The following is a 507,502-nucleotide window of genomic DNA, read 5'->3' as shown; positions in this document are numbered from 1 at the left end:
CTTTTTAGGAAGGTTGTGAGATCATTATGGATGGAGTGGAACTTTTCAGAGTTATAGTGGGCGTCTAGGGGGAGCGCTAGGATCACACCAGGGTCGGATTGCCATTTCTGGAGGCGGTCCTCACGGATGTTGCTTAGAATTCTCGCTGGTCGGACACCGTGGGCTCTGAAGTTTTCGAGTTCTCCCTCAAGGTCTATGTAGTTGTAAGATTCTAGGCCGTCTTTTGGACAAAGGGGGGAGTTTAGGGGTAGGCTTTGGGCGTCGGCAATGGCTGGGGCTCTGGTTGGATGCTCTGGGGTGGTAGGGGTTACAGCCACGTCATTTTCCTCTTCGAGGTTGGGCCTGAAGGTTGACGGAATGGGCCAGGGAGCAAATCTGGGGGGGCAGCCTTTTCCGACCTTTGGCCCGGCTTGCAGGTGCAGGGGTTCGAGGTCCGCCACGTGGGAGTCAAAGAGCAGGGAGCTTGGGGTGGGTTTCCTCCACTGAGGGAGGGGGGGGGCTGGGTTGGGCCCTCAAGGTCAGTGGAGCCAGGCAATCTGAGGCATTTTAAATTTTCGAGGTTGCTGTTGGATAGGGCTTCCGGCCTTGGGGGTGTTTCTGGCGTGGTAACAGTGCGCTTGGCAATGTGGGGGGTGTGGACCTTATTAGCAGAGGCGTTGGTCGGCGAGTTTTCGACCATGGTGTCGTCCTCCCCGTGGGTGGTCAGTAGATGGGGGCTTTCAGGGTCTGGGGGTTGACGGTCAGTTTGTTTGTTTGTGTGGGTTCGGACATAGGAGGCGGCCTTAGGCCTGGGGACATTTAGCCGCCAGGGGTGCAGCCGGTTTCTTGGTTGGGAAGGGGTTAGAGAGTTACTTACCAGAGGGGTAAGTCTCCATGTTATTGGGATGAGGAAACTTCGAGGGAGTTTCTCGTGGTTCGACTGACCTAACTCCGTTTCGGAGTTACCCAGGTGCCGAGGGACATAACTCCAAGAAGGTATGTTCCGTTCAGATGCACCTGCCCTCCAGCACCTATTCGGCTCAGCCATCTTCTGGTGACACCCTGGAGGGCCCAATGACGCGGCCAGGTGCTCGCCATTGTCTGAGACATTGTTGGCACCATTCTGGGCTTATTTACGTTTCTTAGAGTTTCATTCTTATGTGTATTTTGTGTGTGTTGTTTAGTTCCGTGCTCACCCGGCCGTAGTTTAACGACTTTGTGGTCATCACACATGCGTTGTTGTGGGGACAACTCCGTGTACCGCAAAAAGTCGGATTCTGCGGAATTTGGTCACTAACACGCAGTACATATCCGCTGACGCTCCCGATACTCATTCTATCACTATCCAACACTCCATACACTCACTCCATATTTTTCCTTATTTTCCCCATCATTCCCGACAGCCCCAAGCCAAATTCCCACGCCCAACCACGCCGCCAATTTCACCCCCTCTCCACATCTCAAGAACCACTGCACCAAATGGGATGAATAAGGGCTCGTTGGAAAGCTGGAGACGAGGAGGTTGCTGACGGGAGGATAGGCGGGTGCTGTGGCGAACTGTTGCGGAGTTAATCTTCACAATTCCCATTTCGGACCCGTTGTCACATTTTCCCCATTCACTCATATTTCTTTTATTGTTTCTTTGTTCCCAATTGGATATTCATCATTTACGGTTGCCTAACGGCCCGTTTACATTCCCCCAGTCCATTCATTTCATTTCCAACATATATAAACTAGATAACAGCTTGTACATAACAAGTTAGTATTGAATAGACCCGTGAAGGGACAAGCAGAAGTTGCATCCAAGTGGCAAAGACGCCATCCACGACCCTAACGCCCCCATTGAGCTAGTTGATAACGTCTAAGACCCCTCTCATCATACTACTCAGCCTTGACGTCCAAGAGAGACGTAGGTGAGTGTTTGTTTGAGGTTTTTGCAGACTCAGTAGCACCCACGGACCAAGACCCGGCCCAACGAACCACACCCGCGCACACTACCACCCTCCCCCTTCTCTCTGTCTCGAGTCTAGGCGATAGACCCGTTACAGCGTTCTGGCGACACATGCAATATTCATGCCTGCGCATGCTGAAACATTCACGCCAGCACACTCCTCGCACGTTATTCACGTGTTGGCAGCATTCCAGATGCTCACTTGCATTCCTTACATGCGTTTTTCGATCCCGCATTCTCACACACATGTGCGCAACTTATACTCGCTATGTATTGGCTTGATGGATGCGATCTCGATTCGAATGGAATTCTGCTGTGAGACTTGGCTGAGTACTGGGACAAACCCAGATGTAGAGAAGTGGAGAATAAGACTATAAGTGCAATAGACGTGCTCGCCAGCGGTCTCAGATCTGCGGTTGCTGCAGATGATCACCAGCGATGGTTGATCTCTGCCAGTGAGTATGTTGATGCCATTATTTGGTTTGCGCGGCAACAAGCTCTGTGGAGTTACGAGGATAAGGGTGTTGGCTTTGGGTCATGTCATGAGACGTTCGAGTGGCTGGATTCTGTTCATGTCAAGTGGGTTGCGACTCCGATGCAGCGCTTGTATGCGCTTGCTCGCTGTCATATCCATACAATCCTGACCTCCACTCTGGGCTCCCGGAACTCCGAACTCCGACTTCCGGAGCCCTACTTCCCTTCCGTCACCTTCTCCTTGCCGACTCCCAAGAGGTTACCCCACCTCCGGCTCCAACACCACCTTCGGTCCGACTCCGGAACATTCCGGGTCCGACCCCAACCTCGACACCTCCCAGACGAGTACGCAAAACCTATGCTCCTGACTCCGGACCTCCACTCCGGTATCCCGTTTGCGTCTCGTCTCCGGAACCTCCGGTCTTAGCTCCGACCTCGGACTTTGACCCCACCTCCGCTTATACCCATTGTATTGGTTAGCTCATTCCATTTAATTACCTTTGCCAATATTCCGGAGTTTAACCTCCGAGTTCGGACTTTCCGGACTTACTCCGGACCTTGCAACTATTGCATTGTCCATTTCAATTCCGCTATTCTCCCTCATTCCTATTTGGGCTGCTGCTTCCTTTCTATTCAGTCAGCTAGCCATTCCCGACTCCCATCCTCCTTCCTTCCTTCTTGGGTCTTGGCCCTTCATTCCTCCTTTGGGAAACACCATTGAGTCAAACACTTGACCCTCGGTGTTGTTCCTCTTTCCATCTCCCTTTGTCTCCTTTTGTCCTACCCTTGTTCCTTTTGATTCCGGACCCCTCCTTATATACAATGTACCTAGTAACTTGTAACCTCAGTCCGAAATCGACATGAATTCCCCCAAGAGACTTTCCCTCTGCTAGATCCGAAATTAGGGACCCCTAGGACAACCAGCAATGGCACAGCGCTCCGCCTGAGTCGCTGAGGCCAAGGTCCTTCCATGCTAAGTCTCCGATTCCATTCCGGAGTCGTCCGAATCCGTGCATTCTAACACTCGCGAAAGGTACATCAAATCCCTACCCACAGAATCCCTAGGTCCCTCGACACTCTCCATGTCCCAACAACCTCTATCCCCCTGCCCACTTGGGTTTTTCACCAAACCCACACCCAATGTCACGTCAACGTCCAATCCCGGACATGTTAACTTGGAGATGGCTTCGGCACATCAACATCGTGTTGATTGTGTGGCCTCCAACGATGATTCGAGCTGCACTGCTGCGTGCACTGATGCTGTTGCATCGCCAGCTGCGACTCAACATCCACATCAACCTCCGCCTCCTCCCAAGTCGATGCACATGTCATCAACACCGTCCAACGCGTCGGCGCCGGTTTGTAGGAGAAATAACGGCCACACTATGGAAACCCATTATGGAAATATGCCAGATAAATCACAAAAACCTCATACGACAAGTAGATATGAGAAAATAGAAGGACCTGAATTTTAACGAATTTTACGAATTTTTACGAATTATTATGACTATACACGATAAATTGAAAGAAAGAAAAATAGCAAAAATACTTCAAGCTTACTATCAACGAGACGGAATTCTCGGGGGAATTTATAGCAAATATTAAACCAAGAATTAGGACAATCGACCAAGATTTGACTATAAAAATAATCAGAGAACCTCCACGGAAACTACTTTCCCACGTCCGAACACGTAGCCAAGGATGGAAGTACCACGGAACGAAGATTCCTCAGGAACTAATGCAAAAGTCAGAGTCGTGTTTACAATAGGAAATGTAGATGTCCTCCAAACGGAACCAATGAGAGTAATTACAGGGGAAACTACCTATAAACGATGGAGATATGACTAAAACTCCTGCAAAACGAGGACAATGCCTAAAAGGGAAGCGCGAAGATTAACCAGTAACGACCGAGACAAGCTTGATAGCCCATTAGAAAGGAAGGGATCCAATCTTAATCCTCCCAAATTTTCATAATAAAAGGATCATGCGTTAATGAGATATCCAATAACGGGAATAGTGACATCAAAAGTCCGAGCTTAGGGAAAAGACGATGTTTGCATAGGATCCATAGTTAAAACATACAACGAAATTTACACGGAAATTATTAAAAATGGGGAACTATAGTTATGCAAATTTTCAGCCCAAACAGTCCAGCCGTTGTGAAGTTATACCCATGATGGGAATATAGAAATCCGCATCATGTGTAATGACACGTGAGGGTGGCGATGCGCAGGGAACTGGCCGTTGGAACCAAGATCTGCACTTCGGCAGATTGCGAAGACCAATTTCCGTCCAAATAAGGAAGAGCCCAGTCAAAACAAAGCATGGAAAGTGCAAAACAACCTTAAATCATGAGGGAAAAATCTGAAATAAATCACAGAAGCCCATATGAAAGAAATAAACACCCACGCATATCATAAATCCCGAACAATTAAACGGAAACAGCACCCGCATACGAACGACTATGGGAATGACGCATGTGATTACTGAATGTGCGCGCGAACTTTTGCTAACTCAACGAATACCAGGAAATAGGACACAACCTTGGTACCATTGGAAAGGTGGGAATAAATGAAAATTTATGATACCAAGAACGTGAGAAAACATCCAGAAATGAATGAGATATAGGGACATGAAGTTAGAAACCTGAAAACGCATGGGAAAATAGCTTCAAGAGGTCCAGAGTCCTAAATAAAATACATAAAAATATGAAATCTTCAAGGACGACCTACTATAACAACGAACAATACATATGGAGGATTAGGATGTGATAATACAAAAGGGAATCAGGGAATATGAACGAAATTCACGAAAACCACTAAACTACGACGGACCATGGCGGGAATTTTAGGGAATGATATTCTAATGAGGAGGAGAGCTATAACACATTCGTTTGAGTAATTCTTGATTACTAGCAACTTTTTCTTTCAGTTTTAAACCTGAATAATTCACTCATTTACCATTTCAGTCTCATTTTAACTAAATGTCACTAAATAAAAATGGAATAAATCAGCTGAAGGTCTCAGCACAGCTGTACGCATAGTAATGCGAAGTTTGAATTCAGAATCATCGAGTCATAGCAAATTTAATGGTATATATAGGGAATTTGAAATAGGTAACTGCGGCAAATGCAGCGCAGCCAAGTTCCAATTAACCATTAAAATAGCTTAGGCAAGGGAGGACAATAAGAATTCTAGGCGCAGTCTGACTGCAGTAGAACCGCAGTTCAGCGCAGCAAAAGCGCAGTAGAACTATAGCATGAAAATTTCATTTTTATTCAGTTTGAGAAAAATACACTGTAAATAAATCCTGTAAATAGAAGGTAGAGCATGAAAAAGGAAGGCGACCCAAGGAGTATAAAAGGGAGACCCTTTCTGCGACTTTTCGCCCCCCTTAGAGAAGTAAGAAAATAGAGTATTATTTTTCTCAAGCATTTCTGGTTGTCACTCCAGTGCGAAAAAGTGATATACAGTTAAGATTGCCACTGTAGTAAAAGGCAGCAATTAAGGAGAGAAATATTAAGTAGATATTTCAACAGGAGAGCTGGTTAACACTCCAGATTTCAAAGTGTAAACACAAAACAGTTATTTTGCTACTGTTAAAACAAGCAATAAAATAAGACAAAAATAGAACAAACTCAAGGGACACTCCAGACACAATCCAAATTCATTAACTGAATAAAATCTTTGAAACTTCACTAAGTAGAAGATTAAATTCGAGTTAAAATCCAAATTAAACAACGCTACACAGAATTACACCTAGACAAATTAATAAATTTCAATAAAGAAACAGCTCCGCAGGGCTCGGTTTATCTGTAAGTCAATTCCCAGGAACTTTAAAACTAACCCATAAAAATAGAATTAGCCAAAACACTTGGATTGGTACTTTATTTACAATAAATAACACTAGTACACTTCCCCATCCTAACTAAAGAACCAGGGAACAGCTTGGTGGTGGTCTCGTTTGAACCTCCCAACTGACCTTCCTTCGTTCTCTCCTTCAGCGTCGGCGCCGGCATTGACTGATGTGCCACTGTTGTCCAGCGCATCCACACTGTCCTCTGATGTGTTGGCAACATCGAAACGTTGTCGTCGTCGAGGCCGGAAGAAGCGCCGATCCGAGTGTCATTCTGCTCCCATCACTCCCATGCCATCCATTTCCCCTTCTGTCCATTCTCCAATCCCCTTTCCCCCCACTTATTTTAAATGGAAATCACCAAAAAATTTTACATTTCTGTTTCTTACATATGCTGCTGTTGTTGGTGGCAAAACAATGCAGCCATGTATTCCATTCCCAATTCTCGCCACCCCTGATACACATCCTTGAAGGCCATTTAAGGATGTCCATCGACACCGAACTAAAGATCCACCTTAGTTTAAGTCCACCCATCATTCCTTCTTGATTTTTGAACACCCAATCAATGGTTGTTCTAGTGGGGGAGGATGTAGGGAATGGATGTGTGGTGATGCGTGCTGTGCACGCTTTCTTTATTCATTGTTTATTACTCTTTATTTCTCGATGTAAACAATGTATATAAATTGCGGGGAAGGGTGAAACAGGTTTTCACTCTTCTCCTCCCCTGTCGAAATAAAGCTCTATACTGCCTAACTTCTGACGGCTTGAGGATAGCAAGAGTCAACACCAAGGTCGGAACCTCAACCGACCTTACAACACAAGACTTATTGATGAGAAATATTGAACACATGACTAATTGGGTTCATGACCCAATGGTGAGGGAATAAGAAGGTTCAGCTAGGACTGAGTTGGGCACATGTCTTGCCATCACCAGTAATGAGGGCTTTAGAGGAAAAACCTACCAGTCAGATTTATTGTAACCATAAACATGCGGACCTGTGCCAATGAGACCCCTCATCACATTTGCATTAGATCAATCATAGTGTTTTGAGGTAAAATATCCAGGCTCAGATATCACCACAATCCCCACAGAATCTGGAAGCAGGCAGAATCAAAGAGTGTGTTGGAGGAACCATGTGCTATGGGAGGCTGGTCGAGTTTTCATACAGCCACATTCCCACATCAGAGTGAGGAACTCGCCCGGACAGCCACATTCCCACGCTAGCATGACTACTTAGTCACAACACCTCTTTTATATTATTTTGGACTAACCCGTGCCAGGCCACGGATATATTCATTCATTTGAATTCATTTCCTTTTCCCTCAGTTCTTCATGCATATTGGCTGAGACTGAGTCCTACTCATAGTCCAGCTCCAAGATCAAGTTGTCGCTCATCAACAGAGTGGAGTTGTGTAAGAGATAGGGCTCCTAGTGGATTGGATTGGTCCAGATCTGGATCAGAATCTGGAGATTTTTAGAGGTTTGAAACAAAAACCATATCCAGTGGTTAGAAATCCGCGGATATGCAGATCAACTGTGAATTATAGATAATACGTTCCAAAATTATATTTTGTTAGAATGGCCCTGATAAGAGCTTTCTAACAATACCAAATGAGAACTGACAGAGATATGGGGAAAATGGCACTGTCATGACTGACAAATCCTGGGGCTCCGTCAGCGGTGAATCAATGCCGATAGGCAAATCTGCTGACCCGAAACCCATCCTAACCAGCCCCCAACCTGATGTCTGGCCCCCTGTCCTATCAAGTGAGACTTGGTGAACAATCCAACCCTGGACCTTGCTGGCATTCTGACCTTACCTCCAGTTCCCGAGCCCTTGGTGCTCCCAGCATCCAGTTTCTCTAGTTCCTCTTGCCTCGTCTCCATCTGAACCACACCCATCACTCTGCTATGTGGTCGCAGCCATGCACTGCATCCAGACCTCCACCCACATCCGGACTTCTGCCCGCATCCGGACCTCCACCCACATCTGTACCTCTGCCCACCTCTGATGCTTCTGGTTGCCCTCCACACCCTGTGGTCAGGTCAACACTCCCACTCCCCTCAGGACCTCTGCTGGTCATCATGCTGTCCTTGACAGCACTGACAGATCAACCTCTGTTTTGCGGACTTGTGTCAGTGCTGCACTGACCCTGCTTCTGATTTGCAGACTTGTATCAGCACTGTGCGCTGACCTCCACTCTTCCTCTGGCCATTTTGTCACTTGGCAATTTACCATTCATCCCTTGCTGAGTGCCTTTTATTCATTTGCTTAACTTGCCAATATCGGGATTTGATCTACTCTCTATTGGCACTAGGTTATTGATCTCATTCAGTTATTGTTCTTCCCATCAATAACCCTTGCCACTTATTGTTTACTGATCCATTCCTCACTTCCAGTTCCCAGGTTCTTGTCCTTTATTTAGTTTGACAATCCCTGCTTATTGCTGCACTGGACCATGCTGGACTGACTGGCCCTTCTATATTTCCTCTTGCCTATTTATATCTTGTAAATACTTTCGGGGACCTCAGTCTGGTGGTGGAAGGTTGTAACTTGGTGGAGGTTGGTGGGAGAGGGATGGAAGGAGAGAAGGGAGGAGAGGAAGGTGGTGTCAGGTCCAAAGGTGGATATCAGAATGGACAGGGATAGGGTAGGACTCCGGAGGTGATGAGGAGGGTCTGGAAGTTGAATTGGGATTGGGTATGTATGGATATGACAGTACATAACTAGCATTGCACTCAATGCCTTTTTTAGGTTACTGGGCACTCTTTGTTGACAACTCTTGGCTCAAGTGTCTTTGCAACTCCTTGCCATGGTGTTGCCTGAGCTTTTGCCCCCCCCTGAGCTACCCATACTGTATCTTTCTTTGTGCATTATATGTTTTAGCTGTCCTTATGCGATGAGCCCGTGGTGAGGGCTTCCTCTGTTTCTCATTTTCTCACTTTACTAGTTTAATGACTTTTCAGTTGGGGAAAATACTTTCGGAGAAGCTGGGAGTGAGACCAAGAAGAATCAGGAAACATCAGAACAGCAGAAAATCACAATGCTGCAAGGCTTCCCCTCACTTTCCAATTCAATTTCAGACTTTCCCATCATTTCAGTTTTCATTATTTCTCAGGTCTCCAAAAGTATTTTCCATTTTTCTCCATCATTTCTTCCTCAATTTTGCAAATAATTATATATCTGTCACAGCCCCACAAAAGGTGCCCACCCACTATCACTCTTCTACTCCCCCACCACCTATTCTGCCCCATCAGCTTCCTCCATAACTCATCACCCAGTGGCACCACTAGTCTACCCTGCCTGCAGTCCTGCAGCAGCTGTCAGGGCAACCACACCTGACCATACAACCCCAGAACCACCTTCCCTGACCTTCCCCCACTTCCCTGATCCTCCCATCTTTACTACCTCTCACGACTACAGCCCACATGTGAACCCATGGGAAAAATCACGTGGGTCATGCTTGGCTTCTACCCATAGTCACATTATGAACTGTACAGTACATTTCCCTTTTATAGCAGCCAAGCAGGGAATAGGGAAACTTACCCTTCTTCTCAACTCAATCCCTGCTTAGTGAGTTTGAGGAGCTTGGGATAGGATCCAGCACCTGGCTGCCTGGGACACCGCAAGTGTCCAGCTCTGAGGTAGGGCCACCCCTGGACAGAGGCCAGGCCCTGACAGCAGTGCTGTAAGCAGGCTAGGGATCTAACCCAGCAAGCAAACAGGAAAGGATGGGGACTGGATTGGTATCCAGCAGGTCAGGAAAAAGCAGTAACTGCAAAAAAGTGTAATCCCAAGTCATGAAGGGTCATGAATTCATGCAGTTTTGTGAAACTGCACAGAAATTCATGAGGGTTCATGAGGGTTCATGCAGGAGCATACACAGTCATGCAGTCTCATGAAAGTTTTCATGAACTTTCATGAAACTTCATGAAGTTTCATGAACCTCCATAACCAGTTCAAGTTGGAAATTGACAGGACACATTATGCACCCCCATGCCTTCTTATGAATGTTCATGAATGTGCATGACTTTCCATGAAGAAGAATAGTGTCATATCCATACATACCTGATCTGACCCAACTCCTGCACCAACTCCAGAGTCCCACTTCACCCACTGGCCAGCCTCCAAGAGTCTACTCTACCTCTGACCTGACATCACCTTCCATCTCCCAACTCCCACCCCACTTCTTGACTAAGGTACTACCTTCTGTTCTGTCTCCATACCCTGACCTCAGACACCATGCTGTACCTCTGTCTCCAAGATTTATGTCTTAGCCCTGACCTCAGACTTTGACCTCACCTCCACTTAAGTCCACTGCATAGGTGACCTCATTTCATTCAATCACCTTTCCCAATATCCTTTTGGACTTCCAACTCTGCCTCTGTAACCTCTGTTACCCCTGGACCTCACAGTTGCACCACAGACCCCACAGTTTGCTGCATTGTCCCATTCACTCTCACCTTTCTCCCTTACTCTTATTTGGGCAATTGCTTCTTTTCATTCAGCCAGTTAGAGCCATACACCCCACTCCCACCCCTCCTCCTGCTCCTCCAGGCCTGCACCCTCTTTACCTGAAAGGTTTGCTTACTATTTTGGGGACGGTATGTTCCGTTCCCCTGTTCGCCTCAGGCCTCAGGTAGTCCATCTAAATATAAGCTTTAATGTGCTGTATATTCAACGGGGTAGAGGTAAAGGCTACCGGGCCTTTACAACTACTCCAAGGTATATATATGTAAATTACATATCTCGGCACAAATAAATAAAGAAATAACCACATCACTATAATGGGAATTATAGCGATGCAACATAATATAAATATCACTATAATCGGAATTATAGTGAAGTAAGGTTAATCCCTTACATTACCCCCCCTCAGATGCACCATTGAGTCAAACCCTTGACCCTTGATGTTGTTCCTTTTCTTAGACCCCTTTGTCTCCATTCAGGCTCCTTGTCCCGATTCAGCCTCCTTTGGTTTCTCTGACCCTCCTTATATGTTAGCTCCAAAATTAATGACAAAACAGTAGTGGCACAGCACTCCACCTGAGTTGCTGAGGCCAAGGTCCTCATGTATTAAGTCTCCATTCCACTTCTGGAACCATCCAAATCTGCCACCTTCTAACAAATAGAGCCACAATCACAGTCACAATGAGGCTCACCCTGGGTGCATGGTGTCAGAGACCAGATTCAGGATGAACGGAGATGTTCCTGTGAACAGAGGGCTTTGGCCTCAGCAACTTGTGCCAGGAGCGCTGTAGGAGAAATAACAGTCACACTATGGAAACCCATTATGGAAATATGCCAGATAAATCACAAAACCCCATATGACAAGTAGATATGAGAAAATAGAAGGACCTGAATTTTAATGAATTTTTACGAATTTTTACGAATTATTATGACTATACGCGATAAATTGAAAGAAAGAAAATTAGCAAAAATACTTCAAGCTTAGCATCAACAAGACGGAATTCTCGGGGGAATTTATACCAAATATTAAAGAAAGAATTAGGACAATCGACCAAGATTTGACTATAGAAACAATCAGAGAACCTCCATGGAAACTACTTTCCCATGTCTGCACACGTAGCCAAGGATGGAAGTACCACGGAACAAGGATTCCTCAGGAACTAATGCAAAATTCAAAGTCGTGTTTATAATAGGAAATGAAGATGTCCCCCAAACGGACCCAATGAAAGTAATTAAAGGGAAAACTACCCATAAACAACGGAGATATGACTAAAACTCCTGCAAAACGAGGACAATGTTTAAAAAGCAAGCACGAAGACTAACCAGTAACGACCGAGACGAGCTTGATGGCCCATTAGAAAGGAAGGGATCTAATCTTAATCCACCCAAATTTTCATAATAAAAGGATCATGCATTAATGAGATATCCAATAACGGGAATAGCGACATCCAAAGTCCGAGCTCAGGGAAAAGACGATGTTTGTGTAGGATCCATAATTACAACATACAACGAAATTTACACGGAAATTATGAAAAATAGGGAAATATAGTTATGCAAATTTTCAGCCCAAATGGTCCAGTTGTTGTGAAGTTATACCCATGATGGGAATATAGAAATCCGCATCATGTTTAATGACATGTGAGGGTGGCAATGCGAAGGGAACCAGCCATCAGAACCGAGATCCACACTTCAGCAGATTGCGAAGACCAATTTCCATCCAAATAAGGAAGAGCCCAGTCAAAACAAAGCACGGAAAGTGCAAAACAACCTTAGATCATGAGGGAAAAATCTGAGATAAATCACAGAAGCCCATATGAAAGATATAAACATCCGCGCATATCATAAATCCCGAACAATTAAACAGAAACAGCGCCCGCATATGAACGACTATGGGAACGACACATGTGATTACCGAATGTGCGGACAAACTTTTGCTAACTCGATGAATACCAGGAAATAGAACACAATTTTAGTACCATTGGAAAGGTGGGAATAAATAAAAATTTATGATATCAAGAACGTGAGAAACCATCCAGAAATGAATGAGATACTAGGACATGAAGTTAGAAACCTGAAAACACGTGGGAAAACAGCTTCAAGAGGTCCAGAGCCCTAAATAAAATACATAAAAATATGATATCTTCGAGGACGACCTACTATAACAACGAACAACACATATGGAGGATTAGGATGTGATAATACAAAGGGGAATCAAGGAAGATGAACGAAATCCATGAAAACCACTAAACTACGACAGACCATGGCGGGAATTTTAGGGAACGATATTCTAATGAAGTGGAGAGCTATAATACATTCGTTTGACTAATTCTTGACTACTAGCAACTTTTTCTTCTGGTTTTAAACCTGAATAATTCACTCATTTACCATTTCAAGTCTCATTTTAACTAAATGTCACTGAATAAAAATGGAATAAATCAGCTGAAGGTCTCAGCGCAGCTGTACGCATAGTATGCGAAGTTTGAATTCAGAATCACCGAGTCATAGCGAATTTAATGGTAAATATGAGGAATTTGAAATAGGAAACTGCAACAAATGCAGCACAGTCAAGTTCTAATTAACCATTAAAATAGCTTAGGCGAGGAAGGACAATAAGGATTCTAGGCACAGTCTGACCGCAGTAGAGGTGCAGTTCAGCACAGCTGAGTGCAGTAGAACTATAGCGTGAAAATTTCATTTTTTATTCAGTTTGAGAAAAATACACTGTAAATAAATCCTGTAAATACGAGGCAGAGCGTGAAAAAGGAAGGCGACCCAAGGAGTATAAAAGGGAGACCCTTTCTGCAACTTTTCACCCCCCTTAGAGAAGTAAGAAAATAGAGTATTATTTTTCTCAAGCATTTCTGGTTGTCACTCCAGTGCGAAAAAGTGATATACAGTTAAGATTGCCACTGTAGTAAAAGGCAGCAATTAAGGAGAGAAATATTAAGTAGATATTTCAACAGGAGAGTTGGTTAACACTCCAGATTTCAAAGTGTAAACACAAAACAGTTATTTGCTACTGTTAAAACAAGCAATAAAATAAGACAAAAATAAAACAAACTCAAGGGACACTCCAGACACAATCCAAATCCATTAACTGAGTAGAATCTTTGAAACTTCACCAAGTAGAAGATTTAATTCAAGTTAAATTCCAAATTAAACAATGCTACACAGAATTACACCTAGACAAATTAAGAAATTTCAATAAAGGAACAGCTCTGCAGGGCTCGGTTTATCTGTAAGTCAATTCCCAGAAACTTTAGACTAACCCATAAAAATAGAATTAGCCAAAACACTCAGATTGGTACTATATTTACAACAAATAACACTAGTACACTTCCCCATCCTAACTAAAGAACCAGGGAACAGCTTGGTGGTGGTCTCGTTTGAACCTCCCAACTGACCTTCCTTTGTTCTCTCCTTCACCAGGCAGCCATACTCATCGACACAGAGGCTCTCCATCGAGACATTCTATCATCTCTCTCCTCCGACACCACAATCTCTTCTCATCTCGCTTCCCCCAACCTCCCCAATTCCCACTGGTCCGTTGATGCCGAAGGCCTGTTAAGGCTGGACAACTGCATTTACGTTCCGGACTCCAATGATCTTCGTCTCCGCATATTGCAAGACAAACACGACCACCAGTTCTCTGGACACTTCGGTCAAAACTGGACCCTGGAGCTAGTCCGTTGTGATTATACCTGGCCGGGTATCCATAACTTCATCAAGAACTACATGTCCTCTTGTACTTCTTGTGCCCACACCAAAGTTCCTCGTCACAAGCCTTACAGCTTACTCAAACAACTCCCCATCCCCAATCGCCCTTGGAACTCCATCTCAATGGACTTCATCAAACAGCTACCCTCCTCTTCTGGATTCTGTCATATCCCGGAATCCCGACCCCATGCTCTCCCACCACACCACACCTTCCTAACAACTTCACCATCCCCTGCACCATAACTCCCCACTCCCCAAGTCACCTTCCTTCCTGACTGTCTCAGCTCCGGCCTGGTTGCGGCACACTGAACCTTGGCCACTCCCATCCCGGAAGCTCGGTCCCGAGTCGGAACATTCGGAGACTCCGGATTTGCTCCAATCTCCTGATGGATCTCCAACATCCTGTGACATACCCCTAAACCATTCCCCCACCCATTTCATTTATTGGAGTCACCCAACATCCTTCGGATAAGTAACTCCGCCTCCAGAGCTACCCACATCCTTCGGTGACCCCACTCATGTCAGCACTTATTAGTCACCTTCCATTTATAGCATGACTATCTTCTTCTTCTTCCATTCAGTTGGCTAACCCCCTCTTACCCATTTCTCATTCCCATTCATCCTCTGGCCTCTTACTCCACCCTCCTTGACCCGACACCTCAGTCCCCCATTAAGGATATCATTCGGGACCTTTCAGTACCTCTTGGTATCATTCAGCACCTTTCGTGTTCTCTATCATCATTCGGACTTTGACTAAAGTCCTTTCCATTCCTCCTTATAAATACTTGTAGATTAGAACCTGTAGTTTTCCCTAGTTCTAATCTCGACTAAAATGTTACCCAAGTCCCTCTGAGTGAATCCTGACCCCTTTCTACAAGATACCTCAGACACATGAAATACAAGGACTAACTGAGATGTAATGGAGGCACAGCGCTCCCTCCGAGTCGCTGAGGCCACATCCTTCTTAGAGCCTCTTGTACCACCCAGCAGAACTGGGCTTCCTGGAGAAGCTTCGGTTCACTACCGGAGCTCTCGGATCCCCTCTTGTTGAGCCCTGCCTGCATTTGGACTCACGCATTTTCCCCTACGATCCGGGTTTTTGACAGATTCACTTCTATCTTGGTCATCGTGGATGTCATGACTGACAAATCCTGGGGCTCCATCAGCAGCGAACCAATGCCAATAGACAAATCCACTGACCCGAAACCCATCCTAACCAGCCCCCAACCCGATGTCTGGCCCCTTGCCTTATTGTGTGAGACTTGGCCAACAATCAGAACCTAGACCCTGCCGGCATTCCGACCTTACCTCCAGTTCCTGAGCCCTTGGTGCTCCCAGCATTCAGTCCCTCCAGTTCCTATGCCAGCCTTGTCTCCATCTGAACCACACTCATTGCTTCCCGCTATGTGGTCACAGCCATGCCCCGCTTCCGTGCATTCCGCACCCTCTGCCCACTCCATGCCCTCTGCCCATCTCTGCACCCTCTGGCCACTTCTGGTTGCCCTTGACACCTCTGGTCAGGTCAACACTCCCACTCCCTTCTGTACCTCTGTTGGCCTTCATGCTGTCCTTGTGTGACAGTGCTGACAGATCAACCTCTGTTCGCGGACTTGTGTCGGCACTGCACTGACCCCGCTTATTTGCGGACTTGTATCGGCACCGCTGTAACGGGTCTATCAATCTAGACTCGTGGCTCAGGTCTAGGGGGGGTAGGTATCTCTCTATCTCTCAGGTAGATGTGGGTCCTGCGAGTACGGTGCTGATACTCTGTGTAACCTCTAACTAACTGTCTGTACAGTTGTCATGGAAGAGTCCAATACAAATATAAAAGGAAAGTCACATGCATGAATGAAAGAAAATAGTAAGGAAAATAAAGAACAAGTCATATCTCCTCAACCACTCCACCAAATCCAACGATCTTGGACTCGTCAGAACCACCTCCACAGTCTCTACAACTCCTACTATTACCACGACTCACCAATCCTAGTCCCTGATGCAGTAGGGGGTGAAATGTGTGATAAGTGTTGGTTTGACCTGCACGGACTTGTCCCCACAACACCGCGTGCTGACCTCTGCTTTTGTCCTCTGGCCATTTTTGTCACTCAGCAACATAACATTCATTCCTTGCCAAGTGCCTATTATGTTCACCCCAATATTGGCATTTGATCCGTGTGCTATTGCACTTTCCTATTCATTCATTTAATCTGTCAATATTGGTACTTGATCCGCTTTGACTTTATTCATTCCTTGCCTCCCATTTCCCAGGTTCTTGTCCTTGGTTTGGTTTGACAAGTCCCCGCTCTTTCCGCTTATTTCTGCACCGGACTGACTGGTCCCTCTTTTGATTTCTCTTATCTACTTATACCTTGTAAATACTTTCAGGGACCTCAGTCTGAAATCAACTAGAGTACCCCCCCCGTTCTGGTCTGAGTCCCTCCTTCTGCAAAGGGGGCTTCCCCCCCTCTGAGTCCGTGCTCATGGAGTCTGCGCTCCTCCTACAGGTCCGCTCTGCCCGCAAGTCTTGTTTGAAGTCTGCTGTAAGTGTCAGTCTGTAAATATGGGATCTCCCCAAAACGTCAAGCTCAGGGCACAGCGCTCCACCTGAGTCGCTGAGGCCACGATCCCACTCTGCTAACCTTGAACAGCGCTTCCAGATGCACCGCATATTTCCGCCCGCATATCCGCGCATGCGCTCCAACAGACCTCTGCATCACCTCCGACCTCAACTCAGACAGAACCCAATCTGTCTTCCATCCGCCTCCTGACAGTGTTCCAACTCTGACAGTCTGCCCGACTCCGACAATATTCCAGTCTCTGACAGTGGACCACCTGTCCAAACAGTGCATCTTCATTCCTACCCATGATACCATCACCTCTCTGGAACTGGCCAAGCTATTCCTCCTCCATGTGTTCTCCAAGCACGGAGTTCCTTCCCATGTCACCTCCGACAGGGGTCCGGAGTTCATTTCTCATTTTTTCCGTTCACTTGGTAAAGCCCTCGACATCCACCTCCACTTCACCTCCGGTTATCATCTGGAAGGAGACAGACAGACCGAACAGATGAACCAGGCACTTGAGCAGTACCTGCACATCTATAGTAACTATCAGCAGGATAATTGGTCCAAACTCCTACCTCTCACAGAGTTCGCATACAATAACGCTTCAAATGCCACCACAGGCGTCTCTCCGTTCTTTGCCAATAAGGGCTACCATCCGAACATCACCATTCACCCAGAGCAAGACTTAACATCAGTACACGCCCAGGAGTACTCGATAGATCTTGACTCCATCCATCACTTCCTTCACAAGGAAATGCACCATGCTCAGATCCATTACCAGGGCCCGGCAGACTCCTGTCAGAGTCCTGCTCCAGCTTTCGAGGTAGGAACTTCGGTCTATGTAAAGGCCAAGTATTTCCGCTCCACCTGACCTTCCAAGAAGCTCTCTGAGAAAAACCTCGGCCCTTTTGAGATCATCGCCCACATTGGAACTCACTCCCTCACTCTCTGCCTGCTGGAAAACATGCAAACCATCCACCCAGTATTCCATGTCTTGCAGATCGAGCCCTCCATCCCAAACGTCATTCCAAATCGCCACCAACCACCTCCACCTCCAATAGAAATCGAAGGCGAAATGGAGTTCAAGATTGAGGAGATCCTCAACTCCAAGATCGACCAACGTAGATGCAACAAGTTGCTCTACCTGGTCAAGTGGTTAGGTTATGAAGGGACCGATGAGGAGACACAATGGCTCCTTGCTGGCGAACTCAATCATGCCTCCAACCTCATTGAAGCTTTCCACTCTCAGTACCCAGACAAGCCTGGTCCCAAAGCTCCTTAGGAATCCCGACCCCTCTCCCATCTCTCCTTTCCCTCCAACTCCTCATTTTCATTTTCATTTTTTTTCTTTTCTGTAAGTACAGCTCCCCTCACCTTACTAATTCTGGGCCTTCAAGGGTTCAGGCCTAAGGGATACTGTCATATCCATCTATGGCCATCATCCTCCACTGTCACGACCCGGCGTTCCCTGGGGCCAGACGACCTCCTCCCTGACCCTCTCCCACGCCCGACCACTCCCCGCACACTCCGCTTGCCACCCGTCGCCATCTAACCACTTCCCGCCACCTCTCCACAACCCCTCTCCTACTTGTCGTTGAACGACCTAGCGGTGCAGAGCGCCGCAACCCGTTGTCCCATGTTTCACCGCACCTTGTTATCTCTCGGCGAAGGTCATGCTTGACCTTCGCTGTCTTGAGCACGTGCTCTTTGTTTGTTTTCCTCCTCCTTTTCTCCGCCCGTAATCTCCACGAGATCTGGCGACTTATTCCCTATTCAGTTCCCTAGCGCTTATATACAGCTTGTAACTAATGCTTGTACTGTAGTTCGAAATCAACTAGAATTACCCCCTAAAGCTTACCTCTGTCCCCCGTAAGACCTCTGACCTTCTGAAGTATCGGGACCGCGTCGAGAACGAGGCGCAACGCTCCTCCTCGAGTCGTTGAAGCCGGAATCCCGGCTCACTCGCCTAAGTAGCCTCGGCCTCGAGATCGGTGGGGTTTATCCCTCGCTAAAGCTTGGTTGTGTGTAGGATGCCTTTACCACTAGCGGGAAACGTTCGGTCGCCTACAGCTGCCATTGGCAAAGATTCGCATGGTTCTGACAGTATTTTGAACTCCCTATCGCTCTTGATGCCTGTACGATGTCACGACGTACGACTCGCTCGCAGGTCAGGAACGCTGCGGCAGGACCTTCTACGACGCCTTATAGAGACTACAGCTCTAGTACGCCATTTGAAAGAGGTAGGACAGAGGAGAGACAGTTTGAGAGTTTTACGGCGGGCGATGAGTAATACCACGCTCCTCAACCCCGAGAAGGCGACGCCAAGACGCTGCAAGAGGGCTAGCGGCTCTCTATGCCGACTAAGCTCGTGGGGCCAAACTCTCCAAAACCTCTACTCTCTCTCTAAACTTCGCTCGACTCTCGATCCTTAAACTCCGTGTGGGTTCTCCGGGATTCCGCAAGGTCCGGGCTCAACTAATCTACTACCCACTCGTTGTGGGCTAGACAGTTGCCCTTATTCCTACTGTTGGATTCCACTCACTCACACCCTCTCTAGCGCATCCTAGCACCTTAGAGAAAAATGGGGGAGGGGAGAACTTCTTTTCCAAAATCCGGTATGTACAGGATATAAGGAATAATTATTTTTAGAACTAATAGATGGGAAATATTGGTACCATATGGCACCTGGGTACCTTATTAGGCGAAATAATAAAAAAGGGTAACAGTAACAATAAAAGAATATCAATCAATAACCGAAATGATGGTGAAATATGAAAATATAAGAAAATACGCGATTTCTCAATGGATTTGCGGAATTATGAGCCGAAATTGGAAATGTAGCCGGAGATAACTCTCACACAGCCGATAAACATTTTTACCAATTTATTAGACGCCGTGGGAACGAGTGAGGCTGGAATTCTGGGTTGCCGCTTGAGATTCCCACGCCCGCACATGCCCGTGCCTAACTTGCCCAACATAGAACTCCGTCAAATCTCCACCGATTAGGACGTTCTTGGTATCGATGGGATCGTAGGAATTAGTACTATTTTTAGATACCAAATCCGTGTCGAGTTATTGTGTGAATGGAAGTGGTTTTCTGAATGGTGGAAGCGGGTATCCGAGCCGGCTCTGCGCGTGGGCGATTATCCCGCCTACAACGCTAGCGAAAGCGACTCGGACGACGACTTCAAGGATGGTAACGAGGGCGAGGAAACAGCTCAGGCTCCGCCACTGCCGGTGACTGAGAGAAGGACTTCAGGCGCTGCAGCTGAAGCAGCCACTGCGGCTACCCAAGACAATGGTGAGGATGACATCGAGGAAATCAATCCCGAGGAAGTCGATCCAAAGGATAAAGTCAACTTCATGCTCACCAGGGCAATCTCGGAACTAACCTGCACTACCTGCAGCATCTGCCTGATCATCCCTACACCTCCACCACCAGCACCACCTCCTCTGCCTCCACGCCACGAACCCCCCTGTAAAAAAGTCCGTGAACCCGACCAGTTCGATGGATCAGACCCTAAAAAACTCCACACGTTCTTCGTTCAATGCGAAGTGAATTTCAAAACTCAAGCCTACGCCTTCCCCAACGAATCCGACAAGGTGTGGTATGCAGTGTCATACCTAAAAGGGCCGGCCCTCGACTTATTCGAGCTCGACCTCCTCGGCCGTCATCGCCTAGGTCGAGAACCACGTTGGATGAACGACTGGGAAAGGTTTGTGCACGAGTTAGAGCGCAACTTCGGCCCACACGACCCTATCGGCGAGGCCGAAGAGTTGTTATTCAACCTCACGATGAAGGATGGGCAACGAGTTGGTAAATACGTGATTGAATTCAACTGCTATGCAGGCAAATTGGATAATTTCAGCGAAGGGGCACTCCACGCCATGTTCTATTGCGGATTACCGGATCGAATTAAGGACAAGATCACTCGTTTCGGTAAGCCCACGTCGTTATACGACTTACGAGACCTAGCCGAAGATATCGACGGCCGCTACTGGGATCATAAGGTTCAGACCGAGCGGCGCAACAAGCCTGTTCACGACGCTAACGACAAATCGCCGCATAAATCCCCTCCCGCAAAACACCAATGCCCTTCCGACCCCCCACCTAACCCTAGTAACAAAACGCCAAAGGACAAGGAGTCCAACAGCAAACCAAAACCCGACCTTGCCGCAAAACTCGACAAAAATGGCAGGCTCATGAAGGAAGAGCGCCAACGCTGCTTCGATAATAAGCTTTGTATGTTCTGCGGAAAGGCCGGTCATGTAGCTAAGGATTGCTACAAGGCTGGCTCTAGCGCTTCCAAGGCTAGGGCAGCCAAGGTGGCAACGCCTGAACCGGAGTCAGACTCGTTGTCTGACCCAAAAAATTAGCTGGCAACCATCTGGACCACGCACGATCAGACAGTTGCGGTCAACCGGTTCGTGTGCAGAGGGAAGTACGCTTGAATGCGTCCGCCCTCTCCAGCCCCAATTCTTTCTCTGTCCCGGTTTCCTTTTGTTCCATTGACGGTCGATTCCCTAGTTCAAGGGGAATGCCCCCGGCTCTCCTTTGTTTTCCACTTCCGGGACTTCTGTCTCCCATTCGCATATGTTCTCTCCTGATGGTCTACTTTCTCCAGACAAATGTGATCCCTCCGTTGTTTTCTCCGCTCTCATAGATTCAGGTTCCTCTGACTGTTTTATTGATACAGAATTGATTAATAAAATAAAGATCCCGACCTATACCGTGACCCCTATGCAGCTCCGCTTATTCGACGGCACCACAAACAATGTGATAACCCATGCCATCGATCTCCCTGTCCATTTTATTACCGGTGATGTTACCCCAATGACATTCTTTGTCACCCCATTGGATGGCTCTTGTGCTATCATCCTTGGACATAACTGGCTCGCCCGATACAATCCGTTGATTGACTGGGTAAAGAGCAGTTTAACTTTCCAGACGTCTGAACAATCCAGTCCGATCCCCCAGAGCTCTCCTGAACCATCGCCGAATGCTGTTCCTCCAGCGGACACATCGGTTCCCGTATCCAAAGACACACCGAGTAATCCCGACTGCCAGGCTCCTTTGATCAAGTTAGTCAGCCCTGCGGCATTTGTCCACGCTGCCTGACTAGAAGGTTCCGTAACCTTCAGCCTGAGCATCCCGTCCCAAGCGAGCGAGCTGCGCTCATCCACCTTGTCCGAGCCTGCCAACCTCGAAGCCGTACCGAAGGTCTATCACAAATTCGCCAATGTGTTTAGCAAAAGCAAGGCTAACACTCTGGCGCCACATCGTGAGTTCGACCTGAAGATCGAGCTAGAGGAAGGTGTGCACCCCCTGTTGGGAACCCTGTATTCCCTATCCCCAACCGAACTTGAGGCTCTCCAATGTAGGAGAAATAACGGTCACACTATGGAAACCCATTATGGAAATATGCCAGATAAATCACAAAACTTCATATGACAAGTAGATATAAGAAAACAGAAGGACACGAATTTTTACGAATTATTATGACTATACGTGATAAATCGAAAGAAAGAAAAATAGCAAAAATACTTCAAGCTTACGGAATTCCCGGGGAATTTATAGCAAATATTAAAACAAGAATTAGGACAATCGACCAAGATTTGACTATAAAAACAATCAGAGAACCTCCATGGAAACTACTTTCCCACGTCCGCACATGTAGCCAAGGATGGAAGTACCACGGAACAAGGATTCCTCAGGAACTAATGCAAAATTCAAAGTCGTGTTTATAATAGGAAATGTAGATGTCCCCCAAACGGACCCAATGAGAGTAATTACAGGGGAAGGCACCCATAAACAACGGAGATATGACTAAAACTCCTGCAAAACGAGGACAATATCTAAAAGGCAAGCGCGAAAATTAACCAGTAACGACCGAGACAAGCTTGATAGGCCATTAGAAAGGAAGGAATCTAATCTTAATTCTCCCAAATTTTCATAATAAAAGGATCATGCATTAATGAGATATCCAATAACGGGAATAGCGACATCAAAAGTCCGAGCTCAGGGAAAATACGATGTTTGCATAGGATCCATAATTAAAACATACAACGAAATTTACACGGAAATTATTAAAAATGGGGAACTATAGTTATGCAAATTTTCAGCCCAAACGGTCCAGCCGTTGTGAAGACCCATGACGGGAATATAGAAATCTGCATCATGTGTAATGACACGTGAGGGTGGCGATGTGCAGGGAACCGGCCGTCAGAACCGAGATCCGCACTTCGGCAGATCGCGAAGACCAATTTCCGTCCAAAATAAGGAAGAGCCTGGTCAAAACAAAGCACGGAAAGTGCAAAACAACCTTAGATCATGAGGGAAAAATCTGAAATAAATCACAGAAGCCCATATGAAAGAAATAAAAACCCGTGCATATCATAAATCCCGAACAATTAAACGGAAACGGCGCCCACATACGAACAACTATGGGAATGATGCACGTGATTACCGAATGTGCACGCGAACTTTTGCTAACTCAACGAATACCAGGAAATAGGACACAACCTTGGTACCATTGGAAAGGTGGGAATAAATGAAAATTTATGATACCAAGAACGTGAGAAAACATCCAGAAATGAATGAGATATAGGGACATGAAGTTAGAAACCTGAAAACGCGCAGGAAAATAGCTTCAAGAGGTCCAGAGTCCTAAATAAAATACATAAAAATATGATATCTTCAAGGACGACCTACTATAACAACGAACAATACATATGGAGGATTAGGATGTGATAATACAAAGGGGAATCAGGGAATATGAACGAAATTCACGAAAACCACTAAACTATGACGGACCATGGCGGGAATTTTAGGGAACGATATTCTAATGAAGTGGAGAGCTATAACACATTCGTTTGAGCAATTCTTGACTACTAGCAACTTTTTCTTTCAGTTTTAAACCTGAATAATTCACTCATTTACCATTTCAGTCTCATTTTAACTAAATGTCACTAAATAAAAATGGAATAAATCAGCTGAAGGTCTCAGCACAGCTGTACGCATAGTAATGCGAAGTTTGAGTTCAGAATCATCGAGTCATAGCAAATTTAATGGTATATATAGGGAATTTGAAATAGGTAACTGCGGCAAATGCAGCGCAGCCAAGTTTTAATTAACCATTAAAATAGCTTAGGCGAGGGAGGACAATAAGGATTCTAGGCGCAGTCTGACCGCAGTAGAACCGCAGTTCAGCGCAGCAAAAGCGCAGGAGAACTATAGCGTGAAAATTTCATTTTTTATTCAGTTTGAGAAAAATACACTGTAAATAAATCCTGTAAATAGAAGGTAGAGCGTGAAAAAGGAAGGCGACCCAAGGAGTATAAAAGGGAGACCCTTTCTGCGACTTTTCGCACCCCTTAGAGAAGTAAGAAAATAGAGTATTATTTTTCTCAAGCATTTCTGGTTGTCACTCCAGTGCGAAAAAGTGATATACAGTTAAGATTGCCACTGTAGTAAAAGGCAGCAATTAAGGAGAGAAATATTAAGTAGATATTTCAACAGGAGAGCTGGTTAACACTCCAGATTTCAAAGTGTAAACACAAAACAGTTATCTTGCTACTGTTAAAACAAGCAATAAAATAAGACAAAAATAAAACAAACCCAAGGGACACTCCAGACACAATCCAAATTCATTAACTGAATAGAATCTTTGAAACTTCACCAAGTAGAAGATTAAATTCAAGTTTAAATCCAAATTAAACAATGCTACTCAGAATTACACCTAGACAAATTAAGAAATTTCAATAAAGAAACAGCTCCACAGGGCTCGGTTTATCTGTAAGTCAATTCCCAGGAACTTTAAAACTAACCCATAAAAATAGAATTAGCCAAAACACTCGGATTGGTACTATATTTACAATAAATAACACTAGTACACTTCCCCATCCTAACTAAAGAACCAGGGAACAGCTTGGTGGTGGTCTCGTTTGAACCTCCCAACTGACCTTCCTTTGTTCTCTCCTTCACCGAGCATTCCTAGACGAGCACCTGGCAACCAGCTTCATTAGGCCGTCTTCATCGGCTCATGCTGTGCCGGTGCTCTTCGTCCACAAGAAAGATGGATCGCTCCGTCTTTGCGTGGATTTCAGTCGGATTACAAAGAAAGATAGATACCCGCTGCCTCGCATAGCAGACCTGCTAGATGCCCCAAGCCGAGCGAAGGTCTATACAAAACTCGACCTGCGGCACACCTACCATCTTGTGCGCATCGCCGCAGGCGACGAGTGGAAGACCTCGTTCCGAACCCACTATGGTTCCTATGAATGGCTAGTCATGCCATTCGGGCTCACCAATGCACCTGTGGCGTTTCAGCGGTTCATCAACTCTATCTTCGCCGACCTCTTAGACGTCTGTGTTGTCGTATACCTGGATGATATCCTAGTGTATTCTGAGGACGAAGCCTCCCATGAGGAGCACGTCCGGGAAGTCCTCTGAAGGCTTCGACAGCACGGGCTGCTCCGCTCGCTGCCCGTCGCCGTCTAACCACTTCCCGCCACCTCTCCACAACCCCTCTCCTACTTGTCGTTGAACGACCTAGCAGTGCAGAGCGCCGCGACCAGTTGTCCCATGTTTCGCCGCACCTTGTTATCTCTCGGCGAAGGTCACGCTTGACCTTCGCTGTCTTGAGCACATGCTCTTTGTTTGTTTTCCTCCTCCTTTTCTCCACCCGTAATCTCCGCAAGATCTGGCGACTTATTCCCTATTCAGTTCCCTAGCGCTTATATACAGCTTGTAACTAATGCTTGTACTGTAGTTCGAAATCAACTAGAATTACCCCCTAAAGCTTACCTCTGTCCCCCGTAAGACCTCCGACCTTCTGAAGTATCGGGACCGCATCAAGAACGAGGCGCAATGCTCCTCCTCGAGTCGTTGAAGCTGAAATCCCGGCTCACTTGCCTAAGTAGCCTCGGCCTCGAGATCGGTGGGGTTTATCCCTCGCTAAAGCTCAGTCGTGTGTAGGACGCCTTTACCACTAGCGGGAAACATTCGGTCGCCTACAGCTGCCATCGGCGAAGATTCGCATGGTTCTGACATCCACTACCTCCGATCCTTCCAGACTACCTCCACTCCTTCATCACTAACCTTGGAGCCTCCATATTCCGCAATCACCTCCAACTCCCTTGATGGTCACCACCCCCTCAATTCAATATATTACCTACACCTTCCTAAGTACAGAACCCCAAAGGCCTCCAGACAGCTCTGACATCCGCTAGCGCACTCCTGCCCCCGCTGGGCAATTCACTTGCTTGCCCTGCAAGCCTACCTTTGGGCCTATCCCTCCTTTCCATTTCTGGGTCATAGCCTGCCATTCCACTAACCCCATAACCTGACTCGTCAGTAATATTCAGTCAGCTAACATTTAACTCCGTTAGCTCCACTCCGCTTGGCCCTGCCATTCATGGGCCCACCCTCGCTGTAACTATATATACATAACTTGTAGATAGGTTACACCCTAGTGATAAAATCGACTTGAGTTATCCCCCCTTTTAGTTCTCACTGCCAGTAAGTAAATTAGGGCACAGACGTGTAACTAGGCACAGCGCTCCCGGTCTGAGTTGCTGAGGCCAAAGCCCTCCACCATGGAGATGTATCCTTCATCTCACATCCAGTCTCTAACAACAGTCCCATACCCCATACTTGGACACCACTCATACCTTTTCCCCAAGATCCCATCATGTTTCCGACCTCGGACTTTGACTCCACCTTGGCTTAAGTCCATTGCATTGGTGACCTCATTCTACGTAAACACCATTGCCAACATTTCTTGGACTTCCAACCCCACCTCCGCAACCTCCATAAGCTCCACAACCTCCAAGCTCCACAGACCATACTCAGCACTTTCACCGCTTGTAATGTATCTTTTGCACTTCCCCCTCATCCTTATTTGGACTACTGCTTCCTTCCATTTTAGCCAGTTAGTCACCAACCCCACTTCACCTCATCCTCCTGCCCCTCTGGGCTTCACCCTCCCTACCTCCTTTCAGTTATACTGCAGAGTCTAACCCATGACCTTCAGTACCACTCCGTTTCTGTCATCCCTTTGTCTCCATTCAGATGCCTTTGTTCTGATTCAGACCCCCTTTAATTTCCTTGTGCTTTCGTCTCTCCACTATATACAGGCGCTTGTACATACTCGTTTTGGACCTTCAGTCTAAAATTGACTAGAAATGCCCCCTAGAGACTTCCTGCTCACTGCTTCTGAAATTAAGGACCAAATGGACAAACAGCAATGGCACAGCACTCCCCTTGAGTCACTGAGGCCAAGGTCCTTCCTTGCTAAGTCTCTGGTTCCCCTCCAGGATTGTCCACCCTCACCCAGTTCTAACAGGGTGTCATATCCATCCACGGCCATCGTCTTCCACTACCTCCGATCCTTCCAGATTACCTCTGCTCCTCTGCCACTAACCTCGGAGCCTCCAGTTTCCGCAATCACCTCTGACCCCCCCCTGATGGTCACCACCTCTCCAATTCAATATACTACCTATGCCTCCCTAAGTACGGAGCCCTGAAGCTCTCCGGACAGATCCGACATCCGCTAGCACATCCCCACCTCCGCTGGGCAATTCACTTGCTTGCCCTGCAAGTCTACCTTTGGGCCTATCCCTCCTTTCCACTTGTGGGTTATAACCCATCATTCAGCTAAACCCGCAACCTGACTTGTTGGTAATATTCAGTTGGCTAACATCTATTCCCATTAGCTCCACTCCACTTGGTCCCACTATTCATGGGCCCACCCTCGCTGTAACTATATATACATAACTTGTAGATAGGTTACACCCTAGTGATAAAATTGACTAGAATTGATCCCCCTTTTTTAGTTCTCGTTGCCAGTAAGTAAATTAGGGCACGGACGTGTAACTTGGCACAGCGCTCCTGGCCTGAGTTGCTGAGGCCGAAGCCCTCCACCACGGAGACAACTCCCTTGTCTCGCTCAGGTCTCTAACACAGGGAGGGTGAAGCCCAGAGGGGCAGGAGGATGAGGTGAAGTGGGGTTGATGACTAACTGGCTAAAATGGAAGGAAGCAGTAGTCCAAATAAGGATGAGGGGGAAGTGCGAAAGATACATTACAAGCAGCAAAAGTGCTGAGTATGGTCCATGGAGCTCAGAGGTTGCAGAGGCAGGGTTGGAAGTCTGAGAAATTTTGGCAGTAGAATGAGGTCACCAATGCAATGGACTTAAGCCGAGGTGGAGTCAAAGTCCAAGGTCGGAACCATGACAGGATCTCAGAGCGAAGGTATGAGTGGTGTCCAAGTACAGGGTACAGGACTGTGGCGGAAGGTCGTAACTTTGGCAGAGGTTGGCAGGAGAGTGTTAGAACTTGCGGATTCGGATGACTCCGGAGCGGAATCGGAGACTTAGCATGGAAGGACCTCGGCCTCAGCGACTCAGGTGGAGCGCTGTGCCATTGCTGGTTGTCCTGGGGGTCCCTAATTTCGGATCTAGCAGAGGGAAAGTCTCTTGGGGGAATTCCAGTCGATTTCGGACTGAGGTTACAAGTTACTAGGTACATTGTATATAAGGAGGGGTCCAGAATCAAAAGGAACAAGGGTAGGACAAAAGGAGACAAAGGGAGATGGAAAGAGGAACAACACCGAGGGTCAAGTGTTTGACTCAATGGTGTTTCCCAAAAGAGGAATGAAGGGCCAAGGCCCAAGGAGGAAGGAAGGAGGTTGGGAGTGGGGAATGGCTAGCTGACTGAATAGAAAGGAAGCAGCAGCCCAAATAGGAATGAGGGAGAATAGCAGAATTGAAATGGACAATGCAATAGTTGCAAGGTCCGGAGTAAGTCCGGAAAGTCCGAACTCGGAGGTTAAACTCCGGAATATTGGCAAACGTAATTAAATGGAATGAGCTAACCAATACAATGGGTATAAGCGGAGGTGGGGTCAAAGTCCGAGGTCGGAGCTAAGACCGGAGGTTCCGGAGACGAGACGTGAACGGGATACCGGAGCGGAGGTCCGGAGTCAGGAGCATAGGTTTTGCGTACTCGTCTGGAAGGTGTCGAGGTTGGGGTCGGACCCGGAATGTTCCGGAGTCGGACCAAAGGTGGTGTCCGAGCCGGAGGTGGGATAACCTCTTGGGAGTCGGCAAGGAGGAGGTGACGGAAGGGAAGTAGGACTCCGGAAGTCGGAGTTCGGAGTTCCGGGAGCCCGGAGCGGAGGTCAGGATTGTATGGATATGACAGAGAGGGTCAGAGGGAGGAGAGTGATGAGAGGAGTGGGGAGAGGAGTGGGAGGAGAGGAGTGTGGTCACATCCAAAGGTGGGTATCGGAGCAGACGGAGGTAAGGGGTGATAGGAGGAGTGAGAGGAGGAGGTGAGGTGGGAATCCAGAGGTGGTGGAGAGGAGGGTCCAGAAATCGGATCAGGATCAGGTATGTATGGATATGACAGAGTGTAAGGCTGGTGTAGTTCCAGCCTTGGTGCCTCTTCAATCCCCAGGCAGTCGAAAACTAAGTTATACAGAACTTGGTATTTCAATGTGGGTGAGGAGAAGAGTGAAGTTACTTTACTTGACTCTGGGCCACACATATGTAAATACACAGTTACAACAAGAATAAAATATAGGAATGTCAGGGCACACACCCTGACTAGCCTGGACCCAGACCTGCATCCGGACCTGCTACACTTCCTGTGTGCACTTCCCATGCTGCACACTCCATGCACCACATGATCTGGCCCTGGATCCTGCCCTCATGTGACTTCCAGGTATCCCCAGAAGTTTTCCTGATATTGTGGCCACTGTGGGAAGATGAGAAGTTAGCTTCCTTCTCATCTCCTTACCCACAGTAGGTTGTGCCCTGGATAGGGCTGGTTACACCTGAGGTTGTGGACCATAGGGGAGGGTCATGGGGACCCAGGAGTCGTCCCCTGACAAGGAACCACCCATTCCTTACAAGGAGGGCACAGCAAGTACCACACAAACAAGGCCAGAAACATGTTTTTCAAGGCTCCAACGAGCACCCTCAAGCCCAATGCCCACAACACATTTTAACATTTTTCCAGTTATCCACCATTTCCCCCATATCTCCACCAATTTTCCACCAAATCACACGATTTTGAGCTTGAAGGACAGCGATGGATCAGGAGAAGAGGATGGAATGACAGGACGGGAGTTAGGACGATGGGTACATGGTGGAGAAGCGAGATTGATGGTTGATATTGATTTCATGAGCTCATTTATTCATTTTATTGTCACCTTATTGTTCTTTAGCCAAGCTGCTAACATTCCTCCTGTTCCCATCACCACCATCTACCATTTATTTTCCTTGTTTTTTTGTTCTGATTTATCTTTTTTTAATATATACACCCAGTTTGCATTGTACTTGGACCCCTCTTCTGTGCTACAAAGAATGTGGTGTTGAGCGATCCCTCCATATGTTAAAGAAGCTTCCTGACGACTGTCCAAGAAGGACCAGGAGTGTTATGGAAATGGGAATTTCCCATTTTTAGCCTCTTATGGGCTCTGTACAGTACAAAGTCACATGATATGTAAATAATAACAACCAACCAACTATTACTACCCAAAAACCCCATGTTCATGTTACTGTAAACTCAACTGTTACAACACCTGTTACATCAACTGTAACATCTTCTCAATGTCACAGCTCCCTCCTGCACCTGAATGCTATAGAAATGGGCCAATTAGGCCCCATTTTTATAACAAGGAGTGAGTACAGATGTAGGGAATGGATGTGTGGTGATGCATGCTGTGCACGCTTTCTTTATTCTTTCTTTATTCCTCTTTATTCTTGTTGTATACAATGTAAAACAACTGTATTTACATATGTATGGCTTGGGCTCGGGTAAAGGGTTCTTCACTCTTTACCCTCAACCCACTTGTCGAATCATAAGCTCAATACAGCCTAGATCTTGACAGCCAGAGGACTGAGTCACCCAGGTCAGAACTCCAACCAACCTTACAACAGATTTAGTGAGATTTTATTGATTGATTGTCTAGCACCCAGACCACAGCACAGTATTGGCACTGTTGCCACCATCCATCCTTCCCCTCTTCCAACCCAACTCAGACACTACCCCCAGGTCCCTACTCTCTCACCTGGGCAGCCTTCTTGCCCAGTTACACTGCTGGGTCATGTGACTTTAACTACATCATGGTACATGTGACTCGGGGGTGTGGGGCTGATGCCCTGACATGAAAGCACTTCAAAGGCACTACAATTCCTGAAATTTTTGGTTTTTTCCCTAATTATTTTTTTCAACTTTTTAGAAGTCCCTATTTTTCAAATTTTCCTCATTTCCCTCTATTTTCCCCCCTCATTCTCCCCTCATTTCCCCCCTCATTTCCCCTCCATTTCCCCCTCCTCCATATCTAACAAACTTCTGCAAGCCCAAAAGTGATTAAGTTGCCTGATTAATCATATATCAGGCCATAAATTTTGATTGCATATCAGTGTCCTTGATACATAGTATGGTGTTTGATCTAAATGTTAAGCAGTGTCTTGTTGTAGTCTTGTGGTAGGAGACATTCATGGGGAATCTTCCCTCTTTTTTCCTTTTCATTTTTAAATGCTCCAGGACCTTGTTAGATGAATGTGCGGAGTTGTCCAGAAGCAGAGAAGGGACTCAGGAGTGGAGGGACCTTGGCCTCAGCGACTCAAGTGGAGCGCTGTGCCACTGCTTGTTGTCTAAGGTGGTCCTTAACTTCAGGTTAGCAGGGGGAGTCTCTTTGGGGGACAATCCAGTCGTCATGGTCGTCGATTTCAGACTGGGGGTACAGGAAACTAAGTACAGAGTATATATATAATGATACAGGAGTGGAGTCAGAGAACAAAGGGAACTAGAAGGAAGACAAAGGGGACTGGATGAGGGAACAACCCCAAGGGTCAAGGGTTGGGACTCTATGGTGCTTCCCAAAAGGGCAAGGTGTCAGAGTCCGCGCATCTATTCGCAGCGTAAGAGTATCCCCAGGAAACTAGTCGATATCAAAGCTGGGGGGCTAGCCCAGCTGGCATAGTAGCCTTATGTACATGAGTTCTGCTAACTCACGAGAGCGCAGTTACATTGGGAAGATGGTAACTAATAGAAACACGACATCAAATAGGAAGATAGAAGATGCGGGAAATGAGGGAATATTGGGTAAGGGGTGACGCGATAGTGAATATAGCGCTGAAGGAGGAGAACAGAAATCCTATAAAAGGCTGTTCTTTCTTCTGATACTTATATGTTAGTATTGGTACTTTAACTCAACCACTGTAGCGTTTTGGTTGCTTTGTGTATTGATATTTGTATGTGTTACTAATTGTTTGTGTGTGTATGAAACTCTCAGGGTTCAATTCACTTGTCTACCTGATTGTTCCACACGAAAATCGCGCTATAGACCTACTATTTTCAGTCGTTTCACCTCTGTCTTGTCACTTTTAACTCGGAGCGACTCCAACCGACTTGACTCAACGTCACTATTTCTTAACTTCTTCTTAACTTTTTACTGAGGGTTGATCACTTTTACTCAGATGTGATCTGAACTGCACACTTATACTAATAAAACTTAATTTTTATTAGGACGCCCTATGACCTATGAGCCAGAGCACGTAGGGGAGAGGAGTAAAGAAGGAAGAGGGGTCAGACCAGAAAATGCGGTCTTTTATACCTTTCCTAAGGGCTCTGTTTTCACATGTCACTTTACTATTTACATTGCTGAGTAATCTTATATTGAGCTTAGCAATCCTCTTATGTAAGCGATCAGCATCCCATTCTGCTTCTAGAACTTTCTGGAAGTTTTGGTGTGGGAATTAGCCAATTGCATTGCCTAACACCCATCATGACCTTGTTTACCCTTGTTTACTCACTTTATTCTAAGTCACATGTCATGGGGTTATTTGTTAGCTTAAGGGTGTAGCTTTCCGTCGGTATAAACAACAGTAAACTATGAGGATTATTTATGAAGATATGAATTTTTCAAGATTTAATTTTGAGGTTCTCCAGATTGCTTTGGCATTAGCTCATCCATTTTCTTACAATTAATTCTGGATAAATTATGCCTCGTTCCTGGACTCGAACTCTTTAGTTTCGCATTTCCAGCTCATCCGTTTTAACCACAAACTCAGGATGTTTGAGCCAGTCTTCTCTGCAAGTGTGTTTTAATCTTGTTAAATCCGTTTCTCCCTCAATTCTTCAGATTTTAACATGAAATCTTTTCGAACACAGACCTATACTTCAACTCTTTAAGACCGACAAAGATTCATATTTTTCCCTATTTTCCTCATATAAATATTTCCAATTCTTTCATCTTTTCCTCGTACCCGACCATTTTTCATTATATGAATGCCTTGATTTCCTTCCGATTTCTCTTTGTCATTCGTTTCGTACGTTCGTAAAACTATTTTCCCACGTTACTACGAATTTCTAATATTTTATTTGATACAGGAAACCTTGTTTTTTTGTTTTCATGTGAGTTTATTTGCTGTTTTTCTTCATTTTCTGAACCATCTTTTAATCCCTAGACTTGAAAGTTCGCGTAGATACTCAATTCATCGACTCTGTTCTTCAGTATTTTTCCGATATTTTATTTCAATTCATTTTGTTGAGTTATGATTTTATTCCTATTTTTATTTCTGATCCGTGGAGGTTGTATGATTTTTATCCAATTTTCTGTGATGGTTTCTGGTTGTTTTAGTGTTGTAACTTTTATATTCCTACAGCGATCAGCATCCCATTCTGCTTCTAGAACTTTCTGGAAGTTTTGGTGTGGGAATTAGCCAATTGCATTGCCTAACACCCATCATGACCTTGTTTACCCTTGTTTACTCACTTTATTCTAGGTCACATGTCATGGGGTTATTTGTTAGCTTAAGAGTGTAGCTTTCCGTCGGTATAAACAACAGTAAACTACGAGGATTATTTATGAAGATATGAATTTTTCAAGATTTAATTTTGAGGTTCTCCAGATTGCTTTGGCATTAGCTCATCCATTTTCCTACGATTAATTCTGGATAAATTATGCCTTGTTCCTGGACTCAAACTCTTTAGTTTCGCATTTCTAGCTCATCCGTTTTTACCACAAACTCAGGATGTTTGAGCCAGTCTTCTCTGCAAGTGTGTTTTAATCTTGTTAAATCCATTTCTCCCTCAATTCTTCAGATTTTAACATGAAATCTTTTCGTACACAGACCTATACTTCAACTCTTTAAGACCGACAAAGATTCATATTTTTCCCTATTTTTCTCATATAAATATTTCCAATTCTTTCATCTTTTCCTCGTACCCGACCATTTTTCATTATATGAATGCCTTGATTTCCTTCCGATTTCTCTTTGTCATTCGTTTCGTACGTTCGTAAAACTATTTTCCCACGTTACCACGAATTTCTAATATTTTATTTGATACAGGAAACCTTGTTTTTGTTTTCATGTGAGTTTATTTGCTGTTTTTCTTCATTTTCTGAACCATCTTTTAATCCCTAGACTTGAAAGTTCGCGTAGATACTCAATCCATCGACTCTGTTCTTCATTATTTTTCCGATATTTTATTTCAATTCATTTTGTTGAGTTATGATTTTATTCCTATTTTTATTTCTGGTCCGTGGAGGTTGTATGATTTTTATCCAATTTTTTTGTGATGGTTTCTGGTTGTTTTAGTGTTGTAACTTTTATATTCCTACAGCGCAATGAGTTATATCTGCATTCTAACTACGTAATTATCTCACGCAATCTCGGCTAACAATTACCTCATTGATATCGCTTAGAGTAAAGGGGGGCCGGATAACCGGGCGTCCCCTGACACAAGGCCAAGAGGGGAAGGAGTGGAGTGGGTTGTGGGGAATGACAGCTGACTAATATGGAAAGGAAGCAGCTGTCTAAATAAGGAGGAGGCAACAAGAGAATTAAGTGACACCATACAGTAGAGACTGCAGGGTCCGGAGTAAGTTCCGGAGGTCCGGAGTCAGAAGTCAAAGTCCGGAATATTGGCAAGACATAATAAATGAAATGTAATAAGGAATACAAGGAGATAAGATGGAGGAGGAGGTCAAAGTCCAGAGGCGGAGACATGACCGGAGTTCCAGAGGTGGAGGTGCGATGGGGTTCCAGTACAGGAGTCCGGAGCCGGAGGTATGGAGCATCACAAACTCTGTCTGGAAGGTACGAGGTTGGGATCAGACCTGGAGTAAACTGGAGTTGGACCGGAGGTAGTGTTGGATGTTGTGTTGGAGCCAGAGGTAGGGTGGGCTCTCAACAACCAACAGGGGGAGGAGGTGGTGGAGGATGTGGAGTTCTGGAGGAGGAGATGGAGGTCCAGAACAGGAGTGGAGGTCCAGAGTTGTATGGATGTGACAGACCTCCCAGAAGCTTCTCATCCCTATACACTTTGAAGCATTTAAATGGTATTTACTGAATATGTTTGTGCACAAAGCAATGCTCCATGCCCTCCTGGGAGTGCCCTGGAGTACCTGGCTGACTCCAGAGGAAATGCAGAAGTGTGAGCCATTCCTGGACCAGCCAATCTCCTCCTGATTCTCCCAGTGCTCTCCATACTCTGGAGCACTCAGGAGCATAACAATATTTTGCTGATGCCCCTGAACCTCCTTATCCCCTCACCATTGGGTCATGAACCCAATCAGTCATGTGTTCAATATTTCTCATCAATAAGTGCATTTGAAGTATGCCACATTGATGATCCATTTGGAAAGAGGGATAGTTTCAATATCACCAACCTCTTCAGGTGATATCCTAGGGATCACACCAATTTTAGCACACATTGGTTGAACAGCCCTGATGATGTATTTCATGCTTACTACAGACCTACCAAAGGTCCCCTATCTGAATTACAATGAGGGATAATATTACAATGAATGTGGCCTAGGGTGAATGGCAGCAATATCTCATACAATATATGTTGATGAGCGACACTTGTGATCTCGGAGCTGGACTATAAGCGGGAAGCTCAGTCTCAGCTAATATGCGTGAAGAACTAATATATTACCTATAAGCGGGAAGCTAAAGGTAATGTACATATTGTAAGTTACAATAGTAAAGGAAATAGTAATAAAGGAATGTAACTAACCTCAGTCTCAGCTAATATGCGTGAAGAACTGAGGGAAAAGGAAATGAATTCAAATGAATGAATATATCCGTGGCCTGGCACGGGTTAGTCCGAATTAATATAAAAGAGGTGTTGTGACTAAGTAGTCACACTACCACGGGAATGTGGCTGTCCGGGCGAGTTCCTCACTCGGATGTGGGAATGTGGCTGTACGAAAACTCGTCCGGCCTCCCATAGCACACGGTTCCTCCAACAATATAGCACTCATATAACAAGTCCCATCAATGTGGTGGACATATCACCGTTTGATTTGGATTTTTATCAGTATCTTCTGCTTAGGCAGATCAATGCCCTTTGGGCAGGTTGTGCCCTTCCGGTTCCTATTTAAGGCCATCCTCGAGAGCCACCTAGTAGCAATCCTTACCGAACACCCCCAGGAAGAAACTTAACAGGATGTTCACATTGCTGACCAAACTTCCCATCTTCCTATTCTTTTTGGCTGCATTTGGGGCGTCTTTCTCAGTGGCTCTCCCGACAGATCATGGCCATGGGGTCAGAGCGCCCGAACCTACTATGGATGCATATGCCAAACGTTTGGAGCTGCTCAAGGGTCCGCTTGCCGCTAAGGACTCAAGTAAGTTCCAAATACCAATTAGTGTTCGCATTGTAGCTCACTATCAGACTAGGCCCCAAAAGATTTGGTCACCCGATCCCTGGGTATGTGTCTTTGGCGATGTTACCATATTTCCATCTCACGTTATAATTACCTAGTTGGCCTGAGGCTTCACCTGCCCCTAAATAGAGCCAGACAGTGCGTGTTATATGCCGTAGCTATTCTAGTTAGGGTACTCATGGCAGCTTGGAAGTCACCGTGGCTGATCACGGTTGTGATTGTTTTAAGTGCGGGATCGAGTGACCGTCGCCGACACCTTTTCTTTACTTCTGCTTGACTGATGGAATTCTTTTGTCGGTTTGACCGACACTTTGCTCCGGCCACATATGCATGTGAGCCGAGCGTACTGTAACGATTTTCTTTCCCTCAGTTCTCGTCCACGAATCTGAAGTGATAACCTTCTGATGCTTGTTAAACCGTATATGCAACTCATTGTGTTTCCGTCATGCAACGCACCCGTACTTGTAAATGAATTATCGAGGCTCTCATGCCATGGGCCTGATGATAAGTACGCTCAGATGATCTCAACCGGCAGGATCAACCTCGGAGGTTTCCTGATGTAGTGCCTTTCTGCACTATTATGCGCTGCCCTCCAGCAGGTGTTGCGGCAGAAGACAGCAAACCAGGGAGGGGTGCACCTCTCAAACACGCACACTATAAAGAGTGCGGGCCCGCTCTGCCGACCGGGCACTGATTGGTGCACACTCTCAGTACAGTGTCATACCAGGCCATTATCTCACACGGACCTCGAATATCGACCTTGGATGCCATCCCCCGGCTGCAGATACCCTCCCCGCTGCACTGACAAGCACATTTTTGGAACACCGAGACCCATTACGCAAACTACGAACTCCAACCCCAGAAAGGAATAGCAATGTTGTTTCCCGGTTCGACCAAAGTTTTCTCATTGGTCCGCTACATTTAGCTTCTCGCAGGTGTAACTTCCTCCATGCAGCTGGATTTGAGGGCACACGACATAAATACACTATGTCATTCTTGCTCAAGTCAACCGGGTTCGGCATATGTGGTAGGCAGGTTACCAGCCTCTATTAGCATAGACATGTTGCAGGCCATGTTATACACTGTCTACTATTACCACGAGTTTGGCATCGCTTGCCTCAAATACACGATTCTCATGACCTAAGACTATTCCACACCACGCAGCAACCAATCAGCGTTAGATAAGAGCTTAGCGGCCGGAAGACCCACATAGTCCAATCTCGCAATGGATTGGGAAGACATGATATCAAGACAGAGGACACAGCTGAACACCCATTGTATGTACAGAAAAAAAAAACAGCCGAAGGTTCGCCTCATCTTGTTCGATTATTACAAACTCCAAACTACAGTTTGACTGGGCCTTCAGGAAGACGATCTGCAAACTCCTAAACGATAGAGAGGAGCTCAAGGCCGACAGCGGCATCACAGGAAATGAATGAGCGGACAAAGGGGCATTCGCCAGAGGGTGGAAAACGCTATCGTTTGTAGAAGGCACACACAAGCGAAGCATGCTCGAGGTGGGGACCGGTGGAGAATCTCACCAGACCCGGCTTCCACGCAGCAAATCGCATCCCCCACTTAAGCCTACCACATCAAAAGCTTCAGCAAAGTGATCCAGTTCCGCACCGAACCAGTAAAGTGAAATCGCGCGTCGTAAAATCCGCTGCTGGTTTCTCTGGGGAAAATAAGCATAGTTCCCCGCTCGTGTATTTCCACCAGGTACCAGCTTCAGTGTGCGGGCCCGGCGAGCTTGAGGTCCAAGAGTCGATGCCATGAACTCTCCTATCCTTCCTCCCGATCGTCGACGGATGCCACGCGAGATCAGACATCCTTCAACATGGGCAAAACCCAATAGTAGAGGGTCTGCTAACGGTCGACAAGAAAACAACGCGACGTTGTAAATCTTGGACTGTTCCTATCTGGAGGTCGCAACCGTGGAGGCTCTCCACACGTGGAGTGTATGACCGCGTCTTTGATGAGGATCGGGTGATAACATGAAAGATTCGAGTGATAGGGGTACATGCGAAAACAGGGCACTACAAAGATAACGGAATGAATAAGGCTCTCACATGGTCGGGGCCGTCGCGTCGCGTGACAGCTCATTATGGCAAGAGGTAATCGGGAACCCTGCGCATGAAAGACATTTCGGCAAGCTGATGCAATTACCCAATCAATCGCCTTCGTCGTTTCGGTGCGAGTGAGCCATTTTGTAGACCAATAATGAGCCCCGATATCCTCCAAAAGCTATACAGCGTAGTCTCCAAGGTATGTAGAGGACGGCATCCCCAAACTTCGCTAGACTCTTCATCCAGCGATGGTGACACTCTCTGGTGAGGACCGTCTGCCTTGATTAGGGATTTAGAATGCCAAACTGGGAACATTTACTTTTTAGTGCCATCGATCCATTGCGAGTCCTGCGGAAATTTCATCAAAACGCTGTTATCCTCGCTTCCACTCGGCCCACTTGAAGTCAACCACATCAAACGAACGCTATCCTTCTCTGTTGGTGACGGCGTCGACGTCACTTCCCTCGATTCGCTTGTCATTTCTGTGTACCGCAGACTCTACCAAGCCGGATACGAAGCTAGTGGTATCGATGATCGCCTGGCTACGCGTAACTTGGGCCAGCGCATGTATGATTTCTTTTCTAGCGGACCCCGGGCGAGGCGCAGGTGTCACTTGCGTCACTGTTTCGCATGCCAACAGGAGAGCTTTCAGGGTGTACCCTCGTCTATGCCCGCATTACTAGAAGTGAAGGTTGATGATCCTTCCAAGGTTCAGGCCCAGGAGACCGTCCTTTCAATTGAAGGCATGACCTGCTCGTAAGTTAGTCTTAGACAGCGCAAATAAAGTACGCTAACTTCTCCCGAACAGCTCGTGCAGAACTACGATTTCTCAAATCCTCAACGACCTTCCCGGGGTATCAAAGGCAGTCGTCGATTTGGTCACTAATTCCGCCATCGCGATTCATGATTCGGGCGTCCCTGCCAAGTCTCTGATAAGTGAGATTGAAGGTGCTGGATATGGCGCCACCATCGTTGGGACTCGTCTGCTAAATTCACCGACAACCCGTCGGACCCGGTTCAATATTGAAGGCATGACTTGCAGGTAACGCATTCGTTTTGAGGGAATCCCTGTTTCCTGAACGAATTCAGTGCCTCCACAGCAGCCATTCAAAATGCCGTGTCTCAGCTGCCAGGTGTTAACAACCTGACGATCTCGTTGATCACGAACTCGATGGACATCACACACGACCCTTCCACGCTCACCCCTACAGTTATTTCGAGTACTATCCGAGACTTAGGATATGAAGTGCTGAGTTGGGATCACATCGAAACCGGGCAGTCTTCCCAGGCCACCAAGGATGAGCGAATTGTCGAGCTAAAAGTGCAGGGTATGGTATTCAAGTGAGCTATATTTGTTTCCTAATATTCTCTCTTTGTCATAACGGTTTTCAATAGTGATGGACCGGCCCGCGCTAATGCGTATCTCGAATCCTTGAATCTCATTTCGTTCACTCCCCTCTCTATTGAGTTCGATCGAACGAAGATTCACTACAAACCTTCGCCGACCCTAACGATCCGAGAAATTTACGCGTTCCCTCAGCCATTCAAAGCCACATTATACGCCCCTCCCTCTCTCATGACCCGTTCCCGCAAGATACAACAGAACGAGGCCAAACACCTCGCGCATTTGTTTCTGGTGAGCCTCGTGCTTTCAATACCGACGTTCATAGTTGGCGTGTTGGCCATGATCCTTCTGCCGGAACGCAACTCGTTTAGGATGTGGTGGGAGACACCCTTCTGGGGAGGAGCGACAAGAGCAACCATCGCACTTTGGATCATTGCCACATTTGTGCAGTTTGGAGTCGGGTGGTATGAAAGATTTGTCCATCATCCTATTGACAGATTCTCAATATCGTTTCAATTGCAGGATTTTCTATAAGGGTGCATGCAAAGGCACCTATATGCGGAGGAAGAGTCAGTGGACGTGGTCTCGGTTGGTCCACTTTGGAAATATGGACCTCTTGGTTGCGCTGTCTACCAGTGTGGCGTACATGGCTAGTGTTGGCATCATGGCTCGAGACATCCGCCAAGGGGCAGTGATGACAATGAAAGTTGGCTCAGAAAACACCTACTTCGACTCCTGCGTGTTCATCATCTTCTTTATATTGATGGGCAGAGCGCTGAAAGGACGTGCTCAAGTACGAGTAAGGGTTCCTTCCGTAAGTTTCTTCTGTGGGCCTTTGATTTAACGGCGTATTGCATCACAGACCGGCGACGCAATTGCACTGCTTGGAAATATACGCCCGCAACATGCTTTACTCGTGTCCGGTATGAAGGAAAATGATGTGCGAGGTATAGAAGTGGAAGAAGCGCTTTGTCACCAATCTACTGCTTCCATTCCAGTCGAGAGTCTTGAATTGGGAGATTACATCCTTGTTCAACCGGGAAATGTTCCACCAGCTGATGGCATCATCGTGTCAGGAGCTACATCTGTTGATGAATCCTCCCTCACTGGGGAATCACTCCCAGTTTTCAAAGGCAAAGGGGATCCACTCATGACGGGGACTACGAACCTTACATCCCCAGTGATCATTCGCGTGAACGAGGTCGGTGACCAAACGATGCTACAGAAAATCGTACAATTGGTCGCTGAAGCACAGAACCACAAGGCACCTATAGAGCGCTTAGCGGATTCTATTACAGCTGTCTTCGTGCCCTTCGTTGTTTGGTTCTCCATTGTCGTCCTCATCATCTGGTTGTCACTGTCCCTTTCAAAAGTCATCCCTGACTCATATCTTCCTTATGGTCGTACTGGCGTCGGTGACCGAATCTTCTTCGCCTTCGGGTTCGCCATTAGTTGCCTTGTAATTGCTTGTCCTTGCGGAATCGGCTTGGCTGCCCGACGGCTCAGGCTGTGGGGTCAGGACTTGCAGCGAAAGCTGGAATTCTCGCGCAGGGGGGAGGCGAAGCATTCCAGATGGCGGCGAAAACTGACACTGTTGTCTTCGATAAGACCGGGACACTCACTACGGGAAACACAACAGTTACTCATCTGAACACAGCGGAGGATGTTCCAAGCTGGCTTTTCCATGCTGTCCGTCTTATGGAAGCTGGATCGAGCCATCCGTTGGCTTTGGCTATCACCAAGTTCTGTTCCCAAAGTTTCGGAGAAGAAAGCGATGTACGCATCGAATCCACGGAAGAAGTCCCTGGTAAAGGACTCAAAGCGGTGATCCTCCTTTCCGATCGCACCCGGCACTCTATCCTTATTGGCAATGAGAGATTTGTTATTGTAGAGAATGGTGTCAGGCTTGAGGACGGCAGGCATCTCGATGCTGTGCGCTCTCAGCAGGCTTCGGGACAGACGGTCGTATTCGTTGCTACCACGAAACAAGGGAAGGAAGCAGAAGATTCTATCCCCAGCGTCATGGCTTCCTTTTCCATCTCCGATACAATCCGACCTCACGCGCGCACCACAGTAGAGCAACTTCGTGCTTCGGGTTTTGAAGTCTTCATGCTCACTGGAGACAATCAAGTCACGGCCGAGACTGTTGCCGTGGAACTAGGGATCGAGGCTGATAACGTAGTGGCCGGGGTCCTGCCGCAAGGGAAGGCAGAATTCATTAATCAACTGAAAGAACGAAAACGATTGGTGAGACCTTGGCATTCGTGGCGGGAACAAGAGAAGCGGTCCATTGTTGCCTTCTGTGGTGATGGTCTCAATGATACTGCTGCACTCACAGCTGCTGACGTAGGGCAAGTCAACAACTTCTTTCATTGCTGAGACCCGTCGTTGTAACTTGTAAACTTCTTTTTCAGAGTGGCACTCGCACAAGGATCCCAAATCACAATTTCAGCTGCTGCTTTCGTTCTCTTATCTCAAAACAGTGCCCCAGCTTCTGTGTACACCCTGTTGAAGCTCTCCCGCAAGGTCTACAACAGGCAGAAGTTAAACTTTGGATGGGCGATGGTCTACAATGTAATTTTGTTGCCTATAGCGGCTGGCGCATTGTTCGCTCACAAGCATACGCGGCTTTCACCCGTTTGGGCGGCGTTGGCGATGGCACTCAGCTCCGTGAGTGTGGTCATGAGTAGTCTGGCTTTGCAATGGGGGTGGCAGCTATAATGCACAATCTCGTCTCGAAGACTGTAGAGTACATTGACCCAGTGTTTCATGCGATGGTGATTGGGGCCGGACAGATAAGCGGCAAGATAATCAAATCGGTTTACACCCAAAGATTGGGATGATCGTCAAAGAATCGCGCTGCAGCAACATCCTTTGCATCATTTTTCGTGGGACCGACTCCAACATATTCCACTCCAAAAACTACATGCAATTTAAATCTTGGCCTAGTGTGGAAGTTCAATCGGTCGGGATCAGCTCACCACACAGTCGCGATTCGTGAGCTTGAATACTGCTATTCCGACCCCAGCGTTGTGTATCTACCTGTCGTCGAAAACAATCCATTTTATGAAGATGTGTAAAGGCATCCGTGAGGCCTACCCATGAAAACTCAAATTTAAGTCTTTGGGCTGCAGAGTTCAGCTGTCGGATGACGTTGGTTTGACTAGCTGCGGGCGCTGGAATTCAAAACCAAGTACAGCAGCGCAAGGCTCAGGAACTTACACATTTCTGAAGTGTAGTGGTGATGAGTTGAAGATGAGATATGCTTGGAGATGATGTTAACGTAAACAACAATAAATACATGGATGCGTTCATAACCCAGACATAGCGCAGTATTAGCAATCCCTCCTGTACGTGAACAGACTGGGTAGCTGCTATTCCCTGCAACAAAAGGGCAACAAGGCATAACTTCCTTCAATAGTGCTTTCTGCCAACTATGGCCTGTGCGCCACTCTCATTCGAAGTTAGGTAATCCGCAACATCTTATAGATTTATCGGAAAATCCCGTATATATATGTGCAAGCGTATACAATAAGAATGCGTTTTCCATCTACTATATATAAAGAGCGCGGACACGCTCCACGAATCGCGAACGCCGATTGGTTGGAGCGCGGTCTCACACACTCTCATTGGATGAAGACGCTTACCTCAGCTCCCGTTTGGGATGAGCTCGTCGCCCCTTTAGGGCACTTTCTCACCCATTTTGGTTCTGCTTGCTTAGATCATCACCGATTTGGGATCCAGTCGCTCAAGTCATCGCCCGTTTGAGGCCAGCCAGCTAGCTTATCTCATCTCCCGTTGCGTTTGAGATTCCTAACCAGCCCACATGCGTCATCTATCTCATCGATGCGCACTTCTTCACATGCCGCTCCAACCTCTTCACCTCATCTGTTGTGTAGAGTGCGACATCGCAATGATGCGACCATCCTGATTGACGACGACAAGCCCAGCATGGCTAATCTGCACTGCTATCTAACATGGCGAACACACTCCACATCCGTTTGTAAACCGTGCCCATTCTTCCTAACGTTGTACGCTCCCGCAGTACTGCACAATCCAAAGGTTTCGCGGAGTGTGAAACATGATGATAAAAGAAACCCCATGTACCCTTTTACGACTGTCAGAGTTGCCATTGAGGGGCGAGATTTGCATCTGATGTGAGGTCATGTCAAGCCGTGAAAGTGTGCTCTAAAGCCACGGAATGATGTGAGACATGTGAACACAACCGGAAGGACGCTGGATGCCCGACTAGCCAATGAGAGAGCAAGAATGCACTGTTGAGACTGTACATTGAACGATTCCAGGGGGTTGTGTGTGTCGTCGCAATCATTATGGAAGTGTGTCGACCAAGGTATCACCTGGCCGTTAGGTGACGTGTCAAATGATTCAGCATGAAGAAAACACAGTCAAAGTGTCAATGAGCACGGGTGTCACTAATCCAATAGTAGTTGGATGGGAGGTAAAAAAACTTGGCCGCATTCATCGTGAACGAAATCGATGCCGAAGCATACCACTTAGCCGAAAGAAAGCCGATCCGTTCTGAACACGCACAGGAGACTCTCCAACACCGATGAAAGTCAATCGAATTCCATCTGGGATCCGTAAAAACAAATCAAAAGTGACCATGTCAGAACCGTCATAACTCGGGCTCAAGGCTAAAACTCTGAAGAGCGAGGCTTCAGCCAACGCGAGAAAACGGTGGTCCAGATGAAGAAGAAACACAGCCGCAGGTTCGCCTGATCTTGTCAAATCATAAAAAGGGGGCAATGTTGGGCCAGCTGGTTTCGGTTTCACGTGAGTGTGGGAATCGCATTGAACATTACGAGCGGGGTTTTCCGACATTCACTTTCTCTCCAATTTATGCAGTCCGTGAAACTATTTCTAAATGTGTGCACAGACGAAAGTGTGGAAACATGAACACATTATGCTCATGCACTGGACGGCTAATTATCAGCATCGGACTGAAAAATAGTCGACAAGCCTGCGACAATGGACAGGGGCTGCTCTTCCCAGGGGAGGTTTCGATGGCTCCTGATTTTCGCCATAATTATGGATAGGCTGTTATATTGTTTGGTGATTATATGTTGGATGCGGCACCACGCTAACAAAGTAAGTGATGCGTCTGCGCTGGGGGACCAGGCGAGGGTCGCGCGGGATGCGAAGCACTTCCATTCGATGGAATAAAACGCCACCCTGTCAGGCGGATCGTGAGGGGGTGGAACTGCCCAGGAAATGATAACCTTCGCCATGGAAAGTTACCGCCAAGTCGCGGCGGTCGAATGATCGCCGCATTGATGGTGGGAACACAACCGCCGAAGTGGTCCCAAGGTTTTAAAGCGTCGCATTGCGTGATAGCTCGTAATGACAAGAATCAGGATCCTTGCGTACGAGGTACTTACAGCAGTTAGTACACTTAACGTTTCAGAAAACTGATGTTTCCGTACAATCGTTTTCGCCGATTCAGTGCGGGTGAGCCATTTTGTGGACGTTGAATCTGCACCATGACCCTTGAAGGTTATAAAAAGGCCTCAGGCCTCCATAAGGACTGATCAGGACGACATACTCTCTACTTTCACTGGATTTTCATGGCGACACTTTCTGGTGAGTACTATCCTCTTGACTCCAAAGTTCGATTGCCAACTGGGCTCAGTGCCATCGATTCATTGCGAGTCATGCGAAAAGTACATCAAAACGCTGTTGTCCCCTCTTTCACTCGGTTCGCTCGAGGTCAGCCACATCAAGCGGACATTGTCCTTTTCTGTCGCTGAGGGCATCGACGCCACTCCCCTTGATTCGCTGCTCCCTACGGTGTGCCGCACACTCTATGAAGCTGGATATGAGCCAAGCGGTGTTTATAATCGCGCAACTGCGAGTAACCTGGTCCATCGTCTGTATGGTTCTTTCTTCGGCGGAAACAGGATGAGGCGCAGAAGTCACCTTCGTCATTGTTTCGCATGCCAGCAGGAGAGCTTTCAGGGCTCGGCTTCATCCGTGCCTGTATTACTAGACGTAAAGGTTGATGACCCCTCCGAGGCTCAAGTTCAGGAAACTCGCATCTCAATTGAAGGCATGACCTGTTCGTGAGTTTTCCTGGGCACTGCAAATGAGGTAGATGCGCCTCACCTCTAGTAACCAGCTCATGTACAGCCACGGTATCTCAGATTCTCAACGATCTTCCTGGGGTATCAAACGCCATCGTAGACTTGGTCACTAATTCCGCCACCGTGATCCATCATACTTCTGGTATCTCGCCTAAATCCCTGATAAGTGAGATCGAAAGTGCCGGGTATGGTGCTATCATCATTGGGATTCGTTTGCTAAATGCACCCACCACCCGCCGGACCCAGTTCAGTATTGAAGGCATGACTTGCAGGTAACCCGTTCGTTTTGAGTGGAAGCTTGTTTTTATGTGCCTGATGAATAAATTTAGTGCATGCACAGGGGCCATTCAGGATGTTGTATCTCAGCTGCCAGGTGTCAAAAATTTCACTATCTCGTTAATGACGAACTCGATGGACATCACCTACGACCCTTCCGCGCTCACCCCGGCAGCGATTTCAAGTACGATCGGCGACATGGGATATGAAGTGCCGAAGTGGTGTCACATCGAAACGGAGCAATCTTCCCAGGCCATCAAGGCCGAGCGAATTGTCGAACTAAAAGTGGAGGGTGTGATTTACGAGTGAGCTATTATCTTCTGATACGTTCCTCCTGCAGTAACATTGTTCCGCAGCGATTCCCCGGCCCGCGTTAATGCGTATCTCGAATCTCTGGACCTCATTTCGTTCACTCCCGTATCTTGTGACTTTCATAGAACCAAGATTCACTACAAGCCCTCGCTAGCCCTGACAATCAGAGAAATTCTCGCATTCCCCGAGCCATTCAAAGCTACTCTACACACCCCGCCCTCTCTCATGGCCCGTTCCCGCAAGATACAACAAAAGGAGGCTAAACATCTGACTCGTTTGTTCCTGATGAGCTTCGCGCTTTCAATACCCACGTTTGCAATTGGTGTATTGGCGATGATCCTTCTTCCAGAACATAACTCGTTTAGGATGTGGTGGGAGACCCCTTTCTGGGGAGGAGCGACAAGGGCAACCATTGTGCTTTGGATTGTAGCTACACTTGCGCAGTTCGGAGTCGGCTGGTGTGAAACATTATATCCTATTAATGGGGTTTTAATATTGTTTGTTACAGGGTTTTCTATAAGCGTGCGTACAAGGGCACCTTCATGCGGAGAAAGGGTCGATGGACATGGTCTCGGTTGGTCCACTTCGGAAATATGGACCTTTTGGTTGCGCTATCTACCAGTGCAGCGTACGCAGCCAGTGTTGGTGTCATGGCCCGAGACATTGCGCAGGGTGCAAAGATCACGAAAAAAATGGTGTCAGAAATCACCTACTTCGACTCTAGCGTGTTCATCATCTTTTATATATTGATGGGAAGAGTATTGGAAGGACGCGCGAAAGTCCGAGTAAGTGTTTCCGTCAAAATTCTGTCTCTCGATTCTTCAATTTAATGACGTGCCCCCAGACTGGCGACGCAATCGCGCTTCTTGGAAGCATGCGTCCGCAGCATGCCTTGCTGGTGTGTGGTATGATGGAAATCGATGTGGGTGAGGCGGAAGTGGAAGAAGAAAAACTTGGTCACCGAAGGGCGACCCCCATCCCAGTCGAAAATGTTGAATTGGGGGATTATATCCTTATCCAACCAGGGGATGTCCCGCCAGCCGATGGCACCATCGTGTCAGGAACCACTTCAGTTGATGAATCCTCCCTCACTGGCGAATCAATCCCAGTTTTCAAAGGGAAAGGGGATCCATTCATGACGGGGACTACGAACCTCACATCCCCAGTAATTATTCGCGTGAACGAGATTGGTGACCAAACAATGCTGCAGAAAATTGTGCAATTGGTCGCTGAAGGACAGAGTCGCAAGGCACCTATCGAACGCCTAGCGGATTCTATTACAGCTGTCTTCGTCCCCATTGTTGTTTGGTTCTCCACTGTCGTTCTCATCACCTGGTTGTTACTCTCTCTTTTGAAAGTCATCCCTGACTCGTATATTCCCTACGGTCGTACCGACGTCGGTGACCGAATCTTCTTCGCCTTCGGGTTCGCCATCAGTTGCCTTGTGACCGCCTGTCCTTGCGGGATCGGCTTGGCTGCACCAACGGCCCAGGCTGTGGGATCGGGACTCGCAGCGAAAGCTGGAATTCTCGCGCAGGGGGGAGGCGAAGCATTCCAGATGGCGGCGAAAGCTGACACAGTCGTTTTCGATAAGACCGGGACACTCACCACAGGAAACACAATAGTCACTCATCTCAACACAACGGGGGATGTCCCAGACTGGCTTTTCCATGGGGTTCGTTCTATGGAGGCCAGGTCGAGTCATCCGTTGGCTTTGGCTGTTCACAAGTTCTGTTCCCAGAGCTTCGGGGAAGAGAGCGATGTTCGCGTCGAGTCAATGGAAGAAATCCCTGGTAAAGGACTCAAAGCAACCATCCTCCTCGCCGACGGTAACCGGTACACTGTCCTTATTGGCAACGAGAGATTCATCATCATAGAGAACGGTGTCAAGCTTGAGAACGGTAGGCATCTCGATGCCGTGCGCTCTCAGCAGGCTTCAGGACAGACGGTCGTATTCGTTGCCTCCATGAAGCAAGGGGGCGAGGAAATAGAAACAGAAGACGCTGCTCCCAACCTCATGGCTTCCTTTTCTATCTCTGATACGATTCGACCTCACTCGCGCACCACAGTAGAGCAACTTCGTGCCTCAGGCCGTGAAGTCTTCACGCTCACCGGAGATAATGAAATTACAGCGCGGGCCGTTGCCATGCAACTAGGAATCGAAGCTGACAACGTAGTGGCTGGAGTCCTGCCGCAGGGGAAGGCAGAATTCATTAACAAACTCAAAGAACGAAAACGATTGGTGAAGCCTTGGTATTCGTTTCAGGCAAAGGAGATGCGTTCCATTGTTGCTTTCTGTGGTGATGGTCTCAATGATACTGCCGCACTCACCGCTGCTGACGTAGGGCAAGTCAACGCATTTTTTCTCTTTGAGACCCATCACTCTAACTCTTCTTTTTCAGAGTGGCGCTTGCACAAGGATCCCAAATTACGATTTCAGCGGCTTCTTTCGTCCTCCTGTCCCAACAGAATATCCCAACCTCTGTGCATACCTTGTTGGAGCTCTCCCGCAAGGTTTATAACAGGCAGAAGTTGAATTTTGGATGGGCAATGGTGTACAATGTAATGTTGTTGCCCATTGCGGCTGGCGCGTTGTTTGCACATAACCATACCCGACTTCCACCTGTTTGGGCAGCGTTGGCAATGGCTCTCAGTTCCGTGAGTGTAGTTATAAGTAGTCTGGCTTTGCAATGGGGGTGGTAGCCGTCTACTCGTTACCGTGGATGTCTATATTAGCATAAACTCGTCTAAAACATATAGAAGGAACAATGTGGAACCAAGAAGTGATTATAGAGCAAATCGTGCGCATTGACCTGGAGTTCTATGCAATGGCAATCGGAAATAGAGTATATGAACGGCAAGATAATCAATCGGTTAATTGCACTCCCAGAGATGAGGATGATCCTCAAAAAATCGGGCTGCAGCACTATCCCTCGCATCGTTCTTCCTGGAGCCATCTCCAATATATTCCGCTCCGAAAACTGCATCCAAGTTAAACCTCAGTCAAACGTGAACTTCAATCGGTCGAACGCTCAACTCACCGTACAGTCGTGATTGATGTGCAATTTGGTTCTCCGAATTGCGATATTGTGAGTCCACCTAAGATTGAAACGATCCCTTGAGTCATGACGGGGCGCAAAGAACGTCCATTAAACATACCCATTGATACTCGAACCGGTATTTTTGGGCAGCCGAATTGAGGTGGATGACGCTGATTGGTCTGTTCGCTGGGGCTGAAATCCATTTACCATCAAGTACGACAGTGCGCAAGGTTCCCGAACTTACTCATTTGAAGCGCACAGTTGATAGTTCGAAGACAGGATATGTTGGGGATAGAAGTGTCTTTCTACCATCCGTCCATCCCCCCTCCTCGCCAGATAAATACACGAGAGGGCCATGCGAGCGCAAAAATTCCCAGACAGAGGAAATCATTATGCAGTGCCCTCTGACGAATCTGAGGGTGGCGATCAAGGGAATTAGATGGATTTGCGGGCGGCGGAATCACAATCTGCGCTGAAACCAAACAGGAGGACGTTGGGTGGAATTGATTTCAGACCACAAGATTAGGCGACGGTGTCAGGTCTTAATGGCACTGTGCCCGAGAACAGGCTTTTCAACGTCGCGCCGAAGTAAGCACCATCAGTTCATAAGAAGGGCGGGATATAATTCTCTACTCGAGTCATCGAGACAAGTACATAGCACGGCCGCCCCTTGGGTACGTTTTGATGCAGTGCATTGAAGACAAAGCACGCCGTCGCAGCCATCAATAATCATTCCCCTGCGAGCGCAGGTGAAGATGCCCTTTACGGAAATATTCCAGCGTCGCCTGAGACAAGACAGGAGCCCAGCGCCAGATGCGAAACGATCTGGAACATGATATGCGTCGAGGATGACCCTCAGAACCGTTTCACGAAGGTCGAAGTTGCGTAAGAGAATGACAAAGCTGCCGACCACGTGATTCCCCGATGGTGGCGATTTTTTCCGCTCGGACAGCTGACTCCGTTTGTTGGAAGGACGGCACGCAAAAACATCAAGCGGGTGTTATCTCGCGTAATGTGAACCTTTCTCAAAGGGTCACTTCGTTTGCAACCCAATTTTGTCCATCTCCATCTGGAAACCGGCCCGGCCGGCGTGTGTTACTGATCCCAGGATGAGTTTGGCAGAAGAAAGTACCGCAAGGGGAGGCTCTTAATTGGTGCATATTAGCTCTGGAATGCTATCAGGGCTCGGCATCTATGGCGGCGCTCAGTTTCGTGGACCAGGTCGTTCCAGGCGGTTAGGACTTGGTGTTTTCCGCATCCTAGAGTGCACGAGTGGTCGGAAGGAGCACCGACACCCCATCCCTGCCAATTCGATGCAGCTCAAGAAACCAGCGTTTTCCGCCGTAATGTGTCGCCTATTGCCGGGGGATGATAGTGACTGTGGCTGGCACGAGCTTCATGCCAACATCCTTTTTTCAAAAGATCCTTATGCATGCACGACGAGCCATTAAAGGTGTCTCCGGAAGCACTACCGACAGCCACGCTAGACCCTAGCCGTCATGAGGGCCACACCCGAGTCAGACGGTACTGAGTGCAAGGTGTGGAGACGTTGTCTGCATGCATGAACCAATCGCTTATTCACTAGGAGACTTACAAAAATAGCAGGAACTCGGTGAGTACGCCGAGATGCCTTACTTGGCAATTCAAAAAATCTTACAGCCAATTCACGTATTCGTTATAGAGTCAGGAAGCGCGCGTAGGATTGGACTAGATGTGGAGGCAACAGAGCCCCAAACGAAGGTTGAGGGCGCCCGGAGACCCCTGAGCGCGGAAAGTCATCTAGCGCGTTCAGGCAGGTTTCTATGCCATGGAAAAATGATGAAAGGAGATTGAAATCCCGATACGCTGTAGTGCCGCGGTTCGCGCTGCAGCACCATCAGCATGATTGTGTGCGCTCGCTTGTTGATTTATGATCACTCCCAGCCTCCTAGGTTGAGCTTTGGATGACAAACGGACCCCTAAATCCAAATACGTCGTCTGCGCGCGCCTGCTCAAACAACCGGAAGAGGCCGAGCGACGACCAATTATCAACCTCCACTTGCCAATATTACGCCATTTTTACGCGAATGCCCAAGTGACTCAGACTGTGTGTAATTGAAATGGATGACAGCTACCTTAAATAGGAAACGCGTCCGAACGATTCATCGTGACACACACACGCAAGGCAATGACTTGTTGCTGTGCCTCGTTTCACACTGGTGGGCCATCAAACGAATGATTAGGCCATCATTCGAACTCAAAATAATCCTCCTCATGTGCGATAGGCCCGCATACCTCCATGAAACACACGCTGTTGTTCTATAGCCGAGCTAGCTTGTTGTGACCCGTCACATTTCCTCCTTTCGACGAAGGGTGTTCAACCCGTTATTGTGGACTCGTTCTCGACTTCCGGATATTCGACCCAAAATAGCCCGTTTGAATCCAAAAATCAGCATGAAGTGAAAAATTCTTCAGTATTAAGCGGGTATACATATTATATCCAGATGTGAAGAGGGCTCAAAAGTCATTCTAGAGGTTTTCCTCAATCAGGAACCGGGGATCGAAGGGATGTGGTGGTGGTGGCCTGAAGATTCCCAATTCCAGACACGCTTCATAGCTTGCCGCGTCTCTAGCAGCCTTCTTGGACGTTCGAGGCGGTCCGACATAGGGAATGTTGTTGACTGCGAAAACATCTCAGTGGCAAAAACGGCAATCACAACCAATTATTCTCACCAAAACATGTTGCCCTCCAGTACACAGTAAACTCTTGATCCCCAATGGCCTCGTTGAATGTATACTCGATACTCATCGGCGGTCCGTTCAAGTACCGGTTAACCCATTGTTGGCAATCGTTGAGCCTGTTTACCCCTGACGAAAGCAACGATTAGGGCAGAGTCAACTTCCAAGATACATAACTTACACGCCATTTCGAATCGATGATCTTAGAGGTGTGCAGAAAAGTCTTCGAAGCTGTTGCTGAAGAACTCCTGTGCTCAAGATGCATGACTTTATGCCCTTTGGGGCGTCTGGCTGCCCGCCGTACCTTCACCAAGAAGGGGTAAGCAAACCACATTCGGCACAGACAGTCCTGATTAGCCGGGTTGACCCTCGCTCATCATCAGACGCGAATGGCTGACAATATTGCTATACGCTACATCACGCGTCATCAAGTCGGGTAGCCGGGTCATAGCGAGCGCAAAGCATTTTCGGGGGTCATCCGATCGTCCAGTGCGTCTGGGAGTGACATTTATGGTTAGGTCTGGGGGACCCAATCATTGAACTCGCGAGCACAGCAACGAGTATATGACAAAATTCAATGTAGTGGCGGCTCACCTAGCGGAGGCGAGGAGACGAGCGACTCCTATTATCCCATCACTATAGCGACACGAGTCAAGATAGGCTGACATCTATCATGCGGAGTCACGTACCTACCAAAAGCGTTTCTCGAGGCGGCCGAGGCAAACTGCGGATCTGTCTAAAAATTCCCAAGTTGGAATGCGCCGCCCAGCATGTATATAATTGGCCCAGCGCCGATTATGCAAGTGGTCTTTTCGTAGCGCTTGCGCAGATTAGGGCATAAGCGCTAAAAATCAGAGTGTGTAATGTATAGGGGCTAATATAATGAATGAGGGACGCCGAAGAAAAAGCGGCTTGGGAAGAAAAGGGCATGCACAGATGATGAAATACTTGGCACTCTCGGGCAGAGATCCGTTTTATAAGTAGCGGCTCGGCATAGATGAAAGTCAACTCACGCCGAGAAAATAATTTGTTCGGGTTCGGTTCTTTTTACGTTTTCTCATTCAGAAGGTCGAATTTCATAAATCCCGCGATTGAACCGTCCCCGATATTGTGTAGCTGGCTGTGCCAACGTACTGTCTCAAGTTAGTTGCCGTGGATGTAAGACCGAATAATGACTTGGAATAGTGCTGCCGGGGTTCTGAGAGCGAAGAATCAGTGATTAGATACGGCTATGAACAGAGCGAGCGTTGGTCCATATGAAACTAGCTGGGAGCTCTGATGGACTGTGGCAAAGGTACTATTGGCAGGCTAGCAAAATAAATTTGAATTGAGGAACGATGACTGTAGTAGTTGAAGACCCCATTCGATACACGCATAGGTCATGCAATTCTAGTTCTGAGATGAAACTAGCTAAACTCCAATCGTTCAAGTAACACACTCAGGTCACCAAGATAAGCGGACGGCTTGTTCCTTGGAAGACTCTTCAAGATGATTCGTACATACACAGTAGGCAGGTGATCAGCCTCTCTTTAGGGGGAAGAAGACATACACAGCACGATATCCGGCCGAAGAGTTCCCAATGCTATCGTTTCGTCTACAAGCGCAGTTGGAACTAAATCGACCAGAGGTGTGCTCACAAAGCGTGCAGGCCTGCGAACGTGGATCACAGAAGTGCATGCTGTAGTCCGAAACTACGGAGTAAGATGAGTAATTATTTTCCACCAAAGTACGATTACATGGTAGAAGGCATTAAGCGAATAGTAGAATGTGGAGTTAATTCAGACAGTAGGTAGAGAAAGTGGGTGTGCGTTAATTTTGGGATTAAGTAAGTGCCTTGTACGCCACCTCGCTAGCGGACTGTTTAGCCTCGCGAACATTGGGTTTAGGCAATCCTTCATATTCAGTACCGTTGACTAGAAAAGAGATAAGGACACCCAAGTATCCGAGTAGTAGATGAGACGCCATACCACGGCATTTTACTACCCAGGATACTCTGTTGTTGGCCACCATGAATTGCTGAGCGGGATCATATTCCGGCGCCCACCCCTCAGCTAACCCAAGGTTGTTGAGTCGAGTCGTCCCTTCGCGTATCTCACGTCAGTATGGGTAAAACCGCCAGGGAATCGAGAGCATACAGTCAACTTGGCCAGGATTGGTGCCGTTCATTGTGCTAGAAGTGTGGAATTACTGATAGTGCTTGGAGAGCTTTTGGTTCAATAATCCTTCACACCCACTGACGTTTTATACGGCCAAGTGCGTCTACCTAGCTCAAAATCGCCTCCTGAAAGGGCCAAGGCTAGGCGAAAGATAGAACCATCTCCCCTTAGCGCGGGTGATTTGTGCCACGCCCCTGAAATTGATGAACAAACAAGTGCGCGCGCGCAAGAGCATGCCACTGAACCTGTTACCATCGCATTCCAAAGTGCGATCCTTCGGATGAGCTGGAAAGACTCTATGGGCCTCAAGAAAGGCAAAAGCGGGCGCAGTGTCCCGCTTGCCTGGGAAGGGAGAAGCCACCAACCCCTGTGAGCGGCGTTGTGGATTGTAGTGAAACGTAATTGCAGCAGCACTTGAGGAGCCGTCAGGGATTTCTGCATGATCCAAAAGCATTAGGCGCGACTAGATACATAAGGAAAATGATCCGAAAGGAACAGTCAGCGCCAATGCATAGATCCAGTTTTGTTCCGTTTCACACTGACTACGCACGAAGTTGCTCGTCAACCGATCGGCGAAGAGGTTACCAGCTTCCCTTCATTGGAAAATGACTAAAGCGGCCACAGATCCACCGATTCAGTTTAATCGGCTATCCACAGGCAAGTTAATACATCCATCAAAAGGGCATTCGTAGAGCGTGGTAGCGGAGCGGATACTCCGCGATGGTTGGCGTGTGAGGAACAACGCTCGAAGTTTTTGTTACGATGAAATTGAGACACTCACGATCGACGCGATACGGGACCGGGAACGGAGCTCGCAGACCCTCCATGCAGGAAACCACGCTCCGAACGGCGTGCGTGAAGTTCCATTTAATCGTTCGTGATGGCAAATCGCTCGGCATTCCCTGTCGGAAGCGGCAATGAAAATCGCCCTCATGACATTCCTCGCCCATCTCAAATTCAGGCGACATGAGTTGAGGTGCAAATCAAGGAATTTGCACTCGATCACCAGAATTAAGACAGAATATGTTAAGGCGGAATGATCTGTTGGCGCGACACTCGGCTAGCCCCAAAAAACAACACAGGAAGCCAAAACGGGGATAGGTCTCGGTCCATGGTATTCAGATTGGGTGCATTCAACTGTAACGAAGAGCCTGTCACAACTTACAGGGGCAGGGGCAGGAGACTGAACCTTAACGCGCTGATCAGATAGGATCCTTGGAGCCATACGGACTCACTATGCTGACAGAGAAACATGAAGGGCTTGATGGACTCGCTGGAGGTCAACGCCATCGTCAACGCGGGAGGGAAGATAGTTGGGGATGAATTTGTCATATGTTCAAGAGAGAACGGCAACCCTTCGGAATCAATTCACCCCAAACATCTTCCCCTTCGCTTATCCGGCCCTCAAGGATTGAGCATGAACACCTTCTTAGTAAACCCCAATCAGCACTATCACATCCACAAGAGTATACTGATTGTCACAATCTTTATTCTTATCCCCAGGGGTGCATGTTTACTCCTCAGTTCAACGACACGGAATTGTCGACAATATAGCGGGCTGCGGTTCTGAACTCGATTTCAGTCATTGATATTTGGACTATACAGCCGCTTGGGAAGGCGGAGGACCGGAGATCGCACAGGACAGAGCTTGATAACTGGGCCCACGGTAAGCGTTCAGCGCCGCCGTCGAAATGAGCGCTCATGATGGTGTTTCTTGCCAAACAACCGTTAAGCCTGAATTAGGTTATATGGACCCTGGGTGAGCATCCCCACAGAATGCTGGTGGGATATCGACACAAGATTACCGATTCTATAGCGCATGTCCCGACAAGCGCAGTTTCGACCAATGGCCTCCTTTAAGCGCGAGGGGAATATCGATCCCAAACCAAGGCCCAACTTAGGATTCCAACTTGGGATTCAGCGGGTGATTGAACGACATGTTGGTTGGCGTCAGTACAGAGTACAGAGTAGCCAACATACCGGAGGTATGCTTTTCGAAGGAATATTCCTCGAAGAACGATGGCTACGTGCCTCTCTCATACATAAATGTTATGTAGCTCGAATGCCTTTGATCTTGCCGCTAAGCTCGCTGAAACCATCCGGTCGCGAGCAGAGAAAATGCATATCACAGACCTTGCCTCGTGGAGGCTTGAGAGTGCGAGGGAATAGCCCAAACTTAGAGAATAGGTCTTCAAGGACAGTCGGAACTGTCGCACCAACAAGTTACTTGGGTTTCACACCGTGAAGCCGACCATCATGTGTGTCCGTTGGAACTGGCTCTTGGAGAAGGCATATGGGGAACGACGGTTTAATGTTGCTTCTCCTTTCACCATTTACGAGTGCGGGGGGAACCTTCTTATGTCACGGTGACTCACAGCAAGCCAGCTAACATGGCTGGTCCGAGGAACAGGGACGAACTTCGACTGTGCAAACGGAACAGAGCTTTTGTTCTTCTCAAGCATGGTCGTTTCACGCCACTGAGACATACATATGCCCAGCGCTTGACCGTGGAAGAGAAGAGACTGATGTCTTCGATTTGCTTCGTTATTCCAGCTTCAAGCAGCGTTCATACTTGGCAGTGAAATAAAGCGTCTGATTTGCTTCCGACATGGCATTCGACATATTCGGATGAAACTCCGTCCGTCATTCTACTTTCAACTTTTACAAGCATTAAATATAGCGAGCATGGTTATGGTTCATTTTCTGGTGGTTGCGGAACAGGGAAACCATATTTGGTAAATGATCTTCACTGGAAGGCTTCAAATTGTGGCAGATCATATACTACATATATCGCATGTGCTGCTTAGGCAGGGGACAGGTCAAATGTCACATTAAAACGGTGCGAATGCATTTCCAATGGCTAGAATCAGTTATTCCCGATCAAATACATGATATGTGCTGGTGACACGGAATTACAGGGGAACTAAGGTAGCGGGAAAGATATGTAGATGTGACGCGCAGGGCACATCAGCCCTGGACGTCCCAATCTTCGCAAGCCAACCTACTGGCGTCGTTCTTGGCATCATTCTGTTTAGAGAATGCACCCCCGACGTAGGTCGTGTCTCCCACTGTAACACAATCAGAGTGTGCATCGCACTCAGAAGAGGATATTCTACTAACCAATGCATGTGCACGTCCACAAGACGGAGGCCGGATACACGCCAATTCCCTCGGTGAAAACCCAATCGATGAAAAGACGATTTTTCTGGGCAAAATTATTGATGATGTTCGTGAAAGCTTGGAAGTGCCAAAGTCAATGCCTTCATGGATCTGATAAAAACGAGTGATGACAGTGCATACACATTTTTAAAGCGTTCACTGGTGATTGAGGCTGCTACTGAGTACTGTGGGTTTTGAGGTGTGTGTTTCTGTGAGCTGACCTAGATACCACCTGCATTTTTATCTGTTTTGAAGCGCTTAGCGCCAGTCTACAGCGGCCAGGATCAACTCCAAAGATGTACCAATGGTTGTAGATCTCCTAACAGTCCGAGTGAATCGGTCTGTGAAAACCTCTTGGCAGTGTGCATCAATTTCAGTAAATTGTGGCGCGTGTTTGTCATCACAACCGCAGTGAACAGAAAAAGAGTGATCTTTTTTCGAGCAAGCGGCGCGCGTCCCACCAGTAGTATCTTTTCTTACAGAAGAGGCGGAAAGAGAGCTTAGTACGCCCCTATCGTGGGGCGGCGTGTAGTCGTCATGACGAAGGGTTAATGTGGAAATCAGAGAGTTTAGGAAGGCTAACAGCCGAGGGACCCAAACCAGGATTTCGCCGCTGTCGCACAGCTGCTTCCAGCCAACCACGGAACATTTTTGGCGATTTGACGCGAGAGTTAAGGGAATCCAAGACGATTTTCATGCTTTGGGTCGAGTCATAAGTGCAGCGGTCGTCATTTACGACATAAAGGCCTTTCCACGAGGCAAATATTCTTGTCCTGATGGACGGGGAGCAGGGATAACTCGTTCAAGCCGATAGCGCTACCATCCTCATCATCCATAATTAGATCCGGAAATATATGGCCACATTGCCGAGAAGTCCCTAATTATCAGTGAATTAGGAAAGCTGTAGCGCAGTAGCCCGCTCTGGCACACGCAGTGGGAAGATAACGCATCGAGGAAGACGAAAGCTGAACGTCGCCAAGACATTGAGGCAAAAACCACTGACGGCCTCTCAGTCGTTCAGAGAATCGAGAATCGTACCAAGACACAGACTAGGTGTCAGGCCCCACATTAGGCAAACCCGCCGGGACGGAACCATTTCGGAGGTCAACAGCCGGCAGCGCCAATGGGGATCAGAGCTCTCGCAGCCTTTTTTGCAAAAGTTTTCACAGGAGAAGGCAAAAACCGCGAGAAAAAGGTGCCAAAAGGCGAGCGGTACCACAAATACCAGCTTCCCTCCAAGCGAGACGTCCATTCCCTGTAATGTCATCCAAACGAGCGGCGCGGGTGAATGGCAGGAAAGAAAGCTCCGTTCCCCGCCATTACGTACTTCCCTGCAACCCCCCTAGCCCTGTATCATTCCAAAGAAGCATATGGAATGGGCGAAGCGCCCACCGGACAAGCGCCCAACTCCATGTGGTTCCAAATGTCGCGTGGGTAACTTGTTGTCTCATCGATTCCAGGAAAGTCGATCAGAAAACGAGGTTTCATCATCTGATAGTCGCCAAAGGGCAAGTCCATTCCCGCACGCGGCGCAACTACAGACGCGGTTGTGACAAGACGGAGTGGAGAAGGAACAATTATTGGAAATTGTACCATGTCAAATCGATTCCCGCAAGGGACACAAACACATCCTAAAAGTAGGAAACGTCCAGCCACCATCCCAGGACCATTGTCCTGCATGCCGAATGCCATAAGGGATGATGGTTCGTACCTACTCCGAGTTGATCACTAGTGTCAACCTTCGTTCGGTCTGGAACCTCTTACGACCGGACCGTAGCACTTTCCTTTCTAGGCAATGCCCTCAAGCCGTTACCGGGGTTAATGACTGAAGCGCGATAGACTCTGGACGGAGAGAAGTAATCAAACGAGTCATAAAAATGGCCTGCATACATGAAACTCTGCTAGAAGGCCATACGGCCGATCATCCTCGGTGAGTCCGCCTTGTGATCATTCTGCATTGTCAGTCGTACGGATTAACGCATGATCTTGCTACCAGGCTGCGCACCAACGAACGGGCCATACAACACCATACACCACCATAGGCGACATGGATATGAGATTCGCGCCTTCACGCTAGTAGGGGTTATCCTATCTGATCGAACGCGCCCACTCGCATCTGTTTTCAAATTGGAGCGAATAAAGTCACGAACAAACAACAGAGAAGAGGCAGCCCAGAACTAAAGAACGACGACAGAAATTGAATCACACGGAGAAGCCATCGCCAAGCCATAACACGTCATCTGCCATCAACGCGCCTACCGTACAAACTTCATGGGGCCATGTAGCCTCGCCCTAGGCGCATAGGGTTCCTTCTTCAACCACAGCGTCCTCCAGGATCGCTGCCCACACACTTCCGCAGGAGCATTCATCCTCGCTTGAACTGAAACGTGGAATAGCGTACAAGGAGGAATGTGAACACCACGATGATCGCCTGGCTGAGAAGATGAATTAGGCGAGTCCTCAGCTGGTGGAGGAGGAATTTCGCGGCCTCTGAAGAGGTTGATCCTAGATGCCATGCCATTTTCCGGGTCAGTGTCAGCCTGTTGAGCCCATCTCGAAACGGGCGGACCTTGGGTAGCTAACCCATTCCCCATCAGCCTTCTGCTTCGAGCGCAAGAATGGGAGAAACTCCAATATCCACCACAGCGGATCCGCCTTCAATTCGTCATGCATGGAAGTAACCACGTCCTCTTCGTGAATATCATCAGGTAAATGCCTCGACGGCAGATCTTCGAGCTCGAGCCTTGCATCGGTGTCTCTGGGTAAAGCCTCGCGTGTAGCTGTAAGGTTGTCCTTGTTTTCCAGCACAAATTCAAGCGTGGAATCGGGAGCCGTGTATTGAGTTGTAGTATGAACATCCATGCGTGGACGCAAGGGTGTCGTTTCGTCTACATGGCTGGTGCTTTCAGCGATATTCGCCGTGACGATCGGAGGTGGATTCAGAACAATTCCAAGCTCAGCGAGACGTGGATCGTCATTGAAGATAATCCCAGTGTCAGCCTCGAGGATCTCTTTGATCATCCATCTCAGTGGAATGTTAGAGAGTGCTACTTTGGAGTCATTTGCGACACTCCCACCACCTACGTCTGCATAAACGGTTTCATCAAAGGCTTCTATCGTGAATCGGCAGAACAAACCTGAATGACAACCAGCAAACCACACTTCCTTCACATGTGTAGGTGGTTCAGGATTAGTAGGCCCCTCACCACTCTCCAGGTCCCCTTTCCTCCAATTCTTTCTCCAGTTCCAGAACGCCAGAGTCTTCCACAGAATAGACAAGCTTGTCCTCAAAATCCCTACGCGAGGCCCACTACCCCCCTGTTGGCCATCCACAGTCCTTTGCCAAGGATTACACTGAAAGGCGGCGCGATGTTCATCCAGACTCATAGCATGTCTAAAAGTCCTCGTGATGTGGTTATCACTGGAGAAGGGAAGGATACGAGGGATGAGTGCTCCGACGGACGACACGGTATCCCAAACCCCAATAAATTCAATCTTGACCTGACGTGAGAAATCACGCTTGTACGACGCGCTTTACGGGGAGGGGTGTTTATTAGTGTTCATTGTTCCTAAGTCAAAAATAGGTTACCTTGCCGTCCTACATGCAGATGACAAGGTGGAGGTTCAATCGATATTCTACTTGCGAAGCGTGGGAACGCACTGATTCTTATAAATTTCATAAGCAAAATGGACTTCTTCGGCCATGCCGGGTGGGAGCAGCCCGACCTATCCTTGCGGCGTGAGATCCTCTCGCTGATCACGGGGAATGAACGGCGCTCACAGTGTATAGCATCCCCGCAAGGGCTCGAGCTGTATACGCGCCTCTCGAGAACCCAAATAAACCTGGAAAATGAAATCCTCGATGAAGACTGGGAGTGAATTGGGAATTGGTATGCCAGCGTACAGATTCGGTCCCCATCCTGGTAGTGATCCTGTAAGAACCTATATCCACCCTTCACCTACGACACGGCCGTCACATTAGTCAGCAAAGAAACGCAAAACAACGCGGACTGACATGGCCACCGAGGGAGAAAGCAACAGCAAGATCGACAATTCTCGCGATCCATCGAGCTATACCCGAAACAAATTGAGGGCCCAAGTTGTATGTTCCAATACCAGCCTGTTCCACGATGTATCATCAATTTACCCAATGGGCACTTGGACCGAATAAGCATCGAACCGCACCTGGTAGTACACTAGCTGATTTGGGTCACCCTTCGCAAGAAACGAGAATAGCTTGACGACTATTGGACACGCGGTATAAATGTAAGCCCGAGGTTCCAAGGGAAGGAGTGGCGCAGGAGGTCATACTAGGGAGTTGGACGTACCATTTGAGTTTGTGGAGTCATAACGATCATCCGACCCGTCAAAATACAGCACAAGCATCCGACCTTTGCGTACCCGTGGCTCGTACGACGAAGGGCCAACCTTCACACCATCTCCATTCACGTCGTTCATCATGCAGGTTGTGCCGGTGCGTGTCCTATCCAAGCTGATTGGCAAAAAAAACAGAAAGGTCACCAGTGCGGGTGAAAGGGTGAAGGGAGGAGAATTAGCCCAATCCCCTTTGCTTATATAAATCATGTCGAAGGGCCCAGGAAGCAGTTCGAAGTTCGACAGCAATACCACTAAGGGGCGAATCTGATTCACGATGCACCGGTCATTCCCTCCGTCTTGGGACACTTTCTACCAACCCCACAGTGCCCGGAAATCGTCAGCCGCAGAGAATGCAGATCAGTAGTATGTTTGGACATCTCTTGTCTGTCACTCGCCAGTCAGCTGACCAGAGAGTATTACATTGCAGCGGAATTGTCCGAATTTATTGTGTGTAATTTGCAATAGTACCTCACTGAAGATTTCATTTTGCTTTTTATGGGAGCAACACGTGGACTCTGAGGGGGCACACGTTCGATTTCGGTTGTTACACTGCTCTTCGATGCATACATTAGCAGAAACCCCTAGGCAGGGCTCCACCCTCTACAACTAGATAGAAGAATCCCCAAGCTTTCCACTTTGGTTTCGAACAGCGGCCTGACCACGAACGTGTACCAATGGCACTATTCGTAATAACTAAGTGACGTCATCGTGTACTAACCCTGCAATGTCTTGGACTCTTGGTACCTCACCAAGCCTATTGGGGGGACCTCCCCAAAAACTTGACATGACAGGACAGTTTGGACCCTGCGTCAACATCATTAGGCAATGACTCGTGCATTTCCCTTGTTCGCAGAGGATAAAGGAATCATCGGCCGCATGTTGTGTGCCGATTCAGTAATGAAGTCGTTCCCATTATGTGATGCACGCTTTGAGCAGCAACCGGAGCCTCGCTGATGGAGGACGGGAAACCAGTAGAGTGGGGGAGAAGGAAGAAGAGAAACCCCACCCCAAGTCGAGTAGCGCACAGAAATAGCAGTAATTGTCGAGTAGGAGCAAGGATCGAGCCCTGACGCAGTTGGCAGTTGGCGCCCGTGCATGCACATAACCCCCCCTTTCCAATAGAGGCTAGTATCCTGCCTTCCACTTTGAGTCTTCTAGTCAAAGATTTACTCAAATACCACTTGCTCCGTCTGCTCTGAAATCAATTAAAATGTAGGCTAATCACCCTGTTCCCCACAAGATCGTCTGTGGTCAGATTATGAAGGCACAGCATGTTCGCCCAACGAATCCGCCGCCGAGGTTCTCTTTTATCGAGGATCTGACATGATGACGGCAAGCAAGATTTATCTATGGATTAGAAGCCGACACCTGACACAACCCATTCAATATGCATCAGGTGGTTCAGGCCCTTTGCTATGGAAGGAGGCTCAAGGCGGCCCTTGAGTCCCAACGGATTACAGAATTTCGTATGTGTGAGAGGAGGCCACTGAGTCCGAGAGCAAATGTATGGTGCAAACCAACAACCTTTCCTATTTTGACAGGAACCTAATTGAGCTTATATACCAATATATGCATTCATGGGCATGGCGATATTAGAATGGTAGCGTGTTACGTTCAGTTGAACTGATAGAATTGAAACTAGTTACCTAGCGTGTTACGCTAGGATACATGAAAGCGCGTAAGTCATTGCGCAGCATACAACCGGAGTCTCGCCTCAGTCAAACATCGTTGAACTGAGGGAGACGTAAGTGAAAAGTTTTTATGAGCAGTCGCATCAATGGCGCATTGTCATCGGTAACAGGAATTCCAAGAAAGGAAAAATGACGCCGCAGGCTCAACATCACGTTGTGAGTCCGCCACAGCGTACTATGACTCCCAAGATTCCAAGAGGAGATAGGCCTGATGATGGAGCCAGGCTCTTGTGGATCGACCGCACTCAAGGAACTGCCAAATTGAAATAAGCCATCTACATTTCTAACAGGCATTTCCGCTCATTTCTTATCCGCTTTAAGGATTAAATTTCTAAGTATTGGAAGACTAAGAAAAAAGTAAGAACAGCGGGAAATGATCAAACATGACATGTGTTGATGTTGATGACACGGAATTATAAGGCAACTAAGGTAGCGGGAAAGATATGCAGATGTGATACGCAGGGTACGTCAAGCCTGGACCGTGACGCCCCAATCGTTGCAAGCCAACTTGCTGGCGTCGTTCTTGGCAGCCTTCTGTTTAGAGAATGCGCCCCCGACGTAGGTCTTGTTTCCCACTGTAACACGATCAAAGTATGCATTGCACTAGAGAATATTCCACTAACCAAAGCATGTGCACGTCCACAAGACGGGGTTCGGAGCCCCAGCAAGTTCGCTAGTGAATGTCCAATCGACGAAAAGACCATTTTTGTTAGCGAAACTATTGATAGCGTCGGTGGAAGCTTGAAAGCACTTGAGTCAATGCCCCCATAGATCTGACAATAACGATCGACGACAGTGCATACACATTTTTAAAGCGTTCACTAGTCTGCTACTGAGTACTGTGAGTTTTGAGGTTTCTGTTTCTGTGGGCTGACTTGGATACCAGGTGCATTTTTATCTGATTTGAAGCGTTTAGCGCCAATCTACATCGGCTAGAACCAGTCACGAACATTTACCAGTGGTTTCAGATCCACTAGCAGTCCAATAAAATTGATCTGTGAGAACATCTTGACAGAATGGATCAATTTCAGTGGACGGTGGCGCCGAATTCGCCATCACAATCGCTATGCGCCTAAGGCACAGAAGAAACGTGATCGATTTCGAGCAAGCGGCGCGCGTCCCACTGATAGTATCTTTGCTTACAGAAGGGGCAGAAAGAGAGTCTAGTACGCCCCTATCTTGAGACGGCGTGTAGTGGTCATGGTGAAGGGTTAACGTGAAAATTAGAGAGTTTAAGAAGGATAATAGCTGAGGGACTCAAACCAGGCTTTCGCCGCTGTCGCACACCTGCTTCCAGCCAACCATGTTTTTGGCAAATTTGACGCGAGAGTTAAGAGAATTCAAGACAATTTTCATGCTTTGAATCGAGTCATAAGTGCAGCGGTTCGTCGTAAAAGCCCTTCTATCAGCCAATTATTTCTTTTCCTGATGGGCGGAAAGCAGGGATATCTCAGATAGCGCTTGCCATCCACAATTAGATCCGGCCACAAGTTGCCGAGAAGTCCTTAAGTCTTAGTAAAATAAGAAAGGTGGCACACGCAGTGGGAAGATAATTCATCACGAGGAAGACGAAAACTGAAGGTCGCCAGGACATTGAGGCAAAAAGCCACTGACGGCCACTCAGTCGTTCAGAGAGAGTCCACGGCCGGTGACGCAAATGGGAGTCAGATCTTTCCCAGCCCTTCTCGCAAAAGTTTTCACAGGGGGAGGCAAGAAACCGAGGAAAGCCGCGAGAAAAATGCGAGCGGTACCGCAGATACCACCCGGATACGTCCATTCCCTGTAATGTCATCCAAACGAGCGGTGTGAGCGAATGTTAGGAAAGAGAACTCCGCTCACCGCTCTTACGTGTCGTCCTACAACCCGCCTCGCTCTGAATCATTCCGAAAAAGCATGTGGAATAGATAAAGCGCCCACCAGACAAGCGCCCAACTCCATGCGGTTCCAAACGTTGCGTGGGTAACTAAGTTGTTAGGAAAATCGATCAGAAAGGAAAAGAAAAGGAGGTTCTATCACCTGATAGCCGAAGTCCGTCCCGCAATTGCAGACGCCATGCCAAAATCGATTCCCGCAAGGGATACACACAAGCATTCAATTCAAAGTAAGAAACGTCCAGCCACCATCCCAGGACTGTCGCTCTGTATGCCGAACGCCGTTCCGAACACTGTAGACGGCGCCGTAGGTAGGGGCCGCGGCGGATGATGGTTCATACCTACTCTACCACCGTCAACCTTCGGTCCGAACTGGAAAGCTCTCACGACAGGACCCAGCTTTTGGATAGCACTTTCCTTTCTGGGCTTTACCTTGCGGGATCAATAACTGAAAGCGCGATGGACTCGATCTGAACGGGTGATCGAACGAAACGTAAAAAATGGCCTAAATCTCTGCCAGAGGGCCATTCCGGCGGACGGCGCTTTCACGTCGGTAGAAGTTTTCCTATGTGATCGAACGCGCCATTCGCATCTGTTTTTTCCAATTGGAACGAATAAAGAACACGAACAATTGAACGACACCAGAAGAGACGCGGTCCGGAACTAAAGAATGACGAAAAGATTTTTAAAAAAATTGAATCTTACGACGGAAAAGTCATCGCCAAGACATACACGTTAGTATCTGCCATCAACGCGTCTACCGCACAAACTTCACGGGGCCATGTAACTTCGCCCTAGGCGCATAAGGTTCCTTCTTCAACCAAAGCGTCCTCCAGGATCGCTGTCCACACACTTCCGTCGCAGGAGCATTCATCCTAGCTTGAACCGAAACATGAAAGAGCGTACAAGAAGGGGAAATGTTCACGCCGCGATGATCACCTGGCTGAGAAGACGAATTAGGAGAGCCCTCAGCTGGTGGAGGAGGGATTTCGCGGCCTCTAAAGAGGTTGATCCTAGATGCCCATACGGTTTTTTTTTCCGGATCAGTGTCTCAACCGGTTTTGAGCCCACCTCAAAACGAACGAACCTTGGGTAGCTAACCCACTCCCCGTCAGCCATCTGCTTCGAGCGCAAGAATGGAAGAAACTCCAATATCCACCAACCCGGCTCCGCCCGCAGCTGGTCATGCAAAGGAGCGATCACGTCTTCTTCATGAATATCATCGGGTAAATGCCTCGACGGCAGATCCTCGAGTTCCAGCCTTGCATCCGCATCTTTGGGCAAGGTCTCGCGCGTAGCTGTGAGATTTTCCTTGTTTGCCAGCACAAATTCAAGCGTGGAATCGGGAGTCGTGTATTGAGTTGCAGTGTGAACATCCATGCGTGGACGCAAGGGTGTCATTTCGTCTACATGGCTGGTGCTTTCAGCGATATTCGCCGTGACGATCGGAGGTGGATTCAGAACAATTCCAAGCTCAGCGAGACGTGGATCGTCATTGAAGATAATGCCAGTGTCAGCCTCGAGGATCTCTTTGATCATCCACCTCAGTGGAATGTTAGAGAGTGCTACTTTGGAGTCATTTGCGACACTCCCACCACCTACGTCTGCATAAACGGTTTCATCAGATGCCTCTATCGTGAATCGGCAGAACAAACCTGAATGACAACCAGCAAACCACACTTCCTTCACATGCGTAGGTGGTTCAGGGTTAGTAGGCCCCTCACCGCTCTCCAGGTCCCCTTCCCTCCAATTCTTTCTCCAGTTCGAGAACACCAGACTCTTCCATAGAATCGACAAGCTTGTCCTTAAAATTCCTACGCGAGGCCCACTACTTCCCTGTTGGCCATCCACAGTCCTTTGCCAAGGATTACACTGAAAGGCGGCGCGATGTTCATCCAGGCTCATAGCGTGTCTAAAAGTCCTCGTGATGTGGTTATCGTTGGAGAAGGGAAGGATACGAGGGATGAGTGCTCCGACGGACGACACGGTATCCCAAACCCCGATAAATTCAATCTTGACAGGACGTGAGAAATCACGCTTGTACGACGCGCTTTACGAGAAGGAGTGTTTATTAGTGTTTATTGTTCCCAAGTCAAAAATAGGTTACCTTGCCGTCCTACATGCAGATGACGAGGTGGAGATTCAGTCGACATTCTACGGAATAGCGTGCGATGCGAATCATGGGAACGCACTGATTCTTATAAATCTCATAGGAAAAATGGACTTCTTCGGACATGCCGGGTGGGAGCAGCCCGACCTATCCTTGCGACGTGAGATCTTCTCGCTGATCACGGGGAATAAACGACGCTCACAGTGTATAGCATCCCCGCAAGGGCTCGAGCCGTATACGCGCCTCTCGAGAACCCAAATAAACCTGGAAAATGAAATCCTCGATGAAGACTGGGAGTGAAATTGGTGTGCCAGCGTACAGATTCGATCCCCATCCTGGTAGTGATCCTGTAGGAATTTATATCCGCCGTTAACCTATGACATGACATTAGTGATGATCATGCGTGAAATGAACAGCCACTGACATGTTCACCGAGGGAGAAAGCAACAGCAAGATCGACAGTGCTCGCGATCCATCGAGCTATACTCGAAATAAATTGAGGACCCAAGTTGTATGTTCCAACACCAGCCTGTCGCGTGGTAGGCACATGAAGGGCATGATCAATTATCCAATGAGCGCCAAATCGAAATTGAACGGTACCTGGTAGTACACTAGCTGATTCGGATCACCCTTTGCAAGAAACGAGAATAGCTTGACGACTACGGTACAGGTAGTATAAGTCCAAGCCCAGCCATTGAATCGGGTGCGAGGTGAAAGAAGGTCATTGGAGGGAGACGTACCATTCGAGTTCTCGGAATCATAACGATCATTCGTCCCGTCAAAACAAAGTATAAGGGTCCGACCTGTGCGTGCTAGCGGCCCATGTGCTTCTACACCATTTTCATTCACAGGGCCATTCATCATGTAGGACGTGCTAGCAGTGCGTCTTGGGAGTCCGAAGGGGGTTGGGAAGAAGGACAAAGACCACCAGCTCAGTGAAGGGAATATATAGAATCAGCTAGCTCTGCTTATGCAAACGATACTGAAGCTAGGGAGAATAGCAACATGGGTGAATCTAATTCATATGCATGTAATGCATCTGCCTCATTCTGGCCCTTTCAATCGGCCCCGGACATTTTCAGCCAGAGTCGACGTCTAGAGAGTTGGCAGCAATGCAATGTCAAGATGTATGATTCGAACGAACACCGCAATGGTAATTCTACGTGATTACCTGAATATTGTTGAAGCTGGGCGGGGGATACCTCTGGGCAGGTATTTCGATTTCCCTTTTAGGCAAGCAGTGTGCAACCGCCGAACTCTGTTTCTACCATCTAGACCCATATATTATTTTGTAATTTAATGGAGGCCCGAGATTAAATGAGGCTTGTGAGCCGCGAGCCTCATTCAACTACTGACCTTTACCTCCGCGTCCGCTGCACTCTCCCGCTGATTGGTTGGCCGCGTTCAAGCAATCACGCGTTGTCGCACATCCGCCGCTTGCGGATCCTCCTAGAGTCCTATATGCTGGTCAGCCGCATAGCCCAGCCATCGCCAGGTCTAACGTTCTGCACGAACCGCTGTCCAGACCGCTGTACACTGTATATATTGTGAGTATTTCGGTCTTGCCGCTGTTGAAGGCGCTTCTTCATAAGTGGGTGACTTTGACTCTGAATTATGTGGCTTCTCGTGGACAGCGCTCCGGTCGGAGCCCTTGTTCTTTCTCCAGATCCAAGACACCACAAAATTGACAAGATCCCCACGCGAGGCATGGTGCGTGTCTGATACTCGTAGCAGCAAAATGCATATGGCAGTGATCGAGAGATAAGTGGGAATAAAAGAAATTCGAGAAAAGAGTGAGATGGCAAGCGGAGCTATCAACGAAACTACAAAGCAAACGAGAGATGGCATAACATTGCGGGTAGGATAAATTCAAGAGGTACATAAGGGATGGGAGAGCAACAGCGTGGAACGGGGAATTTAGCAATCCCGGCCATAACCAGGAGGCAAAGGAGATGGGAAAAAAAAAAAAGGTTCATCACTCCGCAACATCACTTACTCGACAAACAAGGGTTCCCCATGACTTGGCCAAGCCCTCGGTCGATAAGACTCCGTTTTCTTCCTCCAAAGCGTCTTCCAAGTAGCATATTTGCACTCCTCCGATTCCATCCTCTCTTTCACCGAGACATGGAAGAGAGTATTGGAAGGAAGGTTCACACCAAGATGAGACTCGTTATGAACTGAGTTGGGATTGGAATGGGCTGGGGGCATCGGGATGTCACGTTTGCGGAAGACGTTCATCCTGTTATCGCGTGTTTTAGGGGAATGACGGTTCAGAACGATACGAGGATAGAAAGCAAGAAGAAAAATGAAGACGTACCGCAAATAATTCCTCCAATGTCCATGCTCGTCCTGATGTGAACTGATAAATGGCAACAACTCCAACAACCACCAGACAGGCTGTCTCGTCAACTCGTCCGTTATCGGACTAACAGCATCCTTGTACCTCTGCCTCTCATGCTTCGGCAATTTATAGGCGGGCGCTTTAGGAATGACGTCGGGCTCGACCTCGCCATCCTCGTCATCGGTTGTACCTCCATCTGCACTCTTCTTGCCTTTTATCTCAATGGATGCGTCAGCATCGGTGTTCTCGAGGGTGATGTGAATCTTGGAGTCGGGGTTCACATTCTCTGGAATGAGCGTAGCTCCCGTCGAAGCATCTTTCCTTTCCGGATGACCCAGATTCGTCATCGCTTCCTTCGCGCTCTTGAACTGCTCCCTACTCGTCTCCGTCGAAAACTCATTATGATCCAACCCCATTCTAATTGCGTTTGCATCTTCATCCCGATGGCTCATTGCCTTTTCCCTTTCCATCCTTTCGGCACGAGCAACGTTCGCTTCCTCGACGAGTTTGATATACGAGATGCGATGCCGGTGCATCTCGCCCTTGCGGAACATGATTCCGGTGTCTGCTGCGATGATCTCTTTCAGCATCCATCGTAGGGGAACGTTCGAGAGCGCGTATCGTTCCGAGTCCTTGGCGTTTCCTCCCCCAACATCGCAATGACACCCAGAAAACCTGAAAGATGGTTTGACTTAATCCACGGGCACAGGTCCCTTTCGAAGCAAGAGAAAACTGACCAAACTTCCCGAACATCAGTAGGAGGCCTGTCGAACAACCCGCCCTCTCGATCCAATTCCTCCCTCTCGACATCCACAACATCCTCCTCATCAGTCCTCGTTATCTCCTCTTCGAACCTCTTCAACTTTCCCCAAAGAGTCCGAAGTATCCCAGCTTCTGGCATATTCTCCTTGTCCTCGTGCTCAGGATCAACAGTCAAATGCCATGTGTTGGAACGGAATTTTGCCCGATGTTCGTCCAATGAAACAGCATGTCGGAAGGTTTTGGTGATATGGTTATCGGATGAGAAGGGGAGGACTCGAGGGATGATTGCTCCAACTGAGGAGACGGTATCCCAAACTCCAATGAATTCTATTGTGACGGTTCGAGCGAAGGCTCGTTTGTAGGCTGTGCTTCTAATCCTATGGTGTGTGGAACGTCGGTATCATCAGAAATGCACCCCAGGGATAATCTACATTACCCTTTTTTATATATCGAGTATGCGAAATCAACCTGTAGTATTCGCATGCATGTTAATCCGGTGTTCTGGATCTAGTTCAATTGAACGAACCTGTTCTGGCATTCCCTTTGGAAGTAGGCCAACCTGTCGTGAGGAAGTAGGCTGAGAACTAATATCCAAACGAGGAGGATGTCTACTTACGGTGTAAAGCATACCGGCGAGAGCACGAGCCGTATACGCTCCGCGAGAAAAGCCAAAGAGACCTGACATAAGTCCCAACTTCAGTCAATAACTTGAATGAATTCGGGTATTTTACTCACAAATCCTATCGCCAGGTTTCCAATTTTCCTGAAGAAAACGATATCCACCAATGATCTGTGTGCGAAAGAATACGAACTGAGGATGCGGCAAATAATTCACAGGACAACGCAAATACACACATGCTGATCGAGGAAAAGTGCGATGCCTTGGTCGGCGGTTTTTGCTAACCATTTGAATATGGGAGAAGTGATACCGGGTCCAATGTAGGTCCCAATCCCCGTCTGAGGGTTCAAATGAGTGATCGTGACATCTCACTAAATCGGAAGAGTATACCTGGTAATAAACGAGTTGTTTAGGCGAACTCTTCTCGAGGAACGAGAACAGTTTGGCCACCTGTAGATGATCAGGTGAGAAGGATCTCTATGCAAAGAGTCCTAGCAAACCTACATTCGTGTTGGTATCATCAAACTCATTGGCAGTACCATCGAAACAGAGTACCAGCACACGTCCCTCGGCGCTCTCCAGTGGAGCACGGATATCCTTGTCTGCTGTTGGGAACCGTGGAGGTAAGGAGGGTCGTTTAAGAGTAGGTGGTTTAGCTGGAGTAGGGGGTGTAGGTTTCGATTTCGGTATGGAGGGCATGGCCTTGCGGTCGTTTTTGGAGTAGGCTTCGTCGAAGGTGAGAGGAGGTAGGCGTGAGGAACCCCTTCCGTAGCATTAGCAGGTGATTATATATGGGGGTTTGTGGAGGACGCGTCCAAAAAGAGAAACATATTGTGGATAACTTAATTGTACTTTGGACAGCGGAAAGGTCCATCGGAAGTGAATCTCCGTGACTCTAAACACTCCCCGGATGAAATAGCAATTTATGTAGTAGTATATTGCTAATGAAGGTCATCTGGTCCCTGTGGGATTGGGGACGATCCCACTCAAACAAGGATTATATATAGGGGTGAAGATCGTTGGCGAATCCTGTTCATTAATCAGTAGAACTGCAGGAGAAGTGCCAGCCTGTGGGCCTAGTTATGTACATGTCCCAATTGCCATCTCACAGGTACCGAGGCAGCGACGTTTAAGCTTCGCAAGAAGAAAGGCACAAAGGTTGGGGGTCAGCAAATGAAGGGAGACGTCTGAGGTAATATTATAACCACGTGATACAAAAAAAATGGCCGTCATCCTCATGCAAAAACAATTCCTCTTGACAGTACAACCATGTTTCAAGTATTACCATAATTATTACTTAATAATGATATTGAGATACCGCACAGGATGTGAGCCCATTTTGAAGCGGTTTTATGGATGATTATGGAATATCACAAAATGTGCGGGATCTTCTTGAGCTTTTCTCATGCACCAGGAAGAATTTCGGAAATCCACTAGGCCGAAACCTGCATTCGTACCTATAGAGCAATCTCGCAAAGTTTGAGCCCAATCGGAAAAGAGGAAAGGTACATTCTGTGACTTGGAAGCCACAATGGATGTAGTAGGCCCAAGCTCCATATAATATATAGTTGTACCAAGGTAATAACTGAGCAAAGAGTCAGTCCAATGCTATTTTAGCATTCCATCGAAGTTTGATGGGTTCATATGTAGTTATCATTGAGTTATAAAGCAATATGTTAAAATGCGATTTTATGTATGGTGAATAACTTTTGATTGAGGAAGAATTTCCAAAATCCGGTAGGCCGAAATATAAACAGACGATACATCTACAATCATGCCAAAAATCAAGCAAAAAGAAGAGGATTGAAGGTACATTTGGGGTGCATCTTTCCAAAATGTCGGGATAGGCGCAAAAAGGAATCACGTGCCAGGGTTTACCGACGTCGCCTGGCCCAACCTGGGATCTCTTGGCATCTAACCTTCAGTCTTATTGGCTTATTAATTTGGGGGCAGACACCCACACCCACTTCCTAGTCTCCCAAATGCCAAGGGATAGAACTTCTTGGACGTATTCCAGGAAAAAGATCACCTCCCCCCAAACCCGACAATTTACTAGAGCTCGAGCTCATATGACTGGCCATGCTGAACAACAGTCAGCAAGGGGGACCCATAGATACAAGGAGAATTTATGGCTACGCGGAATGACAGTGTTTAGCCCAACCACGGTTTCATAAATAAAAAATCCATCTAATTACTCACCTCCACATGTAGATAACTTCCGACCTTCACATCATTGTCATTTACACAAATTCTAGATAGTTTGCAACCTAAAGATGATGTGTTTTGAGTGGGAGGATGGCACGGCCAGAATCGAGACGCATTTTGCTTATGTAAGTGTCACAAGGTCGCAACGTTGGTTGCCGACCCCCACAAAGGTGCAACTTCCACGGTCGGGTTGAATTGTTGCCAGATTTGGACAGGCGGACACACATGACCAACTACTTGTCACGCGTCACACGAGGGAAGCTACCCAGTGGCTATGCGGCTGCTCATGTATTTAAGATTACCTTTCTAAGTCACAAGTGAGCAGGCGGAGCTATCAACGTAACTACGAAGTAAGCGAGTGGGGTTGGTTGGATAAGGCATAACAGAATTAATTCGAAAGGGGATGAGAGAGTAAAAACGCAAAACGAGGGATTCAGCAATCCCGACCATGGCCAAGAAGCAGAGGGGAAGGGAAAAAACCAAGGGTTCATCACGCCGCAACATCACCTACTCAACAAACAAGGGTTCCCCATGGCTTGGCCAAGCCCTCGGTCGATAATACTCCGTTTTCTTCCTCCAAAGCATCTTCCAAGTAGCATACTTGCACTCCTCGGATTCCATCCTTTCTTTTACCGAAATATGGAAGAGAGTGTGACGAGGGAGGTTCACACCACGACGAGACTCGTTATCAACCGAGTTGGGATTGGAGGGAGACGGGGGCACCGGGATGTCACGTTCGCGGAAGAAGTTCACCCTATTTGACGGTTTGAAGTTCAGAGCGATACGAAGATAGAAAGCGAGAAGAAAATAAAGACGTACCGCAGATGATCCCTCCAATGCCCGTGCTCGTCCTGACTTGAACTGATAAATGGTATCACCTCCAACAACCACCAAAGAGGCTGTCTCTTCAACTCGTCCTTTATCGGACTGACGGCATCCTTGTACCTCTGCCTTTCATGCTTTGACAATTGATATGCAGGCGCCTCGTCGTGATTGACCTCGGAAGCCTCATCATCGGTTGTACCTCCGTCTGCGCTCTTCTTGCCTTTTATCTCAATTCTAGTAGCGTCGGCATCGGTGTTCGCGAAGCTGACGTGGATATTAGGGTTGGCATCCAGCTCCATTCTATCTGCGCTTGCATCCTCATCCCCATGGCTCATCCCCCATCCCCTTTCCATCCTTTCGGCGCAGGCAACGGCCGCTTCTTCGACAAGTTTGTTATATGATATGCGATGTCGGTGCATTTCACCCCTACGGAAGATGATTCCGGTGTCCGCTGCGATTATTTCTTTGAGCATCCATCGCAGTGGAACGTTCGAGAGCGCGTATCGTTCCGAATCATTAGCGTTTCCTCCTCCAACATCGCAATGACACCCAGCAAACCTGAAAGATGTTTGACTTAACCAACAGATCTCTTGCCAAGCAAGAGAATACTGACCAAACTTCCCGAACATCAGTAGGAGGTCTGTCAAACAACCCGCCCTCCCTATCCAACTCTTCCCTCTCGACGTTCACCACATCTTCCTCATCACTCCTGGTTACTTCCTCTTCGAACCTCTTGAACTTCCTCCAAAGTGTCCTGAATATCCCAGCATCGGGCCTATTCTCCTCATCTTCATGCTCAGGATCAACAGTCAAGTGCCATGTGTTGGAGCGGAATTTTGCCCGATGTTCGTCCAGTGAAACAGCATGTCGAAAAGTTTTGGTGATATGGTTATCTGATGAGAAGGGGAGGACTCGAGGGATGATTGCTCCAACTGAGGAGACTGTGTCCCAAACTCCTATAAATTCGATTGTGACGGTTCGAGTGAAGGCTCGTTTGTAGGCTGTACTTCTGATGCTATGATGTGTAGGACGTTGGTATCATCACTCAAAAACACCATTTCATATTACTCCACTCACCCCTTTTTATAGATCGAATATGCGAAGTCAACCTGTTGTATACGTAGCACGCAGATTAGAATTGGGCCATGCGCGTCAATCTGGCGTTTCGTCGCCTGAACGAACCTGTTCTGGCATTCCCTTTGGAAGTAGGCCAACCTGTCGCGGGGAGGTGAGTTGAGGAATATTCAATGATGCCAGTGTGTACTTACAGTGTAAAGCATGCCGGCGAGAGCACGAGCCGTATAGGCCCCACGAGAAAAGCCGAAAAGACCTGGCATAATTCCAGCCTCAGTCAGCAATGAATTGAAAGTATTTACTCACAAATTCTATCACCAGGTCTCCAATTCTCCTGAAGGAAATGATATCCACCAAGGATCTGCATACAAAAAAATATGAGCTGATGATGCGGAAGGGATTCGCAATACGAATACACACATGTTGGTCAAGGTAAAATGCGACGCCTTGGTCGGCAATTTTTGCTAACCATTTGAATATGGGTGAAGTGATTCCGGGTCCAATGTAGGTTCCAATACCCGTCTGAGGATTCAGGTGTGTGATCATAAGATTTCACCCAGTCAGAAGAGCATACCTGGTAATAAACGAGTTGTTTAGGCGAGCTCTTCTCGAGGAAAGAGAACAGTTTGGCCACCTGTAGATGATCAGATCAGACAGGTCTCTGTGAACTGCGAAAATGGTCCCAGAAAACTCACATTCGTGTTGGCATCATCAAACTCATTGGCGGTACCATCGAAACAGAGTGCCAGCACACGTCCCTCGGCGCTCTCCAGTGGAGCACGAATATCCATGTCAGAGGTTGGGGCCCGAAGAAAGGAGGGACGTTTAGAAGTAGGTGGTTCGCTTGGAGGATTAGGTGGCGCATGGCCCGAATTTGTGATGGGGGGCATGGTCTCTTTAGAGTTGACGCAGGCCTCGTCGAAAGGGAGGCCTGGGATACCTCTTCTGTGGCACTGGCAAGTGATTATATATCACGGTTCTGCTGGAGGGTGTGTCTCAAAGGGGATCCATGGAACAACTTGACGGCGTGAGGTCGTGATTATTTTGGGGATCCATTTTCTGAATACCAGGGGAACTAAAGATCCATCGGAAGTGGATCTCCGCAACCCTAAACACCCGTTCTAACGTAAGTGCGCCCTATAATACTGCCACAGGAAGACGACGAAGGACATCTGACATCTGGTCCCTGTAGAGTTGAGGGCTGATCGGACAAGGATCACATATGGTGGCGTGAAGCTCCTGAGGAACACCCAACTGGAGAGGTCGTTGTAGAATCATTGTGCAAAAATGCGGGAGAAGTTAGTACGCACCCAGCTCGTTCCTCAAAGGCCATGTGCTGATAACAAAAAGTGACGAAAACCGAAATACTTTTCGCAGAAAAGTGTGATTTGCTCAAATTGGAAGTGGCTCCTGATCCACGTGCTGCTGTTGCTCAGTCATGTTGAGACGGGTGGATATCGAAGTTTGGGCTCGCAATACCCACACAGAATATTGAATGCTCCAGGATGAAGCGGTCGGACAACGCGATGGCAGACTTCTGAATTAGAAGGCTCGATGTAAATATGTGTAAATATGTACATGCTCATTTGTGATGATAAACAAGATACAACAAATCAGCCACGTCCACGAGCGCTTCTGCGCGGGCACCATCGAGTCACCACAGAATCTCCACACACACTCTCTCATCACTTCCTCTAGCCCGCAGCCCTTCACCTCGCTGAACACCTTCGCCGATGGATGACAACGACCCAATCACCCAATTCTTTCCAGGCGAGGAAGATGTAGACCTCTATGCCATCTTGAACCTCACCTCAAGCGCCTCCTCTACTGAAATAAAATCCTCGTACCGGCGTCTAGCCCTTTCCTACCACCCAGACAAACAGCCCTCCTCCTCGACACCAGAACGAAAATCGGCAGCTAACACAAAATTCCAGCAAGTTGGGTTCGCTTATGCTGTTCTCAGCGATGAGTTGAGGAGGGCCAGGTATGATAGTACTGGGAGGACAAGCGAGAGTTTGTTCGAGAGTGTTGCGAGTGGCGAAAGTGGATGGGAGGCATATTTCGAGGAGGTTTATCAGAGTGTTTCGAGGGAGAGACTGGATGAGGATAAAGCGCGTTATCAAGGTGTGTTTTACGTTCAAACCAGATTTCTCTACTTTCCTCAGCTCTAACACGCTTAATGACGCGTCCTCTCTTTCTGTTTCACGCGTTGTCGCCTTCACGCTTTGTTATCATCTCACGCATACACAGGCTCAGAAGAAGAAAAATCCGATATCAAACAAGCCTACATCACAACAAAAGGCTCGCTTGACAAAATCATGACCCATATTCCGCATTCAGCTTTCCAAGATGAACCTCGTATCATTTCAACTGTTGAATCTCTCATCGAAGCAGGTGAACTGAAGTCAACAAGTACGTGGAAACGCTCTGTTAAGGACGAGAAAACAAGAGAGGCGAGAAGGAAAGCGAGTGAAAAGGAGGCGAAGGAGGCTGAAGAGGCTGCGAAGGAATTGGGAGTTTGGGACGAATTTTATGGGAGTGGGAAGAAGACGGAGAAAGACGCCAAAAGGGGGAAGAAAGGTTCTACCAGTAAGGATGTGAAGGGAGACGGCGCCGAAGCGGAGGAAGATGCCGAAGAAAGCGTCCTTAAAGCGCTTATCCAGCGTAAAGCGAAGAAAATGGACGCTTTCTTCGATGGACTTGCTGCGAAATATGGTGCAATGGAAGAGAGTCAAACTCGATCCAAATCGAAGAAAAATTCCAAGGCGAAGACCTCTCTCGGGAAACGGGGTTTGGGCTCTGATGAAGGCGAGGAAGGAGAAGAGGGGGAAGCTGAAGCATCGTCCCCCAGGAAGAGAAGTAGGGTTGGCAACGGTGTACAGCCCCCGCCGGATATGAATGATGAGGAGTTCGAAGCTCTACAGAAGGAGATGTTTGGTGAAAGGGGGAAGGGGAAAGGGAAGAAGGGCGAGAGTAGTGGGGTGGGGTCGACGATGGGCGCTACCGAACGGAAAGGCCGGGGAAGGAAGGCGAAGTAATTGCGCCTAGTCTCACTTTTGACATTATCTTGGATCGAGCTTGTAGTTTGATGATTGTACTCCAAAGAGCGTTGTAATCTAGCACACGTCATCCCTATCATTATCGCAACAACTATTTATCTGCGAATACGAAGAGCATAGATATACGCCACGCTGATCAGGAGCCAATTCTACGATGTATCCAACTCGCAAACCATCACTTCACCAAAGGCCCTCGCTTCCCTTCCCTGATCTTCTCTCCCCTCAAAACCCTTTCTCTAACTCTGACGTACCCTTTCCAAACACTTTTCCATTCCCTCTCGAGAACTTCTTCATCGTACCCTTCCACTCCACCCGCCCAAGCTAACGCCCGTTCGAAATCCTCTAGACTCTCCTCGTATTTGTGGAGTTCTTCGAGGAGCAGGGCTGTAAGGTTTAGGGCATACGTGGTTGAGCGTTTAGATTGGCGGAGGAGCGTGGTGGAAGGGTAGGCTAGGGAGCGGGAGGTGGAGAAAATGGGAAGGAGTGGGAGGGAAGATGGCTTCAAGGGAGGTAGGGATTTAAGATTGGAAGTTGGAGAGGTCAGGACTTGGATGATATGTTCTATTTTTGAAGCGGCATTCTGAAGGAGTGCAAGTGGGGTGGTTATTGGTGCAGATGAACCTGAATCCTTCGATCTAGTGAAGAAACCAGTGGAGGAAGGGGTTCGCAAAGCATACAGAACTTCTGCCAGATGTGTTTGAATTACAGCTGCGCGATGTGTTAAGTGAAGCTCATGTAGGACTTGGTCAATGGTAGCTGGTGACATAGGTGTGTTGAATGGCGAGAGGAAATGTGGGAGGATGTTGAGTGCTCTGACTTGGAGCGCAAGAGCGTTTTGGAGGTCTCGTGTGGCCGAGAGGTAGCCTGATAGGGATATTATGGCGGAGGTGAGGGTCCTCTGGACGTAAGGCGTGGCAGAAGTAGAAGTAGAGTCTGTTGACACTGGATAGGAATGTCCAGAGCTGATGAGGGATTGAGTAAGCGTGGCAACGTCGTGCATATCGACTGGTGTGCGGAATGTGTCTCCTACGTTCATTCCTGACAGCTCGAGCGCATTTTTCCACCAAGTGAGAGCCTCCTCCACGTCACCAAGTCGAGCTGTAACGTCACCAATTTTTACAGCGGTGCGTGCGGCTTCAGGAACTCTCTTCTCAGCCATATAAGCGCTCTGAAGTTCTTCATATGCCGCTTTCGCAGCTTCGAGCGTATCATCTCTCCCTATACGCTCCAACACCCCCGCTTCAATAGTACGAAGATCGAGCATGGTTGGATCCATTGTCCCATCCGAGCGATTGAGCACTGGGATACCCTTCGCAATTCGAACGGCTGTGGATATTTGATAAAGTGCTGTAGCAAGACGCCTGTCAAAAATTGGGGCATCTGGATTAGTGGATGTTGCGTCTATGACACCTGAATCCAGGCCTGAACCCCAATTCAGAGCCATCCAAGCTCCTCGAACGAGACTCCTTCCTCTCCATCCTAGTCTTGGGTCTGTCCCTCCTTTCTGGCCTTGTCCCGTCCACCGAACACCTTCCTTGTCCCATTCGTAAGGATCCTGAGAGTGGGGTGAAGAAGCAAGCTCGTAGCGTTCAACCCACTGATGGACACCTCTCCATGATATGTATAGCGTCACAGCGAGGCAGGTCGAGCCGTAAGCAAAATACTTGGCGAATTTCCACATCATTCTGAAGGATTTCTCAGCACTTTCGCTGTATGCTTGTTGGGAGGGGGTATCATTGCCTGGATCCGTCAAGGGCTTCTGTGGGGGGCGACTAATGGGATTATCAGAATAGCATCTGCGTCTTAGGGTAACTCGGGCGTAGTTGGGACGAATCGCAGTATAAGGCACCGAGATAGGTGCTCGAAGTTGAGCTATTCGTCGAAGCATACAGCGTAAGAATGCTTGCACAGGTGTATTAAGAAAAACTCCTGGAGCAGCAAGCTAACGGAACCGCTTTCCGCAAGGCGGCGAGCGTGAGGAAATCAGCTGAGATCACGGGAATAGTTTATTTCAATCCGGCACATGCGCAGCCGGTTTCCCTTTCGGCAGCTGCAGACATGCGGACTGAATGGTGTCACACACAACCGATGCGGCTTCCGATCCATCTGTATCGCCAGCATGTCCGCGTCCTCATCTCAAGTCGACAAGTCCCGCTTCCTGGCCGATACCAACGTTCCTTTCTGTTCTCTCGAAGTGGGGCAGTCTTTCAGGCTCCTTACTGCTAAGGAGAAGTTCTACACTCACCATATCTCCCAGGTATTTAAACATAGCCGCGCTTCAGATTGTGGATCAGCAGTTGACACGGATACGTAGGCAAGCTGGGCAGGCGCCCGCATCATCCAAGGGCAATGGACATCCTATGCTCCAGAATTGTTTGACCTTTTGCTTCTCGTCTTCTCCTCCGAGAAGGGGAAACTTACCGATCTTGAGAACTTGAGGAAGTCTTCCGGAGTATCTGATGAAGACTGGCTCTTTGCGCTGGAGTATACAGCCCAAACTCTTTCAAACCTTGTGAACTACAAATCTTTTGGTTTCAGCAAGTTCATCCCTCGCATCTCTGCGGAAAATTTCAAGAAAATTGTCAGCGCATCCCCTCAGTCCGAAAAAGCTACCCCTCTGTGGGGAAAGGTCTGATCCTGCGTTTGCTTCACGCCTCCTCTAATGACTGCGTTGGTTGCAGCTTGAGAAGGAGTTGTATTCCTTGTCCCCTGAAGCCAGCCTGTTAATCGGGAAGCCTAATGTGCGTTAATTACACCCAAAATATGCTCACTTCAATGCTAATTTACGATTATCCTTTATAGTCGGGTCACATCTCAAACTACTACTTAGGACCAACGATCGAAGACGACGAAGTGGCCGCAGTCCAATCCGCCGCCGAGAAGCTCAAAATCGACATTGAAAACACCCGGTACTCATTATGCCCTACCTTCTCCAATTCCTTGTTCACCCGTATCACTGTATTAGCGTGCGCAAAGAATCAGCCGACCACTTCACCCTGCTCATCGCATCCGCAGAAAAACGCGCAACCGTTACTCAAGAACATACATCCCCTAACGGAAAGACGATCAAACTAAACCTTGAGTATGGGGATTTTAGCGCGCCACTCGCGAAGAGCGTTGAGCATCTCAAGGAAGCGAAGAAGTATGTGGCCAATGTGCATGAGGCAAAAATGCTCGAAGGTTACATTGAAAGGCCAGTTTTCTCCGCTTAACGTGGTAGGGCTAGGGCATTGACGTCGATGTCAGTTTCCGAACTGGGAATATGGATGCGTACAAGGAGGCGTCGATTAATTGGGTAAAGGATGTCGGGCCCGTTGTAGAAAGTTACATCGGGTTTGTTGAAACATACGTAGATCCATATGGAGGACGCGCAGAGTGGGAAGGTATATCATAGCTTTATCCTTGAGGGCTAGCTCGCAGAGTTCAGACATCTACAGGTTTCACTGCCATCGTGAACAAGGTTCTCACGAAGAAATACGACAAGTTGGTATCGCAAGCATCCGACTTGATCAAGGTTCTTCCTTGGGGAAAGGAGTTTGAGGTTGATGTGTTCCGGAAGCCAGACTTTACTGGTAAGCATGCGCTTCGAGCTGCAAGCTTGCAATCGCTGATCGATAGGACCAAAGCCCTTGAGGTTGTCAACTTTGCCACAGGTGGTATCCCTGCTGGAATAAACGTATGGCTTTCTATTCTCGATTCTGGTTCTCTGAGCGCTCATACACCACAGATTCCAAAGTAATTCACCCTATTCCGGAGACACATGAAACACGCATTGACTAGGATAATGTCCCAGCTACTACGATATCCGGGAAAAGCACGGCTTTAAGGTTTGTCCTCAATATCTACCATCATTGCCTTTTCTTCAAGTTGATTTCCCATAGAATGTATCACTGGCCGTATGTTCTTGCATCACCTGCAATTGCTCCTGTCGTTCAATTTCATAACAGAACATTCTCGCTGCCAAAGCGCCAAATGAAGAAATCACGTTCATTCATCCAGATGATCTGGAGCTTTACAAAGCATGGGACACTCGCTCGTTTGAACTCCAGGTCGCGAACCATGAATTGTTGGGTCATGGATCAGGGAAGTTGTTCACGGAGAATGCGGATGGAAAGCTGAACTTCGACCCCAAGGCAAGCACTGGATCTTCATCCCTCTGCCACAGTTAAGCAGGATATTGATAGATTGTGGATTGGATAGACAATCAACCCGCTAACGGGAAAGCCAGTTGATAGCTGGTACAAACCTGGTCAGACACCCGGGAGCGTCCTTGGAACATGCTCCTCCTCGCTCGAGGAATGTCGTGCAGAGGCAGTTGCGATGTATCTTGTGGGAAATCGAGATATACTCAAAATCTTCGATGTAAGATAATTTTTTACCATACCCCAAAGTGATGTTCTGATCAAACCTACTTGCGCAGTACACTGATCCAAAAGAGATTGACGATATACAATACGTCTCATTCCTCCTCATGGCTCGTGCCGGTGTGAGGGCGCTGGAACTGTACGATCCCAAGGCAAAGAAACATCTTCAGGCGCACATGCAGGCAAGAATGGGCATCACAAACTTTTTCATCAAAGAGGGTAAGCAAGCCGGGCTAGACAACTGACCAGGCACATGAGTCAATGATACTCGGAAATAGGGCTTGCGAAGCTCGAAGAAGTTCGTGATGAGAGTGGCAGGTTGACTAACGCTTTCATCCGAGTTGACAGAGAGAAGATTCTCTCCTATGGGCAGCAAATTGTTGGGAAGCTACTCATTGATCTTCAGATTCGCAAGTCGCTGGCGGATGGCGAGGGTGCGCGCAAGTACTACGAAGCTCTGACCGATCCGATCCCAGGATGGGAAGGAGAACTACGCGATTTAGTGTTGGCGAAGAAACAGGCGAGTGATATTCTACTTTTAAATGTTAAGCATGGATGACATATGTGTCGATAGCCCCGAAAGATATTTGTTCAACCGAACACGGTCGTCGTAGATGGAGAGGTGCAACTGAAGGAATACGCATTGGATGCCGCTGGCACCATCCAGTCATTTGTGGAGCGAGATATTTAACAATCGGACTTGCACTAAAGGATCAGGTTTAACGAGAAGTATATGTGCTGCTGGATAACGAGCGTTCCCTAACTTTGAGCGCTTAAAAAGTGGGAGCCAAACAGGGCTGACGCGTAACTACAATGTGGCGCCAAATCTCAAGTCCTGTACTAGCTGTTTTCGTTTTGTACACCCTTCGACATTCCTCTAGGGAAACACAGGGTTATGCCAGCATTGCGCCGCTGTCGGACCAAATGAGAGCAAGAACCGCTGAGATAAAATTGTCGGCATAAACAGGTGTAAATACATGTTTCGAGGTCGATTTTCAACACCTTCTGGTCGTCCTCCGAGGCTTGCTATCTTTTCTATCTGGGGTAGACTGTCCTTTCTCTTTATCTCACTCGAAGCGCTCGCCATTAGTCATGCTGTCCAAGTCTAAATCCAAATCCAAAGCGAAGTCCAAAAAACAGCCCCCTGCAGGAGCAGGCGAGACTATTCCTACCTCGCATAAGTTTGAGGATTTTATTCCTAAGCCTGTGCTTGACCCGTTGGATGGATCGGGTGGAAAATATGAAGGCTCTTTCCCAACCGATTCGACAGGGAATCCGTTTGTCCACCGAGTCGAGAAGCCTGTCCTGCGGTCTACGTTAGAGTCGGAAGGGAAGCTAGACGGGGAAACCGCAGATGACTTCATGGATGGTGAAGACTTTATTGTCATCCCTAGATCCCCTTCAGAGGAGGGATCAGATGGGACGCCGATAAAAAGTAGGAAGAGGCTGGCGGCAGAGATGAGTCGTGATATCCCATCGCCACAGGAGTTGATGAGGGAGAGGGCCACTCCATGGATGGCGAATATTGATTGGGATAACTGTGAGAATGTATCACAAATGTATGTCGCTCTAGCATTTGTTCTCAATTACCACTCACTGCTATGACGCTCCTCTACTCTCGGGTGCTCTTCGAACTTATGCTCCCCCTCTATCCTCCTTCCGAACTTGGAAGGCTTACTAAAGAGATTCACGCATATGCTCAATTTATCTCCCCGACCCCTGAAGAACACGAAACCCGACGTCTCATCGTCCAGTTGATACGAAATGCTATTACTGGGGACTTCCCCGATGCTCAGCTTTTTACGTTTGGAAGTTTTGAAACTCGCTTATACCTACCAACAGGGTGAGTCTACCTACTGGTTACCATTTCACGCTGGGTCTGAAGGTTCATTCCAGTGACATTGACTTAGTAGTCATGTCTTCAATTATGGAGCAATATAGTAGCATCAAATTGCTTCTTTCCAAGCTTGCTTCTTCCATCCGTCGAGCTCGTATCTCTCATGACGTTGAGATCATTGCGAAAGCGAAAGTGCCGATCATAAAATTCGTTACATCATACGGTCACATCTCTGTCGATATCTCTGTCAATCGGCCAGGCGGCGTCGCCGCTAGTACAATGGCGAAGCAGTTCATGGAGGAAATTCCTGCCATCAGACCACTAGTTCTTGTCATCAAAAACTTCCTGAAACAGCGAAATATGAACGAAGTTTTCTCTGGAGGTTTAGGGAGTTACGGTATCCTATGTTTAGTCACGAGTTTCCTTCAGGTATGGTATCGGCCCTCCGCATCACCATGGAATGTCACTTACGCGTGGTTCCACCCAGCTACATCCCAAGATTCGCCGTTCCAAGATAGACCCAATGGACAACCTTGGAGTGCTTCTTATAGAGTTCTTTGAGACGTACGGGAAGCACTTCAATTATACCGATATAGGCATTTCGCTCCGGAATGGGGGACTTTACTTTCGTAAGAGGGATCGGGGTTGGGCAGCGGCGGATCGGAAGTCGATTGGGTCGATCCTTTGCATCGAAGATCCCCGCGATCCTTTGAACAATGTGACCTCTGGTAGCTTTGCCTTCCACAGGGTAAAGCAGACATTCGCTGGCGCTTTCGAGGTCCTTACTGCGGAGTTGTGTTTGAGGGACACTGAGCGAGAGTCGAAAGCTAATGGCACTTATTACTCACTGAGAGCGGAGGGTTCTGGCGATGTGGGTAGGAGTCTGCTCAGTGGAGTGACAGGAATTACCCAAGAAGTTGAGCCTTTACTTCCTCCCCGTGCACAGTCTGACAATCTATTTTTTGCAGATGATGGATCGAAGGAGAGAAATCATTAAATTATATCGTAGTGATCAGCTCCAGAAACTCCTCTCGCCATCTCCGCTGCTAAAAACCGTACACACTGAAAGTCGCCGGAAGGCGCAGGATGAGGATTATTCTAATCATTACTATGGCATCGGAGATAGCGACGGAAGTGCTCATAATAGTGGAGGCCCTTCCCACTTCGATAGTTCCGATGATTCTGGGCGCTATAATATTGAGTCCGCTCAGGAAAAGAAGAAGCAAAAGCTTAGTCGGTAGACTGCACCACGGGGCACTGGTGTCGGTGACCGGTACCCTTACTTCAGTCAAATTGAGGCAACATCAACGAGTTCGTTTTCTCGATGCTGCATACCCGCACGAATACCGAACCACAACCCCCCTCCCCACGATACAACGCGGCTCTAGTCACCTGCAACATCCACTTTCCCTTAATCTCGTGGCAAATAATCGCTTCTAATAATCATTCTTGCTTGTTCCATCCTTGACTCAGGTATCAACCTGCCTGGACTCTTTTCAGACTGTTACTATATATCAAGTCTTCTATTCTCATACACCACTCTTGTAACAACCAGACACAATCGGCGGTGCACTATTCGCGATTTTGCCGCCCCTCAATCCCCCAAACTGAGCCGCCATTGGTTTCTGAGACGAACCACGCATTTCTGCACTGATCCTATTGTAAATATCGACTGGATCGATCCTGACGAGGCGCACAAATTGATGTGTCAGGGAACCATGGCGCCTAGAGTGCACTTTAGTGTAGACGATTGGGGGGACGCATCGGATTCTTCGGCCTCAAGGGCCCCTACGAACACGCTACGCCCGGCATGCCTCCCCGAACGTTCTAATCTAGAACTCCCTTCCATGGAAATGCTTCCTAATGATCAACTTGACAGGATACCCCTCACCTCCTGATATCGGCATCAAGGTCACGCACTTCCAACGACTAATGCGTGAACCGATTCGTGGGGTCAACCATGAATTGCTAGCGGTTCTCCGTTTCCAACAACGCAGGTCTTTTGAGCACGCAGGCTTCTCCAGAAAAGTTTGGGTCCGTGCCGATGGGTCTCCTTGGAACGGTTGCGTCCAGGGCATATAGCGGTGAGGCGGGGTGATCGCTGACTCCGCCGGGGCCTGTGCGCAGTTCGAACCGCAGAGGCCGATTTATCGACTTCAGCTGTTTTATGGCATGAAGTAACTTCGGTGGCGATTAGAACAAGTTGATCATCCCGGTTAGGAATTCCCTTCACAACGTACTCTGGGGCTCGCCTTCTCGTTCTGGGTGTGGGTTTCGGTTCTCACATCGACCCGAATACACGGAATTTGCAAAAAATCACCTGGAGATCTGCTGTTCCATCTTCACAGAATGGCAATGACAGCGTCGATGACTCAAATGGGTTGTGCATTGTGCGTCGTGATAGAGTTACTTTGTAGATTCCGTGGTTAGGCTTAGTCGGCAGGCCTCCCTTCGAGCAGGACGACTTAGCGTGGGATCCCAATTTACACGTGTCCTGTTCACTTTGCGTTCTCATTCGCTCACTATAATCCTTTAACGCTACAAAGCTAGCACGGCGCATCGATCAGTCCGGGGCCTGGTTGATCTGCCAGCAGTGAAGAAGGGGCGCGCATTGCGACCCCAGTGCCAGTTGGACGAGCCAATGGCCACCTAGCGTGATCAAGTAAATATAATATCGGTCTGCGCGCACATAGGAGACACGCGAGCTTGAGCATATGAAGAAATCTAATAGTCAATTTATTCAATTCAGCATGGTGGGCAGGAAGATAATATGTGTACGTTTTCTTCTGGCCAACAGGAACACGCAAGTTGGCTGCTCGTTATAATCCACAGGACCAAAACCCGAATTCGCGATCTCAGCGCTGCGCGCTCTTGTTTGTATTTCGTCATTGCACCCATGTTAATTTCCTCAACCAGCGCTTTGAGTTTTATGATTTGTGCGACAAGTCAGGAGGTCCATTTTACAGGAAGAAAGTCTATTCTCTGTGGGCGGAAAGGAATGTACAGTTGGAACCGTGGTAGGCCATACTTGCGATAACCCATTACCCATAGGAACTTCCGGGAACCGGATGTCAACCCATAAACCTGCTGTCCCTTAATGTGAGGGGTGAATTTTATATTGAGATTTGATCCGTAACCCATAGTACATATGAGCAACGATGACAAGGTAAATGCATAGATATTGAAACTTTATTAACTGTCAATATTACAATAATGTGAGGATGATGGGGATCGAGACAGAAAATACACTTGATTCCCGTTGCATCTATGCGAGGATCCGTGATGTATATATTGCGTTAGAATATGTCGCGCTGGAAACCAGAACTTGCGGCGCTTGCGGTATTCGATAAATCTGAAAATTAATCCTGATCTGATCTGATGAATCAGTGATCTTTCACGTCGAGTGAAGAAGCCATATATGCTAACTCGGATCCTTCAACTGTTAACTTTCAAACTCTGGTGCTGACCTTCTCGTGCGGAAAAGGAGACAGCATCTTCGGAAAGTTGAATAGGAAGGCTTTTGAAAGATGGCCGCAGTACCACCACGCAAAAGGGGTGGCACAAACGCCAAGTTGTTTGCGGATCACGTTAGCATATGATGAGGTGAATCGGGCCGGCTCGAACCGGTACACATGCCGGTACACATGCCTGCTCCCCTGCAACGAGCCACAAGGAGAGGAGGCTATAGTCGGTATTCACCTCCATGGTCCGGTGCTGTGTTGACGGCTATACTATAAGCAGTCGCCTGGCATCTGGACATCCGTTTCAAATTTGTATCTCACACCTCATTGATGTGTAGGCGAACACAACACGGGCGAAGAAATCGGTGATTAAAAGCTCCGCCGCGATGCGATCGTCTCGCTCTCTGATGTACCCACGCTAGACACCATAAAACCCTAGGCCTCTTCAATCTCACTTCATCTTTTTGCCTTCCCCATCATTGCGCCTGGCAAGGCAACTTTCGCGAGCCCGAGAATAGCACATGAGCGGGTTACACTACGACAACGATGAAATGTGGAGCTTACCACCTTCATATATCCATGCACTCCCTAATGAAATCCTCTTCGAGATATCTCAGTACCTACCCCTTCGACACCCTTCTAGAGGCTACGTGGTAGATGCGTCAGACCTTTGGGCCTTCAATCTTGCCTCTCGGAACATTCATAATCTAACCCGCTCATTGCTCTACAAAGAGGCGCCAGTCACAAGCTATCGCCAGCTCATCTCTCTCGCTGAAGCTCCAGGCGACTTGCTATCAGCAATACAGTATGCGTTTCTTGAGATCTCGTATAACGATGCGCTGAAAGTCCATTTAGGGAACTCAATATCTTCACCGACATCGACTTTGTTGAGATCTGGAAAGTGTGGGCGCGCACAACCTCAATTGACTACCACCTTTTGAATTCTTCCCCGTACAAGCTGCTAGCGATCATACTCTCGTCTGCATCGAACTTAGTTGCGCTTCGAATAAGAGCGGGAGAGTTTTTTGGCCCACGTTCTGCGTGGCGCAGGTTCCCCTTTGCACGGGCTTATGGCATGCCGTTTGGCCGATCCATGGGGGACATGCTCGGGAATCAAATGCTGACCCAGCTGAAACTCATTGAGATGGACGGGTTCCAAGACCTAGAGCCGTTGATGCGGCTTACTCCGAACTTGAAAGTATTGCGATTAACGATGTCTTCGGGATTTTCCCAAAGCGCTAACGCGGAGCTTGTTCAAGCGCTGGCGCATGTACCGCATCTCCGCGAACTAGTATTCTCTCCTGAAACTCTCCGCTTGTACACTCCTTTCACAGAGGACAATCTCCTGGGCGATTTTGATGAGATCACCGAGGTGACAGAGAACGGAACTAACGTGGAGATCATCAAATCAATCGGAAAATTGGTCCCGGAACTTGAGATTCTTGATCTTCGAAACCGATGGTTCGGGATGAAAGGAATGTTCTTTCCTCCAAGTGTTGAGCCAATAAGATCAAATGTGAGTTTTTCTCATCCATAACGTTCGCGTTCTTCTATGTTTATCGTGATCAGGCGCTAGTGGAGGCTGTTAAGCAATTGCCAAATCTGAGATCCCTGGCATTACCATCCTCCGTAGTTTCGCTTAGAGATTTCACGACGATCCGAGCTCCCCCAGGTATTCGCCTACCACCTGGTTTCCCAACATGGGACGAAGCTATGGAACACATCGCAGATGCTGAGGTTAGGACCGTCCAGGGGATAGGGGCGGCCTGTAACGATATTCAAAACGTCGCCTTCACCCGCCCCCTTTCAGACGCCTTGCGTCTGGAGTACTCCGTCAATTACGAGGTCGGTATCTTCCAGCCGCATGATTTGGCGTTGTCTCGTGGGACCGCGCGTACCGAATACCCAACGCATACCGACGTTCACCTTCCAGTCATCTCTCGAGCAGACGTCGATCAAGAAGATGCTTCCTCGTGTTTCGGTCCATCGCATGCCCTCACAGGCACGTTGCGTACCGTGTGGCGTGCATCGAGTCCGGCGATTAGGAAGGAGAAAATTATCAAACTGGTGAAAGAGCATGAGTTTTTCGTCACTGTTATGCTGTGTGTGTCGGTGTGCGTTGTGGCGGAGTTGGGGAAGATTGTGTTGTGTATGGCATTGGATACGAAGAGAGCGGAGGTGGCATCCAGTGCCGTCATAGCAGGTGGGGCACTTTTCATATTGTCGCCACTCCTTCAATGGCAGCTTCCCTTTGAGTCCGACCGCTGAGTTCATAGGTTTGGTTTCGCCTGCCTAACTTTTAAATTATCTTTACTTTACTATTCTTCTTGTTACATTGACCATTATATAACATCTTTTTTGTACTTCAACAACCGAATCTTTGGACCAGATCGGAGTGAGCCGGGTAATGGATGCGATCGAAAACCGTTGACTCTCGCGCGCTCTTCAATTAAATTCTGACGCCGATTTACACGGTGGGGGAGTCCATAGACCGGACAAGCTGACACGACCGGCCCCTTAGGGCCGGCTGGGCTGTGTCGCCATTTGAGGGCTGCGGACTGGGGAATGGCATGCATGGGAATTATGTGAAAACAGACTGCGGAGATTATGTACAGTAAAACCGAATGGCTTGACCACTTTGTTTTTCGCCACACGAACTGCATGATGGCGACACGGTATTTCGCCGTAGTCCAAACAATCCACCAACGTTTCGTAAATAGCATCAGTCATAGTGGCGCCACTCTCACCTGCAATTCAATGCGGAAGGTATTGGGTATCTATGTAAACCTCTCGATGGTCGGGACGGTCAAACCTCCCCTACTCTCTTAAGATGGACATAGAAAGAATGAAAGGGTGAATAGTATGTGCAATAATGGAAGGGGGTGAACAGGAATATTGGTGCCAGAGTTGGGCGACCATAATTAGAAGTGCTTCATGATAGCGGTACTCTCATTATAATCTTCGATCTGTCCATCGAAATCCGGCAGCATGGATGGTCAACCGTGCTGCTAGATTTGCATCTTAGGATCTGCAAGACGTACTCCCTCGTCCATATGATTGGTCTGTTTCTCTCGACTATTGTCAATTCAACCGCAAGCGTTATTAGATATACAACCAAATATGAAGCGCGGATGGGAACATATAGTTTAGTGGAAAACTTTGACAGTCTCTTCGAGAGGCTTAGCGTCCTTTTCAGGTGCCTTCCAGCCCTTAGCAGGAACACCAACCGGCTGCTGAGCAACCAAGCCTAGGTAAAATACTCGTTAGCAATCCCAATCACCTTCCACAAGAAAATTGAACTTACTCCACTCTTCGGGAATGTTATACACCTTCTTGACCTCCGCCTCGATCAAGTTAGAGTAATGCTGCAAACTAGCACCAAGTCCTTCCTCCTCTAGGGCAACCCAAACGTTGGATTGGAGCATCCCGATAGACTGCTGGGCCCATGGCGCGAAGTTTTCTGCGTATGGTTTGAACTGTTCTTCGAGTCCTTTGACAACTTTTGTGTCGATAAAATACAGGATTGTGAGGTATCCGGCCTATGGTAAGGGAGTGAGTCGTTCGTTTGGGTTGGTGGGGAGGAAGGAAAGCAGGACTTACCTGGAAAGAACGCACTTTCCCCACCATCCCTTCGAATTGCTCTGGTGGGAGAATTTTCCTCAAGGACTCGGCGACGACATCCCAAAGTCTCACATGGTTCTCCCCAAAGAGAACAACGGCACGGTTTGATTGAGAGTTAAACGATGTGGGAGTGTGTAAGACTACATCGATGACACCAGTGAATTAGTCCCATCATTCTGGTGCGAAAAAGGGATGTTGAAATACCAGCATGCTGAACTATCTCGACAACACGTTCGTCCGGTATTGAGGACTTCCTCGTCAGAGCGTATACACTCCGACGTTCGGCAATGGCTTGGAGGAACGCATCGGCTGAGCCCCCGACTGGTTTGACTCGCGCCGCCGCAGTGCTATTGACAAGTTTGGTGGAGGGGCCTACACGGCTTCGATTCAAATTAGACATTTTTATCTAGGGCTTGTCGAGGATGGTATGAAGCTGATGGTGTGTAGTAGAGTGAACTGAGGCTGGAGAGGCCACTTGCTGGCTAGAACGACCTCGAATCTGGCACTACTTATATACGCTACCGATGCCCATCCTTCTCCTGGAAGCTTACAATCAACTCTACATTTCTTGGGTGATTTGGCCATGGATAAAGACAGATAAAGACAGACGATGATTCAGAGAATTCAGTTCTTACCGAAAGCCTTTCACGTCACCACCAAGATTGAATTGGACTTGAATCGACAAATACTGCTGACACCAAGTTTCTCAAAAATGCTGACAAAATGACATAACTACTCTTACGTACCTCACGGGGAAGTCCGACCGCTAGGTTCGCTATAGCTCTACTTTACTGTTCCTGTTCATGCATGTTCCAACACAAAGAATTGCAACCGCATGAGCTAGCCACTTCCAAAATGTTCCTCCTTTTATTTCCCGAGCCTTCTTGAGCAATAGCCGTAATTCTCCTAAGTTTAGGCACTTCACCCTTCTGCACGATTTTCTCGACAACGGCTCCGCAGAAACTTACGCAGAGAGTTCTGTACCTCTTGGATCGGTTTTTTATCATTTAAATGATCCCAATAGCATTGAAGATGCGTTTGTGCACAATTTCCTCGACAACGGCCGGCGGAATTCGGTGAAAGGCAGTAAGTGATTTCGCCTTTTGCCTTGGGCCTTTTTTTTGTCAATCGGTTGTTTTTTATCACTTTCGCCCCCCCCCCCCCCGGCTATGGAGTACGAGTTTTTAGGCCCTGCTGATTGGATAGTACGTTAATTTCGATACTAACGCCGAGTCCTTCTATGACCAGATTGCCACACAACTGGTGGGAGAGCGCTGGCGGTTTCTTCCGTGAATTGTCTATCTATGCTCGATCGGCTTCGAGCACATCCAGAACGCTACTCGGACTAGGCCAAATGGACACGCCGCAAGAGCAATCACCATAAGCCAGAAATGGAGGCGAAACTTTCCGATCAACACCCCCTTATCATCGTCTGCGATCGCTTCCACTTTGTTCACGATCTTGTTCTTTATTATTATTGGTCAAGCTCATCTTCAGCACGTCAACACCACTCGCGTGCCTCCAGTTGTGGGTAACCTCTTGGACGTTGGCTGGTCACTGGGATCCACAAGCTCGTCGAAGCAGCCACAGCTCATTCGGCCCTGGGTTGAGGCGCGCATCACCAGTGGACAGTAGGATCCAGCCCTGTACGACGCATTAGCGAAGATTCATATTGACAGTAACAACATCTCTGAAGCCTTTCTCAAAGGAAATAATGTGCGTACTTGATATTATGGCTACATACTCTCGAAATATTTCCGGTTATAAGCCTTCGGTTGCTGCGAGGCCCACGATCTATATCTTGCGTACATTGCCTATGCGAAAGGCTTCTGCCCATTGACATTACGAATGTCAATCCCATCAAGCCCGCTGCTTGGTGAAGCACCTTCTCGAACTTTGGGCCTATCTGCTCATGGCCTTCGTTACCTCTTTGCCTCTTTTTGCGATGGGCTCACCACAGAGTATTGCTCGCGTAAAATTTTGGAACTCCTCTCCGCTCGGTTCTTCTGAGGCGAGAGTTCTCGCATTTATAGTCTTTTTATGTGACGGGCTCGCCACAAAGCGCTGCTCACGTATAAAGTAACGAATTTTTGGAACCCCTTTCCCCTCAGTTCTCTTTATCGAGTCTGTTCGTTGCAATAATGTAGTTTTTTTCGCTTGCATGCTTACGTGACATCATCTACATATTGTTCAACGGTTTCTACATATACTAAATGCTGGGGCGAGCTACGATCGAAGCGCTCCAATTGGTCGCCTCGCCTTTCTCGCTCTTTCATTGGCTCCCCTCGGCTTCCTGGCGTCATTCCCTCGACATTACATACATCGGAAGCAATTCTCGCCCAGCGACAATATTTCGACTGCGTTCACCTCGCACATCTATATCACGCTTGGGCCTCGATTTGCTACCTTTATTTGTCATCCCCGAGTGGTATGAATATTCATCAGAGGTGGGAATGCGGGTCCAACTATCTGTGGCCATAGGACTCGGAAAGCACCGCATCCCATCTGATCTGCGAAGTTAAGTTGAGTGCCGCTCAGTCAGTACTATGGTGGGAGATCACATGGGAATCCTGAGTGCTACGGTTTTCATTTGGTTTTTCCTTGGCTTTCTGCCATTTTTTTCTTGGTGGAACTCTGTAAGATCGGTGTAGGCGCCAACCTTGGTGTCTCTTCAATCCTCCAGTCAGTCGATATCTATCTTTAAAGGAATAAAGTAATAGGAACCACCTATTCCTTACAAACTCTCCGTAGTTTTCGCTGGGCACAGGCGGTTGTGCCGAGAGTGTAGAGAGAGGTGAGGCTCCCAGGGTGGGGGTGGATATGGGCAGATGCTACCGTGGGGAAATGCATCGTCGCACTGGCAATCCTTAGGGCCTCTTTTCGCAGGTCTGGCAGCCTTGTAAGTTGCTCCTAGGCGAGTTTCTCTTCACTATTCTTGGGTGAGTTACCTCAACTTATTTCCCTCACATCTGCAGCACGTATCGGCCCCTAGGCTTTCTTTCTTTTTTTGCTTCCGCTGCACGCAGCGTGCTCTGTCAAACTGGTTCAACCTTAGGGCCTCGGGAACACGGCTTTTTTCCGTCATTGTTTTCCATCACGTCTGCTTAATTTCTCAAACGATGATTTCAAGGCACTTGTTGTTCGCATAGATGCCTACGTGGGCTCAAATATGGCAAACTTTCTTTCCGGTGTCAGTGTCCCCACTGTCCAGCGCTGGCGTGCCCGGTACCGAAAGTATGGCCAATTTGATCTGCCATCACCCAAAGCCGGAGGCCGTCCACGAAGGCTCAGTGCAGAAGATACGCAGGTGATCCATATTCTTGTTCAACCTTGATGATTTTGACATCAAATTATATAGTTTCTTATCGGTTTATTGGATGCACAGCCCGACGTTCTTATTCTTAGATGAGCTCTAGCGAAGGCTTATTGAACAGCGTGGCACAATTGTCTCCCAGTCATGTATATGGAGGACGTTGCACAGTGAGGGATATGCCATGAAGAAGGTACATATAACCAACAAACTCTTATTTATGTATTACAATCTAACTCATCCAACGTCGAGTTGCAATGCAAAGCTCGGGAACGCATTGAGGGGAAGCGTGCGAAATGGCGGAAAAATGTCGTTGACAACTATCTTCCCAACCAGCTGGTCTTCGTGAATGAGACAGCTGTTGACAAGCGTGCCACACTTCGGATCAGAGGATGGGCGCGGGAGGCCACTGTTCGTTCAAGCCGCTTAAAACGCAAAAGGTGGGCACATGTTATTCTGGATCGCTGAGGAATTAATGCTTGAGTCTTTCTCCTTCCATAGATTCTCTATACTTCCTGGGCTATCATTGGATGGCCCACTCTACGTTGAAGCGTGAAATGGTTCTTATGATATGTGACTGTTTCGTCGCTTCATTTGAAAATTATTAGGAGAAATGAACCCATTCCCACTCAAGAACTTTGTTGTTGTGATGGACAATTGCCCAATTCACAAGCACCCCTCCATCACGCGTATGGTTGAGAGACAGTATGCTGGTCGTTTTATTCTCAAACATTTATGGGTGACATGCATATTGTACTCTCCCGACTACAACCCAATCGAGGAGTCATTCTCCGGATTTAAACATCTTTTGCGTCGCCATGGGACATGGATGCGGGAAGTCATGAATACTGAGGACGACACGGCCACATTTGTGTGATGTCTACAGTACCATAACATCTCAGGATGCGGAAGGGCGGTTTAGAGATTCAGGGTACCCTGTAGACTAAACATGGATTTCAACTTTACGTTGTTAACAAAGAAAGGAGAAATCACTAAGGTTTGCGCGGATGCCAAAAATTTGCGAGAAAAATTCCTAAGTTTACGTTGCATTGCACACCACAATTTCAGGGGGAGTGTTGACACCAGGTCCATGAAGCCCCTTATTATGTGACACCTCGTCCGAGCGGCAATACTCCTGCTCGTTGACATATTGAGTGAAGCATAGTTGATCAGGGTTGAAGTCGCGTCTGCATCACTTTCAAGCTTTTCTAGTCGTTGCCCGGTGCCCGTGGGGGGTGACGTGGTCGTCTGTGATGCTCCCTGCCGTTGGTAGTGACTGGGTTGTGCACCGGCGCCGTGTGAGCCGGGCGACGCGACGGGAACTTGAACACTGCCTTGGAGGGAGGGATCGACCATGACACACATATATCCCCAATCCAGCGCAGCGTTCAGAGGTGGTGTTGGAGGTTGGAGGGGGGTAGTTTCGCCTGTCGCTCAATTGGCTTCACTGGTGCGGGAGAGTTGGCTTCGTTACTATCTTTACTTAAGGAAGCACTTCGGAGGTTCCTCAATTGAGGGAATGCCCTGATCCTGCAACCAAGCACATAATATTAAGTTGGAAAAGATCATGAGGTACACAGACTGTCCGAGATTTCTCATGAATGATCGTGCTGGACCGTTGTAATAGGCAAATCGAGGCTGGCACTCTATCCACCTACGTGGACTCGTAGTTACTGGCTTTGTTGAGGCGCATAAAGGGACGCCGCAAAATCGACTGCTTAGTTGATCTATCCTCCACACTTGAGCTCTTCCACGACCTTCGTTTCACATTTGCGCATGCAGATTTCGTGCTGACGGTATCCCTCCGTGCATATTGCGAACCCCACACAGTGAATACTAGCGGCTGATACGATATGGCTATTCCGGAGTGCAGTCGTGACTTTGCTCCGTTGCGGTGACGAGTCACGACTCGGCCGCACAGAATGCCTTTGTTGAGCGAGGGATGTTAACTGCTATTCAAATAGCCCGTCAATTTTGTGTATCAGAGAGCACCTCCGAACTTGGACTTGACGGCAATTGTAAGAGAACGGATCGCCCGGACTCGAGATCAACAGCCTAACGCCTGCCTGTTTCCACAAACGATCAACGCCATGACTCGGCAGTAGTTCAAGGGAAATACTTGCTCTAGGCGACTAGTGAGTTCAATGATACTCGGTCGTTTCGTTGGTTTGTGCTGAAAACATGAGGAGAGGTGCACCCCAAAAGCATCCTGGCCCATCTTGTCGTACGGTGGCTGCGTACCAACAACTAAAGGTATTTGAATATCATGCTTTACCCGGTTATAAGGGAGTTGGTCGGTGAGGATCTGTGTTTGGGTAAGTGGAATTGTTTGGGGTCAACAAGTGGAGGGCCTACCTCGGTCGCCGTACACCCAAAGGCCCAGATATCGCTGGCCTCATTTCGTTGCATCGAAGTGACGCTGAATAATTCGGGTGGTGCATATCGGAGCGTGCCAGTAATGCTTGATATGTGCGGATGTGTTGTTATATCGCTGAGGATGGAGGATAATCCGAAATCACACAGCAGCGCGACGACACCGCCCCCTGCCGCATACGAGACAACGATATTTTCCTGTGATCACAGGGACAGGTCAGGGTGACGAGAGGAAAATGGATTGAATAGAAAACAACGTACAGGTTTAATATCACCATGGATGATGTGCTTGAAATGCAGGTAGACTAATCCCCGACCAACATCGCAAACCTTAGGTCAAGGCTCTCAGGTGATTATAAGGCATAATAGCCTAAATACGTCCGAACTCACCAATCTTCGTCGATTCGCCCCCTCGTGGTTCCTAAGGTATTCCTTGACATTCCCACCATCACACCAAGCCGATACCAAGCACACTGTCAATGTATCTTCACAGACCCTCGAGGTCCAACCGATAAATTTTACGACATTTTGATGATCCAAACCGTGCCATATCTTCACTTCACGAGGGAGAACCTGCCCAAAAACAATGAATTAACCGCTTGATGAGAAAGTGAAAACGGTCTTGGGGCTTACTCTAAGGAACTTTTTCCATCGTTCTGGCTCCAGAGCGGTTACTCTTGTGCTGAGCACTTTCACACACACGAAACTAGCAGCCTGCATGCATTAAAGTTCTCAGGTCAGAAATATCCTAATGAAACGACAAAGTACCGTACATATTTTCCCTTGTAGACGTCCCCAAAGGCGCCTCGGCCCTTACGCCGCCTAAGATCATAATCGATGTTGCCATCAAGATTCGATGATTGTGCCTTTGCAAACTCTGCGCAGAGCATGTCATGAGCAGTCGTCGCATCCATTCTTGCCGTCGCATTGAATGAACTCTGAGAACCCAAGAGCAAAAGTTCCGTAGTTGAAGTGCAATTCAAAGTGCATGGGGTGTATCAAGCAGATTAACAAATCAGTCTAACCAAATGGAATAAGTCGCCCCTTACCGCAGCATCACGAACAGTTTGCATACTGCCTTGCGCGGACGAGGTCTCGGGAACCAAAGAAACCGTCTTCCTCACGGTTACCTCACTGTCAGGGGTATTTGCCCTCACAGCAACGTCCTGACTAGTAGATACCATTTCGCCTACAATGCGGGAGTTCACCCGAAGCTTAATGCGGCCTCGGCACTCGGCTCCAATTTTTGGGTGGTTAAGGGATCCAATCCCGTACTGGCCACCAAACTTCAGCGTTAACATCTCCTGAATAGTAGAACTAAAAAACCAGCAGTTGCCCTATGTATATGCGGGTTAGCTGATGATGGTGCAAGTGGTCAACGTTTAGAGCGTACCTTAGTTAGCTTAAACCTGGGAGACTCTGCTGTAACAGCATCCAGAATTTGCGCTGCTGCAATAAGAGGCGCTGGAGTCGGGAAGATGATGACGGCCTCTGCTCCGGCTTTCTTATTCGTATAATCTAGAAGGTGGTCAACTCGACCGGAGATAGCAGCCTGTCAAAGACCGTGTTCTAGCCCAGCGCAAGCAATTGAAAAGCTATGATATACCGTATCACTTGCATCGGAGGTCTCAGAATCCCGCCGCCAGAATTTCCACGATGAGCTAGTATGGTCCCGTTTGCGATCTAATCGAAGGTAGAAGGCCTTCCTGCCGGTCCGATCAACATGAAAGATAAGGAATCGGTGTGGTATCCCATAACAATCGCCATAACGCTGAACCGATATGATCTTAGCATCGGCAGCAAGAGGACTCTTGCGCAAACTTTCACAAAATGCCTGAACCGTAAAGGTCCTGTACGGGAGGGACCCGGGGTAGAATGAATCCATCGCCGCAAGGGTCGCTGAGCGACTACGCAACCAAGATGAACGAAAGGACAAAAAAGTAGTGAGTGAAGCAGTTGATAGTATGGTGGTAGCCGATTGGCGTGCCAATGGGTTGTGAAATCGAACAAGTGATGGTGGCCTGGAGGATGCATCATTGAGCGAAGGTTCAATGCCCCGATCAAGCTATTACAGGCAAGTGAGTTAAGGTTCGAAGGCTATAAGGTCTCTTCTTACTTCAAAAAGGAAATCCTCCACCGAGCCCGGCTCCGGAAATGATGAAAGCTCGATGGTTAGAGGGTTCGATGACGCCGAGCTAGAAGTGGAGGCGGCACTCGCGCCATGGGGAGAGCCAGTGTGGTCATCGGGCCGGGATAGAATAGAGATTGATTCTGGCGCGGTTATCGCACTTGAATACGCGGAATCAGAATTCCATTCTGTGTTACTAACCACCAGTGTTGTCGGCGCGAGCATTGCAGGTACTCCCAATGCGAGCGGCTTCACCGCAATTCTGACTGCTTGAAGTGGTCGCATTAAGAGTAACATGAGTTCCGACTGGCCCCTCACCCTCCACTGCCCGAGAAAACTGGCCATGGATACCCATACCTCCAAGTGACAGATCAGAAGCACTAATCAAAATTATCAGCGCACGGACACACAGTAGGAGCCCTTGGCCATTCAGGGACCCACAATTGTCGTCCTGTGGAGTTACTGTTAGGAGCTCCAGCGCTAACCGATGGGGGCAGTGTGCGGCAAGACTAAGCATGTAGCGCGCAATTCAATTGCTCTTAATTCCTTTTTAGGAGCGTCTAACCATAGACACTTTGTCACTAATCAGGCAGCCGAGATGGCTTGTGATCGTGTTGGGCAACGATAGCGATGCGCCACTCGCATAACATCAGAATACATGACACGTGCCAGCCTCAGCCGACAAGGAAAAATACCGTCTGCGCAACCATAGTTGGCAATATCCCAGTCCTTCGTAAAGGGGAAGTACACCGTTCAGCTGAACATGCATAGCCGCTACATTTATGGGGACAACCCTCAGCAGGCATCATAGGCCGCAAGCTATGCGTCCGGTGTTGTCTGATTCGGTGGAGACCATCGATGGACGCCAAGACGGAGGATTAGGTGGCCTCCATGGGAACCAGGTGATGACTGTGCACCGGTGGTCAACTTGGGCGATGCCTGTTGTGAAGCCTGGTGAGACATAACGACCATATTGGGATAGCGTCGCGCAGGTCACAATATCGTTATTGAGATCAAGGGATTTAGCTCGATAATCCCGGCTCAACCTGTCAAGCTACCTTCGTGATTCCATTACCTCCATAACCATTCTGGCCTTGAGCCTATCCCACTCAGAGAAATTATTTGGCGGAGGACGGAACTGCCCACCCCAGTCGATGTACAAATCATGAGCATTGAAAGCATGAGAATAACATCTTCAGGCAATGTTCAGCACAGACCTAGCCTGGACATCTCGTGGAAGAATGCTAAACATACTTAGGTTCCACAAGATCGAAGCAGGACAGGTTCAACTGCCAACAAGGTCACAGCAAGCACAAAGCCCGGACACAACATACACAAAATCGCCGAAGTACATTCTACCATAGACATGGGTATATATATATATATACACGCAAGAGACCCAGACTCGTACCCAGTCGTCGTCGCTCCGTGGACGCGCACTGCGCACACGCAATTTCAAGTTGGGTTTATATTAAAAGTCACAGTCACCTTTACATGATGCATGAGTAGTCATCTTTTGTATTGAACCCTTAAAGTCACATGTGCCGGAAATAGAGTTAAACCCGATCACCTACTCCGAAAACCAGCGCGCGACACTTCGCTCCAACGACTGGCACAAAAGTTGGGTGGCGGTGTTTTCCGGCAGCATCCGGGACTGAATTGTTGAGTCCACACAACTTGTGCGCAACAGATTAGGTTGTAGTCCGGTGCATTTTTAGTGTCAACTCACATAAGATTTGTACCTGACCCACCCCAAAGGGTATGAAGGGCTGCGGAGTCAATAACCTGAGCATGCAGAGAATCTAAGCCTTATATATTACTTTGAGAGTAATACTGTGTTGGTGCGAGTTAGTGCAGGTGGTATAGCGTTCGCTGAGGCTATGCACTTTTTTTGCTTGCTCGGGTTCGACTCCCACCTGGTAACCTTCTTTTTTTCATGCATCACCCCTTTCATACATGCGACAAATTTCCGTATACATCACCAAGAAGTGAGGAATGAATGAAAAAAGGAAGTTACCAGGTGGGAGTCGAACCCGAGCAAGCAAAAAAAGTGCATAGCCTCAGCGAACGCTATACCACCTGCACTAACTCACACCAACACAGTATTACTCTCAAAGTAATATATAAGGCTTAGATTCTCTGCATGCTCAGGTTATTGACTCCGCAGCCCTTCATACCCTTTGGGGTGGGTCAGGTACAAATCTTATGTGAGTTGACACTAAAAATGCACCGGACTACAACCTAATCTGTTGCGCACAAGTTGTGTGGACTCAACAATGATGCTGCCGGAAAACACCGCCACCCAACTTTTGTGCCAGTCGTTGGAGCGAAGTGTCGCGCGCTGGTTTTCGGAGTAGGTGATCGGGTTTAACTCTATTTCCGGCACATGTGACTTTAAGGGTTCAATACAAAAGATGACTACTCATGCATCATGTAAAGGTGACTGTGACTTTTAATATAAACCCAACTTGAAATTGCGTGTGCGCAGTGCGCGTCCACGGAGCGACGACGACTGGGTACGAGTCTGCAAGAGACCAAAGGAGTAGGGAAAGAAATAAGAAAACAAACACCATCAGAAGCACCTCAACTGTCCCCGGTAATGGGCTTAACCCGAAGGGAAAAGTCCAGAACGGATCTGTCATCGAGCTCACCTACTCCACCACGAGAAGGTAACGAGCATGTTCTCGGATAAAGGCAGTGAAGCTAATTTCATCGATTGGTGTTTGTAGATGAGGATAATTACAGTCCTCGACCAACTTTTTTGCAATCAACTGTGAATGTATCCTGCGTGAGTGTGGTCTGAAGAAAAGGGTAAAGTACGCGCGGAACTGAGCTATATATACAAGTTTAATGTAAGATCTGTGCGTTAATAGCACAATTGTATACAGTTGTGGGACCTCCGCTCAGCAATTCATAACCGAACATTTCCGATGTCATGAGGGGCAGGTGAACGGAACAATCACTATAAGCCAATCCCATTACGCTGTCAGGATCATTAGCTGGTTTGTGCTCGTGCTGAGACTCAGAGTTTGGGGTTAGGATCAGACTGTGCGCCTAAATCCACTAATTTTCATTGACTGCCCCGAATTGTTCGCCAGGCATTTCTCGGTGTTCTCGCTACTACATTAAGCTCATACCGAGCACACGGTCGAGGGCATATTCGAAGGCGATTGAAGTCCAACTGCTGCGTTCCTATGATTTAAACTGTTCAGCAATGCGATTGCGCTAACGACTAAAGATGTGACAACGGAGAAGTTGTTGGGCACACCCCGAACCCCGTTCAAGTTTTAGGACCGCAACTGCCGTGCTAAGCTCTTTGGCACATATGGTATTGGTGGCCTCGGTTAAGCTTCGCCATGTTAGAATCCTCAAGGAGCAACTAGAGCAGTGTATCCAGGTTTGAACATTTCGCAGAATTTCGGATCCCCTCGGATTCCAGCAGTCGGTCCAGGGAAATATGGGGATTCGCGGTACACGGGGAGTTACCAGAAACTGGGCTACATCATGCTACTGTCTAATTGGAAAGGTTGAGTCGTGGCGCAGTGAGGAAGCGAATAGCCAGGCGGGGATGCGCTTCACGACGGACGACGATTACGTCCAAGGGAAATCCGTGCGTCTTGCGAGCAGTAGAGTGACAAACATGCCCAGTTGTCTTTTCCCGCGAGTTGGCTGATGTATTCAAGTGTTGCTCGCCGATGGCGTCCAAGCCAGGGCCCAGCTTTGATTGGTGTGTTGCGTGTAATATTAATGCCTTTCTGGGAGACTAACAACGTGGAGGGGCACGCTTGAGGCCTTTTGTGAAGTGAGTGTATACGCACGTTGCTGGGCCCCTTGAATTGGATCAAATGGAGTCACTAAAGAAATCAGGTAGGAAATCCTGCTCATGTTCACGAACGGAATTCACCGCGGGCGCAGCACGGCGGAACGTGTCACATAGGGGTACAGTTAGGTCGATGCCTCCGCACATGCGCTGGTGACATAGCAATGCAGCGGCAAAGACGAGGTGGGGTTGAAAGGGTTAGTAAAATGCGGCACGAGACTGAAGCGCTTGCAAACTCCAATTCTGGAGTCAGGAAGGGTCATCTGTCGAAGGGTCCCGCAACGTAACTGGGTTCAGTTTCGAACGATGCATTGTCAATGATGGCGTGAACCGCGCACCCAGATGCGCGGGTTACCGTTGGCATGGGTTGAAGTAGCTATGTTGGCCGCCATCCAAGGGGGCGTCCAGTCAGAAGCGATGTGCTGCCGCTGCGAGCGACACGAAAGAACTCAGAGGGGCCCACACTGACACGTGAATGATACCGCAATAAAAGGCCATGCAAAAGTGAAAGACGCTCGGCCAGGAAGTTATGAACAGCATAGGGTTCATGTAGCGAGCGCGCGCGGGGACGAGCGATGCGGGGTGAGACGACAGCCAATACTATGCGCCACCAATGGGTTTGAGTAGACTCGCCTGAGCAAAAGGTTGGCCGAGCGATGATTTGCATGCCGCGACATTGAGCTAGTATTGCTTGATTTGCGCGTCAAGCCGGTAGCATAATTTGTTATTCGAAAGTAATTAATTCCGCCCTTGGCGATGATGAGCAGCCTGAATGAGGTGTCTTCAAAGCGCTTCACCAGGGTATATACTTATAGTGTCACTTTAGAGCTCACACGAATACCAGGGAAGGTGTGACAAGCAAAGTTACCCAATTCGTGATACGGAAAACCAATGAGTGGCAGTTCCCGCACGCCCGCGTCGCGAGCCAGCATAGAAGCATGAGGAAGGTGGCGCTCGTCGAGTAGATGGAAATTTGTGCGGTCGGGTTCGAATCCAGAACTTCTCCAATGATAATGTGGAAGGAACAGGGAAACGTCCTCTCCCAGAAAGGATATTCGAGGCTGAGAGGGTGTTACATACATCGCGGGTATGCTGCATTACAAGGAATTGATTGATCTCCGCCAGAAGAAACTGGGGAATGAGATGTGACAAGGTTTGGCAACACGCCCGGAATCGTGCAGGAGGAATATTGAACTTTTCCACGTTCCCTCCACGCAGTCCCGCATCGAATCATGGTGAAGGTCAAGATGGAGGGCAGGTGAGGCAAGCAATATAAAAGGCGACAGCAGCCAGATTGTCCGAGCCGATCTTGGAGACGACATCTTCGTTTAATGAAGCCGGAGTGCGGAGAACCCTCAGCCTAAGTGCCGGCCCTATCGTCAACTCCCACATCCCTACCCTCAAATGCCTCAACTCAACGATCAAGATGGAGGCTTTAGTAGAGGCTAGATGGAGGCGAGAGGTGTCCGAAGTTGGGAAGGTGAGACCAATCATGGCATGGACTTTCACCCATCCATCTATTTGTTAGAATTCTTGGTACTATGGTGTACGCTATGACCAACTCACGTTTGGTGATGTGGCGTCTTAGATTTTCACCTATTACCTTTCTTGGTGACATCCGTGCCAAAGTCAGTGCGCATTCATAGCGCCTAACTATAAAAACCCATTTCTTGTACAACCCAACCTTTCCTCAGTTCACGTACAACGGGACTGAGGTGAGTCGTTGATTTGTTTTTTATCCACAAATCATGTATTGAGTACTTGTACACCAGCGACAACATCGCTAGGTGATTATTCCAATATATTTCTAGTTCAGGACTGAGCGACAACATCGCTAGTCCTCCATTTCGTCTTATACTATTTGGGTTGGTTTTAGCATCTTCACTCCAACTTCACTGTAATTACCAAGGCACGCTTCTTTCAGGTCCCACACTCACGTGAATCCAAAATCCAAATCAGATCAATCAACAGACGAGTCATAGGCTCTGCCACCCCTCTCTCTTGCGGTCTAGGACTCCTAATTAAAGTGGTGGGGAATAGCTCCCCATGCTTTAGCCGGGTCACGCGGAGAATAATTGATCAGTCATAGGCTCATAGCATGACTCGATCTATCAAGTTAAGCTGTGAGGTCGTGGCAAGGTTCTTACTCCCGTTTCTCGGGGAACTTGCTCCTAGGCCAAGCTGGGACAGTCGTTGAGTTAACGTCCGCCAATCCTCCTGGAGATACTGTGGATAGGCATGCCATCCACAAGTCTGAAGCTATTGTCAACTTCAGAGAAACGTGATCACGGCTGTTGTTTGTCTCAATATTTCGAACCTGGCTTAGGTGATCGATTTCGCGTAAGCGAGTGGCGACGGTCGCCCGGGGCAAGTGGCGAACCTTTTGTTGTGGAGAGGGTTCAAGTGCTGGCCACTAGCTATGCCTCATACCTAGCCTCTTCAACCAGTGAAATGTCTCGCTTTCTGGAGCGTTTGGATGACACTCCGCGACGCATGCGTCGTACTCCACCGTTCTTCAATGCCACAGAGTGGCAAGTTAGCGATGTCTCTCAACACTCTGCCGACTCGCATCGACGAAACGGAATTACTGGAAATTGCATGATTGGTCTTCGTCAGCAGCCAGCAGTGGTACGACGACAGCATCGATGATTTGCCATACATAAGCTTGAAGCTTCTCCATAGCAGGTCCCGGCCCCCACGCAGGGCCTCTGCGACGTCAAGAGTAGTCGTCGGCGATCAAGGTCCATGACAGACACGCCCTATTCTAACAATGATCATGCCCCGAGGCTAGGTAGACATGACGCCCCCACCCAATCGCACTGGAATGCTGAAGTGCCGTCGACCCCCAACCATCGGCGTGAAGTTCATGCCTCTAGGAGCGCTTCGACACTCAACCGGCGCTATCCGCCGGTGTCAGGCACAGTGAAAACCACAAGTGACCTGCTCCGTGAAAGGTCACTACGCAGGCGCACCCCGCCTCCCGGTTTCAATGCTGCATCTGATGAGTTTTCCTCTCCGAAGCCTCCCAATTCATCCACGCACAATCACAGGCGTCGCACTTCCAGTCTTGGCAGTATTACAAGTGTCATTAGTGCCATCAGCGCTAAGTTATCTATTCGTAAAGGTCGTAGCAATGGCCTTATGTCCGCTCCTTCCACTCCGGGCTCGACGAACACCACCTCAATCGATCGACGTTCTAACGATTTCTGCGCTGATTCTGACCCGTTCGCGTGGCGTGGGACACGTCCTCTGCAAAAGCCACTTCCAAAGCTTCCTCCCAACTTGCGGGATGGTTTAACCCTCCATTCCCCCTGTTCGAGGGATATCCATGGCTCACCAAATCACAGCCCGTCATGCAGTTCCCTCGAGGTCACACGCCCAACGCACACCACGAACTCCCACTCAGACCGCATGACCATGTTACAGCGCTCGCCAACGAGAAAACATCCCCATAGCAGCAGCCGATCGCCTGGGACGTATTTCTACTCGCCATCCACTGATCGAATCCCAAGCTTCCCGGACACCCAGAACATCGAAGAGATAGCTGCAATCGCGGCAGCCAGCAAGCGAAGGCTGATGGCTGATCTTGGGGGCAGTAAAGAGAAACCATCCAAGCTCAGTTGGACGAAAAAAATCTGGGGTAATTCACGTCGAGATTCCAACTGTACTCACCTTCATTAACGAGCGCTACGGGATTTGGCCTCTCGTGTCCCTTATACGTATCAGCAATTACAATGGCATTCACTGCTATGGACGTAGGCGATAATAGGAAGTGATAATATTGTACATCATGAGGCTTCATCAATTGTCCCAGTCCGTTGGAAACACCTGGAAAGATGCTCTTCAATCATTCTGGAATGTGATTGGTTTCATCACCCTCCTCAGATGCATAGGGAGATATCATCAATATTTCATTCTCATTAATCTCGCGGGCTCTTTTCTTTGTCCATAATTTAATCGCTTTGGTGACCTTAGTCTTTCTAGGGTCGTTATCCTAGGAACCCGCGAAAATTGTCAATCTCTGTAACTCGCAACGACGGATGGATGAACAACACGGACTTTCAACCACTGGGGGCGACTCAGGCCATAACCTGCCAAGCATTCAAGACGGAGCTTTTTGCAGTCAAGGCAAGGCTCCTCGCCCTCATTCTGCACGCAGTGCTATAACATGGCTCAGCTAGTGCGTTTGATGCATTTTGTCCATTTATTCACCTTGTGGCGAATTCGACAAGTGAGGCACCCATGTCTGGTTCTTCCCTTTATTTTCTCGATACCAGGGATAGTCGGTGCCATTTTCTAAGATACTAGGGTGGCACTGTGAAGGAATTGGAGGTTTGGCAGACACCAACCATTCCGGAAGATGGGATTCTAGCCGTCCTATATGACTGCCAGGACAACAAGAAACTCGTTGCCCGCGCGGCAATCATTTTACATAAGACGCGCGGTAAGAACAAGATCCATCGCTTCTTGCAATTGCGCATGACTCGAAGCAAGGCTTCTTCTGACAGTCAAATTGGCGCGCGGAATGTGAATTTTGCCTCAAGTTGGTATGGGCGCTTTAGATATGTCATGGCGGAAATTATCAGAGAGTAACGATACAATCCTTAGTCGGATCACCCCCCCTATTTTCCGTGAATTATCATGAGGATTCCCGTTGCATCTCCGTAGTTCTCCAGGAATGTACCTGTCGAGCGGCGGTGGTTGATGCGAGCATGACACAGCCTTGACATAATGAGAAGCTTCGTTAATTAGCACTGACTTGCTTAAACAGTAGACCTCTTGGGACAAGCCCAGGCTTCTCCCCATTTACCCTTGCGCAGCGCGGTAGATTGGCGCGCACCTTTTCCCATACAATGCAATCTGAATTGCGACTCGCACCCGCGCTTACATGTGTAGTTGAGTGGACTTGCCGTGATGGAATAAGTATATGATTGAGCACAGCCCTACCTGCCTGTGCTCCGACCGTACTGACCGCGTGTTTGCGATAACCGGTCCAATCATTCAAATTTCGGCCGCTGGTGGCTTCCAATTCTGGTATTGTTGTCTTTCGGTAACAAATTATCTGTGTTCAATGTGCAGATGACCAACTAACTACCTAACGCAACATACATGAGGGGGAAAGGAGTCGTGAATCCGTAAGGGGAAGTAGTGCAAGATCGTGATGGAGGTCGTTAAGGAGGTCCGAAGATAAGGGGTAAACACAACCAAAATACTTGGAACGCTAAAAAAACGAAGACAGCAGAGTCTCCCTCGAACGAGGCCTGCAGGCACGAGGAGAAGATAAGACATAACATCTATCAATACTGTCTAGTTCATTTCATCTACCATCCACCTCCAAACCATCTCCTGGGAGCAGAACGAGCAGGCTGCGGGGCACGCGGGGGAGTAGGTGCGGGCCGTCGCACGGTAACCGTCCGGATCTCTTCGGGCTCCTCAATATCCTCGTACACCTCGACCACACGTGGAGTCCGCACTGGGGGTGCTGGTGGTGGTTGAACTGGAACTTCCTCCACGACTTCCTCCACAATAGGCTCATTTGGCTTGTAGAGAGGCGTACGACCAGGTGCTGGGGCTCTACTGGAACGAGATGAATCTGCAGGTGCAGGAGAGGCGGCGACGCGGATCGAAGCAGGTTCAGGGACGGTTACCGTGATACGAGCAATGGAGGTGGAAACGGCCGTGGAGATTGACGTTACTGTCTCTACAATTGTGACAGGCTCCGGAGGTGGGGGTGGCTGTGTCGGCGCAAGGGGTAGTTCCTAGATCCAGATGCCATGCAAAATCAGTGCGCTTGTTTAAAGAGAAAGAAAGACGAGAAACTTGTTGGTTCGGGGAGGGCGACGAACGAGGAAGGTGTACGAACAGGAAATGCAGACGCTGATTCGAAGCGAAGTAGTGATACTGGCGATGAGAAAGAAATATGTGTTGGATGTGGGAAAATGCATGCTGTTCGTCCGTCTTCAATGTTCAAAAACACCACTCCTCATTGACTCCCCTCCCTACCAACAAGTGAATCGAATCAGATTTGAGGGAAAGGAGGGGGTACCTTGACTTTACGACGAGGTGGCTCCTCATAAACCACTTCCTCTTCGATGATTGGACCCTTGTCCTCGAGGCCACTGCAAGGATGATAGTTGTCAAAAAAGGAAATTAAAATAATAGGTATCATGCTCACACCAACTGTTCCATAACCCAGTTCTCTCGTCGGGAAACATCGATCTCACGTCGTCCAACAAGTTCCTCTCGATGTCCAACGTCTTTTTCGCGCTCAGAGACGCGGTGCTCACGAATATGCAAGTCCTCTACTCGCTGGTCAGGGCCGGCTCCGATCGCAACAGACTCAACCTCGCGAACAACTTCCTGGACTTGAGTGACTGTGGAAGTGACCGTGGCAGTGACAGGCAGCTGCTGGACAATGCTTGTCTCAAGCACATGTGCAGTGACGGTGACGATAGCGGTAGATGGAGCAGGGCACGCTGAACAAGTCGGGATGGTAATCCCACCGGGGGATCCCCCAAGAAGTTCTGCCTCTCGTCGAGCGACTTCAAACTCACGGTGAGCAACTTCCGACTCGCGGGTCGCGAGCTCTTTTGCCCGTTTGCCACCCGCCAATTCTGTTGGGGACGCAGCGGGAGGAGGAGCAACAAATGGCGCGGGTTGCCTCGAAGGCAAAGAGAGAAGCACGGCTAACACCGCGAGAACTAGGGAAAGAATCAGCAGCAGAGTCGTCGAACTGTGGTAACGAAAAAATATGTCAAAATTTGCTAGTTTGGGGGAGTGTTTTTGAATGACTCACCTTATGGTTCGACCGTGTCGAGAGGAAGAGGTTGAGGCACGGTGGCGAGAGGAAGAAACTGGATCAGCCATCGTTGATGTTGATCTTGCTGCTGGATCTCTGGTAATAGAAGTCGGACTGCGAATAGTGCTCGTAGACGTCGAGCTTGAGACGGCGACTGGAGGTGGCGCAGAGGAACGTGCGGATTGTTTGGCCAGGCGAATGGATGCCAGTGTGAATTATTGGAGGGTTTTTTCAATGCTAGTCGATAAAGAACTAGCAGGAGGAGCTGAGTGGGGGGGGTTTAAGAAGCGGGCTTGAGGGAGAAACGGAACTTACAGCGGTTTTTGTCCTCTCGGACGTTCAACAACCTTGAGGAAGCCTCAAGGCCGAAGAACTTTCCCGTTCCCACGCTGATGGTTCCCATGGAGAAACCGACCCTGATAAAGGCATTGTGGCTATACACAATAGAGTGAAGAAAATTCCCTTTTTGAAACACAATACAGTTCTTGTTGGACATCTTTACAAAAAGGATAACAAAAAAATTACAGAACAAGTCCATAGGGCTCTCATTGTATTATGCTGTATGAAACATTGTGATCCCTTCTTTATAGCGAAAGGGCCGTTGGCATGCGTTTTATCTTCGGAGGGACCACGAAACGCGAGGCCGCCAGTAGGACCGGAATGGGCTTGCACGAACTCAGGAGCTCTGAATTTCGTTCTACTTACTGGACAAAAACAATGGGATTGGGTTCGTCTCGACCAGGCAGCCCACGGCCCTATATCGTTGGGGGCTTTATCGAGTGGAAATTGAGAATAAACCGAATGTAAGTTTTACCGAATCGCTGAAGTGAACGTTGTCGGCTGTGGCAGCCGTAAGGTCATTTATGCTGGAGGGGAGTCTGAGAACATCGTACGTGACGATCGCTCGGGAGGTTTCACTTCAAATGTGCAGTGACTCCGCGTATGTAATTATTTCGTGCATTGCCAACAAAATCGACGTATCCGCCCCAGTAAGGGAGGTTCTGGATATCGGGAGGTCTGAAAGTGATTTGGTCTTGATGACCTGAGGATGAGGCCGCCATTCCTCAGCGTTTGGGTACTCATGATAGAGGTCCAGTGATCTCGGCTTCGTGAGGGCAAGCGCCAATCACCAATGTAGTGATAGACGTGCATACGAGAATTTGACCAGCCGAAACCATCCATTAGCCGAGCAGACCAGGGACGCGCGGCTACTATGCAATGGTCTGGGGCCAAGGGACCCACCATCTGATGGGCTGGCGTCTCGTCGTCTTGTCTAGCGTCCTGTCGACTTGTGAAGCTTCATTTCGGTTGCGGGCGCGCGCACACACACGCACCGCAAACCTTTGCACTTGGAGGTGGTATTTTACGCACAGGAAGTAGGATATCATGCACCCAGAGTATTGAGATTTTTAGATTGAGAGAAAGTCCGTTTGTGCACACCACGACCAGACGAAACTTTGAATGACACGTAAATTCAGAGTATTGCAGTAGAGCGAGGGATCCCTAGCTTCCTAGGGAAAATGACCCTGACACCTCTATAGGGACAGAACGCGTCTGCTGACTGCTGCCTGCTGCCATCGGCACTTGAGGTTTGGCGCGTAAACATGCCAAGAATTGCCTTGACAATTCCAGAAAAATTTTCAGACCATTGCACCCAACGCAAGCCCGGGTTCGACAGCCAGATTGAGGTCAAGATGGAGTGCACTCTAGAGTGACTCATCTTCGCGCTTGAGGCGATAATTCAGAAGTAGTGACACATGACCACACTGAGTGCTCCCCTTGGAGCTCGCATATCCTCGCTCACGCGACACTTATCGATAAGCGCCCTCTGTAACGCGTCGACGGCTAGTACTCGGCTGGTTCCACGAGATAAGCGATCCAGTTGTTATTGTTCATTTCACTGGTCTCCCGCGAGGCTTGTGACTACTTCGCTGCCTTGCTTGAGTGGCACTGGCTCAACTAGTTCTTTATCGTATCACCCCCTTGTTTCTCCTCGTTCACCACAAGAAATATATTTAGCCTTGAAAATGGCCGCACCACTTCCCAGTCGCAGCCGAGTACTTGTACTCGGATCGGGGAACTTTGGTTGCTGTTTGGCCGATCATCTTGGTATGCATCGAAACGACTTGCTCGTACTATCGACCAGCCCTCTTATGAGTCGATACGGCCAGCCGACTCTGAACACGATGTCGTGTTATGGAGTCGCAATGCTGAGGCTGTCAAGTCCCTCAACGAGACTCACAAGGTTCGCACCACAATCAACTCCTATCGCTTTATCTGACACCATAGGACATTGTCGATAGCATCCTCACTACCTCAAAGGCCATACCTTCCCAGAATCGATCAAAGCCATTGGACCGCAGCTCCCTGATTCGGAAACTCTGAGCAGTGCAGATGTCATCCTCTTCGCTATACCTACACCTGGTTTGCGGTGAGATTAAGGGCTTTGTACCATAAAACTGCAACAGCGATGTTGAGAAACGACATTTAGAGCAATTCTGAAAGAGATCAATAATCGATGGGATCCTTCGAGCCTTCCCCTAATCATCTTCGTCAACAAAGGCATTGAAGTTGGCACGAAAGCGCTGACTCTTGAGATTATCGCGGATACTTGTGGAGCAGAAGTCGCTAAAGTAGCGACATTTTTGGTGAGTTTAGTAGCTCGGAGCTGGGTCCAAATTACTAATTCCTTACATAGTCTGGCCCTTCTTTTGCAACAGAAAGTAGGTATTATCCGGACGACTACCGAGAACGATTTATCCATTCATCAATTAGTCATCAATCGTCAGCCCACCAATGTATCTGTTGTGTCATTGTCTCTGCAGCATGCACAGCGCGCTGCAGCCGTGTTCCATCAGCCATGGTTCAGATGTTATGCGGGAAATGACCCAATAGGCGTCCAACTCGCTGGGGCCTTGAAAAATGTGTATGCATTGGGTACGTTTTAAGTATTTTGTTCCTTGGCAAAGCTCACGATGCTCTCTGAAACATCATAGCTGTTGGGGCTGCATCCGGTCTTGGGTATGAGAACAATACCCGTGCCGGATTAATAACGCGTTCATTAGCAGAAATGACACGGATAGGGGCTGCATATGGAGCATCCCCGTTAACGTTCTTAACATTGGCAGGTACGTACCCAGCTCTTGGGATATTCATTCATGTCAACAGCACAACGTTCCTTGCAGGTGTTGGCGACTTGTTCCTGACATGCAGCTCACCGACATCAAGAGTAAGCGTGTTACTTGCGCGTAGCTTAATGTGTTAGCTGATGAATGTGTAGAATTACACAGTTGGTTACCGTCTTGGGAAGGGCGAAGCATTAAAAGACATCCTTAACACATTAGGTAGTGTCGCAGAAGGTAAGTGCCTCGAACTTCTGTTGGCGACGGTTACGCATTTATCCGGTTGCGGACACGTCCGATATTTGCCGCGTATCCGAATAGGTGTTTCGACGGCTGAAGCGGTTTACGAGATTGTTCAAGACTTTGGGGTGCACGCACCCGTGAGTGTTGCTGATCAGCAAGTTCCCATAAATTTTTCTGACATGTGAAGCGATTTCTTCCGGTGCATTTGCGCAGATTGCCACCGCTGTGTACGAAGTACTCTACCGTGGGGTGCCACTGGCGGATATGGCGCAGAATTTGATGTCGCAACCCCTGGCAAATCAGGAAATGGACTTGCCTGGCCGTGCCGGTGGACCTGTGGAAAAGTTGATGAACAAGTTGGGGCTATCGCTTGCGAACGCAACCGCGGCGTGAATTTTTCTGCAGCCTTGCCAAAGGCCGCAATAATGGATCTAGGTCGGACTGGGAGAGGGATAATTTCCACGCACACGCTGTGTTGACCCACGGTCTGAAGTGGCAAGTAACGAGAATCAGAATGTTGATGCATGTGATGTGTTGGGTATATCCGGAAACTTTTTTTCTTTCCCTACCTTTGCTTCTTGTTGCCGTTTCCTTTTCCCTTCTCGCTGCTCTGTTGTATCGTCTCAAACGTTTTTAACGCGCTTCCCCCCCCAATTCCATCCGTATCTTCTGATGGTGAATGCGATCTGGAACGCTGCCTCTGAAGGCAACCTCGAACAAGTTAAGCAACTTCTGTGTGCCGACAAGGAACAGCAACAAACCCCAGACGTTGATGTAGAGATCAAAGGTGTGCTCAGTGTTCACTCGGATTCATGTAAAAAAATTATCGAGTCTCAACGCGATCGTCTGTATAGATCACACGGGTTGTACCCCTCTCATCCAGGCTGTTCGAAACGGTCAGACAGAGGTTGTGAAGGAACTTTTGCATTCAGGAGGTGCGTAGCCACGCCCCCAACCCCTGTTTCCACGTAGTTCTCCGCCATTTGTCCGGCATGGTTTCCAATCGCTGATGTCCGTCTTCTGACTCAATGTGCAGGTGCAAACCCTTACAACGGAAGGCCGGAGACTTACACCAGCGATGAGACGATATTGAATATCTTAGCGGGGGCCAGAACTTCCTGGGGAGCCTCTCACTCTGTTCCTCCTAGTCCGGTTCCTGGAGTTGTGGGAGAGGGCGCCCAGAATGGCGACACCACGTCATACTCGGCCGATGAACAATATCCTCCTCCTCACGTGTATTACCGACCGATGGGGGCCCCTGGAGGCGAAGACCCTTCTTATGCAGGCTACTACTTGCCTGAGGGCGCTTACTATCTTCCTCCACCTCCCCTTATCCAGGGAGAGTACAGTCCCCCACATGCTGCGGGCGCGTACCATGGACAAAATATGCCACCCCCAGAAGTCACCAAAAATATCCCATGCCGGTTAGTAAATCTCCAAGCAATTTCTCAACAGTCCTAAAACTTTTTTTTTTTCAACAGATACTTCCCTGCATGTCGTTACGGCGCATCTTGCGCGTTTGCGCATCCGCAGCCCACCCCTTATTTTCCTGGAATGCCTGCTCCGCAATATCCAGCCTATGACTCCAAGGCACCCGTTCCTTATCCCCCACCTTTCTACCCAACACCAAATTACCCACCACCACCACATGTGCAACAGCAGCCCACTCATTCACAAGATGCATCTCCTCCGCCTTCTACATCTCCCCAACAAGATGGACAGTTCACCGCCCCTCCTCCCCCTGGGCCTTACATGTTACCACCTCCTCCCCAAGCTTATTACTTAGCTGGCCCCTACCCTCCCCAGGTTTCACACGTCGCCCCATACCCTGGCCCATCCACATCTCCCACTCAGAACACACATTACCGCCAGGACTCCAACGGTGGATTTCAATACCCTTATCATCCTCTCCCTGTCCCTCAACCGAATGGTCATATGCCTCCTTCGCCTACTCACGTTGACACTGAATTTAGAAAGACGGGGGAATCGACAGGATTTCCTCCCAGTCAGAATGGCCCACGAGAAGGCTCTTTTAATGGGTTCCGTCGTGGACGTCCGTCCTTCAGCAACGGAGGTCCTCGAAAGACCAATCTCCCTTGCATGTTCTTCCCATCTGGCAAGTGCCGCAATGGGTTAGTATTTTTTTTTCCCCTTGTCGATTTCCCATGAACTAAATTGCGGTTACTGTAGCGATAGCTGCCGGTTTCAGCATATTGAGGATGATCCTGGTCGACACTCCTACCCCTATCTACGCAGCTACAGGGGACGTACGAACGGTGCGAATCCGGATGAAAAGAAGACTAATGACTTCGAAGTAAAATACTTCTCCGGTCAGCGCCCAGACAAAGCAACGATTGCCGAACAGCTCTCTACTCTACCTTCCAACATACGTAATCTAAGCTTAGCAAACGGCTATCATGGAAAGAACTCTCACAACGGAAAAAGTGCGCACGCTTCGGCCAAGTCTCAGCCACCTCCTCAGCGTGTGCCAAATGCAGACGATTTCCCTTCTCTGAATGGGTCTTCGGCAATCACCCGCTCACCCGCTAGCTCAGTTCAATCATTACTGAACGGCAAGACGGCGGCCCAAATTTTGAAAAGTACACCATCCCACAGATCGGTCCCCAAGGTGGCAAAGGAGGTCACTGCTGCTGTTGACGTAGGCGTGACCAAGGTGGAAGGTTCCTCAGTCGCTTCATCCGAAAAGGATGCAGGAGTGAACGGATCAAGTTCCAATTCTTCTTCCCCTCGTGCTGCCAAGGCCCTGAATTCACTCGAAATGGTTCCTGCTGTCGCTTAGGGTGATCGATGGATTAATCGGGGCCTCAGGAGGTCCCACAATCGATCGGTTATATCGACAAGTTGCGTGTCCGATAACAGGCCGTCAATTCGTTTTCCTCCTGGAATGATCGCGTGATTTCCGATCATCTGCAACAACTTGCACTCACACTTGGTCTCGTATTTTCTGTTCATCATTTCTTCCCCATCATTCGACTCTTCCCACACGCACTTGCACGAAAACGGGAATTGATTGAGCCGCGTACACATTTCATTTCTGTTCTGGGACTCTTTGTCGTAGGTCTGGTGGTCGTCCACCTTCGAAAGTGAATTGACACCCTTAGACGGGCTCCTTTTTAATCACTTTCGTTTTTTTGTAGGTTCAACCAATTCCCGTTCTGATTGTTGGCAAATCTTGACTTTTATCTCTCTATCTCTCTATGCTACCTCTCGGCTTCGCTTTCGATCGTTCTATTCATCTCGTTTTCCGATTTTCAATCTACGTGACATCGGTCCGATGTTGCTATATCCTTGTTCGCAGGTCACCACATTGACTGGTTATCTGTCTTTTTGCGATCGTGCTCTTATCTTCACCTATGAACTAGTGACATCCAAGTAACATTATCCAGCATTTGATTCAGATTTTCTCTCTCTTTTTTGTTTGGTCCTAACTCTCCTTCCTATCATGCATGGTGTGCATGTGTACACCCATCCTTTCATCATCATTACCATTGCATCAACCCCCGCTCCGCCTGGACTCATGATATGCATGGCACATGGATTCGCGGCCGCTGATGACGAAGATCAACACACCATCCGTATAGATACACTTACATGTTCCTCTCGCAATGCTCTCGTCTTTCGTCCCTTGTCTGTGCACTTTTGCATCGATCTGTGTGTAGGCTCGCTCCAATCATATTCGACGCAGCCCTGTGTGCTGGTTTGCAACCAACACTTGCGTGGTATCATCGCAATCGTTACGCATTTGGCGGCTATCAGCCGCGGATTGAACATCGGTGATTAAAAGAAAAATCAAATGCTGAATAATATTTGTTTTTAAGGGACTTGTGATCTCACTATGAGACCACACAAATCACGACAGTACATTTTGGCCATTTGAACACATCAAAAGGGGAGGGTCACGCGTCCCATGCGACCAGGCCACGCAATTCAACGCCTTCATCATCTGTGACCTCACCGATAACATACACGTTTCCTTCTTCACCCGAGGCGAGGATCGCCTGTCTTGCCTTTTCCACATTTTGCTTATCAACCACGATAACCATCCCGATGCCATTGTTGAAGGTACGTGCCATCTCACGATGCTCGACTTTTCCTACCTTGGAAAGGTAAGAGAAAACGGGAGGTCGAGGGAATGTTTTTACGTCGACGAAGCAGCCAAGGCCAGAGGACTTTGGGAATACTCGCGGGATATTTTCGATGAAGCCACCGCCAGTAATGTGAGCCATGCCCTTGAACAGCCCCGCCTTGGCCGCGGGTAAAAGGGACTTGACATAAATGCGAGTCGGTATCAGGAGAGAGCGACCAATGGTAGTCGAAGGATCCCATGGACATTGATCCTCAAAGGCAACCCCTTTTGAGGAAATAATCTTCCGTACGAGGGAGAAACCGTTTGAATGGAGGCCAGAGGATGCAATGCCCAATAGTACATCTCCGGCTTGAATGTCCTTCCTTGGGAGGAGAAGAGAGCGCTCAACCACGCCAACGGCGAAGCCAGCAAGATCATAATCATCTGTTTCGTGTGGTCAAAATTCGGGATCAAGTGAAAACCAGGCTTCTCGCACTTTCATTATATATCCCCGGCATTTCCGCCGTCTCACCGCCGTTCAAAACACAACCAGACTGTCGACAGCCTTCTGCTATCCCTTGATAACTTGTACCGCAACTGGAACGTCCAGTTTGCTGCATCCGTAGTAATCAAGGAAGAACAATGGCTCCGCCCCTTGAACCAAAAGGTCATTCACGGACATGGCGACAAGGTCGATGCCTATTTAGGTGGCATTGAGCGACCTCAAAGTCACTACCTAATGTTGAACAACTCACCAACGGTGTCGTGTATGCCCGCGTCAATGGCGACACGTAACTTTGTGCCAACACCGTCAGTGCCACTTACGAGCAGTGGGTCCCTCGTTTGTCCAAGGCCGTTCCCCACGATGGATTTGAGATCAAAGATGCCACCAAATCCACCGATTTCTGCTTCTTCGGCACCTTTGCGTCGCGTGGACTGTACAAGTGGTTTAATTGCCTTCACGAGCTCATCTCCAGCCGCTATGGAAACACCAGCAGAAGCGTAAGTTAAGCCTTGTTCTAAAGGAAGTGCCTTGAGGGCTCTGGAGGCAATGCCGTTATCGATTTGGGTGGCCATGCCATAGACTTAATTGTGATCGGGGACTAACCGGTGTCCAATGTCTCGTCGATACACCATTCCTTCGAAGTTCACCTTCTGAATCCCCCGATAGGCGAGGTCAAGCGCTTCCTGGAGAGTCTCTGCATATGCCGAAACAACGAGGACGCGTCCTCCAGATGTGACGATTTGCTTCTTTTTGTTAAGGGCAGTGCCGGCATGGAAAATCTGCACTCCTGAAAATATACATGAACGAGGATTAGGGCGACCTGCGGAGTACCAAGAATTGTCGGAAATCACCTCTTGGGATCTCATCCTCATTGATGGTGATTATTTTTCCTTTCTCGAATGACCCTGGGTAACCGCCGGACGCTAGGACCACTGACACAGCGGATCCGGAGCGGTAAGAAATTTTTACGGCGTCAAGACGACGATGGACGCAAGCCTTAGTGGGGGAGAAAGGGTTCAGGAATCGAGAGCAGAATATTTCTCATATACGAACAAGTAGTATTTCTGCTAAATCAGTGTTGTCGTCCAGCAAGAGGAGCAGGGCTTCTGTTTCAGGATCACCGAACCGCACATTATACTCGAGAACCTTGGGATCGCCCGAGGGCGTAATCATAAGCCCTGTGAATAACATGCCGAGGAAGGGGAATCCTAATGAAATATGCTGGACATAAGATTGCCTGAAATGAATTAGTTCATAGGGGCCAAACCTTCTCGTCTCATTCCATCTATAGTAGGCTGAAGAACTTCTTTTTGTATCCTTTTTAGGGTCCCTGGGCTAGCAATGCTTGGAGGGGCAGGACTATATGCACCCATCCCTCCTGTGTTCAACCCAGTATCACCCTCCCCAATACGTTTATGGTCCTGTGCAGGAGGGAGGGGAATGATTGTATAACCATCAGAAAAAGCCAATATTGAAAGTTCCGGGCCAGTAAGCCGCTCTTCGATGACAACGGATGAACCTAACAAAATGATTGTGGGAACGTAATTAATCCAGGTTTCAACTACCTCGTTACCTGCGTCCCCGAAAGCTTTTTCAAGTAATATTGCGCGGAGACCACGTTCGGCATCTCCTGCCGTTTCGGGAAGCAGTACACCCTTCCCTGCAGCCAAGCCGCTGGCCTTGAGAACAACGTTTTGAAAACCATGCTGATCGACATATTTCAAGGCTTCGTCATACTGAGAAGGTTCAAAGATGCGGTAAGAAGCCGTCGGTATATCATTGCGAGCCATGAAATCCTTTGCGAAGGCTTTTGAGCCTTCCATGCGCGCGGCGTGCGCAGTTGGTCCAAAAACCGGGATCCCGACTATCTTGAGCAGGTGGAGGATGCGCATATTGAGCAGAAGAGGGAGAAGACTTAAGCACGCATAGCATCGAGTCTTGCTAAGACCAAGCTAACCCTTCCTAAATGCTTCTTCGATGCCGTCGACGAGTGGTTGCTCGGGACCGGGCACAACGAGGTCGACGTGCTCGTCAACAGCGAATTTGACAAGCGACTTGAAATCACTTGTGCTCATCCCGGAAACGTTAACGACTTTACTGCCATCTGCGATACTGGCAGTGCCGCCGTTGCCTGGAGCTACATGAACACGCTTGACGAGAGGGGATTTAGCAATCCGCCACGCCAGAGCATGCTCTCTCCCTCCGCTTCCAACGACAAGGATTACCAAATCGTGTGTTTTGTACGACATGCAGCAGTTCACTCCTTCAGAGCTCGTGGGTTTTGCGGATCAATGATTGAAAGAAACCATCGCGACGATCTCGATGGGTGGCTATGCGTTGGCAGGATTCTCACACTTCGCAGACCGGCTCAAGCTGGTTAAATATCCAGAATAAAACAAACAAACAAACCGGCTCAAGCTCAAGAGCTGGCTCTCATACGCACAGCTTGAATCATGCTGGGTTTTTATAAGGACTGGCGACGTTGCTCAGTCCCGGTGTACGTACGTGAACTAGAAATAATATTAGATAGTCACCTAGCGACATTCTCTCTGGTGTACAAGAGTTAGTTACAAAGTCATAGGTACAAGATAAGAAAAAAGGACAAAGCTCAGACTCACCTCAGTCCTGGATAAGTCGTACAGTCCAAAAATTGTGTTCTATAGTCAAGCGCTGTGAATGCACACTGACTTTGGAAGAGAGTAATCCAAAACAGGTATACTCCAAGAAATTTAAGATTTTAATTTTTCGAAATATATATTCAGAGGGGTCCCGATGACAGTGGTAAACCACAGGCATTCACCGCTCCAGGGGCGAGTCATGCTTGGCATGCGCATCGCACATACAGGATTATGTGAACCCCTAACAAGGAATACCAGACCTGTGAGAGAACTAGCGGACAATAAGCGCTAAGTGAAGTACACGATCTCTCAGTAACGAGTAGTCGCGTAAGAAAGGTAGACCTCACCTCAGTTCACGAGAGTAGAACTGAGGGAAGCAAAGAAAAGGTCGCGTCCAGTGGCTTTTAAGCCTGCAACGACGTCGATCTACAAGAAAGACAAGAAAGGAAAATCTCTGGCGACTGCAGGTCTGTGCACCCAAAATATGGGACGTCGATATTCCTAATTTCTAACAGGACCCTCATCGTGACGTTCATTGACTCGATTCCATTGCAGGAGGGAGTAGGTTACTAGTAGCCTGCTTGTTGATTTTTAGTGTAGTTTCCGTATTACTTACGGCCAATGACGTATATCGCTATGAGCGTCAAAGCGCTGTATATGCACAAGAAATTGAATGAGTGGAGAAAGCCGTATGTATGTATGATAAATCAATTGAATTCTCCACGGGTCCGAGGCTGATGTATTGTATCACACTCACCTGTCAGAACTCAAGAGAGCAGCAAGGCAGTTGCAACCACCCATCACTTCTCTGAAGAGACCAAGGAAAGCCCAAAAAGCTCGATTTTCGGTCATGGCGGCGGGGGGTATGTTCTACCGCTAGTGAAGGGGTTCCGTTTGTTGAAGTGTCCCACGTCAGCACTCCACATATTCTTCAAAACTGTGATCCTAGTTCAAGTATTTGCTGCCATCATCGTTGCGGCGAACTACTTCATATGGGGTCAGGAGACTCATCCCATCGCTGCTGTAGCTTGGTCCAAGGCTTGCCCAATTTCCATCCCCTCAGCGGACGATGTTCACGCTACGTTCAGATTCAAGTACGTGGGCGTGACAGGCTTGGATATCCTCATGTGTAAACTCGTCACATTCTTCGACTCTGTAATATCCGGTGGTCCCGAGCAGGATATTTCTTCACAAGTATTCGCCTTTGAGATACTTTACTCCCTCGCTGTTCCAGCCTTCTTCCTACTCATCGACTGCGCATCGCTCTTTCCATACTCGGGATTACTGTCTATTGGTATCCCCCTCATCACTGGGATCGCTTACCAGCTCAAGACGGGAGGACTTATCTTACCCATCTACTATCTGTTTTCTTTAATGGCAAAAACGACCGCCCGAGTGAACGGCAAACCAACCGTCCGACCCCACATCCGCCACGTCCAGGGGGCATTCCTAGCAATCATAATCGGTCTTGTTGTCCCGACGATGATTGTGCTGTTTAACCCAACCCCATATATTATCGCATTATGGCAATTGTTCCCCGTTTACATTGCCATTCTGCAGTCTCTATTCCGATTCGTTTACCCTCCTACCCCATCCTCCAGGGGGCCGACGCAAAGGATAGCCGGGAAGCTTCCAGGAGCTCAGACATATCTTTTCATTCAATTCTCATATGTCATTTTGTCCTCTGTGGGCACACTTGGCCATCTTCCTTTCCTTTTGTCACTCATCTCAGATAATCCTTTCAACTTGACGAGCTCCTTCTCGCCTGCGGTTTCCCCCGGAGTTGACCTGACTTTAAACAGAGTTTTAACCACGCTGACTGCAACCTTCAAGCCCCACCTGGGACCATTTGAGTACTCAACGGGGCAGGAAACGCTTCGTTCAGCAATCCAGGATGGGTCGAAGCGCTTTTTGCAATGGGATGAGATTTTCATCTCCCTATCAACCTGGCTGGTAGCGTGTTGGAGTTGGGCGTTTGACGATATAAAGCACTTCGTGGTCGCGGTTTTTGGGTCGATTGTGAGTGAAATAAGTTTGCCATGTGTTCTGACCATAGACTCAAATCCTTTGTTTCAGGTGTCGGCCTTCCTGTTCGGGCCTGCGATTGGGTTGGCAGGCCCGCTGATGTATAAGGAGTGGATAGACGAACAGATAAGAGTCAAGGCAGCTGCAAAGCCTGCAGAGAAGAAAGAATGACTGTTCCGTGTAGCTCACCGTCTTTCTTAATTTTCGTCCTTCAGTCATCGAACGGAGGTTCTCAAATGTTTTAATGAAGTGGTGGAATTAGGACTGCCAGCCCAAGACAGCGAGGAAAACAAAAACATCGAAGTCCGAGTCCCGATAAACAATAACGAAACTAAACGAGGGAACCATTTTGGGAAGTTTCGTCAACACATGGGACGGCGTTGACAGAAATGCATAGCCCTCCAACGTTGAATTCCTTACACACCCTGTTCTGAGATTACCAACCGACTACTCACATTGGCCTTGTCGAGTCCACCGACACATTTGGGGTTGGTGGGAATCTTATTTGATTCGATACCTCGGCCAGGAGTAGTTAACGTGATTAGAATCCCGGACTGGAGCTCCTTGAATCATTATGACAAGCCACGAGAAGTGGATCGATTGCCTGTGGTATATGACTCTTATCAGCAGCGGCCATGATTGTGTTCAATTACAGCAACCGTCAAAAAAATCTGCGCGTCAGATTTGGATGCATGACCCCAGTCGGATCTCGTGCTTGTCCGAAAATGGTCGGAAGTCAGGGTCAATTTCAGTGTCAATACATTCGGCATTTAGCGCTCATGGTGCCGGGGTCTTAAGGTTCGCAAGAGCCTCTTCCGTACCCATGTGAGGCATGGATAATAATGAATACTAAGAGCGTCGTCGGCCACGGGTCTCAGCAAAGGTGGTCAGGGGATAAGGCAATCCGCTACTCAACTCGCGATCAATCAGAGGTAAGCTAGAAACTATCTTGTCAACGCACGTCTGTGCGTACTTATACATACACGAAATGTATTACAATGTGAATATACGTAAAATAGGTAACTGCGCAAGCGCGCATATGCAAGCATGAATATCCTGGAATTATCTGGGGATTTCCCACAACAATCCAGAATATTCCGGCAGGTTCTGGTCACTTGCGGATTCCAACAGGATTATAGAGATCCTCATGGATGGTGCATGCAGACAGCTGGGTTACTGCTGAGATATCGTGTGTGCTCATCGAGTTAGGCATCGTGATGATTAGATCCTTGGTCGCGGGTTTGAGGTCTTTGCCCACTACATGCATGCGCAGCCTCTAAGTATAACGATAGAGCGGTGAGTAATATCCTTTTTTGGTGGTGCCATTGGGACACCGTGATTTTTTTCCCTAAATCGCAAATCACATGTTTTGCCTGATATATCCATCAAGATTTGACGCGCAGATTTTTTTGACGGTTGCTGTAAGATGAAGTGGTTGGCTTGGTACATCGTATGATAGGAACACACGCCGACAAGATTGCACCTTGAATAGTTCAGGTTTCGTATTCTGTGGATATCAATCTGCATGATAAGCAAAATCACTACAACAGCCATCACTGGACTTGGCAGTTACAAAGACCTGCTAGCAGTCTGGAAGGGTTGGTCGCACACTTTGAAAATGTTCGCGCTGCTGATGATGCCAAACCCCAGGCCTGACCAAATCAGCCGTAGGTTATTTATGGCTTGCCACACATCCCCTTCAGAAAAAGTACATAGTTATCGACTTCAAGAGCAATCCAACTCGCCATATCTTCAACAATTGACCCTGGATCATGTTGTTGGATGTTAAACGTAACGGTAATCTCTTCAGTGTTTGAATAGTCTGGACATACTAGTAAGGGCTCGCCCATCATGCGAGGTCCCCCAAGTGGATGTCCTGTCGCTAACATGAGTAGGGGAAATAACTGTGGCGTTCCGCATGCTCCGAGGGAAAGGTGAACGCAGCCCAGTCCATCACGACTGACTCCAGCAAAAGAGCACTCATCAGAAACGGCGATTGAGTCACAACGTCGACGAAATCACAATATGAATGCCGGAGAATGGACGTACTGGGAGGTGGATCCTGGTGGAGGTCAAGATGTGATAGGCTCATTGCTGAAGGAAATCGCTTCTCCGGTTGCAGCATCCTAATTTTTTTTTGTACTGTCCTTTCACCAGATGCCGATACTACCCTGATTCCGTCGGGCGAGAATGAGGCTGAGCGAATTCGGCCGACGTGCCCTCGGAAAGCCTTGAGTTCTTCCCCGGTCACCGCACCCACGTTCGTACCACCTGTCATTGGATGCTGATACTTTTGCTCTCAAGTTCCCAGATCAGCCATTGAATCTGGAAGGAATCGGCTTTCCCAGCCGTAGAGTTCTCTATCCATGCGGGCAGTTTTTCTGAAGTTTTGGAGATAGTCGCATCAAAACCATTGCCAGCTACTGAAATTATACCCGAGTGTGGCAGAGGCAGCTATTTGTCCCTTTCGTGTCTCTTGGGGAATGGGACAGGGTTTCAGATGATGGCCGCCGGGGTGTGCGCGCCTCACCCAACACATCGCATACTCTATAGAGAAGTAGCGGAACTTCTTGGTATTTAGAATTCCCGCGTAACTGTGCCACAAGCCATCATTCTGAGCCTTTGAGAATACTGTACTTCATTGACATAGCAGACACGGGGTAAGTTTCGGGCGGACCGGATTGCGAGGAAGAAAGTGACCAAAGAGGGTTGACTGAGGCAAGAGCATTACTTGTACGTTTCAGGCACGGTATCTAACGGAATGTGAACAAGACTCGGGCTGACAAGCCAGTAAACTTGTTATAGGACACGAACGAGATGGTATGGAGACGTGCGATTTTTTCAAATGCGTTAGACTGAGTTTGCGTCTTGCCGCCGCACGAATAAGAACCCAAAGGTACGTTCCGAACTCTTAGGTATGTTGATGGGATTAGCGTGACGTGGGGCCCAGCCCTTTACGGATAGGACTGCGTGAAATTGACGAGGTCGATGGCAACCCAAAAGTCATACCTTAATTGACATTTTGGATAGGTGAATTGACTGACCAGCATCTTCTGTGGACCCTGGCAATAGGAATTTTCGGGCCTGACTACGGCTATGCAAGCTGAAAACGATGCGAAAAATTAGTGATGAGTGTGTCATGACATCGGCGCAACGTGGCACTCACTTCGCCAGCAGGGTGATGGTGTATACTCCTCCGAATGGCTAATGATCGAATTGAGGGGGTGTCAGGCTGTAAGGCAGGGCAAGGTGATTCTTGGACTAACCACCGCAAAACAGATAGTCAGGAAGTGATACCCATCATACCAAAGAAACTGGATTGAATGAGACGGTTCGTCATTTTTGCCATCAAAATCCACTTACTGAAACTAATATCGTCAAAGCGACGACACTGCCGAGAAAAAGAATACTTCAATTCCATCCCGACATGCCAGTGATGAACATAGGACGCCTGACCTTGTGATTGCGCCAGTTTGAACCGCGTATCTAACCAGAATTTTTATCGCTCTGTCTGTCCTAGGCGATCTGTTCAGACCTGTATCCCAATGGCCGGAAGATAGCTCGCACCTCGGGAATCCGGTTCGTTTGCGACGCAGCAGGACAATCATTATTACTGCTATCAACGTATCTGCGGCGGCCTAAGGAAAACTCTCAGAATTCCTGCGAATAATGCGCAAAGAATGACGCGGACGAACTTGAGATGCACACAAACCAATAGTTGAGGTTCGGCTCCAATGGGGAAGCGAATACACTTTCAAATGCAGAATGCTTGAAAAGTGCATTTTATGCCATTAACAATAGTCCACCGGGTTCGGTCCCATGGCTACTCACCCAAGAAGGTACACCCCTAAGGATATAATGAAATGGGGTCAGCAGTTGTGACAACTCCAGGGAAGACGAGGAGGTTTACAAAGTCCAAAAGCTGCAGATGGCAGGGCCCATTCGTTTAGGGGTGCCCGGATTAGTACTTAGAAATGTGGCGTACCAAATTGAAGCAAACTAATCAGAATCGCCGGTAACGCCACCCACAGATTGGTCACTGAACATGACCAGATGAGTGAACATGCTCATTGCAACAAGCGAAAACCAAAACAGACTTTTACTAATACGCCAGGAGAAGAAGGATTGGACTGATAACGAAGACACTACCTGTGCACACTGCGTGAGATAGTGCGGACGTGATCCGAGTATATGACACACAGATGTCACATCAAACGCGGAGATATACCTGAACAGCAATTCAGGCCGAGTAAGACGCTATTCGAGGTAGGCTCACCACGAGTTGGTGCCTGGTGTATGCTCGTGCATGGCGATCTTGTACTGACCTGACAGAGAGCAACCGCTAAATGACGAAGGTCAACATGAAGCGCATGTGGTGCTCAGGAAGCACATACAGATCAACGAGCTGGGCCAGTCTGAGATATGCATAGAGTCAGAGTCTTAGCCTTGGCGTAACACTAGTCCAGCTCACATTAGCACTAGGACCTGGACAGAACAGCAACGGTAAATGGCGTTGAAGTCATAAGCTATCATGACGAGGGAATACCAGAAGTTTTGTCGTGATGGGATCGCTTGGATAACGTAGAAAATAAGATCTCGACTGCACGGTGATTACCCCCAAGAGTCTGTAGCCAAATATTTAGCATACTCAAGGCCGCATAACAAGTCTAACTCACATCGCCGAGAAGAGGATGCCATAGACGTAGCCACCATAAAGGTGCTCGAAGGGGGTCATTGCGGGTGGGGACTTCTTCAGGAGTTCTCTGGGCATTAAAAACCCAGAAAGATTATCAGGATACGGTTCCGTGTTTTTCCACAAAGAGGTTTCTTACTGAGGACTCACTGGTCCACCTTCGCGCAAACAGAAAGACTCCGGGAAAAATTCATACCCACCGCCTCTGCCAAATCGAGAACTACACGGACTCATGCATCCCTCAATTGACGTTCGGGATCACCGTGACGCGCTCGGTCACGATCATCTTTACTGCGGTCTTGATGTGATTGGCCGAGCTTGCGAGGCGTTTGTTTATAGTGGGGGTTCGTAGGGTTCGTTTTTTTTCCGAGGGAAAGTGTGTCGTGGAGCGCGCCATCGTCAAATCGTCACCCGTGGGACACCATCGGATCCAAATGCACATCTCAACCGCGCTACAAGCTCGGCCATCCAGTTTGAGAGGAACCCTCATAACAATTGTAGCCTGGTAATGTAATTACTGTATCGTTCCTATTTGATGATTTTGGCTGAGCGGGGGTCAACGGAGCAGTGAAATGCACCGCTTACGTGCAACAACTAGTACTGCAGCACATCATTACAAACTGGCATCAACCGGCGGCGTGGCCTGACCTCGTTGATTGATCGAGATGGTTTCAATTCAAAGTAATGAATTGGATCTCAATTAATTCATTAGAATCACCTCAATCAACACAATCGAACGTCGCGCTACTGAGTGATGCTCTCTACAAACTTGGCCCCAGATCGCGGCCAATGATATGATATGAGAGCTTTTTGTAGGCAGGATACCGGCCTCTAGGCGTGCAATGTGATACTCGGATCGGCAATTTGATGCCAGCCCTGTTCCAATATGACCTTGGAATCCACCATGACACTGCCCGATATGTAGGTGCGGGGCTTGATACCCTCACCCTGTTGTCAGGTGGCCTGGCCACTGGGCTGTTGCCTTACATTGGATGCCTGCGATGCCATTTATCTGAAAGAATCCTGTCAGCCCTCCACTCAAGTCGATGATGTAGCGAGTTCTAATGCCAGCTGCTAGTAGTGTTTACCATATATTTCCTACTGTCGTCCATACATCATAAATCTAGCTTGTCTTTAAAGTGTCTGTGACATCATCTGCATATTGCTTTGAAACTTCGAATGCACCTGTAGTGGCAAGGGCATCAAGTTTTTTCCATTCTCTTTGCTGTCTTATTACCCACTGCCCTCATGATCAACTCACAGTGTTACGTAAGTCAGCGGGGTTTTCAGCTCGGCCTTTGATTATCTCCCTCAACTACTCTGTCTATTTCACAGTATTGTTGGCTGCCTTTGGCCTCGTTCTCTAGTTTCGGTCCAGTTCTCGCGCGGTCTTGTGGGTAATATAAAGATCCGGAGGCTACCTTGCCTGCCAACTCCAATTGCTAAAAATTGTGCTACTCTTGGCTGAAACCTGCTCTCGCTCAAGTAGCTAAGATATACAACCTGAAAGTCAGATGTGCCAAGCGCTGTACTTGACTCGACCTGGGTGGAGCTGGGTCAGGCAGGTGTGCCCTGACAGAAGGAAAGAAAGGAAGAAAGGAGAAAGGAGAAGAAGGGGAGGTGAGTGGTGCGGTGCAGCATGTGGCATGCCCTGACAGGATGGCAATGGGTGGCATGTGGAGTGTGCAGGGAGTGTTCAGGTGTGGGAAAAGGTTGGGGAGGAGGTTGTCTGACTCCAGGGAATGCTGGGTCTGTCAGAGACTGGATTGAGATGAAGGAATGTCTCCGTGGTGGAGGGCTTCGGCCTCAGTGACTTATGCCAGGAGCGCTGTGCCAAGTTACATGTCCATGCCCTAATTTACTTACTGGCAACAAGAACTAAAAGGGGGGTCAACTCTAGTCAATTTTATTACTGAGGTGTTGTCACGACCCGACATATCTGTCACTTCTGTCAATGCGTCCTAGTGCCACTTGGCCCATCCCACCTGCTATCATCATCATCCATCCACCCATCACCCTCATCTGCACTTCCTCCCCCACGCATGTACCTTCCAACCTAGGTTGCCCACTTCATTGTTGTCCACTCGCCAGCTGGACAGCTTGCTAGACGGCTGGATGGCCTTTTCTCTTTTGTCCACTTGCGGACTATTGTTCCTCCTTTGTCACTCATTGTTCTTGCTTGCCTTTTGTTGACCAAGTTTTCCGATATTAACTATTTGTCTCTTTCTTCATTCATTAATATCGCGCTTGATCTGCCACTCCTTCCAGGCCGGTCCTATTTAGTTACTTGTGTTTATAATGCGTGTAGGTTACACTGGATGTACCTCAGTTCGTATATCGACTTGGATTCCCCCTCTAGTCTCTTCTCCTCATCGTAAGGCTCCTGTCTGAAATTGGGACAACAACGTAAGAACGAAGCGCAGCGCTCCACCCGAGTCGCTGAAGCTGAAGTCCTGCCCCTCTGACCTTACAAGCCCAGATGACTTCACACACCTTGCAGGTCACCCGGATACATGTCTGACACGTTCCTGACAGGTGTAACCTATGTACAAGTTGAGTATATATAGTTACAGCGTGGGTGGGCCTGCAAATGGTGGGGCCAAGCGAAGCAGAGCTAATGGAGTTAAACATTAGCCAATTGAATATTACCGACAAGTTGGGTTACGGGGTTAGTGGAATGGCAGGCGATAACCCAGAAATGGAAAGGAGGGATAGGCCTGCAGGGCAAGCGAGTGAATTGCCCAGTGGAGGCAGGAGTGTGCTAGCAGACGTCGGAGCTGTCCGGAAGCCTTTGGGGCTCTGTACTTGGGGAGGCATAGGTGTTAGAACTGGCGGATTCGGACGACTCCGGAATGGAATCGGAGACTTAGTGTGGAAGGACCTTGGCCTCAGCGACTCAGGCGGAGCGCTGTGCCATTGCTGGTTGTCCTAAGGGTCCCTAATTTCGGATCTAGCAGAGGGAAAGTCTCTTGGGGGCATTTCAGGTCGATTTCGGACTGAGGTTACAAGTTACTATGTACATTGTATATAAGGAGGGGACCGGAATCAAAAGGAGCAAGGGTACTCCGAAAGGAGACAAAGGGAGCTGAAAGGAGGAACAACACCGAGGGTCAAGGGTTTGACTCAATGGTGTTTCCCAAAGGAGGAGTGAAGGGCCAAGGGCCAAGGAGGAAGGAGGGAGGATGGGAGTGGGGAATGGCCAGCTGACTGAATAGAAAGGAAGCAGCAGCCCAAATAGGAATGAGGGAGAATAGCGGAATTGAATGGAGCAATGCAATAGTTGCAAGGTCCGACGTAAGTCTGGAAAGTCCAAACTCGGAAGTTAAACTCCAGAATATTGGCAAATGGAATGAGCCAACCAATACAATGGGTATAAGCGGAGGTGGGGTCAAAGTCTGAGGTCGGAGCTAAGACCAGAGGTTCCGGAGATGGAGATGCAAACAGGATTCCGGAGTGGAGGTCCGGAGTCGGGAGCATAGGTGTTGCGTGCTCATCTGGGAGGTGTCGAGGTTGAGGTCGGACCTGGAATGTTCCAGAGTCAGACCAAAGGTGGTGTCAGAGCCGGAGGTGGGATAACCTCTTGGGAGTCGGCAAACAGAAGGTGACGGAAGGGAAGTAGGGCTCCAGAGTCAGTTTTGGAGTTCCGGGAGCCCAGAGCAGAGGTCGGGATTGTATGGATATGACAATGCCCCCCAGAGACTCTTCACTCACTATGTCTGAAATTAAGGACCAACAGGACAACCAGCAATGGCACAGTGCTCTGCCTGAGTTGCTGAGGCCAAGGTCCTTCCTAATTGAGTCTCTAATTCCATTCCGGAACCATCCAAGACTATCTGTTCTAACATGAGGGACTGTGCAGTTCCCACACATGTGACCATTGCTTTATATGGTGCTGGTGTGGGGAGTTGAGAAGGTTACCCTTCTTCTCAACTCAGTGCCTGCACAGTGTGAGGGATTGTGCTAGATAGGACACTGTGCCTCCAAGTGCAAGGCCAGGCCCTGTGTCAGAGACTGGAATGCTGTCAGAGACTGGGATATTGTCGGAGTTGGAATACTGTCAGAGTCGGAACACTGTCAGAAGATGGATGGAAGGTGGATTGGGTTCTGTCTGAGTTGAGGTCGGAGGTGATGCAGGGGTCTGTTGGAGCGTTGAAAGAGGGCTAGCGGCTCTCTATGCCGACTAAGCTCGTGGGGCCAAACTCTCCTAAACTCTCTACTTTCTCTCTAAACTTCGCTTGACTCTCGATCCTTAAATTCCGTGTGGGTTCTCCGGGATTTCCGCAAGGTCCAGGCTCAGCGTCCACTACTCACTCGTTGTGAGCTAGACAGCTGCCCTTATTCCTACTGTTGGAATTCCACACACTCACACCCTCTCTAGCGCGTCCTAGCACCTTAGAGAAAATTGGGGGAGGGGAGAACTTCTTTTCACAAATCCGGTATGTACAGGATTATATCTAATAATTATTTTTAGAAATAATAGATGAGAAATATTGGTGCCATATGGCACCTGGGTACCTTATTAGGCGAAATAATAAGAGAGGGTAACAGTATCAATAAAAGAATATCAATCAATAACTGAAATGATGGCAAAATATGAAAATAAAAGAAAATAAGCGATTTCTCAACGGATTTACGGAATTAAAGGCCAAAATTGGAAATGTGGCTGAATGGAACTATTACGCAGCCAATGAGCATTTTTACCAATTTATTAGACGCCGTGAGAACGAGTGAGGCTGGAATTCTGGGTTGCCGCTTGAGATTCCCACGCCCGCACATGCCCGTGACCTGCTGTGCCTAACTTCTCCAACACGGAACTCCGTCAAATCTCCACCGATTAGGACGTTCTTGGTATCGTCAGAATCGTACGAATTAGCACTATTTTTAGATACCAATTCCATACAAAGTCGTCGCATGAATGAAAGGTGGTTTTCTAATCGTGGAAACGGGTATCCGAGCCGGCGCTGCGCATGGGCGATTATCCCGCCTACAGCGTGCGCACGGATATGCGGGCAGAAATATGCAGCGCGTCCGGAAGCGCTGTTCAAGGTTAGCAGAGTGGGATCGCAGCCTCAGTGACTCAGGTGGAGCGCTGTGCCCTGAGCTTGACGTTTGGGGGAGATCCCGTATTTACAGACTGACACTCACAGTGGACTTCAAACAAGACTTGTGGGTGGAGTGGAACTGTAGGAGGAGCACAGACTCCACGAGCACGGACTCAGAGGGGGGGAAGCCCCCTTTGCAGAAGGAGAGACTCAGACCAGACAGGGGGGGTACTCTAGTTGATTTCAGACTAAGGTCCCCGAAAGTATTTACAGGATATAAATAGGCAGGAGGGAAACACAGAAGGACCGGTCAGTCCGGCGCGGTCCGGTGCGGAAATAAGCGGGGATTGTCAAACTGAATGAAGGACAAGAGCCCGGGAAATGGGAGGCAATGAACTAAACAAAAGCGGATCAAGTGCCAATATTGACAGGTAATAAGAAGTGCATCAGCATATGGATCAAGTGCCAATATTGGCAAGTTAAGCGAATGAATGGATGAACAATATAGGCACTCGGCAAGGAATGAATGGTATGCTGCCAAGTGACAAGATGGCCAGAGAAAAGCGGAGGTCAGCGCGCGGTGCCGATACAAGTCCACGAATAAGCGGGGTCAGTGTGGTGCCAACACAAGTCCGCAACAGAGGGTGGTCCGTCAGTGCTGTCACAAACAAGGGCAGCATGATGGCCAGCAAGGTTGGAGGGGAGTGTTGGCCTGACCACAGGGTGTGGAGGAGGTCCAGAGGGTGTGGAGGTGGGCAGAGGTACAGATGCGGTGTAGGAATATAAAAGTTACAACACTAAAACAACCAGAAACCATCACAGAAAATTGGATAAAAATCATACAACCTCCACGGACCAGAAATAAAAATAGTAATAAAATCATAACTCAGCGAAATGAATTGAAATAAATTATCGGGAAAATACTGAAGAACAGAGTCAATGGGATGAGTATCTACGCGAACTTTCAAGTCTAGGGATTAAAAGATGGTTCAGAAAATGAAGAAAAACAGCAAATAAACTCACATGAAAGCAAAAACAAGGTTTCCTGTATCAAATAAAATATTAGAAATTTGTGGTAACGTGGGAAAATAGTTTTACGAACGTACGAAACGAATGACAAAGAGAAATCGGAAGAAAATTAAGGAATTCACATAATGAAAAATGGTTGGGTATGAGGAAAAGATGAAAGAATTGGGAATATTTATACGAGGAAAATAGGGAAAATTATGAATCTTTGACAGTCTTAAAGAGTTGAAGTATAGGTCTGTGTACAAGAAGATTTCATGTGAAAATCTGAAGAATTGAGAGAGAAACGGATTTAACAAGATTAAAACACACTTGCAGAGAAGACTGGCTCAAACATCCTGAGTTTGTGGTTAAAACGGATGAGCTAGAAATGCGAAACTAAAGAGTTCGAGTCCAGAAACAAGGCATAATTTATCCAGAATTAATTGTAGGAAAATGGATGAGCTAATGCCAAAGCAATCTGGAGCACCTCAAAATTAAATCTTGAGAAATTCATATCTTCATGAATAATCCTCATAGTTTACTGTTGTTTATACCGACAGAAAGCTACACCCTTAAGCTAACAAATAACCCCATGACATGTGACTTAGAATAAAGTGAGTAAACAAGGGTAAATAAGGTCATGATGGGTGTTAGGCAATGCAATCGGCTAATTCCCACACCAAAACTTCCAGAAAGTTCTAGAAGCAGAATGGGATGCTGATCGCTTACATAAGAGGATTGCTAAGCTCAATATAGGATTACTCAGCAATGTAAATAGTAAAGTGACATGTGAAAACAGAGCCCTTAGGAAAGGTATAAAAGACCGCATTTTCTGGTCTGACCCCTCTTCCTTCTTTACTCCTCTCCCCTATGTGCTCTGGCTCATAGGTCATAAGGTGTCCTAATAAAAATTAAGTTTTATTAGTATAAGTGTGCAGTTCAGATCACATCTGAGTAAAAGTGATCAACCCTCAGTAAAAAGTTAAGAAGAAGTTAAGAAATAGTGACATTGAGTCAAGTCGGTTGGAGTCGCTCCGAGTTAAAAGTGACAAGACAGAGGTGAAACGACTGAAAATAGTAGGTCTATAGCACGATTTTTGTGTGGAACAATCAGGTAGACAAGTGAATTGAACCCTGAGAGTTTCATACACACACAAATAATCAGTAACACATACAAATATCAATACACAAAGCAACCAAAACACTACAGTGGTTGAGTTAAAGTACCAATACTAACATATAAGTATCAGAAGAAAGAACAGCCTTTTATAGGATTTCTGTTCTCCTCCTTCAGCGGGTGGAGGTCTGGATGCAGTGCATGGTTGATAGGGCAGGGGGCCAGACATCAGATTGGGGGCTGGTTAGATTGGGTTTCGGGTCGGCGGATTCACCTATCGGCATCGATTCGCCGCTGACGGAGCCCCGGGATTTGTCGGTCATGACACCCTGACAGATTCCCACCTGTGTCTATACATATATACTTAACATGTAGATACTTGTAACCTCAGTTTGTAATCAACTAGAGCTTTCCCCCCTCTTTGCTTGACTCTTCCTGTCAGTAAATTAAGGCAGCTGGACCTGTTAGCTGGGCACAGCACTCCCTCCAAGTTGCTGAGGCCATAGCCTTCTGCCATTGAGTCATCACTCTGTCTCATAATCCATGTTTCTGACAATGACTCTACATACACTGTAGGTACATGTGACTCAGGGTGCAGAGATTGTGCACTGGCAACAAAGGAAGTTGGGACTTCAATTAGGTCAGCATGCTTCATGACGTCAATCAAAGGAGGAGTGGGTTGTTTTAAATTTGAGAGCTCACTGAGCATAAAAAAGTGTAAGCAGGTTATAGATTGAGTTCATGAGTGATCACCTCACACTCTGTCAGGGCCCAGCCTCAGACTCAGAGGCTCCCTGACCTCAACCACCATCTGGCCTGTTGTGAGGCCCCAGCCCATGTCTATATTCTGTTAGAATGCGGGGATTCGGACGACTCCGGAATGGAATCGGAGACTTAGCATGGAAGGACCTCGGCCTCAGCGACTCAGGTGGAGCGCTGTGCCATTGCTGGTTGTCCTGGGGGTCCCTAATTTCGGATCTAGCAGAGGGAAAGTCTCTTGGGGGGGAATTCCAGTCGATTTCGGACTGAGGTTACAAGTTACTAGGTACATTGTATATAAGGAGGGGTCCGGAATCAAAAGGAACAAGGGTAGGACGAAAGGAGACAAAGGGAGATGGAAAGAGGAACAACACCGAGGGTCAAGTGTTTGACTCAATGGTGTTTCCCAAAGGAGGAATGAAGGGCCAAGGCCCAAGGAGGAAGGAAGGAGATGGGAGTCGGGAATGGCTAGCTGACTGAATAGAAGGAAGCAGCAGCCCAAATAGGAATGAGGGAGAATAGCGGAATTGAAATGGACAATGCAATAGTTGCAAGGTCCGGAGTAAGTCCGGAAAGTCCGAACTCGGAGGCTAAACTCCGGAATATTGGCAAAGGTAATTAAATGGAATGAGCTAACCAATACAATGGGTATAAGCGGAGGTGGGGTCAAAGTCCGAGGTTGGAGCTAAGACCGGAGGTTCCGGAGACGAGACGTGAACGGGATACCGGAGCAGAGGTCCGGAGTCGGGAGCATAGGTTTTGCATACTCGTCTGGAAGGTGTCGAGGTTGGGGTCGGACCTGGAATGTTCCGGAGTCGGACCGAAGGTGGTGTCCTAGCCGGAGGTGGGATAACCTCTTGGGAGTCGGCAAGGAGAAAGTGATGGGAGGGAAGTAGGGCTCCGGAAGTCGGAGTTCGGAGTTCCGGGAGCCCGGAGCGGAGGTCGGGATTGTATGGATATGACATATTCCGCCCACAACATCAGTTGATGTTGTGTTGTGTAATAATTATGTCGCGACGCTAATTTAGCATCGCGGAAGCTTCTCTATTTATTTGTGCCGAGAATGTATAAGATTGTATATAAACCCTCGGGGTAGCTGTAAAAGGCAGATTAGCCTTTACTTCTACCCCGTCAATATACAGCCAAATCAAGCGTATACTTAGACGGATTACTGAGGCCTGAGGCGAACGGGGGAACGGAACATTACCGTCCCCAAACTAGTAAGATAACCTTTCACTTTTTTACGCTCTTATTCTCTTTCCATTCTCGGCACCGCGTTACCGGCGCCGAAACCCCATTTGGCAACGCGCGCGTCGTCGGCCCCTGACAATGCGCGACTTCGATCAAGTTCTCATGCGAACTTGTTGAACAACTCGACACCTCTTCTGGATGTCGTGGAGATACAACACCAGGAGCACGTCCAACGCTCCCGCCAACACGGCCGGCCCCTCCACTAGCCGTAGGGCGGAAGACGACACCACCTCAAGTGATGGTGGCGATCTGGGCCTGCAAGGGCCCAGGGACGCGTCTCAGACGCGTCCCACCTATATGAGAGACGTTGACGAAGTCACAACGTCTGAAGCCCTCACAGCGGAGACTCTCGCGGCATTCGTCCCAATGTGCGCGTCGCGTCCTCCATCCCCAACCCACTCCCTCGTGTCTGAAACGGCACGAGTACTAAGAAATCGCGTCGACCAAGTCGACGACGACATCGCCGACTTGAGAGGCGATGTCCGTAACATGAATACCCAGATCTCTGGGAATAGCGACAACATCGCTCGTCTAGATCGTAACATCATTAAGGTGGAGGAAAGACTTAATGAGAAACTTAACGAAATTCTCCTCGCGCTCTCTCGACGCGACGAGCCAAAGCCACCCGCAGCAACGGTGGATAACCCATCTGCAAACCCTCCAGTGAACCCAACAACGGGTGGAAACCCCATCGTCGTCTCTGACCAGACGAAAAAAACCGCTGTTGAGGCGCAAGCGCCCCAAGAGGTCCCTGTAGTCCCCGTTAATCAAACGGGTCAACAAATCACTAAACCCGCTGTGGAGGCGCAAGCGCCCCAGGAGGTCCCTGTAGTCCCTGTTAATCCAACGGGTCAACCAATCAGTGGGGTCCCCATACCTGGAGGGATCCCCACTGTCTCTGCCGTCGTCACAGAGGCGACAAGTTCATGCACGTCTGTCGAGGTACAAGAATCTGACGGACGTTTTGTTCCTATCTTTAGTGGAACCAAGCCACCTACCCCGTCGATGGCGCCAGTAACCACTGACGCCAAAGGAAAGGGTAGGGAGATCGACCCAGGACAACTGGCTGGATCATCAATTACAGGGGAGAGTGGAACTTCTCCATTCCATTTCAGGCCAGGCTTCGTGCCCGCGCCGTTCATTCTGTCGTCCCAACCCACGAACAGTGGGGTGAAGATACCAAGCGTTGACACTACTCAAACGCGTAATTTCCCTCCCGACCACGGGAGAAAGAAAGCAGTGCCAATGAAGGCCACTGTGGAGACGATACAAGAGGAAGACGGTGACGCGGAAGCCACCAGTGTTCCGTATGATTACTACGCACGAAAAAAACGCCCGATCTACGTCCAGGATCGTGTAGATGACATTGGCGGACAGCCCGCCAAGGTCAGACCTATCTTCGCTAAGCGTAGTCTCAGCGAATCTACTTTTGACTTTAACGCCCGTCTGGATGCAGACGCAGCATTCGTATACAACGTGGGTCGTGGGGCAAATGGTGAAGACCCCGAAAGACTGTCCCACGGCACAGCACTCAGACGAGTGCTGGATAACTACCACCGATTCTCACAACCGCCTGCGGCTCCAGAAGGGGGCAAGAGGCGTGTAGACCAAGTTAGGTCTAACTCGGGAAGAAGGCCCCGCCGTCCGAGTGGCGATGGTGATGACGAGGATGGTGGCGAGGGTGGCTCGTCCTGGCCCAACCCACCATTTCCTGACCTATTTGGCACCGAAGCAAAACGGGAGCCTTCATCCAACTTTCCAAACCGCTCGTCTGTACGACCCGGTTTGTTTGACTCAACCATGCGTTCATACGCAGCACCGGCGGCACGAGTAGTGCCTGATCCATCTGAGTTCATGACTCAGCTTCTTGAATCTGCACGCCGAAGTGTGGAGGTCCGAATCCTGCAGCCACTGCCTGCAGATGTACGCCCAGAACTGCTCAAGAAGATGCAGGGACTGACTCCGACCATCAAATGGTCTGGAGAGAATAACTCGAAGATATTCCACAACTGGCTGCACTCCTGGCTAGCCTATATGTCGTCGTGTGGGTGGAAGGGTGAAGCTTACAACGAGTTTCACGTCCACACTTTGACAACCGCCGTTGAAGGCGAGGCACAAGACCTCCTGATGCACTATATACGCATTGGAGTGCAGAACGGGGTAACCCCCCCATTCTGGGATCTACTAGAGATCCTTATCTGCACCTTCATCAAGAAGTCTGCAGCAGTAGCATCCACGAAAGCGTTCAAAACACTTTCATACGATTCTGCGAAGGGAATCAAACACTTCTATAACCAGCTGTATCGTGCAGCTGGGGAGATGATCACGCCTCCTGACCAGGCAACGTTCAATGAACGTTTCCTGAACGCCATCCCTGGCGAAATGCGTCGGGAGATGGTTATGCGCCACGACATTTCCGTGGACTACACAACGAAAGACGAGTTGTGGACCGCTGTGCTCCGCCTGGACCACGCATACGATTCAATTAAGGCGATCTCTGCATATCGTAACGACTCGCAAGCGCCAGCCACGTCAAAAACGACGCAAAAACAAGCCAACGCCGCAGCAGCACCCAAAAAAGCTGCTGATTCTTCGTCCGCCAAGAAAGTGTACAAAAACACATTCGGGGGAAACACGTCAGCTCTGAAGAGCGGACAACGCTCAACCTTCCGTGCGAGCTACTCGCCGGCTCCAAAAACAGAGAAATCGACGTCGTCTACAGCGACGAAATCGACGCCATCCTTGGATAAGGATGGGAAACCGCGTTTTTTTAAATGCGGGAAAATAGGCTATCAACGTGATTGCCCAAATCACGACAAGCCCAAACCACGCATGTACAACATAGCGGTCGAGTCTGACGAACGAGACCTACAGGACTCGGAGCCTGTAGAAGAACCGGAAGGTGTTGAAGATCCTGCAGAGGTGCAGGACTATATGGCCGACGATGAGGCATTCGACGATAAACTCGTGGACGACCCATACGATCCCAACCTCCTCGCTGAGGCGGAGGAGGAGTACGTAGAAGTGGACACCGACATGTTCGTCGGTGCTATGACGTTCGTGGATCCCACGGACGAAAACTTCTCCATTAAATTAGCATCTGCTCGGCAAGCAGACAAACTGCCATCTGATGAGCAGATAGTAGCTGTCATATCCATACAATCCCGACCTCCGCTCCGGGCTCCCGGAACTCCAAACTCCGACTTCCGGAGCCCTACTTCCCTCCCATCACTTTCTCCTTGCCAACTCCCAAGAGGTTATCCCACCTCCGGCTAGGACACCACCTTCGGTCCGACTCCGGAACATTCCAGGTCCGACCCCAACCTCGACACCTTCCAGACGAGTATGCAAAACCTATGCTCCCGACTCCGGACCTCTGCTCCGGTATCCCGTTCACGTCTCGTCTCCGGAACCTCCGGTCTTAGCTCCAACCTCGGACTTTGACCCCACCTCCGCTTATACCCATTGTATTGGTTAGCTCATTCCATTTAATTACCTTTGCCAATATTCCGGAGTTTAGCCTCCGAGTTCGGACTTTCCGGACTTACTCCGGACCTTGCAACTATTGCATTGTCCATTTCAATTCCGCTATTCTCCCTCATTCCTATTTGGGCTGCTGCTTCCTTCTATTCAGTCAGCTAGCCATTCCCGACTCCCATCCTCCTTCCTTCCTCCTTGGGCCTTGGCCCTTCATTCCTCCTTTGGGAAACACCATTGAGTCAAACACTTGACCCTCGGTGTTGTTCCTCTTTCCATCTCCCTTTGTCTCCTTTCGTCCTACCCTTGTTCCTTTTGATTCCGGACCCCTCCTTATATACAATGTACCTAGTAACTTGTAACCTCAGTCCGAAATCGACTGGAATTCCCCCCCAAGAGACTTTCCCTCTGCTAGATCCGAAATTAGGGACCCCCAGGACAACCAGCAATGGCACAGCGCTCCACCTGAGTCGCTGAGGCCGAGGTCCTTCCATGCTAAGTCTCCGATTCCATTCCGGAGTCGTCCGAATCCCCGCATTCTAACAGTAGCTGAGCTTGTCGACGACGCAGTAAAGACCTACAAGAGGGACGGTGTTATACCGGTCCCAAAACCTTCATCAGGGAAACCGTCAATGCAAAGTGTGACGAGTTCTTCAGTGCCTAACAAGCTTCTGAAGAAAATCCCGCCAATATTGGACGCGAAGTTTAGAATCTCGCGAGAGGCGGGTAAATACCCTGAAAACCGCAGCGCCGACTTAAGGCGGACGCTCACCGGCGAGGTTAACATCGCCGGGGTAAACGCCTTTGTCCTATTTGATAGTGGCGCTGAAACAGACGCCCTATCTCCAGATTTTGTCCGAGCAGTTCACATTCCACTGCTCAAGTTGCCAAACCCTTTGGTTCTCCAGATGGGGACCAAAAACAGTCGTTCGTGCATAATGTACGGCACGAATACTCCTGTAACCATTCACGGGGTTACGTCTACTCACTATTTTGACGTCGTCAACATTGACCGCTACGATGCCATTCTCGGAGCTCCGTGGCTGAATGCCAACGGAGCGTCCCTCAATTTCGAAACTCACACCGTCCACATAAAGACGGGCGACATCAAAACGTTTGATGTCCTGACTGAACGGGGTAAAACCTCAGTGGGGGCTGCTGCACGCGGTCGCCCCAAACTTCCCCGTGCACCGAGATCCGAACTGTCATCTAAACAGACGGCATGACGCAATACGGCGAAGGCTGGAAACCCTTCGCCACGCATCCTTGCCATCTCCGCTCAAAAAGACGCGGATACCTCCCAGTGGCCCAATCACTGGCCAAGCCCGAGGTCGAAAGATCTCAGGCTTCCCGACTGTTCCCATTTAGAAGGTCTGCCAATGACAGACCCTGAATTCGTGCCACTCAGGAATTGGTGGCGTGAACGTTTCAAAGACGTCATGGCGCCAGCCCCTGAAGTCCTACCTCCGTTCAGGGAGGTTAACCACCGGATCAACTTGATTGATCCAAATAAAAAATATATAGAAAGAAGGGCTACGTGCCCTCAGGCTCTCGAACCGCAGCTTCGAGAAAAGATCGCTCGTTATGAGCGAGCCCAATGGTGGGAACGCAAGGCGGTCGCAACGGCGGCTCCACTTCTTTGTCTTGCAAAGAAGGACGGTTCTTTACGGACTGTAATCGATGCGAGAAATCGCAACGCGAACTCCATTCTTGATGTCACGCCCATGCCTGACATGCGTTTCATCATGGATAGTATGGCTCGGGTAACTTATCGATCAAAGATCGATATGACAGACGCGTACGAACAGATTCGTATCGAACTGGACTGCGTACAATACATGGGGATGAGTACCCTGTACGGTACTTTCATATCGAACGTGCTGCAACAAGGGGACTGTAACGGCCCTTCCACGTTCCAGCGCATTTTGACTTGGATCCTAAGGGACCAAATCGGTCGAGCCGTCCACGTATGGTTCGACGACATCTTCACTGGAACTACATCAGTGAAGCAACACAACGAGAAATTCTTGTGGATATATACTCGTCTAAGGGACGAGAAGCTCTATGTAAGCCCAAGAAAATTTGAGCCATTCGCCCCTGTACTCGACATACTGGGGTGTAAAGTGGACTCAAACGGAATCCACGCAGATTCCGACAAACTAGAGAAAATAAGGAACTGGCGAATGCCAGAGAACCACACCGAGGTTCTGCGATTCCTAGGGCTCATTGAGTACCTAGCGAAATTCCTACCCAATGTCAGTGCATACACTGGACCGTTGCAATCCATATGCACCAGCCATATGCCGTTCCGCTGGAGCGCCCTACACGAAAAATGTTTCGCGCAGATCAAAGTAATTGCGTGCAAGACGCCGATTCTAAAGCCCATAATCTGGGATATACCGGATTCAGAAGACCAAAACAAGTACCGTGTCTGGGTGATCACCGACGCCTGCCCCGCTGGCGTCGGGGCCGTGCTCGCACAGGGTGCAGAATGGCAAACCTCTAACCCTGCTGCGTTTATGTCGAAGAAGTTCACCCCGACTCAACGGGCGTATTTCGCCTATGAGCTAGAAGCTCTAGGCGTTCTGGAAGCGCTCACCAAATGGCTCGACGAGCTGACTGGTGGGCGGAAATTCACTGTGGTCACTGACCACAAGGCGCTTACTTACTTCAAAGAGAAGAATCACACTGCGCCGCGTCACATTCGTTGGCAGAATTTCTTTCACGGTTTCAATTGTGACATTGTGTATGTACAAGGCCACACAAACAAAGTGGCTGACGCCCTGTCGCGATACTATGAGTCCTCGTCAGACGAGGATGTCCACTACGACGATTACGTATCCGCAGATATACGGATTGATAAAGAGGGCGACGATCTGCCCTTGGCGCGTGCTGAAGAAGCACGGGAATTATTACACCTGCACAGGTTGAGACTGCAGTGCATACGGCTGGGTGCGTCCCACTCTATCGGAGACGCTCAGGAGCCACGAGATCTCGAGGCATCCGTGCTCGATCCCCCTGACGATCGTCAAGGGAGGAGGGAGCTTTCCCTCGAAGATGTACTGCCGCCATTGGCAGAGCTACGTCCTCATGTAGAGGACAAAGCTTTCATCGCAAGTGTGAAAGACGGCTACTCCAAACACAATGCTTGGAGAGGGATCCTGGCAAAACCTGGGGATTTCCCTAGGTTCTCGATCGTCGATGACCTAATTTTCCGTCTGAATGAGTCAGGCGAGCCACGACTTGTCCTCCCTGAATCTATTCATAAAGGGGAGAGGATAACGGGCATCGCGATCGAGCATGCACACCGCATCCTTGGTCACCTCGGCGCCAAGAAGACGCTCGAGTACATACGCAAACACTACTGGTGGTCTTCGATGTCAAAAGACATCGAGAAATTCTGCACGTCCTGTGGGACGTGCCAGACGACCAAGAAAAGCAAACTCAGATATCCGGGACTGCTTCACCAGCTCCCGGTCCCTGAGAAACCTTGGGAGTCAATTGCCATGGATTTCGTCGGACCATTCCCGACGAGCCTGAGTTATAACTACCTCTGGGTAGTTCTGTGCCGACTAACGTGCCAGGTTCACCTAGTGCCTGTGACGACCCAGGTCAAGACTATTGAACTGGCGCATCTGTTCCTGCAACATGTCGTGTGCTTGCACGGCATGCCAACATCCATCGTGTCAGACCGTGACACGAAGTTTACGTCTCAATTTTGGACTGAGTTACACCGACTCATGGGTGTTAAACTCAAGTTAACTACCGCGTTCCATCCTCAAGGGGATGGCCAAGCAGAACGAGCGATCCAGACGGTGGTCCAGATCCTTCGGTCATTCGTCCGACCCGATCAGCGAGATTGGGCCGTGCATATACCCATGGTAGAATTCGCATTGAACTCAAGTGCGAACAAATCAATGGGATTCGCCCCGTTTGAGTTGGTATACGGATACCTCCCACAAATGACCGTGTCTCTGCTGTCATCCGAATTGCCGGGGGTGAAATCCTTTGCCCAGCGGGCCCTGGACAACATCCAGGCCGCTCACAACGCTATTATTAAGAGTCGTGTAGAACAGGCTATCCAGGCGAACCGACATCGGCGCCCTGATTCCCCAAAACTGAAGAAAGGGGACTACGCATATCTTTCAACGAAAGATCTGAACCTCCCCAAGGGGAGGGCGCATAAGTTGTTGCCAACTTATATTGGCCCCTACGAAATACTGGAGGTATTTGAGGACTCATCAAACTACGTCCTCAGGCTTCCCCCAGTGTTGACGCAAAGAAATATCTTTGCGAAGTTCCACGTCTCACAGCTCGCACCTCATGAGCCGAATGATTCTGTGCTGTTCCCTGGGCGCGCCGTAGAAGTGTTTTACGACTTTGGCGACGACCCAGAATGGGAATACCAGGTTAAGGAAATCGTCGACCATCGATGGGACGACGATAAGTCTTTATGGTTCCGTGTCCGATGGGGACTTGGTGACCTTACTTGGGAACCCTTGGCCAACGTAAACGATCTAATTGCGTTGGATGACTACCTAACAGTACAAGGGGTAGAGAACGTCGAGGAACTGAACCGTCAACGACGGGATCAGACGCTGGACAATAGATCCAGCGGACCATCACGACCACGGCGTGAACGTCGCCTACCGGTCCGATACCAGCAGATATCAATGCCTTATCACGGCCAACTATGGCGTTGAAGCCATGAGTTGCCTAAACTGGCAAGTCCGGGAATATCCGAATAATATCGGATAAATGCGACGAAAGCGGGATCAAATCCTGCTTCCTACCATCAAATTTGAAATCGCTCAAATGAACGCGACTGAATCCCCCTCGCTGATTCCTCCCTCGACCTTTCCCCCATCAAGGAGGCCCTCGTAGACTCCAGTCCAAACTCCCCACCTGTAAGTCCCACCACGGATGCTGCCATGTCGTCGATGGATGACAACTCCACAGTCGCTCAGACTGTCACCCCTGGAGCGCCCAGCACGGGCGTTTTAACCCCAAAACAGGACCATTTGGTCCTGCCCACTCGCGTAAGCGCGAGTGAGAAATACCCCCACCTGCCGCGTTCCACGCAGACAGGGCTCGATCAACTCGAAATGATTACAGAAGTCGTGTGGGCCTGTATCGAGAAGAAACTCGAGAAACGCAAAGAGACTACGTTCGAAGACAAACGTAGGAGTGATGAGCTCGATGAGCTCAGGAACAAGTATGAGATGCTGCAGAACGAGGCCGACGACCTGCGTTCTGAAAACGACCGTCTTCATCGACGGGTCGAATCCCTCCGAAAGGCCAACGATGAACTCAACGAGGACGTCTTTAGAGTCGCGCGCACGGCGAGGGGACGCCCTGCGTCTCCCAAACCCGCCCCGATCACATCTTCTGCTCCCTCGTCGTCACGGCCCACTGTTCCCCAAACCATCGTTATCCCCGGGGTTGGCCCAGTGGATCCTGCGTCGGCCAAGTCTGCGCCGTCAAAAAAAACCACCTCTTCCAAGAGATGGGCTCCCACGTCCGACGATGACGAGATGGAAGGCGAATGGGTCGTCGACCCTGATGCCCCGTTCGAAGAATTCGTCGCGAACCGTCCACCCGGCTACCATTACTACGAGTACTACGACGCCAAACTCACTGAAGTGCATGGCGAACCCCTACCCCCACTGACATATTGTCGATCGGTGGCCCTTCCTACCCGCTTCTACGACATCGACCATGTCGATAGAATCGAATTCCCAGACGCGGCTGCGCTCGTCCGCGACAAAGAACCTAAGTGGTTCGAGTTGGTTCGTAACTACATACACACCGAAGAGGGTGTGAGGTTCTATGCTACAATGTACCATCTTGCCTGGTCGTTCAAGACGGGCAAGCCCTCGCAAGAGGACGTCGACACCTGTACCGATTGGTACAGGGTGGCTACAAACAACTGCACCTCACGAATGCGTATGTCGCGCGACGACATTGAGACGGAGGCGAAAAGACTTCCCGACCAGTACCCCCCGGCTTGTATTGCACGGATGTACATCCTCGCGTGTCGATGGATAAAACCAATGACTGACGACGCTCGTGAGCGTCGTAAAATTCAACGCCAGGAACGAGCACTTATGTACTCGAACCCTCCCCCAACGTCGTACTCAAACCCGCCTATGATGTACGCGAGCCCACACCCTGTGGCGTATTCAAACGCCCCACCTCCGCCGCAATACCCCCCTCCGACGTATGCACACTCGTCGGTGTACGAATCCACCCACGCACCACCAGTGCGAGGGCGTGCTCCCTCTTCTCATGGACATGGCCATCCCGCGCACCATGTCCATTATTCGCACCGTCGTCAAGACGAGGATTCGTCCATGAACGACGCTGATGTCGAGACTCGTCACTACGACGACAACTATCTGAGTGACGATGTCGCTGTCGACGTGGCTAGGTCCACGACGACTCGTAGGACTACGTCGAATCGCCCATCCGGCTCTGGCCCGTCCGGGTCAGCGCCGCGTAAACGAATGAGGAACTGACCCCCACTCATCCATACCTTTGTCAACGACAATGCCGTCGTTGATTACCCACTTTCGTCAACGACAAGGCCGTCGTTGATCAATAATCTCTTACCTTCGTCAACGACAATGCTGTCGTTGATTGTCTATTCTGTACCCTTCGTCCTTCGTCAACGCAATCGTCGTTGATTATTCATTTCCTCGTCGGCGACAACTCTGCCGTCGACGACCTACACCGTCAACATCGTCACGGTGGACGATGGTATTTAATAAACTCACAACGACGAGAAAGTCGTTCCATCGTCGACAACACTGTCGTCGAGATCTGGGTGCATATGTTCCAGGAGAAACTCTAAGTGGGCTTCGCCTACAAAATACTATTATAGCCTCCTGCAATGAGTGTGCCCCCGTTTGCATACATTCTTCGTATGTAGAACGTTAAAAAAAAAAAATTTTATTTCTTTAAAAATGCTTGCTTTCCCCTTGTGTATATATGCTAGTACCCTGTCTGCGATCTAGTATTGCAAGGGAGGAGGATGTGAGGCCCCGGCCCATGTCTATATTCCGCCCACAACATCAGTTGATGTTGTGTTGTGTAATAATTATGTCGCGACGCTAATTTAGCGTCGCGGAAGCTTCTCTATTTATTTGTGCCGAGAATGTATAAGATTGTATATAAACCCTCAGGGTAGCTGTAAAAGGCAGATTAGCCTTTACTTCTACCCCGTCAATATACAGCCAAATCAAGCGTATACTTAGACGGATTACTGAGGCCTGAGGCGAACAGGGGAACGGAACATTACCGTCCCCAAACTAGTAAGATAACCTTTCACCTGTCCTCACACTATGTGGGCATGAGATGAGAAGAAGGGTAAAGGTCTCATCTCTCCACATGGTTGCTATATAAAGGAATGGGTCACATGCCCACAACTATACAGCTCTTAGAGTTGTGTAGTGTGACCCAGAGGGAACATCCAGGTGGCAGTGCCCAGTGAGTGCAGGAAGATTCTGTCAAAGACCAGATTCAGAACAAGTGAGAATGACTCAGGGCTGCAGCCTCAGTGACTCAGCCAGGAGCACTGTGCCCAGTAAAACGTTGGTGCCCTAATTTACGGACTGGGGAGTCTTCTGGAAAGGGGGGATAACTTCAGTTGATTTTATAACTGAGGTTTCCAGTATCTACAAGTATAGTATATATGTATAGATACAACAGGAGTCTAGGTGGCAGGTCCATAAATGGCAGGGACCAGGTGGAGCTGACCTAACAGGGTCAAGGGTTAGCCAACTGAATACTACTGGTGACTCAGGTTATGGGTTTAACAGATAATAACCCAGAAGTGGAATGGAGGGCACAGTCCAAAGGTGGACTTGCAGGGTAGCAACTAAACAGCCCAGTGGAGGCAGGGTGCACTTGTGGACATTGGAGCTGTCTGGAGGCCTTTGGGTTCCATACTTAGGGAGGCATAAGTAATATATTGAAATGGGGGGGTGGTGACCATTGGGGGAGTCGGAGGAGATTACAGGATTTGGGGGCTCTGAGGTCAGGGTTGGCAGAGCAGAGGCAATCTGGGATGGCCAGAGGTGATGGAAGGTGGTGACAGGAGATGGATATGACAGATTCTGGGCAAGTTGCATGCCCAGAATGTTCCTGTGGTTGTGGTTGTGCTGGTTTCTGGGTGAGCTGCTTGCTCAGAAAGTCCCATGCTATCCTGCACACATGGATACACAACACACAAAGGCAACAATGGAAGAACAAGGGGGATGAAGTAGGTGGGGAGTCCAGGGCACCCTAAGGCAGGGTGCTGAGCCCTGACACACTCCCAGTCCATCAGATATGAAGTATATTATCAATGGGGGAGTAAAGGCTGAGGATGCCTTTACCCCCTTGCATGTAGGTTATATACAAGGTTGTAAATACATGTGATTGTGGCTTGGAACTGCTGGTGAAATGAAGGGCTCAGGAATTGAAGTGTCGTGTTGGGTACAAACCCAATGTAATAAATAAAGAATGAATAGGGAGGGCTGTGAGTATGCAGCCTATCTCCCTTAGACTCTGTGATTCTCTGGAACTGCCTCCAGTATTCCACATAGCACCCTGGAACCTCCCAGATGAGCTCCATCTGCATGCCTTTGACAGTTACACAGGTAAGTCACTAGCCAATCAACTCAATTGGTTGTCAGATAGAGCTCCCTAGACTATTTGACATGTCATCATATCCACTATGCAAATACTTTGAAGAACAATTTCTGAATTCTGAAGTTTGTTGAGGTAGCAATGATGTTTTGAGTTTATTACAATTCTTGGTTTAAACAACCAAGTGTCCTACAGCTAGCCTCCTGGCCAAGACTCCTGACCCCTGCATTGGTCACTGCACACCAGCTCTGCCAGCGTCCCTTATGCACACACATTTGAAATGCAATAGCCCAGATCAAGGTATCCCCAGAGATTATCCCCTGAAAAGCATGTCTCCACACCCCATATTGTATCATTACTGGTTCGGGTACACTTTCCACTATCATTGGTGCTGTTCCACTGCATATTGTCAAAGGAAACTGTAATAATGACATCACAAATTTGAGCCTTTGTTCCCCACCCCCAGGGTAGGGAAGCAACTGTGGGGGAGTGTACCACATCTGTCAAATTAGAGCATATGTCTGTTGGGTAAAACATTAGTTAGACAGGAGCAAATTTCATTTCTAGCTTTGGTTCACCATATTGTGATGGGACTACAACCCGCCATGCATCAAACGACTCTGACCCTTGTTGAAAATATACTCCAAAGTGGAAATGAGCGGCAGTGACAGGAAGTAGACCAATTGGGACCAAAGTATTCCAGAATCGCATCGAGACTTTGATGAACTGCTACTATTATGCTGACAGGTAGTGTATGTGGTGTGAGTAGCTATCTATGCCACATGAATCAAGAAGTTCTAACCTCAGTCTGGAGCAGAATGTGTAGAAAATGGAGGAGGGAAGCCAGTGACCTCTTGCAGTAGTTATATATGCAGTTATCTTCTCAATCATTGAGGAATGATCCTTGCTTAGTGGAAATCCCCAAGTATTTTCCTGGTGCACCATTAATATTGCATATCATGATTAATATTGCAGTTGAGTTGAGACACCAAATGCACATCTTCATTATACATATCAAGGAAAAACATATTCTCATTCAGTACTACTACCAGCAGCTCAGCCATTACACATGCAGGTGCTTATAGATAGGTCTATTTTTCTTTCAAACCTTCTGAATCAGAGCCAGTTGGGCTTTTCCTTGAACATGTGCATCAACAATGCCAATATTCACATGGGACATTTGTTTCATGTCAACTTCCATGTGTTGAGGGATGGGCATGACCAGCTCTTATACATTGGTGAACAGGAACATGGTGTGGCCAGAGGGGAATTTCATACTAGGTTCTAGCACTGAGTGGATATCAATTACTTTTCAGGTATCAGACACCTCATTTCCAGTGGGAGATAGACCTGATCTCATTTTTTGGCTAATCAAGATCAATTCTCCTGTTGTGGTTGGCCATTGATTGACTCCCACAGTAATGTTGAATGTTTCCACCCTTCCCACACCCACATGACAGTCAATGTTTGTGCCTTCTGAGCATACCAACCACCATCACTCATGGGATGAAGGAATAGGAATATCCTGTTCCCAACATAAGTGTAACCACCCACATTGGCAGTGGGATGTCCACTCTAGCCTCATGATGTTTGCTGTCCTGTACTTTTTGTTCTGGCTGGCCACTCAAATAGGTATATAAGTTGGATATCTAACTATCAATCATGCTCAAGCAAATCACCAGCAGTATTTACAGATATCTAACTATTGGCTTGACATCATTCTCAGATGTACACTGCCAGCCAATAACATATCCACACCCATTGGGGTAAGGGGTTTGGTTGGAGTGGATAGGATCAGAAATCCCACATTGGGACACATCCCAATGGCCAATCTGTATGTAGTGAATGAAAATCTGGAATTATCCAGGATGGTGTCAGAGCACACCTTCCAGGCACACCCATAAGTATGCCCATGATTCCATCATTTCCCTTCTGCTTGCCTACAATTCTCTGCTTTGATCTGGTCACCAGCCATCAGTTATGATGCCATCTGACATCTGGTCATTGTTCAATATCCTAATACCGGTTTCTATGCTAGCTGATTAGTTACCGACTCTATATTGCTATGAGCTGGAAGGGGTAGTCCCCCAGCTTTGATATCAACTAGGTTTCTGGGGCATTCCTACATTGCAAGTATGTCATATCCGTGCATACCCGACCCCGACCCGACTTCCGGACCTCCACCCTCTTCACCTCCGGAGTCATAACCTACCGCTGCCGTTCCGATACTCACCTTCGGTCCTGGCAACACACCTCCCCCTTACCTCTCCGACCCTATCTCCATCCGCTCCGATACTCATCTCAGACCGAACATCGCCCCACTCGCCACCCTTCCTACTACTCCGCTCCCCCTTCACAACACCTCCACCCTCCCGTTATCCTCCTACGCTTCCCCCGTCCGCTCCGATACTCACCTTCGGACCTGACTACTCTCCTTTCCGCCACTCCTTCTCCCCTTACCTTTCCCCTCTCTCCTCCCTCTGCTACTCCTCCGCCACCCTTCCGCCAAGTTACGACCTTCCACCGTTGTTCCGTACTTCGCACTCGGACACCGCTCGTACCTTACTCCGAGCCTCCGTCATAGTCCCTACCTCGGACTTTGACTCCACCTCGGTCTTAGTCCATTGCATTGGTGACCTCATACTACGTAAACACCATTGCCAATATTCCTCGGACTTCCAACCCCACCTCCGTAACCTCCGTAAGCTCCGCAACCCCCGAGCTTCACGGACCGCCTTCGGCACTCTCGCTGCCTGTAATGTATTTCTCGCATTTTCCCTTCATCCCTATTTGGACTACTGCTTCTTTCTATTCTAGCCAGTTAGTCATCATCCCCACTTCCCCTCATCCTCCTGCCCCTCTGGGCCTCGCCCTCTCTACCTCCTTTCGGACGTATCACAGGTCTTGCCCTATGACCTTCGGTACCGCTCCGCTCCCTCTACCCTTTGTTCCCGTTCGGACGTCTTCATTCCGATTCGGTCACCCTTTGTTCTCTTTGTGCTTTTGCCCCTTCCATTATATATATCGGCGCTTGTACATACTCGTCTTGGTTTCAGTCCGAAATCGACCTGAAATGCCCCCAAGAGACTTCCTGCTCACCTACTGTGAAATTAAGGACCACATGGACAAACAGCAATGGCACAGCGCTCCGCTTGAGTCGCTGAGGCCAAGGTCCCTCCACGCTAAGTCTCCGATTCCACTCCGGAGTCGTCCGTTTCCGCCCCGTTCTAACAAAGTACACATGACCCTGACAGATTGTCCTGGATACCAGCATCTTAAGAGATTACTTGTATTCTAACATGTATTTACAAGGACTTCCATCTTACAATAAATATGCTTCATTTTTCATCTGATTGTTGGAAAACAATTGGAAACCAGTGCACTAACATGGCATGTTTCTGTGGTTGGGTCTGGACAGCTGTCATATCCATTCCCGGCCATCGACTTCCGGGCTCTCCGACCCCTCCGTTCTAACTCCGCTCCCCCCTCACCAACCTCGGAGCCCCCGTATTCCGCAAACCTCCCGGTACCCCTCGATGGTCACCACCCCCTCATTTCAATTTATTACCTACGCCTCCCTAAGTACGGAGCCCCGAAGACTTCCGGACAGCTCCGACGTCCGCTAGCGCACTCCCGCCTCCGCTGGGCAATACACTCGCCTGCCCTGCAGAGTCCACCTTCGGGCTTATCCCTCCTTTCCGTTTCTGGGTTAACGCCTGCCTTTCCGCTAACCCCGCGAACCGACTCGTCGGTAATATTCAGTCGGCTAATGTCTTAACCCCGTTAGCTCCGCTCCGTCCGGCTCCGCCAATTGCGGAACCGTCTCCGCTGTAACCATATATATACACTACTTGTACATAGGTTACGCCCCAGCAGATAAATCAACTAGAGTTACCCCCACTAGGTTCTAAGTGCCAGTCAGTAAGTTAGGGCATGGACGTGTCACTAGGCACAGCGCTCCTGGCAGAAGTCGCTGAGGCCAAAGCCCTCCGTTACGGAGACATTCCTTCGTCTTAAATCTGGTCTCTGACAACAGCCACCTATTCTTCTTTGTCTATCCTTCAGACTCATCCACTCTGTTAGAAATGGGGATGGGTGTCGGGGATGGTGCAGGAGAGGTGTGTCAGGGATGCATCCAGGGTCGAGGTGGTCTGGGTATAGCACCCAGTGTAGGCAGGATAATTGCCCATGCACAGAGCCGGCTCAGATACCCGCTTCCAACATTCAGAAATCTACTTTCATTCATGTGACAACTCAATACGAATTTGGTACCTAAAAATAGGGCTAATTTCTATGATTCCGACGATATCAAGAACGTCCCAATCGGTGGAGAACTGACGGAGTTCAATGTTGGGCAAGCTAGTCACGGGCATGTGCGGGCGTGGGAATCTCAAGCGGCAACCCAGAATTCCAGCCTCACTCGTTCCCATGGCATCTAATAAATCGGTAAAAATGCTCATTGGCTGCGTGAGAGTTATCTCCGGCTGCGTTTTCAATTTAGGCTCATAATTCCGTAAATCCGTTGAGAAATCGCTTATTTTCATATATTTTCATATTTTGCCATCATTTCAGTTATTGATCAATATTCTTTTATTGTTACTGTTGCCCTTTTATTATTTTGCCTAATAAGGTACCCAGGTGCCATATGGTATCAATATTCCCCATCTATTCTTTCTAAAAATAATAATCCTGTACATACCAGATTTGTGAAAAGAAGTTCTCCCCTCCCCCAAAAATTCTCTAAGGTGCTGGGACACGCTAGAGTGGGTGTGAGTGAGTGGAATCCAACAGTAGGAATAAGGGCAACTGTCTAGCCCACAACAAGTGGGTAGTTGAGCCCGGACCTTGCGGAATCCTGGAGAACCCACACGGAGTTTAAGGATCGAGAACATAGTGAGTTTAGTGGAGAAAGTAGAGTTTTGGGAGTTTGGCCCCCACGAGCTTAGTCAGCATAGAGAGCTGCAAGCCCTCTTTCACCGGTGCTGAGGACCTCATGGGGGGTAGATCGGGCATGCATACTGGTGGGCCCAATATGGGATAGCTGTCCCTGGCCACTCAGACTGAAGTGGAAAATGTGAGAAGAAGGTTACTTCTTCAGTTCCCACTTCAGGTACATTTATGTACATGCAGCTTGGGTCACATGACAGGTGCCATGTCATCCTCGGAGAGAGCCACTGTCATATCCATACAATCCCGACCTCTGCTCCGGGCTCCCGGAACTCTGAACCTGACTTCTGGAGCCCTACTTCCCTTCCGTCACTTTCTCCTTGCCGACTCCCAAGAGGTTATCCCACCTCCGGCTCGGACACCACCTTCGGTCCGACTCCGGAACATTCCGGGTCCGACCCCAACCTCGACACCTTCCAGACGAGTACGCAAAACCTATGCTCCCGACTCCGGACCTCCGCTCTGGAATCCCATTCACGTCTCCGTCTCCGGAACCTCCGGTCTTAGCTCCGACCTCGGACTTTGACCCCACCTCCGCTTATACCCATTGTATTGGTTAGCTCATTCCATTTAATTGCCTTTGCCAATATTCCGGAGTTTAACTTCCGAGTTCGGACTTTCCGGACTTACCCCGGACCTTGCAACTATTGCATTGTCCATTTCAATTCCGCTATTCTCCCTCATTCCTATTTGGGCTGCTGCTTCCTTCTATTCAGTCAGCTAGCCATTCCCGACTCCCATCCTCCTTCCTTCCTCCTTGGGCCTTGGCCCTTCATTCCTCCTTTGGGAAACACCATTGAGTCAAACACTTGACCCTCGGTGTTGTTCCTCTTTCCATCTCCCTTTGTCTCCTTTTGTCCTACCCTTGTTCCTTTTGATTCCGGACCCCTCCTTATATACAATGTACCTAGTAACTTGTAACCTCAGTCCGAAATCGACTTGAATTCCCCCAAGAGACTTTCCCTCTGCTAGATCCGAAATTAGGGACCCCCAGGACAACCAGCAATGGCACAGCACTCCACCTGAGTCGCTGAGGCCGAGGTCCTTCCATGCTAAGTCTCCGATTCCACTCCGGAGTCGTCCGAATCCGCCCATTCTAACAGCCACAGCCATCCAGGTGTCCTGTCAGGGACTCGTCCGGGGTCGAGGGGGTCCGGGTATAGCGTCCGGGACCGAGAGCCTGGCAGGGGGCGGATCGGGCATGCGTACTGACAGGCCCGATGTGGGACAGCGGTCCCTGGCCACTTAGACTGAAGTGGAAAGTTGTTATTATTATTAAAGGAGAAATATTGTACTACTTACCTGAAGTGGAAAGTTGAGAAGAAGGCTACTTCTTCGGTTCCCACTTCAGGTTCGTTTATATACATGCGGCTTGGATCACGTGACGGGTGCCACGTCACCTTCGCACACAGCCGTAACCACCCGGGTGTCTCCGTGGGAGATCCCGAGGGTATCCGGTGCAGGCGCGCGTGCTGGGCACAGCGGGAAGTCGCCCGAGGTGCCCGGGCCGGGTACATGGTGGGCGCGCTGCAGATGGGTCAGTTGTACATTGATACAGAGAAAGTCGTCCATGTAGAATAAAGAGAGAATAAAGGAGAAGTAAGATAAGGAGAAACTGAGGAGGGGAGGATGAGGGGGAAGAAGGGAAAGGGGGAGGAGGTAAGGAGGGGTGGACCGGCGGGGTACCGGGTCAGGTTGGGCCAGGTGGAGCCGGGTCAGGTGGGTGTGCCCTGACATGTCCCCACAGGGGATCCTGAGAGCGTCCGCTGCAGGTGCATGAATGTCAGGGCACACACCCCGACTAGCCCGGACCCGGACCCGCGTCCGGACCCGCTTCCACCTGCTGCGCTTCCCACATGCGCGCACGCTCCGTGCGCCGCATGCTCCGGGCCCGGTTCCTACCCCTTCATGTGACTTCCGGGTATCCCCGGAAGTTTTGCTGATATTGTGGCCACTGTGGGAAGATGAGAAGTTAGCTTCCTTCTCATCTCCTTACCCACAGTAGAGTTGTGCCCTGGACAGGGCTGGTTACACCACAGGCTGTGGACCATAGGGGAGGGTCATGGGGACCCGGGAGTCGTCCCCTGACAGCAGAAGGAAGCTTCAACAATCACCCCTGCCCACCTAGGATGTCCCGCATGGGCTGCAAGAGCCCGGACTGAGTCAGAGCTGGGCATGGGCCACACGCACGATTTTTGAGTGGCAGCCATGCCACATCATCACTTCCCCCAGACCATTACACGTTCACTACTTGTGACACAGCCACACCCCCGCTATCCCGGCCCCTTGCAACACTGTCCTGCAGATTGCACACCAATCTGTGAGGTTGAGTTGAGGGTCATTCCCACTGCTACCTGGACACCTCGCTGACATGCTAAGGAGACATAGCCGCCCGACTGTTGCCAACGTACCGGCCTTCTGGAAACAGGGTCGCTGTAAGGGATTAACCTTACTTCACTATAATTCCGATTATAGTGATGTGGTTATTTCTTTATTTATTTGTGCCGAGATATGTAATTTACATATATATACCTCGGAGTAGTTGTAAAGGCCCGGTAGCCTTTTACCTCTACCCCGTTGAATATAGAGCACATTTAAGCTTATATTTAGACGGACTAACTGAGGCCTGAGGCGAACGGGGGAACGGAACGTTACCGTCCCCAAATAAGTAAGCAACCTTTCAGTCGCCCACCCGCTACCAGCCTCATAACCGCAGATGCAAGAATGACGACCCACTAGAGACCACCAACCCGGTTCCCCACATTATCCCACCGCTACCCGGACACCTCGCTGAACGCGCTAGGGAGACAAAGCCGCCCGACTGCTGCCAACGAACTGGCCGAAAGGCACTCTGGAAACGGGGTCACCCACCCGCTGCCAGCCTTGTAACCGCAGACGCCCAAGATAACCTGGATGAGACCACCCACCCCCGCTTTCACTTGCGACTGAGAGTCGCGCGCGCATGCAAGCGCCTTTTTTGGATTCACGACGGAGGACGAGCACGAGAGGGAATGGATGCCGCTGGTGAGGGTGCCCAGGATCCCTGCTATGGCCGCTTAGGCATGCGGCATAGAGGGAGGGTTGTGTATCCCAGCTGCATCGCGGACCCGCTACGGCTCACGGACCCGACTCCCTGAGGTGCTGGGCACCCAGGAGAGAGTTTAACATTTGGATTTCGATGGAGGATGGATATGAGAGGTGATGGATAAGAGCTGACAAAGGAGCCCAAGGTCCCCTGCTGTGGCCGCTTAGGCATGCGGCACAGAGGGAGGGTGGTGCTCAGCCCGCATCACAGCAACCCCGCTGTCCATGTACCTGGACTCCCCAAGCTGCAGGATGCACTTGGAGGAGAGTTGTTTCTCACACACGAACCCCGCACCGCCCGGTCCCGGGCCCGACTATACCGCATTCCCGCCACCCACCCCGAAAATTTTTTTTCCCCTTTCCACATTCTCCCCATCCACCCCTGAAGAGGAGCCCAGCGTCCCAGGCAACGGACCACCATGCACAGAGGAGGGGGGAGGGGGGGTTTTTTGAGGTTTAGCCACTTCGGGGCAAAGTGGCATTAGAGGGAGGGTGGGGAGCGGGGTGTAGACCCTGCCGGATCCCCTGGGACTCTCTCACTATCGCCGCTACCTCGGCGCTACCACACCCCCAACCCCGCATACCCGGAGGAGCGCAGCCCGGAGGTCAGAGTGCAGGCACCCAGACGATGGCCCAGAGGTCAAGTGCTGCACGACCACCCTCCATACCCGAAGCGGGCGCAGCCCCAAGGCCGGACACAATCACAGGGACGACACGACTGCAGCTGGGGCATCATGGGATGAGGGATGCAGGCTGGAGGTCGCCGAGTTGCGAGCAGACAATGGAGGGTGCTAAGGGACCCGAATTTTTTTTCGGGCAAGTCTTAGGGGAGCGCCGCATATGCGGCGATGGACGACCACTTGAATCCTTTTAACTTAACTTTTATTTTTTCGCCACCCCTTTTTTTAACTTAGAATAGTTTTATACTCCCACCCTTACATTATCCCCCGCTCCCGCTCCCGCCTCCGCTTTTTTGTTGTTCTAACCACTTGAGGGATGGGTTACCTGGGGACTAGGGCCACTTCGGGGCGAAGTGGCTTAGAGGGAGGGTGATGTCAGGGCACACACCCTGACTAGCCCGGACCCGGACCCGCTTCCACCCGGTGCGCTTCCCGCATGCGCGCACGCTCCGCACGCCGCATGCTCCGGGCCCGGTTCCTACTCCTTCATGTGACTTCCGGGTATCCCCGGAAGTTTTCCCGATATGGTGGCCACTGTGGGAAGATGAGAAGTTAGCTTCCTTCTCATCTTCTTACCCACAGTAGTAGGATTGTGCCCTGGATAGGGCTGGCCAGACCAGAGGCTGTGGACCATAGGGGAGGGTCATGGGGACCCAGGAGTCGTCCCCTGACAGCCACCCCGTCCGCCGCATGCTCTAGTGCCACCTTCACCTCTTCTTGCATCTTCATCATCCTCGATGAGAAGGCATTGGTGGCTTCTACCTTGGATGTGTGTGTGGGCTCTGTCCCCATCCTGGGGTGCTGGCCAGTGTTGAGCTCAAAGGGGGTTCAGCAGGTGGAGGAGTGGACACGGTTGTTATAGGCAAACTCCGCTAGCGGGAGCCAGTCCGCCCAGTCGTCTTGGTGGTGATTGACAAATACCCGGAGGTAAGCCTCTACCTCTTGGTTTACTCTCTCCGTCTGCCCATCTGTCTGGGGGTGGTAGGGCATTGAGGGGGTGAGCCTGACGCCGAGGAGGTCCACAAGTTCTTTCGAGAATCATGAGACGAAGGTGCCTCTGTCGCTGAGGATCTCTTCGGGGAGACCGTGGTGCTTCCAGATGTGTTCAAGGAAAAGCCACACGATCCCTGCTGAGTCCACTGTCATCACCATTGGAATTGTGTGAATGCATTTGGATAGGCGGTCCACTATGACTAGGACAGCGTTGTAGCCTTTCGACTCAGGGAGCTCTCCGATCATGTCAACTGAAATCACTTGCCAGCAGCGGGCGGGGATCTTGTTTGGGATGAGCTTCCCCACTTTACAAGAGGGGAAGAATTTGACACGGTTGCAGGTGTCACATCTGCATACGTACTGCCTGACATACTCTGCCATCCATGGCCACCAGTAGTCATGGGAGACAAGTTCCAGGGTTTTCCACTGCCCTGGGTGCCCCATCATGCATGCATCATTGTATAAGCGCACCAGGTCATGGCAGGGTTGCGGGTCTTTCAGGACATACACTTTTCCTCTGTACAGAACCAGCTCTCCTTGTTTCTCCCACTCATCTGACCTCAGCGTGCCCTCTCCTAGTTCCTGCATTGCCTTTACCACTTTCTCATCTAGGTCCTTTGCCTTGCTGATCCTCTCGAGGATAGTCATCCCTTCGCCTTCCACCAAGACCGCCTCTGCCACATGGGCCTCAAACCAAGTGGGTTGGAGGAGAGTCAACCCATCATTGTCGTCTTTACCTTTTGGGTGGTCAGCATGGTGCGAGAGCGCATCGGGTTTCCCCATGAGTTTCCCTGGGCGGTGGATGAGGGTGAAGTGGAATTGTGTCAGGGACTGACCCGGGGTCAAGAGCGCCCGGGTGTATCGCCCGAGGCTGAGGGTCCGGTAGGTATGACGCGGGCGTGCATAACAACGGGCCCGAAGCAGGCAAGGGTCCCTGGCCACTGAGACTAAAGTGGGAAATGTGTTATTGTTATTATCAGAGGAAGTGTAAGCTACTTGCCTAAAGTGGGAAATGTGAGAAGAAGGTTGCTTCTCAGTTCCCACTTAGGCTGTGTTTATATACATGTGGTTGAAGGCCACGTGGGAAGCGCCACGTCATCCAAGCACACAGCCACCTCCGTCCGGGTACCTCCGTAAGAGGTCCTAGGAGCATCCGGTATGTGGGGGGTCGTCCGGTGTGTCCGGGTTCGGGCGCGTTACACTGCAGCCGGGTCAATGGTACATTGATACAAAGGAAGTCGTCCGTGTGATAAGAAAGGAATAAAGAGGAGAGAGAATAGAAAAGAAGGGGAAGAAGAAAGGGAAGGGAGAAAAGGGGGAGAGGGGGGAGGTCGGGTGGAGTGGGTGGTGGGGCACCGGGTTAGGTGGGGCCGGGTCAGGCGGGTGTGCCCTGACAAATTGGGAGAGGAAGAGTGACCACCGTGCTTGGTGCCGGTTCAGCCATTGCGCGGTACAGAAATACCCTAGGTTGCAGTGGTCAGAGTAGACATCAACTTTCTCCTCCATGTCAGGGCACACCCGCCTGACCCGGCTCCACCCGGCCCAACCTGACCCGGTACCCCACTGGTCCACCCCTCCTTACCTCCTCCCCCTTTCCCTTCTTTCCCTCTCATCCTTCCCTCCTCAGCTTCTCCTTATCCTACTTCTTCTTTATTCTCTCTTTATTCTACATGGACGACTTTCTCTGTATCAATGTACCATTGACCCATCTGCAGCGCGCCCACCACGTACCCGGCCCGGGCACCTCGGGCAACTTCCTGCTGTGCCCAGCACGCGCGCCTGCACCGGATGCCCTCAGGATCTCCCACGGAGATACCCGGGTGGTTACGGCTGTGTGCGAGGGTGACATGGCACCTGTCATGTGATCTAAGCCGCATGTATATAAACGAACCTGAAGTGGGAACCGAAGAAGTAGCCTTCTTCTCAACTTTCCACTTCAGTCTAAGTGGCCAGGGACCACTGTCCCGCATCGGGCCTGTCAGTACGCACGCCCGATCCGCCCCCTGCCAGGCTCTCAGTCCTGGACGCTACACCCGGGCCCCCTCGACCCCGGACTAGTCCCTGACACTCCGCTCCTTGTAGGAAATGCTGCCACTCCTCGAGGGCATGTACAATTGCAAGCATTTCCTTGTCGTATACCTCATAGTTATGTTCTACATCCGTGAAACTCTCGGACATGAAAGCTATGGGGTGGAACTCTCCATCTGTCTGGAGCTGGGATAGGACCACACCAGTTGCGAAGTTAGAGGCGTCACACTCGAGTTTGAAGCGACCTGTATTGGTGGGGAAGGTGAGGACCGGGGTGGAGGTGATGGTGTCTTTGAGGGCCTGGAAAGTGCGGTCTTCGCCTGGTCCCCAGGTCCATGCCTTGGTTTTGCGGGTTAGCACGTGGAGGGGATGGGCTGTCTTGGAAAAGTCTTTGATGAACCAGCGGTAGAAGTTGACAAACCCCAAGAAGGACTGTACTTCTTTGACCTTGGTTGGGGTTGGCCAATTGAGAACTCTGCGGACTTTCATGGGACCCATCGCAACGCTTCCCTTGGAGATGATGAGGCCAAGGTACTTGATCCGCTTCCACTCGAACTTACACTTTTCCGGCTTCAAGAAGAGTCTCCGCTTCTGCAGTGTCTCCAGAACCTCTCAGACAACCCTCCTGTGTTCCTCCAGGGTGGCAGTGAAGATCAAGATGTCGTCCATGTAGCAGATGACAACCTCTCAGTCGATGAAGTCTTGGAGAATGTTGTTCATCATTGTTTGGAATGTCACCAGGGAGTTACACAGGCTGAAGGACATAATGGTAGGCTCAAATAATCCCCGGTTGGTCGAAAATGCCACCTTCCACTCATTGCCATCCTTGATGCAGACGTTGTTGAATCCCCAGCACAGATCTAGTGCTGAGTAGGGCTCCGGGTGGATCGGATTATCCCGGATGATCCGGAATTTTCGATCCCGGATGCCGGATTAGGATTGGGGGTCAGGATGTATTCTTGATCCGGGATTGGCATCCTGGATGATCCCAGATGATCCGGGATGGAATCCCATTGCTAGCATGCAACTAATGACCCCCTTATTGGTTTGGGGGCCTCCTGCAATTGTATTGTAGCAAAGTCATCCGAGATATTTTAACTCCTGACTCATTGTCTGTGCACATTGCTGGCTGCTGTCCAGAGGGGTGTCAAGACTGTTTCCCACGGTCTAGACACACTTTACATAGTTGTATAGCCCCATTGAATAGCTTCCAGAATATACAATTTGAGAGTGAATTGACCAATAAATTATCGAGAAAAATGCAAAATACTTTTTTGGACACGAGTCTTTTGGGGTAACTCAATGTCTGTGGTGTCAGGACTATTTCCCACGGTGTCAACACACTTTACATTGATGAATAGCCCATTTGAATAGCTTCCAAAATTTATTGTATGATGGGAATTCAGGTAAATACATGTTTAAATACAAAGAAGTCTTGAGATGTTATTATCCAGGATCATCCGGGATTTTCATCCGCTGGATACGGATTGGCCATTGGGAGGTGTCCCAATCCGGGATTTCTGATCCTAATCCGATCCTATCCGATCCACCCGGACCCCTGGTGCCGAGAAGTACTTGGCATTTCAGAGGCGTGCGAGGACGTCTGAAATGAGTGGGAGGGGGTATGAGTTTTTGACTGTGATCTCATTGAGCTTCCGGTAGTCCTGGACTAGGTGCAATGATCCATCCTTCTTCTTGATGAAGAAGACTGGGGCTCCCATCAGGGATTTGGATGCCCATATGCGCCCGTTCCACAGGTTCTCGTGCAGGAACTCGTCTAGTTCCTTCTGCTCTGGTCGTGACAGGGGGAAGGTCCTCCCTCTTGGGAGCTTGGCATCTGGCACCAGGTCTATCACGTGGTCCCAGGGCTTCCGGGGGGGCAGCTGGTCGAAGGCCTCTTTCGAGAACACGTCCCGGAAGTCCTGGGACTGTTCTGGGACTAGCATCTCAAACGGTGCAGGCTCTGCTTCTGGTTCACGGGCTTCCTGGGCCATCTGCTGAGATGGTGTCATGGTCACTCTTAGTTCGTGTCCCCACCCTGGGGGGATGATAGCGGCGTAAATCCTGTCGCCAGGTTCCACCACAGGGTCTGGGTTGGCATGTCCCTGCACCGACTGGCAGGAGGATGGGCAGTGGGACATACTGACCTTTTGCCGCATCCAGTCCACTCCTGGGTTGTGGTGCAGCAATCACGAGTGTCCTATGATGAGGGACTGCCACCCTGTCACAACCGACAAATCCTGGGGCTCTGTCAGCGGCGAATCAATGCCGATAGGCGAATCTGCTGACCCAAAACCCGATCCAACCAGCCCTCAATCTGATGTCTGGCCCCCTGCCCTATCAAGTGAGACTTTGCCAACAATCAGACCCTGGACCCTGCCGGCATTCCGACTTCACTTCCAGTTCCCGAGCCTTTGGGCTCCCGGTGTCCAGTCCCTCTGGTTCCTCCTAGGCCTATAGCACAACTCAGTCTCACATCCCTGCCTCCACATCCTCCGCATATTTTGCACCTTCCATATTCCGTGCATCTTCCACATCCGGACCTCTGCCCACCTCTGCACCCTCTGCACCTGTCAGGGCGTGGGAAAACGTTACTGTGATTCGCTGTTGGCGACCGTTAAGGTCCGCTGCTCCGGCGTAACAGCCCGTTAAGGGTGGGGATGACAATCACAGCGAATGGGGTTTCGGCTTCAACGACTCGTTCATGAACGTTGTGCCTTAGAAATAATAGATGAGAAATATTGGTGCCATATGGCACCTGGGTACCTTATTAGGCGAAATAATAAAAAAGGGTAACAGTAACAATAAAAGAATATCAATCAATAACTGAAATGATGGCAAAATATGAAAATAAGCGATTTCTCAATGTCAGGGGATGCCCAGTTATCCGGCTCCCCTTTACTCTAAGCGATATCAATGAGGTAATTGTTAGCCGAGATTGCGTGAGATAATTACATAGTTAGAACGCAGATATAACTCATTGCGCTATATTCGCTATCACGTCACCCCTTACCCGATATTCCCTCATTTCCCGCATCTTCTATCTTCCTATTTGATGTCATGTTTCTATTGGTTACCATCTTCCCAATGTAACTGCGCTCTCGTGAGATAGCAGAACTCATGTACATAAGGCTACTATGCCAGCTGGGCTAGCCCCCCAGCTTTGATATCGACTAGTTTCCTGGGGATACTCTTACGCTGCGAATAGACGCACGGACTCTGACACTCAACGGATTTACGGAATTAAGAGCCGAAATTGAAAACGTAGCTGGAGATAACTCTCACGCAGCCGATAAGCATTTTTACCAATTTATTAGATGCCATGGAAACGAGTGAGGCTGGAATTCTGGGTTGCTGCTTGAGATTCCCACACCCGCACATACTCGTGACCTGCTGTGCCTAACTTCTCCAACACAGAACTCCGTCGGAATCGTACGAATTAGCACTATTTTTAGATACCAATTTCGTACCGAGTTGTCACATGAATGAAAGGGGTTTTCTAATTGTGGAAGCGGGTATCCGAGCCGGCTCTGCATGTGGGCGATTATCCCGCCTACAATGCCAGCCCAAGTGGGTGCTGCATAGAAGCTGCTGTTTGGTCCAACTGGACTATCAAGTGCATTAGGTTGTTGAAAAGTGTTGCTGTTATAGAAATGGATCTAGAATCTTATGGTCCATGACTATAGGCAAGCAGACTTTGGGATTCCATCACCTTATTTCGCTGTCAAACCCCATGCCAAGCTTTCCCACTGGGTTTTGGTGCTGGCTGGGGGATTTGTTGAGTTTCAAGGGATTTCCCTTGACCATTGTAATATTTATATTAGATAGTTATGAGTCATATGACATGTAAGGCAGTTGCTGGAATTGTTCCATCCTTATCGAATACATAACCCACAAAACCTTGTACCATGATTGTAACTGCCACACCATTGTGCCACCACTGTAAGCCTTCTCTGTAACATCTGACTTGGTCCATATCGATGTCTTGTGCTGGGCATGGTGCCGGAGGTGGACTCGGGGCAGGAAGGTTGGTGTGGCAGCAGGGGAGTCAGCCAGGGGCAGGGGAGCCTAGGGGCAAGCGGGGGAGTGAGCAGGGAGTCCTCAGGGAGGATAGGGCTGAGGTTGGGGCTCGCGCTCATGCTCGTGTAGCGGGAATGGGCTGGGGTGGCATTGGGATGGGCGGCTAACGGGCCGGAATGCATGGCCATGACAGCACATGAGTATGATAGTTCAAAAGCACAATGCGAAGGAATGACTAATGGGGCCGACTGAGCCTTCAGGAGCATGGGTTTGACAGGGTGACACTTTGTGCTAATAGCAGGTGCTGTACTCGATGGACAGACCTCTCTGGGCAGATGTGATGCATGCAAACGCTCTGAGTTGTGAGGGTGATGCCGAGATATAGCCAGGGATTCCAGTTGGGCAGGAGATGATGTCTGCCAGGCCATATGATGCATCAACCTGTTAGCGTGCATCGCAGTCGATGGACAGGCAGATACCGAACCATCTGGCTCATCCAAGCATACCAGATTAGGTGGACACTTGTCAGGGCACACCCCACCTGACCCTGCGCTGTGCCACCCTACTCCACTCCCCCCACTATCACTCCCTGTTTCTTCTTTTCCCTTTTCTTCTTTCTTTCTATTTCTGTTCCAAGGTCGACTTCTGTCAGGGATGCATCCGGGGTCGAGGCGGTCCGGGCGTAGCGTCTGGTGCTAAGGACCTCGTGGGGGGTAGATTGGGCATGCATACTGGCAGGCCCGATGCAGGACAGCGATCCCTGGCCACTTAGACTGAAGTGGGAATGTTGAGAAGAAGGTTACTTCTTTGGTTCCCACCCCAGGTGTGTTTATATGCATGCGGCTTGGGTCACATGAGGTTTGCCACGTCACCCTGCATACAGCCGCAGTCACCCGGGTGTCCCCGTGGGGGATCCCAAGGGTGTATGCTGCACGTGCGCGCACTAGGTTGCGCCCTAGAGCTGTCCGGGGTCGTCTGGGGCTAGGCATGTCGTGTGCACGTTGCAGGCAGGTCAATAATACATGGATATAAGGGAAAGGTCATCCGTGTGAAATAGAAATAGAAATAGAAGTGGAGGAGGGATAGAGGGGGAAGGGATATGAGGGAAGGGTGCAGGGTGAGAGAAGGGGTACTGGGTGAGGTGGGCCCAGGTGGAGGCGGGTCGGGCAGGTGTGCCCTGACAACTTCCCCTTCTCTATGTATCACTACACACCTAACCCCACTCCCCTGATTGCTGCACCCACTGCATGCATTCCTGCTCACAGAGCGGCACACCTCCGGGATCTCCCACGGAGATACCCAGGGAAGTGCAGCTGTGTGCAGAGATGACGTGGCTCCCCCCACGTGACCCCAACTGCATGTATATAATAGTGCCTGGGGTGGGAACAGAAGAAGCAGCCTTCTTCTCGACTTCCCACTTCAGGTAAGTACTGTAGCTTCTCCCCTTTTAATGATAACACAACTTCCCACTTCAGACTAAGTGGTTGGGGATGCTCACCCCGCGATGGGACCGCCGCTACACATAGCTGACACCTGTCCCATCGAGTCCCTCGCGCCAGGACCTCACCGCTTTCGGAGCTGTCCCTGACAACACTGTGAAGGGGGTACCAGTCGATCTGACTGGACAGTCCAACACTGGGAAGATGGTTTGTCTGTATGATGTGATGGTGTCAGGGATGGCTCTGAAGAGGCAGGGGTAGTGGCATGATGCTCGGCGTTAGTGGCCCAGACAGCAGCAGGGCGGTGAGACCGTATAGCAGGTAGCCCTCACTCGGGCTGGTGTCCCTGTGTGGCTTCTTAGGCTGAAGCGGGAATGTATTGTTATTAAGGTGAAAAGCTAAACTAGGTTGAAACACTTGCCTGAAGTGGGAACGAGAAGAAGGCTGCTTCTTTGGTCCTGCTTCGGCTGGGTTTATATACATGTGAAGACGGGTCACATGGAGGTGCCACGTTGACCTTGGATGAAGCCAGGTTGTCACAGGCAACTCCACGGTCTATCCCAGGTGTAAGAGAAGAGAAATCCAAGTAGGGATGCACGGTGTGCCCTGACAGATGGGCTGACAGAGGGTGTTGCACCTGACGAGCGGACCAACTCTGCATGTTGTGACTCATGCAACCGTTCAGCCTTGAGGGGACTGTTGTTGTGGGGACAAGTCCGTTGTAGGAGAAATAACGGCCACACTATGGAAACCCATTATGGAAATATGCCAGATAAATCACAAAACCTCATACGACAAGTAGATATGAGAACATAGCAGGACCTGAATTTTAACGAATTTTACGAATTTTTACGAATTATTATGACTATACACGATAAATCGAAAGAAAGAAAAATAACAAAAATACTTCAAGCTTACCATCAACGAGACGGAATTCTCGGGGGAATTTATAGCAAATATTAAACCAAGAATTAGGACAATCGACCAAGATTTGACTATAAAAATAATCAGAGAACCTCCACGGAAACTACTTTCCCATGTCCGCACATGTAGCAAGGATGGAAGTACCACGGAACAAAGATTTCTCAGGAACTAATGCAAAAGTCAAAGTCGTGTTTATAATAGGAAATGTAGATGTCCCCCAAACGGAACCAATGAGAGTAATTACAGGGGAAACTACCCATAAACGACGGAGATATGACTAAAACTCCTGCAAAATGAGGACAATGTCTAAAAAGCAAGCGCGAAGATTAACTAGTAACGACCGAGACAAGCTTGATAGCCCATTAGAAAGGAAAGGATCTACTCTTAATCCTCCCAAATTTTCATAATAAAAGGATCATGCGTTAATGAGAAATCCAATAACGGGAATAGCGACATCAAAAGTCCGAACTCAGGGACAAGACGATGATTGCGTAGGATCCATAATTAAAACATACAACGAAATTTACACGGAAATTATGAAAAATAGGAAACTATAGTTATGCAAATTCTCAGCCCAAACGGTCCAGCCGTTGTGAAGTTATACCCATGACGGGAATATAGGAATCCACATCATGTGTAATGACACGTGAGGGTGGCGATGCGCAGGGAACCGGCCGTCGGAACCGAGATCCGCACTTCGGCAGATCGCGAAGACCAATTTCCGTCCAAATAAGGAAGAGCCCGGTCAAAACAAAGCACGGAAAGTGCAAAACAACCTTAGATCATGAGGGAAAAATCTGAAATAAATCACAGAAGCCCATATGAAAGAAATAAACACCCGCGCATATCATAAATCCCGAACAAATAAACGAAAACGGCTCCCGCATACGAACAACGCATGTGATTACCGAATGTGCGCGCGAATCTTTGCTAACTCAACGAATACCAGGAAATAGGACACAATATTAGTACCATTGGAAAGGTGGGAATAAATGAAAATTTATGATACTAAGAACGTGAGAAAACATCCAGAAATGAATGAGATACAAGGACATGAAGTTAGAAACCTGAAAATGCGTGGGAAAACAGCTTCAAGAGGTCCAGAGTCCTAAATAAAATAGATAAAAATATGATATCTTCAAGGACAACCTACTATAACAACCAACGATACATATGGAGGATTAGGATGTGATAATACAAAAGGAAATCAGGGAATATGAACGAAATTCACGAAAACCACTAAACTACGACGGACCATGGCAGGAATTTTAGGGAACGATATTCTAATGAGGTGGAGAGCTATAACACATTCGTTTGAGTAATTCTTGACTACTAGCAACTTTTTCTTTCAGTTTTAAACCTGAATAATTCACTCATTTACCATTTCAGTCTCATTTTAACTAAATGTCACTAAATAAAAATGGAATAAATCAGCTGAAGGTCTCAGCACAGCCGTACGCATAGTAATGAGAAGTTTGAATTCAGAATCATCGAGTCATAGCAAATTTAATGGTATATATATAGAATTTGAAATAGGTAACTGCGGCAAATGCAGTGCAGCCAAGTTCTAATTAACCATTAAAATAGCTTAGGCGAGGGAGGACAATAAGAATTCTAGGTGCAGTCTGACCACAGTAGAACCGCAGTTCAGCGCAACAAAAGCACAGTAGAACTATAGCATGAAAATTTCATTTTTATTCAGTTTGAGAAAAATACACTGTAAATAAATCCTGTAAATAGAAGGTAGAGCGTGAAAAAGGAAGGCGACCCAAGGAGTATAAAAGGGAGACCCTTTCTGCGACTTTTTGCCCCCCTTAGAGAAGTAAGAAAATAGAGTATTATTTTTCTCAAGCATTTCTGGTTGTCACTCCAGTGCGAAAAAGTGATATACAGTTAAGATTGCCACTGTAGTAAAAGGCAGCAATTAAGGAGAGAAATATTAAGTAGATATTTCAACAGGAGAGCTGGTTAACACTCCAGATTTCAAAGTGTAAACACAAAACAGTTATTTTGCTACTGTTAAAACAAGCGATAAAATAAAGACAAAAATAAAACGAACTCAAGGGACACCCAGACACCATCCAAATTCATTAACTGAATAGAATCTTTGAAACTTCACCAAGTAGAAGATTAAATTCAAGTTTAAATCCAAATTAAACAACGCTACACAGAATTACCCCTAGACAAATTAATAAATTTCAATAAAGAAACAGCTCCGCAGGGCTCGGTTTATCTGTAAGTCAATTCGCAGGAACTTTAAAACTAACCCATAAAAATAGAATTAGCCAAAACACTCGGATTGGTACTTTATTTACAATAAATAACACTAGTACACTTCCCCATCCTAACTAAAGAACCAGGGAACAGCTTGGTGGTGGTCTCGTTTGAACCTCCCAACTGACCTTCCTTCGTTCTCTCCTTCACCGTGCACAGTAAAAAGTCAGATTTTGCAGAATTTCCCCACCAACATGCACTACATATCCGCTGATTGTTACAGGAATGGGTTCCGGGGAACCCAACCTGAGCCGTTCGGCTCACTAATGGAGGTGGCTGCGTAGCCATCGGAGGGAGAGCGGAATGGGATGAGTGTCTGGCAGTGTAACCTGTGGGTTGGCCAACGGTAACTTGGTGCTCCTGGGAGCGTACCGGTAGCGAGTATGACATGGGCTCCTTGAGGGAGCCACCTGGCTGTCTGCTAACGGGGACTTGGCGCTCCTGGGAGCGTGCCGGTAGCGGGTGTGCTGGGAGCAGTTGGCTAGCGGTGACTTGGCGCTCAATGGAGCGTACCGGTAGCATGGGATACTGGGACTCCCAAAGGGAGTCACCCAGTTGGTGGCTATCGGTGACTTGGCGCTCATGGGAGCGTACCGGTAGCGGGGGTTGTTGGGGAAAGCGGGCTGGTGGACCAGTGCACGGTAGTGAGTGACCGTGGGAAGTGGGACCCGTGGGTGCGGGGCCAGACATTCTGGAGCTGCCTGGACTATATCCCTCTCCTAAGGAGGTGGGATAGGCTACAGTTCCTGATAGGGAACTTCTGGTTGGATGGGAGTGACCACTCAACCACCCGGTGGACTGGTGGGAGCGGGCAGCAGGAGGTTGGGCGTGGGAATGCCCTCCTCGCTGTGGTTTTGTCATGGAGAGGAGGAATAGGGAGGTGGACATGGTTCCAGGGTTACAGGTTGAGTTTACAGTGGTGGCACAATGGTGAGGATGTTACAATCGCGGTACAAGGTTTTTGGGTTATGTATTTGATAATGATCCACATCCTCGGCATTTGCCTTTACATGTCATATGACTGGTTTCTATCTAATATCAAAGTCTCAATGGTCAAGGGAAGTCCCTTGAAACTTAACAATTCCCCCAGCCAGCACCAAAACCCAGTGGGAAAGCTTGGCATGGAGTTTGACAGAGAAATATAATGGAGGGCAGAGACAACCTACCTACTTGCAGTCACGGACCATAAGAATCTAGTCCATCTCTATAACACTGATGCTCCTGATGCTCATTTGTTCCCAATTGGATATTATAGATAATAGCTTGTACATAATTAGTACTGAATAGACCCGTGAAGGGACAAGAAAGAGTTACATCCAAGTGGCAAAGATGCCATCCACGACCCTAATGCCCCCCTTGAGCTTGTTGCTTACATCTAAGACCCCTCATATCATAATACTCAGCCTTGACGTCCAAGAGAGATGTAGGTGAGTGTTTGTTTGAGGTTTTTGCAGACTCAGTAGTGCCCACAGACCAAAACCCGGCCCCATGAACCACACCCATGCACACTACCACCCTCCCCCTTCTCTCTGTCTCGAGTCTAGGTGATAGACCTGTTACACTGTACAGAGGAACAGCTGGGCTATCTGACTGGATGGATGATGGTGCCTGCTTGACCATAGGACATGTCAACCTGACAGTGCACAACCTGATCGGAGAGGTGGTAGCAATTGCTCTGTCTGGTTTGGACGAGAGCATTGGCTTGAGAAAGTACCATGAAGGGTCAGCCATGAGGTTTGACTGGATGAGCGGTAACATCATCTTGGCCATAAAATGCATCAGGTTGACTGTGGGCATCACAGTGGGTGAGCAGATAATGACCAAACAGTCCAGCTCATTTGAGCACACCAGCTGGGGTGAGTCCAATGAAGGTGCTGCTAGGCGATCCGACTGGACAGTTGGGAATGTTGCTCTGGCAATGCAATGAGTTGATCTGGTGGCTTGCATACAATTTAATGAACTGGCTATGGCAGCACAACTTGACTCATCTGAAGGTGATAACTCAGATGGGCACCGTGAAGGACCAGTGGGGGAATCCAGCTGGACAAGCAACGGTGTTGACTTGGCCACGGGAGGTACCAAACTGGCTGACATACAACCTCCAAGTGTCAGGGCATACACCCTGACCTAGCCCATAGCCACATCCACACCCACACTCGCACCCACACCCACACCTGGCTGTTGCACTTCCTGCGCATGCCCTGTGCCAGACGCTCAGTGCGGCCGGATGGCCCGGACCTCGGGTCTCGGGTCTCATGTGACTTCCGGATATCTCCGGAAGTTTTTGATCTATTGTGGCCACTGTGGGAAGATGAGAAGTTAACTTCCTTCTCATCTCTGACCCACAGTAGGATTGTGCCCTGGATAGGGCTGGCCAGACCAGAGACTGTGGACCATAGGGGAGGGTCATGGGGACCCGGGAGTCGTCCCCTGACACCAAGGGATCCAACTCAACTGGGGATGCCAGTGTCAGGGCACACCCACCTCACCTGGCTCCACCCAGCTCCATCCACCTGCTACCCCCTTCTCCCCCTTCCTATTTCCTCCTCCCTCCACTTTCCCCTCTTTCTACTCCCCCTCTGTATCATTCTCTATTCTTTCTATTTCTATTTACACAGATGACTTTCCTTTGATCAATGTACCACTGACCCACCCATGACCTGCGCACGGTGCACCCAGCCCTGGATGCTCTGGACGACCCCTGGGTGCACCCAGCACATGCACCTGCAGCGGATCCCTTCGGGATCCCCAAGGGGATACCTGGGTGGCTGGGGCTGTGCATGGGGACGATGTGGCAACTCCCATGTGACCCAAGTGCCATGTATATAAACATACCTGGGGTGGGAACCAGAGAAGCAGTCTTCTTCTCACCATTCCCACTTCAGGGACATTTGCCTGTGCTGGACCCGTTGCTGTATGCGCCCGCTTCATACCCCACTGGGCCCTCAGCACCGGGCGATATACCCAGACACTCTCGACCCCGGACCGGTCCCTGACAGCCAGCTCTGGTGAGCATTGCAAAAGGGCAGGTGGATGATCCAGCTGGGTGGGTGGATTCGTAGCTTTAGCCCCCCAATGCATCAAACTGGTAGGGTGCTTCTGTCAGGGCACACCCCACCTGACCCCATGCCACACCCTGCACCGCACTACCCTACTCCACTTCCCCTGCTATCACTCCCCATCCCTCCTTTCCCCTTTTCCCTTTTCCCTTTTCTCTCTATTTCTATTCCACGGTCGACTTCCCTTTTCTCCATGTACAACTACACACCTAACCCCGCTCCCCTGATCGCTGCACACGCTGTGCACATTCCCACCCACAGTGCAGCCACCTCCGGGATCTCCTGTGGAGACACCCAGGGAGGTGTGGCTGTGTGCAGAGATGACATGGCTCCCCCATGTGACCCTAACCGCATGTGTATAATAGCACCTGGGGTGGGAACAGAAGAAGCAGCCTTCTTCTCAACTTCCCACTTCAGACTAAGTGGTCGGGGACACTCACCCCATGATGGGACCGCCGCTATGCATAGCCAACACCTGTCCCATCAAGTCCCTTGTGCCAGGACCTCACCGCTTTCGGAGCTGTCCCTGACAGCTTCACATCTGATGGACCAGCCAGGACTGAACAATGTGGTTCGAATGGATGTTGAAGAAGATCAGATGGCCAGTCCATCTGTATAGTCAGGAGCGTTGATTCCCTCACGTGCCATGCCAAGCAGTCAAGGTGTGTTGCATATGATGGGCAAGACACAACTGGGTGGAACAACTCATGTGGAAGTGGTAGCTTGGGCAGGTGTTGTGAATAATCAACTGAGAGGCTCGACTGAATGGGCAAGGATGCCAGTTTGACCTTATGACCGCAACTGGACAATGCCTGAACAGGAACATTGGTCTAAGCGATGAAACGACTGGTCAACCCAACTGAATAGCCAGCAATGCTGGTTCAACCTTGCAACAGTTTGGGCTAGCAAAGCGCCCTGCGCTTGGTGCACATGCCACAACTTGATGAAGTTGTACTAATGGGCATGCCAGCTCAAGCGAACCCTGCCATAAAGCTGCCAGCTGATCTGACTCCACAATTGAAAGTAATGATGCAGCCATGCAATGCATTGAACTGTCAAGGTGTGTTGCACTTGGCAGACGGGACGCATCTGGATGGGATGACTCATATGAGCGTGATAACTCAGGCAGGCATTGTGTCGAGAGGTTCAGCAGAATGGGCAAGAACAACAGTTCAACCTTACAATGTGATAAGCTGATAGTGTCATATCCGTGCATACCCGATCCTGACCCGACTCCCGGACCTCCTCCTTCACCACCTCCGGAGTCCTACCCTACCACTGTCCATTCCGATATTCACCTTCGGTCCTGGCACCACACCTCCTCCCACCTCCCATTCCACCTCCACTCCTCCGTCCCTCTCCTGTCCTATCTCCGTCTGCTCCGATACTCACCTCGGACCGAACACCACCCCTCTCGCCACCCTCCTACTACTCCTCTTCCCACTCCTCTGCTTCTGTCAGGGCACACACCCTGACTAGCCCGGACCCGGACCCGCATCCGGACCCGCTTCCACTCGCTGCGCTTCCCGCATGCGCACACGCTCCGCACGCCGCATGCTCCGGGCCCGGTTCCTACCCCTTCATGTGACTTCCGGGTATCCCCGGAAGTTTTGCTGATATTGTGGCCACTGTGGGAAGATGAGAAGTTAGCTTCCTTCTCATCTCCTTACCCACAGTAGATTGTGCCCTGGATAGGGCTGGCCAGACCTGAGGCTGTGGGCCATAGGGGAGGGTCATGGGGACCCGGGAGTCGTCCCCTGACAGCTTCCTCCCCACAACACCTCCACCCTTCCGTCATCCTCCTACTCTACTCCCATCCACTCCAATACTCACCTTCGGACCTGACACCTCTCCTCTCCTCCACACCTTCCCTCCTTCCTCCTTCCTCTCTCTTCCCTCTGGCCCTCTTCCATTGACCCCCCACCAAGTTACGACCTTCCGCTGTTGTCCCATACTTCGTACTCGGACACCGCTCGTACCTTTGCTCCGAGCCTCCATCATAGCTCCTACCTCGGACTTTGACTCCACCTCGGCCTTAGTCCATTGCATTGGTGACCTCATACTACGTAAACACCATTGCCAATATTCCTCGGACTTTCAACCCCACCTCCGTAACCTCCGTAACCTCCGCATTTCACCGCTTGTAATGTATCTCTCGCATTTTTCCCTCATCCCTATTTGGACTGCTGCTTCTTCCCATTCTAGCCAGTTAGTCATCATCCCCACTTCCCCTCATCCTCCTGCCCCTCTGGGCCTTGCCCTCCTTACCTCCTTTTGGACATACCACAGGTTCTGCTTTATGACCTTCGGTACCGCTCTGCTTCTGTCATCCCTTTGTTCCTGTTTGGACGCCTTTGTTCCGATTCAGATCCCCTTTGTTTCCTTGTGCTTTTGCCCCCTCCATTATATATATCGGCACTTGTACATACTCGTTTTAGCCCTTAGTCTAAAATCGACCTGAAATGCCCCCTAGAGACTTCCTGCTCACCTACTGTGAAATTAAGGACCAAATGGACAAACAGCAATGGCACAGCACTCCACTTGAGTCGCTGAGGCCAAGGTCCCTCCTTGCTAAGTCTCCAGTTCCCCTCCGGAATCATCCGCCCTCACCCAGTTCTAACAGATAGAGCCTGTTGAGCTTGTTGAACGGTCTGCAGCTGGTCGAACCAACTGAGCAGCCAGTGACATTGATTCAGTCTTGCGACAGGTTGAGCTAGTGAGGTGCCCTGCACATAATGAACCTGCTGGTTGACCCGATTGAACAGGCAAAAACAGTGACTCCACTGTGCAGTATGTCAATCCAGTGGTGTGAGTTGCACTCAGTGGGCCAGCCTGTACTGGGCAATGTGGTGCAAACGGGTGTACTGGCTTGGGTGAGCCCTTCAAAGGGGGAACCAGTTGATCCAGCTGGATAAGGCGCTTAGACGTCGGTTCACCTAGGTGCACTGGCTCTAGTGAGTGCTGTGAATGAGCAGATGATGGGTCCATCTGGATATTCAGGAGCATCGATTCCGCTATGTGTCGTGCCATGCCACCAAGGTTTGTTGCACCAGACGGACAGGACACATCTGAATGCAGCGATTTGAGCGAGCATGATAGCTCAGGCAGGCATTGCGAGCTATCGATCGAGAGATTTGACTGAATGGGCAAAGATGACAGTTCGAGTTTGCAACATGATGGGCTAATGGCACCCATTGTGCTTGTTGAATGGACCATAACCGAACGAGACAGCCTGAATGGGGATACTGGCCCAAGTAATTGTCATGGAGATGCAACTGGGAAATCCAACTGAGCAGGAAATGTCAACAATTCAGCCTGACTACAGGTCGGGCTAGTGAAGTGCCCTGTGTGTAACAATCATGCCATGACTGGATGAAATTGCACTGTTGGACGTTGTTGTGGGGACAACTCCATGTACCGCAAAAAGTCGGATTCTGCGGAATTTGGCCACCAACATACACCACATACCCTCTGACGCGCCCGATGCTCATTCTATCACTATCCAACACTCCATAAACTCATTCCTTATTTTTCCCTATTTTCCCCATCATTCCCGACAACCCCAAGCAAAATTCCCACGCCCAACCACACCGCCAATTTCACCCCCTCTCCAGATCTCCATAACCACACATACAACCCAGCCATTTTTCTACCCGTTGGTGATGCTATACCTTCCTCCTTTACCCCCGGAGCACTTCCCAGAATGGCAACCCCATATTCGGATGGCTCAGCACGGTGTATAGCCACACATGGTCTTGACAGCACCTGTCAATGGCCACATCTCCAGATCTACTGCACCAATTGGGACGAATAAGGGCTCGTTGGAAAGCTGGAGACGAGGAGGTTGCTGACGGGAGGATAGGCGGGCGCTGTGGCGAAGTGTTGCGGAGTTAACCTTCACAATTTCCATTTCGGACCCGTTATCACATATTCCCCATTCATTCATTTTTCTTTTATTGTTCCTTTGTTCCCAATTGGATATTCATCATTTACGGTTGCCTAACGGCCCGTTTACATTCCCCCATGCCATTCATTCCATTTCAAACATCTAACTTATACTAATAGTGTGGGTCCAGCCGGACGACCGTTTCATGCTCTCTGATTGGCTCAAGCCTCGCTCTTTGAGGTTTTAACCTTAACCCTGAATTGGGTCGGTTCCAATGCGCTCCTCTCATTGGCTCCCATTTCGCATTGACATCCCCAACATTGCTCATAACTGGGGAACGCTGCCTGAAGCGGCAGATCCTGCTACTCTTACCTCACATGCGTGTTCACTCTCAATGTTGCTATTGGCTGAGATGAAGCCCAAGATTCGCTCTGATTTCAGGACCATGTAATTTACACTGCAGCCATGCAATGAGTGGAATAGCACTGTATGGGGCAGAGAATGAACTCAGAAGAGTGCGGACACGCTCCATGAATCACAAACGCTGATTGGTTGGAGTGTGGTCTCACACACTCTCATTGGATGAAGACGCTTACCTCAGCTCCCATTTGGGATGCACTCACTTAGCTCATCGCCCCTTTAGGGCACTTCCTCACCCATTGTGGTTCTGCTTGCTTAGATCATCACTAATTGTCGCTCAAGTCATCGCCCGTTTGAGGCCAGCCAGCTAGCTTATCTCATCTCCAGTTGCGTTTGAGATTCCTAACCAGCCCACATGCGTCATCTATCTCATCGATGCGCACTACTTGACATGCCACTCCAACCTCATCAGCAAAGTCAATGGGGAGGTATGAGAGCTCATAGAGCTCTCAGAGCTCACAGAGCTAAGACCTTTGAAAATTGCAGGTCCCCCTCTCTGAGAGCTCGGGAAAGGGCCAAAGCTCGAGAAGCTCTGAGAGCTCGGAGAGGTCTATTTACTCGCAGGGAACTATTACCTCTATTAACTCCCTGAGTTCACTGTAAATTCAGTATTTTTGTCATCTCAATTCTTCACCAGCAGAAATTATAGACAAAGAAGACAACATGTATTACAAAATAACATTTTCTATTTACATGTCATCAGTTTCATATCGGACAGGACATGAGATTTGAAAGGTTTGATGAGGAGGAGGGGCACTGGTGCAAACACCAATTTAGTGACACACAGACATAAAAAAAACATAACTTGCACTCGTAAATGTTGGTATACCACACATATGTTTTTCCACAATGCCGGAGCATTTTGTTGCTCATTAAGCCAATCAAAGTACTCATTCATGTGGGTGTCATAGACTTCACAGTATATTGTTGCACTGAAATTGTGGGGCCCCCTTGCATGCAGATTGAGTAGATGCTCAATCTGAATGTTATGTAGTAATCTCCTGATGATACTTAGAGTCATTGCCACTCACTGCTGTTGCTGCAAACCAAATCAGTTGAGGGAGGAGCTCATTATGCTGGTCTTCAGTAAACCCTTCCCATGACAATTCCCAATCAGCATCCCTGTATAAGTGCCCTATCACATTCTGGAAACATTGCGAACGATATCGGCCACGTCGTCCCTAATGATTGTTAAGCAAGAGGTCTCCATTCAAATCATGCAGCTTACACCGGGATCTTCCCATTCCTGAAAGTAAAAGTTGGTCGCGTCGAGGAGGCAGTTTGCAAGGTTCACATTGGCATCACAAGGAACAGGGGAGAACCCATATTCCTTGGTGATACATTCCCTGGAAAAAGTCTTGATTGTGTTATGAAAAGCAGATGGCTTGTCCTTGCCAATCTTGAAACTGTTAGTTACATGAAGTGCAATAAATTTGGCAGCTTACTTGGAGAAGATGAGCTCCTTGTACGAGCTTATGGTTATTCCTAGGAAAATTGAACACCGCATGTCTAGCAGCGAGATTAAGGAGCCGGTTCCTTTGTTTCATTGGGGAACAGGCGATTGGTTGCGAAGCAGAAATGGTGCTTGATGCACGAGAGTATGGTGTCGAGGTCGGTCTGTTGTTGGGCAGTAAGGTTCTTGTCAAGGATGAGGCTTGCAGACACAGCCAAGGATGGGTCGGTAGTTGTTGATGCTGACGTGCACTGCGAGGTGGAGAGCGGCTTTCTTGACCTGGATAGTCTGGCACTTGGGTGGTATTCATGCGACGAAACCTGGGTGTTTGAAGATTGCCTTGATGTCGAAGACGTGTGTGATCGGGCTGTCATTGAGTAACCGTTTGGGATCCCAAAGGTGTGTGACCGAGTATGGCAACCACAGCCACTCTGTAAATGTAGGAGTCAAAAAATAGGTTAATTAAACATGAGACATTACCTTTGGACCCTTCACAACTTGGACAACAGGGAGTTGTGCCCCAATGGGATTGCCAATGCATGCTGCAGCTGGGTTATCGTCCTCATCATCGATTACTCGTTATAGGACAGTTTATCAGTAGATCACAGGGGGTAAAGGAAAATAAAGAGAGAGACACAGAACACATACCACTAGACCACGAGCAGATTTGCTTCGTCCAACAATGATGGATTTTTTCCTTGGGGATTGTCTTGGTGGTGGGTGTGAACCTATAGTGAAATCAGGGGATTAGTTCGAGTTCTATCTATATGCTCACCCTCATCTTCATCCTCAGGCCTATCCACAGCTTCTTCAGCCTCGCGATCATCACCATCGTCGTCCTCACCATCTTCACCATCTTCATCTTTGCCATCCCCACCATCTTCGCTGTCACCACTATACTCAACCTCATCATTGGGCTCATCCTCATCCCTCTCCTTATCAGATATCTCATCCCTATCTAACGATGGATCTCTAAACAGGGCCTTCCTCCTGATTGTTCGTTTCTGGGGTGGCGCTTGGCTGGAAACTCCTTTGTAGCGAGCTCCTGACCCATCCCTTTGCTGCACTTTCCCACTACGGAGCTGTATGGCCCCCTTCCGCTGTTGAGTCCTTGTCGTTGGAGCCATAGAAAATGTGCAGCGCGAAAATTTTTTCGATGTCAATAATGCAAAACAAGTGACTTAGGCAGCAACACAAGCACTTATTACATAAAAGCGAGAAGTCGAGCATGGCGTCATGACCTTCATCCATGTCTTCAAGAAATTCGCATGGTCTCGGCCTTGATTCAAGTTGATTTGGATGTATCTTGGGCTAACTGCACTACCCTTTCCCCAATGCCAACCCGGTTCTCTAAGACCCATCCACGGAAACTCAGCGTAAAATATTGAAGACAAGCACTGTGGACATGTTTCCACTGGTTATGGACGTGTAGGGGAGCACTGAAGCACCCAGGTGGTCACAATCTTGCTGGTGGTCAACACCACTGGTGAGTGCTCGCGTTGCACACCAACTCCTTGTTCAGTTGGAATCCTCAAGTCCTCAACATCTGTCTCATCGTCACTATTGTCCGAATTGGAACCCTCATCTGAGCTACTCTCATCATCAGACTCTGAATCCTCGTCAGAATCATCATGTGAGACATCATCTTTGCGATTAAATCCATGTTTCAACAGGAACTTTGCTATAGATGACTTTGTCCATCTCAGGCGGCAGTTCCAGTGAGCCCTCAGCCCTCAACCTTCTTCTGACTGCCCTCTGAGTCTCTTCAGCTTAATCCCTCTGAAGAACACTCAAGGAATCCTTTTCCCACCAAACCTCGGAGCTTCCACCTGTACTCATCAAGCTGAGTCCGCAACCTGATCCTCCTGTGTTTCCTGACAAAATGAAGAATCCCATTCCTCATTTACAATCTTAGTACCATCCGGGTTATTTTGGTAAAGTTGGTATGCACTATTTCCACTTGCAGTGCAACCCGTATTGGTCCCCAACTATCAATGTGGACAAGCTATGGTCCCTCATCTCTGAAGAGGAGAAGGCATGGCTCACCTCAGAAAGCAAGGTTGTGCCTGTCATCGATATTCTCGCCCACAGGTATGGTAAACTCTTGGGTAAAGAATTGTGCGTATACTTATCCATAGTTTTATCGATATCCCTCACTCGTGTCATCAAGTCTGCCAAAAATGCCTTTGATTGTAAAGACTCAGTTGGTTTCTTCCAAAGCAGCATGTGTCCAATCCCCATCTTTTGAGCTATCATCCCTCTAATTTGACAATTGTGATGCCAATAGGAGAAAGATAAGAAGGGCTGGTGGTGCTGTCAAGCTTATAGCATAATCTCAGCATCGTCACTCTGTTCCCTTTCTCAGTATCATTTGCTCAGCCGGCATGCCGTGTCTGAATGTGTCGAACTTATAGCATAATCCCGGCATTGTCACTCTGTTCCCTCTCACTTATTATTGTTCCATTGCCACCATGTTTACTCAACCAACCTGCCATAGACATGCAAGGGAGGTGGTGTTAGAATGGATGTGGGATGCTGCGCTTCCGTGCTGCATGTTGCCAGAGCGGCATTATGTTACAATATTACAATATCATTCGACTTCAACATGAAGAGTATAGCACGTGTTTTGTGGCTGTGTCGATTGATCGATCAACACTTGATTGACACTACCTTGACTGTGAGATGAGTACACAGTGCTGTGATTTCTGCCAAAAAGCCGTTTATCTTGGGGGTGGTGGGATGGTGAACCACATCCGGAAATCACCAGGCTGCTTTGTGAAGTTCCAAGAGTTCACTGCTGCAGATGTGCAAGCAACTCTTGATAAAAGTGATAATCCATCAACTTCTCAAGAGGAAGGGGATTTGCTGATACAGGCTGGATCCTCCTCATCTATGGAAGTTGATCCAGAGCTTTATTCCCCATTTGGTCCTCCAGCTACTGATCTAGCACAGGCTGTGGATGACCCGCCTCCGGACTCTGACAATGAATTGAATATGGAATCAGTTGCCTCCGACATGCTTCTTGAGGATGAGGAAAGTGACTGGGAGGATGGGATTGGATCTGAGGATCCTTTCACATTCCCTTTGGGTGTGATTGATACAGAGGAAAGAGGCTTCAGTTATGAGCACTTTCAGATGCAGGGACTCCATGTAATGCCGAGCCACTGAGGACAAAATGGGAGGAGAGATATGAAGCAGAAGGACCAAACCCCCATCTTCCATGGGCAAATCTCAGTGAATGGAGACTGGTTGAGTGGTTAGTGGGTCAGCAGCTCTCACAGAGAGCCATTGATAACTTCATAAAAAATTGTTGGGTATGTGACTGAGTCCCTGTGCACCAGTATTGTGGTGCTGATGCACCTGATTCAGACCCAAGAACACCCAAAACAACTGAGCTTTGGGTCTGCAAAGGAAATGTACAACAAATTTTCATCAATGGATGGGGCCCCAGCTTGGCATGTAAAAGAGGTCATCCTCTCTGATGCCCCCACTGAGCCCCAGATCCTGTTTTATCGGGATGTGCTTGAGTGCTCTGATCACATACAAAATAATCCTAGCTTTTCAAATGCATGGGATTATGAGCCACAGCGCATCACATATTCTGACACAGACATCCGTGTCTTCCATGAGCCTTGTACAGGAAATTTATGGTGGAGGTATCAGGTGTGTGTTTAATTATTGGCATTTTGCATCAACTTGTACTGGGAGTAGGAAGAATCCCCTGATGGGACAATGATCCAGGGTGTCATTCTTGCAAGCAATGAGACTCACCTTACAAACTTCTCTGGATCAAAAGTTTTTCATGCTGTCTATATGACACTTGGAAATATCCATGGTGACATCTGACAGCAACCTGATAGTGGTGCCTGGCTGCTTCTTGCAATCCTGCCAACATCCTCCTTTACCCAGACTGTCCTCACATACACATCTCCTCAATCACATGACAAATTGACCAAGAATGAGGCAGCCACCCTTCCAGGGATTCTGTCACGACCCGGCGTTCCCCGGGGCCAGACGACCTCCTCCCTAACCCTCTCCCACGCCCGAACACTCCCCGCACACTCCGCTCGCCGCCCGTCGCCGTCTAACCACTTCCCGCCACCTCTCCACAACCCCTCTCTTGATTGTCGTTGAACGACCTAGCGGCGCAGAGCGCCGCGACCTGTTGTCCCATGTTTCGCCGCACCTTGTTACCTCGCGGCGAAGGTCACGCTTGACCTTCGTTGTCTTGAACACGTGCCCTTTGTTTGTTTTCCTCCTTCTTTTCTCCGCCCGCAATCTCCGCGAGATCTGGCGACTTATTTCCTATTCAGTTTCCTAGCGCTTAAATACAGCTTGTAACTAGTGCTTGTACTGTAGTTCGAAATCAACTAGAATACACCCCCTAGGCTTACCTCTGTCCCCCGTGAGACCTCTGACTTTCTGAAGTATCGGGACCGCGTCGAGAACGAGGCGCAACGCTCCCCCCCGAGTCGTTGAAGCCGAAATCCCGGCTCTCTCGCCTAAGTAGCCTCGGCCTCGAGATCGGTGGGGATTATTCCTCGCTAAAGCTCGGTCGTGTGTAGGACGCCTATTCCACTAGCGGGCAACGCTCGGTCGCCTACGGCTACCCTCGGCGAAGATTCGCACGGTTCTGACAGTATTTCGAACTCCCTATCGCTCTTGACGCCCTTACGATGTCACAACGTATGACTCGCTCGCAGAGCAGGAACGCTGCGGCAGGACCTTCTACGACGCCTTATAGAGACTATAGCTCCAGTACCCCATTTGAAAGAGGTAGGACAGAGGAGAGACAATTTGAGAGCTTCACGGCGGGCGATGAGTACTACCCACGCTCCTCAACCCCGAGAAGGCGACGCCGAGACGCTAGCAAAAGCGACTCGGACGACGACTTAAGGGGTGGTAACGAGGGCGATGAAACAGCTCAGGCTCCGCCACCGCCGGTGACTGAGAGAAGGACTTCAGGCGCTGCAGCTGAAGCAGCCGCTGCGGCTACCCAAGACAATGGTGAGGATGACATCGAGGAAATCAATCCCGAGGAAGTCGATCCGAAGGATAAAGTCAACTTCATGCTCACCAGGGCAATCTCGGAACTAACCCGCACCACCCGCAGTATCCGCCTGATCATCCCTACACCTCCGCCACCAGCACCACCTCCTCTGCCTCCACGCCGCGAACCCCCCCGTAAAAAAGTCCGCGAACCCGACCAGTTCGACGGATCAGACCCTAAAAAACTCCGCACGTTCTTCGTTCAATGCGAAGTGAATTTCAAAACTCGAGCCTACGCCTTCCCCGACGAATCCGACAAGGTGTTGTATGCAGTGTCATACCTAAAGGGGCCGGCCCTCGACTTATTCGAGCCCGACCTCCTTCGCCGTCATCGCCTAGGTCGAGAACCACGTTGGATGAACGACTGGGAAAGGTTTGTGCACGAGTTAGAGCGCAACTTCGGCCCGCACGACCCTATCGGCGAGGCCGAAGAGTTGTTATTCAACCTCACGATGAAGGATGGGCAACGAGTTGGTAAATACGTGATCGAATTTAACCGCTATGCGGGCAAATTGGATAATTTCGGCGAAGGGGCACTCCGCGCCATGTTCTATCGCGGATTACCGGATCGAATTAAAGACGAGATCACTCGATTCGGTAAGCCCACGTCGTTATACGACTTACGAGACCTAGCCGAAGATATCGACGGCCGCTACTGGGAACGTAAGGTTCAGACCGAGCGGCGCAACAAGCCCGCTCACGATGCTAACGACAAGACGCCGCCTAAATCCTCTCCCGCAAAACACCAACGCCCTTCCGACCCCCCACCTAACCCTAGTAACAAAACGCCAAAAGACAAGGAGTCCAACGGCAAACCAAAACCCGACCTCGCCGCAAAACTCGACAAAAATGGCAGGCTTACGAAGGAAGAGCGCCAACGCCGCTTCGATAATAAGCTCTGTATGTTCTGCGGAAAGGCCGGTCATGTAGCTAAGGATTGCTACAAGGCTGGTTCTAGCGCTTCCAAGGCTAGGGCAGCCAAGGTGGCAACGCCTGAACCGGAGTCAGACTCGTCGTCTGACCCAAAAAATTAGCCGGCAACCATCCGGACCACGCACGATCGGACGGTTGCGGTCAACCGGTTCGTGCGCAGAGGGAGGTACGCTTGAACGCGTCCGCCCTCTCCAGCCCCAATTCTTTCTCTGTCCCGGTTTCCTTTTGTTCCATTGACGGTCGATTTCCTAATTCAAGGGGGAATGCCCCCGGCTCTCCTTTGTTTTCTTCTTCCGGGACTCCTGTCTCCCATGCGCATATGTTTTCTCCTGACGGTCTATTTTCCCCAGAAAAATGTGATCCCTCCGTTGTTTTCTCCGCTCTTATAGATTCAGGTTCCTCTGACTGTTTTATTGATACAGAATTGATTAATAAAATAAAGATCCCGACCTATACCGTGACCCCTATGCAGCTCCGCTTATTCGACGGCACCACAAACAATGTGATAACCCGCGCCGTCGATCTCCCCGTCCGTTTTATTACCGGTGATGTTACCCCGATGACATTCTTTGTCACCCCATTGGATGGCTCTTGTGCTATCGTCCTTGGACATAACTGGCTCGCCCGATACAATCCGTTGATTGACTGGGTAAAGAGCAGTTTAACTTTCCAGACGTCTGAACAATCCAGTCCGATCTCCCAGAGCTCTCCTGAACCATCGCCGAATGCTGTTCCTCCAGCGGACACATCGGTTCCCGTATCAAAAGACACACCGAGTAATCCCGACCGCCAGGCTCCTTTGATCGAGTTAGTCAGCCCTGCGGCATTTGTCCGCGCTGCCCGACTAGAAGGTTCCGTAACCTTCAGCCTGAGCATCCCGTCCCAAGCGAGCGAGCTGCGCTCATCCACCTTGTCCGAGCCCGCCGACCTCGAAGCCGTACCGAAGGTCTATCACGAATTCGCCGATGTGTTTAGCAAAAGCAAGGCTAACACTCTGGCGCCACATCGTGAGTTCGACCTGAAGATCGAGCTAGAGGAAGGTGCGCACCCCCCGTTGGGAACCCTATATTCCCTATCCCCGACCGAACTTGAGGCTCTTCGAGCATTCCTAGACGAGCACCTGGCAACCGGCTTCATTAGGCCGTCTTCATCGGCTCACGCCGCGCCGGTGCTCTTCGTCCGCAAGAAAGATGGATCGCTCCGTCTTTGCGTGGATTTCAGGGGCCTCAATCGGATTACAAAGAAAGATAGATACCCGCTGCCTCGCATAGCAGACCTGCTAGATGCCCCGAGCCGAGCGAAGGTGTATACAAAACTCGACCTGCGGCACGCCTACCACCTTGTGCGCATCGCCGCAGGCGACGAGTGGAAGACCTCGTTCCGAACCCGCTATGGTTCCTATGAATGGCTAGTCATGCCATTCGGGCTCACCAATGCACCTGCGGCGTTCCAGCGGTTCGTCAACTCTATCTTCGCCGACCTCCTAGATGTCTGTGTTGTCGTATACCTGGATGATATCCTAGTGTACTCTGAGGACGAAGCCTCTCATGAGGAACACGTCCGGGAAGTCCTCCGCAGGCTTCGACAGCACGGGCTATTTGCCAACCCGAAGAAATGTGAGTTCCATACCGAGACTACGGAGTACCTCGGGTACGTACTTTCTCCTAGCGGACTTGCCATGTCCTCAGAGAAGGTGAAGGCCATCCAAGATTGGCCCGAGCCCCGTAAGGTAAAGGACATTCAGTCCTTCTTGGGATTCGCCAATTTCTATCGGCGATTCATCCACGAGTATTCCGATATTGTGGTACCACTGACCCGGCTCACCCGAAAGGGGGCCCCTTGGGTATTCACCGACGATTGTCGTTCGGCTTTCCAACGACTTAAGGACGCCTTCACTTCCGCCCCCATTTTGACCCATTGGGTTCCCGACGCGCCGATCATAGTCGAAACCGACGCCTCCGATTACGCGATTTCAGGCATTATCTCTATCCGCTGTGCGGATGACGAGATACGCCCTGTCGCTTTTCGTTCGAGGACGTTGACGGCGCCGGAACTCAACTACGACACCCACGACAAGGAGCTTCTAGCAATCTATGAAGCATTCCGAGGGTGGCGGCATTACTTGGAAGGCTCCGGTACCCCCGTCGATGTGGTTACTGACCACAAGAATTTGGAATACTTCTGCACCACGAAGCTCCTAACGCGCCGCCAGGCTCGTTGGTCTGAGTTTCTCTCTCAATTTAACTTGGTTGTCCGTTTCCGCCCGGGTAGACTCGGCGCGAAACCAGATGCGTTGACTAGACGCTGGGACGTCTACCCCAAAGAGGGGGATAGGGACTACGCTCGCGTAAACCCTCAGAACTTCCGACCGGTGTTCACGCAGGAGCAGCTCGCGTCCTCCCTAAGAGCTACATACCTCGCCGAACCCGTGCTACGAGCGAGCTCCCTCGTCGACGTCGACGCCATCCACAAAGACATCCTAGCCGCCCTCTCCGCTGATCCCACCATCGCCGACTACCTCGCCGGCCCGATCCCAGAGGACTCCCGTTGGTCTCGAAACGCAGATGGCCTATTACGGCTAGACAACCGAATCTACGTCCCCGATGCCAACGACCTCCGGCTTCGCATCCTGAGGTATAAGCATGACCACCCGCTCTCTGGCCACTTCGGGCAGAACCGAACCTTGGATCTGTTACGCCGAGAGTACACCTGGCCGGGCGTCCGCACATTCGTCAAGGACTATGTGTCCTCCTGTACGGCTTGCGCCCGCGCTAAGACCCCACGACACAAGCCGTATGGCTTGCTCAAACAGCTACCTATCCCCGAACGCCCGTGGCACTCCATATCAATGGATTTCATTGAGCAACTTCCCGACTCCTCCGGCTTCACGGCTATTTTGGTGATCGTCGACCGGCTATCAAAGCAGTGCGTCTTCGTGCCAACGACCGATACCATAACAGCCCCGGAGTTGGCGAAGTTGTTCCTCCTCCACGTCTTCTCCAAGCACGGCGTTCCATCCCACATAACCTCTGATAGGGGTTCAGAATTCGTTTCTCACTTTTTCCGCTCCCTTGGCAAGGCTCTGGACATTCGCCTACACTTCACCTCGGGTTACCATCCCGAAGGCGACGGTCAGACCGAACGAATGAACCAAACACTGGAGCAATATCTGCGCGTCTATTGTAACTACCAACAGGACAATTGGTCTGAGCTCCTGCCCCTGGCGGAGTTCGCCTATAATAACGCGCCGAATGCTACAACCGGTGTTTCACCGTTCTTCGCGAACAAAGGTTACCACCCGAACCTTGCCGTACACCCCGAGCGAGATCTGACTTCGGCGCGAGCCCAGGAGTACTCAGTCGATCTCGACTCTCTCCACCAATTCCTACGCGAGGAAATGAACCACGCACAGCAACGCTACCAAGGCCCCGCGGATGCTCGACGGCTACCTGCTCCCCCGTTCGGCATTGGCAGCTCCGCATTCGTGAAGGCCAAGTACTTCCGCACCACTAGGCCTTCGGCGAAGCTCGCCGATAAGAACCTTGGGCCGTTCGAGATCATCGCACAGCCAGGTTCTCATTCTCGTACTCTCCGCCTCCCCGACACCATGAAGGCTGTGCACCCAGTCTTTCATGTCTCCCAACTTGAGCCCGCTGTTCCCAACCCCATCCCGAACCGCACGCAGCCGCCACCGCCGCCAATCGAAATCGACGGCGAACTTGAATATGAGATCGCCGAGATCCTCGACTCTAAAATCGATCGCCGGCGAAGCTGCAAGCTGTTGTACCTTGTACGTTGGGACGGTTACGAAGGGACTACAGAAGAAACTGAGTGGCTCCCCGCGACCGAACTTGGTCACGCTTCAGACCTCGTTGCGGACTTTCACTCACGATACCCGGATAAGCCGGGACCAAATCGCGCCTAAGGCACGGGACGGAATGGATGGATTGCGCTTAAGGATCATGTAAGAACAAAGTGGAGTAGGAGTCGGAAGTAGACGTCGCGGGATGATCGACCCTAGACCCCGCCACACTCGCCTCCCTCTCCCCCGCTTCCCTCGCCTCGCGCCTCGCCCTCGCCTCCATCAACCGCCTCTCTTCAGTGTCACAAACGTGTTCCAACAATCGTCCCGCCACGGCAGTTAGACCAGAGATCGCTTGATGGATGTCGCGAAGCACATCATAGATCCTGTCCTTCTCGTTGACCACCTCATCTTCCTCCGTCTCCACATCGTCCACATCCATCGTTGACCCCTCTCCTTTCGGCGCTTTGATACGAGGTCGCTTCGTAGATTGAGGCGTCCCCGCTCCGCGTACACACTTCTGCCTGGACTTCTGACACGCGGCGCAGACGCCACGATCGCTGTTGCCTTTGACACACTCCACGCCTCTCTTCACGCAACGTTCGCAGGGTGGCAGTCCTTCCCCCGCCACTGATGTAGCAGCAGGACGCTTTGATCAGGGCGATCAGTAAGGGTTCCTGGCAAAGATCACACTGATCGGGGTACTCACCTTGCCTGCGACCACATCTGACGCCTTCGATCGCCTCTCCTCCTCAGCGGCGAGACGTGCAGCCTCAGCTCGAGCCCTGGCCGCCTCTTCTTGTTGTTGGGCCTCACGACGCGCAATCTCAGCCCTGCGACGCCGCAACCTCTCCGCCTGTTTCTGCTCCATCAGCTCTACATCGTCATCGGACTGATCGACGATGTCCTCCTTGCTCCACGTCCTTATATCCGTTGGATTTTTCTTGGGGGCCATGAGGTTGGAAGATCAGGTTGTGGTGGTGGTAAGTTCGATCACCGCGCCGGCGGAACCAAAATTTCGGGCTCAGCCGAACCGGTTCCCACGCCAGTTCCTTGGGACTTCAAGGGTTCAGTCCTAAGAGGGGGATACTGTCACGACCCGGCGTTCCCCGGGGCCAGACGACCTCCTCCCTAACCCTCTCCCACGCCCGAACACTCCCCGCACACTCCGCTCGCCGCCCGTCGCCGTCTAACCACTTCCCGCCACCTCTCCACAACCCCTCTCTTGATTGTCGTTGAACGACCTAGCGGCGCAGAGCGCCGCGACCTGTTGTCCCATGTTTCGCCGCACCTTGTTACCTCGCGGCGAAGGTCACGCTTGACCTTCGTTGTCTTGAACACGTGCCCTTTGTTTGTTTTCCTCCTTCTTTTCTCCGCCCGCAATCTCCGCGAGATCTGGCGACTTATTTCCTATTCAGTTTCCTAGCGCTTAAATACAGCTTGTAACTAGTGCTTGTACTGTAGTTCGAAATCAACTAGAATACACCCCCTAGGCTTACCTCTGTCCCCCGTGAGACCTCTGACTTTCTGAAGTATCGGGACCGCGTCGAGAACGAGGCGCAACGCTCCCCCCCGAGTCGTTGAAGCCGAAATCCCGGCTCTCTCGCCTAAGTAGCCTCGGCCTCGAGATCGGTGGGGATTATTCCTCGCTAAAGCTCGGTCGTGTGTAGGACGCCTATTCCACTAGCGGGCAACGCTCGGTCGCCTACGGCTACCCTCGGCGAAGATTCGCACGGTTCTGACAGATTCTTAAGCATCAACTCTTCCATGCATGCATGAAAATAATCACTGCACCACTTCGCCCCTCTCAGCATCCCCACCCAGTTCCAGGCCCAGACAGAAATGTCTGTATGTGCAGGAGCTGCCTCCTTGGCTATATTGCTGACATGAAGGAGCAATGCCTGATTGCTTGTGTTGCAGCAAGGTCATGCCCTGTCTGCTGTGCACAACCAAGTGCTGATGGAACGACAATTCGAGAACATTTGACTGCCAAAAAACATACTGGAGCATCCACCTTGCATGTTCTGAGAAAGGTCAGGGCAGAAAACCCAGATGCCCCAATTTGGAGGTTTTGGTCATTGGTGTATAAAGAAAAATGTGGAGTTTCTGGTTATGTGGAACATCCATTTTGGGAGGATCTAGATGTAGGACCATCTCAGTTCCTGTGTCAAGACCTCCTACATGGTGCACACAAATTCTTCTGGGATCATCCATGTAAATGGATTGCAAGGCTGATAGGGGTCAAAACACTTGACAGGCGTATTTCTCTTCTCCCTAAAGAAGGCCGTTGCCAGTTCAAACATGGTCTCTCAAAGTTAAAGCAAGCATCTGGGCGGGAGCACAGAGATGTTCAGAAATACATTGCACCAGCATTGGCTCAGGCACCAAATGTCTCACCTCCCTTTACTTCCCTCATCATTGCCCTCCTCCATATCATCTCAATCCTCCAGCTCCTGATGATTGATGATTGCATCTTGCAAGAGCTTGAAAAGCATCTGGAAGCAATGTATTCCCATGCTGATGAGCTTATCAACCTTGGCATCCAAACTAATCTTTGGATATCAAAACTCATGGCTCTGGCACACTTCCAACAGGATATCATTCTAGGTGGGGTTCCAAGCAATTGGAGCTCTGAGACACCTGAAACCCTCCATAAAGTGCTACCCAAATCACTCTATGATCAAACAAACCACCTAAATTTTCAACTCCAAATGATATCAATGCTGACCATTCATGAGAAGGAAAGGGTGCAACATGAGTATGTGAGGTGGCACTCATTAATTGCTGAGCCACAACTAGTACCACACAATGATGCACCACAACTTTCTAGCATCAAGATTGCAGATAGGCCCCACCAGGGTAATATCTCTATTGAGGTGGTTGCTGGTTGGAGGCCAGAACTATCAGACCTCCCATCAGCAATTTGCCGATATCATCATGAACAGCAATCACAACACACAGCTTGACCTTGTTTTGTCTATACAATTGATTCAGAGTGGTTCCCACAACAATACAAGGGTTTGGATCTTTGGTGGTCCTATCGGATCACTGTTCCTGCTTTCAATCAGTTCTACAAGGCAGAAGCAAGGGTCATCAAGTGCAAACCAACTGGTGGTTACAGAAGTGGGGTATTTGATTCTGTCTTTGTCCTTGTCCATCCTCAGCACAATGGAATTCACAGTAAGGGCTGTTTTCAGATACCCTAACCCACCCAATACTGACGTGACTTGGCAATGGCAGAATATTGTCCAGCTCAGATTCAACTCATCTTCTGAGCATCAAGTAAAACTGGTGCTAGGGAGGGAGCTGAGCATCATGGAAACAAGCTATTTGCATATGTGCTGTGGTACACTGACATACCAATCAGGCTTTCATCAGGAATGTTTCCTGTAAAAAAAGATCTTGATCACAACAATCAATGGAGAAGTGCCATAATTCCACCAAAGTGTATCATGTTCCATTGCCCACTTTGCCCATCAATAATTGGAGAGCCTGCCCTTGGTACTACAGCTGATGAAATTTTTGCATCATCAACCCAATTCTATATCAACCCATTTTCAAACTCCCAATTGTATCAGCGTTTGCATTTGTAGGCCAATATACTAGTATAGGCTGAATGACAAATCAGAGCATGGTGCTGGTTTTTCCTTACTTTTCTGTAAGGCTTCCTCAGCAAACTCCTTCATTTCAGTTCGCCTCCTCTTCATTATCTTGGAGACCTCCTCCGAGGTTGGCGACCTTGCCTTGTCTGGCATGGCATGGGGGAGTGTAAACAGTGGAAGTTCTTTTGGAGCTTCCGCGCTCTGGGAGATCCTGCTCTCTGGGCATATCTTTGCGCCTTCTTGGGCTTTCAGCCTGAGAAGAAGTTGGTCTTCGCTTTCCATCCTCCATTTGGACAGAACCTGGAACAAGTCCAGTAGTTTTTCGGATAGCCGACGCGGGGGCTCTTCCCTTTGTTTCCCTTTGTCTGCCTTTGGGTGTCATATCCATACAATCCCGACCTCCGCTCCGGGCTCCCGGAACTCCGAACTCCGACTTCCGGAGCCCTACTTCCCTCCCATCACTTTCTCCTTGCCGACTCCCAAGAGGTTATCCCACCTCCGGCTAGGACACCACCTTCGGTCCGACTCCGGAACATTCCAGGTCCGACCCCAACCTCGACACCTTCCAGACGAGTATGCAAAACCTATGCTCCCAACTCCGGACCTCCGCTCCGGTATCCTGTTCACGTCTCGTCTCCGGAACCTCCGGTCTTAGCTCCAACCTCGGACTTTGACCCCACCTCCGCTTATACCCATTGTATTGGTTAGCTCATTCCATTTAATTACCTTTGCCAATATTCCGGAGTTTAGCCTCCGAGTTCGGACTTTCCGGACTTACTCCGGACCTTGCAACTATTGCATTGTCCATTTCAATTCCGCTATTCTCCCTCATTCCTATTTGGGCTGCTGCTTCCTTCTATTCAGTCAGCTAGCCATTCCCGACTCCCATCCTCCTTCCTTCCTCCTTGGGCCTTGGCCCTTCATTCCTCCTTTGGGAAACACCATTGAGTCAAACACTTGACCCTCGGTGTTGTTCCTCTTTCCATCTCCCTTTGTCTCCTTTCGTCCTACCCTTGTTCCTTTTGATTCCGGACCCCTCCTTATATACAATGTACCTAGTAACTTGTAACCTCAGTCCGAAATCGACTGGAATTCCCCCCCAAGAGACTTTCCCTCTGCTAGATCCGAAATTAGGGACCCCCAGGACAACCAGCAATGGCACAGCGCTCCACCTGAGTCGCTGAGGCCGAGGTCCTTCCATGCTAAGTCTCCGATTCCATTCCGGAGTCGTCCGAATCCCCGCATTCTAACATTGGGGCTTGACTTGGGGATATGAGGGGGGACTCCAGGGGATAGTTGGGCCCTGGAGTTTCCTGCAACTCTATCTGATCAGCTTTTTGGGCTGATCGTTCGGCGCTTACGTGTTTATCGTGCAAGTCAATCACCTCGTGAGGAGGTGGAGGATCTTCCCCAGCTTGGGTTAGATCGGTATGTCGTGGAGTTCTAGGGGTATTAGGCCCCACACTTACTCCACGTAAGTTTCTAAAACCTTCAGGGGCCAGCCCTGAGGTGGTTGCTAATGCCGGATCGTGTTGATCCTCGTCGTCATCTGATGACGGCTTTTGGTTTGAATCTCCCATGATGGGAGATTGTGGTTTCTTAATAAACTGCTTGTTTCTTTTAGCGTCGCTGCAGATGCGACCTTGCCCTTGCAGGCGTGTTTAGGTGCCATAGGCGCTACCAAGTCAGATGTTAAGATTGGATGGTTTTTGTGGGTTGTGTTGTAAAACACACCTCCTACACTTAAAAAAGTGTGAGGTCTCTGGGTAGCTCAGCACACAGGGCCGTAAGTGATACAAGTGTGTGTATTTTACGGTAGTGTGTAAGCAGTTACCCGGAGGTTCCCGCTTACCCACGTGACTATATGTATCTAATTACATGTGGCTCGGGGTTTGGGGCTATTGCCCTGACAACCATGCACACAGGTAAGACACTTTCTTAATTCTCTTCGCTTTGTTCTTTGCCAAACCCCATGCCAAGCTTTCCCACTGGGTTTTGGTGCTGGCTGGGGGATTCGTTGAGTTTCAAGGGACTTCCCTTGACCATTGTGACTTTTATATTAGATGGTTAGAAGTCAGATGATATGTATGGCAAATGCTGAGATGTCTTTCCTTATCAAATACATAACCCCCAAAACCTTGTACCTGTCAGGGACTCGTCCAGGGTCAAGGGAGCCCAGGTGTAGCGTCCGGGGCTGAGAGCCTGGCAGGGGGGTGGATTGGGCATGCATACTGACAGGCCCGATGTGGGACAACAGTCCCTGGCCACTTAGACTGAAGTGGAAAGATGTTATTGTTATTAAAAAGGGGAATGCTATACTACTTACCTGAAGTGGAAAGATGAGAAGAAGGCTACTTCTTTGGTTCCCACTTCAGGTATGTTTATATACATGTGGCTTAGGTCACCTGATGGATGCCATGTCACCCTTGCACACAGCTGTAATCACCCAGGTGTCTCCGTGGGAGATCCCGAGGGCATCTGGTGTGAGCACACGTGCTGGGCACAGTGGGGAGTCACCCAAGGTGTCTGGGCCGGGTGTGTTGTGGGCGCACTGTAGGTGGTTCAATGGTACATTGATACAAGGAAAGGTCGTCTGTGTAAAATAAAGAGAAGATAAGGAAGCAGAAATGAAGAGGAAAGGGGGAGGAGGTTGAGGAGGGGTGGACAGCAGGGTACCGGGTCAGGTGGGGCCGGGTGGAGCCGGGTCAGGCTGGTGTGCCCTGACAGTACCATGATTGTAACTGCCACCATTGTGCCACCACTGTGAACCTTCCCTGTAACATCTGACTTGACCCATATCGATGTCTACATCGATATTCTTGCAATCTGTGAGAAAACCTCAACAGCCTAGTGAGTGCTCAGACACCGGACCTCACTCTTCCTGCTCCCACCCCCCCACTGGGTGGTTGAGTTCCTGTTCCTACTTTCCTGTAGTATCCTACAACCCTTCCTCCCTCCTTGGGAGGGAGAAGTGACTCAGGCAGCCCCAGGATGCCTGGCCATGTACCCGCAGGCACAAATTCCCATGGTCACTCACTACCGTGCACTGGTCAACCAACCTGCCTGTCCCAACAAATCCCACTACCGGTATGCTCCCCTGAGCACCAAGTAACCAATAGTCAACCACTGGGCTGCTCCCTCAAGGAGTGCCAACTACCCATGCTACCAGTACGCTCACATGAGTGCCAAGTCACTGCTAGCCGACTGTTAGGTGGCTCCCTCAAGGAGCCCCCATTATACCTGCTACCGGTATGCTCCTCAGAGCACCAAGTTACCATTAGGAGGTCATCACACTCACTACCGGTATGCTCCTCAGAGTGCCAAGTTACCGCTAGTACACCCGGTCTTGGATCTTCTCCTGCTCTCCTCCCAATGGCTATGCAGCCACCTCCACCTGTGAGCAGAACAGCTCAGGTTGGGTTCCCTGGAACCCATTCCTGTAACATTGGTGCCCCAACCCTGGTCGCACCATCATCAAACTCAATCGTGTGACCTTGAGCTCACACACAGGAGGATTACTCATCTAACTTAGGCACCATCAACTCAGACTATCAGTATTCCACCATCCCACTAAAGCATGCACTAGATGAGTTTTCATCACCATGGAGATTCTATTGTGAGTGTGCACCTATGGACATGCTATGTGAATGGCAATGGCTGGGCCCAGACGCCATAGAGGTTCAGTCATTCTGCAAACTGACTACAGGCTCCTCCACCTCCTACCATCTCATTGATGAGTGCTGTCGACAGTTGATCCTGATCCTTCAGGCAATGGATCGGTTCACCCAAACCACTTCCAGTTCTGATCTCATCCCTGCCATGTTCAAGGCAGACTGTAAGGTCGGTGTAGGTGCCGACCTTGGTGCCTCTTCAGTCCTCAGGTCAGTCGATATCTAGGTTGTACAGAACTTAGTATTCAACTTGGCGTGAAGAAGAGTAAAGAACCCTTTACCCGACTCCGCACCATACATATGTAAATACAAAAGTACAACAAGGAATAATAAAGGAATAATGTAAACCACCACCCCTTCCTTACACAGACCCAGGACAGATCATCCATTCGAACTTGATCACATTGGGCTGGACTGAGTTAAGCACTCTACATCAAACTTGGAATTATTTACAGCAAAAACTAGCTGATTTCGTTATACATTTCAAACACATTAAGGAGGTTCTTGCCCTTGCACATGTCATATCCATCCCTGGCCAACGACTTCCGATCCCTCTGATCCCTCCGGTCTACCTCTGCTCCTTCTTCACTAACCTCGGAGCTCCCATATTCCGCAATCCCCTCGGTACCCCTTGATGGTCACCACCCCCTCCTTTCAATTTATTGCCTACACCTCCCTAAGTATGGAGCCCCGAAGACTTCTGGACAGCTCCAATGTCCGCTAGCGCACTCCCGCCTCCACTGGGCAATACACTCACCTGCCCTGCAGAGCCCACCTTTGAGCCTATCCCTCCTTTCCGTTTCTGGGTTATCGCCTGCCTTTCCGTTAACCCTGTAACCCGACTCATCGGTAATATTCAGTCAGCTAATGTTTAACCCCATTAGTTCTGCTCGGCTCGGCTCCGCCATTTGTGGACCTGTCTTCACTGTAACTATATATATATCCAACTTGTACATAGGTTACACTTGAGTAATAAAATCGACTAGAGTTTACCCCCTTCAGTTCTGGTTGCCAGTTAGTAAGTTAGGGCACGGATGTGTTACTTGGCACAGCGCTCCTGGCACAAGTCACTGAGGCCAAAGCCCTCTGCCATGGAGACACTCCTTCATCTCAACCTGGTCTCTGACAGCACAGTCCCAAGTGGTGGGCTCCCATTTCATCACAACCAACCCCTCATTGGCACCAGTACAACTTTGCACACCTGAGGTTGTTGTAATCCTGTCTGCTGCAGAGAAGTTGAAGTTGCCCCCACTGCACCTGTCCCCATTGCCATATGGCACAGTTGTCATATCCATACAATCCCGACCTCTGGGCTCCCGGAACTCTGAACTCCGACTTCCGGAGTCCTACTTCCCTTCCGTCACCTTCTCCTTGCCGACTCCCAAGAGGTTATCCCACCTCCAGCTCCGACACCACCTTCGGTCCGACTCTGGAACATTCCGGGTCCGACCTCAACCTCAACACCTTCCAGACGAGCACGCAACACCTATGCTCCTGACTCTGGACCTCCACTCTGGAATCCCATTTGTGTCTCTGTTTCCGGAACCTCTGGTCTTAGCTCCGACCTCGGACTTTGACCCCACCTCCGCTTATACCCATTGTATTGGTTAGCTCATTCCATTTAATTGCCTTTGCCAATATTCCAGAGTTTAACTTCCGAGTTCGGACTTTCCGGACTTACGTCAGATCTTGCAACTATTGCATTGCTCCATTCAACCCTGCTATTCTCCCTCATTCCTATTTGGGCTGCTGCTTCCTTTCTATTCAGTCAGCTGGCCATTCCCCACTCCCATCCTCCTTCCTTCCTCCTTGGGCCTTGGCCCTTCATTCCTCCTTTGAGAAACACCATTGAGTCAAACCCTTGACCCTCGGTGTTGTTCCTCTTTCCATCTCCCTTTGTCTCCTTTCATCCTGCCCTTGTTCCTTTTGATTCCGGACCCCTCCTTATACACAATGTACCTAGTAACTTGTAACCTCCGTCCGAAATCGACCTGAAATGCCCCCAAGAGACTTTCCCTCTGCTAGATCCGAAATTAGGGACCCCCAGGACAACCAGCAATGGCACAGCGCTCCACCTGAGTTGCTGAGGCCAAGGTCCTTCCACGCTAAGTCTCCGATTCCACTCCGGAGTCATCCGAATCCACCCGTTCTAACAACAGTTGCAGTTGGTACATCTGACACGACATGCTGCAACAGCCTGATGCCCTGGTCTCATCAAATGACTGCACCTGTGCAGCACTCACTTGAGCTGGAACGTTGTAATGGGTCAATCGCCTTGACTCAAGACAGAGAAGAGGGGGAGGGTTGTAGTGTGTGCAGGTGTGGTTCATGGAGCCGGGTTTTGGTCCTGGGTGCTACTGAGTCTGCAAAAACCTCAAACAAACACTCACCTACGTCTCTCTTGGACGTCAAGGCTGAGTATTATGATGAGAGGGGTCTTAGACGTGAGCAACTAGCTCAGAGGGGGTGTTAGGGTCGTGGATGGCGTCTTTGCCACTTGGATGTAACTTCTGCTTGTCCCTTCACGGGTCTATTCAGTACTAACTTGTTATGTACAAGCTGTTATCTAGTTTATATACAAGATCAGGTGAACCTGCAGCTGTGTTTTTTTTTTTCATCTGGACCACCGTTTTCTCACGTTGGCTGAAGCCTCACTCTTTAAAGTTTTAACCTTGAGCCCGAGTTATGATGGTTCTGACATGGTCACTTTTGATTCGTTTTTATGGATCCCAGATGGAATTCGATTGACTTTCATCAGTGTTGGAGAGTCTCCTGTGCATGTTCAGAATGGATCGGCTTTCTTTCGGCTCAGTGGTATGCTTCGGCATCGATTTCGTTCATGATGAACGCGGCCAAGTTTTTTTACATCCCATCCAACTACTATTGGATTAGTGACACCCATGCTCATTGACACTTTCACTGTGTTTCTTCATGCTGAATCATTTGACACATCACCTAATGGCCAGGTGATACCTTGGTCGACACACTTCCACAATGATTGCAACGACACACACAACCCCCTGGAATCGTTCAATGTACAGAGTCTCAACAGTGCATTGAAGCACGTTCTTGCTCTCTCATTGGCTAGTCGGGCATCCAGCATCATTCCGGTTGTGTTCACATGTCTCACATCATTCCGTGGCTTTAGAGCACACTTTCATGGCTTGACATGACCTCACATCAGATGCAAATCTCGCCCCTCAATGACAACTCTGACAGTTGTAAAAGGGTGGGTACATGGGGTTTCTTTTATCATCATGTTTCACACTCCGCAAAACTTTTGAATTGTGCAGTACTGCAGGAGTGTACAATGTTAGGAAGAATGGGCACAGTTTACAAACGGATGTGGAGTGTGTTTGCCATGTTAGATAGCAGTGCAGATTAGCCATGCTGGGCTTGTCATCATCAATCAGGATGGTTGCATCATTGCGATGTTGCACTCTAGACAACAAATGAGGTGAAGAGCATCAGCAAACTCAGTATGGAGCTCTGTGAGCAAATTGAGTCTTTGTGCTGTCCACCCTCTACATATAGAGATCAGAAAATCAAAATATATGTCATTTTGTTCTCCCAAGGATGCAGAAGTGCAAATATAATATGTATATATGTTTTTGAAAATGCATGTATCACAGCAATTGTAATCACTTGAAAAGCTCTAAAAGCTCTAAAAGCTCTATGAGCTCTATGAGCTCTATGAGCTTGGTGGGCTCAGTGGGCTCATAGACCTTATAGACCTTGTGGTTTCCTACTAATGAATGGTCTTCCCATCTCCATGGAACCTGCTGAGTTATTTTGGCCCCAGTAATGAAAAGATAATATGCATATATGTTTCTGTAAATGTATGTAAAATAGCCATCATCACTCCAAAAGCTCTATGAGCTCAGTGGGCTCATAGAGCTCATTTGCCTTGGGCTCTTTTACTAATGAATAGTTTTCATGTCACTATGCAGTAGAATATGCTGAGTTATTTTGGCAAACAGACCCCTCTATGAAAGAGAAGCACCCTCCACAATGGCCTCGCCTAAACAAAGCGAGCGTGGAGTGTTCACTCCAAGAACCCCTTCTGGAACCCCCAGAAGCGGTAATGTCAACTGGGGAGAGTCACTGCTCGCCCAACCAAACTTCCTCCTGGAAAACCAGGAATTGCACATAATAAACGCGATAAACTCGATCCAAAAAAAGATCGAGGAAACGAACCACAATAGTATGGCTCGTCTAGAGATAACTCTAGAAAGAATGGCCAACGCAATCGACGCATTGACTGCAAAAATCAGTGAACAGACGGACTTGCTGAAGGAAATAAACTTCTCACAAAAAAGTGAGGAAACAAATAAACACCCCTGGACCATGGTTCAGGACATAAATAGAACTCATGAAAAATTCACGAAAAGAACCACCAGTGAAAGCACACTGGAATATCATCAGCGACTCGACAGAGATGCTAAGGAGATCCTTCTCCCAAGGATAGGAGAAGACGATGCCGAAAGAAGGCATCGTTCAGAGATTAGGAGGAGAATTGGCACATACCAAAGGTTCAGCCAAACGTCCACTTATGACGGACCTCTCGAACAGAGAGGTAACTCAAACACACACTCTCAAAACAATGAGAGAATCCAAATACAACTTCAGGCAAATTCGCCTGAAACCAAAGAAACGCTGCAAGGAAGATTTCCCCCAGCGAAAACCCCCCCAAAGGAGAGATCTCCATTGGATAGCGACCCCGCAAAGGCAGGGGAGCAAGAGGAGTACCTGGAGAAATGGTACGAAAAGGTCATAAGAATGGCCGAAGTGAGAATACTCACTCCTTACCCAGAAGGAGTGAAGCCTGAAGCCCTAAAAAATGGGCCAGCATTCCCTGACAAGAAATGGTCAGGGGAGAACGACATGGAATCATTCTGGCAGTGGTTCACAGAACTACTGGGATTCCTCGCTTTGTGAGGATGCAAAGGTCCCCAATTCAACGAAGTCCATCTGGACTGCTTGATTCATGGATTAGGGGGGCCCGCATTCGACCTCGGAATAAGACTCCAAGACGAAACTCTCCTCAGAGGAGATGAGGGCATGTTCCTTGAAGTCCTCAACATATTGATGAGAACTTTCATTAAAGCCTCTGCCACGTTGAACGTGACAAAGAAGTACCGCAACGTCAAATACGAAGCAGAAAAAGGCCTAAAACAGTTCTACCTAGAACTGTCCAAAGCAGTGTCCCAGATGGTGACACCGCCAGACCAGGCGTCCTTCAATGCCAGGTTCCTAAACTACATTCCCCTCGAATGGAAGAGGGAAATGATTGCTCATGATAGAATCAGAGCAGACTTCTCCTCAAGGAGATGTTAAAAGCAATATCTCATGTAGACGAGATAATCGACAGGCTGAAGATGTCTTCAGCCTACAAATCAGGATGCTATACCCGAACAACTACCATGGCAACCACGAGCCACGGTAGAGCCCTCCCATCAGGAAAGAAGGCTGAAGAGCTGAAACCCAGATGGAAAGAGGATACATCCTCGAAAAACTCGAGGAAAACTGACCAAAAGTCAGTTCCAATTTGCGGCAAATGCGGCAAAATAGGGCAAACGAAAGATTGCCCAAGACACAATGTAACGAGCGATGAAAAACCAAGGCGCATAGCTGCCATGGAGATCGTGATCACAATGGAAGAAGAGTTGAAAGACTCATCAGATGAGAAACCAGAGAACAACTCTGGTAACTCCAAAGCATCAAGCTTCGAAGTAGAGGACCCATACGAAGGACCTCAATACTCACCCGACTCAGAGGGTGAGGAAGTCAACGTTGGGACCATAAGGATGGGCCCAATGTCAGTCATCGATCACAACGACATAAATTACAAAATCAAACTGGCTGTAGCACACCAGTTAGAAAACATGGCAGATGAAAAAGTTGCCGAAGCCTTGGTGGAAGCACCAAGAAAAGACGCCTTGGGGAAATACACCAAAGTACCCAAGGAAAACAAGGAGAAAGGGAAGAAGGACCAAAAGTCCATCGAAACCCAGTCCCCCTTGTTTGATGCGAAATTCCGCATCTCAAAAGACACAGGAAAATACCCCACAAACAGACCGCTCTCAACAAAGAGAACGCTGACGGCTCACATAAAAATAGCAGGCATAAAAGCCTATGCGCTATTCGACAGTGGAGCCGAAACGGACGCTTTATTGCCGGACTTTGTCCGCACGGTCCACATCCCAATTCTCCAATTGGAGAACCCAGTCATCCTTCAAATGGGGACAAAAGGAACAAGATCACAGATCCTGTTCGGAACAAACGTGGACGTTGAGATTAATGGCCACTGTCATATCTGTGCATACCCGACCCCGACCTGACTTCCAGACCTCCTCCTTCTTCACCTCCGGAGTCCTACCTACCGCTGTCCATTCCGATACTCACCCTCGGTCCCGGCAACACACCTCCACACCTCCTTCCCTCTCCTCCCCTATCTCCGTCCGCTCCGATACTCACCTCAGACCGAACACCGCCCCTCTCGCCACCCTCCTACTACTACTCCTCCTACACCTCCGCTCCTCCCTCACAACACCTCCACCCTTCTGTCATCCTCCTATGCTTCTCCCGTCCGCTCCGATACTCACCCTCGGACCTGACAACTCTCCTTCCCGCCACTCCTTCCCTCTTCCCTTTCTCCTCTCTCCTCCCTCTGGTACTCTTCCGCCGACCTCCCGCCAAGTTACGACCTTCCACTGCTGTCCTGTACTTCGTACTTGGGCACCACTCATATCTTTGCTCCGAGCCTCCATCATAGCCCCTACCTCGGACTTTGACTCCACCTCGGTCTTAGTCCATTGCATTGGTGACCTCATACTATGTAAACACCATTGCCAATATTCCTCGGACTTTCAACCCCGCCTCCATAACCTCCGTAACCTCCGCAACCTCTGAGCTTCACGGATCGCCTTCAGCACTTTCGCTGCTGTTGTGGGGACAACTCCGTGTACCGCAAAAAGTCGGATTCTGCGGAATTTGGCCACAAACACCCACTACATACCCGCTGACGCTCCCGATGCTCATTCTATCACTATCCAACACTCCATACACTCATTCCTTATTTTTCCTTATTTTCCCCATCATTCCCGACAACCCCAAGCAAAATTCCCACGCCCAACCACGCCGCCAATTTCACCCCCTCTCCACATCTCAAGAACCACTGCACCAATTGGGATGAATAAGGGCTCGTTGGAAAGCTGGAGACGAGGAGATTGCTGACGGGAGGATAGGCGGGCGCTGTGGCGAACTGTTGCGGAGTTAATTTTCACAATTCCCATTTCGGACCCGTTGTCACATTTTCCCCATTCATTCATATTTCTTTTATTGTTTCTTTGTTCCCAATTGGATATTCATCATTTACGGTTGCCTAACAGCCCGTTTACATTTCCCCAGTCCATTCATTCCATTTCCAACATATATAAACTAGATAACAGCTTGTACATAACAAGTTAGTATTGAATAGACCCGTGAAGGGACAAGCAGAAGTTGCATCCAAGTGGCAAAGATGCCATCCACGACCCTAACGCCCCCATTGAGCTAGTTGATAACGTCTAAGACCCCTCTTATCAGAATCCTCAGCCTTGACGTCCAAGAGAGACGTAGGTGAGTGTTTGTTTGAGGTTTTTGCAGACTCGGTAGCACCCACGGACCAAAACCCGGCCCAACGAACCACACCCACACACACCACCACCCTCCCCCTTCTCTCTGTCTCGAGTCTAGGTGATAGACCTGTTACACCGCTTGTAATGTATCTCTCGCGTTTTCCCCTCATCCCTATTTGGACTGCTGCTTCTTCCCATTCTAGCCAGTTAGTCATCATCCCCACTTCTCCTCATCCTCCTGCCCCTCTGGGCCTTGCCCTCCCTACCTCCTTTTGGACGTATCACAGGTCCTGCCTTATGACCTTCGGTACCACTCCGCTTCTGTCTACCCTTTGTTCCCGTTTGGACGTCTTCGTTCCGATTCGGATCCCCTTTGTTTCCTTGTGCTTTTGCCCCCTCCATTATATATATCGGCGCTTGTACATACTCGTTTTGGGCTCAGTCCAAAATCGACCTGAAATGCCCCCTAGAGACTTCCTGCTCGCCTACTGTGAAATTAAGGACCAAATGGACAAACAGCAATGGCACAGCGCTCCGCTTGAGTCGCTGAGGCCAAGGTCCCTCCATGCTAAGTCTCCAATTCCACTCCGGAGTCGTCTGAATCCACGACACATCTCTAACAGCCACGTAGAAAAACACTACTTCGATGTAATTAACATCGATAGATACGACGCCATATTCGGCGCCCCCTGGTTAAACAAAAACCAGGTAAGCTTAGACTTCCGGTCCCACAAAGTGAGAACGGTGAACAAGGGCAACATAGACACCCTTGGAGTAAGCGAAGACCGTGTGATGAGATCACATGGATGGAAAACTTGAGCAAGAGCTCGAGAACAACCAAAAAAGAAGCCCCCCTGACAGGGAGGTGGGATTGAAACACACCTCAGGGTAATCGAAAGAAAGTACCCTGAAGGTGGGCCCAATCCTAGTCCGGAAGGACTAGAACTCCCAGATGTACCACATCTGGAAGGTCTCTCCATGAACAACCCCGAGTTCGAAATACTCAGGGAGTGGTGGAGAGAGAAATTCGAAACCATAATGGCACCAGTGCCATTAGAAATGCCTCCCTTGAGGGAGGTGAACCATCGAATCCCGTTGAAGGATCTGAACAAGAAATTTTGGGAAAACACCCCGAGATGTCCTGCAGCACTGCAGGAAGCACTAGCGACCAAAATAGATCACTATGTAAAAGCAGGATGGCGGTATCCTGCGAACAGCGAGCGAGCATGCCCACTACTGTGTATCCGCAAAGCAGATGGATCTTTGCACATGGTAATAGACGCAAGGAATCATAACTCAAACACGATCCTCGACGTCACACCAATGCCAGACATGCGACTGATCCAAGAATCAGTCGCCAGAGCAACATACCGATCCAAGATTGATATGTCGGACGTGTACGAACAAATACACATGGATCCAGACGACGTCCATAGGACAACATTCTCTACGCCCCATGGGACGTACAACTCGAACACGATGCAGCAAGGAGACTGCAACGCTCCCTGCACCTTCCAGCGCGCACTGACCTGGGAACTACGAGGAGAAGTAGGCAGACACCTACACATCTGGTTCGACGATATATTCACCAGCACAAGCTCAGTGGAGAACCACAATAAAGCATTATTGTGGTTGTTCACTTGCCTAAAGGGGGCAAAATTCTACATAAGCCGGAAAAAATTCCAGCCATTTGCCCCAATCCTAGATGTTCTAGGAAGCCATGTGGACAAACAAGGCATCCACGCTCAAGCGGATAAAATGGAAAAAATCCGCAACTGGCGAGAGCCAGTAGACCACACAGGGGTCCTAAGATTCCTGGGAATGGTAGAATATCTATCGATATTCATGCCAAACGTCAGTGGCTACACAGGACCACTGCAAACAATCTGCTCAAACAAGCAGACATTCAGGTGGACACCACTCCACCAGAAATGCTTCGACGAGATCAAATGTCTAGCATGCAGGGCTCCGATCCTGAAGCCTGTCCAGTGGAATCCACCGGAAAGCCTCTCAGAAGAAGAGAGGACCAAACTCCACGTCTGGGTCATAACAGACGCATGCCCAGTGGGCATGGGCGCACTAATTGGACAAGGCAAAAAGTGGCAGACTTGCCGCCCGGCCGCATTCATGTCCAAAAAGTTCACCAACACACAACATAGGTACTTTGCCTACAAGCTCGAGGCACTGGGTGTCCTCGAAGCACTCATGAGATGGCAAGACAATCTCATGGGAGGCCGTGAATTCACAGTAATCACGGACCACAAAGCTTTGGAATATTTCAAAGCGAAAAACCACAACTCAGGTAGACACCTGAGATGGCAAGCCTTCTTCGCAAGCTTCAATTGCGAAATAGAATACGTGGAAGGCCACAAGAACAAAGTGGCAGATGCACTCTCACGGTACTACGACTCATCAACGGACAAGGATCTGCATTTCGACGACTATGTGTCAGTGGACATCCATCTGGACAAAAATGCAGAAGATACTATCCCCGACAGAATCGAGGAATACGAAGAACCGCTACTAAGCAGTACCCTGAGTAAAAACTCAGAGAGAAAGAGACTTGCAGCGATACGTGCGAGAAATACCCTAGAGGAAGCTCTAGGGGGGAGCGCCCAAAATCTGGAAGAAATCATAATTCCAGAAGAGAACCTTCGAAAACAATTCGAAGAGAAAGACCTCATTGAGGCAATAAAATGTGGATACTCGCAAAGCCAGATCCACCGGGAAATCCTAGAGAGCCCGGGGAACTTCAAAAACTTCTCCATAAAAGATGGGCTGATAACCCGACTTGGAGAAGGAGGAACAACCCAAATAGTAGTCCCGAAAGGGAACTACGAAAGGAAGTCCATTTGAGGAATAATCCTCGAAAACATCCACAAAACACTTGGACACTTAGGATCCAAGAAAACAGTGGAAACCCTCCGTCGACACTTCTGGTGGAAGTCAATGAGAAAGGATACCCACAAGTTCTGCAGGTCTTGTGGAACTTGTCAAACAACAAAGAAAAGCACCAGGAGAAATCCCGGACTGCTTCACCCACTCCCAACCCTGGAGACACCATGGTCGTCAATAGCTATGGACTTCACAGGTCCATTCCCAACAAGCTTGGGATATGATTACCTCTGGGTAATCATTTGTAGGTTGACGTCCAACGTTCACCTAATTCCAATAAAGACAACAATGAACGCACTAGAACTAGCATTTGTATTTCTTCGTGAAGTTGTAAGACTCCACAGTCTACCACACTCGATCATATCAGATCGAGACTCGAAATTCACGTCAAAATTTTGGCGCAAACTACACCGAATACTCAGTGTGCAGTTGAAATTCACAACTGCATTCCACCCGCAAGGCGACGGCCAAGCGGAAAGAATGATACAAAAAGTAGTACAAATACTATGTGCAATGGTTAGACCAGATCAACATGACTGGGCAGCGAAACTGTTGATGGCGGAATTCACAATCAATGCAAGCTCGAACACATCGACAGGATTTTCCCTGTTCGAATTAATCTATGGCCATATGCCAAAGATGTGCCTAACAGCACCACTCTCGGACTACCTGGGAGTAAACGACTTCACCCAAAAAGCGAAGGAAAACCTCATGGCAGCACACAATGCGATAATACACATTCGCGCTGCTCAAACAATCCAGGCGAATAAGAAAAGACGCCTGGACCCACCTTTGAGAAAAGGTGAGCTTGCATACTTATCCACGGATAAGCTGAACCTACCCAAAGGAAGGGCAGGAAAACTATGCATAGGGCCTTACGAAATTCTGGAAACATTTCCAGAGACGTCAAACTACATCCTCAAGTTGCCACCACAACTTGAACAACATGGAATCCACCCAAGATTCCACATATCCCGGCTCGCACCTCACGAGCCGAATGACCAAGAAATCTTCCCAAATAGTGAAGTAAACATATTCTACGATTTTGGCGAAGACCCCGATCACGAAGCAGTAGTTTGCGAAATCTTAAACCACGTGTGGGTTCACAACGAACTCTGGTTTAAGGTCAAATGGGAACTAGGGGACACCACATGGGAACCCCTAGAAAATTGCAACGACCTCGTCCACCTGGACGAGTACCTCACTTTACAAAATGTAAGGGAACCAGAAAAACTCCCTATCAAAGAAGACAGGGAACTCTCGGCATCACTACGCCCCCAAAAACAGAGGCGGAGGAAGTAAAGCCGAGGGACGATGGCCCACAGCCAAGAGCGTGGGAAAGTTCTGGGCGAGTCACTCGCCCGGACAGCCACATGTACTAGAGATCACATGGGCCAGGCGAGTAACTTGCCTAGACCACATGAACCACAGGCTCACATGCAAAAGCACACACAACTGCGGTGAATCCCACGCATGCAAGAACGAAAACCCCTCCCACCACCACAAGAAACATAACGACGAAATGTCGTTCTCTGGGGGAGGCAACCCTCGGTTCGATCCAAACAAGCCACCGGACATCGAAATACAACAACACCAGGTGCAGATAAGCGCCATGGACTACACAATGCATGCAGCACAAATGAGTGCTGCGAACCAACAACCATCTGCGTTGCTAACAGGCACCGCATACCCCCAGCCTCCTCAGAGGGGCTTCCAACCATACATGGTGCAAACTGCACCGATGGCGCAACAAGCGCCATTCCAGGGGCAGCATTTGCTGCTGCAGCCCCAGGCATACTCCCCAGGGAACTTCCCTGGCCAGATCAACCCCTGGATTGGCCAATTCGGCCCAGGTCCAACAACACCCCAGCCAAATGCAGGCTGGGAATCAGCCATCACATCAGCGGTAGCTGCTCAGACAGGTCAGCTCCACGAGGAGCTGAAAGAGATGAAGTCCCTCATAGGAGGGAGACAAGGGAGCGACAGCGGCTCCTCGTCCAGACCGTCCAAACGGGCACGGTCTGATAACTTGAGGGCATCAGAAGACGCCTGCAACCATTGCACCCACTGGAGGCATGAATACAACAGAGCATGAAGAGATGCTGAGGGCATCTTCGACTCTCTGAAAGACACAGAGAGAGAGGTCGATCTCCAAAAAAGGGAGATCAAATTACTGAAACACGAGCTCAGAGAGGCACACGCACTGGCAGACCTCGCTGCCAAACCCATTATGACGGGGGCCTCCCAGGTCAGGGGGAGGGGATACGGTTCCGGGCCTCATGAGGCATGACCCCACATGGGGACTAGCGCACCAAGGGGTGGGGCACCGACTATCCTGCCACCCTGTGGGCAGGCGACCCTGTCCGGGTTGCATAAGGGCCTGCCCTCAGAAGGGCAAACCCATGTCGAGGGGAAGAGGGAGAGCGGTAGGCAACCGACGGCAGACCCTAAAATGGGGACCACTGCCAGAGGCGGCGGGCCGCTGAGTACCTCAGCACCCTATGGGCAAGCTACCCTGCAGGGAAGTGTCCACATGCTATATGAGACCACCGAACTCAACGAGTTCGGCAAAGTCGAAGCTCTAGTCGACGTAACAATCAACCCCAACTTCCCCATGAGGAGAATAGCGGGGTCAGAAGCGGCGCACGACGCCGCATATGCTTGGTGGACAAGCATGAGTGGGAAAGAATTTGTACACTGGTACGAACAGGCCGAAGCCACCTTCAAAAGCGGCAAGGTACACAGAACCCTTCGCGAAAAAGCGAAGGAAACCGAGAAATACTTCTTGGGACTCCTGAGTATTGCAAGACTCGCGGAGGAGTATAATTCCCTGGAGAACAAGGGAAAAATCTCCTGGGAAAGTCTAGGCAAAGCTGCCTATCTAAAGTCCCAGTTCAAACCACTCAGGACTCCTGAGGAACGTGCCACAAGAACTGCGGAGCGGGAAGCGAAAGCTTCCAAATACCGGGAAAGAGATGCAAGTCTCCGCGCTGGACAACCAGCCCAACGACCACCCTTCCCCACGGGAAGAACGGTAGACCTACCGTACTCCACACCTGAGCCAAGTAGCTCAGGAACACAACAACCCGCTCCCACCCAGGGAGCGCTGAAGGAGAGAACGAAGGAAGGTCAGTTGGGAGGTTCAAACAAGACCACCACCAAGCTGTTCCCTGGTTCTTTAGTTTGGATGGGGAAGTGTACTAGTGTTATTTATTGTAAATATAGTACCAATCCGAGTGTTTTGGCTAATTCTATTTTTATGCGTTAGTTTTAAAGTTCCTGCGAATTGACTTACAGATAAACCGAGCCCTGCAGAGCTGTTTCTTTATTGAAATTTATTAATTTGTCTAGGTGTAATCCTGTGTAGCGTTGTTTAATTTGGATTTAAACTTGAATTTAATCTTCTACTTGGTGAAGTTTCAAAGATTCTATTCAGTTAATGAATTTGGATTGTGTCTGGAGTGTCCCTTGGGTTTGTTTTATTTTTGTCTTATTTTATTGCTTGTTTTAACAGTAGCAAGATAACTGTTTTGTGTTTACACTTTGAAATCTGGAGTGTTAACCAGCTCTCCTGTTGAAATATCTACTTAATATTTCTCTCCTTAATTGCTGCCTTTTACTACAGTGGCAATCTTAACTGTATATCACTTTTTCGCACTGGAGTGACAACCAGAAATGCTTGAGAAAAATAATACTCTATTTTCTTACTTCTCTCAGGGGGGCGAAAAGTCGCAGAAAGGGTCTCCCTTTTATACTCCTTGGGTCGCCTTCCTTTTTCACGCTCTACCTTCTATTTACAGGATTTATTTACAGTGTATTTTTCTCAAACTGAATAAAAAATGAAATTTTCACGCTATAGTTCTACTGCGCTTTTGCTGCGCTGAACTGCGGTTCTACTGCGGTCAGACTGCGCCTAGAATCCTTATTGTCCTCCCTCACCTAAGCTATTTTAATGGTTAATTAGAACTTGGCTGCGCTGCATTTGCCACAGTTACCTATTTCAAATTCCCTATATATACCATTAAATTTGCTATGACTCGATGATTCTGAATTCAAACTTCTCATTACTATGCGTACGGCTGTGCTGAGACCTTCAGCTGATTTATTCCATTTTTATTTAGTGACATTTAGTTAAAATGAGACTGAAATGGTAAATGAGTGAATTATTCAGGTTTAAAACTGAAAGAAAAAGTTGCTAGTAGTCAAGAATTACTCAAACAAATGTGTTATAGCTCTCCACCTCATTAGAATATCGTTCCCTAAAATTCCCGCCATGGTCCGTCGTAGTTTAGTGGTTTTCGTGAATTTCGTTCATATTCCCTGATTCCCCTTTGTATTATCACATCCTAATCCTCCATATGTATTGTTCGTTGTTATAGTAGGTCGTCCTTGAAGATATCATATTTTTATGTATTTTATTTAGGACTCTGGACCTCTTGAAGCTGTTTTCCCGCGCGTTTTCAGGTTTCTAACTCCATGTCCCTATATCTCATTCATTTCTGGATGTTTTCTCACGTTCTTGGTATCATAAATTTTCATTTATTCCCACCTTTCCAATGGTACTAAGGTTGTGTCCTATTTCCTGGTATTCGTTGAGTTAGCAAAAGTTCGCGCGCACATTCGGTAATCACGTGTGTCATTCCCATAGTCGTTCGTATGCGGGCACCGTTTCCGTTTAATTGTTCAGGATTTATGATATGCACGGGTTTTTATTTCTTTCATATGGGCTTCTGTGATTTATTTCAGATTTTTCCCTCATGATCTAAGGTTGTTTTGCACTTTCCATGCTTTGTTTTGACTGGGCTCTTCCTTATTTGGATGGAAATTGGTCTTCGCGATCTGCCGAAGTGTGGATCTCGGTTCTGACGGCCGGTTCCCTGCGCATTGCCACCCTCACGTGTCATTACACATGATTGTCAGGGATGCGTCTGGGGTCGAGAGGGCCCGGGGGTAATGTCCGGCACTGAGGCCGTCGCGGGGTGTGGAGCGGGCGTGCGTACTGGCGGGCCCGATCCGGGACAGTGGTCCCTGGCCACTCAGACTGAAGTGGAGAATGTGAGAAGAAGGTTACTTCTTCGGTTCCCACTTCAGGTACATTTATGTACATGCGGCTTGAGTCACATGACGGGTGCCACGTCATCCTTGGAGGCAGCCGCAGGCATCCGGGTGCCCCCATGGGGGATCCCGAGAGCATCCGCTGCATGCATGCGTTGTAACGGGTCTATCAATCTAGACTTGTGGCTCAGGTCTAGGGGGGGTAGGTATCTCTTTATCTCTAGGGTAGATGTGGGTCCTGCGAGTATGGTGCTGATACTCTGTCTATAACCTCTAACTGTCTGTCTGTACAGTTGTCATGGAAGAGTCCGATACAAATATAAAAGGAAAGTCACATGCGTGAATGAATGAAAAGGAAAATAAAGAAAAGGTCAAATCTCCTCAACCACTCCGCCAAATCCGACGATCTTGGACTCGTCAGAACCACCTCCACAGTATCTACAACTCCTACTATTACCACGACCCACCAATCCTAGTCCCTGATGCAGTAGGGGGTGAAATGCGTGATAAGGGTTGGTTTGACCTGCACGGACTTGTCCCCACAACAGCGTGCTGGGCACAGCGGGAAGCTGTCCGGGGTGTGTGGGCCGGACGGGTCAATAGTACATCGATACAAAGGAAGGTGGTCCGTGTAGATAGAAAGAAATAAACAGGGAGAGGAAGATGAGAAGAATGAAATAAAGAAGGGGGAAAGAAGAGGGAAAAGAAAGGGGAGGAGAGGGAGGAAGGAGGGGGGAGGGGGATAGACAGCGGGGAGCGGGTGTGGTGTGGCCGGGTGGGTCCGGGTGGACCCGGGTCAGGCGGGTGTGCCCTGACAATGATGCGGATTTCTATATTCCCGTCATGGGTATAACTTCACAATGGCTGGACCGTTTGGGCTGAAAATTTGCATAACTATAGTTCCCCATTTTTAATAATTTCCGTGTAAATTTCGTTGTATGTTTTAATTATGGATCCTATGCAAACATTGTCTTTTCCCTGAGCTCGGACTTTTGATGTCGCTATTCCCGTTATTGGATATCTCATTAACGCATGATCCTTTTATTATGAAAATTTGGGAGGATTAAGATTAGATCCCTTTCTTTCTAATGGCCTATCAAGCTTGTCTCGGTCGTTACTGGTTAATTTTCGCGCTTGCCTTTTTAGATATTGTCCTCGTTTTGCAGGAGTTTTAGTCATATCTCCGTCGTTTATGGGTAGTTTCCCCTGTAATTACTCTCATTGGGTCCGTTTGGGGGACATCTACATTTCCTATTATAAACACGACTTTGAATTTTGCATTAGTTCCTGAGGAATCCTTGTTCCATGGTACTTCCATCCTTGGCTACGTGTGCAGATGTGGGAAAGTAGTTTCCGCGGAGGTTCTCTGATTGTTTTTATAGTCAAATCTTGGTCGATTGTCCTAATTCTTGTTTTAATATTTGCTATAAATTCCCCTGGGAATTCCGTCTCGTTGATGGTAAGCTTGAAGTATTTTTGCTATTTTTCTTTCTTTCGATTTATCGCGTATAGTCATAATAATTCGTAAAAATTCGTGTCCTTCTGTTTTCTTATATCTACTTGTCGTATGAGGTTTTGTGATTTATCTGGCATATTTCCATAATGGGTTTCCATAGTGTGACCGTTATTTCTCCTACAGCGCCCACTTCGTCAAGCCCACAGCCCAACAATGTAGCCCAGGCTACGTTATCGCATCCGACGCAGCAATCGGATGTCCAGATGAACAACCCGGAGGAAAACCCTCCTCCGGGGCAATGACTCCACCCTTGAGGAAAGGGAAAGGGTAATATGCCATCGAGGCACCTGTGAAAACACCTTCCCCCAACTCGAGGCCCCGCACACAATACTGTATGTGAGGAACTGCAAGTAACAATTGTGGAAATCTCTACTCCGTCAAAAGCCCCACATCCACCACCGCTTGTGTGTAAACACCACTTACACATGAACCCTCACGGAACAAGTGAGGAACACCAAAGACATACAACCTTTGGGCCGAAATTCACTTTCGACAAACTCCACTACTTTCTCCCTGCGATACCCATGTATCGCTGTTCACTTCAAAGTAACGGCCCACACTCACTTATTCCCTAAACCCTTTCTCTCTCCTTCACCGACATGTACAAAAATCGCCCACTTTAAAGTGGTGACAACAAAACACCATCAACCTTGTATGCATCGCAAATGAAACGCAAGGGGGGAGAATGTCAGGGCAATAGCCCCGAACCCCGAGCCACATGTAATTAGATACATATAGTCACGTGGGTAAGTGGGAACCTCCGGGTAACTGCTTACACACTACCATAAAATACACACACTTGTATCACTTACGGCCCTGTGTGCTGAGCTACCCAGAGACCTCACAATGGTCTATAAGAATCTAAGCCCATTTCCATAACAATCTCACTCTGAGGCTAATAGCCTCCAAGACAAGAATAAGGAGCTTCAGGAAAATTTCCATGGGCTCAAGATCAAGAATGTTCATCTCAATCTCGAGTTGAGAAATTCTTCTCGTCACCAATCTTGGCTCCAAGACAAATGTGATGACCTCAAGAAAGAAATCAATCGCTTAGAAAGAGAAGTCAGTGCCCTTGAGGGCTCTCACCCTTGTAAGATACCCCATATGTTGGGGCCAACGGTAGGTATGCCCCCTGCTCTGTGCCAACACAGTCAGCATAGGGCACCAGTGGTCCCTATGACTGCGTCACGTGGAGGCACATAACCATGCTGCATGACCTCCCATCCCAAAATGGATGAAAGTTCCTTTGACCAGCCTCATGGATGGCCATTATGGTCACCATGCAGCTCCCATCCCCCCCTCCCAGGCCTCAAGGGCCCTCATCTTCTTTTGGCACTTTAGCAGCACTTACTGTTATAATCGCGGCATTGCAGCCCGATCCTCTGAGCACGATATCACAGTGCCATTGGATGTTATCATCCAGCTCTACACATCGTACTTATATACATTTCTGTGTGGCGCAAATGAACAAAGGCTAAAGTGTTAGGACAACGAAACTTCCCATAAAAGGGAACAATAACCGTAACAACAAGGTGTCAGGGACCGACCCGGGGTCGAGAGCGCCCAGGTGTATCGCCCGAGGCTGAGGGTCCGGTAGGTATGACGCGGGCGCGCGTAACAATGGGCCCGAAGCAGACAAGGGTCCCTGGCCACTGAGACTAAAGTGGGAAATGTGTTATTGTTATTATCAGGGGAAGTGTAAGCTACTTGCCTAAAGTGGGAAATGTGAGAAGAAGGTTGCTTCTCAGTTCCCACTTAGGCTGTGTTTATATACATGGTTGAAGGCCACGTGGGAAGCGCCACGTCATCCAAGCACACAGCCACCTCCGTCCGGGTACCTCCGTAAGAGGTCCTAGGAGCATCCGGTATGCGGGGGGTCGTCCGGTGTGTCCGGGTTCGGGCGCGTTACACTGCAGCCGGGTCAATGGTACATTGATACAAAGGAAGTCGTCCGTGTGATAAGAAAGGAATAAAGAGGAGAGAGAATAGAAAAGAAGGGGAAGAAGAAAGGGAAGGGAAAAGAGGGGGAGGTCGGGAGGAGCGGATGGTGGGGCACCGGGTTAGGTGGGGCCGGGTCAGGCGGGTGTGCCCTGACACAAGGGCATCAGAATGCCACTTCAACACTTTCCCCACAAACCAGCAGGACACCTGTTCCTTCATTAATCCCAGAGGGATACTCCTGGTTTGCTGAGGTGAATTGCTTCCCTCCTGCTGGGACCTGGAGGAATGTCCTCATCCCAGGAACGTTCTTCCAGGGTGACTTCCATTTTGGTGTCACCATTAGTGGCCAAAACTGGCTGGTAACAGAGAGTCAGAACCACTGCCAAAAGCAGTGGAACGACTGGGTTCACCCATTCTTGAACTCGATTGAAGGGTTCAAGTTCATGGTGGACTTGAAATGGCTCAACCATGAAATGAGGGACAGGTTCAACAGTGCCTCACTGGAGGCTTGCCAACTCCATGGTCAGTTTTTTGACATGAAGTTCATGAACAGACAAAACGTGTCCACCACTGAACTTGGTGGATGTTTTGGGGATCATCCCCAAAACTTTGAAAACACTATTGAGGCAGGGAAGAAGTACCTTCTTTGCTGCCTTTGGAAACATTACTGCTCAGAAGCAGCTCAAATGATGAAGGTGACTAGCGCCACTGCATACAGCCTTTCCAGGTTGCACATAAGTGAACCTACTTCTGCCATTTCGGGCCCCCCCCAGGTTCTGCCTCCTCACTACACAACAGTGGATAATCCACTGCTGCCATAGTCGCAGGTAATAGAACCCACCCTCCCCCATAACCCGTTCCCCACACTGAGGGAATGCTGGTGGATGATGGTGTTGTGGAAGAGGCCCCAAGGCCGAGATGTTTCCTGGCAGCCCAATGGATGCAGGCCCCCTCTGCTGAGAATGCAGTGGCATGCCCATCTAGAGGGCCCCAGGCTAGTGGGTCCATACCCACCCGAAAGGGCAAAGCCAAGAAGGACTGATGTCCCCTCAGCTTGGTAACCCCTTCTCACATTCGATGAGTGGGATGGGGTGTTTCTTGTACAATGAGCAGAAAAGGTCTAACAACCTTGGCTGCCTAACTTAACTTCCTTGAGAGCATTGAAGGTCTGACCACCTTTGTCACCTTCTATTCTTGTTCCATCCCTGTTCTAATGGGTTGGGGTCTAACTACCTCCACCCAATTATTCTTGTTCAATTGAGTAACTAGGGCCTAACTGCCCTGGCTGCCCACTGCCCATCTCCACTCGCTGAGCATCTCAGGTCTAACCACCTGCTAGGCCTGTGTTGCTTGTCCTGCTGGATCCTACCCCAAGCTCCTCAAACTCACTAAGCAGGGATTGAGTTGAGAAGAAGGGTAAGTTTCCCTATTCCCCACTTGGCTACTATAAAAGGGAAATGTACTGTACAGTTTGTAACGTGACTAAGGGTAGGAGCTGAGCATGTTCCCGCGATGCAGAAAAGGTGTCACATGGGTTAAGGCAAGTTGCTCGCCTTGACCCACGTGATTTTTCCCGTGGGTTCGCGTGCAGGCTGTATGTCATATCCATACAATCCCAACCTCTGCTCCGGGCTCCCGGAACTCCGAACCTGACTTCTGGAGCCCTACTTCCCTTCCGTCACTTTCTCCTTGCCGACTCCCAAGAGGTTATCCCACCTCCGGCTCAGACACCACCTTCGGTCCAACTCCGGAACATTCCGGGTCCGACCCCAACCTCGACACCTTCCAGACGAGTACGCAAAACCTATGCTCCCGACTCCGGACCTCCGCTCTGGAATCCCATTCGCGTCTCCGTCTCCGGAACCTCCGGTCTTAGCTCCGACCTCGGACTTTGACCCCACCTCCGCTTATACCCATTGTATTGGTTAGCTCATTCCATTTGATTATGTTTGCCAATATTCCGGAGTTTAACTTCCGAGTTCGGACTTTCCGGACTTACCCCGGACCTTGCAACTATTGCATTGTCCATTTCAATTCCGCTATTCTCCCTCATTCCTATTTGGGCTGCTGCTTCCTTCTATTCAGTCAGCTAGCCATTCCCGACTCCCATCCTCCTTCCTTCCTCCTTGGGCCTTGGCCCTTCATTCTGTCAGAGACCAGATTTTAAGACGAAGGAATGTCTCCGTAACGGAGGGCTTTGGCCTCAGCGACTTCTGCCAGGAGCGCTGTGCCTAGTGACACGTCCATGCCCTAACTTACTGACTGGCACTTAGAACCTAGTGGGGGTAACTCTAGTTGATTTATTTGCTGGGGCGTAACCTATGTACAAGTAGTGTATATATATGGTTACAGCGGAGGCGGTTCCGCAATTGGCGGAGCCAGACGGAGCGGAGCTAACGGGGTTAAGACATTAGCCGACTGAATATTACCGACGAGTCGGTTCGCGGGGTTAGCGGAAAGGCAGGCGTTAACCCAGAAACGGAAAGGAGGGATAAGCCCGAAGGTGGACTCTGCAGGGCAGGCGAGTGTATTGCCCAGCGGAGGCGGGAGTGCGCTAGCGGACGTCGGAGCTGTCCGGAAGTCTTCGGGGCTCCGTACTTAGGGAGGCGTAGGTAATAAATTGAAATGAGGGGGTGGTGGTCATCGAGGGGCACCGGGAGGTTTGCGGAATACGGGGGCTCTGAGGTTGGTGAGGGGGGAGCGGAGTGAGGACGGGGGGGTCGGAGAGCCCGGGAGTCGATGGCCGGGGATGGATATGACACATTCCTCCTTTGGGAAACACCATTGAGTCAAACACTTGACCCTCAGTGTTGTTCCTCTTTCCATCTCCCTTTGTCTCCTTTCGTCCTACCCTTGTTCCTTTTGATTCCGGACCCCTCCTTATATACAATGTACCTAGTAACTTGTAACCTCAGTCCGAAATCGACTTGAATTCCCCCAAGAGACTTTCCCTCTGCTAGATCCGAAATTAGCATCAGCAAAAAATTGTTATGCTCCTGAGTGCTCCGGAGTATCGAGAGCACTGGGAGAATCAGGAGGAGATTGGCCGGTCCAGGAACAGCCCATTTCCTCCGGAGTTGGCTAGGTACTCCAGGGCACTCCCAGGAGGGCCTGGAGCATTGCTTTGTGCACAAACATATCCAGTAAATACAATTTAAATGCTTCAAAGTGTATAGGGGTGAGAAGCTTCTGGGAGCTCCTGGAGCATTTGAAAATGAAAAGGAAAAAAAGAGGGAAGATCCCCCATGAATACCTCCTACCACAAGACTAACACAACAAGACACTGCTTAACATTTAGATCAAACACTATACTATATATCAAGGACACTGAGACTCACCAATACACAATCAAAATTTATGGCCTGATATATGTATGATTAATCTGGCAACTTAATCACTTTCGGGCTGGCAGAATATGGGGGAGGGGGAAATGGGGGAGAATGAGGGGGGGAATGAGGGGGGGAATGAGGGGGGAATGAGGGGGGGAATGAGGGGGGGATATAGAGGGAAATGAGGAAAATTTGAAAAATAGGGACTTCTAAAAAGTTGAAAAAAATAATTAGGGAAAAAATCAAAAAAATTCAGGAACTGTAGTGCCTTTGAAGTGCTTTCAGGATATATAATTATTTGCAAAATCGAGGAAGAAATGATGGAGAAAAATGGAAAATACTTTCGGAGACCCGAGAAATAATGAGAACTGAATTGATGGGAAAGTCTGAAAATTGAATAGGGAAGTGAGGGGAAGCCTTGTAGCATTGTTATTTTTCTGCTGTTCTAATTTTTCCTGATTGTTCTTGGTCTCACTCCCAGCTGCTACTGGATACTCCTGGATACTCCTGGAAGCTCCTGGGAGGGTCCAGGAGCAGCTAATGGAAAATACTTTTGGAGACCCAAGAACTGAATTGATGGGAAAGTCTGAAAATTGAATAGGAAAGTGAGGGGAAGCCTTGTAGCATTGTTATTTTCTGCTGTTCTGATTTTTCCCGATTCTTCTTGGTCTCATTCCCAGCTGCTCCTCAATACTCCTGGAAGCTCCTGAAAGCTCCTGGGAGGGTCCAGGAGCAGCTGGGAGTGAGACCAAGAACAATCAGGAAAAATCAGAACAGCAGAAAATAACAATGCTTACAAGGCTTCCCCTCACTTTCCTATTCAATTTTCAGACTTTCCCATCAATTCAGTTCTCATTATTTCTCGGGTCTCTGAAAGTATTTTCCATTTTTCTCCATCATTTCTTCCTCAATTTTGCAAATAATTATATGTCCTGAAAGCACTTTAAAGGCACTATAGTTCCTGATTTTTTTTTTGATTTTTCCCGAAATTTTTTTTTTCAACTTTTTAGAGACCAAAATTTTCCTCCCACTGCTCCTGGCACATTACATACTCCTCACCACTCCCAGCTGCTCCTGAACCCCCTCCCAGGAGAACACTATTGGCTCCAGGAGTGCCCAATCTGCTGTTTTGTCTCCCACATGCTCCAGCCACTCTTGATGCTCCGGAGCATAATGGACTTTTGCTGATGAGGGACCCCCAGGACAACCAGCAATGGCACAGCGCTCCACCTGAGTCGCTGAGGCCAAGGTCCTTCCATGCTAAGTCTCCGATTCCACTCCGGAGTTGTCTGAATCCGCCCATTCTAACACTGTAGTTGTGAAAGGTGTGTAAAGATGGGAGGATCAGGGAAGTGGGGGGAGGTCAGGGAAGGTGGTTCTGGGGTTGTATGGTCAGGTGTGGTTGCCCTGACAATTCGATAGTTATGACCATCATTCTTTAATTTCTCGATGTTGTAAATATTCTTAGAACTATTGTTTGAGGTGGCCATGGCTGGGATCACAACCTAATGAAATAGGAGCTATCGCGCATAACTCAGTCTCAAAATAGAGAACTAAAGCAATTGCCAGTGACAACTGGCAATATAAGACAAAGTAAATTGGGAGCGTGTGGTACCGCGACTCTGAAACAAAAAGGTATAGTCGTTGTTAGTCACGACGATATTAAGTTAAAATAAAAACTCCCCAATCCATGCTGCAGCTCGGCTGTTGTCGATGAGCGTTGATATTCCAACAGTTTCAATATCTATGCATTCACCTGTCATCGTTGCTCATATGTACTATGGGTTACGGATCAAATCTCAATATAAAATTCCCCCCTCACATTATGGGTTATGGGGGACAGCAGGTTTATGGGTTGACATCCGATTTCCAATAGGAACCATGCCGGTTCCCGGAAGTTCCTATGGGTAATGGCAGGTTATGGGTTATCGCAAGTATGGCCTACCACGGTTTCAACTGTACGTGACCGATTGTCTTTCCAATTGGGTATCCACATATTGGTAATAGTGATACATCGTTATTTCGGGAACCGCTTTTGCAGAACTCTAGCATAAATAGTTCCGCACGCAGGTCCGAGTCGCATGAAGTCATACATGAACGGCTCGAACCACTTCTCTGCTCGGTGCACACAGCAAGGATATAAAAGCAACTATCCGGTTCTGGAGCGCCACGCTGCCAGCGCTCTTCTCACAAATATCCCTAGACGCGATAACTCATCCGGCTCATCGCGCAATCGCTGATTGCATGACAGCCCTGGTCTGGGACACCGCCTCTGGCTTCTCGCAGAGTCAACCGGTCTCCGTCATATGAACGAGCATGTATTTTCCCGGATCCGGGCCCAGACGTCATCGAGCCTGCGGGCACAAACGGGCTTTGGCTAAATGAAAACACGCATGGAGCAAGGGACTCATCCCCAGGGTAAAGCCGGATTTGGGGCAACAAACTCGACTGAATTAGTCTGCGAAAGGTACCATGTCACAAGAACCGACGCATCGTCGATGATTCGAAAGGCTTACACATACTTCACTAGTTCTCGACCTCCGCACCCCTTGGACACCTCTGCTGCAAGTTGCAACTCTGCTAGTCAGCATGAAAAGGGAGGCTGTTAATGCGACTAACCCGTTACTATTCAGCCACTGGCCACCGCTTCCCACCTTATCCCGCTTTCTGCACCAGCCCAAAGTTCCACCCCTGCAGCGAAGCGTCGCACCTCAAAGGACCAAACCAGAGCTGGGTGCCACAAAGCTCCGTCAACCTCACCACTACCGCACAGAACCGCAACTGCGACCAACAAAGCGGTTTAAGTCCCACTCCCGCAAATCCTTCAGCCGCAGTACAGCTTCGCACCGGCCACGCGTTCATCGGACAGTTCTACAAACGCTTCCTACTAGAAGAGAGCCCCAGTTGCACATGCGGAGAACCCGTAGAGACGAGAGAACACATACTTCTCGAATGTCCCAAGCAGGAACACCACCGAAACTTGCTCCCAGACGATGAAGGTAAACTGATCCTTGCCGACCTCCTGGTGGACGAGAAAGGAATAGAGAGGGTCGCAGGATTTCTGTCAGCGAGTGGAGCATACGAGAAAGAGAGAAGGACAGAATAGACACCGCTGGAAGGCGGAACCCATCCCATTTTCGAAACCGACACCTAAAAACGGTCAATCCAATACGACAACTCAAAAGTGGAGCAGCATTCAGGCAACGCCCTATCAGAGAGATTAAGGATACCCGAATCGGACTTATTTCTCACCTTATTTTTGTGTATTTGTCTCGACCCTGCCCTTGGCGCTCTCACGAGCAGCCTACAGTCTGCAGGTTAAATATCCAGAATAAACAACAACAACAACAACCTCACCACTCTCCTTTTGCCACGGTATAAATACAGGGCACCGAACGCCGCGGTATCTCATCTAACTAATAGACGATATACCGCAATTCTAATAGGTCATGAGCCCAGTGCTCAGACGTTGAAACCGCTGAACTGCCTGCTCGAGATAACTCTCGCTCTCTGCTCATTATGTCTTGCTGCATCTGCCAGACTCTTTGCCTGCCACACTCCTGCAACACTGCCTTTGCCTCTTTTGCTTGCCGTTCACTTGCCTGAACAATTTGACTGAAAAAATCACTGCTACACATCTTGGTCCGCAGACATCGCAGGAAACAATATGAGCGCCGGAATTGGGTTGAAGGCGCAAATGAAAACGCACCCGCTGAGTTAATTGCCGACGCAGGTTGGAATGACTGACCATGCCACATGGAAAGCAGCCGATGAAGCGATGTATAGGAGCATTATTACCTGCGAACAAAATGTAAAGGATCAGATTCGCCATCACTCAACGCCATCAGTGGTGTGGAAGAACTGAAGCAACTATTTGTTACAAACCTTCCAAGCTCTCAACTACGCCGCAGCCATCTTCAAAGCATCACTCAGCGACAGCGCGGTGTGCGAGTATTGCGCTAGAGACAGCAGCCGCAAACTATGCTACCAGCGGACCAGCAGGCGCTGAAGTTTGACGAGAACAGGGAGGCGCGGAAAACCGAAAACGCCGGAAGAAAAGCAGAATGGCTAAAACCGCTATTTGTCGCCGTTGCAACGGAGTCGGATACGCAAGCTCGGGATGTACGAGCCACAAGAATCCCTGGGTGGTGTCATCCGGAACAACTATGCCTAGAAGATATCCGGAGATAACAATTCAGCTATTTGAATTGGGAATCCGCCGTGACATCCGATGCAGTATATTGGGAAAGGGACACAGCCAGGAGAAATGCGGGGCCAGTTTCTTTAGATACAGCCCCTGCAACTTGTAAGAAGACGCTTACATGATATAATGCTGCCCAGCTTTTCACTGAGCGATGAGAACTAAGGACTTTGGTCTTTGGGCAGCGATCGAGAATTGGGGTTTTCGGATCAAATGGCAGCAATGGAGAGCTTCTGTATTTCCATATGGTGCGATACGGCATTCTTCAACTGCGACCCGTCACTAGTGAAAACAGAATTGGCTAGCATTAGTTCTTCTGAGACCGTGGAGCAATTAAAAGAGAAATGAATAGATTCGGGGCTGTAAGGACGCATGCCCACCTCCATGCAACGTAGTGCTCAAGTCTGCAAGCGACCGTTGAGCCAAATGTCGAGGCGAAAGCGTCTAGGATTTCATACAAGACCACGCGGGACACGGCCGATTCATGTTCCGTGCAGCGTTCTAACAAATGCCACTCTGCTAGATGCACAGGGTCGGTAATTATTGCCACCGCCCTGGCCTAATTCTCAGCAGGGATTGTTTGAGTGGACAAGAGGGGGAGGCTGTGCTCGGGAGAGAAGAGATTACATCGATTGCAGCCAGAGTGAATGCACGTCCGCGATATTTTGCGAACGTTGTGGTAGCCTGTAAAACAGAGAACAAAAAGTGGAAAAGCAGTCCCAGACAATGATGTTGGATATTTAAACACAACGATATCTTTTCGGTGCCTGAATAGTCTGGACATGGCGATTTTCCATATGGACAGTAATGGCTTGCCCATCAGGCGAAATCTTCCAAGTGGATATACTGTCGCTCATATGAGTAGGGGCGATAAAATGCAGGGTCCCGCATGTTCCGAGGAAAAGGCGAATACGGTTCAGCTTATCATGCTTGAGTTCCGCTGATTGGGAATGTTGGAAGGGGAATCCGAGGTCATGTCAGCTGGGATGTCTCCTGTCACCACATCCCAGATTCGTATGGTCCGGTCATCAGATGCTGTGGCTACCCTGGATCCATCAAATGAGAATGAGACTGATAGGAGGCCCCCGGTGTGACCCCGGAGGACCTTGAGTTCTTCCCCGGTCACTGCATTCCAAATTCGTCCTGTTTTGTCATTGGATCCCAAAGCTACCTTGAACCCATCAGGTGACAATGAGACTGAGCGGACCCAGTCAGTGTGTCTTCGGAGGACTGTGAGTTCGTTCCCAGTCACTGCATCCCAGATTCGTACTGTCTTGTCATACGATGCCGAGGCTACCCTGGATCCATTGGATGATAATGACACCGAGTGGACCCAGTCAGTGTGTCCCTGGAGGACTTTGAGCTCTTCCCCAGTCACTGCATCCCAGATTCGTATTGTCTTGTCAGAGGATGCTGAGGCTACCCTAGATCCATCAAATGAGAATGACACCGAGTGGACCCAGTGAGTGTGTCCTCGGAGGACTTTGAGTTCTTCCCCAGTCGCTGCATCCCAAATTTGTACTGTCTTGTCGACGGATGCCGAGGCCACCCTGGATCCATCAGACACTGAGACAACCCAGTCAGAGTGTCCTCGGAGGGTCTTGACTTCTTCCCCAGTCACAGCATCCCAGATTCGTAATGTCTTGTCGATGGATGTTGAGGCTACCTTAGATCCATCAGGTGAGAATGAGACTGAGAGGAGGCCCCCGGTGTGGCCCCGGAGGACCTTGAGTTCTTCCCCGGTCACTGCATCCCAGATTCGTCCTGTTTGGTCATTGGATCCCGAGGCTACCTTGGACCCATCAGGTGAGAATGAGACCGAGGAGACCCAGCCAGTGTGCCCTTGTATGGTGTTGACGCACCCATCCCATCCTGAGTTTTGCCATTGCACTGCTGGGAGGTGTTCATAGGATGATCCATGGTGCCACCCTCGCCAACCCGCATCGGGTGAATTAGATGAAGCCGAATGGATATGTCCAGCAGAGAGCGAAATCACTCCATAGTACTGGTAGACAAAACGACGGCATTGCAATAGAGGTTGGAGCAAAGATCTTGCCGAATTCTGATCTCCTGACTGGCGGTGGCTCTGACTCTGTGAACTGCCATTATATATCTCCTGGAAATTGGGGAGTCAAAGACAAATCATATACCTCACACCACATGGTCAGTGTCTCCAACGTGATCCTGGCATTGCTCGCCGCTCCCAGTAGGCTCAACACTTCCAACCATTTGATCGCTGATTCTGTAAAGAATGTTTCTAATTTGCTCAACAGCCCAGTTGAAGGGTTTTCAATTTCCGCAACATGGAGGAGGCCAAATAATGCGGCGTATTGAGCGTCGGAGGGGATTTTTGACCGGATCTGAGAAGCAAGATCTGGGATGTCGGAGTTGGGGGTTAAAGGGTTGGAAAGTTGGAGGATATTTTCCTTTGGCAAACGATCAAGGGCTTCAATACAGAACATCGTAATGCGACAGTACATGTCACCCTTTTCAAAGCGAGGGATCCGCTCCAGGATGTCTTGTGCGTAATCTGACCCTGGTGCCGGGCGCTCGATTTGGGAAAGAAATATGACGATTGAATCAGCAAGCCACCCCTTTCGCTTCGCCTTGCTCAAGGGTTGCCACGAACGGTTTAGGGCCTATGATAGAAATCAAATTATGGGCCATAAAAAAGCGATGTGACAAAAAAGTCTACATACCCAGGCCGGACTCTGCAACGCTGTCATAATCTGATGATAGGTTATTAAGCAGCCTCCTACTACGGCGTATGGCTTACTGTGTTGGGTGTCACTTGGGCTGCTGCTCGCTCCGATATTTTCCCTCGGATAGATAGCGCAATTCTGGGAGTAACTGCGCGTCCGGATGTATAATACCCGTCTCCTGACCCTTCAAGATGCTCTTGCAATAGGGAACAGAACATCCAACAGTTCACCTGGAGCAATCGAAGCCATAAGCGTGTTTCATTGATCTTATCCCAAAATGGAATCATACCGGCCAGATTTTATATTCCAGCAGCTCTTCAGAGATGACGCGAAGATATTCACCGAAATCAGCGAGAAAGGGCGGATTGTTGAATTCCTGCGTGTTTTCTTGCTTTGCCGTTTCAGCAAGGGTTTCCCTAGACGCCGACAGCTGAGCCTGTAGGAGCGTCAAAAACATATTCAGCAACGGATTGATGGAGGAGTCCCACCGTATCATGGGCAGGAGTTGTGCCGAGTTTCCACACAAGTGAGAGAAAGCCCAGTCCGGCCCTCCGATCAATCCGTAGCCATATATTCCTTCTCCCCGGACGGCATAATTGTAAAATAAGGAAGCGATGTCGGATGAGATTCCGGAAGTGAGAATAGCACGACGCGCTAACGATCCTGGCCATTTGAAGCCATAGGTGTTTCTCGATCACTTTCTCGCAAAGATCCCTCAGCAGGAATGTCCCGGTCGATAGACCCGAACCATTGGAAAACGTCGAAATGGTGTGGTTAGAGAAACTTGTGTTATCCTCGATTGGCTCAATATCAGCCAGAACATTTCCGGATCCCGTCTCAAAGAAAGCGTCCTAAGGGGGAGGGATGATGGGTCTTTCGTCAAGATGGTTACCCGGGCGTCAATCAGTTACTCACGGCGTCGTATGGTGCATGATGAACAGAGTCACCCGTTTCTTCGACAACAGGTGGGTGGGGCATCTAATATGAATCAGCAAAGCGATTTTTGAAAGTTTGTTTGGCTTTTCCTACCGAAGGCTTCAATCGACGACGTACAGACAGTTGTGGAACTCTAGAGAACAGGCCGCCAGCACCACATAGTCATATTGGAAATATAAGCGGTGTTCGGGAGGTGAGGAACCCCTACCCCGATTTAGCAACAGATGCCAGTGAACCATAAGTTGTTACTGTAATAGTCAATAGACACCATTAAGGGGATGAGGATACGATGAACACGTGGAATCTGCAAGGGAACTAGGCTGAAGCAGCCTCTAAGGTAATCGTTGAAACGTCTTGGAGGCAATAAACCCACGACCAACATTATTGAAATCTAGTATCGCGGTTTTCGATGTTCAGTCGAGCTCGGTTCCACGTTTCTCGGCCCCTCTTGTTTAGTTTTTTTTTTCTCTGTTCAGGCTTGGCCGCCCACGGTCGATCCAGTTCGGAGGCTCGTAGGGAATGCTCCGTTCAGCAGGCGTCAGGGAGATGAAATTTTCATCGCATTGCGGGCATCGCTTCCTGTGATCGCAGTTTTAAACTAAGGTCAATTGCAAGCGAAACTGTCAGCATATATTCCATGTTCCAGGTGTGGCAAACCGGCTGAAATATGGAGAGTGGATGGCCAGTCGAACAGGGGTAACTGGAAAGCCTGCGGGGAGGGAAGAATGAATGGCATCCGCAGCTCATCGTGTTTCTCAGTTGTTGTATACAGCAATGATATAAGTCCAATTTTCTCTGAGATCTTTGTCAAACCATCGAAGGTGGCGGGAGTAGGACTACGCCAGCCCCAAGGGATAGATAAAACGACAAAGAAAACATAGAATGCATCAAAAGTCCGACTGGCGAAGTATTATGAAACTAGAACGAAGACTTGTAGGGACTTGCTGGGGTAAGGATCTCGTCAGCCACATGAAGTGATCATTGAAAAAGAATACAAATACAATAAGAACACCGAAAACATTAACCACCTGTTGAAACTGATACTAGTATTATACTTAAGAAGCTCTCTCTGTGACGTTGTTTGCAATGTCTGTCGTCTCTGCATCTATATGCCGAACGGTTTCAAGCTGCTCCGCCACCATCGCCGCTAGTTGAGTGAAGATTTGGCCAAGCTCGACAATGGTCGATTCGATCCAGGTTATGACTGTGATCATCCTGTTTAGTGTTTCCATCGACGAAGACACAGAGCGGGCTGTGGAAAAAAGAACGGAGAATTCGATCGAGGCTCACCTGCTGCTCTACCAGTTGCATTTGGTGGTATCCTCCTTCCCCGTAAGGATATCCACCGTTCATTCCAACACTCTCTTCCACCGAATGCAAATTCAAAGCAAATCATCATCACTAGCACGCCCTTTGCCTTTATTTAGTTTTTGCGAGCTTGAAGGCGGTTGTGAAAAGAAGTGAGCCTGCGGTAATTTGCACAGGTGAGATAAGTCGGCCAGAACGGAGGTCGGCTACACTCCGAACTACACACCTTGTGATGAAGGATTCTGGGCGGCTGCCGACGCAGTATGAGACATAAACTGTTCCATCCGATTTTTGGGCACCTGTGTGGCAAGTACAGAAGTGAGTGGGTCGCGGCGCACTGACTAACGTGTACAACGGGCGGGAACGGTGAACGCACCTGCGTGCGAACCTTCAAGACCTCTGCAAAGTTAATAGTTGTCGACCCCAACTTGCTTTGTAGCAGTGTGACCACATTCGTGTTGTAATTTGCTTTCTCGGACCGGATTCATTGCCTGCTTCACGTATGATTGCAGAGCCGATATTTGCTGATCAAGGTTGGCGATATCTTGCTTTATTATGAATTTACGTTCCTAGAGGCATAACACGACAACGAAGGTTAACGTTGGTGAAGGCTTTGTTGCTGACTGACTGTTGCAGTCTGTGAGATCGGAGAAACAGAATATTCAACTGACCGATCATCAAAGCGCTTCAGGACTGTTCAACGAGTATTACTATGAGCCTAGTTGTAACAATTATGCTCAATGTTGAGCAAGCTTGTCCAGTTTCGCTGCAGTTGACGCCAAGTCTTTCCCAATGGTCGACGCCATTCGAGAGAACTCGCTCTTTGGTTGCTTTTGAGTCGAGAGTTGCCGCTGCTTTGACTGAGTATCTCGGAAGGGAATCGGTGATCGACTTCGCATGGACTCGACACCATGCGGGGGTAATTTTGGGGAAAGTAGGGTGCGAATTCAAGACGTCATTCCGTATATGATTTCTTGCTGTGTCGGCTAAGCGGCGGGAGTGTCGTGTGTATTAGAACTCAGTGGCTCGGAAGACGTGTGAAAGGAACTGAATTCAATAACAGCCGATAAAGCCGAGTATGCTTTAACGCCGAGATTTAAATAAGTATCAAGCTGCCAAGACGGAGCATCGGAGCATCGGATGATAACAGCTGCTTGCGAAGGCCTCTCCGGGATGAACACCATCGTTTACACTCGAATAGTGAGGAGAGGGCTCTAAATGTTCTTTCCTGACGAAGTCGGGAATCGAACAAGAGCTGAAATAGGGAGGCCAACTAGGTTGATTACCAGCCTCTATTGGATTGGAGAGGCCAACGAGCATTCATTCCGATCGCTGGGGTCTGGGAAGGCCGTTTGTAGTCTCAGCTGCCTATTGTATACGGCTGGATCCATGTTTCATCGTTCACGCGTGCTCTCAACACTTCTTCAGATTATATCCCTGTCCATGCTCCCTGCGTTGCTCGGACTCATTTCGTTCCCAACTGCAATACTTGTGCTGCTACGCCGCTGAAGATGGGATTGGATTGATTGCTCATGGAGACATGAATCTGACGACTCGAGGCCTCAATCACTTCATTGACACACCCATATGATGCTTATTATTTAAGTACTTTTGCATGCTTGTTCCGACCCCTGTCAATCTTTGGAAATCTCGCTGGGCAGCCTCTGGTTCTTTTTGTTAAATAAAATCCAGAATAAAGCAAACGGACGATATTGTCTTCAGCGTGATCACAGATTAATTCAGGAAAGTAATAACGAAGCACGGTGTTCCACTGGTGTCGTGGGCGATGTGTTGCAATGTGACGACGATGTACAACTATATAGCTCTTCCCACCCACCCACCTCTCACACGCACTCGAACTAGAAGCGGGTAGGTAAACTCTACATATGACTTCATATCCTTCCAGCCCTATGCCAGTCGCCCCAAGCGTTGCAATAGAACGAACCTAGCTGTACTCTTCGGTTCAACTCCCGCAATATAATCCTAGGTATAAATGTCAATGAGTTTGAGAGGATGACAAAAGATACAAAACCCAACGCATAATATGTCACACCCAACGCCGTTCCAAATGATGCCCAACTAGGCACACCAATGGGATCTCCGCCAGGGATTATTGACGTACCGGAACGCGAGGTTACTTGCCAGTCCGGGAAGGGCCACGCTTGCTGTTCAGCTCCAGACTACAATGTTTATTTGGGAAGTATGCAAGTCACATAGAAAGTGGCCCACCCAATCAAAGTGAAATGGGCGCACGGGAAGATATACGCGGAGTGTGCCAGCAGTGATGCGGAGATCCATCGTGCCCCTTTTCTCCTTTATTCTTTCAGAACAAGGTAACGCAGTTGCTAGCACCCAAACGATAACTGGGAACAGCGCTCGGGTGGCTGTACGGTGGTGCAAGGCCAATGCTCAAGGTGAGAACATGGCAAGACAGTCGGAAAGGTGAAGGGTGCGCCAGGGCTGTGGAACGATTCCGAGGGCTTCTATATTACACTGAGTTTCTTTTATGCCAAGCAGAAATCCGGATTTGGTATTTCAGCTGATTGAATTGCGGAAGCACACAGTTGGACTCCCCGATGGGCCTCATCTCCATATGCACGGCTCAGTGACCCATCACCAACGAAAACAGAAACATGCAGCCAGTAATAATATTTCCTGAAACAAGACCGTTAAGAAATTATCGCGGGATTCGAAACCGTACTTCCAATGCATGTGGCGCTCAAGTCTTCCATGCACATTGTCTATGTTGATTCGCCCGATTCTAATTGAGCCAATCGTCAAGTCTCAAGATATTCCTCCAAGATCTTGCGAGACATGACAATCAATTGACGTTCCACGCATTTACGCCGGGGAGATTCTGACACGGACCTGCTGACAGCCTCCTTCCACAAGCTTAGCGTACTTTTGGTCAGGGAAGTGAGCGTGCAGCGGCCCACAGTGCATGGGTCCCGCAACTGAGTCGAACCCGGGCACCCGGCTGCGCATACTCCAGGGATGTCATTGATTTCCAACGACTGAAGACTGCAGAAGGAAAACGAATGATGCAAAAGGAAATGGTGCATCAAGTACTTTTGCTTCTGCACCGATGTATTTTAGAAAAAACTACTGATATGGACGATCGACGAAATAATTATATGAATGCTATGCTTGTTATGTGGGCCGCGTCGATAACACCTTCGCCCTTGCCTGCTACTACAATTTGACAGGGATCGCTTGAGTGGGCTAAGAGAGGGAGGTCGTACTTGGGGAGAGTCATTCGAAAAAAAGGCGGCAAAGTTGTCAATCCACTCACAATATCTTAATCGGCTGTTCAGACTCCCAAATCATGATGTTGGATGTTAAACACACCGGTATCTCTTCGGTGCCTGAATAGTCTGGACACGCCCTCCTTCCATGCGGATGGTAAGGGCTTGCCCATCACCCGAAATTTCCCAAGTGGATATTCTGTCGCTTATATGAGTAGGGGCGATAAAATGGGGGGTTCCGCATGTTCCGAGGAAAAGGTGAATACGGTTCAGCTCATCATGCCTGACTTCAGCAAATGAGCACTGATTGGGAATGGTGATTGGATTGGAAAGTGAATCCTGAGTCATGTCAGCTGGGATGGATTCTTTGCTGACGGAAGTTGCTCCACTAGTCACCGCATCCCAGATTCGTACTGTCGAGTCAGCGGATGCTGATGCTACCCTTAATCCATCGGATGAGAATGAGACTGAGCGAACTCTCCTGGCGTGCCCTTGGAAAGCCCTTAGTTCTTCCCCAGCCACCGCATCCCAGATTCGTACTGTTGTGTCATTGGATGCTGTGGCTACTCTGGATCCATCAGATGGGAACGACATTGAGATAACCCAATCAGTGTGTCCTCGGAGCACCTTGAGTTCTTCCCCAGTCACTGCATCCCAGATTCGTACTGTCTTGTCATCGGATGCTGAGGCTACCCTGGATCCATCAGATGAGAATGACACCGAGCGGACCTGGTCAGTGTGTCCTCGGAGGACTTTGAGTTGTTTCCTAGTCACTGCATCCCAGATTTGTACTGTCTTGTCGTCGGATGCTGAGGCTATCCTGGATCCGTCAGACGAGAATGACACTGAGCGGACCCGGTCGGTGTGTCCTCGGAGGAATTTGAGTTGTCTCCCGGTCACTGCATCCCAGATTCGTACTGTCCTGTCGTCGGATGCTGAGGCTACCCTCGATCTATCAGATGAGAATGACACTGAGTTAACCCAGTCAGCGTGTCCTTGGAGGACCTTGAGTTCTTCCCCAGTCACGGCATCCCATATTCGTACTGTCTTGTCGATGGATGCTGAGGCTACCCTGGATCCATCAGACGAGAACGAGACCGAGAGGAGGCTCTTGGTGTGGCCTTGAGTTCTTCCCCAGTCGCTGCATCCCAGATTCGTCCTGTGTTGTCATTGGATCCCGATGCTACCTTGGACCCATCAGGTGAGAATGAGACCGAGCGGACCGAGCCAACGTGCCCTCGAACGGTGTTGAGGCACCCATCCCATCCTGAGTTTTGCCATTGCACTGTTGGGAGATGTTCATGGGATGATCCATGGTGCCACCCTCGCCAACCCGCATCGGGCGAATGAGATGGAGCTGAATGTGCGATATGTCCAGCAGAAACCGAAATCACTCCATAGTACTGGTAGGCAAAACGACGGCATTGCAATAGAGGTTGGAGCAAAGATCTTGCCGGGTTCTGACCTCCTAACTGGCGGTGGTTCTGACTCTGTGAACATTATATATCTCCTGGAAATTGGGGAGTCGAAGACAAATCATATACCTCACACCACATGGTCAACGTCTCCAACGTGATCCTGGCATTGCTCGCCGCTCCCAGCAGGCTCAACACCTCCAACCATTTGATCGCTGATTCTGTAAAGAACGTTTCTAATTTGCTCAACAGCTCAGCTGAAGGGTTTTCAATTTCTGCAACGGGCAAAAAGCCATATAATGCAGCATATTGGACATCCTCGGAGATCTTTGACCGGATCTGAGAAGCAAGATTTGGGATGTCGGAGTTGAGGATTAAAGGGTTGGGAAGTCGGAGAACATTTTCCACTGGCAAACAGCCAAGGGTGTCAATACAGAACATGGCAATGCGACAGTACACATCACTCTTTTCAAAGTAAAAGGGAGCAACAAGTGAAGAGTCGGTGATCCGCTTCAGGATGTCTTGCGTGTGATGGCGAATATCTAACCATTGTGCCGGGCGCACAATTTTGGCAAGATATATGACGATCGAATCAGCAAGCCACCCCTTTGGCTTCGCGCTGCTCAAGGGTTGCCACGAACGGTCTATGGCCTATTATAGAAATCAAACTGTGGGCCATAAAAAGCGACGTAACAAAAAAGTCTACACACCCAGGCCGGACTATGCAACGCTGTCATGATCTGATGATAGATCACTAAGCAGCCTCCCAATTCACTGCGGCATATGGCTTACTGTATTGGGGGTCACTTGGGCCGCTGCTCGCTCCGATATTTTCCCTCGGATAAATGGCGCGGTGTTGGGAGTAACTGCGCGTCCGAATGTATAATACCCGTCTCCTGATCCTCCAAGATGCTCTTGCAATAGGGAACAGAACATCCAACAGTTCTCCTGGAGCAATTACGGCTATGAGCATCTTTCATGGGTCTTTCCCCAAAATGGAATCATACCGGCCAGATTTTATACTCCAGCAGTTCTTCAGAGATGACGCGAAGATATTCGCCGAAATCAGCGAGAAAGGGCGGTCTTTTGAATTCCTGCGTGTTTTCTTGGCGTGCCCTTCCAGCGAGGGCTTCCTTAGATGCCGACAGCTGGGCCTGTGGGGGCATCAAAAACATATTCAGCAACGGATCGATGGCGAGGTCCCACCGTATCATGGGCAGGGGTTGTGCCGAGTTTCCGCACAAGTGAGAGAAAACCCAGTCCAGCCCTCCGTTCAATCCGAAGCCATATATCCTTTCTCCCCGGACGGCATAATTGCAAGATAAGAAAGCGATGTAGGATGAGATTCCGAGAGTGGGAATAGCAGGATGCGCCAACGATCCTGGCCATTTGAAGCAATAGGTGCTTTTCAATCACTTTCTCGCAAAGATCCCTCAGCAGAAATGTCTGCCCAGTGCTCCGAGTCGATAGAACCGAGCCATTTGAAAAGGTCGAAAAGCCGGAGATGGTGGAGAACTTAGAGAAAGTAGAGAAAGTAGTGGGGGTTCGCCTAAGAAAAGGGGGTCTGGTTCCAGTGGCGAACTTGGTACTTGTGTTATCTTCGATTGGCTCAATATCATCCAGAACATTCCATCCGGATTCCGTCTCAAAGAAGGCATCCTAAGGGGAACGGATGATGGTTCTTTCGTCAAGATGGTTTCCAGGGCGCCAACCAGTTACTCACGGCAAATAGATCCTCGTCTTCAGTCTCCGCGTTCCCCGAAGAGAAAATCGCACTTGGTGGGGACGTCTCGCTAGACGTGGACACGTCGTGCAGTGCATTATGGACAGAGTCGAAATCCTCATCCGTTTCTTCGACAATACGTGGGAGAGGCATTTAATGCGAATTAGCAAAGCGATCTTTGAACGTTGGCGTTTCCTATCGAAGAATTCAATCGACGAGGTGCAGCTAGTTGTGGATCCACCTTTAGAGAACTGGTGCTCGGTCGGTGAGGAATATATCCTAGCCCGATTTGGCAACAAACTTTGCCGCCAAAGAACCATAAGTAGTTGTTACAGCAGTAGTTATTAAGGATGGGGATACGATGGAAACCTGCAACCTGCATGGAAACTGCTGCTTCAGCCTAATTTCTATTTCTTCGACGTTCAGTCGAGCCCGGTTCTCCTACTTCTCGCCACAATTAAGGGCTAACGGTCCCTCTAATTCAATTATTTCTCCCTGTTCAGGCCGTCCGCCCACACAGTCGATTCAGTTCAGAGACTCGTAAGAAATGTTCCGTTCAGCACTTAGGGATCACATGAAGCGATGCTTGCGATGCGATGAAAATTTCATCTTCCGCACAACTCGGGGCAGTAGTTTTGAGGTCAATTGCAAGCGAAACTATCAGCATATATTTCCAACCAGAGAGCCATTCAAATATCTTTTACCAGGTGTGGCAAACTAGCTGGTATATGGGTAGTCGAACAGGTAAGAATTAAGGTAGCTGGAAAGCCTGCGGGGAAGGGAAAATGAACGGTGCACGCAGCTCATCGTGTTTCTGAGTTGTTGTATTCGGCAATGAAATAGGTCCAATTTTCTCTGAGACCGAAAGTGGTGGGATTAGGACTACGCCAGCCCCAAGGTATAGATCAAACGAGAAAGAAAACATGGAATGCATCAAAAATCCGAATGACGAAACTAGAATGAAAAATAGGGACTAGGATTCTTGTCAGCCATATGAAAAGATCATCGATCAAAATACGTCACTCACAAACACAACAAGAACACCGAAAACCTTCATCATTATCTGTACGCTGAACGGATTCACGCTACTCAGCCACCATCGTCATCAGTTGAGTAAAGATTTGGCGAAGCTCGGCAACGGTCGATTCGATCGAGATTATAGCTGTCTAGCGTTGTTGGATGTAATCATCCTGTTTTGGTAAGGTGAGTGAGTGCTTCCGTGGATGAATATATAGAGTGGACTTTGGAAAAAAGAACGGAAAATTCGATCGAGGCTCACCTGCTCTACCAGTTGCATTTGGTGGTATCCACCGTCCCCGTGAGGATGATCACCGTCCATTCCAATACTCTCTTCCGCCGAATTCAAATCCAAAGCAAGTAAATCATCATCATTAGCGCACTGTTTGCCTGTATTTGGCCTTTGCGTGAGGCGGTTGTGAAAAGAAGTGAGCCTGACGCAATTTGCACAGGGGAGATAGGTCAGCTAGAACGGGGGTCGGCTACACTCCGAACCACACACTTTGTGGTGGAGGGTTCTGGGCGGCTGCGGACACAGTATTAGACATAAACTGTTCCATCCGATTTTTGGACTCCTTCATATTGTATGTGTAAAACGGTGAACGCAGGGGGCAATACTCGTCGACGCTAACTTGCTTTGCAGCAGTGTGACCACATTCGTATGGTGTTCATCGATTTGCTCACTCGGACCGGATTTATTGCCTGCTTCCTGTTGCTTTACGTATAATTGCGAAGCCGATATTTGCTTATCAAGGTTGGTATATCTTGCTTTATTATGAATGTAAGTTCCTAGAGGAGCAACACGACAACGAAAGCTAACGTTGGTGAGGGCATTGTTGCTGACAGAGAGTCAGACTGTCTGTGAGGTTGGAGAAAAAGAATATTCACCGTAATTTCAACTGGCCGATCGTCAAACAGAGCTTCGGGACTGTAGAAACAGGATTACCAGAAGACTGGTTGTAGTAATTGGTTGCTTCTGAGTCGCGAGCCGCCCTGCTTTGACTGAGTATCTCGGGCAGGGATCGGTGATCGACTTCGCATGGTCTGTCGTGGCAGTGTTGGGCAGACATGGTCCCAAATGGTCGCATGGTCCGAAGTCCGAAGGTCTGATTCAGTAGACAACGTCTTTCCCATGGTCCGAATTGTCCCATCAGTTGTCTGTCGGCTAAAGCCGGGACCTCGCTAGTTCAATGTCGGCAGTGTCGGCAACGAGTTTCGCGGAAATAGCCGCAAGGTGATCACATGAGGCTCGGGTTATCCCTCGCCTGGTTGGAAATCGGCTACTTCCGTATTTCGGACCTTGAGACAATGGACCCTTGTGGGAAGCACAATCAGACCAAAAATGGTCTGATTGGTGGTCTGATCGTGTCAATGCCAACACTGTGTCGTGGGCATTCTGGCTGCACTGGGGAAGGTAGGGTGGAATTTCAAGAAAGCCCTCCGCATATAATTTCTTGCCGTGCCGGCAAGCGGCCGCCAGGGTGTGTTAGATCTCAGTAATAGCCGCTACCTAAAGCCGGGTAAGTAATCCGAGTGCCAAGATGGAGCATCAGGTGACTGAATTGGAGTAAACCTAACTACACCACCCGGTGAGTGAAGCGGGAGGTCATGTGCCAGAAAACAAAATGGGTAGCAATTCATTTCGAAACCAGCCAACGGTCACTGTTACAAATCAAGTATTGCACCGCCATCCAACCCAAAAAATAGACACATACCCACCACCCAACCCCCGACTAAACTCTCAACCCCCGACCCGACACCCCCCCCCTTTACATTAAAAATAGACACATACCCAATACACAACCACCAACCCCAAATCCCCAACCCCCGACCCAAAAACCCAACCCCCAACCCAAATCCCCAACCCCCGACCCAAAAACCCAACCCCTAACCACAACCCCCTGACCCAAACCCCCAACCCGACAACCCGGAAAAAAAAAAAAAAGTCAGACCTACCCATGAATCGAACCGGAGCCTAACAGCTAAACAACATAAACCCACGCCGGCATTAGCCATCAGGCTAATGCATCAATGACAAAGTCACCGCACTTGATTTGTAGATAGCACTTTAATATTCCAAATATAGAAATCTGGAATCAGATTGCAGAATTAATTTTCTAAATTAATCCTATTTTTTTTTCACTCACATGACCTCCCGCTTCACTGACCGGGTGGTGTAGTTAGGTTTACTCTGAATTGGGGAGGTTTCTCCGGAACGAACACTATCTTTAGGTCGGGATCGAAGGAGAGTGGGCTGTTTGCAGAAAATCTTCTGTGGCTGGATCCATATTTCTTTGTTCACGTCCTCTCAACGCGTCCTCTGATCACCTCCTTTGTCTATGCTCCCTGTGTTGCTCATTTCCTTCCCAACTCAACTCCAATGTCTGTGCTCCACGCCGCTGAAGGTGGGACGAGGATACGTGGTTGCATGGATTGATTGCTCACGGAGACTTAAACACTTCACCGACGCACCAGCGTGATGCTCATCAAGTGCTTTTCTATGCTCGTTCCGACCCATCTTTGGAAATCTCAGGTTCTTTTTGTTGGATAGGATCCAGGATAGAGCAGATGGGCGATCTCAACTAGCCGAGCAATTGACTTCACGTTCACGCCCACACATAGGCACTGGTATTTCTCTCGTCTTGCACGCCTTCACTTCAGAACACAGAAAGTATGCTGTAGTGCTGTAGCATTGCGTAGTCATATCATGCCCCGGCGGCGGGAATATGATTGGTGGATTCGAGAGCGTGGTGGGGTGAAGTGCGGAAGCAGACTATAACATTGATTTGGGAAGTATGCAAGTTACATAGAAAGTGGCCCATCCGGCCAAGGTGAAAATGGGTGTCATTCAGCCGTGCGTAAAACATACGAGCCTATCATCAAGTCCCGAGATCTATGCGAAACCATACGAAAGATAACCAATTGATGTTCCGTGCGTGTATGCTACTTCCCAAGTCATAGAGGCTGGAGTCCTCCTTACGCCTAATCTGGGAGGTTCCGATGCGGACATGCTCACAACCCTCCATCGAGTTTAATGTACTTCGACCGGGTGGGGACGACACATCGTCCTGCAACTCGGACCCTGGCACCCCTACGTGGTTGATTCCCAATTTCCAATGGCTGATTACTGGAGATTGTGAGGGGGTGAAAACGTAACGAAAATGTGGAAGCTGTGTATAGATCGCTCCAATGAGAAGCCGAAGCTTGTTTCTTTTGCCACAAGGGAAGTTGATCAAAGGGAAATGAAAGGATGAAAAAAGAAGAGGCTATTTCCCTTTTGTGTCTTGTGGGGAATAGGAGACAGAAGATCAGATGATGGTCGTCGGTGTGGGTGTTGTGCGCGCCTCACCCAAAACTTCGCATACTCTTTAAGGAGTAACGGAACTTCTTGGTAGTTAGAATTGCCACGCAACTTTGAGAATACTACAATTTACATAGCAGACACTGGGGAAGTTTCGAGTGGATCGAAATGCGAGGAAGAAAGGGACCAGGGATTGACTGAGGCAATAGCTGTATGTTTTAGGCACAGTATCTAATTGAACTTTGATAGCACTTGTGAATAGCGGTCAACAAGACTCGGCTGACAAGCCAGTGAACTTGTTTTATGACGTGAACAAGATGGTATGGAGACGTGCAATTCTTCAAATGCTTGTTGTCAGTTTGCGTCTTGCCCCCGCACAAATAAGAATCCACTGATGGGATTAGCACGTGGGACCCAACCCTTTAAGGATAGAACTGCATGAAATTGGCGAAGTCGATGGTAACCCAAAAGTCGTACCTTAGTTGACATTTTGGATAGGTGAATTGACTGACCAGCGCCTTCTCTGGATGCTGGTAATAGGCATCTTCGGGCATGACTACGAGCATGCAGGCTGAAAATGATGCGAAAAATTGATGATGAGCGTGCAATGACCTCGGCGAAACGTGGCACTCACTTTGCTAGCAGGGTGATGGTGTATACTCCTCCCCATGGCTAAGGATTGAGGGGGTTTCAGGTTATATAAGCGATGGGGAGCAAGGTGATTCCTGAACTAACCACCACAAAAGACATAGTCAGGAAGTGATACCCATCATACCAGAGATACTGGATTGAATGAGACGCCGGTTTGTCATTTTCACCATCAATGATCAAAATCCACTTACAGAAATTAATATCGTCAAAGCGATGACACTACCCAGAAAAAGAAACAACTTTAACTTCATCCCGACATGCCAGTGAGAAACACAGGTCGCCTAACCTTGTAATTGCGCCGGTGTGAACCGCATATCTAATCAGAATTTTTATCGCTCTGTCCGTCCTATGGGATCTGTTCAGACCTGTATCCCAACGGCCGGAAGATAGCTCGCACCTTGGGAATCCAGTTCGTCTGCGATGCAACAAGACAATCATCATTGCTGCTATCAACGTATCTGCGGTGGCCTAAGGAGACCTCTCAGAATTCCTGCGAATGATGCGCAAATAATGACATGGACGAACCTGAGATGCGCAAAAACCGATCGTTGAGGTTCGGCTCCAATTGGGAAGCGAATACGCTTGCAAATGCAGAGTGCTTGAAAAGTGCATCTCATGCTATTATTATTAGTCCACCGAGTTCGGTTCCATGGTTGCTCACCCCAGAAGATACACCCCTGAGGATATGATGGAAAGTTGATTAGTACTTGTGACAACTTCAGGGAAGATGAGGCGGTTTACAAAGCCCAAAAGCTGCGGATGGCGGGCCCATTAGTTTAGGGGTGCTTGGATTAGTATAAATATGGCATACCAGATTGAAGCAAACTAATCAGCATCACCGGTAACGCCACCCATATATTGGTCACTGAACATGAACTGATCAGTGGACATGCTCATTCTGAGAACAGAAAGCCAAAGCATACTTTTACTGATACGCCAGGAGAAGAAGGATTGTACTAAGAAGGAAGACACTACCTGTGCACACTACGTGAGATAGTGTGGACGTGATCAGAGTGCATGACACACATCTGTCACAACAAACGCAGAGATATACCTGAACAGCGATTCAGGCCGAGTCGGACGCCATTCGAGATAGGCTCACCATAAGTTGGTGCCTGGTGCATGCACGTGCATAACGATCTTGTACTGGCCTGACAGAGAGCAACCACTAAACGCCAAAGGTTAAAATGAAGCATACGTAGTGCTCAGAAAGCATATACAGATCAAAGAGTTGGGTTAGTCTGAAATATGCATGAATTTAGAGTCCCAGCCTCAGTGAAACGCTAGTCTGGCTCACATTAGCACTAGGACCTGGACAGAGCAGCAACGGTAAGATGCCAGTCAAACTATTATGACGACGGGATACCAGAAGTTTCGTCATGACAGGATCACTCGGGTAACGCAGAAAATAAGATCTCGACTGCACGGTGATTATCCCCAAGAGTCTGTGACCAAATATTTAGCATGTCCAAGGTCGCATACCACGTCTAACCCACATCGCGGAAAAGAGGAGGCCATAGGTGTAGCCACCATAAAGGTGTTCGAAGGGGGTCATTGCGGGTGGGGACTTCTTCAGGAATCCTTTAGCCATTAAAAGCCCAGAGTTACAAGAATCCTGTCCCAAGTTTTTCCACCAAAGATTTCAGGTCACTCTTATTGGGAATTCAGTCTACCTTCGCGCAAACAGAAAGACTCCGGGAAATTTTCATCCCCACAGCCCCCCAATTGACATTCGAAATTACCGTGACGCGCGCGCTCAGTCACAATCATCTTTAATGCGGTCTTGATGTGCGATTGCTGCATCGTTGCTTCTTGCTTCTATTTGATGATTTTGGCTGAGCGGGGGTCAGCGGAGCAGTGAAATGCGCCGCTTGCATGCAACAACTAGTACTGCAGCACATCATCACAAGCCAGCATCAAACGGCGGCGTGGGCCTAGTGGCTAACCAGCAAACGACTGAAAAGCTAGACCTCGTTGACCGATCAAATCGAATACGAAGCAACCACAAAACCACCAATCCAACCAAGTATTGTACGTAGTCATAGAACGACGGGTTTCCCCATCCTTCTATAATCCCACAATTTATGGCTGGGTACTGCAATGACACCAATACACCAACCTTGCACTTTGTTTAGGCGAGTAAATTCTCATTGAGTAGGCTCTATGCGCGTGACCAACTGCCAGCATGTCATGCCGCTCCGGGACAAACACTTATCATTTACACTCGAAGAGTGAGGAGAGGCTCTAAACCTAATATGTTCTTTCCTGATGAAGTCGGGATTGAAGGAGAGCTAGAATAGGGAGGCCAACGAACCGACAGCATCCAGAACCCAATCGTGTTCTTCGGTTCGCTCAGCTCCAGACTATAGCATTGATTTGGAAAGTATGCAAGTCACATAGAAAGTGACCTGATCAAGGAAGGGGTGTCATTCAGCCGTGCATGCGTGAAACATACTTCCAATGCGGTGCTCACGCGCGCCAGCCATCAACATACACACTGCCCACGTTGATTCTCCGATTATAATCGAGCCAATCATCGAGTTCCAAGATCTATGCGTGTATGCCAATTGCCAAGTCATAGAGGCTGGGGTCCTTACGTGTACGTATACCTAGCCTGGGAGGTTCTGGCGTGGATCTGCTCACAGCTGCTTATCGAGGTTGATTCCCAATTTCCAATGGCTGAATACTGGAAATTGCGAGAGAATGAAAACGTAAGGTGAAAGCTGTGTATAGATCACTTCAAAGAGAAGTCGAAGAAACTTGTTTCTCTTGCCACAAGGGAAAGTTGATTGAAGGAATACGAAAGGAAGAGGCTATTTCCCTTTTGTGTCTTTTGGGGAATATGGGAGACAGCGGATCAGATGATGGCTGCCGGGGCGTGCCCTCACCCAACACTTCGCATACTCTTTAACGAGGTAACGGGACTTTTTGGTATTCAGAATGGCCGCGCAACTGTGCGACTTGGTGGCACAGTCTCTGTATCAGACAAACCACATGCCTTTCTTGGAAGAGAATGAAAGACTCGCCACCGACGATGGAACAAATGACATACGTGCGGGATTGCGGCGGATACATATGGATGAAAGTGAGATCGACTTTCGTCTCAGCTTCCTCCTCCCGTGCTTCTGTGATATATGGCATCCATGACTTTTCCATAGTCGTTGGGCTGTCTCGGGACGGCAGTAATAGGCACAGTGTGAACGTACGTTGCTCAAAACCAACTAGGATGGCGTCGGCGACTTTAATCGCTTCCCCTTAATGAAAGGCGCTCAATCATTACAGTGCTCTAACCTTGCTCGTTATCTTCGATTTGTAGTGAGCCACATCTCATGACAGCGGGATATTTACTCTTTCACAGGCGTGATCTGACGATACCTGATGACAGGTCGTACTGTGGACGCGTGTAATGACAGCCATCGTCATGGGTGGGCTCGGAATTTTTGGTTCCTTCTCGCTCATTCCTTTCGCAGTGAATGGTACATACACGTTGCGCCCTGTTACGGCCTGTTCGATCTCACCACCAATCTTAGCAACTATCTTCCATTGACATTTTCCCTGGCATTGTACTCCCCGATCCTCATCAAGTGAGGCATTGTTGTACCGTTTGCTTTGACTCATTGTGTTCATGCGCCTCGCTGTCATCATTCTGAGCTTTTTTCTCCAGGGCACTGTACCAGATGCTTCTGGTTAACGAGCGCCTTCGAGAATACTACACTTCACATAGCAGACACTGTGGGCGAGTTTCGGGGCGAATCGAACGGCGAGGAAGAAAGTAAGCCGGAACCAGGGATTGACTAAGGCAATTAATTGCTGTATGTTTTAGGCACAGTATCTAACGGAACGATAGCACCCGTGAATAGCGGCCAATAAGACAAGCCAGTGAACTTGTTACATGACGCGAACGAGATGGTATGGACTTTAAATGCTTATTGTCAGTTTGCATCTTGCCGCCGCCCAAATAAGAATCCACGGGGTACGCTCCGAACGAATCTTAGGCATGTTAGCACGTGCAGGACCTAACCCCTAAATTTACCAATACTACATAGAACTGCATGAAATTGGCAAAGTCAATGGCAACACAAAAGTCGTACCGTGGTTGATATTTTGGATAGGTGAATCGACTGAGCAACACCTTCTCTGGACCCTGGTAATAGGCGTCTTCGAGCATGACTACGGGCATGCAGGCTGAGAACGATGCGAAGAATTAGTGATGAGCGTGCGATGACTTCGGCGAAACGCGGCACTCACTTTGCCAGCAGGGTGATGGTGTATACTCCTCCCCATGGCTAAGGATGGAGAGGGGGGGGGGGGGGTTCAGGTTATATAAGCGACGGGGGAAAGGTGATTCCTGAACTAACCACCACAAAAGACATCGTCAAGAAGTGATATCCATCATACCAAAGAAACTGAATTGAACGGGACGCCGGTTTGTCATTTTTGCCATCAATGATTAAAATCCACTTACAGAAATTAATATCGTCAAAGCGACGACACTGCCGAGGAAAAAAAAAAGAAGCAATTTTAACTCCATCCCCCCGACATGCCAGTGAGAAAACACAGGACGGCCTGACCTTGTAACTGCGCCGGTGTGAATCGCGTATCTAATCAGAATTTTTATCACTCTGTCCGTCCTAGGGAATCTGTTCAGACCTGTATATGCCCAACGGCCGGGAAGATAGTAGCTCGCACCTTGAGAATCCAGTTCGTCTACGATGCAACAGGACGATCATCATTGCTGCTATCAACGTATCTGCGGCGGCCTAAGGAAACTTCTCAGAATTCCAATTCCCGCGAATGATGCGCAAAGAATGACGTGGACGAACCTGAGATGCGCAGAAACCGATAGTTGAAGTTCGGGCCCAACTGGCAAGCGAATGCACTGGCAAATGTATATTGCTTCAAAGAGCGCATTTCATGCCATTATCCTTAGTCCATCGGGCTTTCGGTACTCACCACAGAATATATACCCCTAAGGATATGATGGAAAGTTGATCAGCAACTTGTGACAACTTCAGGGAAGACGAGATGGTTTACAAAGCCCAAAAGCTGCGGATGGCGGGGGCCCATTAGTTTAGGGGTGCTCGGATTAGTAGAACTGTTGCATACCAGATTGAAGCAAACTAATCAGCATCACCGGTAACGCCACCCACATATTGGTCACTGAACGTGAACTGATCAGTGAACATGCTCATTTTCGGGAAGAGAAAGCCAAAGGATACTTTTACTGATACGCCAGGAGAAGTAGGATTGGACTAAGAAGGATGACACTACCTGTGCACACTACGTGAGATAGTGTGGACGTGATCAGAGTGCATGACACACATCCATCACAACAAACGCGGAAATATACCTGAACAACAATTCAGGCCGAGTTAAACGCCATTCGGGGTAGGCTCACCATGAGTTGATGCCTGTTGCATGCTTGCGCATGACGACCATGTACTGACCTGATAGAGAGAAACCACTAAACAGCAAAGGTTAAAAATGAAGCGCATGTAGTGCTCAGGATGCATATACAGATCAAGGAGCTGAGCTAGTCTGAAATATGCGTGAAGTCAGAGTCCCAGCCCCGGTGAAATTACTAGTACGGCTCACATTAGCACTAGAACCTGGACAGAGAATGCAGCAACGGTAAGGTGGCGTCAAAGTCACAAACTATAATGACGGAGGGAATACCAGAAGTTTCGTCGTGATGGGATCGCTCGGATAACGCAGAAAATAAGATCTCGACTGCACGGTGATTATCCCCAAGAGTCTGTAGCCAAGTATTTAGCAAGTCCAAGGCCGCATAACAAGTTTAACCCACATCGCGGAGAAGAGGATGCCATAGGTGTAGCCACCATAAAGGTGCTCAAAGGGGGTCATTGCGGGTGGGGACTTCTTCAGGAGTCCTCTGGGGGCATTAAAAGCCCAGAGAGTTACAAGAATACTGTCCCAAGTTCTCCCACAGAGAATTTTAAGCCACTCTTACTGGGAATTCAGTCGACTTTATAAAGACTCCGGGAAATTTTCATACACCCCCGCGCGTGCATCACTCAATTGACGTTCGTGACGCGCTCGGTACCGTCATGATCATCTCTTGACGTGATGATGTGATTACTGTATCGTTTATTTTTCGCTCCCAGTTGACGAGCCGAGCGAGGGTCAGTGGAGCCGTGCAATACACGGCTTGTATACGTTAACTAGTGCCGCAGTATATCATCGCAAATGGCAGCGCGGCTTGGTCGCTGACCAACAAACCTCCGGATCCAACGCTGATCGAGATGGTTTCAATTCAAAAGAAATGAATTGATCGGTTGGATCTCAAATTAAATTGAATTAAAATGACCTCGCCCTGGTTACATTTAGGCTGCATTTCCGCGGAGTAATCAGGCCGCCATCTTGCACCGCAGCTAGCTACTAGTGTAGCGCCGGATACTCTACAAACTTGGCCCCAAATCAATAATACGATAAGGACCTTGGTGAGCAGTAGGATACCATGGTGCCTGAGCAGCTTCTATTGGAATAGAAGTGTGCAGCGTAATTCTCGGATCGTCAGCCCCGTTCAGGTGTGACCTTGACATGCAGAGGAATCCACTGCGGCACTGCCAGATATGTAGGCGTGGTGCTTGGTGCCCTTCACCCTGTTGGTAGGTGGCCTGACCGTGGAGTCGTTGCCTTACACTGGACACCATTTGTCCGAAATAATCTTGCACACAATGCCAGCCTTCCGCTCAAGTCCACAATATAGTGACGAAAGCGCCGTTCCAACTGCTAGGTACTAGTACTGTCTGTCGTCCATACATAAATTCAGCTTGGGTTTTCCGTCTTTAAAGTTGGGTGTCCGTGACATCTGCGTACAGCTTTGAAACCTCGAACGCACCTATGGTGGTGAGGGCATTAAATTTCTTTCCCGTTCTCTTGCTGTCTTATTCCCTGCCACCCTCATGATCAACTCATGCTACGTAAGTCAGCGGGAAAAATTCGTTTTTCAAGCTCGGCCAACTCTCGTTGATTGGCTCCCTCCCCATTTCACAGGACTGTTGGCCGCACTTCTGGCCTTTGGTCTTGTTCTCTGGTTTTGGTCCAGTTCTCGCGCGGTCTTGTCGGCAATATAGAGATCCGGAGGTTACAACTCTGATGGCTAGAAATCGTGCTACTCTTGGCTGAAACGTGCTTCCGCTCAGGCAGCTAAATCATGCAACCTGAAAGTCAGATGCACCAAGTGCTGTACCCCCAAATTCACATGTTTGCAACGCACTGAATCAGTTTTTTCATTCATCCGTCTTCGGTGGATGGAGAACAAGAGAGACGGCGACCTAATCTTGGGTGCGCGGACGGCTAAAAAGGGGGTTTTACAGACGTGGATAACGCGTTGTATAATTCGGGACTTGGTACAGCACACGAACGGGATGTCGATCTGCAGCTATTTTCCGACGTACATTCTATGTTAACTGTGCTCAAGCACGCGCCGCTACCACTAGCCTAAATACTTAAAAATGCAGAGCAGGAAGTGCCTCTAGGCTTTTTATGGTCCATAAATCAACTCCCCCCGTCGGGAATGAGTACGATCATCACCATCTCTTTGATGAATCATATAAATAGCAGTTCCATTCATCCTTCCACCTCCCCTGTATGAGGCCCATATGTAGCTTTCGCATGGATCGTCGAATTCTCCGTTCTTCGCTTAACATTCTTCATGCACTTTGGCGGCTCGTACTCTTGTTATGTCTCTGTGTGCCCAACCCACGGATGGTTCGAGTTTGTTGGCGAGGAGTGCTCGGAGCAGGACGTTGCTTGCTGGGATCTGGAATGGTGGACGAAGGAGCATGCCCAAAAACCGCGATACTGCAGTATCCTCGGGGATATTGTGGTGGTTAACATTGCCATTGCCATTTATTGTTATTCTACTGTAATAATGTGAGCACGGTCCACGAGCTCCTCTGACTGGGTACGAGTCTGATTTCCGAATGGCTCGGCGACCTATCACCAACTCGAACAGAAACAGGCAGTAATAACACTTCTTGAAACAAGACCGTTGAGAAATCACGGTGGGATTTGAGAGCGAACTTCTAATGCATGCGGCGCTCAAGCGCTCCAGCCATCAACACGCACATAGTCGATGTTGATTTATCCGATTCTAATTGAAGCAATCCTCGAGTCTCGAAATTAAGAGTCTGAGGTTCATGCAAGACCTCGCGAAACATGACAATCAATTGATGGTCCAATAGTTTTCGCCAGGGAGGTCCTGACACGGACCTGCTCACGGACTCCTTGCCGAGTTTTTACAAGCTTAACACACCTTCGGTCACAGTGGCCCAATGTGCCCCGCAACTGGGTTGGACCTGGGCATCCCACACATATTCCAAGGACGCCGTTGATGTCCAATGACTGAAGGAAACGAAATGATGAAAAAGGAACGGGTGCATCAACGGCCTTTGCGTTTGTGCCGATGTATTTTAGAGAGAAGCGAACTATAGCATAAAACCCATTATGGTGCCACTTTTTTCTTCCCTGGTATGGATAACCGTCAAAGCAATTATATAAACGTTATGCTCTTATATGGGCCGCATCGATAACGCCTCCGCCCTTGCCTGCTACTACTTCAATTTGGCAGGGATCGCTTGAGTGGGGTAAGAGGTTGTACTTGGGGGAGGAAGATATCACATCGATTGTGCCTAAAGTGAATGCGCGTCTGCAATCTGTAAAAAAAAATTAGTCATTCGAAAAAAGGTGGAAAAGCTGTCGATCTCAAGAGCAATCCACTCACAATATCTTAATTGGGTGCTTGGACTCCTAAATCATGGTGTCGGATTTAAACACACCGATATCTCTTTGGTGCCTGAATAGTCAGGACACCCCCTCCTTCCATGTGGACAGTAAGGGATTGCCCATCACCCGAAATCTCCCAACTGGATATCCTGTCACTTATATGAGTAGGGGCAATAAAATGGGGGGTTCCACATCGTCCGAGGAAAAGGTGAATACGGTTCAGCTCATCATGCCTGACTTGTGCAAATGAGCACTGATTAGGAACGGTGATTGGGGTGGAAGGCGAATCCAGGGTGATGTCATCTGAGATGGATTCTTTGTCGCTGACGGAAATTTCTTCTCCCATTGCCACATCCCAGATTCGTACTGTACGATCATGGGATGCTGAGGCTATCCTGGATCCATCAGATGAGAATGACACTGAGAGGACCTGGCCAGTGTGTCCTCGGAGAACTTTGAGTTCCTCCCCAGTCACCGCAACCCAGATTCGTACTGTCTTGTCATCGGATGCTGAGGCTACCCTGGATTCATCAGACGAGAATGCCACCGAGCGGACCAACTCAGTGTGTCCTTGGAGGACTTTGAGTTCTTCCCCAGTCGCTGCATCCCAGATTCGTACTGTGTGGTCACCAGATGCTGAGGCTACCCTGGATCCATCAGATGAGAATGACACCGAGTAGACCGACTCAGTGTGTCCTCGGAGGACCTTGAGTTCTTCCCCGGTCACTGCATCCCAGATTCGTCCTGTTTTGTCATCGGATCCTGAGGCTACCTTGGACCCATCAAGTGAGAATGAGACTGAGCGGACCCAGTCAGTGTGTCCTCGGAGGACCTTGAGTGCTTCCCCAGTCGCTGCATCCCAGATTCGTCCTGTGTTGTCATTGGATCCCGAGGCTACCTTAGACCCATCAAGTGAGAATGAGACTGAGCGGACCCATTCAGTGTGCCCTCGGAGGATCTTGAGTTCTTCTCCAGTCACTGCATCCCAGATTCGTCCTGTTCTGTCAGCGGATCCCGACGCTACCTTGGACCCATCAGGTGAGAATGAGACTGAGCAAACCAAGATAGCGTGCCCTCGAAGAACCTTGAGTGCTTCCCCAGTCACTGCATCCCAGATTCGTCCTGTTGTGTCCATGGATCCCGAGGCTACCTTGGACCCATCAGGTGAGAATGAGACCGAGTAGACCCAGCTAGTGTGCCCTCGAATAGTGTTGAGGCACCCATCCCATCCAGGGTCTTGCCATTGCACTGCTGGGAGGTGTTCATAGGATGATCCATGGTGTCGCCTTTGCCAACCCGCATCAGGTGAATGAGATGGAGCTGAATGTGCGATATGTCCAGCAGAAACCGAAATCACTCCATAGTACTGATAAGCAAAGCGACGGCATCGGAGAAAAGATATCGCCAGATTCTGACCTCCTAACTGGCGGTGGCTCTGACTCTGTGAACTGCCGTCATATATGTCTCCTCGGAATTGGGGAGTCGAAGGCAAATCACATACCTGGCACCACACAATCACTCTCTCCAATGCGATCAGAGCGTTTCTTGCTGCTTCCAGCAGGCTCAAGACTTCCAACCATTTGATCACCGATTCAGCAATGAACGTTTCTAATCTGCTGAAAAGCTCAGCTGAAGGGTTTTTAATTTCCGCAACGTGAAGAAGGCCATATAGTGCAGCATACTGAACATCTTCGGAGATCTTTGATTGGATTCGAAAGGCGAGATCTGGCATGTCGGAGTTGAGGATTAATGGGTTAGGGAGTTGAAGAACATTTCCCTCTGGCAAACGGCCAAGGGCGTCAATGCAGAACATGGCAATGCGAGAGTGCAAATCACTCTTTTCTAGGTGAGCGGCAACTGAGGCCCCATCAATCCGCTCCGAGATGTCATGCGTGTGGGAGTGATCCTCTGACCCTTGTGCTGCGCACACAATTTTGGCAAGAATCATAGCGATTGAATGACCATCCCAGGCTATTCTGAAGGGTTGCCACGAGCGGCTTAAGGCCTGTGTGGAAATCAACTGTGGGCCATAAAAAACGACGTAACCAAAAGGCCTACATACCCAAGTCCAATTTTGCAACACTGTCATAATCTGATGATCGGTTACTAAGCAGCCTCCGAATTCACTACGGCATATGGCTTACTGTATTGGGTGTCACTTGGGCTGCTGCTCGCTCCGATATTCTCCCTCGGATAGATGGTGCAATGTCAGGAGCAACAGCGCGTCCGAATGTATAATACCCGTCTCCTGACCCTTCAAGATGGTCTTGTAATAGGGAACAGAACATCCAACAATTCTCCTGGAACAATCATAGCCATGAGCATCTTTCATGGATCTTATCCCAAAATGCAATCATACCGGCCAGATTTTATATTCCAGCAGTTCTTCAGAGATGACGCGAAGATATTCACCGAAATCAGCGAGAAAGGGTTGTCTTTTGAATTCCTGCATGTTTTCTTGGCGCGCCGTTTTAGCAAGGGCTTCCTTAGACGCCGATAATTGAACCTGTAGGGGCGTCAAAAACATATTCAGCAACAGACTGATGGAAAAGTCCCACCGTATCATGGGCAGGAGTTGTGCCGAGTTTCCGCACAAGGGAGAGAATGCCCAGTCCGGCTCTCCGATCAATCCGTAGCCATATATCATTTCTCCCCGGACGGCGTAATTGCAAGATAAGGAACCGATGCAGGATGAGATTCCGTGATTGAGAATAGCAGGATGCGCTAACGATCCTGGCCATTTGGAGCCATAGGTGCTTTTCAATCACCTTCTCGCAAAGGTCCCTAAGCGGAAACGTTCGCCCGGTGCTCCGAGTTGATAAAACCGAACCATTGGAAAAGGTCGAAAAGTCGGAGATGGTGGAGAAGTTGGAGAATGTGGAGAAAGTAGTGGGGGTTCGCTTAAGAAAAAGGGGTCTGGTCCCAGTGGCGAACTCGGTACTTTTGTTATCCTCGATTGGCTCAATGTCATCCAGAACATTCATCCCGGATTCCGTCTCAAAGAAAGCATCCTAAGGGGAACGGATGATGGTTCTTTCGTCAAGATGGTTAATCGGGCGTCAATCAGTTACTCACGGCAAATGGATCCTCGTCTTCAGTCCCCGCGTTCCCCAAGGAGAAAATCGCACTTGGTGGGGACGTCTCGCTAGACGTGGACGTGTCGTGCAGTGCATGATGAACAGAGTCGAAATCCTCATCCGTTTCTTCGACAACACGTGGGAGGGGCATCTAATGTGAATTAGCGAAGCGGCTTTTGAACTTTCTTTAGCTTTTCCTACCGAAGGCTTCAATCGAGGAGTTAGTTGTGGATTACACTCTAGTGAACAGGCCACCAGCGCCACCTAGTCGTATCGGTAATATATGCGGTGCTCGGGCGGTGAGGAATATATATCCTAGCCCGATTTGGCAACAGATGCCAAAGAACCCTAACTCGTTACAGTAGTAGGGATGGGATACGATGGAGACATGCAACCAGCACGGAAACTAGGCTGAAGCTGCCTCTACAGTAATCGTTGAAACGTCTTGGATGCACTATAGACTCACCACCAACTTTGAAATTTAGTACCACGGTCGACTTTTTTTCGATTTCAGTCGAGCTCGGTTTTCATATTTCTCGCCACAATGGTCCTTTTTTCTCTGTTCAAGCTTGTTCCGCCGAGACAGTCGATTCGGTTCGGGAAATACGCTTAGGGATCTCATGAAGCGATGCTTGCATTAATGCGGTGAAATCTTCATCACCCTCACAACCCGTGGTAGCATTTCTGAGGCTAATTGGAAAGTGTCAGCATATCTTCCAACCAGAGAGGTATTCAAATCCCTTGTTCCAGGTGTGGCAGACCGGCTGATATATGGGGAGTGGATAGGCGAACAGGTAAGAGTTAAGGCAGTTGGAAGGCCCGCGGGGAGGGAAGAATGTGTGAGAGAACTAGCGTAGGATTAGCGCTCAGTTCACGAAAGTAGAACTAGAATGATATTAGTGTACCTAGCGTAGGATTAGCGCTAAGTAGAATACACAACAGTCTTTAGTAAGAGTAGTCGCGCAAGAAAGGTAGACCTCACCTCAGTTCACGAAAGTAGAACTGAGGGAAACAAAAGAGGTCGCGTCCAGTGGCTTTTAAGCCTAAAGCGACGTCGATCTACAAGAAAGACAAGAAAGGAATAAAGGAAAATCTCTGGCGGCTGCAGGTCCGTGCGCCCAAAATATGGGACGTCGATATTCCTTCCTAACTTCTAACACCCCCACTCGACGTACCATCCGATCTCCGGAAAAACGTATCCTTCCCTTGTAATCCCAAAGCCTCAGCGAACTTGTCGAATTTATCACTTCCCAATGCTTTCGTAAAGATGTCGGCGAGTTGATTGTTTGTAGACACATATTCGAGTTCGATTAACTTGTTGTCGACACATTCTCGGATGAAATGATGTCGAATCCCGATGTGTTTTGTTCGCGCGTGAAAAGCAGGGTTGTTCGCGAGTGCAATAGCACCTTGATTGTCGATGAGTAAAGTAATCGGGGTAGGAATGGACACACCAAGGTCACTGAGGAAGCGTCGAATCCAGATGGCTTCCTTCGCAGCATGTGTTGAAGCCATGTATTCGCCCTCTGTACTAGATAGGGCTACTGACGCTTGTTTCTTCGAACTCCAACTAACGGCAGCTCCAGCCATCTTAAAAACGAATCCAGATATCGAGCGACAATCACGAGGATCTCCTGCCCAATCTGAATCTGAGTATGCCATCGTGTCGTCGTCCTTTGAGTATCCGTTGTAAGTTAAACCGCAATCGCGAGTAAGCGATAAGTAACGTAAAAGTCGATTGATCGACGTTAGGTGTTCTTGTCCTGGGTTAGCCGAGTATTGGCTGAGAAGAGTGATCGCATAGCTGATGTCGGGTCTACTTCCCAACATGGCGTACATAACGGATCCAAGGCGAGATTGATATTGTCGTGTATCGGTTTGGGGAATTTCATAGCGAGGTAATTTGAGACCGAGTGCGACAGGTGTGTAAGTATGATGTGAGTTAAGAAAGCCGAAACGTTGCAGTACGTCTTTGACATAGCGTTTCTGGGAGATATGGATTAGGCGCCGAGCTCGATCTCGAGTGATTTCAAGCCCGAGAAACCAGTGAATTTCGTCGAGATCCTTCATCTTGAAGGTAGACATGAGAAGTTTCTTCTTTCTTCGAAGGAGAGAGAGGTCGTCAGACAGGATCATAAGGTCATCGACGTACAGCGCGATGATGCAGATATGTTGCCGTTTTGAGCAAATGAATACCGCGTGATCCGAATCGCATCGGACAAATCCGATCTTCATCAACTCTTCCTTCGCCTTCATGTACCATGCTCGCGAAGCCTGCTTCAACCCATAAAGACTCTTTTGTAACTTCCAGACAATACCTGGTCTCCCGAAGTCTGCACTTCCTGGTGGAGGTTGCATATAGATCTCATGCTCCAGTTCTCCATTCAAAAAAGCCGTGGTGACATCCATCTGATGAACTTCAAGGTCGCGACGCGCAGCCAGGGCAAGGAGAATTCGTATCGATGACCATTTCACGACAGGTGCGAATGTTTCGTTATAATCGATCTCATAGACTTGACTAAAACCTTTGGCGACGATTCGAGCCTTGTAGCGTTCGATCTCGCCATTTGATCCTCGTTTCAGTGCGAATATCCATCGGCATCCAACGATATTCGAAGCGTCAACATCTTTTCGATTAACTGGCACATACGTTTTGGTTTCCCTTAGTGCTTTGAGTTCATTCAAGCACGCTTCCAACCAAGAGTCTGAGTCGGGTCGGTTCATCGCCTCGTTGTAGGTGCGCGGTTCGTTCCCTGTGGCAGTCATCACCCATGCTGCCCCCACTGACTCTGGTATCATCTTCTTTTTGTTGTAGGAACTGACGTTATATCGGTCGTCATCATCTGGAATGGGAGCGTGTCGTAGTCGAGTCGATCGTCGAGGGAGTTCGGTGAGTTCCTCGGGTGTCTCATCATTATTACCTGATTCCTCTCTCACGTCTTCCCTTCCCTCGTCCTCGTCCTTCTCTTCTTCTTCTGTTGTCGCCACAACATGCCCCCTCGACTCCACAATCGGCACTTCAATCGTTACTCGCTCCGAGTCAGCGACCCCTTCAAAGAAATGCACGTCCCTAGACTCGAGGACTTTGCGTGATGTGGGATCATATATCAAGAAGGCCTTTTTGCCTTGGGCAACGCCAATATGAATCCCGGTGAGTGAGCGATCATCAAGTTTACCTCGTTGATCTTTTGGGATGTGGAGTGTGGCTTTACAGCCAAAAGTTCGGATAGTGGAGACAGTAGGTTTGTTCCCTGTATAGCGTTCGTGAGGAGAGATGCCATTGGGAAGTGATGAATGGGGAGAGACATTTTTGATGAGAGCGGCGTGTCGAAGGGCATAGGGCCAGGAGGTACGTCCGATCTGAGACTCAACTCCTTTCATCATTGCGATAGCCATGCTGACCAACGTTCTATTAACTCGTTCTGCTACCCCATTCTCTTGCGGAGTCTGAGGGTTAGTCTTTTCATGGAGAATTCCCATACCCTTCAAGAATGTGACGAAGTCATTCGAGAAATACTCGCCTCCTCCATCTGTCCACAGGGTCTTCAACTTCTGCCCGGTTTACCTTTCCGCTTCAGCAAGGTATTCCTTGAACCGTTCCAGAGCGTCACTCTTGTTCTTCATGGGATAGACGGTAAGGTAGCGACTATAGTCGTCTACGAAGGTAATAAAGTACTTATATCCTTCTCTCGTCTTAGTTCGGACTTCACAGACGTCGGAGAAGACGCGTCCAAGAACTTGGTCGGCTCTGGTATGTGTTTCGGATGGGATCGGGTTGCGATGGTGGGAAGACGCTTCGCAACCTTGGCAGAAAGTTGGTTCTTCGGGTGATCTTTTCCCTAGTACGTCCATCCCTTTTACCATTCCACTGCGCATCATATTAAGGATAGATTCCTTTGATATGTGGCCTAAGCGCGTATGCCAGATGTCAAGTGATGCGCTGGCTGTTACAGATCGTGCCAGATTGGCGTTTTCTGGTGCGTTGATAGTGGATATGAAGGCCTTTTCTGTACCAACAACTGTTACAGGTAGTCGGAATAGGCCGTTGTCAAGGGTGGCTATGGCGATTAGCTCATTAGACGAGTTGAGGATGTGGCAAGTCTTGTCAAGGAATCGTACTTGGGCACCGGAGGAAGAGAGTTGCGGGACAGAAAGGAGATTGTGGGCGATTTTTGGACAATGAAGGACGTTACGGATGGTGGTGAGTCGAGAAGAGTCTCCGATTCTGATCTCGACTTCGATCTGACCAATTCCAGGTGCAAGAATCGATTTTTTGTTTCCAAGGATTATCTCTCGAGGAGGATGAAGGGGGCGATAAGCGGTAAACCATTCTTGATTCCCGCATAAGTGCACCGTAGCGCCGGAATCAACTACCCACTCTGTGTGGCGTTCTTGACCGGAATATGTTTTTTCCGCAGAAGCTAACAGCATTTCAACTTTTGTGTCGGACGTGGCGACTTTAGCAGACTCTCTAGAGGGTCCTGCAGGTGGCGTTCGCTTAGCCTTCGCTCTTCTTGGTCCCTTTCCTTCTGATCCTCCGCCCTCTGCCCAGCATCGCTCAAACGTATGACCAAGTTTTCCACACTTGGGATTAGTACACTGAACGTTAGACTTGGGAGTGTTGGGTTTTTGACCGCTTGGTTTCGGTGAGTTATTCCGATCAGGTTTTGGTGTTTTAGCCACCATAGTGGCAATACCGGAAGAATGTTCTTTACGTTTTTCTTCACGGTAGATTTGGCGAAGAAGTGTGGCAGTATTCAGTTGGGAGGAGTCATCGACAGTTGCGACAGTCAGGGTCTTAAAGACCTCATATGAAGTGGGAAGGGCCTCGGAGATAGCGATTGCAAAGCCAGAATCAGAGACGGGTTGACCAAGTACAGCCAGTTGGCTACGTATTTGTCACATGGCGTTGATCTGGGGTTCGAGTGGTTTAGAGTCGTCAAGTTGGAAGCGATGTAGCTTGGAGGTAAGGATGCCAGCGTCATGAGAACCGAGACCATTGTACTTATCAGACAAAGCTTGCCAGACTCCTCGAGCAGAAGTTTGCTCTTCAACGGACATCATAGGTTCGTCATCGATATAGAGTTTTAGTTGAGTCATGGCTAACTTATCCTTTTTTGTCCATTCAAGAAGCAATGGGTCATCGGCGTCGAGCCCCTTTGGCATAACAGCACCGTTAGAAGAGGGGTCGACAACTTCCCAAACATTTCCAGCCTCGAGGATGAGTTTCATCCTAGATGCCCAAACTCGGTAATTCTTTCCTTCGTTATCAAGGGGTTTTATGGAATAACGAGAACCATCAGTAGATATGGCGGTGGAAGACATGGAGAGGGGTGAGGTGGATGGGTACGGAGTTCACTGGGCAAATAACCTGTGAGAGAACTAGCGTAGGATTAGCGCTCAGTTCACGAAAGTAGAACTAGAATGATATTAGTGTACCTAGTGTAGGATTAGCGCTAAGTAGAATACACAACAGTCTTTAGTAAGAGTAGTCGCGCAAGAAAGGTAGACCTCACCTCAGTTCACGAAAGTAGAACTGAGGGAAACAAAAGAGGTCGCGTCCAGTGGCTTTTAAGCCTAAAGCGACGTCGATCTACAAGAAAGACAAGAAAGGAATAAAGGAAAATCTCTGGCGGCTGCAGGTCCGTGCGCCCAAAATATGGGACGTCGATATTCCTTCCTAACTTCTAACAGAATGAACGGGTGTACCGTGTTTCTGAGTTGTTGTATTCAGTAATGAAATAAGTCCAATTTTCTTTGAGAGACCTTCGTCGAAAGTGGCGGGATTAGGACTTGCGCCAGCCCCAAGGTATAGATAGAACGACAGAGAAAACACAAGATGCATCAAAAGTCCGAATGACAAAATATTATGAAACTAGAATGAAAAGTAGGAACTAGGAATCTCTCTCAGCCACATGAAATGATCCATCGATACAACATACGTCACTCACAAATACAATAAGCACACCGAAAACCTTCATCATTAACCACCTGTTGGAACTGATACTAGCATAATACTTGAGCAACTCCCTCTGTGCCCCGCCAACGTTGTTTGCAATGTCTATCGTATCTGCATCTATACGCTGAACGGTTTCACGCTGCTCCGCCACCATCGTCGCTAGTTGAGTGAAGATTTGGCCAAGTTCGGCAATGGTCGATTCGATTGAGGTTATGGCTGTTGAGCGTTGTTGGATGTAATCATCCTGTAGTGATTTTTAATGAAGTGAGGATTTACGTCGACAGGTATACAGAGAGGACCATGGAAGAAAGAACGGGAAAGAATTGGAACAAAGCTCACCTGCTCTACTAGTTGCATTTGGTGGTATCCTCCATCCCCGTAAGGTTGACCCCCATTCATTCCAATACTCTCTTCAGCCGAGTGCAAGTCTAAAGCGAGTAACTCATCATCGTTGGCACGCCCCTTGCCCTTGTTTGATTTTTTAGGACTCGAGGAGGTCGTGAAGAGGAGCGAGCCTAAGGCAATTTGCGTAGTAAAAGTCAGCAAGGGCGCGGGGTCGTTCAGCTTGCGCTTATAGAACTATATACTTTGTGACGGAGGATTCTGGGCGGCTGCGGATGCAGCGTTAGACATAAATTGCTCAGTTCGATTTTTGGACTCTTTCATATTCTGTGTACGTAGGGTAAAAACCAAAAACAACGTATTAACTGACAAATATACGAGCAGGAACAATGAACGCACCTGCGTGCGAATCTCCAAGACCTCTTTAAAGTTAATGCTCGTCGACGCTAACTTGCTTTGCAGCAGTGTGACCACATTCGTATTGTGTTCATCAATTTGTCCGCCCGAACCGGACTTACTGCCCGCCCCCTGCCGCTCCACGCATGACCGCAAAGCCGACACTGATATCCGCTCACTAAGGTCGGCGATACCTTGCTTCATCATGAACGTAAGTCCCCAGAAGGTGCAGTAACCCAACAACGCCGGCGAACGCTCCGTTGCTACTTGAGAGAAACAGGACCGAAAACCATTCATGCCAATTCCAACCGGCCGACCATCAAACAGAGCCTCCCGCTCCGCAACTGTAGAAACGAGAGTTCAATGGGCATTTGATTTTTGATTCGCTGTAATGATCGTACTCAACGTTGAGCAAGCTTATCCAGCTTTGCCGCAGTAGTCGCCAAGTCCTTTCCTGTAGTTGACGCCATTCGAGAGAACTCGCTCTTTTGAGCCGAGAGTGGCCGCTGTTTTGACTGAGCATCTCGGGTGGGGATCGATGAACGACTTCGCATGGCTCCACACATGCGCGGAACTCCTTCGTACGGTCTGTTGTGGGCATTTTGGCTGCTTGGGGGGAAAGTAGGGCGAAGAATGCGCGAATTTCAAGAATAGCACTCCGTATATAATTTCTTGCTGTGTCGGCTAGCGGCGGGCGATGTAAGGAGCGTGGTGTGTTAGAACTCAGTGGTTTCGGAAGACGTTGAGGTGGCGTCAAAGTCACAAGCTATCATGACGAGGGAATACCAGAAGTTTCGTCGTGTTGGGATCGCTGGAATAACGCAGAAAATAAGATCTCGACTGCACGGTGATTATCCCCAAGAGTCTGTAGCCAAGTATTTAGCAAGCCCAAGGCCGCATAACAAGCCTAACCCACATCGCGGAGAAGAGGATGCCATAGGTGTAGCCACCATAAAGGTGCTCGAAGGGGTCATTGCGGGTGGGGACCTCTTCAGAAGTCCTCTGTGGGCATTAAAAGCCCAGAGAGTTACAAGAATACTGTCCCCACAGGCCACTCTTACTGGGAATTCAGTCCGCCTTTGCACAAACATAAACACTCCGGGGAATTTTCATACACCCCCGCACGTGCGTCACTCAATTGACGTTCGGAATCACCGTGACGCGCTCGGTACTGTCATGATCATCGCTTGACGTGATGATGTGATTACTGTATCGTTTGTTTTTTGCTCCTAGTTGACGAGTGTGGCCGAGCGAGGGTCAGCGGAGGGGTGCAATACACGGCTTGTATGCGATAACTAGTGCCACAGTATATCATCGCAAACGGCAGCGCGGCTTGGTGGCTGACCAACAAACCTCCGGATCCAACGTTGACCGTGGTTGATCGTCGCGGAGTAATCAGGCCGTCATCTTTCACTGCAGCTAGCTGCTAGTGTGGCGCCGGATGCTCTACAAACTTGGCCCCAAATCACAACCAATAATGCGATAAGGACCTTGGTGAGCAGTAGGCAGGATGCCAGCCTGAGCAGCCTCTATTGGAATAGAAGTGTGCAGCGTAATTCTCGGATCGTCAGCCCCGTTCAGATGCAACCTTGGAATACAGAGGATTCCACCGCGGCACTGCCAGATATGTAGGCGCGGTGCTCGATGCCCCCCACCCTGTTGGCAGGCGGCTTGACCGTGGAGTTGTTGCCTTACACTGGACACCATTCGTCCGAAATAATCCTGCACACAATGTCAGCCTTCCGGTCTACAATATAGTGACGAAAGCGCCGTTCCAACTGCTAGCTACTAGTACTGTCTGTCGTCCATACATCATAAATCCAGCTTGGGTTTTCCGTCTTTAAAGTTGGGTGTCCGTGACATCTGCGCACAGCTTTGAAACCTCGAACGCACCCATGGTGGTGAGGGCATCAAGTTCCTTTCCCGTTCTCTAGCTGTCTTATTCCCTGTCACCCTCATGATCAACTCATGATAAATCGGCGGGCAAGATTCGTTTTTCCGCTCGGCCAACTCTCGTTGATTAGCTCCCTCCACTATTCTGTCTATTTCACAGGACTGTTGGCCGCGCTTCAAGACCTTTGGTCTTGTTCTCTGGTTTCGGTCTAGTTCTCGCGCGGTATTGTGGGAAATATAGGGGCCCAGAGGTTACTTTGCTTGCCAACTCTGATGGCTAAAAATCGCGCTACTCTTGGCTGAAACGTGCTTCCGCTCGAGCAGCTAAGTTATACAACCTGAAAATCAGATGCACCAAGTGCTGTACTCGACTTGACCCTCAGATTCACATGTTTGCAACACACTGAATCAGTTTTTTCATTCATCCGTCTCCGGCGGATGGAGAGCAACAGGTACGGCGACCTAGCCCCCAGGGTGACTTGGGTGCGCGGGCGGAAGTTAGAAAGGGGGTGCAGACGTGGAGAAGGTGTTGTACGATTCGGGATTTGGTACGACACACGAACGGGATGTCGATCTGCAGCTATTTTCCGACGTACATGGAGATGCATACTACCTTTTCGTAAGTCAACTGTGCTCAAACACGCGTCGCTACCACTAGCCTAAATACTTAAAAATGCAGAGGACCAGGAAGTGCCTCTAGGCTTTTTATGGTCCATAAATCAACTCCCCCCGTCGGGAGTGAAACGATCATCACCATCTCTTTGATAAATAGCAGTTCCGTTCATCCTTCCGCCTCCTCTCTCTTCCCAACGACGGCGCCGCAACCAATAGCTCAAAACACCTGCATAATTAAATCATGACCTGTATGAGGCCCATATGTAGCTTTCGCATGGATCGTCAAATTCTCCGTTCTTCGCTTAACATTCTTCATGCACTTTGGCGGCTCGTACTCTTGCTATGTCTCTGTGTGCCCAACCCACGCACGGGGTTCGATGGTTCGAGTTTGTTGGCGGGGAGTGCTCGGAGCAGGACATTGCTTGCTGGGATTTGGAATGGTGGACGAGGGAGCATGCTCAAAACTCGTGATACTGCAGTATCCTCGGGAATTTTATGGTGGTTAATATCACTATTGCCACTTATTGTTATTAATGTGAGCACGATCCACGAGCTCTTCTGACTGGGTACGAGTCTGATTTCCCTATGGCTCGGCGACCCATCACTGACTCGAACAGAAACAACACTTCTTGAAACAACACCGTTGAGGAATTATGGTGAGATTCAAAAGCGTATTTCCAATGCATGCGGCGCTCAAGCGCTCCGGCCATCAACAAGCACATGGTCGATGTTGATTTATCAGATTCTGATTGAACCAATCGTCGAGTCCCGAAATTAAGAGTCTGAGGTTCATGCAAGACCTCGCGAAACATGACAATCAATTGATATTCCAATAGTTTATGCCAGGGAGGTCCTGACACGGACCTGCTCACGGACTTCTTTGCCGAGTTGTTACAAGCTTAACATACTTTCGGTCACAGTGGCCCAATGTGCCCCGCAACTGGGTTGGACCGGGCACCCCACACATACTATTCCATATTCCAAGGACATCGTTGATTTCCAATGACTGAAGACTGCAGAAGGAAAACGAAATGATGAAAAAGGAAATGGTGCATCAACGACCTTTGCTTTTGTGCCTATGTATTTTAGAGAAAAGGAACTATAGCATAAAACCCATTATAGCACCACTTTTTTCTCCCCTGATATGGATAAGTCAAAGCAATTATATAAACGTTATGGGCCGCATCGGTAACGCCTCCGCCCTTGCCTACTACTTCAATTTGGCAGGGATCGCTTGAGTGGGGTACGAGAGGGAGGTTGTACTTGGGAGAGGAAGATATCACATTGATTATGCCTAAAGTGAATGCGCGTCTGCAATCTGTAAAGAAAAATTAGTCATTCGAAAAAAAGGTAGTAAAGTTGTCGATCTCAAGAGCAATCCACTCACAATATCTTAATTGGGGCTCGGACTCCTAAATCATGATGTCGGATTTAAACACACCGATATCTCTTTGGTGCTGAATAGTCTGAACACGCCCTCCCTCCATGTGGACAGTAATGGATTGCCCATCACCCCAAAATCTCCCAAGTGGATATCCTGTCGCTTATATGAGTAGGGGCGATAAAATGGGGGTTCCACATGTTCCGAGGAAAAGGTGAATATGGTTCAGCTCATCATGCCTGACTTGTGCAAATGAGCACTGATTAGGAACAGTGATTGGGTTGGAAGGCGAATCCAGGGTGATGTCATCTGAGATGGATTCTTCGTCGCTGACGGATATTTCTTCTCCCATTGCCACATCCCAGATTCGTACTGTGTGATCACGGGATACTGAGGCTATCCTGGATCCATCAGATGAGAATGACACCGAGTGGACCCAGTCAGTGTGTCCTCGGAGGACTTTGAGTTCCTCCCCAGTCACCGCATCCCAGATTCGTACTGTCTTGTCATCGGATGCTGAGGCTACCCTGGATCCATCAGATGAGAATGACACCGAGCAGACCAGGTCAGTGTGTCTCGGAGACTTTGAGTTCTTCCCAGTCACTGCATCCCAGATTCGTACCGTCTTGTCAAAAGATGCTGAGGTTACCCCCGGATTCACCAGATGAGAATGACACCGAGTGACCCAGCCAGTGGTCCTCGGAGGACTTTGTTCTTCCCCAGTCACTGCATCCAGATCGTACTGTCTGTCATGGAGCTGAGGCACCTGGCATCAGATGAGAATGAGCGGTAGACCGGTGGTGTGTCCTCGGAGGATTGGAGTTTTCCCCAGTTGCTGCATCCCAGATTCGTACTGTGCTGTCCCAGATGCTGAGGCTACCCTGGATCCATCAGATGAGAATGATACCGAGTGGACCCACCCAGTGTGTCCTCGGAGGACCTTGAGTTCTTCCCCAGTCGCTGCATCCCAGATTCGTCCTGTTTTGTCATCGATCCCGAGGCTACCTTGGACCCACCAAGTGAGAATGAGACTGAGCGGACCCAGTCAGTGTGCCCTTGGAGGACCTTAAGTTCTTCCCCAATTATTGCATCCCAGATTCGTGCTGTATGGTCATTGGATCCCAAGGCTACCTTGGACCCATCAGGTGAGAATGAGACCGAGTGGACCGAACCAGCGCGCCCTCGAATGGTGTTGAGGCACCCATCCCATCCAGAGTCTTGCCATTGCACTGCTGGGAGGTGTTCATAGGATGATCCATGGTGTCGCCTTCCCAACCCGCATCAGGTGAATGAGATGGAGCTGAATGTGCGATATGTCCAGCAGAAACCGAAATCACTCCATAGTACTGGTAAGCAAAGCGACGGCATTGCAATAGAGGTCGGAAGCAAAGATGTCGCCAGATTCTGACCTCCTAACTGACAGTGGCTCTGACTCTGTGAACTGCCGTCTATATATCTCCTCGCATTGGGGAGTCGAAGGCAAATCACATACATGGCACCACACAATCACTCTCTCCAATGCGATCAGGGGGTTTCTTGCTGCTTCCAGCAGACTCAGACTTCCACCATTTGATCACCGATTCAGCAATGAATGTTTCTAATCTGCTGAAAAGCTCAGCTGAGGGTTTTCAATTTCCACAACATGGAGAAGGCCAAATAATGCAGCATATTGAACATCGGATGAGATCTTTGACCGGATCTGAGAAGCGAGATCTGGGATGTCGGAGTTGAGGATTAGAGGGTTGGGAAGTTGGAGAACATTTTCCTCTGGTAAACAGCAAGGGCGTCAATGCAGAATATGGCAATGCGAGAGTGCAAACCACTCTTTTCTAAGTGCGTGGTAAGTGAGGAGCCATCGATCCCCATTAGGATGTTTCGTATGTCATGGTGAATATCTAACCCTTGCACTGCATACACATTTTGGCAAGAAATATGGTGATTGAATTAGCAAGCCACCTCTTGGCTTCACGCTCCTCAAGGGTTTCCATGAATGGCTTAAGGACTGTGGAAATCAAACCGTGGGCCACAGAAAACCGACAGAAAAAGGTCCACATACCCCAGCTGGACTTTGTAATGCTGTCATAATCTGATGATAGGTTACTAAGCAGCCTCCCGATTCACTATGACATATGGCTTACTGTATTGGGTGTCACTTGGGCTGCTGCTCGCTCCGATATTCTCCCTCGGATAAATGGTGCAGTGTAGGGAGCAACAGCGCTCCGAATGTATAATACCCGTCTCCTGATCCTCCAAGATGCTCTTGCAATAGGGAACAGAACATCCAACAGTTCTCCTGGAGCAATTACGGCTATGAGCATCTTTCATGGGTCTTTCCCCGAAATGGAGTCATACCGGCCAGATTTTATACTCCAGCAGTTCTTCAGAGATGACGCGAAGATATTCACCGAAATCAGCGAGAAAGGGCGGTCTTTTGAATTCCTGCGTGTTTTCTTGGCGTGCCCTTCCAGCGAGGGCTTCCTTTAGATGCCGACAGCTGGGCCTGTAGGGGCATCAAAACATATTCAGCAACGGATCAATGACGAAGTCCTACCGTATCATAGGCAGGAGATGTGCCGAGTTTCCGCACAAGTGAGAGAATGCCCAGTCCGGCCTCCGATCAATTCGTAGCCATATATCCTTTCTCCCCGGACGGCGTAATTGCAAGATAAGGAACCGATGCAGGATGAGATTCCGTGATTGAGAATAGCAGGATGAGCTAACGATCCTGGCCATTTGGAGCCATAGGTGCTTTTCAATCACTTTCTCGCAAAGATCCCTCAGGGGAAATGTCCGCCCGTGCTCCGGGTCGATGGGGCCGGACCATTGGAAAACGTCGAAAAGTCGGAGACGGTGGAGAAGTTGGAGAATGTAGAGAAAGTAGTGGGGGTTCGCTTAAGAAAAAAGGGTCTGGTTCCAGTGGCGAACCTGGTACTTTTGTTATCTTCGATTGGCTCAATATCATCCAAAACATTCCATCCGGATTCCGTCTCAAAGAAAGCATCCTAAGGGGAACGGATGATGGTTCTTTGGTCAAGATGATTAATCGGGCGCCAATCAGTTACTCACGGCAAGTGGATCCTCGTCTTCAGTCCCCGCGTCCCCAAGGAGAAAATGGCACTTGGTGGGGACGTCTCGCTAGACGTGGACGTGTCGTGCAGTGCATGATGAACGGAATCGAATCCTCATCCGTTTCTTCGACAACACGTGGGAGGGGCATCTAGTGTAAATTAGCGAAGCGGTCTTTGACCTTTTGTTCGGCTTTTCCTACCTAAGGCTTCAATCGACGACGTACAGTTAGTTGTGGATCACACTCTAGAGAACAGGCCGCCAGCGCCACCTAGTCGTATCGGTAATATATGCGGTGCTCGGGCGGTGAGGGATATATATCCTAGCCCGATTTGGCAACAAAGAACCATAAGTTGTCACAGTAGTAGTCGGGATGGGGATACGATGGAGACGTGCAACCTGCACGGAAACTAAGCTGAAGCTGCCTCTACGGTAATCTTTGGAGGCACATAAACCACCACCAATTCTGAAATTTAGTACCGCGGTCGACTCTTTTTCGATGTTCAGTCGAGCTCGGTTCTCACATTTCTCGCCACAATGGTCCCTTTTTTCTCTGTTCAGGCTCGTCTGCCCGGACAGTCGATTCAGTTCGGAGACTCATGAGAACAGCTCCGTTCAGCGCTTAGGGATCACATGAAGCGATGCTTGCAATGGGATGAAATCTTCATCACCGTCACAACTCGTGGTACCATTTTTGAGGTCAATTGGAAACTGTCAGCATGTATTCCAACCAGAGAGGCATTCAAATCCCTTGTTCCAGGTGTGGCAAACCAGCTGATATATGGGGAGTGGATAGGCGAACAGATAAGAGTTAAGGCAGTTGGAAGACCTGCGGGGAGGGAAGAATGAATGGGTGTACGTAGCTCATCGTGTTTCTGAGTTGTTGTATTCAGCAGTGAAATAAGTCCAATTTTCTCTGAGAGACCTTCGTCGAAAGTGGCGGGATAAGGGCTTGCGCCAGCCCCAAGGTATAGATAGAACGACAAAGAAAACACAAGATGCATCAAAAGTCCGAATGACAAAGTATTATGAAACTAGAATGAAAAGTAGGAACTAGGAATCTCTATCAGCCACATGAAATGATCCATCGATACAACATACGTCACTCACAAATACAATAAGCACACCGAAAACCTTCATCATTAACCACCTGTTGGAACTGATACTAGCATAATACTTGAGCAACTCCCTCTGTGCCCCGCCAACGTTGTTTGCAATGTCTATCGTATCTGCATCTATACGCTGAACGGTTTCACGCTGCTCCGCCACCATCGTCGCTAGTTGAGTGAAGATTTGGCCAAGCTCGGCGATGGTCGATTCGATCGAGGTGATGGCTGTTGAGCGTTGTTGGATGTAATCATCCTATTTTTTTTTTGGTGATTTTTAGTAAAGTGAGGATTTACGTCGACAGGTACACAGAGAGGACGGTGGAAGAAAGATTCGGAGCTCACCTGCTGCTCTACTAGTTGCATTTGGTGGTATCCTCCATCCCCGTAAGGTTGACCCCCATTCATCCCAATACTCTCTTCAGCCGAGTGCAAGTCTAAAGCGAGTAACTCATCATCGTTGGCACGCCCCTTGCCCTTATTTGATTTTTTAGGACTCGAGGAGGTCGTGAAGAGGAGCGAGCCTAAGGCAATTTGCGTAGCAAAAGTCAGCAAGGGCGCGGGGTCGTTCAGCTTGCGCTTATAGTAGAACTATATACTTTGTGACGGAGGATTCTGGGCGGCTGCGGATGCAGCGTTAGACATAAATTGCTCAGTTCGATTTTTGGACTCTTTCATATTCTGTGTACGTAGAATAAAAACGTATCAACTGACAAATATACGAGGAGGGACAATGAGCGCACCTGCGTGCGAATCTCCAAGACCTCTTTAAAGTTAATGCTCGTCGACGCCAACTTGCTTTGCAGCAGTGTGACCACATTCGTATTGTGTTCATCGATTTGTTTGCTCGAACCGGATTTATTGCCTGCTTTTTGTTGCTTCACGTATGACTGCAAAGCCGATATTTGCTTATTAAGGTTGGCGATATCTTGCTTTATTATGAATGTAAGTTCCTAGTAACCCAACAACGTCGGTGAATGCTTTGTTGCTATTGGAGAGAAACAGAATCGAAAACTATTCACGCTAATTTCAACTGGCCGATCATCAAACAGAGTCTTTCGCTTCGCAACTGTAAAAAACGAGAGTTCAATGGGCATTTGATTTTTGATTCCCTGTAATGACTGTACTCAACGTTGAGCAAGCTTATCCAGCTTTGCCGCAGTAGTCGCCAAGTCCTTTCCTATAGTTGACGCCATTCGAGAGAACTCGCTCTTTTGAGTCGAGAGTGGCCGCTGTTTTGACTGAGTATCACGGGTGGGGATCGATGAACGACTTCGCATGGACTCGACACATGCGCGGAACTCTTTCGTACGGTCTGTCGTGGGCATTTTGGCTGCTTGGGGGGGGGGAAAGTAGGGTGAAGAATGCGCGAATTTCAAGAATAGCACTCCGTATATAATTTCTTGCTGCGTCAGCTAGCGGTGGGCGATGTAAGGAGCGTGGTGTGTTGTTAGAACTCAGTGGTTTCGGAAGACGTTGTGGTGTTGTGAAGGGAACTGAATTAGCCGTGCCATAGCTCACGTGACCACGCTGGAATTCTGGCGTGTAAGTATTTCCAGTTCCCGCCTTTTTCACGACGTGGTTTCTTGTTTCCATTCGGGCTCTTATATCTTGCCGTGATCTAGAGAGGACTTTTGCCTGCTGCATGAGAAAAGCTTTGTCTAGTTCCTGGTATACAGGAAGCGAAGCTCTGCTTGCAAAATGCAATTGCGCTTGGTCAACGCGAAGGAGGACACGACAACACCGAGCTGGGTAGTTTCTAGGCCATCTGGATATACTCTTGCGCATTATGATGAAAACTGGGGATGTGCCCGAACGGCTTGCGTAGCGTCATGTCAATTGGATGCAGTTGGTCGAGCGTGTTCCTGTGTCCTGGCGTTGTTCTTTAATCGTCGAAATAAGCTCGCTGAGCTTTCCGTATTACAGGCACTCATAGTCTTTGCCTTCTCACTATTAATCTATTTCTTGAGCATTTGGCGCAGTCGGGAAGACTTTTCAACTTGGAACGAGTAGGTAGGTTCCCCGACATTATCTATCACATGGGAGGAGATTGCATGCATCGAGCGTGGCGGAATTTGGGGAGATACAGGCATCATTGTCGTCGCCATTTCGAGGCGCGCACGCGCGCGTTTGTGTGATGGAATGCGCGCGGTTGTTTGGCTGAACGAGCCCATGACCTGGGATGCTTTGCTTTTCTCCTCCATAACTGGAATAGGAAGTACGCCCCCGTAATAAACGTGATTTCAGCCATTTGCTGCGCATTCAATGTTGGCGGTTTCAGGACAACCATCGGTTACTAAGCGTTCTGTTTCTCGCATATTGATTTATTGATTTACGCGCGGACAGGGATCACCCCATCATAAACCCCGGCGAACCAGCAAAAACAATACAACTGTCGAACATAACACCTTGCATAAATGGTCAATCAGCTACGTACTGGCTTTCTGCTCTAGTTAGGAAAGTGTTCGCTTCTCCGCACAATGTGCAAAAAAAAAAAAACTCCCCATGGAATCGCTTGACGCCCCTATTCTGTTCTCTGCCGGCAAAGTTTTCCATTTTATCGCCGCAAAAGCTGCCAATATGTAAGCCGGTGCCGGGTGGAAACCTTTCCCTGTTACGGCTTGTTGATATTTGTTGTTCCCCAGGGAAACCACCCCTTGCCACTCTCTCACATTCTTCAACTATCTCACTATTCGTTTCTGGCCTCTGGACTTAGGCCACTTGTATTCTGTATGCTCTAAACCTATACAGGCAGCCATCTTTGTATTCTCCCTGCCTCCTGCCAATTTGTAGCTCTGTGTTTTTTCTCTTGCCATGTCCATGATCCCTCCAAGTTCACCGTCTGTCAACCCCGAAGGACCCCCCACTGTGAGTGTTTGCTAACGACTTGTCATGCCACACGTCTGAACCTCTTCTTTCAGCGCCCAACTACTCCAGAACCCGATCCCAATGCCCACCACCGTGAAGATAAATCCGTATGCACTCCGAAACCCTCGCTGGGACTGACTCGAACCAGTGCCATGATATTTGTAACGGACGGTGAAGGAAAGATATCAGTGAGTGGTTCAATAACCCATGTCAGGGATCCCAGAGTTCATATTTTTTTCTCTACTTGATTAGCAATATCCCCTCGCTGAAGGAGTCATGTATCGAGACTTGCCACCCGTCCTCAAGGTCCTTCGTAACCTCGTATTCGACCTAGACGAAATTATACCCCGCCTCTACCTTTCCGGTGTCGTTCCCGCCCTCTCCGCACCCACTCTAGAAAAGTACCGAATAACGCACGTCATTTCCGTTATGAACGACCCTCCAAACGTCATCCCTACCGTCTCCACCGCTCCGACTAAAGATAGGGTCACGCCATCTCCATCAAATTCTCCCATAACCGAGTCATCTCGTTCAACATCATCATCTCTAACTTTCTTGAAAATACCTGTTACCGATACGCCATCATCGGATCTTCGTTCCCACTTCCCCAAAGCCCTCAATTTCATCGCATCAACCCTCGCCACTGATCCAGATGCGCGAATATTATGCCATTGTTATGGAGGAATAAGCCGAAGTGCAACGATCGTGATGGCGTATTTGATGTCGACACGGAGACTTGGCGTTGATGAAGCCCTAGAGTTCGTTCGGAGTAAGAGACCACAGGTTAGACCTAATTCTGGTTTTATGGCGCAGTTGAAACGATGGGAGAAGGATGCTGAGGAAAGGAGAATTAGAAAGAGGAAGACGTTCAGCCCTGTTGCTGGGGAATGTCCCAGCCCTACTCGGTCCCGAAAGGCGTGTTGAGCGCGGGTTTTGCCGTTCTCACTTCTCGAAGACTACTTCGGCAAGGAGAACACCATTTAGTCACAGTACAGCTCGTAAACGGACAAATTATTGTAATTTGCTATACTCTATCCATCGAATTTGTGCGATTGTTCTGGGTTCTGCCATTATGCATGCTAAGGTCTTAATAATAGTACCACGATGTAGTAATGATAGTATTCGAACAATTTGAGTGACAATTGCTTCGCCCAGTGACAAATTTCCTTTATGCCCGTTCACATGATCTAGTCAGTGGTTCCAGCTGAGCGATTCCAAGGCGAGGGTTCGCAATTAATTACACCAGGTATTACATCGGAAAAGCTACACATCCCCATACCAAACACCTACCCCTAAATATCTTCGGCATCCCCAGTATCTAACGGCTCGTACGTCGCTTCATTCTCCCCTTTCCGGAAAAAGTACACCACAGTTGACCAGAAAGCTATAATGCCCAGTGAACCCATGGCACACATGGGGATAGCCCAACCCCAAACCCGCCACCACCCGGGAACCCATGGCTCAAGAACTCGATCGATCTTCACTACCCCGCTTCTGGTTCCTGAGATGTCCGGGGTGGTAGTCCGCCCGTAAGAGATGACTCGGGCATAGTCCGTTTCTCCAGATGTACCGCGTGCTCCCTTTATGCCAACAAGTATTGCACGCTCCCGTTGTGGCGAGTCCGACTTTGGTGTATCGCCCAGAAGTGGGAGCATCGGGGTCGTGGCTTCGACAACGATTGACGTCGTTTCCCGCATGACGAGGTCGCCGTAATATGTAGAGGGTGAAAGCAACGTGGTGAAAGTGGCATCGTTCCCGAAAGATATCGGTTCAGCATAAGACAAATCATTTGGCGTCGCAGGTGTTGGGATGATGTGTTGTAACACAAGTGTTTGCAACGCATCTTTGTCATCGTAAAGACGGGAGAGATTGACTCGATTGAATCCGCTATCTGGGGGACACAACAACGTCCAACCCATCGGCGAGGAATCGCCTGAAATGGGAGCAAGATTCGAGTTGTCCTTTCGCCGATGACGTCGTTCCCAGTCATCCAGATCATCGACGTCCTTCATCGTCAGCGTTCCATTCAAAACTTTCCCTAGTCCAGCACGGTGGATCAGTTCGATCATAGTATGGCACCCTGCTGCAAGAGCCAAGTCCCCAATAGTTACCCTCAAGCGCGACGGCAGAAGGATATCTTCAACTGCATGAATAACTCCTGACTTAGTGAGCGTGTCTGAGGGGTGCAATTTCCCCGTCACGTTCCAACTGCCAGACCCAATGACGGACGTGCCATTGATCGTGACACTTGTCCCTTCCAGTGTGTTGAACGAGCGCTTGTCACCAATATCTGTCGAGTAAGCAACTGATGTAAGGATGTGATGTTTTAAGACTGCACAAAGGGCTTTCCGAGAATCTTGCTCGGGCAAAAGAAGATAGGAGGTCAATAAACCAAGCTTTTCGAATGCTCTGTTATAAGGTGTAAGAATTGTAGTTGAAGGGGTTTCCTTGATTATCTCGATGAGTCCAGTTGAGAATGCCGCTGCTAAGTATGTAGACAACTGAGCGTCGCTCTCGATCCTTGCAATGGCTGAAGGTGGAGGCTCCAAGAGATGCGATACGATATAAATGATGAAACTCGGTGCCTCAACTAAACTGACCGTTAGAGACAGGCTCGGCGAACATGGACCAGATACATGCCTGGTGTTGAGACCACCCGCGCATCGGAGAAACTGACCTCGCCATTCGCATCCTTGGAAACCGTCCCGCCTTTGGAGCTGACGCTCACCGGTATGCGTTGCCGACCCCCCTGCAACCCTTTCTCTCGCAGCTCTGACCCCAACAGAGAACCGTCAACTAGCTCGCCCGGGAGAGTCTTTCCGGGTATGAAATGGTACTTGAGAACCTTTGAGAGGTTCTCTGGGGGATTCGACCAGATCATGTCGTCATCTCTGGGAGCAAGTATCGTCCAATTCTCGGCATCATGCTCATCGTCAACGTAATGAGAGAGATTTGCAGTGCGCAGGAGAGAAACAAAGGATGTTGCATTCAGAGTGAGAAGGTATTTCTCCGCATTTATCTGGAAGGTGTCTGGCTTGACTAGCAGGGAGGATATGATGTGGAGAACGCCGTTGGCGGCGTAGATGTCGTCTTGTACAACAGTAGACTGCCCAATCTGGACTGTTCCATCTGCTGAATAGCCAATCTTAAGCTCCTCTCCATCGACGGTGGTGACTGGGAGATGGACTCGATCATTCGACGTCACGCGCACACAACAAGGTAAAACTCACAGGACCTTCCCTCATCCCAAGTGTCACTCCATCCAACTCCTCCAGAGCCATTGATGCCAGAGCCACTTGAATGCATAGCTACCAATTTTCCTACATCGTGTTCTGCGTAACCACTGTGCAGGTATTTCCTTTCGATATCATCTAAGACTGACCATGCAGAATCAACGGGGAAAAATAGCGTGATGTGTGGAGAAGTCGAAAGAGTCTGTATCGTCTCCGGGGATAGGATAGAGGCAAATTCGGAGATAAGTGGATGAGCCTTGACTTCCTGATAAAGGTTTCCTGGTAGAGGGATAACATTTCTTAATGGAATGATGATTCCATTCGAAGCATTAATGGGCTCCTTTGCAACTTCAACTCCGCCCCGACGCATGGAATCAACAGCAATCCAGGGCTTCGAGTCTCGGAACACAGCACGCAGCCTCTGCGGAGCACGATCGAGCAATCCACCCGGTTCCGGGAGCCAGGGGGGCGATGGTGGAGGTTCAGGAGAGGGATGTTGGACGGGTAGGTCAGGGTAATGCAAAGTCTCAAATATTAATGGCTTCTGTGTCGGGAAATCTTTAGGGAGTATAGGAATGGAGAAATTAAGGAGATGATAGAATAGATGTTGCCGCAGTTCATGCTGCACATTATCGCGGGGGCCATTTACGTTGGGCTCTGTGTCAAACAAAGCGCGTGCATATATATGGCTGGTATTTATATAGCGTTCTATGGCATCGTTCGTTGGTGCGAACAAGGTCGCGTCCTCAAGTCGGTTCAGCGTTGGGATGAGTCGAGCTCGTTGCAAGAGCCGCAACAAAAGAGTGAAATCTGGGTCCTCGCTGAGGCGATCGGTTAAATTTATGCTCTTTGCCTTCGCAATGGACTCTTGGTTAGGACTGGCGAGTGCCAGGAGCACTGGCAGTAACAAAGGCACGAGGATAGACAGCATCATTAATCAAGCAATAATGCACATGACTTGTGCTTAAGATTTGAATGGATGCAGCAATAATGAGTTTTGCATCCGAGCTCCCTCTGAAAGGAAAGTCCGAAGGAAACATCACCATCACCGTCCCTTGGAAGGTTTTGCGCCGGCTCTTGTCAGTGCCTCGCTCTCGTTCTTTGTCTGTCGTTATACCACTCCTTCTGCTTATTCCCTCCCTACGTGTGGCTATTGTCGTCCTACTACATCTTGCTGGTTATGTCGAGAGCACCCAATAAGAAGCCTAGTTATCCTTTCGCCGGACCGAATACTTTACGAGGTCGATCCTCGCCTCTTGGATCTTCTGCCGCTACCCGCGGGCCTCCCATGCCTGCATCCGCTCATATGCAAAACTTAAATTCTAGCTCAACAGCGAATCTGCTGAGTCCTCTCCGGACAGCAAACTCGAGTTCTGTTTCACTCAAGGCAGGGCTACAGTGGCCTTAGTTCAAGTACTCCTCAACTGACAGCATTCTCAAAGAGCCCACAATCGTCAAATTCATTAGGGGCATCTATCTCTGACAAGGTATTGTGACATTATAGGATTGTGTCTGCATCAGGCCCGACCACCCTGTTTTCAGTATTCCCTCTCTGCTGATCCGAATGCTTGGGGGACTGAAGTGCTCCCCGGACACGCGGAGCCTGACGGTGAGTAGGAATGCTCTCGTCGCTTCAGCCTGGCACTCAACCGCCTTGTCACGAAGACTATTTGCACAATCCCGACCCTCGCCGTGATCTCAAGAGAGACCGCGGTGGATCAATTCTTACCGCCAGAGGCATAGCAAATCTTGGTTTCTTAGTATTTCTTGGGATGGCACTTATTACTCTTTTGTGAGCTGACCCTGACTGGTGCACCCGACCCCATCTTACATCTCACTACAGCGCTGGCTATCCTCTGTTATCACATTTCCTTGCTAAAGCACCTACTAAGCTTGGCGGCTACAACATTGGTGGCATAAATGCGACAGGACAAGTGCCTGAGATTGGGGGCCACTTTGCTCTGATAGATCCCGAAACACCTCATTCGGCATACAAATTCAAAGCACACGCTGATGGTTCAGAATGGGACTTGGTTTTTTCCGATGAGTTCAATGATCCTAACAGAACATTCTATGCCGTAAGTTAGCGGGCATTGAGATTTACTCGGGACCTACTTGACTTATGCTTTCCCAGGGCGATGACCCTTACTGGGAAGCTGTCGATCTACACTACTGGTGAAGACTTTCAGCATCTGCGCCCTCTTCTCACTAATGCGTGCGATAGGCAAACGGGTGATTTGGAATGGTATGATCCAAGCGCCGTGATCACCAACGACATCGGAAGCTTGCAAATTTCCTTGGACAAGGTGGAGACTCATAACCTCACGTACAAAGGGGGTCACCTCTCGACCTGGAATAAGTTTTGCTTTACTGGTATGTTTGTCCTGGAGGATATCCGCCTCACGCGTTGAACTTTTTGGTGTGTCATTGAAGGTGGTTATCTTGAGGTCAACGTTTCGCTTCCTGGAGACCCTCGCTATGGAGGGCTGTGGCCCGCTGTCTGGATGTTAGGTGGGTTTAAATGTTCTAGTTTTCCATAAGATGACCAAACCTGCTTTGTGTGTAGGGAATCTGGGGCGCGCAGGTTATGGCGCTTCTCTCGAAGGAATGTGGCCGTACAGTTATGACTCGTGTGATTGGGGGACACTACCAAATCAGACATATTTTAGTCAGCCGGCAGCCGCTCTCACTGGAAATGATAAGTATCACAATGGCACTCTCTCGTTCCTGACCGGTCAACGACTCTCCGCTTGCACTTGTCCCGGGGAAGAGCACCCAGGGCCTACCAGAAGTGATGGATCATTTGTTGGTCGTTCTGCGCCGGAATTAGATCTTTTCGAGGCCATTGTCGGTGATTTCATCGATGACAATGGCAATCCCCTCCACCTTGGGCAGGTGTCTCAAAGTTGCCAGTACGTCATACATCGCGCTCTTCTAATTCAAGCAGTAACCCGAATGTTTCAACAGATTTGCCCCTTTCACTCTTAAGTACGCCTGGAAAAATGGTACAAATGATTGCACGGTATACAACGCGAGTGATACAGTCCTCAATCCTTACACGGTACTTCAGATGCCCGTTGCCGGATCTTCCCTCATTTTTTTTCCCAGGGCGGAGTGTATCAAATGGCTGTGTCAGGACTCTCAAATACCACCCAGGTGGGATACCAACTGCCTAAGATGGGTTTTTCTACATTTGGAGTTGAGTACGAACCGGGCGCCGACGGATACGTAACTTGGTACCAAGATGGGAAACCGACGTGGACAATACGCCCAAGCACCGTTGGTCAGTTCTTACCCTCCCTCCCGCTCCTTTCCTTACTTATTACCCCGTCGTTCTTGAAGGCCCCGATCCTGGAGCGAACATCAGTCAACGTCTTATTCCTGCCGAGCCGCTACATATTATAATGAATTTAGGCATAAGTTACGCTTTTGGCAAGGTGTGCATTTTGACGACCTACGTGGATTGATAACTGAAAGCTTCGACTTCAGCCCTCTCCCTTGCTCACGTTTCCATCGATCATGAACATCGACTACGTTCGTGTATATCAAGATCCTGGAAAATCGAATGTAGGTTACAGCTGTTTGCTAGAGTGCTGCGTGTCAATGCCCCCCCGTAGATTGGTTGCAGTCCCCCAAACTTCCCCACAGAAGCCTACATCAATAAGTGAGTACGGTGAAACGCTTATCGTGAACTCTTATGCTCATTTTGACTTTCTGTAGGTATATTGGGGGTATGGTCCGAAATTGATGTTATTTAGAGAATGCTGATTGACTTACCCAGCGTACACGAACCCAAACTATACGACTTGGCAAGCCCAGGCAACAGGAGTAAGTTCAGTTCATTCAATGTGCCCTAAGACATGTTATTGACATCCATTTAGGGAAGCTTCAACCAAAGCTTCCCAAAAAATCGGTTGGTTGACCAGTGTTAGAGTCTCAAACTCTTGTTGCACGCATCGATGGTAGAATCATTGTGGACACATCTTTTGCCGCTATCGACACTCTGTATTACCTTTACACTCATTCTGCTCTCCCCCGAGTTCGGTATTCGTCCCATGGACTCATTACGCACGCACCTAGTCTACGCCTAATTAATACCCTTCATTGAGCCTTGCAGTACCGTCATTTTGAACAACGCCTGGGGAAGTGTGAACTCAAGCACGAACCCTAGCATTGTACCATCGTTTCCAGCTAGTAGATCATTTTCATTCAATAGATGGGTTTCATGTCTTGTGCTCTCCTAGTCAAAGGCAAGGTCATGTCAAGCTTCTTCTCGACCTTATCAGATCGCGTGGTCGACTATGGAGTTCATTATCATCAGATTTGAGGTTCCTTTGCGAACGACTGTATTGGGGCGTTATACATTTGTTTTTAAATCAGGGGAACCTTACACTGTCGCTCCAATAACACGACATCCTGATGCTTCAAGCTATCCGTACTCCGGAAACTGGCCTAAAAATCAGCCCCCAGATTCATCCCAATTCGTCGCACTATCGCGCCACTCGGGAGAGATCGCAATGGTTGTGTATAGAGAATGCCTCGAAAGGATGGAAATGGTACAGAGACTTGAACGAAACCCACTTCTTATCCGATGTTCTGGAGCAACGGATCATGAGAATGGGTTGCGGCAAGGGATGACCTGTATTGGGACGCCTAACCATGAAGGCCTCGACCTGTGCTACATGAAGATCTGCACTGGTCAGGGGTTGCTGTTGCGAAGTCTAATTGTTTAGTGGCGATAGAGTAGCACGATAAGAAACCCACGTATCGAGGTTGAACTCTGCGACACTTCCATAATCTTCCGCCAAATTAGTAGCCTCCCAATCGGTTTATATTACATTGCTTGCCGTGCCGGATGTCACATTGGTTACCACTCACTAGGATGTTCTCTCTCAAATTCCAGATGCTGTGTTGGGAGCGACCGAACCCCCAAACGTCCGATGCGCCTCTCCTGAAATCCCAGGATTCTCTCCTAAAAGAAAGCAGCGTATCCAGCAGTTCTCCTAGCGCAATCATAGTCATGAGCGCGTTGTGGGACTCTTATCGTCATGGGGTTATACCAACTGGGTTTTGTACTCCAGTAGTCCTTCACAGATAATGCGAAGATAGAGACCAACATCACCAAGAAAAGGGGGCCTTCTAAATTTTTGGACGTCCTCTTGCCTTGCCTTACCAGCAAGGGCTTCTTTAGACCCCCGAGAGCCAAGTGGGGACGTCATAAGCAAATTCAGCAATAGATCGACGTCGGCCTTTCACCATGTCACGAGCAGGAGTTGTGCCGAGTTTCCGCACCAGTGAGAGAAGACTCAGTCCAGAACTCCGATTGACCCACAACCATATGTGGTTTTTCTTCGGACGGCGCAACTGTAAGATAAGGAAGCGATGTAGGACGAAGTTCTGGTACTGAGAATAGCGGAATCGACGATCCTGGCGGTTTGAAGCCATAGGTGCTTTTCCAATGACCTTCTTGCAAAAACTCTTTAGCGAAAATCCCCCCCCCCCCCCCCCCCAAGGTCCCAAGTCGATAGGACCGAGCCATTGGAAAAGGTTATAAATCCAGGGATAGTGAAGAAATTAGAGAATGCAGAAAAGGTGGTGGAACCCCGGTTCAAAAAAGAGTGCCCAAAGTTGATGTTGCCATCTTCGATTGGCTCGATAGCATCTAGAGCATTCCATCCAGATTACGTCTCAAAGAAAGCATCCTGAGCGGAGGGGACGATGGTTCATTCAACCGGAAACTGAACACTTCTCGCAGCGGGTGGTCCTCATCTTCGGTCTCCACGTTTCCTCGAGAGAAGATCGCGTTCGGCGTCCCATTAGACGTGAGCACATCAATGGTCAGTGAATGGCATGGTGCTCAAAATTGACTATGCAATACATATCATCCGCAGTGGAAACTTCAATCAAGCATGAAGCGCTTATTGGTTATGCCGATTCTCTCGCTGCAGGTGGAGTCGTCTGGAGGAGCGTATGTTTGAAATCAAGGCATCTATAAGCGTTGTAACTACTCAAGTTGTTGAGAGTGCGGTGTTAGATTGGGTTTGTTAGTATTCTTGCTATCAGGCTTGTGCGCATGTAAAGCGATTTTTTCTTTCGCTCACGCCCTTCCTCCAGTTCTAGGATTCTGATAGCATATCCGCCTTCCATCAACGTGCGTCTACTTGCCGGTCGTTTGTATGTGAATGCTCGAGATGTGAGTTCGGATGCGAACACGAATTATGCACGAGACTGTAATCTAGCAGGCACACAACTCCAATTGCAGACCAAGTATTCGGTCACATAGATTCAACCTCCAGTTGGATATACGAAGATGTGATGTGTGATTCGTAAAATGAATCAATGGATCATGACAGTCGAGTGATCGCAATCCAAGTCAGCCATAGGCAGGGCTCCAGCCTCTATGACAGCCTACCAAAAGGCGCGTGTCATATTCGAAGGGAAGGGGGGAACAGGACCTAGAGCAGAGGTGTATGATGCGGAAATGGAGGGACTCGCGCAAGGATCAGCTAACCTCAAGATCTGGCTCGACGAGCACTACCAAAAAGGAGACAAACTCACCCTCTCAATCTTCTCCGATAACACTGGAGCACTCCAGCGCATAATGGCCACGTCCCCAGGACTGGACATCCAACAATCACTCCGATTCCGCAACACCATCTCCCTCCTTCTTTCAGAACGCCCCCTCTGCGACGTAATTATAAAGTGGGTCCCAGGACACGAAGATATCAAAGGGAACGAACGGGCAGACACCCTAGCCAAAGAAGGCTCCAACCTGCCGTCCGAATACCCGTACAGTACCTCAGCGGCATTCATGAGAAACCTAAACAAACGCCAATATAAGGACGAATGGATCTCTCGCTGGAACACTGACCCTATACAACAAAAGCCATCAGAATACCGAAGCTGTAACCGCATAGAACCGCAACTGCGACCAACAAAGCGGTTCAAGTCCCACTCCCGCAAATCCTTCAGCCGCCTAGTACAGCTTCGCACCGGCCATGCGTTCATCGGACAATTCTACAAACGCTTCCTACCAGAAGAGAACCCCAGTTGCACATGCGGAGAACCCGTAGAAACGAGAGAACACATACTTCTCGAATGTCCCAAGCACGAACACCACCGAAACTTGCTCCCAGACGATGAAGGCGAACTGATCCTTGCCGACCTCCTGGTGGACGAGAAAGGAATAGAGAGGGTAGCAGGATTTCTGTCAGCGAGTGGAGCATACGAGAAAGAGAGAAGGACAGAATAGACACACCCCGAGATATGACACCGCTGGAAGGCGGAACCCATCCCATTTTCGAAACCGACACCTAAAAACGGTCAACCCAACACGACAACTCAAAAGCGGAGCAGCATTTGGGCAACGCCTTATCAGAGAGATTAAGGACACCCGAATCGGACTTATTTCTTTATTTTCTCACCTTATTTTTGTGTATTTATCTCGACCCCTGCCCCCGGCGCTCCCACGAGCAGCCTACAGTTTGCAGGTTAAATATCCAGAATAAACAACAACAACATCCAGCCTCTATGACTTCGTAACATTAGAAAGAGGCAGGCCGTCTAGTCCCTAAGTGATATTTTGAAGGAAGTGCCGACCCTATAAGGGGCACATGTTAGAATTCTTGGTATTATGGTGTTCGCTATGACCAACTCACGTTTGGTGATGTTGAGTCGTGTGGCGTTTAGATTTACACCTATTACCTTTCTTGGTGACATCCGTGCCAAAGTCAGTGCGCATTCATAGCGCCTGACTATAAAACCCCAATTTTTGGACAACCCAACCTTTCCTCAGTTCACGTACAACGGGACTGAGGTATGTTGGTTATATCATGTTTGTCTTTGATAAATCATGTATTAAACATTAGTCCACCAGCGATAAACTCGCTAGGTGATTACTTTCTAATCTATTCTAGTTCACGTACAACGGGACTGAGCGATAAACTCGCTAGTCCATCATTTCGTCTAATAGCACAGACTGCAGCAAAGCAACAAGTAAGACGTGTGCACTCGTCCTAGCTATCAGCCAGTGTTCAGAACATAATCAGGGAAACCCGTTATTGATGTCCTGGGTCGCAATCGGTGGACCACAGTCCGCATAGCAATCTCTTTACGGGCTGGCGGCAAACCAGTCAAGATGGGAGGTAGGTCTGCTCATATTACGCAAGAGGGATGAGTTAGGAGACAATGGAGATGACCCAGGTACTTGTGGTTATCGTTAGCTCTCAGCATGTTGCAAGGAATATTTACGATGGTGGAATGCAGTCGTCGCGGAGTCTTCCGGATCCCATCCTCATATTGTTCATTGATTTACATAATAGCATGTATTCAGGCGGGGCCTCACTCCGCCCCTTTCACCATGATTGACTCCAGACTCTCTCCCTAGGAAATTTCGTCGTGCTTTCATCCCACTCTTGCTGTTGCTTATGAGTTGCTCCCCACGTCCATCTGCCACCCACCATCTAACTCCACTCGCACCATCCCTCCCTTTGCAGACAACCTCTTCAGTATCCGCCTTTCGGCCCGTGGCAGCATGGCGCATGCTGAACTGCATGCATGTGTACTTTAGAATGGTGTCATCCGTCTCCGTCCATCCGCCTCACTCGCTATTAGTGTGCATAAATTTAAAATTGCATAAACCCATGTCGATTGCCATGTCGCATCATTCAAGCGATTGATCACTCAACAGCCGCCACCACACTGATTCAGAACAAAATTGACACCCCTGCATATATCGCATGCATCTCGAGTGTTTCTTGTTTACATTCGTCACATTCTCAATTAGAAATTATGAGATGGGCTATCCTGCCTAGCTAGGCATGCATGGGTGTATTTATGCGGTTTTCGTTGGCGTTGCGATCAAATGGCCAAATCTGTATGCTTGCAACTGTCACAACAGAATACAATATTGAACATGGAAACTCATTCCTATTTGGGTTGGGCCTTAGTGCGCCGCCATGGTCAACAGCCAAGCTTCGCGACCGTCCTTGGCAACTGTGTCGCCAACTGTGTCTAACTTCACCGGCAAGGTGTTTCACCACTTTCCTTACTCTTTCTTTTACTCTGGGCCGGGCCCTCTTTCCTTCCTTCTTAACCTCTCGTGCCTTGCCATCCGCTCTCGCATCCCATGCGACGGCAGTCGTCTGCCTCACCCCTGGTTGCGAATCGCCAACCAAAGCCCGCTCGTTATCTGCCTTTGGAGCCGGACTTCGAGACTCTTCATGCCTTACCACCTTACCAGAGTCATGGAAAGGATCGGAGCGGTGAGTGTTCGCTTCCAAGCCATTGGGGGGCTGAGCTGTTCTTGTAAGAATGGAGGACTGAGAGAATGATAGACAATCGCCACGAGAAATTATACAGAGGCCCCATCTCGTCGTTAGACTCCAAGGTAAACGTGAAAGAAAGAAAAGTTACTAGGAATAGTTTTCCTTTTAAGCTAATCCGCAACATCAGACTCTTGAGTCACTCCTCAAACACACGTTACCGCGGTCGACAACCGAGAAGGTTAGCAGAAACGCGTTCCGATCTCCCTGGTTTTCATCTATATTTTCCACAGTTCAATGTGCTCGTGGACGTCTCTCAGATCTATAGCCCCATGAAAGCTGGACGTTTCAGAGTAGAAGATGACGATGAGCTCCACAATCCTAGTCCTCGAGATCTAGAAAATGGCATCAACTTCATCACACGACGAGGTTCGTCCCGCTCGAGCCGCTGCGCTTTGATTACCATCATTAAGTCAAGTCTTGTAGGATTCGCAAATCTTGGCTGCCTGGTCAGCCTTATTTTCACCACGCTCTTTTTTTTGTGAGAAACTCCTCCCCATCCAATCCATTTGCGCGCAATTCCCCATGCTCAATGAATTTCGCTCTTTCTCTTTTCAGCGCTGGTTTTCCCGTTCTCTCCCATTTTGGTTTCTTCAACCATCTGTCCCGGCTTCAAGCTGCTAGAGTTGTGGTAAGCCTCTAGGAATAACATGTGGCAGGGTCCTGAACCTCGCTCATTTGTTTTACCAGGGTGTCAACGCTACGGGACAGGTTCCCGATCTAGGAAATTTCTTTTACATGATAGATCCTGACACGCCTCCGGCCGCATACCATCACACATCCCTGGAGGACAACTCTCAATGGGATCTCATATTCTCGGACGAGTTCAATAGAGACAATCGTACCTTTTACCCAGTGAGCATATTCGTACATGTCGTTTTTTTTCTTAGTCCAACTCATTCCCCAGGGAGATGACCCATACTGGGAGGTAAGTCGTTGGTACTCGGAAATTCCGACGACGACGACTGATAGGAAATTCGTTAGGCGGTGGATCTTCACTATTACCAAACCGGGGACTTGGAGTGGTATGACCCTGTTGCCGTTACAACTGGGAGCGGCGCTCTTCAAATCACACTAAGCCAAACGAGCACACATGGACTTAATTACCAAGGAGGTATGATTCAGACCTGGAATAAGATGTGCTTCACCGGAGGCTACGTGGAAGTAGCGGTCTCGTTACCCGGACTTTCGTCAGTTTCGGGACTATGGCCTGCTGGTTGGTCTCAATTATTGCTTTGCCCTTTCCCCGTTACGATTCAAGTTGATACTTTGCAGTATGGACGATGGGAAATTTGGGGCGTGCAGGATATGGGGCGAGCACCGATGGAATGTGGCCATACTCTGTGAGAGCATACACGGTCTGTTAGTCGAATAACATTAACAGTCTCTTCAGTACGATTCTTGCGATTGGGGAACACTCGCGAATCAATCTTTCAATGGCTTACCGGCTGGGACTGCAAGTGGAGGCATACATAACAGACCCCTTTCTTTCCTTCCTGGTACGCGTCTCGAACGGAAGAACCTTGAAGTCCATATTTTGACTCTAATTCACTAGGCCAACGACTGAGTGCGTGCACATGCCCCGAAGAGGATCACCCAGGGCCGAAGAGAGCTGATGGTACTTTTGTTGGGCGATCCGCTCCCGAAATTGATGTCCTCGAGGCGATCGTGAACGAAGGAATTGGGCAAGTTTCACAGAGCGCCCAGTCAGTGATCCCCCCCCTCCTCATCTTCCCGTCACCCGAGCATTCTAACGTTTCGTAAGGTGGGCCCCATTTGACGAACGTTATAACTGGAAGAACGACAGCGCGAATGCCGTCATCCTTAATCCTTCTGCGGGGAATTTCAACCCTTTCCGTGTATGTACCTCATTTATGCCCTTTTTTCCTCCATGGGCTAATAATGCTTGGTATAGGGAAACGTTTTCCAGGAATCAACGTCTGGATTATTTAGGACAGATCAGTCCGCGTATAGCGGTTTCAGTGCGTCACCGAGCACAGTCAAGTACAGCGTGTATGGCTTCGAGTACAAGCCAGGGAAAGAGGGTTATCTATCATGGGTCAGCAATGGAGTCCCATCATGGACAATGAAAGGCAAGCCATCTCCTTCACGACCTTTTATATCCTCTGAAACTACGTGTGATAGCATCCGCAGTTGGGGAAAATGAAGTTGTCAACATAAGCGCTAGGCCGATTTCTCAGGAGCCTATGGTACGTTTCAAACCTCACGGTGACTTGAAGTATTTGAAACTTAGGTTCCTTTTTTTGTTTGTTTTCCAAGTATCTTATAATGAATCTCGGAATAAGTCCTAGTTTCGGTGAGGTAAGGATCGATTCAGTCAACTATCATTGCCAGCGAGTAAGTTCCAAGCCATCCGCAATCCAGATAAGTCCATCCTTGGAGTTCCCAATGACAATGTTCGTCGACTACATTCGTGTTTACCAAGTGCGTCACACATACACAAACGCAAATATATGTTGGCACTGTGATCGGCTAACAGTTACATCCACTAGGACCCCAAATTGAAGAATGTAGGGTGTGATCCACCTGGTGCGCTTTTTTTTTTCATCTTCATCTTTGTGGTACTGGAACACAGGATCCTTTTTTTTTGCAGGTTTCCCCACCCATGATTACATCAGTTCGTGCGTTTATTGTTCACGACTTTTGAGTGTGCATGCGTAACTGATCTTTTATTCCAGAAAAATCGATGTTTATACAAACCAGGTACCCTCCCATCAAATCCTGTGTTTCTTTCTTTCTTTCTCACTTTCCCCCAAGAATCTGACTACATTCGCTCAATCTGGACGGTCATTTCCTCGGAATCGCCTAATTCAAACGTGTGGCCAAAGTTAACCGTAGTCTGCCGGCCGAGAACTGCTATTCAACGATTGGAATTGGAGCTACATCTGGTACGAATAATAAAGTCAACTAGCAAGCTGCATACAGATCATAACAAAGTATTATTAGAAAAAGCATACTGTCCCTGTGCGGGTAGAATTCGGATTACAACGCTCTTGAATTGTCTAAAATTGTCTGGAGCTTGACGAGCGTCCGCTTTAGTGTAATGGCACCTCCCACCGTCAGGCGGGGCACCGAAGAGTCCTCGGTCGCCTCCGAAAGACTCCCTTCGGGATCGGCAGATTGGCTCCTGGCAATCAACGTGTCCGCATTATGAAGCAACTTCTTGAGTTTTCCCGCCGTGAAGTAGATCCAATGGATTTCATCACTAAATCCCGAAATAGGATGCTGAAGCGCATGCAGCGCGAATCCGCGTGCGAGGACATAAACCTTTTCATTGTAGAGGCGACTGTGAGAACAATGCAGGATGGATAAGCAATACTCCGTCCACAGCAGGGCCAGGCACAAACCTGCTCACTATGCCTTCTTCCGTTCCCCGCATCTTCTCGAAGGCCGGTTCACAGAAGTAAGGTTCCCTGACAAGTACAAGCCCTTGGATAGAGACGAACGCTAGTTGTACCTTGTAAGAAAAGAAAAAAGGGAGAGCAGTGAAGCAGGACATACCTTGCAACAGTGAAGATTTCTTCGAACTCCAAGCCTCCGATTCCTCACCAGTCCAAGTCCCCAGGATGGACAGACATACTTTCCCTTCTTCGTATAAATTACTACAAAATAGCCCGCTGAGCATCTCGGGGAAACCGGGGAGAGGAGTATGTGCCTCACGGATTTACCCTCCCATTACCATTCGTCCAACTGTGAAAATGTGCGGTGGGAGGCTCGAGTGGGAACGAAGGCGGTAATTGCCAGTCAATGACAAACGGCGCATCCTCGTAAGGTGTATTGTGACTGCCAATAATCAGGGAGCGCAACAAATCGGCCCTGTCTTCATACGTCCGTATTATGATATCACCTTCGCAGAACTAGGTGTGAGTGAGATTGGTAACCAAGCAAAGGACATACTAGGGAGGCTAGTTGAAAGGACCCGATACTCCTTATTGAGACGCTGAGAGAAGGACCTGCTAGGCGGACTAGTGGGTGGTTGAGAATAAAAATGATGATCCGATGGCGCAGAGGGCAAGACATCGAAGGATTTCCAAGGGGGTTCGGCCGGCGGTGAGTGCGAAGCTTCCAAAGCCGAAGGAGTCCCAGAAACTGTCCCAGCAGGCGTGGATGAACCAGATGACAACGACGAAGGAGAATCCATATCTATATCTACTGTGCCCACAGACATCAGCGATGCCTCGGTATCAAAATGCTTCCATGCGTCCCGTTCTTCCTCAGCCTCGTACTTAGGTCCCGAGGATGACGTGGGCTGAGATTCGCTCGCAACATCCATTTCCACGTCCTCATTAGGAACAAGGGGTGACTTCAAGTGATCAGACTCTTCGGAACTGGAGAAACCGTCTGACACATCCTCGTCTATCCAAGGATAGTCCACGTCCTCGCTCAAGTCTCGAAGGACAGTAAGTCGATCAATCGTGACAGTAGTAACCTCTCCAGTCGGGAGACAAACATCAATCTCGCCCGTAAGCCGAAGCTGTAGGGAGCTGGTTCTAATCAGTGTATTAGCCACTAGATTGATTGCGACTCACATCGACAACTTCACCAACCCAATGGGTACCGTCCTTGTTAGCGGCTACGCCAACCACCGGAAGTTCCGTAGCGGTTCTGCTAGGAGGGTCATACCATCGTGGTGCCGAGGAACCAATTTCCATCATTTCCTGGCGCCAACTTGCATTCGGATGGCGGACCCATTGTTCAAGCTCGCCAATCTTAGGCACACTGCGGGGAAAGCTTGAATTGGCTTTCGACAGGGTCGCCGATTGAAATGAAAACACACCGTGGCACATCACACCCATTTGTAGAGTCCCGAGCATGCAAGAATACAATGTCACCTCTTCGAACTCCATAAGACTGCGGCAAGTCAGACGATACAGAACCTTCCTTTGATGTTAATTAGTGACAGTTAGAGAGATAACAGGGCGACAGCTTACGGGATTTATTTCGAACATGGAGACTACGGCAATCGATTCTTCCTTAGCTTTCGGTGGGTACCATCGTACCCGGGCCGTGCGATCTTCCGCATCCACGGATTGGACCACGGCCGCACGAGGTTCGCCGTCGCTCTTTGCAGAGACAAAGTCTCCGGGCCTAATGAGAAAGGTTGAGCGTCAACTTCCAAGTTTGCCCATTCCTGAAGAACAAACCAGCAGTCCAGTTCATCGACGTTTGTGTATGGAAGGAGCGAAACGGACGGTAATACCTCCACCGAGCCATCTTGCCACAGCACCTTAATTAGTATACGAGTTTCTATTACTACCATAGCCTCCACAATAATTGTTCGATCACCGTGCGGAACGCTGACGCAAGCCCCATTATGAGCTAAGGAAGGCGGTGTTAGCCAGAGATCCCTGTCACCAGTGAACTGATACCTTGGGCCAGCTCAGGTGTGCGAAAGAACATCCGATCATGAATATGAGGAATCCTATCGGTGGGTCGGCGGAAAATAGAAAAAGCACTAAGACTCTCAAAAAACCAAAATCGTCCTGGTCGAGTTCGACTAGCAGCAATGTGTTGAGGGAGCTGAATGACGCCAAACATTACTAGGGGTCGTGGGGCATGAAGTCATAGGAGCTCACGGATTGATTTATTGCCACCCACGTTATCGCGATAATCAGGGGATACACTTGAAGCACATCACCAGGATCTTGAGGCACATTTTCCAAGTCTGTGTCTAAAACGGCCTAAGGGAATTAAGGGATCGTAGTATCGGGGTTAGATTAGTATAGAAGCGAGCGACATACCGGCGGAGCACCAATGCGATGGCGCCCACCCAAATCAGTGAAAGTATGTCCGCCAGACGTTATTACTTCCTCGAAAACCTAGGAGGGAAGATGAGAGAAACAAATAAAGAATTTCAACGGATCAGCACCTCTTCCACTTGCCCGAGCCAATCATCATGCACGACCAAGTCTGAAGGAAGTCGAATAAGTAACAGAATCTAGTGAATAAACTCAACCGCCCTATGACCTCCGATGCAGATAGGTGACACAAATCGAAGCTCTTCCAAGCTGACCCAATCCGAGACCTGAGCTTGGGGGTGGCTAGGGGGGACCAAATGTGCCATTGCGTGTCGCAACTTCACCTCAACTGTTTGGGATACCACAAGGCCAGACATAACATCCTCTAAGTTACGCTTGCAAGGATCCCCAAGGTGAAAGCGGCGCTGCACCAGGATCCACTCGACCTCGCGGCTTATGGGAAGTCTGGGAAAACTGTTATTGAGCGTCCAAATCAAGCGAAAGGATTCATAAGTACGAAATTGACAGCTTTTTCTGGTCCTCTAAGCCCATTGTGACAATCTCCCCTCGCTCCAAGGGACGCATGCTGGGATTCTTTTCGAACTGTGACAGCATAGGTATATCATCGGCGTCATTCCACGATCGCTGAATCGGGAGGGACCATCAGTGCAACCAGATGAGTTAAAGAAAGACCATCCGTGCCATGATGATTGCGTGTTCGCCTGTAAGCCGGTTGCGAACAACATCTTCACGGAACAACTTGAGTGTCAAATGAGACCATGCCAGAATGCAAGCGCCGGATTTGGGTTAGCAGCGGGCCATAAATATGGAACCGAGTCACCTTTACTGTCTGGGAGTCATCAGGCTTCTGTTCCATAGCCGTAGGAGGAGCGACCCCGATTGTCTCTGGCGCAAATAATCGATTCGCAAATATATTAGCCCAAGCCATCCCGTGACCGATTTGTGTCGCCGAGTCGGTCTCGCGCGCAGGGTCCCTATTGATTCCCGACTGCCTCGACTTCATCGTTTCCTTTGCAGTCAATCGTGCGTGATGCACCATCCATTGCTATAATAGGAAGGCGCAGACGATCTTTTGAGCATTTCGAGAGGTCGAGGACTGATTTAGGTTTGGAAGTGCGCGAAGTGGAAAGTTTATATTTTGTGTCTGAGCAGTACAAGGAATGCGGCACTGAACATCGCTCACGACCGGCATGCTGTTGGGTACACAATTGCGACAGTATTTCTGCTACAATCTGATTTAGGGGAGTTACACATATCCGAGCAAAAACCGAGATCGACTCACAACACTGATCCGCCTCCGCACAATCCACTGCACCTAGACGTAGGATACACTCGATAAAGAGGACAACATGATTTGGCATCAGCAAAGAGACCATGCTGGCGCGCCCGGTTGACTTGGTCTGAGTGTGACGACGTGATATGAGTTTGCAGCATCAATAAAACTTTTTATTGTTCTGGCAGTAAAAGGCCTCGGTACAATTCCTAGCTCATTAAGTGATAAGTCAGGTGCGAAGCAATAAATATTGACTCCCTTTCCACAAGTAATTAAGCCTGGCGTCTTATTGCCCGGCCAGGTTGATACCGGAGACTTTGACTTTGACACTGTACGCCTCATTCAAAATGAATCCAGGTCCAGTCATATAGAACATATTCGCTTTCTCATTGCTCTACAAATTTAATGGATTTTTCAATGGTGTTTTGCGACTCTGAGGTACGGATTAGTGAAATCGATGCCATGGGGTGCATGAAAAATTGGTCGGCGGTTCCCGCCGTCACGGAATTGGCACTGCCACAATCACTGGAATGCCTGGGTCATCTCTCAGAAATGCGATCCAGAGGAGGAGCCATAAGGAACGCAGCCAGCCTGCGCATCGCGCGAAGCTCGGGCTACTTGAGAAGAAGAAGGACTATATCTTACGAGCTCGGGATTACCATCAAAAGCAGGAGGCATTGAAGCTTTTACAGGAAAAGGCTGCCACAAGAAACAAAGATGAATTCTACTTTGCGATGACGAGGCAAAGGACAGAAGTACGTAGCCATTGCGCTCGTTTGAATACACGACGTACTGAATTCCCGTCCAGGGAGGTATTCATGTCTCCGAAAGACCTCAAGAAGATATTCCCGAGGATATGGCGAAATTACTGAAGACTCAGGATGTGAACTACATACGGACCATGAAGGCCCTGAATCTCAAAGTAATGTGCAAAGAGCTCATTATGGTCTACAAAAATGAAACTTACAATAGGATTACTGCAGAGAATAGAAGCAGTTAAAGCCGACCTCACAACGATGATCAACCTTCTCTACTCTGGGTCAGCACACCTCGATGACGAGCTAAACAAAGACACCACCGAGGATCTGACCGAAGTGCAGATCAAGACATTGCGCGATGCAGGGCTACTTCCGCCTGAAACTTCCGATCCCAATCAAAGCAGCGATTCTGGCTTCATCCCGTCTAGAAAGCACATCATTTTTGTGGATTCTCCACAGCACGGTGAGCATTTATCCCCTTTCGTAGAAGGGCGCTTATATCGGTCTGTGCGCCGTTCCAGCGAAACTCTATGAACCCCCGATAGCTGTGAAACCTCAGACATCGTCAGTACCGGAGGGTATTGAAATGAGCGAAGAGGATTTTGGCTGGGTGAAAGAGGGGGGCCTCAAACGGAAGAAGAGACGGAAGAACAACACCGGGGATTTGGGTAACGGCGAAGTGTCCGAAGAGCAACTAGAGTCTCAACGAAGAGAAGGGAAGGTGGGTCGTTTAGGATCCATTCACTCGCTTAACAAAGCTGACGTTACCTAGTTATATCGAGATAAACTGCTTCACGAACTCAAAGAACGACTGACCCGAGAGCGCGCACTTCGATATGCACTTCAAGAACTTCATACTCAACGTCTATTGATGGGCAAAGGGGAGAGGCAGCTCGTCAGTGGATCCGAGAAAGAAGACGATGAGATCGATAAAATTGGCTTAGGAATTGAAGTCGAAGACCGTAACGAATGGAAACCAAAAATATACAAGTGGAAGTTTGAGAGAAAAAATTGATGAATCGAAGTTGCCGCTTTATCCGTTATTCTGCCAACCCTCGCGCATTGATAGTATACCATTGGTCATAACGTTTTCTTGGGGCGGCATTTGTCGACTCGTATCAGCCTCTATAGATAGAACAGTGAATATACATGTAGCGGAGCAAGTCCCGGATCCGCGGTTATGTATGGAATAAGCACTTCCGTGTCCTTCTCTCCCTTCACCTGTTTAAGGATTACCTCCACGAAGTTTGCGAAGACAACGGACATGAGAGTATCTATTAGCGATTGCAATTGCATTATCAAAAATCAAAGCACAAGATTATGTAACATTTACCGAGGAACAGACGAGTGGGCAACAAGGAAACAAGAAAGCTGGGATTACAACATGCATAGTCACGATCTGGCAAAATATCCCAAAAATACTATTACTCCCGTATAACTTTGCGACCATCGCGTGCCTCAAAAAGTTCGACGTCGATAGAATCTAGTGTAAGGAATCGATAAATGTGAACTTTTTTCTGCTGACCGTACCGACGAAGTCGTCCTATAGCTTGTGTATCAGTTGCGTCATAGAATTGCTGAGAGGACGTAAGAAGCGGAGAGATGAATATGACGTGGTTTGCGACAGTTAGATTGCTATAGCAGTGAGATGTCAGTCAGTTCACTTTCACTTCTCATTCAGCGGGTACACTCACGCTCCAGCAGCACTTTCATCTCCGACATTGAGGAGAAGAACTTTTTCCTTTGCATCAGGATTTTGGAACGCCATTAGATTCTTCGACCTAGCAGTGGGGCTTCCCTTGATCTCAAGGAAGCTTATCCCTCCTTCAGTAAGTGCTTCGCCAACCTTCTTCATTAAATCAGGGAACTGAACAAACAACAGAACCCGCTCGTCTTTAGGGATATCCCTGATGAAATATATTAGTTTGCATGACTAGCTGTACTGGGTAGTTGGGGAAGGACTGACTTGATCAGAAACACAATTTTCTCCAGTTTCTTTCCAAAGTGCTTCACATCAGCGGACCGATGCTCGTCTTCTCCGAGGGTTTCGGCCTTAACTACATTGAGAACCCTGGCTGGAGCGTTGCAGCCCGTCGCTGCCCGTGAGACACATTCCTCATTCTGCGCAGAATTCATGACACAAGTATGACAACCTGTGTGACCGCACGATGAGAGAATAGCTATGTTGGAAATGGGAAGATCGGTTTTTTCACAGCTCGGGCATTTGCTATGTTTGTTGTGATCAGTCTTCCGCTGGAGATCGCGCACGACCGTGAAGTAACGGAGCGACCGAACTCGACCTACAAGCTCCTTCTCGAGTTTCTTGAGAAAATGGGCATGTTCACGATGTGCCCATCTAGCCTCTTTGGTCTTGGGAGATTCACGATCTAGGTCTGGTCCTTTTTTTTGAGACATCGCCAAGCTCTCCTCGTAGTTGAAGCCTCCGGATGACTGAACGTCGTGCAACTGCCTCTTGGCATCTGCGTCACCAACACCGCCGGGCGTGTGTGTCATTCGAAGCCACTGTTGAAGATGACTTTGATAGTCGACAGGACCGATCTCACTTTGGGTACGAAGAGCTTCACCGATCTCGGTCTCCAACTCGCCAATGCACTCGTTCAACTGACGAGTGCGCTCTTCTACGATTACTTCACATGCTTTCAGAGCATTGGCCCTGTCTGCGTCCAGCTCAAAGTGCGAGCATCGCTTCAGCAAAGCCTCCTCCGCAGTTCTGGGGGTAACTAAGTTAACTGCAATAGGAGGGACATCCCGTACTTACGCGCTATTCCCGAGGGACTCCGCCATCCGTTTCTCTCGGTCACTCTCCGTCTTCTTACCGCGTCGGATCATCATATCAAGGGCCCGCAGATGATGTTCCAGCTCCAAGTAGATTGCTCGCTCGGCTGCTGGGAGGGTTACGGGACGCATCATATCCTCGAAAGGTATCTCGTCAATCTCGGCGATATTCTGGAAGCAGCATTGAAAAGGAGTTAGGTTTCTCGTAGAGCTTGACGAACCTGCCGAACGAAACGGTCCAGAAATGCCTGTGCAACATCATTCCTATGTGCGTGCCAATCTAAGCTGTGTATTTCTCGGAACGAGTGGAAACTCTCCGCATCTGTAACACTATAAGTCTGGAACACCGTCTACTGCACATGCGACACGTACTTGTTTGCTCCTTCTGTCGCTTCTTCGCCTCCCGAAGAGATTCCTTAGTCTGGCCCTCCCAGAAATCATCATCAATCCCTAAATGGACTCCCATGAAATTCGCAATCGTCTTGACTGTTGCAAATTCTCGCGTTGGGGGCGTCCCGGAGAGAATCCAGCGATGATCAGACTTCAGGCTCGTGATCAGAGGATAAATCTTGCCCTCCACGTAAGTGAACTCATCAATGACGAGACGGTTGAAGTGGAATAGTTCGAGAGGAGGACAACGCATCTCTGTGTAGTCCTGACGAACCGCATTAGACTTCAGTTTCCAAGGATCAACCATATGCTTAAGCTCCTTTGGTTTTTCCTTTTTCGCTGGAGGCGCCTTCTTGGGTTTCAGGGGTGCTTTGGATTCGGCTGACTTCTGCTTCTTGGGGGGCGGGGAATTGGATCTCTCGTGGCCGTGTCCCAATGCTTCCGAATCAGATAGGACATTGCTTTTGCGTTTCGCTGATTTTCCAGTAGTCAAGTTAGAGGCGCGGGATTTTATGCGCTTGATCTGTTTAGCTTTCGTAAACTTCCGGTCTTCATCCTCATTATCTGCTGAGAGCTCCTCAGAGTCAGATGAAATAACAATGAAGTCCCCGTCGTCAACTGGTGCTTCATCCTCATCGGAAACGATAACAGTCCGGCGCCGTCGTTTCGATGTCTTCACAGGGACCCCTTCCTCAGCATTATTCAAGAACGCTGTTCTAGGGGTTGTAGTGATAAGGACTTCAGGGAGTAACCTTTGCCTGGACTGTGACGAGGTTGCGGCAGACGAAGATTTGCGGGGAGTAGGGACAGTATCCCCGTGCATTTTGTCACGGGGCTGTTTCCCTTTGAGGAGCTTTGAATCTACTATTGTTGGAGTCCCAGAAATAATGACCTCAGGGAGCAGCCTTTGCCTGGACTGTGGTAGGGTTGTGGTAGATGAAGAATTGTCCCCTTGTTTTTGAGGTAGAGTAAGAATAGTATCCTCGTGTATTTTGTCACGGTACTGTTTCCCCTTGAGTCGCTTTGAATCTGCTGTCATTGCAGTCTCATCCGTTTCGGGGTTTTCTTGAACATGGGTCTTGGATGAGCGACGAGTATGTAAAAAAACGTCATGGCTCACCTTCAGCCTCTCGAATCGCATCCAGAACTGAGGACGAACCCTCTTTGGTCAAACGAGCGATCTGCTTCTGCAGACTAGAGTGCACTTGGCGCAACTTGGCGTCGAAGTACCGCCCCTCCCTGTGTGGAAGATTCCCACCAGCAGCAAAAGCTTGAAGATTCGCGAGATAAATCTCGCTCTTCATCAAACTTCCTGCAACGATGAGGATATCCACATCTAGAACATCTTGAATTGTTAAGCTATTTAAATGTGACATGCTCTCGAGGATGTGCACGGATCGATTTTTTCCAAGAAATTTTTGGACCTCAGATGCCCACTGACGTGTCAGCTGGGCCGGAACCACGATCAAATTTGCTTTTGTGCGTATCTTCCCGTGGGAGGACAGGCCTTTTCTTGGTTTTGGCGCGTTTCCAAATGATGTATCGATAAGGCCAAGAGTGATGGCTGTTTTTCCATAACCGACCTCGTCCGCCAGAACACCTCCACTCATCTGAATCGGCCGCACCGCCTTTCCTTCCACTCGCCAGCCAAGAGGGTGAAGAATGGCTTCTGATATTTCTTCCTCAAGAAAAGGTTCGACATCAGTAGATTCTTGTCGCAACATCCAAGTTAGGGATCGCAACTGCTCCGGCCGCAGTTGAAGCTTGAAGTTGGGAGGCTGCTTCGCAGGAGGGTCCTGCTTGTTGCTTTTCAAAGTAAATTTCGGGGGACTGAGAGTGGCTGGAGGAGTGTAACTCGTGGTCAGTCTCCACGAAAGTAGGGGCTTGTTCAGACGATCCACAGTGGGTAAGCGCGATAGGGCGCGATGAGTCAAGGAAGGAACGTTGATACCCAGACGTAGGGTCCCGATCGACTCTGAGGTATCGTACCGAAGCTGAGTCACGAACGGACTGGGTCTCTTCTTGAGGCTCTGCTCATACTTCCCGGCTTGTAACGGATCTTCAATAGCAATGACGTTCCTGTTGCGTTTAGCCCAGCGGAGTTCTGGGGGCGAAGGTGCACATCTGTTGCAATGGGTGTCGTCCCCGTCCAACTCGATAGGTAACCAATGATTTAGATGTTCAATGCTCCTAATTCGCTCCGTCAGCCACGTTAGCGCTCGGAATGTAGGACGTTGATGGATGCTATCAACCACAACCCAACGATCTCGGGGCCAGACATCAACAGTTCGTTCTTTCTCTTGCAGGTGCAGGGGCACCTTGCAGACAACAATGGCTTTTGCCTTTGAACACGCATGAAGGCTGCCGGAGACGGAAAGAGGAGCAGAGGGAACTGAGTACGTAGCAAAAAGCTTCTCAGTTGACTTGACACGCCAATTAGCTTCCTGGACGATCTTTGACGAGAACAGGACTCACTTTCAACGATATGGAGGGAGCTGCAACCCACATGACGGGGAGAGAGAATGAAACACGCTGAGGTCCATTCTCCGAACCAGGTCGCCACGACTTATCCAGCGAGCCTACTATCAGCCGGCGCTCTCCATACTCCACGCGCCGAATGTTTGACGACATTACGAAACAATCGTCGTCCGGAAGACCACAGCGAGTCGGATCAAGGAACAAGTACAATGGCAGCATTCCAGACTCTCGGTTTTCCATGACATGCAGCGCGGAGTTCGCGGTGCCACACTTGTCAATAAGTCTGAACACACCCATGATCTTCTGATCCAGAAGATGTTGGGAAGATTCGTCCACATCAATGAAAACGGAGGACCAGACTTTTTTATTTTTCAAGTGGCTGATCTCTAAACCTAGCTTGGCTTCCCATGCAGGAACGAGCTCCCCCTTCCCTTCGACCGTGATCTCGACGCTGTGTGACACTGGAATAGCCAGTTCCCATTCTCCTGAAAGCAAACCTCCGTTGCAGACCAAACGGGCAACAGGATGCATCAACATTTCACGTATCGGACTGTTTGCAGGGATCGAAGGTGATGCTTTGGCATATAAGAGCAGCTGAGAGCGGATGTGATGAAGATGAACTTCTAATAAAGCGTGCGAGGACTCATAGACGACCGTCCATGTTTCTTGCCGTTTGTCTTCGCGGAACATCAGGTCTGCAGACAGGATCGATGAAACAGCCTCCTTATATGCGACCCACAGTGTTTCAGAGACCTTGGTCACTTCACTCGATAACCCAGCTTGAGTCTTTTCGAGCAAGTCCATAGATACACCATGGATAGTAACAGACATTGGAAGCTGCTCTCTTAGAACTCTGCGGAAATCTGCTGGCCTCGAACGAGGCTCTTTCTCTATGTCAATGGGAACATAGTTGTGTTCGGGTCTGCCGGCACATTTAATACACGCAGTGCCCCCGCAATCGACGCACCGCAAGACAGGACGCGCAACAACATCATCTCGACCCTCGCATTCGCAAATGCGGATGCTAGCGAGAGCATTAGAGAGTAGAACGGGAAGGGACTCGATCTTCGAATCCCCAAGATCCAAAGTAGTTTGAGATAACTCGTCATCTCCTTCTATGGCATTATCGTCATCCACGTTACCGTTGTCGTGAGTAGCCTTGGGCTGGGGCACGCCGTCAACCTCCATTGCATCATCATTGTTTTGACTGGTTGCCGGGAACAGTTTTTCCGCGACTACAAGGGCGACGGCTACGGCTGTTCCGACGACAGTAGATGACATCGCGTTCCCAGCGAGGTCAGCCAATTGATCTTCTGTCTCTCGAGTTAACAGAAGCTCATCGACGGGTAGACCTTGAAGACCGAGGGCTTCCATACCCACCATCGGCCCTCCACGGTTGGTGATATAAGGAATCATCGTCGGCGTCAGACAAGGCGCAATGCCTATGCGCGAGCTTCCGATCTGTCTGTCAACATTTTGCGAAAGATTCCACACTTCGCTAGGTACAGGCAGAACAAAGCTTAGATCGGACGCCATGGAACTATTCACGGATACGCTTACGTCTTGTAGAGAGGATCTTTCCCCAGAGCAGCTGCACGAAGAGTGGTGACGTCCATCAAGTCCCAGACTCGGTCCACCTGGGCAGCACACCAGTCATTCCAGCAGAAGGTGGGCATCTTAGCCGTCCCACCTTAAGACAAGATATTAGAGTCCAAATTTATCCGAAACACAAATTATTCACCTTCCTCCCATCCGGTTAGTGGTCGACGATTCCCAAGCTGCTCCTCATGCCGGGCTTTCTGGTGTCTCGATTCACATTTGCCCCAATCATAACCAGTTTTACGCTCGTACGCTAGTGCTTCGTGAACAAGCTTCTTTCTCGCAATATGGATCCGAGGGTCATCGGTGGCAAGCAGGAACGCATCGAGCGTTGAACTCGTTGGCCGTGACATCTGGATGACCTTCTTCTCCCATTGCACTGGCCACTGCGAGTGGCGAAGTCCATTAATCGCGACCAAATAACCGCGGGAGCGAGTGTGAGGAATGTAGTAATTCTTGGTATCGAGTCGTATGTGCTTAGCACTGTAATCAACCTTTTCGAACTTCTCAACCACGCGATCCCAGGGTGCACCGCACACATTTTCCAAGAGAACGATGGATGGCCGATGACGGGCAACCCAAGATAACATGCCCCGGAAGGTGCGACCAGACTCCCCATTTGCGTCTATATCTTGTTGAGAATTATTCAAGGTCGAATAATCTACGCAGGAAGTCCCAGCGATGAGCACGTCGACGTTGCCAGGAACCTCAGCCTTTGCTCCATAGGCAGTAGTTCTAGATGAGATCAAGTATGAACGCATTCAAAACACGTTCAATGAGATTTCCACGTACGCATATTCCTCGCCAAGCTCACAGACGTCCCTGAATAGTATTGGAGGGTTGAAATTACGTTCGATGTAGGCTTGTTTGAAAGGCTCGATTTCACAGGAGAAGACGTGTTCAATTTGTAAATTGACACGTTGATCCTCCTTTAGGAAACGGGATATGAGACCCAAAGCAAGCAAGGGAGACTCAGTTCCTGAACACATGGTAGCGACGCGCAGTGGTCGACCTTCAATTTTCTTCGCGAAGGCCGTCAGCTCGGGAAGACGTGCAACGATGTCACGAAACATGTCAGGAATGGAGCTGATGGGGGGTAGCTGGGAAGCAAGAGGCGATTTGTCTGCTGACATAAATGCACGATTTGAAGAGGCGCCAGGTGGTTTGGTAGTCCTTTTCTGTGTTGGGACCGCCCTGGGCACTTCTGGAGCTTCTGAAGAGTCGGATAGATTTCCTACATCTCCATCTGTCGTAGTGACCTCCGACATTGGATTACAACATGGGTCGCCGTCGTTCGACGTACATGCATCCTTCATCTCTTCATCCTCGACCCCGTTGGTTTTGGCGAAATAAGACAAAATTCCACGAGTGCCATTGGCGCCGTTGGACGTATTCTTTAACATAGTTATACAAAAGACGCGGTTTTGGGAAGATGTCGCGTCGTAGAGGTATGGCGCGACTTGACGCGTCAAATTCAAAACTAGGAAGCTCCTAGTGCACGTCACGTGCCTTAGAATTCGTGCTTCCTGCCGTACACACAAACACGGAATATTGATGATATTGGCGAGTTTATTTGGCGGAGGGATTTAATGTGAAGCGGCGATGATTATGCTCCAGCAGTTACAATCCAAAATGGCTCGCGGGGTGAGCATACAATTAGTTACACATTACTGAAAAAATATAAACCAGCATACAGTACTGCAAACTCAACGCCTAGAAATCGATAAAAACACGCGTTGCTCAACTGGTCGAACGGCGGATGCGGAGACATCGGTGGGATCGGCAAAAGGATCATCGCTGAAATCAATAAGAGCATCTTTGCCGCCCGTCGAATCGATCGGTATCGTTGGGTCCGGCGCATGGTAGTCATGTGAGTTGCTGTTGCTAGGCCTTGCTGCAGCTACCACATTGGCATTTGGGGTTTCCTCATCTGAGGAGACATAGTCACTGTAATCGGAGAGAGTGCCTCGTTGATCGTACACATCGTGATCGTTGTCGCCAACAGTTGCGTCGGGTCTCATAGGCGGTGGTAGAGCTCTAATACAAAGAAGTTGAGGCATGGCAAATGGTCACAAAACATGACTCCTTACGTCTGAGATGCCCCAAGCTCGCCAAATGTCAAGTCCTGCAGATCAGGATGCAGAGTAACCCCTCTGCCAGGAGTGCCATTGAAGAGGTTGTCCATAGAGTCATTACGTTCTTTCGCTCGCTGTTTGTCTTGCCTCTTGGATATCTCCGATTCCGACACCGAAACTCTGTCCATCTTATTCGCCAAGTCAGAATCATCGGAGTCCTGATCTGCCCCTTTGAGCATCTTGAATCGTGCCAATGTCAACAGCATCCAGAGGACTTCTGTGGAGAACCCACATGATCATAAAACTCAAGAGCCGCGATGACTCTCTCGTTAGAATCGATGAGCGTTCCTATATATTCTTCATTTTCAACCAGCTGAAGATAAATTAGAAATGCGATCAGAGATATAGAATCCCTGCTTACACACCTGTATATAGCGAACTATTACCTTTCCCGCCGCCTTAGCTTGGGCGAGATATTCCTGAACTCGAGCGTTTCTCTCTATTGACTCTTGCTCTCGATTTACTAGCTATAGTAAAAATCAGGCGACGTCGGGCTAGCAATACGGTCCTGCGAACCTTCAGGGCATTGACGAGATTATTTGATGCCTGTGAGGCTGTTGAGATAGAGGAAACTATCTGGGGTTTCTCCTGGTAACTTCTAGTGAGTCACAAGGCGACAAATAGCCATCTCTCCCGCACCTGCTCAAAGTTGAAAGGTTTCCGTTTCGTGTTTTGGGAAGTAGCTTGCTTCTTCTTTTCCTCTTTTGCCTTCCGCTTCGCCTCCTCCTTTTCGCGGAGTCCCTTCAACCGGCGTTCTTCCTGGAGTTTCGCCGCCTCCTTGGCCTTTTTCTGTTGCAGCTCAAAATTTGAATGCGAGCCGGGGCTATAAGGGGACCTCGCGGCCTGATCGAACACAAGTCGAGGCTTGACGGGAGCACAATGCACTGGGAATGCATACCTTCTTTCCTGATCCGCCTCCACATGAATGGTATAAACCAGCAACAAGTGACATCTTAGGATCATCCTTGAATTGTCTGTACCAGCTCGCAAGCACTGACATGAGTTTCTTCTTGACTTGCTCATCTGTCATGGGATCGGACGCCATCGACTTGATGCGTTCGGTGAGTCGATCATTTGCGAAACTGGCTATGAGCCGCGAACTGGGTAAGATAACGTGGCGCACTGCTACACAGGTCTAATGGTTGTGCTCACTTTGAAACTTGGTCCCACAATTCTCGACCAAAGCTTTCAAAATGGTCAAGGCTCTCAGTTGCCGGTGAACATCCCCGTATTTCAATTTCTTGCGAATCGCTCTCGACGCCTCAGTTGGACTAATCAAAGAGCACTATAAACACGAGTATAAGTGTTGCTTGGATGCAAAACGCACCCTGTAGGCTGTAAATTGATCGATTCAACGAGTTCGATGATGCTGCGGATGACAGTATGTTACCACCCAGTGTCGATTTCAGCTCTCATTCGAAGTCATACCCTTCATAATCGTCTTCAGTGTAGCGTGAAGAAGAAAGTATTTCGATCCAATCGCTAATAGACGACTTTGACGCCGATGTGAGCCGGCATGTAATGCGGTAATTATATCAGTGACTGGACCAACATGAGGCTTATCGCCACTGATCATTGCATTGAGTTTGTCATGGACCACCTTCCCTAGGACACTCATGAAAAATAAAAGGCTAGAAGCGACTAGAGAAGATGTGAGCGATGCGGAAGTAAGGGGTCGCGTGGAATTCAATTCTCATTTGTGGCGTTATGACAACATTCACACCTGACCTGGAATTCCCGTGATATCATCAAACAAAGTCTACCCGATCTCCAACATCTCCAATCCAGAAAGGCAAAAGACACCGGGGAAGATCAACGCCGACAATTTCACCGTGCGACCCAAATCGCACGTTATTTTCTAGCAATGCAATAATCAAGCGAGGAATGGCAGCTGCTGTCCCATTGAGAGTGTGGGCAAAGGGCAGTGGAGACGGTGGAGAATCATTAGGCTTAGCAGGCTTGTGTAGTATATGTAATCTGCGGGCTTGATAGTCGGTACAATTTGACGTCGAAGAGATCTACTCGGGGTATCATTAGCAGGGAAACATAACAGGGTGGAGCATCTCTGACCTCGCCCCATGAGCCACGGCCAGGCATCCAGGCTTCCATATCACACTTCCGGTATGCGCTTGATCCCAGCTCCTCCGAGGGCATTTCTAGTACCCTACGACCTCAATTAGACAACACGATCCACGGATAGATGACCATATGTACCTAAACGGAAGGTTGAGACCTTCGAATATCCGCCGTTGTACATTTATCATCTCATTCATCATGTCTTCACTCTCCTCCTCCCGCGTCACGGCAAATAACTCGACTTTAGTGAATTGGTGAACACGGTACAAGCCCCTCGTATCTGCACCTCTGGCCCCAGCCTCAGCTCGGAAGGCATGTCCCAATCCCACAATCCTGAGAGGAAGTTCTTTTTCCTTGAAAATACGCTGAGCAAACATCCCAGCAAGGGGAATTTCTGCTGTCCCTGACAAGACCAGAGGTGGTTCGCTTCCTTGTTGTCCCAAGTGATAATTCTGCGACACGCCATCCTGGTCCCGTGGATGAAATCCGCAGCGATCTGCAATGTCACTCTTGACAACATCGGGTACAGTGACGGGTGAGAACCCGGCCCGGACAGCAACAGATATTGCGTAGTTTATAAGGGCTAGTTCGAGCAACGCGCACTCATTACGAAGGTAATACCACGATGAACCAGTGACCGAAGCGCCGGACTCAAAATCAACCCAGTCAAATGCGCACGCAATGCGCATATGATCTCGACTGGTGGAAGGATCCATGGGGGGTGGTCCATGCGCGGAAATGATGAGGGACTGTGATTCTGGGCCAATAGGCGTCGACGGATGTGTGTCATTTGGCAACGAATTGGCGGTGGCGAAGAGTTCCGCGTCAATAGCGGCGACACGGGCCTCGAGCGAATGAATCACGTCTTTGAGAGTCTTCGCATATTTTATTGATTTGTCAAGTGTGGATAAATCATGCCCAAACTGGTACCCAATTCTGCTCCGCTCTTGTCTCTTGTCATCCAGAGACCGGCGCAATTCGACGGCTTCCTTGTGTAGGCTCACCACTTTCCAAACTGCATCATCAGCTGCTTTGGACCGCCTCCTATGAGCATTCTCCTGCTTCGATGCCGGGTTCTTAATTATGGCCCTATAGTTCAAACGAGGGCGAGGCAGATTGGAGGATGAGACACAGCGAAAACCGTACCTAGGGGGCACAGTTCACGTTGATTAGTCTTTCTCCGTTATGAAAGAAGGGATTCTTGCATGACGTTTCTAAGCTTCCTCGGCGTCGGTCGACATGGCGGCTGCATGATGTGGCAAACAGCAATCAAACAGTGGAAATTCCCACCCAAATCTAAGGTCACTTGACCTGGCGCGGTTGCGTGCAGCGACAGTGGGAGGGATTCAGATGGTATAAAATTTTCAGCTGGCTTAAACTCCTCGCCTTCAACCAACCTTCAAATAAATATCCAGGCCTGCCATGTTGTCAGCCCCAGTTACCACTGCCGTTGCTCGGAGGAGGATGACAGCGTGCCTGGTATGCCGTCTCAGAGGAAAGGTGTGGCGCTGATTTTCAACAACCTTCCTTCGCGCCTTACCATCCCTTAGAGATGCGTGCGCCTCCACGGAAGCACTGGCTCCTGCACTGACTGCAACCTTTTCCGGGTGCAGTGCCATAACAGCATGGGGCCTATCCCATCTAAGATGAGGGTGAGATTTCCTTAGCCGGTCGCAAACTGCAACCGTGGCTCAGTAATCATACGTAGAGTCACTGGACCTGTCATGCTGCTCGCAAGGAAATTCGCATGGCTCTTTGCACTTCAACGTCCCGCAGTGCTCACCGTAAGCGCCAAAATGCAATCGTCCCATAGTTGATCTCAATGGCTTAGTTCACAGACCCATTACCCGCGACCAAGAGGTTTTCATATTTACTGGAACAGGCAGTGTTGAGCCTGATCCATACCATAGCTGTCCAGTCATCCCAACACCAGGAAGCCTTACCCCAGTACCCGCTTGAGCTAAGTGATGTGTCGGCTCCTGCAGCCTCTCCTGCATACGGCTTTGAAACAGTGGCATCTCCGGAGCCTAGCCTCGAACTCAACCCCCCCTCTCTATTTTCGACGCCCGCCTCAGATACCCTGGATTTGGACCCCCGACTTAGAGATTACACACCTAGTTCCGTGGCTCTCCTGGATCCCGATAAGACCGTGAAGGACGAGTTCTTTAGCATCATTCCTCATGTGGCTGGCTCAGAAGAAGGGCCCCCCAGCCCTTCGTTGATGCATGACATCAGGCAAACTAATATCCCAGTTACAAATGATGTTGAGGTGAGGATGAATCATCTTTTAGGTTGTACGGATGCCCATGAACTTTCAACCCCCATGATCACTTCAACTACAGGACCCACCGTTGTTGGGCTCTCAAGGTGCACCTAATGCGATGGCAGAGATGAACGCGACGACTGCACACAACCTGCTCTGCACAGAGCTTGCGAAGATACAATCACCCAATCTCGAAGGCAACATCAATTATGATCATAGACGGCGTAAGGGCCGAGGCAGCTTTGGGGATGTCTACATGGGGAAACGCGTAGGGACTGTACGTTAATGTGTCGTGTCACTGGTGCTTTAAAGGGATGTCTGACTTTTCAAACTTAAATATATGCAGGCTACCGGAGATTTTGTCTGCGTGAAAGAGCTTAGCACCGTGGTAACTATTTCGGAGTCAGGTCCATGGAAACGGTTCCTTAGAGTAAGCTTTAATAGCTTCTCATCGACTGATTGACTCATTACTTTAAATAGTTGCTCAAGCGCGAGGTGAAAATATGGCATGGTCTGGAGCACCGAAACGTAGTAAAGTTTATCGGTTGGACATCAAAAGTTTGCGAAGACACCTTAACAGTGTGCTTGATATCGGCTTGGTGCAGTGATGGGAATGTCAAGGAATACCTTGCAAAACAAACAGACGCAGATCGACGAGGCTTGGTAAGTTTCATAGCACGTGTTTTGAATCAACCGCCCCGCTAAACAGCTGAGGACCCTGGCACAGGTTTACGACGTCAGTCAGGGACTGGTCTACTTGCACTCCCAGGGCGTCATCCACGGTGACATCAAACCTGTGCGTAATCGTCTATCTACCCTATTCATGATCTTAGGTCCTTCCACACCACCACAGGCAAATATCGTTGTATCAACGGAAACCAAGGCTGTTGCACGTCTCTGCGATTTTGGTTTATCTTCCATTCTCGATGATGCAACAACACGTGCGCATACATCAACCATCGCCGGCACCCCTCGCTATGCATCACCCGAATTGTTTAGCGTCATTTCCATTGAACGGAATGAAGCGAGCGATATCTGGGCATTTGGATGCACAGCGACCGAAGTGAGCGTTTTGAATATTGACTTAAGGTAATTCCACTCACCTAAAAAACAGATCCTCACCAATAAACCCCCTTTTCACTGGATAAAGCGTGATATCCAAATACCCTCCGTCATCGATACGCAACTGCCATATGCTGGAATGGATCAAGATGACTTTGGAATGGTTCTCTCCCTTTGTTTCGAACGTGAACCAGAGAAGCGACCGGACATTCTTGAACTTACTTGGCGCCTAAGGCGAGTATACCCTTTGAATCGTTATTGATGCATGTGTTGATTATTTATGGGAACAAGCCGTTGATCGTTTGGACCTGAACGCTACTTTCCACACTAAGTCCAGGCTCGAAGATGCTCCAATCCTCGAAAATGATAAACCTTTGAAGTTGCAGTTAATTGCTGCATCACCCCAATACGAACCGCGGCTGTCGTCAGAGTACTCTTCACGGCCGGGCAGTTCCCAACCGCATTCCATTGGTCTCATCGGCTATACTTGGAACCACCATTGAATTCGGAGGGATTTTCTTACTATTAAACCACCAAACCATGAAACGAGCGGCTTCGACTTGCTGCAACCTCTCGCGCATAGGGTACAGCCTCTCGTACATAGATAGCTTGCTCAGTTGCCGTATTCGGCCCAGCTCAATAGAACAAGGTTTATACTGCGGTATATTAAGCCCAGCCCAGTAACTTTACGACAAAGGGATCGAGGATGGTTCGTTGAATCGGAGATAGAGCTTGCAATGGAAGTTTCTGAGTACGTGGGCACCTTGAATGCAGCCTCTGTTTGCTCTCGCTCCGATTGAGCACGCTGGAGCAGTCGTCCTAGTCCTGGAATTGTTCGATAGTTCGTGCTCCAATAGGTTCAGTCCCATTGGAGAGGTGCCATACGGAAATACAGAAGCGACAGGGTAAGAAGCCCAGAGTGCGTAAATGCATTGTCGTGGCAGTTCAAAGTGAGCTGACAATAGCATCGATACCCACGGCGAACGTAACATACACTCATGGCAACATCGGGGAACCCTCCTCGACAGATAAACCTCAGTGTAGGTCACCACATGCACACCGCGAAAGCTACAGTGGTTCCACAAAAAAAGAAAAAGAAAAGCCCCCTTTCCCCAGTATCCATACGCTTGTGTGCAACCGGATGGGCACCAAAAGGCGACAACCGCGAATTTATAAGTGACGCAGGCTGTCTCCGCAAACTGGTGACTGCAGTGGCAGCTGTTTGTGAGATTTTGCTTATCACACACATTGATGTCCGCAGAATATGAACTATAATCTTGTCACCCTATGTTCCTATTATACGGTGTACTCTACGCCATGCCGGCCATTTCATCCTCATCCCAACTGAACCCTATTCAGGATGGCTGCTAACTCATCTGCAGGATCTTCCGTTGCAGCAGCTTGCCCCTTCTCAGCCTCAGCCGCATCCAATTCCTCAGCCACTGCCACCGCTGGATGCTCCTCTTCTTCTTCCTCATCCGAGTCCTCCATGTCGTCCAAATCATCCAATGCATCACCATGGTTATGGCATTCGAGCGCATCCCTTACGTTCGTGAAGCACTCATCCTCTGGGTTCGCTTTGTTTCCGTTGAGTTCTAGTGTAACGAGATTTGGTAGGTGATCGGAAATTGCTTGTGCCAGAACGTTGATTCCTGTGGCATTCATCTCGCCGTACTGTAACCGCAAAGTTTCGAGCTTAGGGGTATGTCCCCTGCCCAAGGCTGATGCTAGTGCATAAGAACCCCGCGTGGAAAGCAGACAATCCGAAAGATTGAGCGAGCGGAGATTTGGCCATTTTGCAAGGGCTACGGCGACAGCACGCGTCCCATTCTCCTTCGCAGTGTTGTCTTGCAGATCAAGACTTTCTAAATTGGGACACTTTGCCAACCCTTGGGCAATGGCCGTTATGCCCTCCACTTGGATACCGTTTTGAGGCAGCCTTACTTCTTTTAGTGTCCCATGAGCAGCGAAGGCCTCTGCCCAATGTGGTGCTGAGCCGTTCTCGAGACGATTACGCCCACATACAACAACACGAAGGTTCGAGATCTTCCCCTCCTTCCGGTATAGCTTGGCAGATTCCAGAAGTGCGCTAGCTACAGTTGTACCACCCCATACACCAAGCCCATTGTTGTTCAATTTGAGGATCTGGAACGAGCGATTATTGGTGAGGAAATTGACCATTGGCTCAGCCGATCGGCCGCCGAACGCATTGTCGCTGAGATCAAGCTCGACCAAAGACGTCATGGGTGTGAGGGCATCACAGATCGCTTGGAGGGCAGGTGGTATTTCGGAGATGAGACGCCCAGTGAATATGTCTGCAAGATCAGCGACCTGAATATCGCGCTTGAGCAATTGCCAACGCAGACCAGGGTAATTTGTGCTTACTTTGAGCGTATTAACCCCTTTGAGGGTCTCCGCAAGTGCAATGCACGGTTCTGTCCCGAATGTGTTGCCGCCTAAATGAATTTCTTCGATCCCGTCGATATCTTTGATTTGTTTTAGGTATGGTTCAATGTCGGCTTTCGTCTCAAACTTGAGACCACGCCCCTGAGCTGAGAATGACTTTGGATTTGACATGGACGGGATCAAGTCAGCGTGATATCTGAGGATCGGAAACAGAAAGACGCGTGAATTGTTGTGGTTTGTTGATGGCGCGAGTCGTTGGATATCTCCCTAACCGCATGTCGTATCCTAATGCCCTATCAGCCTCAAGGTCTTCAGGATTCCTCTCTCCTGGGGGGAAGAAGACCCGAGTTCGTCGCGAGCCATCAGGCGTATTTTCTCTATTTCAACCTCTACAAGTCCAACAGTTTAAGGAGGCGTTTAGCTTAGTTGACCAAGACGGGGACGGAATCGTCACTGAACCGGATCTCTTGGCTATGTTTGGGAGCCTAGGTTGGTGCTTAGGCCTTTTGAAGCCATCACTCTCTAATTTTCTTACTGACAGGTATCGTGCCCAGCAAAAAAATGCTGGACGACTTACTGAACGCACGTCCTGGTCAGGGTGCAGGAGCGTTCAATGAGGGAAAAACGAAAGGTGTCAACTTCACCATGTTTTTAACGATGATGGGAGAGCATCTGCTAGAACTCGATTCGGAAGCCGAATTACTGGAGGCCTTTGAATCATTCGATGAGAACGATGATGGCAAGGTTAAATGCGATGAGATACGCAAATGGCTAAGCGAAGTCGGGGACCGGATGGACCACACTGAGGTGCGATTCTCAATTGTCATCCGAAGAACGAAACGTTAAAGTGTCATTTATTGCAGATCGACAAACTATTGAAAGGGCCATTCACAGATCGTCAAGGGTACTTCAATTACCGAGAATGGGTCAAAGTATTACGGGTGAATGCAGACGAAGATGAGGACAGTGATGGCGTGAAGTTATAATGTACAATAGTAGCCATAATAATAATGTATACAAGTACTGTGCAGCTATGCAGGTTTTTGCAACCACCTTTTGAGTTGGGTATTCGCGCGCCTTTCCACAGCATTACGTACTTCTTCCTTTGTGGCTTCGCACCGGTATTTTATGTACTGACGCGACGTGCTGGTAGAAGTTGGTCCAGATGGCAGGAAAATCCGCAAAGTGATAAGGTCATCGCAGGCCTGACTAGGACGGTCAGCTAGAGCGCAAACGGATATGAATTCGACTCGCCCCAGTGAGAATCTCCCTAGAAAGCTGGAGGAGACCAATAGACACTCCGTCGAGGCTGACGTTTAGACTAGCAGACTGCTTCGCCGCCCGTGTGTATAGGTCAAAGAGGTACTCAAATGTGAAAGCATCGTGACCAGCTGTCCGAGCATGCTCAGACGCAATAAGCAGCCCCAAACATGGATAAGATAAATCTGTTCACTGACCATGTCAAAGCAATAGCTTAGGCTGGAGTATCAAAATGACGTACCATAAAGGAATGGAAACCGGTCGGGACTCCGCTGCATCTTCGAGTGGGCCAGAATTAACTCTGGGGTAAGATATAGGTTATCCCGGTTGAGGTCCAAAAGTGCGGCGGTCTGCGGGAACGTTCTGAGGGACCTCCTAGTCTATATCGACAAGGGACCACTCACAAAAATTCGACATATAGGTGCCAGGCTCCGTATGAGCTCAAAGGTCTGCTTCAAAACCAACTGAGTGGATTTTGAATTGAGAACACTCTGAAGATCGGGAGGTCAACAGAGTGCCCGGCATGAATAGAATGCGTACGAACATCTACACTATTGTCCCAACGATTCCTCCAATCCTCAAGCTCTCCGTCTGGGTCCTTGACCATGTCTGCTGCTTTCTCATCCATGGGATTAATTGGGACTTTCAGCATTGTCATTACGTAACGAGTATATGTGTTTGTGGAACAGGGAGGCGACCATTTGATAATCCGATGAGAGAATCTAGACTTCACTCGCTTCTCGAGCAGATTGAGACAATCCTAGGGAAAGGAATTTAACTTCCAATGTAGCGCGCGGATTATACACACAATGCTTACGACTCGTGAAGTGACCCCAATAACGGCAACACCGTTCCGGCCCTCGCCCGCCCGGCAGCTTTGCACTGTATCCAACAAACAATATAAGAGGGCTTGGCGAGCATGTGCCATAAAGAGGTCAAATGCATCTAATATGACAATAGTAGGCCGTGGAAGAGATGCCATAGTAGTGACAAGAGTGGGAAGCAGGGCGGGGGGTGGCTATGGCCGCATCAGTACTGGGGTATTGATGGTGAGAACCAACGAACCAAGATGGAAGCTAGTCGAGAACCCAGAGCGGGCTCATCTTCGAAGTCGTGACTAGGGTCCAAATCTCCATCATCTGCAGCGGCCAGTTGAGACGAGCCCGTCTGAAGATAAATCTGACGGCCAATCTCATTCAAGGCAAGCTTATCATTCAAGTGAGTGTGGCCTGAAAGACGAATAACAATCGGAGTTTTGGATGAGCCGCGTGAGGACGAAGAGTCCTGAGCATTTCCCTCCAGGGAACATATCGTTTCTTCGACCATCTAGCGGATGTTCAACTTAGCCGCAATTTTCATGAAACCATCTCATTAGCATTCACCCTTGTCTTACCGCTCTCGCGTGGGCCGAGTACAAGGCAACTATTTCCTTCGCCACGATAGACGGTCCCTTGCAGAAGCTGCAGAAGAGTCTCCATCGACATAGCATTCACATCGTCTGCCTCTGGTTCAAAGAGGGAAGGGGTCCTTAAGGCTGCTAAACAGGCTCGTTTTTGAGCAGTCAACAAAGCGTCGGTGCTAGTTACCATTTTATTTTGCGACCGAGGAGTGCCTTGACCTCGTACGGAATTCAGTCCCAGCCTAGTGGGAGAACTTGTAGCCTTCATAGTCCGAACCGTTAACTGACTTTCGTTTGAGCATTCCAGACTGTGGGGATTTCGAAGTCGATGACGACCCGAGTCCTGAACGACTCGGGGCTCTTCATGCATTGCGGGTAGAATGTTGCCGGAATCGTGTCGAAAAGACGGCGAGTGCAGCTCATCTGTGGCTACGGCGCCCTTATCACGCAGACCTTTCTTGCGTTGAATAAATGACGCAGGTTCAAAAACCTCCTTGGGAGTATCGAGGGATGGAGGGGACGATGGCAAGTTCTGCTGTTGTCGAACTCGCGAGTCCTTTGTGAGAGTCGATCTCGATCCACGATCGTACCCCTTGAGGATCCCTTTCCGGGGGGAGAGGGGAATTGAGGTGAAGCAGACAAGGGATCGACGTCGGGACTTTCGACAGGTTTGCGAACTACTCTCCTTTTAGGACGGAGGTTGAACTCATCTTCGTCGTCATCATCTGGCTCCACAAGCCGAACCCGCGACGGGGAGTGAGGCGCTGGAAAGAAAGCCGTTCGTTCAGCGTTTTGAAACCAGATGCTTCAGCTCACCGTTTCTAGAATGCAGAGAGAGCGAAGTCAACTGCGGAAGTGGAGAGCTTATCTCGACAGATTCTATAACCATACGACAAGAAGGAGATGTTTTGGTTGGTTGTCCTCGTGCGCGTTTCACCATGGGTGATGCGCATTTCGACGTGGATCTACACAGAAGCATATGAATGAGCTTGAATAGACGACGCCTTCTCAGCTTACTCGTTCCCTTTCTTCTCAGTCATCTCATTTTCTTCCTTCTTCAGCCTCCTTCGCTTTGGTTTGAGTGATGAGGGCGTAGCGCCGGGAGCTCCCTCTATTAAGATTTCTAAAGGCGGAATACCACTGCTTCGAGTTCTCTTCGCCGGAGATAAATCATCATCATCGTCAATGGGACGTTTCCTAGCGGGTGGTTCGTCAAGTGCTAAGGAACGATCGCTAGTGGGACGCCTGGGTGGCATAACGGACGCTAATTCAGACCTACTTATTTGGTCCAACAATTTATTCATTTTGTATTGCCCTGCACTGTTGAACCACCCAGAATTGTCAACGACCGCACTCCTTAGGCAGAACTCCAACCTCTATGACTTCGTAACATTACTAGAGCAACAAGGAATAGAAGCGAGATTATACACATCCAATACAATAATACAAACATCCTAGAAACAAGCACAAAGATGAGCAGATGAAACCGTCTCAATAAATAGATTTTAGTCTTCAAGCACTGGCACCACATCCCTCCGTCGCCGCTAATCATCACGATGAAGGACGGCATTAAAACCGTCGAAAGTCACATGCCCTCCCAACGTCTCGTCATCGAAGTCCGCCAGCGTCCCCTCATTTACAGCCTTTTCCTTAGCTGCATACCCGGCTTCGAAAAGCTTGCCCAAGGGAATCAGCCACCTCGCAGTTGCCCATGATGGTACGTCCTCAGGATATTTATATTCCGACGAGAACATGGATTGCTTCTGCTTTTTGACAGTGTCCCAATCGCCTGTTCCCCACTCGGAAAACGCTTGGGAGTTGGTGCGTTTCCCATCCCTATAGCGCGACAAAAGCCAAGCCAGCACATAGAAGAAAGACTCCAAGTCATGACGATAAAGATGAAGAACAGGTTTGTCCGTGCATAGCTCTATTGAGAGGAACGCCTTGGTCCCGACAGGCGGACATGGATTGCGAGTAAGCATTGTCTTGGTTTCCACATCCATAACTCGTTCGGCGCGGTCCAAATCAATGAGATAGCCATACTCAGGTTCGTTAGGATCGTACATGAGGTTGTTGACGCTGATGTCTCGATGTAGAATCCCGAGGTTCTCGAACAGCTCATGATGGCCTGGGTGAGCGGTCGAAGCGATTAGCAAAGTGGCACGAGGTGGAGCGAGTGCTCACTCACCATCAAGGATGCTCAGTAGTACTTCTTTCCAATTATCTTGACACGTGTAGAGAGGCCTCAAGACAGGCCCCACTACTTGCACCCGAAGAACACGATCAGCAAATTGACCAGGAACTGTTAGAGGATCGGGGAGGTTAAAGCGTCTGTCATAATCGGACAGTTTCCCTCCAACCCGAGTAGCAAAGAGGTGAGGAGTGCAGAAGGGCTCTTGTCCTTTTCGGGCATCTTTGAGAAGCTCAGCTTCATTATCACAGTCGACTGGTTGCCAGGATAATTTAATGATGACAACCTTCGGAGCCCTCTTACGTCCGGGGGGTGACTTATTTCTAACTCCCTCAACTTCGTTCCCTTCCTCTTCATACTCTTCTTCCTCGTCATGAGAATGAAGTGGACCCTCGCCTGGTTTGTAGATTTCGCCTTTTTCCTCGAAGGAATATGCACCATCATCTGCCTGTTCATCGTCGATGGGAGGATGGTCTGTGATATTAAATGCCCGATACACTGCTGTGCCTCGCCCAAAAAGTGCCCTTGAAACGTAGACGGGTTTGTCGATTTCAAATTTCAAACCATCAACGCGGATCTTGGCACCAGTGAGCGTTCCGAATGGCGAATTGGTCTGAGCAGACTTGGGAATTTGGGTGAATAGTAATTCCCGGCCGAGTAACTGGGGAGTCATCAAGGAAAAGCACATAACCGCAGCAGCGAATTCTTGAGCGTCCTTTTCCAATTCGATATCCGTTGAAGATATTGTCCCTGCGCGGTCATAGTAGCGGAACTGGACTTTTGTGCCTGCGACAAGTATCCCTAGGACGTGCCGCCGATTCCCGAGTGCTGAGAACGCCTCCATGGCATACTGGGACAATTTGTCGTCAGCCGTGGGTAGAGGAAGACCCGATGACGGCGTCTCGGGATTATCAAGGGGGGACCCAATGGGCTGTGAAATATCCATTGTTTCAGAATCCCCTGTGCGCAAGCGCTTTCGAGGCGAATCGTTTGCCCTTTCCTCTTCCTCTCCGTAGCTCCGCTTCCTCAACACGCGAGAACTTTCACCGATATCAGCATTGAGTGGGGCTCCCATTTGTTTGGGGAGAGATGACTGAATATCCATCACCACAAGAACATCCGACCAGCGACAGACTTCCTCCATGGTGTGCAAAAAGCCCGGGTCCTCCACTCCCAAACACCGAGTCGGATGGGTATCATCATGAGAGGACAAGACCCATTTAATCTTGTTTTGATATGGCCTCGCAATACCACGCTCGGGACCTTTGGCAGCGCACCAATTCATCATGTCCAGTAAACGTTGCCGAAAGTCACCATCCTGCGCTCCGCTGGGGTCGGCAGAACTTTCTGCAGCCCTCCGGCCCTCTTTCTCGCAAGCTTCTTTATAGTGCTTCAAGAGTTTCCGAAAAGTAGCACCTTCAGCGGTATACTTTGCAGCAAGATCAACATCCGCATATGCATGGAAGTCACGCAGGATGAAATCCTTGAATGTTGCCCATTCAGCCCGGATATGCGTAACTTCCGGTGCCTCGTCAGGGCTTAAGTTGTGGTCCGTGCGTTCTATCGAGGTCTGCGTCTCCCTATCATACACTTCATATTCCCAAGTGATTTCTTCAATAATTTCGGTAGTGGTGGTAGTAATAGTCTTGGACTCGGTGATGGTCTCGGTTCTTCGTGAGCCCTCACCATAAATTCCTGGTACATTCAGCTCCATGCGTGCTCAATGGTTAGTCCGACGTATTTCGTTCTTACCCAATGATTTGTATTTTCTTCCCAGCCCGATTATCGTGACGGGACCGAGTGGTTTGCCAAACGGAGAGGGAGTCCCATCATCCTCTCCGGCCATAATCCCAACATCAGTTCCCATAGTTGTCAAAATCCTTGTGCCCAATCCTAGCTATATGTTAGTTGAACAAGTGCAGAATTAGCGCGGCCTAAGCGCTGCAAGGTGCACACCCAGAAGATGACGCGTTCCGAGACGATTGTTAGAGAGACAGACGACAGGCGGGCTATCCTTCTCCCGTAGCGCGAAAAAAGCGAGCAATAATGCGGGCCAAGGCACAAAGTTGAACACCAAGGCGAGCCAAAAGGGACAATGACCAACCCATTGAATTGGACGATGAAGCGGTTAAGTCCGCTATTCAATACGGTCCTCGGAAGTCAACAACCATCGAGCATTGACTTGCGCCCTCACGTCGCAGTTGCCAAAGCATCATGCCGCCCCAAGTCCCTCAATCGACCCTTGATCCAGATATGTCTGGGAAGATACAAGTACGCTGCGGGTGCTTCTGCCAAAGATTGCATAAGTACTCACACCTCTCGCAGGATTTTAATCGTGGGGTGGCTTTGGCCGCTGAGGAACTTATCTTTAAAACTTTACCGAAGAAGGTAGGAAAACACGTCAGTTTCCGAAGGGTTCTACTCTCATAAGCGCTATCGGATGTCTTTAGATCCTGTAAGCGCTTCCTTCGCCCGAAACCCAATTATACCAACACGCCTGCTAGCGAGCTACAAGCATTAATTGCCGAAACAGATCTGGAGTCGTCAGAGTACAGCCTTTCAAACATCCACACAACTACTGACGTGACCGTGTACCCTCCTCCGACGTCCTCGTCATCAAACTCATCCCCAGATCCAAAGCGAAGGAAACGTTCCGTTGGAGATGTCTCGAATGGGGAGCCAGTGGCAACTCAAGACAGGGATTCTGGCGGTGCTATTTATCCTCAGAGAGTTGTTGCCAACCATCATATCCGAAAGTTGCAGGAGAGGAACAAGCTCGAGTTTCAAGCCTTGATAGAACTATGTGTAAGTGTGACTTTATTCTTACGTCGGGCCGTCCTAATATTCAATGGCGAGTAGGACAAAGTCAAGCTGTGCGTAATCCATTCCTCGTCCTTTCGCCTGCTCATCTTACTTTGTGTCAGATGGATAAATTTGACTATGCCAAGGCAGGGCGCATGATATCCGCCCGGTCTTCTCTTAATCTGATATGTTTAACCTCTAGAATTGAAGAGTAAGGGACATACAATCTTGCACCCCGCCCTGAGATCTAATGCATTGCATTTCACGTTCCACTATTAGTGGGGACAACTTCGGTATGTGCTGACTTAGCCCAATAGTCCTGTTTCGCCGGTTTTACCGTCTACTTCACTTTACAGGGGTTCAAATCCAGGAAGGTAATACATCTCCCACAACCTTAAAACACTCCCGATTTATCCCGTTATTCGTTCGTTCGATAGAGGTGCTGAATGAATTAGGTCGTGCACAAGAAAGCGCTTATGGACTTCGAGATACGATGCGTGTGCAACACGGGAACAGGGCGAAGATCTGTTCAAAACTAATAAAATATCCAAATGTTGAGGATTACGTGGTAAGTGTTAGCATTAGTGTCTTGACCATGCCGAATCATGTCGACGCAGTTGGCTCTGAGGGATCATGACGAGAAGCAGCTGTTTATGACTCGACAACACTTGCACGATGTCCGCAATGTGTATGCAATATTGTTTGATATTCTCCAAAAGGTGCGTGGACATCTCTCCATAATGTCCAAAACTTGTAAATGACGTCGTCTTTTGGGGGTGAAGAATATTCAAAAGGTAACATAGGTATTCCTCCAAGTGTTCCATCAAGCTCAAGACATCGCTTTCTAGATACGTTCACCCAAGGGTAATAACAGTCTTGGAATGTATTGAACGTCCTGTCACCCGATGTTGGTCATATAATGGTATCTTGCCATATATATATCAGCAAGGACTACCCATACGCAAAGCAACACCCCGCGTCGTGTTTAGAAGGAAATTGTCTTAAATACGTTAAATCCCTCTGCCGCCGTGCTTATCACTGCCCCGGGAATCTGTTGATGCCAATGAACCTCTTTGATCTCTTTTTGACCCTGATGAGAAAACAGCAGCTGTGGAGGGACGGTCTTCGTTGCCTCGCCTTGCGCCGTGACCATTTCCTTTGCACCAACATCCTCGTCGTCTGCTTCTACCGAGAGGTCCCACAAAGTTATCTGATCGTCGGCGCCGGAAGCTGCAAAAGCGGATTCCTCAGTCGGGCTCCATTCTATAGATGTGATGGGTGCAGTATGCCAGCCAAAGGAAGCGACTGGTGAAGGAGCTGGTGCCGATGCACTGTAAGTACAGATGAATTATCAGTATAGATTTCAATTCTTTGAAGTGATTAAGGGTGTACCCTTTGAAGTTTCGCATGTCCCAAATTTTGATGTTACCCTCGTCCCCTCCACTGACCAGAAGGTAAGATGTCTCTCTATTCCAGCTGATAACATTTACGTCGCTGTCGTGAGCCCCTTCAACATTGAGAACACTTTTCCGCCCCTTCACGCGCACATCCCAAATCCGAATGCTTTGATCGGCTGAACAGGACGCAAAGACGGTCGACTCCGATGGGGACCATTGAATATCTTCAACCGAACTAGAATGCGAATTAAAGGCTTGACCATCCGTTTTGAAACCCGTGGGAGTGGCGGACGTGAGATAGATTTTGGAGTGGATGTCCCCTGTGAGGAGGCGTGGGGCGGGCATATTAGGGTATACGGGCGACCAGTCCATTGCAAATCCTTCCGCCTTTCCGTGAGATTGCACGGTATAAACTCCCTTGCTAAGGGTTTTCCGGTCAAAGAAATGCCCTGGTACATTGAGAGCTTCGATGAGCGGGCGGACATCCCAAATGTGAACCTTCCCGGTTTCTGCCCACGAGGCGGCATAATACGGACTTGAGACGGGTGGCAGACCAATGGTTTGTGGAAGGCTTTGGGCACGCACTCGATTGACACCACCGGTATGTGGAATGGATTTCATTTCTACTACCGGATCATCCTCCACTGCATCTTCATCCTCAGAATCTTCAGAGTCAGAATCTGAAGAATTTGATAAATACCCAGACAATGACTGAAGAACGATAAACAAAACTCACCATCGACCATCCTATTCTTGTGTAGCCCACTCATCTTAATGACGAGGAGTTCATTTGCTGTCCCTTTGGGTGTCTGAGTACCAGTGACGATGAAGGCAGTAGCAGGGTAGTGAGCTCTCTGGTCGCCCAAGTGGTCCCGGAGCACATCGAACGATAAACATGACCATGTAACGCCCATTGGATGAAGCATCTCATAAACCGACATATCTGGCTCAAGTACTTCATCATCCTCTAATTCATACGACCCCGGGAGGAATAATCTTTTTTTTGGAGCCGGGGGTTCCTCGTCCTCGATTGGTGGAACCACTTCGTCTTCGAGATCCATCTCTAAAAGAAAGGATTAAATTCATGGAAGCTCATGAGTAAGATAAAATATATTGCAGGAATGAAAATACACTCGCCTGCTAACTTATCGGCAGTTCGATCGACAACATTTTCGTCCTCCTCAAATTCGTCCTCCCATTCATCCTCAAATTCTCCCATCTCGGGGTCCTCGAGGGGAAGTGACGGTCGTTTTAAGGAGACTCCATCTTTGCGAACTTTTGGGACGGCTTCGCTTGTAGCGACCTTTCCAGGTTCAGTCGCCTTGCGCTTCGACATGAGGCAGGAAATCCGGGATTGAATTGAAAACAATTTGAATGGGTTCCGTTTTTGAAAAGAGTTCCCACGTTCGTTGAGCGTTACAGTGCAGAGGTTGCTTTTAACCTAACACCGAAGCGTCTTGAGCACTTCAAATAACTCGATCTAGGTCTGGTAAACTCCAACACTCATTCCTTGAGCCGGGTGGACCGTGGGGGGAGATTTGGTCCATCTAGGCAGCCTCTACGGTCCTTAAGCCCCCAGAAATGTTCACAAATCAAGACACTTTGCGTACACTCTAGCATCGGTGAAACGATCACCGAGACACAAGGGGAAGTTCTCAGTGGGCGGTGTCCATGCGTAACGTTCTAGACATCTCTGTGTTGAGCTTGATAGTAGGGACACAAGTCAGTGAGGGGATATATTACATAAAGAGGGTAATATGGAGTCATTGCCCTGGTATGAAAAGAGAACTGCTTCAAGCCTACTAAAAGATAGGCTTCATAAAGTTCAGATAAATGTTCACGCATAACATATTTTCGTCTTCCTTTGTGTATCCGCGGACTTCAACGGAAAATTTGGCTGAGTACTGGAGTCAGACTGATAATCGCAGCAGGGTGGAGGTCTTCAACCCGACCCACCTTTCGGAATGTCCTTAGGAAGAGCGACGGTCTGTACAACTGTATAGTGATCTGCCTCAACAGGACATTGGATGGTAGCGTTGTTATGGCGCCTAAGCCATTGGTCAGCCTGAGATAGAATGAACAGTAGTCAGGACTTACGCTTCCTCGCAAACATCGAACGTTTTTTGGAGCAATTTGATCACGCCAAGCTTGACAACGACATTTGCATATGCGCCCTCCTAAGGTCGCATTAGGAAAAAAGCCCCAGTATGAGTTTAGATGGACGGACTTCAATGGTCTTTGTGACGGTCCCCTCAGCGGTGACTGTCAGATCCTCGCCAGGAACCGGGGGTCTGGGGAGAGTTGTATTGACTCAAGCTGAACAACGTCTGTGGGAAGTCCTGAAGCGGTCAAGCTGTAAGTGGAGGCAATCGTAGTTGCGATGAGGACAGGACGTACCACAATCCTTGTATGACCAGCTGTTCATTACTGTCACTGGTCCATCGTTACTTGTCTTAAACACATCTGTCCAGGCCCCGTGGGCAATTTGGGCGGCCGACACGATGAAGAGCGCAGCAAGAGACCCTATGCGCATGATAGGAGCCGTTGTGGTTTGAATTTGAACTGCGTTGCCGAAATAAGAAACCTCGGAATATTCCGTCACTACTAAGGCACTGCTGCCCAGCCTACTTCTTGGGCCTGGATTGCGCGCGATAGTCGGCGCCATTTAACTCACCTCTTCAACGATGAAGATCCATGAATATTGCTGTTGTGGTTTGTGTCATCACTCACCACTTGGCTTCGACGTTCTCTGAATGACAACCACTTGCACTTGCGCCATCCGCAGCAATCCCGTTGCATAATTTTGGCATTTACTGTGTGCTCATCGAGTCAATGGTTAGCTGGGCAGCCTCTCTTCCTGTTCCCTCCGAACCTCATGCCTCCATCTAGGTTGTGGGCATAGTTGCTGGCACACTTTCGATAGCAGCTCCGGCCAGTGAGTGGCTAAGGCTTGGACACAAGCGCCCAACTGATACAATGGCGTCAAGTCGTTGGCGCGAATCTTCCTTCGTTTGCAAAATGGATTTTTGCCCTCGTGTGCTATGCAGCTGCTGGAATTCAGCTGATAGGATTCTTAGGGGTCTTCAAGGCAAGTATGGGCTACGTTTAGCAATGCCATACCCCGGCGATATGTTATATCTCCGTAGGATAAACCCAAATTATTCAAGACCTACCAGCGCCTCAACATGATAGTCATCGCAGCCGCTTTTGGAGTGGCTGCTGCCTTCATTGGACTTGCCGCTGGACGGCACAAGACTGCGGTGACTAAATGCCAGGATCACTTCTATAAATCGAATAACAGCACATCAGCAGTTGACGAGCATAGTAACACCATTTGTAGTGTATTTGCATGGGTGGACGTGGGGATTATGCTCGGTCTATGGGTTTTACTGGCAATCATCCAGGCACGTAACGTCATATTAAGGTTGTGCATATCCATCCGACAACCCGTCTCATGGTCCATCTAGTTCTATTTTGTTGTTGTTACCCGGTGGTATACGACCGCCCAAGCTGAAGACCACAAGAGACACCTTAGGATCTATTCGATCGATGCTGGTGGTCCAGACGACATCCCCCTCAACAACCGAACGAACAACGAATGGAACTCGAGGGCGTTCCCTGTAACTGATCCGTATGACAATCAAGGCCAGTCGACACCACGAGGTGAGAGGGGAGATTACACACACGTAAGGCAAGCCAGCGAAGCCTCCATCCCCCTGCAAGAGGAACAGTATATTCCACCCAACGCTGACTCGACGTATTATCACTCACCGTATCATTATGACTATGAAGATGGGCCCGGTCCGTCCCGGGACGGTGAGTTGTTGGCTCATGCGCGTTTTGCATGTTAGGGGTCATGTCGCTGACAAGTCATCTGCTTTGTTCCGATAATCCATACTCTTAGGCCCAAGTGACGACGGACATACATCCCTGCCGGTTGAAGGCCAGGGACACCAATATCAGCACAGACCACAGTATTAGGAAAATCCAGCTTTCACGACCAAAATGCTTTCGCTTGTTTTTCCCGGTTATGCTATATATGCGATACGGACAATTGCACCGGATGGACGCTAATGCTATCTACATCGCACTTGTATACTGTAGTAATGCCTATCCTGTCGATGCATTGTTCAACTGCGTTAGTCAATCACCTTGTGCCCAGAAAATAACGTAAATGTCTCCGCCATCATTTGATTGAACTCGCATATGTGACCAACCGGCATGCGGCCTGAGGGCGACCGTACCCATGTGCCCAACGCCGCTTCGGACCAGAGTCCGTCAACTGTGGCGTTGTGCGAACGGTGTCGAGCTTGGTAGCCGTTTAGGTCGTGCATATATCCTTTTGCCCGTTGGATCGACAACCCCTGGCCGCCGTGTGTCGTGCTGTTCAGCTCATACAAGCGGTCGATAATAATGCATCGCCGTCCCGTCCGCCTCGGCTGTTATCCAATTAAGTCACTTGCCTGTGAGAAGCTAGAGAATAGCGACTAGCGTTGTAGCGGCTTGATTTACAAGTGAGGCGACGAAAGAGGCAAACGAAAAAAAAAAAAACTGTGGTAAGTAAAAGTACCTGCATAATCACCTCATCTTCTAATGTGGCTTGCCGTGAATAGAGCTAGAGTGGCGGGTGATGCTAGACATCTTCTAGTTGTCTCCCACACAATAGAATACCAAAGCAGATTCTTTCCTTATGGTATGGCAGTACCGCATCGATCTATGTAAGAGTGCTCGCACTCTAGTCCTGCTTAATAAACCTGAGCATCGATCATCCTCAGCACCCGAACTAGCGAACGTCCCAGTACTAACACGACCAACAACCGGTCACGCGTCACACGAAGGTCTTGGATTGAATTAAAAATCAACACAACTGAATTGATTGGGTGCCTCCGGCAATTCCCGGAGGCCGTGGGAACCGTTTGTTGGTCGTGTGAGTACAGTAATCCCGATAATCTTAACTACCTGTCACGCGTCACGCTCACAAAAGGTCCCGCTGATGGCTACACGTTTGTATTTCAAAAGTAATATATTTCCATTCAAAAATGGAAAATCGCCATTTCCTCATCCAAATTGCGCGTGCAACTCGCATTCCAAGGTTGAAGTTTTGGAGAGGTCAAATAATCATGATATTGTTTCATTGGTCTCAGTGAAGGGTTGGTTCAAAAATGCATTTGCGGTTCATCATCCGGCAAAATCGTGTCACGCTAAATTTGGAGTTGGTCGTGCGTGTGAGTACATGGGTCACGGTTCATGACTATCAACCCTCAGATCACCTGCGTACCCTACTATCGCAATCGCTAGGCGGGGCCGGTGGGTTGGTTCAAGCGAGCTTTCGTACAAACCAACCCAGACACTCGAGAGAATTTGATAGCAGCCAGGCTACCAGCCGAGCAGACTCGGTGCCGGTCGCTCACGGCCACCCCATCAATGATTATTTAACGCTATTGGTTCTGACCTTCGTCTTATCTTTTGATATACCCATAAGTAATTTTTCGATTCCACCTAAGCGAAGGCTCTGTGGGGTCATTATTCTTTGTGTGTACAACACGATATTCCGTACAGTGAAGACATGTTTCAAGCTAGGCTAGCTCATCAAATGAACTGAAGCGATGGGAGACCCCTATCCATGTGATAGATTAGTTAATCACTTTTCGCATTTCATGATACGCTGAGCACGTCGACTGGAAGATCAGTAACCGCGGTAGGCACCAGGATCTAGTGTAGAATTCTATTTATCATCAAGTGTGGAAGAACGATTGCGGCCCTAAATGTTATCAAAGGAAATCGCACCTCGCTTGTTGTTACAGAGTTGATTACAGTATTCCACGCTAAAGACAAGAAGCTCAGCCAGAGACTCGTCAAAGCGTCTGAGTCATGCAGGGGGAATACAGAATGGGCAAAAACATATACAGTACAGGGCGGTAGTATGTGAACAGAGCAAAGTGGCCCGATAACTCGGGGATACGGGAGGAGAAAGGAGGGTATATCCAGCACAAACTTCGAGATTTCCAACCATGAGAACCCACTTGGTCGCTTCGGCGTCGCGCCCGTCGATGCATTTAATTAGGTGATTCGCCTGTAAAAATAGAATCGTCGTTATCTCAATTGCTCATTCAAACGCCCTCGTTGTGCGCATAAGGCTGTGATGGAATATTAAGCGCCTGGGTATCCAGTTCCAGGATATCCACCACGTGGTGCATAGGTTTGTGGATGTTGCTGTTGTTGCTGCTGTTGAGCCTGCTCCGCACCGAATCGCAATCAGAAAAGACGGGAACTTTCAGCATCCCATACAATAACGGGGGAAAAAAAATGAAGTACCTGATACACCATGGTTTGAACGTCTGGCGCTGGCATCCCGGTCGCCAAATTCGCCATGGTCATTGCCACAGGGGCAGCAACACCTCCAGTTAATCCATGCGCATGAGGATGTCCATGAGGGTGTCCATGTCCGTGGGGTGTCCATGCCCCTGCATACTCGGGTGGGCAAAACCAGGATACATAGGTACAGGACCAGGGGGAGGAGGCATACCGCCATGAGCTCCAGGTGGAGGAGGGTGTCCACCGCCGTGTGGATAATACGCCGCTGGAGGTCCCATTTGTCCGGGTGCTGCAGCTTGTGCTGATGGTCCAGCCGGACCCGCGGGTCCGGGCACAGGCCCAGGGGGTGCGTACGCATTTAGGCCCTGAGGAATGGACGGAGGGGTGGGTAAGGCCGAAGTGAAGTATGGATGGCGAAGTGCATCTGCTGCAGTAATCCGTTTAGCAGGGTCAAATTGCAGAAGACGATCGAGCAAGTCGAGAGCTTGGGGGGATGCTTTGGGAAGAATTTGGGAGAAGGGAACCTTGGCGTATCGTGGGAAAGTCTTGATGACGATTTCGGGCTAATATTGGGAATGTTAATAATGAACCAAGAGAGGAAGATCCATCGGATGGAAAGGGAATTAATTAATGGAAATCCTCTTAAACAAGATACAGACCAAGCGAGGGCCAGTTACACCCCCGCTGCGGACGGGATTGGTGTGAACGAAGAGCGCAATGCGTGATGGGGGGAATAGTCGGATATGAAGTCGAGTCTCATCAACCCCAACCACCGCATACACCCGTGGCTGAGGGCCTAATGAATATCCATCTTCCAATGAAGGGAACGAAGGTTGGTAAGACCTGCTCGTGTTGAATGTCGATCGCAGATTCCTCCTAAAGAGGGTTTAACGGCCGAGAGATTAAAAAGGTCTTCGTAAGGTTCGCGAGGGAAAGCCTCGCCCGAACACAAAACGAAATAAAAAATTGAAAGTGAACAAATGATCACGCCACGGCCTAACTCACCGATTGAGAAACAATATTCCCCAGCGTTCGATCGTCAGGAGTGCCGATAATCCTCATGATATTCAAAAGCTGATCCTGGTTGTCCCTTCCTCTGAAGAGAGGCACACCCGAGATCATCTCCGCGAAGATACACCCACACGACCAAACGTCGATAGAAGTAGAGTATGTCCGACTGCCAAGGAGAACATCGGGGGCACGATACCACAGAGTAACGACCTAACAAAAAATTTGGCGACAGGATGAATATGAAATGATCAACCTTTCGGCTGGGATTCCTACTTACCTCATTCGAAAACGTATTCACCGGTACACCAAATGCCCTCGCCAACCCAAAATCGCCCAACTTCAACTCCCCCTTCCTATTGATCAATAGATTTTGAGGTTTCAAATCCCTATGCAACACTCTATTCGCATGGCAAAATGCCGTCCCTTTCAGCAACTGATACATAAAGCTTCTAACAGTGTCCGGATGCAACGCTCCTCTTTCACCTCTTGTGTCCATATATCGTTTTAGATCTTGATCGCAGAATTCGAAAACCAGAATGAGTTTGGTTTCAGTATGGATGACATCGTGAAGGCGAAGGATGTTGATGTGTTTGAGTTCTTTCAGCAAAGAGATCTCGCGGATGGCTGTTGAAGGCGTCCCTTCTTCTGCGTCGAGGTGGATTTCTTTAAGGGCGACTATTTCGTTGGTAATACGGGACCGGCCCTATATTTGGGTAAGAATATTTAGGGTGGTACAAAGATTGTGAGATCTGAAGGGAAAAAAATGAAGGAAAAATCATGAAATGGTTGATCAGGCGGATGGGGCCCATAGGAGCGAGGATAGGATGAAACGTGGTCAAGGCGTTTAGAGTGGTTGTGACGTCGGCAGCGACAAGACATGAACTGGTGCCATCGCATGCGCACTCCGATTTGCGCCACCCACTCAAAACATGCCCAACCATTTTAAACGACATAAAAGGGAAGACCATCGAATAGTGAAAACTACTGAACAGTGTACCTTGAAGACCGTTGCATACGTGCCCTCTCCAAGCTTCTCAAGTTCTGTAGCAAATTTAGGGGAATGGATGGATCGTTAGCTCGAATGACAACAAAGATCAAGAGATAAAGAGTGGCGGTTTTGCATTTGGGATGATGTTGCCACCGTTGCACATTCCCACCACTACCGCCTCACAGAAATCGCGATCTCTTCGAAATATGTGGTGTTCCCGCACGCACGCTCTGTCCTCATGACATAGCAAGGAGATATTAAATGGACGTACGTATCCAATTCCCTTGCACGTTGGACATCAGGATCAAATGGTATGACAGTCCAAAGGCCTCAAAGCGTAAGAGAACAGATGGGGGATGATGGTGACGTAGATGAGTCAAAGCTCTTTAAAGAATAAGTGCTAGAGTCAGCGTGACCGGATCTACAACAGAGCAGAAGGACTTTTTCGAAGTTGCTGGATATGTGACTTGGGCCGTAAACCGGGCTGTGCAAGCATGATCACGTGGGGATCTCGGAAAGATCCAATTAATACCGCTGCTGTCGCGGCTTTCGGACGGCTTACTTGAGTGACCACGTTCTGCTGTGTCGGAAATGCAAGCCCTTGTACTTAATTTCTCGTCAAACTTGCAACGGGATATCCAACTGCGGAAATGGCAGAGAAAGCATGATGCAATCCTCTGGGCTTTCCAACAGATTCTAAGGGCTTTCTGGATTTTGCTCTACTGGTTTCATGGTGGTGGGGGACAACATTAATTTGAGTGTTTCGTGTGTCCATTTATTCCCCAACTTCAAGTAGATAGATGTTTGGCTGATGAGTGCGGCTTTACAGCTGCATTGGGAGGACATTCACTTTACAAATCCCCATTTAACCAAAACTGATGCTGGAGTATACTCGCAGGGTGCGGAGGTGGAAGCTTTTTGAGTTTATTTTTCTGTATGTACATCGAAGGAAATATAGGTCAGTGCCGTGCTTTCCGGACGGAGTTGTCCGAATCTTTCATTGTACATATTGTGGGGGTCGGCAAGCCATAGGCAATTGCCCTGATACAGTCACGTGCGGAAATTCATAGTCTCGAAGCAAGGGTAAAATGTTAGGGGATGTAACTCCCTCTACTGCACCTTTGGGGTTTAGTGATATATAGAAAATGTCATCGTATAACGTTAAAGAAGAGCACAAACCAGCCAATTTTTTTTCTTTCACGCTAGATATGGAGATATGGGTATGAAAATCCAGGTTTTGGCATATTCCAGGCCAAAAATAGAAAAAATGCCTGGAACGCGCTCATGAGAGCCTCATTTTAAGATGATTTTCATATTGCCAGAAGAGTGTTTTTGTGTTGAAAAATTTCATTTCGCCCCCATCATTGGCACCTCATATTTCAATTCATCGGAAGTTCCCGTACAAAACAACAAGAAAAAACAGGGAAATCGGAGGAAGGAGGCTGAAAGGGCAGAGAAAGCCAGATGCAAGGAAGATCTTCTAGGTGTGGTGGTTCTATGGAATGATCTGGAGTGGGAAAAATGGGGTATGTCGCAGGAAAGAACGTAACTGGCAAGATATTGGATGAGCAACTAGATGCTCGTAGGTGGCTTCATGAACAAAGATCCAAATGACCAGGGAAGTGGAGAAAGAGGTGGCCCTAGTTGCGGCCACCAAACATGCAATCGATATGCCTGGTCCGGTCAGAGAAAACAATGCTGATAGAGCATATGAAATCGGTGATTCCAACAGCCAGAACCTATGAGATATTGACGATTAGAGACTATCTACATGTTTTCTGATAGTGAAAAGTGTTGTTGAGATGATGGATCGGGAGAAAGACTTTTTGCCACTTTCTGCACGCAGATTAGATCACGTGGTACTACAAAGTTAATGCGACGTTGCCGGTCCCACTAATCTCCCAACACCAGAAAATCAAAACACCTCAAACGACGGGTAGCAAATGATGTGGTTACGCGGGGTAACTAATCAATAAGACATCCCATGCGACACCATTTCCTAGTTTGGCTATTGCGTCGGCTCCAACGACCACCCGATCCGTTCCAGCACATGCTGACTTCAACCCCCCTTGGTCGTATTCCATCCAGTTTTATCTGACCAGCGACAGCCAACCGTTGGGTACACATAACGTGGACTCACTCTTCGCACTGGATCAAAATGTTTTTGTGCGACTTTTCCCGCGTTGGCAGCATGCATTTTATTCCTCTTCAGCCTCAGACGTTTCCGACTGGCTGGTATTATTGCCGATCAACTAACAATAATAGACCAGACCCGCTTATAAGAACCTTGATGGCTTGGGCTTCCCCTTCTCTAGATCCCCCGCTTCCCTTGCCCTCTTCACGATGTCGTACCAGCCAAAAGATCCCGAGAAGGACAGAACCCCCTCCGACTTCGGCTATGGCGAGGAGTTTATCCCCGATGGTCAGGAGGACACGCTCAAGCGCCAGCTCAAATCCCGCCATATTGCCATGATAAGGTAAGTAATCGCATGTTTGCATTTCAAAGGTCCTGACTTGACACCCTTTCCTTTATTATAGTATTGGTGGTGTTATTGGGACAGGACTCTTCCTTGGGACAGGGAGTGCGCTCTCAAATGGTGGGCCAGTAGGGTGAGCATATCGAACTAGCAATGGTCCAACTATCCTTATTCGTGCTCGTTTCCTGCCGTTCGTGTGCAGTCTGCTCCTCGGTTACTCTATCATGGGGTCCATTTGCTATTGTGTCATGATCTCCTTGGGAGAGATGGTCGCTTATCTTCCTATCCCCGGTGGCCACATCAAACTTGCTGAACGCTTTGTCAATCCTGCCTTCTCATTCGCCATGGGGTGGAATTACTGGTATAACTGGTGGGTAGAGGTTTTTTTACCTTTTCTACTTCTCTCCATTCCATATTCCTCCATCATCATCATGACCATCACATCTGTTGTGGGAGGTTGTGGGTGATCTTGAATATACCTCCTCTTTAAATCGGAATTTGAAAATCCTCTTCGACGGATCGCTGATCTCGAACCCTCGGAATTTGATTTTTCGATAGGGTGATCGTATTGCCAGCCGAACTCAGTGCAGCAGCTGTGCTCATCGACTACTGGGAAAAGCACAAGGTGAACGATGCCGTCTGGATCATCATTTGTCTCTTCGTAGTCATCGTTATTAACTTGTAAGTGCTTATTGACCCTTTCCCCCATTTGTACACCATATGCAATTTGTGCAATGAGGCCCACGCATTCAGGCTAGTCAGTCTTCCGGCACCCCTGAGTGCCTATTCATCTCCCCCGGGTGAGATGACATGTCTTGCTCACCATTCGCGCCTGTTTATTGCCTCTCATCATGCTTCTCGTTTCGCCCCAAGCGTGAAGTGAAAGCGGGTGCTAACGGTCACGTTCTCTTCATACTTCTCCTTATCCTTTAGGCTCGGCGCGGGTGCATATGGTGAAGCTGAATTCGTCTTCGCTTCCATCAAAGTCATTACCATCACTGCTCTGATCGTATGTGATCAATTCTCTTCATTCCTCTCATCAATACTGACCCCTACCACTGCTGCTCCAAAACTATGCATGTGCCCCAGCTTCTCGGTATCATCATTGACCTAGGTGGAGGTCCAAATCATGACCGCATTGGTTTCCGTTACTGGAAACACCCTGGTCCCTTTGCCCAGTTTCACAAGATCCCTGGAGTCAAGGGTCGCTTTCTGGGCTGGTGGTCCGTTATGACGCAAGCAGGCTTCTCATACATCGGAACCGAAATCGTCGCGATCGCAGCCGGAGAAGCCAAAAACCCTCGTCGTAACATCCCACGAGCCATCAAACGGGTTTACATTCGTATCCTTTTGTTCTACATCGGTGGAACTTTTGTGATTGGATGGCTTGTTCCTTTTACCGATAAGAGGCTTGGTCTCACATCGGATGCGGCTTCGTCCCCCTTCGTCATTGCCATTTCGAACGCTGGGATCAAGGGTTTACCAAGCGTGATCAACGCAGCACTCCTCACGTCCGCTTGGTCAGCTGCTTCTTCCGACTTGTACACCTCTTCGAGAGCTCTGTACGGACTGGCCATTTCTGGAAATGCACCTCGTATCTTTGCACGAACAAGTCGGCGAGGCTTACCTTACGTCTCCGTCATCTTCTGTGCTTTATTCTGTACACTTGCTTTCATGGGTACACAGAAAGGGGCGGGTAAAGTCTTTGGTTGGTTCGCGAACATGACGGCCGTCGCGGGTCTCATGACTTGGTTCGGTATCTGTCTCACCTATATCCGATTCTACGCTGGCCTCAGAGCCCAAGGATTCGATCGTTCCAAATTACCCTTCTCATCCGGTTTACAACCTTTCGCAGCATGGTACGGGATGGTTTGGACTTTGCTGGTTTGCTTCTTCTCCGGTTGGAGCGTGTTCTTGAAGGGTAACTGGTCGACGGCTAATTTCGTTACGAATTATCTGCCGTTGGCGCTTTTCCCGTTGATGTATTTGATTGGGAGGTTCGTGATGTATCAGACGCCGGTGGTTTCTCCGGAGAACATGGATTTTGTGAGCGGGATTGCGCAGATTGAGGCGGATTCTTACGACGAGCCACCTCCGGACAATTTCTGGGGGAAGTTCTGGGCTTGGTTGATGTAGATGAGGAGGAAGGTGGGAGGGATTAGTGCTTCGCGTTGGGCTATTTCGAGGTTTTACGATTATCCATAAGGCTAGTAGGTGGTCAATGGCGGACGTTGTGCTAATGGGAATCTTCCACTCGATTGGGCTTGGGGCTATTAGGTCATTTCTTTTTCTCGTGTGTATATAGTTTTGTAAACTTCTCTTTGGCCTTCCTGTATATAACGCTACGCACATGACACGTCCACGATGAAGGGAATGGACACGGCAACTTCTGCTCACCATCCTACGAACATACACGATTGGGACTGCCCTACTTGGAATCGATTGCAAGGTTGCCAGTCTCTTAACGGAACATCGCCTGACAAAGGCAACGCTATGAACACGATAGCGAAATTAAGCGGTAGGGGACACTCTCTGAGTTGATTCAATAGCTGTGGTCCACAGTCCCAGATCGTAATGATCCTCCAGCATGTCCCCTCAAGAACTGCTTTGTATCGGTGTATCGAAAGTCCGATTGATACTTTCCCTCGTGGTTCCGCTGCCTTAAAGAGTTCCTCAAAGCTGCACAGGAGATAAATGGCCAAAAAACCTTGCACAACAACCACACAAGGTGGGACTCAGCATTTAGGGAAATGGCGCCGGCATGCATGGCCCACGTATTGACACTTTGTCCTGGAGCAATCACAGGGCATATGTGGTAAGTATAGCTCAGAATGTCGGGCTGCGATGCCGCCATTATAACACGAAGAGAGGGTACGCGAGCTGAGAGGCTGGGAAGGTGATCCGCGTAAAGTCCACAAGGTAGGGGGATAGAGGGAGGACGGAGGGGGCAAATACAGATCGCTGTTCACTACAGTATTGGAGAAAGAGAAAAAATGAAGGAAATGTCCCAATTAGCGATTATTGGCCTACCCATATCGTTTGTACATCCTTTTGCAGCTTGACGTTTTTGAACCTCAGAAAGTCCGTATCTCAGGGTGAGGTGTGACCAACCCGCATTATCCAAATAGCGTTTGGGGTGATTTTCTAACTGAGCCGCGGCCCCGTTGACGGTGACAGTATCACTTTGCCTAAGTGCTGTATTAATAATTCTATACACCGGGCGTAAAAGGGGGAATCTGACCCAGACTTCTCCTCTTCATGTACTCCGATGGATCCAAGTTCACAGAAGAAGGAAAAAGATACACAGGATTTGGAGTAGTGGGCTACTCAACAGGAGGAATGAATCTATGGGCGGCTACGTAGAAGCCTTCAACACGGAAATAATGGGACGGGGGGCAGCCGCAGAAGAGACACGCCGCTTCATCGAAAACGACCCGTGCACCCACAAGCCGTCAAACATGATATTCTACTCAAAATACGAGCATCTCCCAAGGGAAGCCCAAGAACACACCCGGACCTGAAGGCAGTGTGCAGGCTCCTGAGCTTGGACAGTAAAGACGACTTCAAGGTCGCGAGAAGCTGGTGCCCCGGCCACAGCGGCATCAAGGGCAAAGCCTCAGCCCGGACCCCGCTGGCACTCACTACCCTATGTAGCAAGCTTGCACAAGCAGGACATGGAAGGAACGTTGGGCAAATAGGCCCATCCCAATCCGATCAGGATCCCACACAGCAAACCAAAACCCCCATCGATTAAACCCAGCACCAAGTTCAAATCGCTGGACCGGAAAACCTTCAGCAGGATGATCCAGTTCCGCACCGGCCACGCACACCTGGGCGAATACTGCCACCGGTTCGGTATCCACACAGGGAGCATAGTGTACATGTGGAGCAGCCAACCAGATGAGAAAACATATCCTCCAACTGGGCCGCGGCCGTCAGAGCAAGTGTTCGACCCTTCCAGGACATCCTTAGACTAGCAGACCCCATCAAGAAGTCGCTGGCCAAAATCGGACAGTGGGGGAACAGGAAATAGGAGTACTCAATGAGTAACCCCCGTAGAGAGGGAGGAGTGACATAGACACTACACCCCCACGCATACCCAGACACGAGTTAAAACCAACCCAGCCTTGTACTGACGAGCCCCTCATGTACAGTCAGATGTAATTGGCGGGGTAACAAAATAGAGTTACAACAACAACGAGATCACCTATAAATAATGTTTTGTCTTGGGGTGGTCTCTGGAAAGCGACCTTGAACCATGTGTTTAACCGACAATTTTGCCTCTGCCAAGACACAGATCACACCTAAACGGTTGGAAGCAAAGACCTCAGGACCCGAAGTCTCAATGAGAGACAGCCCAGGATCCTTCGTCCTTGGGCTCTCAAGGCGGACCCGAAGCCACAGTAGACTTAGGCGGTGGAACTGGGCCATGGTGGCTTTGGGAATGTCTATGACTTTTCAATTTTTAAATGAACACAACTACTGGTTTTGTCTGCCCGAAAGGGCGGTAACTGTCTTGGAATCAGGTCCACGGAAAAGATTTCATAGAGTATGTCTTGATAGGTTCTTGACCTATCGGCTGGCTGACTCATTATTCTAGTTGTTCAAGCGTGAGGTGAAGATATGGCATGGTCTAGAGCACCAAAATCCTTCGAGGATATCTTAACTGTATGCTTGATATCGAATATCTTGTGAGACACCCAGGAGCGGATTGATCAGGCTTGGTGAGTATGATGATACTTGGAGCATATGTTCTGATAGCCCTGGTCTAGGTTCACGATGTTGGTCAGGGGTTGGCCTACTTGACGACGATATCAAACCTGTGCGTTATCATCTATCCAACTTCAATCCATGGCCCTAAGTCTCTCCAGACAGTTACAGATAACTATCGTTATGTCAACGCTATTGCATGGCTGTGTGATTTCGGCTTGTGGAACCACCACCGAATGTAGAGAATTTGACTTACCGGTTGAGTATTCTGTGGTATTTTATAAGGAGGAATCCACCAAAGTTTGCTTACCAAAACACGAAATGAGCAGTGACGGAGACTTGCTGCGACCTCTCTGCACATGTTACAGTCGAGATCTCGTACATAGCCGACTTGCCCAGGCGCACCGTCAGCTTCTCGATTCAATAAAGAGAAGAAATGTGATCTACATTGCGGCGACAAGCCTGGCCCAGCGCAAAAGAATATAGCAATGGTTCGTTGAGGCTTGCGATGGAGCACGCCTACGAGTACGTTAATTCTCGAGCCTCCAATTGAGAGCATACTTAACTGGTCAGCGTAGCAAACGCCCGTTGCCTACTGGTTTCGGACTTCAACGCTGGGCTGCGGCTAGGCATGCTCTCATGTTAAGCCAATGAGCGCTGATGGCACTTGCATTTTTATGAAGTATATCCGCTCGGGGTACGAACGTGCAAAAAAAATCGATAGACAAATAGACAAATATATTCGGCCAACTCCGATTTTGATGAAAGTCATGTGATCGTTCAAAAATAGCAGTAAATCAATGATAATCGACCGCCATTTTCCCAAATTGGGTATGGACCCACTTGGCCGGATGCACCGTTTTTTTTTTTGCACCTTGCAATAACGTTCTCATTTTGGAACACCCGCGCCTCTGTGTATGTTTGGAAGCGGGGAGTTGCGGAGTGAAAAAAGGGGGGGGCAGAAGCGGCAATCCCACATAACTGGTGGACGCCGCCTGTCGCGGCAAGGGCCCGCCACTCTCCTCACAACTGCCTTTCGACGTTTGGCTTTGGATGTGACATCGTGTCTTCGTTCTTTGCGTTACCACCATTTCAGAACACTCTTCCCCTACTGTCTTCAGTACATTCTTCACAATTGTGTTTTCCGTACTTAGGGAGACGACTTGGTGTGAGCTAACGGGAGTGAATTATGCAGTTATCATCAATTGCGAAGCAAATGCAATTGGTAATCGACGACCAACGTCGGCGAAGTGTAAATGTAAACACAAATACACACATCAATTATGTACCGAACTTCCATCAAAGTGATTCACCCATAGCGAATACATGATTGAATCGGTTGACAGAGGCCGTGGGAATGAACTAACACTACAATAATTGCAATTCCTACACTGGACTACCCTTTTCTTTTTGCATCAAAAATGTATATAGTATTTCGCGTCATCTACATGCCAAATTTTAGGCTGGGTTTCATAGTAAACAAGGCACCGTTTCACGGACATAAGTATGCTGCTTCAGGCACGTGGAGGATGGCTTTTAAGTCACGCCTTAGCTGTATTGTACCGGAGTTGGCCGAATTCATTGTGTCTTATCGTGTCTCACGGACTTAGTTCCATGATCAGACATTAGACTTTGCGGCAATTACATAATACTGAATTGACCGGGATTTACATAATATTAATTTGGAACTTTCGAGATTCGACAAGTCGGTCAGTGATGAGACAAGCCCAGCTACTTTGTATCAAGCCATCAATTGGCCAATATGTGCAATCAACCTCTGGTCACTTATACACGAGCTACGATGCAAGTCAACAGTCCACGCTCCCTCTCCTTGCGGTAGTGCAAATAGGTCATTTGCTTCTGTACCTGTTCGCTCTTCATGGTTCACATCCCGGGTGTCTTGGAGGGCTTCTTGGGTGGCATTTTCGTTGGGACTGTCGTCTCGACCTTGTAAGGATGCTATTTTCAGATGAAACCGGTGCCCGAACCGAATCATTTACGATGGTTACAGTCTTTTCGGGATACTCACAGTGCAAACTCTCCTTTATTACAAGCGTTTCCCTCAGGATAGTAAATGGACGCGGCTCGCAGTATGTTCCTCATCAATTGTTGACTCCAGTTTGACGATACTGATGCGCTCGGTGTGACAATAGATCGGACTTCTTTGGTTCGTTCCCTCTCGTAGTGCATTTTGCGCGACTGGAAGATCAATTCTGATAACTCTCCGCTCCTGAAGGGTCGCCTTTGCATTTCAAGCGTGAGTGATATCAGTGGCTCTAAAGTATACCTGTCTCGACCGACTTGTGATTCTTGTTTTTAAGAGCCTTTATGACCAAGGCGATGTGGTGGTGGCTGATCCGTAATCCAGCTGCACTGGGACGTGCGATTTGGTAATCATTTTCCATAATCGAGCGATATCATTCCTCCAACTCAACGCTTCTCTTAGGGAATTTTCCTCATATTCAGTGGCCACAGCAGTAGCATCCCTTGTCGTCCAGTCTTTTTTCGTGTCCCGTATTTGGTCCTGTGAGTTCTTCTAGGAATCAATAACCTCCACCGTGACTGTTTGTCACCTTGTTGCTAGTTTCCTCGAATTCTTATATCGCTGCACCCATGGTACGTTGGCTATTACCTTCTCAGATCAGCCGCAACGATGCTTACCCATTGCGCAACCATATGTAGCAAGCTCTTGTTTTCATCCAGTTTGGTAAGTCCCCTAAGCCGGAACGTCCCATGATCATGAACTGAAGTCTGAGTTGCTGACAGCTTTCTCCATAAGTGAGTCCGAAGCCTACGTTACCACTCCCAGAACCCTCATTAGTCGTGTAATTCTATCTCAGCGGTTTCAACGGTGGGGTACGCGTCATCACCCTTGTCGATGACGTTCTATCACCATTCTGATTTGACAATGATATGATAGAGACATAGTATTGAACTTCCCAAAGTTCGCCCAGAAGTGGACGTGGACAGCTACGGTCTGGCTAGCGCTACAGGTGTGTGGTCCTCTTCTTTTTAATGCCTGGACTAATCAGTTTTTTTTTTTTGTAATCCGTCAGGCAACAGCTGACGTTACAATAGCAGTATTGATGACGCACCTGCTCTGGCGCCGGAAGACTGGTTTCAAAGGGCGAGTTAATGATCGAGGGGTATCGCGTCCGCACTAAACTGGTTTCGTAACAGAACGGACGGTGCCATCGAAACGATGGTATACTGGGCTATAGCTACGGGCGGTGTGACCTGCCTTCAATCTCTTTTGGTGTTAGGTATCGTAAGTATAGGCTACAATTGTTCTTCCAGCAGAAAGCATCAGACTGAGATCATAATTTTAGTTCACCGTCCACGGCTTCACGTTTTGGGCTCTTGTGTTCGCAATTGTAAGCATATTCCCTGGAATTCTTCATACGTCGTCTGGGAGGCTTGCTGAACATCTCTAGACCCTTGGTCCCATGTATCCCATCTCAATGCTCACAAAGTAAAGCACGAGAAAATTCCTCTCCTCTCTGGACATCCTCACTGATAGGATTCCTTATGCACCACCAGCTTGCACATGCGGTCAAGAGTACGAAAGCAGCTAAGCGAATTTACGGGACCAAATATCCCTCTTGACGAATTACGATCTGCTCAGAAGAAGCCTGTGACTGTGACTCCTTGTCAACGGGACGAGCCAAAAGCACTTGTGAGTCTGGCTGTGGCAGAAAAGTAAAGACACTGACTGTTATCCTACATCAGACGAACTCAGCCAAGGGTAGTATCATGGTGAATGTCCATCGCTCCGAGTACGAAGACAGTCTCAGCAATATTGTAAGTCCTTTCCCAGATTCACCGTTCACATGACAGAGTTGATATAATGTTTGGGGGCATGATAATAGAACGTCCATCGACTCGGTCGTGATAAAATCCACTTGTCAGATGCCAATGCCTCGCGAACTTTCCGCTCTAACGTTAAGCCTGGTATCGCCGAATAGGCCATCCTAACTATTATGCGTCATGAATGTTAATTGTGTTGACTAAAGAGACATCGACGGCCTGCAAGCTAGTGAAATCCAAATTCAAAACTTGAAGCATCGCGCGTCAAACATTATGCCGACCCTCACTGAATGCCAATGAGCTTTCACCCCTCAGTCCCATTCCGGTGACCCCTTTCACGAAGTTGCCTCCCCCAAGAACCTCGAACGTAACATTCATATGACTGCGGCTCCCATCCCTTACTCGATGCTCTCCCCACCTTCAAACCCATGTAACTTTGCTGTTTCTTTCCGCCACAACAGCTGGCAGTCCCCTTTTGATTCGTGCCATTGAGAGACGGCGGCGGTCGACTCATTCTGTAGATCTCTTATTTTCCGATCTGTCCTTTCTTTATTTTCGCTTGACCTTTCGCTCCGCTTGTTGTTGGATAACGATGCTGTTGATCTGTATTTACATGTGCTTGTGTCGATAAAAGAGTCCGCCGCCGCCTACTGAGCTATTGCTTCAACACCCGTTTCATATTTTCTCCTGTTGCATTCGAGCCACTGGTGCATACCAGCTTGATTCTCTTCTTGTTGGCGTTGCGTCATTCATCCGAGACTGAGTACCATTCGTCATTAGCAGCTCACTACCGGTCTGCTTTTTAAGTGCCTCCTCATCAAGAGGACACATACATGCTAAACATTGGCGAGGTATCATACTAGAGAAAGCCTGAACGAGTCCGACGTTCTTCCGGGTGCGGGCGAATACGACTGCGCGGTCATCGATGGTTGGGACAAGAACGAAGAGGAATAATGGGAACAGGATTGGAGGGATTGGATGGATTGGATGAAGTACGAGGGAGGGCATGGAAGGGAATTAAATTGAATTCGCTTTTTGTTCTTCCCTTCCATCATCTCTATCGAACTGGACACCATCTACGGTTTTGTTGTCGCAGTAACATACAACCGCAGGAATTTGCCAATCCTCAGTGACCGAAATGGAATTCCTGTCGGCTGAATGTTCCCGCCCATCGAAAACCACATGTACGGTGCATGGGCCAGCCTCGACCAGCCCTTCCATGGCCCTAGAACCCCAATAGCCAGTGACAACATAATCCATAATACGATCCTTCTTGGGTAGTCGGGGTATGATCTGTGATGACAGGAAGCAAGTTCGTCACGACTGACGTGAACATACTCGACGGGCATGCATTTGTGCAAGATATTCTCGAGATTGGCAGTTGTGACTTAGGCAACCGATGTGAAAGCTCCGATACCTGTGCCTGTATAGTTCAGAAGCCCCTTGGCCGCTTCTTCAAGGACGGATCGATGAAGTGTAGAGCGACCTGCAGCGAGACTGATCATTTCTTCGAGCTACATGGCTACCTTGCTGTGCCCGGGTCGAAACAGGTTTCGATTTTGTTTTCGGTCTTGTTTGTGCATGTGATCGGAGAGGCTGTTATCCCGACCGCCCATTGGCCGGGTCAGCATCGAGTTTTGCTCTTCCATTTTTTCTCCATTTTTTGGAACATGGAGCTGTCCATAGAACGAACACGCGCGTGCTCAACATTGGGATCTCAGTCGCAACTCTTCGTGGACTATCACGAGCTGGCATCACCGTCGCGAGCCTCCAGGAGCCCACTTTTAGGATGGAAGACCTTTTGGAGAGACTATGCCGGAAGATCGAACCCAACAGCACTCCTTGATCCCCCTCCCCGATGCAGCAAGCCAACGGGTTTAGCGGATTGAAACGACAAAAAAAAAAGAGAACGGCGGAGGCACACTGTAACCCAAACGTCCTACTAGATCAGAAGCTTCCGCCCAGGGCTTGTTGTCATGTCACCATAGTCCAAGTACGACCACGCCTGCCGCCCAGTCTAGGCTGACATGTAAGTTTCTGGGAGTAAGAGTAAAAGTACTTAGAATAGTAGGCGATCGAACTGATTAAGGCGAGAATGGACTATGCAGTCGTCGTTGTCGTATCATGCATTTACATCATCGATTGATGAGCAGGAAAGACATTCAGGAGAGTCACATCGAGTTCGACTGAGGCGCGTCAATAATGATAAGAGGGGGGTACGGCAGTGATACGAAGGCCCGTTGTGAACCACCCTCACTCCTTCAGATAAACCAGCCCAGTTAGGTGGTACACGAAGGGAATCGGCACCCAGTGCTTGGGTGGGTGTGGGATAGCACACGACCTCACAGTGGAAATGCAGAGTTACTAGTTGCACAGAGGAAGAGTTTGCTGAAGCCGTAGAGTATTCAAAGGCTTTTCTCATCTCGAGCTTGAAACATACAGGATAATCGGACGGAAAATCCTGGGCAGCGCCATTGAGAACAATTATGATAACAGTTCAGTTCGCTGGGCGCAAAGAGTTGATGTTGGCATGGTGTTACATCAATCAAGTACCCTCCATCACACTTAACGAAGATCAATATAAAGTGATGCCTTTATTGTGGTTGGATTAACATCGACATCTGCTTATACTGGTATTCGCTGTGCAAAGACTGCCAGTCAGTCGCCAATAGGGTCCCACTTACAAACTTGCCACGATTCGTGCTCACCCCGAATCTTCTCAGGTATGCGACGGTCGCCGCGACTAGTGGATATTTTGATTTTGGTATTCGATCCACGTGGATCCTCGTCCACCTTCGATACTCTCGTAATGGGTATTCCAGGGATCCCGTACCTCCCAGCCTCGCTCCCAGGTACAGGCCTGCAAAAGTTGTAGAATCGCGAACCAACACCATCGTATAGGACCCAAAGCGGCGTGACCCGGTGGCACGATGGGAGACTATGCCCACAACCCAATCGGAAGCGGAGGAAGGCTCCAAGGAAGTGCCAAGACCGATGAAGCAAGCGGATTATATTCACCGGGGTCAGGGGTCTGTACTCTACCCGGGAGCATATCATGGGGGATGCATTTTGTATGCGACAGAATATTAGAGATTGCAAGCAAGAGGTGGAAATGCGCATAGATCGTTGCGGGGAAGTCGGGGATGCTTGGTTCTCCACGAGAGGAAGGAAGAAATACATGCAGAGTCTAGCATTGCCTTTTGACGGATTTCAAAGGAGAGTGAATTACAGCTTACAATTGGCCGTGGTGCCACTTAATATCGGGTGGTTGCTAAAAAGAACACTGTGCGCCGAGTTGATGCTTCCGCCTTCCAGTTCGATTCAGCAGAGGTAAGAAAGAGCAAGGTTGGGATAGAGCAAGGGGATAATTGTACCCAATGCGCGTTCACGATATTGGGGCGACCTGTAAAAGACAGTTAGTCACTAAGAAAAAATGGCCAAGTCATCGATCCTAAGATCAATCCACTCACCTCCCAGATCACGATGTTGGATCTTGAACGCAACGGTATCTTTTCGGTGCCTCAATAGTCTGAACATTCTCATCTTCCATATGGACAGTAAGAGCTTGCCCATCAGGGGAAATCTCCCAGGTGGATATGATATCGCTTGTATGAGTAGGGGCAATAAAATGTGGGGTTCCGCATGTTCCGAGGAAAAGGTGAATGCGGTTCACCGTATCGTGTTTCACTTTACCAAATGAACACTCGTTAGGAACGGTGATTGGGTTGGAAGACAAACTCGGGTGGGGATTAGATGGGATGGAATGATTGCTGACGGATATCGCCTCCCTAATCACACCGTCCCAGATTCGCACTGTTTTGTCATCAGATGCTGAGGCTACCTTGGATCGATCAGGCGAGAACGAGACCGAGCGGACCCAGTCAGTGTGCCCTCGAAAGACCTTGAGTTCTTCCCCAGTCACTGCATCCCAAATTCGTATTGTCCTGTCATTGGATGCTGAGACCACACTGGATCCGTCAGATGAGAATGAGACCGAGCGGACGTAGTCAGTGTGCCCCCGGAAGACCTTCAGTTCTTCCCGGACACTACATCCCAGATTCGTACTGTCCTGTCATTGGATGCCGAGGCTATCTTGGATCCATCAAATAAGATTGAGACCGAGCGGACCCAGTCAGTGTGTCCTCGGAGAATCTTGAGTTCTTCGCCGGTCACTGCATCCCAGATCCGTACTGTCTTGTCTTCGGATGCTGAGGCTACCTTGGATCCATCAAATGAGAACGAGACTGAGTGGACCCAGTTGGTGTGCCCTCGGAGGACCCTGAGTACTTCCCCAGTCACTGCATCCCAGACTCGTGCTGTCTTATCATCTGATGCTGAGGCTACCCTGGACCCGTCAGATGAGATTGAGACTGAACGGAGACCGTTGGTGTGCCCTCGGAGGACCCTAAGTTCTCCCCAGTCATTGCATCCCAAATTCGTGCTGTGGTGTCAAAAGATGCTGAGGCTATCCTGGATCCATCAGATGAAATTGAGACCGAGCTGACCCAGCCGGTGTGCCCTCGGAGGACGTTGAGTTCTTCCCCAGTTACTGAATCCCAGATTCGTACCGTCTTGTCTTCGGATGCTGAGGCTACCCTGAATCCATCAGACGAGAATGAGAGCGAGACAACACGGTCAGTATGCTTTGAAATGATGTGAAGGCACCCAGAGTGCTGCCTTTGCACTGTTGGAGGTGTTCATAGGAGGATTTGCGATATCGCCTTTGCCAATCTGCATCGGACGAATGAGATAGAGCTGAGTGTGCAATATGTCCAGCAGATGCCGAAATGACTCCGTAGTATTGATGAGCAAATTGATGGCATTGCAATAGAAGTTGGAGTAAAGAGGTCCCCAGATTCTGACCTTGTAATTGGCGGCTTCGAGTCTATGAACCGGTATTCTGTATCTCCCGGGAGTTGGGAAGTCAAAAATGGATCACATACCTCACACCACACAATCACTCTCTCCAATGCAATCAAGGCATTCCTTACTTCTCCCAGCAGGCTCAAGACTTCCAACCATCTGATTGCCGATTCAGTGATGAACATTTCTAATCTGATGAAAAGCTCAGTTGGAGAGTTTTCGATTTCCACAACGTGGAAAAGGACATGCAACGCGGCATATTGAATGTCACCAGGGATCTTCGACAGGATCTGAAAGGAGAGATCTGGGATGTCGGAGTTGAGGATCAACGGGTTGAGAAGTTGAAGATTATTTTCCTCTGGCAAACGGCTGAGGGTGTCAATGCAGAATATGGCGATGCGAGAGTGCAAATCATTCTTTTCTAGCTGCACGGCAAGTAAGGAGCCACTAATCCGCTCCAGGATGTCTCGCGTGTGGGAAATATCTAGGCCTTGCACCGGGCACGCAATTTTGGCAAAAAATATGGCAATTGAATGAGCAAACCACCCCCTTGGCATCGCGTCGCTCAAGGGTTGCCACCGGCGGCTTAAGACTCGCTGTGGAAATCAAATTGTAAGTCATAAAAAGGGGCATAACAAAAGATCCACGTACCCAAACCGAACCCTGCAACGCCGTCATAATCTTCTGCCAGGTTACTAACGACTTCCCAATCCACTGCACTACACATGGCTTACCGTATTGGGTGTTACTTGGGCTACCACTCGCTCTGATATCCTCTCTCGAACAATGGGTGCAGTATTAGGAGCAATAGGGCGCCCGAATGCATAGCGCCCGTCGCCTGAGCCTCCGAGATGCTCTTGCAATAATGAGCAGAACAACCAACAGTTCTCCTGGAGCAAAGCATGGCCATTGAGAATGTTTCATGCATCCTATCAACACGGAATCATACCGGCCATATTCTATATTCCAGTAGTTCTTCACAGATGACGCGAAGATAATCGCTAAAATCAGCGAGAAAGGGGGGTCTATCAAATTCTTGGATGTTTTCTTGGCGTGCCGTCCCAATAAGGGCTTCCTTAGACGCTGAGAGCTGGGCCTGTAAGGGTGTCAAAAGCGTGTTCAGCAACAGATAGACAGCGGACCCTTACTATATCCTTAGCAGCAGTTCTGCCGAGTTTCCGGGCGAGTGATAGAAAGCTTACTCCGGCCCTCCGATCAATTCGTAGCCATATGTCCTTTTTCTCTGGACGGCGTAACTGTAAGATAAGGAAGCGATGTAGGACGAGATTTCGATACTGAGAATAGCAGGATGTGCTGACGATCCTGGCCATTTGGAGCCATAAATGCTTTTCAATGACTTTCTCGCAAAGATCCTTCAGCGAAAATATCTCTCTGGTGCTTCGGGCGGACAGAACCGAGCCATAGGAGAAGGTCGAAAAGATAGTGGGGGTTCGCTTAAGCAAAAGAGGCTGGTCACCTGTGAAAAATTCGGTATTCTTGTCATCCTCAATTGGCTCAATAGTATCTAGAGTACTCCGTCCAGATTCCATCTCAAAGAAAGCATCCTAAGGCAGACGGTGGTTCGATCATCAAGACGGATAATTAGGCGCTAAACAGTACTCACTGCAGGTGCATCCTTGTCTTCAGTCCCGACGTTTTCCTGAGAGGAATTTGTCTTCAGCAGGAACGTCCCACCAGACGTGAGCACGTCGTGAGTCTGCGGACGAGGAATAGAGTCATCGGTTTCTCCAACAAGTGGGAGGAGCATCTAATTTGGCAAAGGGATGCCCAAAGTTTAGTGAGACTTTTCCTATCGAAGAGTTCAATCGACAACGTACGGTTAGTTGTGGCATAAGTAACCCAGTAGGAAACTGCCGCTAGCCAGTTGTACTAGCAAACCAAACCTGATCTGGCAACACAGGTGCCACGGAACGGCACGTAGTCAATACACAACTAGGGTGCCTCTAAAATATCGTTGAAGGCTTGAATTTGACATTCAACAGGGCACAGTTGATTGAATTCGTCTAAACTGAATTGAATCTGAAATTCCTTGGGTCTGGTATTTCTCTCTTTTTCCCCTTCATAGCTACCATCTGCTCGCTGACGCCAGGACCAGGTGGAGCGGCAGTTCTCATAGGTGGTGAATACCGGACTCAGTGATGATTTTACACTCCCGCACGTCAGCACCCCATTCCCAGCCCATACAATTCGTATTTTTGACACCTGTGAGAACCAGACGAGCCGAAATATGAAACCACAATTTGGGGAGCGTCAATCCAATGTGTATTCCCCGCAGCCCATCGACTAGCCGGCAACCCTATATAAAAAATAAGGAGGGTACAATACACAACAAATGAGTGTGTCCATGCAAGAGCCCAACAGGTGTAATCGCGCAGCGAATAGGCTACAACACAATGAGTCCTGAAAAAGAAACAAACGAGTGAGTGAGTGGATGGATTGTTGGGGGGGAGTGATCAATGCCAGTGGTAAAGGCTATAGTGTTAATGTATCACATTTGCTAGTTGGACGGGCCCAAACTCCCCAAGGATCACAAGGGTCTTAGGCCAGAGAATTATGTATGGGGTTCGCCCTGTCCCGGAAACACATCACTCGAAGCAGCGTTGATTCTAGGAGAAGGGTATGTTTCGACCATATAGCGCACGAAAACCGATGACAGAATAACGGGTAGAAGCGTTACGAGTCATTGAATCAATGATACTGGGCGTAATGGAAGGTGCGACAACGGTGTGGCGGGGAATTTTGGGTATGTTACTGACAGTTGACCATCCTCCAGGTAAGCGTGGACGTCGGAGAACTTATATGAACAAGGAGATCCCACGGCAATTAGAACCAACTGACCTCCGAGGAGAAACTTGATGAGACATACCGGAGTCCCTGGCGGCAGAGGCAAGGTCCTAGCGTATTTCCTCTCCTTCCTCTCCCGTACGAGCGTCCCGTCTCGCTCCTGTCGCTCAAAAACAGAGGTAGACTCCCATGTGATCGTTAATCGATCAAATTGATATGCAACGTGTATATCCTCCTTGCGTACGTCAGGTAGATCAAATACTGCGGTGACATAATCGGCATCGTGGTTTGGCTTGAGATGGAACCTAAGAAGAAAAGCAGGTCGCGAAGCGAAAGGAGCATCACGAAGGGTAAATGCGCAACGGCGCAATTAGGGACGGAGTCAGCGACCACAACGTCATTGTCTGGTAATGGATGCGGGTTCTTACCTTGACTTCCTGCGCTTAAGCCTGCTCGGCGCTCGACTAACAGTGGTGACCCCTGGGCCTACCATGTCTAAACTCCCCTGATGGAGTGTCCTCTTCCGCACGATAGTTTTCGTCATCTTTTGCTTCCTCGCAGTAGCCTCTTCCCATAGCTTCTTAAAATCTTCATCATCAGACGAAAACACCTCTGCTGCGCCATTCGGAACGCGGGCGTCTCTAACACTGATGGAGCCTGAGCTCTCGCATCGAGGGGAGTGAGTGGAGTGAGTGGGGTAAGCGGAGAGAGATTAGACCGCAGGTCGTCAAAATTTTCGGAAATGGATTGGTGTTTCGCTGATGTTGGCGCGAATGCCTCATCAAACAAGCGATCAAATGCGTCCCAAGAGCGGATGAGAGAGTGGGTAGACCCCTGCCGCAGGCTGGAACGTCTTGTCTGAGAGGCCGTCGTCTCGATAGCGGGTCCCATTATTTTGAGCCGGGGCAGAAAAAGGACGAAGGTGGGACAACAAGACGACTGGCGTCAAAAAAGGTCTTGTCCGGCAAGAGATCAAGAGAGCACAAACTGACGATTCTAGAGAGTACAGCGACTGTAGACAAAGGCTCTTATAGGCTGAAGGCATGAATGAAAGCTACCACGAGGCTTATCCATTGCAGCAGATAGGCTGCTTGGAGAACGCGTGTACATGATGTGGAAACCATTCTAGTAACCACGATGCCAGCCCGCTACCTGGAACACTGGCCGGGATAGGTGGCCACATTAGGTTAATGGACCCGAAAAGGTGGCTCGTTGGTAGCTCTTAGTGTTGGACGAACCGTAGCAACTCCGGACAGCCATGCTATCCCCTCCCGACATGGGTCACGAAGATATATGGTATGGGAAGCAGTGCTAATATCAGTCAAGACTTTCGTCCTGTGCGCATGGTATTGTGTGGAGTCTGCCTATGTGTGGAGTGCGCAGTGGGCGCACTGATGCTGCATGCCCGTGCATGGGGGTTGATTTTCTTGGGAATTTGCTAATGTCGCAGAGCGCGGGCCACACCACCTCATCAATGCTGCTCGCTCTAAAGCCTGCACTTCCCGTTGCACTCATCGCAAGCGTTGATGTGAATATCGCATTTCGCGAATTCGGAGCATCTCGTGATCGAGTTTCGGAAAGCCAAACATATTACATAATGTGCGCCGCAACTTTTGGTAGAGGCAGGGATCCTGCCTACCGGGGAACATCGGTCTCTTCTCGTTAAAGAGGGTCACCTGCCTAGAACATCGGTCTTCTCGTCAAGAAAACGACGCTGAGCCTGGAATCCTCTTGTTACTCCTACAAACTATCCTCTCCAATGAACGACCTGGGGCAGACCAACGACTCTGACGCTTTGATCGAGTGATCCGAAGAGCTCAAATCCCCAATCGACGATGCATGTTTGACACTCCCAGTTTCGTACTTGCAATCCGTGTCGCCGCGGTTCTTACCGAATTAAGTTTCTGGAAGGATTTTACTTGATACATATGTCTAGACATTTCCTGGACTTGTGGGCAAGTCCTCCGGCGCTTACTAGTGAGCACGCTCTACCGTGCTTGGGCCCATAGGAAGCATCTCATATGCGCAGTCTACACATCGTCTCAGGGGAGGATTATTCATCGCCTGATACATTCGAGAAGCCAGCCAGCCAGATCAGTTCGGCGCCCTTTCGTTCAACCCGGGATCCGGCGGAGTTGGTGTTGGCAATGGGTCTTGCTTGTCCTGTTGCCTCTTTTGCCTCTGTTGCTACACTCACTGTTGTGAAATGTCTGGGCACTTTACAAGGAAACGCCTCGCCAGTTCAAGGTGAAAGAATGCGACCAGTAAACTCTATACACCCAACGGCCCTGTTTCGCAGCCGCGAAGATAGAAACGGGCCTGAAATGTCACCAATCGTAATGGCAATGTGGCAAATTATGAAACGATTGAATGAACAATTATACCACACTAGAGGTAGAGGTATAGGCATCACACAAGGGCGGATGAATTTGGAGGCAGGCATTACTGTGGTTGAAACCTCCGATCAGCACTACCTTGAGTCGGAGCAGTCGAGATCAGTACCGCACCTGATGAGACCGCGCAAAGGTATATGATCTGACGCTCGACGCGTGATTGCGACCGAGTTCCTGCTACGGCTAGACGGTAGGAGATCTCATCATGAGGGGCGAATAAGTATTACGCGATATTCTCGCTCTGATTCCGGGAGGTTATCTCAGGGGCCAGCAACGTGCACCAAGTTGTCCAGGCGTACCTTCGGGGATACCTTGCCATATCCAGAATGGGTCGTCGAAGAACTAACACTGTGCGCATCTGAGTCGTCCAAGTTGAATCTGACATAATGCTTAGAGCGAGCAGATGGCTTCGCGGCAGAAAGCTCCACATCCTCCGAACTAACGAGCGGAGCTACTTTGCTGTTAACAGAAAAGGCACCCATGTCCTTTCCTTGAGACCTGTTGACGGTCAGAATCTTTTTCCAGAAGACGTAGAAGCCATAACCGAAAGCGGTGAGAACAAGAACGAGAAAGATTATGCCAAATGCGGTTTGAATGGGCTTTGGACGCGTAAATCCGACATGCTGTGGAGGATAGGGATCTTGAATATCATGAAGAGGATGCTTGGAGGTGTCGGGCACGTTTCCAGTGATATTGGACAGGTTGGCGCACTCCGACCGATTCATGAAGTACGCCTCACACGTTCCGTTCGTGATGTTCGGCGTGATGAACATGTGCATTATGTATAGTGAGACTGTTTCCGTTAGATAGCTAGTTATGCGATTAATGAATGTGAAGAAACAGTGTGCTGTATCCAGTCAATGTCCGTGCGGAGAATTAGTTCACAGTGCTGTTTCACGTCAGGCCTAAATAGGTGTCCCGCCATCGAACGGAAGCAAACTCGACCAAGACGTGAGCCACACTGTTCGCGGCGATATGGATGCGTGTAAAGCCCATAACCATGCAACTACAAGTGATCCAACCAGCTATACATGCCAAAGAAAATGAGTCCTTTGTCACTTCCCAGCCTCACCTCTCGCCTCCGTCCATTCGGTAGTCCCGCTCTTTCGTCCACTTTCCCCCTCCGGAATTTGGTTGCCCTCGGCGCCGGATTTATTAGAGGCTTTCCACCAGTTATGATCTCGGTAATCTTCCGCTTCCAGCCTTTCAAGCTCAGACTTCGAAAGGTAACCCCTCCTCCTAGCTCTTATTCTTTGGAGTACCTATCAAGGGGATATAAGCCACGCCACCCGCAAAAAGGGATTTCCATAGAACTGCACCTCTTCGAGCTGTGTATCGCTATACTGTCTCATCCTCATAGCCTCGTCCCATTTATCCTCTGGAATGTATGTGCGAGAAACGTCCATTGCGCCACCATCGACGCTGAACGCGACAACAAGACTCATCTTCTTCCCCCATCCCTTGGAGTAGAGATGATGCTGGTCCCGTGCATTCTCACAGGAGTCAAGATGAACCCAGCGATTGAGAGCGGTCGAGTAGTACTGTCGTACAGAAAACGTGAGGAATGTTGTCATGACCTATATCCATGCACACCTCGTTCCATACGTGATCTTCTGCATTCCAAACTTCGGGTATTTGATGTCATAATCAGATCAAACCCAAAGGTGCATAGAAACACACCATATCGGGCGCGTAAGCCAATGGCACGCAGAAAGACGGTGAAGAGGTTCGCAAACTCTCCACAGCGTCCTTTCCTGCTTTTCATCAGGGATTCCAAGGAGCTATCGGTGGGAGGGTGTTATTAGAGGACTAGAAAATAATTGGAGGGACAACTGAGCTGACTTATATCGTGGAAATCGTGACTCGGTTCCGCAGTTTGGACAAGCATGGACCTCCACTCTTCCTGCACCTCCTTGCTTCTCCTCAGCTGACCGGGGGCCGTCCATTCGTCTCATTTTCATCTTGACTTTCTTGCCGGTCGGTTGTCCTTTATCGTCAACCTCCTCCTTACACAGCGAATTTGTACATAGCATGGGGTCAACCCATTCCATAAAGTTCGGCTTGAACCATTTTACTAACGCTTCAGCAAGGGCGTCATCAAATGATGGAAGGGGAGTCAGGGAAGATTGGATTTCTGACGCAGTGTTATATAGTTGATCGATCGGAACATGTGTCAATGCAAGCTCCTGGTATGCATTTATCCCAGATCAGTAAGGTGGTCCGCGAGGGAGGCTGGATAACAAATTCACCTGCATGTCTTCTCGCTCGTACTGATCCATTTGCTCATCACAATTGATAAGCGCCTGTTCAAACGGGAATTTTTGAGCGCGAGCGGGCTGTGGAGGTGGAGGGGAGGAGCACTTTGAGCCAAGGTTTGCCCCTAGGTGCTTGTGCAGCCCACAAGACGACAAGTGCCATGAAGGGCTTTAGTTGCGTTGGAGCCGGTGGTTTAGGAGTCCGAACACACTGAACCAAAGCCATGACATGAACATTCGGTTATGGGTCCTCAGCACGTGGAATAGACCACTCACTTGGGCCGGGAACTTGCCCTAAGCAGGAAATCACTTACAACTCTCTGAAGCCCAGCATTGTCCATCTGCGACCGACAAGCGCCAGAGTCGCACTGCCACCACACGGCACCAGCTTCTCGAAGATGTCTTTTTTGGGTTCAAATGCGCCGGGCAGCGGAACCCCCGGTATGACGCGTTCAAATGTCTCAGTGTTCTCTAAAGGCTTCATACCTTTTTTCCTATTTCCCTAATTCACAGACCAAGCTATGCGAAAGCAGCAGCTAATGGACCAAGTCCGGAGAGAAATGCAAACCCAGCATGCACAAGCCTTAATGGAGGTACGCGTAGTGTTTGTTTGTGAGTCTCTTGTGATTCTACTAACTATTTGAACCCGTTCTAGAAAATTGTGCGTAGGTATTGATTGACCTGCTGAGGGAATAAGACCTTGAAATTTTCATCAGAATGATAAATGCTTCCAAAAGTGCATCACAAAGCCTGGAGACTCCTTATCCACATGGGAACAGGTACCGTCCAAATATATACTCAGTGGCGTACTTGTTTTCGATGCGTATACACGCTAGGGTTGCTTGGGTAACTGCATGGATCGGTACATGGATGCATGTACGTTTCACATTCACTGCGTTCATGATATGCGGCACCTGTTTGCTTACCAAAGGCTTTCCCAGTCAATATTGTTAGTCGAACCTATGTCTCGAGATTAAGTCAGGAGGCTTCCAATTCCTCGAGTTCTTCGCAACGGAGAGACGACGAGATCTAGGGCCCCCAGTGCATTCGTGGTGGGTTTCGCCTACTCTGCCTGGCCTTTCAATATCTAATTGACTGCGCGTAATCCGGTCAGAGACAGAATAGACCGGGTCGGACATTGGCAGAAATGTTCAAGCCATTTGTCTCGTCACAAGTATCCTAATTTGTTGGTAATCCCAATTCGGGTTCGACGCGAAGCATGCAGACGGTAGCAAAATGAAATCTAATTGTTGCATATTTAACAACTCGAGATCTGAGTAGGATTGCGTTCAAGTCATAAAGATGAAGAAAAGTAATACAACGCATGAAAAGAATAAACACAAAAAAGGAAGAGCAATTTTATGGTGGCCAAAAGAGACGAAAAATATAACCGTTCCAATCAAAGGGATGGCAGCATTGATGGAAGCGTGTGTCAGCAACGACTGACGAAATGAAACAAGCAGAATTACAATGCGGGAGGGGTATAGGCGAGAAGACGGATCTTCGACCGTTATTGTAAGGCGCTATGAAACACGAAAACGCCAATCACAATGGGGTTATTTGGTTTTAACTTGATATGGAAACAGGGATTTTGCATGCAGTGATTGCTGTTTTCGTGTTGTTTCGTATCATCGTCATGAGTGCAGGTCGTTGCAGGACCGAAACGGAAACGAAGGTGATAACATCCAAGAACGAAAGCAGATTTGCATTCTACCTAAACTATCTCGAGGAGGGAATATGCTGGTTGATCGCTGAGCAGACAGGTTAGTACCAGTGAAAAGAAATGTAGAGTCGTGAAACGCACCCCGCGACCAAGTCAATGCATCTGATGTTGTCGCTGCTTCAAAGTACAATATAGCCTTGTTATCCACGAGGCGCAAGGTACTTCCGTGAACGACGCTTGCAGGTTGTAATGACGTTTGCATTCGAAGGACGGCCCAGAGGTCATAGGGACAAATCGGATCTTTCCCTTGAGAAGGTCCTTGCATAAAACTAACATGTCGTTGCAAAGCAACGCAACGAGCGGTCGGGGCGTTAATTCTGGTGCGAGGCACTCTACCTGCACGAGTGTACGTTCTCCATCAGGTTTAAACACCTCTGCGTAAGTCGCCGACTTGCGGACAACTCTCGACAAACTCAGGTGCCCGTCCATAATGAGACGTCTTCCAATGAATCAATGAGCTTCCAAGTCTCAAGAAGTTCAATAATATGCACACCTATGAGGCTGTACCAATGGGCTGGGGAATTTCCCGCGAATCTTCGCTTGCCAATTGATCAGCTTTTGGCGGGCCTCAGCCTCCCTCTTTCCTTCATTCATGTTATCTGCAACGGACGAAATGTCTCGCAACGCAATCTCCAATGGATCCTCAAAGGCAGAGTTTTTGGGAGGCGTACAATGAGAGAGATTCTCGAGCTAGCGAGAATCATGAGTGTTGACTAAATTAAAGTCTTCAAGGACACTTACGAAAAGCTTATAACGCGGAATACGTTGAACTGGAAGTAATAGATAGGCCTGCAAATCCATCTGGGAGTGCCTAGGGTTTACACGCGACCGTTTCATGAAGGCCTTTATGCGTTTCCTCTGACTCGTTGTCAGGGGAGTGTTATTGGCGGCTGGGGTGTCGGGTGCAATACCAGCAACGGCAGACATGGTGAGTCCTAACCCTACTATGTTGGTTGCCCCTGCAGCTGGTGTGATGTTGCCTGTGGGTTTCTCATTCCACTTCCGAAGTCGGGCCACAGCGTTATCAAAATTACTGAAACAACCCAGCGTAAGTCCACACGCGTACGACTACGTCCGATGGGGCACTTACTTGATGTATGTCTGATACAATCGCATGAAAGCGGCTTGAGATACAAACACCATAGCAATCTGACCGCGACGCCAGAGGATATCTCGCCAGCGGGGTCTTCCGACGTCTCCTTCAGTGGGCAATTGCTTTCTCCAACGCCGGCAAGAATGCATCCTTGTGGAACTGATACAGTGATTCCAGTCCGTTGAATACAATGCGTCGCTCGGTCGTTGGAATGACGGTCTCCTTGTTCGACTGGGTTCCAAATGCGCTCGTAATATATTCTGTGGATGGTTTCACATAGATGTCAATCAGTTCTTGAAGCTGTGAGACGTAAGTACGTTCCGTCCTAGAACAGAATAGAAAATTGTCAAGAGTCATCCGCAATACAGTACGGTCTGGTGCTCACTTGACAATTTCCTTGACGATCTCTGTGCGTTTGGCCTTATCCTCCTTACACTTCCGCTCTTCAGTATTCCCTGCAGAGCCGCCACTCTCCGTGGTCGTGATACTCATAGCGCCATTCCGCAAGCTAGCCATAGACTGCTTCTTACTAAGTTGCCCAGAAATCGACGAAGGCTGCGACGAAATAGACACAAACGAGCTCTCTGAAAACACTCTGGAGTCAGAGTTGAGCGTCGGTCTCCGCTTCTGTGCACTGTTCGTGGGAGAATTAGGGCTAGAAGACGGTGTTGGACTACTAGGGATTTCAGGAACGATAGGCCCGTTGAGATCCGAGAGATCTTTCAGATACGCCATGATGGATCGCAAAGCTCGTGCATGTGCCTCACGTCGTCTCATGGCTTCAACTTCCTCGTCCAAGGGTGTCATCTCAGGCAGAGGGGGTACAGGAGGCACTGACGACACATCTTCGGCAGGTGAAGCGCTGCCATTGACCGCAACCGCATCGGGAACGAATGGACCAGGACTAGGAATAGGAATGTTCAGTGGTTGGCCATTCGAAGCTATGAGGTTGAGAGGGAGGAAGCTTCGTCGTCGCTGTGCGCGATGAACAGGAGTTGCGGGTGATGGGGGCGCCAGTGTAGTAACTAGTTGCGCTAAAAGTTCCATACTTTGCTTTTTCTGCAGATTGGGCTTTGGAGGCGGCAGCGGCGGGGGCACAGGAAGCTCCTCTTCCTCCTCTATGAGCACTTCAGACATGGTAAGTGATGGGAGAGGTAAAGGAGCCGTGGGCCTGAATTGTGGCAGCATCGGAGTAGCAGTCACAGTTGGTACTTCGAGGGGTGCAAAAGGCTCTACTGAACCAGGATCTCGTAAGAGATTAGCGACCGGAAATTCAGGAGAAGCGACCGTGTGAATGGGCAGCGCAGATCGGGCAGACTTCGGAATAGAAGCTAAATCTGTGGCACTCTGAGCGCGCGCAAACGCAGCACGACTCGAGTCCTTTGGGGTACTCCCACTTCGCATCCTGCTCATGCTCATCTTCTTCAGGAAGCCCCATTTCTTTGTCTTGTCAGCCTTTTCTCCATCTGGTGAGGTTGGTTCTCGAACATAGACGGACTGCGAGGTCAAGCGTGCACTAGCTGTGGAATTTGATGGGGCCCCAACCTCGGACCACATAGAAACTGGGACACGAGACCTATCCGGACGGACAGCGACGCGAGGAAGACTGTCAAACTTTCGCAAGCGCGAATCCAAACCATCTTCAGGTTGCGGAGATTTTGAGGTTTTTGGAGCAGTCATCCGGGAGAGCTCATCTGCGCTTTTCATACGTCGAATGGGACCTCGGCTGGCCGTGGAGGTGGGTGTTCTTGGTTTCGAATCTATTGCGTCCATGTCATCCGATTCGTCAGTAGGATTAAGAGCTGAAAGATAAGCCCCAACTAGTGAGACAGAAGACACAGCTCCAGCACCAGCAGTGGATGGTCGGGCCGGTGCCCGGGGTCGTGCTGAAATCATCTCCACACCGTTCTGAACTGGGGTAGACGCTGCATAAGCGGAAGAAGGGGGGCGCGACCCTGTAACTGAGTAAAGAGATGGTTGGGCACCTCTACGATAAGGAGACGTCATGGACATGGATCGCCTAAGTGTCGATTCTGGCACTGACGGGCCACCCAGGGAAGGAAGGGGTGTCTTGGGAGGTGATGAAGGGGCCTGAGCTTCCTGCTGTACATCCGGTGCAGGCGGAGTGTATGCTTCTGGAGTGAAAATCGCATTTGTAGCGTTTTGCGGGCTGTTGGTGGGATATGCAGGGGTCATAGGGGAGCTATCGCTAGTGATAAGAGGAGCAATGAGAGATGCCCAGGGCTCTATGAATGGATTCCCTTCTAAAAGCAATGTCTCCAGAGAGGACAGAGTGCATAGCCACGACGGTAACGAGTACAGCCGGTTTCGTCGAATGCTAAAAGTATGCAAGGCAGATAGAATAACCATTGATTGAGGAAGCGCTGTTATTCCAGTACTGTCAGCAATGAGCACACGCAATGACTTTAGCTCGGAAAGCCACGCGGGGAGTACTCGAAGCGGATTGGCTGCAACGTTCAATTCTTCGAGAACATTGCAGGACGCCAATACGGGGGGAAGTGCGGGGAGCATGTTGCAAGATATATCTAAGGCAAGAAGTGTATTTGGAATGCTCAAAAGAGCGGAAGACAAGAACACAGGCATCTGGTTGGGAGTCGATGAACCAGCCAATAACAGATGGGTCACACCTGCAAAGATCCACCGGTAAGACACAGGGAATGATATACATGGAGATTGTGTGCGTACCGGAGTGTATGATCAGGGAGTCCACGGATTTCCCTTCACCACGGACTATCAACCCCTTCCCTTCTTCAGCCATAACAATTGCAGCGGTACGTTCAGCCTCAACGTCATCCTCATCAACGTCCTCATCGTCATACACATCGGTTTCACTGTCCGTGGGCACGTCATATTCTTCCCGCTCATCAACAGCACTCCAGTCGTAGCTCGTTTGGTTGTTCAATCCTGAGGCGTCACCAACTGGTCGACCAAGAGACGAACCCGACCACCGCTTTGGATCACTGGGTTGTTGACCGGATACTGAAGTGAAAGACGATGCAGATGCAGAGTGGCTCAAATGAGCCACTTCGTCCGAGGTGAGAGCGAGCCCCACAGCGTCCGCTGGATCCAGCTCTCCAGAAACATCTGCTTCCCCCACCTCATAGGATGTATCTGAGGGGTATAGTGCGGACATGGGCCCACGACGGGAGTGGTCCTCTGAGGTATCGTAATGGTCGCTATTCCGGAGCCCATATGGCGGGTTCGTGTATGCCAGTGACGAACGCGTTGAGGCCGAAGAGGACCCTTCGGAAAAAAGTGAGATTGGTGGAGTCATGGTCATACCACTCTGATGATAATGGCGTTGTCGTTGGTGGTAAGACGGGTACGGGTCTGGATACAAATTAGGGTCTGGTAATTCGGGAACAACCAGCGGAGTTGAGAGCATTTCCACAAGACCAGGAGCGCTATAAACAGTAGCTTTGGCGTTCTGAGGGATGTATCTAGGAGGCATAGGGGGAGCAGGGGAAGGAACACGGTTCTGAGGACGCGGTGAGGTTTCGGACGCAGAGCGGTGAAGCATTGTTTCGTTTTCGGCTGCAGAATCGATTATTATTGGGGCCGCTGATTCCTCCTCCTCAGGTAAAAAGAAAATAGGGAGAGAACCCCCTTCCTTACGAGGCGAAGATCCAGAAGGATAAGATGCGGGCGTAGGAGCTCGAGGACGCGCTGATTGATGGATTGATGTCAACGGATGGGCAAGGGTGTTCTCCAAGTTTTGACTGATGAAACTGTATGGGTCGACACCTAAAATGCGGGTTATCGATGCGGGTGAGTGAACCGATTAGAAGAGAGATATTCTGGCAAAGCTGGAAGTGGGATGGATTTCTGACGGAAGGTCAACACACGATTTGCCAAACGCAGAAGCGCGCTCGGCCGCTGGGGGAATGATTGAAAGAGTGCCCTCAAGGCTTGCGTCAACAGAAGAAAGAGGAGGCAAACGATGACGGGCACAGAAGGAACAGCGAGGCAGAAGCCTGTTGCCAATCCGTTTCTCGTCAGGTTGCAACTTCAGGGTTGTTTCGGGAGATTCCAGGGACTCAAACAAACGTTGAACTCACCAAATTGGGACACGTCCTTTGCATTATTTTCTTTGATGGGAAGTCCTTCCGGACCCAGAGGACAGCTGAGGATGGGACTGCCACCGGGTAGTGGACGGGCCAGGAGCGTTGTCGATGAGTCTCGCTGATTGCCTTCTTCGAAACGAATGGTTGTTGGAGACGACGCGTCTGCACGAAGTGAGGCGAGAAGGGCGATGTGATTTTGCATGGCCGAGCCTACACCCACGTCTTGAGTCGCGTCGTACGCCGGAGGTGGTGACAGGATGCAGAGTGGGGATATGGGACTCCGGATCGGACAGCGACAATTGCGTGAAGGAGATACCAGCTGTCCAACAATCAACTATTGTGCTTGATGTTGGACAGATGTAACCCCCTCAGCGCCAGAGGCAGTAATGAAGGTGGTTGCACGCTTGAAGGGGGCTGGGGGAGGAGAGGGCAGAGGAGCACCCCGTAATTATTTTTCTAGGCTTGCTAATAATCCCGTCACACGAATAATCCTGATTCCTTCTCGGGAAGGATTTGAGAAAAGTCACCCAGGAAATACTTTTCAATCCCCCATATATTCCATCAAATATGTCACTGAATAAATTACAAATTTGTGGCCATTCACCGCAAAAAACAAAATCAAATCTATTGGTGGGTGTCTGGAACTAACTGGTCTCATGATGCACGCAGTATTAGACTCCCCCAAAAAATTTCCAATCGATTGTGGCCAGAAAGCGCAACGGAAAGGTGCAAGTGCACTCGGTCGACTCCACAAACTGATCGGCCTTCCCAAGGGTTAGTCATAAGAATCGAGACATGACTTTGGGAAGCCCATGATCTGCATTCCCTCACGTAGAAAATTTTCATCAAGAGTTCCCATAACAGCTCTCAGCGACGCCTCGGGTAGTGCATCGTCAACATCCATGAGCCGCACGGGGATTGCCGTCGCCAAAACAACTTCAAGAAACAGCCGACGCAAGCCAGCATGTTCAATCTTGGTAAAAGGTCCAGAGATCATGCCTCTCGTTGGATGGTTCACAATGAAGCAAGGGCACATGCGTTGCCGCAATTCCAGGGTGTCCTAATAAAAAGAAAGAGGCAAGGTTTAAACATAATGAAATCCTTGTCCCTCGTCGTCATGGCGCTGGCGGCTCGGAAAGGGGTAACAGTCCCAACACTATTGGGCTCACCTGTGAGCTTAACAGACCGCGCCGTCTTTGACACACGTGAAGTATGAATAAAAGAGTGGTCTGACGGCGAGAAGTCGGTTCATTAGTGCAGTGAGGGCATAAAATGCAAACTTGATTACCTCTGTTGTCGGCAGGTCCTTGGTCCCCAATTCCCAGATGAAACGTGGTAAACCCAGAATCCATTTAACAAAATCAGAACGTGAGGGCGAGTTGGCCCCCAGATTAAACCGACCCCGATACATCCGTTCGGAACTCACCTGAGGACAAAGAACGAAAAAAATGGTCTGTTTGAGTGTCTGAAGATTTGATGGGCGTTTGGCCGCGGATCGAAGAACTCACAAGGCACAATCGGGCAATGAACTCAATTGCTGGTCGTTTCACCGCAGACATCGAATTCGTCCGAGAACCATGCTCCAATACAGCCGCAAGGACTCGATCAGCGATCGTTTCCGTTTCTGTCCCCGAAAACCAACTGTCGCTCATGCTGGCTTGCTTTGAGTTGATAAGCGACCACAGGGTCGGGAGCAGTGAAATGTACGCCGTCGCCGACAGCGGTGTTCCCATCGGCCTCGAAGAGGTGACTCTCTAATAACGGCGGAATCGGCCAAGTGAGAACAATAGGTAGCGGAAAACGGCGTAGTACGTACTGTACCCTGTAATGCCTCAACAACATAATCTCCAACACGATCTTCCTGTATTAAAACTTTTGCATTGGCTTTCGTAAAATCATTTTTACTTCCTCGGGAGGCTCCCGAGCTGGATGTCACATATAACGAGGTGAGTTCGCAGTTCACTAAGCCCAATTCTTGCAATAGCTGTTCGCTCTGTAAGCCAATACTTGTCTGAGCACATGGGATGCAAGCATACATTGTTCCAAGAATACGCACCTCAGAACCACAATCATGAATTGTCTCGGCATGGAAAGGGAAGTATGTCGCCATATACCCAAGGAGCGTTCGAAGATTGTCGAATACTTGAATATCCGGCCGGTTCTGAAGTTCAGGCGTTTATATAGGAGAGGACCACGTTAACGCTAAGATAGATGACCCACATCTCTACCCAATAGGACCACATACAACGTTCTTGCAATTTGGCCCACCACATGCAAGAGTCCCACGTTGACTGGATCAAAGGGAGTCCGCATACTCGGGGCGAATACCAATGGGGCAACGTCAAGCCATGTTGCAACGAGAACAGGGTGCAACTTAATGGCGAGTTCCTTCAGGCAATGGGTTAGATCAACGAGACGCTGTTCGGTGTGTACCTACTTCTACTGCATTCTCCTTATGCGGATCCCGGCTCAAGTTGTCAGCGCAGGCACTCTGAATCGTATCCAAGCTCCATTCTCCGAGCCCCGCCTCGTCGACAAGCGAGAAATTGGAAGGGCAACAGGAGTTCTCCTCAGTGGAAGAATCCTGCTCCTCCAACGCAACAGGGATCCATCGGGAGCTCCTTCCCTTCCGCCGACCGCTCACTGTCCGTGTGGGAATCGAACGGCTCGCGAATGATTGGAAGGATGCCCGAGTTTCGAAGGATGAAGCAAAATACCATGTAGGTGTCTCCGACCAACTTGTGGACCCATTGGACATATCCGCATCGCTGGCCGCATCGGGGCTCAAGCTGACCCTTAAAAAGTTTGAGAGAGACTTGAGAAGAATTGATTTCGACTAATGTTTGCGGGTCAGAGTTGCTGGAATGATGCGTCAAGACGGTGCCTACACTTGTGGATAACATAAGACTGGACATGGAGCTAAAGGGACCCTTCTCTGCAGTCATCGTAATCAATGTCATCATGAACCCAGAAATCGATGTCCTGACCTTCAGGCTTGGATTTGATATCTAATTGTGCCAAATACCCATCAAGTAGCCTCCTTCCATGCTGAACGTTCCCCTTTGACGATGATTCGTCTTGTGCATAATGGGCTGAATATGAACCAGAATTGGATGGCCCGAAACAACCGCCGACCACCTCTTCTGGAATCACTTCAAGGAACACATCGAGAAGTCGGACAGCATCTATCCGAACCTCAGGGAAAATGTGAGAAAGAGCAGATGCTGTGAATAGCATAAGAAGTGGCATGTGAGGCTTGAGGCTACTCTATTGAATGGATATCAGGTCACCCCCGGAATATCCCGACAGGCCACTTGCGTACCTTGGGGATGATTGGGAGGAGCCAAGACAGGAAGGAGATAAGAGCATTCCGTACAGATGCGTCCTATACGAACGGGTATGAGAAAACCAAATCACCCTCACTGTTGAGTCATATTTACGTCGTCGGATATAAGTTTTACACAAGCGTTGATGAGAGTTCCCAGCGAGGCTGTAATGATAGATGGGTTTTCGCTCAGGATTTCTCTAAATCCCCGTAAGGTATCTGCAATGGCGTCAGACGATGAGGTACTCAAATGTTCCAACGTACTCACCAGCTCGAACCCCAGGACTATAGTGACGGGCATGAGTAACTAGCTCGTCAAACGTCAGATTGCGACGTGTCTTCGGTATGTCGTCACCCTTTCTGACGGTTATGCTTTGTCGGGGTAGTGCAATAGCTGCCCTAACAGGTGAAAACAATCCAATGAAGCGACTCAATAATAAAACAGCTCACTCTTTGCTTTGAATGACGTATCCGTAGCATTGCTTGCAAGTTTCTTTCCCTTCCCCAATTTGAGCTTCGTTTTCTGGTCCGCATCATCAGCAGGCACCCGAAAGATACCTTTGATCGAGCATACCTTAAAGTCAGCCTGTTGTCCTTTCTTCCCTTTTGAGCTTTTCGGCATCACCGGAGCCCGTGTAACAGATATCTCAACGAACAAAAGCACCAACAAGGGCGCCTAAAGGTTGTGGCCCCGTTGTCGGTCACACGTGATCAAACGCCGCACCTTCAACGGAGTTGGCCGAGTTCAATACATACGTATTGCCCTAGTCACATTCATGTCCTCGTGGAGCTGGCCGAACTAATCGGCCACATATGGAAGGTGTTCCCTGCCGAGTCCCACGACGCAAACAGCGAGGGTTGTGCCAGAACGCCTTATTCGTATATTAGCCGTCCCCTACACATACATTCCGATATAACGGGATGCCTACGGCTACCATGTGATCACGGGGTCGCAGTTGCAACAGGGATTTTTTTCTACGCCAGTGCGGATTGCTACAATTTACGCACCCTGAAGAAATGCAACACAATTACCACTCGCCTAACAGGTCAGTACTAGAGTGGGAACTCGTGTCGGCATTGGCCTTCCTTGTGTTATCCATAAAATCCACCACGAAAACCCCCCAAAATTTAGATATTGAGACTGTTCCTTTTGTGCCCCAATGAGGTCGTTGGCAGCAGAGGCATGACGCAGTCGCGATGAAAAGGTGGTCCGTATTACGTCCTAAATGAGGGTCAGGACTGTTATCGCTAGAAGACTGGGAATTATGGGCACGGACCACCGAAGGAACGTGCACCCTAAAAGCTCTTGGGGGTCAAATTTTCGCAAGTCACATTTCCCTCAGCATTGATTCTCACTACACCGCTTCTTCCAGGCAGGCGTTCGCACGAGATCTGCACAAAATTAATCCCAAAAATAGGGTTTCAATAGTTACAAAGCAGTCCGTGTGTGGCCGTGTCAATACGTACCCGTCGACCTGTGGCTTTTCTGCCTCTATATCGTAGTTGTATGCATATATTAGATATTCCCCAGTGGTTGCGGAAAATGCTTTGCAGAGCTAAATACAAGTCTTATGGTAGATGGCCCCCAAACTACTCACATTGTCTTTCCACCCCTGCCCGGCCCAGCTAAGTCTCTTAGTGGACTCCCAGGGAATAGATTTCACTATCGTCAAACCATCTGCAACGCTGAACCCTGACGTCGAAGGGCTGGAAGGAATTCACAATTCACACTTCCCCTCATTGTCAGACAGGGAAGTTCGCATTGGCGAAGCCGAAATGGTACTCAAAAACCCGCCATTAGTTTCCCCAATGTTGACCTGCTGCTTAACTTGTTGATATCTGAATTACCAGTCTTAACTCAAAATGATAGGCCCTCGTCCATTCGATGGGGAGAACATGGAGGACGCCAGTTGGCTCTCATGAGCAGTTATGCACCCTAAGAACGCATCAAGGATGGGAGCGTAGTCCGGATTCCCCAGTAACATTGGGGTACTCAAGAGTGGCTCTGAAAGCATCGTATCCCGCCTCAGGCTCATTGGATAATTCAATTACGTTGTGTGAATCCAATCCAAGTTAGGGATTCAATGTGTCTGACCAAGTAACAACCGGGGTCAGAATACGGGAACTGCCCGCAGTCAACCCCGCTCGATGTCGACAATAGCGTGACTGAAAGCTGTCAAGCATAACGACAAGACAATCAGGTGTAGCGTGTATAATTGTGTATTCGATGGGAAACCGTTTATCCACCATGGAAATACTTTGCAACGGAGCATCACACCTTAGTGGGCTGGGGGAGCATTGAATGAGCATCAGCGGGAGGTGCACGGTGCAGACACTCACCTGCAGGAGTCCTAGCAATGTAGTCGATTGCTGCCAAAAGGGAAAGGTCGCAGTCAATAATATTCCTCAATGTTGACTGAAGAAGTTATACCTTGCTGAACACTCTTTATTTGGTCAGCCTCCTCATCTGGAATCTCGATGGAGAACTCCTACGAAGCAGCGGTATAAGTAGTGGGGAATGAAGCGGGTGGAAGCACTTGCCTCTTCGACAGCCATGACAACCTCAACAGCATCTAAGCTGTCAAAACCCAAGTCTTTATCGAATGAGGCGCTCGTGGTCAACTTAGTTAAGATGCACCCTTAGCTTGACCCTCTATCAGTCAGCAAAAATACCCGCCACACCTTCTCCGGCTGAACCTTTTCAAAAGATTGGATAACATTAAGAACGCGCTTTTCGATGTCTTCTCTCGACAAGCTAGAGGCCGAGTATGCCCGTCTAGCAAACGCCAGAGGGAGAGCCCTTATGGCAGGGCGTGCTATTGCTGCCGAGCGGGCAGCTGAGAAAGCAGCATGGACTGGTATACGAAGACGAAGGAAGGATGACATTTTTAAGAACGGCTGAGAAATGTGACGAGAAACTGCACGTGACTGCCCAAACTCTTTACCCTTGGGCCTTGACCAACTCCAGAGTGAACACCTGGGTCCATTATGAAGCATGGAGTCGCGTTTAGAAAGCTTTCAAGAACAAGCTCACACCGCATGCTTATGTTAAGGTGGCTCATTCGTTTGTGCATATCATGCATTGTTTCCATGACCAAGTTACCAGAAACATGGTGACCTCTCTTCTCGAACATGGCCAGATCAAGACCACTGTTGCAAAAGCGAAAGAGACCGCTCGATTAACCGAGAAAGTGGGCATATATTTTAGGCCTCCATCGGATGTTGCTGAAGTGTCCTAGATGATTACTCTGGGAAAGAGAGGTGACAACACAGCAAAACGTCAGGCAGAAGCGTTTCTCATGGTGAAGATGAAGCTTTCAACAAATAAATCATTCACTAAGGCAGTGCTATTTGTAGAACCACAGCAAAACCATACCTGTACTCTTTGACACTTACGCTAAACGTTATGCCCAACGGCCCGGAGGCTACACTCGCATCCACAAGTTCGGCAACCGACCCGGCGACAATGCACCTCATGCTATTATTGAACTTGTAGATGGCCCACATGACATTAAGTTTGACCTTACTGCTAGAGCGGTTGGAAGAGAAACTGTTGAACAAAACATTGTTAATGGGGATTTTACGAAACGCCCTCCTGTCAGGCCTGAGTTGGCGCATTCCAGCCCGCTGCGTCCACGCACGGCACTCAATGTATTTAAAGTACTGAGATATCGCTCGGAAGAAGACCGCCGGAAGTTTGGTGAGAGGGCTGCAGAATGGGCTGTGAGTGCTGTGCGAACCAATTTCTGGAGGTCACGTACCTGATATCGTCTTGTGTAGAACCGACTCATAGTAGAACCTCGGTTTTGGAATGGGTTAAAACAGGGGGTGGACCCGAAGCCCATCACTCCTAAGCCTGAGGAACTATCGAAACCAAGAACTGCCCAAGAGCGGGAGGAGCGTCAAAACGGAACTATCTTCGAGGGGAAGATTCACCAAGCAGGAGAGAGGCTCATCGAGATGGCCCCCGTTCTGGGACAATCGAAAGAGCAGAAACCCTTTTCTCCGCTGTCTATCGCCAGCGGCCATTTGGGGAAGCACAACCCACGATTGCCATTATTCTGGAGGCGCAAAATTGGTAAACTAGACGTTTCCGCCTAAACATCAAGGTGTGAAAGTTCGATATTGGGTTACGGAGCTCTCTAATGACCCATCAAGTCCCCATAGCTTTCTGCATTATACTTGCTTATCTGAGGTGCTTCTAGCCTAGAACCAATTCGATGGGATGGTCCCCGTATCTTTTCCGTTATGTTGGACAACCTCCCGTATCGGATTTGCAACACTCCTCATTCATCTTGATTGGTGAATGTGGGCATTGAGGACTTACTAACCGCTCGGAGTGACGAAGGGTTGGCGCCAGGGTGTCACCGGTATTTGCTATCGACTGCTTGTGCAAATCCATTTGAAACAGCTGAAACACCAACATCATGCATGCTTGGTTATAGTAAGAACCGGATTTATGGCTCCTGGCCTCGTGGTGGGCCTCACCCTAGTATTTTCATTGTCACAAAGCTTGAGAGTCAATAGCGTCAATTTGATATTGAATCGCGTGAATTGCAAGCGAGGCTCGACTAGGGCTAAAAGCTACCTAGGTGTCTTGTCAAGTGGCATCCCGTCGAGGTCGACTGAAGAGTTAAACGAGGATGAATACGTAGTCAGGGATCCAGGTACGCATGCTGTTAGGGAGCGCGCTCCCAATGAATGCTTAATCATGCACACATTCACGTCAAGCTTTCAGAATCGCAGGGCCGGCACCCCGAAAATCAGTGACTCGTGTATGCGGCAGCTTTGGACTGAATGCAAGACCTTGACATCGTGTTCCCAAAGTGACAAAGGCATAAACAAGTTCTCCGATACGTTCCAAAGTCCTGGTGAACATGAGATTTGTTTGGTGCTTCGGGTAGGCGCGCATCCACACGTTGATACGCAAGGAGGCGAGAAATGACCAAGTTTGTTTACGGCTGTTGCTCCGCCACGCAGCGGTGTTCCTTAGCACATACTTTGGGTGGTTCCTGCAAAGATGCCTGCACCCAATACCTGGGTAGTCCATGTCCCCTGCGAAGGCAATTCCACCAAGAACACGCGTTGAACAGCGGGTGGCATCAACAACTAACAGTGCTGTGTGACCGCGAAGTGAATTGACCCCCGGAACCGAGACAATTTATAAACCTTGCTCCATAGCTTCCTGTTGGTGTTTCCTCCCCCCTCCCCCTTTCGACTATTTCCCGCCTCGACTGTCGTCCCTGGCTCCAGAAATGACTTCTCACTCGTATCCACTTGAGTTTGATGTCGAGCTCGGTACTCTCGCAATCTCAGCCACTCTCCTTTCCTCGTCAACTCATCGACGCGTCTTAGTAGAGGAACCAATCTCCCCACGTCCATCCGATTCCACGCCACCATCGGAAACTGTATCCTACACGGTGTTGTCCAGTTCATACCCGACATGGCCGCCAGATTCAACGTTGTCGGCCTCACCATCGCCACCACGTGCCCCATTCCCTGCGCAAGAACACCCTCCTCCCCCATTTACTGAGGTTCCGCTGACAGCGAGCGGTCTAACTCAGAGGCAGACTTCATACTTGGGTGGAGAGGCCTCGCCACAGGGATCTGATCTCATGGCCACCGACAACGAGGAGGACCCTCCATTCATGCCACCACCAGCGTACGCTCCCACTGTTGATACTGGGCCAGAATACACCCGAATAAACGAGAATCCGGAGACTCTGGCGCGATATCTCTTCAGAAATGGATTTTGTAGGTCATCTTCCTCATAATCACTGGCGTAGTGAGGCGCTGACTCGGAACTTATTTGCAACTCTTAATGCCGCATTTGGAACCGTGGCCCCTATTGCGCGCTATTCACTCAGTTTTCCCTTTCTTCTGGATACTGGGGGCCTCTATCCTCATCTCGAACCTCAATCCTATACCGCGTCCTGGTGACTTAGCATCGGACGTGAAGACCGAGGCAGAGTACGCACAGGAGTTGGGCATCATTCGCGCCACCGAGCTTAAGTGGGCGTGGCGTTCACTGTATGCACTCCTAATCTTCGCGTGCCTATGCGTGATGGCTGTATACATTTACTTGGCGAGATCCGGCTAGGTCACGCTCAGGAGGAAGAGAAGACCTGTCCTAGGACATTCCACGAGCAACAAAATCTGTATTTTGCATCAAGAGGTGCTGATGACTGGACGTTGCGCCATTCATCCTATGTGATGGTTCCCGGTTGCATTGACGCGACCTGCGTCGCCCATCCCTCTACGCGCACACGTCCACCCGCAGGAAGACCGAAAGGGAGCCGACCAATGATTCGTATTCGCCTCCAGACCCTTCAACCCGTTGAAGCGCATTTGAGCTTATAACTGCTCTCCCAACCCAAATTTCCAGTGCTCTGCCCCTCCCCCCTCGTGTTTTCGATTTGTTCCACCAACTTTTCATCTACCCCTCCATTCGTATCGAAGTCACACAAGCATCGTGTTTTCCCTTACCCATTCAACCCTTCACTCATATGCTTTTTGTTCTTCCGCCCGGCATCAGTATTAGTTCAGTACCCCTTTATCACATTCCATATCATGTCGTTCTCTTGCATTCTTCTAAGCAAAGTCATCCATAACAATTCATATTCAGATCGATATCACCCTTAGTAATTCTATCACTCATGTTGTACGTACCTTCACGAATGCCAGTCCCTCTCGCCAGGGGACCGCTTATTACGATGCACGCATTGCCCCTGAGATGGCACAATTGACTTGTGCATGTGCGTATGAGGTGGTACATAGCCAGCAGTCTGCCATTACAGAGATCAGATAGTATAGATCTATCGAAGGAGGAATCCGATGGCCGAGGGCGATGCAACTCAAGAAAGCCGATGAATTGGAGTCACTCAAAGCCACAGGCATTTGAGAGAAGGGCTATTGTATGTACATACGTACGGGGTGCGGGAAGTTTTAGGAACCAGCAGACGGTGGACTTGGGTTGCTATAGGTGAAAACCAAATTAACGTACAGTGCGTACGCAGCCGCCAAGTCTCCGGAGCCTTGTATATGGCCATTATCAGGAGGTAGCCAACTAGGCGTCACACTAAAAAACCTAAGGAACCCTCTCATCGGAAATGAAGAAGTCCGCCACGCTCCGAGCCTTCATCGAACCTTGTGATTTGCTGAACGATGTACGTACACCAATATCTACAGGATTTGTCGTTTGACCTCGCAGTAAGATTTGATGAGAACCAACAGAAAGGACATGAAGACAGTAGGTCGTTCTCACTCCTCCGTGGTTCAAACAAAGAGATGACGTCGGCATGATGAAGTCACAAGGAAATCTGAGGCTGTCGAATTCTGAGAAGGATGATGGATGAGTCGTTCGGTTAAGAAAGAACTTGGGGGGGAGCGTGTTCAAGGGTATCTACCGATCTAGGCATGACTTCGATGCAAAGGTAGCTGATATATCATCGTTTTGGGGTGCCCACGTACGACTACGGTTATTCGGATTGCGCGCGGGCTCATCCCATGGAACGCGGGGGTCCACGTCCACTGTGCACTGATCACCAGTTCCGTCGGCGAGCGTTTCACTGTGCGCGCGCAACCACGTTCCAGGTTATTGTGACCGACCTTCCTGTTTCGTACTAGTTACTGCAATATGGTCCATATCCATCAGCGTATTCAAAAACAAAAGAGTTCGAGAAACGAGTATCAAGAAAGGACATGAAGAGATCGGGCAAATCATGAAGGAACGACAAACGCTTGGTCTGAACTCATAAAGGTAGGGTTCTCGCAATAGCGTCTTGGCAAGGGCAACATGATATGTGGTATCTTCTCAAGTCCCCTGGAAATTTGATCGCTGGGAGAAGAGTAAAAGGACCTGATACTGCAGTTGCTGGCCTTGGTGAAGGCACGAAGCACGAGGTCATCAATTGAGTTGGGTTCTATATATGGCGCGCACATATGTCATTCACAGGTCAAATGATGAAAGCAATGCGGCGGTTGGTGTTTGGGCGAGTACAGGATGTGAAACGAAGGGGATGAAAACAAGGAGCCATATGTGAGCGACAGAATGCCAATAGCGAGACGCCTGGTCAAAAGGTGGGAAACCGCTGAGGGAAGCGGTTAAAACATGACTTGATAGCCGGAGGCTAATCAACTGTGCGTTATTCTCATCAGACCAATGCGATTATGCTGCTTGTCTGGGCATCGCATAGAAGATGACGTAAGGGGCGTCATGGAGCAATGTAACCTCGTGGACCAGCCGTTCGGCCCGATTCTAATGGCTCAGAACTGCAGTTCAGTTTGTTTTGCATTAGCACATTATTTCTGGATGGCTGCCAGCTTCCCAGTTAGATGGTGTAATGCTCTCGAGTCCAATCTCGTTGATAGATTCGGCTGAACACGCCCTGAGTCGACATGCCAGTTGTGTATTGCGAAAAATCAGCAAAGTTCAAGTATTCCGCAAGAGCAAGCCACGACACTTGAGGTCTGTTGTCACCAATAGCACCAACGCGATTCAAAACCCGCAAGACCGCGAGCAGCGCGCAGTGGAAAGTAATTAGTACGATAATTTCCGGATTGCACCCCAAGTGCCAAGTCCAAACTACATGCGGCGCGTACCGTAAGCATGCGAGAAATCCCGTTGCGCAGAAACCCAATGTAGCTGGAATTTGTCGAGGTCGAGTTTACTGAATCGCATGCAACAACAATTTTTAGGATTTGTAAACAAAAACCGCCGGTGGGCCCTCTGTCGCAGAAAATTCATGGAGTCCATTGATCTACTTTTTCCTGGACCTACAGCTCGACACGAACATGTTGTTGATTCAATTCGGTGGCGGGCTACACGTGGCGTGGAAATAGCCGGCTATTTCCTATTGGGATCGTTTACTGTAGAAACGACCTCACCAACCGTTCTTTAAATACATCAGGTCTCTCCTTACGCCCTTCTCTTTGCCCTTACCTTCCTTTCAGCCTCCCTAGTCTGCGACCTCCTCAGATCCGCCCGCGAATGTCCAGTTCGTTTGACTCAAGTAGGCGACCACTCGCCGCTGGCACTCACCAATATGACTCGGAGTATGACCTCGTGGAGTCCTATAGTTACACTCCGCGCGCACCTCCAAAGCATGGGACGAAAAAATGGATAAAAATAGGTATCCCGGTAGCTGTCATTGTCGTAATTGGTGCTGTAGTCGGCATCATCTTGGCATTGAAGAATCACAAAAGCAGCAATCATTCAGGCCCATCGTCCTCAACTGGCCCCCAAAATCTTGGAGTGTTCTACACCGCGACAGACGCATATGGTCTTCCAGTCTACCCTTCTACGGTTCGTGCTGAGATTGCATTGTCGGAGAGACCCATGCCCATGCGGTTTTGATGTTCAGACGAACTCTGCACTCTTTGGAACTCCCACCTTCAACCCACAGGCAAAGCTCCAGTGGCCAAAAGATCCCTTCACGCCCACAAGCCCTGCACCCACTACCGTCCGCAGCGACCGTCCCCGGTTGATAGCACCTGCCTACAAATGGGTCGCGTTACCCAGTCTGATCCCTCAGGATCCCTACCTGAAAAGCTGGAATGATACCATTTTCCACAATGCTTCTGTTGCGTTGGCTGCAGATCCACTTGTTTATGCCATTGATGGCGGACTGGGTGGGAGTGGTGTGCTCGATGTCGCTCGTCAGATGAAAATGAGAGTCAAGTCCCTCGCATATGCATATCGCATGTCAAACAACACACAGTATGCCGACCGTATTTTTCGGGAGCTTCAAGTAAGCGATTGTATTCCCTGTATACGATATTTGGCATCCTGACTCTTGACTCAACCAGAACGGAGCTGGCAATACAACCAATTCCTTTGGTACTGCTCCAGATAATTGGAATACGGAGCACTTCCTCGATCTCGCCGAGTTTACCGCCGCATATGCAATCGCATACGATTGGTTATACGAGTACTGGCAGCCCACGCAACGCCAGGCGATTATGTGGTCCATCCTCAATCTGGGACTCAAATGGGGTATTCAGGGTTACACAAATTCTTCTGTTTGGTTCGCGTGGTGGCGCCTACCTGGAAATAACGACGGGAACTGGAACTGTGTCTGCAATTCTGGTTTGACAATGGGTGCGCTCGCCATCTTGGGGGATGATCCAACCGGGATGGCAGCGCAGATGCTCGGCCTTACAATACCCAATGCTGTCCAAGGGTGTGCGCTCGCTCCCTCCACTGACGGAACCTGGTCAGAAACGGCGAATTATTGGTGAGTGAATGCGTTTCTTGATCTTGAAGGCAGCCAAGTTGATGAATTTGTCTTATCAAATAATGAAGGTACTTCGGTACGCAGGTAAGTAATCTGCTCACTTCGCAATCCCGGAATGGGCATGAACAGCCATTGGCACCATGTAGGCGCACGCGGAGATGTCGTCCTCCCTCCTGACGGCAACTGGGTCACACTATGGACTCCTTACCGCTAACCCGGCAGCCAATAATAGTGGTCTGTACCACCTCTATGTTACTGGGATGACGTCCCTCTTCAACTATGGCGATTGTGGCCCAAATAAGTACAGCACAACTGCAAATGCGATGATGTTCTATGGAGGTTTCTTTAATATCCCAGCCTACACGCTTATGCAGCGTGATCGAATTGACGCTCCCGAACCTGGTGCCATGTTCTGGTATGATCCCAGTATCAATGGGGCGTTTTGGGATAACCTGCCCTTGGATCACTACTTCGACAACGGACAGGACCAGTGGGCGTCGATGCGTACCAGTTGGACGGATGATAAGGGACTATATGTCGCTATCAAAGCAGGGAATCTTACTGGCCACCAAGCACATGGAGATCTTGATGCGGGCGATTTCGTACTTGACGTCATGGGCGATCGGGTAGCAGGCGAACTTGGGTCTGCAAACTATCTCGCCCAAAACTACTTCTCAAATGAGACGCAGATTAGTGACCGGTGGTTGTACTACAGGAAACGCACCGAAGGTCAAAATACCATCGTTGTGAATTATCAGAACCAAAATGTTTTAGGCCAGCCCACTACCCATTTCGGATCTTCGGGGACTGTCCAGCCTGGAGGCACCACTGTTTTTACACCCCCGAAAGATTCGACGGCTTTCTTCACTGCGGATCTCACACAATCTTACTTCGGGGTGTGAGTACAATGAGTCCTTGGAATCATCATTTATATTCAAAGTTTGTCTTGCAGTTCTGTCAAACGCGGCCTTCGTCTTCTGAATGGACGCAAGCAGGTCTTGCTCCAGGATGATATAACAAATGCCAACGTCACATCCCAGTGGCGTATGCACACTAACACAACAGTGACAACCAGTGGAACAACCGCCACGCTCGTCATGCCAGGCACAGGAACCAAGGTGATCGCAACGATACTGAATGCACCATCAGGCATACAGTTCTCGACAGCTCAACCGGTTCGGTACCCGACTGATCCTCCATTACCTGCTGGTGATGCCAATCAGGATCCATCTAATGATGGTGTGACTGTGCTTATCATTGACATACCGAAGGGTACGAACAGTATTCAGGTCCTGTTCAACCCTCAGTGGCCAGGTATGAGCGGCAGCGACTTCGTCACTCCACCTAGCGTCCCCATCGACCAGTGGACTCTAACGAGCCACAATTAAGTTTTTTTTTCGTAATCCCGCAGATCTTACCCTTCATAACCTACACCATTCTCTTATTTCTTCCCCTTTGTTTCATGTCCTTTCTGACTCGAGCTGGACGATCAATTGCCTTATTGCCTTTTCTAAATAACTTATACCTTCGCCCACTGACCGCGCATTTATGCAAGCCTTCTTTTCGTTCCTTTACATAGATTGTGAACTATCTGATCTTGCAGTTGTATTCAGCCTTCAAAGAAGAATCGGCCCTTATCACAAGAAGCTCAGAACCCAGTTAAACCTCTTGTCTTTGCATGGGTCCGGCTGTACGTGTAATCGTAAAAGTGCATTCAATTCCTAAAAACTCGGATCCAAGTAGCGAGCTGGTTTTCGGAGTAGATGATCGGACATAAACTCTTTAACCCCGTTCCATGTAACTTATCATTTGTATTGAAAACGGTATTGGGCTGGTCTGCATCAAATCCATTGATTGCGGATTGGTCCGGAGACCGAGATTTTTGAATTGTAATACAGAGGGGTACTTGATTATTTTCTAACATTGTGACGGCTGGGTTTGAGTCAAGAAACAGGGAAACGGGAAACGGGATAAGGATAAGAAGGCAGAACAACTTGAAGAGAGGAAGAAACGAGTCAGCCTCAAGATCTGAATTGGCGTTTAAGCTTTGAGAGATTGGCCTTGAGACCGTGTTCCAGCATGCGCTTGAGAAGGAAATTAATGGACGTAAGATAGGTGCAGTCGGACGCTTCGGTGACTCCAGCGCCGCCAGTGAGCAAGCCTGCAAACCTGCCCTTGCCATCGACGACAACGGAACCAGAGTCGCCGAGCTTAGAAAAAGCTCCTGATTCAGAATTGCGAGGCAAGACAGCGACCTCCTTTGACATCTGACTGGGCTGACCCTTGAAGTACACTCTGGTGAATGAACGGATGGTGTTGAGGCGTCCGACAGTGAGGCCAGAGCCGTAGCCACGCTTGATGACCATAATGGATGGGTCATTGTGGTGGTCGACAGTCTTTGGGCCAAGCTTCCACATCTCCTCGTCTGAGATGGTGCCATAGAACTTGAGGAGACGGTTTCCCGGATATTTGAACGAAGGCGGGTTGGTGGGGTGAGGGGACATCCAGGCCGTGAACTCATCAATGGGGATGATGGTGCCGAGGTCAATGACGTTTCCAACGAAGTTAGAAAAATCGACTTTGGAATCGTCGATCTCAATCACCGCCCAATCCTCCATGAATCCTTCCTCTCCAACGTTGAGACCGATGGGGGGAGACAGAACAACGTGTCCGAGAACACGGTTTTTCCGGTTCTTCCATTCTCCGGAGACATCCGCAAGGAACTTCTCAAGGGCTCCAATCGCATTCCTCAACTCCTCCAACTGGGGCAGGACCTGATTGCGCTCTGCCTCAGCCTCCTCCTCATCCATCTGCTCAGCATCCTCCAACCGGCGCTTGAAGTGCTCGATGACGATGTTCTTGCCACCGATCTCGGACCCGATGGCCAGGATATGATCCTCTATCGCAGCGTCGCTAAACAGCAAGACATTCCTACGGCGCTGGCTGGAGTTGCGATGCCAGTGGAGCTCATTGGGTCCTTCATCGGGGTGGAAGAGAACGTGTCTGGCCGTGACAAGGTAAATCTTGCCAGGGTTGCGGGGGTCGGAGATGAAGAAACCACCAGTTCCCTCGATGAACGGGGTAGCTTCGGCACAGATGGGGAGACCAAGGGCAGTGGAGCAAGGCTCCCGGGCCTGGGCGGTGGGGTGGGAGGTGGGGACGGGCTTGTACATTTTGAGACCGGCAGGACGGATAACCTCCGACTCTCGAATTTCGACATGGACATCATCGATATTGTAAGCAGAAAGGATGTTCTTGCAGTGGGTTGCAACCTTGATGCCATTCTCAGCAGAGAGGGACCCAGGGATGACTCCCATCCAGATGATAGCGGGAGGAGAGAGTCTGCCAGCATACCCCATGCGGATTGGGTCCAGACTCGTGCACTTTACGCCCTTGGAGTCCAAATAGTCAATCATGGTGGGACCAACTGTGGTCTCCCAGATCTTTTGGAGAGGGTGCAAGCCAAGAGGACTAGACTCCTTGGGAAGAAGGTATGCTTCGGGGCCTGTTGGCTCGACCCAGATCTTGGCACTGGAGCGAGCGACCAAACGGGGCTGAGAGGGTATGCCATAGTAGAAGTACTGAGCCTCAACAGACGAAGGAGGGTATGGAGTAGTTGGAACTGCAGGAGTCTCGGTGTAGCTGACACGAATAGCGCGATGAGAGTTGGAGTCATTGGTGGCAGCCATAGCAACACGAGTGGTGACAAATGCGGGTGGTGCTATCAGTTTGATAACAGCGCCAAGGACTCCATGACTTCGTACTACATATTATATATATATGGAGGTTAGAACCAAATCTTAGTTCATGAGGTTTATTGAACGGTTATCACGGGTGGCTCACAACTAGATAATACATTATTTACATTTATTTACAATACAAACAAGTCCCACCATAGATGCATTCAAAGCGCTCTGCCTTCTGTTCGGGAATCTTGTGAGTTTTCTGGGTCTCTACTCAATGAAGCGCCCTTGCTGTTTTCAATCTCTTTATCCTGTTTCTTGGTGTTGAAGCACGGTGATTTATCTACAAGCATGTGCTGATAGCGCATGGCTCAGTTTCAAACCATATGCGCAGGCGATTTATTTGCTGTTTAAACGTCCTAATCATGGGATAGCAGCCAGATCCCCCCGCTCGCCACTCTCTGGGAAACCTTGCTGCGCTCGTCTCGGCATCCACTTCGGTACTCATATGACTAATCACGGGGTAAGCGCCAAGTATGCCAGGTTGCCTCCGCTCACCCGTTCTGCGCTTGTCTCGGCACTGTTTGTGCCCGCCCCTGCCGATTTCCGATTGGTAATGTCAATTTAGCTTTTGGCTTGGGCCAAGGTACGCAGCCTCAAGTCGTACGCTGGATGTTTCGGCGCGGATGCGCGGAGCGGACCATCTCAGCTGAGGTATACGCACTGAGCTTCGCTCCCTGATAGGAGCGCCCTACGCTTATTAAACAGGGCTGTAAACAACGCCATTTACTCCTCTCAGTCCTACTGCTGCCTTCGCTGCTTTGACCCGTCTCTTAGCGCTCTTCTCGCCAAACTTTCGTCTCCCACCTTCCTCCCCACCCTTGTCTTGTATTTTCTTTTCCTGCCTATGTTTGGTTTTGCTGTCTGTGTTTTCCCGCTTATCTTGTTGTTGCGCACTGTTTGATTTTTTTGTAAGTCGTTTCCCTACGTGTCCTGTATTGCCACTGGAGCGTGCTCTCGTGCTCTCATGAACATTGATCCTTGCACACAAACTTTACTGCCACCTGCCCTCTCGTCTTCATCCTCGGGCCTCTCTTCTTTCCATGTTGAGTGTTCTCGCCCCATCAGGGTGCAGTTTCTCGGCGCCCCGCTCTACATCGCTCCCAGGTTTGACACAAGCATTGAATTCGGCGTCGAGGTCGCTGCGGACGGCGAACCAAGTACAGTGAATCCAATTGATATTATCATTGGGCTGAAGGTCTCACTCAAGAGATTTACACGCACTGTCAATAGGGCGCGACAGTACTTGGGGGCTCGGATGGAGTTCTAAGCATTTGTTGCTGAGGACATGGCTGGGGGGAGTGGTGGTGTTAATGGCTGGGAGACGAATATTCGGAAATCACACTTGATACTCATTACTTGATCAATATGAAGAGCTCTAGATGCCCAACTCCTAGCTCACACTATATGCAAGATGTCCCATTCATCGTTGGGATTACGGTAAGGAAATTAAAGCCCGAAGAGAAAACTCAGAAAGAGTTATATGTATTGCAGGTTGAAGTGAGCAAAGAAAGCGATTGAGAGAAACGACCGCGTTAAGAGCACTATCGAATCGCAACATTCGCAAGTCCGATCGAATAGGAATCAAAAGTCCGCCCATAGTCACTTACTAGCCCTACGGGATAACCATCAACCCCCCCACCCCTTTCATCTACATCAACCAAGCCCAGAACTTTCCCCAAATATTATCCGGAGGTGGTTCATCATAAGAATCCGCCTCAACCTCCGCAATCCCGCTCACGAAATCCATATTCTCCGGAGTGACCATCGGCGCCCGATACACCGCGAACCTCCCAATCAAATACATCAACGGGAAGAGCACCAACGGCAGATAATTCGTAACAAAATTAGCCGTCGACCAGTTACCCTTCAAGAACACGCTCCAACCGGAGAAAAAGCAAACCAGCAACGTCCAACAAATCCCATACCATGCTGCAAAAGGCTGTAAACTAGATGTGAACGGTAATTTGGAACGATCGAATCCCTGGGCTTTGAGACCAGCGTGGAATCGGACGTAGGTGAGACAGATACCGAACCAAGTCATGAGACCCGCAATGGACGTCATGTTCGCGAACCAACCAAAGACTTTACCCGACCCTTTCTTGATACCCATGTAAGAAAGTGCACAGAATAAAGCACAAAAGGTGACGGAGACGTAAGGTAGACCACGTCTATTTGCTCGTGCAAAAATACGAGGGGCATTTCCAGAAATGGCCAGTCCGTACAGAGCTCTCGAAGAGGTGTACAAGTCGGAAGAAGCAGCTGACCAAGCGGACGTGAGGAGCGCCGCATTGATCACGCTTGGTAAACCCTTGATCCCAGCGTTCGAAATGGCAATGACGAAGGGGGACGAAGCGGCATCCGATGTGAGACCAAGTCTTTTATCGGTGGAAGGAACGAGCCATCCGATCACAAAAGTTCCACCAATGTAGAATAGAAGGATACGGATGTAAACCCGTTTGATGGCTCGTGGGATGTTACGACGAGGGTTTTTGGCTTCTCCGGCTGCGATAGCGACGATTTCGGTTCCGATATACGAGAACGCTGCTTGGGTCATCACGGACCACCACCCTAAAAAGCGACCTTCGGCTCCACGGATTTTGTGATATTGGGCAAAGGGACCAGGGTGTTTCCAGTAACGAAAACCGATCCGGTCATGATTTGGACCTCCCCCTAGATCAAGGATGATGCCGAGAATCTGGGACCAGGGGGGTAGTGAAGTCAGTGTTGATATGAGATGAATAAAGAGAATGAATTACATACGATCAAACCAGTGATGGTAATAACTTTGATGGAAGCAAAGACGAATTCAGCTTCACCATATGCACCCGCTCCAAGCCTAAATGATAAGGAATGAATGTTAAGAGTATGAAAAGAAGGTGATGGTTAGCGCCCATTTTCATTTCAGGTCTAGGCGAAATGAAACGTATAATGGGAGGCAATAAAACAATGCACGAGAGATATCATCACACGAAAAAGAATAAAGGGCTAGCCACTCAGGGGTGTTAGAGCCTGAATACGCGTGTGTCCGCCCAATATCATTGGGCCTCGTAGCACAAATTGCGGATGGATGTGCAAATGGAGGAAGGAACCAAATAATCACTTACAAGTTAATAATGATAACCACGACAAGACAAATAGTAATCCAAGCGGCGTCGTTCACTTTGTGCTTTTCCCAATAGTTGACGAGCACAGCCGCGGCACTGAGCTCTGCCGGTAACACAATCACCCTATCGAAGAAAAAAAATCAAATTCCGAGGGTTCGGGATTAGCAATCCATGTGGGTCGAAGGAGAATTTCAAATTTCGTTTATATTTAGGATTGCCCAGAGCACGCGTTCCACATCATGGTCGCGCGGTGTCATGGTGATCATGGGACGGAGAGAGGAATAAGGGATGTAGAGCCAAAAAAAAAAAAAAAAAAAAAACCATACCCACCAGTTATACCAGTAATTCCACCCCATGGCGAATGAGAAGGCAGGATTGACAAAGCGTTCAGCAAGTTTGATGTGGCCACCAGGGATAGGTAGATAAGCGACCATCTCTCCCAAGGAGATCATGACGCAGTAACAAATGGACCCCATGATTGCATAACCGAGGAGCAAACTACGCGCGCACACGCAAACATGAATGAGGAGAAAGTTGGGCCATTGCTAGTTCGATATGCTCACCCTACAGGCCCACCGTTTGAGAGCGCAGTCCCTGTTCCAAGGAAGAGTCCCGTCCCAATGACACCACCAATACTACAGAGAGGGTGTCAGGTCAGAAGTGGTTTTTTTTTTGGATGCAAACATGCGATACCGACCTGATCATGGCAATATGGCGGGATTTGAGTTGACGCTTGAGGGTGTGTTCCTGACCGTCGGCGAGGGCCTCCTCGCCATACGCAGCATAGCCGCTGGAGGGGATCTTGTCCTGTGTGGGGTCCTTTGGCTCGTAGGACATTGTTAAGAGGGAAAGGAAGGGAAAAGAAAGGGGGGGATGTAGAAAAGCAGAAGCCCAGTTCGATGAGGGTTTCTTATAAGGGCCGTGTGATTCAATACTTACTATTTATGCAACATTTAGTTGATCAGGTTTGAACGCCAGCTACTCGGAAAAGCCTGAATGGGAAGCTGGGGGAAAATTAATAGGTTGCTATCGGGTTGCCGCGCAGGGAAGGCCGAGGAGAATTGAAGCACCGCTAACGCTGGAAAAGGACTTGACCCCAGCGCGAAGAGTCTGTGCTATGAATATCCAACACTTGGCTATCGCTCGTCAATCTCTATAACAGACAAAACAAAAACAAAAACTTGATGGAACATAGCCTGAACAGGAATTGAGCCCCTCTGAAGCAAGAGTGCGTGTAGTCGCCCGTCCCACAGTCGCTCAGTTGTTCTCTTGTTACCCCGCCGCCGCGTGTGAACGTGGCAGTGCGGCTATCCCGTAACAATATAACAATATAACAAAGTACAGGAGGGGATCGACGACCACATGATAGACACAAAGTAACTCACTTCATAACAAAGTCGTTCAGTAAACAATGTAATAGCAGCACAGCCCTTGGGCGGCAATCAACACCTTCCATCATCATCGGCAAAGATGGGAGCGAGTTTGTAGCGCCATTCCCTTGGGTTTTCCGCACAAGTCCATCTTTCTAGGCCTTCTATGACAGGCGCGCTGGAGAAGGTCAAAATATTGCTGTGAATGACTTGACACCAGACTTTTGGTTAATTACATAATAACTATGGACACTGCCTGTCACAACAACAACAAGTGCTCGACGCTCTTCTCCCTTGCATGTCTAAACGAGTTCGTTCACCAATCGTTCATCCGGAAGTGCCCAATTCAAGTACTGTTGTTGTTGGGATAAATCCAGGAGGTGGGTAAGTACATGTCGGAAGCAAACATCAACCAAACATCTCCAGAACGGCTAACCCGGTGGACTTTGGCCCGACATCGATCACCTCCTTAGGACGCCTCCACATACTGCTACAGTTGTATCCCCTTGTAATGCGCCGCCATCGTAAAACCGTCAACCGGGCTGTTACAAATCCGGCATCACATCTCCGAAAACAGCCTTCAGGAGTGCGTGATTTAGTGCAAGGGGAGCATGTGGACTGGAACGACAAGTTCTACTCACCCATCTTCCTGCCGGCACGAAGAAGCAGACCTGAAATCAGCATAAGAAACGTGTGAGGAGCTCCTCGGTGCTCATTTCCCACAAATTTTCTACGAATTGCGCCCTGTTCCCTAGGCAATCAAGTTCTGGTGGAGGTCCATTGCAGAAGTCGAAGATCAGATTCAGTGTCGGACGGGCCCAAAGCAGTTCAAACAACGGCTGGTACCCGTTGCGATACCAAACACTGGCCCCCCAGTGGATAACAAGAAGCTGTAATGCTGGGAAAGGTAAAGGGACAGAGGAACTTGAAGCAAGGAGTCGAATGACATCATCATTGAGCCGGTGTGTTCGCATCACCCTAAGGCTCTCAAAACATGCAGCATGACCAGAAGCGTGAAAGTCTGGATCCTGTATCACTAGCACCTCGAGACCACTGAAAACACGCAAGATATCGCTTCGTGTGCTCTTGTCGAGTTCCCTCAACTCCCATAATGTGGCGCTGAGACCCCGGCAATCCAAGTATCTGAGGTTTGGAGCATTTCGGATGATGGAGTGCCTGGATGGGTGAAGATGAAGTGTGAGCTCCTCAAGAGTGGGGAGCGACAAAGCGGGAAGAGGGTCGAACCACCAGTAGGATTGGATGTTAATTTTCTTCACATCGCGACAATGTTTCAACACGCCGGAAACTGTCTCGAAGTTCGATCTGTCCATCAGCACCTCATCCGTAAGTCTGAGACCAGGATGAAAAGACATGGCGGCCCAAGTGCTAATATGGAGCCGACGTAAAGTGAGAGGAGGACCGAGATCAAGTCTGTCTCTCTCCGTCAGGCCGGTGACAATGTAAAGTTCATCGAGGTGATCGAATGTTGAATCGGGCAGCGGCAACCAAATTCTTGCATTTTCAACTGTGTCACTCCGATCCAGGATGAGTTCCAGCCGCTTACAGCGATGGTAATGAGGTGACACCAAATCCTTGACGTACTGGTGGACGTATTCGGGTACCCGATCGAGCGATATGGACAAAATCAATGGGGCCCCCTTGGATCGGCTGAGCCACAACGCCGCGCGTTCTAGCTCAGCAGATTGTATGACTGGTGCAGCCTGGCAATCTGTTCCACTCCAGCAGGGTGCGTCACTCAGACGCAGTTCAATGGATATCTCCAACCAGAGTCGGCACTCCTCCAATGCCAGCAAGCGCCAATACCTACAGACAAACGAAACAGTGCGCGTTCTTTTGGAAGAGGTGTTATCACTCAGACCAAGCACGAAAATCTCGCGCAGGATCTCAGCAGGAAGATGATTAATATGACAGAAGGTGTTGTTGCTCTCCAACATGGACGTCATGGAAGTGGCTGAACAGGTCGGGGCGTGGTGGACGGAAATATCAATATTGCTGGCTTTCCCTGATGTAAGGATCAAGGAGACTTAACCTGCTTATGGATTCGAAGAGTCGCGGACAATTCTTGGATGTGGGCAGTGTCTCGTAGCGAATGCCTGTGTTTTGGGCTTATCACGGATGTTATGCAGATGCCTGGGATTTTAAAATAACTTTGAACCAGGTGTCAGACGTCGCCGATGCAAACAAGTGTACATTGTCCTGTATACCAAAACGCTGACTCAAAGTCGGTGAGAGCGCTCTGAAAAGGTGCCTCATGGAGCCGAGATTCCGCTCCGTCGAAGGCGTATCATTGAGCGCAAATAAAACTATGCCTTTAAGGCGGTGCCATGGTAGGAAAACACCATGGTTCCTTGCCGCACCCTTCCAAGGGATGATGCTGGCAGGTTGATTAATTTCAACCTCTCGCTTAGCTAGGCACACATAAACGGACGACCAGCTATTCATATTGATAACCACGTCGCCTTCCATATTTCGGGTCTACCGGCCACACACTCCCTTCTTAACTAGGACACTACCGCACTTAAAATTCCGAAATTCCTCTCCATCTCTACCTCCCATCAACAGTAGCGATCTTCATGTGGCACAAGTCGAGGCCTTCATATTTCAGCGTCCCAATGCAGGTCATACTTCGCTGCAACCCATTTTCATGATCCGATGCTCCAGACCATCGGGTAAGACGTGGGTTTCGTTCAAGTGTACATACTATTTCTGCGTCCCTCGGGCGGTGCGATGGCCGGACATCTTGAGAAAAAAAAAACTTTTATGATGTTGGGGAACTAATCGTAGATTTTGGGTTCATCGGGACCTTCGCCTCCTTCAAATATAGGCGAGTAGTTCCCGTTTACATGTTGAGTGGACACGTTCCAGCGGGTTGCAGTCACCAACATTCCACGAGTCGGCGACTTCAGCTCTGGAATAAACATAACTTGAAAATCACTCTACCTAATGGTTGACGCCATTCGAGAAAAGTTTGCGCCTTGGTTTCTTTTGAGCTGAGAGCTGCCGCTGCTGTGACAAAGTATCTCAGATCCCGACTTTGCATCGACTGAGCACATCCACAGAACTCCTTGTGCGGCCTATGGCAGGCCTATCGGGGTGAGGGCATTAATCTCTGCCCCAAATGTTACTAAATTGATTTTCCGATGCTCCACTTACATTCTCGATCCCCAACTTACGATTTAGCTGCATTGGTTTGTCATTTCGACCGAGTCTGCCATGATAGTATTTCGGTGGGGGATAACATATTTGGTACATAGTACGTGTAGAATCAGTAGGGCGACCCAACAACAATGAGTCACATTGCACCATGAAACCGTTGACCAGGCCGTTACAATTCCAGGATGACGTCTCCAAGAACAGCCTTCGGGAGTGCATAAGTTAGCGCGAAGGGAGCGTGCCGACTGGGATGATCAGTTCTGCTCACCGATCTTCCTGCCAGCACGAAGAGGCAGACCAGAAATCAGCATAAGAAACGTGTGAAGAGCTCTCTGGTGCTCATTTTCCATATACTTTTGACGAATTGGACCCTGGCCCCTAGGCGATCGAGTTCTAGTGGAGGTCCATTGGAGGTCCGACAAGACCAGGTTCAGTGTCGGATAGGCCTGAAGCAGTTCAAGTAATGGTTGATACCCATTGTAATACCAAGCCCTAACGTCGCGGTGGGTAACAAGAAACTGCAATGCAGGGAAATGGGAGCATGAACTAAGAAATTGTAAAACATTGAGCCGGTGTACTCGCATCATCCTAAGGCTCTCGAAACGTATAGAATCATGGGGGACAAGTTTCAGATCCTGTATCTCTAGCAACTCGAGACCACTGAATACATGCAAGATATTGCTTCGTGCGCTCTTGTCGAGTTGCTCCAACTCCCATGATGCATTGTCGAGACTCCGGCAATCCAACCATCTGAGGTTTGGAGCATTTCGGATGATGGGAAACCCGTGTGTGTCAAAATCAAGTATGAGCTCTTCAAGAGCGGGAACGACAAAGAGGAGGGAAGAGGTTCGAGCCGCAAGTAGGAGGAGTGTATTTTAATTTTCTTCACATCGCGGCAATGTTTCAACACGCCGGAAACTGTCTTGAAGTTCGGTCTTTCCATCAGCACCTCATCCGTAAGTCTGAGACCTGGATGAAAAGATATGGTGGCCGAAGTACTAATATGGAGCCGACGCAAAGTGAGAGGAGGACCGAGATCAAGTGTATCTCCACCCGTAAGGCAGGTGTCAATGCCAAGTCCATCAAGGCGATCAAATGTTGAATCGGGCAGCGGCAGCCAAATTTTTGCATGATCAACTGTTTCATGCAGATCCAGGTTGAGTGTCAGCTGGTTACAGCGATGGTAGTGAGGCGACACCAAATCTTTGACGTAGTGGTGGACGTATCCGGGTACCCGACCGAGCGATATGAACGAAGTTAATGGGGCACCCTTGGATCGGCTGAGCCACAAAGCGGTGCGCTCTAGCTCAGGAAGTCGTATGGTTTTCCTCCAGCGTAACATATCAATCGCGTGTAAATTAATCGATATTTCCGACCAAAGTCGTGCCTCCTCCAAGGCCAGCAAGCGCCAGTGCCAGCAACGAAACAATGCGCCTGTTTTGGGGGAAGGTGTTATCACTCAAACAAAGCACGAAAATCTCGCGCAGGATTTCTGCAGGAAGTTGGTTGATATGACAGAAGGTGTTGCTGCTCCTCAACATGGACGTCATGGAGGTGGCTGAACAGGTCGGGGCGTCGTAGGCAGAAATATTGTTGCTTTCCCTGATGTAAGGGCCAAGGAGACTTGGCGGGCTCATGAATTTGGACATTCGCAGGAACGATCACAATGATTGGATGCGTTTTCTATCCGTTGGGAGCACTATGTTGCAAGATTAGGGTCGTGTTTCAGATTGATTGGGTTATGCAAATGCGTGGAGTAGCGAGGGTTAAACTTGGGACATGAACTTTGAACCGCCGCTGGGACTTCACTAACTTTTCCCAAAGATGATGGGTCCCCAATGGCTCTTATGTAGTGGCGTAACCGAAGCAAACAAGTGTACATATTTCAAAACTCGAAGTCAGTGATCGCTTATTTAACAGTACTAGCACTGCGTTTTAAACCCAAAATTTCCACAGCCCTCTCCGGCGTCGGAAATATCAGTCCCGTGTGATCCCAGCAATGGAAATTTAACTCTCGTTATCCGACGACGGAAATGACGGGGAAACCATACTTGACTCCACTCTAATGCTTGAGAAGTTTGTTTGGTTTCTTTTTGAGCCGAGAGCCGATCGATGTTCAGCTTCGCATCGACTCAACACATGCACAAATCTCTTTGTGCAGTTTCTGATCCCCGACTTGTCATCAGTTGCACCGATTTGTCTATTTCTGAGTCTGCCATGATAGTATTTAGGTGGGGACACATTTGGTAGTGTAGAATCACTGAATATATAATGTAACCACCATGAGCTATGCTTCACCATGACGCCGTCGGCCAGGCCATTACAGTTCCAGGATGAGAACAGCTTTTATGGAGCACATGATTTAGTGTCGGGAACATAAGTATGACCGATCTTCCAGCCAGCACGAAAGGCGGACCTAAAATCAGCCCAAGAAACGCGCGAAGAGCTCGTTGTCATTTATCCACCATATGTTTTCAACGAAGTGCACCCTTCCCCGTACTAGATCAAATTCTGGTGGGCAGAAGCCAGACCCGAAGACCAGATTCAGCATCGGACGGGCCCGAACCACTTCGAGCAACAGTTGACACCACTTGTGATATTGATGACCACGGACAATAAGAAGTTGTAATGCAGGGAAGGAAAAGTGCACTGCTGGTCCAGTGGGTGGTTCTCCATTATGGGACGGCGGGAATTCGGGAGCCAAACTAAGGAGGTGAATGAAATCATCATCGACCCAGTCTACTCGCATCATCCTAAGGTTCTCGAAACGTATAAAGGCACTATCACAGGCATCAAAACTCAAGCCCCGTATCACTAGCACCTCGAGACCGTTGAGAGCACGTATGATACCGCTGCGTGTGCCGGCGTCGAGTGCCTCCAATCTCGATAAATGGTAGAGACTCGGACAATCCAGGTATCTGAGGTTTGGCGCATTTTGGATGGGGAAACTGTACCATATTTCGGCACACGCTTGAAGCGTGAGTTCTTCGAGAGTGGGGAACGACAAAGAGGAGAGAAGAGGATCGAGTCCTGGGCAGGAAGATATTTTAATTTTCTTGACATCGCAGCAATGTTTCAACACTTTGAAAACTGTCTTTGGGTCCAGTCCCGACAACTTCACCTCGTCCGTAATCCTGAAACCAGGATGAAGAGATATTGTCATGGACGTGGAAATGTCGAGCCGGCGCAAAGTGAGAGGAGGACCAAGATTAAGTTTTCCCTCAGCTCTCTGGCCAACAGCAATGCGAAGTTCTTCGAGGCGATCGAATGTTGAATCGGGCAGCGGCAGCCAAACCTTTGCACGATCAACTGCGTCATGCTGATCATGATACAGGTCGATACTCAGCCGGTGACAGCGATGGTAGTGAGGCGATACCAAATGGTTGACGTGGTCGTGGACCTCTATGGGTAGCCTATGGAGCGATATGGACAAGGTTAATGGGGCACCCTTGGATCGGCAGAGACGCAAAGCGGCGCGCTTTAGCTTAGCACGCAAGATTGGTGGGTCGTAACCTCCGCACCACACATCACTCAGATTCAAATAAATGGATATCTCCGACCAGAGTCGTGCCTCCTCCAATGCAAGCAAGCGCCAATGCCTGCATACGAACGAAACAGCATGCATTCTTTCTCTTTCCGACGAAGAAGGGCCATCGCTCAGACCAAGTACGAAAATCTCACGCAGGATCTCCGCAGGCAGATAGTTAATATGACAGGAGGTGGTGTTGCTCCTCAACATGGAGACGGTCACGGACGTGGCTGAACAGGTTTGAGTGGGGAGTTATTGGGGCTCGTCCGACGAATAGTCGGCTTGTGATTGAGTGAACTCACCTGTAACCGGAGACGACTGGCCAGATATGGCTGGAATAGGCGCTGGGTCCGCAGGTCGCAAATCCAGTGGGAGCACTGAGTCTAGCTGGTGTTAAGGGTCGAGGAAACTTGAACTCGAGCACTGGTTAAACCGTTCGTCACATCTAACTTATACTAATAGCGCGGGTCCAGCCGGACGACTCTTTCTCGCCCTCTGATTGGCTCAAGCCTCGCTCTTTGAGGTTTTAACCTTAACCCCGAGTTGGGTCGGTTCCGACGTGCTCCTCTCATTGGTTCCCATTTCGCCAGAATTGGGATTGACGTCCCAGATGCACGGTCTTCGTCTGTCAATCATTCCGTGGCTTTAGATCCCACTTTGGCTGCTTGACGTGACCTCACAAATCTTGCCCCTCAACAACGACTCAGACAGCCGCCAGACTGCTGGTACATGGAATTTCTTTTATCATCGAGGTTCGCTCTTCATCCTTGACTCAAGTTTGGATGACGCAAATGGGTGAGAAAGTGCCCTAAAGGGGTGACGAGCTAAGCGAGTGCATCCCAAACGGGAGCTGAGGTAAGCGTCTTCATCCAATGAGAGTGTGTGAGACCGCGCTCCAACCAATCGGCATTCGTGATTCATGGAGCGTGTCCGCGCTCTTTATATATAGTAGATTCATATCTCCTTTTTTGGACTTGACCTGAATGACAAGTCCTGACAGCTTGTCAGGATCAAAAACGTCTTCAGGGTGGACAAAGCCAAAATAAATGGAGCATAAGAAATTTATGGGTGATTGATTGGAACAGAATTGCAATATGGTACCCCGAGCCCAGAGGTTAGGAAGTAATTTCCTGAAGAGCATCAGTTACTAGACATGTGAACAAGCGTGCAAGAAATATCCACCGAGGAGGCATCGAAGATAAGAAGTCCCTTGTGACAGTCCAGTGTGTGAAGTTGACAAATGCATTACTGAAAGATTCCTAGAAGTCCCACCTAATGTCACTGAAAAGAGTTCCCAGGACGTCCAACAAGTGAACAGGATTTGGCAAGTCACAGTGTCCCTCATAAATTGGAGCAGCATAGTCACATGCACAGTGAGGAGGAAGTGGGCAGCAAGTCCACCCATAAGACCTTTTTCGACTAAACCGGCATGGCACAAATTTTGGCTCAATGTCTCCAGGACTCTAGGCAACCGCTCAGAGGCCTTGGGGTCAGGGTAATACAATATCGACGCAGCACCCAAAGATAGAATTGGTTCCGATGGCAACTGAGTGAAAAACATCGTATTGATGGATGGATTCATTTTAAAGTACGTAACTGTGCCTATTGGCATATGCCGTACTATAGTGACTCGGGTGAAAAAAGTTTGGAGAACATAAGGATGTGAAGAAAGGAATTTGTTTGACCTAGGAAGTATGAGACATCAAGTAATCAATGGCATGAAGGAGAATAAAGTGAGATGAAGCAATAACACATAAAGGGGCATGCGACCCCTGCACTGAGATTGAACAACAGGTGAGAGAGCCTGGAGGCGGAAAGAGGTTGGATAGAGCCAAAGAAAAGGACATGTGACCCCCAGTGTTGGGGTCGCATGTTTTGCTGCTGTGTGCCTATGGTTAAGTCAATGTTTGAGTGTGCAGTTCTTGCAGGTGGGTGAGTTGGAGGGTGCTTTCATGGGTTTATGTCATGGTAGGCTGGTGAATGGTCCAGTGGCAGTGAAAGGCGATGGGTGTTGGTGGCATCTTGCTCATGCTTGTTGAATAAAGGCATGTGGCAGATAGGCCTTTGGTAGAAGTGGTAGTGGAGAGAAATGAAAGTGTTGGGGTGATGGCAGGACTTGAACCTGCATTCCTTGCAGTCAACTTTTTGTCGGCATATGGGGCTATCATTGGCGCTATCACTATCGCACCTCGTCACTAAGAGGTAGTGGAGAGAAAGATGAATCGGAAGGGTGTTGGGGTGATGGCAGGACTTGAACCTGCACTCCTCCAGCCTGCCCATGGACTTATGGAGGCTACCATTGGCGCTACCACTATTGCACCTCACCATCCCAAAAGGTAGTGGAGAAGAGAAAAAGAAGGAAGGGTTGGGGTGACGGTGGGACTTGAACCCACTGTCAGGGCCCGGCCTCAGACTCGGAGGCTCCCTGACCTCAACCCCCATCTAACCTGTCCTCACACTATGCGGGGCATGAGATGTATAGTAAAAGAAAGGGAATATATACACTTGCCTATGCGGGGCATGAGATGAGAAGAAGGGTAAAGGTCTCATCTCCCCGCATGGTTGCTATATAAAGGAATGGGTCACATGCCCACAACTATACAGCTCCTAGAGTTGTGTAGTGTGACCCGGAGGGAACATCCAGGTGGCAGTGCCCAGTAAGCGTGGGAACGTTCTGGGCGAGTTGCTCGCCCAGAACTGTGGCTGTGACCCGTGGGAACATTCTGGGCGAGCTGCTCGCTCAGAAAGTTCCCACGCTATCCCGTGCGCGCATGTACACAACACACAAAGGCAACAACAAGGCAACAGTCAAAGAATAAAAGGGGGTAAAGTAGGTGGGGAGTCTGGGGCACCCTAAGGCAGGGTGCTGAACCCTGACACCCACAGTCCTCTGGCCAGTCCCATCTGGGCTTATGGAGGTCACCATTGGCGTTGCCACTATCATGCTCATCATCCCAAAAAGGTAGTGGTGAGAAGAAAGGAAGGGTTGGCTTGACGGTGGGACATGCACCCATGCTCTTGCATCTCTCCAGCCAGTGTGGCTCTGGGCTTACAGGGTTGCGGTTGATTGGCATTACCACGGTGGCCACGTCATCCTCCCTTCAGATGTTAGAGGCCTAATTAGTTTTAAACAGGGGCACCGCGTGAAGGTTTAGGCCCATGCCAGGTGTTCGCTGTGGTAGCAGAACTCCCCCTCAACTGACATCCATCGTTGAGGCCCAAAACATCATATTGTCAGCCGAGATGCCTGTGATAAGTCTCATGTGATGGGAGACGCTCTGATCAACCAATTTGATGGTCTCAGCAATTTCCAGGACAGGATAAAGACAAATCCGCTGTGCAAGCACAGAAAATACATGATGCTCATCCTCAGCACTAAATTCTTCACTAGCAGTGAGCTTGATGACAGCAAGATCCACCAGTCCATCACCCTCCTTGGGCAACATTTCATGCCACCTGTTAGGGGCAAGTAGATAGTTGTCCTTGCGCCCCAGAAGAAAGGACATACAGTGGCCGCCCATATTGGGTGAGATGATGCAATGTTCCAAGCTGACCAATCGTCGGAATTTTCAAAGTTTTGGTCTCCTTGATGGCATACTGATCAAAACCAAGAGCAGGGTGGGGGAGCTCCAGTGGATGCAATTTCCTTCTGAGTCTTGTGGAAATCAGTGAAAAACAATGAGCTTTCTCCAGGTAACTGCTTATATACTCACTGTCTTCAGGAGGCGCAAAATCTGTTATGCTTGAATTTGTCCCCATAAGACGTACCACATTTTTAGGGAATTGTCTTGATTGTACAATAAATGTAACATAATCCAGAAACATATCTCCAGCTTGTGAGCTTCATAGAAGTATGTCATGCATGGTGGGTTAGAGGCAAGGTTGCTAATGAACTTCATGAGGTTGCCAACAGCTTCTTTTGCATGTTTCTGATAAAAGTCCCTGGCCTGCTCGATGAAGTTATCATATTCATTCCTGTCTCTGCGCTTCGGACTTTTCTGGGTTGCAGCATAGTCATGTCGTAACTAAACCAATCATCAATCCCAGCGGAGAGGATATGAATGGAAATTTACTTCATTGGCCCGATCCACCACGGTTTTGAAAAATTTTGTCCGATAATTTCTTACTTTGCCTCCCTCCATCCTCTCGTGCCAATGTCCAAGGACTTCTGCTTCCTTGCATTTCTCCCTGGTAAGAATGTTTTGGAGCGAGGTCAGCATTGTCTCATGTGCAGCTGCAAGGAGACTAGCAATGCTTGCCAGAATTCTAATGGTCAAACCAATACTCTGGCACTCAATCCTGAGCTATTGGAATAGTCAACCATGGGGGCATCTGATAATGGATAACCCAGATCCCTGGTGCCACGAAGACAGATGGGGAGTGTAAAGATTTGTGTGCCAACCTGGAGCAGAATGGTCATGTTGTCTTCCAAGATCACGGAAGATAGGCAGAGGCACACCTCCATGAGCATTCGTGATTTCCCGATCCCAGAGCTTGAGATAGTTCTGGCATAACATGGTGTATTGGGATTGCCCGCCTCATCGATCTCCCCGAGATGCCGAATGAATGCGTTTGCAGCATCTCCAATGAAACGTGTACAGTACGCTTCAGCAAGCGCTGTCAACTAATCAGGACTCTGAAAAAGGCTATGGTTCTCAAGATTACTTTCTGTAAACGAAGAGATGTAAGGGCAGATTGAAGCTGATGTTGTATATGTGTACTTACATATTATCATTTATGCTGGGGATTCAGTGAATCGCAGCTTCAATGCCGTTGTACTATCGATTGAGCAGTACATACCATAATTGATCAAGGGGGTGCACAGAGTTCTGCACCGCATCCTACAAAACACAACATCAAACTTGCAACACATGACGCTGGTGACACCTTCATGTGCAATTAAACCCAAACAGATGAACACCAGAACACTCCCTTGGGCATAAAAACTTCAGTCGCCTCACACAACTGTGAACAGGCCATGCCTTTATATGCCATTACTACAGATGATTCCCCCTAATCGAAGACCCTAGCTGCAGATGCAGAAAACCCACAGAAACATGCGACCACATCCTGACAGACTGCATGCTATACACTGCGCACCAAGACCTTCTTCAAGACAGACGGAGACCTAAACCTACTAACACGGTGAAGGAGCGGAGCTGGATCACCTTATGTAACCAGTTTCCTACGTCCAATAACGATATTAGAGTTTGTGCTGATTTGCGTACTGACTGTGTTTTGGTTGCCAAATATATGATTGTTCACTGTCTAAACAACAATAAACACCCCCCAACGATCTCACCTGACGTATAGATCGTCTACGGATAAAATTCTATATTGACTTTACTATGATTTCTAGTCAATATTACACCTATATTTACCACTTTTCAGTAGGATGTGATTTTCCTGATAATTTACTGAAGGAAAACTGCTAATAAAATAATTCCGCAATAAATGTTACTCAATACAGGAGTGACCAAACTGCTCTTTCTATCGCTTAGAGTGCGTGCTAGTTATCTAGCAGGTTCAGGATTGCTCACTTTTCTCCTGTGGTGTGATAACCAAAAATTGCTGAGAGATTATTCAATTAAGAAGTCCCTCCACCAAATTCTCACTAATTCTCACTATGACACTTTTGTTCAGCTGTGTCTAACTGACCCTAACTCACGCTTAGAGTGACGTGTTAGTTTTATATTAGCTAACAACTAATATTTGCTTTTATCTTTTGGGCAAACGAACCAACCACTGGTGAGGAGAATTAAACTTTTATTTCTACCTGAGGTTTGAGAGGGGGCAGAAGCGGTGGCCTTTTATGCTTTTCAGAGGCCTCTCTACTCCCACGCCTCGCACTAGTTACATGTGCTACATTTGTATTATAGATAGTTCTAGAATGATATAGGGGCTTGGGCTGTGTAAGCTTAATAATGGACTTAGGACATGACTCAGCAATAAGTAATTCATTTCTTTGTCTTTTGGGCCGATCTCAGCGGGATCTTGTAGCGCTGAAGCTATGCTCTACACCACCTTAATTACGAACGGTTATCTTTAGAAATGACTCGGCTATAAAGGAACTTTCTAGACTGTTCTCTAATTGACCCCTTTTTGTGAAGCCGCATCATTACTAATGTTCTAGAGCCTTCCCAATTAATTAACTGATCCGCGGACTTCTGAATCACTTCATGCTTATGATCCGAAATCCAGATCATCAATCATTCCTTTGTTCCGATTTATTTGAGCTTAAAATCAAAAAGTTTTGATGAATCATGGGAAAATATACAAGATCCAGTTTTTTAGCATTTTCTCCTCTTCTGATGCGATCAAAAACTATCCGCCCGCGCCGGGGAATACTCTGTCATATGGTATTCGGTCCGCCAGACTTCCAGGCGCCAATATATTTCCCTTGAGTCACATTACTTTTTGTAAGAATTAGCAAATAAATATATATGAATTATAAGGTGTTTCGCCGTTTGAGCGATATCTCCGTCAGTTTTGAAGCTTTTAGAATGAAACAAAACCGTGAATAAAGTTAAGAAACAGTCCTTTCAGATGGTAAAAAGATTACAGTCAAAAGTTTACTGGTTCCCGAAATATTCACATTTCTTTCCCAATGTTCCTTCTTATTCTGCTGTCTATGTGCTATTTTCTTGTTGTAGGGTTATATTCTTTGAATATTACACCTATGCCAAGTTCTAGGCATGATTGTAGTAGATTAAATCTCATACTACATGGGTGTAGATAATTTATAATGATCTAATGTCTGTCCAGTCTCATAAAGATCATGAGATCTGTTAAACGTCTGAACTTGTCACCTGTTCGTTGACTATTCTGATAGATCATTGTTTTATTCTTTGAATATTATTTCTCCTACAACGGGCAGAGCATACGAGACAACTGAAGACCTCAGCCTGTCAACCTGTCATCGCTCCCGGCACCAGCAAGGGAAATATTGACATCTTCATCTCCACTTGAGCCTGATTTGTCTTGAGTTCCTCAATTTCATGGTCACCAAGGAACAGTTTGGTCTCTCAATTCCTGCTCATGGCTTTGCTCTCTTCAGGCATTCTCCCAGTACGAATTCAACCCGGGCGAATATTTGGTCTCTGTGTTTGTATAGTCTGTAGTGCTCAACAAGATTGAGGACCTCTCCTTGCTTGAACATAATCACAGCTTGAGCCTACATCCTGGAGTATCCTCTCAAGTATGTTGTTTGGCTCCTTGTCTCTTATATAGGGTGAATTGGCTTATTCCCACTACTCCGTAGCAGGTCCTATGTTTTTTTCTCCCAAACTCAATTGTCCTATGCACAGGGTCCTGTATGACCCCCAAACCCAGGGTCCATTCTCTGCCCCATACAGTTCTATTCGGCTCACTGCATGCTGCAGTGTAAATTATGTGGTCCTGAAATCAGAGTGTGCGGTGGGTTTACAGAGTGAGAACGAATCTCAGGCTTCATCTCAGCCAATAGCAACGTTGAGAGTGAACATGCATGCAATTGTAAGAGTAGCAGGATCTGCCGCTTCAGGCAGCGTTCCCCAGTGTCAGGGCACACCTGCCTGACCTGGCTCCACCCGGCCCAACCTGACCCGGTACCCCACTGTCCACCCTTCCTCACCTCCTCCCCCTTCCCCTTCTACTCACCTCATTCTCCCTTCCTCACTTTCTTTCTATCTTACTTCTTCTTTATTCTCTCTTTATTCTACATGGACGACTTCTTTGTATCAATGTACCATTGACCCATCTGCTGCGCGCCCACCATGTACCCAGCCTGGGCACCTCGGGCGACTTCCCGCTGTGCCCAGCATGCGTGCATGCACCAGATGGCCTCGGGATCTCCCATGGAGACACCTGGGTGGTTACAGCTGTGTGTGAGGGTGATGTGGCACTTGTCATGTGATCTAAGCTGCATGTATATAAACGAACCTGAAGTGGGAACCGAAGAAGTAGCCTTCTTCTCAACTTTCCACTTCAGGTAAGTAGTATAGTATTTCTCCTTTAATGATAATAAAAACTTTCCACTTCAGTCTAAGTGGCCAGGGACCACTGTCCCGCATCGGGCCTGTCAGTACGCACGCCTGATCTGCCCCCTGTCAGGCTCTCAGCCCCAGACGCTACACCCGGGCTCCCTCGACCCCGGATGAGTCCCTGACAGCAGAAGAAGGCTTCAACCTCATCTCCCCCACCTCCCCTGCCACCCCTGCCACCCCTGCCATGGTGACAGAAGAACAGTACGATGACCTCCTAGCCTGGTTCCAGGAACTGCAGGCTATCGTGGAAAACCAAGTCCTTAACCATCCCCCACCCGCTCCTGCGTCTGCACCCGCGCCCACCCCTGCACCCGCGCCCCCACCCGCCCCCAGACCCAAGCCACCTAAGGTCGCCCCCCAACACCCTTCTCGGGAGCCAGCGAGGACCTGGACCGTTTCAAAGCCGAATGTGGAATCTACTTCCACGTCCACGCGTCCGAGTTCCCCACTGCCCTCTCCCAAATTCTCTTTGTGCTGTCCTACATGAAGGGAGGACTGGCAGGAGCATGGGCAATGCAGCGCACGATCTCACTGCTGATGGCAGGGTCCCCAGTGCTCACCATGGACGAGTTCAACATGAAACTTGATGACATGTTTCAGGACCCAAATCAGGAAGCCACCACCCAGCAGAAGCTAGCGACTATCCGACAGGGGAGCGACTCCGTGGACAAGGTCATCCAGGAGTTCGAGATATTAGGGCCTGCCCCGAGACTGGGTGACGTAGGGCTGGTCGACCGCTTCGAGCAAGTGATCAACGCCCGGCTCCGCAAGAGCATTTACCGTCTCAACCCTATGCCCACCACCTGGGCTGAATGGAAATGCGAGGCCACCCTCCTCAACAACCAATGGTGACGTTTCCAAGCCACCCAGCCACGGGCACCCCCACCTAGACCCCCCACTCCTACCAACCAGGCCCCCTCCAGCCACCACCCCCCCTACACATGGCCCACACCCACCACCTTGCGACCTGTGCCCACACCTGCACCCACAACCCCTGCAACCCGTCCCATGTCAGGAACAGGCCCACAACCAATGGACCTTGACCGATCGAGGACTGACCAAAGACGGAGAGGGTTGTGTTACAACTGCAACGCCCCAGGCCATGTCGCACGAGAATGCCCACACCCCAAGGTCCACCGAGTCCAATGCCTGCATCCAGAGGACCTACGAGCTTTGATGGAAGGGCTGAAGAGGCAGTTGGGTGAAGGACCAGAGGCAGAAGAGGGAGAGATGGGGCCAGACCCCCAGGAGGAGGATTTTCAGGAAGGCAACTGGTGAGGGATGCGCCCTGGCCGCCTGTAGAAGATAACCCATGTAAATACTGCAATGTGCGCGAGTCAACACCACTGCAGAAATTCCATCGAGTTATCGCAAAGAAAAGGAGGAAAAGCGCATCCTCCACCCACAGAAGTGAGAGACACCCAGAGTTAACACCCGAAGTAGCAGTGTCTCCACCTGCCATTTACGTCCTCTCCAAACAATCCCCCAGATCACTCAACCTCACGGTGACGTTGACTGCTCTGACCTCTCTCGCCCCCGTATCAGTGTCAGCCCTCCTGGATTCAGGGGCCACCGGGAACTTCGTGAGCCCTGAGTTCATCCGGAAGCATAGGCTTGAGACCACCCCACTCCCACAGCCCATACCTGTCCACAACGTCAATGGCACCCCAAACGAGAATGGGGCCATAACTGAAGAACTGGAAGCCCTCCTGACATTCGGATGGCATACAGAACAGGCCCGCTTTGCAGTTGCAAACCTGGGACGCCAATCCCTCATCATAGGGCACTCGTGGTTGCTGCATCACAACCCGGAGGTGGACTGGGCATGACAGAAGGTCATCATGTCCCGCTGCCCATCCTCCTGCAGGGGGCCACGAGTGGGAGACGACCGAGACCTCACGGTAGAGCCTGGGGACGGGATATATGCTGCGATCATCCCCCCAGGGTGGGGGCACGACCTGAGAGTGACCACGACGCCCTCCCAGTGGATGGCCCAGGAGGCCCACGACCCGGGGGCAGAGCCTGTGCCGTTCGAGACGTTGGTACCTGAGCACTACCAGGACTTCCGGGATGTGTTCTCTAAGGAAGCTTTGATCAGCTGCCCCCCCAAAAGCCCTGGGACCACGCCATAGACCTGGTGCCAGATGCAAAGCTACCCAGGGGAAAGACCTTCCCTCTCTCACAACCCAAGCAGAAAGAATTGGACGAGTTCTTACGGGAGAACCTGCAGAACGGGCATATACGCCCATCCAAATCCCCGATGGGGGTGCCAGTCTTCTTTGTCAAGAAGAAGGACAGGTCATTGCACTTAGTCCAAGACTATCAAAAATTGAACGAGATCACGGTCAAGAACTCGTATCCGCTGCAGGAGAAATAACGGTCACACTATGGAAACCCATTATGGAAATATGCCAGATAAATCACAAAACCTCATACGACAAGTAGATATGAGAAAATAGAAGGACCTGAATTTTAACGAATTTTAACGAATTTTTACGAATTATTATGACTATATGTGATAAATCGAAAGAAAGAAAAATAGCAAAAATACTTCAAGCTTACCATCAACGAGATGGAATTCTCGGGGGAATTTATAGCAAATATTAAACCAAGAATTAGGACAATCGATCAAGATTTGACTATAAAAACAATCAGAGAACCTCCATGGAAACTACTTTCCCACGTCCGCACACATAGCCAAGGATGGAAGTACCACGGAACAAGGATTCCTCAGGAACTAATGCAAAATTCAAAGTCGTGTCTATAATAGGAAGTGTAGATGTCCCCCAAACGGACCCAATGAGAGTAATTACAGGGGAAACTACCCATAAATGACGGAGATATGACTAAAACTCCTGCAAAAATGAGGACAATGTCTAAAAGGCAAGCGCGAAGATTAACCAGTAACGACCGAGACAAGCTTGATAGCCCATTAGAAAGGAAGGGATCTAATCTTAATCCTCCCAAATTTTCATAATAAAAGGATCATGCGTTAATGAGATATCCAATAACGGGAATAGCGACATCAAAAGTCCGAGCTCAGGAAAAAGACGATGTTTGCATAGGATCCATAATTAAAACATACAACGAAATTTACACGGAAATTATGAAAAATGGGGAACTATAGTTAGGCAAATCTTCAGCCCAAACGGTCTGGCCGTTGTGAAGTTATACCCATGATGGGAATATAGAAATCCACATCATGTATAATGACATGTGAGGGTGGCGATGCACAGGGAACCGGCCGTCGGAACTGAGATCTGCACTTCAGCAGATCGCAAAGACCAATTTCCATCCAAATAAGGAAGAGCCCGGTCAAAACAAAGCACGGAAAGTGCAAAACAACCTTAGATCATGAGGGGAAAATCTGAAATAAATAACAGAAGCCCATATGAAAGAAATAAACACCCGCGCATATCATAAATCCTGAACAATTAAACGGAAATGGCACCTGCATACGAACGACTATGGGAACGACACACATGATTACCGAATGTGCGCGTGAACTTTTACTAACTCAACGAATACCAGGAAATAGGACACAATCTTAGTACCATTGGAAAGGTGGGAATAAATAAAAATTTATGATACCAAGAACGTGAGAAAACATCCAGAAATGAATGAGATACAAGGACATGAAGTTAGAAACCTGAAAACGCATGGGAAGACAGCTTCAAGAGGTCCAGAGTGCTAAATAAAATACATAAAAATATGATATCTTCAAGGACGACCTACTATAACAACAAACAATACATATGGAGGATTAGGATGTGATAATACAAAGGGGAATCAGGGAATATGAACGAAATTCACGAAAACCACTAAACTATGATGGACCATGGTGGGAATTTTAGGGAACGATGTTCTAATAAAGTGGAGAGCTATAACACATTCGTTTGAGTAATTCTTGACTACTAGCAACTTTTTCTTTCAGTTTTAAACCTGAATAATTCACTCATTTACCATTTCAGTCTCATTTTAACTAAATGTCACTAAATAAAATTGGAATAAATCAGCTGAAGGTCTCAGCACAGCCGTATGCATAGTAATGCGAAGTTTGAATTCAGAATCATCGAGTCATAGCAAATTTAATGGTATATATATAGAATTTGAAATAGGTAACTGCAACAAATACAGCGCAGCCAAGTTCTAATTAACCATTAAAATAGCTTAGGCGAGGGAGGACAATAAGGATTCTAGGCGCAGTCTGACCACAGTTCAGTGCAGCAAAAGCGCAGTAGAACTATAGCGTGAAATTTTCATTTTTTATTCAGTTTGAGAAAAATACACTGTAAATAAATCCTGTAAATAGAAGGTAGAGCGTGAAAAAGGAAGGCGACCCAAGGAGTATAAAAGGGAGACCCTTTCTGCAACTTTTCGCCCCCCTTAGAGAAGTAAGAAAATAGAGTATTATTTTTCTCAAGCATTTCTGGTTGTCACTCCAGCGCGAAAAAGTGATATACAGTTAAGATTGCCACTGTAGTAAAAGGCAGCAATAAAGGAGAGAAATATTAAGTAGATATTTCAACAGGAGAGCTGGTTAACACTCCAGATTTCAAAGTGTAAACACAAAACAGTTATTTTGCTACTGTTAAAACAAGCAATAAAATAAGACAAAAATAAAACAAACTCAAGGGACACTCCAGACACCATCCAAATCCATTAACTGAATAAAATCTTTGAAACTTCACCAAGTAGAAGATTAAGTTCAAGTTTAAATCCAAATTAAAACAAGAATTACACCTAGACAAATTAAGAAATTTCAATAAAGAAACAGCTCCGCAGGGCTCGGTTTATCTGTAAGTCAATTCCCAGGAACTTTAAAACTAACCCATAAAAATAGAATTAGCCAAAACACTCGGATTGGTACTATATTTACAATAAATAAAACTAGTACACTTCCCCATCCTAACTAAAGAACCAGGGAACAGCTTGGTGGTGGTCTCGTTTGAACCTCCCAACTGACCTTCCTTCGTTCTCTCCTTCACCGCTCCCCCTCATCTCAGACGTTCTCGCCCGCCTTCGCAACACCAAGTACTTTTCGGCCCTGGACCTACATTGGGGGTTCAACAACGTCCAGATCAAGGATGGGGATGAGTGGAAGGCAGCGTTTGCAACCAACCGAGGGTTGTTTGAACCCATGGTGATGTTTTTTGGCCTGTGCAACTCCCCCACAACCTTCCAGACCATGATGAATGACATCCTTTGGGATTTCATCGACTGGGAGGTCATTATTTGCTACATGGACGACATCCTCATCTTCACCGTGACCCTGGAGGAACACCGGAGGGTAGTGCAGGAGGTCTTGGAGACGCTGTGGAGGAAGCTCTTCCTGAAGCCTGAGAAATGTAAGTTCGAGTGGACATGGATCGAGTACTTGGGCCTTGTCATCTCTGAGGGCAACGTGGCGATGGATCCTGTGAAGGTCTGCGGAGTTCTTGACTGGCCGGTCCCGACCAAAGTGAAGGAGGTGCAGTCCTTCCTAGGGTTCGTGAACTTCTATTGCCAGTTCATCAAGGACTTCTCAGAGAAAGCACGCCCCCTCCACAAGCTGACCTGGAAGACTCAACCCTGGAATTGGGGCCCAGATGAGGACGGTGCCTTCCTAGCCCTTAAAGAAGCTGTCACCACTGCACCTGTCTTCTCCTTCCCCTCAGACTCCAGCTGCTTCAAGCTTGAATGCGATGCTTCGAACTTCGCAACCGGCACAGTCCTCTCCCAGCTCCAATCGGATGGGGAGTTCCACCCGGTAGCGTTCATGTCCAAAAGTTTCACGGACATAGAACGCAACTACGAAGTGTATGACAAGGAGATGCTCGCGATCATCTGAGCCCTCAAAGAGTGGCGGCACTTCCTAGAGGGCGCCAGAGAGAAGGTTGAGATCTACACCGATCACCGCAACCTGAGCTATTTCCGGATGGCCCAGAGGCTGAATCGACACCAAGCTCAATGGACCCTCTTCCTCTCCCACTTCCACTTCACCCTCGTCCACTGTCCTGGAAAGCTCATGGGGAAGCCGGATGCACTCTCCCATCGTGCTGACCACCTGAAGGGGAGAGACGACAACAAGGGGTTAACTCTTCTCGAACCTGCCTGGTTCGAAGCCCACGCGACAGAGGCAGTTTCGGTGGAAGGTGAAGGGGTGGGTATTCTAGGGAGGATACGTGAAGCAAAGGACCATGACGAGAGGGTAGTGAAGGCCATGTGAGAGCTGGGAGAAGGGATGTTAAGGTCGGATGAATGGGAGAAGCAAGGTGACCTGATCCTGTACCAGGGAAGGGTGTATGTCCTGAAAGACCCCCAACTCTGCCATGATCTGGTATGGCTACACCACGACTCACAGGCGACGGGGCACCCAGGGCAATGGAAAACCCTGGAACTCGTCTCCCGTGACTACTGGTGGCCCCGGATGGCTGAGTATGTCGGGCGATACATACGCAGATGCGACACCTGCAATCGCATCAAGCCTTTCCCCTCATGAAAGGTCAGGAAGCTTACCCCAAATAAGATCCCCACCCATCGTTGGCAGGTCATCTCAGTGGATATGATAGGGGAGCTCCCAGAGTCTAGAGGATACAATGCCATCCTGGTCGTAGTGGACCGGCTGTCCAAATGCATCCACATGGTTCCCACCATGACAACTGTGGATTCGGAGGGTATCGCATGACTCTTCTTGGGGCACGTTGTTGTGGGGACAACTCCGTGTACCGCAAAAAGTCGGATTCTGCAGAATTTGGTCACCAACACGCACTACATATCCGCTGACGCTCCCAATACTTATTCTATCACTATCCAACACTCCATACACTCACTCCATATTTTTCCTTATTTTCCCCATCATTCCCGACAGCCCCAAGCCAAATTCCCACGCCCAACCACGCCGCCAATTTCACCCCCTCTCCAGATCTCCATAACCACACATACAACCCAGCCATTTTTCTACCCATTGGTCTTCCTCCTTTACCCCCGGAGCACTTCCCAGAATGGCAACCCCATATTCGGATGGCTCAGCACAGTGTATAGCCTCATGTGGTCTTGACAGCACCTGTCAATGGCCACATCTCAAGAAGTACTGCACCAATTGGGATGAATAAGGGCTCGTTGGAAAGCTGGAGACGAGGAGGTTGCTGACGGGAGGATAGGTGGGCGCTGTGGCGAAGCGTTGCGGAGTTAACTTTTACATTTCCCATTTCGGACCCGTTATGATATGTTCCCCATTCATTCATATTTCTTTTATTGTTTCTTTGTTCCCAATTGGATATTCATCATTTACGGTTGCCTAACGGCCCGTTTACATTCCCCCAGTCCATTCATTTCATTTCAAACATATAAAAACTAGATAACAGCTTGTACATAACAAGTTAGTATTGAATAGACCCGTGAAGGGACAAGCAGAAGTTGCATCCAAGTGGCAAAGATGCCATCCACGACCCTAACGCCCCCTCTGAGCTAGTTGCTCACGTCTAAGACCCCTCACATCATAATACTCAGCCTTGACGTCCAAGAGAGACGTAGGTGAGTGTTTGTTGGAGGTTTTTGCAGACTCAGTAGTGCCCACGGACCAAAACCCAGCCCAACAAACCACACCTGCACACACTACCACCCTCCCCCTTCTCTCTGTCTCGAGTCTAGGCGATAGACCCATTACAATGTCTGGAGACACCACGGGCTCCCTGAGGAAATCCTCAGTGATAGGGGGAGTGCCTTTGTCTCCCGCTTCTCGAAGGAGCTCGCAGACCTCCTAGGTGTCAAGCTGACCCCTTCAATGCCCTACCACCCCCAGATGGATGGACAGACAGAACGGGTCAACCAAGAGATCGAGGCCTACCTCCAGGTGTTTGTCAACCACCGTCAGGATGACTGGGCGGACTGGCTCCCGCTAGCAGAATTTTCCTACAACAACCGTGTCCACTCCTCCACTCACCGAACCCCCTTTGAACTCGACACTGGCCAACACCCTAGGATGGGGACAGAACCCACATGCACATCCGAGGTGGAAGCCGCTGATGCATTCTCATCAAGGATGATGAAAATGCAGGAGGAGGCAAAGGCAGCCTTAGAGCATGCGGCGGACGAGATGGCACGATATTACAACCAGGACCGTGACCCGGCCCCTAAGTACCGAGAGGGTGACCAAGTCTGGCTCAATGCCCAAAACTACATGACTGACTGTCCAACTAAAAAACTGGACCACAAGTGGCTTGGCCCCTTTAGAATCACTCAAGTCATCTCCCCAGCCACCGTTAAGCTCCAGCTCACCGCTCGACAGAAGGGAATCCACCCGGTCGTGTCCATGACGAACATCAGACCACACCTCCTGGACAGTATCACAGAAAGACCCGCTGACCCATGCCCAGGCCCGGAACTAGTAGAAGGAGAAGAAGAGTATGAGGTCGAGAAGATATTGAACTCTACGTGGCTACGCCGGAAACTCTGGTATCTGGTAAAGTTCACTGGCTGGCCGAACTCTGAAAACCAATGGCTCCAGCAGGACCACCTAGCCCATGCCCCCAACCGGATTGAGGAATTTCACAGGACGCACCCCCAAGCCCCAGGGAGAGAAAGGGAGAACCACCTAGCCGCTTCGAGGCGAAGCAGCTTAAGGAGGGGGTGATGTCAGGGCACACCTGCCTGACCCGGCTCCACCCGGCCCAACCTGACCTGGTACCCCACTGTCCACCCTTCCTCACCTCCTCCCCTTCCCCTTCTACTCTCCTCATTCTCCCTTCCTCACTTTCTTTCTATCTTTCTTCTTTATTCTCTCTTTATTCTACATGGACGACTTCTTTGTATCAATGTACCATTGACCCATCTGCTGCACGCCCACCATGTACCCAGCCCGGGCACCTCAGGCGACTTCCTGCTGTGCCCAGCATGCATGCATGCACCGGATGGCCTTGGGATCTCCCATGGAGACACCCAGGTGGTTACGGCTGTGTGCGAGGGTGATGTGGCACTTGTGATGTGATCTAAGCCGCATGTATATAAACAAACCTGAAGTGGGAACCGAAGAAGTAGCCTTCTTCTCAACTTTCCACTTCAGTCTAAGTGGCCAGGGACCACTGTCCCACATCGGGCCTGTCAGTATGCATGCCCGATCCACCCCCCATCAGGCTCTCAGCCCCGGACGCTACACCCGGGCTCCCTTGACCCTGGACAAGTCCCTGACACCCAGTCTAATCACAGACAACAAGGTGTAGTGGGAATGGCCAAGGGGATGGCCTATGAATTGGTTTGAGCACATGCCCATGTTAAATATATTGTTGTTTAATGTCCCATTTCATGAGACTAATCATGGGACAGTGCTTACCACAGCCACACAGTGATCGCTCCCCTGCCTGCCCATTGCTATCTCACCTGCCCTACCGCCCACACCTTGCTCGTGCCCATGTCTTAACAATCTCGGCACCATCAGCTCAATGCCACTTTGCCCAGGTCTCGCCCATCTCACGATGACACCGTCACCATGGACCTACAGCTTGCTGGGTTCCAGACTGTATGCTGAATGTTCTGGCGTGGATGCGCAGAACGGAACAATCTCAGCTGTGGTATGGTCTGAAACCTAATATGCCAACAGGAACATCTGCACACTTATAAAGGGTCTCTGACCCATGCCTCCTGTTCCCTGTCAGGGCACACCCGCCTGACCTGGTTCCACCCGGGCCCACCTGGGCCCACCTCACCCGCTCACCCGCTCACCTGCTCCCCGCTACCCATCCTTCCTCCCTCTTCCCCTTCCTCCCTTTCCTCCCTCTTCCCTCTTTCCTCTTTCTCCTTTATTTCACTCTCCCTTTCTGTTTATTCTTTCTATTTACACGGACCACCTTCCCTTGTATCATTGTACTGTTGACCCGTCCAGCTTGGACACCCCGGATGACTTCCCGCTACGCCCAGCATGCGCACCTGCAGCGGACGCCCTCGGGATCCCCCATGGGGATACCCGGATGGCTGCAGCCCTCTCCGTAGATGACGTGGCACCCGTCATGTGACCCAAGCCGCATGTACATAAATGTACCTGAAGTGGGAACTGAAGAAGTAACCTTCTTCTCACGTTTTCCACTTCAGGTAAGTAGTGTAGTTCTTCCTTTTAATAACAATTCACGTTTTCCACTTCAGTCTAAGTGGCCAGGGACTACAGTCCCAGATCGGGCCCATCAGTACGCGCGCCCGCTTCGTCCCCCAAGAGGGTCCCTCCATCGGGCGCTACAGCCGGGCCCCCTCCACCCCGGACGCATCCCTGACATCCCCCAGCCATTGCCAGCCTGTTCTTCCTCAGTGAGTAAGAACGCTTTGATTCAGCCTGGGTCTGAAATCGCTGCCGTTGCCTGACAAACTCTCTTGCCCACTTCCAGTATCTGGAGCCTTATTTACAGCCTTTTTACATGCCCACCACCTCCCCTGTCTCTGTCATATCCATCCCCGGCCATCGACTTCCGGTCCCTCCGATTCCTCCAGTCTACCTCCGCTCCTTCTTCACTAACCTCGGAGCTCCCATATTCCACAATCCTCTCGGTACCCCTCGATGGTCACCACCCCCTCCTTTCAATTTATTACCTACGCCTCCCTAAGTACGGAGCCCCGAAGACTTCTGGACAGCTCTGATGTCCGCTAGCGCACTCCCGCCTCCGCTGGGCAATACACTCGCCTGCCCTGCAGAGCCCACCTTCGGGCCTATCCCTCCTTTCCGTTTCTGGGTTATCGCCTGCCTTTCCATTAACCCCGCAACCTGACTCGTCGGTAATATTCAGTCAGCTAATGTTTAACCCCGTTAGCTCTGCTCCGTTCGGCTCCGCCATTTGCGGACCTGTCTTCGCTGTAACCATATATATATTCAACTTGTACATAGGTTACACTTCAGTAATAACATCGACTAGAGTTATCCCCCTCCAGTTCTGGTTGCCAGTTAGTAAGTTAGGGCATGGACGTGTTACTAGGCACAGCGCTCTTGGCATAAGTCGCTGAGGCCGAAGCCCTCCGCCACGGAGACTTTCCTTCGTCTCGAACCTGGTCTCTGACAGTCTCCTCCTGCTAAAATATGTACCCTATGTATAACAATATAACAATAAATTCAGACAACTCCGCTACCATACAGCTAAGGTCATAACTAAAAAGCTAGACCTCGTTGACTGATCAAATCTTAACCAAAACACCAAGAAACCACTCGATGTATATTTAACTGTCAGAAAATTGCGAGATCGATCAAAAGCACAAGACTTGACATTTAAAACACCAAAATTTGATGTTTAAACGTGAATTTTGGCATCTAAACATTGTGATAAATTGTTTATGGCGTTTTTGTCAGGGCACGCCCCACCCGACCCTCGCTCCACTCCCCCACTCCGCACCGCTTCTCCCTCTTTCTTTCTCCTTCCCCCCTTTCTTCCTTCCTTTCTTTCTTTCTTTCTTTCTTTCTTTCTTTCTTTCTCACATGGACCACCTTTCCCGCTGCCCAATGTATCACCGGCGCACATGCCCATTTCCCCTCCTGTATCTCACCATTCCTATATCGCCGCCACCGCCACCGCACTTGCCCTGCACCCACAGCGGGCCCTCTCAGGATCTCCCACGGAGGCACCCGGAGAGCCGTGGCTGTGTGCAAGGGTGACGTGGCACGCCCCACGTGACCGATCCTGCATGTATATAATAACAGCTGGAGTGGGAACCGAAGAAGTAGCCTTCTTCTCACATTCCCACTTCAGGCAAGTAGTGTAGCCTTCCCTTTTAATAATAACTCACATTCCCACTTCAGACTAAGTGGTCAGGGATGCTCACCCCGTGACCAGATCGCCGCTACGCACAGCTGCTACTTGTCCCACCGAGTCCCGCATGCCGGGACCTCGCCGCTTTCGGAGCTGTCCCTGACAGTTTTTTGATATTATTGAATGCATTTTTATACCCCTCAAACACTCTGAATATGTTTTTAATAACTTAATAAATGTGTCATAAATGCTTCCTATAGCATCAAAATCGTCAAAAATCCGTCTCATATAACACATAAAGTACCACCACATCTGACCAATGTATTTTCATCGGCTGTTGGGTAGTTGTTGTATGTCATATCCATCCCTGGCCATCGACTTCCGGTCCCTCCGTTCCCTCCGGTCTAACTCCGCTCCTTCTTCACTAACCTCGGAGCTCCCGTATTCTGCAATCCTCTCGGTACCCCTCGATGGTCACCACCCCTTCATTTCAATTTATTACCTACACCTCCCTAAGTACGGAGCCCCGAAGACTTCCGGACAGCTCCGACGTCCGCTAGTGCACCCCCGCCTCCGCTGGGCAATACAATCGCCTGCCCTGCAGAGCCCACCTTCGGGCCTATCCCTCCTTTCCATTTCTGGGTTATCGCCTGCCTTTCTGCTAACCCTGCGACCCGACTCGTCGGTAATATTCAGTCGGCTAATGTTTAACCCCGTTAGCTCCGCTCCATTCGGCTCCGCCAATTGCGGACCCGTCTTCGCTGTGACCATATATATATCCCGCTTGTACATAGGTTACACTCCAGTAATAAAATCAACTAGAGTTACCCCCCTTAGGTTCTGATTGCCAGTCAGTAAGTTAGGGCATGGACATGTCACTAGGCACAGCGCTCTTGGCAGAAGTCGCTGAGGCCAAAGCCCTCCGCTACGGAGACACTCTTTCGTCTCGAATCCGGTCTCTGACAGTATTTTATTACTCCCTGACTAGTACACGTCTTGTATGGCACCAAAAGTCCTCCGCACTCGTTCGCAATTACGCACATTAGTTCCCAACTCCACCTCACCTTCCCCAGAACCCTCTCAGCTTGGTCCTAGTCGATTGGCGAGAAACCCAGTTGAGTTTCGAAGCTTTTCTAACCTTGAAACCCTCTCCCATCGACTCCGATCATGCGCCCTGTTAGGAATCGATCACCAGTTGCAGACTCCGACTTCGGAGACACCACAGAACAACCCATAGACCCCATCCACTTCTTTGGACTCGGTTCCAAGGTCCCCGACTTCGTCGATCCTCCCCCTGCTGATCCTTCCATCCCCACTGTCCCAACCACCGACGATGCCGAACCCACCTCCAACGTGGCTATTGCACAATTGGCCCAAGCCATTGCCAGTCTGGCTCATCACACCGGACGACGACGACGACAACCATCTTCTGCTCTCCGGACCAAGGTCCGCGAACCCGAACAGTTCGACGGAAAGGATCCCCGAGAACTTCGAGTATTCTTGGTCCAATGCGAGCTCAATTTCCAGGACCATCCCCTTGCTTTTGCTAGCGACCGCGCTAAAGTCATATTTGCGCAGTCCTACCTCAAGGGAATGGCCCTCGATTGGTTCGAGCCGGACCTGTTATTCGACCAGAATCCCACGCTTCGTCCGCGATGGATGAACGACTATCAAGAGTTCGTTAATGAACTTCAAACTAACTTCGGCCCTCACGATCCTGTGGGCGATGCCGAGGTTCAACTGATGACCCTGGACATGAAGGATGGGCACCACATCAATAAATACGTCGTCGAGTTCAATCGACACGCCTCTCAACTTCACGGTTACGGAGAAGCTGCGCTTCGTCGTTTTTTCTACAACAGATTGCCGGAACGTATCAAGGACGATATTGCTAGAGTAGGTAAACCCTCTACTCTCTCTGAACTTTGCACCCTGTCCCAAACTCTCGACGCACGCTATTGGGAGCGTAAATCGGAAGTTACACGTCACGCAAAACCCTCTTCCTCTAACATTTTCGACAAGTCCACCACCGCTTCTCGTTCCGAACCCGTCCCTTCCTCCTCCTCTTTCAACTCCGCTTCCGGTAGTAGGCCTCCGAAGGACAATAAGAAGTCCGAGGCTAGCTCCGTTAAACCGGACCTCTCGTCTAAACTCAGAGACAACGGCAAGCTCACGCCACAAGAGCGTAAGCGTCGTCTCGACGAGAAACTTTGTATGTTCTGCGGTCAGTCTGGCCATATGGTCAAGGACTGTCCCAAGTCTTCTTCTTGCGCATCTAAGGCCCGTTCGGCCCAGACCGAGGAGCAAGGATCCGCTTCCGCAGAAGCAAAAAATTAGTCTGCACCCCCATGGACTCCGCACGGACCAGGGGTTGCGATCCTTCCTTCCATGCGCTCAAAGAAGTGCGTTTAAACGCGTCTTCCATTTCCGACTTATCCTCCCTCCACATTCCCGTTTCCTTTTCTCTTTCAAATGGTCTATTTTCTCCTCTCAATGTTGACCCTTCGGTTAATGTTCTACCCGTTGTAGATAGTGTTGCTGATGTACCACTCTCTCCTCCGCCCCCTCCGACTACTTCCGTAGATTGATCCACCTCTCTCCGCTTCTCTTCTTTTTCTCCTCCCGTTTCTCCTCCGTCCAATATTAGGACACAAAATAAACTTTTCCGCTCCTATGAGAACGTACCTGCACTCGTAGATTCTGGGTCTTCGGACTGCTTCATCGACGACACATTTGTAAAAAAGTTGGCCTTGAAGACATACCAGATTAAACCCCTACAACTACGCCTATTCGACGGTAGCACCAACTCAATCATAACCCGCGCCGTTGATATTCCCCTCCGCTTCGCTTCCGGAAACATCACCCCCACGACTTTCTTTGTCACATCACTGGATGGATCATGTTCCCTAGTCCTAGGACACAACTGGCTTACCCGCTACAATCCATTGATTGACTGGGTCTCAAGCAGTATCACGTTCCGAACTTCCGAACCTACCAAGACAGTCACTCCAAGCTCTCCCCCGTCGTCTCCGGCACCACTGCCGTCGTCCGACATCCAACCATCTGATGTTTTGCCAGCACCTCAGTCGCAGGCTGTTACTCCTCCGCTACCATCTATCGAGTTCGTCAGCCATTCCGCATTCGCAAAGGCTTGCCGACTTGAAGGATCGGTATCCTTCAGCCTAACCATCCCTTCCGAGGAAAGCCGCTTGAGGGCTGCCTCATCCCACACCGACTCCGTCGACCTCTTGGCCGTCCCGAAGGAGTATCACGAGTTTGTGGATGTGTTCAGTAAGAGCAAAGCCTCGACGCTGGCACCGCACCGTGAGCACGACCTAAAGATCGACCTTGAGGAAGGCACCTCCCCACCCTTGGGTACCATGTACTCTCTCTCTCCTTCGGAACTTGAGGCCCTCCAGGCGTTCTTAGATGAACACCTGGCCTCTGGTTTCATTCACCCCGCTACTTCCACTCACGTGGCACCGGTCCTCTTCGTCCGCAAGAAGGACGGATCCCTCCGTCTTTGCGTTGACTTCCAAGGGCTGAACAAGATCACCAAAAAGGATCGCTACCCACTTCCCCGCATCTCCGACCTCCTTGACGCACCTAGCCGTGCCACAGTCTATACCAGACTCGACCTCCGGCATGCTTACCACCTGGTTCGCATTGCAGCAGGCGACAAATGGAAGACCTCTTTCCGCATGCGCTATGGTTCCTATGAGTGGCTTGTCATGCCATTCAGTCTCACGAATGCACCTGCAGCTTTCCAGCGATTCGTCAACACGATCTTTGCCGACCTCTTGGACGTTTCTGTGGTAGTCTACCTAGACGACATCCTTACCTACTCGGAAGACATGGCTTCGCATCAGGAGCATGTCCGAGAAGTTCTTAGGAGACTCCGCAAACATGGCCTATACGCCAATCCGAAGAAATGCGAGTTCCATACGGACACTACGGAATATCTCAGTTACTGCCTCTCTCCTTCCGGACTCACCATGTCCATCAAGAAGGTCAAAGCCGTCCAAGATTGGCCCGAGCCCCGTAAAGTCAAGGATGTCCAATCCTTCCTTGGCTTCACTAACTTCTATCGGCGTTTCATTCACCAATACTCCGACATTGTGGTCCCCTTGACACGCCTCATGCATAAAGGAGCCCCCTGGCTATTCTCCGACGATTGTCGCTCTGCTTTCAACACCTTGAAAGAGGCCTTCACTTCCGCTCCTATCCTCACACATTGGCTACCCGACGCCCCCCTCATTGTAGAAACTGACACCTCCGATTATGCGATCTACGGAATCCTTTCCATTCGCTGTGATGATGGAGAGATTTGCCCCATCGCTTTCCACTCTAGAACACTCTGGGCACCGGAGCTCAATTACGACACCCATGACAAGGAACTGCTCACCATTCATGATGTGTTCCGATCATGGCGTCACCACCTCGAAGGTTCAGGAACCCCAATCGACGTCGTCACCGACCACAAGAACCTCGAGTATTTCTCCACCACCAAACTCTTGACCCGGCGGCAAGCCCGCTGGTCAGAGTTCCTCTCCCAATTCCACATGACAGTCCGATTCCGTCCTGGAAGACTCGGAGTTAAACCAGATGCGTTGACTAGACGTTGGGACGTCTATCCCAAAGAAGGGGATATGGACTACACTCGTGTCAATCCGCAGAACTTCCGACCAGTCTTCACTTCGGAGCAGCTCACTGCGTCCTTACGAGCTACATTCCTAGCTGCCACAGTAATCCGAGCAGCCGTACTTGTCGACACAGAGGCTCTTCATCGAGACATCTTAACCTCCCTCTCCTCCGACACCACAATCTCTTCTCATCTCACTTCCCCCAACCTCCCCAACTCCCGCTGGTCCGTTGATGCCGAAGGCCTCTTAAGGCTGGACAATCGCATTTACGTGCCGGATTCTAACGATCTCCGTCTCCGCGTTTTGCGAGACAAACACGACCACCAACTTTCCGGACACTTCGGGCAAAACCGGACTCTGGATCTAGTACGTCGTGAGTATACCTGGCCGGGCATCCGTAACTTCGTCAAGAGTTACGTATCCTCCTGCACTTCGTGTGCCCGTGCCAAGGTCCCCCGTCATAGGCCTTATGGCTTACTCAAACAACTCCCCATCCCCGAACGTCCTTGGAACTCCATCTCCATGGATTTCATCGAACAGCTACCCTCCTCTTCCGGATTCACTTCCATCTTGGTCGTCGTGGACCGCCTGTCCAAACAGTGCATTTTCATCCCTACCCACGATACCATCACCTCTCCGGAACTGGCCAAGCTCTTCCTCCTCCATGTGTTCTCCAAGCACGGAGTTCCATCCCACATCACCTCCGACAGGGGTCCGGAGTTTGTCTCTCATTTTTTCCGTTCACTTGGTAAGGCCCTTGACATCTGCCTCCACTTCACCTCTGGTTATCACCCGGAAGGAGATGGCCAGACCGAATGGATGAACCAGACGCTCGAGCAGTACCTGCGCATCTACAGTAACTACCAGCAGGACAATTGGTCTGAACTCCTGCCTCTCGCAGAGTTTGCATACAACAACGCTCCGAATGCCACCACGGGCATCTCCCCGTTCTTCACCAACAAAGGCTACCATCCGAACATCACCGTTCACCCGGAGCGAGACCTGACATCAGTACGCACCCAAGAGTACTCTGTCGATCTCAACTCCCTCCACCACTTCCTTCGCAAGGAAATGCATCTTGCTCAGATCCGCTATCAGGGCCTGGCAGACTCCCGTCAGAGCCCTGCCCCAGCTTTCGAAGTAGGAACCTCGGTCTATGTAAAGGCCAAGTACTTCCGCTCCACCCGACCTTCCAAAAAGCTCTCTGAGAAAAACCTCGGCCCATTCGAGATCATCGCCTGCGTTGGAACTCATTCCCTCACTCTCCGCCTGCCGGAAAACATGCGAGCCATTCACCCAGTATTCCATGTATCGCAGATCGAACCCTCCGTCCCGAACACCATTCCGAACCGCCACCAGCCACCTCCGCCTCCCGTAGAAATCGAAGGCGAGATCGAGTTCGAGATCGAGGAGATACTCGACTCCAAGATCGACCAACGTAGATGCAACAAGTTGCTCTACTTGGTCAAGTGGCTAGGCTATGAAGGGACCGACGAGGAGACACAATGGCTCCTTGCCGGCGAACTCGATCACACCTCCGACCTCGTTGAGGCGTTCCACTCTCGGTACCCAGCGAAGCCTGGACCTGAAGCTCCTTAGGAACCCTGACTCCTCTCCCATTTCTCCTTCTCCCTCCACTCCTCACTTCCGTCTTTCATTTTCCCATTTTCTCCTTCTCTGTAAGTACAGCTCCCCTCACCTTACTAATTCTGGGCCTTCAAGGGTTCAGGCCTAAGGGGATACTGTCATATCCATCCCCGGCCATCGACTTCCGGTCCCTCCGTTCCCTCCAGTCTAACTCTGCTCCTTCTTCACTAACCTCGGAGCTCCCGTATTCCGCAATCCTCTCGGTACCCCTCGATGGTCACCACCCCCTCATTTCAATTTATTACCTACACCTCCCTAAGTATGGAGCCCCGAAGACTTCCGGACAGCTCCGACGTCCACTAGCGCACCCCCGCCTCCACTGGGCAATACAATCGCCTGCCCTGCAGAGCCCACCTTCGGGCCTATCCCTCCTTTCCGTTTCTGGGTTATCGCCTGCCTTTCCGCTAACCCCGCGACCCGACTCGTCGGTAATATTCAGTTGGCTAATGTTTAACCCCGTTAGCTCCGCTCCGTTCGGCTCCGCCAATTGCGGACCCATCTTTGCTGTAACCATATATATCCCGCTTGTACATAGGTTACACTCCAGTAATAAAATCAACTAGAGTTACCCCCCCCCCTTAGGTTCTGATTGCCAGTCAGTAAGTTAGGGCACGGACATGTCACTAGGCACAGCGCTCTTGGCAGAAGTCGCTGAGGCCAAAGCCCTCCGCTACGGAGACACTCTTTCGTCTCGAATCCGGTCTCTGACATTGTAAATAAACGCCATGAAACGTTTCCCGGGCGTTTAAACGATATACGGGATTTTCCGACAACACGGGTTGCATGTCACGTGCTCAAACCAATTCATAGGCCGTCCCCTTGGCCGTTTTCCACTACACCTTGTCATCTGCGATTAGCATAGGGTACATATTTTAGCAGGAGACAGGGGAGGTGGTGGGCGCGTAAAAAGGCTGTAAATAAGGCTGTAGATACTGGAAGTGGGCAAGAGAGTTTGTCAGGCAATGGCAGCGATTTCAGACCCAGGCTGAATCGAAGCATTCTTACTCACCGAGGAAGAACGGGCTGGCAATGGCTGGGGAACAGGAGGCATGGGTCAGAGACCCTTTATAAGTGCACAGATGTTCCTGTTGGCATATTAGGTTTCAGACCGTACCACAGCTGAGATTGTTCCGTTCTTGTCAGGGCACACACCCTGACTAGCCCGGACCCGGACCCGCGTCCGGACCCGCTACGCTTCCCGCGTGCATTCCCGCGCCGCATGGTCCCCGGACCCTGCCTTCATGTGACTTCCGGGTATCCCCGGAAGTTTTCCTGATATGGTGGCCACTGTGATGCGCAGAACTGTCAGGGGACAACTCCTGGGTCCCCATGACCCTCCCCTATGGTCCACAGCCTCTGGTCTGGCCAGCCCTATCCAGGGCACAATCCTACTGTGGGTAAGGAGATGAATAGATAAACAGTAGGTAAGGTACACTTGCCTACTGTGGGTAAGGAGATGAGAAGGAAGCTAACTTCTCATCTTCCCCGCGCCGGAACGTTCAGCATACAGTCTGGAACCAAGCGAGCTGTAGGTCCACAGTGATGGTGTCATCATGAGATGGGCGAGACCTGGGCAAAGCGGCATTGAGCCGATGGTGCCATAGTGAAATTGTTAAGACATGGGCACGAGCAAGGTGTGGGTGGTAGGGCGGGTGAGATAGCAATGGGCAGGCAGGGGGGCGATCACTGCATGGCTGTGGTAAGCGTGATTAGTCTCGTGAAATGGGACATTGAACAACAATATATAAGCGGTACAATCCTTGGATCGGGTGTGGAGCACCTTGTTGACAATATTTGGAGGATAACTTGTTGTTTAATTTCACGAGAGTAATATAACAATATAACAATCAATTCGAGTAATCATGGGACGCAGTCTGCCCTCAGCTGACCTTAGGTTTTCCGCTTCTGCTTGCCAACTGGCTGGGAAACCTAGCTGCGCTCTGTCGGGACCGCTTTGGCATTCACATGCCTTCCCTCACTGATCACCGATCTCTCGTGATTTCTCGCGCAACTTAGCGAATGGCCTCTGTCGTATTCTGAATGTTTCGTCGCAGGTGCGCAAAGCGGACCATTCAGAGGTACATACTGAACTTTCGCTGTTGAGAGCACTCATATTAGGGGGCATCATGTGTGGTTAAACTGGGTTCTGAAGTGGTTCGAAATTGACCTAAATTCCACCTCAAGTGGGGCCTGAGTTTAGAGCGAGTTTAGGTCACTTCAAGGGCGTTCACAGTTGGGTTGGTTCCAAAGTGCGTCCAAAGTGGCCCGGGCCAACTTCAACTCTGGAATAGGGCCGATCGCTTGACTCCACTCTAATGGTTGACAAGAAGTTTGTTCTTTGGTTTCTTTTGAGCTGAGTGCTATGACAAAGGATCGCAAATAGGGATCGATGTTCGGCTTCGCTCAACTCAACCTCTGCCCCAACTGTTATTCCTGGTCCCCACTTATCATCAGCTGCACCGATTTGTCTGCCATGATTGGGGGACACATTTGGTAGTGTAGAGTCACTGAACATATAATGTAACAACAATGAGCTATGTTGCACCATGACGCCGTCGGCCAGGTCGTTACAATTCCAGGATGACATGTCCAAGAACAGCTTTTATGGAGTGCATGGTTTAATGTCAGGGGAGGGTACAGGCTAGGACTATAACTTCTACTCACCGATGTTCCAGCCAGCACGAAGAGGCGGACCTAAAATCAACCCAAGAAACGCGCAAAGAGCTCGTTGTCATTTATGCACCATATGTTTTCAACGAAGTGCACCCTGCCCCGTACTAGGTCAAGTTCTGGTGGGCAGAAGTCAGACCCGAAGACCAGATTCAGCATCGGACGGGCCCGAGCCACTTCGAGCAACAGTTGACACCAGTTTTGATGACAAATACTGCGGATAATGAGAAGTTGTAATGCAGGGAAGGAAAAGTGCACCGCTGGTCCAGTGGGTGGCTCTCCATTATGGGACGGCGGGAATTCGGGAGCCAAACTAAGGAGTTGAATGAAATCATCATCGAGCCAGTGCACTCGCAACATCCTAAGGCTCTCGAAACGTATAAAGGCATAATCACGGGCATCAAATATCGAGTCCTGTATCACTAGCACCTCGAGACCGTTGAGAACATGCATGATACCGCTGCGTGTGCCAGCGTCGAGTCCCTCCAATCTTGATAGATGGTGGAGACTCGGAAAATCCAGATATCTAAGGTTTGGCGCATTTTGGATGGGGAAACTACACCACATTTCGGCATGCGCTTGAAGCGTGAGCTCCTCGAGAGTGGGGAATGACAAAGAGGAGAGAAGAGGCTCGAGCCCTGTGCGGAGGGAGGATATTTTAATTTTCTTCACATCGCGGCAATGTCTCAGCACTTTGAAAACCGTCTTTGGGTCCAGTCCCGATAACTTCACCTCATCCGTAATTCTGAAACCAGAATGAAAAGATATTGCGATGGGCGTGCTAATATCGAGCCAACGCAAAGCGAGAGGAAGACCAAGATCAAGTGTTCCTCTACCTTTCTCGCCAACATTAATGCGAAGTTGATCGAGGCGATCGAATGTTGAGTGGGGCAGCGGCAGCCAAACCATTGCACGATCAACTACGTCATGCTGATCATGCAGGTCGAGACTCAGCCGGTTACAGCGATGGTAGTGGGGCGACACCAAATCCCTGACGCACTCGTGGACGTATACGGGTACCCCATGGAGCGATATGGTCAAAGTTAATGGGGCACCCTTGGATCGGCAGAGATACAAGGCGGCGCGCTCTAACCTAGCACGCACGAGTGGTGAAGCCAGGTAATCTATCGGGCTCCAGCACAACACATCACTCAGACAAAAATAAATGGATATCTTTGACCAGAATCGTGCTTCCTCCAATGCCAGCAAGCGCCAATGCCTGCAGACCAACGAAACAGCATGCATCCCCTTCGAAAGAGAAGGAGAGGGGCCATCACTCAGACCGAGCACGAAAATCTCGCGCAGGATCTCCGCAGGCAGATAGTTAATATGACAGGAGGTGGTCCTCAACATGGAGGTCACGGACGAGGGGAGGGTGGCAGGGTCAAGGAAACTTGACCAGCTTATGATTTGAAGATTCGGAAGAACGATTAGAAAGATCAGATGCAAGCAACTGCATGTTAGATGATAAGACAATAAATTCTATGAAATGAGTTACCGAAAAGAATTTCTGCATTCGCATGTTGTCCATTGTTTGTTGCATACTTTGCATACTTTGCACACTTTGCACACTTCGCACACTGTGAGTTGTCGGCAACTTCCCTTAGTTCCCACACTTTCCTCAGCTCCCTGTCGGCAATTTCCCATAGTTTAATTCAGACTTTGCATAGATTGCATACTTTGCAGACATCGCATACCCCACATACCCCACATACTTCATATACATTGCATGCATGCTGAGGCTGTGATGGATTATTCGCTCTTTATCAATCTTGTATATCAGCTAATTAGAGGTTTAGCTGTTTAATTTGTTGCGAGAGTTGAATGAGGGTATAAACAAAATTATATGGGGATTCACTGAGGCTACCAACCTACTAGGATGTGTGTTGAGCTAGAATTAATGCATGGTGCTATCGCTCAATGGCTTAAGTGTTGCAATACATTGGAGCTGCATGGGTGTGGGTTCGAACCCAGCAAAGGCAAAAAGTTTTATACTGATTTCAGGTGGTCGTTCGGCTGTGTCTCACCAAGGACCGCGGGGCATGTTCTGCCTGTATATGCAGTATCTAACTGACCCTGAGCTGCTGGTCAACCCCCACGAGGAGTAAGGCCCAGCTCATAAGAATTCGCTGTCATGCAGGTGGTGGGTGTTCACATCATGAGTGCCTCGGTGAAAATCCCACTGTGGAAATTCAAAAAAATTGTGCCACAGGGAGGCAGGGAGATCTATGTACATAGATTTATGTTCCATAACTATGCCGAATAAATTGTGATGAATTTCAGTAATTCCTCCCTGAGCGACTCGTGTGAATGATACATATTGGTAAAAATGGGGAAAATAAGGATTACTGATATTACTGTAGTACCAGATACCCCTAGTGTTCTTGCAGATATCAAGGTAAGGTATGAAATTATGAGGATGCAGATGCCTGGGATTGCTTGTATTGCAGTGCAGCATAAAGGTGTGGGAAAGGTCACCTGATATAGGCTGTGCAGTTTCAACAGCTTTTGTTCCCTCGCTCCCCACACAGTTGGCACACATCATCACAAGCAACAATGGGTAAGGTCAAGAAACCAAGGGGGACAGCTGGGAAAGGTAATAAAACATGTATTTTCCTTATGTATATGTGCTGATGTGTGTCTTGCCCATAGTTTCTACTATACTTTCTGAATGCGAGCCAGAGATCATGAAAGTAGTCAATGCGACAACACTCCTCGATGTTGATGCAGCATGGGATAGACTTCTTAGCCTTCTGGCACAAAAGGCAAGCATACAAAAGGTCATTATATAGTAATCTACTTTGAGGTCTGCTATTCTCATGGGTAGTTTCTGCAGATCCAGGTTGAAGGTCTTTTGCTCAGCAGGGCCAATGGCTCAGCAGAAGGCACTGTAGATGCCTCCCGTGCACAATCTCTCAGTGCACACCCACTCCATATTTCCATATGCAGGGCCATCAAAAACTTTGACAGTTTTCGGCCACAGCGAGCCTCACACAATACCAAGTCAAAATTTGTATGTCTGCTGTCTCTAATAAGCCTTTTGAGTGCTGACCTATTATAGGCAAGGATACTCCAGTTTGACCAGTGCCCCCACCTGCAAGATCTTATTGAGGGGGGGAAGTTTGCTGTCCACATCATTGAGTATGATGAGAACAGTGATACACGTTTTAAGATGTGTACTCAGCGCTCCTGGCTTGTTGATGCCTCAGGGGATGGTAGGCCCCATCAGGTTATCCGAGAGGGTAAAAAAGTTCAAGTGGGAGGTGATGGATGGCTGATTCTTGATGCTGACACTTCTCATATTGTTCTCAATCAGAGTAAGTTTGTGATTATTTATTTAATGCCTTATTAGGGAATGTACATCCTAATTCCACATTATCTCCAGGGGGTGAGCCAGAGCTCATTGCAGTGCGAAATGCCACCAATTCGCCTGAAGTCCTTGCTGAGATGAGCAAAACTATCAAGAAGCATGTTAGTGAGCGACGTGATCTCAGGGTGAGTTTAGAGTATTAATCCATCCCATTAATACGTTCTGAGGGAAACAAAGCCCAGCCATCCTGGCTCTCTGTATGCCTTTGGAATCAGTGCAGGGGCTCGCCACTGTCGCAAGTTTGGTCATACCAAATTTTCAAAGCAGCCTGAGTACACTGAGTCTGAGTCACGTGGAAGTGACCATGACCTACTGGGCCTTGCTTCCCTTGCATGGGCTCTAATTATGTCAAGGTTGCCCATGGAAATTATTAAGGAGTTTGCTGATGGGCTGAAGAACAGTGGTGTTCCTGCCCTTTTCTCACCCTCAATTGAAAGTGGTTGTCAGTATTCTCCATGTTTATCTTGTTATTCTCTATGCTCACCCATGCAACAAAGCCAAAGGATACTATTTCCCCTTTCGTGGTAAACTTTATTGCTTTCATGATAAGCCCCATCCACCACCAGAAATATATTATGCACAAAATTATACTGCGTATGTGATGCTTCCCTGGCTATGATAGTTTTGCTTGCTAACTTCTGTTCATAGTCCTTGTCACTGTGATGCTGCCTATATTAACTGGGCATTTGGATTATGCACATCACGCTCAGTTAGTCCTGGATGTGTTCACCATGGTGCAGATTTTGTTGATGTGAGTTTGGGGATCATTTTGCGCCATGCCCCAGACACCATCTTCGCATTTCGTCCTCGCCATCGTCATGGAACAACAGTGTGTGACCATGTTGAACATTCTGGGATTGTCTTCACCTTTTCCAGCCACATTCTAGCAGCATATGAGGTTGCACTGAAAGATGGCTATGAAGCAAAGCCTGTTTTTACATGGGAACGTGTTGACATTGATCCCAATGTTGGGAGTGACTTGCCAGATGATGAGTATCAGTATTCATTTTCTTGCACTGTAGAAAATCCCTGGGAGTCTCTGTGTGGTACTTTGTAAAAATTAGGTTTGGTGTAATTGATTGGCATTGTCAGAGTTCACACTAGTGTCAGGGAGCATGACATCCGATGGTGTCAGATACATAGGTTCCAGATAGAGGAGTGTTGTCATATCCATGCATACCCGATCCCGACCTGACTCCTGGACCTCCATCTTCACCACCTCCAGAGTCCTACCCTACTGCCATCTGTTCCGATATTCACCTTCGGTCCTGACACCACACCTCCTCTCACCCCTCATGCCATCTCCACTCCTCTGTCCTTCTCCTGCCCTATCTCCATCCGCTCCGATACTCACCTCGGACCGAACACCACTCCTCTCGCCACCCTCCTCCTACTCCTCCTCCCACTCCTCCTCTTCCTCCTCACAACACCTCCACCCTTCTGTCACTCTCCTACCCTTCTCCCGTCTGCTCCGATACTCACCTTCGGACCTGACACCTTTCCTCTCCTCCACTCCTCACCCCTTTCCTCTCTCCTCTCTCTTCCCTCTGGCCCTCTTCTGCCAACCCTCTGCCAAGTTACGACCTTCCACCGCTGTCCCATACCCCGTACCCCGTACTCGGACACCACTCGTACCTTCGCTCCGAGACTCCATTATAGTTCCTACCTCAGACTTTGACTCCACCTCGGCTTTAGTCCATTGCATTGGTGACCTCATACTATGTAAACACCATTTGGTTGGGGTTGGGTTGGTCCTGGCCCGTTCAACCACTGCCACTCGTGTAAGGGATTAACCTTACTTCACTATAATTCCGATTATAGTGATATTTATATTATGTTGCATCACTATAATTCCCATTATAGTGATGTGTTTATTTCTTTATTTATTTGTGCCGAGATATGTAAATTACATATATATACCTTGGAGTAGTTGTAAAGGCCCGGTAGCCTTTTACCTCTACCCCATTGAATATACAGCACATTAAAGCTTATATTTAGACGGACTACCTGAGGCCTGAGGCGAATGGGGGAATGGAACGTACCATCCCCAAAATAGTAAGCAAACCTTTCAACTCGCCAACCCCCAGACCCCAGCCATAGGACGAATGTTACGAAAATGGGGCTGGAGGCACCCATTTTCGTCCATCCTAGGCGCAGGAAGAGGGAAAGGGGTAGAAGTTGAGTTCATTCAATTTACAATAGATATGGCAGGTGTTGTTATAGAAGTTATCACAAAGACATGATTTTGTTAATGATTGATTGGTTCAACTTAATTACTATACAAATCATGTGATACAGAATCCATAAGAGTCTAAAATTGGAAATTCCCATTTCCATAACAACGAAGCTTCGTGAGCCTGACCAATTTGACGGTACTGACCCTCAGAAACTCCATACCTTCCTTGTTCAGTGCAAACTCAACTTCCAGAACTGCCCCCAAGCGTTTGCCAACAAGCATACGAAAGTCATTTACACCACATCATTCCTCAAGGGGATCACTCTGAGTTGGTTTGAGCCTGAACTTCTTCACGGTAACCTGCATTGCCGTCCACGTTGGATGGATGTCAGGGACAGCTCCGAAAGCAGCGAGGTCCCAGCATGCAGGACTCGGTGGGACGAGTAGTGGCTGTGCATAGCGGTGATCTTGTCGCGGGGTGAGCGTCCCCGACCACTTAGTCTGAAGTGGGAATGTGAGTTATTATTAAAAGGGAAGGCTACACTACTTGCCTGAAGTGGGAATGTGAGAAGAAGGCTACTTCTTCGGTTCCCACTCCAGTTGTTATTATATACATGCAGGATCGGTCACGTGGGGCGCGCCATGTCACCCTCGCACACAGCCACGGCTCTCCGGGTGCCTCCGCGGGAGATCCTGAGAGGGCCCACTGTGGGTGCGGGGTAAGTGCGGCGGCGATGGCGGCGATATAGGAACGGTGAGATACAGGAGGGGAAATGGGCATGCATGCTGGTGATACATTGAGCAGTGGGAAAGGTGGTCCATGTGAGAAAGAAAGAAAGAAAGAAAGGAAGAAGGGGGAAAGGAGAAAGGAAGAGGGAGAAGCAGTGCGGAGTGGGGGAGCGGAGCGAGGGTCGGGCAGGGCATGCCCTGACAATGGATGACTATGAACTCTTCGTCCAGTATGCCCATTGAAGTCACTGATGGGTGCCCCCATATTCTTCGTCAAGAAGAAGGATGGGTCCCTGTGCCTAGTCCAAGACTGTCGAAAGCTCAATGAAATAATGGTCAAGAACTCGTACCCCTCCCACTCATTTCCGATGTCCTCATGTGCCTTCAAAACACAAAGTATTTCTCGGTGCTGGATCTGCACTGGGGGTTCAACAACATGCAGATCAAAGATGGCGATGAGTGGAAGGTGGCATTTGCGACTAACCAGGGCCTGGTGCCGGGGGCGGTCTGTGAAGCTCGGAGGTAGGAGAGCTTACAGAGGTGGGGTTGGAAGTCCAAGGAATATTGGCAATGGTGTCTATGTGAAATGAGGTCACCAATGCAATGGACTTAAGCCGAGGTGGAGTCAAAGTCCGAGGTTGGGACCATGATGGGGTCTTGGGGTGGTGTCTGAGTTCGGGGTACAGGATGGGAGTGGAAGGTCGTACCTTAGCAGAGGTTGGTCGGGAGAGAGTCAGGGGGAGAGGAAGGTGGTGTCAGGTCTGAAGGTGGAGATCGGAGTGGATGGGGATAGGGTAGGACTCCAGAGGTGGTGGGATGGGGATCCAGAAGTCGAATTGGGATCGGATATGTACGGATATGACAAGTAGTACCCAAAAACACCATATCACATTGTCAATATATGTACAGAAATCCATGTCAGAAACCTGCTACATTGTTATGCCTCATTGTAGCTAATGCAAGTTGCCAAACCCTTAGCATTTCTGCAGAGGATGATGCTGCTGCAAGATGTGGTGAGATGAATGATATCAACTGTTCCTCAACTTGCTGGCTCAAGTCATCATGAACAACATGCACTGTGACTGCATGATGCACATGTCTACTCCAAGACTCTGGGGCCTATGAGGATTTAAGTGTTAACACTGAGCATCAAATGTGCATGACACAGACCTGTAAGGCTTCATCTTGAACATCACCATCATAATGTGCCAGATCTTCACTGCTTAACACATCACCCTGAAGCCTTTCCCTATCAATGGCATCATATTCCACCCTCACCATATCCTCTTCCCATATCATGTTCCCCCGTATCCCTCTGACCAGCATATCAAATCCAAACATATCAATAGGGCTTCTGCCTCGTGCTCCTTGGATTGAGATAATGTGGTGGTTCCACATTTGCACAAATTCCCCAATATGTGCATTGAGGGCATTTAGAAAGAGTTTGTGGAGCAGCCAAAGGTGGTTTGGCTGGTCGACATCCAGGCCTCCTCTTTCTTCCAAAAGTACAAAAAAGTTGACCCACCATGACCCTGCCTGTGTTGTCCAATCATACCATATGCGTTCAATCCTAGTATTATGCACACTCCTATAGTAGATTGTTTAATGGAGATGATGTAACATGAAGGTTGTCAGATAACCCACCGTCCAAAGATATAAGACTGACGGCCACTGCCACGGTGGTGCTCCATAAAGGCTGCCACTTGCACATTCTCCACACCATGGTCACCACGGACACGTGATGGGAGCCCATAGAGACGTACTCCATCAAGAAATAAATCAAGGACTGTGTTGGCCCTATTGTTGTTGCTTGCTCGCATTGCAGTGATCATTCGTGAATGGCCATCAACAAAGGCATGAACAACAATTTTCCACCTAATAAGCCCTATGTGCCAGGTCATCTCACTCCTTGCAATCAAGCAAGTAGGAATGCTTACCATGCTGGCCATCATGGTGCCACAGGTAATTAGGCCCTGGAACCTGATATTTCCGGCGTCTAAGACGAGGATGGCGAAAAGGACGATGGACAGGGGATATTCTGTTTAGAGCCTGGCGGATCCGTTCTCGTGGTACATTCTCCCCTCTCTGGCGAAAGTGTCCATGAAGCATTGTGATGCCTGAATTTGGAAAATGCTGTCGAAGGAGCTGGATCTCATGTTCTAGTTCTTCATCTGTCCATTGGGAGACAGGTGTTGTGTATGAGTGAATTTGACTATATGTGACAACTCCTGGGTGTTCAGGAGAGACTGTTCGCAGAATGGGTGCTTCCATTGGGGAACGAATTCCATACTCTATCATGGCCTTTGCAACTGTGGGAACAGATACTCCAAGAAACTTCACAATTTGTGAGGTTGGTCGGTGATTGACTGCCCAAGTTAACCACTCAGCATTGATGATGATTTTTGGCTGCCCTGCATGTCCTGTATGCAATCGTGTAATAGGATGTGGGGTACCATAATGGGCAGAGTTTTCGGCATCATTGTGGCTTTGGGAAATGTCAGCTTGCAAGAAGATGAGGTTTGACTGTATGGCATTGATTTCCTCATTTGTGAACAGGTGAAAATTCTGAGTAAATCAGTCTTAGGCCAGCAGGGATGTGAGAGGATCATACTTGTGAAAATGTGGTTCGAAACACATCAAGCCTATTGCTGATCTGATTGATCACTCCAGGATCATTGTGAGGCAAGACAGTGGAGCTGTGAACCATCTCTTCCAGCTCATGGTACCAGATGCGGAGGTTCTCAACAGTAAGTGGTAGGTCCATGGCCAGACTGACGAAACAGTTTTTGATCTGAGGATAAGTCACATGACATGTCAATGCTTTTGTCTCCTATAATGTTTGGGCTTTGACAATTTCGATGCATCTATTATACAATTATTTACAGTGGCTGGACTGTTAGAAGAACTAGAATCATGATCATGGGGTGTGGTCCAGAGGGTAACTCCAAGGACCAGGGGAAATGAGGGGGAAGAGTCCCATTTCCATTTCAACTGTCAGAAACTGTGTTCGAGGTGATCGCGGGAAGCGGAGCGGAGTACGGCGGCGTAAGTGGTCACTTAGCTAATGAGCTACTCCGTTGCAAGGCATTGTGGGGGTTGGGACTTCGGCTTCAACGACTTGGCCAGAGTGTTGCGCCACGCGTTCTAGGCTGTCCCATATTTCATGTAAGTGGGAAAGACCTTGTGGCAACATTGACTTAAGCGGGGATGAAGTTGAGAGGCGAACTTAAGGTGAGGGTACTTGGGGGGGGAATTCTAGTCGATATTCGAACTAAGGTACATCGACAGTAACTACAAGTATAAATATGAAAGGAGAACAGAGAAGGGACCGGCCGGTCTGGCGCAGGATGGGAGCGGGATGATAAGTACGACAGAACTAAAAGAGCGATGAGGACCAGGGAAATGGAACAGAAGAAATGAATGGAACAGAGGACGGCGAAGTTGGGAGGCAGAATGAATAGGCCAACAATCTAGGCGCATGGATCAGAATGTCAATATACACATAAATCAAATGTCAATAAGGAGTGGATCAATGGCGACCATATCAACCGCTAGTTAGTTAAGCGAATGAATAGAATAAAACGGTATCGGCCGAATGGCTGAGGAACTCAAGTGGTGGTGGGGGAACGAAGGAGGTGCTGCTACGGGGCCGTAGAACGGGAACCACTATCGGCACCGCTAAGTGATGGGCAGTGGCGAGATTAACGGGCACGAGAATGGGGGTGCAGAAAGTGGTAGAGGGGTGGGGAATTTGCGGGGCCGTGACATCAACTAAATGTCACTGGATAAAAATAGGATAAATCAGCTGAAAGTCATAGCGCAGCTGTACATGCAGTCTGAATTCAGAATGACTATCAGAAGAACATTCCTTGGATAGGTCCGATTGCTATCCAGGCGACGCTGTCTCGGTACTTGAAGGGACTCGGCTTCAGCGACTCGGAATGGAGCGCTGCAAGCGGGCTAGAGATCTAACCCCCTAAATGCGAGCTGGTGGACGTTCAGTCGACACGGTCACGAGAGACTCCATTCCTGTAACAGATGGGCCCGAAGGTAGACTTGCAGGGCAAGCAAGTGAATTGCCCAGCTGGGGCCACTGTGGGAAAGTGAGAAGTTAACCTTCTTCTCACTTTCTTACCCACAGTAGGCAAGTGTATCTACTTGCCCCTTTGTTTATATCACTTTCTTACCCACAGTAGTGTTATGCCATGAGATGGGCTGCTGTTACAGGTTAGCCTGTGGGCCATAGAGAGGGGTCATGGGGACCCAGGGTCCATCCCCTGACACCAGGTTCAAGCATCAGAAAATATTTAAAGACTTCCATTGGACAAAATATGTAAAGTAGTCAATGTAGCTAATCCTGAAGTTAGGATAAATGATTAGTGTTGATAAAAAGGAGGGATGGACAATAATATGATGATTCATGTGAAGGAGCGAAGAAGTTCATAGTAGATAGGTGATGAATGAGAGTCTAATAATAGTGAGAAGACTACGAATAAAATAATAAACTGTCTACATAAATATCTAATCTACTGCACTTGATAGTAGCCTTGAAATCACATAGTTCCACCCATACTTGCTTCTAGAGATATCATTATTGTTGCCAGCATCCAGTTGTCAAACCTGGCCAGTCGCTCACCCAGGGGATTATTGTAAATAATGTCAAGAATCACAGATGAGTGAATGCTAAGACACCCAAAGCATGTTTGAAACCGAATGCCAGAATCTGAGGCATTGTGAGACAATTCCCCCATGGAGTACCCAAGGGGGACATCAGTGATTGTTACCTAAGGAATAGAGTCAGATAGTATTGTGGGAAATTAATGATGAAAGTGAATACTTGAATTCTTTGTCCACTTAGAAGTGAATCCGATGCTGTTGCACAGCGATAGAATAGCTGGGATCTGAATCCAGGATGTTCGAGATGGGCTGAAAGGTCCTGATAGCCAATGTTGGATGACAAAGTAGTGAGGCCAAGAGGATCATCATTGGCACTATGAAGTGGCCACCCAGTTCGCTGCAAGAATCCCTCAATTAAGGATTTGAAATTAGAACCTCGGAATTCAGAATGTTGGCGAAGGAGACCAAGAGCCCGACGAGGCTCCACAACCCTGAGGACAGGAAGAAGGTCCTCATATGTTTGGATTTGCGATGTGTTCAAACTGTCAAGGAGGGCCTCCCATCCACCAGAATAATGCTTGCAAAGCTGCAATAAATCAGTCTACATTTGGTATGTTTGGTGATAAGCAGAAAACTCACCTCACTGAAGCGAAACCCATTTGAGCATTGGAGGTTCAGACCAGCTCTGAAAGCCCTCTCCTCATCATTCATTCCCACCAGAGTTGGGCCTTGTATGCATGCGAGGAGTAATTTTTGCGAGAAAACTGCTCGTGCCTCTTCAGATGTGATCATCGGTCCAGCTGTTGCTGCCTTCAGATATAACGAGAATTACTCCTCACCCAACTAAACGAAAGACAAAGACAAGTGTACTTACATCCATATCAAGGTATGGGATAGCAATGGACTGTATGGCAGTAAATGAGCCACTGGCCTTGAATTCCTCAAGCACAGATGCGAGCATTGGGTGGTGCTTGGCAAGGATAGTGTCACTGATGAGCTCATGCTCCCCATAAGTGAGGTGAAGAAGCATAGATAGTATACAGAGCCGACGAGGCAGACGAGAGAGATGCACAATTGATAGGGTTGTGACAACCCCTCGAACAAAGGCTAGTTCTTTGTGCTCTCTACTGGCAGGTATACCCTCCAAATATACTTTAGGGAAAAAGATGAGTCGATCACCATATGAAGTGCGAAGCTGTGTGTTTTCAGGAGCCCTCGGGAACAACAGCTCACTGAGCTGGAAGATCACTTCACGAACAACCCCTGAACCCTGAGTGTTCAATGAGTTTTCACTAATAGAATAATTAGCCAAGGTGTGAATACAATAGTGGAGATTAGGCTCACATCATAAATGACAATTCATTTTTGACAAATTTATCGAGAAAAATGAGATTAGGATCATCATTGTAACAAGAAATTATCTCAGCCTTAAGCTTTGAGATGAGGTCGTCTTGGGTAGGAGCTGAGAGTGTGAAGCCATCTGGTCCAGCTGAATCAGACATCAATGTTCGCATATGTGCTCCAAAATCCGATATTGCTAGAACAGTTGTATAGTATACGATGGGGTGGTCATCATCTTGGTCACTCCGAATCTCAATTGTGCTGACTGATTCAGTCTCATCCTACAATGAATAAGAGTCATTTGACGACTACCTGATCCAGGGCCTGACAACCCACCAAATTGTCATTGTCGCCAACAGTTGAAGATGAAATAAGGGGGCCCTGAACAGCATACTGGACATGACAGGTATCACACAGTGCTGCATCTTGCATTGCAATGAGGTTGCCACCAAGGATATGTAAGAGATTCGGTTTGTCTAGAGCGAGCCCTCGATAGAGGTGAAGGCCGCTACAAAAATGAACAGAAACTGGTGGGGAAACTGTCCCCCCAAGTGAAGTCAACACCTCTGCTGGAAGAGGGCCTCCAAGGTGATCAATTGTTGGGACTAATTATATTATTTGTATTTAGTTATTAAATAGAATGAAAGCGCTCACCCAATCGCAGTATATGGGTTCCATCAAGTTTCTGTGAAAAACCAACAGGCCTGAACCCAGCTGCCTCATAAAAAATATGTTCAAGGGTCTCATTCCGAGCAGGCCAATAGTTGGTAAGACGACGAGAGGGGAGGTTAAATGTACTGATGACTCGCCCAGATGAGCGAAGTTGGAGCAAGGAGAATGAAGGAGCTGCCGAGTCATAAGGAGCATAGAAGCGAAATCCTCGTTGTGAAAGCTCAGTCTGGACTAAGGGCAGCAAGTCATGAATGAGGGTAGTCAGAGGTAAAGCAGAGAAATGAATGATACGACTGAAGTTTTGAAGTCGCTCATGAAGAGTCGGGGCAAGGGCCTCATGTAAGATCCTCGTTTGTGTGTATTCTCGTCGAGCCAAGTTTGATTGGTCATGGAGCTGACTGGCCTCCACCATGCTCATACGAACCTCAACCTACAGAAATTACATAATCAAATCATTTAGTCCATTACAAAATGAGATCACATACATCACTCGGGAGAAGGACAATTTCGAGGGAATCGATATTATTCCCAGAAATACCTGAGCGAGTAACTGAGGGAGAAATGCTTAATGATTCATATGGCTGGGCACGGCTTCGTCGCAAATTTGAAGCATTTCGGACCACTCCACTGGAACTAGTCCTGCGAGCATTAACTGTGGTCGTTGGAAATCCCCCTGGTGGAATCCCCCGAAATGCAGCAGGAATGGGTGCAGTAGACGAAACTATTGGGGCAGGCAAAGCCGAAGGAGTCCCACTGGAAGTAATAGGCTGGTTTGGAGTGTATGGAGATGAGTGACTATGTGGCACCGAGAAAATAGGAAGAGGAGGGGGAGCAGCAATTGATGGAAAACTAGGTGGATAAGGATGCAACTGGACCGACGAAGCAGCATGGGGATGGTGCTGTGCTGGCACTGACACTGGCACACTCGCTGATGAAATCCCTTGAGCCGAAGATGAGTTCTGTCCACTTGCTGGGGCTCCTTGGGCCCCGAAGTTAGGAGCTGGAAGAGATGGCAATTCTATCCCGAGTTGGCGAAGTCGCTCAGCACTACGAGTGAATTCCTCCTGAATCACCCTGACTGTATTGGGAGATAAATTGTTGGCTGTGTTAGACATAATAAACGAGTGGGAATTTGGGTGATAAGGGGCAAAACTGGTTGCCACCAGGGAAGCGATAAATGGACTCTCACGAAAGTTTTTCTCGGAGCTTGCCGAAAGTGCCACACAAACTTTGTCGTCCACTTGCCAGAAATATGAAGGACAATTGAACAAGAGGTGTTTTAGTTACTTTAATAAGTTTGATGCTAGAACAGGAGGTAGACAGGACAGAGTACACACAGTCTACGAGTCTTATTTTCCCCATCGGGAACGATGTGTGTCATTCACATGAGTCGCTCAGGGAGGAAATTCATCACAATTTATTCGGCATAGTTATGGAACATAAATCTATGTACATGGATCCCTTTGCCTCCCTGTGGCACAGTTTTTTGAATTTCCATGATGGGATTTTCACCGAGGCACTCATGATGTGAACACCCACCACCTGCATGACAGCGAATTCTTATGAGCTGGGCCTTACTCCTCGTGGGGGTTGACCAGCAGCTCAGGGTCAGTTAGATACTGCATATACAGGCAGAACATGCCCCGCGGTCCTTGGTGAGACACAGCCGAACGACCACCTGAAATCAGTATAAAACTTTTTGCCTTTGCTGGGTTCGAACCCACACCCATGCAGCTCCAATGTATTGCAACACTTAAGCCACTAAGCGATAGCACCATGCATTAATTCTAGCTCAACACACACACATCCTAGTAGGTTGATAGCCTCAGTGGATTCCCATATAATTTTGTTTATACCCTCATTCAACTCTCGCAACAAGTTAAACAGCTAAACCTCTAAGTAGCTGATATACTAAAGAGCGAATAATCCATCACAGCCTCAGCAATGTATACGAAGTATGTGGAGTATGCGATGTCTGTAAAGTCTGCAAAGTCTGCGATCTATGCCAAGTATGCAATCTATGCAAAGTCTGAATTGAACTATGGGAAATTGCCGACAGGGAGCTGAGGAAAGTGTGGGAACTAAGGGAAGTTGCCGACAACTCACAGTGTGCGAAGTGTGCAAAGTGTGCAAAGTATGCAAAGTATGCAACAAACAATGGACAACATGCAAATGCAGAAATTCTTTTCGGTAACTCATTTCATAAAATTCGGACAACTCCGCTACAATACGCCTTTGGTTATGCTCCCATCATACTGGTGGGGTTTCCCGGACTCCTCTCTGTCATCCTGAGTGATATATGCGGCAGTTGGAGGCCAGCGCAACGCAAGCATCATTGCATCTCCTTTCTGAAATGTCCGAAAGGCTGACTGATATTTTATATCTAATATTGTATCTACGGACCATTCCTCGTAGACCTTCTCGACTATTTCGTCGCCTCAGGCACTAGAGCTGCGTAGCAGCACTGCTCAACTACTTGGATCTAGGTCCCGCGGCTGGCCGACAGCAAGCCAATGCATTTGTATTCGCCTCTTCGATAGATGGCACTACGTCTCAGAGCCGCCGACTGCGTCTTTGCCCCAGGATAGACCCGGGGTCATAGCTCCTTGCTAGTTGCACATATGGATGGGCTCTACAGATAATGACCGCTTCCTTTGAAGCTACAAATCAGGGGCTGAGCATTGCAGGGGATCGACATGTAAACTCCGAAATTCCCCTGCAATAGAAGCCTCGGCCCCCCCCGCGACATGGTTGTACTGCCTTCGCCGTTATCATCCCTACCGAGTGTCGTGATTGCCTTGTCACTTTCCTTGATCGCTTGGGGTAGCGTGCCTGGCCCTATTTTCCTTTACTTCTTTGATAACATTAGAAGTCGCTCTGATCGCTCACTTCACCGGACTACTGATGCTCAATGGAGAGGTCGGTAGGGGTGACTCATGCCTACAGGCCACGCTAGTCAGGGCTAGCTGGGGTTGAAATTGGCAGCAGGGTGGGCAGTGCGTGACCTGTACATACAAAGAGCAAACGAAACTTATAACATGAAGCAAATGTGACCAATGAAATTTGTCATTGCTATACTGCATGGTGGGGCCGATTATGATACAGGTTCACCCCGAGTGGTCGGATATGGGTGGCAGCGCAGCAAGTAGCTTCATCATACTCCTCAGCTTCCGCGGCCAGCCTTTGAGCCATAATTAACGATTTTGATTTTTCGTGTTCTCCACGGATCTCAATACCTTCCTTGCATGCATGACTTGACCTACGCCTGTTTCCCCGATCTTCTAGTTTCGAGCTAGATGATCGTGTATTCTAAATAACATCCGTACTCCGCTAGCGGCAATCTTTCGTTCATTCAGTATGGAACTGGGCCTTCATGTTCGTTCTTGGGTCGGAATTCATTGAAGTACATTCGCATTACAAATGGAAGCTACAATTCGGGGGATAGGATTCGAGAATCAAGTCTACACATACGAGACGGCGTGACACTTGTAATCAGTATTGAGATTCGTGCTGGTATCCGGGTTCGTATTCGTTGCGAGAACGTCGTTCATAACCACCTTCGTTATCGTCAAGGTTCAGGCGTTCGGCTCCGAATGTATCATCCCCTCCGCCTTGGTAGCCGTCAGGACGCTCATAGCCTCTACCTTCCTCGCGGCGTCTAGAACCATAACCGTATTCTTCCTCCTGACGGGGCTCAAACCCACTAGTATTTCTGCCACCACTGCCATAAGAGCCATTATAGCCTTCTTCACGACGGTCACGACGACCATAGGACTCTTCGTTGCGACGTTGGTAGCGAGGATTTTCCGCTCCGTAACCACCACCTCCATAGGGACTTTGAGTATATTCCTGACCCTGGCGACCTCCGCCATAACGAGCGCTTTCTTGTCCGCCGCCATATTCACCGCCGCTTCCATAACGAGAACCCCGTTCCTCTTCGCCATATCGACCACTACCTCGACCATAGGATGGTTCCTCTTCACGTCGTCCGTAGCTAGAGTATTGATCATCCCGCCGAGGTTTGTCTTCCTCTTCTTGTCTGCGTCCATAGCCTTCAGCATTTTCAATCTGGCGATATCCACCACCATATTCGGAGGGCTGAGTTTCATATCGAGACGATTGGTAACCAGAGGTCTGCACCCTGTCGTTCCAGCCTGAGGAGTACCCTTCTTGTGGACGATATTCCTGCTCGGCGCTATAGCCTTCACCATATGTTTCTTCGCGGCGCCGTCCCTGATTCCCATACTGATCGTAGCCTTCTTCTTCCTGAAGTCGTCCACCACGGCGCCCTTCATTCTCATACTGGTTATAGCTCTCTTCCTGATATCGTCCTCCGCCACGGCGTCCCTCATCCCCATACTGATTATAGCCCTCTTCTTCCTGGTGTCGTCCGCCACGGGTTCCCTGATCCCCATATTGATTGTAGCCCTCTTCCTGGTGTTGTCTCCCGCCACGGCGTTCCTGATCCCCATATTGGGTGTAGCTCTCTGCTTCCTGGCGACGCTTTTCGCCGTCACCATACTGTTGCCTTTGTCCATCCCCGGAAGCCTTATCCTCCTGTCCAGCGCGCTTATTCTGCCCTTCCTTCACGGCTTCCTAGAAGAGTTACGTCGCCCCGAATGAACGGATCGTGATGGATTGTTCTGTCTGACCTTAGTGAGATTGTTCAAAATGGTCTCCCGCTCGTCAGAGCTCAAGCCATCAACCCAACGGCGCAATTCATCTTCCATGTCTTTCTGAACCCTAGACCGACCACTGGCATAGTACGGATGATGGAAGGCCTCGAGGACCTATCATGAATGGCCGACATCAACGCCAGCTTCGAGTGATGCTCTGGAAGTCGGTGCTCACGGTGTCAATAACTCGGTCAATGTCCGCGTTCTGGTCGTACCACGCCTGCGAAACCACAAGGTTTAGCTATGAAAGGTAGAAACATTGACAATATTGAGGCAACTTGCCTCCACGATGTGTTCAACGGTGTGCCTGACAACAACTATGGCAACTTTTCCGGCTGGCTCATTAAGAATGAGCGCAAAGTGGTCCTGAACTACATGTTAACTTGTCATGACTCTCTGCAGAAGACCGCATTCCCGGACCTTCGAAAGAAGAGAATGCGAAGGATCGGAAGCATTTGGGTCGTTGAATACCTACACAGAAATATGAGAAGTTTACTGTGTCGTGATGAAGAATGCTTACTTGGAACTGATCCTCTTGATGGGCCTCAATGATGGCACCACTGCCTTCCTGGAGGTCCGTTGTCGCTTTTTGGAGGATTGGCTAGTAGTAGCACAGTCAAAGAGCGAGAGTATTGGTTGCACCCAAGGCTACTCACGGTTAAGAAGGGTTCCAAGATTGTGAACACATCTGATGGTCAACAGATTAGCAGTCTGGGGGACTCCGTCAAGAATGAAATAGGGTGTCACTCACAAACGTTCAATGCCTCAGTAAATTGATCGAGCAACTTCTCCAAACCAGGGATGTTTTCAATGGTTCTCGTAATATCTGGATGTCGAGAGTTAGTAACATTAGAAGGACTATTTTAACTGAACTTGCCTCTCATCAAGTCGTCTCTCCATACTAAGGCTTCCCAAAGCAGCTTTTGCACCTCCTGGGGAGTAACTTCATCAATCCTTCCTTGCAAATCAAACGCCTTGGCTTTTATATTTTCTCCCTTATTCAATTTCTCCTTGTCGCCTCCCCCCAAGCTAGGAATCTTCGAAAAAATGCTAATAACCTTGGCGATCGGTGAGTCGCCTTCGCCTGGGCCTGAATTGGCGGTGGCTGAGCTGAGACGTTTCGTAAGATCGGTGAGAGAAGCCTCGGAGAGGCGATCCGTTGCTTCGCCCAGGAGGGAGTGCAGGAAATCCGCTGAGCCAAAGGTTCCAGTGACAAGAGGTGGCACACGTCCGTGAGGTGAGTTAACCAGAACTGTAAATTCGCGTTCAGCCACCATCAGTAGGGAATTGCAAGGTCAATGCACCATTATCGCCAACATAACAGAAGACGTCGCGGTGTCCCAGTTTCCGAAGCGTCAATTCGCACCAGTTACCTTGGCAAAAAAAAGGTACAAGGAGTAAGTTCGACTGAGGGTCAAATTTGGGTTACTGTCGTCTCACTATGGGCGAGGAGATCCTCCAGCGTGTGTAACCCAGTCCCGAGAAGCCTGAACGCTTCGAATAGATCCTCCCCATCTTCCCCTTGGGCACGACGCCCGCGATCGATACATTCGCGGAACACTCTCTTCAGCAAACCCGTCGACGTGTCCCAGCCTCGATCCTCGGTCGCGATGTAGTTCTTGAGATAAGGACGTCATGTATCAGCGAAAAATCGCCCGAGGGATTGTGAGACTACCTGCATACCTTCATACCGTTGGATTCGTCAATCTCGAGCTCTTCTGGGTTGACGGGAGGGCGGAGTTTAGGATAAACGTCTCGAGGATCTTGGCCTCCCCCATAGCCCTTGACCGGAGGTTAGCGCTGCTACTAGATGCCGAATTGAAAACGTCTCACCCTCGGATTATCGATATGGGTGACAGGAAGGTATACTCCGAGGCGTTCAGCGGTGACCTCAAATTCTCCTGTTGCGTAGCCGAATGACATGGAGCTAAACGAACGACCATGACTTACATGCCCCTTCACATGGTTAACATAGAAACCTACGCTAAAGCCATCACGATCGTAACGATCGACTCCGGGGATAACTTAGTAAGACCTGAATGAACGCAATTCGTAAAAAAGAAGCCTGAAGGTCATTTCTTCATGCCTACCAGCGATATCCATCGCCTGTGAGTAATCGCAAAGGAAATTACCCAAGTAGACACGTTTAACATCCAAAGAAGTGAACTTGGTGCCTCGTGACGCCATCGCACCGGCAACACCTGCCAGGATGCCGCCAATGCCTTCGCCCAAGTTGATTCCGCCATGACGTCCTGATACGATCTTGTACATTTCTTTGAGTGTGTTCTCGAGGTCGCCATGTCGGAACGCCTGCGATGGTACAGGAAAGAAAGAGGTAAGCGATCAGAAATGTGCAAATGATTCCTTTCAACTCACTTTATCGCTAAGATAGGCGAAATCTGTACACATTAACATGGATCAGACTGAGCCGGGGATACATTGTAACAATGCGTGATGGGCAGCACTCACCTGTTCGAACGGTATGCTTCAGCTGTCAACGCACGCAAGAACAGCTCGGTGATGACATACCAGGTATTTCACCTGCTCCGAACGCAAAAGCACCAGGGGCAGCAATCGCAATGAGCAGAAGGGTGCAGAGGAAATAATACAGCGAGTGCATCGTGGACTACAAGTGTTTGCGTGCTCTGTTGAAAGGCGAATTTATCTGCAAGGTTGCTGAGAGATGGGCGAAGGCGTGAAGTGTCCGAATTTGAGGTAGCCAAGCCAGTCCAGGCGGCGTGGGAAACGGTTCATAATTGAATCAGCCACACACTCGAGCGCTTGTTCGGGTCTTTGGTCCCGCCGCCGAAAAAATCACAGCTTTCGATTGATGAAATATCATATCGCCCCTGCCCGCAGCAACAAATGCCACGCCAGCATGTCGGCCTCTTCACAACAACGTTACACCCAACCCAATCGTTGAGCACGATTCACCATGCAAGGACAATGCCAGTGGCTGGTCATAGAGGATGTACATGGGGAGTAGCATTGATTGTGGGGTTGAATATCGTGCAGCAGAATCCAATATGCGAGATTGCTATAATGTATACATTCTAAAGCGACTCAGAGCTCATAGCTATAATTTTGAGTCTAGGCTGGGTGTGGGAGGTATTACACCCTTCATACGTATCATCTCCATAAGAGCATCGATAGTGGGTGTCGGAACTCCATGTGCTCGACCTAAACGTGATAGGTAACCATTGATAAACTCAATTTCGGTCTGTCGTCCACGCTTCACATCTACAAGCATAGAAGAGAAATTCGTCGATGTCGTGCGCATGACCCGAAGAACTTCACTCTCCAACGACTTGAGGGAAAAAAGGGAGACGAATGATTTGGGACTCTCCGCGTTTTTGCCTTTCTGGCTTTCCGCTTCCGCCGCGAATACCTGAAAGGCTTCGGAACACACTTGACGGACGAGTCTGCGGGCCGACGGGTCACCATAGAGCGCGCCATTTCGGCACTCAAGCAGAGCGGTAAGCGGTCCAATGCACGCATTGACGACCAACTTTTTCCCCTGCATACTCTTGAGTTCATCGTACGGGACCCACTTTGGGTCCAACTCCGTGCACCTAAGGAGTGCGCGCAAAGTTTCAGCAAGCGACCAGAATTCCGGATCGTCCGTGTATCTCGAGGCGCCTGAGATGACAGAAGTGTCCAGTGGAGGGGCTTTCCCCGTTGCAGCGATCTCAAAAGGGTACGATGGCTCAAATCCACGTCTGTTAAGTGGGTCTGGCACGACTGCGAAGTGAATACTCCCCGGTCCGGCATGCACAACGTCATGGACCCCTTTCGACCACACCCCGTGAGTGGTTGTACCAATGATGAAGTGAGGGCGCATTGATGGCTGGGGGAAAACCTCTGACGCAAGTTGTTCGTATTGGCCCATACCATTCTGCAGGAGGACAATGGTACTAGAGGGGCCCAATCTCGGTTTGAGCGCCTTGAGGGCTCCTTTGGTTGATCCTGCCTTCGTGGTGACAAGTAGTGATTGGATGGTCGAGGTGTGATATGGTGGGGGGTGGGAATGTTGTATTGGAGCCGGAGTTTCCGTTGAGGATGTGCGGTCAGGATCCATGGGCCGTATATCCCTTCCAGCAGATCCGGGGGGTTCCGGACGATGTAACGTGCGTATTCGTGACAATGCATGTATCCCATCGGTAACAGGGTCATGCACCTCGACGTCAAAGCCTCCGATTCTTCTCCGCACTCCTCCCGACTCGACACATATACTCGCTTTACCCTTCTCGATGCCGCCCTCACGATGCCGCAAGTCCCTTCGGAAAGCATTCCTCTTGACAAGAAGACAAACAGTGTGTTTCGGGGCTGGGTTGGTCTGTCGGAGATGAAACGCGAGCAATGATCCAATTGATCCAACTCCAAGGCAGTGAAAGCGCATCTACGCATCACCCGTTGCTCAGAACAGCCTAAATAACTGAGCGCTCCACAACTTCTATTGGAAGCTCAGAGTTGCGGGGCTCCAGATGCAACGTCCTCCTGCATGTCAAAGCACGTGTATTATCAGTTACATGGTGGCACGAGACGGAATGAACAACCGAGAACTCACAAAAATTGGACCTAGCTACGTTAGCGCGCCAGGAGTAACGCCAATACGTTGTGGTAGATCGTATTTACGAAAGTGCCTTGTGGAAATTGGGAAACAAAAGTTCCCAGTGTCTCACGTGCCGGAACTAACCGATCCACAGCATTCAAAAATCTTGCCTGGGCTGGTTGTTCGACCATGCCCACAGAACAAGCGCCCCAAAAGCCTGTTCGTTCGAAAGGGAAGAAAAAGAATGTTAGTTCCAAGGGGAAGAATAATAGTGAGGCAGCGAAGGATATGGATGCGCCTAACAGCCTACCCCCGGCACGCAAGAAAAGGAAGGAGCGTCAAAGGGCCACAGAACCCAGATGGGACTGGCAGCCAATCTCCCCCTCAACGTTATCAGATGTTCCACCTCTTTTCTCCAAAGACGCAAGGTGAGCTTAAGTTTAATTTTTTGGATGCGACACGCTCGAGAATTTGTTTTTCCTGACTCATTTTCTTCCACTCTGTTCCCAAGATATATCTTCGTGGTTCAGGGAGAAAATATCAATATCTACTCTAATGCGACGTGTCGCATGGTTTCCTTGCTTCCGTTATCTTCGAACTCTGTTCATGGGATGGACCACGACGCTGTATGCGGTTTATTACTAAATCCCCACAACCCATATCAGCTTTATGTGATCATGAAGCAGGGTAGAATACTCGTGTGGGACTACATGGATGCAGTTTTATTGACAACGTTTGACTTTGGGATGAACATACTCGCCATCTGCACTCACACCAGCCACGAAGACTCGCTGTTCATAGCATGCCCCCATAAAAGTAGGCTCCCCAAATACCTTCGTTATCACTCACACTCGCTCAGCCTTTTGCTCAGCTCAGTCATGCTACGAAATTTTTCGCGTCACCTTCTGGCCGAACTTGGCGTCAACGTCTGCATCATCTCAGGGTTATGAACTGACGAAAGTTGGGGAGTTGCCAAAAAACCTCGAATCATGGGGATTTCGTCTTCTGGTTCCTGGCTCGTGGTCGTCGTGGGTGCATCAGTTTGCCTTCTCAACCTTAAGGATGCCTTCCAGGACGCAGAAGACCAGCATCTCGTCGAATATTCTGTAGAAGCTCATATTACTGCTTTGGCGTGCCATCCCGGCAAAGAGATTTTTGCCACAGGTGATGAGAGGGGCAAAATTGAGATCTGGTTCTGCCTGAACGGGTCTCAAAAGTCTGGGAAGTACCGGAACGCGCCCACTAGCACTATGCACTGGCACTTTCAGCCCATGAAGGCCTTGACTTTTACTGCTAACGAAAACACCTTATTGAGCGGTGGTGGAGAAGGAGTTCTTGTTATATGGGATGTGGAGAGTCAGAACCGACAGTTCATACCGCGTGTTGGCGCTGCCATCCATTCCATTGTCGCCGTTCCCTCGAATCAACTGCGAGACCAGGAGTATGTTTTGGGACTGAAGGATGGTAGCATGTTATCCATAGATGCTGGCGGAACATCCATCTCTAGATCTTTTCCTCAAGTAAAAAACAGTGCGTTGTGGAGCTATAGGCTAGTCCTAGGTTCAGTGATACTGATCAATACTTCTCATTAGCGAGTCTTTCTCTAATCCAAAATCCGACACACATACCCTTGGATATTCATCCTTTTACATCGCATATCGTGATGCCGTCATCATATCCATCTTGTCTCCAGATATACTCAAAGCGAGACTCCGAATTCATTGCAGAACTGGAAGTCTCGCCATCGAATCGAGTTCTATCTGGCGAAAAGTACCGTCAAGTTGTTCATGCCAGAGTAACTCATGTTGCGATATCCAAAGGGGGGACGGACGCTAACCACAACGGAGAATGGATGGCCACAATAGATCATTCTCCCGACGGTCGGTGTTTCACATCCCAAACTATTCTCAAATTCTGGCATTGGGAGGACAATGGAGGAACGTCTTTTGCCCTTCATACACGAGTCAATCATCCCCATGGAACTTTCGGCGTCACATCCCTCTCTTTCAAACCTTTTTTGGCTCGCAAGGACCCCTGCGTACTTGTAACCACCGGAGGGGATGGAACAGTGCGGCTCTGGAGCCTCAGCTCGCAAATTGACAAGGCCGGCAACATCATTTGTGAGCATTCCATTTTGTTTCCCCCGGATTTGGTTCACCATTCCGTCGTAGTTCTATGGTCGCCACGTTCAAGACTTAACTATCGCAACCAGATACCTGCAAAGGCGGTGTGGTCTCCAGATGGTTCTATCATCGCGGTTGGATTTGGACCATATCTAACCTTGTGGGATACCTTCTCCCATACGCTACTTGATTCTCGGGTATGTATAGAGGTCCCCCTGGTGGATGATCTGTGTTTTGTTGGGCGCGATGGCAAGCAACTCGCTGTTGCCGGCTCGGGAGGGATCGTTCTTTGGGATCTTATTTCCAGATCGAGTGAGTGATAACACCCACTCTTCCTATCTTCTCTCTGGGGGTCTTACGTGTTAAATCCAGTGCTTTGGCACTTCGCGGAACAGCTATCGCGACCACTATTATGCTCGCATCCTGAAAATGAGTACTTTACACTAGTGTATCCCACGCAGCGTGAAGGGACCGGTCGAGCAAGCGTCTTTGGTATCTCTTCATCCGAGCCTTTGCGTTCCAGGATGCTACCCGAGGTGCCTGCGACTCTGATATGGAACACTGCTGCCGAGCCGACCTTGTCCCCGGATATGTTCTCACTTTTGGGTGTTACCAGAAGTGGGACTGTTGTGGTTCTAGGTGATCAAGTTGGACCTGCCAGGAATGCCATCACAGAAAGCGTTCCCCTTTCAAACGCATCCGTTTCGATGAATTCTAGATCAACCCTTTTCCAAGACATCTTTGGTGAATCGGCTCTTGGGATGATGGGCGAGCAGGCACCATCGGATCCACCTTCGATACCTTCCACGGCTGTTTACCTTCCCCTCAATCTAGACCCACTCGAAGGGCCATCACATCTCCTTCCACCAATCGAAACACTTTTCGACACCCTTATTCGCGGGTTTTTCGGGGAACGGCCCCCAAAGGTTTCGCCCACCACGTCGGTGGCGCAACGTCCGAAGGAGATTGTTCCGATCACTGAGGATGATGACATGGAGTTGGATAATAAAGGACCGTTAGATCCTCACCCTGCACGCAGGCAGGTCGGTAAGAGGGAGTTAGATGTTTTCACTAACCTCTTTAAGACGCACACACTGAATGGTATGTTAACACATTTGGTCATTGACGACCGCTGGTCTAATGTTGTCTCGACCTCCAGCCGAGCTACCCTTGCCCTCTTCACCGCAAAAGGATTCTCCACTGCATTCAGTAGCGACGCCCAATGGTCCCACGGCGAAAGTCAATGGCACCGGTGCAATGGTCAATGGTAATCATAGCGCTGTTAGTCATACAAATGGGAGCGCATCGCATTCGACACCCAAGACGCCCAAAGTAGAGTCACGGCCCCACTCGTCGAAGGAGCATTCCAAAACAGATATCACTCAAAGTTCACCCGCTCCTTCGCAACCCAAGTCCACAGAGTTTTCACCATTGGTTGGGAAGAAACGGAAAAAAATCGAATCATAAATTCGTTAATTCATCATTTGTTTTGGTATCATTCACTTGCATGTTTATGTTTATACGCAACTTCTCTGCTCCAGTTTTCTTTCATTTTTCTTTATTTGTACGTTGCGCATAATGCTCCAAGCAATAGTTCTAATGAGACAATCGTCCTCCATCCTTATGGACATACCGGTTGACAGGAAATTGAACATAAACATGTACAGTAGGCGTATATGCAGGCACAATTGGATACACTGTGATGTGAACATGACGCAGCACAAGTAGAACAGAACAGAAACTATCGGTCACACAATAAGAAACAGATACATAGAACCATAGCAGCGCGTGAACGAGACTAAATGCCAATCGTGCTTTCACGGGGCCTTGAACTAGATGGAGCAAGCTCAGCGAGGGCCGCCAAGATAACCTCTATCGCATCTTCATCCGATCTTTGAGCCTCCTTCGTCTTCTCGATCACAATATCTTGAAGGCGTGGATGCGTAGCAGCATTGAAACCCATCTGCAACAGTGAAATGCCGATGGATAAGGAAACCAAAGAGAAAAAAGAAGGGGAAGGGAGTTTGAACGCACATCTTCCAATTGATCCCTTAGTCTTTCCGCCTGAAGAGACAAACGTGGACGAGCGCCAACATAAGGAGGCGGGGATGTCATAGTGACGGGCCTCGGCGTCGGAGAATTCATAAAGGCTTGCTCCGTTTGATTTAAAATTCCCCGATATTCAGGCGACTTGGGGACTTTCTCGGGCGTACGGGTGGCGCCGCGAGTGGATCTGTTCCGCTCCAGTTCATCAACCTCTGCATCCGTCAGATACATGTCGCGCTCCGCACGAGCACGTTCGAACTCCTGTCTTCGTTGCTCTTCTTCACGTTCTTCTTGTTCCCTTTGGCGAGCCTTGCGCTCCTCCCGTGGCAATACGCGCCTTCCAGTACTAGAGGAAAAGGGAGGAAGACAAGAAGTTGTACAAGAAATCAAGAAACATTCATCATTGGGTTCAGGTCGCTATCAGTTACAACAACACAGAAGCACAAGAAAATAGAAACACAAAAGCTCACATTCTCTCAATCTCCTGATCCCGAGCACGCCTTCTCGCCTCCTTTTCTTGCTTCCACTTCTCCTTCTCTCTTCTATAATTCTCCTTTGCAATCTCCAACGCCGTCTTTCGGTCGCTCAAATCACGAACTGCGTCTTCACGACCAGAAGGAGCTGCCACCGTCGTTGCGCCCGCGACGGGTATGGCGGTAGTGTTCAATCTGGGGTCCCAAGGCTGAGCAAGGACGGCGCCAGGGGCCGTAAGGGGTATAGCGGAAGGAGTAACGGTTATTTCAGGCTCAGGAGCGGGAGTGTAGTACACTGCACCATAAGTAGGATAAGCACCGGCTGGTCCCCGCGGGACTGAGCCAGATGGAGCCCGAGAGCCCTGACGAGCCCGTGATGGATAGCCCCCGAACGGCAGGGCCTCAGTGCCAAAGTGGGGTTGAATGTGAATGGCCTGCTCCGGAACTCCAGGAGTGGGGGCAGGGTTGCACCAGGAGGCGGCGGGGGTCCGGGAGGTGCCGGTGGGAGCGGAGCACCATAATGTTCGCGACGGCTGCCACGAGGACCACGGAAGGGAGGGGGCCCGGCAGGGGGTTGGAACCTTGGAGGCTCTGGCCAACGTCCACGGGAAGGGAGAGGACGGTGGTGCCGCCCTTCTTCGTACGCAGCGGCTGCTGATGCAGCAGCTAAACCGTTCTGCAATGCATCAAAGATGCCTTGGAGAGCATCATTGAGCCCTGTGGAGGCATCATCAACACCATTTCGAGCAGCAACAGTGGCCTCAGAAACGGCATCATTCACGGTTTGAATTAGCCGTTGGCGCTCAGATTCGAGGTAATTATTATCTGTGGCAAGGCGAATGACCCGACGAACGCCTTCGGACAGCTCAGGATGTGTAGTGAAAGCGTTCGTGATCGCTTGCAACATCTGAGACAGGTCCCCAGCAATATTGGGCACAGAAGGCGCCGGCGAAGGCGCAGGAACCGTATCCAAAGACGTTGTAGGCAGGGGTGGATCCAGCGCTGCCGGGTCAGCCTCTGAGCCTCTTACAGACCTCGCACTATCAACGTGTTGCGCAGGAGTAGCAGATTCAGGTTGCGACGGTTTGTTTTTCCCTTTTTCGGCAGCTTCTGGCAACGGATGTGTTGTGCTGTCTTCGTCCTCCGAATCCTCGGCATTCTTTTCGGTAAAGACTTTAATTAACGTTGCAGTACTCCGAGGCGAGAGTGGGACGGGCCGAGACAGGTCGGGGGCGTGGTTCGCCACACCTATGGCAGCAAGGATGTTTAGGGCCTGGGCATCGAGACCTGGGATGTAAGGATGACCATTGACGTCATCAACGCTCCTCCACACCTCCTCATAAACGATCGCATCTGGCTTATGGTCATTCGGAATGGTTTCAACATTCTGCCACTCCTCAGAGGGCGTGGCTTCTTTGGACGCTTCCTTGGGGTGGTCGCCTTCTCCGTCCTCGTCTACCTGCTTAACAGCCGGAGTGGAAACTCTTTGCACAGTGAACCGCGCCACCTCACCGGGGCGCATGAAGCTCGTGAAGTAGTCGTGAAGCTCAGCTTCCGTACTCAGGGTGACTTGCTCATTATCGGAATCAAGATATGAGAGCTGAAGAAACAAAGGTTGAGAAGCGTGCTGGAAACTTGGATCGGGCGCTTGCTCGGGATACACTCACTGCAACATCGTCCTTAGGGATCCTGTAAAGCTCGGATATCTTGAACGACAACCAACCCCATGTAGGGGGGGATCCTTCGTGGGTAATCTTTCTGGTATGACCGTTGTGACCTATCTTTATAACGGTCATTGTCGATGGAGGTAGTGGAGATACAACAAGTTGTTGAACAAAGAGGATTTGAGTCTGTTTACAATGAACACGTGCACTATGTGGTTTATTCAAATGTGACGCGGTTATTTCCATTCAACGCCTCGTCAATTCAGTAGTAATCCCCTCGAGTATCGATCCTTGTGTGGCGGCTCTGACAAGGACAGCAGGAATCATACGCCTTGACACCACCCGCCTCCACCTCACGATTATGACATGCTAATTCATTGTTCTATTTTTACACTTCACGGAGGACGTTATCAATGTTGCGGTCGAGACATACTGTTTTCACTCGTGGCGTTCGAGTTAATATTTGTCTGTGCGTCAGCCTTCCAAGATCGGACCGTGCGCGGTGATTCTGCCATCTCTCCGACAACGCCATCCCGCAATAAGGGAAAAGCAGAAGTAAACGCAACAATGAATTCTCGTGCTTTGCTGCAACTAGCTCGATTCGTCTCAAGTATTTGCTCGCGAATACCGCTTGACTTCCGCTTGGCGACCAAACCTTATCATGTGCATGCTATCCGTGACTCAACGCCGGAGGTACGCCTTTGTCACCGCTTAGAAGCTTTTTTTGGTGCATCATCCCGACCCAAGCAAGCTCGTACTGATTCACCGGCTTGACGGCCACTCCAAGCTGCATCGCGGACTTCCCAGCCAAAAAAAAGAAAGGCAATCAGTATCGGAATTACATCTGCTGCACAGGACTTCATCACCTACGTGTAATGCGAAATCCGTGTTGCGCAGAAACTCACGAGCAGCTCGGATTACGTCTGCTTGACCCTTCTGCAGGATCCCCTCAGCCTGCTTCCCATCAGTAATCATCCCAACAGAACCGATTAACACATCAGGATTATGCTTCTTGACAGACTCCGCCAACGGAACTTGAAAACCTGGTGCAACCGTCATCCGTTGCTGTGCCCATAAGCCACCAGAGCTGATGTGTGCGAGATCCACGCCAGATTCATCCTTTAACAGCCTCACGAGTTGGGAAGTTTGCTCGACGCCCCATTGTCTCCATTCTCCGGAGGATTCGTCCCTCTCAGGGCCCTCGGCCCAATCATTCCCGGAGATACGGTAGAAAACGGGGTAAGACTCGCCGACCTCGGCACGGACTCGCTTGGCGATGTCGAGAGCGATTCGAACGCGGTTCTCGAAAGAGCCGCCGTATTCGTCGGTACGAACATTTGAGAGAGGGGATAGAAACTCGTTGATGAGGTACCCGTGAGCTCCGTGGATCTCAACAAAGTCAACTTGTAAATTTTTTTTTTCAAAACCAGACACAATCTCGTGGAGGGAAATTACTTACAACCGGCCTGCTTTGCACGACGAGCGGCCGCGGTGAAGGCGTCTTCAATATTGTTAATCTGCCGCTCAGTCAGAGCTTTTGGCTTAGGGTACGCATCTTTATACCGAATGGCAGAAGGGGCAACGACATTCTCTGGCCATCCACCTTCTTCAGGAGTTGCAACGGAGCTCCCAAACATGCTGTTGCCTCCGCCTGAACTTTTCTGAGCCCAAGGCGCTCGAGTGCTGGCCTTACGTCCTGCGTGGGCTAGCTGGATCCCAATAGTCGTCCCCTGAGCGTGGACAAAATCGGTGACGCGTTTGAGTTGGGGAATGTGTTTGTCCGACCATATGCCGTTATCCACTGGAGTTGTGCGGCCTTCTGGCACCACGGCTGTGGCCTCGACGCATATCGACCCGGCGCCGTGGATGGCGAAGCTCTTAGAATGGAGGGGATGTGCATGTTAGCCAATCTCACAAGGGCTGTGTTATGTATACTTACTCCAAGGTGAACGAGGTGCCAATCAGTCATAAGACCATCGATGGAACTGTACTGACACATAGGAGACTACGGTAGTTTGTTTGTGACGGGATATGGATTGTACGCAAGCTGTACGAGAAATTTGGCCTACCACCCAAAGTCGGTTCTTGAACGTCACACCCCTGATAGTCAATGGTTGAAACAGTTTTGGCAAGTCCTTGTTTTCTGGATGCTTATCCTTTGTAATAGCAAACGCAAAATGAGCCTCGTGAGATACGATCAAAATGGGCCCCATCAGTTTACTCACCGCTGGTAAAGGTGTCCCCGGCGGGGGCTCGCTCACTGGATAATACTCTTTCGCATTGGGTGCTGCAAGATCGCGTCATTGGTACACGCGGTGTGCCCTTCCAGGCCACGCACCATATTTATTTAGATAGGGGCCGATAACCGTGCGAAATCTCCTATCTCTACCCACTGGGGGGAATTTGAAAGATTTGAGAACGGACTGAGAGATGGGACTGGACATCCTAGTTGCGCCGAGTAAGCTCAAGATGTCTAGACTGTATGCTGGCATCAGCGAACACCGAAGGCTGCTATTTAATTGCGCGCATCGGCTCGATTCACCCGATAGCCAGGATTTCACTCTTGACCACCACGATCCTTGCAATCCCGCATGCTGTTATATGTGGTTGTACTGCATATCTCAGCAATCATATTCAATATGTCTGCATGGTATGCATAGTGGAAATCGGTCTATCGAAGTCAGAGGCTGCCTAGGAAATTGGATACATGTGTTTGGGCTACACGACCCTACCTTTCGGTTCTACAGGAAAAAGTAATTTCCATTCCCAGGACCTGGAAGGGTGTACATGTGGGGTATGGCAGTACATACTTTGGCAGTTTGCTGAATACCTAGTATGACAAGCGGCGGCAGCAATTCCATTTCGTCAACAACCCACACCCGATGCCGCTGGCAACATTTGTATTCTAATCACCTCTAGATGAGCCAAATCCGACCTCGTATACTGTATATGTCAAAGACGGCTGCTCAATTGGAAGACGTACTCGGACTGGTTCGACAGATCGCGTAGAATAGTTTTGCATTTGACCATGGCATATGAGAAATATGGATTTGAAGGAATAGAGAGGACTTATGATACGGCTATTGATGCAGTTGCAGTGAGAGTGATTGATTATTACCTCTGGTTGAAAATAGTTAATGATGGCTTGGGTCTTGATGATGCACCATGATGCAGTTGTCTACTAGCTCGTATGGCGGTTGGGGCGCTTGGATTCGGTGCTAGGTCCAGGTGTTCGATCTTCTTTTCGGAGGCGGGCAAGAATCGTTGCTCGTTTCTCTGATAAAGGATAGTACTCAATATAAGGAGTCATAAGGAAAACTGTAAGGCAAACCGCGTCGCACCAAAGTTTTTCTTTTGGCCGATATCTGGTTCCTCCTCGTCGGAGTCAGCCAAAGGATCCTTGTTCCATATTTGGGCCCACGTGGCTACAACGAATCAAAATGTATAAGACAACATAGGACTGATGAGGGAAAATCAACTAACAAGCAATGGCTCCTTGCGCTTCTGAAGTGGGAGTAGCCGGGTTGGTTGGGAATCCGTGGTGCCCTGCGATCGAGGTTAAATAGTGCAGTAAGGTGAGCATACACACCCTTCTCATCACCAAATCGGTCCGAGACGTGTTGTGGGGAGCGGTGGCGCGTGCTGTGTGTTTCATTCGATTGTAATTGATCGGCGTTTGTGACAGGTGTGTCAGAGTGTCCTGGGCGTTCTTCTTGAGATTGCAGAGGGTGCTCCTCTGCAGAGATCCTGCTCTTCACGTCATCCTCTTGCAATACCGAGGGGTACCACCTATCATGTACAGGGGAGTAACGAGACATGGAGCACTCGAGTTGACAATCGGGAGGGCGATCAAAATGAGTCAAGTGGCCCGGAGATGACCAAAGGCTGTGCAAGTTCCGATTCAAGCTGCCAGCGTCCACATCACTCTCTGAGTCCCATCCGAAGTCTTGGTCGATGAGTTACTCAGCTCCCAACGAGCACGAAACCAAGGAGACCCGAGCTTATAATCCTCCCCCTAGCTATGGAGTGGTCACTTCAAGACTGATGCCAAGCGTTCCTGACAGTCTAGGTTTTCCCACTGGGTACTTCATCATACGCAATATGGCGAACGGTCGCCTGTGGGATGTCTCCGGAAATCTCAAAGCTGATGGAACTATGGTGCACCTGTTTCGCGAAAAGGAGTATTCTCTTGTCGAAAGTGAGGTTCCGATGAGTCGTCTCATAGACTCTGATTCCGATTTGTTCTTCGTTTCTGCAAAGTTCTGAGAGATCCAGGGGCTGATAATCAGGAAGTCTCAATCTCATACCGAATAATCTTGCGTGTTAGCTGAAAGGGGGATCCATCCTGCATAGTTATTCTTCATTGACTACACTGGCGCCCTCTGTTCAAAGCCAACTGGACATGCAATAGACATTGAAGGTATGTCCCATGTTTTGTGTTTGTCATTCTCTTCCCTCATTAACTTGTGTACCGAGGACAGACGGTCGCCTCGTTCTTCGCTACCGTCGTCCAATGACTTTGCCGTTTCCTAACTCGTACTCACATCCACTGCCTCGGTTTGTCTATGATCCTTCGACCGGCCACATACTTGTCCGATTCGCATGCGACCCGTCCTATCCTCCGCCAACAGAGAACCCATCCCTTGCATGGAAAGAAAGGCAGTACCTTGTGACGGCAGTGCCAATGCCTAAACCTCCCTCTTTGTTGGCTAACGCTTCCCAATTCTTGGCGTCTGCCGCTTCAAAATTGACCTTCACTCCGGAAAACAATCCGCACGGCAATAGAGAAGATTTTGATTTGCGTCACGATGAAGTACTGGAAGAAGATAGAATCGAGGATGAAGTTGATGACGATTCTCCAGAACATAGGCGTAATATGCAAATCGTATCTATTCCCTTATTATCGAACGAATTGAGAGAGCCAGGGACTAACATTGGGAAACGCACAAGAGAGAGACGAAGGTGGGAGATTGTCCCGCTTCACAGAGAGAGAACTAAACCACGTTCCTCCCTTCCAATGAATCCGAATTCATGAATTAATTCTTTGTTCCTTCATCGGGGCTTTATGCTGATTATCTTTCGTACATGTACACTACTGTCACAATCTCGAATGCGATGCAACCTGGTGAAGTGCACGGACCGAGTCCCCGTGACTACACACGCCTGACTCGGGCGGAAACTGCCATATCGAGGTTTTTCCTCATCGCCTGATTGCGATCTCGTTTTCCTCCATCTCTCAGAGCCCGCTCACTACTAGCGGGTTGAAAATAAGAATCTTTGCGCACTTAAATCTTTGGTAGAGGGCAACCATGGTGTAAGTTTTGTTCCACTTGCAAGATCGGGAATAAGGTTTGGCTGATCGATGCGATAGTAACTTCACCGTTGGTGAGCACGTTGCGAAAACGTATAACGTTGGGGGTTATGTTGGTTTCTCAAAATGTTTTCAGACGAGATGAGGGCCCTTATGGACCAGCCGACAAACATCCGGAACATGAGGTACGTTTTGCGGTGTGCCTACTTCGTGCTGGGGTCTCGGGTTCAATCTTTGTTTTCCATAGTGTCATTGCTCACGGTACGATGAATACGAAAATGACAAATGTTTTCCGCTGATGCAGTACGAATTGGAACAGTCGATCACGGAAAATCGACATTGACAGACTCTCTTGTGTCGAAGGCTGGTATTATTGCTGGCAACAAGGCCGGTGAATTGCGTTTCACCGATACACGAGACGACGAAAAGGAACGTGGTATTACCATCAAGTCTACAGCCATTTCTATGTACTTCCAGCTGAGCAAAGACGACGTCACTGCCGTAAAACAAAAGACTGAAGGTCAGTATACAGTTTGACGAGGTGAATTTAATCGAATTTCTTCGATATAGGAAACGAGTTTTTGATCAACCTTATTGATTCCCCTGGTCACGTCGATTTCTCCTCGGAGGTCACTGCTGCCTTACGTGTTACGGATGGCGCCCTGGTTGTGGTGGACTGCATCGAGGGTGTCTGCGTACAGACCGAAACTGTACTTCGACAGGCCCTCACTGAACGTATCAAGCCGGTTGTCGTCATTAACAAGGTTGATCGTGCGCTGCTGGAATTGCAGGTCGACAAGGAGGCTCTCTTCCAAACCTTTTCGCGGACTATCGAGAGTTGCAATGTCATTATCTCAACGTACCACGATGTCGCCCTCGGTGATGTCCAGGTTTATCCTGAGAAGGGTACTGTTGCTTTTGGTTCGGGTTTGCACAGCTGGGCGTTTACCCTTCGTCAATTCGCTGCGCGTTATGCGAAGAAGTTTGGGGTAGACAAGGATAAGATGATGGTCAAGCTTTGGGGTGACAATTTCTTCAACCCTGCCACAAAGAAATGGACCACTAATCCGAAGAACGAGGGTGGAAAGGACCTCGAGCGCGCATTTAATATGTTCGTCTTGGACCCTATTTACAAAATTTTTGACAAGGTGATGAACTTCAAGAAAGACGAGGTTTGGGGAATGCTCGACAAGTTGGAAGTCAAGCTTCTTCAGGAAGAAAAGGACTTGGAAGGCAAGCCGTTGCTTAAGGTCATCATGCGCAAATTCTTGCCAGCTGGTGACGCTCTTCTGGAGATGATTGTTATTCACCTCCCGTCCCCCTCCACGGCTCAGAAGTACCGCGTCGAAACCCTATACGAAGGACCCATGGATGACGAATCCGCCATTGGAATTCGTGATTGCGATCCCAAGGGACCTCTTGTTCTTTATGTTTCCAAGATGGTGCCGACTTCGGATAAGGGTCGCTTCTACGCTTTTGGACGCGTCTTCTCTGGTACTGTTCGTGCCGGTCCAAAGATTCGCATACAGGGTCCCAATTTCATCCCCGGCTCCAAAACCGACTTGTTCGTTAAGTCCGTCCAACGTACCGTGCTCATGATGGGCCGTTATGTAGAGCCTATCGAGGATTGTCCAGCTGGGAACATCGTCGGTCTTGTTGGCATCGACCAGTTCCTTCTGAAGTCGGGTACCCTCACTACTAGCGAGACAGCGCACAACATGAAGGTCATGAAGTTCTCCGTCTCTCCCGTTGTCCAGGTCGCCGTCGAAGTAAAGAGCGCGCAAGATTTACCAAAGCTTGTCGAAGGCCTTAAGCGCCTGTCCAAGTCGGATCCTTGCGTGCAGACCTGGATATCGGAGAACGGTGAGCACATCATTGCTGGTGCTGGCGAGTTGCACTTGGAAATTTGTTTGAAGGTTCGTGTCAGGCTCCTCGGTTGACTACACGATCTTCATAACTCGCCACACAGGATCTCGAGGAAGATCACGCCGGTGTTCCATTGAAGAAGTCAGACCCTGTCGTCGGTTATTGTGAGACTGTGAAAGCGGAGTCGTCAATAGTCGCCTTGTCTAAGTCACAAAACAAGCACAACCGCATGTACGTGAAGGCTCTTCCTCTGGACGAGGAAGTCACTCAGGCCATCGAGTCCGGAAAAATCGCGCCTCGTGACGATTTTAAAGCCCGAGCTCGTATCCTTGCCGACGAGTTCGGCTGGGACCTTACGGATGCTCGCAGGATCTGGTGCTTCGGACCTGATACTACTGGTCCCAACCTTTTGGTTGATATTACGAAAGGTGTGCAGTACCTCAACGAAATTAAGGATTCTTGTGTCGCTGCTTTCCAATGGGCAACAAAGGAAGGTGTCTGCGCAGAAGAGAAAATGCGTGGTGTTCGTTTCAACATCCTTGATGTGACAGTAAGTTGGCTCAATTGTCGTATCGGGATATGCACTCATCCAGTGACTCAGTTGCATGCTGATGCTATCCATCGTGGTGGCGGTCAGATCATCCCGGTCTGCCGTCGCGTGTGCTATGCTGCTTGTTTGCTTGCCACTCCAGGCATTCAGGAACCTATATATCTTGGTATGTCGCTGCACTTTTCTGTTTCCCTTTCATTAACTCTCTCGTAGTCGAAATTCAGTGTCCCGAAAATGCTATTGGTGGTATTTACGGTGTACTAAACAGAAGGCGTGGTCAGGTATTCTCTGAAGAGCAGCGTCCTGGAGTGAGTAGATTTCTCGATCATTCATTGTGACTCGTTATTGAATCACTCGCAGACACCGATGTTCACTGTTAAAGCTTACCTCCCTGTCATGGAATCATTCGGTTTTACAGAGGCTCTCCGAAGCGCCACACAAGGACAAGCCTTCCCGCAATCCGTCTTCGACCATTGGGATCTGATGAGCGGATGTGAGTTGCACAGCTCATCCTTTCTCTTTAGAATCCTCCTTACATCATCTCTCCGCCAGCCCCTCTTGATAAGGGCAGCAAGCTCGAAGAGCTGGTGACGAAGATTCGCACACGTAAAGGTCTCAAGCCCGAGATTCCAACTGTCGACACATATTACGATAAGTGAGCATAATTTTGCATCAGTCTCTAGCGAAGTTCACTAATTGAAACCTAAGATTGTAAGCGCTCGTTGTACAATCGACCCATCATGTATGAGAAGAATGTTGGCAAATTCATCCCAAACCTTACGTGTTGTGCATTTCTATGTTTCAACTGCCATTTGTGTATTTTCGCGCACGAATCAAATTCTTCTCTTCTCGAACCTACCCATTTCTTCTCTAGCAAAACTAGAAAAGCGCTCGTGCATGGTGCAAACATCTACGCAAAATTCCACATTTTATTCTTGGCTCCATGATTCAATAAACTGCGTATTAAAGTTTGTAATGTTACTCACCCAAATCTCTGCCAGTTTTTATGGTCTGATTTCCGCTGGAGAGGGTTGAAGTGGGAGAATCTAACCCTGTGCAGTGCATGAAGTCCAAACCGATATTCAAAATTGTCCCGAAATACAGTGCCTTCACCCAGTGACACGAAAAGATGGCTTCCTTGCACTTCAAGCTAGGATCATTCATGCATCTGTACCCAGTTGTCAAGTTGAAATGAGCCCACCAGTCACGTAGAATTTGCCTCCTTTCCCAAATTAAATTCATCCCGAAGCGACCAGGGCTTTGGCTCATTTTAGTAACTTCGAGCCGCAGGAATTATTTTCGGATTCGAGATCCCACATTTGACTGGCCCTAGCTCTGATCATTTCAACCTGTACTGAGAGTTGAGGCAGAAGTTTGGTGTGTTGTTTCATCAGGCTGCATTTATGTTGGAGTTAGTGCTTCGGGTGGCTTTCCAAACACTGGCCCAGATACAACGTAAGGACCACCTTGAATTTCCCTACCTCGGCGCGATAATATTCGCACATTTCAATTTTTTGAGTTTAGGGAATAATTCGGGCCCTCCTTCACTTCCAGCCATCTTTGGGCATGGCCCACACTATGAACCCGAATCTCATCGTTCGTTGAGAGCACCTCCCCACGCGATATTCTGTTGCACTTCCGACTCCAAGTGATGTTTCCTCCAGAATCCCTGTTGCTCGATCGTGGTTACTCATCACATACCCATAGACATTAATCGATGTATCAGGGGAATCCCCTCACCAACTTTTGCGGGATGCTTTGGTAGTCTCTGCAGGGAACTCATATGAGCCAATCATCGGCAAAACCAGGCCAATACTCGCTGCGGAGATGCAGTGTATGTGCTGCTCCTCGAGATGAATCTTGCTGGTCCCTTGAAATAATTAGGGGTGTATGACTTTTACACACAAGTCAAGATGCTAGGTACTTCGATCACCTGTGCGCGCTCTCTTCACACAGCTACAACTTTCACTCAAAGAATCATTCGGGACGACTCTACAAATGCTGGGCATTAACATCGTTCCTTTCCCATTATCTCCACGCGATCGCTTCGTCCTGAACAATGTCGGTGCTTCCAAAACGAAGGCTATCGTGCTTGTCACTCCGAATAATCTTGATGGATCTGTCTATCCACCTGGATTACTCGCCAGATTCGCAGATCTAGCCAAGACTCATGGTATCTGCCTGCTTCTGGACGAAACGTACCGGGACTCGTTGTTTCTACCGATTCTTCACCGGCACCCCACAATCTATTTTCTACCTAGGATATCGTGCATCTCTTCTTATTCTCGAAGAGTTATGCCATTCCTGGCCAACGACAGCGAGCATCGCAGCCCCCTTATACCTTTCAACGGCGTTGGACTCGATACAGGTGAGCGATCCCAGCTATTTATACAACTTGGACAACTGATGTTATCCGTCCGCCTCGAGCGACACAGATCGCACTATCAGAGTCCGATCTTCTAATAAAGCTAAGGCCGTGCAGATGCTGGCGCGGGGACATGGACTCCTATCATCAAAGCTGATGGGCGATCGTGGCTCCTTAGAACCTGAACGGCAAGTCGAACTGTTTGCGCCGGGCACACCGGGTAATTTGCGTTAGTTCATCGGGGCGAGTGGAGGGTATTTCGCGTTTGTCCGTCACCCATTCCGGGGAGTATCTGCACGAGAAGTATGTGAGATTCTAGCAGAAGAAATCGGGGTTGCAATGCTCCCTGCCACCTTCTTCTCGCCACCGCCCACGCCCTCCGGGAAATGAGGGCTACTCCTCTCTCAAGTCTGGACGTTGAGTTGCAGAACTGGGTTAGAATCTTTGTTGCAAACGTTTGTGAGAAAATCGTGGATGCCGACACGAGGCTGACGTGTTATTCTGGAAAGCTGTTGGTCCACTACAGGAGGGATGGGATGTATTGACATCGCTCTATGTATATGACGGTGAATAGATCAAGAGAGCCCGGAACTGTAACACTGGAGAGGCAAAGTCCGCGAAGTAGGTTGATGACGATGAGCTAGGGATCGTCATGCACAGTCCGTGAAGAAATGTCCATAAAACCAATGCAATCGCTAGATGTGATCATGTTTCGAAGGAATGCGGGAGTCACCCTGCATTAATCACCTGAACCAGTCAGCTCGGTGATGAGCTCGGAGGCACACTCGAAAAAAAGGAAAGGGTTCATAAACCCAGCAGAGGGGTTGCTATTGGGGCGTTCCGGTTCAAACCGTGAGGCAGCGTTGGGGTCTGCAGAAGCTTTGTACTGCCCTCGATAAACGAAGTCCACCTGACAGAAGAGAAGTCATGGATGATGTTTAGATGCTGACGCCCAAGAATGGCGACATACCAGATACAATTCTTCGGTGCTAGCTACTTTATATAGGCGTAAAGTTATGAGTGCCTGCAACAGAGATAAATTATGGGTTGCCGTTTCAAGTTAATAAGCTTACCACCATGGCTCTCTTTCTCCACCGTATGTCAATGGTGAAAATATCAAGGTCATCCCCGCGCGCCTGCTCAATCGGACCGAGCTCAAAATCGCGTTCGGGAGATGTGGCCCAGATACCTCGCTTCTCCCGCCATTCGATGCCAAGCCGTTGCATTGATTTGTACAGTTCATGAATAACTTCCATTGGTGGACTCGTGGAACGGATACCAAAATGCCAGTTCCTAGTTCGATTATTCCGTCGTGGAGGCGTCACCGATTCAGGTAAGGCAAACGGAGCCTCCAACAATGGGGACCCCAAAAGAGTTCGTTGTGATAGACGCGAATCATCCTGTCCACCAGAATGCATGACTTCGAATGTTGTATTGTCCAGTCGATCGAAGCTGGACCGTCTTTTCCGCGAAGATTTCCGTGAAGGGGGTGCAGACCCTTCGCTTGCGACGGTTTCAGCGGAGGCTTCGAGGGACGTGTTCATCATCAAACCATTAACTTGCTGCATCTGCGGTATACAATGAGCCGTCGCCCCGAGATCTTCGGGTTGTGCCAGTCAAAACTTACTGTGTCACTTTCCTCTATGTTAATAAGAAAGGGTCTGGATGATCGTTTCTTTGGTCTATCTAAGCATCATAGGCGTTAACTTGTGTTTGAGCTATGGCATGGCATAAGGGCTCACGATGCTGAGCTGATTGTCGACGGTCGGCGCAAAGGTCGTATGCAACCTTAACCGCATTCGGGCCGTCAACAAGCAACGTATTTCTAATATCCTCATGTGAGGCCGAGGTACAGCTAACCAGTTCGGAAATAATGGTCTCATCGAGATCAGGGTGCACCGAATACTCATGGAGGAGGTTGGACATAGATACAACAGGCCCGTGAATGTGTTCAGCGTGATTTTGATACGATCGCCGCAGGTATTTTGGGGCCATTTTTTCGGTCATCCATGGGTGATCCAGCACCTCGGAGACTGATAGGCGTTCGAGGGGGTTTACAGTCATCATTCCTCGTATGAGCGAGCAGATATTTTCGGAGAGGTAATCGGGGAGTTCATAGTTCTGTGTCAATCATTAACATCTAACCAATTAGATACTCGGAATGTATAGATAGACGTACGCCGTCGATAATTTGGCGGAATAACGCGCCTACGTCGTCGTTCTCGAATGGAAGTCTTCCGCACGTCATGACAAATAGGATGGCACCGGAAGACCAAACATCTATTTCAACCCCATAAGCCTCGCCTTTGATGATTTCTGGGGCGCAGTAGTTTGGCGTTCCACATCCTGTCATGAGGCATTCGGAATCATGCCATTCATTTGATAATCCAAAGTCAGCCAATTTTACATTGAGCTCGTCGTCAAGCAAGACATTTTCGGGCTTCAGATCACGATGCACGACATTCATGGAGTGAGAGTAAGCCAGTGCGTACCTTGGGGAAACCATCAGAAGATGCGAGTTGGAGGATTTATAGACACCCACATTATTTGCTGGAAATAGGTCCGCGCCTCCGACTCGGGTAATCGTCCATTCTTAGCGATCATGTAGAATAACTCGCCCTCAGCGTACTAATTCGAGATTGATTAAGCATATTTAAGTTAATAATGAACTCAATGCATTTACCTCCATCACCATTACAACGTGTTTTCGAGTATCAATGACTTCGTAGCTTTCAGGGTGTTTTAGCTCAGTTGGGAAGAAGAAAATGGGGGCTCACAGCTTGATGATATGCGGATGGCGAAAGTTTCTAAGGTATTGGATTTCGCGCTCTACTCTCGTTCGCATATCTAGCTCGTCGATGCTTGGAATAGGGATGCTAAATTAGCCAGCTCGCACCGGGGTACGCCGACGGGGAGGAGATTGCTCACAGCCTTTTACTCATAAACTTCAATGCAACCTTGACGTTGGTCAATGTGTGTACCCCCACTGTACATTTCAAGGAGGCGGCGCAATCAGGAAATGAAAGATGGAATTGGAAACTCGTCAGTTGACATACGCTTAACCGATGCATGAGCCCCATCAGCTATCTTCCTTACGATACGATACTCGCCCAGCCTACCCCTTGAGCTCAGCAGGGGTGGGTCCATGTCGGGGTTACTCGCGGTGCCGTTGCCTGAATGAAAGGGGGAAATTGGTCCCGTTCAGGGTGCATGCTTACGTAAGCAACACCAGATTCCAGCGTCTGATATGAGTTGACTCAGTTGTGGCAAGCCGCATGGACTCTCGATGAGCTTGCTGCACGTTTGATCTTCACTACAATGTCTGAACGATTATTTCCCCCTTCCCATCAGTCTCATGTCTCTCCTCTCTCAGCATCTCGAGGCCTCAGTGATGACAAGCTGCATGAGTGCGGGCAACTAGCAGTTCTCGCATTTCAGCCTTCTGACGTCTTCCTCCTGTGATGTTAGTTTGGAGGTGCTTGCTGAACGCGTGATCGCTCAAACGCCGAGCAGTGGCCAAGAGCTAGAGCAGCTGACAGTTAGTTCTTCGTCCTGACTCTCCTGCTATATTATGGACTCTCTGTGACAAAGGCGGAACTTCAAACGGGAATCGTTCGGTTCCGCGACTTAATGAAGCGCTTCCATGAAGCAAAAGCATCTACCGAGGCAAGCATCGCTCTGAATTCAACGATCATCAGGAGCCCATCGTTATCCTTTTCCAGCGGAACAGCCAAACCATTCAGAGGGCATCAGAAGTTTGGGTCCCTGACATACGGAAGGAAATTGAAGAAGCTAAAGTCTTGTCAGAACGTGTTCTGGATAAACTTGCCCCCATCGAGGAGCGTGCAACAAAACAGCTCAAAGTGTATGAGTACGAGCAGAGAAGGGTAGGTGCCCAATACGCCATGTCTTATTTGTTTTGATGCGATTATTTATTACTCGCCAGGCGTCTGCTGCTTCTGTCCAGCTTGAATGGCACGCAGCTTCTTGGATGGTCAAGTTGCGCAAGGTGTTTCTCGGAGAAGTTAAAGGGAAAAGAATGAAACTCCTGCGTATTGTCGCTCCTTTTGTTCTTGGGTTCGCTATTCTTCTTCTCGTAGGCTTCGCAGGACGGCTGCTCCTTAGATGGGGGTTGCTTGCGTATTACCGGAAGTTTTGATCTATTTGTATTTATATTTTCCGGGGACGTGATTTGAAACCCATTGACTGAACTCGCGTTTCTGGTGGTACTTTTTACGCTCAAGCGCCAACACCATGAGTGTCTATGACCAAGCCTCATCGAGCCCAGACCGATCACGAAATCACCCGACAACTCGTTCCAGTCTTTCCACATCCCACGTTGGAAGCTGGGGAACTGGTGAAACTTCAACGTCAGCGCCATTCGGCCAACAACCATATATACCGGGCTATCTCATGTCTAGCACGACGGTACGAGGAGATCCACAAACTGCAGACGCGCTTTAGAATTGACGAAGAGATGATAGTCTGTTGGAGGGCCATCATATCCCACACCGCCTTTAATACCTGAACCATTTGCAAGCAAACGCCCTGTCTCGTCTGCATCACAGTTTGGCGCAGATCCCTTCGTTTCAAGTCTTCGGTTTGTTGTCCCTACACTAAACCGAGAGCTACTATTTACCTCCCCGCCCAATTTCTAGGGCATCGAACAACACACGGCCCACAGCCCCAGATGTTGATGATGAGAATGCACCCCCCACGAATTCGCTTTTCGAAGGTATGGGGACGCCAGATCCCAAAAAATCGTACAGAGTATGTATATCATACTTCGTTTCCCATGATTTTGGGCTGACATAACTCCACTTGCTCAGTCTTCCATCATCGGAGGGTAAGCCTCATTCCAGCACGCACGAGAGAGTTGACTCGGCATCTGTATTAGGTTCCATCCCTCGACCCCATCATCACCATTGCCTCAGACGCTTACGCCTTCTACTCCTGCGACCTCGTCTTCGAGAGCTGCCACGACCGTCATCGTTTTCGGGTTTCCTCCTGAGTTAAAATCCGAAATTATACACTACTTCGCCTCCTTGGGTGACATAATATCTGTAGATCCTCCAAGGGATGCTCCTCAGCTGCAGAACTGGGTAACCATCTCCTACAGGAATAGTTTTGATGCAACACGAGCAGTGAGGAAAAGTGGGGAAGTGTTCAATGCTGCCGGCAATGGTTGGATGATTGGTGTGAAGTGGGCAGTATGTCGCTAAATTGGATGGCTGAAATCACTTCTACTCACTCCTGATCTGATAGGACTCGCCCACCTACACTGAAAGCGTTCCCTCGTCATCAGCCGAGATCCCTTCTCGTCCCTCGGTCAATGGCGTCAACTCAAATATTGGTACTCCTGTAGTTCTAGCACCTTCATCCTCGGCGTTCAGGAGCTTCCCGGTTGGTGCATCCACTTCCAGGGATTCAGGCTGGGACTTGGCGCTTAAAGAGGCAGGCAAGAAACAGGATCCAGCCAATGGTGGTAACGGCATTGTTTCAAAAATTTCAGAGCTTATATTCGGCTGGTAGCCTACCTACTACCCCTGACGTTCCTTCATCTCGATCCCCACCGTCATGTAAATCCACACTACTTAGTTTCGGGTATAGGAGTGACATTGCATGGACGTGACCGTGACTGCACGCGTCTTTCACAGGCACAGACTAGTGCCTCCTTGGCGCCGTTGGCTTCAAGTAATGGATCCTAACTGCGCGCGATTAAGGGTGGTACGTCTAGTGCTAAGGGTATTGGTTCATACATCGAGTTTTTGTTCAGATTGTCGCCCTTGCAATCTGCAAACCTCCAGATGAACCCGTGAACGACTACGTTTGTCGCCTTCGGAGGTTATTCCCTCTGGACTTTGTCGAGCCCACCCCTTCCCTGCCCCTTTCCAGCTCATCTGCAACTGTTGTGACTGGCTCGCAAACTCTTGAATCTCAGCAAAGTATCGATCTGAGAACCGAGTGCGATGGGTCCCAACCTCAAAAAAATTCCCCTGAGTCATTGCAGGAACGTCTCGAACAAGCAGAGGCGGAGGCGGAGGTGGCGAAAATTAAGCTTCGTTTCTATGCAACACGTTCTTTGTCTGAGGAGCCCAACCATTTGAGTGGATCGGATGGTCCTTCTAAGAAGAAGAGAAAAGCTGACGTTCGGACGGCCGGCAGCCTGAAGAATAAGAAGGGGAGGAGAGATAACCACGAGAAATCCCTTCCATCCAGTCAAGTTGATTTAGAGACAATAGTGGCCCATCTAGCATCGAGTAAGCATTCCTCAGTACCTGTTGCGCGGTTCGGAGGAATACATTGCTTTCTGTTCAAGCCCCCCAGACCCCACCAGTGTCCCATTCGATCCGAGTCCTGAGCGCCCTGGAGAAATATACTGTCGATCTTCATGGCTTGCTAGAGCTGTCAACACTTTCCAATGCGGACCAGCATCCCCCCCACTTGCATATCTCCCGAGTAATAGGGTCCATAGGGGACCTTGTGCGACATGCACTAGATATTCCGCCCTCATTCTGTCAGATAGATGAACTTACTGGTCCATCTGAGCCTTCAGCTCCTTTGAAAATATCAAGAACCACACTTCGCGCCGCTTCCCTGTTGTTCTCCCGTACAGCAGCTATAGAAGAAATCAGAGGATCTCATGCTGGCTGTTCGGGCCTGATAGGCCAAGTGGCACGGGAAATCGTCTATCCTCTTGTCCGGTCCATTCACCTTTCTTCTGCGCGACATATCAATCGGCTACTCTTCCCACAGTCGAGCGAGACCTCAGCTATATCTGGATCACGCACGGACATGCGTGCCGAAGCTGTCAGTGTGCTCAGTCAAATTGGCAGCTCCTGGAAGTGCTCTCCGCGTCGGCACAGTACCATTGGATCGCGATCTTCTTCGGACGGCATTACATCGTGTTTCTGTCCATCGGTTCTCGAAGTCATAATATTGACAGCATCGTTGGAAATGCTTCGCATTTACGCAATGCTCGATCCAAGGGCACCTCCGTCCTCAACGGAAGAATCGACCATCGTTACTCCATCTGCAACAACGTCGATCCATCTAACATCTAGTTCTCTCCAGAAAAACTCATCAGAAATCTCCCAAAACGCCACTTCAGACGAACGAATAGACATTCTTCGCCGTTCAATGGTTCGCGAGGAAACCATCTGGTTCCTGTGCTCGTCTATTCATTCATGCCTCAACTTGTTTCACCCCTCATCACCAAGTAGACATGGGACCAGAGCTAGTGATGAGATGGCTATGATAATCGAAGCCCGGAATGTACTTCTCAGTATCCTTCTTGTGGATAGAAAAGTAGACGGCCCACCACAGTCGCATAGTTCGGCGAACCGGTGCAGAACGAGTCGTCGCCTAACTGAAGAGGAAGCAGGTCTTATCTTTGCTGCCATTGAAGCTATAAATGATGTGTGCTCCTGCCCATGGGACCCTGACGATGTGGACATGGATATGTAAGACTCGGAGCCTGTAAACCGGAAAATATAGACATTACTTTCTCTTTTAATCTCCGTAGACACATGTTAGCTAATGTAAACCGTTGATCCAACAGATCGCTTGGCATTAGTGCTTGATGTTGGACGGGCACATCTAGTGTGCCTTTACCAAATTAATCCCCAAATACATTACTTGCTGTATATGGGCAGGATAGTATGTACCGTATCACTAAAGTGATATTGCAATGCCAACGTGGTGATTAGTCTTCATCCACCATACGGGTGCATGTGCGCGTGGAAAGAATGAAAAAATATTGGTAACAAATTATGTAAAGGAAACCAGACAGAACTCTCAGGGGTCCTCCTGGTGGCTTTCCTGATGCATACCAGGTCGAAGGTCGACCCGTTGCTGAAGGGAATGATGACGAAGTTATGGGTTCCTTACGCCTGTACCCCAACATGTTCAGCGGAGGCACCAGAAGGACGCCACGAAAATTTTAGTTGTCAAGTCGTTGTCACAGATCGAGGCTACCGACTATTTGTCCTCCCGGCGTTGAAGCCAATCCCTATAAAATTACATGGCTAAGTTCGGCACATCCCCTCTAATATACACGTTTACACTTAAGTCGTCCTGAAGAATCCGATATAGACCTGTCAAACCGTGGACTTTGGAGGCTCCTGAAAAACGCACCTCGCTCAATTGACCCTGCTTGCCCCATCCAAATCTTTATCACCACCCTCGTCACTTTCTACTTATCACCATCCCATTTCTCTATCACGAACCCATAATCATCATCACTATCGTCACAGAGCCACACCTGTTCGACTGGCTCGATTGGCAAGGGAATGGACGTCTTGGCCACTTTGCCTAAGACTTTACGCACTACACTCTCCCAGGGGTAATAAATCCTTTGGAAGTCCATTCCATGACACTCGCGAACAGTGATCTCGCTCAATGAAGGGAAGAGGAACTCCAGAAACTCGACACATAACAGGATGTTGTATATCGATGGGACGCCAATGTCCAGAATGCGCAGCTTTGAAGGTGTCAGTGTCGGTTGCTCGTCCGCAGCCGAGTCAGCTTGATACATGATGCGATCGTAAACATAGTGTGTAATGTTGCGATCCAATCCTATGTGAAGTTCTTCGAGATTAGGACAATATCGGGTGAAGGGAACAAGGCCCTCAAGAGTGACCTTCGTCTCTGGCGATATGCTAGGATCCAGGTACAGGTACCGGAGGTTTGGCCACGCGCGACACATAGCCTCCACGTCTAGGTTGTCGAGCTTTATCGTAGCACCCTTACTCGGGCGAACAACTTTCAAGTGTTCTAGGTCAGGATAAGAATTCCACGCAGAACGGAAGACGCTCCCGTCGTACAGCGGAATGTGTGTTTTCTCATCGTTGTTGGGTTGAATCGAAATGCGGGAAAGCTGGCTAAAAGGCTCTGAAGAGGCATAAAACATGACTCGTGCATCCTGTTCAACAAGAGTAATATGTTCGATGTTGGCAAACATTCCAAAGACGTTGATTTCCTCTTGAATCCGCCTGAGCGCCATAAGGTCCTTGCGGTCGTATGCATCGGAATACCGCAGATGTCTTAACCTACGGGCTCTGCGCGAAAAGTCTCTGAAGTCATCCGCTATAGGAGATCTGAGAGGCATCTGATGCCAAATCAACTTGTGGATGCTAGGATCCTTTCCAAGAACCCACCTCCTTCGGGAGGGCCCGCAGTTCTACGAGATCTTGTGGAAGAAGTTGCATAAATGGTTTTAACGGCAGCGGGCCCCCCCACTTCGCATCCATGCACAACGAGCATAAGGTGCGACAGGTGGAGCCTAAGCGAAGGGTGGAAAGACCATCAAGGTACGATGCAATTTCTTCGACGATATCCCAAATGCTCCATACGCAATGCATGAGGAGAATTGAGTTGTCGAAGAAGGGGAGCCAGTTGGGGTCATGAGAACACCTCTTATGATAAATATTTGTATCACCCCGTAACTGTTACCGTAAGCGGTAAGGTAGCGCGCGCCTCGCGGCCACTTGACCAGGTGGCCCTGTTTGATGATGAGTCATGATGCTGCGCGGCGCGCGGCACCTGTACGCTGTGCAACCGCACGGCGGTATTGCGATCGTGCCCGGCCACACTGCTCCGTCATCATATCCTCACCCTCTCACCCGCTATCAACGTACCACGGTAGACATGGCCTCAATCCATGTACTTACCGACTAATAATCGTTGTTCATTCGATCCTTTCAGTGTTCAAGTGCAGCCGCTGAGCGCTACATCCATATCGGGCTACACATAACAAACCCTATATAGAGGATCTCAGGTCACGCCAGAGGAAGATTACACTCCGACAGGGTTTGGGCTTCATTGATCGGACGAAGGAGGACGAGTGCAGCCGGATCGGACTTATTTTCTTATTTCTACTTTATTTGCGTGTATTTTTCTCGAGACCCCCGCCCTGCGAGCAGCCTGAAGTTTGCAGGCTAAATATTCAGAAATAAACAAACAATACATTCCAACAGAAAACGTCCAAGCAATCTCACGCATCGGCCGCACCGGCTTATTCGACCAAGGAAGGTGATTGGAGCATCCCAGTGTAGCTTGGATGCTGTGCTCTAGCCATCGGTCCCGTCTAGGAGACGTCTGGGAAAGAAATGGTCGGCGTGGCGGACCGGCTACCAGCGAGACTTGGCGCACAAAGGTTGAAGACAGTATCTGCAGGGGAATTCACCCCATGAGAGACGAGTCCCTGCTTCCACAAACGACCCCAGGACAGGGCTGTGATGTTGAAATCCCCATAAGGTGTCGCAGCGCAATACTGATGCAATTGCGGCCGCGCTTTTCCGCTTATATGTATATCACTGACCTATATTATGCAATTGTCCGACACTCGTGAGCAAGGGCGGGGGTTTACAATTACTCTTTCCCTCGGCTCCAATTTGTTGTGAGAGCAACACACGAGTCTTCAACAAACCAACCTACTCAGACCCGGTGTAGAGGACGGGTCTTTTTCTATCAAGCATGCGACACCCCAGGCCTGGTCAATGGCCGCAGCTGGGCGTTCGCTGCGTGTGTTGAGCCAGGAGAAGAGAAAAATTTCCCTGTGATTTACAGTGGTGGTGTCTTCGGTGTTGGTGGGGCGACACGGCTCGGTGGAGGAGAGTCGGACACTCTCTTCCTGGAGCTATTATTACCAGTCGGGTCCGACATGGCTAGTTCGGTTGGCGGTGGGCTTTATGATGTCGTTTCGCAGAGGTCCGTCAAGAGTGACATGTTCGACGCCGGAAAACCGCAAGGAGGTCGAAATCCGTCATATGCGATGCGTACCGGAGGCGAGTTGTCCTACGGACTCGGGGAACGAAGTAATCGAGGTCATTTATTACAGGAGATCCGAGAAGCATTGGGGTATTGGATGCTAACTTGTTCAGAGACCCACCTGTTCCTCAGGGAGGGCCCACCAGATATTATCACTCAGCCATCTGAACGTTGGAAGTTGGTGAGAAGCCCATAAACTGTTTGAACGAAGTAGAGCCGGCAATCGAGCTAGGATCCTCCGACGAATTTTCAAGAGGGCCCAAGCGCAATGCATGAGGAAAGCTGACCGCTGCCAAACAGCTTTTACCCAATTTTCAGCTGTGGAAAATAATATGTGCCAAGAGATTCTAAGTATCAAATTCCTTGAATAGCGTAAAACGCCGATCCTGCTAAAGACAGTGTTCCTAGTTCTTTTTATCTTGGTTTGCACTTGACCGACGTGGGGAGGGGCATTACAGATTCATACTCTTGGGTAACCCCTTAATGGTAGGCGTGGCGGTAAAAGAAGCAGCTGGAGAAGAGGTACACCTGAGGACCCTGAGGCGTCCAATCTTAGAACCCACCCGTATCGAGTCATCGAACCAGGTTGTGCTGTTTGAGGAGCCGCACCTAGCGGGACACCAGATTGAAGCTGACACCCATGACTAGATTATTATCGGAGGACAAAAACCAAGTGTCATTCGCAGAGCATCCGAGGAAAGCTTAACTCATTACACTCCAACAAACAGTGCCCACACACCCTTGGCATAAGAAACAACCTCATCCGCACCAAGTTTACTCTCGCCATATATTCGGTCAACAAAGGTAATAGGGATTTCTCCCACAGTATACCCTGAAGCCCGCGCTCTGACCATCATCTCCATCTGGAAAACGTAACCACGAGATTGGGTCTGAGTGATTATATGTTTGAGGACCTCCTTTCTGTAAAGCCTGTACCTCAGGTAAGGGTGGAAACATGATACTGCCATCCATATAATGAACCCACCTGAAGCTACCAGTAAGATCTGATACGCCAGGATTGAGGACAGTATCCGCAAGGAAGTTCGCTCCGCGAGAGACAAGCTTTCGCTTAAGGTCCCAGCCATAAACAGCTCCAGCAGTGGGCTGTGCAGATGAGGGGGTGGAAGGCAGGGATGGGGACGGTTTGGAGCGATACCTTGTGCCAGTCACGATGTCAAGATCATAGGCTTTCTGAAGCCTAATCATGGTTAGGACGTCAGCGTTTAAGGGCTGTTTGGCTCACCTGATGAACTGGGGTATGAATTTTGGCTGGAACAAACATCCAGGAAGACGTTAGGAATGTACGGAAAACATGAACCGCTTTGCGTACGTGGTGCGAGAAATCAGCATCCATGATAATGACAAAGTTCCCGGTGCAGAAATCAAGCCCATGTATGTATGCAGTTCTATGCGATGGTGGACAGAGTTTTAGCGTCAGAAAGCCTTGGAAAAAGGTATCAACCACCCTAAACCAAGTTTCCCAGAGCGAGGCTTCAAAACCTAGTGGATTATTGAGCTGCAATCAACGGATGATAAAGAGGTTGACCAATTAGGGCTCAACTCACTAATTTATCCTCCCCGTAAACTCTTTGCAGTTGAAGGGCAACCTCTTGCGTCCCATCGGGCGAGTTGTCGTCGACAATTATTATTTCCCAAGATAAAGAACTGCGTTTCACAACCCATTTCATGACAACCTTTAGTCATAGAAACCTTCACTGCCTACTGAGTTTCAAAGGTGCGAGCAAGAAGCCAGACAATGATCGGAAGGTTTTTGCGTTCGTTGAATGTTGGGAGGATAACAGAGTATGTGTTCGAAGATGATGAACCAGCCATATTTTCCACGTCTGCGGTCCTGTGCATCAGGGCCGATGAACGTGACGCGCACGTCGCGTTACATCAACAATTCACACCCGCAACCTTGAGCCAGAGACGGCCTTATACATATTTATGCCGCGGGCGAGTAAAAAGCGAGTACAAATGCTTGATGATTGTAGATACCTATGCAGCGTTAGCTACTTATATGATGATTAAGAATCGCTAGACCCTCAAAGCCTCCGCCACAGATCATCCACTCATTTACCGATATGAATGGAGTCGATATTCTAATATGTACCGCCAGTTTCACAGCAAATGGCGGGATTGGATGTAACAGGATGACATGATGAAAAGATTCAAATTCGGCTTTCACACTTAACAAGGGAGTACTCGAGCAAGTGGATGTGGTGCAGCATAGAACCAGAGGTTCATTGGATCATGATGTGCATATGTACACGCGTAGAGGAGTTGATAGAGTATGAAACCCGGGGTTGGGTGTGATAAATCGAGTTAACCCAAAAATGCATCATCGTTTGTTAATACTATGAGCAACAACTAGAATCAGCAAGTCATTCCATCTACAGTCAGGTGGTAGCATCTCGCACCTTGTGGAAACCGATAGCAGCTGCCTTCTCGCGGAAACATTGACGGCACATGTCGAGGCCGTATTTGCGGATAAGGCCACCCTGGTTAGCACAGACTCGGCTATAACATCAATATTCCAAAAACATTCATCAGCGACTCAGGATGTAGCCTTCCAAGGGGTAATGGTTAACTAACCACTGGCGCGAGCCCTTGCCGAATTTTTTTGGGTGAGAGAACCAAATAGAGTCGTGGGTCATTTTTCACGGAAAGACCTTGAGGAAAGCTCTATGAGAGATGGGGAATCATCCACAAGCGTCAGCAATGGATTGTGCCGTAAACGCGTGCTGCGTAATCTTGCCTTGAGACGAAGTAGGAGAGACTGTACAGTTTGAGCACGGCTGTTTGCGGACCATGTCACATGTCCATGACGTTCGATTTTTTTTTTTTTTTTTTTTTGGTGGAACCCCAGCAGCTTTCGCGATACATAGGCATGTATTTGTAGGGAGGCAGGGTCCCGTTGAGAGATTGGAGTGCCAGTTAGCCACCACGGGGAAATCCGTTACGCACTAGCCGGTTATCGGCATCGTGTGGGGCTCCCGGCCCCGGTCACGGGGGGTCCGGTATACCGGCTGTTAAGCCAGTTGTCTGGCAGTCTCTCTTCTTCGTGTAGGTTTCCGCTCCAGGTGAGCAAGACTAGTTTGGCCGGCAGGGCCTTACGCCCGTATTTCTTACGGTTGGTTAGGGCGATGTCCTGTTGGAGTTTGTCGTTGAGGGCGGCACGGATGGCATTTTTTATTTCTCTTAGTGTAGTTTGCGGGTGGTCAGGGTCGATGACTCTCCGGCATCTGGCCTTCCAGATTTGCCATGTGCATTCTAGCGTTACGATGACGTTCGATTTCGAGGAGTCTCTACGCCTTGTGTTTGTGTTGCCATCTGCGCAGCTCCTACTCAGCGGGGCCATCTCTTATGATCTCTCCTTCGTACAGTACTCAATTCCTCGTCATAGCTATTTTTTGGGAGCTTTGAGCCCCAAGACGTCGTTCCACCGTTGTACACATTCGTCGAATTTGCATGGTCAATGCACTTGACTTTGTCGGCGTTGTAAACATGATTCGATAGCTAACCTACCCTTGCATTTACCTGCCATTTTTGGGAAAGTTGGCCGCCGCCAACACACTTCTCTTGTGCCGTTCTGTCAGTGTTGACTTCTGCCATCACTTTCTATTGTAATATCCGCCTCAGCACTGGCCTTGAAACAATATCCTGGAACCAGCAGGCGACTTCACATTTGACTGTGACATTCAATCGTTAAGTTGTCGAGGTCGAATCGTATCACACCAACGGGTGTTTCGCAACACGTCTGGTGTCTTGGATCCCATCGCCCTCTGAGCTAGGTTTGTGGTGGCCGTAATGCTTAGACTGAAGTATGGCTACAATGAATCGGCATCTTCAGACCAAAATAGGGTTGCTGGATAAAGTTTCAGGATTGGTTCGAGCCTGATGTGTATCATATGGCATGTGTTGACCAGCATACATTGGTTACATAAAACAATCGTTGAGACAGGAATCGAGTGTGTACCTTCCTGGGTATATGATTTCTATTGCATAGGAGTGGGGGAGGGATGTGATTTCTTTGAGTTGGATGCTGCGCTTGCCCCTGCATAGCGTCGGAACGAAAAATACTATACAACATGCGAATACGATGGGCGAAATGCATCGGATGATAGATTGATGACTTTTAGATGAGCGACAGCATCGCGAGATGAGGCAAGAGACTGGTACAACCAGAAGGGCGCATAAGATGAAAGGATCCAGGATTTCACTTATGAACTCGGCCCGGCGGAGCCAGGAGTATCGGCCGTTGATGTACTGGTCGATGGGGCGGATGTGTGCGATTGCACGGCGGTAGGTTGGGGAATTGACTCGGTGCCAATGACATACCGTAGTATGTCGCTCAGTGTTATGATTCCAGCGAGTCGGCCTTTTCGCCCTTCTTCGCCCTCGATCACCACAAGCCGATGGACCCGTCGCAATCTTATGAGCTTTAGGAGAGAATACAAGGTGTCCTTCCCTGTGCAGGTGATGACACCGGGGAAATCCTGTGGCCGTCTTTCCAGGGCTTCTTCGATGGTGAGGTCAAGGTGTTGGTAGACACCTAACCGAACAAGTGTCTGAAGAGTGCGATTGGCCGCATCAGGAGCGCTCGAGTTGGGTGAAATTAAGCTGAACTCACAATCACGTCTACCGTCTCGTAAAGATTGACGACAATGCCTTCGTCGTCAACTATAGGAACAGCACTTATACCCAGGTTACTGAACATGTGAACGACGTCAAAAACGGTGGTCTTCATGGTGGCTGTAGCAATAGGGAAGTACGGATTTTCTGACGTGGGCTCCTTGCGGTACGTGCCAATACCCAGATTTTTGAGGGACATTTGGAGGTGTACAATTTCTTTGACCTGGCCGACCCCAGTGTCAGCTGCGAGATCAGAAGGTAATGTTGGCTTACGTTAGTAGCTATCGCCTTGAGCGCACGATATTGAGTTAAAACAGACAAGATAACTTCTTCACCAGTAGGTTGAATGTCCAGAAGAGGAAGTCGTCTCGCGTGCGTAGAGATGAGGAGCTGGCAGGCATCCCATAGAGGTTTCATTGGATGTATGGAGATTAGTGGAGGAGTGGGTACACCCAGATCTCTTTCAATTTCTTAGGGATCAATATCAGTGAGCGTCCCAAGGTATTGTGGCAAGACGTGCCGAACCTCGCAAGGATTCTAGCCGGAATTGTTCAACATCATGGCCAACGGTGTCATAAGAAAAATTTTGGTAATGAAGATAATAGTATTGGATAAGGTGTATGATGTCCTGGACCGTGAACATTCCAGCGAATCGAGCAGTATCGCCATTCCACAGGGGAGCTGATACAACAGCTGATGAGAGAAATCAGAGCACGGTTAACCGAGAGCTCGACGACAGCATACAGTTAGTAAGAAGGGCATTCAGAGCCTTTTTGATCTCTAGTTTGTTGTCTAGCACAATTGTCCTGAAGCTGACTGGAAAGACATCGTATGAGGTTCGACCCTTGAGGAACGCCCGAATAGCTTTAAGAGCGGCCTCGTGCGTTTCTAGGGACACCCGCGAATTCGCCCGCTGCCTTCCCCCTCCTCTACTCGAAAGTTTACGATTGATTCTGGTTTCCATTGTGATGAGACGAAGATCGTTCTTGGTTGACGAAGATGGTCCCTATTCTATGCTTGTTTGAATCCGGCGGCTGTTCACTTGCTTGACTTCGACATTTCTCAGCTTCTACGACCAATCTCTTCACTGAACAACCTCAGAACCGTTTATAACATTTCTTGGAACTGGTTTCCATCTGCACGGCTACCTCTGACGGTCCATATCTGACTCACAGCCTTCGTTGACGGCCCTCCATTCAGGTCGGAATTTGAATGATGTCCTTTCAGGACGACCCCCTCATGATACTTCTGCCTATCCTTATCGTTCTATCCTCGCTGTTATTTCTCCTGCTTCTATTTCTGGTCTGCGCAGTTGTGTTGCGTAAGCGGCGCGGTATCGCGCTCAGCGATTCCGACGGCCCTGTAGACTTGAGCCGTGATGAGTTTGCTGAGGGCGCTGGAGGCTTCACGGGCGTTGAGAGTCGCTGGCTAGAATCAATTGACGAGGGGTCCCGCAGACAGTATCAACGTGCTAAAGGTAACGCCCAAATCCTGCTTATCTCTGAGCGATTCTCGGTGAACCGTTCGATTGGTAGACTTTCAGTTGCAACATCCCCCGAATTCGTTGCCAACAGATATAACCCTCTCGCAATTCCTTACGATACAGGAGAAAGGGGTTTCGGCATGGTGTTTTGAACCAGATTATGAGACAATGCCATCCGTCCTCGTCCATGCTCGCACCGAGTTAACGTTTCTCCCGGATCCGCTCACTCCTACCACTGTGCAATCGAATCTTCCAATACCTAAATTGAATGAGGTTTACTACTGGGAAGTGAAGATGTTTGAACTTCCATCAACGACGAACATTTCCGTTGGACTTGCCACCAAACCATACCCTCTATTCCGAATGCCCGGTCATAGTCGGTTCTCGATAGCTTACCATTCGAGCGGCGATAAGTCTTATAATTACCCCTTTACGTCTACACCATTTGGCCCGTCTTTAAAGGAAGGTGACGTTCTTGGTGTTGGTTATCGACCACGGTCGGGCACGGTCTTCTTCACCCGCAATGGACGAAAGACGGAAGACGCATTTGTTGGCCTTGGAAAGTGGAATTTGTTCCCCTCGATTGGTGCGGACGGGCCTTGCAATCTTCACGTTAATTTGGGCCAGGCAGGATTTGTTCACATTGAAGCGCAGGTTAAGAAGTGGGGACTGGCACCTAGCGTTGGCACACTGGCACCCCCTCCTGCCTATGGCAGCGACTCTGGGAGCATTCTTCTAGCAACAGGGGGTTCAAACAATCCCGCTGGTGTGCCAGCACGGTCCAGATCACCGCCACCTCCTGTTGATGGGCCTGGTGTTGCATCTTCATCAAACTCAGCCTCATCGTCGCGACGGTCCGCTCGGAGGCCCCAATCAGCTTCTTCTGCCAAGTCACACCAGCCATCGTCGCTACGAGTGAGCACCCGTCGTCCGCGTCAGTCCCACCCAGACCCCATCTCAGAGGAAGATCTGAACGAAGCAGCCAGCGGTGTGAGGCCATCTGGTCGATACGTTTCCCCTACAGATGTAGAGTATCACAACCGGACCCGAAGACGGTTTGCGGAGGATGGCGCTGAGCTAGATGAAGACGAGGAAGAATGGGAGACAGATTCCGAAGAAATGCAGAGATCAGAAACGGCCGTGTTAATCGAACAAGGTCCTTCGTCGCATCGTGGTAATCAAAGCGCAACGCTTTCCTTTCGGGCAACTGTTCCACCTCAAAGTGCGCCACCTTCACCCGAACAGCCTGCAAACCCACCCACCCCCCATACGTCCGACATCCGGCTCCATGATCTTCATTCAGATGTTCCCACTTCTTCTCCCGCACTCAGCCCACTGCCAACCGGTATTCCACCCCCAGAGTATACCATTGTGGATCCTGCTCGGTACCCGGATGGTGTCACTGTGGACATTCCTCCAGACATGCTCATGGCTGCTTTGGACGACACCCGATCAACCCCTTCATCACCCGCAGGAAGATAACATGTGCACCGAAGTAATCATATTGTAACCTCTTTGTTCTTTTCGTGTCGATCTGTGAATTTGTAGTGCATATACTGTTTTTGTCGGTAGTTGCGACTTAATCAAATGACTCTTCTTGCTACATAAACCAAGAAATTTCCGCTGTAGAAATGGCGGGGGATGACCGGATTTCTGCGCAATTTCCCACAGCGGATATTGGTTCTGTCCGCTGACGGATTGAGCGTCACTTTACCATGCAGTTGGGGCCAAGAAATAATGGGGATAATCTATCATATTGATTTCTCGTCCAATCCACGTCTGGAAAGCACAGTTTCTGACCAGAGTATATATATTTCTCGACGTACATACAAGAAAATAAACTATAAAACCTTCCGACCCTCATACCTTCCACCACTTTACACACAACTGTAGCGTTATCTAGCACCAGTTTGTGGCAGGCAATAAGTACAATACACGGGGAGTTGGGAAGTGAAAATACATCATATCATCGCCAGAAGCAAGGGATGGGGAGAGGGGCAAAGAACACTGGATAAGGTGACACTTGTCAGTGGAAGTCCTATATACCCGATGATTGGGGAACAGATGGACATCAAATTGATGCTGTCTTGCTACAGATGGCAACACATAACTTATTGATGAACCATAGAGCAAAAACCCACATAGCAAGCGGGAGCTGAAGAGTCCACAGGACAAACCACCAAGGATTAGCTCACTACCAAGATAGCCCTGGATGTTGAACATAACGTGTCCAACCCCGTACATCTAGAATAATGACACAGACAGCCACGAAAGATATTCTAGTAAGACAACTTGAGTAGAGTAGAAGTCTAGCCAGAGTCCGCTGAGTCCGCAGCGAAAGAGTAAGTGTGCCATGCCCCCCTTTGGATGTTCCAGCTAAGTTGAACATCGAAAGGGAACAACAACATTTAACACAGACGCATTAGTCTGGGACTCATCAGTGCGGTTCTGAATGCGGATTTTTTTTAAATTGTTGCTAAGGTCTCATAAAGGGTCCTTGTATCTATGTCCCAATTTGTTAATCAATACAATGAATCACGTGCCGGGAAATCTCGGGTTCTCATCTAGTCATGCCTTAGCAGCGTGATGGCGGGGGTGGCCAAATATATTGTATCTATCCTAAAAAACTTGCCATATGAGTGCACTTATCGAGGGCGCATCATCCCTCAAGCGGAATGAATACGACAACAAGCTCGATCAATTTCGTAGGAGTTTGGCACATTTCGAGACTCGATCCGAAGAATGGATGTGTACAATATTTAAGGAATGGCTGACAATTGCAGCACCCCGACCATGGCAGATTTCACACTCACTCGACCTGTTCAAAGGACAGGAAGTATTTCTAACAGCCAAGACGGGAAGCGGGAAGTCCGTCCTCACCTTAGCGCCGGTGATTGCTCGAAAGATTGCTCAAAAAGATTACATTGCGGTGGTTATCTACCCAACAGAATCACTAATAATTGACCAAGTCAGTACCTGCTTTCAACAATGCTATACACTTACAAACCAAATTGGCATCCAGGAAGCCAAGGCACGTCAGAAAGGCGTCCGGTTTATCGGAGTGAGCGCCAACATCCTTGCCTCCATGGCAGCCAAGGAAGGTCGCGATCTGTGGAAAGAAATTAGTGACGGTATATGGGATGTGATTGGAATGGGCCCGGAGATGCTGCAAAGCCCACCAGTGGCTCGGCTATTCCGGAATGAGAATTTTATGCGGAAGCTTGGGTTCATCTTCATAGATGAAGTCCACCTAGTACTTCAATGGGGATTAACATTCCGGAAAGATTACCTGAAATTATGTGAACTGCGCGCGCGTTTACCAACACGGATCACCTTCCTTGCAATGTCCGCCTCCCTTCATGATGATGCCCGTACCAAAGTCCAGGGAATCCTGGGATTCAAGAAGAATCAGTTCCATGATATCAAACTACCCATTGACCGCCCTGACCTGAAATATTGTCCACGCTTCCTTCTCAATTCCACCGAAGGGACGACATTCCCCGACCTCGCCTGGGTCATTCCCCCAATCATCAATTCATCGCTTGATCTTACCCCGACCCTCTTTGCATGCCGTACTATTAACAAAGTAATGGTGCTTTGTCAGTGGCTTGTGATGGAACTAGCAGAAGGGTTGCCTTGGACGGATGTGATCAAGTGCCGTGGAGTGGCATCAAAGATGGTATCGCCCTTTCACGCGGAAATGGATGACAGCGACCGTCGAGAAGTGCTTGCCGGCCTTTGCGCAGGTTCCATCCGGTACATTGTCGCTACCGTTAGTGCTAATGTCGGAATTGACATGAGTGTTACCAATGTCATCTGTATCGATCTTCCCAACTCGGTCGAAGAGTTGACACAGTGGGCAGGACGAGCAAGTCGGGATGGCAGTGGTGGGATGTTAGTTGTGTACGCAAACGAAGATCTCCAGGTCGTACCTGCTGAGCATCGAGATTTGAAGACATATGTGCCATCGAATGCTAAGGGCCTCACAGCGGCGAAGATCGAGCGTCGTGATAAAGTACAAGCGATGGTACAGCCTGCGCTGGTCGAGTTCTTCAATCCTCACCCCAGTGACTGCCCCCGCATGGTACTATGCCGATACTTTGGTGACGAGTTCAAGGAAGTGGCAAACTGCTGTGAACGGTGTGAACCTGGACCAATGGAATCCCACCTCGCCATGGTAAAAGACTACATGGCCGTTCTTTCTGGGAAAAAGCCGAAAAAGAGCAAGCAGGTTAGCCGCTTGCCTGGGGAGAACTTTCGTAAGCCATCAAAAGACCTTCGCGAGCATGCAATAAATGATCTGCTGAGTTGGAGGCACAGCGTCTGGAGAAAGCGACCATTCAGCTTTGATTCTCCTGATGATATCTCACCTGAAGTTATCGTCGGTGATGGTGATATTCGTGGCCTTGCAGAGCAGCTATACACGATCTCCACGCGCGAGCGTTTAGACTTTGTGGTCAGAACCTGGTTATCAGTCAGGCCTCTGTCGGAAGCCGAGATAGATGGACTGTGGGAGAAAGTTCAAGCACTTAACGCGGAATTGCAAGAGATTATCATTAAACGTGTCAAGGCAACGGAGGCACAGAAAAAGAGGTTGACAAGAAAGAAGGCTACACGCGAGAAGCCCTCAACATCGCATGCAAGTGATGGTGCTGAAGCGATAGATGGTGACGGAGGGGCAGGGCGTGCCACAGGGTCCAAGGAGCCAACAGGGGATAATGGTGAGATGGAAGATGGGGGGAAGTCAAAGCGAAAGAGAGTGCGATCGGCACGTGGCCTGTTAATGGACGAAACCCTGCAATTAGAAAAGCAGGCATAGACAGCTGGGCGCTGATTCATAAATAGAATACTCACCTATCAAGTCATGTACTTGTCCAAGAAGTTGCTCAATGCCCCATTGCGAAGTTTTGCATAACCATGCGAGAGTGCATCAATTGCCAAGTAGGATTGTGATCGGTTTGGATGATAGAGATGATGTCGCTGAACTAAGTACGAGTGACCCAGTAAGTTGATGTCCGCTGTCAATTTGGCATCGGTTCGGTTCGATACGGTTTTGTGAAGACCAAGCCGATCCTTGATCGTGTTTGCAAGTTGACCCAGTGGCACGACATTCAAGGAGACGGCCTCCCGAATGAACCTCGAATCAAACCTTGCCAAGCGTCCATTATGCACCTGCTTGATTGCAAGGTTGTGGTGCTCCTGAAGGAGATCTCTCTCCTTTCGCCCCCCAACTAACCCTGATACATTCAAAATGTACCAGTCAAAGACTGCCTTCTTCGTCGCTGCCATGAAATTGAACCATAAATCAATCGCTTGATGTAAAAGTTCGTGGCCATAATTGCTCGCCCCAACGCCGAAGAACCACATGCGTAGCCACTGTTGCTTGGTTAGTTGGCACTGTTTAATCCCAAATTCCAACTATTCTCACCTTAATCACTTCAAACGTCCGTCCTACATCTCCTTCCTTCACGCTACTCTTGAGCTCCCAGTAATGAAGCAAATCTCGCCAAAGAAATGCATTGTTGTGCATTAAGATGTCGCCATGAGTGTTGTTTGGCATCTCGAAGGTGAGAGATTCATTATCGAAAGTCAAATCAATATTCATTGATGCTCCGATGCAGTCATTGTGTAAGGGATGGACAGGGATGGGATGATGCGCGCAAAGCGCGCATCTCAGTTATTCTTTTATTCTTTAATACTCTTCGTAATAAATAATGTAAAACAACTGTATATATATATAGTGTCCGGGGTCGGGGAAAGGGGCTTTGCTCTTCTCCTCCCCCCCTGTCGAATACTAGCTCCATACAGTCTATGTTCTCGACAGCCTGAGGATTGAGGAGTCACCAAGGCCGGCACCCCAACCGGCCTTACACTTTTTTAGACTCATTGGGCTAGTTTCACACGCCCAACCGACGCGCGCGTGCGCCCGACGTGCACTGCCGCGCTCCCGACTCGCTTCTCTCTCACGATTCGCGCTCTCAAGGCACCTCTGGCTTACAACCAAGTTCTCTAGGTCGACCTCGCATGCTTAACGCGCCTACACGTGTTCTTAACGCCAATCCACGCGCTTTTTCTGGGGGACATACACGAAATTCGCGCGCGCGCTTAGATATTCGCGCACACGCACTCTCTGACCATTCCTCAACGTGAAACTCACGCGTTGACGACATTCCAGACGCGTGTTTTCGTCGTCTAGGCCGTACCAACTACACGTAACGCGACTCAGACGAACACGACTCAAAAAAACCAACGTTGTATCAGCTCGACGGTCGCGATCTCCCTCGGGACGATCCTCTCTCTAGTCCTCGCGGACTACTGGGACTTGCCTGGACGCGCTTGAATTGAAGAAGCGATGTATATACACGCGATGGATACGATTATTCGCGGTCTCAACCTGCGACTGTCGCAGATGATCACCCTCGCGGGTAGATCTCTGCTGACAAACTCGTCAATCTGTATCTCGCGTCCTGGAGACGCCCTTGCCACATCGACACATTGTCGATTGTGCGGCCTCCACCATCCATCCTCCACCTGAACCAACGCTGAGTGCTGATGCCAACGCATCGCCGGCTACGGTTCACACTTCATATTTCCTATTTCCTGCCGGCCACGTCGACTCATTCCCCGCCCCAGCCACACGATTCTGCGACTATGGCGACCCCTTTTGACTTCGGCCTTCCACTGCCTTCGATACTGAGTTCAACGACCCCGATTCGTCATTGTCGTTGTCGAGGCCAGAATAAGCGCCGTCCGACTCTACGTCGTCCAATATCGACGCGCTTGCTGCCAACCGCGTCGAATTTCTGCTGTGCTGTCGCCTAGAATGTCGATGTTACTCTACCCCGGCTCCAACGCGTCTGCTCCATAACGCGTTGTCATCTTCGCTGTCGACGCGCCTGTCGACATTAATTTACCATTGGCTGCATCGTGTCCGGCTACACGCTGCGTATCGCAGGTCTGCCACCTGCTGCCGTGGTTCTGCGCGCTCTGGGCGCCTAACCCATCGTCTTCCCGCATCCGTCTGAGGCGATCATTCCTTGTGCCGGCACACCACGCTCCTGTTGCCACCTCGAAGATCGATGGGCTGCTCCTTTCCTCCAATGCATGCTGTGCGCTGCATTGGCTCCAACATTGATGTGCCCCGCGACACTTCCCTCCAATCCGATTGCATTTCCGCTTTCGGTGTCGATACACTCATCAATTCCTCACCTCCGCTTCTGCCTTCACTGGCCCCCCCATTTCTACATCCTGCCTGCCCACAAACTCCCATGGATTCTGCGCGTCACCGAGTCTGTGCGCGCCCTCGGTCTCCAAGCACCTGTGTTGATCTTGGTCCATTCCCTCCGGAGTCATTTGAGAAAACCTATTGGTTGCTCTAAGGGGAGAACCTATAGGTTGTTCTAAGGGGAGAGTGTAAGGGATGGACAGGGATGGGATGATGCGCGCAAAGCGCGCATCTCAGTTATTCTTTTATTCTTTAATACTCTTCGTAATAAATAATGTAAAACAACTGTATATATATATAGTGTCCGGGGTCGGGGAAAGGGGCTTTGCTCTTCTCCTCCCCCCCTGTCGAATACTAGCTCCATACAGTCTATGTTCTCGACAGCCTGAGGATTGAGGAGTCACCAAGGCCGGCACCCCAACCGGCCTTACACATTGGCATTACCAGCCTCGTCATCACTTTCGTCCACATCGTCTTCATCGCTTTCACCCTGCTCACAGCTTCGTCAGGCCATATTGGATACAATCGAGGGCTCTTCTGGCATTGGGAAGAGAGAGTCCAGTTGAGGATCGATGAAGCGGGCGAAGTATGACTGGCCATCGCTTACATCGGGTGACAAGGCCATGTAACCGGAACGTGTCGAGCCAAATGCATGGTATGCATCGCAAGCAAGGCGGTAGAGATCGTTGAAACTACATGAATGGAGAAAGTTTCCTTCCTTTGTGTATGCCTCGAGTTCTTCGGTAAGGTGCATCGGCTTCCTGTCCTCCCGGACAGGGCATTTCAAAGATTTCTGGCGAAGTATATGTCTAAGAAAACTTACGAGTGAGCTGTGAAGGAGGAAGTGGGAAGTAAAAAATACCTGATGTAATTTAGCGTCATCGCTGTGAGTACAACTTCAATGAGTCTCTCAGCGGGATAGAAATCCACTTTGTTGGGGTTTAAATTCCGACGAAGTTTATCGGCAGCGAAGCGAAGACCAACGTCGCCCTTTTCGGTCTGCTCTGGCCAGTGAGCTTTAATTATCCCTTTGAGCATTGCGAACTTCATGTGCCAAAGCTCGATAAGCGGTAGGACATAACGGTTTGAAGAGAACCAAGAAGACCCTGAAGCTGTGTGGCGCTTCAGGGTTCGGATGCGTGATATTGTGGCCTGATCACCGGAGAATGGTATGAGTCGTCCTTTGACAGCATGTGGAGGGATCCCAAGTTGGCGTTCGATGATGTCGCGGATTGTCTGACGGTTTCCCATAGTAGTTGCCTCATCAAAGCCCGACATCTCAAGGGGGATAACTTCGGTGATTTGGAGTGGCGTTGGGTGAATCGCAGCAGTTTGCCTGAAATTGTCGAAGTCGTTCTTGTGTCGCTTCAGGCCAGGTATGTGATCGAGTAACAGACGCAATATGTTGATGACACAGACGTTTTCCAGGTGCTTGCGGTCAACGTCATCCCAAATCCTCGTTAACGTGATGTCATCACGTTTGACGTGCCGCCGGCGTTCCTCATATTCAAAACCATCGAAAGCATCTGCAGCCACGCCAGGCTGCATGATCAAGGTGGCAGCAGTCCCACTTTCCATACATGTTTGTGAAGAGAGGGATGGCCGCCAGTCTTTATGGTACTGATTGATGTTATCATAAACGACATGGAATGAAGCCAGCTTGTTGACCCAGTTAGCCCCTATGTTGCGAATTTTCTCGGATGCAACCGCGCTCATTGAGTATAAGCGCTGAAGAGTTGAGCTATTTGCGACTGCAAGTCCGATGCAGCCAGTGATGGATTGTAATGACTTTGAAGAATTCTCAGAGAACATGAGTAATCCCATGATGCTCTGGAATTTGTTTAACCCTTTATTACGAAAGTACAACAGCACCATCAGCACAACGGTGCATCCCTCACACGATCATCAGTTAATTCGCTAGCAAGTACTGAATCGTTCACTCACTAAATAGGGATCTCGTACATGATTCGACCCACGTCCCTTCCCAGAGTCCCTTAATTTCGCTTCTTTCAGCTGCTCCGCCCTCTCCCCACCAACTGCAATCCATGTTAACAACATCCAGGTCACAGGTGCGACGCTGAGGGCCATCTTCTGGACTGTGTTAACAGAGAAGTCTAGGACCGTATCCCAGCTAAATTGGCTTGTCGCGGTGTCTCTTGCACGCAAGTAAGGGCTTTTGAGAAGAGCCCTGACTTCTGTCTCCAGCCGGTCAACAACGCGTGCAATAAAGTACTCCTGTAGCTTGCTGTACGTGTTCTTGATGTCTGAATGAGTTCCTGGCTGAGAACTCATCATTGGAATAGCGTATTCTGGCAGTGTGTCATAGGTGGGTTCATACGATTGCTGGGGCCGGGCCCATGGATGACTGTATAATGCATGGACGATGTCAACAGGGTGGTTCTTCACGGTACGTCCCCCTATGAACCACTTGAGCATCTCCTTTGCTGATGTACTTAAGTGCGTGGTATCCCCAAAAAGCGTAATGAGAAACTCGCCGAGTGTGATATCCCGCGATCTCAGTATCGACAGTATCAGTTCTACTGTTGCCAGAGGCTTGGGCCTGGGCTGGCTGCCCAGCAGGTATAATTGCTCGGGGGCAGAGCTATAACATGAAGGGCACCTCGAGGTACTTTGCCATTTATCACACTCCGTCGGTGTCTGGGAAGAACTGGATGCCATCCATTCCGACTCGATGGTATTGAATGCGTTGCAGCTCCTGGCTTGGTCTTCTCTGTTAAGCCGCTTTGATGGTGAGAGTGGTTCTGGTGGGCTTCCAATGAACTCTGCCCGTTGGTTGGCGATAACAGCAGTTCTTCCTGAATTCTCGCAGATTTTTTTCACTGGAGAATCCTGGTCCTCTGCAGCTTTGCGCTTGGGACGGCCCCGTGATGGAATTGAGGTAGCAGGGCTGTAAGTTTCATTGGGGTGAGGTCTAGAAAATATTTTTTGTTGTCTATAGCCTGCAAGATTCCCAGTCTGACCAGGCGTGTAGAATATCGGTAGAGAAGGGATCTTGACTTGGAATGCATCCATTGTGGGATCGAGAAAAGAATTTGCACTTGTTTGTACTGTAAATATAAACAAATATCTTTCATCCCGAAGTTCTCCTTCCATTCACTTAAACTGTATTGCTTAAGTAACCCATGGCAACTGTGAGGACCCTTTCTCGACTGTGACAACCATTCAGTAAAAATCCGCATTCATCAACTGGGGTTTGGTTCCAGCCTCTCTTTATTGTTACGAAGTCAGAGAGGCTGGAGTCCTGCCTAAGACGCATTGCCCAGGTGATTTATTGGTCAGTTTAATTATGTTATATGTAACAGAAAGTGAGAGGATGGCACGATTTGATGCAAAGTCTTGAGGGAAAGCGGGCGGATTGTATGTATGGGACACGTGGTTTCCCCGCCATTTCCACCACGCATCAATTTTTCCATCGCTGTCGGGTACACAAGCTTCGATTTTCCATCGCGGCAAGGGCTGGGATTGCATGGCATTTACGATTCTGACGGCGGAAAGGGAGTACTGTGGAAAATTTTGGCTTACTTACTTAAACGCAGTGAAGTAATAAACCTCAGTTCACTGGTATCTTGGTGAAGCATGTGCTACTGTATCTAACTAAGATCTAATTGATAAATAATCGCCGACGGGCTTCTACGACATCTGATTGGCTCGGTTCGCCCGGACTCATTGGCTGCTCCATCTTAGCCATACCACGTGGATAGTGGTTACATGTGGCGAGTCGAACCAGTTTATATATCCAACGTTCACCATCGGTGCCGTCGTTTCCGTCCACACCTACCTTTCCTTTTCGACGAACATAACGCCCGAATGATGGTCGCACCTCCGATTTCTAGATGCACGCACAACGTGCTGCAATTCTGTGCGCTTGTACAACTATTCTAGTACTGATAATGTCGATACGTGCTCACTGGGACAGATACGGAGGACTAGGCGAGATCAATATTCAATATTTCGCCATCAGGATTTTTCCATTCCTTCCACCCTAGATTACCTACTGGGACACGACTCGCAACCAGTGGAACTCCCTCATTCTGCTCCCAAGCTACGGCGGCTTTTTTCCCAGCATGTTCAGGCGCGCTGCTGTTTCCTTGTTTCTCCTCTTCACTGCTTCCGTCTTCGCCATCCCTTTCCCCCAACGGCAGGTGTTACGCCGCCTCGCACCTCAGCTTCGGGACCCTGTGCATGGGGAAACGAACGCGAAGCGATTCGCGAAGGGCTTGCCCCCTTTGCCACCAGCTCGGAGGTGGAATATTGAAGCTTCAGGAACTGAGAGTAAGTCTGCAGCCACCTTCATTCACGCACGTAGCACGAAGATGTATGGGGTGACTATAATGCGGTTTGATCTCCAGCTGCCAAAAGGGCACAAGGCAGCGACACAATTCTCTGGAACGGTGTTAAAATTCAAGGACTACGCGTGTTTAATGGAAAATCCAACGCCATGGGATACATCCAGCTGAAAAACAATAAGTGGGTGTTTTGTCCGCTTTCTTCAGTTATGTCGTATCTGAGTTGACACCCGCCTGTCTCTTGATTGATAGGTACGTACTAGCTACCAAGAACGACGCCGATGGTTTCACAGCCACAGTTCAGAACAATGGTATCACTCATGGGATGAACATCAAAGCTGATGTGCGTTTACCTTTTCTTCCTTCTGTTTACCATTGAGTTTGTTTTTCCAAATGCAATTTCTCCAGAAAGCTCCGTTTACCCGTCCCTATTTGGCGGTTCTCGTCGATCCGAAATATAATGATCTTGGTGCGAAGGGGAGCCGTGGTTATTTTGGAACTTCAGAGTCAAGTACGTCGGTCCGGGAGAACCCACCACCTATTTAAACCCGATTCCAATTTCCCTTCGCAGCTCAACTCAATGCCACCCCTCAATCTGGTGGCGCAGTTTCCGTTACTGGAGCGAAGTACGAGTCAGTGGTTTGGGACTACGATATTGATACTACTCTTCTCACACCCAAGTGGGTGGATAGTAATAACAGTGAGTGTTTCCTTTATTCCATTCGGGGTTCCATGCCCCCTTCTATCCACATTGCAGGGTGACACCTACTTCCACACAGACACCCTAACGCTATCGATCGTGTGGGGGTCACATGACGAGTCATTGTATGTCACGACAGATCCGTTCGGCCTCACATCCACTATCTCTGATTCAAGAAATATGGTGCGTGAACCATCAAAATTGGTGTCTCAGGTTGGGTACGAGCCTTGGTTGCTGATTTTACGCGTCTCTTGCAGACTTTCTCTGTATATACCTCTCCAGGCTCTTCTTAGTTATGGATGACTTTGCTCCAGATTTGTACCATTCCCATTACTTAAGACTGGAATAAGTTGGTCGATTTCCCATTCTTATATATTGGTACATAGTACATGCGTTCGAAAAGCACGGGAAACGAGTGCGACCGCTGCATACCCGCTACTCCGTTGAAAAATTTTTCTTCCTCGATTGAATACACGCAATACAGAGCCCCTTTCAAAATACGCCCATCTTACTGTACTAACAACCTCTTCCCACGGCCTCTGGGAGTTGCCGGAGCCATAAATCAATTCAATTTTGTTGATTTTTAATTCAATCCAAGAGTTTTCATTGGCTGCTATACCACGTGGATAGTGGTTACATGTGGCGAGTCGAACCAGTTCATATATCCAACGTTCACCATTGGTACCGTCGTTTTCGTCCACGCCTACCTTTTCTTTTCGATGAACATAACGCCCGAATGATGGCCGCACCTCCGATTTCTAGACGCACAACGTGCTGCAATTCTGTGCGCTTGTACAACTATTCTAGTACTGATAATGTCGATACGTGCCCACTGGCACAGATATGGAGGACTAGGCGAGATCAATATTCAATATTTCGCCATCAGGATTTTTCCATTCCTTCCACCCTAAATTACCTGGGATCCTTCATTTAAGGGCTTGGCTTGTCCGGGACAACCAGCGGAACTCCCTCACTCTGCTCCCAAGCTACAGCGGGGTTTTTCCAACATGTTCAGGCGCGCTGCTCTTTTCTTGCTTCTCCTCTTCACTGCTTCCGTCTTCCCTTTCCCCCAACGGCAGGTGTTACGTCGCCTCGCACCTCAGCTTCGGGACCCTGTGCACGGGGAAACGAACGCGAAGCGATTCGCGAAAGGCTTGCCCCCTTTGCCACCAGCTCGGAGGTGGAATATTGAAGCTTCAGGAACTGAGAGTAAGTCTGCAGCCACCTTCACTCACGCACGTAGCACGAAGATGTATGGAGTGACTATAATGCTGTTTGGTCTCCAGCTGCTAAAAGGGCACAGGGCAGCGACACAAGCCTCTGGAACGATGTTAAAATTCAAGTAAGACGCGTGGATGGCGGAAAAGCCATGAAATACCTCGAGCTGAATGGCGCTAAGTGGGTGTTTCGTCCGCTTTCTTCAGTTATGTCGCATCTGAGTTGACACTTGCCTGTCTCTTGATTGATAGGTACGGACAAGGCAGCGGCGATGGTTTCTCAGCCACAGTCCAGAACAATGGTATCACTCATAGCATGAACATCAAGGATAATGTGCGTTTACCTTTTCCTCCTCTGTTTACCATTGAGTTTGTTTTCCAAATGCAATTCTCCAGAAAGCTCCGACTACCCGTCCCTATTTGGCACCTCTCCTCGATTTGAAATCTAGTACTCTCTATGCAAAGTGGAGCTATGCTTATCTGGGAACTTCAGAGTCAAGTACGTCGGTCCGGAAGCACCCACCACCTAAACCCGATCCAATTCCATTAATTTCCTCTTAAACGTCAAGCACAGCTCAACTCAATGCCACCCCTCAATCTGGTGGCGCAGTTTCCGTTACTGGAACGACATACGAGTCAGCGGTTTGGGAGTACAATCCTGACACTTATACTATCACACCCACGTGGGTGGATAGTGATCACAGTGAGTTTCTCCTTGATTCCATTCGGGGATCCATGGCCCCCCTCTATCCACATTGCAGGGTGACACCCACTTGGGACACTTCCACACAGACATCCTAACGCTATCAATCGTGTGGGGGGAAAAGGAACAGAAATTTTATCTCACGACAGATCCATCGGGTGTCACGTCTGCTGATCAACACTCAGTAAATGTGGTGCGTGTGAACCATCAAAATTGGTCTCAGGTTGTGTATGAGCCTGGGTTGCTGATTTTATGTGTCTCTTGCAGACTTTCTTTGTATGTATAGTCCCGGTACTCTGTAGCGGGTCTTGAAAGCATGAACTGAATGCCCATGCAAGAGGTCCTCTATTATTGCAAATTCCGGCATAAACACAGGGTCCATCTCTTGTCTAAGTTGCACAACCTGATTGTTCAGAGACCCCCTTCCGATTCACTCGCCCTTGGTCCATCACTTCTTCAATGGCATCTCCTCCCCTTTACACTGTGGCCTCTGCATTGCCTATTTGATGTTTGTCCGCTTTAATTAACATGTCTCTAATTTCCATTGCCAATGAAGCCTTCATGCATGGAATTTTTCTTCCTCTGCTGCCTGCACTGCAACAACCGTGGTGTTCAGTTGTATTGAAGATTGCAGTTCATTTATAATTTCCTCATTTCTTCATTGGCCTCCATCAATGTCCAAATCCTTGTTTGTGCCATTCTGGGTGCATGTCACGACCTGGCGCTCCCCGGAGTCAGATGACCTCCCCAACCTTTTCCCATGCCTGAACACTCCCTGCATACTCTGCTTGCCACCCATCGCTGTCCAACTACTCCCTGCCACATCTTAACGTTCCCTCCCCTAGTTGTCATTGAATGACCTAGCAGTGCAGAGTGCTGCAACCTCTTGTTCCATGTTTTGCTGCACTCTTTTATCTCACAGCGAAGGTGTCAGGGTCTGTCCTGCATCTGGAGATGACCCGGTGAGGAGGCCCGGCAGTGGCACTGGAGACTCTTCTCCAGCCACTAGTTCCTCAAAGTCGCTGAGGGGGGCTCATCCTTGGCTAAGCAGGGATTGAGTTGTCATGTATTACAGAGGGTAGCTACAACTTGCCTAAGCGGGGATTGAGTTGAGAAGAAGGGTAAGTTTCCCTATTCCCCGCTTGGCTGCTATAAAAGGGAACTGTACTGTACAGTTCATAATGTGACTATGGGTAGAAGCTGAGCATGTTCCCATGACCCAGAAAAGGTGTCACATGGGTTAAGGTGAGTTGCTTGCCTTGACCCACATGATTTTTCCCACAGGTTCACATGCAGGCTGTAGTTGTGAGAGATATGTAAAGATGGGAGGGTGAGGGAAGTGGGGGAAGTCAGGGAAGGTGGTTCTGGGGTTGTGTGGTTGGGTGCCTGTCAGGGGACGACTCCCGGGTGAAGAAATTCATGTTGCTAGCGCTATAGACTTATGTCATGAATTCAACTAATGTAAACCAGGTGACTGGACAAATGACATAAAATGGACAAGCCTGGTATCGAACCCAGGACCTCTAGCATGCATCCATACACTACTCGCCCATTATGCCAGGGAGGTTACTCCATCCCTGATGGTTATTCCAACACCGGGTCCCCATGACCCTCCCCTATGGTCCACAGCCCTATGGTGTAACCAGCCCTATCCAGGGCACAACCTACTGTGGGTAAGAAGATGTATAGATAAAGAGGCAAGTAGATACACTTGCCTACTGTGTGTCACGACCTGGCATATCCACCATTCCTGTCAACGCATCCTAGTGCCACTTGGCCCATCCCACCCACTACGTCCATCCATCCGTCCACCCATCACCCTCATCTGCACTTTCTCCCCACGCACATACCTTCCAACCAAGGTTGCCCATTTGAGTGGTTCATTGTTGTCCACCTGCCAGCCAGACAGCTTGCTAGATGGCCGGATGGCCTTTTCTCTTTTGTTTGCTTGCAGACTATTGTTCCTCCTTTGCCACTTGTTGTCTTGCTTGCTGTCATATCCACCCCCGGCCATCGACTTCCGGTTCCTCCGATCCCTCTGGTCTACCTCTGCTCCTCCTTCACTAACCTTGGAGCTCCCGTATTCCGCAATCCCCTCAGTACCCCTCGATGGTCACCACCCCCTCCTTTCAATTTATTACCTACGCCTCCCTAAGTACGGAGCCCCAAAGACTTCCGGACAGCTCCGATGTCCGCTAGCACACTCCCGCCTCCGTTGGGCAATACACTCGCCTGCCCTGCAGAGCCTACCTTTGGGCCTATCCCTCCTTTCCGTTTCTGGGTTATCGCCTGCCTTTCCGTTAACCCTGCAACCCGACTCGTCGGTAATATTCAGTCAGCTAATGTTTAACCCCGTTAGCTCCGCTCCGTTCGGCTCCGCCATTTGCAGACCTGTCTTCGCAGTAACCATATATATATCCAACTTGTACATAGGTTACACTTCAGTAATAAAATCGACTAGAGTTTACCCCCTTCAGTTCTGGTTGCCAGTTAGTAAGTTAGGGCACAGACGTGTTACTTGGCACAGCGCTCCTGGCATAAGTCGCTGAGGCCGAAGCCCTCCACCACGGAGACTTTCCTTCGTCTCGACCTGGTCTCTGACACTTGCCTTTTGTTGACCAAGTTTGCCAATATTAACTATTTGTCTATTTCTTCATTCATTAATATCACGCTTGATCCACCACTCCTTCCAGGCTGGTCCTATTTAGTTACTTGTGTTTATAATGTGTGTAGGTTACACCAGATGTACCTCAGTTCGTATATCGACTTGGATTTCCTGTCAGGGCACACCCACCTGACCCAGGTCCACCTGGGTCCACCCGGCCACACCTCAACTGCTACCCTGCTGCCCATCCTTCTCCTTCCTCCTTCCCCCCTCTTTCTTCCCTTCTTTCTTTCTCTTCTCTCTTTCTTCTCTTTTCTTTATTTCATTCTTCCCATCATTCTCTTCCTGTTTATTCCTTCTATTTACATGGACCACTTTCCCTTGCATCAATGTACTATTGACCTGTCCTGCCCAGACACCCCGGACGGCTCCCTGCTGTGCCCAGCACATGTGCCTGCAGCGGATGCTCTTGGGATCCCCCACAGGGACACCCAGATGGTTGCGGCTGTCTCCAAGGATGATGTGGCACCCGTCATGTGACTCAAGCCACATGTACATAAATGTACCTGAAGTGGGAACTGAAGAAGTAACCTTCTTCTCACCTTTTCCACTTCAGTATAGGTGGCCAGGGACTGCTGTCCCGCATCAGGCCTGCCAGCATGCATGCCCGCTTTGCACCCTGAGAGGGTCCCTCTGCTGGGCACTACATCCGGGCCCCCTCCACCCCAGATGCATCCCTGACAGCAGAAGAAGGTTTCAACCTCATCTCCCCCACCTCCCCCATCTCCCCTGCCTCCCCAGCCATGGTGTCAGAAGAGCAGTATGACGAGCTGCTGGCCTGCTTCCAAGAACTCCAAGCCATTGTGGAGAACCAGGCCCGCAACCATCCCCCACCCACACCTGCACCAGCACCCACCCCCATGCCTACCCCTGCACCTGCACCCGCACCCAGACCCAAGCCACCCAAGGTTGCCCCCCCCACTCCCTTCTCAGGCGCCAGCAAGGACCTCGACCATTTTAAGGCTGAGTGCAGGATTTACTTCCACATTCGCGTGGCTGAGTTCCCCACCACCCTCTCCTAGATCCTTTTCATGTTATCTTACATGAAAGGAGGACCCGCAGGAGCGTGGGCAACCCAACATACAATTATGCTGCTGACGGCCAGTTCCCCCACCCTCACCATGGACGAGTTCAATATGGAACTCGATGCCATGTTCCAAGACCTGAACTGGGAAGCCACAGCCAGGCAGAAGCTGGCAGCCATCCACCAGGGGAGTGACTCTGTGGATAAGGTTATCCAAGAGTTCGAAATACTGGGACCCACCTCGAGGCTGGGCAATGTAGGACTGGTTGACCATTTTGAACAGGCGATCAACTCCTGCCTCCAGGAGAGCATATACCGCCTCCGTCCCATGCCCACTACCTGGGCCGAGTGGAAGCGTGAAGCCACACTTCTAGACAACCAGTGGCAATGATTCCAGGCCACCCAACCGTGCACCTTCCCACCTAAACCCATGCTCCCACCAACTTGACCCCCATCGATCGTAACCCCACCTCACACACAACTCACACCTGTGCCCCCACAATCCGCACCTGTGCCCCCACTCCCCACTCCAGCAGCCCACCCCATGACAGGGATGGGCCCACAACTGATGGACCTCGACCACTCGAGGACTGACCCAAGGCGGTGCTACAACTGTAACACCCAGGAGCACATCCTACAGGACTGCCCACACCCTAAAGTCCGCCAGGTGTGACATCTCCACCCTGAGGACCTTTGAGCGCTGATGGAGGGGCTGAAAAGGCAGCTGACTGAGGAGCCAGAGACAGAGGAAACAGAGCTGGGAACAGAGCCTCAGGGGGATTTTCAGGAAGGTGACCGGTGAGGGATGTGTCCTGGCTGCCCATAGAAAATAGCTCATGTAAATACTGCAGTGTGCATGAGTCAATGCCAATGCCAAAACTTCACCGAGTTATTGCAAAGAAAAAGAGGAAAAACACATCCTCAGCCCATGAGAGTAGGGAAACCATAGAGGCAGCACCCAAAGTGGCAGTATCCCCCCCCTGCTATCTATGTCCACTCCAAGCAATCCCCCAGATCCCTCAACCTTACGGTGAAACTAACCACCCTGACCTCCCTCACATCAGTGTCAGTGTCAGCCCTCCTAGATTCAGGAGCCACTGGGAACTTCGTGAGCCCTGAGTTCGTCTGGAAGCTGTCAGGGACAGCTCGAGAGAGGCGGAGGTAGCGGCATAAAGCTCGGCGCTAGCGGCCCGGATGGTGGTGGGGCGGTGAGTGTCAGGGCACGCCACTCCGCCCCACACCGCACCCTCCTGCTGCCCCTCTTTCCCTTTCTCCTTTGTCTTCTTTCTTTCTTTTCTTTCTTTATATGGACGACCTCTCCCCTCACCCATGTAGCATGGACGTGTCCGGCACCGAGTACCCCGCGTGGATACTGTGCCTGTCACGACCCGGCGTTCCCCAGGGCCAGACGACCTCCTCCCTGACCCTCTCCCACGCCCAAACACTCCCCGCACACTCCGCTCACCGCCCGTCGCCGTCTAACCACTTCCCGCTACCTCTCCACAACCCCTCTCCTACTTGTCGTTGAACGACCTAGCGGCACAGAGCACCGCGACCCATTGTCCCATGTTTCGCCGCACCTTGTTATCTCGTGGTGAAGGTCACGCTTGACCTTCGCTGTCTTGAACACATGCTCTTTGTTTGTTTTCCTCCTTCTTTTCTCCGCCCGCAATCTCCGCGAGATCTGGCGACTTATTCCCTATTCAGTTCCCTAGTGCTTATATACAGCTTGTAACTAATGCTTGTACTGTAGTTCGAAATCAACTAGAATTAACCCCTAAGCTTACCTCTGTCCCCCGTAAGACCTCCGACCTTCTGAAGTATCGGGACCGCGTCGAGAACGAGGCGCAACGCTCCTCCTCGAGTCATTGAAGCCGAAATCCCGGCTCACTCGCCTAAGTAGCCTCGGCCTCGAGATCGGTGGGGTTTATCCCTCACTAAAGCTTGGTCATGCATAGGACGCCTTTACCACTAGCGGGCAACGTTCAGTCGCCTACAGCTACCATCAGCGAAGATTCGCACGGTTCTGACAGCGCTGCCAGATACGCTGCACATCTTCACTTGTACTTCTCCTCTTTGACACTCGGGACCGCCTGCGGAGCCATCCGCGATAACCCGGCTCCACCCAGGCTGACGTGGCACCCCCACGTGACCCATTCCCACCTGTATATAAACCGAGCCAAAGCAGAACCGAAGAAGCAGCCTTCTTCTCACTACTGCTTCAGGCAAGTGTCTTACTTTAGTTTAGCTTAGTCTTTCATCCTAATGACAATCACTACTGCTTCAGCTTCAGCCTAAGAAGCCAGACAGGGATGCAAGCCTGAGTGAGGGCCGTTCGCTATACATTCCCATCACTCCACCGCCGCCCGGGCTGCTAGCGCTGGGGGCTACACTGCTACCCCCACCTCTCCTGTACCGTCCCTGACAGTGAGACCATATGGTGGGCAGCCCTTCTCTGGGCTTATGTCCCTATGTAGCTTCTTAGGCTGAAGCAGTAGTGATTGTCATTAGGATGAAAGGCTAAACTAAACTAAACTAAGCTAGAGTAAGATACTTGCCTGAAGCAGTAGTGAGAAGAAGGCTACTTCTTTGGTTCTGCTTCGGCTCAGTTTATATACAAGCGGGAATGGGTCATGTGTGGGGTGCCACGTCAGCCTGGGTAGAGCTGGGCTATCGCAGATGGCTCCATGGGCGATCCTGAGTGTCAGAGGAAAGAAGTACTGTCAGGGATTGGCCCCTGACCCCGCTGTCAGGGCACCCAACCACACCCCAGAACCTATTAGAACACCAACTTTGTTTACATCAGGAAGTTGTGTGGTGGTTATTCGTAGTGGTTATTCTGGGGCGCTATGAGGCATTGGGGGCGTTTTGCCCTTTCTTATTCAACTTAAAACTCCCTTTGTACTACGATGTTGCCACTCAGGAATGTCGCATATATAAGGGAGGAATTTCTTAGACTTTCTCCCTCAGAACTCTTATTCGAGTCTGAGGTGAGAACTATTTCTCAGTATTTTATCTTATGACTCATGTATAATCCTTGTTGCAGTCTAATGTGACATAGGTATTTACAATATAGAACTCTTATTTGAGTCTGAGTCTAACGTGACATAGTCACTATTCTAATAGAACCACCCTCCCAGACTTCCCCCACTTCCCAGACCTCCCCATCCCTACATATCTCTCACAACTTCAGCCCGCATGTGAGCCCACAGGAAAAATCACGTGGGTCAAGGTGAGCAACTCGCCTTAACCCATGTGACACCTTTTCCGAGTCGCGGGAACATGCTCAGCTTCTACCCAGAGTCACGTTACGAACTGTACAGTACACTTCCCTTTTATAGTAGCCAAGCGGGGAATAGGGAAACTTACCCTTCTTCTCAACTCAATCCCCACTTAGGCAAGTTGTAGTTACCCTCTGTAATACATGACAACTCAATCCCTACTTAGTCCCCTCAGTGAGTTTGAGGAGCTGAGGACAGGGTCTAGCGCCCAGCCACCCGGAACACCACACACACCTAGGCCTGAGGCTGGGCTGTCCCCGATTGAGGACTGAGCCCTGACAAGTACAAATGAGGATGTGTGGTGTACCTGGTGGCACAGTACCCACATGGAGTACTCGGCGTCGGGCATGTCTGTGCTACACAGGTGAGAGGAGAGGTTGTCCGTATAAAGAGAGAAAGGAAAGAAGAAAGACAAAGGAGAAAGGGAAAGAGGGAAGAGAAGGAAAGAGGAGCAATGGGAGGGTGCGGTGCACAGCGGAGTGGCGTGCCCTGACAGAAGCACAAGCTCGAGACAACCCCTCTCCTGCAGCCCATCCCTGTCCGTAATGTTGACAGGACCCCAAATGAGAACGGGGCTATAACTGAGGAGCTGGAAGCCCTCCTGATGTTCGGGTGGCACACAGAGCGTGGTTGCAAACCTTGGATGGCAGTCCCTCATCATAGGGCACTTGTGGCTGCTACACCACAACCCGGAGGTAGACTGGGCATGACAGAAAGTCGTCATGTCCCGCTGCCCATCCTCCTGTAGGCAGCTGCGAGCACGAGACAACCAGGACCCTGCACTAGAGCCTGGGGGCGGGATCTATGCTGCAATCATCCCCCCTGGCTGGGGACATGACCTGAGGGCTACCACAACCCCCTCCCAGCAGATGGCCCAGGAGGCCCATGACCCGGATGCAGAACCCATGTTGTTCAAGACGCTGGTGCCAGAGCACTACCAGGACTTCCGGGATGTATTCTCGAAAGAAGCTTTTGACCAGCTGCCCCCCCTGGAAGCCCTGGGATCACGCTATAGACCTGGTACCAGATGCCAAACTGCCCAGGGGAAAGACCTTCCCCCTCTCATGGCCGGAGCAAAGAGAACTGGATGAGTTCCTATGCGAAAACCTGCAGAACAGGTGGATATTGTCATATCCATACAATCCCGACCTCCGCTCCGGGCTCCCGGAACTCCGAACTCCGACTTCCGGAGCCCTACTTCCCTTCCGTCACTTTCTCCTTGCCGACTCCCAAGAGGTTATCCCACCTCCGGCTCGGACACCACCTTCGGTCCGACTCCGGAACATTCCGGGTCCGACCCCAACCTTGACACCTTCCAGACGAGTACGCAAAACCTATGCTCCCGACTCCGGACCTCCGTTCCGGTATCCCGTTCACGTCTCGTCTCCGGAACCTCCGGTCTTAGTTCCGACCTCGGACTTTGACCCCACCTCCGCTTATACCCATTGTATTGGTTAGCTCATTCCATTTAATTACCTTTGCCAATATTCCGGAGTTTAACCTCCGAGTTCGGACTTTCCGGACTTACTCTGGACCTTGCAACTATTGCATTGTCCATTTCAATTCCGCTATTCTCCCTCATTCCTATTTGGGCTGCTGCTTCCTTTCTATTCAGTCAGCTAGCCATTCCCGACTCCCATCCTCCTTCCTTCCTTCTTGGGTCTTGGCCCTTCATTCCTCCTTTGGGAAACACCATTGAGTCAAACACTTGACCCTTGGTGTTGTTCCTCTTTCCATCTCCCTTTGTCTCCTTTTGTCCTACCCTTGTTCCTTTTGATTCCGGACCCCTCCTTATATACAATGTACCTAGTAACTTGTAACCTCAGTCCGAAATCGACTGGAATTCCCCCCCCAAGAGACTTTCCCTCTGCTAGATCCGAAATTAGGGACCCCCAGGACAACCAGCAATGGCACAGCGCTCCGCCTGAGTCGCTGAGGCCGAGGTCCTTCCATGCTAAGTCTCCGATTCCATTCCGGAGTCATCCGAATCCGCACATTCTAACAGATATGACCATCTAAGTCTCCAATGGGGGCACCAGTCTTCTTTGTCAAGAAAAAAGATGGATCACTATGCCTAGTACAGGACTACCGGAAGCTGAACGAGATCACCATGAAGAACTCATACCCACTCCTGCTTATCTCGGATGTCCTTGCCTGCCTCCGGAATGCCAAGTACTTCTCTGCCCTGGATTTGTGCTGGGGGTTTAACAACATCCAAATCAAAGATGGGGACGAGTGGAAGGCAGTGTTTGCAACGAACCGAGGGCTGTTTGAGCCCATGGTAATGTTCTTTGGGTTGTGTAACTCCCCCATGACTTTCCAAATGATGATGAACGACATCCTCAGGGACTTCATTGACCGGGAAGTCATCATCTGTTACATGGACGATATTCTTATCTTCATGGCTACCCTGGAGGAACACCAGAGGGTCATCTGAGAAGTCCTGGAGACACTGCAGAGGAGAAGGCTCTTTCTGAAACCAGAAAAGTGCAAGTTTGAATGGACCTGGATCGAGTACCTCAGCCTTGTTATCTTGGAGGGTAGCGTTGCAATGGACCCCATGAGTCCTTGACTGGCCGACCCCAACCAAGGTGAAGGAGGTGCAATCATTCCTGGGGTTTGTAAACTTCTATCGCCGGTTCATCAAGGATTTCTCTGAGAAAGCCTGCCCACTCCACAAGCTGACCTGAAAGGCCCAAGCCTAGAACTGGGGCACGAGCGAGGATGATGCCTTCCATGCCCTCAAAGAAGCTGTCACTACTGCCCCAGTTCTCTCCTTCCACTGACTCCAGCCACTTCAAGCTCGAGTGTGACGCCTCCAATTTCGCAACCGGTGCGGTCCTCTCCCAACTCCAACCTGATGGGGAGTTTCACCCGGTGGCATTCATGTCCAAGAGCTTCATGGATGTGGAACATAACTATGAGGTGTACGACAAGGAGATGCTTGTGATCGTCCAAGCTCTCAAAGAATGGCGACACTTCATAGAGGGTGCTGAAGAGAAGGTTGAGGTCTACACCGACCACCGCAACATGGGGTACTTCCGGACAGCCCAGAGGCTAAATCGACGCCAGGCCTGATGGTCCCTCTTCCTCTCCCATTTCCACTTTACCCTTGTTGTTATGAAAATGGACTAGAATCTTATGGTCCATGGCTGCAAGCAAGGGGACACAGGGTCACCTCCATTTCCTCCTCCCTTATTTCACTGCCAAACCCCATGCCAAGCTTTCCCACTGGGTTTTGGTGCTGGCTGGGGGATTTGTTGAGTTTCAAGGGACTTCCCTTGACCATTGTGACTTTTATGTTAGATAGTTAGAAGTCATATGACATGTAAGGCAGATGCCGGAAATGTTCTCTTTATCAGGTATACAGTCTCAGACTATCACCCAGTGATTGTAACTGCCACCCCAGTGTGCCACCACCTGTAAACCTTCCCTGTAACATCTGACTTGACCCATATCGATGTCTACATTGATATTCTTACAATCTGTGAGAAAACCTCAATGGCCCAGTGAGTGCTCAGACACTGGACCTCACTCTTCCTGCTCCCACCCCCCACTGGGTGGTTGAGCTCCTGTTCCTACCCTTCCTGTAGTACCCTACTGGGTCCTACAACCCTTCCTCCCTTCTTGGGAGGGAGAAGTGACTCAGGCAGCCCCAGGATGCCTGGCCACATACCCATGGGCCCAAATTCCCACAGTCACTCACTACCGTGCACTGGCCAACCAACCTGCCTGTCCCAACAATTCCCACTACTGGTACGCTCCCCTGAGTGCCAAATAACCGATAGTCGACCACTGGGCTGCTCCCTCAAGGAGTGCCAACTACCCATGCTACTGGTATGCTCACATGAGCGCCAAGTCACCACTAGCCGACTGTTAGGTGGCTCCCTCAAGGAGCCCCCATTATACCTGCTACCGGTACGCTCCTCAGAGCACCAAGTTACCATTAACAGGTCATCACACTCACTGCCAGTACGCTCCTCGGAGTGCCAAGTTACCACTAGTACACCCGGCTTTGGATCTTCTCCTGCTCTCCTCCCAACAGCTACGCAGCCACCTCCACCCGTGAGCAGAACGGCTCAGGTTGGGTTCCCCAGAACCCATTCCTGTAACACTTGTCCACCATCCCTGGAAGCTTATGGGAAAACTGGATGCACTCTCCCATTGTGCTGACCACCCAAAAGGGAAGGACGACAATGAAGGGTTAACCCTCCAACCGGCCTGGTTTGAGGCCCGTGTGACAGAGGCAATCTCGGTGGAAGGTGAGGAGGCAGGCATCTTGGATCGGATATGCAGGGCAAAAGATCATTGTCAGGGGACGGACCCTGGGTCCCCATGACCCCTCTCTCTATAGCCCACAGCCCAACCTGTAACAGCCTAGTCTCAAGGCAAAGAGCTACTGTGGGTAAGAAAGTGAATAAGATGAAGGCAAGTAATGTACACTTGCCTACTGTGGGTAAGAAAGTGAGAAGAAGGTTAACTTCTCACTTTCCCACAGTGGCCCAATATGGCGAAAACTTCCGGGGATACCCGGAAGTCACATGAAGAGTGGGAACTAGGCCCGGAGCATGCGGCACGCGGAGCATGCGGGGCAGAGCGCACATGCGGGTCCGGGTCCGGGTCCGGGCTAGTCAGGGTGTGTGCCCTGACAATCATGATGAGAGGGTAGTAAAGGCCATGTGAGAGCTGGGGGAGGGGATGTTAAGGTCGGATGAATGGGAAAGACAAGGTGAGCTGGTTCTGTACTGAGGGAGGGTGTACATCCCAAAAGACCCCCAACTCTGCCACGACCTGGTTTGGCTACACCATGACGTTGCAAGAGGGCTAGCGGCTCTCTATGCTGACTAAGTGTCAGGGCACAGCCCTTGACCCCACTCACCCTCAGACACCCTCACCCTTTCCCTAACCACCCTCTCCCCACATTTCCCCCTATCCTTCCCCCCACTGTTTCACATAATGACACACATGCGCGAACCCATGGGAACATTCTGGGCAAGCAACTCACCAGAAATGTACAGCCACAACCGTGGGAACATTCTGGGCAAGCAGCTCGCCCAGAACTTTCCCACGGGTCACACCCGTTATGGAAAGTCGGCAGCAAGCGGGAACTGTATAGTTCCTAGGGTCCTTTTGTGTCGGCCTCACAGGGGGCTGAGAAGCTTACCCTTCTTCTCAGCTCATTCCCTGTGAAGGCAAGTGTACTTACCCGCTTTCCAATGAATAACAGCTCATTCCCTGTGAAGGCTGAGGCTAGTCCCCTCAGCGACTTCGAGGAGTTAGCAGCTGGGGAGAGTACCCTGGAGGGGAGAACTTCCTTTCAAAAATCCGGTATGTACAGGATTACAAGAAATAATTATTTTTAGAAATAATAGATGGGGAATATTGGTACCATATGGCACCTGCATACCTTATTAGGCGAAATAATAAAAAAAGGGTAACAGTATCAATAAAAGAATATTGATCAATAACTGAAATGATGGCAAAATATGAAAATATAAGAAATAAGCGATATCTCAACGGATTTGCGGAATTAAGAGCCGAAATTGGAAATGAAGCCGGAGATAACTCTCACGCAGCCAATGAGCATTTTTACCAATTTATTAGACGCGGTGGGAACGAGTGAGGCTGGAATTCTGGGTTGCCGCTTGAGATTCCCACGCCCGCACATACTCGTGACCTGCTGTGCCTAACTTCTCCAACACAGAACTCCGTCAATTCTCCACCGATTGGGACGTTCTTGATATCGTCAGAATCGTAAGAATTAGGACTATTTTTAGATACCGACTTCGTATCGAGTTGTTGTGTGAATGGAAGTGGTTTTATGGTCGTGAAATCGGGTATCCGAGCCAGCTCTGCGCATGGGCGATTATCCTGCCTACAACGTGCAGGCAACAGGGCACCCGGGGTGGTGGAAAACCCTGGAACTTGTCTCCCATGACTACTGGTGGCCCTGGATGGCAGAGTATGTCAGGTGGTACGTACGTGGGTGTGACACCTGCAACCACATCAAATCCTTCCCCTCACGAAAAGTTGGGAAGCTCACCCCAAACAAGGTCCCCACCCGTCACTGGCAGGTGATCTCAGTAGATATGGTGGGAGAGCTCCCAGAGTCCAAGGGCTATAACGCCATCCTGGTGGTAGTAGACTGCCTGTCCAAGCGTATCCACATGGTCCCCACCATGACCATCGTAGACTTGGGGGGTATCGCATGGCTCTTTCTAGAGCATGTTGTAACAGGGATTTGCTGGTGTACCATAAACAAGCCAAATCCCACAATTCTACCACCCTTAGCCAATGTTCTCTCCTGCATATTTCTTATTTTTCCTGATTTTTCTGATTCCATTTCTAGTCACTAGAGCCCGATGTTTCCCTTTCTTATTGTTCTTTCCTTATTTGTCATTTTCGGATTCTTCCGTGATACCGTGACCAGCTGTATAGTTAGCTAGACAGTGAGGAGCAGTGGAATCCACTCCCAGTTAACAAACCTGTGCATGCGACCACTCCAACCCTCCCCCTCTCTTCTGTCTCGAGTCTAGTGGTGATAGACCCGTTACAACGTCTGGAGGCACCATGGGCTCCCAGAGGAGATCCTCAGCAACAGAGGGAGTGCCTTCATCTCCCGCTTCTCAAAAGAGCTTGCAGACCTTCTAGGCATCAAACTGACCCCTTCGGTGCCCTACCACCCCCAGATGGACGGACAGACTGAGTGGGTCAACCAAGAGATTGAAGCTTACCTCTGGGTGTTCATCAACCATCAACAGGATGACTGGGCGGATTGGCTCCTGCTGGCGGAATTCTCCTACAACAACTGCATCCACTCTTCCACCCACCGAACTCCTTTTGAACTCGACACCAGCCAACACCCCAGGATGGGGACAAAGCCCACATGCACATCTGAGGTGGAAGCCACTGATGCATTCTCGTCAAGGATGATGAAAATGCAGGAGGAGGCGAAGGCTGCACTGGAACATGCAGCGGACAAGATGGCCCGTTACTATGACTGAGACTGTGAAACAGCCCCAAAGTATCAAGAAGGTGACCGAGTCTGGCTCAGTGCCCAAAATTACACAACTGACTGTCCAACCAAAAAGCTGGACCACAAATGGCTTGGCCCCTTCAAGATCGTCAAAGTCGTTTCCCTGGCCACCATCAAACTCCAACTCACCGCGCAACAGAAGGGAATCCACCCGGTCGTATCTGTAATGAACATCAGACCACACCACCTGGACAATATCGCAGAACGACCCACTGACCCCTGCCCAGGTCCGGAACTTGTAGACGGAGAGGAAGAGTATGAGGTCGAGAAGGTATTGGACTCTAAGTGGTTACACCGGAAACTCTGGTATCTGGTAAAGTTCGTTGGTTGGCCAAGCTCAGAGAACCAATGGCTCCAGCAGGACCACTTAGCCCATGCCCCTGACCAGATTGAGGAATTCCACAGGACGCATCCCCTAGCCCCAGGGAGAGAGAGGGAGAACCACCTGGCTGCTTCAAGGCGAAGCGGCTTAAGGAGGGGGTGATGTCAGGGCACACCCACCTGACCCGGGTCCACCCAGGTCCACCTGGCCACACCTCACCTGCTACCCCACTGCCCATCCTTCTCCTTCCTCCTTCCCCCCTCTTTCTTCCCTTCTTTCTTTCTCTTCTCTCTTTCTTCTCTTTTCTTTATTTCATTCTTCCCATCATTCTCTTCCTGTTTATTCCTTCTATTTACATGGACCACTTTCCCTTGCATCAATGTACTATTGACCCATCCAGCCCAGACACCCCAGACGGCTCCCTGCTGTGCCCAGCACATGTGCCTGCAGCGGATGCTCTCGGGATCCCCCACAGGGACACCCAGATGGCTGCGGCTGTCTCCGAGGATGATGTGGCACCTGTCATGTGACTCAAGCCACATGTACATAAATGTACCTGAAGTGGGAACCGCTTCTTCTCACCTTTTCCACTTCAGGTAAGTAGTGTAATTTTCCCTTTTAATAATAATTCACCTTTTCCACTTCAGTATAAGTGGCCAGGGACTGCTGTCCTGCATCGGGCCTGCCAGCACGCATGCCTGCTTCACACCCTGAGAGGGTCCCTTTGCCAGGCGCTACATCCAGGCCCCCTCCACCCTGGATGCGTCCCTGACAGCAAGTCAACAAAGTGGAAGAGACTGTTCAAAGGGGTAGACCACATCATACCAGGTCTTCTTATGGAGAGAGTCATCATTTTCAAGCATCAAGGCAGAGGGTTGTCCAAGAAGTTCACCATAACACAGTCATGGATATCGTTGGGCCATGGATTCCTAGAAGATCGAGGGAAGGGAACAATGACTTGTATTACACTAGCCTGTTGATGCTGTGCAAGCCTTGGTGAGGACCGAATGATCTGAAGAGCGAACATGAAAGTTGGAGAGCTGCATATGAAGCATTTGAACATGTCACACTGGGAATGAAGGAGTTCGCATCAAATGCACAGTACTGTTATGAATGCAAGGATGCAGCAGATAGGGACAGCAGAGAAGAACTATTCCCGATGGAAAGTAGGAAACAACATCAACCTTTGACTGAAGAGAGTGATGTCGAGAAGGATGAAGGAATGGAAGAGGGAGATGGTCAGATACAGTTAGAAGGAAGTGAGGAACAATTGAAGATGTTCATTGCTCAGTGCCAACTTACAGATGAGGTGAGCTTGCATTGAGAACAGAACATAAAGGGACTTACTGTTTGTGACAATAGGTTCTGCATGGATGACAAGCGATCAAAATTGCCAGAAGTGCACGTATTCTTCCCGAAAATATGATACATTGGGAGACAAGAGCAGAAAGAATTCAAGCGGCAATGCATGAGGACATCCAATGTTTCAGTGCTTGGATGAAAACATTAATGTGAAGCACAGCATTGGATACTGTAGCTCCCACAAACCCTATGGAAGAAAGCGTTACTAGTATGGAAGAAGAAGTGCAATACATCCAAGACAACACCAATGACACACTAGAACATACCATTCAACACATTGGAGTACACAAGTGGACATTTCTACCTTTCATGAAGATCAATTACGAGCATACACTATTGTTATGCACCACGTTGAGGCAACTCTTTGAGGAGATGAACAGGAGCAATTGTTGATGATCTTGACAGGTGAAGGAGGTACAGGAAAGTCCCACGTGATACACGCTATTGTGGAGTACTTTCAAAGGAGAGATGCTTTGGATGCATTGGCAATGGGGGCGTATACCGGCATTGCCGCCAGTTTGATTGTGGAAAGACTCTTCACATCCTTTTTGGCTTGACTGCTTATCGGGCTGCAATGCCATCACCAGCGAAAATCCCGAAGCTAGCATCATTCTGGGAGAGAAAAAAATACTAGAGTGCTTGCGCCTCACGCTTCGCTTGACTCTGCACAGCCCATGTTTCCTTTTGCCTGTCCCAGCATGAATCTATTTATATTTTTCTTCAGTTCATTTCACAAATATACTTAGGCTATAAAAATGTGTTTAATTGGAATGCAGACATCCAACAAACATGATCCAATTTTTCCAGTCATTCGGAGTCTGGAATTATATAAAGGCAAAGTGAAAAAGAAGGTGGTATGGCAACAAATCACAGTGGAACCAGCATACACCTTCACGGACTACCGTGTGCAAGGACAGACAATGGAATACCTGTGGTCAGACATAGGGACATCACCAAGCATGTTGACACCTTTTAATGCATGTGTGACATTGTCGCATGCAAGAGGAAGAAAAAGCATATGATTAAACCGAGACTTTAAGGACAAGAGCTGAGTGGGAGTGGAAATGGTGGAAGGAAAGTAAAGGGACAGAAGAGACAGGCGAGATGATGTAAAAGAAAGCATGTAAAGAAAAGGGAACAACCCAAAAGGGAAGATGATGACAAATTTTCAGCGTTGCCAATTGCATAATATCGGGAGTGGTTAGTGACTGTGTGTGCAGAGTAACCTCATCATCAATGAATATTCAATGGTATCTTGTGCGCTTCTTGCTCGAATGTGTCATATCCATCCCCGGCCATCGACTTCCGGTCTCTCCGATCCCTCCGTTCTAACTCCGCTCCCCCCTCACCAACCTCGGAGCCCCCGTATTCCGCAAACCTCTCGGTACCCCTCGATGGTCACCACCCCCTCATTTCAATTTATTACCTACGCCTCCCTAAGTACGGAGCCCTGAAGACTTCCGGACAGCTCCGACGTCCGCTAGCGCACTCCCGCCTCCGCTGGGCAATACACTCACCTGCCCTGCAGAGCCCACCTTCGGGCCTATCCCTCCTTTCCGTTTCTGGGTTAACGCCTGCCTTTCCGCTAACCCCGCGAACCGACTCATTGGTAATATTCAGTCGGCTAATGTCTTAACCCCATTAGCTCCGCTCCGTTCGGCTCCGCCAATTGCGGAACCGTCTCCGCTGTAACCATATATATACACCACTTGTACATAGGTTACGCCCCAGCAGATAAATCAACTAGAGTTACCCCCCCTAGGTTCTAAGTGCCAGTCAGTAAGTTAGGGCACGGACGTGTCACTAGGCACAGCGCTCTTGGCAGAAGTCGCTGAGGCCAAAGCCCTCCGTTACGGAGACATTCCTTCGTCTCAAGTCTGGTCTCTGACAGAATGTCAATCATCCTTTCATTGATCTATTAACACAATCATCCTATGGAAAGCAGTTCAAAGTGTTGGGGAGGAATGAATGTCATCATTTGCGGTGACTTTCATCAATTTAAGCCTGTTGTGCAAAAGACATCAGCACTGCTGTATTGGCCCTGCAATGCCCACATTGACACACCTGAAGAAGTCACTGGGAGTGAGGTGTACCAGGAATTCAAGACAGTCATTTGTCTGACACACCAAATGCACATACAAGACCCTGTATGGACAGAATTCTTGCATTACTGTCAACATGGAAAGTGCATGAAAGATCAAATTTACATGCTACTGTTGCTAACCCAGAAGTGGGACACATAAGCAAATTTTTATTATATTTCCAGCTACAGACCTCAGAATTGAGTCGTTATTTTTTTGAGCGAGAGCTCTGTATCACTTGTATCTACTGGAAAAATACTGGAGATATTCTTTGAGTTGTGGTGGCTGAAGAAAAGTTTTGTGTTGCGAGCTCAAAAACGTGCCGGGAATTTCCGTCACCACATTGTTGGACAGTGCTATCAGAAGCCCCACGCCAGCACCTCTGCTGCCTCTAGCTCCTCATTTGATATCTGGCTGTTGCCTTTCCGATGCACAACTGGTGGAGGAGGTCCCGGGAAAATCGCGGGTGTATTTCCATACATATACTCGACTCCGTCTTCATCCACGACAGGGTTCGGATTTCCATAGCCCATTTGGACTGCTGCAAGACCCTGTGGAGTTGGGAAAATATGTCGATGCTGAGGTGGGGGGTTGACTGGAAGCTCTTCTGGAGGAGCATCTCTAGTCCATGGTCGTTTTGGTGATGTTTCAGGTGTGTTCTCTTTGTCATTGCTGGCGCGCTTTCGCTTGCTTCCCCTCATGTTCCTCGATAGATTCCTTGCAGGATTTTTTGTCCTGGTGACAATTCTAGCTGCCTTCTCAGCAGCCTTTGCTGCGTCCTTTGCAGCCTTTATCATTGCCCTCCGTAGCTGCTTGTCCTGTTTCTTTCTCTCACGCTCTGCCTTTGCAGCTTGTCGTTTGGCTTCGTTCACAGCCTTCTCCACCTCTCTCCTCTGGGCCAGAGCCACCCGTGTGGCCTGCTGCTGTGCAACCTCTTGAGCATGAAGGTGAGTCTTTCGGATCCTTGCCACTTCCTTTGTGCATGTCAGGAGATTGGTCCTGACAGCCAATTCCTGTTCCTTGTCCAGCTGCTCGAGGGCATCTTCCACTGACATATGCCCTGCAGCATCATTAAAAGCCTGGCGAGTCGATTCACTATTCTTCTTTTTAATGTTTATTTGTTCCTTCAGCCATTGCAAGAGGGCTCGCGGCTCTCGATGCTGACTAAGCTTGTGGGGGCCAAACTCTCAAAACTCTACTTTCTCCACTAAACTCGCTACGTTCTCGATCCTTAACTCCATGGTGAGTTCTCCGGGATTCCGCAAGGTCCGGGCTCAACTAATCTACTACCCACTCGTTGTGGGCTAGACAGTTGCCCTTATTCCTACTGTTGGATTCCACACACTTACTCCAACTCTAGCATGTCCTAGCACCTTAGAGAAATTGGGGGAGGGGAGAACTTCTTTTCAAAAATCCGGTATGTACAGGATTATAAGAAATAATTATTTTTAGAAATAATTGATGGTGAATATTGGTACCATATGGCACCTGCATACCTTATTAGGCGAAATAATAAAAAAGGGTAACAGTAACAATAAAAGAATATCAATCAATAACTGAAATGATGCAAAAATATGAAAATATATGAAAATAAGCGATTTCTCAACGGATTTACGGAATTAAGACCCAAAATTGAAAATAAAGCCGGAGATAACTCTCACGCAGCCAATAGGCATTTTTACCAATTTATTAGACGCTGTGGGAATGAGTGAGGCTGGAATTCTGGGTTGCCGCTTGAGATTCCCACGCCCGCACATGCCCGTGACCTGCTGTGCCTAACTTGCCCAACATAGAACTCCATCAATTCTCCACCGATTAGGACGTTCTTGGTATCGTCAGAATCATACTAATTAGCACTATTTTTAGATGTCAAATTCATACTGAGTTGTCACATGAATGAAAGGGGTTTCCTAATCGTGGAAGTGGGTATCCGAGCCGGCTGTGCACATGGGTGATTATCCTGCCTACACTGTGTTAACTGTCTGCCAACAATTACAGCCTGTGCCCATGCTGCCCTCTCAGCTTCATGCAACTCATGATTGTTAGTTTGTGTTAGATACTGATCCGGGGTCGGGCACCGAAGGTCACCGATGCGGACCGCTAAGGGCCGCGATGGCCGCAATGCCTCAGACAAGGCCCGAGGGTAGGGCATTCGGCCTCAGCAACTCTAAAGGGAGTGCTGTGCCCCCTAGTTGTCTCTTGGCCCTCATTTCGAACTTACTGGGGCTGCCTTGTTGGGGTCAGGGCTTGGGGTCGTGGTCAAGTCGATATTAGAGCTGAGGTACTATAATGTAGTATACAGGATATATATATGAAGATAGAATGAATAGAAGCGGACCCGGGCCGAAGGCCGAAGGGTCCGGAAGCAAATAGGAACAACGAGCGGGGTTGGCCGCACAGCGGCCGGCAATGACCGAGGGTCAAAACAAACAATAACAGATAAATAAACGAAGGGGTGTAGGGCCGCGATAGCAGCGATGGTTGTTGAAATCTTGGTTTTCTTGTACGCTGTGGCCAACTCACAATGTGATGTTGAGCTAGCGGCGCTTTATTTCCTTTCTTGGTATTCCTGCTACCAAAGTCAGTGCGCCATTGAGGCGACTGCTTATAAAAGCAGTGAACAAGTTTTCACTTTCGTCTCCCTCAGTTCAACAACGATTGACTGAGGTGAGACTATGCTTTTACCACATGTTGTGTTGTCACTCATGTATCTTCATATGCCCTAGCGTAAAACGCTAGGTAATTAGTTCAAATCTATTAGTTCAACAACGATTGACTGAGCATAAAACGCTAGCGTAAATCGCTAACATCCTAATAGGTTACGAGCCTAGTTCACTCAGAACTCACCCATGTCGCAGACTACCCCCTCCACTTCTCAGCCAGCCCCTGCCCCCACCACTACAGACAATACCCGTTTCCCCATAACTATTCTAGACGCCGATGGTAAAACTTACTCCAACTGGGCATCAAGGATGCGCGGTGTCTTGAAGATAAACCGGATCTGGGATGTCGTAGAAGATGTGTCAAAAGGCGGCACTGAAAGGCCCCCGGACACTGATCCGACCTTAGCTGACTGGCTCGACAAAGATGAGAGAGCATTCACCTACTTGAGGTGCTATGTTAGCGACTCCTGCTTGTCCATGATGAGGAACAAACCTACTGCGCGTGCTGCCTGGAAAGCCCTCTCTGACCGATTTGTCGGAAAGGACGAACAAGACATGCACATGCTTCACTCTTCCCTCTTCCAATTTCACTTTGACGACTCTAAACCACTGGGTCCCCAATTCCAAGAAGTGGAAGACACGCGCCTCAAGGTCACCTCCTTAGGTCTCGAAATTGGAGACAAAAGCTACCTCTCTGCCCTCATCTCCGCCACCCCCGAATCCTACCACACCATCAAAAGCGTTGCCCTCATGCAAATGAAGAGGAACAACATCGATTCCGAAGGGTATATCGATTACGTCCTTTCGGAAGAGAAACTCCGTAATTCTGACCCAAAGACTATTGCCATGTTTGCTAACTCTGGCAAATCCAAACGCCGCAATGCAGGGAAGTCCAGTGGCTCCAAGTCTGACGCCGCCACCCCTAAATCGGTAGTCCGCTGCACTAACCCTAAATGCGGCAACTTGGGACATACGTTCGAACAATGTTGGTCGGAAGGTGGTGGGTCCGAGGGAAAGAAACCGAGGAGGCAGGGGAAACAAGGTCAGAGCTCAGGCGCTCCGAAAGAATCCGCGAAGACGGCAATAACATTTGTGGATGAGGAGAAAGCCTTGGTAACTGAAATGACGGAGGAAGTAGCAAACACACTCAACTCGCTAAACGCGGGGATTACTCCTGATCATCATGCTCGAACTGAGTGGGTGATTGACTCTGGTGCCACTTCTCACTTGTGTCGCAATCGCGACTGGTTTATATCCTATCGCCCTCTTGATGTCCCTAAAAAGGTCGTTTTGGGAGATAAGGATGTGATTTTAGCGCCGGGGATTGGACAGATAAGAGTAGAGTATGACGTCGGGAACTCACAGGAAACCCTCATAATCCGTAACGTCCTCTACTGCCCCAAAATTGCACACAACCTCCTTTCCGTTCTCCAACTAAACCAATCGGGTGCAGGCGCAGACTTCTGGGACCAAAAATGTCGAATTTTCGACTCCTCCAAGAAACTTGTCACCATCGTGCCTGTGGAAAAGGGCCTCTACCGATGGCCAGTGAGAATCCCCTCCTTATCCACAGCCTTCATCACTTACCCCTATACCGACAACGCTAACGTCGCACGCACCATCACCGCTACTGCATCCCTCGACATCTGGCATGCCCGATTGGGGCACATCGCAAAAGATTCGATCTTGAGGATGATGCGGAGTGGAATGGTTAAGGGAATGGATGTTATAGGAGCAAACGACGCTGATCGATCAACTTACTGTCCCGAATGCGAAGCCGCATCTCATCACCGAAACCCCATTCCTTCCGAAACACAAACCCGCTCCGACCAAGTACTTGGTCGTGTATTCTCTGATGTTTGCGAACTGCAAACAGTATTGAGTGAAGGCTACAAATACTTCATTACTTTCGTCGATGACTTCAGTCGGTACCTCACCGTATATCCAATGAAGAACAAATCCGACGCACTCGATAAGTTCAAAGAATTCCTTGCGGAAGCCGAACGTCAAACTGGGAATAAGTTAAAGATTCTCAGGACAGATGGCGGCGGCGAGTACTTCTCTTCCGATTTCTCCAACTATCTCAAATCCCTCGGCATCCTTCACGAAAAGACCAACCCTCGAACGCCTCAGGAAAACGGTGTAGCGGAAAGAGTCAACAGAACCCTTGTGTCAATGAGTGTCGCGATGCTGAAAAGCGTCGAATCCAAAATTGGACGTACCTCTTGGCCATACGCTATCCAACACGCCACGTTCGTAAAGAACGTTTCTCCTCATGCGGCGCTCCCCAACGACATCTCCCCCCACGAAAGGTACACAGGCAACAAGCCAAATGTATCGATGCTACATACCTTCGGGTGCAATGCAACCCTCCATATCCATCGCGACCTCCGACGCAAACTTGACGATCGCTCTAAACCCGGCATCCACCTTGGATTAGCTCGGGGCAAGAAGGCATTTCTTATTTGGGATCCAAAGGCTCGAAAGTTGCACGAGTCGAGAGATGTCCATTTCTTCGAGAGCGACGAGGAGAACTCGGAACGCGTAACGATCGAGGTCGAGTCTCACAACTCCCCGACACACGTAATCGTTCCAGCGGATGAAGATGGAGAGTCGGGAGAAAGAGATGATGATGATGGAGGAGATCTAGAAGAAGGAGAGGAAGATAATGGAGGGACGTCGGAAGTAGGAGAAGCAGAGAATGAAAACTCACCCCCGCTCCAACTTGAACCTGTAGTCCAGGACTCCCTACCCCGCCGCTCAACCAGAATCCGCCACGCGCCCATTCCAGACGACGACCCCCGATATGAGAGATCTTCTTATAATCGGACTCAACCTTCCACTGATTCAGTGAATGTCGCTTGGGCGATGACGGCGAGCATCAAAATACCACGAACGTACAACGAAGCGATGGATCGTCCTGACGCGGACTCATGGTTAGGGGCATGTACCGACGAATTAAACGCACTAAAGGAAACAGGTACTTACCTTCCTGTGCGCAGAGACGAAGTTGATCCCCACAACGTCGTCGGGAGTAAGTGGGTGTTTGCTTTGAAGAAAGGGGCCGATGGTGAAATAGAGCGGTATAAGGCGAGAATAGTGGCGAAGGGATTTAGCCAAATCTACGCGGTAGACTATGAGGAGACGTTTGCACCTGTGGTCAAATGGTCGTCGATCCGAATCCTCCTCGCGTTAGGTGCCCGTCTCGATCTTGAAATACATCAAATGGATGTGAAGACCGCGTTCCTCAACGGGGAATTGGAGCACGAGATTTTTATGCAGCCACCTCCTGGCTCAGCAGACTATGGGAGGAGAGACATCGTATGGAAATTGGAGAAGAGTCTGTACGGCCTTAAACAGGCCTCTCGAGCGTGGTACAAGAAAGCCAAAGTCGAACTGAACAAACTCGGCTTCTCCCGCTCGAATTCAGATCACGCCGTTTTCATTCTTTCCCAACGCGCTCATTTTTGCATCGTCGCTCTTTATGTCGATGACTTAATGATCCTTTCCAACCACCTTCCCCTTCTTCGAAAAAAGAAAAAGCAGCTAATGTCCACATTTAAGATGAAGGACTTGGGGGAAATTCATTGGTTCCTTGGACTGGAAATCACGCGCGAGCGCCAAAGGCGCTTAATTTTTGTCTCTCAATCTCGCTACATATCCGAGGTTGTCGATCGCTTTGGATTTAGCACCTCTCGTACAGTCTCGACTCCTATGATGCCGAATCTCAAACTCACTCGCCACGAAAGCTCTGACCCTGACATCAACACTCGCGAATACCAATCCTGAATTGGTTCGGTAATGTACGCGATGCTAGGAACTCGACCAGACATCAGCTTCGCCATCACCATACTCAGCCAATATTCTTCCAATCCAGGAGAAGGGCATTGGGCCGCTATCAATCGTCTACTACGCTACCTCAATGCTACGAAACATTTCAAACTGGTCTACGACGGTAATTCGAAGTCTAACGACAAGACTGGCTATTCCGATTCGGATTGGGCTGGAGATCCGAGAGATTCTCGATCTATTTCTGGATTCGTTTTTACCATGGCCGGAGCAGCGGTAAGCTGGAGTTCAAAGAAACAGACGTCGGTGGCGCTCTCGAGTACCGAAGGCGAGTATATGGCTGTTACCCACGCAACTAAAGAAGCGCTCTGGATTCAACAGTTTCTACGCGACCTTAACTTCCCTCCTTCCGACCCAACCACCCTCCTTGTCGACAATCAAGGCACTATCGCGCTTGCCACCAATCCCGCATTTCACGCACGAACGAAACATATTGGCGTCCGACATCACTTTATTCGCGATCAAGTAGAGGATCACACGATTTGTTTACAATACATCCCTACCGATGATCAAGTAGCCGACGTATTGACGAAGGCTCTCGCGTACGCCAAACATTCGAAGTTCAGAACAGCGATGGGACTGTGTGAGTAGCCACATCGAGTGGGTGTGTTGAAATCTTGGTTTTCTTGTACGCTGTGGCCAACTCACAATGTGATGTTGAGCTAGCGGCGCTTTATTTCCTTTCTTGGTATTCCTGCTACCAAAGTCAGTGCGCCATTGAGGCGACTGCTTATAAAAGCAGTGAACAAGTTTTCACTTTCGTCTCCCTCAGTTCAACAACGACTGACTGAGGTGAGACTACGCTTTTACCACATGTTGTGTTGTCACTCATGTATCTTCATATGCCCTAGCGTAAAACGCTAGGTAATTAGTTCAAATCTATTAGTTCAACAACGATTGACTGAGCGTAAAACGCTAGCGTAAATCGCTAACATCCTAATAATGGTATCGTAGTGGAGTAGGTGATGTCATGGAGTCACGCTAGGTCGGTGCCAGAGGCGGACTCGGGGCAGGGAGGTCGGTGTGGCTGTGGGGGAGTCGGCCAAGTGTAGGGGAGCCTAGGGGCAAGTGGGGGAGTGAGCAGGGGGCCCTCAGGGAGGATAGGGCTGAGGTTGGGGCTCGCGCTTGCGCTCGCACAGCGGGAATAGGCTCGGGCAGCATCGGGACGGGCAGCTAACGGGCCGGGATGCATGGTCGTGACAGTTTGCAGCTGAGCAATATAATCAAGTAGGTCCCTCTTTGGTGTCTGCATACTGTCATGACCATGCATTCTGACCCAGATGCCAGCCCTTATTCTGTTTCCTTTTGTTTCATTTTGTCACCTGACCCATTCAGTTTCTTACTATATATATATGTATATTACATTATTATAACTTTAGTCTGAATATCGACATGGTTTGTCCCCCCTAACAAGGCAGCCCAAGCCACTTCGAAATGTGGGCACTGAGACAGTAGGTGGGCACAGCGCTCTCTTGGAGTCGCTGAGGCCGAAGCCCAACCCCGGAGCCTTGTCCCGCCAGTCGTCCCCGTTTGCTGACCCGTACCTAACAGTATATTCAGACTCAACCACCCGCTGTCTCGACTATGACCTCAGTCTTGACCTCTGCTAGGACTTTTGATAGGTCGCTAGCATCCTCACCCTCAGTTCTCTCGCGACACCGTGCCACGTCACCGATTTTCGTTTTCCCACGGTCGAACACCCGCGAAAAACCACGCTCTCTGAAGCTTGGACGCTTTCAGCAGAGAATCATGGGTTCCTGATGCCATCTTAGCTCAGAGCCGCGTTCTGTGACCCTCTGGAGCCTTGGATAGGCACTCAGAAGGGGTTTTTAGGTCGCTGGACACCACATTTGTTGGATGCGCGACATTCCATTCTGATCCGACTCTACCACTCTGCGCTACAGATTGCACCTCGATCTGTAAGCCTCGAATGTCGACCCTAGTCCCATCCCAGTTACCTTTAGTATTCCTGCGACCCCATTTGACCAATCCGACCTCTGATCAACCTCGAAAAATCCGACTTCCGTCCATTTCGACCTCCGTGGCGTTGCTAGCAGTTGCTGGCATCCCAAACCCACTCAGACCCCTCTTCCAAAGTCCTGGAAGTAGTTCAGATAGGCACCCTCCACTCATTCACCTGCGATACCGTTAACCTCGGTCACCAACTCCACATTCCAAGCCGCTGGGTATGCACCCGGATCTCTGACTGTTGATCGCTGGAGGTGCTTCGTGCGTCGCTGGTTACATCTTGGTTGGATTTCCTTATGGGTTGTCCCTGCTGGCATCCAGCTCTCTTCAGTCCGCTGATGGTTGAGATCGCCATCACCCCCGCGTTCGGCTAGACGCCGTTTTCTGTTAGGCCAGAGTGGTTAGGAGTATGGCGAAAGTCTCGGTGAGACAGTACCCATACACCTACCCTCTGCCGTTATCCTGTACCCTAGGACGCATCTGTAGATGCTTGTGAAACCCCGTTAGGTCGTAAGAACCGACCACCCCGCATTTCCGCAACCCCGTTAATCTGCGGCAAGTCCAGGCCTAGATGACCAAAGACTGCCAAAGATTGCCGCTACACCTCCAACCCGTTGTTGAAGCTCGCCGCTTCACAACCCCGCGTTCGTCTGCGGCTTTTCTGACCTTAAATGGCTACAGATTGCCAAAGACCCTTGTTAGTGTATCCTTGGCCTGAGCAACCAGGACTGCGCTTCCGGAAATCAAACCGGGCGTCACTTCGGTGGCAAAACAAATAGTCTGCTTCATTTTGTTCTGTTTTTCTCCTTTGTTTGATAATGGTCGATTTCCCATTCAAGGGGGTATGCCCCCGGCTCTAGTTTGTTTTCCTTTTGGATAATCTGTTGCTCATTATCTCTGTTTTCCCTGACCTCTGTTTCCGTTTTTCCTGTTCTTCTGGGACATTTGTTTCCTTTTTGGGAACACCGTCCACTCCGTCTGAGGACTCAGTCCTCTTGCTGATTTTTCGGCCACTGTCTCCCCACTTCTGAGGATCTCCGTCATCCCCTGATAATCTGGCTCATCGCCGATTGTCACTCCGACTGTTGTTTAGGTACTACCGGTGACCCGGTATCCAGGCCTGCAACAGGTTCAAACCCGCCACGCTACCGGTGCAATCAATCTGGACATTTCAATGTCACCTCGCTAGATGGACCTTACCCTACCGTTTCTGGACACCAACTACACTCACCCACCTCGCTCCGTTGAGCGGCCGGGATTTGAGCAAGTAAATCAGTCTGAACGTCCGAGTATCCCAGTCTAGTCCCCTCGCGCACCCCCGGTCACCTTCAGGCTGTGTTCCTGCTGGTTGACGTTCTCGACCCCGATCCACCGTATGCACTTTGACCGCTAGGCATTCCATTAGCAATGCTAAGCACTACCATTCCGGGATAGCGTGCCTTGTGCCGCTTCCACCCTTAGTCCCCGTCACCTTCGGCCATCACACTGCTGGTTGACTACCCACCTTCGCCTATTTCGCCGATGCTTTAGCATCACTTTGTTGGATGGGCCGCGATCCCACTTGTCATGACAAGGTTGTTCTCCCTGATACTCCGTTGAGTGATGGTACTTGAACATACCGCGTCTAGACAACGGCGCACCCAGTCCAATCCCAAATCATTCCACTCCGACTCTACTCCGCTTTGCCGGACTTCACCACGC

General features: G+C 49.2%; 128 protein-coding genes across 128 annotated transcripts; 54 read left to right on the top strand and 74 right to left on the bottom strand.

Annotated features, from left to right (window-relative positions):
• The first annotated feature begins 36,257 nt into the window (after nt 1-36,257).
• Nucleotides 36,258-36,837, top strand: EI90DRAFT_3041579 (uncharacterized protein). Its single transcript, XM_039059113.1, has one exon. It carries the CDS (start codon nt 36,477-36,479, stop codon nt 36,792-36,794), a length of 318 nt encoding a protein of 105 aa, XP_038920345.1. The 5' UTR covers nt 36,258-36,476; the 3' UTR covers nt 36,795-36,837.
• A 1,971-nt stretch (nt 36,838-38,808) lies between these two features.
• Nucleotides 38,809-43,178, top strand: EI90DRAFT_3041574 (haloacid dehalogenase-like hydrolase-domain-containing protein). Its single transcript, XM_039059112.1, has 9 exons — nt 38,809-39,026; nt 39,089-39,518; nt 39,571-39,804; nt 39,852-40,103; nt 40,158-40,571; nt 40,630-40,906; nt 40,970-41,566; nt 41,614-42,458; nt 42,522-43,178. The coding sequence occupies exons 1-9, from the start codon at nt 39,011-39,013 to the stop codon at nt 42,826-42,828; spliced, it is 3,372 nt and encodes a 1,123-aa protein (XP_038920344.1). The 5' UTR covers nt 38,809-39,010; the 3' UTR covers nt 42,829-43,178.
• A 2,404-nt stretch (nt 43,179-45,582) lies between these two features.
• EI90DRAFT_2539192 (uncharacterized protein) lies at nt 45,583-46,300 on the top strand. The gene is made up of 2 exons (XM_039053203.1): nt 45,583-45,708; nt 45,758-46,300. Exons 1-2 carry the CDS (start codon nt 45,693-45,695, stop codon nt 46,189-46,191), a joined length of 450 nt encoding a protein of 149 aa, XP_038920343.1. The 5' UTR covers nt 45,583-45,692; the 3' UTR covers nt 46,192-46,300.
• Nucleotides 46,140-49,570, top strand: EI90DRAFT_3041566 (E1-E2 ATPase-domain-containing protein). The gene is made up of 7 exons (XM_039059111.1): nt 46,140-46,187; nt 46,244-46,480; nt 46,538-46,789; nt 46,841-47,254; nt 47,305-47,581; nt 47,641-49,142; nt 49,199-49,570. Exons 1-7 carry the CDS (start codon nt 46,177-46,179, stop codon nt 49,497-49,499), a joined length of 2,994 nt encoding a protein of 997 aa, XP_038920342.1. The 5' UTR covers nt 46,140-46,176; the 3' UTR covers nt 49,500-49,570.
• On the bottom strand, nt 49,438-50,477 carry EI90DRAFT_2539113 (uncharacterized protein). The gene is made up of 4 exons (XM_039053202.1): nt 50,082-50,477; nt 49,956-50,029; nt 49,843-49,895; nt 49,438-49,777 (listed from the first exon to the last, which is right to left on the bottom strand). The coding sequence occupies exons 1-4, from the start codon at nt 50,192-50,194 to the stop codon at nt 49,544-49,546; spliced, it is 474 nt and encodes a 157-aa protein (XP_038920341.1). The 5' UTR covers nt 50,195-50,477; the 3' UTR covers nt 49,438-49,543.
• Nucleotides 50,478-52,149: 1,672 nt separating this feature from the next.
• Nucleotides 52,150-52,782, bottom strand: EI90DRAFT_3151886 (uncharacterized protein). The gene is made up of 3 exons (XM_039065749.1): nt 52,737-52,782; nt 52,550-52,684; nt 52,150-52,497 (listed from the first exon to the last, which is right to left on the bottom strand). Exons 1-3 carry the CDS (start codon nt 52,741-52,743, stop codon nt 52,346-52,348), a joined length of 294 nt encoding a protein of 97 aa, XP_038920340.1. The 5' UTR covers nt 52,744-52,782; the 3' UTR covers nt 52,150-52,345.
• Nucleotides 52,783-54,319: 1,537 nt separating this feature from the next.
• EI90DRAFT_2538824 (uncharacterized protein) lies at nt 54,320-55,776 on the bottom strand. Its single transcript, XM_039053201.1, has 6 exons — nt 55,493-55,776; nt 54,957-55,146; nt 54,794-54,905; nt 54,691-54,725; nt 54,523-54,636; nt 54,320-54,468 (listed from the first exon to the last, which is right to left on the bottom strand). The coding sequence occupies exons 1-6, from the start codon at nt 55,643-55,645 to the stop codon at nt 54,377-54,379; spliced, it is 696 nt and encodes a 231-aa protein (XP_038920339.1). The 5' UTR covers nt 55,646-55,776; the 3' UTR covers nt 54,320-54,376.
• Nucleotides 55,777-59,649: 3,873 nt separating this feature from the next.
• Nucleotides 59,650-62,331, bottom strand: EI90DRAFT_3041523 (uncharacterized protein; the record flags this gene model as incomplete). Its single annotated transcript, XM_039059109.1, has 11 exons — nt 59,650-59,801; nt 59,868-60,375; nt 60,440-60,956; nt 61,008-61,402; nt 61,460-61,468; nt 61,532-61,596; nt 61,652-61,713; nt 61,775-61,829; nt 61,886-61,990; nt 62,056-62,114; nt 62,199-62,331. 10 exons carry the CDS (start codon nt 62,329-62,331, stop codon nt 60,126-60,128), a joined length of 1,650 nt encoding a protein of 549 aa, XP_038920338.1. The 3' UTR covers nt 59,650-59,801; nt 59,868-60,125.
• A 1,920-nt stretch (nt 62,332-64,251) lies between these two features.
• On the bottom strand, nt 64,252-65,010 carry EI90DRAFT_3041534 (uncharacterized protein). Its single transcript, XM_039059110.1, has 4 exons — nt 64,889-65,010; nt 64,742-64,836; nt 64,562-64,678; nt 64,252-64,513 (listed from the first exon to the last, which is right to left on the bottom strand). The coding sequence occupies exons 2-4, from the start codon at nt 64,743-64,745 to the stop codon at nt 64,407-64,409; spliced, it is 228 nt and encodes a 75-aa protein (XP_038920337.1). The 5' UTR covers nt 64,746-64,836; nt 64,889-65,010; the 3' UTR covers nt 64,252-64,406.
• A 1,250-nt stretch (nt 65,011-66,260) lies between these two features.
• Nucleotides 66,261-69,079, bottom strand: EI90DRAFT_2538556 (uncharacterized protein). Its single transcript, XM_039053200.1, has 9 exons — nt 68,660-69,079; nt 68,520-68,578; nt 68,344-68,448; nt 68,239-68,293; nt 68,122-68,183; nt 68,002-68,066; nt 67,917-67,925; nt 67,465-67,859; nt 66,261-67,413 (listed from the first exon to the last, which is right to left on the bottom strand). Exons 1-9 carry the CDS (start codon nt 68,781-68,783, stop codon nt 66,731-66,733), a joined length of 1,557 nt encoding a protein of 518 aa, XP_038920336.1. The 5' UTR covers nt 68,784-69,079; the 3' UTR covers nt 66,261-66,730.
• Nucleotides 69,080-69,514: 435 nt separating this feature from the next.
• EI90DRAFT_3286815 (uncharacterized protein) lies at nt 69,515-72,824 on the bottom strand. Its single transcript, XM_039067027.1, has 10 exons — nt 72,146-72,824; nt 72,032-72,091; nt 71,878-71,979; nt 71,758-71,812; nt 71,639-71,700; nt 71,549-71,581; nt 71,459-71,490; nt 70,998-71,399; nt 70,237-70,935; nt 69,515-70,158 (listed from the first exon to the last, which is right to left on the bottom strand). Exons 1-10 carry the CDS (start codon nt 72,338-72,340, stop codon nt 69,912-69,914), a joined length of 1,887 nt encoding a protein of 628 aa, XP_038920335.1. The 5' UTR covers nt 72,341-72,824; the 3' UTR covers nt 69,515-69,911.
• A 1,529-nt stretch (nt 72,825-74,353) lies between these two features.
• Nucleotides 74,354-76,635, bottom strand: EI90DRAFT_3013398 (uncharacterized protein; the record flags this gene model as incomplete). Its single annotated transcript, XM_039056662.1, has 10 exons — nt 74,354-74,600; nt 74,666-75,229; nt 75,285-75,686; nt 75,749-75,780; nt 75,854-75,886; nt 75,940-76,001; nt 76,052-76,106; nt 76,166-76,267; nt 76,320-76,379; nt 76,441-76,635. The coding sequence occupies 10 exons, from the start codon at nt 76,633-76,635 to the stop codon at nt 74,354-74,356; spliced, it is 1,752 nt and encodes a 583-aa protein (XP_038920334.1).
• Nucleotides 76,636-77,361: 726 nt separating this feature from the next.
• Nucleotides 77,362-79,260, top strand: EI90DRAFT_3041511 (uncharacterized protein). Its single transcript, XM_039059108.1, has 2 exons — nt 77,362-77,869; nt 77,996-79,260. Exons 1-2 carry the CDS (start codon nt 77,479-77,481, stop codon nt 78,781-78,783), a joined length of 1,179 nt encoding a protein of 392 aa, XP_038920333.1. The 5' UTR covers nt 77,362-77,478; the 3' UTR covers nt 78,784-79,260.
• EI90DRAFT_2836875 (uncharacterized protein) lies at nt 79,031-80,497 on the bottom strand (the record flags this gene model as incomplete). The annotated part of the gene is made up of 2 exons (XM_039053664.1): nt 79,031-79,766; nt 79,848-80,497. Coding segments are annotated over 2 exons (1,386 nt in total), but the record flags the coding sequence as incomplete, so codon positions are not given.
• Nucleotides 80,498-80,826: 329 nt separating this feature from the next.
• EI90DRAFT_2967930 (aflatoxin-detoxifizyme) lies at nt 80,827-84,029 on the top strand (the record flags this gene model as incomplete). The annotated part of the gene is made up of 16 exons (XM_039055613.1): nt 80,827-81,061; nt 81,119-81,433; nt 81,486-81,545; nt 81,607-81,713; nt 81,770-81,997; nt 82,051-82,187; nt 82,242-82,376; nt 82,431-82,480; nt 82,532-82,539; nt 82,598-82,631; nt 82,686-82,700; nt 82,752-82,937; nt 83,005-83,166; nt 83,225-83,387; nt 83,447-83,712; nt 83,743-84,029. Coding segments are annotated over 16 exons (2,218 nt in total), but the record flags the coding sequence as incomplete, so codon positions are not given.
• Nucleotides 84,030-84,659: 630 nt separating this feature from the next.
• EI90DRAFT_2908898 (uncharacterized protein) lies at nt 84,660-86,002 on the top strand (the record flags this gene model as incomplete). Its single annotated transcript, XM_039054351.1, has 4 exons — nt 84,660-84,727; nt 84,841-85,011; nt 85,065-85,434; nt 85,493-86,002. 4 exons carry the CDS (start codon nt 84,660-84,662, stop codon nt 86,000-86,002), a joined length of 1,119 nt encoding a protein of 372 aa, XP_038920330.1.
• Nucleotides 86,003-89,487: 3,485 nt separating this feature from the next.
• EI90DRAFT_3041505 (uncharacterized protein) lies at nt 89,488-90,908 on the top strand. The gene is made up of 2 exons (XM_039059107.1): nt 89,488-89,982; nt 90,036-90,908. The coding sequence occupies exons 1-2, from the start codon at nt 89,542-89,544 to the stop codon at nt 90,732-90,734; spliced, it is 1,140 nt and encodes a 379-aa protein (XP_038920329.1). The 5' UTR covers nt 89,488-89,541; the 3' UTR covers nt 90,735-90,908.
• Nucleotides 90,909-91,609: 701 nt separating this feature from the next.
• On the bottom strand, nt 91,610-92,743 carry EI90DRAFT_2967924 (uncharacterized protein; the record flags this gene model as incomplete). The annotated part of the gene is made up of 4 exons (XM_039055612.1): nt 92,292-92,743; nt 92,067-92,227; nt 91,771-92,005; nt 91,610-91,713 (listed from the first exon to the last, which is right to left on the bottom strand). Exons 1-4 carry the CDS (start codon nt 92,485-92,487, stop codon nt 91,613-91,615), a joined length of 693 nt encoding a protein of 230 aa, XP_038920328.1. The 5' UTR covers nt 92,488-92,743.
• A 4,925-nt stretch (nt 92,744-97,668) lies between these two features.
• Nucleotides 97,669-98,355, bottom strand: EI90DRAFT_2909333 (kinase-like domain-containing protein; the record flags this gene model as incomplete). Its single annotated transcript, XM_039054369.1, has 3 exons — nt 97,669-97,968; nt 98,032-98,100; nt 98,161-98,355. Coding segments are annotated over 3 exons (564 nt in total), but the record flags the coding sequence as incomplete, so codon positions are not given.
• EI90DRAFT_2537240 (uncharacterized protein) lies at nt 98,245-99,858 on the bottom strand. The gene is made up of 6 exons (XM_039053199.1): nt 99,377-99,858; nt 99,164-99,322; nt 98,820-99,107; nt 98,544-98,708; nt 98,400-98,484; nt 98,245-98,343 (listed from the first exon to the last, which is right to left on the bottom strand). The coding sequence occupies exons 1-6, from the start codon at nt 99,653-99,655 to the stop codon at nt 98,330-98,332; spliced, it is 990 nt and encodes a 329-aa protein (XP_038920326.1). The 5' UTR covers nt 99,656-99,858; the 3' UTR covers nt 98,245-98,329.
• Nucleotides 99,859-103,412: 3,554 nt separating this feature from the next.
• Nucleotides 103,413-104,800, bottom strand: EI90DRAFT_3013390 (uncharacterized protein; the record flags this gene model as incomplete). Its single annotated transcript, XM_039056661.1, has 5 exons — nt 103,413-103,661; nt 103,717-103,728; nt 103,794-103,868; nt 104,057-104,146; nt 104,552-104,800. The coding sequence occupies 5 exons, from the start codon at nt 104,798-104,800 to the stop codon at nt 103,413-103,415; spliced, it is 675 nt and encodes a 224-aa protein (XP_038920325.1).
• Nucleotides 104,801-105,712: 912 nt separating this feature from the next.
• Nucleotides 105,713-107,711, top strand: EI90DRAFT_3041487 (uncharacterized protein). Its single transcript, XM_039059106.1, has 2 exons — nt 105,713-106,346; nt 106,401-107,711. Exons 1-2 carry the CDS (start codon nt 105,957-105,959, stop codon nt 107,397-107,399), a joined length of 1,389 nt encoding a protein of 462 aa, XP_038920324.1. The 5' UTR covers nt 105,713-105,956; the 3' UTR covers nt 107,400-107,711.
• EI90DRAFT_2537137 (uncharacterized protein) lies at nt 107,483-108,134 on the bottom strand. Its single transcript, XM_039053198.1, has 3 exons — nt 107,931-108,134; nt 107,778-107,879; nt 107,483-107,712 (listed from the first exon to the last, which is right to left on the bottom strand). Exons 1-3 carry the CDS (start codon nt 108,009-108,011, stop codon nt 107,566-107,568), a joined length of 330 nt encoding a protein of 109 aa, XP_038920323.1. The 5' UTR covers nt 108,012-108,134; the 3' UTR covers nt 107,483-107,565.
• A 1,266-nt stretch (nt 108,135-109,400) lies between these two features.
• On the top strand, nt 109,401-110,013 carry EI90DRAFT_3041483 (uncharacterized protein). The gene is made up of 2 exons (XM_039059105.1): nt 109,401-109,837; nt 109,894-110,013. The coding sequence occupies exon 1, from the start codon at nt 109,493-109,495 to the stop codon at nt 109,706-109,708; it is 216 nt and encodes a 71-aa protein (XP_038920322.1). The 5' UTR covers nt 109,401-109,492; the 3' UTR covers nt 109,709-109,837; nt 109,894-110,013.
• On the bottom strand, nt 109,429-110,863 carry EI90DRAFT_2536835 (uncharacterized protein). Its single transcript, XM_039053197.1, has 4 exons — nt 110,833-110,863; nt 110,515-110,769; nt 109,765-110,451; nt 109,429-109,477 (listed from the first exon to the last, which is right to left on the bottom strand). The coding sequence occupies exons 2-3, from the start codon at nt 110,583-110,585 to the stop codon at nt 109,890-109,892; spliced, it is 633 nt and encodes a 210-aa protein (XP_038920321.1). The 5' UTR covers nt 110,586-110,769; nt 110,833-110,863; the 3' UTR covers nt 109,429-109,477; nt 109,765-109,889.
• Nucleotides 110,864-112,544: 1,681 nt separating this feature from the next.
• Nucleotides 112,545-114,275, top strand: EI90DRAFT_2909233 (NAD-dependent glycerol-3-phosphate dehydrogenase; the record flags this gene model as incomplete). The annotated part of the gene is made up of 11 exons (XM_039054366.1): nt 112,545-112,626; nt 112,689-112,762; nt 112,821-112,948; nt 113,009-113,165; nt 113,216-113,240; nt 113,293-113,454; nt 113,514-113,645; nt 113,703-113,746; nt 113,798-113,876; nt 113,961-114,019; nt 114,096-114,275. 11 exons carry the CDS (start codon nt 112,545-112,547, stop codon nt 114,273-114,275), a joined length of 1,122 nt encoding a protein of 373 aa, XP_038920320.1.
• Nucleotides 114,276-114,554: 279 nt separating this feature from the next.
• Nucleotides 114,555-116,682, top strand: EI90DRAFT_3013387 (uncharacterized protein; the record flags this gene model as incomplete). Its single annotated transcript, XM_039056660.1, has 5 exons — nt 114,555-114,669; nt 114,737-114,817; nt 114,919-115,306; nt 115,364-116,014; nt 116,073-116,682. The coding sequence occupies 5 exons, from the start codon at nt 114,555-114,557 to the stop codon at nt 116,680-116,682; spliced, it is 1,845 nt and encodes a 614-aa protein (XP_038920319.1).
• A 1,117-nt stretch (nt 116,683-117,799) lies between these two features.
• On the bottom strand, nt 117,800-120,723 carry EI90DRAFT_3144367 (aminoimidazole ribonucleotide synthetase; the record flags this gene model as incomplete). Its single annotated transcript, XM_039065138.1, has 10 exons — nt 117,800-118,413; nt 118,466-118,523; nt 118,556-118,668; nt 118,725-119,011; nt 119,078-119,261; nt 119,326-119,470; nt 119,528-119,682; nt 119,742-119,993; nt 120,048-120,338; nt 120,432-120,723. 10 exons carry the CDS (start codon nt 120,721-120,723, stop codon nt 117,800-117,802), a joined length of 2,391 nt encoding a protein of 796 aa, XP_038920318.1.
• Nucleotides 120,724-122,037: 1,314 nt separating this feature from the next.
• On the top strand, nt 122,038-123,767 carry EI90DRAFT_3041472 (uncharacterized protein). Its single transcript, XM_039059104.1, has 2 exons — nt 122,038-123,111; nt 123,169-123,767. Exons 1-2 carry the CDS (start codon nt 122,218-122,220, stop codon nt 123,286-123,288), a joined length of 1,014 nt encoding a protein of 337 aa, XP_038920317.1. The 5' UTR covers nt 122,038-122,217; the 3' UTR covers nt 123,289-123,767.
• A 1,986-nt stretch (nt 123,768-125,753) lies between these two features.
• Nucleotides 125,754-128,283, bottom strand: EI90DRAFT_3151868 (uncharacterized protein). The gene is made up of 19 exons (XM_039065748.1): nt 128,154-128,283; nt 127,950-128,132; nt 127,794-127,880; nt 127,664-127,742; nt 127,589-127,602; nt 127,512-127,532; nt 127,394-127,459; nt 127,215-127,345; nt 127,103-127,156; nt 127,028-127,039; nt 126,949-126,964; nt 126,813-126,885; nt 126,685-126,755; nt 126,574-126,633; nt 126,481-126,508; nt 126,384-126,431; nt 126,284-126,321; nt 126,127-126,220; nt 125,754-126,069 (listed from the first exon to the last, which is right to left on the bottom strand). The coding sequence occupies exons 2-19, from the start codon at nt 128,042-128,044 to the stop codon at nt 125,968-125,970; spliced, it is 1,089 nt and encodes a 362-aa protein (XP_038920316.1). The 5' UTR covers nt 128,045-128,132; nt 128,154-128,283; the 3' UTR covers nt 125,754-125,967.
• A 49,552-nt stretch (nt 128,284-177,835) lies between these two features.
• On the bottom strand, nt 177,836-179,429 carry EI90DRAFT_3013383 (uncharacterized protein; the record flags this gene model as incomplete). The annotated part of the gene is made up of 7 exons (XM_039056659.1): nt 177,836-178,030; nt 178,078-178,255; nt 178,295-178,334; nt 178,623-178,731; nt 178,783-178,863; nt 178,951-179,030; nt 179,078-179,429. 7 exons carry the CDS (start codon nt 179,427-179,429, stop codon nt 177,836-177,838), a joined length of 1,035 nt encoding a protein of 344 aa, XP_038920315.1.
• A 109-nt stretch (nt 179,430-179,538) lies between these two features.
• EI90DRAFT_3013382 (uncharacterized protein) lies at nt 179,539-181,470 on the top strand (the record flags this gene model as incomplete). Its single annotated transcript, XM_039056658.1, has 6 exons — nt 179,539-179,573; nt 179,735-179,788; nt 180,218-180,245; nt 180,269-180,420; nt 180,800-180,875; nt 180,997-181,470. The coding sequence occupies 6 exons, from the start codon at nt 179,539-179,541 to the stop codon at nt 181,468-181,470; spliced, it is 819 nt and encodes a 272-aa protein (XP_038920314.1).
• A 267-nt stretch (nt 181,471-181,737) lies between these two features.
• EI90DRAFT_2908984 (uncharacterized protein) lies at nt 181,738-182,148 on the top strand (the record flags this gene model as incomplete). The annotated part of the gene is made up of 2 exons (XM_039054356.1): nt 181,738-181,965; nt 182,014-182,148. 2 exons carry the CDS (start codon nt 181,738-181,740, stop codon nt 182,146-182,148), a joined length of 363 nt encoding a protein of 120 aa, XP_038920313.1.
• Nucleotides 182,149-190,185: 8,037 nt separating this feature from the next.
• On the top strand, nt 190,186-190,899 carry EI90DRAFT_2884775 (uncharacterized protein; the record flags this gene model as incomplete). The annotated part of the gene is made up of 1 exon (XM_039053949.1): nt 190,186-190,899. A coding segment is annotated over one exon (714 nt), but the record flags the coding sequence as incomplete, so codon positions are not given.
• Nucleotides 190,900-219,681: 28,782 nt separating this feature from the next.
• On the top strand, nt 219,682-220,846 carry EI90DRAFT_3041442 (uncharacterized protein). Its single transcript, XM_039059103.1, has 4 exons — nt 219,682-220,172; nt 220,237-220,276; nt 220,334-220,601; nt 220,660-220,846. The coding sequence occupies exons 1-4, from the start codon at nt 220,096-220,098 to the stop codon at nt 220,818-220,820; spliced, it is 546 nt and encodes a 181-aa protein (XP_038920311.1). The 5' UTR covers nt 219,682-220,095; the 3' UTR covers nt 220,821-220,846.
• Nucleotides 220,847-220,990: 144 nt separating this feature from the next.
• EI90DRAFT_3151867 (uncharacterized protein) lies at nt 220,991-221,588 on the bottom strand. The gene is made up of 2 exons (XM_039065747.1): nt 221,424-221,588; nt 220,991-221,352 (listed from the first exon to the last, which is right to left on the bottom strand). The coding sequence occupies exons 1-2, from the start codon at nt 221,544-221,546 to the stop codon at nt 221,131-221,133; spliced, it is 345 nt and encodes a 114-aa protein (XP_038920310.1). The 5' UTR covers nt 221,547-221,588; the 3' UTR covers nt 220,991-221,130.
• Nucleotides 221,589-222,643: 1,055 nt separating this feature from the next.
• On the bottom strand, nt 222,644-225,852 carry EI90DRAFT_2535259 (WD40-repeat-containing domain protein). Its single transcript, XM_039053195.1, has 8 exons — nt 225,647-225,852; nt 225,533-225,595; nt 225,106-225,468; nt 224,907-225,053; nt 224,692-224,847; nt 224,615-224,644; nt 224,066-224,554; nt 222,644-224,007 (listed from the first exon to the last, which is right to left on the bottom strand). The coding sequence occupies exons 2-8, from the start codon at nt 225,593-225,595 to the stop codon at nt 222,832-222,834; spliced, it is 2,424 nt and encodes an 807-aa protein (XP_038920309.1). The 5' UTR covers nt 225,647-225,852; the 3' UTR covers nt 222,644-222,831.
• A 2,193-nt stretch (nt 225,853-228,045) lies between these two features.
• EI90DRAFT_3041430 (uncharacterized protein) lies at nt 228,046-228,530 on the top strand (the record flags this gene model as incomplete). Its single annotated transcript, XM_039059102.1, is given in 3 exon segments — nt 228,046-228,135; nt 228,146-228,147; nt 228,179-228,530. A coding segment is annotated over 1 exon segment (231 nt), but the record flags the coding sequence as incomplete, so codon positions are not given.
• A 1,496-nt stretch (nt 228,531-230,026) lies between these two features.
• EI90DRAFT_2535002 (WD40-repeat-containing domain protein) lies at nt 230,027-230,936 on the bottom strand. Its single transcript, XM_039053194.1, has 2 exons — nt 230,154-230,936; nt 230,027-230,083 (listed from the first exon to the last, which is right to left on the bottom strand). The coding sequence occupies exon 1, from the start codon at nt 230,698-230,700 to the stop codon at nt 230,200-230,202; it is 501 nt and encodes a 166-aa protein (XP_038920307.1). The 5' UTR covers nt 230,701-230,936; the 3' UTR covers nt 230,027-230,083; nt 230,154-230,199.
• Nucleotides 230,937-231,227: 291 nt separating this feature from the next.
• EI90DRAFT_3041422 (uncharacterized protein) lies at nt 231,228-233,347 on the bottom strand. The gene is made up of 6 exons (XM_039059101.1): nt 233,245-233,347; nt 232,728-233,180; nt 232,529-232,675; nt 232,314-232,469; nt 232,232-232,261; nt 231,228-232,172 (listed from the first exon to the last, which is right to left on the bottom strand). The coding sequence occupies exons 2-6, from the start codon at nt 232,908-232,910 to the stop codon at nt 231,606-231,608; spliced, it is 1,083 nt and encodes a 360-aa protein (XP_038920306.1). The 5' UTR covers nt 232,911-233,180; nt 233,245-233,347; the 3' UTR covers nt 231,228-231,605.
• Nucleotides 232,580-233,802, bottom strand: EI90DRAFT_3041420 (uncharacterized protein). Its single transcript, XM_039059100.1, has 3 exons — nt 233,245-233,802; nt 232,728-233,180; nt 232,580-232,675 (listed from the first exon to the last, which is right to left on the bottom strand). The coding sequence occupies exons 1-2, from the start codon at nt 233,562-233,564 to the stop codon at nt 232,955-232,957; spliced, it is 546 nt and encodes a 181-aa protein (XP_038920305.1). The 5' UTR covers nt 233,565-233,802; the 3' UTR covers nt 232,580-232,675; nt 232,728-232,954.
• An 89-nt stretch (nt 233,803-233,891) lies between these two features.
• On the bottom strand, nt 233,892-234,485 carry EI90DRAFT_3041419 (uncharacterized protein). The gene is made up of 2 exons (XM_039059099.1): nt 234,272-234,485; nt 233,892-234,217 (listed from the first exon to the last, which is right to left on the bottom strand). Exons 1-2 carry the CDS (start codon nt 234,302-234,304, stop codon nt 233,996-233,998), a joined length of 255 nt encoding a protein of 84 aa, XP_038920304.1. The 5' UTR covers nt 234,305-234,485; the 3' UTR covers nt 233,892-233,995.
• Nucleotides 234,486-237,667: 3,182 nt separating this feature from the next.
• On the bottom strand, nt 237,668-238,788 carry EI90DRAFT_3041414 (uncharacterized protein; the record flags this gene model as incomplete). The annotated part of the gene is made up of 8 exons (XM_039059098.1): nt 238,739-238,788; nt 238,611-238,681; nt 238,500-238,559; nt 238,405-238,432; nt 238,298-238,345; nt 238,197-238,234; nt 238,040-238,133; nt 237,668-237,982 (listed from the first exon to the last, which is right to left on the bottom strand). Coding segments are annotated over exons 2-8 (367 nt in total), but the record flags the coding sequence as incomplete, so codon positions are not given.
• A 648-nt stretch (nt 238,789-239,436) lies between these two features.
• On the bottom strand, nt 239,437-239,804 carry EI90DRAFT_3118498 (uncharacterized protein; the record flags this gene model as incomplete). Its single annotated transcript, XM_039063112.1, has 3 exons — nt 239,437-239,454; nt 239,511-239,658; nt 239,710-239,804. The coding sequence occupies 3 exons, from the start codon at nt 239,802-239,804 to the stop codon at nt 239,437-239,439; spliced, it is 261 nt and encodes an 86-aa protein (XP_038920302.1).
• Nucleotides 239,805-241,153: 1,349 nt separating this feature from the next.
• On the top strand, nt 241,154-242,083 carry EI90DRAFT_3013377 (uncharacterized protein; the record flags this gene model as incomplete). Its single annotated transcript, XM_039056657.1, has 6 exons — nt 241,154-241,298; nt 241,372-241,415; nt 241,496-241,528; nt 241,599-241,689; nt 241,878-241,985; nt 242,043-242,083. 6 exons carry the CDS (start codon nt 241,154-241,156, stop codon nt 242,081-242,083), a joined length of 462 nt encoding a protein of 153 aa, XP_038920301.1.
• On the bottom strand, nt 241,912-243,475 carry EI90DRAFT_3041404 (uncharacterized protein). Its single transcript, XM_039059097.1, has 9 exons — nt 243,433-243,475; nt 243,310-243,365; nt 243,037-243,109; nt 242,903-242,973; nt 242,785-242,853; nt 242,679-242,706; nt 242,546-242,619; nt 242,294-242,398; nt 241,912-242,191 (listed from the first exon to the last, which is right to left on the bottom strand). The coding sequence occupies exons 2-9, from the start codon at nt 243,363-243,365 to the stop codon at nt 242,146-242,148; spliced, it is 522 nt and encodes a 173-aa protein (XP_038920300.1). The 5' UTR covers nt 243,433-243,475; the 3' UTR covers nt 241,912-242,145.
• A 2,416-nt stretch (nt 243,476-245,891) lies between these two features.
• Nucleotides 245,892-246,583, top strand: EI90DRAFT_3013375 (uncharacterized protein; the record flags this gene model as incomplete). Its single annotated transcript, XM_039056656.1, has 2 exons — nt 245,892-246,112; nt 246,424-246,583. The coding sequence occupies 2 exons, from the start codon at nt 245,892-245,894 to the stop codon at nt 246,581-246,583; spliced, it is 381 nt and encodes a 126-aa protein (XP_038920299.1).
• Nucleotides 246,584-247,007: 424 nt separating this feature from the next.
• Nucleotides 247,008-250,192, bottom strand: EI90DRAFT_3118497 (WD40-repeat-containing domain protein; the record flags this gene model as incomplete). The annotated part of the gene is made up of 7 exons (XM_039063111.1): nt 247,008-248,405; nt 248,466-248,969; nt 249,027-249,056; nt 249,109-249,264; nt 249,324-249,470; nt 249,523-249,975; nt 250,040-250,192. 7 exons carry the CDS (start codon nt 250,190-250,192, stop codon nt 247,008-247,010), a joined length of 2,841 nt encoding a protein of 946 aa, XP_038920298.1.
• Nucleotides 250,193-255,935: 5,743 nt separating this feature from the next.
• EI90DRAFT_3013373 (t-SNARE) lies at nt 255,936-257,304 on the bottom strand (the record flags this gene model as incomplete). Its single annotated transcript, XM_039056655.1, has 5 exons — nt 255,936-256,244; nt 256,340-256,515; nt 256,588-256,669; nt 256,742-257,082; nt 257,145-257,304. 5 exons carry the CDS (start codon nt 257,302-257,304, stop codon nt 255,936-255,938), a joined length of 1,068 nt encoding a protein of 355 aa, XP_038920297.1.
• Nucleotides 257,305-257,464: 160 nt separating this feature from the next.
• On the top strand, nt 257,465-259,781 carry EI90DRAFT_3286792 (uncharacterized protein). The gene is made up of 9 exons (XM_039067026.1): nt 257,465-257,863; nt 257,972-258,022; nt 258,046-258,129; nt 258,158-258,232; nt 258,310-258,534; nt 258,792-258,859; nt 259,044-259,083; nt 259,134-259,250; nt 259,311-259,781. Exons 1-9 carry the CDS (start codon nt 257,510-257,512, stop codon nt 259,329-259,331), a joined length of 1,035 nt encoding a protein of 344 aa, XP_038920296.1. The 5' UTR covers nt 257,465-257,509; the 3' UTR covers nt 259,332-259,781.
• EI90DRAFT_2534240 (uncharacterized protein) lies at nt 259,394-260,073 on the top strand. Its single transcript, XM_039053192.1, has 2 exons — nt 259,394-259,902; nt 259,964-260,073. The coding sequence occupies exon 1, from the start codon at nt 259,488-259,490 to the stop codon at nt 259,806-259,808; it is 321 nt and encodes a 106-aa protein (XP_038920295.1). The 5' UTR covers nt 259,394-259,487; the 3' UTR covers nt 259,809-259,902; nt 259,964-260,073.
• Nucleotides 260,074-261,012: 939 nt separating this feature from the next.
• Nucleotides 261,013-264,117, bottom strand: EI90DRAFT_3041377 (uncharacterized protein). Its single transcript, XM_039059096.1, is given in 17 exon segments — nt 261,013-261,135; nt 261,351-261,434; nt 262,120-262,162; nt 262,182-262,240; nt 262,267-262,394; nt 262,448-262,522; nt 262,545-262,629; nt 262,684-262,747; nt 262,781-262,920; nt 262,980-263,105; nt 263,179-263,238; nt 263,349-263,386; nt 263,449-263,629; nt 263,694-263,710; nt 263,746-263,808; nt 263,832-263,844; nt 263,896-264,117. The coding sequence occupies 15 exon segments, from the start codon at nt 263,842-263,844 to the stop codon at nt 261,351-261,353; spliced, it is 1,176 nt and encodes a 391-aa protein (XP_038920294.1). The 5' UTR covers nt 263,896-264,117; the 3' UTR covers nt 261,013-261,135.
• Nucleotides 264,086-264,753, bottom strand: EI90DRAFT_2534043 (uncharacterized protein). Its single transcript, XM_039053191.1, has one exon. It carries the CDS (start codon nt 264,695-264,697, stop codon nt 264,323-264,325), a length of 375 nt encoding a protein of 124 aa, XP_038920293.1. The 5' UTR covers nt 264,698-264,753; the 3' UTR covers nt 264,086-264,322.
• On the bottom strand, nt 264,631-266,305 carry EI90DRAFT_2534266 (t-SNARE). Its single transcript, XM_039053193.1, has 7 exons — nt 265,932-266,305; nt 265,822-265,868; nt 265,543-265,752; nt 265,399-265,480; nt 265,145-265,323; nt 264,795-265,055; nt 264,631-264,746 (listed from the first exon to the last, which is right to left on the bottom strand). Exons 1-7 carry the CDS (start codon nt 266,125-266,127, stop codon nt 264,720-264,722), a joined length of 1,002 nt encoding a protein of 333 aa, XP_038920292.1. The 5' UTR covers nt 266,128-266,305; the 3' UTR covers nt 264,631-264,719.
• A 1,190-nt stretch (nt 266,306-267,495) lies between these two features.
• EI90DRAFT_3041367 (protein-tyrosine phosphatase-like protein) lies at nt 267,496-268,612 on the top strand. The gene is made up of 3 exons (XM_039059095.1): nt 267,496-267,667; nt 267,721-267,855; nt 267,920-268,612. Exons 1-3 carry the CDS (start codon nt 267,614-267,616, stop codon nt 268,589-268,591), a joined length of 861 nt encoding a protein of 286 aa, XP_038920291.1. The 5' UTR covers nt 267,496-267,613; the 3' UTR covers nt 268,592-268,612.
• A 178-nt stretch (nt 268,613-268,790) lies between these two features.
• On the bottom strand, nt 268,791-271,869 carry EI90DRAFT_2991353 (uncharacterized protein). The gene is made up of 3 exons (XM_039056114.1): nt 270,898-271,869; nt 270,308-270,841; nt 268,791-270,257 (listed from the first exon to the last, which is right to left on the bottom strand). Exons 1-3 carry the CDS (start codon nt 271,832-271,834, stop codon nt 268,960-268,962), a joined length of 2,769 nt encoding a protein of 922 aa, XP_038920290.1. The 5' UTR covers nt 271,835-271,869; the 3' UTR covers nt 268,791-268,959.
• Nucleotides 271,870-271,981: 112 nt separating this feature from the next.
• EI90DRAFT_3041364 (beta-glucan synthesis-associated protein) lies at nt 271,982-275,135 on the top strand. Its single transcript, XM_039059094.1, has 17 exons — nt 271,982-272,287; nt 272,343-272,387; nt 272,443-272,509; nt 272,566-272,692; nt 272,744-272,978; nt 273,035-273,075; nt 273,125-273,273; nt 273,334-273,411; nt 273,467-273,812; nt 273,868-273,961; nt 274,009-274,183; nt 274,243-274,337; nt 274,390-274,467; nt 274,518-274,564; nt 274,621-274,631; nt 274,682-274,728; nt 274,782-275,135. Exons 1-17 carry the CDS (start codon nt 272,081-272,083, stop codon nt 274,830-274,832), a joined length of 1,893 nt encoding a protein of 630 aa, XP_038920289.1. The 5' UTR covers nt 271,982-272,080; the 3' UTR covers nt 274,833-275,135.
• A 4,668-nt stretch (nt 275,136-279,803) lies between these two features.
• On the top strand, nt 279,804-283,325 carry EI90DRAFT_2533183 (beta-glucan synthesis-associated). Its single transcript, XM_039053190.1, has 23 exons — nt 279,804-280,163; nt 280,236-280,288; nt 280,354-280,404; nt 280,457-280,592; nt 280,650-280,704; nt 280,782-280,854; nt 280,914-281,078; nt 281,131-281,151; nt 281,208-281,337; nt 281,392-281,439; nt 281,499-281,566; nt 281,617-281,722; nt 281,779-281,929; nt 281,989-282,082; nt 282,139-282,316; nt 282,369-282,433; nt 282,504-282,545; nt 282,609-282,668; nt 282,737-282,773; nt 282,838-282,865; nt 282,923-282,947; nt 283,002-283,132; nt 283,191-283,325. The coding sequence occupies exons 1-22, from the start codon at nt 280,028-280,030 to the stop codon at nt 283,074-283,076; spliced, it is 1,797 nt and encodes a 598-aa protein (XP_038920288.1). The 5' UTR covers nt 279,804-280,027; the 3' UTR covers nt 283,077-283,132; nt 283,191-283,325.
• On the bottom strand, nt 283,227-286,308 carry EI90DRAFT_3118487 (uncharacterized protein; the record flags this gene model as incomplete). The annotated part of the gene is made up of 14 exons (XM_039063110.1): nt 283,227-283,530; nt 283,592-283,691; nt 283,746-283,846; nt 283,905-284,091; nt 284,142-284,718; nt 284,774-284,963; nt 285,022-285,125; nt 285,176-285,332; nt 285,389-285,563; nt 285,614-285,764; nt 285,821-285,925; nt 285,986-286,063; nt 286,114-286,154; nt 286,212-286,308. 14 exons carry the CDS (start codon nt 286,306-286,308, stop codon nt 283,227-283,229), a joined length of 2,367 nt encoding a protein of 788 aa, XP_038920287.1.
• A 648-nt stretch (nt 286,309-286,956) lies between these two features.
• On the bottom strand, nt 286,957-287,436 carry EI90DRAFT_3041349 (uncharacterized protein). Its single transcript, XM_039059093.1, has one exon. It carries the CDS (start codon nt 287,377-287,379, stop codon nt 286,978-286,980), a length of 402 nt encoding a protein of 133 aa, XP_038920286.1. The 5' UTR covers nt 287,380-287,436; the 3' UTR covers nt 286,957-286,977.
• Nucleotides 287,437-287,780: 344 nt separating this feature from the next.
• Nucleotides 287,781-289,290, top strand: EI90DRAFT_3041346 (small-subunit processome). The gene is made up of 5 exons (XM_039059092.1): nt 287,781-288,031; nt 288,085-288,198; nt 288,260-288,497; nt 288,556-288,755; nt 288,807-289,290. The coding sequence occupies exons 1-5, from the start codon at nt 287,807-287,809 to the stop codon at nt 289,047-289,049; spliced, it is 1,020 nt and encodes a 339-aa protein (XP_038920285.1). The 5' UTR covers nt 287,781-287,806; the 3' UTR covers nt 289,050-289,290.
• A 168-nt stretch (nt 289,291-289,458) lies between these two features.
• EI90DRAFT_3279585 (uncharacterized protein) lies at nt 289,459-296,483 on the bottom strand (the record flags this gene model as incomplete). The annotated part of the gene is made up of 12 exons (XM_039066691.1): nt 296,090-296,483; nt 295,440-296,032; nt 295,259-295,388; nt 293,696-295,196; nt 292,341-293,643; nt 292,220-292,285; nt 291,203-292,063; nt 291,052-291,152; nt 290,814-291,001; nt 290,001-290,765; nt 289,729-289,941; nt 289,459-289,669 (listed from the first exon to the last, which is right to left on the bottom strand). The coding sequence occupies exons 1-12, from the start codon at nt 296,428-296,430 to the stop codon at nt 289,459-289,461; spliced, it is 6,273 nt and encodes a 2,090-aa protein (XP_038920284.1). The 5' UTR covers nt 296,431-296,483.
• A 520-nt stretch (nt 296,484-297,003) lies between these two features.
• Nucleotides 297,004-299,008, bottom strand: EI90DRAFT_3144360 (uncharacterized protein; the record flags this gene model as incomplete). The annotated part of the gene is made up of 11 exons (XM_039065137.1): nt 297,004-297,334; nt 297,388-297,611; nt 297,665-297,745; nt 297,798-297,899; nt 297,949-298,020; nt 298,072-298,296; nt 298,331-298,518; nt 298,585-298,703; nt 298,760-298,801; nt 298,861-298,925; nt 298,985-299,008. 11 exons carry the CDS (start codon nt 299,006-299,008, stop codon nt 297,004-297,006), a joined length of 1,473 nt encoding a protein of 490 aa, XP_038920283.1.
• Nucleotides 299,009-299,180: 172 nt separating this feature from the next.
• On the bottom strand, nt 299,181-301,127 carry EI90DRAFT_3144359 (uncharacterized protein; the record flags this gene model as incomplete). Its single annotated transcript, XM_039065136.1, has 4 exons — nt 299,181-299,450; nt 299,503-299,596; nt 299,647-300,584; nt 300,906-301,127. The coding sequence occupies 4 exons, from the start codon at nt 301,125-301,127 to the stop codon at nt 299,181-299,183; spliced, it is 1,524 nt and encodes a 507-aa protein (XP_038920282.1).
• On the top strand, nt 300,801-303,183 carry EI90DRAFT_2532352 (kinase-like domain-containing protein). The gene is made up of 10 exons (XM_039053189.1): nt 300,801-301,008; nt 301,061-301,160; nt 301,217-301,292; nt 301,347-301,777; nt 301,851-302,048; nt 302,118-302,201; nt 302,252-302,434; nt 302,499-302,567; nt 302,625-302,834; nt 302,886-303,183. The coding sequence occupies exons 2-10, from the start codon at nt 301,134-301,136 to the stop codon at nt 303,093-303,095; spliced, it is 1,488 nt and encodes a 495-aa protein (XP_038920281.1). The 5' UTR covers nt 300,801-301,008; nt 301,061-301,133; the 3' UTR covers nt 303,096-303,183.
• Nucleotides 303,184-303,861: 678 nt separating this feature from the next.
• On the bottom strand, nt 303,862-305,484 carry EI90DRAFT_3151851 (Ran GTPase activator). Its single transcript, XM_039065746.1, has 2 exons — nt 305,219-305,484; nt 303,862-305,164 (listed from the first exon to the last, which is right to left on the bottom strand). Exons 1-2 carry the CDS (start codon nt 305,408-305,410, stop codon nt 304,169-304,171), a joined length of 1,188 nt encoding a protein of 395 aa, XP_038920280.1. The 5' UTR covers nt 305,411-305,484; the 3' UTR covers nt 303,862-304,168.
• Nucleotides 305,485-305,514: 30 nt separating this feature from the next.
• On the top strand, nt 305,515-306,225 carry EI90DRAFT_3118481 (calcium-binding EF-hand domain-containing protein; the record flags this gene model as incomplete). Its single annotated transcript, XM_039063109.1, has 3 exons — nt 305,515-305,728; nt 305,781-306,046; nt 306,103-306,225. The coding sequence occupies 3 exons, from the start codon at nt 305,515-305,517 to the stop codon at nt 306,223-306,225; spliced, it is 603 nt and encodes a 200-aa protein (XP_038920279.1).
• EI90DRAFT_3041336 (origin recognition complex subunit 4 C-terminus-domain-containing protein) lies at nt 306,192-309,173 on the bottom strand. Its single transcript, XM_039059091.1, has 11 exons — nt 308,916-309,173; nt 308,715-308,863; nt 308,558-308,662; nt 307,882-308,501; nt 307,565-307,825; nt 307,317-307,517; nt 307,044-307,259; nt 306,904-306,990; nt 306,741-306,849; nt 306,494-306,684; nt 306,192-306,444 (listed from the first exon to the last, which is right to left on the bottom strand). The coding sequence occupies exons 1-11, from the start codon at nt 309,152-309,154 to the stop codon at nt 306,271-306,273; spliced, it is 2,352 nt and encodes a 783-aa protein (XP_038920278.1). The 5' UTR covers nt 309,155-309,173; the 3' UTR covers nt 306,192-306,270.
• A 106-nt stretch (nt 309,174-309,279) lies between these two features.
• On the bottom strand, nt 309,280-312,042 carry EI90DRAFT_3041335 (uncharacterized protein). Its single transcript, XM_039059090.1, has 3 exons — nt 311,842-312,042; nt 310,087-311,784; nt 309,280-310,026 (listed from the first exon to the last, which is right to left on the bottom strand). The coding sequence occupies exons 1-3, from the start codon at nt 311,954-311,956 to the stop codon at nt 309,443-309,445; spliced, it is 2,397 nt and encodes a 798-aa protein (XP_038920277.1). The 5' UTR covers nt 311,957-312,042; the 3' UTR covers nt 309,280-309,442.
• A 181-nt stretch (nt 312,043-312,223) lies between these two features.
• Nucleotides 312,224-314,108, top strand: EI90DRAFT_2967870 (proteasome activator pa28 REG alpha/beta subunit). Its single transcript, XM_039055611.1, has 13 exons — nt 312,224-312,360; nt 312,415-312,477; nt 312,540-312,544; nt 312,594-312,894; nt 312,949-312,962; nt 313,014-313,037; nt 313,094-313,102; nt 313,171-313,184; nt 313,248-313,265; nt 313,329-313,459; nt 313,509-313,610; nt 313,674-313,685; nt 313,740-314,108. The coding sequence occupies exons 1-13, from the start codon at nt 312,304-312,306 to the stop codon at nt 313,779-313,781; spliced, it is 792 nt and encodes a 263-aa protein (XP_038920276.1). The 5' UTR covers nt 312,224-312,303; the 3' UTR covers nt 313,782-314,108.
• Nucleotides 313,703-315,507, bottom strand: EI90DRAFT_3279579 (WD40-repeat-containing domain protein; the record flags this gene model as incomplete). The annotated part of the gene is made up of 4 exons (XM_039066690.1): nt 313,703-314,222; nt 314,284-314,968; nt 315,025-315,336; nt 315,420-315,507. The coding sequence occupies 4 exons, from the start codon at nt 315,505-315,507 to the stop codon at nt 313,877-313,879; spliced, it is 1,431 nt and encodes a 476-aa protein (XP_038920275.1). The 3' UTR covers nt 313,703-313,876.
• Nucleotides 315,508-316,090: 583 nt separating this feature from the next.
• On the bottom strand, nt 316,091-316,821 carry EI90DRAFT_3013356 (ML domain-containing protein; the record flags this gene model as incomplete). Its single annotated transcript, XM_039056654.1, has 6 exons — nt 316,091-316,185; nt 316,245-316,336; nt 316,386-316,465; nt 316,516-316,579; nt 316,600-316,627; nt 316,686-316,821. 6 exons carry the CDS (start codon nt 316,819-316,821, stop codon nt 316,091-316,093), a joined length of 495 nt encoding a protein of 164 aa, XP_038920274.1.
• Nucleotides 316,822-316,879: 58 nt separating this feature from the next.
• EI90DRAFT_3151844 (uncharacterized protein) lies at nt 316,880-318,281 on the top strand. Its single transcript, XM_039065745.1, has 8 exons — nt 316,880-317,000; nt 317,074-317,123; nt 317,178-317,223; nt 317,276-317,376; nt 317,435-317,692; nt 317,756-317,951; nt 318,012-318,104; nt 318,193-318,281. Exons 1-8 carry the CDS (start codon nt 316,973-316,975, stop codon nt 318,267-318,269), a joined length of 849 nt encoding a protein of 282 aa, XP_038920273.1. The 5' UTR covers nt 316,880-316,972; the 3' UTR covers nt 318,270-318,281.
• A 2,157-nt stretch (nt 318,282-320,438) lies between these two features.
• Nucleotides 320,439-322,901, bottom strand: EI90DRAFT_3118474 (kinase-like domain-containing protein; the record flags this gene model as incomplete). The annotated part of the gene is made up of 7 exons (XM_039063108.1): nt 320,439-320,525; nt 320,604-320,686; nt 320,761-321,166; nt 321,609-321,824; nt 321,892-322,317; nt 322,612-322,655; nt 322,874-322,901. 7 exons carry the CDS (start codon nt 322,899-322,901, stop codon nt 320,439-320,441), a joined length of 1,290 nt encoding a protein of 429 aa, XP_038920272.1.
• A 1,936-nt stretch (nt 322,902-324,837) lies between these two features.
• Nucleotides 324,838-325,851, top strand: EI90DRAFT_2531067 (amino acid permease-domain-containing protein). The gene is made up of 4 exons (XM_039053188.1): nt 324,838-325,079; nt 325,141-325,212; nt 325,282-325,449; nt 325,638-325,851. The coding sequence occupies exons 1-4, from the start codon at nt 324,946-324,948 to the stop codon at nt 325,762-325,764; spliced, it is 501 nt and encodes a 166-aa protein (XP_038920271.1). The 5' UTR covers nt 324,838-324,945; the 3' UTR covers nt 325,765-325,851.
• Nucleotides 325,852-326,012: 161 nt separating this feature from the next.
• Nucleotides 326,013-327,219, top strand: EI90DRAFT_3041316 (amino acid permease/ SLC12A domain-containing protein; the record flags this gene model as incomplete). Its single annotated transcript, XM_039059089.1, has 2 exons — nt 326,013-326,088; nt 326,169-327,219. A coding segment is annotated over exon 2 (901 nt), but the record flags the coding sequence as incomplete, so codon positions are not given.
• Nucleotides 327,220-331,481: 4,262 nt separating this feature from the next.
• EI90DRAFT_3151841 (uncharacterized protein) lies at nt 331,482-334,062 on the top strand. Its single transcript, XM_039065744.1, has 19 exons — nt 331,482-331,739; nt 331,801-331,879; nt 331,943-331,956; nt 332,026-332,046; nt 332,111-332,179; nt 332,236-332,315; nt 332,374-332,405; nt 332,472-332,496; nt 332,556-332,567; nt 332,630-332,645; nt 332,710-332,782; nt 332,846-332,916; nt 332,970-333,057; nt 333,119-333,163; nt 333,224-333,261; nt 333,330-333,465; nt 333,519-333,590; nt 333,659-333,740; nt 333,803-334,062. The coding sequence occupies exons 1-19, from the start codon at nt 331,669-331,671 to the stop codon at nt 333,847-333,849; spliced, it is 1,071 nt and encodes a 356-aa protein (XP_038920269.1). The 5' UTR covers nt 331,482-331,668; the 3' UTR covers nt 333,850-334,062.
• A 172-nt stretch (nt 334,063-334,234) lies between these two features.
• On the bottom strand, nt 334,235-334,827 carry EI90DRAFT_3041303 (uncharacterized protein). The gene has a single exon (XM_039059088.1). The coding sequence runs from the start codon at nt 334,602-334,604 to the stop codon at nt 334,272-334,274; it is 333 nt and encodes a 110-aa protein (XP_038920268.1). The 5' UTR covers nt 334,605-334,827; the 3' UTR covers nt 334,235-334,271.
• On the top strand, nt 334,750-335,592 carry EI90DRAFT_2530748 (uncharacterized protein). The gene has a single exon (XM_039053187.1). The coding sequence runs from the start codon at nt 334,895-334,897 to the stop codon at nt 335,483-335,485; it is 591 nt and encodes a 196-aa protein (XP_038920267.1). The 5' UTR covers nt 334,750-334,894; the 3' UTR covers nt 335,486-335,592.
• A 3,843-nt stretch (nt 335,593-339,435) lies between these two features.
• On the bottom strand, nt 339,436-340,465 carry EI90DRAFT_2530720 (uncharacterized protein). The gene is made up of 5 exons (XM_039053186.1): nt 340,298-340,465; nt 340,084-340,227; nt 339,756-340,024; nt 339,608-339,702; nt 339,436-339,555 (listed from the first exon to the last, which is right to left on the bottom strand). The coding sequence occupies exons 1-4, from the start codon at nt 340,310-340,312 to the stop codon at nt 339,675-339,677; spliced, it is 456 nt and encodes a 151-aa protein (XP_038920266.1). The 5' UTR covers nt 340,313-340,465; the 3' UTR covers nt 339,436-339,555; nt 339,608-339,674.
• A 424-nt stretch (nt 340,466-340,889) lies between these two features.
• Nucleotides 340,890-341,932, bottom strand: EI90DRAFT_2530671 (HSP20-like chaperone). The gene is made up of 3 exons (XM_039053185.1): nt 341,693-341,932; nt 341,347-341,569; nt 340,890-341,274 (listed from the first exon to the last, which is right to left on the bottom strand). The coding sequence occupies exons 1-3, from the start codon at nt 341,806-341,808 to the stop codon at nt 341,161-341,163; spliced, it is 453 nt and encodes a 150-aa protein (XP_038920265.1). The 5' UTR covers nt 341,809-341,932; the 3' UTR covers nt 340,890-341,160.
• A 1,201-nt stretch (nt 341,933-343,133) lies between these two features.
• Nucleotides 343,134-343,857, top strand: EI90DRAFT_2529819 (uncharacterized protein). Its single transcript, XM_039053184.1, has one exon. It carries the CDS (start codon nt 343,286-343,288, stop codon nt 343,796-343,798), a length of 513 nt encoding a protein of 170 aa, XP_038920264.1. The 5' UTR covers nt 343,134-343,285; the 3' UTR covers nt 343,799-343,857.
• On the bottom strand, nt 343,858-344,769 carry EI90DRAFT_2529818 (uncharacterized protein). Its single transcript, XM_039053183.1, has one exon. It carries the CDS (start codon nt 344,434-344,436, stop codon nt 343,918-343,920), a length of 519 nt encoding a protein of 172 aa, XP_038920263.1. The 5' UTR covers nt 344,437-344,769; the 3' UTR covers nt 343,858-343,917.
• EI90DRAFT_3041291 (uncharacterized protein) lies at nt 344,417-346,154 on the bottom strand. The gene is given in 7 exon segments (XM_039059087.1): nt 344,417-344,919; nt 344,977-345,198; nt 345,251-345,282; nt 345,338-345,438; nt 345,500-345,843; nt 345,907-346,044; nt 346,064-346,154. The coding sequence occupies 7 exon segments, from the start codon at nt 346,073-346,075 to the stop codon at nt 344,713-344,715; spliced, it is 1,056 nt and encodes a 351-aa protein (XP_038920262.1). The 5' UTR covers nt 346,076-346,154; the 3' UTR covers nt 344,417-344,712.
• Nucleotides 346,155-346,188: 34 nt separating this feature from the next.
• EI90DRAFT_3041287 (Tim10/DDP family zinc finger-domain-containing protein) lies at nt 346,189-347,183 on the top strand. The gene is made up of 7 exons (XM_039059086.1): nt 346,189-346,353; nt 346,426-346,505; nt 346,568-346,573; nt 346,629-346,691; nt 346,749-346,788; nt 346,854-346,964; nt 347,027-347,183. Exons 1-6 carry the CDS (start codon nt 346,311-346,313, stop codon nt 346,943-346,945), a joined length of 324 nt encoding a protein of 107 aa, XP_038920261.1. The 5' UTR covers nt 346,189-346,310; the 3' UTR covers nt 346,946-346,964; nt 347,027-347,183.
• Nucleotides 347,137-352,293, bottom strand: EI90DRAFT_3041285 (uncharacterized protein). The gene is made up of 9 exons (XM_039059085.1): nt 351,435-352,293; nt 349,114-351,376; nt 348,862-349,053; nt 348,726-348,821; nt 348,377-348,668; nt 348,129-348,325; nt 347,986-348,074; nt 347,717-347,893; nt 347,137-347,663 (listed from the first exon to the last, which is right to left on the bottom strand). Exons 1-9 carry the CDS (start codon nt 352,267-352,269, stop codon nt 347,632-347,634), a joined length of 4,173 nt encoding a protein of 1,390 aa, XP_038920260.1. The 5' UTR covers nt 352,270-352,293; the 3' UTR covers nt 347,137-347,631.
• Nucleotides 352,294-353,356: 1,063 nt separating this feature from the next.
• EI90DRAFT_3041280 (uncharacterized protein) lies at nt 353,357-356,861 on the bottom strand. The gene is given in 16 exon segments (XM_039059084.1): nt 353,357-353,455; nt 353,466-353,873; nt 353,983-354,042; nt 354,102-354,239; nt 354,322-354,567; nt 354,630-354,806; nt 354,870-354,974; nt 355,034-355,201; nt 355,251-355,649; nt 355,702-355,748; nt 355,801-356,080; nt 356,136-356,198; nt 356,254-356,357; nt 356,407-356,532; nt 356,589-356,661; nt 356,713-356,861. 15 exon segments carry the CDS (start codon nt 356,758-356,760, stop codon nt 353,589-353,591), a joined length of 2,319 nt encoding a protein of 772 aa, XP_038920259.1. The 5' UTR covers nt 356,761-356,861; the 3' UTR covers nt 353,357-353,455; nt 353,466-353,588.
• Nucleotides 356,862-358,410: 1,549 nt separating this feature from the next.
• Nucleotides 358,411-359,024, bottom strand: EI90DRAFT_2908845 (uncharacterized protein; the record flags this gene model as incomplete). The annotated part of the gene is made up of 4 exons (XM_039054347.1): nt 358,411-358,508; nt 358,570-358,627; nt 358,689-358,760; nt 358,821-359,024. The coding sequence occupies 4 exons, from the start codon at nt 359,022-359,024 to the stop codon at nt 358,411-358,413; spliced, it is 432 nt and encodes a 143-aa protein (XP_038920258.1).
• Nucleotides 359,025-359,126: 102 nt separating this feature from the next.
• On the top strand, nt 359,127-359,903 carry EI90DRAFT_2967856 (ribosomal protein L17; the record flags this gene model as incomplete). Its single annotated transcript, XM_039055610.1, has 4 exons — nt 359,127-359,191; nt 359,245-359,329; nt 359,378-359,440; nt 359,496-359,903. 4 exons carry the CDS (start codon nt 359,127-359,129, stop codon nt 359,901-359,903), a joined length of 621 nt encoding a protein of 206 aa, XP_038920257.1.
• A 515-nt stretch (nt 359,904-360,418) lies between these two features.
• EI90DRAFT_2528518 (uncharacterized protein) lies at nt 360,419-361,276 on the top strand. Its single transcript, XM_039053182.1, has one exon. The coding sequence runs from the start codon at nt 360,598-360,600 to the stop codon at nt 361,081-361,083; it is 486 nt and encodes a 161-aa protein (XP_038920256.1). The 5' UTR covers nt 360,419-360,597; the 3' UTR covers nt 361,084-361,276.
• On the top strand, nt 361,239-362,333 carry EI90DRAFT_2528446 (uncharacterized protein). Its single transcript, XM_039053181.1, has 3 exons — nt 361,239-361,892; nt 362,006-362,168; nt 362,239-362,333. Exons 1-3 carry the CDS (start codon nt 361,394-361,396, stop codon nt 362,270-362,272), a joined length of 696 nt encoding a protein of 231 aa, XP_038920255.1. The 5' UTR covers nt 361,239-361,393; the 3' UTR covers nt 362,273-362,333.
• Nucleotides 362,334-365,358: 3,025 nt separating this feature from the next.
• On the top strand, nt 365,359-368,162 carry EI90DRAFT_3041266 (chondroitin AC/alginate lyase). Its single transcript, XM_039059083.1, has 5 exons — nt 365,359-365,887; nt 365,946-366,373; nt 366,442-366,457; nt 366,520-367,271; nt 367,326-368,162. Exons 1-5 carry the CDS (start codon nt 365,417-365,419, stop codon nt 367,759-367,761), a joined length of 2,103 nt encoding a protein of 700 aa, XP_038920254.1. The 5' UTR covers nt 365,359-365,416; the 3' UTR covers nt 367,762-368,162.
• On the bottom strand, nt 368,163-369,609 carry EI90DRAFT_3041264 (uncharacterized protein; the record flags this gene model as incomplete). The annotated part of the gene is made up of 2 exons (XM_039059082.1): nt 368,423-369,609; nt 368,163-368,281 (listed from the first exon to the last, which is right to left on the bottom strand). A coding segment is annotated over exon 1 (1,124 nt), but the record flags the coding sequence as incomplete, so codon positions are not given.
• Nucleotides 369,610-369,662: 53 nt separating this feature from the next.
• Nucleotides 369,663-370,263, bottom strand: EI90DRAFT_3041261 (uncharacterized protein). The gene has a single exon (XM_039059081.1). It carries the CDS (start codon nt 370,047-370,049, stop codon nt 369,786-369,788), a length of 264 nt encoding a protein of 87 aa, XP_038920252.1. The 5' UTR covers nt 370,050-370,263; the 3' UTR covers nt 369,663-369,785.
• A 1,186-nt stretch (nt 370,264-371,449) lies between these two features.
• EI90DRAFT_2991298 (amino acid permease) lies at nt 371,450-374,401 on the bottom strand. Its single transcript, XM_039056113.1, has 6 exons — nt 373,921-374,401; nt 373,787-373,858; nt 373,554-373,721; nt 373,224-373,346; nt 372,880-372,955; nt 371,450-372,814 (listed from the first exon to the last, which is right to left on the bottom strand). The coding sequence occupies exons 1-6, from the start codon at nt 374,058-374,060 to the stop codon at nt 371,768-371,770; spliced, it is 1,626 nt and encodes a 541-aa protein (XP_038920251.1). The 5' UTR covers nt 374,061-374,401; the 3' UTR covers nt 371,450-371,767.
• A 663-nt stretch (nt 374,402-375,064) lies between these two features.
• EI90DRAFT_3041254 (uncharacterized protein) lies at nt 375,065-376,781 on the bottom strand. Its single transcript, XM_039059080.1, has 3 exons — nt 376,644-376,781; nt 375,235-376,565; nt 375,065-375,171 (listed from the first exon to the last, which is right to left on the bottom strand). Exon 2 carries the CDS (start codon nt 376,555-376,557, stop codon nt 375,271-375,273), a length of 1,287 nt encoding a protein of 428 aa, XP_038920250.1. The 5' UTR covers nt 376,558-376,565; nt 376,644-376,781; the 3' UTR covers nt 375,065-375,171; nt 375,235-375,270.
• Nucleotides 376,782-379,752: 2,971 nt separating this feature from the next.
• On the bottom strand, nt 379,753-381,746 carry EI90DRAFT_3041252 (uncharacterized protein). The gene is made up of 2 exons (XM_039059079.1): nt 381,599-381,746; nt 379,753-381,526 (listed from the first exon to the last, which is right to left on the bottom strand). The coding sequence occupies exon 2, from the start codon at nt 381,504-381,506 to the stop codon at nt 380,190-380,192; it is 1,317 nt and encodes a 438-aa protein (XP_038920249.1). The 5' UTR covers nt 381,507-381,526; nt 381,599-381,746; the 3' UTR covers nt 379,753-380,189.
• Nucleotides 381,747-384,490: 2,744 nt separating this feature from the next.
• On the bottom strand, nt 384,491-385,813 carry EI90DRAFT_3013340 (uncharacterized protein; the record flags this gene model as incomplete). Its single annotated transcript, XM_039056653.1, has 6 exons — nt 384,491-384,752; nt 384,851-384,893; nt 385,010-385,038; nt 385,065-385,321; nt 385,424-385,530; nt 385,756-385,813. 6 exons carry the CDS (start codon nt 385,811-385,813, stop codon nt 384,491-384,493), a joined length of 756 nt encoding a protein of 251 aa, XP_038920248.1.
• A 24,196-nt stretch (nt 385,814-410,009) lies between these two features.
• On the bottom strand, nt 410,010-411,714 carry EI90DRAFT_3013338 (uncharacterized protein; the record flags this gene model as incomplete). Its single annotated transcript, XM_039056652.1, has 3 exons — nt 410,010-411,432; nt 411,525-411,608; nt 411,686-411,714. 3 exons carry the CDS (start codon nt 411,712-411,714, stop codon nt 410,010-410,012), a joined length of 1,536 nt encoding a protein of 511 aa, XP_038920247.1.
• A 1,800-nt stretch (nt 411,715-413,514) lies between these two features.
• On the top strand, nt 413,515-413,968 carry EI90DRAFT_2908955 (uncharacterized protein; the record flags this gene model as incomplete). The annotated part of the gene is made up of 2 exons (XM_039054353.1): nt 413,515-413,791; nt 413,847-413,968. Coding segments are annotated over 2 exons (399 nt in total), but the record flags the coding sequence as incomplete, so codon positions are not given.
• Nucleotides 413,969-417,403: 3,435 nt separating this feature from the next.
• Nucleotides 417,404-418,648, bottom strand: EI90DRAFT_2908954 (uncharacterized protein; the record flags this gene model as incomplete). Its single annotated transcript, XM_039054352.1, has 2 exons — nt 417,404-417,839; nt 418,161-418,648. Coding segments are annotated over 2 exons (924 nt in total), but the record flags the coding sequence as incomplete, so codon positions are not given.
• Nucleotides 418,649-420,576: 1,928 nt separating this feature from the next.
• Nucleotides 420,577-424,078, bottom strand: EI90DRAFT_3151826 (uncharacterized protein). The gene is made up of 8 exons (XM_039065743.1): nt 423,370-424,078; nt 422,867-423,314; nt 422,549-422,817; nt 422,216-422,493; nt 421,746-422,163; nt 421,511-421,681; nt 421,092-421,457; nt 420,577-421,038 (listed from the first exon to the last, which is right to left on the bottom strand). Exons 1-8 carry the CDS (start codon nt 423,997-423,999, stop codon nt 420,808-420,810), a joined length of 2,811 nt encoding a protein of 936 aa, XP_038920244.1. The 5' UTR covers nt 424,000-424,078; the 3' UTR covers nt 420,577-420,807.
• A 2,298-nt stretch (nt 424,079-426,376) lies between these two features.
• EI90DRAFT_3118447 (uncharacterized protein) lies at nt 426,377-430,180 on the bottom strand (the record flags this gene model as incomplete). Its single annotated transcript, XM_039063107.1, has 17 exons — nt 426,377-427,480; nt 427,537-427,674; nt 427,736-427,801; nt 427,873-427,926; nt 427,981-428,031; nt 428,081-428,161; nt 428,217-428,248; nt 428,312-428,386; nt 428,429-428,812; nt 428,865-428,933; nt 429,001-429,178; nt 429,244-429,342; nt 429,394-429,487; nt 429,544-429,595; nt 429,651-429,870; nt 429,937-429,959; nt 430,090-430,180. The coding sequence occupies 17 exons, from the start codon at nt 430,178-430,180 to the stop codon at nt 426,377-426,379; spliced, it is 2,811 nt and encodes a 936-aa protein (XP_038920243.1).
• Nucleotides 430,181-430,626: 446 nt separating this feature from the next.
• On the bottom strand, nt 430,627-432,232 carry EI90DRAFT_2527707 (ketopantoate reductase PanE/ApbA C terminal-domain-containing protein). Its single transcript, XM_039053180.1, has 2 exons — nt 432,128-432,232; nt 430,627-432,054 (listed from the first exon to the last, which is right to left on the bottom strand). The coding sequence occupies exon 2, from the start codon at nt 431,957-431,959 to the stop codon at nt 430,637-430,639; it is 1,323 nt and encodes a 440-aa protein (XP_038920242.1). The 5' UTR covers nt 431,960-432,054; nt 432,128-432,232; the 3' UTR covers nt 430,627-430,636.
• A 20-nt stretch (nt 432,233-432,252) lies between these two features.
• Nucleotides 432,253-435,930, top strand: EI90DRAFT_3041236 (uncharacterized protein). Its single transcript, XM_039059078.1, has 8 exons — nt 432,253-432,540; nt 432,624-432,928; nt 432,984-433,055; nt 433,082-433,642; nt 433,705-434,232; nt 434,284-434,547; nt 434,608-435,336; nt 435,395-435,930. Exons 1-8 carry the CDS (start codon nt 432,302-432,304, stop codon nt 435,700-435,702), a joined length of 3,006 nt encoding a protein of 1,001 aa, XP_038920241.1. The 5' UTR covers nt 432,253-432,301; the 3' UTR covers nt 435,703-435,930.
• A 176-nt stretch (nt 435,931-436,106) lies between these two features.
• EI90DRAFT_3041235 (uncharacterized protein) lies at nt 436,107-436,361 on the bottom strand. Its single transcript, XM_039059077.1, has one exon. It carries the CDS (start codon nt 436,348-436,350, stop codon nt 436,153-436,155), a length of 198 nt encoding a protein of 65 aa, XP_038920240.1. The 5' UTR covers nt 436,351-436,361; the 3' UTR covers nt 436,107-436,152.
• A 118-nt stretch (nt 436,362-436,479) lies between these two features.
• Nucleotides 436,480-439,110, bottom strand: EI90DRAFT_2526934 (uncharacterized protein). Its single transcript, XM_039053178.1, has 5 exons — nt 438,422-439,110; nt 437,365-438,354; nt 437,056-437,299; nt 436,752-436,963; nt 436,480-436,627 (listed from the first exon to the last, which is right to left on the bottom strand). The coding sequence occupies exons 1-4, from the start codon at nt 438,662-438,664 to the stop codon at nt 436,887-436,889; spliced, it is 1,554 nt and encodes a 517-aa protein (XP_038920239.1). The 5' UTR covers nt 438,665-439,110; the 3' UTR covers nt 436,480-436,627; nt 436,752-436,886.
• Nucleotides 439,089-440,862, bottom strand: EI90DRAFT_3118443 (FMN-linked oxidoreductase; the record flags this gene model as incomplete). Its single annotated transcript, XM_039063106.1, has 7 exons — nt 439,089-439,217; nt 439,289-439,821; nt 439,878-440,295; nt 440,358-440,423; nt 440,488-440,574; nt 440,644-440,705; nt 440,757-440,862. The coding sequence occupies 7 exons, from the start codon at nt 440,860-440,862 to the stop codon at nt 439,089-439,091; spliced, it is 1,401 nt and encodes a 466-aa protein (XP_038920238.1).
• Nucleotides 440,863-441,599: 737 nt separating this feature from the next.
• EI90DRAFT_3118442 (uncharacterized protein) lies at nt 441,600-442,236 on the bottom strand (the record flags this gene model as incomplete). Its single annotated transcript, XM_039063105.1, has 4 exons — nt 441,600-441,694; nt 441,760-441,843; nt 441,902-441,964; nt 442,008-442,236. 4 exons carry the CDS (start codon nt 442,234-442,236, stop codon nt 441,600-441,602), a joined length of 471 nt encoding a protein of 156 aa, XP_038920237.1.
• A 240-nt stretch (nt 442,237-442,476) lies between these two features.
• EI90DRAFT_3041223 (uncharacterized protein) lies at nt 442,477-443,546 on the top strand. The gene is made up of 4 exons (XM_039059076.1): nt 442,477-442,616; nt 442,679-442,707; nt 442,772-442,838; nt 442,900-443,546. The coding sequence occupies exons 1-4, from the start codon at nt 442,520-442,522 to the stop codon at nt 443,451-443,453; spliced, it is 747 nt and encodes a 248-aa protein (XP_038920236.1). The 5' UTR covers nt 442,477-442,519; the 3' UTR covers nt 443,454-443,546.
• A 68-nt stretch (nt 443,547-443,614) lies between these two features.
• EI90DRAFT_3041215 (P-loop containing nucleoside triphosphate hydrolase protein) lies at nt 443,615-447,187 on the top strand. The gene is made up of 12 exons (XM_039059075.1): nt 443,615-443,732; nt 443,790-443,803; nt 443,866-443,914; nt 443,977-443,990; nt 444,049-444,249; nt 444,300-445,645; nt 445,699-446,145; nt 446,197-446,311; nt 446,359-446,453; nt 446,506-446,638; nt 446,698-446,800; nt 446,854-447,187. The coding sequence occupies exons 1-12, from the start codon at nt 443,728-443,730 to the stop codon at nt 446,858-446,860; spliced, it is 2,529 nt and encodes an 842-aa protein (XP_038920235.1). The 5' UTR covers nt 443,615-443,727; the 3' UTR covers nt 446,861-447,187.
• An 814-nt stretch (nt 447,188-448,001) lies between these two features.
• EI90DRAFT_2526821 (uncharacterized protein) lies at nt 448,002-448,782 on the top strand. The gene is made up of 2 exons (XM_039053177.1): nt 448,002-448,513; nt 448,573-448,782. Exons 1-2 carry the CDS (start codon nt 448,144-448,146, stop codon nt 448,665-448,667), a joined length of 465 nt encoding a protein of 154 aa, XP_038920234.1. The 5' UTR covers nt 448,002-448,143; the 3' UTR covers nt 448,668-448,782.
• Nucleotides 448,783-449,152: 370 nt separating this feature from the next.
• Nucleotides 449,153-451,898, bottom strand: EI90DRAFT_2526140 (kinase-like domain-containing protein). Its single transcript, XM_039053176.1, has 11 exons — nt 451,567-451,898; nt 451,439-451,496; nt 451,288-451,386; nt 451,194-451,239; nt 451,053-451,138; nt 450,690-451,002; nt 450,253-450,631; nt 450,138-450,196; nt 449,584-450,078; nt 449,481-449,534; nt 449,153-449,420 (listed from the first exon to the last, which is right to left on the bottom strand). The coding sequence occupies exons 1-11, from the start codon at nt 451,655-451,657 to the stop codon at nt 449,250-449,252; spliced, it is 1,851 nt and encodes a 616-aa protein (XP_038920233.1). The 5' UTR covers nt 451,658-451,898; the 3' UTR covers nt 449,153-449,249.
• On the top strand, nt 451,829-452,669 carry EI90DRAFT_3118439 (uncharacterized protein; the record flags this gene model as incomplete). Its single annotated transcript, XM_039063104.1, has 4 exons — nt 451,829-451,917; nt 451,979-452,048; nt 452,209-452,397; nt 452,457-452,669. The coding sequence occupies 4 exons, from the start codon at nt 451,829-451,831 to the stop codon at nt 452,667-452,669; spliced, it is 561 nt and encodes a 186-aa protein (XP_038920232.1).
• Nucleotides 452,670-453,167: 498 nt separating this feature from the next.
• Nucleotides 453,168-454,145, top strand: EI90DRAFT_3041201 (uncharacterized protein). Its single transcript, XM_039059074.1, has 4 exons — nt 453,168-453,280; nt 453,340-453,356; nt 453,408-453,720; nt 453,776-454,145. Exons 1-4 carry the CDS (start codon nt 453,248-453,250, stop codon nt 454,040-454,042), a joined length of 630 nt encoding a protein of 209 aa, XP_038920231.1. The 5' UTR covers nt 453,168-453,247; the 3' UTR covers nt 454,043-454,145.
• Nucleotides 454,146-455,073: 928 nt separating this feature from the next.
• Nucleotides 455,074-456,018, top strand: EI90DRAFT_3041197 (uncharacterized protein). The gene has a single exon (XM_039059073.1). The coding sequence runs from the start codon at nt 455,306-455,308 to the stop codon at nt 455,975-455,977; it is 672 nt and encodes a 223-aa protein (XP_038920230.1). The 5' UTR covers nt 455,074-455,305; the 3' UTR covers nt 455,978-456,018.
• Nucleotides 456,019-456,623: 605 nt separating this feature from the next.
• Nucleotides 456,624-458,063, bottom strand: EI90DRAFT_2526106 (uncharacterized protein). Its single transcript, XM_039053175.1, has one exon. It carries the CDS (start codon nt 457,617-457,619, stop codon nt 456,705-456,707), a length of 915 nt encoding a protein of 304 aa, XP_038920229.1. The 5' UTR covers nt 457,620-458,063; the 3' UTR covers nt 456,624-456,704.
• Nucleotides 457,507-458,364, bottom strand: EI90DRAFT_3041191 (uncharacterized protein). The gene has a single exon (XM_039059072.1). The coding sequence runs from the start codon at nt 457,870-457,872 to the stop codon at nt 457,645-457,647; it is 228 nt and encodes a 75-aa protein (XP_038920228.1). The 5' UTR covers nt 457,873-458,364; the 3' UTR covers nt 457,507-457,644.
• A 131-nt stretch (nt 458,365-458,495) lies between these two features.
• Nucleotides 458,496-459,476, top strand: EI90DRAFT_3286750 (uncharacterized protein; the record flags this gene model as incomplete). The annotated part of the gene is made up of 2 exons (XM_039067025.1): nt 458,496-458,767; nt 458,963-459,476. Exons 1-2 carry the CDS (start codon nt 458,571-458,573, stop codon nt 459,474-459,476), a joined length of 711 nt encoding a protein of 236 aa, XP_038920227.1. The 5' UTR covers nt 458,496-458,570.
• Nucleotides 459,477-459,916: 440 nt separating this feature from the next.
• On the bottom strand, nt 459,917-461,159 carry EI90DRAFT_3286749 (putative dolichyl-phosphate beta-D-mannosyltransferase). The gene is made up of 7 exons (XM_039067024.1): nt 461,004-461,159; nt 460,846-460,945; nt 460,746-460,780; nt 460,611-460,686; nt 460,524-460,549; nt 460,266-460,478; nt 459,917-460,210 (listed from the first exon to the last, which is right to left on the bottom strand). Exons 1-7 carry the CDS (start codon nt 461,138-461,140, stop codon nt 459,991-459,993), a joined length of 807 nt encoding a protein of 268 aa, XP_038920226.1. The 5' UTR covers nt 461,141-461,159; the 3' UTR covers nt 459,917-459,990.
• Nucleotides 461,160-461,679: 520 nt separating this feature from the next.
• EI90DRAFT_2909067 (uncharacterized protein) lies at nt 461,680-461,937 on the bottom strand (the record flags this gene model as incomplete). Its single annotated transcript, XM_039054361.1, has 2 exons — nt 461,680-461,800; nt 461,876-461,937. 2 exons carry the CDS (start codon nt 461,935-461,937, stop codon nt 461,680-461,682), a joined length of 183 nt encoding a protein of 60 aa, XP_038920225.1.
• Nucleotides 461,938-463,503: 1,566 nt separating this feature from the next.
• Nucleotides 463,504-464,879, bottom strand: EI90DRAFT_3118435 (uncharacterized protein; the record flags this gene model as incomplete). The annotated part of the gene is made up of 5 exons (XM_039063103.1): nt 463,504-463,851; nt 463,914-464,138; nt 464,189-464,385; nt 464,441-464,608; nt 464,660-464,879. The coding sequence occupies 5 exons, from the start codon at nt 464,877-464,879 to the stop codon at nt 463,504-463,506; spliced, it is 1,158 nt and encodes a 385-aa protein (XP_038920224.1).
• A 70-nt stretch (nt 464,880-464,949) lies between these two features.
• Nucleotides 464,950-467,009, top strand: EI90DRAFT_2967819 (concanavalin A-like lectin/glucanase domain-containing protein). The gene is made up of 2 exons (XM_039055609.1): nt 464,950-465,392; nt 465,451-467,009. The coding sequence occupies exons 1-2, from the start codon at nt 465,128-465,130 to the stop codon at nt 466,878-466,880; spliced, it is 1,695 nt and encodes a 564-aa protein (XP_038920223.1). The 5' UTR covers nt 464,950-465,127; the 3' UTR covers nt 466,881-467,009.
• A 9,699-nt stretch (nt 467,010-476,708) lies between these two features.
• EI90DRAFT_3118430 (uncharacterized protein) lies at nt 476,709-477,979 on the top strand (the record flags this gene model as incomplete). Its single annotated transcript, XM_039063102.1, has 7 exons — nt 476,709-476,916; nt 476,994-477,111; nt 477,183-477,273; nt 477,339-477,441; nt 477,502-477,630; nt 477,710-477,848; nt 477,913-477,979. 7 exons carry the CDS (start codon nt 476,709-476,711, stop codon nt 477,977-477,979), a joined length of 855 nt encoding a protein of 284 aa, XP_038920222.1.
• A 536-nt stretch (nt 477,980-478,515) lies between these two features.
• On the top strand, nt 478,516-479,145 carry EI90DRAFT_2525187 (uncharacterized protein). Its single transcript, XM_039053173.1, has 2 exons — nt 478,516-479,028; nt 479,100-479,145. The coding sequence occupies exon 1, from the start codon at nt 478,638-478,640 to the stop codon at nt 478,974-478,976; it is 339 nt and encodes a 112-aa protein (XP_038920221.1). The 5' UTR covers nt 478,516-478,637; the 3' UTR covers nt 478,977-479,028; nt 479,100-479,145.
• On the top strand, nt 478,672-480,200 carry EI90DRAFT_2525177 (uncharacterized protein). Its single transcript, XM_039053171.1, has 8 exons — nt 478,672-478,882; nt 478,934-479,028; nt 479,100-479,181; nt 479,244-479,346; nt 479,422-479,550; nt 479,640-479,743; nt 479,818-479,826; nt 479,889-480,200. Exons 2-8 carry the CDS (start codon nt 479,000-479,002, stop codon nt 479,955-479,957), a joined length of 525 nt encoding a protein of 174 aa, XP_038920220.1. The 5' UTR covers nt 478,672-478,882; nt 478,934-478,999; the 3' UTR covers nt 479,958-480,200.
• A 15,809-nt stretch (nt 480,201-496,009) lies between these two features.
• On the top strand, nt 496,010-496,437 carry EI90DRAFT_3041171 (uncharacterized protein; the record flags this gene model as incomplete). Its single annotated transcript, XM_039059071.1, has 1 exon — nt 496,010-496,437. A coding segment is annotated over one exon (190 nt), but the record flags the coding sequence as incomplete, so codon positions are not given.
• A 1,243-nt stretch (nt 496,438-497,680) lies between these two features.
• EI90DRAFT_3251210 (uncharacterized protein) lies at nt 497,681-498,376 on the bottom strand (the record flags this gene model as incomplete). The annotated part of the gene is made up of 1 exon (XM_039066581.1): nt 497,681-498,376. One exon carries the CDS (start codon nt 498,374-498,376, stop codon nt 497,681-497,683), a length of 696 nt encoding a protein of 231 aa, XP_038920218.1.
• Nucleotides 498,377-507,502: the final 9,126 nt, after the last annotated feature.

The sequence above is a fragment of the Cantharellus anzutake genome, assembly GCF_015039405.1.
Source record: "Cantharellus anzutake strain C23 chromosome Unknown EI90scaffold_8, whole genome shotgun sequence".
NCBI classification, from domain to species: Eukaryota; Fungi; Basidiomycota; class Agaricomycetes; order Cantharellales; family Hydnaceae; genus Cantharellus; species Cantharellus anzutake.
This window is presented reverse-complemented; position numbering and strand designations above follow the sequence as displayed.

What these genes read in the sequence shown, in the direction of transcription:
- EI90DRAFT_3041579 (XM_039059113.1), top strand. Translation starts at nt 36,477, where the DNA reads ATGTTCACATTGCTGACCAAACTTCCCATCTTCCTATTCTTTTTGGCT.
- EI90DRAFT_3041574 (XM_039059112.1), top strand. An exon ending in GTGCAGGGTATGGTATTCAA is followed by an intron (nt 40,104 to 40,157) that starts GTGAGCTATATT and finishes GGTTTTCAATAG; the next exon opens with TGATGGACCGGCCCGCGCTA. An exon ending in GTGCAGTTTGGAGTCGGGTG is followed by an intron (nt 40,572 to 40,629) that starts GTATGAAAGATT and finishes TTTCAATTGCAG; the next exon opens with GATTTTCTATAAGGGTGCAT.
- EI90DRAFT_3041566 (XM_039059111.1), top strand. An exon ending in GCGCAGTTCGGAGTCGGCTG is followed by an intron (nt 47,255 to 47,304) that starts GTGTGAAACATT and finishes TGTTTGTTACAG; the next exon opens with GGTTTTCTATAAGCGTGCGT. An exon ending in CTCACCGCTGCTGACGTAGG is followed by an intron (nt 49,143 to 49,198) that starts GCAAGTCAACGC and finishes CTTCTTTTTCAG; the next exon opens with AGTGGCGCTTGCACAAGGAT.
- EI90DRAFT_2539113 (XM_039053202.1), bottom strand. Translation starts at nt 50,194, where the DNA reads ATGGCCCTCTCGTGTATTTATCTGGCGAGGAGGGGGGATGGACGGATG. An exon ending in CAACTGTGCGCTTCAAATGA is followed by an intron (nt 50,030 to 50,081) that starts GTAAGTTCGGGA and finishes AATGGATTTCAG; the next exon opens with CCCCAGCGAACAGACCAATC. An exon ending in ACCGGTTCGAGTATCAATGG is followed by an intron (nt 49,896 to 49,955) that starts GTATGTTTAATG and finishes TTTCAATCTTAG; the next exon opens with GTGGACTCACAATATCGCAA.
- EI90DRAFT_3151886 (XM_039065749.1), bottom strand. An exon ending in CTGGAGGGCAACATGTTTTG is followed by an intron (nt 52,498 to 52,549) that starts GTGAGAATAATT and finishes ATGTTTTCGCAG; the next exon opens with TCAACAACATTCCCTATGTC.
- EI90DRAFT_2538824 (XM_039053201.1), bottom strand. Translation starts at nt 55,645, where the DNA reads ATGAGGGCGATTTTCATTGCCGCTTCCGACAGGGAATGCCGAGCGATT. An exon ending in CGCACTTGGCCGTATAAAAC is followed by an intron (nt 54,726 to 54,793) that starts GTCAGTGGGTGT and finishes CCACACTTCTAG; the next exon opens with CACAATGAACGGCACCAATC. An exon ending in CAATCCTGGCCAAGTTGACT is followed by an intron (nt 54,637 to 54,690) that starts GTATGCTCTCGA and finishes AGATACGCGAAG; the next exon opens with GGACGACTCGACTCAACAAC.
- EI90DRAFT_3041534 (XM_039059110.1), bottom strand. An exon ending in GTGGACGTGCACATGCTTTG is followed by an intron (nt 64,514 to 64,561) that starts GTTAGTGGAATA and finishes ATCGTGTTACAG; the next exon opens with TGGGAAACAAGACCTACGTC.
- EI90DRAFT_2538556 (XM_039053200.1), bottom strand. Translation starts at nt 68,783, where the DNA reads ATGATGAATGGCCCTGTGAATGAAAATGGTGTAGAAGCACATGGGCCG. An exon ending in CTTTCTCCCTCGGTGAACAT is followed by an intron (nt 68,294 to 68,343) that starts GTCAGTGGCTGT and finishes GTCATGTCATAG; the next exon opens with GTTAACGGCGGATATAAATT. An exon ending in CCAGGATGGGGATCGAATCT is followed by an intron (nt 68,184 to 68,238) that starts GTACGCTGGCAC and finishes TTCATTTTCCAG; the next exon opens with GTTTATTTGGGTTCTCGAGA.
- EI90DRAFT_3286815 (XM_039067027.1), bottom strand. Translation starts at nt 72,340, where the DNA reads ATGCCCTCCATACCGAAATCGAAACCTACACCCCCTACTCCAGCTAAA. An exon ending in AACAACTCGTTTATTACCAG is followed by an intron (nt 71,980 to 72,031) that starts GTATACTCTTCC and finishes TTGAACCCTCAG; the next exon opens with ACGGGGATTGGGACCTACAT. An exon ending in CAAAGGGAATGCCAGAACAG is followed by an intron (nt 71,491 to 71,548) that starts GTTCGTTCAATT and finishes CGAATACTACAG; the next exon opens with GTTGATTTCGCATACTCGAT.
- EI90DRAFT_3041511 (XM_039059108.1), top strand. Translation starts at nt 77,479, where the DNA reads ATGGATGACAACGACCCAATCACCCAATTCTTTCCAGGCGAGGAAGAT. An exon ending in GGATAAAGCGCGTTATCAAG is followed by an intron (nt 77,870 to 77,995) that starts GTGTGTTTTACG and finishes ACGCATACACAG; the next exon opens with GCTCAGAAGAAGAAAAATCC.
- EI90DRAFT_3041505 (XM_039059107.1), top strand. Translation starts at nt 89,542, where the DNA reads ATGCCGTTTGGCCGATCCATGGGGGACATGCTCGGGAATCAAATGCTG. An exon ending in TTGAGCCAATAAGATCAAAT is followed by an intron (nt 89,983 to 90,035) that starts GTGAGTTTTTCT and finishes TATCGTGATCAG; the next exon opens with GCGCTAGTGGAGGCTGTTAA.
- EI90DRAFT_2537240 (XM_039053199.1), bottom strand. Translation starts at nt 99,655, where the DNA reads ATGGATTCATTCTACCCCGGGTCCCTCCCGTACAGGACCTTTACGGTT. An exon ending in CCAGGTTTAAGCTAACTAAG is followed by an intron (nt 99,108 to 99,163) that starts GTACGCTCTAAA and finishes GCATATACATAG; the next exon opens with GGCAACTGCTGGTTTTTTAG. An exon ending in ACGTCTACAAGGGAAAATAT is followed by an intron (nt 98,485 to 98,543) that starts GTACGGTACTTT and finishes TAATGCATGCAG; the next exon opens with GCTGCTAGTTTCGTGTGTGT.
- EI90DRAFT_3041487 (XM_039059106.1), top strand. Translation starts at nt 105,957, where the DNA reads ATGCCATCCACAAGTCTGAAGCTATTGTCAACTTCAGAGAAACGTGAT. An exon ending in TTCGTCAGCAGCCAGCAGTG is followed by an intron (nt 106,347 to 106,400) that starts GTACGACGACAG and finishes GCTTCTCCATAG; the next exon opens with CAGGTCCCGGCCCCCACGCA.
- EI90DRAFT_2537137 (XM_039053198.1), bottom strand. Translation starts at nt 108,011, where the DNA reads ATGGCACCGACTATCCCTGGTATCGAGAAAATAAAGGGAAGAACCAGA. An exon ending in CTTGTCGAATTCGCCACAAG is followed by an intron (nt 107,880 to 107,930) that starts GTGAATAAATGG and finishes GCCATGTTATAG; the next exon opens with CACTGCGTGCAGAATGAGGG. An exon ending in GTCGCCCCCAGTGGTTGAAA is followed by an intron (nt 107,713 to 107,777) that starts GTCCGTGTTGTT and finishes GCGGGTTCCTAG; the next exon opens with GATAACGACCCTAGAAAGAC.
- EI90DRAFT_3041483 (XM_039059105.1), top strand. Translation starts at nt 109,493, where the DNA reads ATGCAAAATCAGTGCGCTTGTTTAAAGAGAAAGAAAGACGAGAAACTT.
- EI90DRAFT_2536835 (XM_039053197.1), bottom strand. Translation starts at nt 110,585, where the DNA reads ATGGCTGATCCAGTTTCTTCCTCTCGCCACCGTGCCTCAACCTCTTCC. An exon ending in CGACACGGTCGAACCATAAG is followed by an intron (nt 110,452 to 110,514) that starts GTGAGTCATTCA and finishes TCGTTACCACAG; the next exon opens with TTCGACGACTCTGCTGCTGA.
- EI90DRAFT_3041472 (XM_039059104.1), top strand. Translation starts at nt 122,218, where the DNA reads ATGTGTAAACTCGTCACATTCTTCGACTCTGTAATATCCGGTGGTCCC. An exon ending in TCGCGGTTTTTGGGTCGATT is followed by an intron (nt 123,112 to 123,168) that starts GTGAGTGAAATA and finishes CCTTTGTTTCAG; the next exon opens with GTGTCGGCCTTCCTGTTCGG.
- EI90DRAFT_3151868 (XM_039065748.1), bottom strand. Translation starts at nt 128,044, where the DNA reads ATGAGTCCGTGTAGTTCTCGATTTGGCAGAGGCGGTGGGTATGAATTT. An exon ending in CTGGCCCAGCTCGTTGATCT is followed by an intron (nt 127,460 to 127,511) that starts GTATGTGCTTCC and finishes TTCGTCATTTAG; the next exon opens with CGGTTGCTCTCTGTCAGGTC. An exon ending in CTTTGACGATATTAGTTTCA is followed by an intron (nt 126,432 to 126,480) that starts GTAAGTGGATTT and finishes CATTCAATCCAG; the next exon opens with TTTCTTTGGTATGATGGGTA.
- EI90DRAFT_3041442 (XM_039059103.1), top strand. Translation starts at nt 220,096, where the DNA reads ATGAAAACACGCATGGAGCAAGGGACTCATCCCCAGGGTAAAGCCGGA. An exon ending in ACAAACTCGACTGAATTAGT is followed by an intron (nt 220,173 to 220,236) that starts CTGCGAAAGGTA and finishes GCTTACACATAC; the next exon opens with TTCACTAGTTCTCGACCTCC. An exon ending in AGTTCTACAAACGCTTCCTA is followed by an intron (nt 220,602 to 220,659) that starts CTAGAAGAGAGC and finishes GAGAACACATAC; the next exon opens with TTCTCGAATGTCCCAAGCAG.
- EI90DRAFT_3151867 (XM_039065747.1), bottom strand. Translation starts at nt 221,546, where the DNA reads ATGGCGAATCTGATCCTTTACATTTTGTTCGCAGGTAATAATGCTCCT. An exon ending in GTCGGCAATTAACTCAGCGG is followed by an intron (nt 221,353 to 221,423) that starts GTGCGTTTTCAT and finishes CTGCGGACCAAG; the next exon opens with ATGTGTAGCAGTGATTTTTT.
- EI90DRAFT_2535259 (XM_039053195.1), bottom strand. Translation starts at nt 225,595, where the DNA reads ATGCCCCACCCACCTGTTGTCGAAGAAACGGGTGACTCTGTTCATCAT. An exon ending in CAACTCCTGCCCATGATACG is followed by an intron (nt 225,054 to 225,105) that starts GTGGGACTCCTC and finishes ACGCTCCTACAG; the next exon opens with GCTCAGCTGTCGGCGTCTAG. An exon ending in TGGAATATAAAATCTGGCCG is followed by an intron (nt 224,848 to 224,906) that starts GTATGATTCCAT and finishes CGATTGCTCCAG; the next exon opens with GTGAACTGTTGGATGTTCTG.
- EI90DRAFT_2535002 (XM_039053194.1), bottom strand. Translation starts at nt 230,700, where the DNA reads ATGTCGTTCCCATCTGATGGATCCAGAGTAGCCACAGCATCCAATGAC.
- EI90DRAFT_3041422 (XM_039059101.1), bottom strand. Translation starts at nt 232,910, where the DNA reads ATGGCCAGGATCGTTGGCGCATCCTGCTATTCCCACTCTCGGAATCTC. An exon ending in TGGAGTATAAAATCTGGCCG is followed by an intron (nt 232,470 to 232,528) that starts GTATGATTCCAT and finishes TAATTGCTCCAG; the next exon opens with GAGAACTGTTGGATGTTCTG. An exon ending in CGTTGCATAGTCCGGCCTGG is followed by an intron (nt 232,173 to 232,231) that starts GTGTGTAGACTT and finishes TTTCTATAATAG; the next exon opens with GCCATAGACCGTTCGTGGCA.
- EI90DRAFT_3041420 (XM_039059100.1), bottom strand. Translation starts at nt 233,564, where the DNA reads ATGGTTCTTTGGCGGCAAAGTTTGTTGCCAAATCGGGCTAGGATATAT. An exon ending in AAGACGAGGATCTATTTGCC is followed by an intron (nt 233,181 to 233,244) that starts GTGAGTAACTGG and finishes CGTTCCCCTTAG; the next exon opens with GATGCCTTCTTTGAGACGGA.
- EI90DRAFT_3041419 (XM_039059099.1), bottom strand. Translation starts at nt 234,304, where the DNA reads ATGATGAAGGTTTTCGGTGTTCTTGTTGTGTTT. An exon ending in TCGGTGTTCTTGTTGTGTTT is followed by an intron (nt 234,218 to 234,271) that starts GTGAGTGACGTA and finishes CAAGAATCCTAG; the next exon opens with TCCCTATTTTTCATTCTAGT.
- EI90DRAFT_3041404 (XM_039059097.1), bottom strand. Translation starts at nt 243,365, where the DNA reads ATGTGGGTGGCGTTACCGGTGATGCTGATTAGTTTGCTTCAATCTGGT. An exon ending in TCGGTTTCTGCGCATCTCAG is followed by an intron (nt 242,974 to 243,036) that starts GTTCGTCCACGT and finishes AAGTTTCCTTAG; the next exon opens with GCCGCCGCAGATACGTTGAT. An exon ending in CACACCGGCGCAGTTACAAG is followed by an intron (nt 242,707 to 242,784) that starts GTCAGGCCGTCC and finishes TTTCCTCGGCAG; the next exon opens with TGTCGTCGCTTTGACGATAT.
- EI90DRAFT_3286792 (XM_039067026.1), top strand. Translation starts at nt 257,510, where the DNA reads ATGACGAGGGAATACCAGAAGTTTCGTCGTGTTGGGATCGCTGGAATA. An exon ending in ATAATGCGATAAGGACCTTG is followed by an intron (nt 258,233 to 258,309) that starts GTGAGCAGTAGG and finishes TCGGATCGTCAG; the next exon opens with CCCCGTTCAGATGCAACCTT. An exon ending in AACTGCTAGCTACTAGTACT is followed by an intron (nt 258,535 to 258,791) that starts GTCTGTCGTCCA and finishes TCTATTTCACAG; the next exon opens with GACTGTTGGCCGCGCTTCAA.
- EI90DRAFT_2534240 (XM_039053192.1), top strand. Translation starts at nt 259,488, where the DNA reads ATGACCTGTATGAGGCCCATATGTAGCTTTCGCATGGATCGTCAAATT.
- EI90DRAFT_3041377 (XM_039059096.1), bottom strand. An exon ending in CTTTTCGACGTTTTCCAATG is followed by an intron (nt 263,387 to 263,448) that starts GTCCGGCCCCAT and finishes TTTGCGAGAAAG; the next exon opens with TGATTGAAAAGCACCTATGG. An exon ending in TATTTGGCCTTCTCCATGTT is followed by an intron (nt 262,241 to 262,266) that starts GTGGAAATTGAA and finishes CCCTCAGCTGAG; the next exon opens with CTTTTCAGCAGATTAGAAAC.
- EI90DRAFT_2534043 (XM_039053191.1), bottom strand. Translation starts at nt 264,697, where the DNA reads ATGCATCTTGTGTTTTCTTTGTCGTTCTATCTATACCTTGGGGCTGGC.
- EI90DRAFT_2534266 (XM_039053193.1), bottom strand. Translation starts at nt 266,127, where the DNA reads ATGCCCACGACAGACCGTACGAAAGAGTTCCGCGCATGTGTCGAGTCC. An exon ending in GCTGGATAAGCTTGCTCAAC is followed by an intron (nt 265,869 to 265,931) that starts GTTGAGTACAGT and finishes CGTTTTTTACAG; the next exon opens with TTGCGAAGCGAAAGACTCTG. An exon ending in CCAGAATCCTCCGTCACAAA is followed by an intron (nt 265,324 to 265,398) that starts GTATATAGTTCT and finishes AAATTGCCTTAG; the next exon opens with GCTCGCTCCTCTTCACGACC.
- EI90DRAFT_3041367 (XM_039059095.1), top strand. Translation starts at nt 267,614, where the DNA reads ATGTCCATGATCCCTCCAAGTTCACCGTCTGTCAACCCCGAAGGACCC. An exon ending in ACCCCGAAGGACCCCCCACT is followed by an intron (nt 267,668 to 267,720) that starts GTGAGTGTTTGC and finishes CTCTTCTTTCAG; the next exon opens with CGCCCAACTACTCCAGAACC. An exon ending in ACGGTGAAGGAAAGATATCA is followed by an intron (nt 267,856 to 267,919) that starts GTGAGTGGTTCA and finishes CTACTTGATTAG; the next exon opens with CAATATCCCCTCGCTGAAGG.
- EI90DRAFT_2991353 (XM_039056114.1), bottom strand. Translation starts at nt 271,834, where the DNA reads ATGATGCTGTCTATCCTCGTGCCTTTGTTACTGCCAGTGCTCCTGGCA. An exon ending in TTGGGATGAGGGAAGGTCCT is followed by an intron (nt 270,842 to 270,897) that starts GTGAGTTTTACC and finishes TCCATCTCCCAG; the next exon opens with TCACCACCGTCGATGGAGAG. An exon ending in GCGGGTGGTCTCAACACCAG is followed by an intron (nt 270,258 to 270,307) that starts GCATGTATCTGG and finishes CGGTCAGTTTAG; the next exon opens with TTGAGGCACCGAGTTTCATC.
- EI90DRAFT_3041364 (XM_039059094.1), top strand. Translation starts at nt 272,081, where the DNA reads ATGTCGAGAGCACCCAATAAGAAGCCTAGTTATCCTTTCGCCGGACCG. An exon ending in AATACGCCCAAGCACCGTTG is followed by an intron (nt 274,184 to 274,242) that starts GTCAGTTCTTAC and finishes TCGTTCTTGAAG; the next exon opens with GCCCCGATCCTGGAGCGAAC. An exon ending in TAAGTTACGCTTTTGGCAAG is followed by an intron (nt 274,338 to 274,389) that starts GTGTGCATTTTG and finishes CTTCGACTTCAG; the next exon opens with CCCTCTCCCTTGCTCACGTT.
- EI90DRAFT_2533183 (XM_039053190.1), top strand. Translation starts at nt 280,028, where the DNA reads ATGCGACGGCAGTCGTCTGCCTCACCCCTGGTTGCGAATCGCCAACCA. An exon ending in TTCGGGACTATGGCCTGCTG is followed by an intron (nt 281,440 to 281,498) that starts GTTGGTCTCAAT and finishes GATACTTTGCAG; the next exon opens with TATGGACGATGGGAAATTTG. An exon ending in TAAGTCCTAGTTTCGGTGAG is followed by an intron (nt 282,546 to 282,608) that starts GTAAGGATCGAT and finishes TCCGCAATCCAG; the next exon opens with ATAAGTCCATCCTTGGAGTT.
- EI90DRAFT_3041349 (XM_039059093.1), bottom strand. Translation starts at nt 287,379, where the DNA reads ATGGTCTCTTTGCTGATGCCAAATCATGTTGTCCTCTTTATCGAGTGT.
- EI90DRAFT_3041346 (XM_039059092.1), top strand. Translation starts at nt 287,807, where the DNA reads ATGCCTGGGTCATCTCTCAGAAATGCGATCCAGAGGAGGAGCCATAAG. An exon ending in TGACGAGGCAAAGGACAGAA is followed by an intron (nt 288,032 to 288,084) that starts GTACGTAGCCAT and finishes ATTCCCGTCCAG; the next exon opens with GGAGGTATTCATGTCTCCGA. An exon ending in TGTGGATTCTCCACAGCACG is followed by an intron (nt 288,498 to 288,555) that starts GTGAGCATTTAT and finishes GCGCCGTTCCAG; the next exon opens with CGAAACTCTATGAACCCCCG.
- EI90DRAFT_2532352 (XM_039053189.1), top strand. Translation starts at nt 301,134, where the DNA reads ATGGGGCCTATCCCATCTAAGATGAGG. An exon ending in CAGTTACAAATGATGTTGAG is followed by an intron (nt 301,778 to 301,850) that starts GTGAGGATGAAT and finishes CTTCAACTACAG; the next exon opens with GACCCACCGTTGTTGGGCTC. An exon ending in TGGGGAAACGCGTAGGGACT is followed by an intron (nt 302,049 to 302,117) that starts GTACGTTAATGT and finishes AAATATATGCAG; the next exon opens with GCTACCGGAGATTTTGTCTG.
- EI90DRAFT_3151851 (XM_039065746.1), bottom strand. Translation starts at nt 305,410, where the DNA reads ATGTCAAATCCAAAGTCATTCTCAGCTCAGGGGCGTGGTCTCAAGTTT. An exon ending in AAGGGGTTAATACGCTCAAA is followed by an intron (nt 305,165 to 305,218) that starts GTAAGCACAAAT and finishes CGCGATATTCAG; the next exon opens with GTCGCTGATCTTGCAGACAT.
- EI90DRAFT_3041336 (XM_039059091.1), bottom strand. Translation starts at nt 309,154, where the DNA reads ATGCCACCCAGGCGTCCCACTAGCGATCGTTCCTTAGCACTTGACGAA. An exon ending in CTCGACTAGCTTCCATCTTG is followed by an intron (nt 307,518 to 307,564) that starts GTTCGTTGGTTC and finishes ATGCGGCCATAG; the next exon opens with CCACCCCCCGCCCTGCTTCC. An exon ending in GTTGGGACAATAGTGTAGAT is followed by an intron (nt 306,991 to 307,043) that starts GTTCGTACGCAT and finishes CCCGATCTTCAG; the next exon opens with AGTGTTCTCAATTCAAAATC.
- EI90DRAFT_3041335 (XM_039059090.1), bottom strand. Translation starts at nt 311,956, where the DNA reads ATGGGAACTGATGTTGGGATTATGGCCGGAGAGGATGATGGGACTCCC. An exon ending in AAGAAAATACAAATCATTGG is followed by an intron (nt 311,785 to 311,841) that starts GTAAGAACGAAA and finishes TGAATGTACCAG; the next exon opens with GAATTTATGGTGAGGGCTCA. An exon ending in ACTACTGAGCATCCTTGATG is followed by an intron (nt 310,027 to 310,086) that starts GTGAGTGAGCAC and finishes CCGCTCACCCAG; the next exon opens with GCCATCATGAGCTGTTCGAG.
- EI90DRAFT_2967870 (XM_039055611.1), top strand. Translation starts at nt 312,304, where the DNA reads ATGCCGCCCCAAGTCCCTCAATCGACCCTTGATCCAGATATGTCTGGG. An exon ending in ATATGTCTGGGAAGATACAA is followed by an intron (nt 312,361 to 312,414) that starts GTACGCTGCGGG and finishes CACCTCTCGCAG; the next exon opens with GATTTTAATCGTGGGGTGGC. An exon ending in CAAATGTTGAGGATTACGTG is followed by an intron (nt 313,460 to 313,508) that starts GTAAGTGTTAGC and finishes ATGTCGACGCAG; the next exon opens with TTGGCTCTGAGGGATCATGA.
- EI90DRAFT_3151844 (XM_039065745.1), top strand. Translation starts at nt 316,973, where the DNA reads ATGAAGATCCATGAATATTGCTGTTGTG. An exon ending in CCATGAATATTGCTGTTGTG is followed by an intron (nt 317,001 to 317,073) that starts GTTTGTGTCATC and finishes CGCCATCCGCAG; the next exon opens with CAATCCCGTTGCATAATTTT. An exon ending in GCCCGGTCCGTCCCGGGACG is followed by an intron (nt 318,105 to 318,192) that starts GTGAGTTGTTGG and finishes CCATACTCTTAG; the next exon opens with GCCCAAGTGACGACGGACAT.
- EI90DRAFT_2531067 (XM_039053188.1), top strand. Translation starts at nt 324,946, where the DNA reads ATGTCGTACCAGCCAAAAGATCCCGAGAAGGACAGAACCCCCTCCGAC. An exon ending in CGCCATATTGCCATGATAAG is followed by an intron (nt 325,080 to 325,140) that starts GTAAGTAATCGC and finishes CCTTTATTATAG; the next exon opens with TATTGGTGGTGTTATTGGGA. An exon ending in TGGAATTACTGGTATAACTG is followed by an intron (nt 325,450 to 325,637) that starts GTGGGTAGAGGT and finishes ATTTTTCGATAG; the next exon opens with GGTGATCGTATTGCCAGCCG.
- EI90DRAFT_3151841 (XM_039065744.1), top strand. Translation starts at nt 331,669, where the DNA reads ATGGTTCACATCCCGGGTGTCTTGGAGGGCTTCTTGGGTGGCATTTTC. An exon ending in GGGACTGTCGTCTCGACCTT is followed by an intron (nt 331,740 to 331,800) that starts GTAAGGATGCTA and finishes CGATGGTTACAG; the next exon opens with TCTTTTCGGGATACTCACAG. An exon ending in GTCGCCTTTGCATTTCAAGC is followed by an intron (nt 332,047 to 332,110) that starts GTGAGTGATATC and finishes CTTGTTTTTAAG; the next exon opens with AGCCTTTATGACCAAGGCGA.
- EI90DRAFT_3041303 (XM_039059088.1), bottom strand. Translation starts at nt 334,604, where the DNA reads ATGCCCTCCCTCGTACTTCATCCAATCCATCCAATCCCTCCAATCCTG.
- EI90DRAFT_2530748 (XM_039053187.1), top strand. Translation starts at nt 334,895, where the DNA reads ATGACAGGAAGCAAGTTCGTCACGACTGACGTGAACATACTCGACGGG.
- EI90DRAFT_2530720 (XM_039053186.1), bottom strand. An exon ending in AAGACAAGGATGCACCTGCA is followed by an intron (nt 340,025 to 340,083) that starts GTGAGTACTGTT and finishes CGTCTGCCTTAG; the next exon opens with GATGCTTTCTTTGAGATGGA. An exon ending in AGCACATCCTGCTATTCTCA is followed by an intron (nt 339,703 to 339,755) that starts GTATCGAAATCT and finishes TACGCCGTCCAG; the next exon opens with AGAAAAAGGACATATGGCTA.
- EI90DRAFT_2530671 (XM_039053185.1), bottom strand. Translation starts at nt 341,808, where the DNA reads ATGACGAAAACTATCGTGCGGAAGAGGACACTCCATCAGGGGAGTTTA. An exon ending in CTTAAGCGCAGGAAGTCAAG is followed by an intron (nt 341,570 to 341,692) that starts GTAAGAACCCGC and finishes TTTTCTTCTTAG; the next exon opens with GTTCCATCTCAAGCCAAACC. An exon ending in CTCTGCCGCCAGGGACTCCG is followed by an intron (nt 341,275 to 341,346) that starts GTATGTCTCATC and finishes TGTTCATATAAG; the next exon opens with TTCTCCGACGTCCACGCTTA.
- EI90DRAFT_2529819 (XM_039053184.1), top strand. Translation starts at nt 343,286, where the DNA reads ATGCGCAGTCTACACATCGTCTCAGGGGAGGATTATTCATCGCCTGAT.
- EI90DRAFT_2529818 (XM_039053183.1), bottom strand. Translation starts at nt 344,436, where the DNA reads ATGCACATGTTCATCACGCCGAACATCACGAACGGAACGTGTGAGGCG.
- EI90DRAFT_3041291 (XM_039059087.1), bottom strand. An exon ending in AAGATCACGTATGGAACGAG is followed by an intron (nt 345,199 to 345,250) that starts GTGTGCATGGAT and finishes TCTGTACGACAG; the next exon opens with TACTACTCGACCGCTCTCAA. An exon ending in GCGATACACAGCTCGAAGAG is followed by an intron (nt 344,920 to 344,976) that starts GTGCAGTTCTAT and finishes TCCCCTTGATAG; the next exon opens with GTACTCCAAAGAATAAGAGC.
- EI90DRAFT_3041287 (XM_039059086.1), top strand. Translation starts at nt 346,311, where the DNA reads ATGTCTTTTTTGGGTTCAAATGCGCCGGGCAGCGGAACCCCCG. An exon ending in GCCGGGCAGCGGAACCCCCG is followed by an intron (nt 346,354 to 346,425) that starts GTATGACGCGTT and finishes CCTAATTCACAG; the next exon opens with ACCAAGCTATGCGAAAGCAG. An exon ending in CCTTATCCACATGGGAACAG is followed by an intron (nt 346,692 to 346,748) that starts GTACCGTCCAAA and finishes TATACACGCTAG; the next exon opens with GGTTGCTTGGGTAACTGCAT.
- EI90DRAFT_3041285 (XM_039059085.1), bottom strand. Translation starts at nt 352,269, where the DNA reads ATGCTTCACCGCTCTGCGTCCGAAACCTCACCGCGTCCTCAGAACCGT. An exon ending in CTCCCTGATCATACACTCCG is followed by an intron (nt 351,377 to 351,434) that starts GTACGCACACAA and finishes GGATCTTTGCAG; the next exon opens with GTGTGACCCATCTGTTATTG. An exon ending in TGCATTGACTTGGTCGCGGG is followed by an intron (nt 347,664 to 347,716) that starts GTGCGTTTCACG and finishes CTGTCTGCTCAG; the next exon opens with CGATCAACCAGCATATTCCC.
- EI90DRAFT_3041280 (XM_039059084.1), bottom strand. Translation starts at nt 356,760, where the DNA reads ATGCCGAAAAGCTCAAAAGGGAAGAAAGGACAACAGGCTGACTTTAAG. An exon ending in TAAAACTTATATCCGACGAC is followed by an intron (nt 356,199 to 356,253) that starts GTAAATATGACT and finishes CCGTTCGTATAG; the next exon opens with GACGCATCTGTACGGAATGC. An exon ending in TATCAAATCCAAGCCTGAAG is followed by an intron (nt 355,749 to 355,800) that starts GTCAGGACATCG and finishes CGATGACTGCAG; the next exon opens with AGAAGGGTCCCTTTAGCTCC.
- EI90DRAFT_2528518 (XM_039053182.1), top strand. Translation starts at nt 360,598, where the DNA reads ATGGCTCCTGGCCTCGTGGTGGGCCTCACCCTAGTATTTTCATTGTCA.
- EI90DRAFT_2528446 (XM_039053181.1), top strand. Translation starts at nt 361,394, where the DNA reads ATGACTTCTCACTCGTATCCACTTGAGTTTGATGTCGAGCTCGGTACT. An exon ending in TCTCTTCAGAAATGGATTTT is followed by an intron (nt 361,893 to 362,005) that starts GTAGGTCATCTT and finishes CTATTCACTCAG; the next exon opens with TTTTCCCTTTCTTCTGGATA. An exon ending in AAGTGGGCGTGGCGTTCACT is followed by an intron (nt 362,169 to 362,238) that starts GTATGCACTCCT and finishes AGATCCGGCTAG; the next exon opens with GTCACGCTCAGGAGGAAGAG.
- EI90DRAFT_3041266 (XM_039059083.1), top strand. Translation starts at nt 365,417, where the DNA reads ATGGTCTTCCAGTCTACCCTTCTACGGTTCGTGCTGAGATTGCATTGT. An exon ending in GTATTTTTCGGGAGCTTCAA is followed by an intron (nt 365,888 to 365,945) that starts GTAAGCGATTGT and finishes TGACTCAACCAG; the next exon opens with AACGGAGCTGGCAATACAAC. An exon ending in ACACAATCTTACTTCGGGGT is followed by an intron (nt 367,272 to 367,325) that starts GTGAGTACAATG and finishes TTTGTCTTGCAG; the next exon opens with TTCTGTCAAACGCGGCCTTC.
- EI90DRAFT_3041261 (XM_039059081.1), bottom strand. Translation starts at nt 370,049, where the DNA reads ATGACTCCAACTCTCATCGCGCTATTCGTGTCAGCTACACCGAGACTC.
- EI90DRAFT_2991298 (XM_039056113.1), bottom strand. Translation starts at nt 374,060, where the DNA reads ATGTCCTACGAGCCAAAGGACCCCACACAGGACAAGATCCCCTCCAGC. An exon ending in TCAAACGGTGGGCCTGTAGG is followed by an intron (nt 373,722 to 373,786) that starts GTGAGCATATCG and finishes GTGCGCGCGTAG; the next exon opens with TTTGCTCCTCGGTTATGCAA. An exon ending in GTGGTTATCATTATTAACTT is followed by an intron (nt 372,956 to 373,223) that starts GTAAGTGATTAT and finishes CTTATCATTTAG; the next exon opens with GCTTGGAGCGGGTGCATATG.
- EI90DRAFT_3041254 (XM_039059080.1), bottom strand. Translation starts at nt 376,557, where the DNA reads ATGACGTCCATGTTGGAGAGCAACAACACCTTCTGTCATATTAATCAT.
- EI90DRAFT_3041252 (XM_039059079.1), bottom strand. Translation starts at nt 381,506, where the DNA reads ATGTTGAGGAGCAACACCACCTCCTGTCATATTAACTATCTGCCTGCG.
- EI90DRAFT_3151826 (XM_039065743.1), bottom strand. Translation starts at nt 423,999, where the DNA reads ATGTCTAACACAGCCAACAATTTATCTCCCAATACAGTCAGGGTGATT. An exon ending in TTGGCGACAATGACAATTTG is followed by an intron (nt 422,494 to 422,548) that starts GTGGGTTGTCAG and finishes TATTCATTGTAG; the next exon opens with GATGAGACTGAATCAGTCAG. An exon ending in TCCCATACCTTGATATGGAT is followed by an intron (nt 421,682 to 421,745) that starts GTAAGTACACTT and finishes TTATATCTGAAG; the next exon opens with GCAGCAACAGCTGGACCGAT.
- EI90DRAFT_2527707 (XM_039053180.1), bottom strand. Translation starts at nt 431,959, where the DNA reads ATGCGCTTTCACTGCCTTGGAGTTGGATCAATTGGATCATTGCTCGCG.
- EI90DRAFT_3041236 (XM_039059078.1), top strand. Translation starts at nt 432,302, where the DNA reads ATGCCCACAGAACAAGCGCCCCAAAAGCCTGTTCGTTCGAAAGGGAAG. An exon ending in CAAGGCCGGCAACATCATTT is followed by an intron (nt 434,233 to 434,283) that starts GTGAGCATTCCA and finishes ATTCCGTCGTAG; the next exon opens with TTCTATGGTCGCCACGTTCA. An exon ending in GGATCTTATTTCCAGATCGA is followed by an intron (nt 434,548 to 434,607) that starts GTGAGTGATAAC and finishes TGTTAAATCCAG; the next exon opens with TGCTTTGGCACTTCGCGGAA.
- EI90DRAFT_3041235 (XM_039059077.1), bottom strand. Translation starts at nt 436,350, where the DNA reads ATGACATCCCCGCCTCCTTATGTTGGCGCTCGTCCACGTTTGTCTCTT.
- EI90DRAFT_2526934 (XM_039053178.1), bottom strand. Translation starts at nt 438,664, where the DNA reads ATGGAAATAACCGCGTCACATTTGAATAAACCACATAGTGCACGTGTT. An exon ending in TCCCTAAGGACGATGTTGCA is followed by an intron (nt 438,355 to 438,421) that starts GTGAGTGTATCC and finishes TTGTTTCTTCAG; the next exon opens with CTCTCATATCTTGATTCCGA. An exon ending in GGCACCACCGTCCTCTCCCT is followed by an intron (nt 437,300 to 437,364) that starts TCCCGTGGACGT and finishes TCCCTTCCGTGG; the next exon opens with TCCTCGTGGCAGCCGTCGCG.
- EI90DRAFT_3041223 (XM_039059076.1), top strand. Translation starts at nt 442,520, where the DNA reads ATGGCGAACGGTCGCCTGTGGGATGTCTCCGGAAATCTCAAAGCTGAT. An exon ending in GGAGTATTCTCTTGTCGAAA is followed by an intron (nt 442,617 to 442,678) that starts GTGAGGTTCCGA and finishes GTTTCTGCAAAG; the next exon opens with TTCTGAGAGATCCAGGGGCT. An exon ending in ACATGCAATAGACATTGAAG is followed by an intron (nt 442,839 to 442,899) that starts GTATGTCCCATG and finishes TACCGAGGACAG; the next exon opens with ACGGTCGCCTCGTTCTTCGC.
- EI90DRAFT_3041215 (XM_039059075.1), top strand. An exon ending in ACTTGGAAATTTGTTTGAAG is followed by an intron (nt 445,646 to 445,698) that starts GTTCGTGTCAGG and finishes CTCGCCACACAG; the next exon opens with GATCTCGAGGAAGATCACGC. An exon ending in CTGAAGAGCAGCGTCCTGGA is followed by an intron (nt 446,454 to 446,505) that starts GTGAGTAGATTT and finishes AATCACTCGCAG; the next exon opens with ACACCGATGTTCACTGTTAA.
- EI90DRAFT_2526821 (XM_039053177.1), top strand. Translation starts at nt 448,144, where the DNA reads ATGCTGGGCATTAACATCGTTCCTTTCCCATTATCTCCACGCGATCGC. An exon ending in CGGCGTTGGACTCGATACAG is followed by an intron (nt 448,514 to 448,572) that starts GTGAGCGATCCC and finishes GTCCGCCTCGAG; the next exon opens with CGACACAGATCGCACTATCA.
- EI90DRAFT_2526140 (XM_039053176.1), bottom strand. Translation starts at nt 451,657, where the DNA reads ATGGACCCACCCCTGCTGAGCTCAAGGGGTAGGCTGGGCGAGTATCGT. An exon ending in GGAGAAAGAGAGCCATGGTG is followed by an intron (nt 449,535 to 449,583) that starts GTAAGCTTATTA and finishes TCTCTGTTGCAG; the next exon opens with GCACTCATAACTTTACGCCT. An exon ending in GCACCGAAGAATTGTATCTG is followed by an intron (nt 449,421 to 449,480) that starts GTATGTCGCCAT and finishes CTCTTCTGTCAG; the next exon opens with GTGGACTTCGTTTATCGAGG.
- EI90DRAFT_3041201 (XM_039059074.1), top strand. Translation starts at nt 453,248, where the DNA reads ATGGGGACGCCAGATCCCAAAAAATCGTACAGA. An exon ending in TGATTGGTGTGAAGTGGGCA is followed by an intron (nt 453,721 to 453,775) that starts GTATGTCGCTAA and finishes CTGATCTGATAG; the next exon opens with GACTCGCCCACCTACACTGA.
- EI90DRAFT_3041197 (XM_039059073.1), top strand. Translation starts at nt 455,306, where the DNA reads ATGCGTGCCGAAGCTGTCAGTGTGCTCAGTCAAATTGGCAGCTCCTGG.
- EI90DRAFT_2526106 (XM_039053175.1), bottom strand. Translation starts at nt 457,619, where the DNA reads ATGCCTCTCAGATCTCCTATAGCGGATGACTTCAGAGACTTTTCGCGC.
- EI90DRAFT_3041191 (XM_039059072.1), bottom strand. Translation starts at nt 457,872, where the DNA reads ATGCATTGCGTATGGAGCATTTGGGATATCGTCGAAGAAATTGCATCG.
- EI90DRAFT_3286749 (XM_039067024.1), bottom strand. Translation starts at nt 461,140, where the DNA reads ATGCACAGGACCGCAGACGTGGAAAATATGGCTGGTTCATCATCTTCG. An exon ending in TTTACGGGGAGGATAAATTA is followed by an intron (nt 460,781 to 460,845) that starts GTGAGTTGAGCC and finishes ATAATCCACTAG; the next exon opens with GTTTTGAAGCCTCGCTCTGG. An exon ending in TTCATACCCCAGTTCATCAG is followed by an intron (nt 460,479 to 460,523) that starts GTGAGCCAAACA and finishes AACCATGATTAG; the next exon opens with GCTTCAGAAAGCCTATGATC.
- EI90DRAFT_2967819 (XM_039055609.1), top strand. Translation starts at nt 465,128, where the DNA reads ATGATGTCCTTTCAGGACGACCCCCTCATGATACTTCTGCCTATCCTT. An exon ending in ACAGTATCAACGTGCTAAAG is followed by an intron (nt 465,393 to 465,450) that starts GTAACGCCCAAA and finishes TTCGATTGGTAG; the next exon opens with ACTTTCAGTTGCAACATCCC.
- EI90DRAFT_2525187 (XM_039053173.1), top strand. Translation starts at nt 478,638, where the DNA reads ATGTTCAGGCGCGCTGCTCTTTTCTTGCTTCTCCTCTTCACTGCTTCC.
- EI90DRAFT_2525177 (XM_039053171.1), top strand. Translation starts at nt 479,000, where the DNA reads ATGAAATACCTCGAGCTGAATGGCGCTAA. An exon ending in CTCGAGCTGAATGGCGCTAA is followed by an intron (nt 479,029 to 479,099) that starts GTGGGTGTTTCG and finishes CTTGATTGATAG; the next exon opens with GTACGGACAAGGCAGCGGCG. An exon ending in GTGGGTGGATAGTGATCACA is followed by an intron (nt 479,551 to 479,639) that starts GTGAGTTTCTCC and finishes ACTTCCACACAG; the next exon opens with ACATCCTAACGCTATCAATC.